The sequence below is a fragment of the Ammospiza caudacuta genome, chromosome 19 (assembly GCF_027887145.1).
Source record: "Ammospiza caudacuta isolate bAmmCau1 chromosome 19, bAmmCau1.pri, whole genome shotgun sequence".
NCBI lineage: Eukaryota > Metazoa > Chordata > Aves > Passeriformes > Passerellidae > Ammospiza > Ammospiza caudacuta.
Window position 1 is genome coordinate 602,001 of NC_080611.1, and position 515,379 is coordinate 1,117,379.

The following is a 515,379-nucleotide window of genomic DNA, read 5'->3' on the forward strand; positions in this document are numbered from 1 at the left end:
TCCTGTACCAAACGGTACTTACCATTAGGTTTCTTTACTGGAAAAATTGGAGTATTATACTCCGATTCACATTCCTGTAATATTCCTTGAGCCAAAAATTGTTTAATTAACGGGGCTACTCCCCTCCTTGCCTCAAGCTTCAAGGGGTATTGCTTTACCCTCACTGGTTGGGCCCCTTCCTTTAGTTCCACCTTTACTGGCTGCGCAGCTTTAGATTTTCCAGGGACCCCTGACTCCCATACCCAGGGTACTACAGCCTGCTCAATTTCTTCTGGAATAGGAGAGGCATCCACTTCCTTGATCACAAAAATGCCTGCTATTTGTTCCTCAGGTATTTCCAATTTCACCCTTCCCCCCTCAAATATTATTTTCACATTAAGTCGGGACAACAGGTCTCTGCCAAGAAGGGGTGTGGGGCAGTTTGGCATATACAAAAATTGGTGATCTAATTCCTTCCCCCCAAACCTAAGATTTAAAGGTTGTAAAAATGGTTGTTCCTCTAGCTTCCCTGTTGCCCCCACCACCTGTACCGTTGTGTCACTCAAAGGTCCCAATCGTCTATTGAGTACAGAATAAGTAGCTCCAGTGTCTACCATAAATTCTTGATTCTTTCCATCTATTTCTAAAACTACCCTTAAATCCTTTTCTAGTCAGCTTTGATTCTGATAGTTTCCCAAAGCTAGTGCTTGAGTGACTTCTGCTGGTCCTCCCGTGAATCCTCCCACAGGGGCATTTCCCGTTGGGGCTGTCCTTAATCCCATGTTTCCCATGCCCATACCTCCTCTAACCGGGCATTCATTTTTCCAGTGTCCCAATTGTCGGCAAAAGGCACACTGGTTTGGATCCAACCTCCCCATGTTAGGTGCAAACCCAAATCCTCCCCGACCTCTTGGCAACCCCCTCTGTCCGTGATTAGCTCCTCCCCGACCTCGACCCCTAATGGGTCTTCCTCCTGCCCCTGCCTGTTGCATTACAGCCAGAATACTAGCTTGTTGTCTTTTTGCAGTTTCTTTTTCCCTGTTGTTGTATACCTTCCACGCTACCTCCAGCATTTTATCCAAACTTCTAGTATCCTCTCCTTCCAGCTTTTGTAACTTTTTCCTAATATCCTCTTGTGATTGCCCCATAAACAACAATGCCAATTGAAGTTTTCCTGATTGATCCTCTACATCTAAATTAGTAAACTTCCGAGCCATGTCTTTTAATCGTTCTAAAAAGGCAGATGGAGACTCATTCTTGTCCTGCTTGACCGAATACAACTTAGACCAGTTCATAGTCTTAGGTATTCCTGTCCTAATTCCTTCCACCAACAATTCCTGATATCGTTTTACAGCCCTTATTCCTCCCGTAGAGTTTGGGTCCCACTTAGGTTCCTCACTTGGTACCAATTCATCAACTGTCTCATTTAGTTGTCTCAACCGAATTTCCTCACGAGCCTTTTCTCTAGTGGCTCTAATAACCATTTCCTTTTCCGTGGAATCCATTATAGTATCTAATAATACCTATAAATCATTCCAGTCCGGATTCTGAGTCTTTATTACCATTTTAACCACCCTTGCCACCCTTTCAGGATCCTCCCGATAACTCCCTGCTGATTGCTTCCATATTACCAAATCCCCGGGGGAGAAAGGCACCTTTATAAGTATCCTTTCTCCCTGTGGTCCCACAGCTTCCCTCAACGGCGCAATTAAATGTGGCCCCTTTTGCCCCTTCCTTCCCTTGCGAGTCCACCCTGCTAACGGAGTTCTTTTAACACTCTCATTCTTTTCACCATCACCACCATCACTATCACTCTCACTAGATCCCGTTTTTATAGCTATATCCGCAGGGGGAGCAGGCGGCACATTAGGAGCAACCGGAACCCTCGGGGGTGCTATACAATAAGACAAATCTTCCTCGATTGAAGGATACAAATTACGCTCCTTTCTTTCTTTACATCCCACACACTCCCTCTCATCATTCACTTCTAAAACCAAAATACCACATTCCTTTTGCCATTCCTCTTTCCGATATAAAACGAAAAACAAATCCAAATATGGTATTTCATCCCATTTCTCATTTCTCCTTAAAAATTGCATCAAAGATTCCATTATCCCCAATTCCAGTGTACCATTCACCAGCCATCCCGCTTCCCCAATCTCATATTCAGGCCACCAATGATTACAATAATCTATCATTTTGCTTTTATCCAATTCTTGATAATACCCCTCACTTTTCCACCGTTTCAATATACAACCTAATGGTGTATTTCCAGGTATTTTACCATTGGCTTGCACTAAGGTTTTAAAAGTTTAAAAGACATCATATTACAACCTTTAATTCCACTATGAATCCCAATAAACCAATATACCTTAAACCAATATACCTTCTCGCCGTCCTTCCCTAAAACAAACAGGAGGCGAGTTCCGGTCCTGCGTTCTTAGACGTCTTATGGCTGGAGCCTAGGCTTTTTACCAACCACCAAATCCAAATCCAATTATCACCTTTTTCCAATATAAAGCACCTTCGGGCTTACCTTGGCAGTTGTCCAACAGGCGCGGGGTGTCGGTCACGACTGATTACTCCCCGAGAAGTGCTCGGTGCCGGCTTGGAGTGGATCGGGACGCGAACCGCCCCAGCAGCCCTTGGAGTCCTGCCGCGGTCACCAGAAAACTGTTGCCCGATTGATAAATGACACAAAACTCGGATAAGTTTTGTGGGTGCTTTATTAAGGGCCCGGGGAACTGGGGGACTCACGTCCCAAAGTCCGAGCCCCCAAATTCGCGTATGGGTGCTTCCCTCTTATACATGCGATTCACAACAAAGTTTCCAAGAAACAGTTCCCTGTTCCCCTTGCCTAGTCTCTAAAAAAACAGTCCTCCGTTCCCCTTGCCTGGTCACAGACCCCTTGTGATACATTCCTTGGTTCACAAACGAGGTCATCAATCCTCTGCTTATCTTATTCTAAGAGCATTGTATGCTGCCTCTAGACAGGTTAGCATTCTTACCTTCTTGCACTAGTTTAATTATTTATTAAATCTCTAAGACTACCTGCTAGGTAACACACAAAACCCAACACACTTTCAACGGCTACAAAACTACTTTTTAACAAACCAGTTCACACACAACTCACTATAATTAAATATTTTGCTAAATTTCATTTCTTTTCCAACATTCTGAGGCCTCCAGAAGATGCAGAAATCCGAAAGAAAGGATTTCTGTGGAGAAATGTCTGCGACACTCTGGCTTCACAGTGTCACAATGGACCACTGATGACATGAGGCCACTCTGTGTTGCCCTGGAGCTTTAGTTCCATGCAGCCCTGCAGTGTCACAAAGGCCTCTTGATTTCATGAGGCACCACAGTATCACAATGGTCCTCCCAGGGCCACCATGAGAAGGTCCATAGTATCACAATGGACTTCCTCATGGTCTCACTGGTTCTATGAGGCCTCATTGTGTCCCAATGGTTTGCTAATTCCACGGGGCATCATAGTGTCACAATGGTCTCCATGTTTACATGAGGCCCAGCAATGTCACAGTGCTCTCCATGATTCCATGGTGCCCCACAGTGTCACAATGGTCCCTTGATGTCACAGGGCTCCAAAGTGTTACACTGGCTCTTTGGTCTGACAGAGCCCCACAGTGTCGCAATGGTCCCTTGGTCTCACAGGGCCCCACAGTGTCACAATGGCCCCTTGGTCTCACAGGGCACCACAGTGTCACAATGGTCCCTTGGTCTCACAGAACCCCACAGTGTCACAATGGTCCCTTGGTTCCATGGCCCTGTGCTGCTGCATTCCACCCTCCCCTTCTCAGGCCGCCCTGCCAGCTGAGAAATGCTCCTTGGGCCTGGGCCTTAGCCAACAGCTCCTGGGCTCAGCTCCTCTGCAGCTCATCACAAACACTGTCTGCTCCAGGCACTGCTGCTGCCCAACCAGCTCCTGGTTTCTGTAGGAGCAGCCCTGGGAACTGTTTTTGTTCCCTCAGTGGCACAACATCCCTGTTCTCACACTGCCAAAGAAAGCTGTTGGTGCCAAGTGCGGCCAGGATGAGCCATTGCTGGGACTGCAGCCCCTCTCTTGGGGCCCTGCAAACAGCGCTCCAAAAGGAGCCCTTGGAGCTCTCCTGGGCCAGCCACTCCCTCTGAGTGGGGCCTCTCCCAGCTGGGAACTCTCCCGTTTGCTGCACTCGGGGATCCTGAACAACGACAGAGCCTGGGCTGATCCCCCCACTCCTCCAGGCTCAACCCTTTGCCCTTTGCTGGGGAGATGCCAAAGGATCCACAGTGAGCATTTCCTGCCCTCAGGGGAATTTCTCACAGGTGCCTTGCCTTGACTCTTTGTGTCTGTGTGCGCACAGGAGTGCCTGTGCTGGGGAAATGTGGCAGAAATGCTGCTCTCTGAGGGGTTGGAGTGCTTTGGATAGCTGAGTCAGTCAGATATCCAGGTATCAGTAAGTAAGGTTTTGTCACAAGCTCTAAGCTAAGTTAAATGCTGCTAAGAGCTGTTCTTTTGCTAAGATATAAAGTTTATTTTAAGTTATTACCTAATTTTTTAAAGTGGTATTCCTGTTTTAAAATGTTAAGTCACATGTTATAAGTTAGGTTAAATACTGTTAAGTAGCATTCTTCTGCCAAATTGTGAAGTTGAAGGTATCACTTAAGGTTAAGGTGTAAGTTAAATTCTGTTAGGTTTGAGCTCTATTAAGCTTTTAGGCTGTATCCCTTTTATCCTTGCCTTCACTGTGCTTGTGTCATAGACACACACAGGGACAGTTCTCAGCTCATTTCTGGTTTGATTGCCTGGACTTGGTTTGGTTTTGTTGTTACTTTGTTTCCTTGCTGTGCCTGAACTGTCCAGTCAGGAGCAGAGTGACTCTTGCCAAGGAAATCTGTGCTGCTGTCCCTTAATATTAAATCTGATTTTTGCTGATCCCTTGCTGGGGATTTTTTCCAGCGCTCTCAAGCCCTTGTTCGTAACAGGGTGAAGGAGCCCTGGCCCAGGCTCTGGCCCTGGGGGACACGGGGACGCTGCCGGAGGGTCCCTGTCCCCCTGTGCCACCCCCAGGGCCCCGGCCCCCCGTCCCCATGTCAGGATCTGGGGTCAATCTCATGGAACATCCTCTGGGGGAGGCTGCGGGGCCGGGGGCAGGGGGACCCGGGGGGACAGGGGACCCAAATGTGCACGAGCAGGGTTGGACTGATCTTGAGGGGAACTGTGAGGGGGGCCGGGGCAGAGTGACCTCCCCAGTGACCTCACACAGCCCCTGTGATGTCACACAGCATCCTGTGATGTCACACAGCCCCTGTGATGTCACACTGTCCCTTATGAGCCACAAAGCCATCTGTGATGTCACACGGCCCCTGTGATGTCACACAGCCCCTGTGACATCACACTGCCCCTTATGATGCCACACACCTCTTCTGCAATGTCACATAGACACCAATGATGTCACAGCCCACTCTGGGATGTCACACATCACGCTTGTGATGCCACAGAACCAAATCTGGGATGTCACCCTGGAATGCAATGCAGCTGCACTGTGATGTCACAGAAAACACTGTGATGTCAAAAAGGCACCCAGTGATGTCACTGTCTGTTCTGTGTTGTCACAGCCTGCTCTGTGATGTTACACAGCCACCCAGTGATGTCACAACCACCTCTCTGATGTCACAGAGTCACCCTCTATGATGGCAGGATCTGCTCTATGGCCTCACACCCTACTCTTTATTGTCACAGGCAGCTGTGTGATGTCAAAACAGTCTCAGTGATGTCAAAAAACCCTCTCTGCAATGTCATACTGCCACTCTGTAATGTCACAGCACACACTCGGCCCTCACAGCCAGCTCTATGATGTCATACAGCCATGCCTTGATGTCACAGACTGCTCTGTGATTTCACACAGTCCCCTCTATGATGCTGTAGCTGCTCAGTGACCTCACACAACAAACTCTGTGATGTCATAGCCCAATCTGTGACCTCACACAGCCCACTCTGTGCTGTCACACAGCCTCTTGCTGACATCACAGCTGCTTTGTGCCTCTATGACACAGCCCCAGAGGTGCTGCTGTGACACAGCCCCCTCTGGGACATGCCACAGCCCCTGCCAGTGCGGAGCCCCTGTGAGCTCTGTCTGTGCCCTGCTGGTGTCCCTGAGGGGCCCTGGCAGTGCCCCAGCCCTGCTGGGCTGTGCACAGGAGCTGCTCCTGGCCAGAGCTGTGTCTCTGCAGCGCTGCCCTTGCCAGGAGCTGCCTCTGGGCCAGGAGCCCGGCCCAGCTCAGCAGCACAGACACAGCACAGGGACTTTAATCACCCTCTGGGGCTTTGGTGTTCTTTGCTTCAGACCCATCCCCCAGAATGTGCTCAAAGAACTTCGGAGGGACTCAAAAAGAGGGGGAAACACTGAAGTTTCTCATACTATAAATAGATCCTTCTGAGGGATAGGACTGAGAAAATGTGCCCAGGTTCCAGGTAGAGCAGAACACAGGTGGAAGTGATGACAGGTGGGGACGAGCGACGGAAAGGTGTCTCTGGTGCTGGACAAAGCTGCGTCTCTGTCCCTGCAGGCTGTTGGCATCCCCTGGCTGCCCCACCTGGCTGGACCCTTCCTTTGCTGAAAGCTCTGCCTCCTGCCTGCCTCTGCCTGCCCACACAAAGCCTTTGGCTGCTCCAGGCTCCTGCTGGGGAAGTGCTGCACCACAGCCCTGCCCTGCCAGGGAAATTCCTTTCTCCTGGTGCCAGTCTGGGCCACCCCAGCTACCATTGGTGCTATTATGTCTTCTTCAGGCCCATTCCCACTATGAAGAAAAAGCTCCAGAATCTGTGGAACCACCCTTCCATCCCTCCCATGCTACTCTGTTTTGTCCTCAGTCTCCATACCACTGAACCCAGAGCCCTCAGCCTCTCCCTGATGCTTATGTGATGAGGCCTCCAAACCCCATCTTGGGAGATTTTTGTGTCCTCTCCAAGACCTGTGAAAATGGAGAAGCAGTGGTTAAAGGATTTTTCTCCTAAATCTTGCAGTGACAGAACAAGGGTCAATATCTTTAAAATGAATGAGTGTGGATTTACATTTGATATAAGGAGGAAATCTTTTATAGTTATGAGAAAGGCACACAGCTGCAAGAGTATTTCCAGAGAAGTGGATGCCCAATCCCAGGAATTGTCCAAGATCAGGATGTTTGTGCAGCCTGACCCAGTGAAACCCTCTCATCCTCAGGGACAGAATTCCTGTAGTGTGGGTTCTCTGATGTGCTGGGTGCCCTCACAGCGCTTCTTGCCAGAATGTCTGCTGAGGGCAGCCAGGCTGCTGCAGGGGCAGTGACCTCACAGCCATCGCCATGGCAGCCCTGTCCCCTGGGCCTGGCTCTGCCCTTTCCTCTGCCCCTGCCTTGGCTCTGCTGCCATGAAGAGTTTTGTCATTAATATCTTGTCCCCAAGGTGCTGGGGCCAGTGGCTTCCCAGTCAGGCTCCTGGGGCAGAAGTGGCTTTTCAGAGCCCAGCCAGGAATGAGCCCTGAGGCAGCAGCTCTGCAGGCCGGGCTGCCAAGGGAGGCTTCTGGCCATGGCCTGCAAGCAGCTGCTGCTGCTGCCAAGGTGCCTTTGGTGCCTCAGGCTCTCCCTGGCACAGCTCCCAGCACGGCACTCTGCCCTTGTGCCTGAGCCCTTCCCTGTGCTGGGGCTGGCCTGGGGCTTTGCCTGCAGCGGGACCTGCCCTGCTCATGGCACAGGAAAGGCAGTTCCTGCTGCAGCAGGAGGCTCTGCCTGCAGTGGGCTCCAACAACTCCAGCAAGGCCCATGTTGACTTCAAAACTGCTTCTGAGAGTACTTTATTATAATAATTGTTATAGCTCCTGAACTGTGGAGTAAATAATTCTGGTAAAGATCTTTCTGTCCAATCATGATCAGAATCAGCTAGAGCCATATTTATATAAATTTATCTGGGATTCCATGATTAATCCTGTGGGACAAATTGGGTTAAAGTTGAATTCCACCTGTCAAATATTTTACATATAAACCTTTGAAAAATTCTGGGGCTAGGATTGGATCCAGCCACTCCCAGTCTCCTCTCTTAGAAGGAATTGTAGAAGTCTGGGGGCCCTGCAGGGTTTTGAGGATCCATGGCGGCTGTTGGGTGTATTTTCTCCATGTCATGACTCAGCAGGAGTTTCTCCAATAAAGAAATAAAGCTTTTGCCTGAAGCTCCCATTGTGCCCATGACCGGAACCCCTGTGAGTGTCTGAGACATCCCGGCTCTTTGGCAGCCTGGGGACTCCTGGGATGTCACTGTGGAGCCTCCGTGAGTGCCTGTGACAGATCAGTGCCTTTGCAGCACAAGGTGCCCTGGGATGTCACCATGGAATGGCTGTGACTGCCTCTGGCCACAGGGCTCTTTACCATCCCAGAAAGACCTGGGAGGTGTCCATGGAGCCCCTGTCTGTGCCTGTGACATTCCAGCCCTGGAACAGCCTGGGGACTCTTGGAAAGTCCCCACGGAATCCCTCTGAGGGTCTGTGACAAATCTGATCCTTAGCAGGCAACCATCACTGGGACCCTGTTGCTATGGTCAGTTTCCATGGCAACTATCACCAGACATTTATTGCTATGGTCAGAATCCATGGCAACCATCACCGTGACCCTGTTGCTATGGTCAGTTTCCATGGCAACCATCACCAGCCGCCTGTTTCTATGGTCATTCCCTTGCCAGCTCCATGAAGACCCCATGCCAGGGGTGGTTGCCATGGACACCAGCTCAGGCCTGCAGATGAGCCCATTGCCATGGCAACCATTGGCATCCCCATCCCCAAGCTCATGGGATCCCAGAACCACAGAATTGGCTGAGCTGGGAGAGACCCATCAGGATCCTCCAGAGGGAAGAGGTTCCCACAGCCCCAGCCAGGGACCCGCTCCCAAGGCTGTTGCCATGGCCACCAGGGCTGCGACCAGCTGGGATGCTCGGTTTCCATGGGCCGGGGCTCAGGAATGGGATTCCCCAATTTCCTGCTCCAGCTAAAATTGCACTGCCCTCGCTGCCCTCCCACCTCCCATGGAAAGCGCGAAAGGCAAAGATCCCAGGCTGGGATAAGAACAATTTATTTGGAACAGAAACAAAATAAGAAACAAATAGATCAGAAACAATATTGGTAACAAAAGTGATAAATAAAATTGTTTACAAGGAAAACTTAAACACAACTCACTGGGTCTGCCTGGCCACAATTTCCCCTGTCTGGAAAGAACACCCTTCTCCTCAGGAAGAGAGAGAGAGAGAGAGACCGTTTCCTGCCTCTGGAAATGACCTGAGGTGGGAGTGAATGTAATGACAAGGCCGTGGCCAGACCCTCATGTTCTTCAATCACACATCACGTCATTGGCAGGTGCAGGAAAAGGGACAGGTGTCTTCCCAGACGGCATCACGAGGAACATGGACCACCAGGGCTCTTCCCAATGTGGGACCTCCAACGGGGGATGAAGCTGGAACTGGGCATAAGGCTCCCCCTGCAGTTGGAGCATTTGCAGGGCTTCCCTTACCAATGAATCTGTTGGTGTCTGGTCAAGTGAGAGCTCTGGGTGAAGCTCTTCCCACACTGGGGACACTCATAGGACACTCCCTGGTGTGGATGCGCCAGTGGGTGATGAGGGTGAAGTTTTGCTTTAAGGCCTTCCCGCAGTTTGGGCAGTGGAAGGGCCTCTCATCCATGTGAATCCACTCATGCAGGAGGAGATTGGAGCTGCTCTGAAACCTCTTCCCACAGGTTGGGCACTTGTAGGACCTTTCCCCAGTGTGGATGCGCCGGTGGGTGACAAGGTGGGAGTTGTTCTTGAAGCCCTTCCCACAGTCAGGGCAGAGGAAAGGCCTCTCCTTGGTGTGAATCCGCTGGTGCTGGAGGAGATGGGAGCTGGTCCGAAACCTCTTCCCACACTAGGGACACTTGTAGGGCCTCTCCCCAGTGTGGATGCGCAGGTGGGTGATGAGGGCAGAGCAGCAGCTTCACCCTTTCCCACATTCCCCACACTCGTAGGGCCATTCCCCAGTGTGGATCATCTGATGGCAGATCAGGGTGCTACTCTGCCTGAAGCTCTTCTCACACTCCAAGTAGTTGTGGCGCTTCTCCCCATCATGAAGCTGCTCATGGACCACCAACTTAGAGCTCTGGCTGAAGCTCTGTCCACCTTCCTGGTACAGAGTGGGTCTTTCCTACTCAGAGCACCCTGGGCTGTGTTTGAAGCCCCTCCTCCTTTGGAATCTCCGTGGATTTTCCTCCCCACTGTAATTCTGCACTGTGGAGTCACTCAAAACTGCCTCTTCCATGAGGTTCTGCCAAGGAGATTTTTCCTCCCTGGTGTCCATCATCCGCCTCTTGTCTGGGGGAGGAAGGACAGGAGAAGATGGGATTTGCCTCCACACCAGAGGGAAGGGGAAGGAGATTCCCCCAGTGCATCCCCAGCAGGACAGTGTTGGCAGCAGGGTTGTCCTGCATGCAGGGGTCTGTGCTGGGCTGGGAGATGGAGCAGGAGAGAGGGGGAAAGGAGCACTGACTTCCTCCTCACCTGCCTGGGTGTCCCGGGGCTCCTTCCTCTTCCTTGCAGCCTCCTCCTCCATCCAATCAAGGTTTGGGAATGGGAAGTCCTGTTCTGGGAAGAAAACAAACGGTGCGCACATTGTCTTTTGTTCTGGTTTGAAGGCAAACTTGGGGGAGGGTCTAAGTCGGAGTTACAATTTAAGAAGAAAATTTAGATCAGGGCAGTGATACAGAAACACTGCCTTAAACTGACAGAGTCAGGATATAACCTGACACCCTGGTAGTCAGGGTGGTGGCAGCAGTCACATTAAATGGTGGCTTCAGTCCTGTTGGAGTGATGAACATGATTCTGTCAGAGCAGTGATCCTGTAAAAGGGTCTCGTCTGCTTCTGAAGGTCCAGTGGTGGTTATGGAGCTCTTGTCCTCTGGGAATCCAGTAGGCAAGCTGCTCCTGGTGTTGCAAGGCTCAGCTTATATCCAGGTAGGAATGCTTGGATCCTCCCCCTGGGCGGAGCATCCCACAATGGAATGATGGAATATTATCAGTCCTGCAGTGACACTCAATGGCCCATTAGCAGAAGATATCTCCCCTGGAGGGCGTTATCAGGGGTGAGTCATGCAAGAGATAAAGAACACTGCCCCACCTGTTTATAGCAGTTGATGAAGATGGGGATTGAAAACATGCATTTGGTTACATCTTACATTGCAACCTGACACAGTGGGGTAATCCCTGCTCAGGGGTTGAATAACCCCCACCCTGGGAAGGCCACAGACAGGGGACAATGTCACACTTGCCCTGCTCCAGGGGAGGTCTCTATCCCTGTCATTCCCTTGCTCTCTCCCCCTTTTCTCTTTCTTTCCATCTCTCTCTCTACCTCACATTTACTGTTCAATAAAATGCATTTTGGATTTGGTCTCATTAGCACCTTCCTGGCTGCAGAGGCATCTCTCTAATAATTTTCTTAACCTGATTGTGACATTGTTTTGGCACAGTGAGTTTAGGCACTGTTCTCTGACTCCAAGTGCATTTAACAACAGCATGGTTCCCTCCACTTAGGATGGTTGTGGTTCTTTCTGGAAGAACTCTTGGAAACTTGGATGCAGCTTCCCTGAACGACTTATGGGAGAATTGATGAAGAAAATAGGTGTTGTGGGTGGCCTGTGTAAAGAAAATATTTTGTTGTCCTTCCTTGAAAAGTTTGTTAAAATCGCTGGAGGAAAGGGAGCAAATGCTACCAGCCAGGCTGACAAGGTTCATTCACCCCATGATGAGGAACACAAGGCTGCGGAAAGTCCCACAAGAACCCCAGCTCAAGTAGCTAAATTCCAGAATAACTTCTGAATTCACAGGCTTGGGGGCTTTGCCAAATGGGAGAATAATTTTTCTCTTCATCCCTGTCAGCTTTGTGACAGCTACACAGAGCTTTCCCTTCCTTTTCATAATCTGTATTGGGCCGAATTTCTACTTTGCTCTTATTGGAACCTACCAGCAGCTGAGCTGGAGCTGTTCAGGAACTGATCAAACTTGGAATTGCCACAAAATGGCTTCTATTTTTGGTTTATTCATGTTTGCAATTTATTTGTGTTTTCATCACATATGACTTATGGGAAAAACAAGTATTCATCAAAGCGATTTATGCAGAGTCAGGTTTGATTTCTACCAAGTTTATTTTGTCCAGTGCTCAGGGGAATCTCCCATCCTGTCTGCAGCTGCTCCCACAGGGATGTGAGGGCTTATCCGAGAGCCCCAGGGGTCACAGTCAGGGCTGCCCTCAGGGAATGCTCACCTGGTATTGAGGGACAGGGTGGGAGCACCTGGATCTTGGAGCACCCAGCTGCCCCTCATGTTTGGAGGTGCCTGAGGAGGGCTGGGACGATGCCAGGGACATCCTGCAGTGACATCCCTCTCTCCTGTTCTGGGTCAGCTCAGTCCCAAACCTGACCCTGACCCTGGTCTCAGTCTCACTCCCTGTTGAGACACACTCACAGTTCTGTATTTAATGTCATCCCAGTGCCAGACTTGTCTAGCCCCAGACCCAATCCCAACCCCAGCCATAAAGCCAATCCCATGTCTAGCCTTAACCCCAATCCCAGCTCTAATCCAAATCTCAGCCCCAACTCCAACCCAGCCCCAATTCAAGCCCCTTCCTTAATCCTCAGCCCCAAACCAAATCCCAGGTTCAGTCCTTCTGGGGATTTGGGGGTGTCTCTGTCCCTCTGACCCCGATGATGTTTGGGTGGGGTCACAGCAGGGCTGAGAGGGACAGAGACCGGCCGGCCTCCCCAGGTGTGAGAAGGTCAGAGAGCCCCCCCCAGCCCTGAGCACCCTCAGCGGTGAGAGGGACACAGAGCCCCTGGTCCCCAGCCCTGCACAGGCATTGCCTGAGGCCAGAGGGATGGAGACCCCCCGAGCATCCCCCAGGGTGAGAGGACAGAGAGCCCCAAGCATTCCCTGGGCTGAGAGAGACAGAGACTGCCCCAAGCACCCTTTTCAAGGAAGGACAACAAAATATTTTCTTTTTCACTGGTCAGTCATAACAACCATTTTCTTCATCATTTCTCCTATAAGTTCCCCAGGAGGAAGGAGGGACTGTTTCCAAGTCCTTCCAAGTTTCCAAGAGTTCTTCCAGAAAGAACCACAACCTCCTCAGAGAAGGGAACCATGCTGTTATCAAAGGCACTTGTAGTCAGAGACCAGCGCCCTGATCTCACTGTGCCCAAATAATATTGCAATATGGTTAAGAAAATTGTTACAGAGATTCCTCTGCCCCAATTAAGGTGCTAACGAGACCAAATCCAAAATGCATTTTATTGAACAGTAAATGTGAGGTAGAGAGAGAGATGGAAAGAAAGAGAAAAGGGGGAGAGAGCAAGGGAATGACAGGGATAGAGACCTCCCCTGGAGCAGGGCAAGTGTGACATTGTCCCCTGTCTGTGGCCTTCCCAGGGTGGGGGTTATTCAACCCCTGAGCAGGGATTACCCCACTGTGTCAGGTTGCAATGTAAGATGTAACCAAATGCATGTTTTCAATCCCCATCTTCATCAACTGCTATAAACAGGTGGGGCAGTGTTCTTTATCTCTTGCATGACTCACCCCTGATAACGCCCTCCAGGGGAGATATCTTCTGCTAATGGGCCATTGAGTGTCACTGCAGGACTGATAATATTCCATCATTCCATTGTGGGATGCTCCGCCCAGGGGGAGGATCCAAGCATTCCTACCTGGATATAAGCTGAGCCTTGCAACACCAGGAGCAGCTTGCCTACTGGATTCCCAGAGGACAAGAGCTCCATAACCACCACTGGACCTTCAGAAGCAGACGAGACCCTTTTACAGGATCACTGCTCTGACAGAATCATGTTCATCACTCCAACAGGACTGAAGCCACCATTTAATGTGACTGCTGCCACCACCCTGACTACCAGGGTGTCAGGTTATATCCTGACTCTGTCAGTTTAAGGCAGTGATTCTGTATCACTGCCCTGATCTAAATTTTCTTCTTAAATTGTAACTCCGACTTAGACCCTACCCCAAGTTTGCCTTCAAACCAGAACAAAAGACAATGTGCGCACCGTTTGTTTTCTTCCCAGAACAGGACTTCCCATTCCCAAACCTTGATTGGATGGAGGAGGAGGCTGCAAGGAAGAGGAAGGAGCCCCGGGACACCCAGGCAGGTGAGGAGGAAGTCAGTGCTCCTTTCCCCCTCTCTCCTGCTCCATCTCCCAGCCCAGCACAGACCCCTGCATGCAGGACAACCCTGCTGCCAACACTGTCCTGCTGGGGATGCACTGGGGGAATCTCCTTCCCCTTCCCTCTGGTGTGGAGGCAAATCCCATCTTCTCCTGTCCTTCCTCCCCCAGACAAGAGGCGGATGATGGACACCAGGGAGGAAAAATCTCCTTGGCAGAACCTCATGGAAGAGGCAGTTTTGAGTGACTCCACAGTGCAGAATTACAGTGGGGAGGAAAATCCACGGAGATTCCAAAGGAGGAGGGGCTTCAAACACAGCCCAGGGTGCTCTGAGTAGGAAAGACCCACTCTGTACCAGGAAGGTGGACAGAGCTTCAGCCAGAGCTCTAAGTTGGTGGTCCATGAGCAGCTTCATGATGGGGAGAAGCGCCACAACTACTTGGAGTGTGAGAAGAGCTTCAGGCAGAGTAGCACCCTGATCTGCCATCAGATGATCCACACTGGGGAATGGCCCTACGAGTGTGGGGAATGTGGGAAAGGGTGAAGCTGCTGCTCTGCCCTCATCACCCACCTGCGCATCCACACTGGGGAGAGGCCCTACAAGTGTCCCTAGTGTGGGAAGAGGTTTCGGACCAGCTCCCATCTCCTCCAGCACCAGCGGATTCACACCAAGGAGAGGCCTTTCCTCTGCCCTGACTGTGGGAAGGGCTTCAAGAACAACTCCCACCTTGTCACCCACCGGCGCATCCACACTGGGGAAAGGTCCTACAAGTGCCCAACCTGTGGGAAGAGGTTTCAGAGCAGCTCCAATCTCCTCCTGCATGAGTGGATTCACATGGATGAGAGGCCCTTCCACTGCCCAAACTGCGGGAAGGCCTTAAAGCAAAACTTCACCCTCATCACCCACTGGCGCATCCACACCAGGGAGTGTCCTATGAGTGTCCCCAGTGTGGGAAGAGCTTCACCCAGAGCTCTCACTTGACCAGACACCAACAGATTCATTGGTAAGGGAAGCCCTGCAAATGCTCCAACTGCAGGGGGAGCCTTATGCCCAGTTCCAGCTTCATCCCCCGTTGGAGGTCCCACATTGGGAAGAGCCCTGGTGGTCCATGTTCCTCGTGATGCCGTCTGGGAAGACACCTGTCCCTTTTCCTGCACCTGCCAATGACGTGATGTGTGATTGAAGAACATGAGGGTCTGGCCACGGCCTTGTCATTACATTCACTCCCACCTCAGGTCATTTCCAGAGGCAGGAAACGGTCTCTCTCTCTCTCTCTCTTCCTGAGGAGAAGGGTGTTCTTTCCAGACAGGGGAAATTGTGGCCAGGCAGACCCAGTGAGTTGTGTTTAAGTTTTCCTTGTAAACAATTTTATTTATCACTTTTGTTACCAATATTGTTTCTGATCTATTTGTTTCTTATTTTGTTTCTGTTCCAAATAAATTGTTCTTATCCCAGCCTGGGATCTTTGCCTTTCGCGCTTTCCATGGGAGGTGGGAGGGCAGCGAGGGCAGTGCAATTTTAGCTGGAGCAGGAAATTGGGGAATCCCATTCCTGAGCCCCGGCCCATGGAAACCGAGCATCCCAGCTGGTCGCAGCCCTGGTGGCCATGGCAACAGCCTTGGGAGCGGGTCCCTGGCTGGGGCTGTGGGAACCTCTTCCCTCTGGAGGATCCTGATGGGTCTCTCCCAGCTCAGCCAATTCTGTGGTTCTGGGATCCCATGAGCTTGGGGATGGGGATGCCAATGGTTGCCATGGCAATGGGCTCATCTGCAGGCCTGAGCTGGTGTCCATGGCAACCACCCCTGGCATGGGGTCTTCATGGAGCTGGCAAGGGAATGACCATAGAAACAGGCGGCTGGTGATGGTTGCCATGGAAACTGACCATAGCAACAGGGTCACGGTGATGGTTGCCATGGATTCTGACCATAGCAATAAATGTCTGGTGATAGTTGCCATGGAAACTGACCATAGCAACAGGGTCCCAGTGATGGTTGCCTGCTAAGGATCAGATTTGTCACAGACCCTCAGAGGGATTCCGTGGGGACTTTCCAAGAGTCCCCAGGCTGTTCCAGGGCTGGAATGTCACAGGCACAGACAGGGGCTCCATGGACACCTCCCAGGTCTTTCTGGGATGGTAAAGAGCCCTGTGGCCAGAGGCAGTCACAGCCATTCCATGGTGACATCCCAGGGCACCTTGTGCTGCAAAGGCACTGATCTGTCACAGGCACTCACGGAGGCTCCACAGTGACATCCCAGGAGTCCCCAGGCTGCCAAAGAGCCGGGATGTCTCAGACACTCACAGGGGTTCCGGTCATGGGCACAATGGGAGCTTCAGGCAAAAGCTTTATTTCTTTATTGGAGAAACTCCTGCTGAGTCATGACATGGAGAAAATACACCCAACAGCCGCCATGGATCCTCAAAACCCTGCAGGGCCCCCAGACTTCTACAATTCCTTCTAAGAGAGGAGACTGGGAGTGGCTGGATCCAATCCTAGCCCCAGAATTTTTCAAAGGTTTATATGTAAAATATTTGACAGGTGGAATTCAACTTTAACCCAATTTGTCCCACAGGATTAATCATGGAATCCCAGATAAATTTATATAAATATGGCTCTAGCTGATTCTGATCATGATTGGACAGAAAGATCTTTACCAGAATTATTTACTCCACAGTTCAGGAGCTATAACAATTATTATAATAAAGTACTCTCAGAAGCAGTTTTGAAGTCAACATGGGCCTTGCTGGAGTTGTTGGAGCCCACTGCAGGCAGAGCCTCCTGCTGCAGCAGGAACTGCCTTTCCTGTGCCATGAGCAGGGCAGGTCCCGCTGCAGGCAAAGCCCCAGGCCAGCCCCAGCACAGGGAAGGGCTCAGGCACAAGGGCAGAGTGCCGTGCTGGGAGCTGTGCCAGGGAGAGCCTGAGGCACCAAAGGCACCTTGGCAGCAGCAGCAGCTGCTTGCAGGCCATGGCCAGAAGCCTCCCTTGGCAGCCCGGCCTGCAGAGCTGCTGCCTCAGGGCTCATTCCTGGCTGGGCTCTGAAAAGCCACTTCTGCCCCAGGAGCCTGACTGGGAAGCCACTGGCCCCAGCACCTTGGGGACAAGATATTAATGACAAAACTCTTCATGGCAGCAGAGCCAAGGCAGGGGCAGAGGAAAGGGCAGAGCCAGGCCCAGGGGACAGGGCTGCCATGGCGATGGCTGTGAGGTCACTGCCCCTGCAGCAGCCTGGCTGCCCTCAGCAGACATTCTGGCAAGAAGCGCTGTGAGGGCACCCAGCACATCAGAGAACCCACACTACAGGAATTCTGTCCCTGAGGATGAGAGGGTTTCACTGGGTCAGGCTGCACAAACATCCTGATCTTGGACAATTCCTGGGATTGGGCATCCACTTCTCTGGAAATACTCTTGCAGCTGTGTGCCTTTCTCATAACTATAAAAGATTTCCTCCTTATATCAAATGTAAATCCACACTCATTCATTTTAAAGATATTGACCCTTGTTCTGTCACTGCAAGATTTAGGAGAAAAATCCTTTAACCACTGCTTCTCCATTTTCACAGGTCTTGGAGAGGACACAAAAATCTCCCAAGATGGGGTTTGGAGGCCTCATCACATAAGCATCAGGGAGAGGCTGAGGGCTCTGGGTTCAGTGGTATGGAGACTGAGGACAAAACAGAGTAGCATGGGAGGGATGGAAGGGTGGTTCCACAGATTCTGGAGCTTTTCTTCATGGAGGATATAAGCATGACAAGGAAACAGTGGCACCAAGGGAACATAGGGAGGCCCAAACTGGACACCAGGAGAAAGGAATTTCCCTGGCAGGGCAGGGCTGTGGTGCCCCACATCCCCAGCAGGAATCTGAAGCAGCTCAAGTCTCTGCGTGGGCAGGCAGAGGCAGGCAGGAAGCAGAGCTGTCAGCAAAGGAAGGGCCCAGGCAGGTGGGGCAGCCGGGGGATGCCGACAGCCTGCAGGGACAGAGGCGCAGGGCAGGGACACCGTGGGACAGCCTGGGCTGCACAGGGCACAGGGATGGGCAGCAGCTACAAGACAGCCCTGACAGAGCCAACTTGGGCAGCACTTTGGCCATGGCTGCTGGGCCTGGGCCTGAGGCAGGAGCAGGAGACAAGTCACCCTTGCAGGCCTGGGGCCTCATTGCCTCCTTTTCCCTGCTCAGCAGCCTGGCAGGGGCCGCCCCATGCTCCTGCCCTTGCCATTGCACATCCCCACATGCCAGTGCCCATCCCGGGAATGGCCCTGAGCAAGGAGGGAGGGTCAAGATGTGCCTGGCCAGGGGCTGGGGCTCAGGCCTTGGCCCTTTGCATTCCTGAAACACAGCCAAGTTTTGCTCAGCATCAGAGACCCCTTTGTCTTGCTTGTCCCCAGGTGCCGTCACTGCCTCCAGTGTTCTGCTCTAACTGGAATCTGGGGACACTTTCTCAGTTGTGTCCCTGACAGCGATCTCTTCAAAGTACAAGAAACTTCCGTGTTTCAATGTCACTGACTTCTTGAGTGTTCTATGAGATCACAGAACTGGCTGTGATGTCACAGAGTAGGGTGTAATGCCATAGAGCAGACTCTGCCATCATAGAGTGTGGCTCTGTGGCATCAGAGAGTGGGCTGTAACATCACCAGGTGGCTGTGTAATATCATAGAGGAGGCTGTGACATCGTAGATCAGACTGTGACATCACAGTGTAACTTTGTGACATAGAAGTCTTCTGTGACATTGCAGCACTGCTGTATGACATCACAGGGTGACATCATAGAGTTGGCTCTGTGACATCACATTGGCATTGTGTCATCTCTGGAGGCTTTGTGACATGAAAGGGGCAGTATGACATAACAGAGATGTCCATGTGACATCAAAGTGGGCGTTGTGATGTCACAGGGGTAGTATGATATCACAGAGATAGCTATGTGACATCCCAGGAGGCTGTGCGACATGACAGGTGGTTCTATGACATAACGGGCTGTGTGACATCACAGAGGCAGTGTGACATCACAGGGGCTGTGTGACGTCACTGGGGAGGTCACTCTGCCCCGGCCCTCCTCACAGTTCCCCCCAGAGCAGTCCAACCCTGTTCATGCACAGCGGGGTCCCCTGTCCCCCCGGGTCCCCCCGCCCCCAGCCCTGCAGCCTCCCCCAGAGGATGTTCCACGAGATCGACCCCAGAGCCTCACATGGGGACGGGGGGCCGGGGCCCTGGGGGTGGCACAGGGGGACAGGAACCCCCCAGCAGCGTCCCCATGTCCCCCAGCGCCAGAGCCTGGGGCAAGACTCCTTCACCCTGTTACGAATGAGGGCTTGAGAGCGATGAAAAAATCCCCAGCAAGGGATCAGCAATAACCAGATTTAATATTAAGGGACACAGCACAAAGTTCCTTGGCAAGAGTCACTCTGTTCCTGACTGGACACTTCAGGCACAGCACGGAAAAAAAGCAACAACAAAACCAAACCAAATCCAGGCAATCAAACCAGAAATGAACTGAGAACAGTCCCTGTCTGTGTGTGTGACACAGGGACAGTAAGGGCAAGGATAAAAGGAATATGGCTTAAAAGCTTAAAAAGCACTTAACAGTATTTAACCTAACTGAAAACCTATGTTAGAAATTTAACAGAGGAATAACACTTCACAATATTCAACTTAGCTTATAAGTTATATTAAACATAACAACTTAGCACAAGAACAACTCTTAGCAGCATTTCACTTAGCTGAGACTTCATGACTTTACCTTACCTACAGGCCGGACTCACAGCTATTCAAGGCACTCCAGCCCCTCAGAGAGGAGCATTTCTGCCACATTTCCCCAGCACAGGCACTCCTGTGTACACACAGACACCAAGAGTCAGTGCAAGGCACCTGTAAGAAATTCCCCTGAGGGCAGAGAATGCTCACTGTGGATCCTTTGGCATCTCCCCAGTGAGTGAAGGGTTGAGCCTGGAGGAGTGGGGGGATCGGCCCAGGCTTCGTCGTTGTTCAGGATCCCCGAGTGCAGCAAACGGGAGAGTTCCCGGCTGGGAGAGGCCTCATTCAGAGGGAGTGGCTGGCCCAGGAGAGCTCCAAGGGCTCCTTTTGGAGCGCTGTTTGCAGGGCCCCAAGAGAGGGGCTGCAGTCCCAGCAATGGCTCATCCTGGCCGCACTTGGCACCAACAGCTTTCTTTGGCAGTGTGAGAACAGGGATGTTGTGCCACTGAGGGAACAAAAACAGTTCCCAGGGCTGCTCCTAGAGAAAGGAGCTGTTTGGGCAGCAGAAGTGACTGGAGCAGACAGTGTTTGTGATGAGCTGCAGAGGAGCTGAGCCCAGGGGCTGTTGGCCAAGGCCGAGGCCCAAGGAGCATTTCTCAGCTGGTAGGGCGGCCTGAGAAGGGGAGGGGGGAATGCAGCAGCACAGGGCCATGGAACCAAGGGACCATTGTGACACTGTGGGGCCCTGTGAGACCAAGGGACCATTGTGACACTTTGGGGCCCTGTGAGACCAAGGGGCCATTGTGACACTGTGGGGCCCTGTGACACCAAGGGACCATTGTGACACTGCGGGGTCCTGTGACACCAAGGGACCAATCTGACAATGTGGGATCTCATGGAATCATGGAGACCACTGTGACATTTCTGGGCTTCACGGAACTGAGGGGGCTGTACTGACACTGTGTGGCTCCATGGAGTGTAGGAATCATTGTGACACTGAGAGGCCCCATCAAACCAGGGGTCCATTGTGACACCACGGGGACTCATGGAGACATGGAGACCATTGTGACACTTTGGGGTGTCATGGAACCAAGGGGCCATTGTGACACTGCAAGACTCAATGGAGTCAAAGGTCCATTGTGATGTTTCAAAGCCTCATGGAACCATGGAAAGACCATTAAGGCACTTCACAGCCTCATGGAACCAAGGGGCCATTGTGGCCCTGGGGGTCCCCACAGAACCAAGAGGACCATGGTGATACTGTGGGGCCTCGTGAAACCAAGAGGCTTTTGTGACACTGCAGGGCTGCATGGAACCAAAGCTCCAGGGTGACACAGAAGGGCCTCCTTTCATCAATGGTCCATTGAGACATTGTGGAGCCAAAGGAGACCATTGTGACACTGCAAACACCCAGGGTCCAAAGGTCCATTGTGACATTGCAGGGCTCATAGAACAGAGGAGTCACATGACATTGTGGGCCTGGGGAACCACGGAGACCATTGTGACACTGCAAGGCCTCATGTAATTGATGGGACCCCTAGGGTCGCTGAGGGGCTGTATGGAATCAAGTGGCCATTGTGAAAACACGGGGCACCATAAAACCAAGGGAACGCAGAACAGATCTGGCTGGTTTGACCTCCCATGGACTGCCTGACTGGTCCAGCTGACCTTGGCAAGTTGAGGGTCTCTTCTCATCTGCTGCTGTAACACTGGGGCTCCATTCTTTCCTTCCTATGGAAAAGATCTGTCGTTCTCCTCCAGGCACCCATGTCCAGAACTGGGATTTCACCTACGAATATCCTTATTTCCATCGATTGTTCCCATAGAAATATTGCCAGGACAAGTCTTTCTGGAAGTGGTTTCTCAAGGATCACCTCCCATCTGCTCCCGAAACACTGGGGAAGGCTCCATGCTTTCCTTTCTATGGGAAAGCATTGTGCTGCTTCTCCAGGTGCCAATGGCTGAGATTGAGATTCTACTTCCAAAATTCCTTAAATCCTAAGACTGCTCCCAGACAAAATTTGCCATTCCTGATAAGTCTGGCTGGCCTTGGACTAGTGAGGCTCTCACCTGCCTTCCAAACACTGGGGCTCTGTGCTATGGAAAAGAACTGTCCTTCTCCTCCAGGTGCCCATGGCCAAATTTGGGTTCCACCTCCAACATTCCCTGTTGTGACAGACTGGAGGAGATTGTTGGCTCTAAACATTTCTGGGTCAGGCAGTAAGGGGCAGGTCCAGCCTTGCCCTGCCCTGGAACGTCAGCCCTGCCCTACCCTGGAACACCAATCCCCCCAGAGCCTCTATCCCAGCCCAGCAATGGCTTCCAGTCCCTGGCACAGCACAGGCAATGCTCCACAGCCACCTCTGCAGCCCCCAGCCCAACTCTTGAGGGACAAAATGAGCCCAAGTTCCACCTGGGGGAAGGGCCCAGGGAGACCAAGGGGTATTTCAGGCTGACCCCAAGGCAAGCACACATCTTGGCCCTACCTTCTCTTGGAATTTCCATCTGAACCGTGCTGGAATCCAGGAGTTGGTAGCTCTGTCTGTGCTTCTCTAAATCTTATTTTTATTTTCCTCTTTCTAATTCCCTCTTCTCGCAAATTTTTATTAACTTAAAATGGAACAGGCTTGGAGTTTGTAAAGTTGAATGGGCCAAGGTAATGTTATGAGAAGTGTTTCTTGTTGATTTAATGTTATATTAAAGCTTTTGCCAAAATTTCTCTGATTTTTAAAGTTCCCAGTAAAGGCTGTTTTCCTCTTTTGAGCTCTTGAGAATCTCTTGTTGGTATTTCTCCAGTGAGTCCAAATCAGAAGACATAGACAATTGTAATTTCTTTTAAATGTCTCCTTGAGTGAGTTGTTTTGGGACATGGCAGTCAGGGCTTGTCTGTCCTGCTTGGCACAGCCCAGGCAGGGCTTTCCCAGCCACATTCCACACTCCATTTCCCAGCTGGAGCCGCTGGTGCCTCTGAGTTGTGCTGCCCCAGCCCCAGGAATGCTCTCCTTGTCTGCCCATTCCCCCACAATCTCTGGGCAGGGATGGCCTCAGTGGGGGCTGCTGACATCCTCAGCACCTTGGAGGCTGCTGCTGAATTTTCCTGCTCCAGAGGCTTGTTCAGCCTTCAGCTCTCCAGTGCAGGAATTCAGTGTCCCAGGGCTCATTAACATTCAGAACACCTTAACAAGCCAAGCCTCTGGGAGTCATTTGATTTAAGTGTTCTAATCTTTTGTGGTTGATTAGTCAGATTTCAGAAGCCTATTCAATGTGAATACCCTGAGATTAAAAAGACAGCAAGAAAATTTTTTTTAGGTCCTGTAATTTTTTTTTCACTAGTAATTCATTGACATGTGCAATCTTCAGAGTGAATCCAAGTACCTCCTCATGCAGTTTGAATGGATATGAAAATCAAGACCCTTCATGGCTGACAATCAATCAGACTCTGTCCCTACCCCAACCCCACCATTTCCCCCATCCAAGCCCTGGCACTCAGAGCAGCCTTGTGCAAATCTGAGCTCCCTCCAGCCCACACTGGACCTAGCCAAAAGATCACAGTTGAACAGGATACAATTTAATAACAATCACACAATTAAAATAACAATCACACAATTACAAACTCTTCCCTGAGCCATGTGCAGTGTCCCAGCAGGGTCTGATGAGTCCACCATTCACAAGTGATTTCCATACTAAAATTTATTTCACACAAACATGGTTCTCTTATGTATATAAACACAATGAAGTTCTTGTATCAGGATTCTTGTCCCGGAGTGAGGACAGAACAGCTCGAACAATTCCTGATTTGCAAAGCTTTCAGTGCTGGATGGAGAAGGGAGGTCAGGCTGCTCTTGGTGTTGAGGAAGTGCTGAAACCAGCCTGAGGGAAAGAACTGGCCTTCTCATCCAGGTGCTCATGGGCTGAAATTGGGATTATTCCCCCAAAATCCCATAAATCTGAGATACAGAATATTTATATCTGAGATACAAGATATTTATTCTGTTGCTCCCAGATGAAAGCTGCCAGGACAGACAGATCTGGCTGGCCTTGGCCTCTAGTGGCTGCTATTTATCAGCTCCTGGAAGACTGGGCTCCATGCTTTCCTTCCTGCTTTCCTTCCTGTGGAACCATGACGACATTTCAGGGCCTCGTGGATCCAAGGGACCATTGTGACACTGTGTGGCCTTGTGGAACCAAGGACATCTTTGTGGCTCTGTTGGGTCACATGGTCCCCAGGGGCCCATGTGAAGCAGCAGGGTTTTGTGGAGCCAAGAGGCCACTGCTGCATTTCAGGGCCTTGCGGAGCCAAAGGGCCGTTGTGATCCTGCAGGGCACTGTGGATCCATGGAGAGTATTGTGGCATTGCAAGGCCCCATGGAATCATGGAGACCATTGTGACACTGTGGGGCCCCACAAAACCAAAGGGCCACTGTGACCCTGCAGGGCCTCTTGGAAGCATGGGGCCATGGTGGCACTTCAGAAGCAAGGAGAACATTGTGAAACTGCAGAGCACCATGAAACCAAGGGAACATGGAACAGATCTGGCTGGCTTGGCCACCCAGGGCCCACTTGACAGGCCCAGCTGATCTTGGAATTGAGGGCTGCTTTTCATCAGCCCCTGGAGAACTGGAGTCCAGTGCTTTCCTTCCTAAGGAAAGAATCAGTTGTCCTTCCAGGTGACCACAGCCAAAATTGAAACTCCCCTCGAAAATTCCCTGTATTCAAGGGTTGTCCCAGACAAAAGCTGCCAGGACAGAGAGCTCTGGCTGGCCTTGGCCTCTGGTGGTCACCTCTCATCTCAAGGAAGCCCTGAGGAAAGTATGTGAACAGCTTTGACTGCTGGGACATCAATGAGTATCACGCTCTTAAAAACTCAGATGCTCTTCTGATTATGTGTCTTTTCTTTCTTATTGTGTATTATGTGTGAAGTATTATTTTCAGCTAAAAATATTATTCTTATCAATTTCCCAGAGTTATCTGAAACAAAACAGCTCATCTACATATGACTCCAGGTCACCTGTATAAGCAAACACAAGAAACAATCCAACAGGAATTATTTGTCCCTGCTCCCATCTATCACATCTCTGGAGATGGAGGTGCAGCCCCAGCACTTGGCAGGGCTCAGAGTCTCACAAGCTCAGCTCCCACACAGAGAACTGGCAGACCCTGGGGTCCTCTTCTTCGTCTCTGCACGCTCAGCCATGCTGAGATGGACACTGATGGTTTCTGGGCCAGGCTCTCTGAGCCCAGCCCAGCTCTCTGCAAGCTCTGCCCGCTGCCCTGAGCTCTGGGCAGCACCAAGGGCCTCTCCCCAGCCCAGCCCAGCCGGCTCTGGCCCCACAGCTCTGCTCAGGCCAGGCTGCTCTGGGCACTGCCCCACGGCCTCCGCCCCTGGCAAGGGCACAGCAGCAGCTGCAGCTGCCACAGGACTCAGCCCCAGCCATGGGGGAAGGTGCTTGGCCAAGGCCAAAGGAGGCTCCCTGGCTGCCCTGCTCCCCTTGGGCTGAGGTGCTGAGAGCTCTGCAGCCCCTGCTGCCATCCCATCTGCCCAGGGCAGCACAAGAGCCCCGGCCTTGGGGCCCTCAAGAGCTGCTCCTGCTCAAGGCCCAGGGCCCATCCCAGGGCTGGGGCAGCCACAAAGCTGTGCCCATTTTTGTTCATTGCTGCTCTGATGGGGATGGATCCTCATCCCCTTGGAGGTTGCTGATGGATTTTATTACTCCAAAGGCCTCTTCTCTCTTGAGCTGTTCAGGAATTCAATAGGAAAAGTTCTTAAACGTTTGTTCAAATCACCCAAAAAAAGAAAATCCCTTGAAAATAATGCAAGATTTTAATTCTACTGTTATATAGACGGATTACAAAAGTGTATTCAAAGTGAATATACTATATTGAAAACAATGCAGAGATAACTGTTTTGTCCTGTTTTCCTGTTTATAGGTTGGTATCAGCAATCCCCAGTTGATATTGGCCCCCAGTTCCTTCTAATGCAGTCTGACTAGATATGAAGATCAAGACCCTCCATGGCTGACAATCAATCACACTTTGTCCCTATCCCCTCCCCACCATTTCCCTGATCCAACCCCTGGAACTCCTGTAGATCAGGAATGGTGTGTCCAGCAGGACCAGGGCAGTGATTCTTCCCCAGTGCTCAGCACTGGTTGGGCAGCACCTTGAGTGCTGTGTCCAGTTCCGTGCTCCCCAATTTAGGAAGGCCATGGAGGGGCTGGAGCGTGTCCAGAGAAGGGCAGCAAGGCTGGTGAGGGATCTGGAAAACGAGTACTGTGAGGAGCAGCTGAGGCAGCTGCTGGGGCTCTTTACCATGGAGAAGAGGAGGCTCAGGGGAGATCTCATCACTCTCTACAACTTCCTGACAGGAGGGTGCAGCCAGGTGGGAGTTGGGCTCTTTTCCTTGAGAACAGTGACAGGACAAGAAGAGACAGCCTTCAGCTGAACCCGGGGATGTTTAGGCTGGACATTAAGAAATAATTCTTCACAGAAAGGGTGGTTGGGCATTGGAATGGGCTGCCCAGGGAGGTGGGTGAATTAGCGTCCCTGGAGGTGTTTAAGGAAAGACTGAATGTGGCACTCAGTACTGTGGTCTGGGTGACAAGGTGGTGTTGGGTCCCAGGTTGGACTTGATGCTCTCCAAGGTCTTTTGCAGCCTGGTTGATTCTCCGATGATTGTGACCCTGCAGGGCCCTGGGGAAGCAAGGGTCCATTGTGACACTGCAGGGCCTGGTGACACTAAGAGGACCATGGTGACAGTGTGTACGACATGGCAGCAAAGAGCCAAGAGGGCATTGTGACACTGTGGGACTGAAGGAAAGGAAGGAGTCCATTGTGACAGTCTGAGTCCTGATGGAAGCACGGAGGCCTCTGTGATGCTGTGGGGCCTTGTGGAACCATGCAGAGCATTGTGACAGAGCAGAACCTGGTGTCATGATGGGGCCATTGTGACACTTCAGGGCCCCATGGAACCAAGGGCCCAGGGTTGCTCCACAGGGACAGATGGAATGAAGGAAACATGTTTGACACCGTGGTGGCCCTTGGGACCAAGAGGCCACTGTGTCACTGTGGAACCAAGGAGAGCATGGCTGCACTGTGAGACCTCAGGGAACCAAGGATCAATTGTGACACTGTGGGGCCTCGGGGGACCACGGTGCCATTGTGACACTGCAGGGCACAAGGATCCAAGGGACTTTGTGACACCAAGGGGTCCAGTGGAACCAGAGGGACATTGTGAAACTGGGAGGCCTCATGGAATCAAGGAGACTATTGGGACATTCCAGGGACTCATGGATGCATGGTGTCACCAAGCTGTGTGTGAATGTGGATCTGCTGTAGGGTAGGAGGGCTCTGCACAGGGCCCTGGAAAGGCTGGATCCAGGAACCAAATCCAACAAGGTGAGGTGCAACAAGTCCAAGTGCCGGGTCCTGCACTTTGGCCACAAGAACCCCTGCAATGCTACAGGCTGGAGACAGAGTGGCGGGAGAGCAGTCAAGTGGAAAGGGACCTGCAGGGACTAATGAAAAGCAGGCTGGACACGAGCCAGCAGAGTGCCCAGGTGGGCAAGAAGGCCAATGGCTCCTGGCCTGAATTAGGAATGGTGTGGCCAGCAGGAGCAGGGCAGGGATTCTTCCCCTGTGCACAGCACTGGTTGGGCAGCACCTCGAGTGCTGTGTCCAGTTCTGGGGCCCCAATTTAGGAAGGATATGGAGGGGCTGGAGCATGTCCAGATAAGGGCAACAAGGCTGGGGAGGGGTCTGGAACACAAGACCTGTGAGGAGCGGCTGAGGGAGCTGAAGTTGTTTATCCTGGAGAAGAGGAGGCCCAGGGAGACAAGGCAGTGTCAGGGCACAGGTTGGACTTGATGATCTCCAAGGTCTTTCCCAACCTTGCTGATTCTGGGATTCTCTGAAGCCACCCTTGGAGTAGTTGCAGGATAAGCCCTGGGCCTCCTCTTCAGAAGCTCCAGCAGCCCAGGTCCCTCAGCTTCTCCTGCCAGCCCCAAAGCCCATCCTGTCAGTCCTGCAGAGCCTCTGCAGCTCCTCCTCAGTGCCCAGAACAGGGAGCCCCAGAGCCAGACACAGCAGCCCAGATGTGCCCCCCTGGTCTGGGGTGCCACTGGCAAGGGAGCAGCACCAGGCAATGCAGGAGCCTGCAGACAATTCCTGCAGCACTTGTAGGATGATCCTGCTGCCCAAGGGACGTTCCCATGGTGCCAAGTCAGGAACTGCAATGGGGAGTGGGGCCAGAGAGGAAAGGGCAAACAGGGATGGGCTGTTTGCAGGGGAGGGAACAGGGGTGGGCAAGAGGGAGAAATTTGTATCAGGGAGAGTAAAGAAAGCAAAGATGAAGTCAAGGAAATGCTCAGGGTAGTTTGGGGGTGGCTGCCAGGCAGCCCTGGCTCTGAGCAACAGCGTCTGCAGTGGGACAGGAAACTCCCAGCTGATGGGAACAAACTTTCTGGCTGAGTGCAGAGGCCAGGACAAAGCTGAGTGGTTTCCCTGGTGTCCCCCAGCCCTTGGTGGCCCCAGGGGCTGATGGCATTTGTGCTCCCTCAGGTTCATGTCCCAACACCAACAGCATTGGGGTGCTCCTGCCTGCTGCGTGCAATGCAAACAGGGGCTGCTGAGCCAGTGCTGACATGTCTGTGCCTGCAAGGATGGGGCACCTGTGTGAGCTGGGGGAGAGGCCAGGGCTGCAGAGGGGGGATGTTGTTGGCAGCTCCATGAGGACGCTCTGGGACGCTGCCCTGGGCTGTGCAGCGCACTGGGGATGGATCAGCCCCTGCTCTGCTGCTCCTTCCCGTCTGCCCCAGGGCCCTTGCAGAGCCCCAGCCATGCTGTTTGCCCCCAGCCTGCCCACAGCCAGCCTGGGGCTGCTCACGGGGGTTTTCTGTGCTGAGCATTGGCCTGGGTGGGTTCCTGTGAGAGCCTGGGCAAGGAGCCTGGAGCCCCCAGGGCCTGGCCTGAGGCATCAGCGCTGCCCCAGCAGTGCCCATGGCCTGTCCCTGCTGCAGCCCCGGCACTGCCACCCCCAGGACTGTGCCCGGCCCCAAGAGCACTCAGGCCCTGCAGCAACACCAGGGCCACCAGGGCAGCGGGGCAGGGCCAGGGCAGCAGCACTGGCAACATCAAGTGCTGCTGCTTCTGGGCACAACTGCTGGGCCAGCACTGCTCTGCCCTCAGCTCTGCACACAAACATTGCTGCTGCAGCTCCAGAGAAGGCAACTAAAGGGCATCTCTGCAGAAAACTCTGCTGGGACATCCTTTAGTTAATTTAAAGGCACATAGAGCTCATTGACACAGTCTGTGGCCACAGGGAAGGTGAAGAGAAACAAAATGAAAAATGGCAAAAACAATTATATTTATTAGTGGACAAGATTAAAAAAGTAAAATAAAAAGAGAAAGAAGCCCCAAAATGAAAACAACAAGAAGGATCAAAGATGACTTTTTTTTCAAGTGGTTTGCAGAAATTGGCCAGGAGTTTAATGTTTCTGAAACCATCCAGTCATCAGTTTCCACACTGCAGCCTTGAGCTCCTGGTTCCTCAGGCTGTAGAAGAGGGGGTTCAGGGCTGGAGGCACCACTGAGTAGAGAACTGACAGGGTCACATCCAGGGGTGGGGAGGAGATCGAAGGGGGTTTCAAGTGAGAAAACACTGCAGTGGTGATGAACAGAGAGACCACCGCCAGGTGAGGGAGGCAGGTGGAAAAGGCTTTGTGCCGTCCCTGCTCAGAGAGGATCCTCAGCACAGCCCTGAAGATCTACACATAGGAGAAAACAATGAATACAAAAAATCCTGAAAATAAACAGGCACTAACAGCAAGAAGCCGAAGTTCCCTAAGATATGATGTGGCACAGGAGAGCTTGAGGATCTGAGGGATTTCACAGAAGAAATGTCCCAGGGCATTCCCCTTGCAAAGGGGGAGGGAAAATGCATTGGCCGTGTGCATGAGAGCATTGAGAAAGGCACTGCCCCAGGCAGTTGCTGCCATGTGGGCACAATCTCTGCTGCCCAGGACGGTCCCGTAGTGCAGGGGTTTGCAGATGGACACGTAGCGGTCGTAGCACATGATGGTCAGGAGGAAATACTCTGCTGACATGAAGAACACAAAGAAAAAGAGCTGTGCAGCACATCCTGTGTGGGAGATGTCCCTGGTGTCCCAGAGGGAATTGTGCATGGCTTTGGGGACAGTGGTGCAGATGGAGCCCAGATCGCTGAGGGCCAGGTTGAGCAGGAAGAACATGGGTGTGTGCAGGTGGTGGCCGCAGGCTACGGCGATGATGATGAGGCCGTTGCCCAGGAGGGCAGCCAGGGAGATGCCCAGCAAGAGGCAGAAGTACAGGAGCTGCAGCTGCCGCTTGTCTGCCAATGCCAGCAGGAGGGAGTAGCTGATGGAGCTTCTGTTAGACATCTGTTCTGTCTTGGCATCAGGATCTGTAAAAAAGTAATCATGGAATAGTTGTGCTTGAAGAGGACTTTAAATATCCCAGCACAGCCTGGAGGTACTTTCTCCCCACTGCCTTCCCAGGGCTCTGGTGCTGGGAACTGTCCGTGCGAGCAGCTGCTTCCCTGTGCCCCGGGCTGGGCACTGCCAGTGCTGCCAGAGCCCAGCCCAGCCCTTGGGGCTCAGCTCTGCCCTGCAGACCCCTCCCAGCTCTGGCACTGCCCAGGGGCAGCTCTGGCTCTGCAGGGTCTGATACGAACGTCAGATCAACCCTGAGGAGGCTGGAAAAGCGACACTGATTCTGCCTGTGAGAGGCCTTGTGCTGATTTCTCTCACTTATTGGTTTATTCACATCTGAGAGAAATTTTTTCATTATCTTCACCCAAACTAACAGATTAATATCTTTGGGCAATTACCATCAAAGCAGCCCAGGTCATTAGATTAAAAAAGCAGGATTTTCCCCTTTTATGCAGCCCCTTTCTTCCTTTCTTGCTGTGCACCCTGTATAACCTATTTGAAAATGTTCTGCAGGTAAATGCCTTGCACGGAGCAGTCCTGAACAATGCTGCATCCTCCCCACACAAGGAAAACACTTCCAAGCCTTACCAGCTGTCTCCTCCCACCCAGATCTTGTCCCCCAGTGCTGGGAGCAGCTGCCAGGGCTGGCTGAGAGCTGTCCCTGGCAGGCAGCAGAGTCCCTGCCCCAGCACAGCGCCCTCGGCTGCAGGACCCTGCTCTGCAGGACAGTCCTGGGCACCCCTGGCTGCTCTGCACAAGAGACAATCAGAGAATGTACTCACAGAGTCTGTAGGCATTGGGATGTTCCAGCTTGAGGAGATGGCTCCAGGAGCTGCAGCTGCATTGTCCCGCAGCCAGAGGTTCCTGTGCCAAGGGCTGGCAGTGATTCTGCCCCAGGCACTTCTCAGCACCTTCCCAGCCCTGACTGATTGAAGCTCTCTGTGCCTCTGTGCTGGGGCCAGGGTGGCTGCAGGCAGTGCCCCAGCCCTGCTGGGCTGGCAGAAGAGCTGCTCATCAAGAGAAATGTGCTTTTGAAGCTCTTCTTGGTTACCAGGAGCTGCCTCTGTGCCAGGAGCCCAGCCCATCTCATCAGCACAGACACAGCACAAGGACTTTAACGAGCCTCTGGGGCTTTGTGCTCAGGCCCTGAACATCAGTCTCTGAGAGGGAGCTGAAGAAACCTCTCCAGAACTCCAAGGCAGAATCCAACTCCAATGTTTCTTGGACTTTTAATGGGTCCCACGGAGGGACACGACTGAGAAAGTGTCCCCAGGCCCCAGGCAGAGCAGAGAACTGGAGGCACGGATGATAGGTGGGCACAAAGAAAAGCCAAGTCTTGGTGCCCTGGGGAACAGCAGAGCCTGTGCCACCAAGGGCTGGGAGGAGACACCTTGTCCTGAGGCACTGGCACAGCCCCAGCCAGGCTGGGCACTGGCAGCCCCTTGTCCTGCCCTCAGCATCCCTCCCTAGCCCACATCCCAGTGGCCTCAAGGATCTGCTGGAAGGAGTCCCTTGGGAGCCTTGCTCAGGAATGGCCCTGGGGGCTCCTGAATGCTCCCTGCAGGTACTGCGGGTTTTTCAAAGGACTTTGGGTTTGGCTTTTGCCTTGGAGTCTCTGAGAGGTTTGTGCAATCATGGCCTCCAATTATCTGCTGTAATTAGTCCCTGGAGAGGCTTTGTCAATAACAACACTCAGTGGGGCTCCTTAATACTTCAGGGTACTTCAGTTATTTAAGCTGCTTGGTGTTTCCCTTTTGATACAGACTCTGTGAAAAAGATTGTGCAGTCCCTGCCTCCAATATCTCCTTTAATTAGTCCCTGGAGGGTCTTTATCAGTAATGACACCCAGTGGGCCATTTATGCTTCAAGGTACTTCAGCTATTTTAAGGTATTTGGTGTTTCCTTTTGGATACAGACTGCGAGAGATTTGTGCAATCATGGCCCCAGTTATCTGCTTTAATCAGTCCCATGAGAGCTCTGTACTGACACTCAGTTGGGCTCATTAATGCTTTCAGATACTCAAGGTTTTTAAGGTACTTTGGATTTTCCTTTGCACTCTGAATCTCTGAGAGGTGTTTATTCCAATTCTGGCCTTCAATTCTCTCCTCCAAGGAGTCCATGAGGAGCCTGTTGGCAATGGACCTCAGTGAAATTCATGCTTTGAGACACTTTCGTGTTTTCTTCTGACTGACTCTTGGAAAGGTTTGTGCAATCTCCTCTCAGGCCCTGAGGTTCAAGTGCTCAGCTCCAAATGCACCACAGGGCTCATTAGGATCAAGCAAGTCCTGACAAACCATGGTTCTGCCTTGATTTCCCTCTGCTCTTATGCAGTTCATCAGGCAGTTTTCCTTTTACAGTTGTGGAGAAATATTTCAAAGAGCTTTTAAGTAATATGTAATCCTATTTTAAAGAGTGTATTTTATTACTGTTCTCTTTGGAGAAGGGCTGATTGGAGCATTAAGTGATTTATATTGATGTAGGGGTGCTCCTAAGGAGGTCTGGCCAGGTCAGTGAAGTTGTACCTTGGAGCTGACCCAGTGTGGACAACCTTGCCTCACATTTCCCAACCTCATGTGAGAAACCATTTTCATTTTCAAAAATTTTAATTATTAAGATCTTTTCAAAATACAACAGAAGATTTAATAAAGAAAATAACACAGTGCCGGGAGCAAAGGATTCCGTCACCGTGTGCTTATCTACAAAATGGATGTTCTGTCTTTTATACCTCTTGCCCCTCCCAAAGTCTTGTCAATCAACTCCTTCTTCCCTGTCCGGGGGTGGAGATCACTGTCTTACACCTTGATTGGAGGTCAGGTGCTGCCATAGTAACAAGCCAACCCTCCCAAATGCCCCGACTACAGAGGCCATCCTGTGATAACAATGCAAGGGGGAGGAGAAAGATAACTATACGTCTAGAAAACTTCTCTTAACATATATTTAATATTAACTCCTTAACTGTGACAGTCAACCATAGAATTACTCATCTATAACAAACCCCCCTTTTCTTTTTCTAGAAGTAATTTTTCTCGAACAATTAAGTAAAAAACTTTCTCTGTCTCTTGAATGAGTCATACCAGCATCTGTTGATGTGGGCAAGGACAGTGGGAACAGCAGAAAAAATCGCAGATTTTCCTTAGACACACTTATTTGGAATGGACAAAAGGGCATCACAGAGGTCCAGTATGGCTTTGACTCCCACCTACTGTGCCTATGTGGCTGCTACCCATAATCAGTGTGTGTTAGGGATGAGCATAGAGGCCAATTAAGTCCTGCCCTCCAGTCCCTGTTGAATTAAAAGACAACTGAGCAATGATAGAGGTCTGGTATGGCCTTTTGTCCCCACCTTACCATGCCAACAGGGTTTCTACCCACAGCAGGGCTATGGAGCCTTCTTGGTAGTGAACAAAGGGGCCAACCCGATCTTGCCCTCTATTCCTTGTCTTACTTCTTAAGGATGCTGCCCCATTACCTTTTTCAGTCCCTTGTGTACTTCTCCTCAACAGATGCTGGTAATTCTCACCCACTAAAACAGGAAGACAGTTCTCTAGCTGGTTGGTGGAAGCTTGACTCTACTTTTTGGTTGTCTTGGTGTTTTCCTGCTTGTCTTTCAGTCTCTGCTTGAGAGTCAGTCTTGTTTCACCCAGCCTGGATGTTACAGTCCACTCTTTGGGTTCTTGTACTGGGCCTTTGACTCTGTTGCCATGAGTCCATCCCCGCTCTGCAGTTCACACGGCCAATTCGATGGTGAGCAGTACCTGAAAGGGACCTTCCCACTGAGAAGTTAGAGGCTGATCTCACCATGACATATTCATCACCCAATTCCCAGGATTAATATTATGCATTCTGAAATCCAGGGTGGTAGTTTGAGGAATTGCCCCGTTATGCCTTAGCCCTTCTAAGGTTTGTGCTATGGACATCAGTTATTTCTTAGCATTGGCTTCCCCTTCCTCATAGGTGGGGTGAGGTCAGGAAGGGTAACTCAAACATCATTTCATAGGGTGACACCCCCAGATCTGACTGGGATTGGGTTCTAATTCTTAATAAGGCCATAGGGAGACGTTTTATCCATGACATTTGGGTTTCAATCATTAGCTTAACTCTTTTAAGAATTTGATTCATCCTCTCTACCAACCAGAACTCTGTGGATGCCATGGAGTGTGTAATTCCCATTTTATTCCCAGGGCCTGAACAACTTTCTGCAATATCTTGAATGTGAAATGAGTTTCCCGGTCTGAATCAATCCTGTTTGCCCTCCCATATTGGGGAATGATTGATTCTAGAAGTGTTTTACTCACAACACTGGCATCGGCTTTCACAGTGGCTACCACCTCTGCCCAATGAGTCACGTGATCTACTATCACTGGCAAAAACTTCCACCATTGTACCTGGGGAAGCTCGATAAAGTCAGCTTGGATGTTTTGGAAGGGCCTTAAGGCTAGTTCTCACCCTCCCCTGGGTGTTTTCCTCACGATTTTCTTATTCACTTTTTAATATATCACACACCGTTCAGTTACTTGCTTAGCTATTCTGAAAATTCCTATGCAGCCCAAATCCCTTAGAAATTGATCACCTAGCACTTGTGTACCCCAATGTGTTGTTCCACGTATGCCTTCTAACATTTTCCTGGCAAGGGGTTTATTCAATATTTGTCTCCCACCTGCTCATCTTCACTTCCCTTTGTTTTCTTTCTTGACTCCTATTTCAATGAGTTCTTCCTCTTCTGTCCCACTGAATATGGGGACTTTTTTCATTTCTTTTATGAGTGTTAATACCATTATTAGTTTATCTGTCTCTGATTCAGTTGCATTTTTAGCTTCAAAATCAGCTAAATTGTTCCCTCGTGCCTCCTGAGTTGCCTCTTTTTGATGCCCTTGAACATAGACCACTGCTACTTCTTCTGGCAATTGTAAGGTTTCTAACTCTTCTAAGACAAAATTTTCATGAATCAGTCCCTTTCCTTTTGAATTTAATAGCCCCCTCTCTTCCCAAATTTTTCCAAACTTATGCACTATTCCAAAAGTGTATTTTGAGTCCTGTATATATTGTTCCCCTTTTCCATGATAATGTTTCCAGACTTCATTTTAGGGCACACAACTCACACACTTGTGCTGACCAGTTGGAAGGTAACTTTCTCTTTTCTATGGCCTCTAACCCTTCATGCACTATAGCGTACCCCAATACTATGTGCCCCTTTATTACCCATGAAGATCCATCGAGGTACAATCATTTTCCACCTTGTAGTGTTTGATCTGTTATGTCTTCTCTTACTCTAGTTTGATAGTTTATGGCCTCTAGGCAATTATGTACTAGTTTCTCATCTGTTTCTCCATGCAAAAACTGGGCAGGGTTGAGTTGGTTACTCATGATTAGCTCTAAACCATTATCTATTAAGATGTCTGCATACTTTAGCCTTCGGGAATCAGTGAGCCATTTCTCAGCCTTTTGGCTCAGGATACTCCTTACTGATTTTGCGATATATATCTTCAATTTTCCCCCAAAAGGTTAATTTTTTTCTTTCTGCTACGAGTATGGCAGTAACTGCCACAGCCTGAATGCAGGTTGGCCATCTCCGGCTGACAGGGTCTATAATTTTGATAAACAGGCCTCTGGTTTCCTGGACCCTCCCCAGTCCTGGGCTAATACTCCATGTGCTACCCCTTTTTCCATATCCACAGATAGAAGGCAGGAAGACTCAGTGCTGGTGAACTGACAATGTTTTGCTTTAAAGCTTCAAACTTTTGTTCGTCATCTTTTCCCCACCTAATCTCTTCTTCCACTAACTTTTCATACAAGAACTGGATGGCCTGCGTGCATCTTCTCAATCCATAGCCTACAATATCCCAACTAGCCTAGAAACCTTCTGACTTCTCTCTTTGTTTTTGCTGGTGGGAGTGAGACTAACCCCGTAATTCTCTCAGGGTTCAGCCACCAGCTCCCTTGACAAATCACATGTCCTAGGGAATTTTACTTCCCTCTCTACAAATTTGAGTTTCCCTTTTGATACCGAAAGTCCTTGGTCCTTCAGAAAATTTAACAACACTATGGTGAATTCCCAAACTTCTTTTTCTTCCTGTCCTGTGAAAAGGAAATAATTTACATATTGTATGAGCTTTATCTCAGGTTTGATGGAGAAGAATTGTGTTACTTCTCCTAGGGCTTGACCGAAGAGGTTTGGAGATTTGGAAAACCCTTGGGGTAACCTAGTCCACCAAAACTGTTTCTTACTCCCAGAATCAGGGTCCTCCCATTCAAAAGCAAATATAGCCCTGCTTTTCTTTGCCAGTAGACCTGCGCAAAAAGCATCTTTTAGGTCTATGACACTAAACCACTGGTGTGCTGGGGGGATATTACTCAGTAGTGTAGAGGGGTTAGGCACTACTGGGTAGCGATTCACTGTTTTGTTGTTCACTTCTCTCAAATCTTGAACAAGCCTGTAAGTCCCATCTGACTTCTTTACTGGTAATATGGGTGTATTATGGGGGGACATACATGGTTCTAAGGTCTCATCCTCAAGTAGATCCTGGATCAGTGGCTGCAGTCTTCATCTCCCTTCCAGGGAGAGTGGGTATTGTCATACACAGACTGGATAGCTGTCATCAATTAATTTTATTACTGTAGGTTTCACGTTCAATTTTTTGGTTTTGCCCACACCATCTCATGAATTTTGCCCTCATCCTCTTCCCTTATTTGAGAAGTTTAACTACCATTTTTCCTTCCTCTGGGAGTATTAAAATGCTTAGCTGCACTTGTAAATCTCACCCTAATAGATTGCATCCTGCTTCTGGAACTAATAGAACATCCCCAATTCCTATTTATTTGTTTCTTCAAACTTTATTTGCTTTTCTAACTGAGGCTTTGAACCTTCCTTTAGCACCTACTACTTGCACAGTATCTTGACCCTTTTTGCACCCCTTTGGGATTCTACAAAGACAAGATCTTTCAGCCCCCATGTCTACTAAGAATTCAAATTCTTCCTCCTGGGGATCTATTTTTAAAGTTCTCAAGGGCTCCTGATGGTATTCTGTCCCCAGGAGGTACAGCCCCTGACACCCCAAGTCTTCTGTTTCTCGATTTTGCTCAGTCTCATACACCCTCAGCTCCTTTTCCCTCTGGGGGCAATTCTTTCTGATATGCCCACTCTCTTTACATTAAAATCAAACTGGTTGTAGTTTCCCCTGTTTCCCAAACTCTCCTTTTTGTGCCCAGTCCCAGGGAGCTGAATCTCCCCTCCATCTATCTACCTGCACTTGGAATCCCCCTCCCTTACCTTCGTAGTTCTTTATGTGCTGGTTTCCTTCCCTAATGGCAGTTACCATTACCTTGGCTTTTGCCTTGGCTTTCTCTTCATCCCTCTTTACATACTCCTTCTGTGCTTCTCTTAAAAGATCCTCTACCCTCCTTTCTTGCCAACCATCGAGCTTTTTTAACTTTCTCCGTATATCTGGCCAGGCATGAGTGACAAAATTTACCTTTAGCGACCGTGTCAGGGTCAACCCCTGAATATTGCCTCGTATTTTTCCTCAACCTTTCTAACCACTCTGTTGGGGTTTCTTCCCTTTTTTTCTGCTCATCGAAAGCCTTACGGGCATTTTGATTACATGAAGCTGCCTCTTTGACACCACTTGTAATCAGTGTTCTGTATTTCTCCATTCTTTCTTCCCCCCAGTGCTCTTGTGGTCCCAGGTGGGGTGCACTGTGGGCATTTTCAGATCCCCTGGAGGTCCTTACATATGCTCCCTTTCCCATATTCATATCTCAGTTGCCCAGATCATCTGTCTATCTTCTGGTGTGAATAGCATGGTCATTATTGGTTGTATCTCTTCCCATGTATAAATATTGGGCCCCAGAAACTGGTCTAACTGTTCCACTAATCCAGTGAGGTCCTCTAGTAATCCCTTCAATTATTTCTTGAACATTCTCACATCAGAAGAACTGAGAGGCACGGTTACAAATCTAATTCCTTCCACCAACCCACACAGGGGTATTTCCCTCAGGGGATATAATCCTGCTGCTTGGTTCCCATCCCCTGATCTGCTTTCCTCTCATTGTGCCACCCTGTTTGTGGTGTTTTGACTAGGCCCATCAGGGGGTAGGGGAAGTGCATCTGGGGCTATTGGAGGTGGAGGGGGTAAGTGTTCGAATGGGTCCCATTCTTTATTTTCTGATACCTTAAACATGCTCACCTTTGAGGGTAAACTCTCCCTCCCACAGCATGCAGCATAGTCATTCTCTTCCTGATTGAATTGTTTCTTAGCTCTTACATGGATGTTTAATGCCTGACACATCCACCCTTCGTCTGACCCATATCCCAGTATACATGATTGCTCCTAATTTCCCTTCTGATCAATTTTACCATGCAATTCTGAATCACTTTGAGCTCATCCTTATCTCTGGTATTTGGGTCATATTTCCACCGGGCTAGTTTCCTTCCCAGTGGGCCATCTGGGGGTATAACTATTGGTACCTCTTCAATTTCTACTCCTCCCCTTGGGGATTCCCTATTTTCCCTACAGTCCCATCCTGACTGGCCGATCACAGGCCCTCTTCCAACAGAGCCCACCTTTCCAACCACAGGCCCTCCGGAGAGAGCCTGCCTCTCTCAGAAGGGAAAAGGAAAGGGGGAGTGGGAAAAAAAGAAACAAGGAAAGAGAAGGAAAGGGAAGAGAGAAAAAACCCAAAAAACTGTACTTCTCTTTTGAAAAGTAAAAATAAAAAACCTCACGATCCAAGGGCTTCCATATCACCGGATTGGTCCCTGCCCTTCCTCTCCTCCTTGGTTCAATGCTCTGGTCCCACGGTCGCACTCTGCTCCCTCTCCCGCCTGGCTCAGCTCGGCTGTGGCCTGCCCCTGGCCCAATTATCCTCGGCAGCTGCAGTCCCACCCCTGGCCCGACCTGGCTCAGCTTCGGCAGCTCCGCAGGACCCGATTCGACTCAGCAGATTCCATCCCTCTTCTGACCCAACTTGGTTCGGCTTCAGTGGCTTTGCCCACCCCAATTCAACTCAGAGGCTCAGCCCACCCCAATTTGGCTAGGCAGCTGCAGTCCTCCCCCTGGCCTGACTCGGCTCAGCCTCAGCGGCTCAGACTGCCCCGATTTTGTTTGGCTCAGCAGCTGGCACAGCCTGACCCCCTCAGTTTGGCAGCTCCACCCTGACGTGACTTGGCTTGGTCGCCGGACTGCCCCGACCCCCTTGGCTCAGCAGCACACAAACTGCTGCACCGGCTCCTGGGTGACCCCCTGCAGCAAACCCCTCAGTGGCTACCCCACTCCAGCCCGGCTCCGGTTGGCCCTGTTAATTATAGTGCTGGCTGCACCCCAGAGGCTGCCCCCGCTCTGAGTGATGCACGAGCCACCATGACATGTGGAGCTCACCGCCTCCCTTGGTGTGTGCTGGATGGGAATCCCACCCTGGGTCCCCGTCCCAGGCACAAACAGGGTTTCCCTGATGGGTGAACCCAGCTCCCAAGTCCCCACAAACCCTTCAATCCTACATGTCCCACCGGCCATGGGGTCCTTGTCTATGGGATACCTGCTCTCCTCCCCCGCCATGCATTCCACTGTTCCTTTTTCCTCTCTACCATCCAATATCCTGACACTTCAAGGGACCAGGATGGATCCAGTATATTACTAATGTAAAGCTCACTTTCATACACTGGAATTACAGAGTCACAATCTGGCCAAAAATAGTTATGTGGGTGGTGCTCACCCCCCTTCCCCTCTTTTCTTTATCCCAAAGTCTCCTGGTGTCTTTGGGCTTCCAACCTGCAACCATTGGTGGAACTGGGAGAGTCCAATACACTCTGCCAAATCTGTGGTAGGGGGTGCCCCTTTTGAAAACTCCTAAGGACACCAGGTGTATTTCCCAGACGAGTCCCCATTTGTGAGAAATGATGCTCACTTCCAAAAATTTAAAAGGATTATTAAAACCCTATCAAAAAGTACAACAGAAGACTGAACACAGAAAATATTACGGCACAGGGAGCAAAGGATTTTTTTCAACCATGTGCTCGTCCACACAATGGATGTTTTGCCTTTTAACCCTTTAGCCCCTCTCAAAAGCTTGTTAATCAACTCTTTCTTCACTGTCCAGTGGTAGCAGTCATTTCCTTACATCTTGATTGGGGGTCAGGTGTTGCCATAGCAAAAAGCCAACCCTCCCAAATACCCCAACTACCAGGAAACAACAAAACAATGGGGGAGTAAAACATAACTATAAAACTATGAAACTTGTCTTAGGATATCCATAATATGTGCCTTTTAATTGTGAGACTCAACCACCGCATTACTCATCTATATCAAAATTATTTCAAAACTGCTTCCTGTTCCACCCTGACTGTCCTGCAGAGGAACAGGCCATCTTTCATGCACTTCTGCAAGCTCAGGCTTCTCATTTTATGAGGAATCTGGCATGGAAATGGCCATATTAAGATGGAGAAAAGAAGAAGAAATGGATTAGAAATTCTTAGAAAAAATTACCCTTCTTACAGGCAAAGTTCACCAAGTCATTCCCTGCATTTCTTCTTTCCAGATTCTTTCAGTCTTCTACTCTGGGAGATGCAGATTGTTCTGCTGCTTATCGTGAACTGCTTGTTTTCATGCTCTTGATTTATACCAGCACAAGAGATGTAGAATCATCTAAACTGAAAACAGAAAGAAACTGCCTCTGACAACCAATTTTCATGTTCTAGATGCCTTTCCAGTTGTCTATGGAAATGTGTGAATGATTATCACACAACTCTCCATTTCTGGCTGCAACATCTGGAGATTCTTTCTCTGAATTCAGTCAGGGTTGCGTTCCCCAACGAGTCCTGTTACCACCTCCTGTTTTCCAAGGTTGGAACAGTCACAATGAAAACCTCACCAATGGCACAACTCCCCAGTCCACCAGCAAAAGAAAGGACAAGTTGTCCAGTTCTCCAAACATTTGTCCTGCTTTGCTGCAACAGTCCTGCTGGCACATTGTGGAAAGCCAAGAGAAGCTGCAGGTGGTGGCACATCTTGACAGGAGCTTGACCTCATTCTCCAGGAAAGGTTCTTGGAAAGGGCAGACAGGACTGTGGAGGAGATTCCTGGGAAACTGAACCAGCTTTCCAGAAGTGAAATGAAAATGGAAAGAAACCATCTGAAATGTTTTTCTCTATTTATTTCTATGCTCCCCTTTTCCATCTTGCACTACTTCTCCATGCCATGAGTTCCAAATGGATCTCACCTCACAGATTGATGACATAGTGAGTTTTAGACACTCAAAAATACCATGAGCTGCACAGTTTGCATTCCCCTGTTTTTGTTGGAAAGCAATGCTGGAGCCATCAGTGCAGTGCTTGGGTCAGGTACGAATCCTGCAGGCAGGGAATGTGCCCCAGCAGTGTGTGACCCTCAGCAGGGACAATGCTCAGCAATCCTGCAGGCAGGGAATGTGCCCCGGCAGAGTGTGACCCTCAGCAGGGACAATGCTCAGCAATCCTGCAGGCAGGGAATGTGCCCCGGCAGTGTGTGACCCTCAGCAGGGACAATGCTCAGCAATCCTGCAGGCAGGTAATGTGCCCCGGCAGTGTGTGACCCTCAGCAGGGACAATGCTCAGCAGCGTTGCTGTGCTCGGTCCCCATGGAACCATGCCAGGAGCAGCTGCTGAGCTCAGAAGCCATCGCAGCCCCCGCCCTGCTCCAGAGCCCCTTGGCAGGGTGGGCTCCTGCCCTGGCTCTGTGTGCCAGGAGCCGGCAGCGCTGGGTGCAGGGAGCCCAGGGAGGGCACAGAAACGCTGGGTGAGAAATGCTGGGGCACAGCGAGATGGGCGAGTGCAGCCGGCCAGGGCAGAGGAGCAGCACGCACAGGGGCACAGCCTGCAGGACAGATGGCCAGGGGGAGAAAGCAACAATCTTCTCAGGAGGGTGGAGAACAAACTTTTAGTTGCAAACTTCAGAGAATGAGGTACTTGGGAAATCTGAAACAACGTGTAATTAAAGTATATCACTTCATTCAGCTAAGAAAACTGAGCAAACTCTAACCTGTCCAACTTCAAGTTATCCAGATTTTGAGCAGAGGAAGTCAGGAGAAGAGAGAGAGGGAGACAGAGATCCACAGTCAGTCTTGGATCTCAGCTGCTGTGAGATCCGGGGCCATGGGATGTGTCAGTGTCCCACCCGTGTCACAGCCTGACCTGCTCTGGTCCCTCTCTCAGGTGGGGTTTTTGGGGTGCCAGGGGCTTGGCAGCCACTTTGGGGCTGCACCAGAGGCTGCAGTGGCAGGGGTGGGACAGTGACCACCCCATCTATCAGAACTCACCCTGCCCCCAAACACACACTGGAGATGTCTGGAGCTGTTCATCATTTCTCTGCTTTCCAGCACCGAGGCAACGGACTCTGGCTACAGCTCTGAGCTCGTGCCCAAGGCAACCACCCCTGGCAATGGGGGTCCATGGAGCTGCTTTCAGGAAACCCCCAAGAGCTGGGGAGCGCCCCAAAACTGCATCAGAAATGTGAGATACCTCCAAAACTCTTCAGTAATGTGGAGCATTCAAAAACTCACTCAGTAAAGGGCTTTCCCTCCCTTCATTGTCCCCAAACTTTGGCTGCCTCATTCCAGACCCCAACCCACCTCCCCAGTCCAAACCCCAACACATCCCACCACTCCTGGACATCAAGACCCCCTTCCCAAGCCATATTTTGTTCATTTCACACCTCCCTAACCACATCCCACCTATCCTGCACCACCCAGTGCCCATCTCACCTCTCCTGATTTGAAGCCCACTTTGCTCAATCCCCTTCCAACCCCATTCCACACCAAGGGGCTGTGGAATCAAGGAATTTTGGGGTGGGATTGAGTAGTTTTCAGTGGCATTGAGCAGTTTTGAGCTGACAGATCAATCCGTCTCATCTTTTGGAGTGCCAAGAAATAAAGACAGCTAAACCAAATACCCACAAAACTCCCCCATATCCTCCCAGATATCTCCCAGAATCCAAGACTTCCCCCAAAACTCAAGTAAAATGTGACGCTTTAGATGCCTTTGATGAATTTGTTGATTTTTACCCCGATTTTCCGTGTTTTGAAGGGAGAGAGATAAATCAAAAGATGATGAGAGGCAAAAAAAAAGGAACACAAACCACTTCTGACTGTATATCAAAGGGAATGTGAGTCACCAGGGCTCCAACCAATGTTGCTCCTCTGATGGGGATGGAGTTGGGCCAGTGCATGAAGCTCTTCCTGCAGTCGGGGCTCTCGCAGGCCTTCCCTTATCGGTGCCTCCATTGGTGTCGGATAAAGAACGAGCGGTCTGAGAAGCTGTTCCACCATTGGGTACACTGTAGGGCCTCTCCCCGGTGTGGATGCGCCGGTGGATGACGAGGGTGGAGTTGTGCTTGAAGCCCTTCCCGCAGTCAGGGCAGCGGAAGGGCCTCTCCTCCATGTGAATTCGTTTATGTACAAGGAGATGGGAGCTGGTGTGAAACCTCTTCTGACACTTGGGACACTCATAGAGCCTGTCCCTGGTGTGGAACCTCTGGTGGACAACCAGGTCGGAGCTGTGGCTGAAGCTCATCCCACATTCCAAGCACTCATAGGGCCGTTCCCCAATGTGAATCCTCTGGTTGCAGATCAGGTTGAATCTCTTCCTGAAGATCTTCCCACAGTCCAAGCACTCGTAGGGCCTCTCACTGTCATGAAGCTGCTCTGAGCTCTGGCTGGATCTCCAGCCACCTTCCTGGCACAGGGTGGGTCTTTCCTCCTCAAAGCACCCTGGGCTGCGTTTGGAGCCCCCCCAGAGATCCTCCTGTGGCATCTCCAAGGCTTTTTCTCTCCACTAGGTTCCTGAACCATGGAGCTGCTCAAAACAGCCTCTTCCACGAGGTTCTGCCGCGGGGATTTTTCCTCCCTGGTCTCCATCCTCAGCTCCTTCCCTGGCGTAGGAAGGACAAGGAGAGGATGGAATTTGCCTATGTGCCAGAGGGAAGGGGAAGGAGATCCCCCCAGTGCATCTCCGGCAGGACAGTGTTGGCAGAAGGGCTGTCCTGCAGCTGGGGGCCATGCTGGGCTGGGAGATGGAGCAGGAGAGAGGGGGAAAGGGGCACTGACTTCCTCCTCACCTGCCTGGGTGTCCTGGGACATCTTCCTCTTCCTCGCATCCTCTTCCTCCATCTGGCCAAGGTTTGGGAATGGGAAATACTGGTTTGGGTAAAAACAAGGTGTGAATGCCTTGGGCTGGGGATTCCTCTTGCCCAAATCCATCTCCAGAAGCCATCTGGTGTCCATAAAAACCTCCAAAAATCAAGAGTGAATTAAAAAAAGCCACCAGGAGTTTCCCATTTCCAGTCTCATCCCTCTTGAGTTATGGTTGGTCCCCCATCTCAGGGCTGGTGGGGATTCCATCGGTCCTGGGGATCCTTCCTCTCCAGGGTCCTGCTTTTGGATTCTGGGAGGTTCTGGGGTCCCAAGGTCCCCCTCTCCAGCCTCACCCCAGTCCAGCCACTTGGGGCTCCCCCCTCTTCCCAGCACCCTGTCCTGGCTTTGGACAAATTGGGGAGAAAACCTCCAAAGGGGTTTCCTCTAAAAAGCAAATTCAAGCAGCCCCTCCCCCAACCAGATCAGGAAAATATTTCCTTGGAGAAAAGGGGAAAAAACCTATTTATTTACCAGGCAAAGAATTAACCAGCACAAAAAGTGAACAATATTAAACAATAAAACCTCTTGCCGCTTCAAAAAAGATGACCAACTCAGAAAGTCCCCCTGTGGGCTGTAGCTCAGCTCACTCAGTCTCTTATCAGTCTCTTATAAGTCTCTTATCAGTCCCTCTGGCACTGGAAATGCTGCAGCCCAGGCTTGGCCAGGTGGTCCACAGGTGTGAGCTGCTGGTGCTCTCTGGCAGTTCAGTCCAGAGCAGTTTTAAACAGCTCCAAAAAGAAAAAATCACAGTCCAGGAAACTTCCCTGCCTCAGCAAGCTAAAACCTAGCTAAAAGCAAAGGAGAGCTCTGCCCTGCTGTCTGTCCATCCGCAGACCACTGATACCTTAGGTTTTAAGTTTTTCTGTTCTGCTTTGGTGTGCAGCTTTTAGCTTTATATTAAGTGTTACTGGGATCTTTTCTCAGGGTGGTGAAGACAAAACAATCCTGTTCTAGCTGGAGACTCAAAGACAATCTCTTATACTTCAGGCTCAAAGCATAAACAATGTGAAAAGAGGAGGGTGGCCAAGCAAGAAAGGAGGATGAAACATCATAATTGGAAGCTATTAATTGGACTGTTAACTCCTATCTAAAACTTATAAAAATGTCAGATCTCGTGACCAAGCCCTCTTCTGCTCCCATCTTGGAGCCATCCAGGCACAGCCACAGCTGTGGCTCCAGTACTGCCAGGGTGTGGCCTTTGAAGGCATTTCAATAAAAATCAACTTTATTCCTCTTAACTCCGTGTGGCCTCTGTTCCAGCTCCTTAAGGCATCACAACAGTCCAGGAGCCGGAATGTGGAGGAGTGAGTGCAGTTTCTGAAAACAAACTGCAGCTTCTTTCTCCTCCCCTGCGCTCTCAGAACCAGCCTTAAAGGTGCAGAACTCATTTCTGGGCTAAACAGACCGATGGGGTTCGAGCATCATGAAGTCACCCCAGGACACCCCTGTCAGGGTCAGGGGGTCCCGTCCCCGCCTCATCTCCTGTCTGCCGGGGGTCCCCCAGCTCCGGTATCGCCCCTTCCCCTCTCCCTGCCCCGGGGGTCCCCCGTTCCACAGCCCCGGCTCTCACGGGGATCCCCAAAACCAATGTCCCGCCCCGTCGGTACCGGGCCATCCCCACGTGGGCCCCCGGGACCCTCCCGAGGGGCGATCGCGGCTCCTCTGCCCCCGAAAAATCTCCTCTTAGGGAGCCCGGGGATACCCGGGACTCGAGTCCGGGATCTGCCGGCTCCGAACACTCTCCAAGAAAATCCTCCCGGAGACCCCTGGCTGGAGCCGGGGCGAGCTCGGCCTCCGCCCTCACCTGCGGCTCGGGGCTGGGGGCGATGCTCCCGGGGCAGGGGGTGCTGCAGGCTCGGCGTGCGGGCGCTGCGAGCGCCGCGATTCTCCCGGTCCCGCTCCTCCTCTCCCTCCTCTTCCTCCCGCATTTCCTCCGCTCCCAGCCCGGACCCTCCTTTCCCACCGCTCTGCCCCGCGGCCCCGCAGCACCGGCTGCTGGGTGGGGGAGCCCCCGATCGGCCCCAGGGCTGGGCAGGGGGCTCGGGGACCCCCCCGGGGCGGATCCGTCCCCCCGGCCCGAGCCCCAAATTCCGCTCCGGGGCCGCCGGGCTCTGCGGGCCCGCCTGGCAACCGGTGAGTCATCGGCGAGAATAGCTCTGGTTGGCTGAAAATTGTTTACCGCGTCCTCTGATTGGCTGGAATTGTGAAAGGCGCTGCTCCCTGCGGGTGACCCTGGGAGCTGCGGAGTCCGGGCTGGAGCCTTTTATATTTCTTTCTTTTCTCTGAGACCATTTTCCAATTTCTTTCTGTCCCTCTGAGAGTTCTTCCCGATTTCTTTCTCTTCCTCTCTCCTTCCCGTGTCTCGTTCAGTTCAATCCAAGTTCGAGCAGATCCGGAGCTTTCGCTCCCATGGTCTCATTCGCTCCTTCACTGGGGCAGAGGCGTCTCTCCCTTGCGAAATCGTAACCCATGGGCGGGGTCCTTTCCCAGCCCAATCCTTCCAGGATTTTGTTGGGGACTCGCTTCCATTTCCTCCCTCTAATTCCAGCAGGGAAGGTGCTGGAAAACGCCCGGCAAAGCCACCTTTGCTGTGTGCTCCGGGAGCCCACAGAGCTGCTGGACCTTGTCCCCTGGCCCTGCACAGCTCCTTGGGAGGCACGGCAGGAGCAGCACCCTGGGAGTTTCGGGAATGCCCCTCTGGCATCCATAGCACACACTGCCAGGGGCTAGAATTCCAGTTCCCGGCCAGGTAAAGATGTTCCTGCCCTTGGAGGCAAAGCACTTAAGAAGGTGCCAAGAGCCAAGTGGAGCAAGATCTTACAGTGACGTTTCACTGCCAGCCTTCATAACTTCACCCATGGCTGTTGTAGCTCGTGGATTGGGAATTAAATCATGACAGGGTCTTTGGTGGGAGCTGCCCTGGCTCAAGGCAGACCCTCAGAGAGAAACAGAGCAGGGAAAGAGAGGCAGGAGAGAAAGGAGGGCACAAACACAATCAGCTGGGAAGGTGGCACTCGGAAAACAGACCAGAACTGACTGAAGATGAATGGGACAGAAAGAAATAATTTTGCACCTTTTATTTCCTATCAAAATACAATTTCTTCATTTTCTCACAAACCTCCTCCCATTTCATTCAGCAGGGCTGTCAGAAAATTCTTTGTTCTCAGTCAATATTCCAGGCTGCAGCCACAAGCAAACAGGGAATGAGGATTTTGCTGCTTCTGGGGAGTTTGACATCCTCAGCTGAGAAGAGGAGGAGACACCAGAAGAAAAGAGCAGCTGGGCTTCACCCTTCCACAGGAAAAAGAGTGGAGGAAAATCTCTCGTCCCATCTGCAGCTGCTCCCACAGGGATGTGAGGGCTGATCCCAGAGCCCCAAGGGTCACAGTCAGGGCTGCCCTCAGGGAATGCTCACCTGGTACTGAGGGGCAGTGTGGGAGCACCTGGATCTTGGGGCACCCAGCTGCCCCCCATGTTTGGAGGTGCCTGAGGAGGGCTGTGACGATGCCAGGGACATCCTGCAGTGACATCCCCTCTGTCCTGCCCTGGGTGAGCTCAGTCCCAAACCTGACCCTGATCCTGGTCTCAATCTCACTCCATGTTTAGACACACTCACAGTTCTGTATTTAATCACATCCCAATTCCAAACTTGTCTAGCCCCAGACCCAATCCCAACCCCAGCCCTAAAGCCAATCCCATGTCTAGCATTTACCCCTATCCCAGCTCTAATCCAAATCTCAGCCCCAACTCCAACCCAGCCCCAATTCCAGCCCCTTCCTAAATCTTCAGCCCCAAACCAAATCCCAGGTTCAGCCCTTCTGGGGCTTTGGGGGTGTCTCTCTCCCTCTGAGCCCGATGATGTTTGGGTGGGGTCACAGCAGGGCTGAGAGGGACAGAGACCCCCCCCAGGTGTGAGAAGGTCAGAGAGCCCCCCCCAGGCCCGAGCACCCTCAGTGGTGAGAGGGACACAGAGCCCCTGGTCCCCAGCCCAGCACAGGCATTGCCTGAGGCCAGAGGGATGGAGACCCCCCGAGCATCCCCCAGGGGAGGGGACAGAGAGCCCCAAGCATTCCCTGGGCTAAGAGAGACAGAGACTGCCGTGAGCACCCCCTGGCACAGGGGTGAGAGGGAGGGAGACCCTCCAGGCATTCCCTGGGGTGAGAATGATGGAGATCCCCTGGGGAATGGCCTGGGGTGACAGGGACTGGGACAACCCCCTCCAGCCGCTCCCAAGCATTCCCAGGGCATGAGGTACAGAGACTCCTCAAGCATCCACTGAGCACTGTGTTATAAATAAGAAGCTTGACTAGGCCAATATTCAAGCAGCAATCAATTTATTAATTAATATGGTAAAGTATGAGCAATACAGCGCTGGGTACAGTGGGGGAAGTTTTCCCTCCAACTGCACACCAATAGTTGAGTCTTACAGGTATTTAGAGGGGTACTTGTGATAGAAGTATTCACTAAATTTAAGAATCGTATAATTATCTTTATTATTATGCAAGCGAGAGTAAGCAAGGTTCAGCGCTGGGAGGCCAGGAGTCTCCGCTCCTCTTAGACATGCACTTTCCCCTCCTTAAAGTTGGCTTTTTATTGTCTTCTTCTCTCGGATTCCTGGATGACATGGTCTGTCTTCTGTGCTTGCTCCTCCGGTTGCTAGGGGGTCTTTTTCTGCATTCTGGTGGTCGTGGGATGAAGGCCCCAAGTCTTCTTCTTTGGCTGCTTTCCTTATAAGGCATATCTATAAGGCGAAGTTCTACAAGCCAAGCAATTCTTGCGAGGTTAAAGATTGTTACCATATGTGGCGATATCTAGTTGCATGGGGTATCCTCTACCTATAGGGTAGAATTTGCAAACAAAGCAATTCTTGTGAAGTTCAAGATTGGTACCATATGTGACTGCACATAGGTACATATTATATCCTGCTAAACAAGCGGTTATAGCTGTTTAGCTATTGTTTTTATAATTTAAATTATCTAGCTATTAATGAACAAACGTATTGCTACTTATTACAGTACTCATAAGTTTTCTCAGCAGTTTCTATTCCACTTTTTACTCATCAGCAGTTTCTATTTCCCAATTTTTATGTCAAAATTCTATACACTATTGTGATTTAGTTTTCCTTAGGATGTTTCCAGAAAAGGAATATCCCAGATCGTGGGAGTCCAGCTTCCAAAAAAAGGAAGAAGTCTCCCAGATGGTGAGGTCCAGCTCTCCAGATGTGGGTCCACCTTTTAATTGCAAGGACTATAACTCTCATAACAGTGATGTCCAGCTTCCATTGGTAGAAACTATAAATCCTTGAGTTGATGTTAATTTTCCTTTCTCATGCTGCTTTTCACTGTTTTGTTAAGGTGTGAGATACACGTTTCCTTTTATATATTATAAAGCTATAGTTTCAAAGATCCTTACTACAAGCAATATTCTAAAATTGTACTTCAAAAGGTTATTATTGCAAAACTCTTTCAGGCTTAGCTACAAGCAGAAAGTTCCTGTCCAAAAGCAACATCTTTAATGCTTTAATTCAAATGCTCCTAAATCAACTTAAGACTTATAAATGGTAATTATGAACAAAAGATAGGTTCAAAGGCCTTCTTCCATGCTTTACTTTCCTCAGTAATTATTAGAATTTGTCTTTATAACTGTCCCATGGTCGGTTTCCACACATCAATTACAATCACAAATACACGTTGCCTGTATGTACCTGACACGAAACACAGCTTTGTTTTTCACAGGGGGGCACAGGGAAGGCTCCTGTGAGAAGCTGCTGGAAGCTTCCACCATGTCTGGAACAGCGAATTCCTGGTGGTTTCAAAGATGGACCTGCTGCTGGCAAAGCTGGGCCAGTTACAAATGGTGGCAATGCCTCTGTGATAACAGATTGAAAAGGAAATCAAAATAGAGATTGTGGCACAGTTTTAACTCCAGTCAGAGGAGAGCAGAGGGAGAACATGTGAGAAGAACAACTCTGCAGACATCGAGGTCGGTGCAGAAGGAGGGGCAGGAGGTGCTCCAGGCCCTGGAGACCCAGGCACCCTGCAGGAGAGCCATGGAGAGAGGGGCCCTGCTCCCAGGCTGGAGCAGCCTGTCCCTGGAGGAATGCACCCCCTGGAAGAGTGACCCATGCCGCAACAGTTTGGGAAGGACTGTTGTCTCTGGCATGGATTCACACTGCAGCAGTTTGCAGAGGGCTGCTGCCCCTGAAATGGACTCACATGGGAGAAGCTCCTGTAGAACTGTCTCCCTTGGGAGGGACCCATGGTGCAGCAGGGGAACCACTCCTCTCCCTGAGCAGGGCCAGAAGCCATGGGTGATGAACTGACCATAAACCCCATTCCCTGTCTCCCTGCACTGCTGGGGTGGGAGGCAGAGCTGGAAGGAGAGAGCTGAGGGGCTTATTTTATTTCCCCTTTTCCTGCTCTGACTTTGTTAGTAATAAATGAATTTCATATCTCTAAGCTAAGCCTGTTTTTTCCAGGACTGTATTTGATGAGTGATCTCGCCCAGTCCTTATCTCAACCTACAAACCCTTTATTAAATTCTGTTTGTCCAGCTGCAGAGGGGAGTGAGTGAGCAGCCCACATGGATGCCTGGCATTTGGCCTGGGTCAACCCACAACACCTTGGTACCACAGGGTCACAATGGACCCTTGGCTCTATGGGGTCTCATTGGTTCCACTTAATTCAACAAGGCCCCAAAGTTTCACAGTGGTCTCCAGGATTCCATGATGCCCTGCAATGTCAAAATGGACCTTTGGATCCATGGGGGCCCACAGTGTCACAATGGGCTCTTTTGGTCCTACAACTTCACAATGGCCCCTCGGTTCGATGTGTCCTGCACTGTTCCATGAATCCTTAGGTCCATGGGGTCCTGTATGGTCACAGTGGTCTCCATGGTTTCATGGTGCCACAGTTGCCATAATTTCCATGGTATCAAAACAGCCCTTGGATCCCAAGAGGCCTCACAGTGTGACAATGGCCCCTTGCTTCCATGACGCCCTGTTGTGTCACAATGGTGTCCATGATTCCATCAGGCCCTGCAGTGTCACCATGGGCAGTTGGTTCAATGACACTCCACAATGTCACCATGGCCCCTTGGTTCCACAGAGCCCCACTGTGTCACTGTGGTCCCTTTGGTTCCAAGGCTCAGAAGTGCCAGAATGACCCTTTGGTTCCATCAGGCCTTGAAGTTTCAAAATGGTTTCTATGGTTTCATGAGCACCTTCCACTGTGTCACAAGAGTCTCTTGGTTCCCTGAAGTTCTTCAGTGTCACAATGGGCCCTTGGTTCCATGAGGTTTGGTAGAGTCACAATTGACTCCTTGGTTCCATGAAGCCCTGCTGTATCACAATGCCCATGGTTCCATGAGTGTCCATGGTGTCACCATGGTCTCCTTGGATCCCCAGTGTCACCATGGTCTCCTTGGAACCATCCAGGCTTTGTAACAAGAGATAGGGAGCCATTTTGGGCCTTAGATGAAAGGCTGCAGAACTCATGGTGGTGAAGCTGTGTCACTGATAAGAAACAAAAACCACCTGAATCTGAACGCCAAATATCATCTCAAGTACCTTCAATATCAGCCTCAACAGAGGTAGAAAATACAAACAGAGATTCCACAGTAAATCAAAAACAGGGACCTTATTTGGAATGCAGGCAAAATGCATTCAAGTGCATTCAAATGCACTCGCTGTGATGGGGAGGTGATGATCCCCTATTCCAAGAGTGAATTTAAGAAGGGCTGACTATTGAAGGAACTGCAGACAATCACAATATAAGAAAAGCAGGTGGCACAGGCAATTCTGGGATAGGGAGACCAGAAAGCAAGAGCAGATGAACCAGCGCAGTCGCCACCAAGAAGATCACGTTCACATGCTGTGGGCAGCAACCCCATCAGGCAGTGCCACCATCCCCGGGTACAAGGGGGGTCACGAGGGTTCGTTTCACTGATCTCAGGGTGCAAAGACACACAGCAGGGGACTTTCAGTATTAACCAAAACAAATGCACCTTTTATGGAGCGTCCATAGCAGATGCAACACAAGGATTAGAAAGGAGATAAACGACAGAGAGACAGAGAAAAGGAGGGGGGAATGGCTGCCAACAGAGAGATGAAATCCTCGTGGTCTGACCAATAGATCCGTCTGGTCACATCAAGGAGAGTCTCAAAGTCTTTGGTTAATTCAGGGCTCTTTTATAATCTACCGCCGGGAGGGAGCAGGACGGCACATGGAGGGAACAGTGGAGAATAAATCCATTTGGAACAGGCACAGACAGTCCAGTTCTGAACAGCACAAACCGGTGCCAGCAGTGAGCGCGGCCCGTTGTTTCAGGACTGGTTCCTATAGGAAACTTCTTACTTCCTATGGCAGACATCCCGCTCCAGTCAGGCCAGCATCCCTGGGTTAGAATTTGAAGGGTCTCAGTCTCAGTCCTAGGGGGGCCTTCAATCTCCGTCCTTGACCGCGGCTGTGAGGCAGATGAGGGATCTTGGACCATCTCTTACAGACTGACATCCCAAAACATAGTAGTAATTATGCATTTCGCCTTAAAAATATAATTTATGGAATTAGGAAAAGTACAACTATTTTTCTTATTTAAAATAGTATTCTTCTATATTTGTAATACAAAATTTTAATATTTTTATTTAAAAATCCACAGCATTTTAGCAAGCAAAAAATTTATTGGCCATTAGTTCTAAGTAACACAATCCCCAACATTAATTCATTGAGAAGTGTGGCTATTGATTTTTCCTTCTTTATGCTAATCAGTCGTATTTTAAATCCTTTTGTTATCTTTTTTATGATTTTCAGAGACAGGATAAAAGGGGACACTTTGGGGTCCGTGGAGAGCTTTCTGGGGCACATTTGGGGCAGTTTTGGGTCTGGAGAGGGAATTCAGAGAGAACTTGAGGGTCTGGAGGACACTTGGGGGAGCCGGGTGGGCACTTGGAGGTGCACTCAGGGATTCTGAGGGACAGTTCGGTGTCCGGGGCAGCACTTGAGGGTCCAGGGGGCCCTTTGAGGTCAGGGAGGGGAATTTGGGGCCCTTCGGGGTCCGGGCGGGCCCTTGGGGGCCTCTGACGGGGCTCGCTGGGGCGCGGGGGCTGATGGGAGTTGTAAGCGCGGGGGGGGGATCTAATGCAGTTTCACGGGGCCGTGGAGCATCACGGAAGTTCGAGGCGCAGCTGCAATGGCTCTCAGTGGGGCGCGGGGTGTGACGGGAGATAAAGTCCCGGCTGGAACTGCACTGGACATGCGCCGCGGAGCGTGATGGGAGCTGTAGTCCCGGAAGTTGCTCAACGCTTTGTTTGGGGGTCCGGGAAGGCACTTGGCGGACCTCTCTGCATCCGAGCGGCGACTTGAGATCCTCGGGGGAACGTAAACGGTTCGGGAGCGCTTGGGGGGAGCTCGGGGAGCTCTACCCGGGCTCTATAGAGCCGGGGCACGGCAGGAGTTTTAGGCGCGGGACTGTGTTATAACGGGCTCTGGGGCCACGGTGGAGGAGAGGAGATGAATTTCCAGAAGCGGCTGTACCGGGCATCTGTGGGGTTGGGAGCACTCAGGGGGTCCGTGGACGCTTTTGGGGGGTCCCAAATGGGCGCTGAGGCGGCACTGAGGGATCCTGGAGGGTCTGGAGGACACTTAAGGGACAAAGGGGTGGCAGATCCCAGGGTTCTTTCGAGCGCGGGGCATGACGGGCGTTGTAGTCCCGGCTCCAATGGGGCTCAATGGGGCCGCGGGGCATGACGGGAGTTGTGGCTACCGTAGGCACCGTCCCCGGGTCTCTGATCTCTGGCGCTGATTGGCTGCTCGCGGTGATGGGCGGGAGTCCCGGCAAATGGGATGGGGTGGAGGCGGGAACAGCCCATTCAACTTATCCAGTCCCCCCCAGTACAGCCCAGTTCATCCCCAGTACAGACCAGTACAATCCCAGTACAGCCCTGTTTATCCCAAGTACAACCCCGGACGCGCCCAGTGCCCCTCCAATCCCTCCCAGTACAGCCCAGTCCCTCCCAATATACCTGAGTTTATTCCCAGTCCCTCCCAGTTCATCCCAATGTCATCCACAGGATGCCCCAGTGTCTCCAGTCTTCTCCGCAATGGCCCCACTGTCCCCAGTAAGTCCCAGTATCCCCGAGGGTCACTCCCAGTATGTCCCAGTGTCTCCCACAGCGTTCCCAGTGTCCCCAGTATGTCCCAGTCCTCCCCAGTGTCACTCTCAGTATGTCCCAGTGTCTCCCACAGCGTTCCCACTGTCCCCAGTATGTCCCAGTCCTCCCCAGTGTTTCCAAGGACAGTTTCATTTCTCACGGTGGCCGTGGCAGCCAAACCCAGCAGTGGGGTCAGTGCAGTGCCCATGGCCACAGCCCCTTGCAGGGCCCAGTGCAGCTTGGGCTGATGATCCACCCTCACAGCTGGCCCAGGGCAGCTCTGCAGGGGCTTTGGTGGCACCTGGGGCTGGCACACACCTGAGCACTGTGTCTGTTTGCACTGGGGAAACTCAGCGGTTTGAAATTGCTGCAAAAAGTACAAAAAGTGAAAACCCCTCTGAGGCTGGGTGCAGCCAGCTGTGCAAGCACAGCAGGGCCCAGGGCAGTGAGGACAGACAGGATGGGGCTGGGCAATGTGGAGCAAGGTTGGCCACACTGGGTCAGAGCTCCAGGCACAGCTTCTGTGAGCAGGCCAGAGCTGCTGAGGAGACCCTGGGTCAATATCAATCACAGAATGCTGCAATCACCTCTGCTCTACTGAGAAATTTAATCAAAGACACCCTTTAAAATAGGAATGTATATTTTATTACTGCTCTTTGAAATCTTTCTCCATAACTGGACTAGGAAAACTTTAATGACCCTCTCAGGGCTTTGGTGTTGTTTACATCAGACTCAGTCCTTGACAGTGTCTTGAAAAAACTTCTCAACAACTCAAAGTTAAATTTAAACTCCAAATTTTCTTGAAGTTTTATGGCTCCCACTGATGGCCACGACTGCCTGCCTCTGCCTGCCCACACAAAGGCTCCTGCTGGGGGACATGCTGCACTACAGCCCTGCCCTGGCAGGGAAATTCCTTTCTGTTTGGGTCCTGTCTGTTTTCCCTATCTGCCTTTTACATTTATTCTTTCTCTGACTGTTCTCCATTGTGCCAAAAGTATCCAGCATCTCTGAAACCTCCCTTCAATCCCTCCCAGGTCTCCTCTGCTGTCCTCAGCCTCCACTCCACTGAGCACAGAGCTGCTTTGTGCCTGTACATGAATTTGCCGTTTCAGAGGGTTTCATTTATTCAGGCCAGAGCTCTGGTGAGGGATAACTCCCAACCTCACATGGACATGTAATTCTACAAGTGTGTTGCTTATGTACAGTCCCTAAATGTGAATTACAATTTACTCATTTCCATAAAACAAACCCCAAATTCCCAGATTCAGTCCTTGTTTTCTCTATCCCTGCACCGTTCAGCCAGATGTCTTCATCTTCTCTTCCACCCATTCCTGCTGGGAAAGCAGCCCCTGCATGCCTTGTTCCTGTGCTGAAAGTTCACAGGCACAGTAAAAACTGAATTAACCCTTTTGGTATCAGCCCCAGGCTCTGTGTGGGCAGGCAGAGGCAGGCAGGAGGCAGAGCTGTCAGCACAGGAAGGGCCCAGCCAGGTGGGGCAGCCGGGGGATGCCGACAGCCTGCAGGGACAGAGGCGCAGGGCAGGGACACCGTGGGACAGCCTGGGCTGCACAGGGCACAGGGATGGGCAGCAGCTGCAAGACAGCCCTGCCAGAGCCAACATGGGCAGCACTTTGGCCATGGCTGCTGGCCCTGGGCCTGAGGCCACGAGGGGACAAGTGACCCTTGCAGGCCTGGGGCCTCATTGCCTCCTCGTCCCTGCTCAGCAGCCTGGCAGGGGCCGCCCCATGCTCCTGCCCTTGCCATTGCACATCCCCACATGCCAGTGCCCATCCTGGGAAGAGCCCTGAGCAAGGAGGGAGGGACAGGATCTGCCTGGCCAGGGGCTGGGGCTCAGGCCTTGGCCCTTTGCATTCCTGAAACACATCCAGGTGTGCTCAGCACCAGAGACACCTTTGCCTTGTTTGTCCCCAGCTGCCATCACTGCCTCCAGTGTTCTGCTCTAACTGGAACCTGGGGACACTTTCCCAGTGGTGTCCCTCTGTGGGACACATTAAATCTTCAAGAAAATTTGGAGTTTAAATTTAACTTTGTGTTATTGACTCTCAAAGACTGAGTCTGATGTAAACAACAGCAAAGCCCTGAGAGGGTCATTAAAGTTCTCCTAGTCCAATCATGGAGAAAGATTTCAAAGAGCAGTAAGAAAATATACATTCTATTTTAAAGGGTGTCTTTGATTAAATTTCTCTTTAGAGCAGAGGTGATTGCAGCATTCTGTGATTGATATAGACCCAGGGTCTCTCCTCAGCAGCTCTGGCCTGCTCACAGAAGCTGTGCCTGGAGCTCTGACCCAGTGTGGCCAACCTTGCTCCACATTGCCCAGCCCCATCCTGTCTGTCCTCACTGCCCTGGGCCCTGCTGTGCTTGCACAGCTGGCTGCACCCAGCCTCAGAGGGGTTTTCACTTTTTGTACTTTTTGCAGCAATTTCAAACCGCTGAGTTTCCCCAGTGCAAACAGACACACTGCTCAGGTGTGTGCCAGCCCCAGGTGCCACCAAAGCCCCTGCAGAGCTGCCCTGGGCCAGCTGTGAGGGTGGATCATCAGCCCAAGCTGCACTGGGCCCTGCAAGGGGCTGTGGCCATGGGCACTGCACTGACCCCACTGCTGGGTTTGGCTGCCACGGCCACCGTGAGAAATGAAACTGTTCTTGGAAACACTGGGGAGGACTGGGACAAACTGGGGACAGTGGGAACGCTGTGGGAGACACTGGGACATACTGGGAGTGACACTGGGGAGGACTGGGACATACTGGGAACGCTGTGGGAGACACTGGGACATACTGGGAGTGTCACTGGGGAGGACTGGGACAACCTGAGGACACTGGTGGCATTGCAAAGAAAACTGGGGACACTGGGGCATCATATGGATCAGGCTGGGAGGAACTGGGAACGACTGGGAATGAACTCAGGTGTATTGGGACAGACAGGGCTGCACTGGGAGGGATTGGAGGGACACTGGGGTTGAACTGGCTTCTACTTGGAATGAAAAGGGCTTTAGTGGGGTTATACTGGTCTGTACTGGGAATGGACGGGACTGCCCCTGGAAGGACTGTAGGAGGGTGATTTGTCTGTTCCCGCCTCCACCGCATCCCATTTGCCGAGGCTCCCACCCATCACCGTTCCCAGCCAATCATCACTAGGAATCTGGACCTAGGGGCCGTGCCTAAACAGGCGCCATATTTTCTCCTTGCATACAACGCCCATCACACCTCGCGGCCCCTTTAAGCCCCATTGGAGCCGGGACTACAACTCCCGTCATGCCCCGCGCTCCACAGTACCCCTAGGATCGCCCCCATCTGTCCCATCAGTGTTCCCCAGACCCTCCACGATCCCTCAGTGCCCCCTCACCGCCCATTCGGGAGCCCCCGAAAGCGCCCCGGACCTCCTGAGTACTCCCAACCCCACAGATGCTCGGTACAGCCACTTGTAAAAATTCATCTCCTCTCATCCTCTGCGGCCCCAGATCCCCTCAGAACACAGTCCCGCGCCTAAAACTCCTGCCGTGCCCCGCGCCCTAAAGAGTCCGGTTAGAGCTCCCCGTAAGTTCCCGTGAGGGTTTCAAGTCGCGGCTCGGACACAAAAGTGTCCCCTAACAGCCGTCCCGGACCCCCAAACAAAGCGTTGGAGCCACTTCCGGGACTACAGCTCCCATCATGCTCCGCGGTGCACGTCCGGCACTATTCCAGCCGGGACTTCATCTCCCGTCATGCCCCGCGCCCCACCGAGAGCCATTGCAGTTGCGCCTCGAACTCCCGTGATGCTCCGCGCCCACATTAAACCGTCTGATACCTGCGCTTACAACTCCCATCAGCCCCCGCGCCCCAGCGAGCCCTGTCAGAGCCCCCCAAGGGCCCGCCCGGACGCCGAAGGGCCCCAAAATCTCCTCCCTGACCTCCAAGGGCCCCCCTGGACCCCCAAGTGCTGCCCCGGACCCCGAACTGTCCCTCGGGATCCCTGAGTGCCCCTCCAAGTGCCCACCCGGCTCCCCCAAGTGTCCTCCAGACCCTCAAGTTCTCTCTGAATTCTCTCTCCAGACCCAAAACTGCCCCAAATGTGCCCAGAAATGTCTCCGGGCACCTCAAAGTTCTGCCCCTTGACCCTGTGTGAGAAAAAGATGATGAAAAAGATGATAAAAAAGATGATAAAAAGACGACAAATATAACTAATTACCATAAAGAGGAAAAAATAAGTCGCCAAGAAATAATAATTAATTAATGGAAGGAATTGCGTTTTAATTAATTTAATTAATTAATTAATGAAGGGAATTCTTAGCATGAGAGACAATTTTTTTTTATTGCTAAAAAATTTATAGATTTTTAAAGGAAAATTTAAAACTAATGTAATAAAAATAATAAAAATATTATTATAAATTAGAATATTATGTTTATAACTTTATTTATTAATTAATTTTTTTTATAAGGAAAAACACTTTCATTTTTTTATGTGTTTTGAGATGTCAGTCCCCGGTGGGCCATGTGAGACATAGTGAGGTTGGGGGTGAGGAGCAGCTTGTCTCAGCCTGCAAGGGGCTCATTCTTCTCCCTGCCCAGACCTCCTAAGGAGACATTCAGCATCAAGATCACCTGGGAAATGCTTCTGTCCCTTCTTCTCTGAAATGAAAACAAAAAAAAATATTCCGTTGACTGAAAAGAAAAATCATGATGTGCACTTTGGAATCTCCCTCCTGAAGAGAACTCCAAACTGACTCCAATCCCTGCACAAGCCCCGGAGACTCAAAGACAATGGAAGGGAGACAGAGAGCTCCTGAGGGCTTTCTGTATTTTAATCAGCCCTACGCTGGATTTGGGCCTGGCTCCAGGAGCCTCAGGCATACAGAGAAGGATGGAGAAGCTGCTCAAGGAGTCAGCAGCAAAACTCCAAGTGCCTTGGAGCATGGCTGGGCCCCAGTGAGGGCAGGGAGTGCCAAAGGCTGCCCAGGGCCTGGTGAGAGCAGATCCTTGAGGGCAGGATTGCAGGGAGCCCAAGGCTCTGAGCAGGGAACTGCAGTGCTGAGCAAGGCCTGGCTTGGCTGGGTTTTCTCTCCTTTCAAGAGTCTCTGGGTAGGCACTGCTGGTTTCAGGTCCATGGTCCCTGTGCTGCTCTTGGCCTGCTCTGGTTAGGGTGAGGAAGGCAAAAAGCTCTGACCATGGTCCTGATGTTGTGTTATGTGTTCTCTGGTGAGAGGTGCTATTTTAATTCTTCATTTGCATGGTGGCTCATTGTTCTAGGAGTTTTCGTTAGGTCATTCTTTTCTTCCTGGTCTTATGGGATTTCCATATTTGGTTATTATGTGACACAGTCCTCTTCTTTATGGTGTTGGGTGGTTCAACATCTTAGATGGGAGTGGGAATGATAGTAAAAGATTCTAAAATCTTAAAATTCAGGGAATTAGAAAGAAGCTAGACATAGTGGGGCCGTAGAAAAATGTTAAAAATAGACTCTGGAAATGTTAGGCTTTGTGTTTGCCAGATCATGTGAAATTGCACCTGTGTAAGCAGTATATGATAAAAGATATAATTGTTAGATGTGATGATTGTTTAGTAATTAAATACAATTATTGTATAATCATAAGAAGAATTCTGAGAAACTATGTTAGATGTTTGAGGGGGGGGTCACGAGGAGCCCATGCTTGGCTGAAATCTATGTATACAATAGAACAATATAAGTTTAATAATTACCATGAAAGTTATATAATGATAGAATATAAAAACATGTTCATCCTGAACGCATGTCGGAGACAGATTTGGGTTTGTACCCCTGACACCCAGAGCTCTTCAATAAAAGCACCTGCATAGGATCATTCTCATGATTATGTTCTTCTGAATGCTGACAGGAGCAGTGGGGGGAAAACCTGACAGTGAGGGATTTACATAATTATAAATCCTTTAACTAGCATTGGAACTTGACATAACTATTAAACATTCAACAAACAATCTATAAATAACATTGGAACTTTATATTAACTCCTTTAACAATGAACTTTATATCAACTCCTTTAACAATTGATTCTCTACAATTTCCCCCTCTAATTGTTCGATTGGGCTCAAGCCTGCATCATTTAGCAATTACTTCTTCTTGAAAGTACAATTTTTAATATTGGTTGTAAATTTGCTTGGCATCTTCATGTTCTTGATCATTCATTATCATGATTACTTTTACTTCTTTTTTATTAAGCTCTTTTGGTATCATTACACTTGCTTGTACAGCAGATGTTACAACTCGGATTATACAGGGGAGCATGCAAGGTAGGAGGATCAAACCAGCAATTTCACATAAGATGAAAAAGGTTTTTTTTCCCCACCAGTTTCCTTTTAATGACCAGAAATTGTCCCACCAGCTGGTATCGAATGTAGGGGTCCACTCTTGTGTTCCAACATAAGCTTACTTCCAGATTTCCTTTGAGATATTTCTAATGACTTCTGTGGTCATCCATTTCTAATCAGCACTCGAGGAGTTAAATTTTCCACATATGCTTCCATCATCAGCTAATAAATAATCTACTGCTAGTCTGATTTGATACACCACAGTTCTAGTCTGGGATAGACATTTATGTGGTCTAAATCTAGAGAGGCTCAGTTCGATACCATCTCGAGTACTGCTTCTAATCTCAGAATCCGATTTAACCCCATATAAATTGGGGTCCAGTGTCCCCAGGACCCATCTTGAGCCCAGGTCACTGGTCCATGCGTGCAAATTATTTCCTGGGTGTTCCATACTGTGTTTTTCCGTGTCTGTGTTCCTCCAATTTCAATTAAGTTTCTTTTTTGTCAGCTAGATTTGTTGAAATAATCACATACTGGGACCCCTTGGTTCAATCCATACTCTTTTGGGAATAAGAAAAATGACGGTTTAATAATTCCGATCGTGCAAGTGCTGCTCCACTCCCCGGGTAATTCAGTGTAAGCCACATTCCCACATATCCAAACCAGGTTTTCTGGAGCTTTCCAGGAAGCATCACTGATAGTCATTGGAAATTCCCAGTACTTGGATATTTCTCTCACTCCCCAGAATGGGTCTATTCCTTTTATTCCTTTATTTATTTATTACTTTATTTATTCCTTTATTTATTCCTTTTCCAGTACACTCATGGAGTTTAGACCCTTCTCGGTAGATAAACCCTGTTTCTTTCTTCCCAATGGATTTTCAGTGTTAAATTTATTATTTTAAATTATTATTACATGATATTATTATATAACATGTATCCTATATATTATATTATATTATATTATATTATATTATATTATATTATATTATATTATATTATATTGATTCTATATTGATTATTAAATATTATTATATATAACTTATATATAACTAATATATAATTAATAGTAATAATATTAATAATATATATTATATATTATATTATATATATAATTAATATTACATATAATTAATATTATTTTATATGTAATATATTTATTATATAATACATAATATATATTATATAATTTTGATATATATATTAGCATATAGATTATATATTATTATATATGTAATATAATGTATATTATATATATTATAATACTATACAATATAGATAATATATATTAATCAATATTATAATATAATATAATATAATATAATATAATATAATATAATATAATATAATATAATATAATATATATTATATTAATATATATTAATAATACATATAATATTAATAATATATATAACATTAATATAAGAATTACTATTTATGATTATTTTAATAATTTTAAAATAGTATTTTAATAAATTAATATAACTTATTATTTAATAAATACTATTTTAATAAATTAATAATGTTATTATTTAATAAACATTAAAATTAATAAATTAAAATGGTATTGTTTATTATTTAATAAATAATATTCATTTATCCAATATATAAATAAATAATACTTCTAGTATTTATTGGGTTCTCTAGGGACCTACCCAGCTACTGGATGTTTTATTTCTAAATATCTCTTACAGGATATTTCTCCTACTGGGGTTTTTTAAATTTATACATTTTATACATTTTCCCTTTTGTAGATATACACCACTCTTCTCCAATTATTTTACACTTTAATTCCCACCATTCTTTTCCTCTTTGTCCAATAATTGGTACCTTTTGTCTTGTTTGTGTCCATTTTAAGATTTCTATTGGTCTTAAGCTGATCCCTTCCCAAGGCCAGACTTCGGCCATTTGTGTATTTCCACAGATCCAGCAATTAGTTACATTTAACTCTTTCCTGATCTTTTCCACTAAATCTATGAACAAGTTTTTCCCACGAGATGTTTCTAGGTCTTCTTTCTCATTTACTGATGTTGTTACTTCTTTCTCTTTTATTAAGTTTGCTTTGCCTTTTTGATTGGACTTACGTTCAAAGCAAAGCCAAGCATCTCCTATAGGACGCTTCCCAAGCAGTCATTGCAGTCATTCTATATTTTGTGAAATCCAGTAAGTCTTCCTGTGCCCTTGACAGGTTGCTAACAGAGAGAGGTTGACACCTCTCTGTTTAGGTTTAAATTTGTATGTCCTCGCATTAAAGATCCGGTTTCTTCCCCTCTGTAAAGGGGGTAGTAACATTTAGCACATGGGCTCTTCTGATTTCCCAGCGTGATGTTAACCAGTAAGATCAGTAAGAGCATTCCCAGGAGTCTGGTATGAGGCATTCCCCTAAACTCTACAACTACTGAGCTGCACCCAGTGATTGGAGTGGCTGTTTTTAGGTGGAATGTAGACTCACCCAGCCTTGCCTCCTGGTTATGCTTTTCTCCTACAGAAGAGCTCGTTGGTTTTAGCAGAGAGTTTTTTATTCTCTCAGTGTCAACACATTTCACTTTTCTTTACTAATTTATTTTTGCCTTGCCCTGAGGGATGTTCTATAGGAGATTACTTTGTACACTAAGATTGGAGTTCACTGGGGTATTTTAACTTTTTAACACAAAAACATGACCTAAAAACCTTGAACTCAATGGTCAGATGACTTTAAGAATTTTCGGTATCCAAAATGATAGATAAAATACTCACACCAAACAAATAACAAGGTATTTACTCTTATGCCTAATCCTACAAAATCATAATATACGCCGAAACAAACAAAGGCTCCAACGGAAACGAAAAATTCTTCATTATTTAATAAACACTAACTAATAATACTTGCAACAGAAAAGTATCTACTTTTCAAACTCAAAAGTAAAATATAAATAACATTAACTGCAATTTTTAACAGTTCTTAAAAAGTTTTGATTATTTAAACAGTTCTTAACAAGTTTTTGACTATTAACACTCTCTAATAGTCTTTAGGTCTCCTCTGGAGGGTTAGCTTTAGATCGTCTGAGTGATTAGTCAAATCCATTCATTAGAAGACTTAGTAGGGGATGTGGTTGGTTTTGACTCTTCAGTGGGAGGTGGTGCAGGTCCTTTAATCTGGGTTATATGTGTCCACCCCTTCTCTTGGGTTGTATGGCTGTATTGGTGGTGAGTAGGACCTGAAAAGGGCCTTCAAACTTAGAGGTTAAAGGTGCAGAGTTCCATGATTTAACTAACACCCAGTCCCCTGGATTGATGTTATGTCCCTTAGTGTCTAAGGGAGAGGTTTGAAGGACCTTTTCCCTAAGATCTTTGAATCTCCTTCCTATGACATTTACCTATTTTTGGGTGGCTGTCTCTCCTTCTGGATAAATTGCCGTGCTATACGGGATTGTCAAGAAGGGGAGTCCTAACATCATTTCATAAGGTGAGACTCTTATGCCTGTTCGAGGCCTTGTTCTAATTTGTAACAGTGCTAAGGGTAGACATTTAAGCCAATTCATCTGGGTTTCTGTAACTAATTCAGTTAACACGTTTTTGATGGTTTTATTCATTCTTTCTACTCTTCTGGAGCTCTGGGGATGCCAATGGGCTGTGCAACCTCCATTTCATTCCCAGGGCTTCAACAACTTGTTGTAAGACTTGGGCAGCAAAATGTGGACATTGGTCAGAATCAACATTATTTATCAACCCATATTGGGGAATGATGTTTTCTAGGATTGCTTTTGTGGCTGCTTGGGCTGTCTCTGTTTTGGTCAGGAACGCCTCTACCCAATGGGTGAGGTGATCCACGGTCACTAATAAGTGTCTGTATCCCTGAACAGGGGACATTTCTGTGATGTCTACCTGCACACTTTGGAATGGCCGCAAGGACAACTCTCTTCCCCCAGATCAGACAGTACTCTTCTCATTAATTTCTGATTAATTTCTTGGCAAGTTAAACGTCCCTTGGTAACTGCCTTTGCTATGGTACGTACTCCCATGCACATTTGATCCCTTGGAAAGGGGTCACATAAGCCTTGTATTCCCCAATGGGTCAATTCGTGTAACTCCATCATCACCTTTCAGGCTAGAGCTTTATTTAAAATTTGCCATCCATCAGAGGTCCACCATTCTTCATTTTCTTTTTGCTGTCCTCTCATCTTTTCTAACTCTCTTAATTCTTTCTCATCAAAGGTGGGTCTTTCCTCTGTTCTTTCCCCACTAGGTGTTCCTTCTATCTTAAGAATTTTAATGGGACTACCTTGTTCCAAGGCTACTTCTTTCCCTGCTTGATCAGCTAATCAATTTCCTTTCATTTTAAGGGTGTCCCCTTTTTGATGTCCTTTTACGTGAACTTTGGCTATCTCTGTTGGTTTCCTCAGGGACTCTATTACTAATTTTCTTAGCTCTTCATGTATTAAATTTTTGCCTTTAGAATTAAGGTACCCCTGTTCTTCCCATGTTTTTCAAAATGTATGGGCAATCCCAAATGCGTACTGGGAGTCAGTATAGATTGTTCTTTTGTCTTTTTCTAGTAAAGGGCACAGATTTCACAGCACCGGGCACACCAATTTGAGGGTAGCTTTCCCATTTCCTCAACTTGCATGTTCTGCCCATCTATGGTTGCATACCCTGAGACCTGTTTACTGGCTACCGTTTGTGATGATCCATCTGTAAATAAAATTCTCCCATATGGGAGCGGCCCTTTTTCTAAATCTTGTCTCACTTTAGTCTGCATTTCAATCATTTCTAAACAATCACGCTCCAGGTCTGTTAACAGCTCTCCTGTGAGGAACTGGGCTGGATTTAAACATTTTGAAGTGACACATTCAAGGCCCTTGGTACTTATTAGGATGACTTCATGGTTTAGTATTTGGGAGTCGGTTAGCCACTGAGGGGCCTTGTGACTTAAAACATCTTTTACATTGTGTGGAGTATGAACCCGGATCTTCCCCTTTCAGGTTAGTTTCTGTGTGTCTTCTATTGGGGTGGCTGTTGCTGCTATCACTTGTACACAGGCTGGCCACCCTCTGGCTACTGGATCTGGTAACTTGGAGAGAGATGAGACCGGCTTCCTGCATCCTCCCCTATCCCGTGTAAGGACTCCACAAGTTATCCCCTCTTCCACGTTTACCAATAGGCCAAAGTTCTTTATAAGGTCTGATAGACTCAGTACAGGGGCAGGGGACAATTTAATTTTCAGATTCCGAAGCTGTTCCTTGTCATTTGAGGTCCAGGTTACAGGCTCTGATTCGTTCAATTTGCCATATGGAAATTTAACACTCTTATACTGATTAAGCCATAATCTGCAATGCCCACACAAACCTAGTAATTTTCTAACGTCTCTTTTGGTCTTTGGGGCAGGGAGGGACAGAATTACCAACATTCTCTTGGGGCTTCACCTTTTAAACCCTTGGGTGATTATATGTCCTAGATCTGTATTGGAATATGGCTCCCAATATTACCAGTTAGATTGTGCCTGGGCCAGTCTGACCCTCGCTGCTGGGCGAAAGGCAGCAACTGCGGTGTATCACCCCAGAGATACCTTGGCTTGCTGGAGATTGCAGCTGGGCACTGAACAAGTCCAGGCTTGTTAGGAACTCCATTTACCTCAGGAGGAATGGCTTCAGGCGATGGTGAAGAGAAAAAGGAGATGGTTTCTGCTGGAGGGTTTGATGTCCAGAGGTTTATTCCATGGTTACAGAGGTCTGAACGTGAGCAACTGCTCCAACAGAATCCCAGCCACATGGTCTGATTCACCTTTTACGCTCAGGGACAGGGGGAGGGGAGGTGCAGGTGAGCCACCAACCAGGTGAGAGGGGCAGGGTCTCAAGGGAAGATGACACCTAGACAGGCCAATGACCCCTGGGCCTGAGGGGCATCCTTTGAAAGTGACCAACCACACGACGCCTTGCTGGAATGTTAAGCCTGATTGACAGGACTCACTCAGCATGGGGGCAAGGGGGAAGGGAGAGAGGTATAGGCACACCTGAGGAAGTGACCTGGAAGTCTAAAATGGGACATTACAGCACACCACAACAGATCTGCTACTTCTTGTTTCACAAATTGCAGTTTCTTTTGTGATACTTTTAGGCCTTTTTCCCCTAAGAAATTTAGGAACTCTATGCTAGAACTTCTAACTTTGTCTTGTTCTCCCTCTGATGCAAGTAAATTATCAACATATTGTAAAATATTTACCCCATTCTCAGGTTTAAACTGTTCTAGGAGTTCTTCTAGAACTTGCCAAAGAGATTGGGGGATTCTGTAAACCCCTGGGGAAGATGTGTCCACCTTAGTTGCTGTTTTCTTTTCTTTTCAATGTCCTCCCATTCAAAGGCAAACCAGTTCCGGCACTCTTCAGCCCGGGGACACACCCAGAAGTCATCCTTTAAATCCATGACTGACAACCACGCATGCTCCTCAGGTACTTGGCTTAAAACGATGTATACGGGTTTTGTACTACCGGGTGCCTCGCAACCATTCTTTTATTAACTTCTCTTGAATCTTGTGCTAATCGTTAACTTCCATCAGCTTTTCTCAACGCTAGTATGGGAGTATTATGTGGAGACATGCGTGGTGCTAAAATCCTTCCTTTAATAGCTGGTCAGTTACTGGAGCTGGTCCTTGCTTTCCCTCTGGGGAAATTGGATACTGCCTTACCCGAATGGGGGAGATGTCTTTCTGCAGCTCTACTTCTACTGGTGGAATATTCAAACAACCAATTTTTCCCTCCCCCATCCACACATTTGGGTTGATTTCATCTATGTCTCCCTTAGTTAAGACCATTATATTTACTACCATTTTTCCTTCTTTTGGCATTACTCCAGTTCTCAATTTGATTTGTAAATCATATCCTAATAAATCACAACCTAACTTGGGGATGTAAATGAACTTAGCTCTCTTGAATTTCCTCTAAGTTCTATATCTTCTATAATCTGGGCCTCCAATGCTTCTCCTTTGGCCCCTCGTACTTTGCAGACCTTTTTACCGACTGTAATTCCTGTTGGTATTTTAGTCACACATGACTTGTCTGCTTCAGTATCAACTAAAACTTCAAATTCATCATTCTGGAGACCAATCTCAAAATTTACAAAGGGCTCTTCTAGATGATTCAATAAATTCCCCAGGGCATACAACCCTTGACACCCCTATTCCGCATATTTCTTGTCTCTTCTTAAGATGTTCTCTAGAGTTTCTTGCTCTCAGGCTATGGCTTCATCTAATTGGAGTTTCTTACAGTTTCTCTTTAGGTGTCCTTTCTCTCCACAGTAATAACAATATTTGTCACTGGGTAGAGCCCTAGCCCCTTTTGGTCCAATAAAACCTTTGTCACTTCTAAGTGGTTCTACTGGCCCATCCTTGTTGGCTCCTCCACTTTCTCTGCCTATAGCTACCATAATTTTAGCTTTTGTTTTTGTCTTTTTTTCTTCTCTTCTCAGATATACTCCTATGGCTTCTCTCAGCAGTTCATTATACTTTTTTCCTGCCAGTCCCCTATTCTTTCTAACTTTCATCTGATATCTGGCCAGGATTTAGTTACAAATTGTATGTTGAGAAGGATCTGGCCTTTGGGGCTATCTAGGTCAACATTAGAGTAAATCTGGAAGTTTTGCTTTAGCCTATTAAGCCATGGTGCTGGGGTCTTGTCTTTTTCCTGGGTGCTGTCAAATGCTAACCTGGTATTACTCCCTCTAGGGACTGATTCTTTCATCCCTCTGGTCATCAGGGACCTGTAATCTCTCATATTCCTTCTCCTCTCTTCTTGATTAGGGTCCCAGTCAGGCTCCACTAAAGGCATTTTTTGTTACCTTGGGGCCCGGGTTGGTTTGCTCGCTCACAAATTTTCATTCCTGTAGTTCTTATTATTTGAGTCTCTTCTGGGGAAAATAGGATGTTTAAAATGTACAATTCTTCCCATGTATAAATATTAGGGGCTAAAAATCAGTCAATTTGATTTGCTATTCCTACTGGGTCTTCCACTAAATTTCCCAATTCTTTCTTAAAGTTTCCAACTTCAGACACAGTCAAAGGAGCATTTACAAATCCAATCTCACTGGCCACCCTGCACATGGGAACTTCTCTGAGGGGGAACAATTTTTCCACTTCATCCACTTTGGTCCGAGTGGTAAAACATCAGCTGTGGAGGCCGACTGGTTAACTTCACTCTTGGGCATGAGATTCTGAGATGTTGTTTGGCTTCTCATTTGTGGTGGGGGGAGGCAGAGCAGGAACTTGCTGGTGAATAAGGGGTGCATGAGATGGTTGAGGTAAGGGAACAGTAGTGAAGGGTAAAGAGAGTAAGGAGAGGGTGGAGGTATAACTGGGTTAGGAGGTGGTAAAGGAATGACAGCTGGGAGAGGAGGAGGAATTGGTTCCACAGCAAGAGGAATTGGAGGAAGGATTTGAAGTACTGCAAGGGTAGGGTGAAGTAAGTGGTCTAGGAGGTCCCAGTTTTTGTTAGCCTTCCCAGCCTCTTCTTTTACTTTCCTAGCTTGCTTTCCCTCTTTTAATTTATAGACTCTTGTATTTTCCTTCTCTGAGGTGTACTTTAGCCAACAGGTGAAGTTCTGTATGTGATGGGCCTTTAGCAGGAACTTGGGGCAAAACAGAACGTGCATCACCTTTGGACAGAGAGGTAGGTATCTCAGGATATGTTTCAGGATGTTGTTAGCTCATGCAGAATGAAAATTAGAGAGCTGAAAGCTTAAGACTTAACAAGGCCATGTCTGTGAAGGATAATAAAAATGTTTCTATAAGTACATTAATGGCAAAACGAGGTACAAGGACAATATCCATTCATTATTAGGGGAGATGTGGTTACCAAATATGAGGGAAAGGCTGAGGTACTTAACCCCTTCTTTGCCTCAGTTTTCAAGAATAAGTCAAGTTGTCCTCAAGAAAAGTGTTCTCCTGAGCTGGTGGATGGGCACAGGGAGCAGAACAGCCCCTCTAATCTAGAAGGAAGCAGCTGGGGACCTGCTGAGTCACTCAGATGCTCACAGGTGACTCTGGGAGCAGATGGGATCCATCCCAGGGGGATGAGGGAGCTGTGGATGAGGTCCCCAAGCTGCTCTCCATCATTCACCATCAGTGCTGGCTCAGCAGGGAGGGCCCAGAGGACTGGAGGTGCCAATGTGAGCCCATCCCCAAGAAGGGCTGGAAGGAGGAGCTGGGGAACTCCAGGTGTGTCAGCCTGACCTGGGTGCCCAGCAAGGTTATGGAACAGATCACCCTGAGTGCCACCACAGGGCACCCACAGGATGGCCGAGGGGTTAGAGCCAGCCAGCGTGGATTCCAGTGTCTGCATGGAATGGTCTGGATGAGGGGATTGTGTCCAACATCAGGAAATCTGCAGATGACACCAAACTGGGTGTGAGTTTGGATCTGATGGAGGATGGAGGTAGGAGGGCTCTGCACAGGGCCCTGGACAGGCTGGATCCAGGTGTGGTTTAACAAGAATGTGTGATCCAACAAGGTGTGGTTTAACAAGACCAAGTGCTGGGTCCTGCACTTTGGCCACAACAACACCTGCAGCACTACAGGCTGGGGACAGAGTGGCTGGAGAGCAGCCAGGCAGAAAGGGACCTGCAGGGACTCAGGGGCAGCAGGCTGGACATGAGCCAGCAGAGTGCCCAGGTGGGCAAGAATGCCAATGGCTCCTGGCCTGCATCAGGAATAGTTTGGCCGGCAGCAGCAGAGCAGGGATTCTTCCCCTGTGCTCAGCACTGCTTGGGCAGCACCTCGAGTGCTGTGTCCAGTTGTGGCCCCCCAATTTAGGAAGAACATGGAGGGGCTGGAGCGTGTCCAGAGAAGGGCAACAAGGTTGTGGAGGGGTCTGGAACACAAGAGCTTTGAGGAGTGGCTTAGGGAACTGGGGTTGTTTATCCTGGAGAAGAGAAGGCTCAGGGGAGACAAGGCAGTGTCAAGGCACAGGTGGGACTCGATGACCTCCAAGGTCTTTTCCCACCTTGCTGACTCTGGGATTCTCTGAAACCACCCTTGGAGCAGTTGCAGGAGGAGCCCTGGGCCTCCTCTTCAGGAGCTCCAGCAGCCCAGGTCCCTCAGCTTCTCCTGCCAGCCCCAAAGCCCATCCTGTCAGTCCTGCAGAGCCTCTGCAGCTCCTCCTCAGTGCCCAGAACAGGGAGCCCCAGAGCCAGACACAGCAGCCCAGATGTGTCCCCCTGGCCTGGGGTGCCTCTGGCAAGGGAGCAGCACCAGGCACTGCAGGAGCCTGCAGACAATTCCTGCAGCACTTGCAGGATGATCCTGCTGCCCAAGGGACGTTCCCATGGTGCCAAGTCAGGAACTGCAATGGGGAGTGGGGCCAGAGAGGAAAGGGCAAACAGGGATGGGCTGTTTGCAGGAGAGGGGACAGGGATGGGCAAGAGGGACAAATTTGTACAATCAAAGAGTACAGAAAGCAAAGGTGAAGTAAGGGAAATGCTCAGGGCAGTTTGGGGGTGGCTGCCAGGCAGCCCTGGCTCTGAGCAACAGCGTCTGCAGTGGGACAGGAAACTCCCAGCTGATGGGAACAAACTTTCTGGCTGAGTGCAGAGGCCAGGACAAAGCTGAGTGGTTTCCCTGGTGTCCCCTAGCCCTTGCTGGCCCCAGGGGCTGATTTGTGCTCCCTCAGTTTCATGTCCCCACATCAACAGCATGGGGGTCCTCCCCCTGCTCTGTGCAATGCAAACAGGGGCTGCTGAGCCAGTGCTGCCGTGTCTGTGCCTGCAAGGATGAGGCACCTGTGTGAGCTGGGGGAGAGGCCAGGGCTGCAGAGGGGGATGTTGTTGGCAGCTCCATGAGGACGCTCTGGGACGCTGCCCTGGGCTGTGCAGCGCACTGGGGATGGATCAGCCCCTGCTCTGCTGCTCCTTCCCGTCTGCCCCAGGGCCCTTGCAGAGCCCCAGCCATGCTGTTTGCCCCCAGCCTGCCCACAGCCAGCCTGGGGCTGCTCACGGGGGTTTTCTGTGCTGAGCATTGGCCTGGGCGTGTTCTTGAGAGAGCCTGGGAAAGGAGCCTGGAGCCCCCAGGCCCTGGCCTGAGGCATCAGCGCTGCCCCAGCAGTGCCCATGGCCTGTCCCTGCTGCAGCCCCGGCACTGCCACCCCCAGGGCTGTGCCCGGCCCCGAGAGCACTCAGGCCCTGCAGCAACACCAGGGCCACCAGGGCAGCGGGGCAGGGCCACGGCAGCAGCACTGGCAATACCAAGAGCTGCTGCTGCTGCTGGGCACAGCTGCTGGGCCAGCACTGATCTGCCCCCAGCTCTGCACACAGATATTGCTGCTGCATCTCCAGAGAAGGCAACAAAAGGGCACCTCTTGGCTGGGACATCCTTTAGTGCGTTTAGAGGTAGCAAGGGCATAGCCCCTCATTGACACAGTCTGTGACCATAGGGATGGTAGAGAGAAACAAAATGAGAAATGGCATAAAAAGTGACCTTTCTTTGTGGACAAGAATAAAAAAGTTAACAAAAGAAAAAACCCACAACCAAATGAACAAAAAGTATCAAAAATTACTTTCATTAGAAATGATTGGCAGAAATAGGCCAGCACTTTAATATTTCCAAAACCATCCAGTCAGCAGTCTTCTCACAGCAGAAAACCCAGTGCTGAGAAACAGGGAGACCACAACCAGGTGAGGGAGGCAGGTGGAAAAGGCTTTGTGCCGTCCCTGCTCAGAGGGGATGCTCAGCATGGCCCTGAAGATCTGCACATAGGAGAAAACAATGAACACAAAACAACCAAATAGTAAAGAAATGGAAAACACAATGAGCCCAAATTCCCTGAGGTAGGATTTGGAGCAGGAGAGCTTGAGGATATGCGGGATTTCACAGAAGAACTGGCCCAGGGCATTGCCATGGCACATGGGCAGGGAAAATGTATTGGCTGTGTGTATCAGTGAATAGAGCAAGGCACAGGCCCAGGCAGCTGCTGCCATGTGGGCACAAGCTCTGCTGCCCAGGACGGTCCCGTAGTGCAGGGGTTTGCAGATGGACACGTAGCGGTCGTAGCACAAGATGGTCAGGAGGAAATGCTCTGCTGAGATGAAGAACACAAAGAAAAAGACCTGTGCAGCACATCCAGTGTAGGAGATGTTCCTGGTGTCCCAGAGGGAATTGTGCATGGCTTTGGGGACAGATGTGCAGATGGAGCCCATGTCAGAGAGGGCCAGGTTGAGCAGGAAGAAGAACATGGGCGTGTGCAGGTGGTGGCCGCAGGCTACGGCGCTGATGATGAGGCCGTTGCCCAGGAGGGCAGCCAGGGAGATGCCCAGCAAGAGGCAGAAGTGCAGGAGCTGCAGCTGCTGTGTGTCTGCCAATGCCAGCAGGAGGAAGTGCCTGATGGAGCTGCTGTTGGACATTTGCTGTGCCTCAGCAAATGGGATTCTGTAAAAAGTAATAACGCAAAAGTTATGTTTGCGGAGAATTTCAAATATCCCAGCACAGCCTGGGGGCACTTGCCCCCCACTGCCTGCCCAGGGCTCTGCTGCCTGGAGCTGTCCCTGCCAGCAGCGGCTCCCTGTGCCCAGGGCTGGGACCTGCCAGTGCTGCCAGAGCCCAGCCCAGCCTTGGGGGCTCAGCTCTGCCCTGCAGAACCCTCCCAGCTCAGGCACTGCCCAGGGGCAGCTCTGGCTCTGCAGGCTCTGATGGCAACATAATATCAACCCTGAGGATACTGGAAAAGGAACACTGATGCTGCCTGTGAGGGGGCCTCAGCTGATCTCTGTAACAGCCCAGTTCATTCACTGGGCTAAGAGAATTTTTTTGTTTATTTTTCTCAGCCTTAACAGTGAGATGAATATCTGTGGGCAGTTTCCCACCCAGGCAACCCAGAGCAGTAGATTCAAAAAGCAGGTTTTCCCCTTTATGCAACCCCTGCCTTGCTCTGCTCCCTGTATAATCTACTTGGAAATGTCATTCAGTTAAATGCCATGCTGGGAGCAGTCCTGAACAATGCAGCATCCTCCCCACACAAGGAGAACACTTCCAAGCCTGACCAGCTGTCTCCTCCCACCCAGATCTTGTCCCCCAGTGCTGGGAGCAGCTGCCAGGGCTGGCTGAGAGCTGTCCCTGGCAGACAGCAGAGTCCCTGCCCCAGCACAGCGCCCTCGGCTGCAGGACCCTGCTCTGCAGGACAGTCCTGGGCACCCCTGGCTGCTCTGCACAAGAGACAATCAGAGAATGTACTCACAGAGTCTGTAGGCATTGGGATGTTCCAGCTTTAGGATATCATTCCAGGAGCTGCATCTGCATTGTCCTGCAGCCAGAGGTTCCTGTGCCAAGGGCTGGCAGTGATTCTGCCCCAGGCACTTCTCAGCTCCTTCCCAGCCCTGACTGATTGAAGCTCTCTGTGCCTCTGTACTGTGCCCGGAGTGGCTGCAGGCAGTGCCCCAGCCCTGCTGGGCTGGCAGGAGAGTTGCTTATCAAGAGAAATGTGCTTTTGAAGCTCTTCTTGGTTACCAGGAGCTGCCTCTGTGCCAGGAGCCCAGCCCAGCTCAGCAGCACAGACACAGCACAAGAATGTTAATGAGCCTCTGGGGCTTTGTGCTCAGGCCTGAACATCTGTCCCTGAGAGGGAGCTGAAGAAACCTCTCAAGAACTCCAAGTCAGAATCCAACTCCAAAGTTTCTTGGACTTTTAATGGGTCCCACTGAGTAACACAAATGAGAAAGTGTCCCTAAGCAGGGCAGAGAACTGCAGGCAGTGATGGCAGGGGGGGACAAAGACAAGCCATGTCTTGGTGCCCTGGGGAACAGCAACAGGGTCTGTGCCACCAAGGGCTGTGAGGAGACACCTTTTCCTGAGGCACTGGGGCCTCCTGGCACAGCCCCAGCCAGGCTGGGCACTGTCAGCCCCTTGTTCTGCCCTCAGCAGGCTCCCCTAGCCCAAATCCCAGTGGCCTCAAGGATCTGCTGGAAGGAGTCCCTGGGGAGCCTTGCTCAGGAATGACCCTGGGGGCTCCTGAATGCTCCCTGCAGGTACTGCGGGTTTTTCAAAGAACTTTGGGTTTGGCTTTTGCCTTGGAGTCTCTGAGAGCTTTGTGCAATCATGGCCTCCAATTATCTGCTGTAATGAATCCCTGGAGAGGCTCTGTCAGTAACAACACTCAGTGGGGCTCATTAATCATACAGGGTACTTCAGTTATTTTAAGGTACTTGGTGTTTCCCTTTTGATACACACTGTGTGAGAGGTTTTGCAGTCATGGCCCCAGTTATCTGCTTTAATGAGTCCCTGGAGAGCTTTGTACTGACACTCAGTGGGGCTCATTAATGGCTTTAGATACTCAAGATTTTTAATGTACTTTATGGATTTAGGAATACTTTTAGGTATGTTAATGTGTTTCCTTCCCAAACTGAGTCTCTGAGAGGTTTTTGTGCCATCCTGACCTCCAGTTCTCTCGTCCAAGGAGTCCATGAGGAGCCTGTATTGGGTATCTTCCCTCTTTCTGTTTTACAACCAAGATGGAACTGAAAGAATTTTATAAGGCTTTCTGAAAGCATCCAAACAAACATGAGACAATTAACAATACAACAACAGCTAAGAAAATAAATGTCCTGTTTTACATAGACATCATCCAATCCTTTAGTCCCTTGGATTGGAAGAGTTCATTGACCCAGTCTTTCTTTTCCACTTGAAGCTTCTTGAACTCTTCATTCAGTACCTTAATGCTCTTGTGGATTGACTCGCTTTGGCTGGAAAGTTTCTTACAACACAGCTCTCGGAGTCTACACAGCCATGCCCATGTGCGCAGAGTAAAAACTCTATCACTGTTCTGCGAGATAGCATGTCTGATGGTCTCTATGTCCGAGAGCAGGCCACTTAATGTGAGGAAGGTAGCATTGGTTTGCTTACTTAACAGGCACCCAAGGTGGTCTGATTGTCCTAAAGCTTTAGCTGCAGCCACCCAAGGTAGTCCAAATTGGGGGTGCTACCATCCGATATCTGGATTAAAGCTTGCAAAACCATCTCTTTCATATCATCCAATAGTTCTCTGAGGATACCTGCTGCTTGATCATCTGGTAGCCTGTGTTGTCCTTTTCCAGCTAGATGGTTGATTGTCAATTCTGCCCTTGCCTCATTATTAGCATAGTCTGCTATTAATTGATTTAGTAGACACTTCCATCCCCCTTCCCACAGGGTGTATTCTGTAGGCGACAACAACATGGTCATAATATATTTTAAATCATAGGGGTTTAAGACATGCTGTAAACATGGCCCTCATTAAGTCATTAAAACAAGATAAGTCCTTCCTATGTTTTTTAGCTGCCCTGCACAGATCCTTGATTTCCCCGTAAATCAATGGCTGATACCTGGGATTCTACCCCCTTCTTTCATAACATATGGGGGCAAAGGGAGTTTTGAGATTATTGGCCAGTCTCCTTCCTTAACTGCTTCTTGCTGGATTCTTTCCTAGGGGTCTTCTGGGGTTGAGGGGAAAGGTGGCTCTGGGGAATCCAAACTGTCTTCTGGAGAGGAAGAATAACTTGGAGCAGAAACTTTTGGATTAGAAATCGTGTGACAGTTGGGCTTAGTATCTTTGACCATGGGGTTATATTGTTGCTGGATGGTGAGGCAAGGGGCACTGCCATTTTGTCAGGTATTCCAGGCCTTGATTTAGGATGGCGGACTTCTGGGGTGGAGTTCTGGAGGCATGTCCCAGGGTGAAGATGGAATGATTGACAGTGGGGGAATGACCCGCAGTTGTGGGGGTGGAGTCTGGAGATTTGTTCCGGGCGGAAGAGAAGGTTGTGGTAGCCGGAAGTGGAGGAGCCAAGATGGAGGGAGAATGGTCGGGCTCCCAAGTCACATTCAGGCTCCTTCCATCTTGACACTCCAGGGCATGATGCTCCAAGACTGCGTGGCCATTGCCATCTTGGACCATCATAAAAGGTCTGAGAAGGGCCGGTTTGAGGGGAGGTCCCACTTTAGGAGTGACCAATGGATTGAGCTTTCAACATGTTTCTTGCTGGTGAAGGGGCTCAAATTTGGTGTGGAAAATGGGGAGCATGCGGGGTGCAATGGGGTCCTTCTTGATTGAAAGATTGTACAGTTTAAGTCCCACTGAGTCCCAAAATTCAGTGGTATGGATTTCGTCAGCAGTGGCCTCCGGAAAACTTTTAAACATCCACCTCATGATTGATTTTAATTCATTCTTTGAAAATATGATGTCATGATCAGTGAGAATGAAAGGATCCATATATGCTCCTTTCTACTTTGGACATCTGGCTTCCCATTTTTCCTTTTCTTTCCCTTATGGGGAAGAGCCACCAGAACACCCCAAATCAATAATGGGATGTGGGTGCATCTTGTAAAAACAAAGTGGCAAAATGGGCAATAAATGTCTTGCATTTCCCCAAACCCACCTGCAATCCTATGCAGGTGAAACCATCATTGTCCCTGCTGATCCTGGCCAAGGTCCCTTGAAGAAACGATGAATCCGCCAGGCCCGGCACAATCCAAAATCCTGGGAAGCACTGGCCTATCCATCAGCTAACCCCAGCTGACATGACTGACACAGGGAGCCCTGAATGTCATGGTCCCTGTTTGGATGCCAATTGTCACAATGAAGGTGGCTGCAACAAATCTCTCTGGTTCTCCTGACTTCAGGGCAAGGGTGGCAAAAATGAAAAGGAGCAGGATCAATGGAGTTGTTTAAAAGGAACTTTAAAAACAGGGTGATAAACAATAAAAACAGAGAACTTGAGAACAGTATGAGGGGCAGGATCCAAAGATCCAAGACTAAGAGGAAGCAAAAACATGTACGCTTGGAGGTAGAACACTCTAGAACAATAACTCTATAAGGGAAACAAGTAACCAATAGGGGAATAGAATTTGGACAACTTAGCATAACAACACTAAAGGCTTATGCGGGAACTCTCAAGCTCACCTTAAGTTAAACAAATGATTCCTAGGGCTTGAAACTCATGCCCAGTTCTTTTGGGGTAAAATCTGGCTGACTCTGAGTTACAGCTGGCCTAACTACCGTACTGCTTGTTTGCACTGGCTCCTTGTGACCATGCAGCCCAGCAGAGCCACAATGATGTCCTTGGTTCCATGAGGCTCCACAGTGTCACATTGGTCCCTTGTATCCATAGTGCTCTGTGGTGCCACAATGGCCCCTTCATTTCACAAGGCTCCCAAAAGTCACATTGGTCTCCATAGGAAGGAAACCACGGAGGAAACCTCCATGTTTCAGGAGCTGATGAATGGCAGCCACCAGAGGCCAAGGCAAGCCTGACCTTCCTGTCTTGGCAGGTTTGCTTGCAGCAGCCCTTGGATATTTGAAATTATTGATGCGGAGTCTAATTTAAAGCATTTGTGCCTGGGGAAGAGTTGGTTTTTTTTTTCACAAAAAGAAAAGCACAGATTCCTTTCAAGTGTTTGGAAACCAGGTGAATGCTGCCCCTCAGGAGTGAAAGACAAGCCAGACTTGTCTGTCCTGGCAGCTTTCGTCTGGGAGCAATCCTTGGATAGCCAAACATTGGGAGGTGGAATCCTGATTTTGGCCATGGATGCCTGGAAAAAATGGACAGTTCTTTTCCAGAAAAAGAAAAGCCCAGAACCCCGGTGTTTCACTGGCAGATGGGAGTGACCTTCCACATTCCAAGGTCAAACAGACCTGTCAGATGACCCCTGGGAGGCCAAGGCTGCCACATCTATTTCATGTTCTCTTGCTTCCACAGGGCCCTGCAGTGTCACAATGGTTCTCTTGCTTCCATGATGCCCTCTGGTGTCATAATGGCCTCTTGGTTACACAAGTCCTTAAGGATCTTAATGGCTCCATGGTTCCACAAGGCCTATAGTGTCATAATGGCCTATTGGTTCCATGAAGCCTTGCTGTGTCCAATGGCCCCTTGGTTGCATTGGAGCCCAGTAGTGCAACAATGATTCCCTTGTTACCACAAGTTCCCATAGTGTCACAATGGCCCCCTTGCTTCCATGAGGCCCTGCAGGGTCACAATGGCCTTTTGGTTCCGTGGGGCCTCACATTGTCACAATGGTCTCCATGATTCCATGGGGCCTTGCAATGCCACAATGGTCTCCATGGATCCGTGGTGCCTCACAGGATCACAACGGCCCTTTGGCTCCATGAGGCCCTGAAATGCAGCAATGGCCTCTTGGTTCCACAAAGCCCTGCTCCTTCACACTGGCCCCTTGGGACCATGCGGCCCAACAGACCCACAAAGATGTCCTTGGTTCCACGAGGCCCCACAGTTTCACAGTGGCCCCTTGGATCCATGGTACCCTGCAGTGTCACAATGTTTCCCTGGTTCCACAAGTTCCTACAGTGTAACAGGTGCCACAAGGCCCTGCAGTATCACCATGGCCCATTGGTTCCACAATGCTCCGCAGTGTCACAATGGTCTCCACAGGAAGGAAACAAGCGAGCCCCAGTGGTGCAGGGGCAGATGAGAGGCAGCCACCAGAGGCCAAGTCAAGCCAGACTTGACTGCATGGACAGATTTTGTCCGGGAGTAACCCTTGGATATAGAGAATTTTAGGCGCAGAATCCCAATTTTGGCCATGGGTGCCTGGACAAAAAAGACAGTTCTTTTCCATAGGAATAAAAGTACAGAGCCCCAGTGCTTCACAGTCAGATGGGAAGTGGATCTTGATACCGTCAAATTCAGTGGGCCCTGATAGCCCCTAGGAGGCCAATCCAGACAGATCTGTTCCATGTTCCCTTGATTTCATGGATCCCCACATTGTCACAATGGTCTCGATTCCATGAAGTCTTGCAAATGTCACAATGGCTTCTTGGTTTCAGGAGTCCCAACAGAGCCACAGGAGTCTCTTGGCTCCATGCCACCCCACTGTGTTACAAGGGCTCCTTGTTTCTATGAACATCACAGGTCGATCACTGACCCTTGCTTCCATAGGGCCTCTGAGTTGCAAAATGGTCTCCTTGATTCCATGATTCCCGGATTCCACAGTCTCACCATAGTTTCTTTGTCCAACTGTCATTGGACACTCCATTGTCACAACTGACCCATGGTTCCATGAGGTTCTGTAGTGCCACCATGGTCGCTGTCAGAGGCTGGATGAGATCAATGTCCCGAGACACCTTGGGATGCTTGTAATGCCCGTGTGGGGCCAGGGCTGGGTCAGGCCTTGGTTTGTGGTGGGAGAGAGCCCTGCCCCAGCCCTGGCCTGGCAGAGCTGTCAATCACACAGTAGGGGCTGTGCTAACCCAGCTCTGATTGGCCCAGCTGTCAATCAATCACACACTAGAAGCTGGTGCTACCCTGACTCTGACTGGGTAAACAACTGGCAGTCCTACCCCAGGGATCGGCCCATGAAGGCCCAGGGGATTAAAACCAGGAGCATGAGGCCAGCCCAATGAGACAGAGTAAAAATCCATTTTGAATTAGGCGAAGTGCCTAGGAGAGGTAAAAAGTCTGTAAGGCCAAAGCTGAAGAGAAAAACTGCAGGACAGAGATAGTGAGGAGACAGAGAAAAATAACCAGAAATGGCCACAAGGTCGATCTGCCCTGACCTAGAAATTCTTTTGATAAAGAGGAACTGGCAATAAATGTCACACGGAATGAATCTGTATGAACCTATTGTGAAACTGTATGCATATGTATTTGGAAGGGGAGATAAAAGGAAATCTGAAGTTCTCAGAGGTACACATGCCTTTTTTTAGGAGAGCAATCTCCGCATGCGTCCAGCACTGTAAGAAACATACCAAGCTTTACAACTTTTACACAAAGTTGTGATGTTTCTTCTTTTCTCTGCAAAACATTATGGCGAGCCAGCTAGGAAGTTCTCTGTCCCCACGGGGGCAGGGAGGATAGATGGACCTCCAAGGCGCGCCCTAGGATTTTTTTTCCTGGTGGGTCTCCGCTTGTCTCAACTTGCCTCCTGCGAGGACAGACAAGGACCTGCTGGCTGCAGAGGAAGATATGGTATGTACTGAGGGGCCCCTGGGGGAAAAGAGACCTAGGGAGTAAATCACTCAGAGATGTCTGGGTCCAGCTGATGGAGCAGCTGGAGTAGAGATGGGGGTTCATTGTTCTGACAGGGCAGACCGCTAGCGACCCTAGGGGTGGGTCGAATGAATCTCTATGTGTGTGTGTATGTATAGTGTCAGGACACTGTATGGGGGTTCATTGTCTGATAGAGCAGCTGCTAGCGACCCTGGGGGTGGGTCGAGTGAATCTCTATGTGCGTGTGTGTCAAACACTGTGTCGCTGTATGGTTAATTCATTGTATGGTCAGTGCATTGTGTTTCTAATCGTGCAAGTGTCTAAGTGTATGTTGTATAAAAGAGAGTAGATCTACAGTGCCCTACAGTGCGTGGGGGTGAGTACGTCCCGTGTTTGAAGCAGCTGAGTTAGGCCTGAGGTGCCAGCTGCAGCAGGCTTTAGGGGCAGGGAGAGAAGTGCCCTGCGGAGAAGCGAGTGGAGGAATGTCAGTGATGGTATTTATTGTGTTTATTTTATATGTAGTGATTTGTATAAATTTGGTTCATTTTAAATGAGAGTACGAGCTCAGAGAGTTCCTTTGCCTGGATGTTTGGTCTTGATCTCTGGACTGTGTGCTGTTATTTTGATTGTGTCCAGGAAAAACTGATGTGAGTAAATGCTGAATTATGATATGCTGTGTTGTGTTTAGAAATGTGGGCACTTTGAGACATATGCCCTTTCCCAGTGATTTTGTGTGGTGATTTTCTTCCACTGCATTGTGGTAATTTGATTCTCAGATTGTATAGTGGTGTTTGTGGAGATTTTAAGATTTTGTTTGCAACAAGAGTAACATTTTACACAGAAGAACTATGGTATGGTGATTTATGCTTAACTATGATAAAGCGAATTAAAGGAATTCCAAGAATTCTCCCCTATTACCGTGCCTGAGGGGGCGCAGCTGGTGAGAGAGAGACGGTGAATCTTGTTTCTTGAATCAGAAGGCTTGATTTATTAATATATGATATAATACATTATAGTTATACTAAAAAGAATATAGAGAGAGGTTTTGCAGAGCAGCTAGGCTAGCTAAGAATAGATAGAAAAGAATCTACAACAAAGTTGTGTTCAAGGACTCAGTCCCCTAGCTTGCACTGGTGATTGGCCCTTAATTATAAACATAGGAAATGAGCCAATCAAGGTGTCCCTGTTGCATTCCACAGCATCTGATAATAATTGTTTACCTTCTCTTCGGGGGCCTCTGGCCTCCTGAAGATGCAGAAATCTGAAAGAAAGGATTTCTGTGGAGAAATGTCTTCGACATCTCACCTTTCTAAATTGTATAAAATAAAAGAAAAATGCTGATGTGGAATGAACAGGAAATTCCTTCACCTATAAAATATAGAATACTAATAATTCACTACAACAATCCTACAATATAAGAAAATTGCAAGATACAATGCAAAGAGAATTCAAGTCCATGCAGCTGAGTATCAGGAACAGTCCATCAGCTGAAGCTGTTTCTTTTGGACATCTGAGAGTCCTTTTTGTCCTGAAACAGCATTACACAATTTTAAAGAATTTAAAACAATTTAAAACAATTTGAACAATTTTGAAATGTCCTTTCTGGCCTTTCAGTGCTTCAGAGCTTCAGAGCTGCTGCCCACTATTTTCAATCTTTTTTATTTAATTTTTAATTTTTTTTTTTTTTTTTGATCGAAAACCAAAAGAGCGTCAGCCGAGCAGAGCAATGCCAGAGAAGGAAAGGCCCTGGGGGCCCTTGCCCATGCTGGACCAGGAACCCCAAAACTGGCTCACAAATGGGGACCCAGACCGGTAGGACAAACCAGAATCCCCAAAAACATAAGGAGGCCTCACAGTGGGCCCGGCCCAGAAATTTCCTGAGCCAAACGGCCCAGGCCAAACCCATAAGGAAGGCTGTGCATATCCACAGGCCTGAACCCAGCTGCCAGCACAATGGCAGCACGGGTAGTGAGACGCTTCCTTTCCCCTAAACCACTGAGGCATGCCAGCAGCAGGGAAATAGAAGCCTTCCCCAGCAATCCCATCTGGGGTCTGGAGATGTTTGTTTCCCACAGCAAACCAGCTATGGTCTCCTCCAACTGTGCCCTCTCCCTCTGCAATGCATCGGGTTTGTCTCTCATCCGCCCCGTGGCATCATCCCCATCCCCTCCGGGCTGGGGATCAAAGGCAGAACTCTCTGGATGCACCTGCCCCCCCATGCCACTAGGGCACAAGAGAGGCGGCGGCCTCCATGGGACAATCCCCGAAAAACCACCCCCCAAACCGCCGAGAATGCTGATCTTAAATACAGGCAGCTGGACTGCCACAACAGTCAGCTGGTGGGCAGCCCCCGCTCCACAGAAGGAGAGACCCCCCTCCAGGGCGGCTGCTGGGGCAGTCTCTGACAACGGCAAAGCCGCTGGGACGTCCGGTGGAAGCAGCGGGGGGGAAGCCGGAACTGGGGAGGGAACCACGCTGAGAATGGGATCCGCCGCGGGCTGCTCCGAGGGTCCCGCGGGTTCAACTCCGTTTTCAGCCCCATCCTGAACAGGAACTGTCTCGGCTGGAGGAGGCGGGGACGCGCGGGAACACGCTGTTGCTGCGTCCCTTGGCTCTGAAAGCGGCGGCAGGCACGGCACGGGCAGCAGCGGAGCTTGGAGAAGCGGCGGAGCGTCGCTGTTGCTTAGCAACAGGTCAATCGCCGGAAGTGCTGTCTCTTCTGCCTTCTCCGACACAGGCTCTTGCGGGGGCAGGGAGGTCGGTGAAACCGCGGGCGGGACCTCCTGGAGAGGCGGAGACGGGATCTCCTGGAGTGACAGCTCTAGCAGGGCCATGGAGGAAACCTCAGAGACCGGTGCCGCCCCCATGTCTGAAGGCGGAGTCTGAGAGGCCGGCACTGGCTTGAGCGGCCGCTCCCATCCCCCCAGAGATTGAGAAGGGGGGGAAGGAGAAGGCTCCATCTGAGCATGCTCCGGAGAAAGAGTAAAAAAACTTCTTCGCGCCGCGAAGTTTCGCCCTCCCCCGCCGTGAAGCAGGGGTGGAAAAAAGCCCAAAGTCATCACCCACCGGGTCTTCTGCCAAGGGTGGTGGAAACGGAGCTTGGCCATAACAGTTAGAGATCCATTGAAAACAAGCTGCTCTGCGTTTCAGGACAGGGAAAAGCTTTATAAATGCTGGGTAGATAGAAGGCAACACGCATCCCTCAATGTAGACGCGCTGGATAATGGAGTCCATGCACTCCCAGACAAAAGCATCTAAAGCGTACAGGATATCGGTAAAGAACCCAAAAAGCTTTGCCCATCGAAAGAATTCATAGATATCTGTTTCTGACAAAAGGAAACCATCTTCCCTGCACCAATGTTTCCAGAGGGCTATGACTTTCTCCTCTGAAGGGGAGAATTGAATCTCTTCTGGCAAGGCATGTGTCTGCCATACGAAAAACCACAAGCTACGAAGGGCTGGTTCATCAGGGATAGAAAAGTGAACAGTACCTTTTGAAAGAGTCCAGCTTGCTCTGCCCAGCTCCACAGGTCTGCTGCTCTTTTCCATCATCTTTCCTGATGGTTTTCCAGAAGAAGGTTCTCTTTGTGGTCAGCCTTGGCTGTGAACTCTGTCCAGATCAGGATCTTCAGTTCTTCAGCTCCTGGCTTGAATCCACTTTCTGTGGTCACTTCAAAGCAACCATCAAATGCCACACATACAGGATTTTATCCAGTGCAGCAATTTTGCTCCTCTGGTCTTATTAAATTAATTTCTGCTCTCACACGTCGGGTCACCAGATATTACCGCGCCTGAGAGGGCGCAGCTGGTGAGAGAGAGATGGTGAATCTTGTTTCTTGAATCAGAAGGCTTGATTTATTAATATATGATATAATACATTACAGTTATACTAAAAAGAATATAGAGAGAGGTTTTGCAGAGCAGCTAGGCTAGCTAAGAATAGATAGAAAAGAATCTACAACAAAGTTGTGTTCCAGGACTCAGTCCCCTAGCTTGCACTGGTGATTGGCCCTTAATTATAAACATAGGAAATGAGCCAATCAAGGTGTCCCTGTTGCATTCCACAGCATCTGATAATAATTGTTTACCTTCTCTTCGGGGGCCTCTGGCCTCCCGAAGACACAGAAATCTGAAAGAAAGGATTTCTGTGGAGAAATGTCTGCGACACTCCCCCCCTCAGCAATTCAAGCCTTGGCTCTAGTGAATTTGAGATAAAGTGGGGGGGTATGTGTGTCTGTGTCTGTGTCTGTGGGCATATCAGAGTTCCGGCTGTGACATGCACAGCCTTTCTGCAAGGCAGTAAAACAAGTGTAAGTAGACACAGTGCTTAATTAGATTGTGCAAGAAGAGAACTAAAAAAGATTGATATTTTGGAAAATAGAGTTTAGATAGAAGAGATGAATGAGTTTATGAGACTTCAGCTGGTACTATAGTAAGTCTGGACTGGGAACGGCCTGCGGTAGGGATTTAGAGTTCTCTGTAATGAACAGAATAGCCTGCCTTTGCGGGCAATTCTGGGGAGCCTTTGGCGCATCAAGAGACTGGCACGCTGCTTGGGTATTACTACAGTGCGGTGTTTGTGAGAAACGCTAGTATTGCTGTTCTAATGAGCATCAGGGAACATGCCCCGAGTGTAAATTAAAGGTTTCTGATCAAGCTGATTCAGAACCTAAGATCTTAAGGCTCGTGTGTGGGAAATCACATCTGATACCTGCCACCTGGATCTGTGTGGGGGTGTGGGAGGAAGACTGAGAAACTACTGTGAAGCTTTGTAAAGAGAAGTTTGGGGGGAAGCAAGACAGGGCAAGGAAAAAGAGATAATGAGAACTGACCAGAGCAAAGAGGTTCCTAAATTAGCCCCTTTTAAGAGGGGCTCACTGGGAGAAGGCTGCCAGTAAGAGCAGCTCAGAAAATAAAAAGATTTATAATACTTCATTGCAGTTAAAACTGTTTTAAAATAGGAAGGTAAATGGGATGGGGTTTTGTATGCTGATATGTCTTTTTGTTTTAAGAAATCACCAAGAATGGCAAAGAGACTGTAAGATCAGACCGCCCTCTGGTCTTGGCCTTTAAAAAAGGAAAACAAGGCAAAGAGAAAGCAAATCAAACATGTTGTTCAGCATGCAGCATAAGATAGCAACGTATAAAATCAGGCAAGGATTATCATGCTGAAATGCAAAGCAGTCACAGTTCACAAAATGAGTACATATGATTTGCTAAAAGCTCCTCCCAAGGTAAGGGAGGAAGGGTAAAGATGACCTCCCCAAAAGGGAAGAATTTTTGTCGACACAAGGGCCATATATTCAGTTTTAAATATAGCTTTAGTACCTGTGGAGAATGTTTATGTTGTAGTGTGGAGAATGAACAACTGGCCAGTCTGAGAAGGCATACTTGTGCAAACCTTTAAAGTAACATGTGTACTATGTGTACCTAAAAGCTTTTGTACAGTTCGCTCAATTTGCTAAACATTCTCAAATGAGAAAGGTTACTCTGGAGGCAAATGATATAAAGAGGTTAGGCCTTAACATTAACAGACACTGAAATTAAAGACATTAGTAAGGAGATATTAGAATAAGGAAATAAGTGTTTTCAAGGGTATGGGCCTCTGCTGTACCAGGGAGAGTGAAAGATGCTCCCCCATGAGCATCAAGTTTAAGGAAAGAACACAACTAGTGAGAACTGAGTAGTACCCTCAAAAGGAAGATAAGGAAGGAATCAGCCCAATAACTGATAGTACTGGATTAAGGGCTGTCAATAAGATAACACAGAATTTATACCCTGTGGTAACAAATCCATATATCTTACTAACTTGTTTAACACCTGAGCTAACCTGGTTCACTGTTTTAGGCCTAAGAGATGCCTTCTTTTGCTTCCCTATCCACGAAGCCAGCCAGAAAATTTTTGCATTCAAACTCAAGCTCACATAGTCCATGTGCCTGAAGGCTTCAAGATTCCCCACTCCGACTGGAGAACAGCTTGCAAAGACCCAGAGTCTGGGGAGCTCCACAAGAGGAAAGGAGGCTGTTGCAGTACATGGATTGTCTTCTAGTAGCCACTCGGACGAGGGAAGCAAGAGCAGTCTGGACGGTAAGCCTTTTGAATTTCCTAGGACTCCAAGGACACAGAGTCTCAAAGAAAAAGGCACAGGTAGTGAAACAAAAGGTAATCTACCTGGGGTAAGAAGTGAGTGCTGAGCAGCAGACTTTAAGGCAGGGAAGCCCTATGCCAAACCCTGAAACCCCAGACAACGAAAGAACTCCGAACCTTCTTAGGCATGGCAGGGTAGTGCCAGCTGTGGGTTTATAATTATGGACTGCTCATCAGACCCCTCTATGCTCTTATTGCCAATGGAAACGGAGATCTCCAGTGGACAAAAGACACCACACGGGCCTTTCACCAGCTAGAGAGTGCCCTCATGTCAGCTCCAGCATTGAGACTTCCAGATGTAAGTAAACCATTCTTCCTATTTTTCCATGCAAGGTATTGCCCAGGGAATATTGGCTCAGGACTTGGGCCCATACTGAAGTGCAGTTGCTTACTTCTCTAAGCAACTAGATGCAACAGCCAAAGGATGGCCAGGTTGCCCCAGAGGTGTAGCAGCAGTTGTGCTGAATATTCAAGAGGCACCCAAGTCTACCCTAGGACAAAAATGACTGTGCTAGTGTCCCACACAGTGTCCGCAGCACTGGAAGTAAAGGGTGGCCACTTTGTGGCCACTGGCTTTCACCACAGAGGTTTCTGAAATACCAGGCCATCATGGTAGAGCAAGATGATGTAGAGATAGTGGTGACTAATATTGTCAACCCAGCTTTTTTTCTCAGTGGAATCAAGGAGAAGCAGTACACCATGATTGCCTGGAGACCATTGAAGCTACCTACTTCAGCCTCCAGCCGCCCAGACTTAAAGGACACTCCTCTGGATGATGCAGAGACCTGGTTCACTGACGGGAGTAGCTACGTTGCCCGTGGAAAGCGACATGCAAAGTACGCAGTGACTCGCTGCAGAGAGGTAATAGAGTCTGAACCCTTACCAACAGGTACCTCTGCATAGAAGGCTGAGATAAATGCATTGACCCATGCCTTAGAAACAGCAAAAGGCATTCAGAGTCATGCATGCACATGGAGCCATCTGGAAGGAGAGGAGACTGCTGACCTCACAAGGGAAGAAGAGACAATCCAGCTGCTGGAAGCAGTTCAGCTACCTGAAAAAGCATATTAAGGCCCACTTGAGAGTGAGCTTAAAATTGGAGGGAAGAAATGAGCTGGCGGATGGAGAGGCAAAGAAAGCAGCAAAGGGTGAGGTACAGATTTTCCTTGAAGGTAAGCCATAATACAATAATACTAATCAAAAGAGACGCACAACTGCAAGGGGTGGGCTACCATTGAAAGAGAGATAGTAATCCCTTCCCATTTTTGTGGTTACTAGTGAAGGAAGGGCACTAGAAAACACACTAGGGCCTAACTACTTAAAAGCCTTTTATAGAGTGTGGCTCCTTTCTCAAAATGACCAAGGCTGCGAGTGATACAGAGAGCATTGAAATGAAGTGTTGACTTTGAAGCAGTAATTTCCACAGGCTTTCTAGAACACACATCTGATTGAAACAATCGTTGTATCGTTGTCAGGAATTTATATGCCACTATCACTCAGGTGAGCTGACAGTGTGATCCTTGCCTCCAGACTAACCCCAAAATACCCCCCGGCCAAAACTCGGTCAGACTGGGAGAGGACATGGGCCTGTACAGCAGTGGCAAATTAACTTTTCAGAACTCCCAAGGAAAGGGGGGTATCAGTATTTATTGGTATTGGTAGATACATTTCCAGGGTGGCCAGAAACATTCCCCACCAGAACTGTCAAAACTCAAGAGGTGACCAGATTATTTTTACAACAAATAATACCACGCTTCAGAGTTCCAGCCACGATATCCTCAGATAAAGAATCACATTTCATTTCCAAAATAGTGCAACAGATTAGTAGCCATCTGGGCACAGATTAGGAACTTCACAGCCCATACCACCCCCAATCAAGTGGCCAGGTGGAGAGAATGAATAAGACTGGGGCAAGAAGTTAATCTACCCTAGCCCAAGCTCTTCCACTAGCACTATTGCAAATTCAAACTAAACCTTGAGCTAAAGGAATGCTGAGTCCTTTTGGAATGCCTTATAGAAGACCATATAGAACACAAAGGGAACGTCCAGAATGTCCACCTACATGGTGGCATTAAGCAAACAGCTCAGAGTACATGTGGCTGGAACTCGGAGCAGGGAATTAGATAGCCTGGGGATGATGTATATGTTAAGTCTCCTACAGAGAAGACTTCGGAACCACAGTGGGAGAGACCACTGCAAGTACTCCTCACCACCTTCACTGCAATCAAAATCAAGGTGCAGGACGCCTGGATTCATCATTCTTGGGTGAAGAAGGCCCAGAAACCCCTTAAGGAGTGACACCAGGAGACAATGAACTGAGATTAAAACTTACTCGGGCAAAATGAGTACATTGCGGTCGGGAGTAGCTCATATTTTAGTTTGTAGAATTGTTTTGTGTGTAATCATAACTGAAGTTTTAGAACTTGAGAGTAGCTCTATTCAAAGCAATGCTGAATGGCCTTGGTCCCTGGCATTTAATCAGTATACTGGATCCATGGGAAAACCTTCTGAGATAAAAGATTTAAACATATCTACTGTAGTAATCCACGAGAATCAGGTATATGAGGAGCAAGAATGGCAGGAACAGGAACTGTGGACACTTCAAGGAATCAGAGGAGAAGAAATCAAAGTAGGGTGCCAGGTCATCAATTGGACAGCTTATGAGAGACCAGATGTAATTAGTATCTGAACCTCCCCTGGTGTATATGAACACCAGGAAGTCTGTGATAACCTAGGTGAATCAGACTGTTAGTGTAATTTCACCTTGATACAGCCTGTAGAAGTGACCTGCCTTTGAACTCGAATTACTATCAGACTTTCATTTGAATTCAAAGTAGACACTGCACTTTTTACCACAGCAAGGCCTTATACACCCCATACTAGTTCAGACTCCACCCAAACTCCAAACTTGAACCTAACGTAGTAAAGAATGTGACTGAACAACAGCTCCTTAAGTCACTTTCCAAGCCGGTTGGCTGAACACTCAAGTAATGACTAGTAAAAAGTGCTGAACTGCAAGTAGTAAATTAACCCAAGCAAAGAAGGTGATTTTCTTTATTTATAACTATCCCTTTTCCTTCTGAGATTTAGATCAGTGATTGTTCCAGTCTGAGGCAGTTAGATTCTGCTTAAAAGAAGTAGAGAGAGACCCCCCCTCAGAGCTCAGCAGCAGGCTGTAAGATTTTGAGCATCACTTTTGTGCTGAGTGTTTCAAGTAGCAGAAACCTGATCCCAGTTTCTTCTGAAGCGCTGCAATGAATTTAAGCTCTTCTCTTAGACTTCCCCTTCATTATTTACTTGAAGCTTAGACCTGAAGCTAAGAGCAAAGTGAGTGAAGTTTCGTAGACCAAGAAAGACATTCCTGCTTGCCACACATCTGAGAAATCAAGTGCTCTAGAAGAAGAAAGAGATTCCTGAAGTCTCTACATTTTAGAACAAACATCTACCTCAAATATGACCTAAACCTCTGTCAGATACACTTGTGAAGTGTGTCTGAATTTGCAGTGTAAGCCCAGTACATCCCTCTAGCAGGGAGGGATGGTCATAAACAGAAAGCAGTTCCTGTTCCCCATAACAAACATCTAACTGGCAAATTAGGGACAAGATTAAGAGTTTTAAATGGAATTGATTCAGAAATACTAATGAATAAACTAGCCACTGCAGCAAGTAGCCTAACAAAATTAAAGCAGCCTTTATAGTAATCTCTCTTAGCATTAAAAACTAGCCAGTGACAGATTTCAAAAGTACTGCCAAAGTAAAGAAGTATAAAAAAGCCGAAGACCGAGACCACAAGTTGATAGTAAAAACAATTAGTATAGTACAAGATAATGTGTCTTTAGCTTTCAGTTGTATACTAACACAGTTATAGATACAAACAACAGCAACTCTGATCATATGGGAAAGGGGTGAAAGTAATTTTCCAATTCATAAAATTGTGTAAAATAATGCAATTGATGTTGAAAAGAAATTTCAAACATAGCGAACTACAGTGAATTTCACCTATGATCCTGTTTCTAATGTAGCAACTGCCTTTGTACTTATCATACATAATGCCACTGTTTATTTTATCCATCCCATCGTTGCTCTAAAATTAAACCATAAAACTTAGAATCCTGCACTGCTAGAGAACAGATAAGATTCATTTGTAAAAGCAATACTATTAATACTCAAAATGTGTGTTTAAACACTGAGCAGAGTATTTGTCGCTTCGAAATTCATCCAGTCACTAACCAGAAAACTGTGCTCGTATATACTGGAAAAGGGGGTATGCTTGAGAACTGTTTGTGCTACTGTATGCTACAACGAATAGCTGTACTAACATCTTTGTCAAAAGCACATAGTAAAGCACTAAAAAACACTTACTGTTGTGAAAGTTTTCATTAAGTAAAAGAATTTACTTATTTCCTAGGAAAGGGGGGAATGAGACAGAGTAAAGATCCATTCTAAATTAAGTGAAGTGTCTAAGAGAAGTGAAAAGTCTGTGAAGCCAAAGCTGAAAGAAAAACTCGCATGCCGAGACAGCAAAGAGACAGAGAAAGAAAAACAGAAAAGACCACAAAGTCAATTTACCCCCGACTTAGAAATTCCTTTAATAAAGAAGAACTAGTGCTAAATGTCACACAAAATGAATATGTATGAACTTATTGTGAAACTGTATGCATATGCATTTAGAAGAGAGATAAAAGAAGACCCGAAATCTTCAGAGGCACGCATACCTTGTTAAGAAACTTGCGTCCAGCGCGCGTCGTAAATAAACATACCGAGCTTTACAACTTTTATAAAATTGTGAAATTTCTTCTTTTCTCCGCAAAACACCATCACCCCAACATCTCCAAGGTCCCCAATGTCCCCAACGGCCCCAACACCCTCCATATTCGCAAGGTCCCCAAGGTCTCCAAGGTCCCCAATGTCCCCAACGGCCCCAACACCCTCCATATTCGCAAGGTCCCCAAGGTCTCCAAGGTCCCAAACATCTCCAGTGTCCCCAAGGTCCCCATCATCCCAATGTCCCCAGGGTCCTCAAGGTCCCCATTGCTCCAACATCCCCAATGTCCCCAGTGTCCTCCATACTCCCAAGGTCCTCAAGGTCCCCAACATCTCCAATGTCCCCGAGGCCCCATCACCCCAACATCTCCAATGTCCCCAAGGTCTCCAATGTCCTCAGTATGCCCAAGGTCCCATCACACCAACATCTCCAGTGTCCCCAACGTTCTCCAATGTCCCCAAGGTCCCTAAGGTTCCATCACCCCAGTGCACCTGATGTCCCCCGTGCCCCCAATGTCCCCAAGGTCCCAAAGGTCTCCAACATCTCTGATGTCCCCAAGGTCCCCAAGGTCCCCATTGCCCCAACATCTCCGATGTCCCCAGTGTTTTCCAATGTCTCCAATGACCTCATCACCCCAACATCTCCAATGTCCCCAACATCTCCAATGTCCCCAAGGTCCCCAACATCTCCAATGTGCCCAACAACCTCCATATTCCCAAAGTCCCCAACGTCCTCAAGATTCCCAAGGTCTCCAACATCTCCAACATCTCCAAGGTCCCCAGTGTCCCCAAGCTCCCCAAGGTCCCCAAGATCCCCATCACCCCAACATCTCCAACATCTCCAAGGTCCCCAAGGTCTCCAAGGTCTCCTCACTCGTGTCCCCTCTCCCCCAGGCTCGTCCCCGGTGTCCTGCCACCCCATCCTGGCGGGTGACGCGCTGCTCCTGGTGGTGGCCCAGCTGCCCCGGGTGTTCCTGTGGGGCGCCGGTGGCTTCGCGCCGCATGCGCACATCCTGCACAGGGACATCCCGCACAGGGACATCCTGCACGTGGACATCCCGCACAGGGACATCCCGCACGCGGACATCCCGCACGCGGACATCCCACACGTGGACATCCTGCACGTGGACATCCCGCACACGGACATCCTGCACAGGGACATCCCACACAGGGACATCCCGCACAGGGTCATGTGGTTATGGGGGTCCATCAGGATCATGGGAGTAACCAGGGTCATGGTGTTATGGGGGTCCATCAGGGCCATGTGGTTATGGGGTTATGGAGGTCCATCAAGGCTATGGGGTTATGGGGGTCCATCAGGGTCATGGGGGTCCATCAGGGTCATGAGGGTCCATCAAGGTCATGGTGGGTCAGCAGGATCATGGGGTTATGGAGTTCCATCAGGGTCATGGGGTTATGGGGATCCATCAAGGTCATGTGGTTATGGGGGTCAATCAGGGTCATGGGGGTCAATCAAGGTGCTTGGGGTCCATCAAGGTCCTCGGGGTCCATCAAGGTTATGGGGTTATGGAGGTCCATCATGGTTATGGGTTATGGGGTTCCATCAGGGTTATGGGATCATGGGCTTATGGGGGTCCATCGTGGTTATGGGGTTATGGGGTTCCATCAAGGCCATGGGGTTGTGGAGGTCCATCATGATTATGGGATCATGGGGTTATGGGGGTCTATCAGGGTCATGGGTCCAGGGGGTTCCATCAGGGTTATGGGGTCATGCGGTTCCATGAGGGTCATGTGATTATGAAGGTCTATCAGGGTCATGTGGTTCCATCATGGTTATGGGATCATGAGAGTCCATCAGGGTTATGGGGTTATGGAGGTCCATCAGGGTCATGGGGGTCCATCAGGGTCATGAGGGTCCATCAAGGTCATGGTGGATCAGCAGGATCATGGGGTTATGGAGTCCATCAAGGTCATGTGGTTATGGAGGTCCATCAGGGTCATGTGGTTATGGAGGTCCATCATGGTTATGGAATTATGGGGTTCCATCAAGGTCATGGGGTCTTGGGGGTTCCATCATGGTTATGGAATTATGGGGTTCCATCAAGGTCATGGGGTCTTGGGGGTTCCATCATGGTTATGGGGTTATGGGTTCCATCATGGTTATAGGGTTATGGGGGTCCATCAGGGTGATGTGGTTATGGGGTTCCATCAGGGTCATGGGGTCATGGAGTTCCATCAAGGCCGTGTGGTTATGGAGCTCCATCAGGGTCATGGGGTTATGGAGTTCCATCAAGGCCGTGTGGTTATGGAGCTCCATCAAGGCCGTGTGGTTATGGAGCTCCATCAGGGTCATGGGGGTACATGGAGGTCATGGGGTTATGCAGTTCCATCAAGGTCATGGGGTCATGGGGTTCCACTAAGATCATGTGGTCAAGGGGGGTCACCAGGGCCATGCGGGGCCACCATGGTCATGATGGTCACCACATGGCCATGGGGGCCAACTGGGGTCACGTGAGAAACCTCTGACCCCCTGACCCCATGAGCAGGTAGGTGATGGTGCTGGGAGGGCTCCAACCCCACCCAACCCAAACACCCCATGGTCCCACCACCCATCTCATGGGCCCACTGCTGACCCCATGGTCCCACCACCACCCCATGGTCCCACCACCCATCCCATGGTCCCATGACTGAGCACAAAACCCACCCAACCCAACTCAACCCAACCCAACCCAACCCAACCAACCCGACCCAACCAACTCAACCCAACACACCCAACCCAATCCAACCCGACCCAACCCAACCCAACCCAACCAACCCAACCCAATCCAACCCAACCAACCCAACCCAATCCAACCCAACCCAACCCAACCCAACCCACCCAACCCAACCCACCCAACCCAACCCAACCCAACCCAACCCAACTCAACTCAACTCAACCCATGGTTGTATCACCACCCCATGGTCCCATCACCCATCCCATGGTCCCACCACTGATCACATCATGTCCAGGTGATACACTGGGGGCACTCCAACCCAACCCATCCAACCCAACCCAACCCAACTCAACTCAACCATCTCATGGTCCCATCACCATCCCACGGTTCCACCACCCATCTCATGGTCCCACCACCCATTCCCTGGTCTCACCACAGATCCCATGACCCCACCACTGATCCCATGGTCCCACCACTGACCCCAAAACCCACCCCAACCCAACCAACCCAACCCAACTCAACCTAACCCAACTCAACCCAACCCAACCAACCCAACCCAACTCAACTCAACCCAACCCAACCAACCCAACCCAACTCAACTCAATCCAACCCAACCAACCCACCCCAACCCAACCAACCCAACTCAACCCAACCCAACCAACCCAACCCAACCCAATCAACCATGGTCCCACCACCCATTCCATGACCCATCACCCATGCTATGGTCCCATCATCACCCCATGACCCATCATCCATCCCATGGTTTCACCACCCATCCCATGGTCCCACCACTGATCCCATGGTCCCACCACCATCTCATGACCCCACCACCATCTCATGACCCCCCTGGTGCCCAGGTGATGCTCTGGGAGGGCTCCAACCCAACCCAATGAACCCACCCCATGGTCCCACCACCCACCCCATGGTCCCATCACCACCCCATGACCCATCATCCATTCCATGGTCCCACCACCATCTTGTGGTCCCACTTCACGCCCAGGTGATGCGCTGCGAGGGCTCCATGGCCACCACCAGCTTCAGGGGCACCACGCAGATCTACGCCCACGTCACCAAGGACATCAGCACCTAGGGGACCTGTGGTGGTGGCATCTGGAGGGACGTGGGGGTGGTGGCCACCATGATGTTTTGGAGATGGGGACATTAAGAGACACCTGGGGACATCTGGAGGGACATAGGGATGGTGGCCACCACGGTCTTGTGGAGATGGGGACATCAGGGGACACCTGGGAACACATGGTGGCATCTGGAAGGACGTGGGGATGGTGGCCACCATGATCTTGTGGAGATGGGGACATCAGGAGACACCTGGGGACATCTGGAGGGACGTGGGCATGGTGGCCACCACGTCACCATGGAGATGGGGACATCAGGGGACATCAGGGGACACTTGGTGGTGGCATCTGGAGGGATGTGGGGACGGTGGCCACCACATCACCATGGAGATGGGTACAATCAGGAGACACTTGGTGGCATCTGGAGGGATGTGGGGACGGTGGCCACCATCATCTTGTGGAGATGGGGACATCAGGGGACATCAGGGGACACATGGTGCTGGCATCTGGTGGGACGTGGGGACGGTGGCCACCACATCACCATGGAGATGGGGACATTCTGGGGACATCAGAGACATCAGGGGACATGTGGTGGCATCTGGAGGGACGTGGGGACGGTGGCCACCATGTTGTTGTGGAGATGGGGACATTCTGGGGACACCGTGGGGACATTGCTGCCGCCACCGCGGCCTCGTGCAGCTGCAGGGACCGGGGGACGTCCCCTGGGCTCGGTCACCCGAGGGACGCAGGGACATCGGGGAGCGGACACAGCCGGACCTGGGGCCACCCTCACCCCCTGTCCCCACGGCCACCGGTGTCCCGATGTCCCCAAGGCCACCCTCACCCGATGTCCCCAAGGCCACCCTCACCCCCTGTCCCCACGGCCACCACTGACCCGATGTCCCCAAGGCCACCCTCACCCGGTGTCCCCAAGGCCACCACTGACCCGATGTCCCCAGAGCCAGCCTCACCCAGTGTCCCCAAGGCCACCATCACTCAATGTCCCCTCCTGGTGCCACCATCATCCTGATGTCCCCAAGGCCACCACCACTGACCCGATGTCCCCACAGTCGCTGTCACCCTGATGTCACCCTTGGCTTTGTGTCCCCTCCTGGTGCCACCAATGACCCGATGTCCCCAAGGCCACCACTGACCCAAGGTCCCCTCCTGGTGCCACCATGGCCCCAGTGTCCCCAAATCCACTCATGTCCCAGTGTCCCCAAGGCCACCATTGTCACCTCAGTGTCACCTCTGGTCTCGTGTCCTCTTCTGGTGCCACCCTCGCCTCAGTGTCCCCACGGCCACCAATGACCCGGTGTCCCCAAGGCCACCATCACTCAATGTCCCCAAGGCCTTGTGTCCCCTCCTGGTGTCACCAATGACCCGATGTCCCCTAGGCCACCATCACCTCAGTGTCCCCAAGGCCACCATCACCTCCCAGTGTCACCCTTGGCATTGTGTCATTCTCTGGTGCCACCATGGCCCTGATGTCCCCAAGGCCACCATTGTCACCTCAGTGTCACCGCTGCTCTCACATCCTCTTCTGGTGCCACCATCACCCCAGTGTCCCCAAGGCCACCCTCACCTTGATGTCCCCAAGGCCACCATCATTGACCTGATGTCCCCAAGGCCACCACCCCTGCCCCGATGTCCCCACACTCGCTGTCACCCCGATGTCACCCTTGGCTTTGTGACACTCTCTGGTGCCACCAATGTCCTGATGTCCCCAGGGCCACCATTGTCACCTCAGTGTCACCGCTGCCCTCGTGTCCTCTTCAGGTGCCACCATCGCCTCAGTGTCCCCAAGGCCACCAATGCCCCGATGTCCCCAAGGCCATGATGGCCCTGATGTCCCCTCCCGGTGCCACCGCTGTCCCCGTGTCCCCTCCCCCAGTGACCAAAATCCCATTTTTTCTTCCATTTTTATTCATTGCCTTTGCTGGGGACATTTGGGGACATTTGGGGACATTTTGGGGACATTTTGGGGACATTTGGGGACATTTGGGGACATTTTGGGGACATTTTGGGGACATTTGGGGACACTTTGGGGCCCTCCCATTTTGTCCCAGTTTGTCACTCACCGTACTGGAACGGACTGGAGGCACCTGCGGGGGAGAGGAGGGGTCAGAGACCAGTACGGACCAGTATGGACCAGTACGGACCAGTATGGACCAGTATAAACCAGTATGGACCAGTACGGACCAGTATGGACTAGTATGGACCAGTACGGAGCAGTATGGACCAGTACGGACCAGTATAAACCAGTATGGACCAGTATAAACCAGTACGGACCCTCCCTCCCAGTATAAACCAGTATCCCCAGTTTGTCCCAGTCCCTCCCAGTATGACCCAATCCATCACAGTTCCCTCCCAGTATAAACCAGTCCCTCCCAGTTTGTCCCAGTTCATCCCAATCCATCCCAGTTCCCTCCCAGTATAACCCAATTCCCTCCCAGTATCTCCCAGTTCCTTCCCAGTACAACCCAGTCCCTCTCAGTTAATCCCAGTTTATCCCAGTAACCCCAAAACCATCCCAGCTCAGACCAGTTTGTCCCAGTTCCTTCCAGTAACCCCCAAATTCCCTCCCAGTGCCCTCCCAGTATAAACCAGTACCCCCCAGTCCCTCCCAGTCCATCCCAGTTCCTCCCAGTTCAATCCCAGTTCCCTCCCAGTATAACCCAGTTCCATCCCAGTCCATCCCAGTTCAATCCCAGTTCAATCCCAGTTCAATCCCAGTTCCTCTGTCTCCCCCACTCCCTCTCAGTTCCCTCCCAGTATAAACCAGTATCTCCCAGTCCCTCCCAATCCTCCCTCAGTTCCCTCCCAGTCCTTCCCAGTTCCCTCCCAGTTCACCCCAGTTCCATCCCAGTTCCCTCCCAGTCCATCCCAGTTTGTCCCAGTTCCTCCCAGTATCACCAGTGCCCGCAGCCGCTCTCACTCCATTCTGTGACCTCTGAGGGAACTGGGAGGGACTGGGATGGACTGGGAGGGAACTGGGAGGGACTGGGGTGGACTGGGAGGGAACTGGGAGGGACTGGGATGGACTGGGACAGACTGGGACAGACTGGGATGGACTGGGAGGGACTGGAACAGACTGGGATGGACTGAGAGGGACTGGGAGGGACTGGGATGGTTTTGGGGTTACTGGGATAAACTGGGAAGGACTGGGAGGGACTGGGAGGGAACTGGGGCAGACTGGCAGATACTGGTTTATACTGGGAGGGACTGGGAAGGAATTGAGGGATACTGGGAGGAGGGAATGGGACAGACTGGGACAAACTGGGGGATACTGGGAGGGAACTGGGACAAACTGGGAGGGACTGGGGGGAACTGGGAGGGACTGAGGGAGAATTGGGAGTGATTGGGTTATACTGGGAGGGACTGGGATAAACTGGGAGGGACTGGGAGGGTATTGGGACAAACTGGGAGAGGACTGGTTTATACTGGGAGGGCACTGGGAGGGACTGGGGTGAACTGGGAGGGACTGGGGTGGACTGGGAGGGCACTGGGTCATACTGGGAGGGGACTGGGATGGTTTTGGGGTTACTGGGACAAACTGGAAGGGAACTGGGAGGGAATTGGGATGGACTGGGTTATACTGGGAGGGGACTGGGTGATACTGGGAGGGAACTGGGATAAACTGGGAGGGAACTGGGACAGACTGGAGGGATACTGGGAGGGACTGGGTGGAACTGGGAATGGATGAAGGGGGAACTGGAGGGAGAAACTGGAAGGGACTGGGAGGGGACTGGCAGATACTGGTTTATACTGGGAGGGACTGGGAGGGACTGGGGGTGCACTGGGAGGGAATTGAGGGATCCTGGGAGGACAGAATGGGACAGATTGGGACAAACTGGGGGATACTGGGAGGGAAGTGGGACAGACTGGGAGGGACTGGGGGGAACTGGGAAAGGATTGGGACAAACTGGGGGGGACAGGAGGGGAACTGGGATGAACTGGGAGGGACTGGGAGGGAACTGGGTTATACTGGGAGTGACTGGGTTATACTGGGTGGGGACTGGGGCCGGGGGAATCACTGGGATTCCTGAGCAGGGCGGGACTGGAACAAACTGGGACAAACTGGGGGGGACTGGAATAGACTGGGAGTTACTGAGATGGACTGGGAGTTACTGGGATGAACTGGGAGTTACTGGGAGATACTGGGGGGTTACTGGGATGAACTGGGAGGGACTGGGACATACTGGGAGGGGACTGGGGCAAACTTGGACATACTGGAAGTGATACTGGGATGAATAGGAGGGACTGGGAGCGACTGGGAGTGATACTGGGATGGACTGGTCTGTACTGGGATGGATTGGGAGATACTGGGAGGCACTGGGACAAACTGGGATGTACTGGGAGTAATCCAAGAATGGACTGGGAGGGCCTGGAAGGGCACGGGGGCTGTACTGGGACAGACTGGGATGAACTGGGAGATACTGGGAGCGATAGTGGGATGGACTGGTATGAACTGGGAGGCACTGGAGGGTTAAAGGAGGCTGTTCCCGCCTCCGCCGGCTCCCATTGGCTGCCGCTCCTGCCCGTCACTTGCTGAGACCAATCAGCGCCCGGGAACACGACCTCAAAGTGGGGCCTGGAGGCGGTGCCATTTTAGAAACTTTTAGCCTGTCATGCCCCGCGGCCCAATAGACCCTAATGGAGCCGGGCCTACAGCTCCCGTCATGCCCCGCGGCCCAATAGACCCTAACGGAGCCGGGCCTACAGCTCCCGTCATGTCCCGCGCTTCCCACAGCGCCCGTTATCGCCTTCCCGTGCCCCATTGGTGCCCCCAGACCCTGCGGGACCCCCGGCTGCCCCCCAGAGCTAGCCCGGGACCCCCAAACGCCTCCTGGGACCCCAAACGCCCCAGGACACACAGAGACCTCCAAGAGCCGCTTTCGGGCCTACATCTCCCGTCATCCCCCGCGGCCACAGAGCCCCCTCATGGCCGAGTTCCAGCCCTGCCAACACCGACACGTCCCGCGCCCCACGGAGACCCCTCAGAGCCCCCCCAGGTGCCCTCCAAGGGCTCCCCGAGGCCACAGGGTCCCCCCAGAGACCCTCCCGGACCCCCAAACGCTTCTCACAGCCACTTCCGGGACTACAGCTCCCATCGTGCCCCGCGGCTCGATTAAGCACCATTAAAGCAGGGCCTCTATCCCCCATGATGCCCCCCCGGCCTCATTAAACAAAGCCTTCATCTCCTGTGATGCACCGGGGCTCTAATAAAGCAGCACCTACATCTCCCATCATCCTCCACGACCCATCGATCCCTATTTTATCCGTGCATACAACTCCCATCATCCCCTGAGCCCTATAGAGCTCTATTATACCCGTGCAAACAACTCCCATAATTCCTCGCGCCCCGTTGAGCCCCATTTTACACAGGCCTCCATAAAGCTCTATTATACCCGCGCCTACATCTCCTATCATCCCCCGCGCTCCATAGAGCCCCCTTATACACAGGCCTCACACTCCCATCATGCCCCGTGCTCCATTGAGCTCATTATACCCTCGCTTCCAACTCCCATCATCCCCTGCGCCCCATAGATCCCTATTTTATCCGTGCATACAACTCCCATCATCCCCCGCGCCCCATAGAGCCCAATTATATCCGTGCATACAACTCCCATCATATCCTGAGCCCTACAGAGCTCTATTATACCCGCGCCTACATCTCCCATCATCCCCCGCGCCCCGTTGAGCCCCATTATACCCGCGCCCACATCTCCATTATATCCGCGCATACAACTCCCATCATCACCCGCGCCCCATAGATCTCCATTATATCCGCGCCTCCAACTCCCATCACCCCCCGTGCCCCACAGATCGCCAATAATTCCCTCCCACACCCCAAAAACCCACCAAAACAACGAAAAAACCCCAAATTTCTTTGACCACCAACACTCAGACACCTCCGAACTCCCAAATCCTGTAATAATCACAATTTCCCCCTGTTTAACCCCCCCCCTCCCATCGAGTTCAGCTCACCGGGTTTGACTGAGCTCCATCTCCTCCACCGGGGGTTTTTGGGGGGATTTGGGGTTTTTGGGGGGGTTTTTGGGGTCCCTCAGAGCAGGGCCCGGCCCCGCTGGGTGGGCAGGACCCCGAATCTCCGTTTCAGGGCCAGGCGGTGCCGCGAGAATTTGTCACCGGGGGAGAAGCGGGCGGGGTGGGCCGAGCGTGTGGGGAGCCCGGCCGGGGACACTTTCTGAGGGGAAAATTACACAGAATCCTATAAAATCCCACAAAATCCCACAAATTATCCCAAATCCCCCCTCAGGACAAGCAAACTCCCCCAAAATCCCCCCCAAATCCTTAAAACTCCCCCCAAATTCCTCTCCCCAGGACACCCGAAATTTCCCGCCAAATTCCCCCCTGAGGACACTCCCAAATTCCTCCAAAATCCCAAAACTGCCACCTCAGGACACTCAAAATCCAACAAATTCCCCCCAAAATGCCCCAAATTCCCCCTCAGGATCCCCAAAATGCCCCAAATTCCCCCAAAATGCCCCAAATTCCCTCCAAAATCCTCCAAATTCCCCCAAAATCGCCCACATTCCCCCATCAGAGACCCCCCCAAATCCCCCCCTCAAATTCCCCCCAAAATCTCTCAAACTGCCCCTCAGGACACCCAAAATCTCCCAGATTCCCCCAAAATCCCCAAATTTCCCCTCAGGACACCCAAAATCTCCCAAAATACCCCAAATTTTCCCCAAATGCCCCAATTTCCTCAAAATCTCCCAAATTTTCCCCTCAGGATCCCCCAAAATGCCCCAAAATCCACAAATTCCCCCTCAAGACACCAAAAATGCCCGAAATTCCCCCCAAATCCTCCAAATTTCCCCAATTATCCCCTCAGGACTCCCAAATTCCCCCAAAATTCTCCAAAATAACCCAAATCCCCCCTCAGGACAACAGAAATCTCCCAAATTCCTCTCAAATTCCCCAAATTTCCCCAAAATCCCTCAAATCCCCCCTCAGGAAACCCAAACTCCCCCAAAATCCCCAAATTCGCCTCTCAGGACACCCAAAATGCCCAAAATTTTCCAAATTTCCCCAAATCCCTCAAAATCCCCCAAATCCTCTAAATTCCCTCAAATTCCCCCTCAGGACATCAAAAATCCTCCAAAATGCCCCAGATTCTCCCCCAAATTCCTCCAAAAATCCCCCAAATTCCCCCTCAGGACACCCAAAATCCACAAATCTCCCAAAATTCCTCAAATTCCCCCCTCAGGACATCAAAAATCCATCAAATTTCCACCAAATCCCCAAATTCCTCCAAAATCCCCCAAATTTCCCCTCAGGACACCCAAAATCCACAAAAATCTCCCCAAAATTCCCCAAATTCCCCCCTCAGGACACCTAATATCACTCAAATTCCCCCAAAATCTCCCAAATTCCCCCCTCAGGACACCCAAAATGCCCCAAAATGCCCCAAATCCCCCAATTTCCCCAAAATCTCCCAAATTTCCCCCTCAGGATCCCCCAAATTGCCCCAAAACCCACAAACTCCCCAAAATCCCCCAAATTCCCCCCAAAATCCCCAAATTCCCCCTTAAGACACCCAAATTCCCATAAATTCCCCCCCAAATCCCTCCATTTCCTCCTCAGGACACCCCAAATTCCCCCCTCAGGAAACCAAAAATTCCCCAGGATTTCCCCCAAATTCTCTCAAAAATCCACGCTCAGGACACCCAAAATGTCTCAATTTCCCCCAAAATCCCCAAATTCGCCCTCAGAACACCCCAAATCCCCCAAATTCCTCCCAAACTTCCACAAATTCCCTCAAAATCCTCGAAATTTCTCCCCAGATCCCCCAAATCCCTCAAAATTCCCCCAAATTCCCCCCTCAGGACACCCAAATTCCCCCAAAATTCCCCCTCAGGAAACCCAAAATCCCCCAAATTCCCCAAAATAACCCAAATTCCCCCAGCAGGACAACAAAAATCCCCCAAATTCCTCTCAAATCCCCCAAAATTCCCTCTCAGAACCCCCAAATTCTCCCAAATCCCCCCCTCAGGACACCTAAAATCCCTCAAAATCCCCAAAGTCCCCAAATTCCCCCTAAACTCCCCCTCAGAACATCCAAAATCGCCCAAATTCTCCCTCAGATCACCCAAACTCCCCCAAAATGCCCCAAATTTCCCCCTCAGGACACCCAAATTCCCCCCAAAATCCCCCAAATTCCCATAAATAAACTCCACCAAATTTCCCTAAAATTCCCCCAATTTCCCCAAAATTTCCCAAATTCCCCCATCAGGACAACCTGAATCCCACTAAAAAACCCCTTAGGACACCCAAATTCCCTCAAATTCCCCCCAAAATTCCCCCTCAGGATGCCCCAAATCCCCCAAGTTCTCCCAAAATGCCCCAAATTCTTCCCCAAATTCCCCCCTCAAGACATCCAAACTCCCCCAAAATCCCCCTCACGACACCCAAAGTCCCTCAAATTCCCCCAAAACCCTCCCAAAGTCCCTCAAATTCCCCCAAATCCCCTGAATTATCCCTCAGGACACCCCAAATCCCCCCCCAAATCCTCCAAATTTCCTCCTCAGGACACCCAAATTCCCATGAATTCCCCCCAAATTCCCCCAAAATTCCCCTCTCAGGAAATCCAAACTTCCCCAAAATGCCTCAAACTCCCCCAAATCCCCCCTCAGGATACCCCAAATCCCCCAAATTCTCTAAAATCCCCCAAATTCCCCCCGTGGGACACCCAAAATCCCCCAAATTCCCATTTTTGACCCCAAACTTTCCACCTGAGCACCCAAATTCCCATTTTTTCCCTTCCTTGACACAAATTCTCCTTTTTCAGTCCCCAATTTCCCTTTTTGGCCCCAAATTCCCCTTCTTTGGTCCAATTTTTCCCTTTTTTAGACTAAAATTCCCCTTTTTTAGATCCAGACTTCTCACCTGAGCACCCAAATTCCCCTTTTAGACCCAAATTCTCCTTTTTGAGCCCAAATTTTCCCCTTTTTTCAGCCCAAATTTCCCTTTTGGAGCCCAATCTTCCCACCTGAGCACCCAAATTCCCCTTTTAGACCCAAATTCTCCTTTTTTGGTACAAATTTCCCTTTTTTGGACCCAAATTCTCCCATTTTCAGCCCAAATTCTTCATTCTTGGCCTCAAATTCTCCATTTTTTGAACCCAAATTTCCCTTTTTAGTCCCAAATTTCCCCCTTTTGGACCCAAATTCCCCCCCCCCCCCCTGTTTTTTTTGTTACAAGTTTCTCATTTTTGGACCAAACACACTTGATTCCAGTTGGTGGGAGAACCTGGAGATTTTCAAAAAGGATGTGTGGGAAAGAGTAGTTTTCCTCACTGTGTATACTTGGAGGATTGCTCTTTTTACTGTGCTTATTTATCTGTTTCACTAAAACAGCATTTGCCGTGCAGACCAACCTAAAGAAACCAAGGAAAGTGACAAAGTTAAGTAACCGTGATTACCAAAGTGCACAAGAAATTTACAGTCAATTCAAGAAATTAAATAGGAAACCCACGAATGAAAAAATTGTGAGTTGATGCGAGCTTAAAATTTAAGCTCGATCAAAGAGAAAGAGGGGGGACTGTTATGAACAAAAATTCTGTTGATTTTTTCTGTGAGAAAAAGGTTACCACTGTTGCTGCTGGGGTTCTGCCTGTGTTATGGTAATTACGGGTCACTGTTGTTAATGGTTGTTTTTGTATCAGTGAAAGCCCTGGCTGGGGCCAGGTAATGGCCCCGCTCTGAGACAGTGAAGGGTGGGGACCTCCCGAACAGCGAGGAGAAGAGACTTTGGAGGGGAGGGATGTGGAAAATACTCCAAGGACCAGCATGCTGTGTGGGACCCCTGCTCCAAATGCGCTGAGAAAACCCCAAAAACAATGAGCCAGCTCAGAGTTGAGAGATTGGAGTGATGTCTGGACGAGAGGAGCGGAGTGCTGGGCCTGCAGAGATGCTGAAAACCTTCGCTGTTCCTCACCCTGCGATCGAGAGCCCCCGGGCCGGGTCTGGGAGGAAGTGAGACTGAGGCCAATCCAACATTGGAGGGTGTTGATGCCCTAAAGGCTCCCACGAGGACCGGACCCCCAGCTCTGCCCGTGGTGGACAAAGCTGCGCATGTCGTCCTCATCCTCTGAGTCGCCCTGGGAGAGACGACGGGGACTGCAGCCCCGCCGAGCCGCCCAGTCCTGAGCTGATCACTTATAATAAAGGCATTAAAAAGGAGAAGAAGTCTCCTGGCCCTGTTTATTTCAAGCAGCACAAAGTTCCTTGGCAAGAGTCACTCTGCTCCTGAGGGGACACTTCAGACACACCAAGGAAACAAAGCAACAACAAAACCAAACAGAATCCAGGCAATCAAACCAGAAATGAACCGAGAACAGTCCCTGTGTGTGTGTGAGACACAAGGACAGTGAGGGCAAGGATAAAAGGAATATGGCCTAAAAGCTTAACAGGGCTCAAACTTAACAGGATTTATCTCATACCTTAATTTTAACTGATACAGTCAACTACACAATTTAGCAAAAGAACAGCACTTAACAGTATTTAACCTAACTTAAAACCTATGTTAGAAATTTAACAGAGGAATAAAACTTAACAATATTCAACTTAGCTTATAAGTTATATTTAACATAATGTAGCAAAAGAACAACTCTTAGAAGCATTTGACTTAGCTTAGACCTCATGACTTAACCTTACTTACAGGCCTGACTGACTCAGCTATCCAAGGCACTCAAGCCACTCAGAGAGCAGCATTTCTGCCACATATCCCCAGCACAGGCACTCCTGTGTGCACACAGACACCAAGAGTCAGTGCAAGGCACCCGTGAGAAATTCCCCTGAGGGCAGGGAATGCTCCCTGTGGATCCTTTGGCATCTCCCCAGCGGTGAAGGGTTGAGCCTGGAGGAGTGGGGGGATCAGCCCAGGCTCTGCCGTTGTTCAGGATTCCCGAGTGCAGCAAACGGGAGAGTTCCCGGCTGGGAGAGGCCCCACTCAGAGGGAGTGGCTGGCCCAGGAGAGCTCCAAGGGCTCCTTTTGGAGCGCTGTTTGCAAGGCCCCAAGAGAGGGGCTGCAGTCCCAGCAATGGCTCATCCTGGCCGCACTTGGCACCAACAGCTTTCTTTGGCAGTGTGAGAACAGAGATGTTGTGCCACTGAGGGAACAGAAACCGTTCCCAGGGCTGCTGCTAAAGGAACCAGGAGCTGGTGGGGCAGCAGCAGTGCCTGGAGCAGACAGTGTTTGTGATGAGCTGCAGAGGAGCTGAGCCCAGGGGCTGTTGGCCAAGGCCGAGCCCCAGGGAGCATTTCTCAGCTGGCAGGGTGGCCTGAGAAGGGGAGGGGGGAATTTCTCAGCAGCACAGGGCCATGGAACCAAGGGACCATTGTGACACTGTGGGCCCTGTGAGACCAAGGGACCAGTGTGACACTGTGGGCCCTGTGAGACCAAGGGACCAGTGTGACACTGTGGGGCCTCACGGAATCATGGAGAGCACTGTGACATTGCTGAGCCTCATGGAACAAGGGAATTGTAGTGATAGTGTGTGGCTCCATGACTGTAGGGATCATTGTGACACTGGCAGGCCCCATCAAACCAAGGGTCCACCATGACTCTATGGAGCCTCATGGAACCAGTGAGACAATTGTGACCCTGGGGTTCCTTACAGAACCAAGAGGACCATTGTGATACTGTGGGGCCTTGGGAAACCAAGAGGCCTTTGTGACACTGCAGGGCTGCATGGAACCAACCATTGTGACACTGTGGGGCCTCGTGTCATAATTGGTCCCTTGTGACACTGTTGACCCAAAGGAGAACATTGTGACACTACAAACCCCCAGGGTCCAAAGGGCCATTGTGACATTTCAGGGCTCATGGAACAGAGGAGTCACGTGATATTGTGGGGCCTGGAGAGCTACGGAGACCATTGTGACACTGCAAAGCCTCATGGATTCGGTGGGACCATTGTGACACCACTGGGCCTTATGAAACATAGGGACCATTGTGACAATGCTGGACTTCATTGAACCAAGGGTCCGTTGTGACACTGCAGGTCTTCTTGTAATCAACAGGCGATTGTGCCTGACTGGTCCAGCTGACCTTGGCACATTGAGAGTCTCCTCATCTGCTGTTGAAATACTGGGGCTCTGTGCTTTCCTTCTCATGGAAAAGAACTGGCCTTCTCCTCCAGACACCCATGGCCAGAATTGGGATTCACCTCCAAAATCCCATATATCCAGAGATTGTTCCAATAGGAAGATTGTCAGGACAAATCTGGCTGGTAATGGTTTCACAAGGGTCACCTTTCATCTGTCCCCAAAACTTTGGGGAAGGCTCTGTGCTTTCCTAACTTTGGGAAAGAACTGTCCTTCTAGTCCCGGTGCCCATGGCCGAGATTGGGATTTCACCTCCAACATTGTCCATTGTGACAGACTGGAGGAGATTGTTGGCTGAAAACATTTTGTCAGGGGCGGGAGGGGAGGAAGGGGCAGGTGCAGCCCTGCCCAGCCCTGTAAGCCCAGCCCTGCCCTGCCCTGGAACCCCAATCCCCCCAGAGCCTCTATCCCAGCCCAGCAGTGTCTGCCAGTCCCTGGCACAGCACAGGCAATGCTCCACAGCCACCTCTGCAGCCCCAGCCCAGCTCCTGAGGGACCAAATGACCCCAAGGCCCAGCTGGGGGAAGGGCCCAGGGAGACCAAGGGGTATTGAAGGCTGACCACAAGGCAAGCACACATCTTGACCCTACCTCCTCTTGGAATTTCCATCTGAAATGTACTGGAATCCAGGAGTTGGTACCTCTGTTTGTGCTCCTCTGTATTTTTTTGCCTTTCCCTCTTTCTGTAATTTCCTTCTATTTCTGTCCTTTTGTAAATTTGAGTAATGTAAAATTCAAATAGCTTAGAGTTTGTGAAGTTGAATGGGTCAAGTCAGTGCTTTAAGAAGTGTTCTGTGTTGATTGAATGTCGTTTTAAACCAGTAGCTAAAATTTCTCTCGTTTTGTGAAGTTACCAGCAAAGTCTGTTTTGTTGTTTTGGGGTCCTGAAAATCTCTTGCTGGTATTTCTGCAGTACATCCTACTCAGAGGACACAAACAATTGTAATTCCTTTTAAATGTCTCCTTGAGAGAGTTTTTTGGGGAATGGGAGTCAGGGCTTTTGTGTCCTGCTTGGCACAGCCCAGGCAGGGCTTTCCCAGCCACATTCCACACTCCATTTCCCAGCTGGAGCCGCTGGTGCCTCTGAGTTGTGCTGCCCCAGCCCCAGGGACGCTCTCCTTGTCTGCCCATTCCCCCACGGTCTCTGGGCAGGGATGGCCTCACTGGGGGCTGCTGACATCCTCAACACCTTGGAGGCTGCTGCTGAATTTTCCTGCTCCAGAGGCTTCTTCAGCCTTCAGCTCTCCAGTGCAGGAATTCAGTGTCCCAGGGCTCATTACCATTCAGAACAACTTAACAAGCCAAGCCTCTGGGAATAATTTGATTTAGGTTTTCAAATCTTTTGTGGTTAATCGGGCAGATTTCAGAAATGCATTCAAACGGAATATATTTTATTTAAAAAAACAGCGAGAAAAGATTTCTTAGGTCCCATTTAGGTTTTTTTCCCTGTTGATAAATTGATATGTGCAATCTCCTATTGACACTGAATCCAAGTACCCCCTCATGCAGTTTGAATAGAGATAAAAATCAAGACCCTTCATGGCTGACAATCAATCAGACTCTGTCCCTACCCCCACTCCACCATTTCCCCCATCCAAACCCTGGCACTCAGAGCAGCCTTGTGCAAATCTGAGCTCCCTCCAGCCCAGGCTGCACCTGCAGCTTTCAGCTCCTTGGCTCCAACTCCCACCTGCTTTCCTTGAGGAGGAGCTGCCTAAGACACAGAGGGATGTTCATTTATTGCCAGCCAACAAAGCCAAGGGAAGGCACAGCTCCATCAAATGCAGAAGTCATCCCTCTGCTGGATATTAAATCCACTTTCCACAGCAGACAGCCTCAGAGCAATGGAAAACACCTTCTGTGCCCAGCACAGATCCCAAGGTCTCCCCAAACCCTCCCTGGCCTGATTCTGCCCAGATTTGCTCTTTGCACACATGAGTCACACACTGAAGTCAGGAGCTCCCTCCATGCCCAGAGGGAGGAAAAGAGAGAAAGGGGATGAAGAGCTCTCCTGTGCAGAGCCAAGGTCCAAGTGCACTGGGATGTCCCAGCAGCATCGGACGTGTCCACCATCCCCCAGAGATTTCTGTACAGCAACAGTTGTAGACAAAGACAAAAGAAAAGGTAATTCTCTGAGATATACAAACAATTAAGATGTTGACTAATATGATATTTATTTGAGCTTCAGAAAGATTGGGCAATTCCCTGAAGCTCAAAGCATGAAACCAGTCAGCTGAAGGGCACTTAATGACCAGAAAGCATTGGGAGGAGTGTTGAGGGTTTTTTTGCAGGACAATGGACATATGCAACATATGCACAATGCAGCCTTCATAGAAACTGAATAAGGTCACCATGCCGTTGAAGGACACAAAAGAAGGAGAACACATTCAGGACCAGACGGTTCAGGATGCAAAGGCAGACAAGAAAAGGGCAGTGACATACATGAAGAAGAAAGACTAACTAAAATTAAATGAAATATCAAAATTTGTGTGTAAAAAGGACTTAACCAATCATGTATTAGCTTGAGGTGTGAACAGTAGAGAACAGTATAAATATAGATTGTTTTTTGTAATAAATTGGCTTCACTTGATCATATTGATCATGGTGTGATGTCCCGTTAATGATCCTCTGCACCTAGGAACCAGAAATGCATGCAAGCCTCCACCCCAAGAGACATTATGAATTAAAAAAACATGGCCATTAACTGCTTTATACCAACACAGAGTAATGGCAACCAAAATGCACTCAGACCAGGGTTTTTTCCACTCTCTTTCAAGCCTCACGCGTTAGGCACCAAATTTTGTCCTGGTTTAGGGCAAATTTGGGAGAAAACCTCCAAAGGGGCCCCTCCAGAAAGCAAACCCACATTGCCCCTCCCCACAACCGGGTCAGGAAGGATTCCCTGGAGAGAAGTGGAAAGAACCTGTTTATTTAACAGGCAAAGCACCCCCAGCACACAAAATGAACAATACCAGGTGACACCACTCTTTCACCACTCTGAAAAAGATGACAAATTCAGAAAGCCTCTCTTGGGGGTGGTCACTCTGTTATCAGTCCCTCCAGTGCTGGGGCAGCTGCTGCAGCCACAAGGTGCAAACTCTCGGTGTTCCCAGGGCCCAGTCCAGAGCAGGTTTGAGTGGTTCCAAAAAAAGGAAAGGAGAAATAGTCCAGGGAAAAATTCGGACTGCTTAGCTAAACTAATTAATGAACAGAAGCAAAAGCAAGAGCAAAGCAGGAGCAAAGCAGAAGCAAGAGCAAAGCAAAAAGCCAAGCAAAAAGCAAAAGCAGCACCATGTACTGCCCTGTCTCTGTGTCCCGCCAGCCATGGGGGAGTGGCTGATAACAAAACCAAAACAAAACTTCGCTCTTCAGAGCCAGTCTTGAAAGCACAGAACATAATATCCAGCATAAACAGAACAGACAGCTGGGGATACAAGCATCCTAACCTCACCCTAGGACAGCAAAGTTATTCCAAACTGCCCCCCAGCAGCTCCCTCCTCACCGATGCCATCTGCTGGGGCTGTGCCAGCTTCAGGAGATCCCTCCAGGGCCTGCATTCCCTGTGTGAAAAACGCATATTGTATGACTGGCTTTTAACAAATATTAAAATGAATATTATATGTGTTGCGTTAGAAAGTTATGTTGTACTAATTTTCTTAAGTAGTGTTTTAAATCTAGTTTTAGGTTATAACATAATGTTAAAATAGAAACTATGCTATGTAAGATACTTTTTTAAAGAGAGGACTCACAGTGAGATAGCAGCCACAGGACACCTAAATCTTTCAGAGAAAGAGAATTTATTGCTCTCTTAACAGAAGAAACGAACTTCTTCTTGCCTGCTCAGCCATGAAGACGCCGTCAGGATTCAGAGGAAGAAGCTGACACTGACCAGACAGAATCCGGTGTTTGAATGGAATTTATGCATCATGTATGAGGGGTATGAATATGCAACAGGCTATTGTTTTTAAGGGTTAATCCTCTGTTAACCTGTGTCCTTTCTCGGGCTTATTTTGCCCAGAAAAAGGTACTTGGACATCCATAACTCTTTGTTCTTCTTGTCTCATATTGTCCTAAAACTTAATTGTCCAAATTTTTATTATCCTAATTATATTAATCTTTTTATAACAATTTAATTACTATTAAAATTTGAAAATTTTAAAAACAAGTGATTGGCGTTTTTCACACAGTATCTGACACACAACATCCCATATATCAATGTTTCTGGGGGAAGCATTTACAACATGATGGGGATCACAGGATGTGAAAAACACCAATCACTTGTTTTTTAAAAATTTAAAAGTAATAAAATGGTTATAAAAATAGCAATATAATTAGAGTAATAATAATTTGGGTAATTTGGATTAAGACAATATGATACAATAGAAACAGAGTTACAGATGTCCGGGTACCTTTTCTGGGCAAAATAAGCCCAAAAAAAGACACGGGTTAACAGAGGATTAACCCTTAAAAACAATAACCTGTTGCATATTCATACCCCTCATCCATGATGCATAAATTCCATTCAAACACAGGATTCTGTCTGGTCAGAGTCAGCTTCTTCCTCTGAATCCTGACGGCATCTTCATGGCTGAGCAGGCAGGAAGAAGTTCGTTTCTTCTGATAAGAGAGCAATAAATTCTCTTTCTCTGAAAGATTTAGGTGTCCTGTGGCAGCTATCTCGCGGCAAGTCCTTTCTTTAAAAAAGTATCTCACATAGCATGGTTTCTATTTGAACATTAAGTTATACCCTAAAACTAGATTTAACCTACTACTTAAGAAAATGAATTGTAAAATACAAAGCTGTGTTTCGTGTCAAGTACAAACAGGCGATGTGTGTAGTTGTGAATGCGAAATGTGTAGACCCCGACAATGAGAGAGCTGTGAATTCTAATAATAACTGAAGAGAATAAAGCATAGAAAAAGGCCTTCAAACCTATCTATTGTTTGCAAATTAACCCTAGTTGATTTAAGAGCATCAGAATTAAAGTGTTAAAAATGTTGCTTTTTGCCTGCATTTAATCCATAAAGAATTCTGCAATAATAACCTTTTGAAGTATAATTTTAGAATATTACTTGTATCCTTGAAACTATAGCTTTAGAATATATATAAAAGAAATATGCTTATCTTATGCCTTATTGAAGCAGAGAAAAACAGCTTGAGAAAAGAAGATGAACATCACATCAAGAGTTTATAGTTTCAACCAAAAAGAAGCTAGACATCACTGTTATGAGATTTATAGTCTCTGCAATTAAAAGGTGAACACACATGTGAAGAGCTAGACCCCACCACATGAGATTAGTCTTTCTTCTTTCAGAAACTAAACCGTCACCATCTAGAGATACTCCTTTTAAGATACATGCTGAAAAACTAAGATCACAATAGTGTATAGAATCATGATGTAATAATTTAGAATAAAAATTGCTGATGAGTAAAAAAATTAGAAACAGAAACTGCTGAAAAAGCTGATGAGTACCCCTGTAAATACCTGTAACCCTCAATTATCGGTGTGCAGTTGGAGGGAAAACTTCCCCCACTGTACCCAGCGCTGTATTGCTCATACTTTACCATATTAAATAATAAATTGATTGCTGTTTGAATATTAGCCTAGTCAAGCTTCTTATTCATAACATTAATACAGCATAACTTTCTGACAAAACACATATAATATTCATTTCAATATTTGCGAAAAGCCAATCATAAAATATGCATTTTTGCCACAGGAGGACTGGGCTCTCCCAGTTATTCCCTGTACAGGCGTGACCCCCCCCTTCCCCTCAGAGCTCTCCCGCGCTGAGGGGCCGCTGCCGCTTCCCGCCCTTCGCGCCCGCCCTCAGCGGCCGCCGGGAGCTGGGGCCGCCCCGCCCGCCCTTTTATCGGAGCCATGGAGAAGGAAAACCGCTTTAAATTGTTTATGCTGCCGCGCCTGAGCGCTGGGCAGGTGTCTGCGGGCAGATCCCAGGTGAGCGCTCGGCCGCGGGGCCGCTGGGGGCGGCCCATACCACACCTTCCCCCCCCACCCCCGGCTGCCCCTTCGGGCTGTGCTGCTCTGGAGGCCGCGGCTGAGGAGGGGACGAGGGGAAAGCGCAGGGGCCCTTCCCCAGGGACACGGGGACAGTGCTGGGCCCGCGGAGTGCCCCCGCAGGGCCCCGAGCTGGAGCACCCACACACCTGCCCCTTGCTCCCAAAGAGCCGCGAGCTGGAGCGCACACACACACCTGCCCCTGTATGGGCCGGGACGGCTCCTGTGCTGGACTCATTTCTGTGTGTATGCCTAGAGTGGCACATGCACAGACATCTTTGGTTTGAGTTTCAAAGACCTTTGTTGTTGTTTTCTATCAAAACTGAAGGGAATCATCTTCTCAAGCATCCACTCTGTTTTGTAAGTCCGTGTTTGATGTGGGTAATTCAGCCCAGAGAGCGAGCAGGGCTCTATCGCTGGCCGGGGTCTGTGTACAAATCACCAACGGGACGGGATTGCTGAGGAACTGCCTTGAGCTGTTTTATTTTCCAGCATCAGTCTCATTACATGGTTATGACAGTGGGAAGATGCCAGCAGCTCACATCCCAGGCAGCTGACCAAGAACTTAATGTTACAACTTACTTAAAAGTTTTTTGACCAGTCACACAAATCAAAAGCACATTGACAGTAGTTCAGTCCAAGCACTATAAGCACACACGTACCTTTGGTTAAAACAATGCTTGCTTATTTTGAATACAATACCTGCTTTTAAGCCTTAAAGCAAAATGCACATAGCTCCATTATTAACCTTAAAACTTCCTAATATCTCGCTAGATAAACTTTTCTGTAACTTAGGGAGTTATTCTAGCCAAACGTTAATACACAGACCATTGTTCTATTTGTCCTTACTTTTCTACTTTTTACATTATTTTTCTGCTTGTCGCAGACATTTCTCCACAGAAATCCTTTCTTTCGGATTTCTGTGTCTTTGGGAGGCCAGAGGCCTCTGAAGACAAGGTAAACAATTATTATCAGCTGCTGGGGAATGCAACAGGGGCACCTATTTTGATTGGTGATTGGTTCATGTTTTATGTTTATAATTAAGGGCCAATCACTAGTGCAAGCCAGGGGACTGAGTCCTTGGCCACAGCTTTGTTGTGGATTCTTTTCTATCTCTTCCTAGCTAGCCTAGCTGCTCTGCAAAACCTCTCTCCTTATTCTTTCTAGTATAACTATAATGTATTATATCTTATATTAATAAATTCAGCCTTCTGATTCAAGAAACAAGATTCACCGTCTCTCTCACCAGCCAGCGCCCACTCAGGCGCGGCAATATCTGGTGACCCGACGTGTGAGAGCAGAAATTAATTTAATAAGACCAGAGGAGCAAAATTGCTGCACTGGGTAAAATCCTGTATGTGTAGCATTTGATGGTTGCTTTGAAGTGACCACAGAAAATGGATTCAGGCCAGGAGCTGAAGAACTGAAGATTTGGACAGACTTCACAGCCAAGGCTGAGCTCCTTCCTGAAATGAATTTTTCTCATGGAAGGCATTGGCAGTAGCACCAGAGCACCATCCATTGCTGAGTTTCGCAGGGCAATTAGAATGCCACGTTAACAGTCTGAAATTTCCTTGTGCTTTTCTCACTCTCTTTCCCACATTCTGGAGAAAACAGAATCTGCCCAGCCTCTGCTATTCTCAGCTTCAGTTGCTGCATGTCTTGCTCTGGCAGCTCATGTCCAAACAAAACTGTGTCCCTGCTGAGCACAGCAAGAAGCGGCCACAAAGTGGCAAGTTCCCCAGTGAACATCAAGGCAGATACGTGGAAGTGCAGAGGAAAAGGACAAGTCTGGGAGGAGAAGCTCTTCTGTGTCTCTGATGATGGTGCCCACACCCTGAAGCAGCAGCCAAGAGAAGCGCTGGAAGCAGACGGGCGCAGTTTTGGGCAGCAAAATATCAAAAGTTATGAAACCATTAGCCAGAATGCAAAGGATGGAGTGTGGCCCGGAGGGGAAGCCCTAGATGCAGCTGAGACCACTTTGTTCAGCCTGGAGGAGAGTAAAGGGCGTCATTGTGGTCTTCAACCTCCTCCTGAGGGGAATCAGAGGGGCTGCTGCAGCTCTCGTCACTGTTGGGACCAGTGACAGGACTGGAGAAAAGGGCAGGGAGCTGGGACAGGGCAAGTTTCATTTCCGTATCAGGAAAAGGTTTTTCACCCAGAGCACGGTCAGGCACTGGGATGGGTTCCCCATGGACGCAGCCCAGCGGAGCCCGGGCTGGCTCTTGGGAAAACTGCGGCGCTGCGCCAGGAGTGGGGAACGGCCAAGGCGTGGGTTCTGCCTGCGGCTGAACCTGCTGAGCCCCTGCTCAGTGGTTCAGGATCTACTCACTGCAGCACGGAGCAGCCAAAGAGAAGGAGGAGGCTCCTCGATTGTGAGGTTCCACAGGCAAAGGTTTATCCCAAGGGAAGGATTCAGCAGCATAGAGCCGCCAGCACTTCTGTGCATGAGATTTTATCGGGGTACAACTCAGGGGGGTGGATACAAAGGATTGAGCAAGAAGGAATCTGCAGGGGAGGAGCGAGGGCATTCCATCAGTTGCTTGGGACTAATTAGGACAGATGAGAGGAGAGGGTAGGTCACATGGGCCAGAGGGGCTTCCAGCAATAGGGAATTCCAAAGGGGCGGTGCAGTCAGGGATTGGTCCAAGGCAAAAGTGACAGGGAAGGTTCAGGAATAAAGAGCTGGATTATCTTGAGAGGCAGGGAAGGAGCTGGAACAAAGAGCGGGGAATGGCATGAGGGACAGCTTTGAGGGAGGGAAAAACCTAGGGGTAAACCAACTTGGGGAAAATACGGGGTACATGAAAAGAAACCATTCTACGATAACTGATAAATAGACACGAACCGCAACAGCCCAGGGAAATGGGCACAGCATCAATCCCGTCTGAGTTTGAGAAGTGTTTGAACAACTTGGAGCAGTCACCCAAGCTTTTAGACACTACATCCAAAGCCAAGGGTTGTGACCTCTAGGTTTACGTGAGTATATACTCCTGAGTATGACTTTAGGCAGTGTTTTAAGAAACTCGTTTTATGTCCGATCATACCCCAATTCCTTGCAGATTGTGTGGAATGTGGAATCCTTTTGTTTTCACCGCTTGTTAGGACTATAAAAAAGAATATTCGTGCTGGGTGACTCAGAGACAGCCTGTGTATGTTAAGTGTAGTCTACAGGGGATAAAGAGAAGGAAACAAGAAGTACTAATACATCCGGCTAAGTTTGGAAATGGAGATAGCATGAAGAATGAATAACACAAGAAGTAAAGATGGTATTAAAAAGAGTCCACTAGAATGTAATTTAGCAGATGAGAAAGATTTGGGAGGAGTCCCAGGGGGTAATTTTTCATGTAAGGTAATCTGATGGCATACTCTTACCCAATGGTAGGCTTAGTATCAATTAGAAAGTGGTGAAAAGTGACCCCCGAATGGAACGTTATGATCCATTGTTACAGTTGATGTTATTTTTAAGACAAGGAGAAAAATGAGATCCAGTGATATATGCAGACATGGTTTTTACCCTGAAGAATAAACCCAAGTGTCAGAAAGAATGTGGCTTTGATTTGGCCCCATGGGACCTTTAGTCCTAACTTTGGAAAGAGATAAGAGGCAGAAAAGAAAGAGATGTCATTTAGCACTCAGCATAAGGCAGAGATGTTTGAAATTGGCTCAGATTCACCAGGAAGATTGTGTTCTAGGTGTCCAAGACTTAGAGCTGAGTTAGCCCAGGCCAGCACGGGTACACTCCACCTCAGGCAACCACTCCGGCCCCTGAATGAAAGCCAAATGGCCGTGAGGATGAGATGAATAATCCAGGTGAGGGGACAATGTCAGGGACCCCCAGTGACAACCAACACAAGGAATAAAACCAAGAAAGCTTGGCCTTTAGTCACCCCCTTAAGGCAAGTCTTGAGTCCCCCAGGAGAAGCCATGTGGGTGAGCATCTGCTTTTCTACTAGTGACCTCAAGAGTTGGTGGCAAAAAGTTAAAATGGATAGAGAAAACGCTAGCAAAGCAGCAAAAAGATTGGAGTTCATAGTCAAGAGTCAAGAGGCAGACTGAGGTGATAGTGATTTCATATTGACAGAGCTAACCAAACCAGCAGAAGAGTTGGTGATCAAGGTGGCCAGAGCACGTGTGCAGGGACAAATTGCTAGTGGAGCCTTGCAAGGTACAATGGACCAGCTGTGTCCTACTGCAAGCCCTTTGTGGGACGCGAACAATGCAGGCAGCTGTGCAATGTTAACCAGATACCAGGAGATAGTCACATTGGAATTAAGAAATGCCATTCCAAAAGCAATAACTTGGTCAGTAATAGATAACGTTACACAGGGACAGCACAAGTCACCCACTGACTTTGTGGACAGGCTGTGAGCAGCTGCATGTAAATGCGCAGCCCTGCATCCCTGGTCGGATATGGGGAAGCAGCAGTGGGTTTCCCTGATGTCAGGGCAATCTAGCCCAGATGTCAGGCAGAAATTTCAGAAGCTGAAAGAGCCTGTCAAGAGAGACTTAAAGGCCTGAATGAGAAAAGCATAGAAAGTGTATGACAATCAAGAGAGAGAAAATAAAGAAGAGCTCCCTTCAGCCATGGTGGCAGCTCTGGATCGGCACCAGGGAGAGGCCGGACGTGGGCGTGGATGAAGCAGAGGCAGGGACGAAAAGAGCAGAGGCAGAGGAGGTTCAAAGCAGCCACAGACCAAGCTGGGGCCAAATCAATGTGCATCTTGTAAGAAATCAGGACACTGGAAATAAGGCCAGTGCCCAGAGTTAGCAGACAAAGTACACAAAACTCTTGCAGCCACTCTAGATGATAAGAAATGACCGAGACTGGCAATTCTTACCCTAGCAGGTTACCGGTTAAAATACAGCTAAAGAATAATAAAGAAGTTGAATTTTTAACTAATTGTGGAGACACATTTTCACTCTTGAATCAAGCACTGATACCCAAAAGTGAAAACTATCTTCAAGCACTAGGAGCCACTGGCCAGCGTGAAAATGCATTCTTCCTGAAACCACTTCGATGTAAAATCAAGAAGAAAATGGGAATACATCAGTTTCTTTATTTACCAAACTCACCCAAATCTGTCCTATGCAGGGATTTGCTTGAAAATTTGGAAGCAACAGTTCCGTTTAGAAAAAGAAAACTTCAATGGAAGGTACCTGAACACAAATGAGTGGTTTCAGCAGTAGGACTGACAACTGACACCAGACCAACAAACAAGAAGAACTAGTTAGAGGAAGTATTGAATCAGGTATACCCAAGAGTATGGGATACTGACAGCCCAGGAAAATCAAAATGAGCAGACCCTATGAAAATTGAGCTACAGACAAGAGTTAAGGCAGTAGTCAGAAAGCAATACCCTTGAAGATTAGAAGCTAGGAAAGGAATAGAGCCAACTATCAATTAAATCCCTGACATCAGGACTGCTGGAAGAATGGCAGCCAAAATTTAATACTGCTACATCAGCAATAAAGAAACCTAATGGAACTTGGAGACTAGTGCCAGATTTCCAGGCAATTAATGGTTTATACCTTACTAGCTTACTAGCTAAGCTTGGAGATGATTTTATTTGGTGCGGGGAAGGTCCATGGGCAGGTGCTGTCGGGAGCTGTTGCCTCTTGGTCTGAGAGACCGGCTCCCCCAGCCCACCCTGCTCTCAGGCCCGGAGGTTGTAATGTGCGCTCGACCGGCAGCCGAAGGAGGGCTCTTGACACCGTGTCTGATGCAACAGGGGTTTTTGAAGGTAGGTCAGAGGGTGCAGGTTGGGTGAGGGTGAGAAGAGGGACAGGAAGAGGCAGGAGCACAAGCACTGTAACATGACACATAAGGCACCTGCAAGCTGCTGGGGAAGCCTCAAGTCTGCTCAGTGAGCCACGTGTGCCCTCAGCATAGGGACAGCCACCTTTCCCTCCGTGAGCCTCACATCCCAGGGTCAGCAAATCAAGAGGCACCAGCCATGCTGTAGGTGACTCAGAGCGAGTGCAGAGGGTCATGGTGGCCAGGGGCCAGAAGCAGGCAGAAAGCCATCGGGGCTGGGGAAAAGGCTCTGCTCTGCTTACAGCGTGGGCTGAGGGCTGGGGGAGCTCCATTTCCCCCTTGAGATGTCGGAGACGGGGACTTTCACCCTCCTGATAGGGCTGCAGGCAGCCAAAGGAGTACGACGACACAAGGCCGAGAGCGGCAAAGCAAAGAGCCAGCCGTGCGCAACACAGGGAGGTGGCCCAGTGCAAAGCCAGCGTGGCATCCTGAAAGTGCCCGCTGCACTCTCATGTGTCCCCGGCCTGAGAAGGACAGGAATGTCCGTGGTCCAAGAGGGCCTTTCTGTGGCCCCTTTGGGCTCAAAGCTGCTGCTCTTCTGGCTCCATGGAGCCTAAAGCCACAGAGCTCGGCCTCCCCCACAGCAACAGGAACAAGACTTGGATATCAGGCAGTGGAGCTCAATGCCTAAGGCTCAGGGGCAGGGGCCTGCAGTCTGGAGCACAGGGAGGGCACACGCCCAGCCCCATAATTGCTGGCCTCACAGCCCTGAAAGGCCAGGACCAGGGTCTCACACCTGATTCCAGGGGGTCCCTCCCACTAGCCACTGACCTAGAAGCACCAGAGCAGCCGGCTGTCGGGATCAAGGCGGCTGCCAGGCGGCTGCTTATGGCCTCTGCCAGCCAATTGCTCAGGGCTTAGAAGTGCCTCAGCCCCAGGGTCTCCCCCAGCCTGGCCAAGCTTCCCGGCAGCAGCCCCGCAGTCCCACAGCAGCTCCAGAGCAGCCCCATCCAGAGGCACCTGGGAGCCCTCCGCAATGCAGCCAGCAGCGTGCAGCCAGGAGGACACGGATGGTGCTTCCTGCCCGGCACAGGGCTTGAGGCCATCTCCAGGCACCGCTCCGGCAGGGATCCCCGCAGCTCCGGCCCCTGCCCAGTCGCTCTGTGGCCGGCACAAAGGCTTCAGCAGAACCACCAAAGGCCAAGGGGCTTCTGGCTATTTTCCCTGTAACACTGCACACCTGGGCACCTGGCTGAGCACAAGCACCCTTTGCCCCCTCTTCTCCTATGCCCTACTGACCCTGTGCAAGAAAAGAAAGATCCTGGGACTCTGTGTATTGTAAGACATTCTATTCTATTCTACTCTAAGATATTCAATACTCAACAAAAACGAAAATACAAACAGAAAAATCTCAAAGAAGAAAAAGAAAATCCCTGCTGGCTCAAATGGCTCCAGCAGACAGTCTTGCAGATCATCTCTCTGCGGAGCTCCAGCAGAACAGCAAAGCAGTGCCGCACAGACGCAGACGAGGCCGTTTCCTCCATGCACTGCGGAATTGATCTCGCAGCTTACGCCATGGGGAGTAGGGAGCTCTCTGTACGGCCCGGAGAACTAAACAAGATTCAATGGCAGCATCTCTGATTGCAGGACTGCTGTCATAGGCCATTTCTTCAAGGGCTGCAAGAGAGAGGAACAGAGGCAAGGTCAGATCCCGCATGTGCAGGGAGCCCAGGAGAGGCCCCTGCCAGGGCCATCCCGGTCGGCTCTTGCCATGGCCCGCAGGGAGCAGGGAGCAAGGGGATCAGCCCGAATGTGCTGGACACGAATGGCACACGTGGCCCTGAAATCTCGGTGTGCTCTGCCCACGGCTGCAGATCCCTCCGCAGCCGGAGCAGGGCTTGCAGCTGCCCCCTCCAGCCCCCGCGATCAGCCCGCTGCCCTCACTCACTCACCAGTGCAGATCCGCTGCAGCTCTTGCTGCTGCCCCCTCAGGTGCCGCCCGGCCATGCCTGTGAACACAGAGCCTGTCACGGCCCCAGCGGCACAGCTCCCTGCCAGCGGCGCTGCCGGCGCTGTGGCCACACGGGCTGCTGCTGGCCGGGCAGGGCTCAGCCCGGGCCCTTGCCGCACGCTGCCGCCCCAGGGCACGGCTGCCAGAGGGCGGCAGCAGCAACGCCCAGGCCAGGCGGGGCTCCACGGCGCCGGGCCGGGCTGGCGCTGCCGGGGCAGCAGGCGGGGCCGGGGCCGAGCTGCGGCGGGCCGGGCCGGGCCGGGGAGGAGCCGGGCTCGGGACTCACCCATGAACCTGACGGCCGCCTCTCGCAGGGGCTCCTGTGGGCTCTGCAGGTAGCGCAGAGCCCGGCGCAGGTGCTCGGCCGCTCGGCTCCTGTCCTCTGCCAGCTGCAGAGAGCGGCAGGAGGGAAGGGTTGGCGCGGGCTCAGCCCCTGGGCCGGGCGCTGCCTGCGCCCAGCGCCGGCCTCCCCTGCCCGCACAGCCCTGAGGCGCGGCCGGCAGCCGCTGGCCAAGGGCTCCCGAGGGGAGGGGGCGGAGGGCCGGCTGCTGCCCGGGGAGCCGCGATGCCGGCCCGAAGCCCTGCCGGGCCGGGGCTCCAAGGCCACCCGGTTCGGGCCCACGGGAACCTGGAGTAGAGCCCGCACGGCCTCTGGCTGCAGCAGCGGGCACAGCTGCCAGCCCCGCACACTGAGCCCCCAGGGACCTTCGCCATGCTGAGGCTGGGGGGGGTCTCTGCTGTTCTTACCAGGCACTCCTCAAAGCTCTGATCCACGTGTAGCATTTGTTCTATATCCCTCCTCTTCAGGAATCTGGCTGAGGAATGCAGCGTTTCCCGGGAGGCCTGGATACAGCAGAGACGCAGAGATGGCCCCACAGTCCAGGGCACAGGAGCATCCCAGTGGCACAGGCTGGAGGAGGCTGCAGCCCGCAAGGTGCCAGGGCAGGAGGCAGCCCAAGCCCCTGCCAGGGGGACAGCAGGTGGCCACAAGTGCTCACCTCAGCAACAATCTGATTCTCATCATGGCAGTGGAAGTAGAGAGGGAGCAGGCTCTGGCGCACGTGGGACTTGAGGGCCTTTCTTCCCTCTTCTGTTAATAAGTCCAGCATCTCTTGAAAGACAGCCATGGAGCTCAGCTGCACCTGGCTATCATCCTGGATGAAAGGAAAGGGCAAAAGACCTGAGCATCAGCTGCTTCAGGACCCCAGGGCACAGGCCTGCATCTGCACAGGGCACCAAGTGTCCGGGCAGCAGCCAGTGGCCGTGGCTGTGGACACAGAGCCTTACGCTGTCAAAGAGTGGCAGGAGCGCCTCAGCCAGCTGCAGGGCGATGGGGGTGGCTATTGGGGCACCATTATCCAGGAGCAAATATCTCAGTAAAAGAATGCTCATCCTGATCATGTCGCTGTCATTTTCCTCCAGGAGCTCCACAAGACTTCCAGTCAGGCTCCGCAGTTTTTCGGCCTGTGCGGAACACCACTTTGTGAAAGGCCGCCCTGCTGCCGCAGGGCCCAGAGGCCAAAGGCCTGTCCCAAAGCACTGGGGCAGCTGAAGCAGGAGGCAGGAGAGCTGGGAGCAGCTGACCTAGCGGCCGAAGCCCAGGCAAGGCCAAGCGACAATGTTGCCCAGCCCCACGCTGCCTGCACGGCTTCAGCCACTGCCCCCTTCTCACCATCAAGGGATTCTTGCCCAGCACTACGAGGCCTCGGAGTGCCAAGTAACGCCTGGCCATGTGCTCGCTCTGCAGGTTCTGTGCTACGATCTCCAGAACACTGTCACTGCATTCGCTCAAGTCCAGGCACTCGAGGACCTGAAAGGCACAGGGCAGTGACAGGGGAGCCGGCCGGCAGGAGCCCGGAGCTGCACAGGGCCGGGCCCAGGCAGCAGCACAGGGCACGGGCACTGTCCTGGCTGCTGTGGCTGCGAGTGGGAAGAGGGCTGGGAGGCAGCTCAGCCAGGCAGCGCTGGCCTTGAGGCTCACCTCCACAAGGAATGCCAGGGCAGGGAAATCCCAGTATGGCATCTCTTCACCGAGCATGGCGAGCAGGTAGAATGCAACCGCGGAACAAAAGTGGATGGCTAAGCGGCAAATTTCTCTGAAGAGGGGAAAAAGGAAACAAGACCCTGAGCTAGTGAGGCAAACCTCTCCCAGGCGTGACTCATCCAGTTCTCATCTTTCCACAGCACCCTTCCAGCAAGGGGGCGTGGGCCATTTGGCAGTTGGTTGCTCATGGGCACCCTCCTCTGCCAGCCTTTTGCAGTCTGCTTGGCCGTTCCTTTAGTGACAAGGCCCTCTGGCCCATGGCCACCACAGACACTTTGTGGGCCATCTGGGCACAGAGCAGCAATGTCAGAGGCAGTGGGGAGAAGGGGGTCTCACCTGGCAAGCAGAGCCACGGCAAAGTGGTGAGTGTCAAGAGAGAGCAGCGTGTCCCAGGCACACCTGCGCTCCATTGCCACCACCACATCCTCGCAGCGGAGAAGGCAGAGCAGGGACTTCAGGGTGCGCACTGCAAACCTGTGTGCAGAGCAAAGCCCAGGTCACACTGGCAGCACTGGCTCCTTGGCAGGCCACGTGGCAGGGACAGGAGGAGTGGGATGGAGCACCTGTTGGGGCTGGTGGCAAGGCCGTGCTCTTCCTGGCATCCCTTCCAGAAGGTGTCCACTGCCTCTGGCATATCCAGAGTGCTGAAGAACACTTGGAAGAGGAGATGCACAAATAGGCGGGGGAAATACACCTTCAATATCCGTGGCAGACAGGGCACCTGGAGGATCTTCCACATCACCACGGTTGCCTGCAAAGGACAAAGCCCACCGAGACAGCGCTCAGTGCCGAGGTGTGCGTGTGGCAGGGCCCGAGCGTGGCAGGGAGAGGCCCGGAGAGACCTTGGCAGGGGGAGCACGGGGCCTGGTGGGCCTGAAGCTGCCCCTGGGCCAGGTTTCAGGCCAGCGCCTGAGGCAGGGAGATGCGGTGGGGGAAGGAGGATGGAGAGCTGCTGGAGAGGCAGCCTTGGGGCCAGCAAAGGCCAGTTGCAGAAACTCACAGCCAGGGCAAAGACAGCCGTTTCGTCCCCATCGGAGGTGCAGGTGCTGTACTCTGGCCAGCTCCCCAGCACATCCAGGAGGATCAGCTGCGCCAGCTCCACAGTCCTGGCTGAGCCCATGATGGTCTTCCACATGGCCATGGCAGCTCTGCAGGGTTAGAGCTGTGTCTCAGGGGCAGCTGAGCTGGCTGCCATTTCTGCCTGGGCCCACCGCCCCCCTGCCAGCAGCAGCCCGACAGCCCAGCCCAGTGGGGACAGAGCCCTGAGAGGCGGCAAGGGAGCGTGGCAGCAGGCTCAGGGGCTGTCATAGCAGGGCAGGGAAAGGGAGCAGCCAGAGGGCCCTGGAACTCTCTGTTGCTCAGACACCTGGGCAGGCTGTACAGGGTGATGGTCTGGGGAGGCCTGAGCCCTGTGGGCAGGTGAGCCCCATACCTGTCACAGGACGGGGCCACACGCAGGAGCGTGATGACTGCGTCATTTGGCTGTGCTTCGGTGAGATCCAGCAGGGTCTTGTCCAGCCTGTGCTCAGCAGAATCATTGGCCATGAGCCACTGGTGGATGTAGCTCACCATGGCAGGCACCTGGAGAAGGCACGGGGAGACTTGGAAAGCTGCCAGAGGGAGCAATGTTCCCAGCTTCCCCAGAGAAGTGCTTCCCTTCCCAACCCACTGCCATGTGGCCTGAAAGGCTCACAGCAACCAGCATGCGTGGCTGGGGAGGCCAAGCAGTTGCTGGGAGGATCAAAGCCTGGCCACAGGCTGCTTACTTGCTTTGGAGTGTATAAATGTTCCTCTACAAGCATAGAGAGCAAGGCAGCACCGGTCTTGCTTTGGAAGATGGGCGAGTACGGTCTGAGGCCTACGCCCGTGGCGATGGTCTCTTCCTCCTCAATTCTCTTGAGGAAGTTGCAAACGAACTGTAGGAGAAGGGCAAGAAGCCGGGGATGTTGCATGGAGTGCTGCACACACGGTGTTGGGCTGAGCAGGGACAGCAGGCCCAGCCCAGGTGGGGGTGGCTGCAGGTACCTGCGCTGTTCTGCGGAAGCGGCCACGGCTGGACTCCTGCTCCTGTGTGCGCTCCAGGGCTGCATCTGGCAAAGAGCGAGGGCAGCCAGAGATGAGGGACTGTGGGAGAGGCCCGAGAGCACGGCCCAGCCCTGCGCTCCCCAGGCAGGGAGAGCCCCGGGATGCCCCAGGGGATGGAGCACGGCCACTGCGGGGTGTCTGCCCGGCCCCTCTTCCATCCGGTCCATGGGCCTGTCGCCAGGGGATAGCATGGCACAGCACAGCATGGCATGGTGTGGGGCCAAGCTGGCAGCAGGCTCCAGTCCTGTGGCCCAGCCGTGCCACTCACCCTCCTGCGGTGGCTGGAACGGCACCACCGCTTCAGTCTGCTGTGCCGGGGCAGCTCCAGAGCCTTCTTCCTCCTCCTCCACCCAGGCCAGCTCAGGCACTGCCGGGTGTCTCTGCTCCATGTCTCTGCCTGGATTGGTGGCTACTTGCAGGAGAGATGCCCTGGCAAAGCTCCAAGTCACCAAATCAGGCAGGGTGCCTGGAAGGCACCTTCAAGTAAGAAGCCTCAGGAAGGGCTACAGGACAGCAAGTCCTGCACTCGGTCTCAAGGGCTCCTGCCACAAGGACAGGAGACTCCTGTCAAGAACTGTGGGCTGGCCTCAAGGGCACCTGCAGAAGAGAAGCCTCAGGGAGACCACGGGTCAGCAAGTCCTGTGGTCTGGCCTTGAGCTCAGCTGCAGGAACAAGGCTTCAGAAAAGCTCCGGGTGGGACGCGAACGAGCGCGCTGTGCGGGGGGCTCCTCACGGCACCGCTCTGTCCCGTCCTGTCCCGTCGCGTGCTCTGAGCACTGTGGCGAGCTCTTGTCACCGCCAGCTCCTATGTCACCAGGTGTCACAGAGGTCCCTTGGACACCCGTTTCCATGTCACAATGACTGTGTGGCACCGTGTCACCAAGGGCCCTTGCACACACTGCCGCCTGCCTTGGCGCCAGCCCCAGCCCACCCAAAGTGGCCCAGGTTGGAAGGAATGGCTGGCGCCAGGAGTCTAAGCCAGGCCGACAGGATCTTTAAGAAGGGCTCAGAGCATCAGCAAACACTGCCCTGCTCTGTGGGCTCAGGGCAGCAGAAGGATCCCCCAGGGCTGCCGTCACAGCCGTTCTGGAAAGGGCACAGGGCCTTCCAGGGAAGCTGGCACGGCCTCCTTGGGACACGTCCCGGCTGGTGGCCGTCCTGATGTGACACCGCACAAGGAACGTGTGGGCCCGAGCATGAATGCTGCTCTGAGGCCTGGGGCCCGGGGAGCGCTGACATCAGCAGGTGTGGCAGAGTCCCTGGCCAAGCAGACCTGCCACCCCCCGAGCCCTGGCAGCGCTGGTGCCTGTCTCCTGCCCCAGAGACCTGCGCCCCCAGGGAGCTTCTGTGCCAGAAGGAGCCAAAGCCCGCGTGCATGGGGGGCTGTGCTCCTACCTGCAGGGGCTGATGGCAGGAGCACCTGGAGCAAGTGCTGGCACACTTGGTCTCTGTCAGATGATGTTGCTCCTTCCTGAAATGAATTTTTCTCATGGAAGGCATTGGCAGTAGCACCAGAGCACCATCCATTGCTGAGTTTCGCAGGGCAATTAGAATGCCACGTTAACAGTCTGAAATTTCCTTGTGTTTTTCTCACTCTCTTTCCCACATTCTGGAGAAAACAGAATCTGCCCAGCCTCTGCTATTCTCAGCTTCAGTTGCTGCATGTCTTGCTCTGGCAGCTCATGTCCAAACAAAACTGTGTCCCTGCTGAGCACAGCAAGAAGCGGCCACAAAGTGGCAAGTTCCCCAGTGAACATCAAGGCAGATACGTGGAAGTGCAGAGGATAAGGACAAGTCTGGGAGGAGAAGCTCTTCTGTGTCTCTGATGATGGTGCCCACACCCTGAAGCAGCAGCCAAGAGAAGCGCTGGAAGCAGACGGGCGCAGTTTTGGGCAGCAAAATATCAAAAGTTATGAAACCATTAGCCAGAATGCAAAGGATGGAGTGTGGCCCGGAGGGGAAGCCCTAGATGCAGCTGAGACCACTTTGTTCAGCCTGGAGGAGAGTAAAGGGCGTCATTGTGGTCTTCAACCTCCTCCTGAGGGGAATCAGAGGGGCTGCTGCAGCTCTTGTCACTGTTGGGACCAGTGACAGGACTGGAGAAAAGGGCAGGGAGCTGGGACAGGGCAAGTTTCATTTCCGTATCAGGAAAAGGTTTTTCACCCAGAGCACGGTCAGGCACTGGGATGGGTTCCCCATGGACGCAGCCCAGCGGAGCCCGGGCTGGCTCTTGGGAAAACTGCGGCGCTGCGCCAGGAGTGGGGAACGGCCAAGGCGTGGGTTCTGCCTGCGGCTGAACCTGCTGAGCCCCTGCTCAGTGGTTCAGGATCTACTCACTGCAGCACGGAGCAGCCAAAGAGAAGGAGGAGGCTCCTCGATTGTGAGGTTCCACAGGCAAAGGTTTATCCCAAGGGAAGGATTCAGCAGCATAGAGCCGCCAGCACTTCTGTGCATGAGATTTTATCGGGGTACAACTCAGGGGGGTGGATACAAAGGATTGAGCAAGAAGGAATCTGCAGGGGAGGAGCGAGGGCATTCCATCAGTTGCTTGGGACTAATTAGGACAGATGAGAGGAGAGGGTAGGTCACATGGGCCAGAGGGGCTTCCAGCAATAGGGAATTCCAAAGGGGCGGTGCAGTCAGGGATTGGTCCAAGGCAAAAGTGACAGGGAAGGTTCAGGAATAAAGAGCTGGATTATCTTGAGAGGCAGGGAAGGAGCTGGAACAAAGAGCGGGGAATGGCATGAGGGACAGCTTTGAGGGAGGGAAAAACCTAGGGGTAAACCAACTTGGGGAAAATACGGGGTACATGAAAAGAAACCATTCTACGATAACTGATAAATAGACACGAACCGCAACAGCCCAGGGAAATGGGCACAGCATCAATCCCGTCTGAGTTTGAGAAGTGTTTGAACAACTTGGAGCAGTCACCCAAGCTTTTAGACACTACATCCAAAGCCAAGGGTTGTGACCTCTAGGTTTACGTGAGTATATACTCCTGAGTATGACTTTAGGCAGTGTTTTAAGAAACTCGTTTTATGTCCGATCATACCCCAATTCCTTGCAGATTGTGTGGAATGTGGAATCCTTTTGTTTTCACTGCTTGTTAGGACTATAAAAAAGAATATTCGTGCTGGGTGACTCAGAGACAGCCTGTGTATGTTAAGTGTAGTCTACAGGGGATAAAGAGAAGGAAACAAGAAGTACTAATACATCCGGCTAAGTTTGGAAATGGAGATAGCATGAAGAATGAATAACACAAGAAGTAAAGATGGTATTAAAAAGAGTCCACTAGAATGTAATTTAGCAGATGAGAAAGATTTGGGAGGAGTCCCAGGGGGTAATTTTTCATGTAAGGTAATCTGATGGCATACTCTTACCCAATGGTAGGCTTAGTATCAATTAGAAAGTGGTGAAAAGTGACCCCCGAATGGAACGTTATGATCCATTGTTACAGTTGATGTTATTTTTAAGACAAGGAGAAAAATGAGATCCAGTGATATATGCAGACATGGTTTTTACCCTGAAGAATAAACCCAAGTGTCAGAAAGAATGTGGCTTTGATTTGGCCCCATGGGACCTTTAGTCCTAACTTTGGAAAGAGATAAGAGGCAGAAAAGAAAGAGATGTCATTTAGCACTCAGCATAAGGCAGAGATGTTTGAAATTGGCTCAGATTCACCAGGAAGATTGTGTTCTAGGTGTCCAAGACTTAGAGCTGAGTTAGCCCAGGCCAGCACGGGTACACTCCACCTCAGGCAACCACTCCGGCCCCTGAATGAAAGCCAAATGGCCGTGAGGATGAGATGAATAATCCAGGTGAGGGGACAATGTCAGGGACCCCCAGTGACAACCAACACAAGGAATAAAACCAAGAAAGCTTGGCCTTTAGTCACCCCCTTAAGGCAAGTCTTGAGTCCCCCAGGAGAAGCCATGTGGGTGAGCATCTGCTTTTCTACTAGTGACCTCAAGAGTTGGTGGCAAAAAGTTAAAATGGATAGAGAAAACGCTAGCAAAGCAGCAAAAAGATTGGAGTTCATAGTCAAGAGTCAAGAGGCAGACTGAGGTGATAGTGATTTCATATTGACAGAGCTAACCAAACCAGCAGAAGAGTTGGTGATCAAGGTGGCCAGAGCACGTGTGCAGGGACAAATTGCTAGTGGAGCCTTGCAAGGTACAATGGACCAGCTGTGTCCTACTGCAAGCCCTTTGTGGGACGCGAACAATGCAGGCAGCTGTGCAATGTTAACCAGATACCAGGAGATAGTCACATTGGAATTAAGAAATGCCATTCCAAAAGCAATAACTTGGTCAGTAATAGATAACGTTACACAGGGACAGCACAAGTCACCCACTGACTTTGTGGACAGGCTGTGAGCAGCTGCATGTAAATGCGCAGCCCTGCATCCCTGGTCGGATATGGGGAAGCAGCAGTGGGTTTCCCTGATGTCAGGGCAATCTAGCCCAGATGTCAGGCAGAAATTTCAGAAGCTGAAAGAGCCTGTCAAGAGAGACTTAAAGGCCTGAATGAGAAAAGCATAGAAAGTGTATGACAATCAAGAGAGAGAAAATAAAGAAGAGCTCCCTTCAGCCATGGTGGCAGCTCTGGATCGGCACCAGGGAGAGGCCGGACATGGGCGTGGATGAAGCAGAGGCAGGGACGAAAAGAGCAGAGGCAGAGGAGGTTCAAAGCAGCCACAGACCAAGCTGGGGCCAAATCAATGTGCATCTTGTAAGAAATCAGGACACTGGAAATAAGGCCAGTGCCCAGAGTTAGCAGACAAAGTACACAAAACTCTTGCAGCCACTCTAGATGATAAGAAATGACCGAGACTGGCAATTCTTACCCTAGCAGGTTACCGGTTAAAATACAGCTAAAGAATAATAAAGAAGTTGAATTTTTAACTAATTGTGGAGACACATTTTCACTCTTGAATCAAGCACTGATACCCAAAAGTGAAAACTATCTTCAAGCACTAGGAGCCACTGGCCAGCGTGAAAATGCATTCTTCCTGAAACCACTTCGATGTAAAATCAAGAAGAAAATGGGAATACATCAGTTTCTTTATTTACCAAACTCACCCAAATCTGTCCTATGCAGGGATTTGCTTGAAAATTTGGAAGCAACAGTTCCGTTTAGAAAAAGAAAACTTCAATGGAAGGTACCTGAACACAAATGAGTGGTTTCAGCAGTAGGACTGACAACTGACACCAGACCAACAAACAAGAAGAACTAGTTAGAGGAAGTATTGAATCAGGTATACCCAAGAGTATGGGATACTGACAGCCCAGGAAAATCAAAATGAGCAGACCCTATGAAAATTGAGCTACAGACAAGAGTTAAGGCAGTAGTCAGAAAGCAATACCCTTGAAGATTAGAAGCTAGGAAAGGAATAGAGCCAACTATCAATTAAATCCCTGACATCAGGACTGCTGGAAGAATGGCAGCCAAAATTTAATACTGCTACATCAGCAATAAAGAAACCTAATGGAACTTGGAGACTAGTGCCAGATTTCCAGGCAATTAATGGTTTATACCTTACTAGCTTACTAGCTAAGCTTGGAGATGATTTTATTTGGTGCGGGGAAGGTCCATGGGCAGGTGCTGTCGGGAGCTGTTGCCTCTTGGTCTGAGAGACCGGCTCCCCCAGCCCACCCTGCTCTCAGGCCCGGAGGTTGTAATGTGCGCTCGACCGGCAGCCGAAGGAGGGCTCTTGACACCGTGTCTGATGCAACAGGGGTTTTTGAAGGTAGGTCAGAGGGTGCAGGTTGGGTGAGGGTGAGAAGAGGGACAGGAAGAGGCAGGAGCACAAGCACTGTAACATGACACATAAGGCACCTGCAAGCTGCTGGGGAAGCCTCAAGTCTGCTCAGTGAGCCACGTGTGCCCTCAGCATAGGGACAGCCACCTTTCCCTCCGTGAGCCTCACATCCCAGGGTCAGCAAATCAAGAGGCACCAGCCATGCTGTAGGTGACTCAGAGCGAGTGCAGAGGGTCATGGTGGCCAGGGGCCAGAAGCAGGCAGAAAGCCATCGGGGCTGGGGAAAAGGCTCTGCTCTGCTTACAGCGTGGGCTGAGGGCTGGGGGAGCTCCATTTCCCCCTTGAGATGTTGGAGACGGGGCCTTTCACCCTCCTGATAGGGCTGCAGGCAGCCAAAGGAGTACGACGACACAAGGCCGAGAGCGGCAAAGCAAAGAGCCAGCCGTGCGCAACACAGGGAGGTGGCCCAGTGCAAAGCCAGCGTGGCATCCTGAAAGTGCCCGCTGCACTCTCATGTGTCCCCGGCCTGAGAAGGACAGGAATGTCCGTGGTCCAAGAGGGCCTTTCTGTGGCCCCTTTGGGCTCAAAGCTGCTGCTCTTCTGGCTCCATGGAGCCTAAAGCCACAGAGCTCGGCCTCCCCCACAGCAACAGGAACAAGACTTGGATATCAGGCAGTGGAGCTCAATGCCTAAGGCTCAGGGGCAGGGGCCTGCAGTCTGGAGCACAGGGAGGGCACACGCCCAGCCCCATAATTGCTGGCCTCACAGCCCTGAAAGGCCAGGACCAGGGTCTCACACCTGATTCCAGGGGGTCCCTCCCACTAGCCACTGACCTAGAAGCACCAGAGCAGCCGGCTGTCGGGATCAAGGCGGCTGCCAGGCGGCTGCTTATGGCCTCTGCCAGCCAATTGCTCAGGGCTTAGAAGTGCCTCAGCCCCAGGGTCTCCCCCAGCCTGGCCAAGCTTCCCGGCAGCAGCCCCGCAGTCCCACAGCAGCTCCAGAGCAGCCCCATCCAGAGGCACCTGGGAGCCCTCCGCAATGCAGCCAGCAGCGTGCAGCCAGGAGGACACGGATGGTGCTTCCTGCCCGGCACAGGGCTTGAGGCCATCTCCAGGCACCGCTCCGGCAGGGATCCCCGCAGCTCCGGCCCCTGCCCAGTCGCTCTGTGGCCGGCACAAAGGCTTCAGCAGAACCACCAAAGGCCAAGGGGCTTCTGGCTATTTTCCCTGTAACACTGCACACCTGGGCACCTGGCTGAGCACAAGCACCCTTTGCCCCCTCTTCTCCTATGCCCTACTGACCCTGTGCAAGAAAAGAAAGATCCTGGGACTCTGTGTATTGTAAGACATTCTATTCTATTCTACTCTAAGATATTCAATACTCAACAAAAACGAAAATACAAACAGAAAAATCTCAAAGAAGAAAAAGAAAATCCCTGCTGGCTCAAATGGCTCCAGCAGACAGTCTTGCAGATCATCTCTCTGCGGAGCTCCAGCAGAACAGCAAAGCAGTGCCGCACAGACGCAGACGAGGCCGTTTCCTCCATGCACTGCGGAATTGATCTCGCAGCTTACGCCATGGGGAGTAGGGAGCTCTCTGTACGGCCCGGAGAACTAAACAAGATTCAATGGCAGCATCTCTGATTGCAGGACTGCTGTCATAGGCCATTTCTTCAAGGGCTGCAAGAGAGAGGAACAGAGGCAAGGTCAGATCCCGCATGTGCAGGGAGCCCAGGAGAGGCCCCTGCCAGGGCCATCCCGGTCGGCTCTTGCCATGGCCCGCAGGGAGCAGGGAGCAAGGGGATCAGCCCGAATGTGCTGGACACGAATGGCACACGTGGCCCTGAAATCTCGGTGTGCTCTGCCCACGGCTGCAGATCCCTCCGCAGCCGGAGCAGGGCTTGCAGCTGCCCCCTCCAGCCCCCGCGATCAGCCCGCTGCCCTCACTCACTCACCAGTGCAGATCCGCTGCAGCTCTTGCTGCTGCCCCCTCAGGTGCCGCCCGGCCATGCCTGTGAACACAGAGCCTGTCACGGCCCCAGCGGCACAGCTCCCTGCCAGCGGCGCTGCCGGCGCTGTGGCCACACGGGCTGCTGCTGGCCGGGCAGGGCTCAGCCCGGGCCCTTGCCGCACGCTGCCGCCCCAGGGCACGGCTGCCAGAGGGCGGCAGCAGCAACGCCCAGGCCAGGCGGGGCTCCACGGCGCCGGGCCGGGCTGGCGCTGCCGGGGCAGCAGGCGGGGCCGGGGCCGAGCTGCGGCGGGCCGGGCCGGGCCGGGGAGGAGCCGGGCTCGGGACTCACCCATGAACCTGACGGCCGCCTCTCGCAGGGGCTCCTGTGGGCTCTGCAGGTAGCGCAGAGCCCGGCGCAGGTGCTCGGCCGCTCGGCTCCTGTCCTCTGCCAGCTGCAGAGAGCGGCAGGAGGGAAGGGTTGGCGCGGGCTCAGCCCCTGGGCCGGGCGCTGCCTGCGCCCAGCGCCGGCCTCCCCTGCCCGCACAGCCCTGAGGCGCGGCCGGCAGCCGCTGGCCAAGGGCTCCCGAGGGGAGGGGGCGGAGGGCCGGCTGCTGCCCGGGGAGCCGCGATGCCGGCCCGAAGCCCTGCCGGGCCGGGGCTCCAAGGCCACCCGGTTCGGGCCCACGGGAACCTGGAGTAGAGCCCGCACGGCCTCTGGCTGCAGCAGCGGGCACAGCTGCCAGCCCCGCACACTGAGCCCCCAGGGACCTTCGCCATGCTGAGGCTGGGGGGGGTCTCTGCTGTTCTTACCAGGCACTCCTCAAAGCTCTGATCCACGTGTAGCATTTGTTCTATATCCCTCCTCTTCAGGAATCTGGCTGAGGAATGCAGCGTTTCCCGGGAGGCCTGGATACAGCAGAGACGCAGAGATGGCCCCACAGTCCAGGGCACAGGAGCATCCCAGTGGCACAGGCTGGAGGAGGCTGCAGCCCGCAAGGTGCCAGGGCAGGAGGCAGCCCAAGCCCCTGCCAGGGGGACAGCAGGTGGCCACAAGTGCTCACCTCAGCAACAATCTGATTCTCATCATGGCAGTGGAAGTAGAGAGGGAGCAGGCTCTGGCGCACGTGGGACTTGAGGGCCTTTCTTCCCTCTTCTGTTAATAAGTCCAGCATCTCTTGAAAGACAGCCATGGAGCTCAGCTGCACCTGGCTATCATCCTGGATGAAAGGAAAGGGCAAAAGACCTGAGCATCAGCTGCTTCAGGACCCCAGGGCACAGGCCTGCATCTGCACAGGGCACCAAGTGTCCGGGCAGCAGCCAGTGGCCGTGGCTGTGGACACAGAGCCTTACGCTGTCAAAGAGTGGCAGGAGCGCCTCAGCCAGCTGCAGGGCGATGGGGGTGGCTATTGGGGCACCATTATCCAGGAGCAAATATCTCAGTAAAAGAATGCTCATCCTGATCATGTCGCTGTCATTTTCCTCCAGGAGCTCCACAAGACTTCCAGTCAGGCTCCGCAGTTTTTCGGCCTGTGCGGAACACCACTTTGTGAAAGGCCGCCCTGCTGCCGCAGGGCCCAGAGGCCAAAGGCCTGTCCCAAAGCACTGGGGCAGCTGAAGCAGGAGGCAGGAGAGCTGGGAGCAGCTGACCTAGCGGCCGAAGCCCAGGCAAGGCCAAGCGACAATGTTGCCCAGCCCCACGCTGCCTGCACGGCTTCAGCCACTGCCCCCTTCTCACCATCAAGGGATTCTTGCCCAGCACTACGAGGCCTCGGAGTGCCAAGTAACGCCTGGCCATGTGCTCGCTCTGCAGGTTCTGTGCTACGATCTCCAGAACACTGTCACTGCATTCGCTCAAGTCCAGGCACTCGAGGACCTGAAAGGCACAGGGCAGTGACAGGGGAGCCGGCCGGCAGGAGCCCGGAGCTGCACAGGGCCGGGCCCAGGCAGCAGCACAGGGCACGGGCACTGTCCTGGCTGCTGTGGCTGCGAGTGGGCAGAGGGCTGGGAGGCAGCTCAGCCAGGCAGCGCTGGCCTTGAGGCTCACCTCCACAAGGAATGCCAGGGCAGGGAAATCCCAGTATGGCATCTCTTCACCGAGCATGGCGAGCAGGTAGAATGCAACCGCGGAACAAAAGTGGATGGCTAAGCGGCAAATTTCTCTGAAGAGGGGAAAAAGGAAACAAGACCCTGAGCTAGTGAGGCAAACCTCTCCCAGGCGTGACTCATCCAGTTCTCATCTTTCCACAGCACCCTTCCAGCAAGGGGGCGTGGGCCATTTGGCAGTTGGTTGCTCATGGGCACCCTCCTCTGCCAGCCTTTTGCAGTCTGCTTGGCCGTTCCTTTAGTGACAAGGCCCTCTGGCCCATGGCCACCACAGACACTTTGTGGGCCATCTGGGCACAGAGCAGCAATGTCAGAGGCAGTGGGGAGAAGGGGGTCTCACCTGGCAAGCAGAGCCACGGCAAAGTGGTGAGTGTCAAGAGAGAGCAGCGTGTCCCAGGCACACCTGCGCTCCATTGCCACCACCACATCCTCGCAGCGGAGAAGGCAGAGCAGGGACTTCAGGGTGCGCACTGCAAACCTGTGTGCAGAGCAAAGCCCAGGTCACACTGGCAGCACTGGCTCCTTGGCAGGCCACGTGGCAGGGACAGGAGGAGTGGGATGGAGCACCTGTTGGGGCTGGTGGCAAGGCCGTGCTCTTCCTGGCATCCCTTCCAGAAGGTGTCCACTGCCTCTGGCATATCCAGAGTGCTGAAGAACACTTGGAAGAGGAGATGCACAAATAGGCGGGGGAAATACACCTTCAATATCCGTGGCAGACAGGGCACCTGGAGGATCTTCCACATCACCACGGTTGCCTGCAAAGGACAAAGCCCACCGAGACAGCGCTCAGTGCCGAGGTGTGCGTGTGGCAGGGCCCGAGCGTGGCAGGGAGAGGCCCGGAGAGACCTTGGCAGGGGGAGCACGGGGCCTGGTGGGCCTGAAGCTGCCCCTGGGCCAGGTTTCAGGCCAGCGCCTGAGGCAGGGAGATGCGGTGGGGGAAGGAGGATGGAGAGCTGCTGGAGAGGCAGCCTTGGGGCCAGCAAAGGCCAGTTGCAGAAACTCACAGCCAGGGCAAAGACAGCCGTTTCGTCCCCATCGGAGGTGCAGGTGCTGTACTCTGGCCAGCTCCCCAGCACATCCAGGAGGATCAGCTGCGCCAGCTCCACAGTCCTGGCTGAGCCCATGATGGTCTTCCACATGGCCATGGCAGCTCTGCAGGGTTAGAGCTGTGTCTCAGGGGCAGCTGAGCTGGCTGCCATTTCTGCCTGGGCCCACCGCCCCCCTGCCAGCAGCAGCCCGACAGCCCAGCCCAGTGGGGACAGAGCCTGAGAGGCGGCAAGGGAGCGTGGCAGCAGGCTCAGGGGCTGTCATAGCAGGGCAGGGAAAGGGAGCAGCCAGAGGGCCCTGGAACTCTCTGTTGCTCAGACACCTGGGCAGGCTGTACAGGGTGATGGTCTGGGGAGGCCTGAGCCCTGTGGGCAGGTGAGCCCCATACCTGTCACAGGACAGGGCCACACGCAGGAGCGTCATGACTGCGTCATTTGGCTGTGCTTCGGTGAGATCCAGCAGGGTCTTGTCCAGCCTGTGCTCAGCAGAATCATTGGCCATGAGCCACTGGTGGATGTAGCTCACCATGGCAGGCACCTGGAGAAGGCACGGGGAGACTTGGAAAGCTGCCAGAGGGAGCAATGTTCCCAGCTTCCCCAGAGAAGTGCTTCCCTTCCCAACCCACTGCCATGTGGCCTGAAAGGCTCACAGCAACCAGCATGCGTGGCTGGGGAGGCCAAGCAGTTGCTGGGAGGATCAAAGCCTGGCCACAGGCTGCTTACTTGCTTTGGAGTGTATAAATGTTCCTCTACAAGCATAGAGAGCAAGGCAGCACCGGTCTTGCTTTGGAAGATGGGCGAGTACGGTCTGAGGCCTACGCCCGTGGCGATGGTCTCTTCCTCCTCAATTCTCTTGAGGAAGTTGCAAACGAACTGTAGGAGAAGGGCAAGAAGCCGGGGATGTTGCATGGAGTGCTGCACACACGGTGTTGGGCTGAGCAGCAGGCCCAGCCCAGGTGGGGGTGGCTGCAGGTACCTGCGCTGTTCTGCGGAAGCGGCCACGGCTGGACTCCTGCTCCTGTGTGCGCTCCAGGGCTGCATCTGGCAAAGAGCGAGGGCAGCCAGAGATGAGGGACTGTGGGAGAGGCCCGAGAGCACGGCCCAGCCCTGCGCTCCCCAGGCAGGGAGAGCCCCGGGATGCCCCAGGGGATGGAGCACGGCCACTGCGGGGTGTCTGCCCGGCCCCTCTTCCATCCGGTCCATGGGCCTGTCGCCAGGGGATAGCATGGCACAGCACAGCATGGCATGGTGTGGGGCCAAGCTGGCAGCAGGCTCCAGTCCTGTGGCCCAGCCGTGCCACTCACCCTCCTGCGGTGGCTGGAACGGCACCACCGCTTCAGTCTGCTGTGCCGGGGCAGCTCCAGAGCCTTCTTCCTCCTCCTCCACCCAGGCCAGCTCAGGCACTGCCGGGTGTCTCTGCTCCATGTCTCTGCCTGGATTGGTGGCTACTTGCAGGAGAGATGCCCTGGCAAAGCTCCAAGTCACCAAATCAGGCAGGGTGCCTGGAAGGCACCTTCAAGTAAGAAGCCTCAGGAAGGGCTACAGGACAGCAAGTCCTGCACTCGGTCTCAAGGGCTCCTGCCACAAGGACAGGAGACTCCTGTCAAGAACTGTGGGCTGGCCTCAAGGGCACCTGCAGAAGAGAAGCCTCAGGGAGACCACGGGTCAGCAAGTCCTGTGGTCTGGCCTTGAGCTCAGCTGCAGGAACAAGGCTTCAGAAAAGCTCCGGGTGGGACGCGAACGAGCGCGCTGTGCGGGGGGCTCCTCACGGCACCGCTCTGTCCCGTCCTGTCCCGTCGCGTGCTCTGAGCACTGTGGCGAGCTCTTGTCACCGCCAGCTCCTATGTCACCAGGTGTCACAGAGGTCCCTTGGACACCCGTTTCCATTTCACAATGACTGTGTGGCACCGTGTCACCAAGGGCCCTTGCACACACTGCCGCCTGCCTTGGCGCCAGCCCCAGCCCACCCAAAGTGGCCCAGGTTGGAAGGAATGGCTGGCGCCAGGAGTCTAAGCCAGGCCGACAGGATCTTTAAGAAGGGCTCAGAGCATCAGCAAACACTGCCCTGCTCTGTGGGCTCAGGGCAGCAGAAGGATCCCCCAGGGCTGCCGTCACAGCCGTTCTGGAAAGGGCACAGGGCCTTCCAGGGAAGCTGGCACGGCCTCCTTGGGACACGTCCCGGCTGGTGGCCGTCCTGATGTGACACCGCACAAGGAACGTGTGGGCCCGAGCATGAATGCTGCTCTGAGGCCTGGGGCCCGGGGAGCGCTGACATCAGCAGGTGTGGCAGAGTCCCTGGCCAAGCAGACCTGCCACCCCCCGAGCCCTGGCAGCGCTGGTGCCTGTCTCCTGCCCCAGAGACCTGCGCCCCCAGGGAGCTTCTGTGCCAGAAGGAGCCAAAGCCCGCGTGCATGGGGGGCTGTGCTCCTACCTGCAGGGGCTGATGGCAGGAGCACCTGGAGCAAGTGCTGGCACACTTGGTCTCTGTCAGATGATGTTGCTCCTTCCTGAAATGAATTTTTCTCATGGAAGGCATTGGCAGTAGCACCAGAGCACCATCCATTGCTGAGTTTCGCAGGGCAATTAGAATGCCACGTTAACAGTCTGAAATTTCCTTGTGCTTTTCTCACTCTCTTTCCCACATTCTGGAGAAAACAGAATCTGCCCAGCCTCTGCTATTCTCAGCTTCAGTTGCTGCATGTCTTGCTCTGGCAGCTCATGTCCAAACAAAACTGTGTCCCTGCTGAGCACAGCAAGAAGCGGCCACAAAGTGGCAAGTTCCCCAGTGAACATCAAGGCAGATACGTGGAAGTGCAGAGGATAAGGACAAGTCTGGGAGGAGAAGCTCTTCTGTGTCTCTGATGATGGTGCCCACACCCTGAAGCAGCAGCCAAGAGAAGCGCTGGAAGCAGACGGGCGCAGTTTTGGGCAGCAAAATATCAAAAGTTATGAAACCATTAGCCAGAATGCAAAGGATGGAGTGTGGCCCGGAGGGGAAGCCCTAGATGCAGCTGAGACCACTTTGTTCAGCCTGGAGGAGAGTAAAGGGCGTCATTGTGGTCTTCAACCTCCTCCTGAGGGGAATCAGAGGGGCTGCTGCAGCTCTTGTCACTGTTGGGACCAGTGACAGGACTGGAGAAAAGGGCAGGGAGCTGGGACAGGGCAAGTTTCATTTCCGTATCAGGAAAAGGTTTTTCACCCAGAGCACGGTCAGGCACTGGGATGGGTTCCCCATGGACGCAGCCCAGCGGAGCCCGGGCTGGCTCTTGGGAAAACTGCGGCGCTGCGCCAGGAGTGGGGAACGGCCAAGGCGTGGGTTCTGCCTGCGGCTGAACCTGCTGAGCCCCTGCTCAGTGGTTCAGGATCTACTCACTGCAGCACGGAGCAGCCAAAGAGAAGGAGGAGGCTCCTCGATTGTGAGGTTCCACAGGCAAAGGTTTATCCCAAGGGAAGGATTCAGCAGCATAGAGCCGCCAGCACTTCTGTGCATGAGATTTTATCGGGGTACAACTCAGGGGGGTGGATACAAAGGATTGAGCAAGAAGGAATCTGCAGGGGAGGAGCGAGGGCATTCCATCAGTTGCTTGGGACTAATTAGGACAGATGAGAGGAGAGGGTAGGTCACATGGGCCAGAGGGGCTTCCAGCAATAGGGAATTCCAAAGGGGCGGTGCAGTCAGGGATTGGTCCAAGGCAAAAGTGACAGGGAAGGTTCAGGAATAAAGAGCTGGATTATCTTGAGAGGCAGGGAAGGAGCTGGAACAAAGAGCGGGGAATGGCATGAGGGACAGCTTTGAGGGAGGGAAAAACCTAGGGGTAAACCAACTTGGGGAAAATACGGGGTACATGAAAAGAAACCATTCTACGATAACTGATAAATAGACACGAACCGCAACAGCCCAGGGAAATGGGCACAGCATCAATCCCGTCTGAGTTTGAGAAGTGTTTGAACAACTTGGAGCAGTCACCCAAGCTTTTAGACACTACATCCAAAGCCAAGGGTTGTGACCTCTAGGTTTACGTGAGTATATACTCCTGAGTATGACTTTAGGCAGTGTTTTAAGAAACTCGTTTTATGTCCGATCATACCCCAATTCCTTGCAGATTGTGTGGAATGTGGAATCCTTTTGTTTTCACTGCTTGTTAGGACTATAAAAAAGAATATTCGTGCTGGGTGACTCAGAGACAGCCTGTGTATGTTAAGTGTAGTCTACAGGGGATAAAGAGAAGGAAACAAGAAGTACTAATACATCCGGCTAAGTTTGGAAATGGAGATAGCATGAAGAATGAATAACACAAGAAGTAAAGATGGTATTAAAAAGAGTCCACTAGAATGTAATTTAGCAGATGAGAAAGATTTGGGAGGAGTCCCAGGGGGTAATTTTTCATGTAAGGTAATCTGATGGCATACTCTTACCCAATGGTAGGCTTAGTATCAATTAGAAAGTGGTGAAAAGTGACCCCCGAATGGAACGTTATGATCCATTGTTACAGTTGATGTTATTTTTAAGACAAGGAGAAAAATGAGATCCAGTGATATATGCAGACATGGTTTTTACCCTGAAGAATAAACCCAAGTGTCAGAAAGAATGTGGCTTTGATTTGGCCCCATGGGACCTTTAGTCCTAACTTTGGAAAGAGATAAGAGGCAGAAAAGAAAGAGATGTCATTTAGCACTCAGCATAAGGCAGAGATGTTTGAAATTGGCTCAGATTCACCAGGAAGATTGTGTTCTAGGTGTCCAAGACTTAGAGCTGAGTTAGCCCAGGCCAGCACGGGTACACTCCACCTCAGGCAACCACTCCGGCCCCTGAATGAAAGCCAAATGGCCGTGAGGATGAGATGAATAATCCAGGTGAGGGGACAATGTCAGGGACCCCCAGTGACAACCAACACAAGGAATAAAACCAAGAAAGCTTGGCCTTTAGTCACCCCCTTAAGGCAAGTCTTGAGTCCCCCAGGAGAAGCCATGTGGGTGAGCATCTGCTTTTCTACTAGTGACCTCAAGAGTTGGTGGCAAAAAGTTAAAATGGATAGAGAAAACGCTAGCAAAGCAGCAAAAAGATTGGAGTTCATAGTCAAGAGTCAAGAGGCAGACTGAGGTGATAGTGATTTCATATTGACAGAGCTAACCAAACCAGCAGAAGAGTTGGTGATCAAGGTGGCCAGAGCACGTGTGCAGGGACAAATTGCTAGTGGAGCCTTGCAAGGTACAATGGACCAGCTGTGTCCTACTGCAAGCCCTTTGTGGGACGCGAACAATGCAGGCAGCTGTGCAATGTTAACCAGATACCAGGAGATAGTCACATTGGAATTAAGAAATGCCATTCCAAAAGCAATAACTTGGTCAGTAATAGATAACGTTACACAGGGACAGCACAAGTCACCCACTGACTTTGTGGACAGGCTGTGAGCAGCTGCATGTAAATGCGCAGCCCTGCATCCCTGGTCGGATATGGGGAAGCAGCAGTGGGTTTCCCTGATGTCAGGGCAATCTAGCCCAGATGTCAGGCAGAAATTTCAGAAGCTGAAAGAGCCTGTCAAGAGAGACTTAAAGGCCTGAATGAGAAAAGCATAGAAAGTGTATGACAATCAAGAGAGAGAAAATAAAGAAGAGCTCCCTTCAGCCATGGTGGCAGCTCTGGATCGGCACCAGGGAGAGGCCGGACATGGGCGTGGATGAAGCAGAGGCAGGGACGAAAAGAGCAGAGGCAGAGGAGGTTCAAAGCAGCCACAGACCAAGCTGGGGCCAAATCAATGTGCATCTTGTAAGAAATCAGGACACTGGAAATAAGGCCAGTGCCCAGAGTTAGCAGACAAAGTACACAAAACTCTTGCAGCCACTCTAGATGATAAGAAATGACCGAGACTGGCAATTCTTACCCTAGCAGGTTACCGGTTAAAATACAGCTAAAGAATAATAAAGAAGTTGAATTTTTAACTAATTGTGGAGACACATTTTCACTCTTGAATCAAGCACTGATACCCAAAAGTGAAAACTATCTTCAAGCACTAGGAGCCACTGGCCAGCGTGAAAATGCATTCTTCCTGAAACCACTTCGATGTAAAATCAAGAAGAAAATGGGAATACATCAGTTTCTTTATTTACCAAACTCACCCAAATCTGTCCTATGCAGGGATTTGCTTGAAAATTTGGAAGCAACAGTTCCGTTTAGAAAAAGAAAACTTCAATGGAAGGTACCTGAACACAAATGAGTGGTTTCAGCAGTAGGACTGACAACTGACACCAGACCAACAAACAAGAAGAACTAGTTAGAGGAAGTATTGAATCAGGTATACCCAAGAGTATGGGATACTGACAGCCCAGGAAAATCAAAATGAGCAGACCCTATGAAAATTGAGCTACAGACAAGAGTTAAGGCAGTAGTCAGAAAGCAATACCCTTGAAGATTAGAAGCTAGGAAAGGAATAGAGCCAACTATCAATTAAATCCCTGACATCAGGACTGCTGGAAGAATGGCAGCCAAAATTTAATACTGCTACATCAGCAATAAAGAAACCTAATGGAACTTGGAGACTAGTGCCAGATTTCCAGGCAATTAATGGTTTATACCTTACTAGCTTACTAGCTAAGCTTGGAGATGATTTTATTTGGTGCGGGGAAGGTCCATGGGCAGGTGCTGTCGGGAGCTGTTGCCTCTTGGTCTGAGAGACCGGCTCCCCCAGCCCACCCTGCTCTCAGGCCCGGAGGTTGTAATGTGCGCTCGACCGGCAGCCGAAGGAGGGCTCTTGACACCGTGTCTGATGCAACAGGGGTTTTTGAAGGTAGGTCAGAGGGTGCAGGTTGGGTGAGGGTGAGAAGAGGGACAGGAAGAGGCAGGAGCACAAGCACTGTAACATGACACATAAGGCACCTGCAAGCTGCTGGGGAAGCCTCAAGTCTGCTCAGTGAGCCACGTGTGCCCTCAGCATAGGGACAGCCACCTTTCCCTCCGTGAGCCTCACATCCCAGGGTCAGCAAATCAAGAGGCACCAGCCATGCTGTAGGTGACTCAGAGCGAGTGCAGAGGGTCATGGTGGCCAGGGGCCAGAAGCAGGCAGAAAGCCATCGGGGCTGGGGAAAAGGCTCTGCTCTGCTTACAGCGTGGGCTGAGGGCTGGGGGAGCTCCATTTCCCCCTTGAGATGTTGGAGACGGGGCCTTTCACCCTCCTGATAGGGCTGCAGGCAGCCAAAGGAGTACGACGACACAAGGCCGAGAGCGGCAAAGCAAAGAGCCAGCCGTGCGCAACACAGGGAGGTGGCCCAGTGCAAAGCCAGCGTGGCATCCTGAAAGTGCCCGCTGCACTCTCATGTGTCCCCGGCCTGAGAAGGACAGGAATGTCCGTGGTCCAAGAGGGCCTTTCTGTGGCCCCTTTGGGCTCAAAGCTGCTGCTCTTCTGGCTCCATGGAGCCTAAAGCCACAGAGCTCGGCCTCCCCCACAGCAACAGGAACAAGACTTGGATATCAGGCAGTGGAGCTCAATGCCTAAGGCTCAGGGGCAGGGGCCTGCAGTCTGGAGCACAGGGAGGGCACACGCCCAGCCCCATAATTGCTGGCCTCACAGCCCTGAAAGGCCAGGACCAGGGTCTCACACCTGATTCCAGGGGGTCCCTCCCACTAGCCACTGACCTAGAAGCACCAGAGCAGCCGGCTGTCGGGATCAAGGCGGCTGCCAGGCGGCTGCTTATGGCCTCTGCCAGCCAATTGCTCAGGGCTTAGAAGTGCCTCAGCCCCAGGGTCTCCCCCAGCCTGGCCAAGCTTCCCGGCAGCAGCCCCGCAGTCCCACAGCAGCTCCAGAGCAGCCCCATCCAGAGGCACCTGGGAGCCCTCCGCAATGCAGCCAGCAGCGTGCAGCCAGGAGGACACGGATGGTGCTTCCTGCCCGGCACAGGGCTTGAGGCCATCTCCAGGCACCGCTCCGGCAGGGATCCCCGCAGCTCCGGCCCCTGCCCAGTCGCTCTGTGGCCGGCACAAAGGCTTCAGCAGAACCACCAAAGGCCAAGGGGCTTCTGGCTATTTTCCCTGTAACACTGCACACCTGGGCACCTGGCTGAGCACAAGCACCCTTTGCCCCCTCTTCTCCTATGCCCTACTGACCCTGTGCAAGAAAAGAAAGATCCTGGGACTCTGTGTATTGTAAGACATTCTATTCTATTCTACTCTAAGATATTCAATACTCAACAAAAACGAAAATACAAACAGAAAAATCTCAAAGAAGAAAAAGAAAATCCCTGCTGGCTCAAATGGCTCCAGCAGACAGTCTTGCAGATCATCTCTCTGCGGAGCTCCAGCAGAACAGCAAAGCAGTGCCGCACAGACGCAGACGAGGCCGTTTCCTCCATGCACTGCGGAATTGATCTCGCAGCTTACGCCATGGGGAGTAGGGAGCTCTCTGTACGGCCCGGAGAACTAAACAAGATTCAATGGCAGCATCTCTGATTGCAGGACTGCTGTCATAGGCCATTTCTTCAAGGGCTGCAAGAGAGAGGAACAGAGGCAAGGTCAGATCCCGCATGTGCAGGGAGCCCAGGAGAGGCCCCTGCCAGGGCCATCCCGGTCGGCTCTTGCCATGGCCCGCAGGGAGCAGGGAGCAAGGGGATCAGCCCGAATGTGCTGGACACGAATGGCACACGTGGCCCTGAAATCTCGGTGTGCTCTGCCCACGGCTGCAGATCCCTCCGCAGCCGGAGCAGGGCTTGCAGCTGCCCCCTCCAGCCCCCGCGATCAGCCCGCTGCCCTCACTCACTCACCAGTGCAGATCCGCTGCAGCTCTTGCTGCTGCCCCCTCAGGTGCCGCCCGGCCATGCCTGTGAACACAGAGCCTGTCACGGCCCCAGCGGCACAGCTCCCTGCCAGCGGCGCTGCCGGCGCTGTGGCCACACGGGCTGCTGCTGGCCGGGCAGGGCTCAGCCCGGGCCCTTGCCGCACGCTGCCGCCCCAGGGCACGGCTGCCAGAGGGCGGCAGCAGCAACGCCCAGGCCAGGCGGGGCTCCACGGCGCCGGGCCGGGCTGGCGCTGCCGGGGCAGCAGGCGGGGCCGGGGCCGAGCTGCGGCGGGCCGGGCCGGGCCGGGGAGGAGCCGGGCTCGGGACTCACCCATGAACCTGACGGCCGCCTCTCGCAGGGGCTCCTGTGGGCTCTGCAGGTAGCGCAGAGCCCGGCGCAGGTGCTCGGCCGCTCGGCTCCTGTCCTCTGCCAGCTGCAGAGAGCGGCAGGAGGGAAGGGTTGGCGCGGGCTCAGCCCCTGGGCCGGGCGCTGCCTGCGCCCAGCGCCGGCCTCCCCTGCCCGCACAGCCCTGAGGCGCGGCCGGCAGCCGCTGGCCAAGGGCTCCCGAGGGGAGGGGGCGGAGGGCCGGCTGCTGCCCGGGGAGCCGCGATGCCGGCCCGAAGCCCTGCCGGGCCGGGGCTCCAAGGCCACCCGGTTCGGGCCCACGGGAACCTGGAGTAGAGCCCGCACGGCCTCTGGCTGCAGCAGCGGGCACAGCTGCCAGCCCCGCACACTGAGCCCCCAGGGACCTTCGCCATGCTGAGGCTGGGGGGGGTCTCTGCTGTTCTTACCAGGCACTCCTCAAAGCTCTGATCCACGTGTAGCATTTGTTCTATATCCCTCCTCTTCAGGAATCTGGCTGAGGAATGCAGCGTTTCCCGGGAGGCCTGGATACAGCAGAGACGCAGAGATGGCCCCACAGTCCAGGGCACAGGAGCATCCCAGTGGCACAGGCTGGAGGAGGCTGCAGCCCGCAAGGTGCCAGGGCAGGAGGCAGCCCAAGCCCCTGCCAGGGGGACAGCAGGTGGCCACAAGTGCTCACCTCAGCAACAATCTGATTCTCATCATGGCAGTGGAAGTAGAGAGGGAGCAGGCTCTGGCGCACGTGGGACTTGAGGGCCTTTCTTCCCTCTTCTGTTAATAAGTCCAGCATCTCTTGAAAGACAGCCATGGAGCTCAGCTGCACCTGGCTATCATCCTGGATGAAAGGAAAGGGCAAAAGACCTGAGCATCAGCTGCTTCAGGACCCCAGGGCACAGGCCTGCATCTGCACAGGGCACCAAGTGTCCGGGCAGCAGCCAGTGGCCGTGGCTGTGGACACAGAGCCTTACGCTGTCAAAGAGTGGCAGGAGCGCCTCAGCCAGCTGCAGGGCGATGGGGGTGGCTATTGGGGCAGCATTATCCAGGAGCAAATATCTCAGTAAAAGAATGCTCATCCTGATCATGTCGCTGTCATTTTCCTCCAGGAGCTCCACAAGACTTCCAGTCAGGCTCCGCAGTTTTTCGGCCTGTGCGGAACACCACTTTGTGAAAGGCCGCCCTGCTGCCGCAGGGCCCAGAGGCCAAAGGCCTGTCCCAAAGCACTGGGGCAGCTGAAGCAGGAGGCAGGAGAGCTGGGAGCAGCTGACCTAGCGGCCGAAGCCCAGGCAAGGCCAAGCGACAATGTTGCCCAGCCCCACGCTGCCTGCACGGCTTCAGCCACTGCCCCCTTCTCACCATCAAGGGATTCTTGCCCAGCACTACGAGGCCTCGGAGTGCCAAGTAACGCCTGGCCATGTGCTCGCTCTGCAGGTTCTGTGCTACGATCTCCAGAACACTGTCACTGCATTCGCTCAAGTCCAGGCACTCGAGGACCTGAAAGGCACAGGGCAGTGACAGGGGAGCCGGCCGGCAGGAGCCCGGAGCTGCACAGGGCCGGGCCCAGGCAGCAGCACAGGGCACGGGCACTGTCCTGGCTGCTGTGGCTGCGAGTGGGCAGAGGGCTGGGAGGCAGCTCAGCCAGGCAGCGCTGGCCTTGAGGCTCACCTCCACAAGGAATGCCAGGGCAGGGAAATCCCAGTATGGCATCTCTTCACCGAGCATGGCGAGCAGGTAGAATGCAACCGCGGAACAAAAGTGGATGGCTAAGCGGCAAATTTCTCTGAAGAGGGGAAAAAGGAAACAAGACCCTGAGCTAGTGAGGCAAACCTCTCCCAGGCGTGACTCATCCAGTTCTCATCTTTCCACAGCACCCTTCCAGCAAGGGGGCGTGGGCCATTTGGCAGTTGGTTGCTCATGGGCACCCTCCTCTGCCAGCCTTTTGCAGTCTGCTTGGCCGTTCCTTTAGTGACAAGGCCCTCTGGCCCATGGCCACCACAGACACTTTGTGGGCCATCTGGGCACAGAGCAGCAATGTCAGAGGCAGTGGGGAGAAGGGGGTCTCACCTGGCAAGCAGAGCCACGGCAAAGTGGTGAGTGTCAAGAGAGAGCAGCGTGTCCCAGGCACACCTGCGCTCCATTGCCACCACCACATCCTCGCAGCGGAGAAGGCAGAGCAGGGACTTCAGGGTGCGCACTGCAAACCTGTGTGCAGAGCAAAGCCCAGGTCACACTGGCAGCACTGGCTCCTTGGCAGGCCACGTGGCAGGGACAGGAGGAGTGGGATGGAGCACCTGTTGGGGCTGGTGGCAAGGCCGTGCTCTTCCTGGCATCCCTTCCAGAAGGTGTCCACTGCCTCTGGCATATCCAGAGTGCTGAAGAACACTTGGAAGAGGAGATGCACAAATAGGCGGGGGAAATACACCTTCAATATCCGTGGCAGACAGGGCACCTGGAGGATCTTCCACATCACCACGGTTGCCTGCAAAGGACAAAGCCCACCGAGACAGCGCTCAGTGCCGAGGTGTGCGTGTGGCAGGGCCCGAGCGTGGCAGGGAGAGGCCCGGAGAGACCTTGGCAGGGGGAGCACGGGGCCTGGTGGGCCTGAAGCTGCCCCTGGGCCAGGTTTCAGGCCAGCGCCTGAGGCAGGGAGATGCGGTGGGGGAAGGAGGATGGAGAGCTGCTGGAGAGGCAGCCTTGGGGCCAGCAAAGGCCAGTTGCAGAAACTCACAGCCAGGGCAAAGACAGCCGTTTCGTCCCCATCGGAGGTGCAGGTGCTGTACTCTGGCCAGCTCCCCAGCACATCCAGGAGGATCAGCTGCGCCAGCTCCACAGTCCTGGCTGAGCCCATGATGGTCTTCCACATGGCCATGGCAGCTCTGCAGGGTTAGAGCTGTGTCTCAGGGGCAGCTGAGCTGGCTGCCATTTCTGCCTGGGCCCACCGCCCCCCTGCCAGCAGCAGCCCGACAGCCCAGCCCAGTGGGGACAGAGCCTGAGAGGCGGCAAGGGAGCGTGGCAGCAGGCTCAGGGGCTGTCATAGCAGGGCAGGGAAAGGGAGCAGCCAGAGGGCCCTGGAACTCTCTGTTGCTCAGACACCTGGGCAGGCTGTACAGGGTGATGGTCTGGGGAGGCCTGAGCCCTGTGGGCAGGTGAGCCCCATACCTGTCACAGGACAGGGCCACACGCAGGAGCGTCATGACTGCGTCATTTGGCTGTGCTTCGGTGAGATCCAGCAGGGTCTTGTCCAGCCTGTGCTCAGCAGAATCATTGGCCATGAGCCACTGGTGGATGTAGCTCACCATGGCAGGCACCTGGAGAAGGCACGGGGAGACTTGGAAAGCTGCCAGAGGGAGCAATGTTCCCAGCTTCCCCAGAGAAGTGCTTCCCTTCCCAACCCACTGCCATGTGGCCTGAAAGGCTCACAGCAACCAGCATGCGTGGCTGGGGAGGCCAAGCAGTTGCTGGGAGGATCAAAGCCTGGCCACAGGCTGCTTACTTGCTTTGGAGTGTATAAATGTTCCTCTACAAGCATAGAGAGCAAGGCAGCACCGGTCTTGCTTTGGAAGATGGGCGAGTACGGTCTGAGGCCTACGCCCGTGGCGATGGTCTCTTCCTCCTCAATTCTCTTGAGGAAGTTGCAAACGAACTGTAGGAGAAGGGCAAGAAGCCGGGGATGTTGCATGGAGTGCTGCACACACGGTGTTGGGCTGAGCAGCAGGCCCAGCCCAGGTGGGGGTGGCTGCAGGTACCTGCGCTGTTCTGCGGAAGCGGCCACGGCTGGACTCCTGCTCCTGTGTGCGCTCCAGGGCTGCATCTGGCAAAGAGCGAGGGCAGCCAGAGATGAGGGACTGTGGGAGAGGCCCGAGAGCACGGCCCAGCCCTGCGCTCCCCAGGCAGGGAGAGCCCCGGGATGCCCCAGGGGATGGAGCACGGCCACTGCGGGGTGTCTGCCCGGCCCCTCTTCCATCCGGTCCATGGGCCTGTCGCCAGGGGATAGCATGGCACAGCACAGCATGGCATGGTGTGGGGCCAAGCTGGCAGCAGGCTCCAGTCCTGTGGCCCAGCCGTGCCACTCACCCTCCTGCGGTGGCTGGAACGGCACCACCGCTTCAGTCTGCTGTGCCGGGGCAGCTCCAGAGCCTTCTTCCTCCTCCTCCACCCAGGCCAGCTCAGGCACTGCCGGGTGTCTCTGCTCCATGTCTCTGCCTGGATTGGTGGCTACTTGCAGGAGAGATGCCCTGGCAAAGCTCCAAGTCACCAAATCAGGCAGGGTGCCTGGAAGGCACCTTCAAGTAAGAAGCCTCAGGAAGGGCTACAGGACAGCAAGTCCTGCACTCGGTCTCAAGGGCTCCTGCCACAAGGACAGGAGACTCCTGTCAAGAACTGTGGGCTGGCCTCAAGGGCACCTGCAGAAGAGAAGCCTCAGGGAGACCACGGGTCAGCAAGTCCTGTGGTCTGGCCTTGAGCTCAGCTGCAGGAACAAGGCTTCAGAAAAGCTCCGGGTGGGACGCGAACGAGCGCGCTGTGCGGGGGGCTCCTCACGGCACCGCTCTGTCCCGTCCTGTCCCGTCGCGTGCTCTGAGCACTGTGGCGAGCTCTTGTCACCGCCAGCTCCTATGTCACCAGGTGTCACAGAGGTCCCTTGGACACCCGTTTCCATTTCACAATGACTGTGTGGCACCGTGTCACCAAGGGCCCTTGCACACACTGCCGCCTGCCTTGGCGCCAGCCCCAGCCCACCCAAAGTGGCCCAGGTTGGAAGGAATGGCTGGCGCCAGGAGTCTAAGCCAGGCCGACAGGATCTTTAAGAAGGGCTCAGAGCATCAGCAAACACTGCCCTGCTCTGTGGGCTCAGGGCAGCAGAAGGATCCCCCAGGGCTGCCGTCACAGCCGTTCTGGAAAGGGCACAGGGCCTTCCAGGGAAGCTGGCACGGCCTCCTTGGGACACGTCCCGGCTGGTGGCCGTCCTGATGTGACACCGCACAAGGAACGTGTGGGCCCGAGCATGAATGCTGCTCTGAGGCCTGGGGCCCGGGGAGCGCTGACATCAGCAGGTGTGGCAGAGTCCCTGGCCAAGCAGACCTGCCACCCCCCGAGCCCTGGCAGCGCTGGTGCCTGTCTCCTGCCCCAGAGACCTGCGCCCCCAGGGAGCTTCTGTGCCAGAAGGAGCCAAAGCCCGCGTGCATGGGGGGCTGTGCTCCTACCTGCAGGGGCTGATGGCAGGAGCACCTGGAGCAAGTGCTGGCACACTTGGTCTCTGTCAGATGATGTTGCTCCTTCCTGAAATGAATTTTTCTCATGGAAGGCATTGGCAGTAGCACCAGAGCACCATCCATTGCTGAGTTTCGCAGGGCAATTAGAATGCCACGTTAACAGTCTGAAATTTCCTTGTGCTTTTCTCACTCTCTTTCCCACATTCTGGAGAAAACAGAATCTGCCCAGCCTCTGCTATTCTCAGCTTCAGTTGCTGCATGTCTTGCTCTGGCAGCTCATGTCCAAACAAAACTGTGTCCCTGCTGAGCACAGCAAGAAGCGGCCACAAAGTGGCAAGTTCCCCAGTGAACATCAAGGCAGATACGTGGAAGTGCAGAGGATAAGGACAAGTCTGGGAGGAGAAGCTCTTCTGTGTCTCTGATGATGGTGCCCACACCCTGAAGCAGCAGCCAAGAGAAGCGCTGGAAGCAGACGGGCGCAGTTTTGGGCAGCAAAATATCAAAAGTTATGAAACCATTAGCCAGAATGCAAAGGATGGAGTGTGGCCCGGAGGGGAAGCCCTAGATGCAGCTGAGACCACTTTGTTCAGCCTGGAGGAGAGTAAAGGGCGTCATTGTGGTCTTCAACCTCCTCCTGAGGGGAATCAGAGGGGCTGCTGCAGCTCTTGTCACTGTTGGGACCAGTGACAGGACTGGAGAAAAGGGCAGGGAGCTGGGACAGGGCAAGTTTCATTTCCGTATCAGGAAAAGGTTTTTCACCCAGAGCACGGTCAGGCACTGGGATGGGTTCCCCATGGACGCAGCCCAGCGGAGCCCGGGCTGGCTCTTGGGAAAACTGCGGCGCTGCGCCAGGAGTGGGGAACGGCCAAGGCGTGGGTTCTGCCTGCGGCTGAACCTGCTGAGCCCCTGCTCAGTGGTTCAGGATCTACTCACTGCAGCACGGAGCAGCCAAAGAGAAGGAGGAGGCTCCTCGATTGTGAGGTTCCACAGGCAAAGGTTTATCCCAAGGGAAGGATTCAGCAGCATAGAGCCGCCAGCACTTCTGTGCATGAGATTTTATCGGGGTACAACTCAGGGGGGTGGATACAAAGGATTGAGCAAGAAGGAATCTGCAGGGGAGGAGCGAGGGCATTCCATCAGTTGCTTGGGACTAATTAGGACAGATGAGAGGAGAGGGTAGGTCACATGGGCCAGAGGGGCTTCCAGCAATAGGGAATTCCAAAGGGGCGGTGCAGTCAGGGATTGGTCCAAGGCAAAAGTGACAGGGAAGGTTCAGGAATAAAGAGCTGGATTATCTTGAGAGGCAGGGAAGGAGCTGGAACAAAGAGCGGGGAATGGCATGAGGGACAGCTTTGAGGGAGGGAAAAACCTAGGGGTAAACCAACTTGGGGAAAATACGGGGTACATGAAAAGAAACCATTCTACGATAACTGATAAATAGACACGAACCGCAACAGCCCAGGGAAATGGGCACAGCATCAATCCCGTCTGAGTTTGAGAAGTGTTTGAACAACTTGGAGCAGTCACCCAAGCTTTTAGACACTACATCCAAAGCCAAGGGTTGTGACCTCTAGGTTTACGTGAGTATATACTCCTGAGTATGACTTTAGGCAGTGTTTTAAGAAACTCGTTTTATGTCCGATCATACCCCAATTCCTTGCAGATTGTGTGGAATGTGGAATCCTTTTGTTTTCACTGCTTGTTAGGACTATAAAAAAGAATATTCGTGCTGGGTGACTCAGAGACAGCCTGTGTATGTTAAGTGTAGTCTACAGGGGATAAAGAGAAGGAAACAAGAAGTACTAATACATCCGGCTAAGTTTGGAAATGGAGATAGCATGAAGAATGAATAACACAAGAAGTAAAGATGGTATTAAAAAGAGTCCACTAGAATGTAATTTAGCAGATGAGAAAGATTTGGGAGGAGTCCCAGGGGGTAATTTTTCATGTAAGGTAATCTGATGGCATACTCTTACCCAATGGTAGGCTTAGTATCAATTAGAAAGTGGTGAAAAGTGACCCCCGAATGGAACGTTATGATCCATTGTTACAGTTGATGTTATTTTTAAGACAAGGAGAAAAATGAGATCCAGTGATATATGCAGACATGGTTTTTACCCTGAAGAATAAACCCAAGTGTCAGAAAGAATGTGGCTTTGATTTGGCCCCATGGGACCTTTAGTCCTAACTTTGGAAAGAGATAAGAGGCAGAAAAGAAAGAGATGTCATTTAGCACTCAGCATAAGGCAGAGATGTTTGAAATTGGCTCAGATTCACCAGGAAGATTGTGTTCTAGGTGTCCAAGACTTAGAGCTGAGTTAGCCCAGGCCAGCACGGGTACACTCCACCTCAGGCAACCACTCCGGCCCCTGAATGAAAGCCAAATGGCCGTGAGGATGAGATGAATAATCCAGGTGAGGGGACAATGTCAGGGACCCCCAGTGACAACCAACACAAGGAATAAAACCAAGAAAGCTTGGCCTTTAGTCACCCCCTTAAGGCAAGTCTTGAGTCCCCCAGGAGAAGCCATGTGGGTGAGCATCTGCTTTTCTACTAGTGACCTCAAGAGTTGGTGGCAAAAAGTTAAAATGGATAGAGAAAACGCTAGCAAAGCAGCAAAAAGATTGGAGTTCATAGTCAAGAGTCAAGAGGCAGACTGAGGTGATAGTGATTTCATATTGACAGAGCTAACCAAACCAGCAGAAGAGTTGGTGATCAAGGTGGCCAGAGCACGTGTGCAGGGACAAATTGCTAGTGGAGCCTTGCAAGGTACAATGGACCAGCTGTGTCCTACTGCAAGCCCTTTGTGGGACGCGAACAATGCAGGCAGCTGTGCAATGTTAACCAGATACCAGGAGATAGTCACATTGGAATTAAGAAATGCCATTCCAAAAGCAATAACTTGGTCAGTAATAGATAACGTTACACAGGGACAGCACAAGTCACCCACTGACTTTGTGGACAGGCTGTGAGCAGCTGCATGTAAATGCGCAGCCCTGCATCCCTGGTCGGATATGGGGAAGCAGCAGTGGGTTTCCCTGATGTCAGGGCAATCTAGCCCAGATGTCAGGCAGAAATTTCAGAAGCTGAAAGAGCCTGTCAAGAGAGACTTAAAGGCCTGAATGAGAAAAGCATAGAAAGTGTATGACAATCAAGAGAGAGAAAATAAAGAAGAGCTCCCTTCAGCCATGGTGGCAGCTCTGGATCGGCACCAGGGAGAGGCTGGACGTGGGCGTGGATGAAGCAGAGGCAGGGACGAAAAGAGCAGAGGCAGAGGAGGTTCAAAGCAGCCACAGACCAAGCTGGGGCCAAATCAATGTGCATCTTGTAAGAAATCAGGACACTGGAAATAAGGCCAGTGCCCAGAGTTAGCAGACAAAGTACACAAAACTCTTGCAGCCACTCTAGATGATAAGAAATGACCGAGACTGGCAATTCTTACCCTAGCAGGTTACCGGTTAAAATACAGCTAAAGAATAATAAAGAAGTTGAATTTTTAACTAATTGTGGAGACACATTTTCACTCTTGAATCAAGCACTGATACCCAAAAGTGAAAACTATCTTCAAGCACTAGGAGCCACTGGCCAGCGTGAAAATGCATTCTTCCTGAAACCACTTCGATGTAAAATCAAGAAGAAAATGGGAATACATCAGTTTCTTTATTTACCAAACTCACCCAAATCTGTCCTATGCAGGGATTTGCTTGAAAATTTGGAAGCAACAGTTCCGTTTAGAAAAAGAAAACTTCAATGGAAGGTACCTGAACACAAATGAGTGGTTTCAGCAGTAGGACTGACAACTGACACCAGACCAACAAACAAGAAGAACTAGTTAGAGGAAGTATTGAATCAGGTATACCCAAGAGTATGGGATACTGACAGCCCAGGAAAATCAAAATGAGCAGACCCTATGAAAATTGAGCTACAGACAAGAGTTAAGGCAGTAGTCAGAAAGCAATACCCTTGAAGATTAGAAGCTAGGAAAGGAATAGAGCCAACTATCAATTAAATCCCTGACATCAGGACTGCTGGAAGAATGGCAGCCAAAATTTAATACTGCTACATCAGCAATAAAGAAACCTAATGGAACTTGGAGACTAGTGCCAGATTTCCAGGCAATTAATGGTTTATACCTTACTAGCTTACTAGCTACGCTTGGAGATGATTTTATTTGGTGCGGGGAAGGTCCATGGGCAGGTGCTGTCGGGAGCCGTTCCCTCTTGGTCTGAGAGACCGGCTCCCCCAGCCCACCCTGCTCTCAGGCCCGGAGGTTGTAATGTGCGCTCGACCGGCAGCCGAAGGAGGGCTCTTGACACCGTGTCTGATGCAACAGGGGTTTTTGAAGGTAGGTCAGAGGGTGCAGGTTGGGTGAGGGTGAGAAGAGGGACAGGAAGAGGCAGGAGCACAAGCACTGTAACATGACACATAAGGCACCTGCAAGCTGCTGGGGAAGCCTCAAGTCTGCTCAGTGAGCCACGTGTGCCCTCAGCATAGGGACAGCCACCTTTCCCTCCATGAGCCTCACATCCCAGGGTCAGCAAATCAAGAGGCACCAGCCATGCTGTAGGTGACTCAGAGCGAGTGCAGAGGGTCATGGTGGCCAGGGGCCAGAAGCAGGCAGAAAGCCATCGGGGCTGGGGAAAAGGCTCTGCTCTGCTTACAGCGTGGGCTGAGGGCTGGGGGAGCTCCATTTCCCCCTTGAGATGTTGGAGACGGGGCCTTTCACCCTCCTGATAGGGCTGCAGGCAGCCAAAGGAGTACGACGACACAAGGCCGAGAGCGGCAAAGCAAAGAGCCAGCCGTGCGCAACACAGGGAGGTGGCCCAGTGCAAAGCCAGCGTGGCATCCTGAAAGTGCCCGCTGCACTCTCATGTGTCCCCGGCCTGAGAAGGACAGGAATGTCCGTGGTCCAAGAGGGCCTTTCTGTGGCCCCTTTGGGCTCAAAGCTGCTGCTCTTCTGGCTCCATGGAGCCTAAAGCCACAGAGCTCGGCCTCCCCCACAGCAACAGGAACAAGACTTGGATATCAGGCAATGGAGCTCAATGCCTAAGGCTCAGGGGCAGGGGCCTGCAGTCTGGAGCACAGGGAGGGCACACGCCCAGCCCCATAATTGCTGGCCTCACAGCCCTGAAAGGCCAGGACCAGGGTCTCACACCTGATTCCAGGGGGTCCCTCCCACTAGCCACTGACCTAGAAGCACCAGAGCAGCCGGCTGTCGGGATCAAGGCGGCTGCCAGGCGGCTGCTTATGGCCTCTGCCAGCCAATTGCTCAGGGCTTAGAAGTGCCTCAGCCCCAGGGTCTCCCCCAGCCTGGCCAAGCTTCCCGGCAGCAGCCCCGCAGTCCCACAGCAGCTCCAGAGCAGCCCCATCCAGAGGCACCTGGGAGCCCTCTGCAATGCAGCCAGCAGCGTGCAGCCAGGAGGACACGGATGGTGCTTCCTGCCCGGCACAGGGCTTGAGGCCATCTCCAGGCACCGCTCCGGCAGGGATCCCCGCAGCTCCGGCCCCTGCCCAGTCGCTCTGTGGCCGGCACAAAGGCTTCAGCAGAACCACCAAAGGCCAAGGGGCTTCTGGCTATTTTCCCTGTAACACTGCACACCTGGGCACCTGGCTGAGCACAAGCACCCTTTGCCCCCTCTTCTCCTATGCCCTACTGACCCTGTGCAAGAAAAGAAAGATCCTGGGACTCTGTGTATTGTAAGACATTCTATTCTATTCTACTCTAAGATATTCAATACTCAACAAAAACGAAAATACAAACAGAAAAATCTCAAAGAAGAAAAAGAAAATCCCTGCTGGCTCAAATGGCTCCAGCAGACAGTCTTGCAGATCATCTCTCTGCGGAGCTCCAGCAGAACAGCAAAGCAGTGCCGCACAGACGCAGACGAGGCCGTTTCCTCCATGCACTGCGGAATTGATCTCGCAGCTTACGCCATGGGGAGTAGGGAGCTCTCTGTACGGCCCGGAGAACTAAACAAGATTCAATGGCAGCATCTCTGATTGCAGGACTGCTGTCATAGGCCATTTCTTCAAGGGCTGCAAGAGAGAGGAACAGAGGCAAGGTCAGATCCCGCATGTGCAGGGAGCCCAGGAGAGGCCCCTGCCAGGGCCATCCCGGTCGGCTCTTGCCATGGCCCGCAGGGAGCAGGGAGCAAGGGGATCAGCCCGAATGTGCTGGACACGAATGGCACACGTGGCCCTGAAATCTCGGTGTGCTCTGCCCACGGCTGCAGATCCCTCCGCAGCCGGAGCAGGGCTTGCAGCTGCCCCCTCCAGCCCCCGCGATCAGCCCGCTGCCCTCACTCACTCACCAGTGCAGATCCGCTGCAGCTCTTGCTGCTGCCCCCTCAGGTGCCGCCCGGCCATGCCTGTGAACACAGAGCCTGTCACGGCCCCAGCGGCACAGCTCCCTGCCAGCGGCGCTGCCGGCGCTGTGGCCACACGGGCTGCTGCTGGCCGGGCAGGGCTCAGCCCGGGCCCTTGCCGCACGCTGCCGCCCCAGGGCACGGCTGCCAGAGGGCGGCAGCAGCAACGCCCAGGCCAGGCGGGGCTCCACGGCGCCGGGCCGGGCTGGCGCTGCCGGGGCAGCAGGCGGGGCCGGGGCCGAGCTGCGGCGGGCCGGGCCGGGCCGGGGAGGAGCCGGGCTCGGGACTCACCCATGAACCTGACGGCCGCCTCTCGCAGGGGCTCCTGTGGGCTCTGCAGGTAGCGCAGAGCCCGGCGCAGGTGCTCGGCCGCTCGGCTCCTGTCCTCTGCCAGCTGCAGAGAGCGGCAGGAGGGAAGGGTTGGCGCGGGCTCAGCCCCTGGGCCGGGCGCTGCCTGCGCCCAGCGCCGGCCTCCCCTGCCCTCACAGCCCTGAGGCGCGGCCGGCAGCCGCTGACCAAGGGCTCCCGAGGGGAGGGGGCGGAGGGCCGGCTGCTGCCCGGGGAGCCGCGATGCCGGCCCGAAGCCCTGCCGGGCCGGGGCTCCAAGGCCACCCGGTTCGGGCCCACGGGAACCTGGAGTAGAGCCCGCGCGGCCTCTGGCTGCAGCAGCGGGCACAGCTGCCAGCCCCGCACACTGAGCCCCCAGGGACCTTCGCCATGCTGAGGCTGGGGGGGGTCTCTGCTGTTCTTACCAGGCACTCCTCAAAGCTCTGATCCACGTGTAGCATTTGTTCTATATCCCTCCTCTTCAGGAATCTGGCTGAGGAATGCAGCGTTTCCCGGGAGGCCTGGATACAGCAGAGACGCAGAGATGGCCCCACAGTCCAGGGCACAGGAGCATCCCAGTGGCACAGGCTGGAGGAGGCTGCAGCCCGCAAGGTGCCAGGGCAGGAGGCAGCCCAAGCCCCTGCCAGGGGGACAGCAGGTGGCCACAAGTGCTCACCTCAGCAACAATCTGATTCTCATCATGGCAGTGGAAGTAGAGAGGGAGCAGGCTCTGGCGCACGTGGGACTTGAGGGCCTTTCTTCCCTCTTCTGTTAATAAGTCCAGCATCTCTTGAAAGACAGCCATGGAGCTCAGCTGCACCTGGCTATCATCCTGGATGAAAGGAAAGGGCAAAAGACCTGAGCATCAGCTGCTTCAGGACCCCAGGGCACAGGCCTGCATCTGCACAGGGCACCAAGTGTCCGGGCAGCAGCCAGTGGCCGTGGCTGTGGACACAGAGCCTTACGCTGTCAAAGAGTGGCAGGAGCGCCTCAGCCAGCTGCAGGGCGATGGGGGTGGCTATTGGGGCAGCATTATCCAGGAGCAAATATCTCAGTAAAAGAATGCTCATCCTGATCATGTCGCTGTCATTTTCCTCCAGGAGCTCCACAAGACTTCCAGTCAGGCTCCGCAGTTTTTCGGCCTGTGCGGAACACCACTTTGTGAAAGGCCGCCCTGCTGCCGCAGGGCCCAGAGGCCAAAGGCCTGTCCCAAAGCACTGGGGCAGCTGAAGCAGGAGGCAGGAGAGCTGGGAGCAGCTGACCTAGCGGCCGAAGCCCAGGCAAGGCCAAGCGACAATGTTGCCCAGCCCCACGCTGCCTGCACGGCTTCAGCCACTGCCCCCTTCTCACCATCAAGGGATTCTTGCCCAGCACTACGAGGCCTCGGAGTGCCAAGTAACGCCTGGCCATGTGCTCGCTCTGCAGGTTCTGTGCTACGATCTCCAGAACACTGTCACTGCATTCGCTCAAGTCCAGGCACTCGAGGACCTGAAAGGCACAGGGCAGTGACAGGGGAGCCGGCCGGCAGGAGCCCGGAGCTGCACAGGGCCGGGCCCAGGCAGCAGCACAGGGCACGGGCACTGTCCTGGCTGCTGTGGCTGCGAGTGGGCAGAGGGCTGGGAGGCAGCTCAGCCAGGCAGCGCTGGCCTTGAGGCTCACCTCCACAAGGAATGCCAGGGCAGGGAAATCCCAGTATGGCATCTCTTCACCGAGCATGGCGAGCAGGTAGAATGCAACCGCGGAACAAAAGTGGATGGCTAAGCGGCAAATTTCTCTGAAGAGGGGAAAAAGGAAACAAGACCCTGAGCTAGTGAGGCAAACCTCTCCCAGGCGTGACTCATCCAGTTCTCATCTTTCCACAGCACCCTTCCAGCAAGGGGGCGTGGGCCATTTGGCAGTTGGTTGCTCATGGGCACCCTCCTCTGCCAGCCTTTTGCAGTCTGCTTGGCCGTTCCTTTAGTGACAAGGCCCTCTGGCCCATGGCCACCACAGACACTTTGTGGGCCATCTGGGCACAGAGCAGCAATGTCAGAGGCAGTGGGGAGAAGGGGGTCTCACCTGGCAAGCAGAGCCACGGCAAAGTGGTGAGTGTCAAGAGAGAGCAGCGTGTCCCAGGCACACCTGCGCTCCATTGCCACCACCACATCCTCGCAGCGGAGAAGGCAGAGCAGGGACTTCAGGGTGCGCACTGCAAACCTGTGTGCAGAGCAAAGCCCAGGTCACACTGGCAGCACTGGCTCCTTGGCAGGCCACATGGCAGGGACAGGAGGAGTGGGATGGAGCACCTGTTGGGGCTGGTGGCAAGGCCGTGCTCTTCCTGGCATCCCTTCCAGAAGGTGTCCACTGCCTCTGGCATATCCAGAGTGCTGAAGAACACTTGGAAGAGGAGATGCACAAATAGGCGGGGGAAATACACCTTCAATATCCGTGGCAGACAGGGCACCTGGAGGATCTTCCACATCACCACGGTTGCCTGCAAAGGACAAAGCCCACCGAGACAGCGCTCAGTGCCGAGGTGTGCGTGTGGCAGGGCCCGAGCGTGGCAGGGAGAGGCCCGGAGAGACCTTGGCAGGGGGAGCACGGGGCCTGGTGGGCCTGAAGCTGCCCCTGGGCCAGGTTTCAGGCCAGCGCCTGAGGCAGGGAGATGCGGTGGGGGAAGGAGGATGGAGAGCTGCTGGAGAGGCAGCCTTGGGGCCAGCAAAGGCCAGTTGCAGAAACTCACAGCCAGGGCAAAGACAGCCGTTTCGTCCCCATCGGAGGTGCAGGTGCTGTACTCTGGCCAGCTCCCCAGCACATCCAGGAGGATCAGCTGCGCCAGCTCCACAGTCCTGGCTGAGCCCATGATGGTCTTCCACATGGCCATGGCAGCTCTGCAGGGTTAGAGCTGTGTCTCAGGGGCAGCTGAGCTGGCTGCCATTTCTGCCTGGGCCCACCGCCCCCCTGCCAGCAGCAGCCCGACAGCCCAGCCCAGTGGGGACAGAGCCCTGAGAGGCGGCAAGGGAGCGTGGCAGCAGGCTCAGGGGCTGTCATAGCAGGGCAGGGAAAGGGAGCAGCCAGAGGGCCCTGGAACTCTCTGTTGCTCAGACACCTGGGCAGGCTGTACAGGGTGATGGTCTGGGGAGGCCTGAGCCCTGTGGGCAGGTGAGCCCCATACCTGTCACAGGACGGGGCCACACGCAGGAGCGTGATGACTGCGTCATTTGGCTGTGCTTCGGTGAGATCCAGCAGGGTCTTGTCCAGCCTGTGCTCAGCAGAATCATTGGCCATGAGCCACTGGTGGATGTAGCTCACCATGGCAGGCACCTGGAGAAGGCACGGGGAGACTTGGAAAGCTGCCAGAGGGAGCAATGTTCCCAGCTTCCCCAGAGAAGTGCTTCCCTTCCCAACCCACTGCCATGTGGCCTGAAAGGCTCACAGCAACCAGCATGCGTGGCTGGGGAGGCCAAGCAGTTGCTGGGAGGATCAAAGCCTGGCCACAGGCTGCTTACTTGCTTTGGAGTGTATAAATGTTCCTCTACAAGCATAGAGAGCAAGGCAGCACCGGTCTTGCTTTGGAAGATGGGCGAGTACGGTCTGAGGCCTACGCCCGTGGCGATGGTCTCTTCCTCCTCAATTCTCTTGAGGAAGTTGCAAACGAACTGTAGGAGAAGGGCAAGAAGCCGGGGATGTTGCATGGAGTGCTGCACACACGGTGTTGGGCTGAGCAGGGACAGCAGGCCCAGCCCAGGTGGGGGTGGCTGCAGGTACCTGCGCTGTTCTGCGGAAGCGGCCACGGCTGGACTCCTGCTCCTGTGTGCGCTCCAGGGCTGCATCTGGCAAAGAGCGAGGGCAGCCAGAGATGAGGGACTGTGGGAGAGGCCCGAGAGCACGGCCCAGCCCTGCGCTCCCCAGGCAGGGAGAGCCCCGGGATGCCCCAGGGGATGGAGCACGGCCACTGCGGGGTGTCTGCCCGGCCCCTCTTCCATCCGGTCCATGGGCCTGTCGCCAGGGGATAGCATGGCACAGCACAGCATGGCATGGTGTGGGGCCAAGCTGGCAGCAGGCTCCAGTCCTGTGGCCCAGCCGTGCCACTCACCCTCCTGCGGTGGCTGGAACGGCACCACCGCTTCAGTCTGCTGTGCCGGGGCAGCTCCAGAGCCTTCTTCCTCCTCCTCCACCCAGGCCAGCTCAGGCACTGCCGGGTGTCTCTGCTCCATGTCTCTGCCTGGATTGGTGGCTACTTGCAGGAGAGATGCCCTGGCAAAGCTCCAAGTCACCAAATCAGGCAGGGTGCCTGGAAGGCACCTTCAAGTAAGAAGCCTCAGGAAGGGCTACAGGACAGCAAGTCCTGCACTCGGTCTCAAGGGCTCCTGCCACAAGGACAGGAGACTCCTGTCAAGAACTGTGGGCTGGCCTCAAGGGCACCTGCAGAAGAGAAGCCTCAGGGAGACCACGGGTCAGCAAGTCCTGTGGTCTGGCCTTGAGCTCAGCTGCAGGAACAAGGCTTCAGAAAAGCTCCGGGTGGGACGCGAACGAGCGCGCTGTGCGGGGGGCTCCTCACGGCACCGCTCTGTCCCGTCCTGTCCCGTCGCGTGCTCTGAGCACTGTGGCGAGCTCTTGTCACCGCCAGCTCCTATGTCACCAGGTGTCACAGAGGTCCCTTGGACACCCGTTTCCATTTCACAATGACTGTGTGGCACCGTGTCACCAAGGGCCCTTGCACACACTGCCGCCTGCCTTGGCGCCAGCCCCAGCCCACCCAAAGTGGCCCAGGTTGGAAGGAATGGCTGGCGCCAGGAGTCTAAGCCAGGCCGACAGGATCTTTAAGAAGGGCTCAGAGCATCAGCAAACACTGCCCTGCTCTGTGGGCTCAGGGCAGCAGAAGGATCCCCCAGGGCTGCCGTCACAGCCGTTCTGGAAAGGGCACAGGGCCTTCCAGGGAAGCTGGCACGGCCTCCTTGGGACACGTCCCGGCTGGTGGCCGTCCTGATGTGACACCGCACAAGGAACGTGTGGGCCCGAGCATGAATGCTGCTCTGAGGCCTGGGGCCCGGGGAGCGCTGACATCAGCAGGTGTGGCAGAGTCCCTGGCCAAGCAGACCTGCCACCCCCCGAGCCCTGGCAGCGCTGGTGCCTGTCTCCTGCCCCAGAGACCTGCGCCCCCAGGGAGCTTCTGTGCCAGAAGGAGCCAAAGCCCGCGTGCATGGGGGGCTGTGCTCCTACCTGCAGGGGCTGATGGCAGGAGCACCTGGAGCAAGTGCTGGCACACTTGGTCTCTGTCAGATGATGTTGCTCCTTCCTGAAATGAATTTTTCTCATGGAAGGCATTGGCAGTAGCACCAGAGCACCATCCATTGCTGAGTTTCGCAGGGCAATTAGAATGCCACGTTAACAGTCTGAAATTTCCTTGTGCTTTTCTCACTCTCTTTCCCACATTCTGGAGAAAACAGAATCTGCCCAGCCTCTGCTATTCTCAGCTTCAGTTGCTGCATGTCTTGCTCTGGCAGCTCATGTCCAAACAAAACTGTGTCCCTGCTGAGCACAGCAAGAAGCGGCCACAAAGTGGCAAGTTCCCCAGTGAACATCAAGGCAGATACGTGGAAGTGCAGAGGATAAGGACAAGTCTGGGAGGAGAAGCTCTTCTGTGTCTCTGATGATGGTGCCCACACCCTGAAGCAGCAGCCAAGAGAAGCGCTGGAAGCAGACGGGCGCAGTTTTGGGCAGCAAAATATCAAAAGTTATGAAACCATTAGCCAGAATGCAAAGGATGGAGTGTGGCCCGGAGGGGAAGCCCTAGATGCAGCTGAGACCACTTTGTTCAGCCTGGAGGAGAGTAAAGGGCGTCATTGTGGTCTTCAACCTCCTCCTGAGGGGAATCAGAGGGGCTGCTGCAGCTCTTGTCACTGTTGGGACCAGTGACAGGACTGGAGAAAAGGGCAGGGAGCTGGGACAGGGCAAGTTTCATTTCCGTATCAGGAAAAGGTTTTTCACCCAGAGCACGGTCAGGCACTGGGATGGGTTCCCCATGGACGCAGCCCAGCGGAGCCCGGGCTGGCTCTTGGGAAAACTGCGGCGCTGCGCCAGGAGTGGGGAACGGCCAAGGCGTGGGTTCTGCCTGCGGCTGAACCTGCTGAGCCCCTGCTCAGTGGTTCAGGATCTACTCACTGCAGCACGGAGCAGCCAAAGAGAAGGAGGAGGCTCCTCGATTGTGAGGTTCCACAGGCAAAGGTTTATCCCAAGGGAAGGATTCAGCAGCATAGAGCCGCCAGCACTTCTGTGCATGAGATTTTATCGGGGTACAACTCAGGGGGGTGGATACAAAGGATTGAGCAAGAAGGAATCTGCAGGGGAGGAGCGAGGGCATTCCATCAGTTGCTTGGGACTAATTAGGACAGATGAGAGGAGAGGGTAGGTCACATGGGCCAGAGGGGCTTCCAGCAATAGGGAATTCCAAAGGGGCGGTGCAGTCAGGGATTGGTCCAAGGCAAAAGTGACAGGGAAGGTTCAGGAATAAAGAGCTGGATTATCTTGAGAGGCAGGGAAGGAGCTGGAACAAAGAGCGGGGAATGGCATGAGGGACAGCTTTGAGGGAGGGAAAAACCTAGGGGTAAACCAACTTGGGGAAAATACGGGGTACATGAAAAGAAACCATTCTACGATAACTGATAAATAGACACGAACCGCAACAGCCCAGGGAAATGGGCACAGCATCAATCCCGTCTGAGTTTGAGAAGTGTTTGAACAACTTGGAGCAGTCACCCAAGCTTTTAGACACTACATCCAAAGCCAAGGGTTGTGACCTCTAGGTTTACGTGAGTATATACTCCTGAGTATGACTTTAGGCAGTGTTTTAAGAAACTCGTTTTATGTCCGATCATACCCCAATTCCTTGCAGATTGTGTGGAATGTGGAATCCTTTTGTTTTCACTGCTTGTTAGGACTATAAAAAAGAATATTCGTGCTGGGTGACTCAGAGACAGCCTGTGTATGTTAAGTGTAGTCTACAGGGGATAAAGAGAAGGAAACAAGAAGTACTAATACATCCGGCTAAGTTTGGAAATGGAGATAGCATGAAGAATGAATAACACAAGAAGTAAAGATGGTATTAAAAAGAGTCCACTAGAATGTAATTTAGCAGATGAGAAAGATTTGGGAGGAGTCCCAGGGGGTAATTTTTCATGTAAGGTAATCTGATGGCATACTCTTACCCAATGGTAGGCTTAGTATCAATTAGAAAGTGGTGAAAAGTGACCCCCGAATGGAACGTTATGATCCATTGTTACAGTTGATGTTATTTTTAAGACAAGGAGAAAAATGAGATCCAGTGATATATGCAGACATGGTTTTTACCCTGAAGAATAAACCCAAGTGTCAGAAAGAATGTGGCTTTGATTTGGCCCCATGGGACCTTTAGTCCTAACTTTGGAAAGAGATAAGAGGCAGAAAAGAAAGAGATGTCATTTAGCACTCAGCATAAGGCAGAGATGTTTGAAATTGGCTCAGATTCACCAGGAAGATTGTGTTCTAGGTGTCCAAGACTTAGAGCTGAGTTAGCCCAGGCCAGCACGGGTACACTCCACCTCAGGCAACCACTCCGGCCCCTGAATGAAAGCCAAATGGCCGTGAGGATGAGATGAATAATCCAGGTGAGGGGACAATGTCAGGGACCCCCAGTGACAACCAACACAAGGAATAAAACCAAGAAAGCTTGGCCTTTAGTCACCCCCTTAAGGCAAGTCTTGAGTCCCCCAGGAGAAGCCATGTGGGTGAGCATCTGCTTTTCTACTAGTGACCTCAAGAGTTGGTGGCAAAAAGTTAAAATGGATAGAGAAAACGCTAGCAAAGCAGCAAAAAGATTGGAGTTCATAGTCAAGAGTCAAGAGGCAGACTGAGGTGATAGTGATTTCATATTGACAGAGCTAACCAAACCAGCAGAAGAGTTGGTGATCAAGGTGGCCAGAGCACGTGTGCAGGGACAAATTGCTAGTGGAGCCTTGCAAGGTACAATGGACCAGCTGTGTCCTACTGCAAGCCCTTTGTGGGACGCGAACAATGCAGGCAGCTGTGCAATGTTAACCAGATACCAGGAGATAGTCACATTGGAATTAAGAAATGCCATTCCAAAAGCAATAACTTGGTCAGTAATAGATAACGTTACACAGGGACAGCACAAGTCACCCACTGACTTTGTGGACAGGCTGTGAGCAGCTGCATGTAAATGCGCAGCCCTGCATCCCTGGTCGGATATGGGGAAGCAGCAGTGGGTTTCCCTGATGTCAGGGCAATCTAGCCCAGATGTCAGGCAGAAATTTCAGAAGCTGAAAGAGCCTGTCAAGAGAGACTTAAAGGCCTGAATGAGAAAAGCATAGAAAGTGTATGACAATCAAGAGAGAGAAAATAAAGAAGAGCTCCCTTCAGCCATGGTGGCAGCTCTGGATCGGCACCAGGGAGAGGCCGGACATGGGCGTGGATGAAGCAGAGGCAGGGACGAAAAGAGCAGAGGCAGAGGAGGTTCAAAGCAGCCACAGACCAAGCTGGGGCCAAATCAATGTGCATCTTGTAAGAAATCAGGACACTGGAAATAAGGCCAGTGCCCAGAGTTAGCAGACAAAGTACACAAAACTCTTGCAGCCACTCTAGATGATAAGAAATGACCGAGACTGGCAATTCTTACCCTAGCAGGTTACCGGTTAAAATACAGCTAAAGAATAATAAAGAAGTTGAATTTTTAACTAATTGTGGAGACACATTTTCACTCTTGAATCAAGCACTGATACCCAAAAGTGAAAACTATCTTCAAGCACTAGGAGCCACTGGCCAGCGTGAAAATGCATTCTTCCTGAAACCACTTCGATGTAAAATCAAGAAGAAAATGGGAATACATCAGTTTCTTTATTTACCAAACTCACCCAAATCTGTCCTATGCAGGGATTTGCTTGAAAATTTGGAAGCAACAGTTCCGTTTAGAAAAAGAAAACTTCAATGGAAGGTACCTGAACACAAATGAGTGGTTTCAGCAGTAGGACTGACAACTGACACCAGACCAACAAACAAGAAGAACTAGTTAGAGGAAGTATTGAATCAGGTATACCCAAGAGTATGGGATACTGACAGCCCAGGAAAATCAAAATGAGCAGACCCTATGAAAATTGAGCTACAGACAAGAGTTAAGGCAGTAGTCAGAAAGCAATACCCTTGAAGATTAGAAGCTAGGAAAGGAATAGAGCCAACTATCAATTAAATCCCTGACATCAGGACTGCTGGAAGAATGGCAGCCAAAATTTAATACTGCTACATCAGCAATAAAGAAACCTAATGGAACTTGGAGACTAGTGCCAGATTTCCAGGCAATTAATGGTTTATACCTTACTAGCTAAGCTTGGAGATGATTTTATTTGGTGCGGGGAAGGTCCATGGGCAGGTGCTGTCGGGAGCTGTTGCCTCTTGGTCTGAGAGACCGGCTCCCCCAGCCCACCCTGCTCTCAGGCCCGGAGGTTGTAATGTGCGCTCGACCGGCAGCCGAAGGAGGGCTCTTGACACCGTGTCTGATGCAACAGGGGTTTTTGAAGGTAGGTCAGAGGGTGCAGGTTGGGTGAGGGTGAGAAGAGGGACAGGAAGAGGCAGGAGCACAAGCACTGTAACATGACACATAAGGCACCTGCAAGCTGCTGGGGAAGCCTCAAGTCTGCTCAGTGAGCCACGTGTGCCCTCAGCATAGGGACAGCCACCTTTCCCTCCGTGAGCCTCACATCCCAGGGTCAGCAAATCAAGAGGCACCAGCCATGCTGTAGGTGACTCAGAGCGAGTGCAGAGGGTCATGGTGGCCAGGGGCCAGAAGCAGGCAGAAAGCCATCGGGGCTGGGGAAAAGGCTCTGCTCTGCTTACAGCGTGGGCTGAGGGCTGGGGGAGCTCCATTTCCCCCTTGAGATGTTGGAGACGGGGCCTTTCACCCTCCTGATAGGGCTGCAGGCAGCCAAAGGAGTACGACGACACAAGGCTGAGAGCGGCAAAGCAAAGAGCCAGCCGTGCGCAACACAGGGAGGTGGCCCAGTGCAAAGCCAGCGTGGCATCCTGAAAGTGCCCGCTGCACTCTCATGTGTCCCCGGCCTGAGAAGGACAGGAATGTCCGTGGTCCAAGAGGGCCTTTCTGTGGCCCCTTTGGGCTCAAAGCTGCTGCTCTTCTGGCTCCATGGAGCCTAAAGCCACAGAGCTCGGCCTCCCCCACAGCAACAGGAACAAGACTTGGATATCAGGCAGTGGAGCTCAATGCCTAAGGCTCAGGGGCAGGGGCCTGCAGTCTGGAGCACAGGGAGGGCACACGCCCAGCCCCATAATTGCTGGCCTCACAGCCCTGAAAGGCCAGGACCAGGGTCTCACACCTGATTCCAGGGGGTCCCTCCCACTAGCCACTGACCTAGAAGCACCAGAGCAGCCGGCTGTCGGGATCAAGGCGGCTGCCAGGCGGCTGCTTATGGCCTCTGCCAGCCAATTGCTCAGGGCTTAGAAGTGCCTCAGCCCCAGGGTCTCCCCCAGCCTGGCCAAGCTTCCCGGCAGCAGCCCCGCAGTCCCACAGCAGCTCCAGAGCAGCCCCATCCAGAGGCACCTGGGAGCCCTCCGCAATGCAGCCAGCAGCGTGCAGCCAGGAGGACACGGATGGTGCTTCCTGCCCGGCACAGGGCTTGAGGCCATCTCCAGGCACCGCTCCGGCAGGGATCCCCGCAGCTCCGGCCCCTGCCCAGTCGCTCTGTGGCCGGCACAAAGGCTTCAGCAGAACCACCAAAGGCCAAGGGGCTTCTGGCTATTTTCCCTGTAACACTGCACACCTGGGCACCTGGCTGAGCACAAGCACCCTTTGCCCCCTCTTCTCCTATGCCCTACTGACCCTGTGCAAGAAAAGAAAGATCCTGGGACTCTGTGTATTGTAAGACATTCTATTCTATTCTACTCTAAGATATTCAATACTCAACAAAAACGAAAATACAAACAGAAAAATCTCAAAGAAGAAAAAGAAAATCCCTGCTGGCTCAAATGGCTCCAGCAGACAGTCTTGCAGATCATCTCTCTGCGGAGCTCCAGCAGAACAGCAAAGCAGTGCCGCACAGACGCAGACGAGGCCGTTTCCTCCATGCACTGCGGAATTGATCTCGCAGCTTACGCCATGGGGAGTAGGGAGCTCTCTGTACGGCCCGGAGAACTAAACAAGATTCAATGGCAGCATCTCTGATTGCAGGACTGCTGTCATAGGCCATTTCTTCAAGGGCTGCAAGAGAGAGGAACAGAGGCAAGGTCAGATCCCGCATGTGCAGGGAGCCCAGGAGAGGCCCCTGCCAGGGCCATCCCGGTCGGCTCTTGCCATGGCCCGCAGGGAGCAGGGAGCAAGGGGATCAGCCCGAATGTGCTGGACACGAATGGCACACGTGGCCCTGAAATCTCGGTGTGCTCTGCCCACGGCTGCAGATCCCTCCGCAGCCGGAGCAGGGCTTGCAGCTGCCCCCTCCAGCCCCCGCGATCAGCCCGCTGCCCTCACTCACTCACCAGTGCAGATCCGCTGCAGCTCTTGCTGCTGCCCCCTCAGGTGCCGCCCGGCCATGCCTGTGAACACAGAGCCTGTCACGGCCCCAGCGGCACAGCTCCCTGCCAGCGGCGCTGCCGGCGCTGTGGCCACACGGGCTGCTGCTGGCCGGGCAGGGCTCAGCCCGGGCCCTTGCCGCACGCTGCCGCCCCAGGGCACGGCTGCCAGAGGGCGGCAGCAGCAACGCCCAGGCCAGGCGGGGCTCCACGGCGCCGGGCCGGGCTGGCGCTGCCGGGGCAGCAGGCGGGGCCGGGGCCGAGCTGCGGCGGGCCGGGCCGGGCCGGGGAGGAGCCGGGCTCGGGACTCACCCATGAACCTGACGGCCGCCTCTCGCAGGGGCTCCTGTGGGCTCTGCAGGTAGCGCAGAGCCCGGCGCAGGTGCTCGGCCGCTCGGCTCCTGTCCTCTGCCAGCTGCAGAGAGCGGCAGGAGGGAAGGGTTGGCGCGGGCTCAGCCCCTGGGCCGGGCGCTGCCTGCGCCCAGCGCCGGCCTCCCCTGCCCTCACAGCCCTGAGGCGCGGCCGGCAGCCGCTGACCAAGGGCTCCCGAGGGGAGGGGGCGGAGGGCCGGCTGCTGCCCGGGGAGCCGCGATGCCGGCCCGAAGCCCTGCCGGGCCGGGGCTCCAAGGCCACCCGGTTCGGGCCCACGGGAACCAGGAGTAGAGCCCTCGCGGCCTCTGGCTGCAGCAGCGGGCACAGCTGCCAGCCCCGCACACTGAGCCCCCAGGGACCTTCGCCATGCTGAGGCTGGGGGGGGTCTCTGCTGTTCTTACCAGGCACTCCTCAAAGCTCTGATCCACGTGTAGCATTTGTTCTATATCCCTCCTCTTCAGGAATCTGGCTGAGGAATGCAGCGTTTCCCGGGAGGCCTGGATACAGCAGAGACGCAGAGATGGCCCCACAGTCCAGGGCACAGGAGCATCCCAGTGGCACAGGCTGGAGGAGGCTGCAGCCCGCAAGGTGCCAGGGCAGGAGGCAGCCCAAGCCCCTGCCAGGGGGACAGCAGGTGGCCACAAGTGCTCACCTCAGCAACAATCTGATTCTCATCATGGCAGTGGAAGTAGAGAGGGAGCAGGCTCTGGCGCACGTGGGACTTGAGGGCCTTTCTTCCCTCTTCTGTTAATAAGTCCAGCATCTCTTGAAAGACAGCCATGGAGCTCAGCTGCACCTGGCTATCATCCTGGATGAAAGGAAAGGGCAAAAGACCTGAGCATCAGCTGCTTCAGGACCCCAGGGCACAGGCCTGCATCTGCACAGGGCACCAAGTGTCCGGGCAGCAGCCAGTGGCCGTGGCTGTGGACACAGAGCCTTACGCTGTCAAAGAGTGGCAGGAGCGCCTCAGCCAGCTGCAGGGCGATGGGGGTGGCTATTGGGGCACCATTATCCAGGAGCAAATATCTCAGTAAAAGAATGCTCATCCTGATCATGTCGCTGTCATTTTCCTCCAGGAGCTCCACAAGACTTCCAGTCAGGCTCCGCAGTTTTTCGGCCTGTGCGGAACACCACTTTGTGAAAGGCCGCCCTGCTGCCGCAGGGCCCAGAGGCCAAAGGCCTGTCCCAAAGCACTGGGGCAGCTGAAGCAGGAGGCAGGAGAGCTGGGAGCAGCTGACCTAGCGGCCGAAGCCCAGGCAAGGCCAAGCGACAATGTTGCCCAGCCCCACGCTGCCTGCACGGCTTCAGCCACTGCCCCCTTCTCACCATCAAGGGATTCTTGCCCAGCACTACGAGGCCTCGGAGTGCCAAGTAACGCCTGGCCATGTGCTCGCTCTGCAGGTTCTGTGCTACGATCTCCAGAACACTGTCACTGCATTCGCTCAAGTCCAGGCACTCGAGGACCTGAAAGGCACAGGGCAGTGACAGGGGAGCCGGCCGGCAGGAGCCCGGAGCTGCACAGGGCCGGGCCCAGGCAGCAGCACAGGGCACGGGCACTGTCCTGGCTGCTGTGGCTGCGAGTGGGCAGAGGGCTGGGAGGCAGCTCAGCCAGGCAGCGCTGGCCTTGAGGCTCACCTCCACAAGGAATGCCAGGGCAGGGAAATCCCAGTATGGCATCTCTTCACCGAGCATGGCGAGCAGGTAGAATGCAACCGCGGAACAAAAGTGGATGGCTAAGCGGCAAATTTCTCTGAAGAGGGGAAAAAGGAAACAAGACCCTGAGCTAGTGAGGCAAACCTCTCCCAGGCGTGACTCATCCAGTTCTCATCTTTCCACAGCACCCTTCCAGCAAGGGGGCGTGGGCCATTTGGCAGTTGGTTGCTCATGGGCACCCTCCTCTGCCAGCCTTTTGCAGTCTGCTTGGCCGTTCCTTTAGTGACAAGGCCCTCTGGCCCATGGCCACCACAGACACTTTGTGGGCCATCTGGGCACAGAGCAGCAATGTCAGAGGCAGTGGGGAGAAGGGGGTCTCACCTGGCAAGCAGAGCCACGGCAAAGTGGTGAGTGTCAAGAGAGAGCAGCGTGTCCCAGGCACACCTGCGCTCCATTGCCACCACCACATCCTCGCAGCGGAGAAGGCAGAGCAGGGACTTCAGGGTGCGCACTGCAAACCTGTGTGCAGAGCAAAGCCCAGGTCACACTGGCAGCACTGGCTCCTTGGCAGGCCACGTGGCAGGGACAGGAGGAGTGGGATGGAGCACCTGTTGGGGCTGGTGGCAAGGCCGTGCTCTTCCTGGCATCCCTTCCAGAAGGTGTCCACTGCCTCTGGCATATCCAGAGTGCTGAAGAACACTTGGAAGAGGAGATGCACAAATAGGCGGGGGAAATACACCTTCAATATCCGTGGCAGACAGGGCACCTGGAGGATCTTCCACATCACCACGGTTGCCTGCAAAGGACAAAGCCCACCGAGACAGCGCTCAGTGCCGAGGTGTGCGTGTGGCAGGGCCCGAGCGTGGCAGGGAGAGGCCCGGAGAGACCTTGGCAGGGGGAGCACGGGGCCTGGTGGGCCTGAAGCTGCCCCTGGGCCAGGTTTCAGGCCAGCGCCTGAGGCAGGGAGATGCGGTGGGGGAAGGAGGATGGAGAGCTGCTGGAGAGGCAGCCTTGGGGCCAGCAAAGGCCAGTTGCAGAAACTCACAGCCAGGGCAAAGACAGCCGTTTCGTCCCCATCGGAGGTGCAGGTGCTGTACTCTGGCCAGCTCCCCAGCACATCCAGGAGGATCAGCTGCGCCAGCTCCACAGTCCTGGCTGAGCCCATGATGGTCTTCCACATGGCCATGGCAGCTCTGCAGGGTTAGAGCTGTGTCTCAGGGGCAGCTGAGCTGGCTGCCATTTCTGCCTGGGCCCACCGCCCCCCTGCCAGCAGCAGCCCGACAGCCCAGCCCAGTGGGGACAGAGCCCTGAGAGGCGGCAAGGGAGCGTGGCAGCAGGCTCAGGGGCTGTCATAGCAGGGCAGGGAAAGGGAGCAGCCAGAGGGCCCTGGAACTCTCTGTTGCTCAGACACCTGGGCAGGCTGTACAGGGTGATGGTCTGGGGAGGCCTGAGCCCTGTGGGCAGGTGAGCCCCATACCTGTCACAGGACGGGGCCACACGCAGGAGCGTGATGACTGCGTCATTTGGCTGTGCTTCGGTGAGATCCAGCAGGGTCTTGTCCAGCCTGTGCTCAGCAGAATCATTGGCCATGAGCCACTGGTGGATGTAGCTCACCATGGCAGGCACCTGGAGAAGGCACGGGGAGACTTGGAAAGCTGCCAGAGGGAGCAATGTTCCCAGCTTCCCCAGAGAAGTGCTTCCCTTCCCAACCCACTGCCATGTGGCCTGAAAGGCTCACAGCAACCAGCATGCGTGGCTGGGGAGGCCAAGCAGTTGCTGGGAGGATCAAAGCCTGGCCACAGGCTGCTTACTTGCTTTGGAGTGTATAAATGTTCCTCTACAAGCATAGAGAGCAAGGCAGCACCGGTCTTGCTTTGGAAGATGGGCGAGTACGGTCTGAGGCCTACGCCCGTGGCGATGGTCTCTTCCTCCTCAATTCTCTTGAGGAAGTTGCAAACGAACTGTAGGAGAAGGGCAAGAAGCCGGGGATGTTGCATGGAGTGCTGCACACACGGTGTTGGGCTGAGCAGGGACAGCAGGCCCAGCCCAGGTGGGGGTGGCTGCAGGTACCTGCGCTGTTCTGCGGAAGCGGCCACGGCTGGACTCCTGCTCCTGTGTGCGCTCCAGGGCTGCATCTGGCAAAGAGCGAGGGCAGCCAGAGATGAGGGACTGTGGGAGAGGCCCGAGAGCACGGCCCAGCCCTGCGCTCCCCAGGCAGGGAGAGCCCCGGGATGCCCCAGGGGATGGAGCACGGCCACTGCGGGGTGTCTGCCCGGCCCCTCTTCCATCCGGTCCATGGGCCTGTCGCCAGGGGATAGCATGGCACAGCACAGCATGGCATGGTGTGGGGCCAAGCTGGCAGCAGGCTCCAGTCCTGTGGCCCAGCCGTGCCACTCACCCTCCTGCGGTGGCTGGAACGGCACCACCGCTTCAGTCTGCTGTGCCGGGGCAGCTCCAGAGCCTTCTTCCTCCTCCTCCACCCAGGCCAGCTCAGGCACTGCCGGGTGTCTCTGCTCCATGTCTCTGCCTGGATTGGTGGCTACTTGCAGGAGAGATGCCCTGGCAAAGCTCCAAGTCACCAAATCAGGCAGGGTGCCTGGAAGGCACCTTCAAGTAAGAAGCCTCAGGAAGGGCTACAGGACAGCAAGTCCTGCACTCGGTCTCAAGGGCTCCTGCCACAAGGACAGGAGACTCCTGTCAAGAACTGTGGGCTGGCCTCAAGGGCACCTGCAGAAGAGAAGCCTCAGGGAGACCACGGGTCAGCAAGTCCTGTGGTCTGGCCTTGAGCTCAGCTGCAGGAACAAGGCTTCAGAAAAGCTCCGGGTGGGACGCGAACGAGCGCGCTGTGCGGGGGGCTCCTCACGGCACCGCTCTGTCCCGTCCTGTCCCGTCGCGTGCTCTGAGCACTGTGGCGAGCTCTTGTCACCGCCAGCTCCTATGTCACCAGGTGTCACAGAGGTCCCTTGGACACCCGTTTCCATTTCACAATGACTGTGTGGCACCGTGTCACCAAGGGCCCTTGCACACACTGCCGCCTGCCTTGGCGCCAGCCCCAGCCCACCCAAAGTGGCCCAGGTTGGAAGGAATGGCTGGCGCCAGGAGTCTAAGCCAGGCCGACAGGATCTTTAAGAAGGGCTCAGAGCATCAGCAAACACTGCCCTGCTCTGTGGGCTCAGGGCAGCAGAAGGATCCCCCAGGGCTGCCGTCACAGCCGTTCTGGAAAGGGCACAGGGCCTTCCAGGGAAGCTGGCACGGCCTCCTTGGGACACGTCCCGGCTGGTGGCCGTCCTGATGTGACACCGCACAAGGAACGTGTGGGCCCGAGCATGAATGCTGCTCTGAGGCCTGGGGCCCGGGGAGCGCTGACATCAGCAGGTGTGGCAGAGTCCCTGGCCAAGCAGACCTGCCACCCCCCGAGCCCTGGCAGCGCTGGTGCCTGTCTCCTGCCCCAGAGACCTGCGCCCCCAGGGAGCTTCTGTGCCAGAAGGAGCCAAAGCCCGCGTGCATGGGGGGCTGTGCTCCTACCTGCAGGGGCTGATGGCAGGAGCACCTGGAGCAAGTGCTGGCACACTTGGTCTCTGTCAGATGATGTTGCTCCTTCCTGAAATGAATTTTTCTCATGGAAGGCATTGGCAGTAGCACCAGAGCACCATCCATTGCTGAGTTTCGCAGGGCAATTAGAATGCCACGTTAACAGTCTGAAATTTCCTTGTGCTTTTCTCACTCTCTTTCCCACATTCTGGAGAAAACAGAATCTGCCCAGCCTCTGCTATTCTCAGCTTCAGTTGCTGCATGTCTTGCTCTGGCAGCTCATGTCCAAACAAAACTGTGTCCCTGCTGAGCACAGCAAGAAGCGGCCACAAAGTGGCAAGTTCCCCAGTGAACATCAAGGCAGATACGTGGAAGTGCAGAGGATAAGGACAAGTCTGGGAGGAGAAGCTCTTCTGTGTCTCTGATGATGGTGCCCACACCCTGAAGCAGCAGCCAAGAGAAGCGCTGGAAGCAGACGGGCGCAGTTTTGGGCAGCAAAATATCAAAAGTTATGAAACCATTAGCCAGAATGCAAAGGATGGAGTGTGGCCCGGAGGGGAAGCCCTAGATGCAGCTGAGACCACTTTGTTCAGCCTGGAGGAGAGTAAAGGGCGTCATTGTGGTCTTCAACCTCCTCCTGAGGGGAATCAGAGGGGCTGCTGCAGCTCTTGTCACTGTTGGGACCAGTGACAGGACTGGAGAAAAGGGCAGGGAGCTGGGACAGGGCAAGTTTCATTTCCGTATCAGGAAAAGGTTTTTCACCCAGAGCACGGTCAGGCACTGGGATGGGTTCCCCATGGACGCAGCCCAGCGGAGCCCGGGCTGGCTCTTGGGAAAACTGCGGCGCTGCGCCAGGAGTGGGGAACGGCCAAGGCGTGGGTTCTGCCTGCGGCTGAACCTGCTGAGCCCCTGCTCAGTGGTTCAGGATCTACTCACTGCAGCACGGAGCAGCCAAAGAGAAGGAGGAGGCTCCTCGATTGTGAGGTTCCACAGGCAAAGGTTTATCCCAAGGGAAGGATTCAGCAGCATAGAGCCGCCAGCACTTCTGTGCATGAGATTTTATCGGGGTACAACTCAGGGGGGTGGATACAAAGGATTGAGCAAGAAGGAATCTGCAGGGGAGGAGCGAGGGCATTCCATCAGTTGCTTGGGACTAATTAGGACAGATGAGAGGAGAGGGTAGGTCACATGGGCCAGAGGGGCTTCCAGCAATAGGGAATTCCAAAGGGGCGGTGCAGTCAGGGATTGGTCCAAGGCAAAAGTGACAGGGAAGGTTCAGGAATAAAGAGCTGGATTATCTTGAGAGGCAGGGAAGGAGCTGGAACAAAGAGCGGGGAATGGCATGAGGGACAGCTTTGAGGGAGGGAAAAACCTAGGGGTAAACCAACTTGGGGAAAATACGGGGTACATGAAAAGAAACCATTCTACGATAACTGATAAATAGACACGAACCGCAACAGCCCAGGGAAATGGGCACAGCATCAATCCCGTCTGAGTTTGAGAAGTGTTTGAACAACTTGGAGCAGTCACCCAAGCTTTTAGACACTACATCCAAAGCCAAGGGTTGTGACCTCTAGGTTTACGTGAGTATATACTCCTGAGTATGACTTTAGGCAGTGTTTTAAGAAACTCGTTTTATGTCCGATCATACCCCAATTCCTTGCAGATTGTGTGGAATGTGGAATCCTTTTGTTTTCACCGCTTGTTAGGACTATAAAAAAGAATATTCGTGCTGGGTGACTCAGAGACAGCCTGTGTATGTTAAGTGTAGTCTACAGGGGATAAAGAGAAGGAAACAAGAAGTACTAATACATCCGGCTAAGTTTGGAAATGGAGATAGCATGAAGAATGAATAACACAAGAAGTAAAGATGGTATTAAAAAGAGTCCACTAGAATGTAATTTAGCAGATGAGAAAGATTTGGGAGGAGTCCCAGGGGGTAATTTTTCATGTAAGGTAATCTGATGGCATACTCTTACCCAATGGTAGGCTTAGTATCAATTAGAAAGTGGTGAAAAGTGACCCCCGAATGGAACGTTATGATCCATTGTTACAGTTGATGTTATTTTTAAGACAAGGAGAAAAATGAGATCCAGTGATATATGCAGACATGGTTTTTACCCTGAAGAATAAACCCAAGTGTCAGAAAGAATGTGGCTTTGATTTGGCCCCATGGGACCTTTAGTCCTAACTTTGGAAAGAGATAAGAGGCAGAAAAGAAAGAGATGTCATTTAGCACTCAGCATAAGGCAGAGATGTTTGAAATTGGCTCAGATTCACCAGGAAGATTGTGTTCTAGGTGTCCAAGACTTAGAGCTGAGTTAGCCCAGGCCAGCACGGGTACACTCCACCTCAGGCAACCACTCCGGCCCCTGAATGAAAGCCAAATGGCCGTGAGGATGAGATGAATAATCCAGGTGAGGGGACAATGTCAGGGACCCCCAGTGACAACCAACACAAGGAATAAAACCAAGAAAGCTTGGCCTTTAGTCACCCCCTTAAGGCAAGTCTTGAGTCCCCCAGGAGAAGCCATGTGGGTGAGCATCTGCTTTTCTACTAGTGACCTCAAGAGTTGGTGGCAAAAAGTTAAAATGGATAGAGAAAACGCTAGCAAAGCAGCAAAAAGATTGGAGTTCATAGTCAAGAGTCAAGAGGCAGACTGAGGTGATAGTGATTTCATATTGACAGAGCTAACCAAACCAGCAGAAGAGTTGGTGATCAAGGTGGCCAGAGCACGTGTGCAGGGACAAATTGCTAGTGGAGCCTTGCAAGGTACAATGGACCAGCTGTGTCCTACTGCAAGCCCTTTGTGGGACGCGAACAATGCAGGCAGCTGTGCAATGTTAACCAGATACCAGGAGATAGTCACATTGGAATTAAGAAATGCCATTCCAAAAGCAATAACTTGGTCAGTAATAGATAACGTTACACAGGGACAGCACAAGTCACCCACTGACTTTGTGGACAGGCTGTGAGCAGCTGCATGTAAATGCGCAGCCCTGCATCCCTGGTTGGATATGGGGAAGCAGCAGTGGGTTTCCCTGATGTCAGGGCAATCTAGCCCAGATGTCAGGCAGAAATTTCAGAAGCTGAAAGAGCCTGTCAAGAGAGACTTAAAGGCCTGAATGAGAAAAGCATAGAAAGTGTATGACAATCAAGAGAGAGAAAATAAAGAAGAGCTCCCTTCAGCCATGGTGGCAGCTCTGGATCGGCACCAGGGAGAGGCCGGACATGGGCGTGGATGAAGCAGAGGCAGGGACGAAAAGAGCAGAGGCAGAGGAGGTTCAAAGCAGCCACAGACCAAGCTGGGGCCAAATCAATGTGCATCTTGTAAGAAATCAGGACACTGGAAATAAGGCCAGTGCCCAGAGTTAGCAGACAAAGTACACAAAACTCTTGCAGCCACTCTAGATGATAAGAAATGACCGAGACTGGCAATTCTTACCCTAGCAGGTTACCGGTTAAAATACAGCTAAAGAATAATAAAGAAGTTGAATTTTTAACTAATTGTGGAGACACATTTTCACTCTTGAATCAAGCACTGATACCCAAAAGTGAAAACTATCTTCAAGCACTAGGAGGCACTGGCCAGCGTGAAAATGCATTCTTCCTGAAACCACTTCGATGTAAAATCAAGAAGAAAATGGGAATACATCAGTTTCTTTATTTACCAAACTCACCCAAATCTGTCCTATGCAGGGATTTGCTTGAAAATTTGGAAGCAACAGTTCCGTTTAGAAAAAGAAAACTTCAATGGAAGGTACCTGAACACAAATGAGTGGTTTCAGCAGTAGGACTGACAACTGACACCAGACCAACAAACAAGAAGAACTAGTTAGAGGAAGTATTGAATCAGGTATACCCAAGAGTATGGGATACTGACAGCCCAGGAAAATCAAAATGAGCAGACCCTATGAAAATTGAGCTACAGACAAGAGTTAAGGCAGTAGTCAGAAAGCAATACCCTTGAAGATTAGAAGCTAGGAAAGGAATAGAGCCAACTATCAATTAAATCCCTGACATCAGGACTGCTGGAAGAATGGCAGCCAAAATTTAATACTGCTACATCAGCAATAAAGAAACCTAATGGAACTTGGAGACTAGTGCCAGATTTCCAGGCAATTAATGGTTTATACCTTACTAGCTTACTAGCTACGCTTGGAGATGATTTTATTTGGTGCGGGGAAGGTCCATGGGCAGGTGCTGTCGGGAGCCGTTCCCTCTTGGTCTGAGAGACCGGCTCCCCCAGCCCACCCTGCTCTCAGGCCCGGAGGTTGTAATGTGCGCTCGACCGGCAGCCGAAGGAGGGCTCTTGACACCGTGTCTGATGCAACAGGGGTTTTTGAAGGTAGGTCAGAGGGTGCAGGTTGGGTGAGGGTGAGAAGAGGGACAGGAAGAGGCAGGAGCACAAGCACTGTAACATGACACATAAGGCACCTGCAAGCTGCTGGGGAAGCCTCAAGTCTGCTCAGTGAGCCACGTGTGCCCTCAGCATAGGGACAGCCACCTTTCCCTCCATGAGCCTCACATCCCAGGGTCAGCAAATCAAGAGGCACCAGCCATGCTGTAGGTGACTCAGAGCGAGTGCAGAGGGTCATGGTGGCCAGGGGCCAGAAGCAGGCAGAAAGCCATCGGGGCTGGGGAAAAGGCTCTGCTCTGCTTACAGCGTGGGCTGAGGGCTGGGGGAGCTCCATTTCCCCCTTGAGATGTTGGAGACGGGGCCTTTCACCCTCCTGATAGGGCTGCAGGCAGCCAAAGGAGTACGACGACACAAGGCCGAGAGCGGCAAAGCAAAGAGCCAGCCGTGCGCAACACAGGGAGGTGGCCCAGTGCAAAGCCAGCGTGGCATCCTGAAAGTGCCCGCTGCACTCTCATGTGTCCCCGGCCTGAGAAGGACAGGAATGTCCGTGGTCCAAGAGGGCCTTTCTGTGGCCCCTTTGGGCTCAAAGCTGCTGCTCTTCTGGCTCCATGGAGCCTAAAGCCACAGAGCTCGGCCTCCCCCACAGCAACAGGAACAAGACTTGGATATCAGGCAATGGAGCTCAATGCCTAAGGCTCAGGGGCAGGGGCCTGCAGTCTGGAGCACAGGGAGGGCACACGCCCAGCCCCATAATTGCTGGCCTCACAGCCCTGAAAGGCCAGGACCAGGGTCTCACACCTGATTCCAGGGGGTCCCTCCCACTAGCCACTGACCTAGAAGCACCAGAGCAGCCGGCTGTCGGGATCAAGGCGGCTGCCAGGCGGCTGCTTATGGCCTCTGCCAGCCAATTGCTCAGGGCTTAGAAGTGCCTCAGCCCCAGGGTCTCCCCCAGCCTGGCCAAGCTTCCCGGCAGCAGCCCCGCAGTCCCACAGCAGCTCCAGAGCAGCCCCATCCAGAGGCACCTGGGAGCCCTCCGCAATGCAGCCAGCAGCGTGCAGCCAGGAGGACACGGATGGTGCTTCCTGCCCGGCACAGGGCTTGAGGCCATCTCCAGGCACCGCTCCGGCAGGGATCCCCGCAGCTCCGGCCCCTGCCCAGTCGCTCTGTGGCCGGCACAAAGGCTTCAGCAGAACCACCAAAGGCCAAGGGGCTTCTGGCTATTTTCCCTGTAACACTGCACACCTGGGCACCTGGCTGAGCACAAGCACCCTTTGCCCCCTCTTCTCCTATGCCCTACTGACCCTGTGCAAGAAAAGAAAGATCCTGGGACTCTGTGTATTGTAAGACATTCTATTCTATTCTACTCTAAGATATTCAATACTCAACAAAAACGAAAATACAAACAGAAAAATCTCAAAGAAGAAAAAGAAAATCCCTGCTGGCTCAAATGGCTCCAGCAGACAGTCTTGCAGATCATCTCTCTGCGGAGCTCCAGCAGAACAGCAAAGCAGTGCCGCACAGACGCAGACGAGGCCGTTTCCTCCATGCACTGCGGAATTGATCTCGCAGCTTACGCCATGGGGAGTAGGGAGCTCTCTGTACGGCCCGGAGAACTAAACAAGATTCAATGGCAGCATCTCTGATTGCAGGACTGCTGTCATAGGCCATTTCTTCAAGGGCTGCAAGAGAGAGGAACAGAGGCAAGGTCAGATCCCGCATGTGCAGGGAGCCCAGGAGAGGCCCCTGCCAGGGCCATCCCGGTCGGCTCTTGCCATGGCCCGCAGGGAGCAGGGAGCAAGGGGATCAGCCCGAATGTGCTGGACACGAATGGCACACGTGGCCCTGAAATCTCGGTGTGCTCTGCCCACGGCTGCAGATCCCTCCGCAGCCGGAGCAGGGCTTGCAGCTGCCCCCTCCAGCCCCCGCGATCAGCCCGCTGCCCTCACTCACTCACCAGTGCAGATCCGCTGCAGCTCTTGCTGCTGCCCCCTCAGGTGCCGCCCGGCCATGCCTGTGAACACAGAGCCTGTCACGGCCCCAGCGGCACAGCTCCCTGCCAGCGGCGCTGCCGGCGCTGTGGCCACACGGGCTGCTGCTGGCCGGGCAGGGCTCAGCCCGGGCCCTTGCCGCACGCTGCCGCCCCAGGGCACGGCTGCCAGAGGGCGGCAGCAGCAACGCCCAGGCCAGGCGGGGCTCCACGGCGCCGGGCCGGGCTGGCGCTGCCGGGGCAGCAGGCGGGGCCGGGGCCGAGCTGCGGCGGGCCGGGCCGGGCCGGGGAGGAGCCGGGCTCGGGACTCACCCATGAACCTGACGGCCGCCTCTCGCAGGGGCTCCTGTGGGCTCTGCAGGTAGCGCAGAGCCCGGCGCAGGTGCTCGGCCGCTCGGCTCCTGTCCTCTGCCAGCTGCAGAGAGCGGCAGGAGGGAAGGGTTGGCGCGGGCTCAGCCCCTGGGCCGGGCGCTGCCTGCGCCCAGCGCCGGCCTCCCCTGCCCTCACAGCCCTGAGGCGCGGCCGGCAGCCGCTGACCAAGGGCTCCCGAGGGGAGGGGGCGGAGGGCCGGCTGCTGCCCGGGGAGCCGCGATGCCGGCCCGAAGCCCTGCCGGGCCGGGGCTCCAAGGCCACCCGGTTCGGGCCCACGGGAACCTGGAGTAGAGCCCGCGCGGCCTCTGGCTGCAGCAGCGGGCACAGCTGCCAGCCCCGCACACTGAGCCCCCAGGGACCTTCGCCATGCTGAGGCTGGGGGGGGTCTCTGCTGTTCTTACCAGGCACTCCTCAAAGCTCTGATCCACGTGTAGCATTTGTTCTATATCCCTCCTCTTCAGGAATCTGGCTGAGGAATGCAGCGTTTCCCGGGAGGCCTGGATACAGCAGAGACGCAGAGATGGCCCCACAGTCCAGGGCACAGGAGCATCCCAGTGGCACAGGCTGGAGGAGGCTGCAGCCCGCAAGGTGCCAGGGCAGGAGGCAGCCCAAGCCCCTGCCAGGGGGACAGCAGGTGGCCACAAGTGCTCACCTCAGCAACAATCTGATTCTCATCATGGCAGTGGAAGTAGAGAGGGAGCAGGCTCTGGCGCACGTGGGACTTGAGGGCCTTTCTTCCCTCTTCTGTTAATAAGTCCAGCATCTCTTGAAAGACAGCCATGGAGCTCAGCTGCACCTGGCTATCATCCTGGATGAAAGGAAAGGGCAAAAGACCTGAGCATCAGCTGCTTCAGGACCCCAGGGCACAGGCCTGCATCTGCACAGGGCACCAAGTGTCCGGGCAGCAGCCAGTGGCCGTGGCTGTGGACACAGAGCCTTACGCTGTCAAAGAGTGGCAGGAGCGCCTCAGCCAGCTGCAGGGCGATGGGGGTGGCTATTGGGGCACCATTATCCAGGAGCAAATATCTCAGTAAAAGAATGCTCATCCTGATCATGTCGCTGTCATTTTCCTCCAGGAGCTCCACAAGACTTCCAGTCAGGCTCCGCAGTTTTTCGGCCTGTGCGGAACACCACTTTGTGAAAGGCCGCCCTGCTGCCGCAGGGCCCAGAGGCCAAAGGCCTGTCCCAAAGCACTGGGGCAGCTGAAGCAGGAGGCAGGAGAGCTGGGAGCAGCTGACCTAGCGGCCGAAGCCCAGGCAAGGCCAAGCGACAATGTTGCCCAGCCCCACGCTGCCTGCACGGCTTCAGCCACTGCCCCCTTCTCACCATCAAGGGATTCTTGCCCAGCACTACGAGGCCTCGGAGTGCCAAGTAACGCCTGGCCATGTGCTCGCTCTGCAGGTTCTGTGCTACGATCTCCAGAACACTGTCACTGCATTCGCTCAAGTCCAGGCACTCGAGGACCTGAAAGGCACAGGGCAGTGACAGGGGAGCCGGCCGGCAGGAGCCCGGAGCTGCACAGGGCCGGGCCCAGGCAGCAGCACAGGGCACGGGCACTGTCCTGGCTGCTGTGGCTGCGAGTGGGCAGAGGGCTGGGAGGCAGCTCAGCCAGGCAGCGCTGGCCTTGAGGCTCACCTCCACAAGGAATGCCAGGGCAGGGAAATCCCAGTATGGCATCTCTTCACCGAGCATGGCGAGCAGGTAGAATGCAACCGCGGAACAAAAGTGGATGGCTAAGCGGCAAATTTCTCTGAAGAGGGGAAAAAGGAAACAAGACCCTGAGCTAGTGAGGCAAACCTCTCCCAGGCGTGACTCATCCAGTTCTCATCTTTCCACAGCACCCTTCCAGCAAGGGGGCGTGGGCCATTTGGCAGTTGGTTGCTCATGGGCACCCTCCTCTGCCAGCCTTTTGCAGTCTGCTTGGCCGTTCCTTTAGTGACAAGGCCCTCTGGCCCATGGCCACCACAGACACTTTGTGGGCCATCTGGGCACAGAGCAGCAATGTCAGAGGCAGTGGGGAGAAGGGGGTCTCACCTGGCAAGCAGAGCCACGGCAAAGTGGTGAGTGTCAAGAGAGAGCAGCGTGTCCCAGGCACACCTGCGCTCCATTGCCACCACCACATCCTCGCAGCGGAGAAGGCAGAGCAGGGACTTCAGGGTGCGCACTGCAAACCTGTGTGCAGAGCAAAGCCCAGGTCACACTGGCAGCACTGGCTCCTTGGCAGGCCACGTGGCAGGGACAGGAGGAGTGGGATGGAGCACCTGTTGGGGCTGGTGGCAAGGCCGTGCTCTTCCTGGCATCCCTTCCAGAAGGTGTCCACTGCCTCTGGCATATCCAGAGTGCTGAAGAACACTTGGAAGAGGAGATGCACAAATAGGCGGGGGAAATACACCTTCAATATCCGTGGCAGACAGGGCACCTGGAGGATCTTCCACATCACCACGGTTGCCTGCAAAGGACAAAGCCCACCGAGACAGCGCTCAGTGCCGAGGTGTGCGTGTGGCAGGGCCCGAGCGTGGCAGGGAGAGGCCCGGAGAGACCTTGGCAGGGGGAGCACGGGGCCTGGTGGGCCTGAAGCTGCCCCTGGGCCAGGTTTCAGGCCAGCGCCTGAGGCAGGGAGATGCGGTGGGGGAAGGAGGATGGAGAGCTGCTGGAGAGGCAGCCTTGGGGCCAGCAAAGGCCAGTTGCAGAAACTCACAGCCAGGGCAAAGACAGCCGTTTCGTCCCCATCGGAGGTGCAGGTGCTGTACTCTGGCCAGCTCCCCAGCACATCCAGGAGGATCAGCTGCGCCAGCTCCACAGTCCTGGCTGAGCCCATGATGGTCTTCCACATGGCCATGGCAGCTCTGCAGGGTTAGAGCTGTGTCTCAGGGGCAGCTGAGCTGGCTGCCATTTCTGCCTGGGCCCACCGCCCCCCTGCCAGCAGCAGCCCGACAGCCCAGCCCAGTGGGGACAGAGCCCTGAGAGGCGGCAAGGGAGCGTGGCAGCAGGCTCAGGGGCTGTCATAGCAGGGCAGGGAAAGGGAGCAGCCAGAGGGCCCTGGAACTCTCTGTTGCTCAGACACCTGGGCAGGCTGTACAGGGTGATGGTCTGGGGAGGCCTGAGCCCTGTGGGCAGGTGAGCCCCATACCTGTCACAGGACGGGGCCACACGCAGGAGCGTGATGACTGCGTCATTTGGCTGTGCTTCGGTGAGATCCAGCAGGGTCTTGTCCAGCCTGTGCTCAGCAGAATCATTGGCCATGAGCCACTGGTGGATGTAGCTCACCATGGCAGGCACCTGGAGAAGGCACGGGGAGACTTGGAAAGCTGCCAGAGGGAGCAATGTTCCCAGCTTCCCCAGAGAAGTGCTTCCCTTCCCAACCCACTGCCATGTGGCCTGAAAGGCTCACAGCAACCAGCATGCGTGGCTGGGGAGGCCAAGCAGTTGCTGGGAGGATCAAAGCCTGGCCACAGGCTGCTTACTTGCTTTGGAGTGTATAAATGTTCCTCTACAAGCATAGAGAGCAAGGCAGCACCGGTCTTGCTTTGGAAGATGGGCGAGTACGGTCTGAGGCCTACGCCCGTGGCGATGGTCTCTTCCTCCTCAATTCTCTTGAGGAAGTTGCAAACGAACTGTAGGAGAAGGGCAAGAAGCCGGGGATGTTGCATGGAGTGCTGCACACACGGTGTTGGGCTGAGCAGGGACAGCAGGCCCAGCCCAGGTGGGGGTGGCTGCAGGTACCTGCGCTGTTCTGCGGAAGCGGCCACGGCTGGACTCCTGCTCCTGTGTGCGCTCCAGGGCTGCATCTGGCAAAGAGCGAGGGCAGCCAGAGATGAGGGACTGTGGGAGAGGCCCGAGAGCACGGCCCAGCCCTGCGCTCCCCAGGCAGGGAGAGCCCCGGGATGCCCCAGGGGATGGAGCACGGCCACTGCGGGGTGTCTGCCCGGCCCCTCTTCCATCCGGTCCATGGGCCTGTCGCCAGGGGATAGCATGGCACAGCACAGCATGGCATGGTGTGGGGCCAAGCTGGCAGCAGGCTCCAGTCCTGTGGCCCAGCCGTGCCACTCACCCTCCTGCGGTGGCTGGAACGGCACCACCGCTTCAGTCTGCTGTGCCGGGGCAGCTCCAGAGCCTTCTTCCTCCTCCTCCACCCAGGCCAGCTCAGGCACTGCCGGGTGTCTCTGCTCCATGTCTCTGCCTGGATTGGTGGCTACTTGCAGGAGAGATGCCCTGGCAAAGCTCCAAGTCACCAAATCAGGCAGGGTGCCTGGAAGGCACCTTCAAGTAAGAAGCCTCAGGAAGGGCTACAGGACAGCAAGTCCTGCACTCGGTCTCAAGGGCTCCTGCCACAAGGACAGGAGACTCCTGTCAAGAACTGTGGGCTGGCCTCAAGGGCACCTGCAGAAGAGAAGCCTCAGGGAGACCACGGGTCAGCAAGTCCTGTGGTCTGGCCTTGAGCTCAGCTGCAGGAACAAGGCTTCAGAAAAGCTCCGGGTGGGACGCGAACGAGCGCGCTGTGCGGGGGGCTCCTCACGGCACCGCTCTGTCCCGTCCTGTCCTGTCGCGTGCTCTGAGCACTGTGGCGAGCTCTTGTCACCGCCAGCTCCTATGTCACCAGGTGTCACAGAGGTCCCTTGGACACCCGTTTCCATTTCACAATGACTGTGTGGCACCGTGTCACCAAGGGCCCTTGCACACACTGCCGCCTGCCTTGGCGCCAGCCCCAGCCCACCCAAAGTGGCCCAGGTTGGAAGGAATGGCTGGCGCCAGGAGTCTAAGCCAGGCCGACAGGATCTTTAAGAAGGGCTCAGAGCATCAGCAAACACTGCCCTGCTCTGTGGGCTCAGGGCAGCAGAAGGATCCCCCAGGGCTGCCGTCACAGCCGTTCTGGAAAGGGCACAGGGCCTTCCAGGGAAGCTGGCACGGCCTCCTTGGGACACGTCCCGGCTGGTGGCCGTCCTGATGTGACACCGCACAAGGAACGTGTGGGCCCGAGCATGAATGCTGCTCTGAGGCCTGGGGCCCGGGGAGCGCTGACATCAGCAGGTGTGGCAGAGTCCCTGGCCAAGCAGACCTGCCACCCCCCGAGCCCTGGCAGCGCTGGTGCCTGTCTCCTGCCCCAGAGACCTGCGCCCCCAGGGAGCTTCTGTGCCAGAAGGAGCCAAAGCCCGCGTGCATGGGGGGCTGTGCTCCTACCTGCAGGGGCTGATGGCAGGAGCACCTGGAGCAAGTGCTGGCACACTTGGTCTCTGTCAGATGATGTTGCTCCTTCCTGAAATGAATTTTTCTCATGGAAGGCATTGGCAGTAGCACCAGAGCACCATCCATTGCTGAGTTTCGCAGGGCAATTAGAATGCCACGTTAACAGTCTGAAATTTCCTTGTGCTTTTCTCACTCTCTTTCCCACATTCTGGAGAAAACAGAATCTGCCCAGCCTCTGCTATTCTCAGCTTCAGTTGCTGCATGTCTTGCTCTGGCAGCTCATGTCCAAACAAAACTGTGTCCCTGCTGAGCACAGCAAGAAGCGGCCACAAAGTGGCAAGTTCCCCAGTGAACATCAAGGCAGATACGTGGAAGTGCAGAGGATAAGGACAAGTCTGGGAGGAGAAGCTCTTCTGTGTCTCTGATGATGGTGCCCACACCCTGAAGCAGCAGCCAAGAGAAGCGCTGGAAGCAGACGGGCGCAGTTTTGGGCAGCAAAATATCAAAAGTTATGAAACCATTAGCCAGAATGCAAAGGATGGAGTGTGGCCCGGAGGGGAAGCCCTAGATGCAGCTGAGACCACTTTGTTCAGCCTGGAGGAGAGTAAAGGGCGTCATTGTGGTCTTCAACCTCCTCCTGAGGGGAATCAGAGGGGCTGCTGCAGCTCTCGTCACTGTTGGGACCAGTGACAGGACTGGAGAAAAGGGCAGGGAGCTGGGACAGGGCAAGTTTCATTTCCGTATCAGGAAAAGGTTTTTCACCCAGAGCACGGTCAGGCACTGGGATGGGTTCCCCATGGACGCAGCCCAGCGGAGCCCGGGCTGGCTCTTGGGAAAACTGCGGCGCTGCGCCAGGAGTGGGGAACGGCCAAGGCGTGGGTTCTGCCTGCGGCTGAACCTGCTGAGCCCCTGCTCAGTGGTTCAGGATCTACTCACTGCAGCACGGAGCAGCCAAAGAGAAGGAGGAGGCTCCTCGATTGTGAGGTTCCACAGGCAAAGGTTTATCCCAAGGGAAGGATTCAGCAGCATAGAGCCGCCAGCACTTCTGTGCATGAGATTTTATCGGGGTACAACTCAGGGGGGTGGATACAAAGGATTGAGCAAGAAGGAATCTGCAGGGGAGGAGCGAGGGCATTCCATCAGTTGCTTGGGACTAATTAGGACAGATGAGAGGAGAGGGTAGGTCACATGGGCCAGAGGGGCTTCCAGCAATAGGGAATTCCAAAGGGGCGGTGCAGTCAGGGATTGGTCCAAGGCAAAAGTGACAGGGAAGGTTCAGGAATAAAGAGCTGGATTATCTTGAGAGGCAGGGAAGGAGCTGGAACAAAGAGCGAGGAATGGCATGAGGGACAGCTTTGAGGGAGGGAAAAACCTAGGGGTAAACCAACTTGGGGAAAATACGGGGTACATGAAAAGAAACCATTCTACGATAACTGATAAATAGACACGAACCGCAACAGCCCAGGGAAATGGGCACAGCATCAATCCCGTCTGAGTTTGAGAAGTGTTTGAACAACTTGGAGCAGTCACCCAAGCTTTTAGACACTACATCCAAAGCCAAGGGTTGTGACCTCTAGGTTTACGTGAGTATATACTCCTGAGTATGACTTTAGGCAGTGTTTTAAGAAACTCGTTTTATGTCCGATCATACCCCAATTCCTTGCAGATTGTGTGGAATGTGGAATCCTTTTGTTTTCACCGCTTGTTAGGACTATAAAAAAGAATATTCGTGCTGGGTGACTCAGAGACAGCCTGTGTATGTTAAGTGTAGTCTACAGGGGATAAAGAGAAGGAAACAAGAAGTACTAATACATCCGGCTAAGTTTGGAAATGGAGATAGCATGAAGAATGAATAACACAAGAAGTAAAGATGGTATTAAAAAGAGTCCACTAGAATGTAATTTAGCAGATGAGAAAGATTTGGGAGGAGTCCCAGGGGGTAATTTTTCATGTAAGGTAATCTGATGGCATACTCTTACCCAATGGTAGGCTTAGTATCAATTAGAAAGTGGTGAAAAGTGACCCCCGAATGGAACGTTATGATCCATTGTTACAGTTGATGTTATTTTTAAGACAAGGAGAAAAATGAGATCCAGTGATATATGCAGACATGGTTTTTACCCTGAAGAATAAACCCAAGTGTCAGAAAGAATGTGGCTTTGATTTGGCCCCATGGGACCTTTAGTCCTAACTTTGGAAAGAGATAAGAGGCAGAAAAGAAAGAGATGTCATTTAGCACTCAGCATAAGGCAGAGATGTTTGAAATTGGCTCAGATTCACCAGGAAGATTGTGTTCTAGGTGTCCAAGACTTAGAGCTGAGTTAGCCCAGGCCAGCACGGGTACACTCCACCTCAGGCAACCACTCCGGCCCCTGAATGAAAGCCAAATGGCCGTGAGGATGAGATGAATAATCCAGGTGAGGGGACAATGTCAGGGACCCCCAGTGACAACCAACACAAGGAATAAAACCAAGAAAGCTTGGCCTTTAGTCACCCCCTTAAGGCAAGTCTTGAGTCCCCCAGGAGAAGCCATGTGGGTGAGCATCTGCTTTTCTACTAGTGACCTCAAGAGTTGGTGGCAAAAAGTTAAAATGGATAGAGAAAACGCTAGCAAAGCAGCAAAAAGATTGGAGTTCATAGTCAAGAGTCAAGAGGCAGACTGAGGTGATAGTGATTTCATATTGACAGAGCTAACCAAACCAGCAGAAGAGTTGGTGATCAAGGTGGCCAGAGCACGTGTGCAGGGACAAATTGCTAGTGGAGCCTTGCAAGGTACAATGGACCAGCTGTGTCCTACTGCAAGCCCTTTGTGGGACGCGAACAATGCAGGCAGCTGTGCAATGTTAACCAGATACCAGGAGATAGTCACATTGGAATTAAGAAATGCCATTCCAAAAGCAATAACTTGGTCAGTAATAGATAACGTTACACAGGGACAGCACAAGTCACCCACTGACTTTGTGGACAGGCTGTGAGCAGCTGCATGTAAATGCGCAGCCCTGCATCCCTGGTTGGATATGGGGAAGCAGCAGTGGGTTTCCCTGATGTCAGGGCAATCTAGCCCAGATGTCAGGCAGAAATTTCAGAAGCTGAAAGAGCCTGTCAAGAGAGACTTAAAGGCCTGAATGAGAAAAGCATAGAAAGTGTATGACAATCAAGAGAGAGAAAATAAAGAAGAGCTCCCTTCAGCCATGGTGGCAGCTCTGGATCGGCACCAGGGAGAGGCCGGACATGGGCGTGGATGAAGCAGAGGCAGGGACGAAAAGAGCAGAGGCAGAGGAGGTTCAAAGCAGCCACAGACCAAGCTGGGGCCAAATCAATGTGCATCTTGTAAGAAATCAGGACACTGGAAATAAGGCCAGTGCCCAGAGTTAGCAGACAAAGTACACAAAACTCTTGCAGCCACTCTAGATGATAAGAAATGACCGAGACTGGCAATTCTTACCCTAGCAGGTTACCGGTTAAAATACAGCTAAAGAATAATAAAGAAGTTGAATTTTTAACTAATTGTGGAGACACATTTTCACTCTTGAATCAAGCACTGATACCCAAAAGTGAAAACTATCTTCAAGCACTAGGAGGCACTGGCCAGCGTGAAAATGCATTCTTCCTGAAACCACTTCGATGTAAAATCAAGAAGAAAATGGGAATACATCAGTTTCTTTATTTACCAAACTCACCCAAATCTGTCCTATGCAGGGATTTGCTTGAAAATTTGGAAGCAACAGTTCCGTTTAGAAAAAGAAAACTTCAATGGAAGGTACCTGAACACAAATGAGTGGTTTCAGCAGTAGGACTGACAACTGACACCAGACCAACAAACAAGAAGAACTAGTTAGAGGAAGTATTGAATCAGGTATACCCAAGAGTATGGGATACTGACAGCCCAGGAAAATCAAAATGAGCAGACCCTATGAAAATTGAGCTACAGACAAGAGTTAAGGCAGTAGTCAGAAAGCAATACCCTTGAAGATTAGAAGCTAGGAAAGGAATAGAGCCAACTATCAATTAAATCCCTGACATCAGGACTGCTGGAAGAATGGCAGCCAAAATTTAATACTGCTACATCAGCAATAAAGAAACCTAATGGAACTTGGAGACTAGTGCCAGATTTCCAGGCAATTAATGGTTTATACCTTACTAGCTTACTAGCTACGCTTGGAGATGATTTTATTTGGTGCGGGGAAGGTCCATGGGCAGGTGCTGTCGGGAGCCGTTCCCTCTTGGTCTGAGAGACCGGCTCCCCCAGCCCACCCTGCTCTCAGGCCCGGAGGTTGTAATGTGCGCTCGACCGGCAGCCGAAGGAGGGCTCTTGACACCGTGTCTGATGCAACAGGGGTTTTTGAAGGTAGGTCAGAGGGTGCAGGTTGGGTGAGGGTGAGAAGAGGGACAGGAAGAGGCAGGAGCACAAGCACTGTAACATGACACATAAGGCACCTGCAAGCTGCTGGGGAAGCCTCAAGTCTGCTCAGTGAGCCACGTGTGCCCTCAGCATAGGGACAGCCACCTTTCCCTCCATGAGCCTCACATCCCAGGGTCAGCAAATCAAGAGGCACCAGCCATGCTGTAGGTGACTCAGAGCGAGTGCAGAGGGTCATGGTGGCCAGGGGCCAGAAGCAGGCAGAAAGCCATCGGGGCTGGGGAAAAGGCTCTGCTCTGCTTACAGCGTGGGCTGAGGGCTGGGGGAGCTCCATTTCCCCCTTGAGATGTTGGAGACGGGGCCTTTCACCCTCCTGATAGGGCTGCAGGCAGCCAAAGGAGTACGACGACACAAGGCCGAGAGCGGCAAAGCAAAGAGCCAGCCGTGCGCAACACAGGGAGGTGGCCCAGTGCAAAGCCAGCGTGGCATCCTGAAAGTGCCCGCTGCACTCTCATGTGTCCCCGGCCTGAGAAGGACAGGAATGTCCGTGGTCCAAGAGGGCCTTTCTGTGGCCCCTTTGGGCTCAAAGCTGCTGCTCTTCTGGCTCCATGGAGCCTAAAGCCACAGAGCTCGGCCTCCCCCACAGCAACAGGAACAAGACTTGGATATCAGGCAATGGAGCTCAATGCCTAAGGCTCAGGGGCAGGGGCCTGCAGTCTGGAGCACAGGGAGGGCACACGCCCAGCCCCATAATTGCTGGCCTCACAGCCCTGAAAGGCCAGGACCAGGGTCTCACACCTGATTCCAGGGGGTCCCTCCCACTAGCCACTGACCTAGAAGCACCAGAGCAGCCGGCTGTCGGGATCAAGGCGGCTGCCAGGCGGCTGCTTATGGCCTCTGCCAGCCAATTGCTCAGGGCTTAGAAGTGCCTCAGCCCCAGGGTCTCCCCCAGCCTGGCCAAGCTTCCCGGCAGCAGCCCCGCAGTCCCACAGCAGCTCCAGAGCAGCCCCATCCAGAGGCACCTGGGAGCCCTCCGCAATGCAGCCAGCAGCGTGCAGCCAGGAGGACACGGATGGTGCTTCCTGCCCGGCACAGGGCTTGAGGCCATCTCCAGGCACCGCTCCGGCAGGGATCCCCGCAGCTCCGGCCCCTGCCCAGTCGCTCTGTGGCCGGCACAAAGGCTTCAGCAGAACCACCAAAGGCCAAGGGGCTTCTGGCTATTTTCCCTGTAACACTGCACACCTGGGCACCTGGCTGAGCACAAGCACCCTTTGCCCCCTCTTCTCCTATGCCCTACTGACCCTGTGCAAGAAAAGAAAGATCCTGGGACTCTGTGTATTGTAAGACATTCTATTCTATTCTACTCTAAGATATTCAATACTCAACAAAAACGAAAATACAAACAGAAAAATCTCAAAGAAGAAAAAGAAAATCCCTGCTGGCTCAAATGGCTCCAGCAGACAGTCTTGCAGATCATCTCTCTGCGGAGCTCCAGCAGAACAGCAAAGCAGTGCCGCACAGACGCAGACGAGGCCGTTTCCTCCATGCACTGCGGAATTGATCTCGCAGCTTACGCCATGGGGAGTAGGGAGCTCTCTGTACGGCCCGGAGAACTAAACAAGATTCAATGGCAGCATCTCTGATTGCAGGACTGCTGTCATAGGCCATTTCTTCAAGGGCTGCAAGAGAGAGGAACAGAGGCAAGGTCAGATCCCGCATGTGCAGGGAGCCCAGGAGAGGCCCCTGCCAGGGCCATCCCGGTCGGCTCTTGCCATGGCCCGCAGGGAGCAGGGAGCAAGGGGATCAGCCCGAATGTGCTGGACACGAATGGCACACGTGGCCCTGAAATCTCGGTGTGCTCTGCCCACGGCTGCAGATCCCTCCGCAGCCGGAGCAGGGCTTGCAGCTGCCCCCTCCAGCCCCCGCGATCAGCCCGCTGCCCTCACTCACTCACCAGTGCAGATCCGCTGCAGCTCTTGCTGCTGCCCCCTCAGGTGCCGCCCGGCCATGCCTGTGAACACAGAGCCTGTCACGGCCCCAGCGGCACAGCTCCCTGCCAGCGGCGCTGCCGGCGCTGTGGCCACACGGGCTGCTGCTGGCCGGGCAGGGCTCAGCCCGGGCCCTTGCCGCACGCTGCCGCCCCAGGGCACGGCTGCCAGAGGGCGGCAGCAGCAACGCCCAGGCCAGGCGGGGCTCCACGGCGCCGGGCCGGGCTGGCGCTGCCGGGGCAGCAGGCGGGGCCGGGGCCGAGCTGCGGCGGGCCGGGCCGGGCCGGGGAGGAGCCGGGCTCGGGACTCACCCATGAACCTGACGGCCGCCTCTCGCAGGGGCTCCTGTGGGCTCTGCAGGTAGCGCAGAGCCCGGCGCAGGTGCTCGGCCGCTCGGCTCCTGTCCTCTGCCAGCTGCAGAGAGCGGCAGGAGGGAAGGGTTGGCGCGGGCTCAGCCCCTGGGCCGGGCGCTGCCTGCGCCCAGCGCCGGCCTCCCCTGCCCGCACAGCCCTGAGGCGCGGCCGGCAGCCGCTGGCCAAGGGCTCCCGAGGGGAGGGGGCGGAGGGCCGGCTGCTGCCCGGGGAGCCGCGATGCCGGCCCGAAGCCCTGCCGGGCCGGGGCTCCAAGGCCACCCGGTTCGGGCCCACGGGAACCTGGAGTAGAGCCCGCGCGGCCTCTGGCTGCAGCAGCGGGCACAGCTGCCAGCCCCGCACACTGAGCCCCCAGGGACCTTCGCCATGCTGAGGCTGGGGGGGGTCTCTGCTGTTCTTACCAGGCACTCCTCAAAGCTCTGATCCACGTGTAGCATTTGTTCTATATCCCTCCTCTTCAGGAATCTGGCTGAGGAATGCAGCGTTTCCCGGGAGGCCTGGATACAGCAGAGACGCAGAGATGGCCCCACAGTCCAGGGCACAGGAGCATCCCAGTGGCACAGGCTGGAGGAGGCTGCAGCCCGCAAGGTGCCAGGGCAGGAGGCAGCCCAAGCCCCTGCCAGGGGGACAGCAGGTGGCCACAAGTGCTCACCTCAGCAACAATCTGATTCTCATCATGGCAGTGGAAGTAGAGAGGGAGCAGGCTCTGGCGCACGTGGGACTTGAGGGCCTTTCTTCCCTCTTCTGTTAATAAGTCCAGCATCTCTTGAAAGACAGCCATGGAGCTCAGCTGCACCTGGCTATCATCCTGGATGAAAGGAAAGGGCAAAAGACCTGAGCATCAGCTGCTTCAGGACCCCAGGGCACAGGCCTGCATCTGCACAGGGCACCAAGTGTCCGGGCAGCAGCCAGTGGCCGTGGCTGTGGACACAGAGCCTTACGCTGTCAAAGAGTGGCAGGAGCGCCTCAGCCAGCTGCAGGGCGATGGGGGTGGCTATTGGGGCACCATTATCCAGGAGCAAATATCTCAGTAAAAGAATGCTCATCCTGATCATGTCGCTGTCATTTTCCTCCAGGAGCTCCACAAGACTTCCAGTCAGGCTCCGCAGTTTTTCGGCCTGTGCGGAACACCACTTTGTGAAAGGCCGCCCTGCTGCCGCAGGGCCCAGAGGCCAAAGGCCTGTCCCAAAGCACTGGGGCAGCTGAAGCAGGAGGCAGGAGAGCTGGGAGCAGCTGACCTAGCGGCCGAAGCCCAGGCAAGGCCAAGCGACAATGTTGCCCAGCCCCACGCTGCCTGCACGGCTTCAGCCACTGCCCCCTTCTCACCATCAAGGGATTCTTGCCCAGCACTACGAGGCCTCGGAGTGCCAAGTAACGCCTGGCCATGTGCTCGCTCTGCAGGTTCTGTGCTACGATCTCCAGAACACTGTCACTGCATTCGCTCAAGTCCAGGCACTCGAGGACCTGAAAGGCACAGGGCAGTGACAGGGGAGCCGGCCGGCAGGAGCCCGGAGCTGCACAGGGCCGGGCCCAGGCAGCAGCACAGGGCACGGGCACTGTCCTGGCTGCTGTGGCTGCGAGTGGGCAGAGGGCTGGGAGGCAGCTCAGCCAGGCAGCGCTGGCCTTGAGGCTCACCTCCACAAGGAATGCCAGGGCAGGGAAATCCCAGTATGGCATCTCTTCACCGAGCATGGCGAGCAGGTAGAATGCAACCGCGGAACAAAAGTGGATGGCTAAGCGGCAAATTTCTCTGAAGAGGGGAAAAAGGAAACAAGACCCTGAGCTAGTGAGGCAAACCTCTCCCAGGCGTGACTCATCCAGTTCTCATCTTTCCACAGCACCCTTCCAGCAAGGGGGCGTGGGCCATTTGGCAGTTGGTTGCTCATGGGCACCCTCCTCTGCCAGCCTTTTGCAGTCTGCTTGGCCGTTCCTTTAGTGACAAGGCCCTCTGGCCCATGGCCACCACAGACACTTTGTGGGCCATCTGGGCACAGAGCAGCAATGTCAGAGGCAGTGGGGAGAAGGGGGTCTCACCTGGCAAGCAGAGCCACGGCAAAGTGGTGAGTGTCAAGAGAGAGCAGCGTGTCCCAGGCACACCTGCGCTCCATTGCCACCACCACATCCTCGCAGCGGAGAAGGCAGAGCAGGGACTTCAGGGTGCGCACTGCAAACCTGTGTGCAGAGCAAAGCCCAGGTCACACTGGCAGCACTGGCTCCTTGGCAGGCCACGTGGCAGGGACAGGAGGAGTGGGATGGAGCACCTGTTGGGGCTGGTGGCAAGGCCGTGCTCTTCCTGGCATCCCTTCCAGAAGGTGTCCACTGCCTCTGGCATATCCAGAGTGCTGAAGAACACTTGGAAGAGGAGATGCACAAATAGGCGGGGGAAATACACCTTCAATATCCGTGGCAGACAGGGCACCTGGAGGATCTTCCACATCACCACGGTTGCCTGCAAAGGACAAAGCCCACCGAGACAGCGCTCAGTGCCGAGGTGTGCGTGTGGCAGGGCCCGAGCGTGGCAGGGAGAGGCCCGGAGAGACCTTGGCAGGGGGAGCACGGGGCCTGGTGGGCCTGAAGCTGCCCCTGGGCCAGGTTTCAGGCCAGCGCCTGAGGCAGGGAGATGCGGTGGGGGAAGGAGGATGGAGAGCTGCTGGAGAGGCAGCCTTGGGGCCAGCAAAGGCCAGTTGCAGAAACTCACAGCCAGGGCAAAGACAGCCGTTTCGTCCCCATCGGAGGTGCAGGTGCTGTACTCTGGCCAGCTCCCCAGCACATCCAGGAGGATCAGCTGCGCCAGCTCCACAGTCCTGGCTGAGCCCATGATGGTCTTCCACATGGCCATGGCAGCTCTGCAGGGTTAGAGCTGTGTCTCAGGGGCAGCTGAGCTGGCTGCCATTTCTGCCTGGGCCCACCGCCCCCCTGCCAGCAGCAGCCCGACAGCCCAGCCCAGTGGGGACAGAGCCCTGAGAGGCGGCAAGGGAGCGTGGCAGCAGGCTCAGGGGCTGTCATAGCAGGGCAGGGAAAGGGAGCAGCCAGAGGGCCCTGGAACTCTCTGTTGCTCAGACACCTGGGCAGGCTGTACAGGGTGATGGTCTGGGGAGGCCTGAGCCCTGTGGGCAGGTGAGCCCCATACCTGTCACAGGACGGGGCCACACGCAGGAGCGTGATGACTGCGTCATTTGGCTGTGCTTCGGTGAGATCCAGCAGGGTCTTGTCCAGCCTGTGCTCAGCAGAATCATTGGCCATGAGCCACTGGTGGATGTAGCTCACCATGGCAGGCACCTGGAGAAGGCACGGGGAGACTTGGAAAGCTGCCAGAGGGAGCAATGTTCCCAGCTTCCCCAGAGAAGTGCTTCCCTTCCCAACCCACTGCCATGTGGCCTGAAAGGCTCACAGCAACCAGCATGCGTGGCTGGGGAGGCCAAGCAGTTGCTGGGAGGATCAAAGCCTGGCCACAGGCTGCTTACTTGCTTTGGAGTGTATAAATGTTCCTCTACAAGCATAGAGAGCAAGGCAGCACCGGTCTTGCTTTGGAAGATGGGCGAGTACGGTCTGAGGCCTACGCCCGTGGCGATGGTCTCTTCCTCCTCAATTCTCTTGAGGAAGTTGCAAACGAACTGTAGGAGAAGGGCAAGAAGCCGGGGATGTTGCATGGAGTGCTGCACACACGGTGTTGGGCTGAGCAGGGACAGCAGGCCCAGCCCAGGTGGGGGTGGCTGCAGGTACCTGCGCTGTTCTGCGGAAGCGGCCACGGCTGGACTCCTGCTCCTGTGTGCGCTCCAGGGCTGCATCTGGCAAAGAGCGAGGGCAGCCAGAGATGAGGGACTGTGGGAGAGGCCCGAGAGCACGGCCCAGCCCTGCGCTCCCCAGGCAGGGAGAGCCCCGGGATGCCCCAGGGGATGGAGCACGGCCACTGCGGGGTGTCTGCCCGGCCCCTCTTCCATCCGGTCCATGGGCCTGTCGCCAGGGGATAGCATGGCACAGCACAGCATGGCATGGTGTGGGGCCAAGCTGGCAGCAGGCTCCAGTCCTGTGGCCCAGCCGTGCCACTCACCCTCCTGCGGTGGCTGGAACGGCACCACCGCTTCAGTCTGCTGTGCCGGGGCAGCTCCAGAGCCTTCTTCCTCCTCCTCCACCCAGGCCAGCTCAGGCACTGCCGGGTGTCTCTGCTCCATGTCTCTGCCTGGATTGGTGGCTACTTGCAGGAGAGATGCCCTGGCAAAGCTCCAAGTCACCAAATCAGGCAGGGTGCCTGGAAGGCACCTTCAAGTAAGAAGCCTCAGGAAGGGCTACAGGACAGCAAGTCCTGCACTCGGTCTCAAGGGCTCCTGCCACAAGGACAGGAGACTCCTGTCAAGAACTGTGGGCTGGCCTCAAGGGCACCTGCAGAAGAGAAGCCTCAGGGAGACCACGGGTCAGCAAGTCCTGTGGTCTGGCCTTGAGCTCAGCTGCAGGAACAAGGCTTCAGAAAAGCTCCGGGTGGGACGCGAACGAGCGCGCTGTGCGGGGGGCTCCTCACGGCACCGCTCTGTCCCGTCCTGTCCCGTCGCGTGCTCTGAGCACTGTGGCGAGCTCTTGTCACCGCCAGCTCCTATGTCACCAGGTGTCACAGAGGTCCCTTGGACACCCGTTTCCATTTCACAATGACTGTGTGGCACCGTGTCACCAAGGGCCCTTGCACACACTGCCGCCTGCCTTGGCGCCAGCCCCAGCCCACCCAAAGTGGCCCAGGTTGGAAGGAATGGCTGGCGCCAGGAGTCTAAGCCAGGCCGACAGGATCTTTAAGAAGGGCTCAGAGCATCAGCAAACACTGCCCTGCTCTGTGGGCTCAGGGCAGCAGAAGGATCCCCCAGGGCTGCCGTCACAGCCGTTCTGGAAAGGGCACAGGGCCTTCCAGGGAAGCTGGCACGGCCTCCTTGGGACACGTCCCGGCTGGTGGCCGTCCTGATGTGACACCGCACAAGGAACGTGTGGGCCCGAGCATGAATGCTGCTCTGAGGCCTGGGGCCCGGGGAGCGCTGACATCAGCAGGTGTGGCAGAGTCCCTGGCCAAGCAGACCTGCCACCCCCCGAGCCCTGGCAGCGCTGGTGCCTGTCTCCTGCCCCAGAGACCTGCGCCCCCAGGGAGCTTCTGTGCCAGAAGGAGCCAAAGCCCGCGTGCATGGGGGGCTGTGCTCCTACCTGCAGGGGCTGATGGCAGGAGCACCTGGAGCAAGTGCTGGCACACTTGGTCTCTGTCAGATGATGTTGCTCCTTCCTGAAATGAATTTTTCTCATGGAAGGCATTGGCAGTAGCACCAGAGCACCATCCATTGCTGAGTTTCGCAGGGCAATTAGAATGCCACGTTAACAGTCTGAAATTTCCTTGTGCTTTTCTCACTCTCTTTCCCACATTCTGGAGAAAACAGAATCTGCCCAGCCTCTGCTATTCTCAGCTTCAGTTGCTGCATGTCTTGCTCTGGCAGCTCATGTCCAAACAAAACTGTGTCCCTGCTGAGCACAGCAAGAAGCGGCCACAAAGTGGCAAGTTCCCCAGTGAACATCAAGGCAGATACGTGGAAGTGCAGAGGATAAGGACAAGTCTGGGAGGAGAAGCTCTTCTGTGTCTCTGATGATGGTGCCCACACCCTGAAGCAGCAGCCAAGAGAAGCGCTGGAAGCAGACGGGCGCAGTTTTGGGCAGCAAAATATCAAAAGTTATGAAACCATTAGCCAGAATGCAAAGGATGGAGTGTGGCCCGGAGGGGAAGCCCTAGATGCAGCTGAGACCACTTTGTTCAGCCTGGAGGAGAGTAAAGGGCGTCATTGTGGTCTTCAACCTCCTCCTGAGGGGAATCAGAGGGGCTGCTGCAGCTCTCGTCACTGTTGGGACCAGTGACAGGACTGGAGAAAAGGGCAGGGAGCTGGGACAGGGCAAGTTTCATTTCCGTATCAGGAAAAGGTTTTTCACCCAGAGCACGGTCAGGCACTGGGATGGGTTCCCCATGGACGCAGCCCAGCGGAGCCCGGGCTGGCTCTTGGGAAAACTGCGGCGCTGCGCCAGGAGTGGGGAACGGCCAAGGCGTGGGTTCTGCCTGCGGCTGAACCTGCTGAGCCCCTGCTCAGTGGTTCAGGATCTACTCACTGCAGCACGGAGCAGCCAAAGAGAAGGAGGAGGCTCCTCGATTGTGAGGTTCCACAGGCAAAGGTTTATCCCAAGGGAAGGATTCAGCAGCATAGAGCCGCCAGCACTTCTGTGCATGAGATTTTATCGGGGTACAACTCAGGGGGGTGGATACAAAGGATTGAGCAAGAAGGAATCTGCAGGGGAGGAGCGAGGGCATTCCATCAGTTGCTTGGGACTAATTAGGACAGATGAGAGGAGAGGGTAGGTCACATGGGCCAGAGGGGCTTCCAGCAATAGGGAATTCCAAAGGGGCGGTGCAGTCAGGGATTGGTCCAAGGCAAAAGTGACAGGGAAGGTTCAGGAATAAAGAGCTGGATTATCTTGAGAGGCAGGGAAGGAGCTGGAACAAAGAGCGAGGAATGGCATGAGGGACAGCTTTGAGGGAGGGAAAAACCTAGGGGTAAACCAACTTGGGGAAAATACGGGGTACATGAAAAGAAACCATTCTACGATAACTGATAAATAGACACGAACCGCAACAGCCCAGGGAAATGGGCACAGCATCAATCCCGTCTGAGTTTGAGAAGTGTTTGAACAACTTGGAGCAGTCACCCAAGCTTTTAGACACTACATCCAAAGCCAAGGGTTGTGACCTCTAGGTTTACGTGAGTATATACTCCTGAGTATGACTTTAGGCAGTGTTTTAAGAAACTCGTTTTATGTCCGATCATACCCCAATTCCTTGCAGATTGTGTGGAATGTGGAATCCTTTTGTTTTCACTGCTTGTTAGGACTATAAAAAAGAATATTCGTGCTGGGTGACTCAGAGACAGCCTGTGTATGTTAAGTGTAGTCTACAGGGGATAAAGAGAAGGAAACAAGAAGTACTAATACATCCGGCTAAGTTTGGAAATGGAGATAGCATGAAGAATGAATAACACAAGAAGTAAAGATGGTATTAAAAAGAGTCCACTAGAATGTAATTTAGCAGATGAGAAAGATTTGGGAGGAGTCCCAGGGGGTAATTTTTCATGTAAGGTAATCTGATGGCATACTCTTACCCAATGGTAGGCTTAGTATCAATTAGAAAGTGGTGAAAAGTGACCCCCGAATGGAACGTTATGATCCATTGTTACAGTTGATGTTATTTTTAAGACAAGGAGAAAAATGAGATCCAGTGATATATGCAGACATGGTTTTTACCCTGAAGAATAAACCCAAGTGTCAGAAAGAATGTGGCTTTGATTTGGCCCCATGGGACCTTTAGTCCTAACTTTGGAAAGAGATAAGAGGCAGAAAAGAAAGAGATGTCATTTAGCACTCAGCATAAGGCAGAGATGTTTGAAATTGGCTCAGATTCACCAGGAAGATTGTGTTCTAGGTGTCCAAGACTTAGAGCTGAGTTAGCCCAGGCCAGCACGGGTACACTCCACCTCAGGCAACCACTCCGGCCCCTGAATGAAAGCCAAATGGCCGTGAGGATGAGATGAATAATCCAGGTGAGGGGACAATGTCAGGGACCCCCAGTGACAACCAACACAAGGAATAAAACCAAGAAAGCTTGGCCTTTAGTCACCCCCTTAAGGCAAGTCTTGAGTCCCCCAGGAGAAGCCATGTGGGTGAGCATCTGCTTTTCTACTAGTGACCTCAAGAGTTGGTGGCAAAAAGTTAAAATGGATAGAGAAAACGCTAGCAAAGCAGCAAAAAGATTGGAGTTCATAGTCAAGAGTCAAGAGGCAGACTGAGGTGATAGTGATTTCATATTGACAGAGCTAACCAAACCAGCAGAAGAGTTGGTGATCAAGGTGGCCAGAGCACGTGTGCAGGGACAAATTGCTAGTGGAGCCTTGCAAGGTACAATGGACCAGCTGTGTCCTACTGCAAGCCCTTTGTGGGACGCGAACAATGCAGGCAGCTGTGCAATGTTAACCAGATACCAGGAGATAGTCACATTGGAATTAAGAAATGCCATTCCAAAAGCAATAACTTGGTCAGTAATAGATAACGTTACACAGGGACAGCACAAGTCACCCACTGACTTTGTGGACAGGCTGTGAGCAGCTGCATGTAAATGCGCAGCCCTGCATCCCTGGTTGGATATGGGGAAGCAGCAGTGGGTTTCCCTGATGTCAGGGCAATCTAGCCCAGATGTCAGGCAGAAATTTCAGAAGCTGAAAGAGCCTGTCAAGAGAGACTTAAAGGCCTGAATGAGAAAAGCATAGAAAGTGTATGACAATCAAGAGAGAGAAAATAAAGAAGAGCTCCCTTCAGCCATGGTGGCAGCTCTGGATCGGCACCAGGGAGAGGCCGGACATGGGCGTGGATGAAGCAGAGGCAGGGACGAAAAGAGCAGAGGCAGAGGAGGTTCAAAGCAGCCACAGACCAAGCTGGGGCCAAATCAATGTGCATCTTGTAAGAAATCAGGACACTGGAAATAAGGCCAGTGCCCAGAGTTAGCAGACAAAGTACACAAAACTCTTGCAGCCACTCTAGATGATAAGAAATGACCGAGACTGGCAATTCTTACCCTAGCAGGTTACCGGTTAAAATACAGCTAAAGAATAATAAAGAAGTTGAATTTTTAACTAATTGTGGAGACACATTTTCACTCTTGAATCAAGCACTGATACCCAAAAGTGAAAACTATCTTCAAGCACTAGGAGGCACTGGCCAGCGTGAAAATGCATTCTTCCTGAAACCACTTCGATGTAAAATCAAGAAGAAAATGGGAATACATCAGTTTCTTTATTTACCAAACTCACCCAAATCTGTCCTATGCAGGGATTTGCTTGAAAATTTGGAAGCAACAGTTCCGTTTAGAAAAAGAAAACTTCAATGGAAGGTACCTGAACACAAATGAGTGGTTTCAGCAGTAGGACTGACAACTGACACCAGACCAACAAACAAGAAGAACTAGTTAGAGGAAGTATTGAATCAGGTATACCCAAGAGTATGGGATACTGACAGCCCAGGAAAATCAAAATGAGCAGACCCTATGAAAATTGAGCTACAGACAAGAGTTAAGGCAGTAGTCAGAAAGCAATACCCTTGAAGATTAGAAGCTAGGAAAGGAATAGAGCCAACTATCAATTAAATCCCTGACATCAGGACTGCTGGAAGAATGGCAGCCAAAATTTAATACTGCTACATCAGCAATAAAGAAACCTAATGGAACTTGGAGACTAGTGCCAGATTTCCAGGCAATTAATGGTTTATACCTTACTAGCTTACTAGCTACGCTTGGAGATGATTTTATTTGGTGCGGGGAAGGTCCATGGGCAGGTGCTGTCGGGAGCCGTTCCCTCTTGGTCTGAGAGACCGGCTCCCCCAGCCCACCCTGCTCTCAGGCCCGGAGGTTGTAATGTGCGCTCGACCGGCAGCCGAAGGAGGGCTCTTGACACCGTGTCTGATGCAACAGGGGTTTTTGAAGGTAGGTCAGAGGGTGCAGGTTGGGTGAGGGTGAGAAGAGGGACAGGAAGAGGCAGGAGCACAAGCACTGTAACATGACACATAAGGCACCTGCAAGCTGCTGGGGAAGCCTCAAGTCTGCTCAGTGAGCCACGTGTGCCCTCAGCATAGGGACAGCCACCTTTCCCTCCATGAGCCTCACATCCCAGGGTCAGCAAATCAAGAGGCACCAGCCATGCTGTAGGTGACTCAGAGCGAGTGCAGAGGGTCATGGTGGCCAGGGGCCAGAAGCAGGCAGAAAGCCATCGGGGCTGGGGAAAAGGCTCTGCTCTGCTTACAGCGTGGGCTGAGGGCTGGGGGAGCTCCATTTCCCCCTTGAGATGTTGGAGACGGGGCCTTTCACCCTCCTGATAGGGCTGCAGGCAGCCAAAGGAGTACGACGACACAAGGCCGAGAGCGGCAAAGCAAAGAGCCAGCCGTGCGCAACACAGGGAGGTGGCCCAGTGCAAAGCCAGCGTGGCATCCTGAAAGTGCCCGCTGCACTCTCATGTGTCCCCGGCCTGAGAAGGACAGGAATGTCCGTGGTCCAAGAGGGCCTTTCTGTGGCCCCTTTGGGCTCAAAGCTGCTGCTCTTCTGGCTCCATGGAGCCTAAAGCCACAGAGCTCGGCCTCCCCCACAGCAACAGGAACAAGACTTGGATATCAGGCAATGGAGCTCAATGCCTAAGGCTCAGGGGCAGGGGCCTGCAGTCTGGAGCACAGGGAGGGCACACGCCCAGCCCCATAATTGCTGGCCTCACAGCCCTGAAAGGCCAGGACCAGGGTCTCACACCTGATTCCAGGGGGTCCCTCCCACTAGCCACTGACCTAGAAGCACCAGAGCAGCCGGCTGTCGGGATCAAGGCGGCTGCCAGGCGGCTGCTTATGGCCTCTGCCAGCCAATTGCTCAGGGCTTAGAAGTGCCTCAGCCCCAGGGTCTCCCCCAGCCTGGCCAAGCTTCCCGGCAGCAGCCCCGCAGTCCCACAGCAGCTCCAGAGCAGCCCCATCCAGAGGCACCTGGGAGCCCTCTGCAATGCAGCCAGCAGCGTGCAGCCAGGAGGACACGGATGGTGCTTCCTGCCCGGCACAGGGCTTGAGGCCATCTCCAGGCACCGCTCCGGCAGGGATCCCCGCAGCTCCGGCCCCTGCCCAGTCGCTCTGTGGCCGGCACAAAGGCTTCAGCAGAACCACCAAAGGCCAAGGGGCTTCTGGCTATTTTCCCTGTAACACTGCACACCTGGGCACCTGGCTGAGCACAAGCACCCTTTGCCCCCTCTTCTCCTATGCCCTACTGACCCTGTGCAAGAAAAGAAAGATCCTGGGACTCTGTGTATTGTAAGACATTCTATTCTATTCTACTCTAAGATATTCAATACTCAACAAAAACGAAAATACAAACAGAAAAATCTCAAAGAAGAAAAAGAAAATCCCTGCTGGCTCAAATGGCTCCAGCAGACAGTCTTGCAGATCATCTCTCTGCGGAGCTCCAGCAGAACAGCAAAGCAGTGCCGCACAGACGCAGACGAGGCCGTTTCCTCCATGCACTGCGGAATTGATCTCGCAGCTTACGCCATGGGGAGTAGAGAGCTCTCTGTACGGCCCGGAGAACTAAACAAGATTCAATGGCAGCATCTCTGATTGCAGGACTGCTGTCATAGGCCATTTCTTCAAGGGCTGCAAGAGAGAGGAACAGAGGCAAGGTCAGATCCCGCATGTGCAGGGAGCCCAGGAGAGGCCCCTGCCAGGGCCATCCCGGTCGGCTCTTGCCATGGCCCGCAGGGAGCAGGGAGCAAGGGGATCAGCCCGAATGTGCTGGACACGAATGGCACACGTGGCCCTGAAATCTCGGTGTGCTCTGCCCACGGCTGCAGATCCCTCCGCAGCCGGAGCAGGGCTTGCAGCTGCCCCCTCCAGCCCCCGCGATCAGCCCGCTGCCCTCACTCACTCACCAGTGCAGATCCGCTGCAGCTCTTGCTGCTGCCCCCTCAGGTGCCGCCCGGCCATGCCTGTGAACACAGAGCCTGTCACGGCCCCAGCGGCACAGCTCCCTGCCAGCGGCGCTGCCGGCGCTGTGGCCACACGGGCTGCTGCTGGCCGGGCAGGGCTCAGCCCGGGCCCTTGCCGCACGCTGCCGCCCCAGGGCACGGCTGCCAGAGGGCGGCAGCAGCAACGCCCAGGCCAGGCGGGGCTCCACGGCGCCGGGCCGGGCTGGCGCTGCCGGGGCAGCAGGCGGGGCCGGGGCCGAGCTGCGGCGGGCCGGGCCGGGCCGGGGAGGAGCCGGGCTCGGGACTCACCCATGAACCTGACGGCCGCCTCTCGCAGGGGCTCCTGTGGGCTCTGCAGGTAGCGCAGAGCCCGGCGCAGGTGCTCGGCCGCTCGGCTCCTGTCCTCTGCCAGCTGCAGAGAGCGGCAGGAGGGAAGGGTTGGCGCGGGCTCAGCCCCTGGGCCGGGCGCTGCCTGCGCCCAGCGCCGGCCTCCCCTGCCCTCACAGCCCTGAGGCGCGGCCGGCAGCCGCTGACCAAGGGCTCCCGAGGGGAGGGGGCGGAGGGCCGGCTGCTGCCCGGGGAGCCGCGATGCCGGCCCGAAGCCCTGCCGGGCCGGGGCTCCAAGGCCACCCGGTTCGGGCCCACGGGAACCTGGAGTAGAGCCCGCGCGGCCTCTGGCTGCAGCAGCGGGCACAGCTGCCAGCCCCGCACACTGAGCCCCCAGGGACCTTCGCCATGCTGAGGCTGGGGGGGGTCTCTGCTGTTCTTACCAGGCACTCCTCAAAGCTCTGATCCACGTGTAGCATTTGTTCTATATCCCTCCTCTTCAGGAATCTGGCTGAGGAATGCAGCGTTTCCCGGGAGGCCTGGATACAGCAGAGACGCAGAGATGGCCCCACAGTCCAGGGCACAGGAGCATCCCAGTGGCACAGGCTGGAGGAGGCTGCAGCCCGCAAGGTGCCAGGGCAGGAGGCAGCCCAAGCCCCTGCCAGGGGGACAGCAGGTGGCCACAAGTGCTCACCTCAGCAACAATCTGATTCTCATCATGGCAGTGGAAGTAGAGAGGGAGCAGGCTCTGGCGCACGTGGGACTTGAGGGCCTTTCTTCCCTCTTCTGTTAATAAGTCCAGCATCTCTTGAAAGACAGCCATGGAGCTCAGCTGCACCTGGCTATCATCCTGGATGAAAGGAAAGGGCAAAAGACCTGAGCATCAGCTGCTTCAGGACCCCAGGGCACAGGCCTGCATCTGCACAGGGCACCAAGTGTCCGGGCAGCAGCCAGTGGCCGTGGCTGTGGACACAGAGCCTTACGCTGTCAAAGAGTGGCAGGAGCGCCTCAGCCAGCTGCAGGGCGATGGGGGTGGCTATTGGGGCACCATTATCCAGGAGCAAATATCTCAGTAAAAGAATGCTCATCCTGATCATGTCGCTGTCATTTTCCTCCAGGAGCTCCACAAGACTTCCAGTCAGGCTCCGCAGTTTTTCGGCCTGTGCGGAACACCACTTTGTGAAAGGCCGCCCTGCTGCCGCAGGGCCCAGAGGCCAAAGGCCTGTCCCAAAGCACTGGGGCAGCTGAAGCAGGAGGCAGGAGAGCTGGGAGCAGCTGACCTAGCGGCCGAAGCCCAGGCAAGGCCAAGCGACAATGTTGCCCAGCCCCACGCTGCCTGCACGGCTTCAGCCACTGCCCCCTTCTCACCATCAAGGGATTCTTGCCCAGCACTACGAGGCCTCGGAGTGCCAAGTAACGCCTGGCCATGTGCTCGCTCTGCAGGTTCTGTGCTACGATCTCCAGAACACTGTCACTGCATTCGCTCAAGTCCAGGCACTCGAGGACCTGAAAGGCACAGGGCAGTGACAGGGGAGCCGGCCGGCAGGAGCCCGGAGCTGCACAGGGCCGGGCCCAGGCAGCAGCACAGGGCACGGGCACTGTCCTGGCTGCTGTGGCTGCGAGTGGGCAGAGGGCTGGGAGGCAGCTCAGCCAGGCAGCGCTGGCCTTGAGGCTCACCTCCACAAGGAATGCCAGGGCAGGGAAATCCCAGTATGGCATCTCTTCACCGAGCATGGCGAGCAGGTAGAATGCAACCGCGGAACAAAAGTGGATGGCTAAGCGGCAAATTTCTCTGAAGAGGGGAAAAAGGAAACAAGACCCTGAGCTAGTGAGGCAAACCTCTCCCAGGCGTGACTCATCCAGTTCTCATCTTTCCACAGCACCCTTCCAGCAAGGGGGCGTGGGCCATTTGGCAGTTGGTTGCTCATGGGCACCCTCCTCTGCCAGCCTTTTGCAGTCTGCTTGGCCGTTCCTTTAGTGACAAGGCCCTCTGGCCCATGGCCACCACAGACACTTTGTGGGCCATCTGGGCACAGAGCAGCAATGTCAGAGGCAGTGGGGAGAAGGGGGTCTCACCTGGCAAGCAGAGCCACGGCAAAGTGGTGAGTGTCAAGAGAGAGCAGCGTGTCCCAGGCACACCTGCGCTCCATTGCCACCACCACATCCTCGCAGCGGAGAAGGCAGAGCAGGGACTTCAGGGTGCGCACTGCAAACCTGTGTGCAGAGCAAAGCCCAGGTCACACTGGCAGCACTGGCTCCTTGGCAGGCCACGTGGCAGGGACAGGAGGAGTGGGATGGAGCACCTGTTGGGGCTGGTGGCAAGGCCGTGCTCTTCCTGGCATCCCTTCCAGAAGGTGTCCACTGCCTCTGGCATATCCAGAGTGCTGAAGAACACTTGGAAGAGGAGATGCACAAATAGGCGGGGGAAATACACCTTCAATATCCGTGGCAGACAGGGCACCTGGAGGATCTTCCACATCACCACGGTTGCCTGCAAAGGACAAAGCCCACCGAGACAGCGCTCAGTGCCGAGGTGTGCGTGTGGCAGGGCCCGAGCGTGGCAGGGAGAGGCCCGGAGAGACCTTGGCAGGGGGAGCACGGGGCCTGGTGGGCCTGAAGCTGCCCCTGGGCCAGGTTTCAGGCCAGCGCCTGAGGCAGGGAGATGCGGTGGGGGAAGGAGGATGGAGAGCTGCTGGAGAGGCAGCCTTGGGGCCAGCAAAGGCCAGTTGCAGAAACTCACAGCCAGGGCAAAGACAGCCGTTTCGTCCCCATCGGAGGTGCAGGTGCTGTACTCTGGCCAGCTCCCCAGCACATCCAGGAGGATCAGCTGCGCCAGCTCCACAGTCCTGGCTGAGCCCATGATGGTCTTCCACATGGCCATGGCAGCTCTGCAGGGTTAGAGCTGTGTCTCAGGGGCAGCTGAGCTGGCTGCCATTTCTGCCTGGGCCCACCGCCCCCCTGCCAGCAGCAGCCCGACAGCCCAGCCCAGTGGGGACAGAGCCCTGAGAGGCGGCAAGGGAGCGTGGCAGCAGGCTCAGGGGCTGTCATAGCAGGGCAGGGAAAGGGAGCAGCCAGAGGGCCCTGGAACTCTCTGTTGCTCAGACACCTGGGCAGGCTGTACAGGGTGATGGTCTGGGGAGGCCTGAGCCCTGTGGGCAGGTGAGCCCCATACCTGTCACAGGACGGGGCCACACGCAGGAGCGTGATGACTGCGTCATTTGGCTGTGCTTCGGTGAGATCCAGCAGGGTCTTGTCCAGCCTGTGCTCAGCAGAATCATTGGCCATGAGCCACTGGTGGATGTAGCTCACCATGGCAGGCACCTGGAGAAGGCACGGGGAGACTTGGAAAGCTGCCAGAGGGAGCAATGTTCCCAGCTTCCCCAGAGAAGTGCTTCCCTTCCCAACCCACTGCCATGTGGCCTGAAAGGCTCACAGCAACCAGCATGCGTGGCTGGGGAGGCCAAGCAGTTGCTGGGAGGATCAAAGCCTGGCCACAGGCTGCTTACTTGCTTTGGAGTGTATAAATGTTCCTCTACAAGCATAGAGAGCAAGGCAGCACCGGTCTTGCTTTGGAAGATGGGCGAGTACGGTCTGAGGCCTACGCCCGTGGCGATGGTCTCTTCCTCCTCAATTCTCTTGAGGAAGTTGCAAACGAACTGTAGGAGAAGGGCAAGAAGCCGGGGATGTTGCATGGAGTGCTGCACACACGGTGTTGGGCTGAGCAGGGACAGCAGGCCCAGCCCAGGTGGGGGTGGCTGCAGGTACCTGCGCTGTTCTGCGGAAGCGGCCACGGCTGGACTCCTGCTCCTGTGTGCGCTCCAGGGCTGCATCTGGCAAAGAGCGAGGGCAGCCAGAGATGAGGGACTGTGGGAGAGGCCCGAGAGCACGGCCCAGCCCTGCGCTCCCCAGGCAGGGAGAGCCCCGGGATGCCCCAGGGGATGGAGCACGGCCACTGCGGGGTGTCTGCCCGGCCCCTCTTCCATCCGGTCCATGGGCCTGTCGCCAGGGGATAGCATGGCACAGCACAGCATGGCATGGTGTGGGGCCAAGCTGGCAGCAGGCTCCAGTCCTGTGGCCCAGCCGTGCCACTCACCCTCCTGCGGTGGCTGGAACGGCACCACCGCTTCAGTCTGCTGTGCCGGGGCAGCTCCAGAGCCTTCTTCCTCCTCCTCCACCCAGGCCAGCTCAGGCACTGCCGGGTGTCTCTGCTCCATGTCTCTGCCTGGATTGGTGGCTACTTGCAGGAGAGATGCCCTGGCAAAGCTCCAAGTCACCAAATCAGGCAGGGTGCCTGGAAGGCACCTTCAAGTAAGAAGCCTCAGGAAGGGCTACAGGACAGCAAGTCCTGCACTCGGTCTCAAGGGCTCCTGCCACAAGGACAGGAGACTCCTGTCAAGAACTGTGGGCTGGCCTCAAGGGCACCTGCAGAAGAGAAGCCTCAGGGAGACCACGGGTCAGCAAGTCCTGTGGTCTGGCCTTGAGCTCAGCTGCAGGAACAAGGCTTCAGAAAAGCTCCGGGTGGGACGCGAACGAGCGCGCTGTGCGGGGGGCTCCTCACGGCACCGCTCTGTCCCGTCCTGTCCCGTCGCGTGCTCTGAGCACTGTGGCGAGCTCTTGTCACCGCCAGCTCCTATGTCACCAGGTGTCACAGAGGTCCCTTGGACACCCGTTTCCATTTCACAATGACTGTGTGGCACCGTGTCACCAAGGGCCCTTGCACACACTGCCGCCTGCCTTGGCGCCAGCCCCAGCCCACCCAAAGTGGCCCAGGTTGGAAGGAATGGCTGGCGCCAGGAGTCTAAGCCAGGCCGACAGGATCTTTAAGAAGGGCTCAGAGCATCAGCAAACACTGCCCTGCTCTGTGGGCTCAGGGCAGCAGAAGGATCCCCCAGGGCTGCCGTCACAGCCGTTCTGGAAAGGGCACAGGGCCTTCCAGGGAAGCTGGCACGGCCTCCTTGGGACACGTCCCGGCTGGTGGCCGTCCTGATGTGACACCGCACAAGGAACGTGTGGGCCCGAGCATGAATGCTGCTCTGAGGCCTGGGGCCCGGGGAGCGCTGACATCAGCAGGTGTGGCAGAGTCCCTGGCCAAGCAGACCTGCCACCCCCCGAGCCCTGGCAGCGCTGGTGCCTGTCTCCTGCCCCAGAGACCTGTGCCCCCAGGGAGCTTCTGTGCCAGAAGGAGCCAAAGCCCGCGTGCATGGGGGGCTGTGCTCCTACCTGCAGGGGCTGATGGCAGGAGCACCTGGAGCAAGTGCTGGCACACTTGGTCTCTGTCAGATGATGTTGCTCCTTCCTGAAATGAATTTTTCTCATGGAAGGCATTGGCAGTAGCACCAGAGCACCATCCATTGCTGAGTTTCGCAGGGCAATTAGAATGCCACGCTAACAGTCTGAAATTTCCTTGTGCTTTTCTCACTCTCTTTCCCACATTCTGGAGAAAACAGAATCTGCCCAGCCTCTGCTATTCTCAGCTTCAGTTGCTGCATGTCTTGCTCTGGCAGCTCATGTCCAAACAAAACTGTGTCCCTGCTGAGCACAGCAAGAAGCGGCCACAAAGTGGCAAGTTCCCCAGTGAACATCAAGGCAGATACGTGGAAGTGCAGAGGATAAGGACAAGTCTGGGAGGAGAAGCTCTTCTGTGTCTCTGATGATGGTGCCCACACCCTGAAGCAGCAGCCAAGAGAAGCGCTGGAAGCAGACGGGCGCAGTTTTGGGCAGCAAAATATCAAAAGTTATGAAACCATTAGCCAGAATGCAAAGGATGGAGTGTGGCCCGGAGGGGAAGCCCTAGATGCAGCTGAGACCACTTTGTTCAGCCTGGAGGAGAGTAAAGGGCGTCATTGTGGTCTTCAACCTCCTCCTGAGGGGAATCAGAGGGGCTGCTGCAGCTCTCGTCACTGTTGGGACCAGTGACAGGACTGGAGAAAAGGGCAGGGAGCTGGGACAGGGCAAGTTTCATTTCCGTATCAGGAAAAGGTTTTTCACCCAGAGCACGGTCAGGCACTGGGATGGGTTCCCCATGGACGCAGCCCAGCGGAGCCCGGGCTGGCTCTTGGGAAAACTGCGGCGCTGCGCCAGGAGTGGGGAACGGCCAAGGCGTGGGTTCTGCCTGCAGCTGAACCTGCTGAGCCCCTGCTCAGTGGTTCAGGATCTACTCACTGCAGCACGGAGCAGCCAAAGAGAAGGAGGAGGCTCCTCGATTGTGAGGTTCCACAGGCAAAGGTTTATCCCAAGGGAAGGATTCAGCAGCATAGAGCCGCCAGCACTTCTGTGCATGAGATTTTATCGGGGTACAACTCAGGGGGGTGGATACAAAGGATTGAGCAAGAAGGAATCTGCAGGGGAGGAGCGAGGGCATTCCATCAGTTGCTTGGGACTAATTAGGACAGATGAGAGGAGAGGGTAGGTCACATGGGCCAGAGGGGCTTCCAGCAATAGGGAATTCCAAAGGGGCGGTGCAGTCAGGGATTGGTCCAAGGCAAAAGTGACAGGGAAGGTTCAGGAATAAAGAGCTGGATTATCTTGAGAGGCAGGGAAGGAGCTGGAACAAAGAGCGGGGAATGGCATGAGGGACAGCTTTGAGGGAGGGAAAAACCTAGGGGTAAACCAACTTGGGGAAAATACGGGGTACATGAAAAGAAACCATTCTACGATAACTGATAAATAGACACGAACCGCAACAGCCCAGGGAAATGGGCACAGCATCAATCCCGTCTGAGTTTGAGAAGTGTTTGAACAACTTGGAGCAGTCACCCAAGCTTTTAGACACTACATCCAAAGCCAAGGGTTGTGACCTCTAGGTTTACGTGAGTATATACTCCTGAGTATGACTTTAGGCAGTGTTTTAAGAAACTCGTTTTATGTCCGATCATACCCCAATTCCTTGCAGATTGTGTGGAATGTGGAATCCTTTTGTTTTCACTGCTTGTTAGGACTATAAAAAAGAATATTCGTGCTGGGTGACTCAGAGACAGCCTGTGTATGTTAAGTGTAGTCTACAGGGGATAAAGAGAAGGAAACAAGAAGTACTAATACATCCGGCTAAGTTTGGAAATGGAGATAGCATGAAGAATGAATAACACAAGAAGTAAAGATGGTATTAAAAAGAGTCCACTAGAATGTAATTTAGCAGATGAGAAAGATTTGGGAGGAGTCCCAGGGGGTAATTTTTCATGTAAGGTAATCTGATGGCATACTCTTACCCAATGGTAGGCTTAGTATCAATTAGAAAGTGGTGAAAAGTGACCCCCGAATGGAACGTTATGATCCATTGTTACAGTTGATGTTATTTTTAAGACAAGGAGAAAAATGAGATCCAGTGATATATGCAGACATGGTTTTTACCCTGAAGAATAAACCCAAGTGTCAGAAAGAATGTGGCTTTGATTTGGCCCCATGGGACCTTTAGTCCTAACTTTGGAAAGAGATAAGAGGCAGAAAAGAAAGAGATGTCATTTAGCACTCAGCATAAGGCAGAGATGTTTGAAATTGGCTCAGATTCACCAGGAAGATTGTGTTCTAGGTGTCCAAGACTTAGAGCTGAGTTAGCCCAGGCCAGCACGGGTACACTCCACCTCAGGCAACCACTCCGGCCCCTGAATGAAAGCCAAATGGCCGTGAGGATGAGATGAATAATCCAGGTGAGGGGACAATGTCAGGGACCCCCAGTGACAACCAACACAAGGAATAAAACCAAGAAAGCTTGGCCTTTAGTCACCCCCTTAAGGCAAGTCTTGAGTCCCCCAGGAGAAGCCATGTGGGTGAGCATCTGCTTTTCTACTAGTGACCTCAAGAGTTGGTGGCAAAAAGTTAAAATGGATAGAGAAAACGCTAGCAAAGCAGCAAAAAGATTGGAGTTCATAGTCAAGAGTCAAGAGGCAGACTGAGGTGATAGTGATTTCATATTGACAGAGCTAACCAAACCAGCAGAAGAGTTGGTGATCAAGGTGGCCAGAGCACGTGTGCAGGGACAAATTGCTAGTGGAGCCTTGCAAGGTACAATGGACCAGCTGTGTCCTACTGCAAGCCCTTTGTGGGACGCGAACAATGCAGGCAGCTGTGCAATGTTAACCAGATACCAGGAGATAGTCACATTGGAATTAAGAAATGCCATTCCAAAAGCAATAACTTGGTCAGTAATAGATAACGTTACACAGGGACAGCACAAGTCACCCACTGACTTTGTGGACAGGCTGTGAGCAGCTGCATGTAAATGCGCAGCCCTGCATCCCTGGTCGGATATGGGGAAGCAGCAGTGGGTTTCCCTGATGTCAGGGCAATCTAGCCCAGATGTCAGGCAGAAATTTCAGAAGCTGAAAGAGCCTGTCAAGAGAGACTTAAAGGCCTGAATGAGAAAAGCATAGAAAGTGTATGACAATCAAGAGAGAGAAAATAAAGAAGAGCTCCCTTCAGCCATGGTGGCAGCTCTGGATCGGCACCAGGGAGAGGCCGGACATGGGCGTGGATGAAGCAGAGGCAGGGACGAAAAGAGCAGAGGCAGAGGAGGTTCAAAGCAGCCACAGACCAAGCTGGGGCCAAATCAATGTGCATCTTGTAAGAAATCAGGACACTGGAAATAAGGCCAGTGCCCAGAGTTAGCAGACAAAGTACACAAAACTCTTGCAGCCACTCTAGATGATAAGAAATGACCGAGACTGGCAATTCTTACCCTAGCAGGTTACCGGTTAAAATACAGCTAAAGAATAATAAAGAAGTTGAATTTTTAACTAATTGTGGAGACACATTTTCACTCTTGAATCAAGCACTGATACCCAAAAGTGAAAACTATCTTCAAGCACTAGGAGGCACTGGCCAGCGTGAAAATGCATTCTTCCTGAAACCACTTCGATGTAAAATCAAGAAGAAAATGGGAATACATCAGTTTCTTTATTTACCAAACTCACCCAAATCTGTCCTATGCAGGGATTTGCTTGAAAATTTGGAAGCAACAGTTCCGTTTAGAAAAAGAAAACTTCAATGGAAGGTACCTGAACACAAATGAGTGGTTTCAGCAGTAGGACTGACAACTGACACCAGACCAACAAACAAGAAGAACTAGTTAGAGGAAGTATTGAATCAGGTATACCCAAGAGTATGGGATACTGACAGCCCAGGAAAATCAAAACGAGCAGACCCTATGAAAATTGAGCTACAGACAAGAGTTAAGGCAGTAGTCAGAAAGCAATACCCTTGAAGATTAGAAGCTAGGAAAGGAATAGAGCCAACTATCAATTAAATCCCTGACATCAGGACTGTTGGAAGAATGGCAGCCAAAATTTAATACTGCTACATCAGCAATAAAGAAACCTAATGGAACTTGGAGACTAGTGCCAGATTTCCAGGCAATTAATGGTTTATACCTTACTAGCTTACTAGCTACGCTTGGAGATGATTTTATTTGGTGCGGGGAAGGTCCATGGGCAGGTGCTGTCGGGAGCCGTTCCCTCTTGGTCTGAGAGACCGGCTCCCCCAGCCCACCCTGCTCTCAGGCCCGGAGGTTGTAATGTGCGCTCGACCGGCAGCCGAAGGAGGGCTCTTGACACCGTGTCTGATGCAACAGGGGTTTTTGAAGGTAGGTCAGAGGGTGCAGGTTGGGTGAGGGTGAGAAGAGGGACAGGAAGAGGCAGGAGCACAAGCACTGTAACATGACACATAAGGCACCTGCAAGCTGCTGGGGAAGCCTCAAGTCTGCTCAGTGAGCCACGTGTGCCCTCAGCATAGGGACAGCCACCTTTCCCTCCGTGAGCCTCACATCCCAGGGTCAGCAAATCAAGAGGCACCAGCCATGCTGTAGGTGACTCAGAGCGAGTGCAGAGGGTCATGGTGGCCAGGGGCCAGAAGCAGGCAGAAAGCCATCGGGGCTGGGGAAAAGGCTCTGCTCTGCTTACAGCGTGGGCTGAGGGCTGGGGGAGCTCCATTTCCCCCTTGAGATGTTGGAGACGGGGCCTTTCACCCTCCTGATAGGGCTGCAGGCAGCCAAAGGAGTACGACGACACAAGGCCGAGAGCGGCAAAGCAAAGAGCCAGCCGTGCGCAACACAGGGAGGTGGCCCAGTGCAAAGCCAGCGTGGCATCCTGAAAGTGCCCGCTGCACTCTCATGTGTCCCCGGCCTGAGAAGGACAGGAATGTCCGTGGTCCAAGAGGGCCTTTCTGTGGCCCCTTTGGGCTCAAAGCTGCTGCTCTTCTGGCTCCATGGAGCCTAAAGCCACAGAGCTCGGCCTCCCCCACAGCAACAGGAACAAGACTTGGATATCAGGCAGTGGAGCTCAATGCCTAAGGCTCAGGGGCAGGGGCCTGCAGTCTGGAGCACAGGGAGGGCACACGCCCAGCCCCATAATTGCTGGCCTCACAGCCCTGAAAGGCCAGGACCAGGGTCTCACACCTGATTCCAGGGGGTCCCTCCCACTAGCCACTGACCTAGAAGCACCAGAGCAGCCGGCTGTCGGGATCAAGGCGGCTGCCAGGCGGCTGCTTATGGCCTCTGCCAGCCAATTGCTCAGGGCTTAGAAGTGCCTCAGCCCCAGGGTCTCCCCCAGCCTGGCCAAGCTTCCCGGCAGCAGCCCCGCAGTCCCACAGCAGCTCCAGAGCAGCCCCATCCAGAGGCACCTGGGAGCCCTCCGCAATGCAGCCAGCAGCGTGCAGCCAGGAGGACACGGATGGTGCTTCCTGCCCGGCACAGGGCTTGAGGCCATCTCCAGGCACCGCTCCGGCAGGGATCCCCGCAGCTCCGGCCCCTGCCCAGTCGCTCTGTGGCCGGCACAAAGGCTTCAGCAGAACCACCAAAGGCCAAGGGGCTTCTGGCTATTTTCCCTGTAACACTGCACACCTGGGCACCTGGCTGAGCACAAGCACCCTTTGCCCCCTCTTCTCCTATGCCCTACTGACCCTGTGCAAGAAAAGAAAGATCCTGGGACTCTGTGTATTGTAAGACATTCTATTCTATTCTACTCTAAGATATTCAATACTCAACAAAAACGAAAATACAAACAGAAAAATCTCAAAGAAGAAAAAGAAAATCCCTGCTGGCTCAAATGGCTCCAGCAGACAGTCTTGCAGATCATCTCTCTGCGGAGCTCCAGCAGAACAGCAAAGCAGTGCCGCACAGACGCAGACGAGGCCGTTTCCTCCATGCACTGCGGAATTGATCTCGCAGCTTACGCCATGGGGAGTAGGGAGCTCTCTGTACGGCCCGGAGAACTAAACAAGATTCAATGGCAGCATCTCTGATTGCAGGACTGCTGTCATAGGCCATTTCTTCAAGGGCTGCAAGAGAGAGGAACAGAGGCAAGGTCAGATCCCGCATGTGCAGGGAGCCCAGGAGAGGCCCCTGCCAGGGCCATCCCGGTCGGCTCTTGCCATGGCCCGCAGGGAGCAGGGAGCAAGGGGATCAGCCCGAATGTGCTGGACACGTGGCCCTGAAATCTCGGTGTGCTCTGCCCACGGCTGCAGATCCCTCCGCAGCCGGAGCAGGGCTTGCAGCTGCCCCCTCCAGCCCCCGCGATCAGCCCGCTGCCCTCACTCACTCACCAGTGCAGATCCGCTGCAGCTCTTGCTGCTGCCCCCTCAGGTGCCGCCCGGCCATGCCTGTGAACACAGAGCCTGTCACGGCCCCAGCGGCACAGCTCCCTGCCAGCGGCGCTGCCGGCGCTGTGGCCACACGGGCTGCTGCTGGCCGGGCAGGGCTCAGCCCGGGCCCTTGCCGCACGCTGCCGCCCCAGGGCACGGCTGCCAGAGGGCGGCAGCAGCAACGCCCAGGCCAGGCGGGGCTCCACGGCGCCGGGCCGGGCTGGCGCTGCCGGGGCAGCAGGCGGGGCCGGGGCCGAGCTGCGGCGGGCCGGGCCGGGCCGGGGAGGAGCCGGGCTCGGGACTCACCCATGAACCTGACGGCCGCCTCTCGCAGGGGCTCCTGTGGGTTCTGCAGGTAGCGCAGAGCCCGGCGCAGGTGCTCGGCCGCTCGGCTCCTGTCCTCTGCCAGCTGCAGAGAGCGGCAGGAGGGAAGGGTTGGCGCGGGCTCAGCCCCTGGGCCGGGCGCTGCCTGCGCCCAGCGCCGGCCTCCCCTGCCCGCACAGCCCTGAGGCGCGGCCGGCAGCCGCTGGCCAAGGGCTCCCGAGGGGAGGGGGCGGAGGGCCGGCTGCTGCCCGGGGAGCCGCGATGCCGGCCCGAAGCCCTGCCGGGCCGGGGCTCCAAGGCCACCCGGTTCGGGCCCACGGGAACCTGGAGTAGAGCCCGCGCGGCCTCTGGCTGCAGCAGCGGGCACAGCTGCCAGCCCCGCACACTGAGCCCCCAGGGACCTTCGCCATGCTGAGGCTGGGGGGGGTCTCTGCTGTTCTTACCAGGCACTCCTCAAAGCTCTGATCCACGTGTAGCATTTGTTCTATATCCCTCCTCTTCAGGAATCTGGCTGAGGAATGCAGCGTTTCCCGGGAGGCCTGGATACAGCAGAGACGCAGAGATGGCCCCACAGTCCAGGGCACAGGAGCATCCCAGTGGCACAGGCTGGAGGAGGCTGCAGCCCGCAAGGTGCCAGGGCAGGAGGCAGCCCAAGCCCCTGCCAGGGGGACAGCAGGTGGCCACAAGTGCTCACCTCAGCAACAATCTGATTCTCATCATGGCAGTGGAAGTAGAGAGGGAGCAGGCTCTGGCGCACGTGGGACTTGAGGGCCTTTCTTCCCTCTTCTGTTAATAAGTCCAGCATCTCTTGAAAGACAGCCATGGAGCTCAGCTGCACCTGGCTATCATCCTGGATGAAAGGAAAGGGCAAAAGACCTGAGCATCAGCTTCTTCAGGACCCCAGGGCACAGGCCTGCATCTGCACAGGGCACCAAGTGTCCGGGCAGCAGCCAGTGGCCGTGGCTGTGGACACAGAGCCTTACGCTGTCAAAGAGTGGCAGGAGCGCCTCAGCCAGCTGCAGGGCGATGGGGGTGGCTATTGGGGCACCATTATCCAGGAGCAAATATCTCAGTAAAAGAATGCTCATCCTGATCATGTCGCTGTCATTTTCCTCCAGGAGCTCCACAAGACTTCCAGTCAGGCTCCGCAGTTTTTCGGCCTGTGCGGAACACCACTTTGTGAAAGGCCGCCCTGCTGCCGCAGGGCCCAGAGGCCAAAGGCCTGTCCCAAAGCACTGGGGCAGCTGAAGCAGGAGGCAGGAGAGCTGGGAGCAGCTGACCTAGCGGCCGAAGCCCAGGCAAGGCCAAGCGACAATGTTGCCCAGCCCCACGCTGCCTGCACGGCTTCAGCCACTGCCCCCTTCTCACCATCAAGGGATTCTTGCCCAGCACTACGAGGCCTCGGAGTGCCAAGTAACGCCTGGCCATGTGCTCGCTCTGCAGGTTCTGTGCTACGATCTCCAGAACACTGTCACTGCATTCGCTCAAGTCCAGGCACTCGAGGACCTGAAAGGCACAGGGCAGTGACAGGGGAGCCGGCCGGCAGGAGCCCGGAGCTGCACAGGGCCGGGCCCAGGCAGCAGCACAGGGCACGGGCACTGTCCTGGCTGCTGTGGCTGCGAGTGGGCAGAGGGCTGGGAGGCAGCTCAGCCAGGCAGCGCTGGCCTTGAGGCTCACCTCCACAAGGAATGCCAGGGCAGGGAAATCCCAGTATGGCATCTCTTCACCGAGCATGGCGAGCAGGTAGAATGCAACCGCGGAACAAAAGTGGATGGCTAAGCGGCAAATTTCTCTGAAGAGGGGAAAAAGGAAACAAGACCCTGAGCTAGTGAGGCAAACCTCTCCCAGGCGTGACTCATCCAGTTCTCATCTTTCCACAGCACCCTTCCAGCAAGGGGGCGTGGGCCATTTGGCAGTTGGTTGCTCATGGGCACCCTCCTCTGCCAGCCTTTTGCAGTCTGCTTGGCCGTTCCTTTAGTGACAAGGCCCTCTGGCCCATGGCCACCACAAACACTTTGTGGGCCATCTGGGCACAGAGCAGCAATGTCAGAGGCAGTGGGGAGAAGGGGGTCTCACCTGGCAAGCAGAGCCACGGCAAAGTGGTGAGTGTCAAGAGAGAGCAGCGTGTCCCAGGCACACCTGCGCTCCATTGCCACCACCACATCCTCGCAGCGGAGAAGGCAGAGCAGGGACTTCAGGGTGCGCACTGCAAACCTGTGTGCAGAGCAAAGCCCAGGTCACACTGGCAGCACTGGCTCCTTGGCAGGCCACGTGGCAGGGACAGGAGGAGTGGGATGGAGCACCTGTTGGGGCTGGTGGCAAGGCCGTGCTCTTCCTGGCATCCCTTCCAGAAGGTGTCCACTGCCTCTGGCATATCCAGAGTGCTGAAGAACACTTGGAAGAGGAGATGCACAAATAGGCGGGGGAAATACACCTTCAATATCCGTGGCAGACAGGGCACCTGGAGGATCTTCCACATCACCACGGTTGCCTGCAAAGGACAAAGCCCACCGAGACAGCGCTCAGTGCCGAGGTGTGCGTGTGGCAGGGCCCGAGCGTGGCAGGGAGAGGCCCGGAGAGACCTTGGCAGGGGGAGCACGGGGCCTGGTGGGCCTGAAGCTGCCCCTGGGCCAGGTTTCAGGCCAGCGCCTGAGGCAGGGAGATGCGGTGGGGGAAGGAGGATGGAGAGCTGCTGGAGAGGCAGCCTTGGGGCCAGCAAAGGCCAGTTGCAGAAACTCACAGCCAGGGCAAAGACAGCCGTTTCGTCCCCATCGGAGGTGCAGGTGCTGTACTCTGGCCAGCTCCCCAGCACATCCAGGAGGATCAGCTGCGCCAGCTCCACAGTCCTGGCTGAGCCCATGATGGTCTTCCACATGGCCATGGCAGCTCTGCAGGGTTAGAGCTGTGTCTCAGGGGCAGCTGAGCTGGCTGCCATTTCTGCCTGGGCCCACCGCCCCCCTGCCAGCAGCAGCCCGACAGCCCAGCCCAGTGGGGACAGAGCCCTGAGAGGCGGCAAGGGAGCGTGGCAGCAGGCTCAGGGGCTGTCATAGCAGGGCAGGGAAAGGGAGCAGCCAGAGGGCCCTGGAACTCTCTGTTGCTCAGACACCTGGGCAGGCTGTACAGGGTGATGGTCTGGGGAGGCCTGAGCCCTGTGGGCAGGTGAGCCCCATACCTGTCACAGGACGGGGCCACACGCAGGAGCGTGATGACTGCGTCATTTGGCTGTGCTTCGGTGAGATCCAGCAGGGTCTTGTCCAGCCTGTGCTCAGCAGAATCATTGGCCATGAGCCACTGGTGGATGTAGCTCACCATGGCAGGCACCTGGAGAAGGCACGGGGAGACTTGGAAAGCTGCCAGAGGGAGCAATGTTCCCAGCTTCCCCAGAGAAGTGCTTCCCTTCCCAACCCACTGCCATGTGGCCTGAAAGGCTCACAGCAACCAGCATGCGTGGCTGGGGAGGCCAAGCAGTTGCTGGGAGGATCAAAGCCTGGCCACAGGCTGCTTACTTGCTTTGGAGTGTATAAATGTTCCTCTACAAGCATAGAGAGCAAGGCAGCACCGGTCTTGCTTTGGAAGATGGGCGAGTACGGTCTGAGGCCTACGCCCGTGGCGATGGTCTCTTCCTCCTCAATTCTCTTGAGGAAGTTGCAAACGAACTGTAGGAGAAGGGCAAGAAGCCGGGGATGTTGCATGGAGTGCTGCACACACGGTGTTGGGCTGAGCAGGGACAGCAGGCCCAGCCCAGGTGGGGGTGGCTGCAGGTACCTGCGCTGTTCTGCGGAAGCGGCCACGGCTGGACTCCTGCTCCTGTGTGCGCTCCAGGGCTGCATCTGGCAAAGAGCGAGCGCAGCCAGAGATGAGGGACTGTGGGAGAGGCCCGAGAGCACGGCCCAGCCCTGCGCTCCCCAGGCAGGGAGAGCCCCGGGATGCCCCAGGGGATGGAGCACGGCCACTGCGGGGTGTCTGCCCGGCCCCTCTTCCATCCGGTCCATGGGCCTGTCCCCAGGGGATAGCATGGCACAGCACAGCATGGCATGGTGTGGGGCCAAGCTGGCAGCAGGCTCCAGTCCTGTGGCCCAGCCGTGCCACTCACCCTCCTGCGGTGGCTGGAACGGCACCACCGCTTCAGTCTGCTGTGCCGGGGCAGCTCCAGAGCCTTCTTCCTCCTCCTCCACCCAGGCCAGCTCAGGCACTGCCGGGTGTCTCTGCTCCATGTCTCTGCCTGGATTGGTGGCTACTTGCAGGAGAGATGCCCTGGCAAAGCTCCAAGTCACCAAATCAGGCAGGGTGCCTGGAAGGCACCTTCAAGTAAGAAGCCTCAGGAAGGGCTACAGGACAGCAAGTCCTGCACTCGGTCTCAAGGGCTCCTGCCACAAGGACAGGAGACTCCTGTCAAGAACTGTGGGCTGGCCTCAAGGGCACCTGCAGAAGAGAAGCCTCAGGGAGACCACGGGTCAGCAAGTCCTGTGGTCTGGCCTTGAGCTCAGCTGCAGGAACAAGGCTTCAGAAAAGCTCCGGGTGGGACGCAAACGAGCGCGCTGTGCGGGGGGCTCCTCACGGCACCGCTCTGTCCCGTCCTGTCCCGTCGCGTGCTCTGAGCACTGTGGCGAGCTCTTGTCACCGCCAGCTCCTATGTCACCAGGTGTCACAGAGGTCCCTTGGACACCCGTTTCCATGTCACAATGACTGTGTGGCACCGTGTCACCAAGGGCCCTTGCACACACTGCCGCCTGCCTTGGCGCCAGCCCCAGCCCACCCAAAGTGGCCCAGGTTGGAAGGAATGGCTGGCGCCAGGAGTCTAAGCCAGGCCGACAGGATCTTTAAGAAGGGCTCAGAGCATCAGCAAACACTGCCCTGCTCTGTGGGCTCAGGGCAGCAGAAGGATCCCCCAGGGCTGCCGTCACAGCCGTTCTGGAAAGGGCACAGGGCCTTCCAGGGAAGCTGGCACGGCCTCCTTGGGACACGTCCCGGCTGGTGGCCGTCCTGATGTGACACCGCACAAGGAACGTGTGGGCCCGAGCATGAATGCTGCTCTGAGGCCTGGGGCCCGGGGAGCGCTGACATCAGCAGGTGTGGCAGAGTCCCTGGCCAAGCAGACCTGCCACCCCCCGAGCCCTGGCAGCGCTGGTGCCTGTCTCCTGCCCCAGAGACCTGCGCCCCCAGGGAGCTTCTGTGCCAGAAGGAGCCAAAGCCCGCGTGCATGGGGGGCTGTGCTCCTACCTGCAGGGGCTGATGGCAGGAGCACCTGGAGCAAGTGCTGGCACACTTGGTCTCTGTCAGATGATGTTGCTCCTTCCTGAAATGAATTTTTCTCATGGAAGGCATTGGCAGTAGCACCAGAGCACCATCCATTGCTGAGTTTCGCAGGGCAATTAGAATGCCACGTTAACAGTCTGAAATTTCCTTGTGCTTTTCTCACTCTCTTTCCCACATTCTGGAGAAAACAGAATCTGCCCAGCCTCTGCTATTCTCAGCTTCAGTTGCTGCATGTCTTGCTCTGGCAGCTCATGTCCAAACAAAACTGTGTCCCTGCTGAGCACAGCAAGAAGCGGCCACAAAGTGGCAAGTTCCCCAGTGAACATCAAGGCAGATACGTGGAAGTGCAGAGGATAAGGACAAGTCTGGGAGGAGAAGCTCTTCTGTGTCTCTGATGATGGTGCCCACACCCTGAAGCAGCAGCCAAGAGAAGCGCTGGAAGCAGACGGGCGCAGTTTTGGGCAGCAAAATATCAAAAGTTATGAAACCATTAGCCAGAATGCAAAGGATGGAGTGTGGCCCGGAGGGGAAGCCCTAGATGCAGCTGAGACCACTTTGTTCAGCCTGGAGGAGAGTAAAGGGCGTCATTGTGGTCTTCAACCTCCTCCTGAGGGGAATCAGAGGGGCTGCTGCAGCTCTCGTCACTGTTGGGACCAGTGACAGGACTGGAGAAAAGGGCAGGGAGCTGGGACAGGGCAAGTTTCATTTCCGTATCAGGAAAAGGTTTTTCACCCAGAGCACGGTCAGGCACTGGGATGGGTTCCCCATGGACGCAGCCCAGCGGAGCCCGGGCTGGCTCTTGGGAAAACTGCGGCGCTGCGCCAGGAGTGGGGAACGGCCAAGGCGTGGGTTCTGCCTGCGGCTGAACCTGCTGAGCCCCTGCTCAGTGGTTCAGGATCTACTCACTGCAGCACGGAGCAGCCAAAGAGAAGGAGGAGGCTCCTCGATTGTGAGGTTCCACAGGCAAAGGTTTATCCCAAGGGAAGGATTCAGCAGCATAGAGCCGCCAGCACTTCTGTGCATGAGATTTTATCGGGGTACAACTCAGGGGGGTGGATACAAAGGATTGAGCAAGAAGGAATCTGCAGGGGAGGAGCGAGGGCATTCCATCAGTTGCTTGGGACTAATTAGGACAGATGAGAGGAGAGGGTAGGTCACATGGGCCAGAGGGGCTTCCAGCAATAGGGAATTCCAAAGGGGCGGTGCAGTCAGGGATTGGTCCAAGGCAAAAGTGACAGGGAAGGTTCAGGAATAAAGAGCTGGATTATCTTGAGAGGCAGGGAAGGAGCTGGAACAAAGAGCGGGGAATGGCATGAGGGACAGCTTTGAGGGAGGGAAAAACCTAGGGGTAAACCAACTTGGGGAAAATACGGGGTACATGAAAAGAAACCATTCTACGATAACTGATAAATAGACACGAACCGCAACAGCCCAGGGAAATGGGCACAGCATCAATCCCGTCTGAGTTTGAGAAGTGTTTGAACAACTTGGAGCAGTCACCCAAGCTTTTAGACACTACATCCAAAGCCAAGGGTTGTGACCTCTAGGTTTACGTGAGTATATACTCCTGAGTATGACTTTAGGCAGTGTTTTAAGAAACTCGTTTTATGTCCGATCATACCCCAATTCCTTGCAGATTATGTGGAATGTGGAATCCTTTTGTTTTCACTGCTTGTTAGGACTATAAAAAAGAATATTCGTGCTGGGTGACTCAGAGACAGCCTGTGTATGTTAAGTGTAGTCTACAGGGGATAAAGAGAAGGAAACAAGAAGTACTAATACATCCGGCTAAGTTTGGAAATGGAGATAGCATGAAGAATGAATAACACAAGAAGTAAAGATGGTATTAAAAAGAGTCCACTAGAATGTAATTTAGCAGATGAGAAAGATTTGGGAGGAGTCCCAGGGGGTAATTTTTCATGTAAGGTAATCTGATGGCATACTCTTACCCAATGGTAGGCTTAGTATCAATTAGAAAGTGGTGAAAAGTGACCCCCGAATGGAACGTTATGATCCATTGTTACAGTTGATGTTATTTTTAAGACAAGGAGAAAAATGAGATCCAGTGATATATGCAGACATGGTTTTTACCCTGAAGAATAAACCCAAGTGTCAGAAAGAATGTGGCTTTGATTTGGCCCCGTGGGACCTTTAGTCCTAACTTTGGAAAGAGATAAGAGGCAGAAAAGAAAGAGATGTCATTTAGCACTCAGCATAAGGCAGAGATGTTTGAAATTGGCTCAGATTCACCAGGAAGATTGTGTTCTAGGTGTCCAAGACTTAGAGCTGAGTTAGCCCAGGCCAGCACGGGTACACTCCACCTCAGGCAACCACTCCGGCCCCTGAATGAAAGCCAAATGGCCGTGAGGATGAGATGAATAATCCAGGTGAGGGGACAATGTCAGGGACCCCCAGTGACAACCAACACAAGGAATAAAACCAAGAAAGCTTGGCCTTTAGTCACCCCCTTAAGGCAAGTCTTGAGTCCCCCAGGAGAAGCCATGTGGGTGAGCATCTGCTTTTCTACTAGTGACCTCAAGAGTTGGTGGCAAAAAGTTAAAATGGATAGAGAAAACGCTAGCAAAGCAGCAAAAAGATTGGAGTTCATAGTCAAGAGTCAAGAGGCAGACTGAGGTGATAGTGATTTCATATTGACAGAGCTAACCAAACCAGCAGAAGAGTTGGTGATCAAGGTGGCCAGAGCACGTGTGCAGGGACAAATTGCTAGTGGAGCCTTGCAAGGTACAATGGACCAGCTGTGTCCTACTGCAAGCCCTTTGTGGGACGCGAACAATGCAGGCAGCTGTGCAATGTTAACCAGATACCAGGAGATAGTCACATTGGAATTAAGAAATGCCATTCCAAAAGCAATAACTTGGTCAGTAATAGATAACGTTACACAGGGACAGCACAAGTCACCCACTGACTTTGTGGACAGGCTGTGAGCAGCTGCATGTAAATGCGCAGCCCTGCATCCCTGGTCGGATATGGGGAAGCAGCAGTGGGTTTCCCTGATGTCAGGGCAATCTAGCCCAGATGTCAGGCAGAAATTTCAGAAGCTGAAAGAGCCTGTCAAGAGAGACTTAAAGGCCTGAATGAGAAAAGCATAGAAAGTGTATGACAATCAAGAGAGAGAAAATAAAGAAGAGCTCCCTTCAGCCATGGTGGCAGCTCTGGATCGGCACCAGGGAGAGGCCGGACGTGGGCGTGGATGAAGCAGAGGCAGGGACGAAAAGAGCAGAGGCAGAGGAGGTTCAAAGCAGCCACAGACCAAGCTGGGGCCAAATCAATGTGCATCTTGTAAGAAATCAGGACACTGGAAATAAGGCCAGTGCCCAGAGTTAGCAGACAAAGTACACAAAACTCTTGCAGCCACTCTAGATGATAAGAAATGACCGAGACTGGCAATTCTTACCCTAGCAGGTTACCGGTTAAAATACAGCTAAAGAATAATAAAGAAGTTGAATTTTTAACTAATTGTGGAGACACATTTTCACTCTTGAATCAAGCACTGATACCCAAAAGTGAAAACTATCTTCAAGCACTAGGAGCCACTGGCCAGCGTGAAAATGCATTCTTCCTGAAACCACTTCGATGTAAAATCAAGAAGAAAATGGGAATACATCAGTTTCTTTATTTACCAAACTCACCCAAATCTGTCCTATGCAGGGATTTGCTTGAAAATTTGGAAGCAACAGTTCCGTTTAGAAAAAGAAAACTTCAATGGAAGGTACCTGAACACAAATGAGTGGTTTCAGCAGTAGGACTGACAACTGACACCAGACCAACAAACAAGAAGAACTAGTTAGAGGAAGTATTGAATCAGGTATACCCAAGAGTATGGGATACTGACAGCCCAGGAAAATCAAAACGAGCAGACCCTATGAAAATTGAGCTACAGACAAGAGTTAAGGCAGTAGTCAGAAAGCAATACCCTTGAAGATTAGAAGCTAGGAAAGGAATAGAGCCAACTATCAATTAAATCCCTGACATCAGGACTGCTGGAAGAATGGCAGCCAAAATTTAATACTGCTACATCAGCAATAAAGAAACCTAATGGAACTTGGAGACTAGTGCCAGATTTCCAGGCAATTAATGGTTTATACCTTACTAGCTTACTAGCTAAGCTTGGAGATGATTTTATTTGGTGCGGGGAAGGTCCATGGGCAGGTGCTGTCGGGAGCCGTTCCCTCTTGGTCTGAGAGACCGGCTCCCCCAGCCCACCCTGCTCTCAGGCCCGGAGGTTGTAATGTGCGCTCGACCGGCAGCCGAAGGAGGGCTCTTGACACCGTGTCTGATGCAACAGGGGTTTTTGAAGGTAGGTCAGAGGGTGCAGGTTGGGTGAGGGTGAGAAGAGGGACAGGAAGAGGCAGGAGCACAAGCACTGTAACATGACACATAAGGCACCTGCAAGCTGCTGGGGAAGCCTCAAGTCTGCTCAGTGAGCCACGTGTGCCCTCAGCATAGGGACAGCCACCTTTCCCTCCGTGAGCCTCACATCCCAGGGTCAGCAAATCAAGAGGCACCAGCCATGCTGTAGGTGACTCAGAGCGAGTGCAGAGGGTCATGGTGGCCAGGGGCCAGAAGCAGGCAGAAAGCCATCGGGGCTGGGGAAAAGGCTCTGCTCTGCTTACAGCGTGGGCTGAGGGCTGGGGGAGCTCCATTTCCCCCTTGAGATGTTGGAGACGGGGCCTTTCACCCTCCTGATAGGGCTGCAGGCAGCCAAAGGAGTACGACGACACAAGGCCAAGAGCGGCAAAGCAAAGAGCCAGCCGTGCGCAACACAGGGAGGTGGCCCAGTGCAAAGCCAGCGTGGCATCCTGAAAGTGCCCGCTGCACTCTCATGTGTCCCCGGCCTGAGAAGGACAGGAATGTCCGTGGTCCAAGAGGGCCTTTCTGTGGCCCCTTTGAGCTCAAAGCTGCTGCTCTTCTGGCTCCATGGAGCCTAAAGCCACAGAGCTCGGCCTCCCCCACAGCAACAGGAACAAGACTTGGATATCAGGCAGTGGAGCTCAATGCCTAAGGCTCAGGGGCAGGGGCCTGCAGTCTGGAGCACAGGGAGGGCACACGCCCAGCCCCATAATTGCTGGCCTCACAGCCCTGAAAGGCCAGGACCAGGGTCTCACACCTGATTCCAGGGGGTCCCTCCCACTAGCCACTGACCTAGAAGCACCAGAGCAGCCGGCTGTCGGGATCAAGGCGGCTGCCAGGCGGCTGCTTATGGCCTCTGCCAGCCAATTGCTCAGGGCTTAGAAGTGCCTCAGCCCCAGGGTCTCCCCCAGCCTGGCCAAGCTTCCCGGCAGCAGCCCCGCAGTCCCACAGCAGCTCCAGAGCAGCCCCATCCAGAGGCACCTGGGAGCCCTCCGCAATGCAGCCAGCAGCGTGCAGCCAGGAGGACACGGATGGTGCTTCCTGCCCGGCACAGGGCTTGAGGCCATCTCCAGGCACCGCTCCGGCAGGGATCCCCGCAGCTCCGGCCCCTGCCCAGTCGCTCTGTGGCCGGCACAAAGGCTTCAGCAGAACCACCAAAGGCCAAGGGGCTTCTGGCTATTTTCCCTGTAACACTGCACACCTGGGCACCTGGCTGAGCACAAGCACCCTTTGCCCCCTCTTCTCCTATGCCCTACTGACCCTGTGCAAGAAAAGAAAGATCCTGGGACTCTGTGTATTGTAAGACATTCTATTCTATTCTACTCTAAGATATTCAATACTCAACAAAAACGAAAATACAAACAGAAAAATCTCAAAGAAGAAAAAGAAAATCCCTGCTGGCTCAAATGGCTCCAGCAGACAGTCTTGCAGATCATCTCTCTGCGGAGCTCCAGCAGAACAGCAAAGCAGTGCCGCACAGACGCAGACGAGGCCGTTTCCTCCATGCACTGCGGAATTGATCTCGCAGCTTACGCCATGGGGAGTAGGGAGCTCTCTGTACGGCCCGGAGAACTAAACAAGATTCAATGGCAGCATCTCTGATTGCAGGACTGCTGTCATAGGCCATTTCTTCAAGGGCTGCAAGAGAGAGGAACAGAGGCAAGGTCAGATCCCGCATGTGCAGGGAGCCCAGGAGAGGCCCCTGCCAGGGCCATCCCGGTCGGCTCTTGCCATGGCCCGCAGGGAGCAGGGAGCAAGGGGATCAGCCCGAATGTGCTGGACACGAATGGCACACGTGGCCCTGAAATCTCGGTGTGCTCTGCCCACGGCTGCAGATCCCTCCGCAGCCGGAGCAGGGCTTGCAGCTGCCCCCTCCAGCCCCCGCGATCAGCCCGCTGCCCTCACTCACTCACCAGTGCAGATCCGCTGCAGCTCTTGCTGCTGCCCCCTCAGGTGCCGCCCGGCCATGCCTGTGAACACAGAGCCTGTCACGGCCCCAGCGGCACAGCTCCCTGCCAGCGGCGCTGCCGGCGCTGTGGCCACACGGGCTGCTGCTGGCCGGGCAGGGCTCAGCCCGGGCCCTTGCCGCACGCTGCCGCCCCAGGGCACGGCTGCCAGAGGGCGGCAGCAGCAACGCCCAGGCCAGGCGGGGCTCCACGGCGCCGGGCCGGGCTGGCGCTGCCGGGGCAGCAGGCGGGGCCGGGGCCGAGCTGCGGCGGGCCGGGCCGGGCCGGGGAGGAGCCGGGCTCGGGACTCACCCATGAACCTGACGGCCGCCTCTCGCAGGGGCTCCTGTGGGCTCTGCAGGTAGCGCAGAGCCCGGCGCAGGTGCTCGGCCGCTCGGCTCCTGTCCTCTGCCAGCTGCAGAGAGCGGCAGGAGGGAAGGGTTGGCGCGGGCTCAGCCCCTGGGCCGGGCGCTGCCTGCGCCCAGCGCCGGCCTCCCCTGCCCGCACAGCCCTGAGGCGCGGCCGGCAGCCGCTGGCCAAGGGCTCCCGAGGGGAGGGGGCGGAGGGCCGGCTGCTGCCCGGGGAGCCGCGATGCCGGCCCGAAGCCCTGCCGGGCCGGGGCTCCAAGGCCACCCGGTTCGGGCCCACTGGAACCTGGAGTAGAGCCCGCACGGCCTCTGGCTGCAGCAGCGGGCACAGCTGCCAGCCCCGCACACTGAGCCCCCAGGGACCTTCGCCATGCTGAGGCTGGGGGGGGTCTCTGCTGTTCTTACCAGGCACTCCTCAAAGCTCTGATCCACGTGTAGCATTTGTTCTATATCCCTCCTCTTCAGGAATCTGGCTGAGGAATGCAGCGTTTCCCGGGAGGCCTGGATACAGCAGAGACGCAGAGATGGCCCCACAGTCCAGGGCACAGGAGCATCCCAGTGGCACAGGCTGGAGGAGGCTGCAGCCCGCAAGGTGCCAGGGCAGGAGGCAGCCCAAGCCCCTGCCAGGGGGACAGCAGGTGGCCACAAGTGCTCACCTCAGCAACAATCTGATTCTCATCATGGCAGTGGAAGTAGAGAGGGAGCAGGCTCTGGCGCACGTGGGACTTGAGGGCCTTTCTTCCCTCTTCTGTTAATAAGTCCAGCATCTCTTGAAAGACAGCCATGGAGCTCAGCTGCACCTGGCTATCATCCTGGATGAAAGGAAAGGGCAAAAGACCTGAGCATCAGCTGCTTCAGGACCCCAGGGCACAGGCCTGCATCTGCACAGGGCACCAAGTGTCCGGGCAGCAGCCAGTGGCCGTGGCTGTGGACACAGAGCCTTACGCTGTCAAAGAGTGGCAGGAGCGCCTCAGCCAGCTGCAGGGCGATGGGGGTGGCTATTGGGGCACCATTATCCAGGAGCAAATATCTCAGTAAAAGAATGCTCATCCTGATCATGTCGCTGTCATTTTCCTCCAGGAGCTCCACAAGACTTCCAGTCAGGCTCCGCAGTTTTTCGGCCTGTGCGGAACACCACTTTGTGAAAGGCCGCCCTGCTGCCGCAGGGCCCAGAGGCCAAAGGCCTGTCCCAAAGCACTGGGGCAGCTGAAGCAGGAGGCAGGAGAGCTGGGAGCAGCTGACCTAGCGGCCGAAGCCCAGGCAAGGCCAAGCGACAATGTTGCCCAGCCCCACGCTGCCTGCACGGCTTCAGCCACTGCCCCCTTCTCACCATCAAGGGATTCTTGCCCAGCACTACGAGGCCTCGGAGTGCCAAGTAACGCCTGGCCATGTGCTCGCTCTGCAGGTTCTGTGCTACGATCTCCAGAACACTGTCACTGCATTCGCTCAAGTCCAGGCACTCGAGGACCTGAAAGGCACAGGGCAGTGACAGGGGAGCCGGCCGGCAGGAGCCCGGAGCTGCACAGGGCCGGGCCCAGGCAGCAGCACAGGGCACGGGCACTGTCCTGGCTGCTGTGGCTGCGAGTGGGCAGAGGGCTGGGAGGCAGCTCAGCCAGGCAGCGCTGGCCTTGAGGCTCACCTCCACAAGGAATGCCAGGGCAGGGAAATCCCAGTATGGCATCTCTTCACCGAGCATGGCGAGCAGGTAGAATGCAACCGCGGAACAAAAGTGGATGGCTAAGCGGCAAATTTCTCTGAAGAGGGGAAAAAGGAAACAAGACCCTGAGCTAGTGAGGCAAACCTCTCCCAGGCGTGACTCATCCAGTTCTCATCTTTCCACAGCACCCTTCCAGCAAGGGGGCGTGGGCCATTTGGCAGTTGGTTGCTCATGGGCACCCTCCTCTGCCAGCCTTTTGCAGTCTGCTTGGCCGTTCCTTTAGTGACAAGGCCCTCTGGCCCATGGCCACCACAAACACTTTGTGGGCCATCTGGGCACAGAGCAGCAATGTCAGAGGCAGTGGGGAGAAGGGGGTCTCACCTGGCAAGCAGAGCCACGGCAAAGTGGTGAGTGTCAAGAGAGAGCAGCGTGTCCCAGGCACACCTGCGCTCCATTGCCACCACCACATCCTCGCAGCGGAGAAGGCAGAGCAGGGACTTCAGGGTGCGCACTGCAAACCTGTGTGCAGAGCAAAGCCCAGGTCACACTGGCAGCACTGGCTCCTTGGCAGGCCACGTGGCAGGGACAGGAGGAGTGGGATGGAGCACCTGTTGGGGCTGGTGGCAAGGCCGTGCTCTTCCTGGCATCCCTTCCAGAAGGTGTCCACTGCCTCTGGCATATCCAGAGTGCTGAAGAACACTTGGAAGAGGAGATGCACAAATAGGCGGGGGAAATACACCTTCAATATCCGTGGCAGACAGGGCACCTGGAGGATCTTCCACATCACCACGGTTGCCTGCAAAGGACAAAGCCCACCGAGACAGCGCTCAGTGCCGAGGTGTGCGTGTGGCAGGGCCCGAGCGTGGCAGGGAGAGGCCCGGAGAGACCTTGGCAGGGGGAGCACGGGGTCTGGTGGGCCTGAAGCTGCCCCTGGGCCAGGTTTCAGGCCAGCGCCTGAGGCAGGGAGATGCGGTGGGGGAAGGAGGATGGAGAGCTGCTGGAGAGGCAGCCTTGGGGCCAGCAAAGGCCAGTTGCAGAAACTCACAGCCAGGGCAAAGACAGCCGTTTCGTCCCCATCGGAGGTGCAGGTGCTGTACTCTGGCCAGCTCCCCAGCACATCCAGGAGGATCAGCTGCGCCAGCTCCACAGTCCTGGCTGAGCCCATGATGGTCTTCCACATGGCCATGGCAGCTCTGCAGGGTTAGAGCTGTGTCTCAGGGGCAGCTGAGCTGGCTGCCATTTCTGCCTGGGCCCACCGCCCCCCTGCCAGCAGCAGCCCGACAGCCCAGCCCAGTGGGGACAGAGCCCTGAGAGGCGGCAAGGGAGCGTGGCAGCAGGCTCAGGGGCTGTCATAGCAGGGCAGGGAAAGGGAGCAGCCAGAGGGCCCTGGAACTCTCTGTTGCTCAGACACCTGGGCAGGCTGTACAGGGTGATGGTCTGGGGAGGCCTGAGCCCTGTGGGCAGGTGAGCCCCATACCTGTCACAGGACAGGGCCACACGCAGGAGCGTCATGACTGCGTCATTTGGCTGTGCTTCGGTGAGATCCAGCAGGGTCTTGTCCAGCCTGTGCTCAGCAGAATCATTGGCCATGAGCCACTGGTGGATGTAGCTCACCATGGCAGGCACCTGGAGAAGGCACGGGGAGACTTGGAAAGCTGCCAGAGGGAGCAATGTTCCCAGCTTCCCCAGAGAAGTGCTTCCCTTCCCAACCCACTGCCATGTGGCCTGAAAGGCTCACAGCAACCAGCATGCGTGGCTGGGGAGGCCAAGCAGTTGCTGGGAGGATCAAAGCCTGGCCACAGGCTGCTTACTTGCTTTGGAGTGTATAAATGTTCCTCTACAAGCATAGAGAGCAAGGCAGCACCGGTCTTGCTTTGGAAGATGGGCGAGTACGGTCTGAGGCCTACGCCCGTGGCGATGGTCTCTTCCTCCTCAATTCTCTTGAGGAAGTTGCAAACGAACTGTAGGAGAAGGGCAAGAAGCCGGGGATGTTGCATGGAGTGCTGCACACACGGTGTTGGGCTGAGCAGGGACAGCAGGCCCAGCCCAGGTGGGGGTGGCTGCAGGTACCTGCGCTGTTCTGCGGAAGCGGCCACGGCTGGACTCCTGCTCCTGTGTGCGCTCCAGGGCTGCATCTGGCAAAGAGCGAGCGCAGCCAGAGATGAGGGACTGTGGGAGAGGCCCGAGAGCACGGCCCAGCCCTGCGCTCCCCAGGCAGGGAGAGCCCCGGGATGCCCCAGGGGATGGAGCACGGCCACTGCGGGGTGTCTGCCCGGCCCCTCTTCCATCCGGTCCATGGGCCTGTCGCCAGGGGATAGCATGGCACAGCACAGCATGGCATGGTGTGGGGCCAAGCTGGCAGCAGGCTCCAGTCCTGTGGCCCAGCCGTGCCACTCACCCTCCTGCGGTGGCTGGAACGGCACCACCGCTTCAGTCTGCTGTGCCGGGGCAGCTCCAGAGCCTTCTTCCTCCTCCTCCACCCAGGCCAGCTCAGGCACTGCCGGGTGTCTCTGCTCCATGTCTCTGCCTGGATTGGTGGCTACTTGCAGGAGAGATGCCCTGGCAAAGCTCCAAGTCACCAAATCAGGCAGGGTGCCTGGAAGGCACCTTCAAGTAAGAAGCCTCAGGAAGGGCTACAGGACAGCAAGTCCTGCACTCGGTCTCAAGGGCTCCTGCCACAAGGACAGGAGACTCCTGTCAAGAACTGTGGGCTGGCCTCAAGGGCACCTGCAGAAGAGAAGCCTCAGGGAGACCACGGGTCAGCAAGTCCTGTGGTCTGGCCTTGAGCTCAGCTGCAGGAACAAGGCTTCAGAAAAGCTCCGGGTGGGACGCGAACGAGCGCGCTGTGCGGGGGGCTCCTCACGGCACCGCTCTGTCCCGTCCTGTCCCGTCGCGTGCTCTGAGCACTGTGGCGAGCTCTTGTCACCGCCAGCTCCTATGTCACCAGGTGTCACAGAGGTCCCTTGGACACCCGTTTCCATGTCACAATGACTGTGTGGCACCGTGTCACCAAGGGCCCTTGCACACACTGCCGCCTGCCTTGGCGCCAGCCCCAGCCCACCCAAAGTGGCCCAGGTTGGAAGGAATGGCTGGCGCCAGGAGTCTAAGCCAGGCCGACAGGATCTTTAAGAAGGGCTCAGAGCATCAGCAAACACTGCCCTGCTCTGTGGGCTCAGGGCAGCAGAAGGATCCCCCAGGGCTGCCGTCACAGCCGTTCTGGAAAGGGCACAGGGCCTTCCAGGGAAGCTGGCACGGCCTCCTTGGGACACGTCCCGGCTGGTGGCCGTCCTGATGTGACACCGCACAAGGAACGTGTGGGCCCGAGCATGAATGCTGCTCTGAGGCCTGGGGCCCGGGGAGCGCTGACATCAGCAGGTGTGGCAGAGTCCCTGGCCAAGCAGACCTGCCACCCCCCGAGCCCTGGCAGCGCTGGTGCCTGTCTCCTGCCCCAGAGACCTGCGCCCCCAGGGAGCTTCTGTGCCAGAAGGAGCCAAAGCCCGCGTGCATGGGGGGCTGTGCTCCTACCTGCAGGGGCTGATGGCAGGAGCACCTGGAGCAAGTGCTGGCACACTTGGTCTCTGTCAGATGATGTTGCTCCTTCCTGAAATGAATTTTTCTCATGGAAGGCATTGGCAGTAGCACCAGAGCACCATCCATTGCTGAGTTTCGCAGGGCAATTAGAATGCCACGTTAACAGTCTGAAATTTCCTTGTGCTTTTCTCACTCTCTTTCCCACATTCTGGAGAAAACAGAATCTGCCCAGCCTCTGCTATTCTCAGCTTCAGTTGCTGCATGTCTTGCTCTGGCAGCTCATGTCCAAACAAAACTGTGTCCCTGCTGAGCACAGCAAGAAGCGGCCACAAAGTGGCAAGTTCCCCAGTGAACATCAAGGCAGATACGTGGAAGTGCAGAGGATAAGGACAAGTCTGGGAGGAGAAGCTCTTCTGTGTCTCTGATGATGGTGCCCACACCCTGAAGCAGCAGCCAAGAGAAGCGCTGGAAGCAGACGGGCGCAGTTTTGGGCAGCAAAATATCAAAAGTTATGAAACCATTAGCCAGAATGCAAAGGATGGAGTGTGGCCCGGAGGGGAAGCCCTAGATGCAGCTGAGACCACTTTGTTCAGCCTGGAGGAGAGTAAAGGGCGTCATTGTGGTCTTCAACCTCCTCCTGAGGGGAATCAGAGGGGCTGCTGCAGCTCTCGTCACTGTTGGGACCAGTGACAGGACTGGAGAAAAGGGCAGGGAGCTGGGACAGGGCAAGTTTCATTTCCGTATCAGGAAAAGGTTTTTCACCCAGAGCACGGTCAGGCACTGGGATGGGTTCCCCATGGACGCAGCCCAGCGGAGCCCGGGCTGGCTCTTGGGAAAACTGCGGCGCTGCGCCAGGAGTGGGGAACGGCCAAGGCGTGGGTTCTGCCTGCGGCTGAACCTGCTGAGCCCCTGCTCAGTGGTTCAGGATCTACTCACTGCAGCACGGAGCAGCCAAAGAGAAGGAGGAGGCTCCTCGATTGTGAGGTTCCACAGGCAAAGGTTTATCCCAAGGGAAGGATTCAGCAGCATAGAGCCGCCAGCACTTCTGTGCATGAGATTTTATCGGGGTACAACTCAGGGGGGTGGATACAAAGGATTGAGCAAGAAGGAATCTGCAGGGGAGGAGCGAGGGCATTCCATCAGTTGCTTGGGACTAATTAGGACAGATGAGAGGAGAGGGTAGGTCACATGGGCCAGAGGGGCTTCCAGCAATAGGGAATTCCAAAGGGGCGGTGCAGTCAGGGATTGGTCCAAGGCAAAAGTGACAGGGAAGGTTCAGGAATAAAGAGCTGGATTATCTTGAGAGGCAGGGAAGGAGCTGGAACAAAGAGCGGGGAATGGCATGAGGGACAGCTTTGAGGGAGGGAAAAACCTAGGGGTAAACCAACTTGGGGAAAATACGGGGTACATGAAAAGAAACCATTCTACGATAACTGATAAATAGACACGAACCGCAACAGCCCAGGGAAATGGGCACAGCATCAATCCCGTCTGAGTTTGAGAAGTGTTTGAACAACTTGGAGCAGTCACCCAAGCTTTTAGACACTACATCCAAAGCCAAGGGTTGTGACCTCTAGGTTTACGTGAGTATATACTCCTGAGTATGACTTTAGGCAGTGTTTTAAGAAACTCGTTTTATGTCCGATCATACCCCAATTCCTTGCAGATTGTGTGGAATGTGGAATCCTTTTGTTTTCACCGCTTGTTAGGACTATAAAAAAGAATATTCGTGCTGGGTGACTCAGAGACAGCCTGTGTATGTTAAGTGTAGTCTACAGGGGATAAAGAGAAGGAAACAAGAAGTACTAATACATCCGGCTAAGTTTGGAAATGGAGATAGCATGAAGAATGAATAACACAAGAAGTAAAGATGGTATTAAAAAGAGTCCACTAGAATGTAATTTAGCAGATGAGAAAGATTTGGGAGGAGTCCCAGAGGGTAATTTTTCATGTAAGGTAATCTGATGGCATACTCTTACCCAATGGTAGGCTTAGTATCAATTAGAAAGTGGTGAAAAGTGACCCCCGAATGGAACGTTATGATCCATTGTTACAGTTGATGTTATTTTTAAGACAAGGAGAAAAATGAGATCCAGTGATATATGCAGACATGGTTTTTACCCTGAAGAATAAACCCAAGTGTCAGAAAGAATGTGGCTTTGATTTGGCCCCATGGGACCTTTAGTCCTAACTTTGGAAAGAGATAAGAGGCAGAAAAGAAAGAGATGTCATTTAGCACTCAGCATAAGGCAGAGATGTTTGAAATTGGCTCAGATTCACCAGGAAGATTGTGTTCTAGGTGTCCAAGACTTAGAGCTGAGTTAGCCCAGGCCGGCACGGGTACACTCCACCTCAGGCAACCACTCCGGCCCCTGAATGAAAGCCAAATGGCCGTGAGGATGAGATGAATAATCCAGGTGAGGGGACAATGTCAGGGACCCCCAGTGACAACCAACACAAGGAATAAAACCAAGAAAGCTTGGCCTTTAGTCACCCCCTTAAGGCAAGTCTTGAGTCCCCCAGGAGAAGCCATGTGGGTGAGCATCTGCTTTTCTACTAGTGACCTCAAGAGTTGGTGGCAAAAAGTTAAAATGGATAGAGAAAACGCTAGCAAAGCAGCAAAAAGATTGGAGTTCATAGTCAAGAGTCAAGAGGCAGACTGAGGTGATAGTGATTTCATATTGACAGAGCTAACCAAACCAGCAGAAGAGTTGGTGATCAAGGTGGCCAGAGCACGTGTGCAGGGACAAATTGCTAGTGGAGCCTTGCAAGGTACAATGGACCAGCTGTGTCCTACTGCAAGCCCTTTGTGGGACGCGAACAATGCAGGCAGCTGTGCAATGTTAACCAGATACCAGGAGATAGTCACATTGGAATTAAGAAATGCCATTCCAAAAGCAATAACTTGGTCAGTAATAGATAACGTTACACAGGGACAGCACAAGTCACCCACTGACTTTGTGGACAGGCTGTGAGCAGCTGCATGTAAATGCGCAGCCCTGCATCCCTGGTCGGATATGGGGAAGCAGCAGTGGGTTTCCCTGATGTCAGGGCAATCTAGCCCAGATGTCAGGCAGAAATTTCAGAAGCTGAAAGAGCCTGTCAAGAGAGACTTAAAGGCCTGAATGAGAAAAGCATAGAAAGTGTATGACAATCAAGAGAGAGAAAATAAAGAAGAGCTCCCTTCAGCCATGGTGGCAGCTCTGGATCGGCACCAGGGAGAGGCCGGACGTGGGCGTGGATGAAGCAGAGGCAGGGACGAAAAGAGCAGAGGCAGAGGAGGTTCAAAGCAGCCACAGACCAAGCTGGGGCCAAATCAATGTGCATCTTGTAAGAAATCAGGACACTGGAAATAAGGCCAGTGCCCAGAGTTAGCAGACAAAGTACACAAAACTCTTGCAGCCACTCTAGATGATAAGAAATGACCGAGACTGGCAATTCTTACCCTAGCAGGTTACCGGTTAAAATACAGCTAAAGAATAATAAAGAAGTTGAATTTTTAACTAATTGTGGAGACACATTTTCACTCTTGAATCAAGCACTGATACCCAAAAGTGAAAACTATCTTCAAGCACTAGGAGCCACTGGCCAGCGTGAAAATGCATTCTTCCTGAAACCACTTCGATGTAAAATCAAGAAGAAAATGGGAATACATCAGTTTCTTTATTTACCAAACTCACCCAAATCTGTCCTATGCAGGGATTTGCTTGAAAATTTGGAAGCAACAGTTCCGTTTAGAAAAAGAAAACTTCAATGGAAGGTACCTGAACACAAATGAGTGGTTTCAGCAGTAGGACTGACAACTGACACCAGACCAACAAACAAGAAGAACTAGTTAGAGGAAGTATTGAATCAGGTATACCCAAGAGTATGGGATACTGACAGCCCAGGAAAATCAAAACGAGCAGACCCTATGAAAATTGAGCTACAGACAAGAGTTAAGGCAGTAGTCAGAAAGCAATACCCTTGAAGATTAGAAGCTAGGAAAGGAATAGAGCCAACTATCAATTAAATCCCTGACATCAGGACTGTTGGAAGAATGGCAGCCAAAATTTAATACTGCTACATCAGCAATAAAGAAACCTAATGGAACTTGGAGACTAGTGCCAGATTTCCAGGCAATTAATGGTTTATACCTTACTAGCTTACTAGCTAAGCTTGGAGATGATTTTATTTGGTGCGGGGAAGGTCCATGGGCAGGTGCTGTCGGGAGCCGTTCCCTCTTGGTCTGAGAGACCGGCTCCCCCAGCCCACCCTGCTCTCAGGCCCGGAGGTTGTAATGTGCGCTCGACCGGCAGCCGAAGGAGGGCTCTTGACACCGTGTCTGATGCAACAGGGGTTTTTGAAGGTAGGTCAGAGGGTGCAGGTTGGGTGAGGGTGAGAAGAGGGACAGGAAGAGGCAGGAGCACAAGCACTGTAACATGACACATAAGGCACCTGCAAGCTGCTGGGGAAGCCTCAAGTCTGCTCAGTGAGCCACGTGTGCCCTCAGCATAGGGACAGCCACCTTTCCCTCCGTGAGCCTCACATCCCAGGGTCAGCAAATCAAGAGGCACCAGCCATGCTGTAGGTGACTCAGAGCGAGTGCAGAGGGTCATGGTGGCCAGGGGCCAGAAGCAGGCAGAAAGCCATCGGGGCTGGGGAAAAGGCTCTGCTCTGCTTACAGCGTGGGCTGAGGGCTGGGGGAGCTCCATTTCCCCCTTGAGATGTTGGAGACGGGGCCTTTCACCCTCCTGATAGGGCTGCAGGCAGCCAAAGGAGTACGACGACACAAGGCCGAGAGCGGCAAAGCAAAGAGCCAGCCGTGCGCAACACAGGGAGGTGGCCCAGTGCAAAGCCAGCGTGGCATCCTGAAAGTGCCCGCTGCACTCTCATGTGTCCCCGGCCTGAGAAGGACAGGAATGTCCGTGGTCCAAGAGGGCCTTTCTGTGGCCCCTTTGGGCTCAAAGCTGCTGCTCTTCTGGCTCCATGGAGCCTAAAGCCACAGAGCTCGGCCTCCCCCACAGCAACAGGAACAAGACTTGGATATCAGGCAGTGGAGCTCAATGCCTAAGGCTCAGGGGCAGGGGCCTGCAGTCTGGAGCACAGGGAGGGCACACGCCCAGCCCCATAATTGCTGGCCTCACAGCCCTGAAAGGCCAGGACCAGGGTCTCACACCTGATTCCAGGGGGTCCCTCCCACTAGCCACTGACCTAGAAGCACCAGAGCAGCCGGCTGTCGGGATCAAGGCGGCTGCCAGGCGGCTGCTTATGGCCTCTGCCAGCCAATTGCTCAGGGCTTAGAAGTGCCTCAGCCCCAGGGTCTCCCCCAGCCTGGCCAAGCTTCCCGGCAGCAGCCCCGCAGTCCCACAGCAGCTCCAGAGCAGCCCCATCCAGAGGCACCTGGGAGCCCTCCGCAATGCAGCCAGCAGCGTGCAGCCAGGAGGACACGGATGGTGCTTCCTGCCCGGCACAGGGCTTGAGGCCATCTCCAGGCACCGCTCCGGCAGGGATCCCCGCAGCTCCGGCCCCTGCCCAGTCGCTCTGTGGCCGGCACAAAGGCTTCAGCAGAACCACCAAAGGCCAAGGGGCTTCTGGCTATTTTCCCTGTAACACTGCACACCTGGGCACCTGGCTGAGCACAAGCACCCTTTGCCCCCTCTTCTCCTATGCCCTACTGACCCTGTGCAAGAAAAGAAAGATCCTGGGACTCTGTGTATTGTAAGACATTCTATTCTATTCTACTCTAAGATATTCAATACTCAACAAAAACGAAAATACAAACAGAAAAATCTCAAAGAAGAAAAAGAAAATCCCTGCTGGCTCAAATGGCTCCAGCAGACAGTCTTGCAGATCATCTCTCTGCGGAGCTCCAGCAGAACAGCAAAGCAGTGCCGCACAGACGCAGACGAGGCCGTTTCCTCCATGCACTGCGGAATTGATCTCGCAGCTTACGCCATGGGGAGTAGGGAGCTCTCTGTACGGCCCGGAGAACTAAACAAGATTCAATGGCAGCATCTCTGATTGCAGGACTGCTGTCATAGGCCATTTCTTCAAGGGCTGCAAGAGAGAGGAACAGAGGCAAGGTCAGATCCCGCATGTGCAGGGAGCCCAGGAGAGGCCCCTGCCAGGGCCATCCCGGTCGGCTCTTGCCATGGCCCGCAGGGAGCAGGGAGCAAGGGGATCAGCCCGAATGTGCTGGACACGAATGGCACACGTGGCCCTGAAATCTCGGTGTGCTCTGCCCACGGCTGCAGATCCCTCCGCAGCCGGAGCAGGGCTTGCAGCTGCCCCCTCCAGCCCCCGCGATCAGCCCGCTGCCCTCACTCACTCACCAGTGCAGATCCGCTGCAGCTCTTGCTGCTGCCCCCTCAGGTGCCGCCCGGCCATGCCTGTGAACACAGAGCCTGTCACGGCCCCAGCGGCACAGCTCCCTGCCAGCGGCGCTGCCGGCGCTGTGGCCACACGGGCTGCTGCTGGCCGGGCAGGGCTCAGCCCGGGCCCTTGCCGCACGCTGCCGCCCCAGGGCACGGCTGCCAGAGGGCGGCAGCAGCAACGCCCAGGCCAGGCGGGGCTCCACGGCGCCGGGCCGGGCTGGCGCTGCCGGGGCAGCAGGCGGGGCCGGGGCCGAGCTGCGGCGGGCCGGGCCGGGCCGGGGAGGAGCCGGGCTCGGGACTCACCCATGAACCTGACGGCCGCCTCTCGCAGGGGCTCCTGTGGGCTCTGCAGGTAGCGCAGAGCCCGGCGCAGGTGCTCGGCCGCTCGGCTCCTGTCCTCTGCCAGCTGCAGAGAGCGGCAGGAGGGAAGGGTTGGCGCGGGCTCAGCCCCTGGGCCGGGCGCTGCCTGCGCCCAGCGCCGGCCTCCCCTGCCCGCACAGCCCTGAGGCGCGGCCGGCAGCCGCTGACCAAGGGCTCCCGAGGGGAGGGGGCGGAGGGCCGGCTGCTGCCCGGGGAGCCGCGATGCCGGCCCGAAGCCCTGCCGGGCCGGGGCTCCAAGGCCACCCGGTTCGGGCCCACGGGAACCTGGAGTAGAGCCCGCACGGCCTCTGGCTGCAGCAGCGGGCACAGCTGCCAGCCCCGCACACTGAGCCCCCAGGGACCTTCGCCATGCTGAGGCTGGGGGGGGTCTCTGCTGTTCTTACCAGGCACTCCTCAAAGCTCTGATCCACGTGTAGCATTTGTTCTATATCCCTCCTCTTCAGGAATCTGGCTGAGGAATGCAGCGTTTCCCGGGAGGCCTGGATACAGCAGAGACGCAGAGATGGCCCCACAGTCCAGGGCACAGGAGCATCCCAGTGGCACAGGCTGGAGGAGGCTGCAGCCCGCAAGGTGCCAGGGCAGGAGGCAGCCCAAGCCCCTGCCAGGGGGACAGCAGGTGGCCACAAGTGCTCACCTCAGCAACAATCTGATTCTCATCATGGCAGTGGAAGTAGAGAGGGAGCAGGCTCTGGCGCACGTGGGACTTGAGGGCCTTTCTTCCCTCTTCTGTTAATAAGTCCAGCATCTCTTGAAAGACAGCCATGGAGCTCAGCTGCACCTGGCTATCATCCTGGATGAAAGGAAAGGGCAAAAGACCTGAGCATCAGCTGCTTCAGGACCCCAGGGCACAGGCCTGCATCTGCACAGGGCACCAAGTGTCCGGGCAGCAGCCAGTGGCCGTGGCTGTGGACACAGAGCCTTACGCTGTCAAAGAGTGGCAGGAGCGCCTCAGCCAGCTGCAGGGCGATGGGGGTGGCTATTGGGGCACCATTATCCAGGAGCAAATATCTCAGTAAAAGAATGCTCATCCTGATCATGTCGCTGTCATTTTCCTCCAGGAGCTCCACAAGACTTCCAGTCAGGCTCCGCAGCTTTTCGGCCTGTGCGGAACACCACTTTGTGAAAGGCCGCCCTGCTGCCGCAGGGCCCAGAGGCCAAAGGCCTGTCCCAAAGCACTGGGGCAGCTGAAGCAGGAGGCAGGAGAGCTGGGAGCAGCTGACCTAGCGGCCGAAGCCCAGGCAAGGCCAAGCGACAATGTTGCCCAGCCCCACGCTGCCTGCACGGCTTCAGCCACTGCCCCCTTCTCACCATCAAGGGATTCTTGCCCAGCACTACGAGGCCTCGGAGTGCCAAGTAACGCCTGGCCATGTGCTCGCTCTGCAGGTTCTGTGCTACGATCTCCAGAACACTGTCACTGCATTCGCTCAAGTCCAGGCACTCGAGGACCTGAAAGGCACAGGGCAGTGACAGGGGAGCCGGCCGGCAGGAGCCCGGAGCTGCACAGGGCCGGGCCCAGGCAGCAGCACAGGGCACGGGCACTGTCCTGGCTGCTGTGGCTGCGAGTGGGCAGAGGGCTGGGAGGCAGCTCAGCCAGGCAGCGCTGGCCTTGAGGCTCACCTCCACAAGGAATGCCAGGGCAGGGAAATCCCAGTATGGCATCTCTTCACCGAGCATGGCGAGCAGGTAGAATGCAACCGCGGAACAAAAGTGGATGGCTAAGCGGCAAATTTCTCTGAAGAGGGGAAAAAGGAAACAAGACCCTGAGCTAGTGAGGCAAACCTCTCCCAGGCGTGACTCATCCAGTTCTCATCTTTCCACAGCACCCTTCCAGCAAGGGGGCGTGGGCCATTTGGCAGTTGGTTGCTCATGGGCACCCTCCTCTGCCAGCCTTTTGCAGTCTGCTTGGCCGTTCCTTTAGTGACAAGGCCCTCTGGCCCATGGCCACCACAAACACTTTGTGGGCCATCTGGGCACAGAGCAGCAATGTCAGAGGCAGTGGGGAGAAGGGGGTCTCACCTGGCAAGCAGAGCCACGGCAAAGTGGTGAGTGTCAAGAGAGAGCAGCGTGTCCCAGGCACACCTGCGCTCCATTGCCACCACCACATCCTCGCAGCGGAGAAGGCAGAGCAGGGACTTCAGGGTGCGCACTGCAAACCTGTGTGCAGAGCAAAGCCCAGGTCACACTGGCAGCACTGGCTCCTTGGCAGGCCACGTGGCAGGGACAGGAGGAGTGGGATGGAGCACCTGTTGGGGCTGGTGGCAAGGCCGTGCTCTTCCTGGCATCCCTTCCAGAAGGTGTCCACTGCCTCTGGCATATCCAGAGTGCTGAAGAACACTTGGAAGAGGAGATGCACAAATAGGCGGGGGAAATACACCTTCAATATCCGTGGCAGACAGGGCACCTGGAGGATCTTCCACATCACCACGGTTGCCTGCAAAGGACAAAGCCCACCGAGACAGCGCTCAGTGCCGAGGTGTGCGTGTGGCAGGGCCCGAGCGTGGCAGGGAGAGGCCCGGAGAGACCTTGGCAGGGGGAGCACGGGGCCTGGTGGGCCTGAAGCTGCCCCTGGGCCAGGTTTCAGGCCAGCGCCTGAGGCAGGGAGATGCGGTGGGGGAAGGAGGATGGAGAGCTGCTGGAGAGGCAGCCTTGGGGCCAGCAAAGGCCAGTTGCAGAAACTCACAGCCAGGGCAAAGACAGCCGTTTCGTCCCCATCGGAGGTGCAGGTGCTGTACTCTGGCCAGCTCCCCAGCACATCCAGGAGGATCAGCTGCGCCAGCTCCACAGTCCTGGCTGAGCCCATGATGGTCTTCCACATGGCCATGGCAGCTCTGCAGGGTTAGAGCTGTGTCTCAGGGGCAGCTGAGCTGGCTGCCATTTCTGCCTGGGCCCACCGCCCCCCTGCCAGCAGCAGCCCGACAGCCCAGCCCAGTGGGGACAGAGCCCTGAGAGGCGGCAAGGGAGCGTGGCAGCAGGCTCAGGGGCTGTCATAGCAGGGCAGGGAAAGGGAGCAGCCAGAGGGCCCTGGAACTCTCTGTTGCTCAGACACCTGGGCAGGCTGTACAGGGTGATGGTCTGGGGAGGCCTGAGCCCTGTGGGCAGGTGAGCCCCATACCTGTCACAGGACGGGGCCACACGCAGGAGCGTGATGACTGCGTCATTTGGCTGTGCTTCGGTGAGATCCAGCAGGGTCTTGTCCAGCCTGTGCTCAGCAGAATCATTGGCCATGAGCCACTGGTGGATGTAGCTCACCATGGCAGGCACCTGGAGAAGGCACGGGGAGACTTGGAAAGCTGCCAGAGGGAGCAATGTTCCCAGCTTCCCCAGAGAAGTGCTTCCCTTCCCAACCCACTGCCATGTGGCCTGAAAGGCTCACAGCAACCAGCATGCGTGGCTGGGGAGGCCAAGCAGTTGCTGGGAGGATCAAAGCCTGGCCACAGGCTGCTTACTTGCTTTGGAGTGTATAAATGTTCCTCTACAAGCATAGAGAGCAAGGCAGCACCGGTCTTGCTTTGGAAGATGGGCGAGTACGGTCTGAGGCCTACGCCCGTGGCGATGGTCTCTTCCTCCTCAATTCTCTTGAGGAAGTTGCAAACGAACTGTAGGAGAAGGGCAAGAAGCCGGGGATGTTGCATGGAGTGCTGCACACACGGTGTTGGGCTGAGCAGGGACAGCAGGCCCAGCCCAGGTGGGGGTGGCTGCAGGTACCTGCGCTGTTCTGCGGAAGCGGCCACGGCTGGACTCCTGCTCCTGTGTGCGCTCCAGGGCTGCATCTGGCAAAGAGCGAGGGCAGCCAGAGATGAGGGACTGTGGGAGAGGCCCGAGAGCACGGCCCAGCCCTGCGCTCCCCAGGCAGGGAGAGCCCCGGGATGCCCCAGGGGATGGAGCACGGCCACTGCGGGGTGTCTGCCCGGCCCCTCTTCCATCCGGTCCATGGGCCTGTCGCCAGGGGATAGCATGGCACAGCACAGCATGGCATGGTGTGGGGCCAAGCTGGCAGCAGGCTCCAGTCCTGTGGCCCAGCCGTGCCACTCACCCTCCTGCGGTGGCTGGAACGGCACCACCGCTTCAGTCTGCTGTGCCGGGGCAGCTCCAGAGCCTTCTTCCTCCTCCTCCACCCAGGCCAGCTCAGGCACTGCCGGGTGTCTCTGCTCCATGTCTCTGCCTGGATTGGTGGCTACTTGCAGGAGAGATGCCCTGGCAAAGCTCCAAGTCACCAAATCAGGCAGGGTGCCTGGAAGGCACCTTCAAGTAAGAAGCCTCAGGAAGGGCTACAGGACAGCAAGTCCTGCACTCGGTCTCAAGGGCTCCTGCCACAAGGACAGGAGACTCCTGTCAAGAACTGTGGGCTGGCCTCAAGGGCACCTGCAGAAGAGAAGCCTCAGGGAGACCACGGGTCAGCAAGTCCTGTGGTCTGGCCTTGAGCTCAGCTGCAGGAACAAGGCTTCAGAAAAGCTCCGGGTGGGACGCGAACGAGCGCGCTGTGCGGGGGGCTCCTCACGGCACCGCTCTGTCCCGTCCTGTCCCGTCGCGTGCTCTGAGCACTGTGGCGAGCTCTTGTCACCGCCAGCTCCTATGTCACCAGGTGTCACAGAGGTCCCTTGGACACCCGTTTCCATGTCACAATGACTGTGTGGCACCGTGTCACCAAGGGCCCTTGCACACACTGCCGCCTGCCTTGGCGCCAGCCCCAGCCCACCCAAAGTGGCCCAGGTTGGAAGGAATGGCTGGCGCCAGGAGTCTAAGCCAGGCCGACAGGATCTTTAAGAAGGGCTCAGAGCATCAGCAAACACTGCCCTGCTCTGTGGGCTCAGGGCAGCAGAAGGATCCCCCAGGGCTGCCGTCACAGCCGTTCTGGAAAGGGCACAGGGCCTTCCAGGGAAGCTGGCACGGCCTCCTTGGGACACGTCCCAGCTGGTGGCCGTCCTGATGTGACACCGCACAAGGAACGTGTGGGCCCGAGCATGAATGCTGCTCTGAGGCCTGGGGCCCGGGGAGCGCTGACATCAGCAGGTGTGGCAGAGTCCCTGGCCAAGCAGACCTGCCACCCCCCGAGCCCTGGCAGCGCTGGTGCCTGTCTCCTGCCCCAGAGACCTGCGCCCCCAGGGAGCTTCTGTGCCAGAAGGAGCCAAAGCCCGCGTGCATGGGGGGCTGTGCTCCTACCTGCAGGGGCTGATGGCAGGAGCACCTGGAGCAAGTGCTGGCACACTTGGTCTCTGTCAGATGATGTTGCTCCTTCCTGAAATGAATTTTTCTCATGGAAGGCATTGGCAGTAGCACCAGAGCACCATCCATTGCTGAGTTTCGCAGGGCAATTAGAATGCTACGTTAACAGTCTGAAATTTCCTTGTGCTTTTCTCACTCTCTTTCCCACATTCTGGAGAAAACAGAATCTGCCCAGCCTCTGCTATTCTCAGCTTCAGTTGCTGCATGTCTTGCTCTGGCAGCTCATGTCCAAACAAAACTGTGTCCCTGCTGAGCACAGCAAGAAGCGGCCACAAAGTGGCAAGTTCCCCAGTGAACATCAAGGCAGATACGTGGAAGTGCAGAGGATAAGGACAAGTCTGGGAGGAGAAGCTCTTCTGTGTCTCTGATGATGGTGCCCACACCCTGAAGCAGCAGCCAAGAGAAGCGCTGGAAGCAGACGGGCGCAGTTTTGGGCAGCAAAATATCAAAAGTTATGAAACCATTAGCCAGAATGCAAAGGATGGAGTGTGGCCCGGAGGGGAAGCCCTAGATGCAGCTGAGGCCACTTTGTTCAGCCTGGAGGAGAGTAAAGGGCGTCATTGTGGTCTTCAACCTCCTCCTGAGGGGAATCAGAGGGGCTGCTGCAGCTCTCGTCACTGTTGGGACCAGTGACAGGACTGGAGAAAAGGGCAGGGAGCTGGGACAGGGCAAGTTTCATTTCCGTATCAGGAAAAGGTTTTTCACCCAGAGCACGGTCAGGCACTGGGATGGGTTCCCCATGGACGCAGCCCAGCGGAGCCCGGGCTGGCTCTTGGGAAAACTGCGGCGCTGCGCCAGGAGTGGGGAACGGCCAAGGCGTGGGTTCTGCCTGCGGCTGAACCTGCTGAGCCCCTGCTCAGTGGTTCAGGATCTACTCACTGCAGCACGGAGCAGCCAAAGAGAAGGAGGAGGCTCCTCGATTGTGAGGTTCCACAGGCAAAGGTTTATCCCAAGGGAAGGATTCAGCAGCATAGAGCCGCCAGCACTTCTGTGCATGAGATTTTATCGGGGTACAACTCAGGGGGGTGGATACAAAGGATTGAGCAAGAAGGAATCTGCAGGGGAGGAGCGAGGGCATTCCATCAGTTGCTTGGGACTAATTAGGACAGATGAGAGGAGAGGGTAGGTCACATGGGCCAGAGGGGCTTCCAGCAATAGGGAATTCCAAAGGGGTGGTGCAGTCAGGGATTGGTCCAAGGCAAAAGTGACAGGGAAGGTTCAGGAATAAAGAGCTGGATTATCTTGAGAGGCAGGGAAGGAGCTGGAACAAAGAGCGGGGAATGGCATGAGGGACAGCTTTGAGGGAGGGAAAAACCTAGGGGTAAACCAACTTGGGGAAAATACGGGGTACATGAAAAGAAACCATTCTACGATAACTGATAAATAGACACGAACCGCAACAGCCCAGGGAAATGGGCACAGCATCAATCCCGTCTGAGTTTGAGAAGTGTTTGAACAACTTGGAGCAGTCACCCAAGCTTTTAGACACTACATCCAAAGCCAAGGGTTGTGACCTCTAGGTTTACGTGAGTATATACTCCTGAGTATGACTTTAGGCAGTGTTTTAAGAAACTCGTTTTATGTCCGATCATACCCCAATTCCTTGCAGATTGTGTGGAATGTGGAATCCTTTTGTTTTCACTGCTTGTTAGGACTATAAAAAAGAATATTCGTGCTGGGTGACTCAGAGACAGCCTGTGTATGTTAAGTGTAGTCTACAGGGGATAAAGAGAAGGAAACAAGAAGTACTAATACATCCGGCTAAGTTTGGAAATGGAGATAGCATGAAGAATGAATAACACAAGAAGTAAAGATGGTATTAAAAAGAGTCCACTAGAATGTAATTTAGCAGATGAGAAAGATTTGGGAGGAGTCCCAGGGGGTAATTTTTCATGTAAGGTAATCTGATGGCATACTCTTACCCAATGGTAGGCTTAGTATCAATTAGAAAGTGGTGAAAAGTGACCCCCGAATGGAACGTTATGATCCATTGTTACAGTTGATGTTATTTTTAAGACAAGGAGAAAAATGAGATCCAGTGATATATGCAGACATGGTTTTTACCCTGAAGAATAAACCCAAGTGTCAGAAAGAATGTGGCTTTGATTTGGCCCCATGGGACCTTTAGTCCTAACTTTGGAAAGAGATAAGAGGCAGAAAAGAAAGAGATGTCATTTAGCACTCAGCATAAGGCAGAGATGTTTGAAATTGGCTCAGATTCACCAGGAAGATTGTGTTCTAGGTGTCCAAGACTTAGAGCTGAGTTAGCCCAGGCCGGCACGGGTACACTCCACCTCAGGCAACCACTCCGGCCCCTGAATGAAAGCCAAATGGCCGTGAGGATGAGATGAATAATCCAGGTGAGGGGACAATGTCAGGGACCCCCAGTGACAACCAACACAAGGAATAAAACCAAGAAAGCTTGGCCTTTAGTCACCCCCTTAAGGCAAGTCTTGAGTCCCCCAGGAGAAGCCATGTGGGTGAGCATCTGCTTTTCTACTAGTGACCTCAAGAGTTGGTGGCAAAAAGTTAAAATGGATAGAGAAAACGCTAGCAAAGCAGCAAAAAGATTGGAGTTCATAGTCAAGAGTCAAGAGGCAGACTGAGGTGATAGTGATTTCATATTGACAGAGCTAACCAAACCAGCAGAAGAGTTGGTGATCAAGGTGGCCAGAGCACGTGTGCAGGGACAAATTGCTAGTGGAGCCTTGCAAGGTACAATGGACCAGCTGTGTCCTACTGCAAGCCCTTTGTGGGACGCGAACAATGCAGGCAGCTGTGCAATGTTAACCAGATACCAGGAGATAGTCACATTGGAATTAAGAAATGCCATTCCAAAAGCAATAACTTGGTCAGTAATAGATAACGTTACACAGGGACAGCACAAGTCACCCACTGACTTTGTGGACAGGCTGTGAGCAGCTGCATGTAAATGCGCAGCCCTGCATCCCTGGTCGGATATGGGGAAGCAGCAGTGGGTTTCCCTGATGTCAGGGCAATCTAGCCCAGATGTCAGGCAGAAATTTCAGAAGCTGAAAGAGCCTGTCAAGAGAGACTTAAAGGCCTGAATGAGAAAAGCATAGAAAGTGTATGACAATCAAGAGAGAGAAAATAAAGAAGAGCTCCCTTCAGCCATGGTGGCAGCTCTGGATCGGCACCAGGGAGAGGCCGGACGTGGGCGTGGATGAAGCAGAGGCAGGGACGAAAAGAGCAGAGGCAGAGGAGGTTCAAAGCAGCCACAGACCAAGCTGGGGCCAAATCAATGTGCATCTTGTAAGAAATCAGGACACTGGAAATAAGGCCAGTGCCCAGAGTTAGCAGACAAAGTACACAAAACTCTTGCAGCCACTCTAGATGATAAGAAATGACCGAGACTGGCAATTCTTACCCTAGCAGGTTACCGGTTAAAATACAGCTAAAGAATAATAAAGAAGTTGAATTTTTAACTAATTGTGGAGACACATTTTCACTCTTGAATCAAGCACTGATACCCAAAAGTGAAAACTATCTTCAAGCACTAGGAGCCACTGGCCAGCGTGAAAATGCATTCTTCCTGAAACCACTTCGATGTAAAATCAAGAAGAAAATGGGAATACATCAGTTTCTTTATTTACCAAACTCACCCAAATCTGTCCTATGCAGGGATTTGCTTGAAAATTTGGAAGCAACAGTTCCGTTTAGAAAAAGAAAACTTCAATGGAAGGTACCTGAACACAAATGAGTGGTTTCAGCAGTAGGACTGACAACTGACACCAGACCAACAAACAAGAAGAACTAGTTAGAGGAAGTATTGAATCAGGTATACCCAAGAGTATGGGATACTGACAGCCCAGGAAAATCAAAACGAGCAGACCCTATGAAAATTGAGCTACAGACAAGAGTTAAGGCAGTAGTCAGAAAGCAATACCCTTGAAGATTAGAAGCTAGGAAAGGAATAGAGCCAACTATCAATTAAATCCCTGACATCAGGACTGCTGGAAGAATGGCAGCTAAAATTTAATACTGCTACATCAGCAATAAAGAAACCTAATGGAACTTGGAGACTAGTGCCAGATTTCCAGGCAATTAATGGTTTATACCTTACTAGCTTACTAGCTAAGCTTGGAGATGATTTTATTTGGTGCGGGGAAGGTCCATGGGCAGGTGCTGTCGGGAGCCGTTCCCTCTTGGTCTGAGAGACCGGCTCCCCCAGCCCACCCTGCTCTCAGGCCCGGAGGTTGTAATGTGCGCTCGACCGGCAGCCGAAGGAGGGCTCTTGACACCGTGTCTGATGCAACAGGGGTTTTTGAAGGTAGGTCAGAGGGTGCAGGTTGGGTGAGGGTGAGAAGAGGGACAGGAAGAGGCAGGAGCACAAGCACTGTAACATGACACATAAGGCACCTGCAAGCTGCTGGGGAAGCCTCAAGTCTGCTCAGTGAGCCACGTGTGCCCTCAGCATAGGGACAGCCACCTTTCCCTCCGTGAGCCTCACATCCCAGGGTCAGCAAATCAAGAGGCACCAGCCGTGCTGTAGGTGACTCAGAGCGAGTGCAGAGGGTCATGGTGGCCAGGGGCCAGAAGCAGGCAGAAAGCCATCGGGGCTGGGGAAAAGGCTCTGCTCTGCTTACAGCGTGGGCTGAGGGCTGGGGGAGCTCCATTTCCCCCTTGAGATGTTGGAGACGGGGCCTTTCACCCTCCTGATAGGGCTGCAGGCAGCCAAAGGAGTACGACGACACAAGGCCGAGAGCGGCAAAGCAAAGAGCCAGCCGTGCGCAACACAGGGAGGTGGCCCAGTGCAAAGCCAGCGTGGCATCCTGAAAGTGCCCGCTGCACTCTCATGTGTCCCCGGCCTGAGAAGGACAGGAATGTCCGTGGTCCAAGAGGGCCTTTCTGTGGCCCCTTTGGGCTCAAAGCTGCTGCTCTTCTGGCTCCATGGAGCCTAAAGCCACAGAGCTCGGCCTCCCCCACAGCAACAGGAACAAGACTTGGATATCAGGCAGTGGAGCTCAATGCCTAAGGCTCAGGGGCAGGGGCCTGCAGTCTGGAGCACAGGGAGGGCACACGCCCAGCCCCATAATTGCTGGCCTCACAGCCCTGAAAGGCCAGGACCAGGGTCTCACACCTGATTCCAGGGGGTCCCTCCCACTAGCCACTGACCTAGAAGCACCAGAGCAGCCGGCTGTCGGGATCAAGGCGGCTGCCAGGCGGCTGCTTATGGCCTCTGCCAGCCAATTGCTCAGGGCTTAGAAGTGCCTCAGCCCCAGGGTCTCCCCCAGCCTGGCCAAGCTTCCCGGCAGCAGCCCCGCAGTCCCACAGCAGCTCCAGAGCAGCCCCATCCAGAGGCACCTGGGAGCCCTCCGCAATGCAGCCAGCAGCGTGCAGCCAGGAGGACACGGATGGTGCTTCCTGCCCGGCACAGGGCTTGAGGCCATCTCCAGGCACCGCTCCGGCAGGGATCCCCGCAGCTCCGGCCCCTGCCCAGTCGCTCTGTGGCCGGCACAAAGGCTTCAGCAGAACCACCAAAGGCCAAGGGGCTTCTGGCTATTTTCCCTGTAACACTGCACACCTGGGCACCTGGCTGAGCACAAGCACCCTTTGCCCCCTCTTCTCCTATGCCCTACTGACCCTGTGCAAGAAAAGAAAGATCCTGGGACTCTGTGTATTGTAAGACATTCTATTCTATTCTACTCTAAGATATTCAATACTCAACAAAAACGAAAATACAAACAGAAAAATCTCAAAGAAGAAAAAGAAAATCCCTGCTGGCTCAAATGGCTCCAGCAGACAGTCTTGCAGATCATCTCTCTGCGGAGCTCCAGCAGAACAGCAAAGCAGTGCCGCACAGACGCAGACGAGGCCGTTTCCTCCATGCACTGCGGAATTGATCTCGCAGCTTACGCCATGGGGAGTAGGGAGCTCTCTGTACGGCCCGGAGAACTAAACAAGATTCAATGGCAGCATCTCTGATTGCAGGACTGCTGTCATAGGCCATTTCTTCAAGGGCTGCAAGAGAGAGGAACAGAGGCAAGGTCAGATCCCGCATGTGCAGGGAGCCCAGGAGAGGCCCCTGCCAGGGCCATCCCGGTCGGCTCTTGCCATGGCCCGCAGGGAGCAGGGAGCAAGGGGATCAGCCCGAATGTGCTGGACACGAATGGCACACGTGGCCCTGAAATCTCGGTGTGCTCTGCCCACGGCTGCAGATCCCTCCGCAGCCGGAGCAGGGCTTGCAGCTGCCCCCTCCAGCCCCCGCGATCAGCCCGCTGCCCTCACTCACTCACCAGTGCAGATCCGCTGCAGCTCTTGCTGCTGCCCCCTCAGGTGCCGCCCGGCCATGCCTGTGAACACAGAGCCTGTCACGGCCCCAGCGGCACAGCTCCCTGCCAGCGGCGCTGCCGGCGCTGTGGCCACACGGGCTGCTGCTGGCCGGGCAGGGCTCAGCCCGGGCCCTTGCCGCACGCTGCCGCCCCAGGGCACGGCTGCCAGAGGGCGGCAGCAGCAACGCCCAGGCCAGGCGGGGCTCCACGGCGCCGGGCCGGGCTGGCGCTGCCGGGGCAGCAGGCGGGGCCGGGGCCGAGCTGCGGCGGGCCGGGCCGGGCCGGGGAGGAGCCGGGCTCGGGACTCACCCATGAACCTGACGGCCGCCTCTCGCAGGGGCTCCTGTGGGCTCTGCAGGTAGCGCAGAGCCCGGCGCAGGTGCTCGGCCGCTCGGCTCCTGTCCTCTGCCAGCTGCAGAGAGCGGCAGGAGGGAAGGGTTGGCGCGGGCTCAGCCCCTGGGCCGGGCGCTGCCTGCGCCCAGCGCCGGCCTCCCCTGCCCGCACAGCCCTGAGGCGCGGCCGGCAGCCGCTGGCCAAGGGCTCCCGAGGGGAGGGGGCGGAGGGCCGGCTGCTGCCCGGGGAGCCACGATGCCGGCCCGAAGCCCTGCCGGGCCGGGGCTCCAAGGCCACCCGGTTCGGGCCCACGGGAACCTGGAGTAGAGCCCGCACGGCCTCTGGCTGCAGCAGCGGGCACAGCTGCCAGCCCCGCACACTGAGCCCCCAGGGACCTTCGCCATGCTGAGGCTGGGGGGGGTCTCTGCTGTTCTTACCAGGCACTCCTCAAAGCTCTGATCCACGTGTAGCATTTGTTCTATATCCCTCCTCTTCAGGAATCTGGCTGAGGAATGCAGCGTTTCCCGGGAGGCCTGGATACAGCAGAGACGCAGAGATGGCCCCACAGTCCAGGGCACAGGAGCATCCCAGTGGCACAGGCTGGAGGAGGCTGCAGCCCGCAAGGTGCCAGGGCAGGAGGCAGCCCAAGCCCCTGCCAGGGGGACAGCAGGTGGCCACAAGTGCTCACCTCAGCAACAATCTGATTCTCATCATGGCAGTGGAAGTAGAGAGGGAGCAGGCTCTGGCGCACGTGGGACTTGAGGGCCTTTCTTCCCTCTTCTGTTAATAAGTCCAGCATCTCTTGAAAGACAGCCATGGAGCTCAGCTGCACCTGGCTATCATCCTGGATGAAAGGAAAGGGCAAAAGACCTGAGCATCAGCTGCTTCAGGACCCCAGGGCACAGGCCTGCATCTGCACAGGGCACCAAGTGTCCGGGCAGCAGCCAGTGGCCGTGGCTGTGGACACAGAGCCTTACGCTGTCAAAGAGTGGCAGGAGCGCCTCAGCCAGCTGCAGGGCGATGGGGGTGGCTATTGGGGCAGCATTATCCAGGAGCAAATATCTCAGTAAAAGAATGCTCATCCTGATCATGTCGCTGTCATTTTCCTCCAGGAGCTCCACAAGACTTCCAGTCAGGCTCCGCAGTTTTTCGGCCTGTGCGGAACACCACTTTGTGAAAGGCCGCCCTGCTGCCGCAGGGCCCAGAGGCCAAAGGCCTGTCCCAAAGCACTGGGGCAGCTGAAGCAGGAGGCAGGAGAGCTGGGAGCAGCTGACCTAGCGGCCGAAGCCCAGGCAAGGCCAAGCGACAATGTTGCCCAGCCCCACGCTGCCTGCACGGCTTCAGCCACTGCCCCCTTCTCACCATCAAGGGATTCTTGCCCAGCACTACGAGGCCTCGGAGTGCCAAGTAACGCCTGGCCATGTGCTCGCTCTGCAGGTTCTGTGCTACGATCTCCAGAACACTGTCACTGCATTCGCTCAAGTCCAGGCACTCGAGGACCTGAAAGGCACAGGGCAGTGACAGGGGAGCCGGCCGGCAGGAGCCCGGAGCTGCACAGGGCCGGGCCCAGGCAGCAGCACAGGGCACGGGCACTGTCCTGGCTGCTGTGGCTGCGAGTGGGCAGAGGGCTGGGAGGCAGCTCAGCCAGGCAGCGCTGGCCTTGAGGCTCACCTCCACAAGGAATGCCAGGGCAGGGAAATCCCAGTATGGCATCTCTTCACCGAGCATGGCGAGCAGGTAGAATGCAACCGCGGAACAAAAGTGGATGGCTAAGCGGCAAATTTCTCTGAAGAGGGGAAAAAGGAAACAAGACCCTGAGCTAGTGAGGCAAACCTCTCCCAGGCGTGACTCATCCAGTTCTCATCTTTCCACAGCACCCTTCCAGCAAGGGGGCGTGGGCCATTTGGCAGTTGGTTGCTCATGGGCACCCTCCTCTGCCAGCCTTTTGCAGTCTGCTTGGCCGTTCCTTTAGTGACAAGGCCCTCTGGCCCATGGCCACCACAAACACTTTGTGGGCCATCTGGGCACAGAGCAGCAATGTCAGAGGCAGTGGGGAGAAGGGGGTCTCACCTGGCAAGCAGAGCCACGGCAAAGTGGTGAGTGTCAAGAGAGAGCAGCGTGTCCCAGGCACACCTGCGCTCCATTGCCACCACCACATCCTCGCAGCGGAGAAGGCAGAGCAGGGACTTCAGGGTGCGCACTGCAAACCTGTATGCAGAGCAAAGCCCAGGTCACACTGGCAGCACTGGCTCCTTGGCAGGCCACGTGGCAGGGACAGGAGGAGTGGGATGGAGCACCTGTTGGGGCTGGTGGCAAGGCCGTGCTCTTCCTGGCATCCCTTCCAGAAGGTGTCCACTGCCTCTGGCATATCCAGAGTGCTGAAGAACACTTGGAAGAGGAGATGCACAAATAGGCGGGGGAAATACACCTTCAATATCCGTGGCAGACAGGGCACCTGGAGGATCTTCCACATCACCACGGTTGCCTGCAAAGGACAAAGCCCACCGAGACAGCGCTCAGTGCCGAGGTGTGCGTGTGGCAGGGCCCGAGCGTGGCAGGGAGAGGCCCGGAGAGACCTTGGCAGGGGGAGCACGGGGCCTGGTGGGCCTGAAGCTGCCCCTGGGCCAGGTTTCAGGCCAGCGCCTGAGGCAGGGAGATGCGGTGGGGGAAGGAGGATGGAGAGCTGCTGGAGAGGCAGCCTTGGGGCCAGCAAAGGCCAGTTGCAGAAACTCACAGCCAGGGCAAAGACAGCCGTTTCGTCCCCATCGGAGGTGCAGGTGCTGTACTCTGGCCAGCTCCCCAGCACATCCAGGAGGATCAGCTGCGCCAGCTCCACAGTCCTGGCTGAGCCCATGATGGTCTTCCACATGGCCATGGCAGCTCTGCAGGGTTAGAGCTGTGTCTCAGGGGCAGCTGAGCTGGCTGCCATTTCTGCCTGGGCCCACCGCCCCCCTGCCAGCAGCAGCCCGACAGCCCAGCCCAGTGGGGACAGAGCCCTGAGAGGCGGCAAGGGAGCGTGGCAGCAGGCTCAGGGGCTGTCATAGCAGGGCAGGGAAAGGGAGCAGCCAGAGGGCCCTGGAACTCTCTGTTGCTCAGACACCTGGGCAGGCTGTACAGGGTGATGGTCTGGGGAGGCCTGAGCCCTGTGGGCAGGTGAGCCCCATACCTGTCACAGGACGGGGCCACACGCAGGAGCGTGATGACTGCGTCATTTGGCTGTGCTTCGGTGAGATCCAGCAGGGTCTTGTCCAGCCTGTGCTCAGCAGAATCATTGGCCATGAGCCACTGGTGGATGTAGCTCACCATGGCAGGCACCTGGAGAAGGCACGGGGAGACTTGGAAAGCTGCCAGAGGGAGCAATGTTCCCAGCTTCCCCAGAGAAGTGCTTCCCTTCCCAACCCACTGCCATGTGGCCTGAAAGGCTCACAGCAACCAGCATGCGTGGCTGGGGAGGCCAAGCAGTTGCTGGGAGGATCAAAGCCTGGCCACAGGCTGCTTACTTGCTTTGGAGTGTATAAATGTTCCTCTACAAGCATAGAGAGCAAGGCAGCACCGGTCTTGCTTTGGAAGATGGGCGAGTACGGTCTGAGGCCTACGCCCGTGGCGATGGTCTCTTCCTCCTCAATTCTCTTGAGGAAGTTGCAAACGAACTGTAGGAGAAGGGCAAGAAGCCGGGGATGTTGCATGGAGTGCTGCACACACGGTGTTGGGCTGAGCAGGGACAGCAGGCCCAGCCCAGGTGGGGGTGGCTGCAGGTACCTGCGCTGTTCTGCGGAAGCGGCCACGGCTGGACTCCTGCTCCTGTGTGCGCTCCAGGGCTGCATCTGGCAAAGAGCGAGGGCAGCCAGAGATGAGGGACTGTGGGAGAGGCCCGAGAGCACGGCCCAGCCCTGCGCTCCCCAGGCAGGGAGAGCCCCGGGATGCCCCAGGGGATGGAGCACGGCCACTGCGGGGTGTCTGCCCGGCCCCTCTTCCATCCGGTCCATGGGCCTGTCGCCAGGGGATAGCATGGCACAGCACAGCATGGCATGGTGTGGGGCCAAGCTGGCAGCAGGCTCCAGTCCTGTGGCCCAGCCGTGCCACTCACCCTCCTGCGGTGGCTGGAACGGCACCACCGCTTCAGTCTGCTGTGCCGGGGCAGCTCCAGAGCCTTCTTCCTCCTCCTCCACCCAGGCCAGCTCAGGCACTGCCGGGTGTCTCTGCTCCATGTCTCTGCCTGGATTGGTGGCTACTTGCAGGAGAGATGCCCTGGCAAAGCTCCAAGTCACCAAATCAGGCAGGGTGCCTGGAAGGCACCTTCAAGTAAGAAGCCTCAGGAAGGGCTACAGGACAGCAAGTCCTGCACTCGGTCTCAAGGGCTCCTGCCACAAGGACAGGAGACTCCTGTCAAGAACTGTGGGCTGGCCTCAAGGGCACCTGCAGAAGAGAAGCCTCAGGGAGACCACGGGTCAGCAAGTCCTGTGGTCTGGCCTTGAGCTCAGCTGCAGGAACAAGGCTTCAGAAAAGCTCCGGGTGGGACGCGAACGAGCGCGCTGTGCGGGGGGCTCCTCACGGCACCGCTCTGTCCCGTCCTGTCCCGTCGCGTGCTCTGAGCACTGTGGCGAGCTCTTGTCACCGCCAGCTCCTATGTCACCAGGTGTCACAGAGGTCCCTTGGACACCCGTTTCCATGTCACAATGACTGTGTGGCACCGTGTCACCAAGGGCCCTTGCACACACTGCCGCCTGCCTTGGCGCCAGCCCCAGCCCACCCAAAGTGGCCCAGGTTGGAAGGAATGGCTGGCGCCAGGAGTCTAAGCCAGGCCGACAGGATCTTTAAGAAGGGCTCAGAGCATCAGCAAACACTGCCCTGCTCTGTGGGCTCAGGGCAGCAGAAGGATCCCCCAGGGCTGCCGTCACAGCCGTTCTGGAAAGGGCACAGGGCCTTCCAGGGAAGCTGGCACGGCCTCCTTGGGACACGTCCCAGCTGGTGGCCGTCCTGATGTGACACCGCACAAGGAACGTGTGGGCCCGAGCATGAATGCTGCTCTGAGGCCTGGGGCCCGGGGAGCGCTGACATCAGCAGGTGTGGCAGAGTCCCTGGCCAAGCAGACCTGCCACCCCCCGAGCCCTGGCAGCGCTGGTGCCTGTCTCCTGCCCCAGAGACCTGCGCCCCCAGGGAGCTTCTGTGCCAGAAGGAGCCAAAGCCCGCGTGCATGGGGGGCTGTGCTCCTACCTGCAGGGGCTGATGGCAGGAGCACCTGGAGCAAGTGCTGGCACACTTGGTCTCTGTCAGATGATGTTGCTCCTTCCTGAAATGAATTTTTCTCATGGAAGGCATTGGCAGTAGCACCAGAGCACCATCCATTGCTGAGTTTCGCAGGGCAATTAGAATGCTACGTTAACAGTCTGAAATTTCCTTGTGCTTTTCTCACTCTCTTTCCCACATTCTGGAGAAAACAGAATCTGCCCAGCCTCTGCTATTCTCAGCTTCAGTTGCTGCATGTCTTGCTCTGGCAGCTCATGTCCAAACAAAACTGTGTCCCTGCTGAGCACAGCAAGAAGCGGCCACAAAGTGGCAAGTTCCCCAGTGAACATCAAGGCAGATACGTGGAAGTGCAGAGGATAAGGACAAGTCTGGGAGGAGAAGCTCTTCTGTGTCTCTGATGATGGTGCCCACACCCTGAAGCAGCAGCCAAGAGAAGCGCTGGAAGCAGACGGGCGCAGTTTTGGGCAGCAAAATATCAAAAGTTATGAAACCATTAGCCAGAATGCAAAGGATGGAGTGTGGCCCGGAGGGGAAGCCCTAGATGCAGCTGAGGCCACTTTGTTCAGCCTGGAGGAGAGTAAAGGGCGTCATTGTGGTCTTCAACCTCCTCCTGAGGGGAATCAGAGGGGCTGCTGCAGCTCTCGTCACTGTTGGGACCAGTGACAGGACTGGAGAAAAGGGCAGGGAGCTGGGACAGGGCAAGTTTCATTTCCGTATCAGGAAAAGGTTTTTCACCCAGAGCACGGTCAGGCACTGGGATGGGTTCCCCATGGACGCAGCCCAGCGGAGCCCGGGCTGGCTCTTGGGAAAACTGCGGCGCTGCGCCAGGAGTGGGGAACGGCCAAGGCGTGGGTTCTGCCTGCGGCTGAACCTGCTGAGCCCCTGCTCAGTGGTTCAGGATCTACTCACTGCAGCACGGAGCAGCCAAAGAGAAGGAGGAGGCTCCTCGATTGTGAGGTTCCACAGGCAAAGGTTTATCCCAAGGGAAGGATTCAGCAGCATAGAGCCGCCAGCACTTCTGTGCATGAGATTTTATCGGGGTACAACTCAGGGGGGTGGATACAAAGGATTGAGCAAGAAGGAATCTGCAGGGGAGGAGCGAGGGCATTCCATCAGTTGCTTGGGACTAATTAGGACAGATGAGAGGAGAGGGTAGGTCACATGGGCCAGAGGGGCTTCCAGCAATAGGGAATTCCAAAGGGGTGGTGCAGTCAGGGATTGGTCCAAGGCAAAAGTGACAGGGAAGGTTCAGGAATAAAGAGCTGGATTATCTTGAGAGGCAGGGAAGGAGCTGGAACAAAGAGCGGGGAATGGCATGAGGGACAGCTTTGAGGGAGGGAAAAACCTAGGGGTAAACCAACTTGGGGAAAATACGGGGTACATGAAAAGAAACCATTCTACGATAACTGATAAATAGACACGAACCGCAACAGCCCAGGGAAATGGGCACAGCATCAATCCCGTCTGAGTTTGAGAAGTGTTTGAACAACTTGGAGCAGTCACCCAAGCTTTTAGACACTACATCCAAAGCCAAGGGTTGTGACCTCTAGGTTTACGTGAGTATATACTCCTGAGTATGACTTTAGGCAGTGTTTTAAGAAACTCGTTTTATGTCCGATCATACCCCAATTCCTTGCAGATTGTGTGGAATGTGGAATCCTTTTGTTTTCACTGCTTGTTAGGACTATAAAAAAGAATATTCGTGCTGGGTGACTCAGAGACAGCCTGTGTATGTTAAGTGTAGTCTACAGGGGATAAAGAGAAGGAAACAAGAAGTACTAATACATCCGGCTAAGTTTGGAAATGGAGATAGCATGAAGAATGAATAACACAAGAAGTAAAGATGGTATTAAAAAGAGTCCACTAGAATGTAATTTAGCAGATGAGAAAGATTTGGGAGGAGTCCCAGGGGGTAATTTTTCATGTAAGGTAATCTGATGGCATACTCTTACCCAATGGTAGGCTTAGTATCAATTAGAAAGTGGTGAAAAGTGACCCCCGAATGGAACGTTATGATCCATTGTTACAGTTGATGTTATTTTTAAGACAAGGAGAAAAATGAGATCCAGTGATATATGCAGACATGGTTTTTACCCTGAAGAATAAACCCAAGTGTCAGAAAGAATGTGGCTTTGATTTGGCCCCATGGGACCTTTAGTCCTAACTTTGGAAAGAGATAAGAGGCAGAAAAGAAAGAGATGTCATTTAGCACTCAGCATAAGGCAGAGATGTTTGAAATTGGCTCAGATTCACCAGGAAGATTGTGTTCTAGGTGTCCAAGACTTAGAGCTGAGTTAGCCCAGGCCAGCACGGGTACACTCCACCTCAGGCAACCACTCCGGCCCCTGAATGAAAGCCAAATGGCCGTGAGGATGAGATGAATAATCCAGGTGAGGGGACAATGTCAGGGACCCCCAGTGACAACCAACACAAGGAATAAAACCAAGAAAGCTTGGCCTTTAGTCACCCCCTTAAGGCAAGTCTTGAGTCCCCCAGGAGAAGCCATGTGGGTGAGCATCTGCTTTTCTACTAGTGACCTCAAGAGTTGGTGGCAAAAAGTTAAAATGGATAGAGAAAACGCTAGCAAAGCAGCAAAAAGATTGGAGTTCATAGTCAAGAGTCAAGAGGCAGACTGAGGTGATAGTGATTTCATATTGACAGAGCTAACCAAACCAGCAGAAGAGTTGGTGATCAAGGTGGCCAGAGCACGTGTGCAGGGACAAATTGCTAGTGGAGCCTTGCAAGGTACAATGGACCAGCTGTGTCCTACTGCAAGCCCTTTGTGGGACGCGAACAATGCAGGCAGCTGTGCAATGTTAACCAGATACCAGGAGATAGTCACATTGGAATTAAGAAATGCCATTCCAAAAGCAATAACTTGGTCAGTAATAGATAACGTTACACAGGGACAGCACAAGTCACCCACTGACTTTGTGGACAGGCTGTGAGCAGCTGCATGTAAATGCGCAGCCCTGCATCCCTGGTCGGATATGGGGAAGCAGCAGTGGGTTTCCCTGATGTCAGGGCAATCTAGCCCAGATGTCAGGCAGAAATTTCAGAAGCTGAAAGAGCCTGTCAAGAGAGACTTAAAGGCCTGAATGAGAAAAGCATAGAAAGTGTATGACAATCAAGAGAGAGAAAATAAAGAAGAGCTCCCTTCAGCCATGGTGGCAGCTCTGGATCGGCACCAGGGAGAGGCCGGACGTGGGCGTGGATGAAGCAGAGGCAGGGACGAAAAGAGCAGAGGCAGAGGAGGTTCAAAGCAGCCACAGACCAAGCTGGGGCCAAATCAATGTGCATCTTGTAAGAAATCAGGACACTGGAAATAAGGCCAGTGCCCAGAGTTAGCAGACAAAGTACACAAAACTCTTGCAGCCACTCTAGATGATAAGAAATGACCGAGACTGGCAATTCTTACCCTAGCAGGTTACCGGTTAAAATACAGCTAAAGAATAATAAAGAAGTTGAATTTTTAACTAATTGTGGAGACACATTTTCACTCTTGAATCAAGCACTGATACCCAAAAGTGAAAACTATCTTCAAGCACTAGGAGCCACTGGCCAGCGTGAAAATGCATTCTTCCTGAAACCACTTCGATGTAAAATCAAGAAGAAAATGGGAATACATCAGTTTCTTTATTTACCAAACTCACCCAAATCTGTCCTATGCAGGGATTTGCTTGAAAATTTGGAAGCAACAGTTCCGTTTAGAAAAAGAAAACTTCAATGGAAGGTACCTGAACACAAATGAGTGGTTTCAGCAGTAGGACTGACAACTGACACCAGACCAACAAACAAGAAGAACTAGTTAGAGGAAGTATTGAATCAGGTATACCCAAGAGTATGGGATACTGACAGCCCAGGAAAATCAAAACGAGCAGACCCTATGAAAATTGAGCTACAGACAAGAGTTAAGGCAGTAGTCAGAAAGCAATACCCTTGAAGATTAGAAGCTAGGAAAGGAATAGAGCCAACTATCAATTAAATCCCTGACATCAGGACTGCTGGAAGAATGGCAGCTAAAATTTAATACTGCTACATCAGCAATAAAGAAACCTAATGGAACTTGGAGACTAGTGCCAGATTTCCAGGCAATTAATGGTTTATACCTTACTAGCTTACTAGCTAAGCTTGGAGATGATTTTATTTGGTGCGGGGAAGGTCCATGGGCAGGTGCTGTCGGGAGCCGTTCCCTCTTGGTCTGAGAGACCGGCTCCCCCAGCCCACCCTGCTCTCAGGCCCGGAGGTTGTAATGTGCGCTCGACCGGCAGCCGAAGGAGGGCTCTTGACACCGTGTCTGATGCAACAGGGGTTTTTGAAGGTAGGTCAGAGGGTGCAGGTTGGGTGAGGGTGAGAAGAGGGACAGGAAGAGGCAGGAGCACAAGCACTGTAACATGACACATAAGGCACCTGCAAGCTGCTGGGGAAGCCTCAAGTCTGCTCAGTGAGCCACGTGTGCCCTCAGCATAGGGACAGCCACCTTTCCCTCCGTGAGCCTCACATCCCAGGGTCAGCAAATCAAGAGGCACCAGCCGTGCTGTAGGTGACTCAGAGCGAGTGCAGAGGGTCATGGTGGCCAGGGGCCAGAAGCAGGCAGAAAGCCATCGGGGCTGGGGAAAAGGCTCTGCTCTGCTTACAGCGTGGGCTGAGGGCTGGGGGAGCTCCATTTCCCCCTTGAGATGTTGGAGACGGGGCCTTTCACCCTCCTGATAGGGCTGCAGGCAGCCAAAGGAGTACGACGACACAAGGCCGAGAGCGGCAAAGCAAAGAGCCAGCCGTGCGCAACACAGGGAGGTGGCCCAGTGCAAAGCCAGCGTGGCATCCTGAAAGTGCCCGCTGCACTCTCATGTGTCCCCGGCCTGAGAAGGACAGGAATGTCCGTGGTCCAAGAGGGCCTTTCTGTGGCCCCTTTGGGCTCAAAGCTGCTGCTCTTCTGGCTCCATGGAGCCTAAAGCCACAGAGCTCGGCCTCCCCCACAGCAACAGGAACAAGACTTGGATATCAGGCAGTGGAGCTCAATGCCTAAGGCTCAGGGGCAGGGGCCTGCAGTCTGGAGCACAGGGAGGGCACACGCCCAGCCCCATAATTGCTGGCCTCACAGCCCTGAAAGGCCAGGACCAGGGTCTCACACCTGATTCCAGGGGGTCCCTCCCACTAGCCACTGACCTAGAAGCACCAGAGCAGCCGGCTGTCGGGATCAAGGCGGCTGCCAGGCGGCTGCTTATGGCCTCTGCCAGCCAATTGCTCAGGGCTTAGAAGTGCCTCAGCCCCAGGGTCTCCCCCAGCCTGGCCAAGCTTCCCGGCAGCAGCCCCGCAGTCCCACAGCAGCTCCAGAGCAGCCCCATCCAGAGGCACCTGGGAGCCCTCCGCAATGCAGCCAGCAGCGTGCAGCCAGGAGGACACGGATGGTGCTTCCTGCCCGGCACAGGGCTTGAGGCCATCTCCAGGCACCGCTCCGGCAGGGATCCCCGCAGCTCCGGCCCCTGCCCAGTCGCTCTGTGGCCGGCACAAAGGCTTCAGCAGAACCACCAAAGGCCAAGGGGCTTCTGGCTATTTTCCCTGTAACACTGCACACCTGGGCACCTGGCTGAGCACAAGCACCCTTTGCCCCCTCTTCTCCTATGCCCTACTGACCCTGTGCAAGAAAAGAAAGATCCTGGGACTCTGTGTATTGTAAGACATTCTATTCTATTCTACTCTAAGATATTCAATACTCAACAAAAACGAAAATACAAACAGAAAAATCTCAAAGAAGAAAAAGAAAATCCCTGCTGGCTCAAATGGCTCCAGCAGACAGTCTTGCAGATCATCTCTCTGCGGAGCTCCAGCAGAACAGCAAAGCAGTGCCGCACAGACGCAGACGAGGCCGTTTCCTCCATGCACTGCGGAATTGATCTCGCAGCTTACGCCATGGGGAGTAGGGAGCTCTCTGTACGGCCCGGAGAACTAAACAAGATTCAATGGCAGCATCTCTGATTGCAGGACTGCTGTCATAGGCCATTTCTTCAAGGGCTGCAAGAGAGAGGAACAGAGGCAAGGTCAGATCCCGCATGTGCAGGGAGCCCAGGAGAGGCCCCTGCCAGGGCCATCCCGGTCGGCTCTTGCCATGGCCCGCAGGGAGCAGGGAGCAAGGGGATCAGCCCGAATGTGCTGGACACGAATGGCACACGTGGCCCTGAAATCTCGGTGTGCTCTGCCCACGGCTGCAGATCCCTCCGCAGCCGGAGCAGGGCTTGCAGCTGCCCCCTCCAGCCCCCGCGATCAGCCCGCTGCCCTCACTCACTCACCAGTGCAGATCCGCTGCAGCTCTTGCTGCTGCCCCCTCAGGTGCCGCCCGGCCATGCCTGTGAACACAGAGCCTGTCACGGCCCCAGCGGCACAGCTCCCTGCCAGCGGCGCTGCCGGCGCTGTGGCCACACGGGCTGCTGCTGGCCGGGCAGGGCTCAGCCCGGGCCCTTGCCGCACGCTGCCGCCCCAGGGCACGGCTGCCAGAGGGCGGCAGCAGCAACGCCCAGGCCAGGCGGGGCTCCACGGCGCCGGGCCGGGCTGGCGCTGCCGGGGCAGCAGGCGGGGCCGGGGCCGAGCTGCGGCGGGCCGGGCCGGGCCGGGGAGGAGCCGGGCTCGGGACTCACCCATGAACCTGACGGCCGCCTCTCGCAGGGGCTCCTGTGGGCTCTGCAGGTAGCGCAGAGCCCGGCGCAGGTGCTCGGCCGCTCGGCTCCTGTCCTCTGCCAGCTGCAGAGAGCGGCAGGAGGGAAGGGTTGGCGCGGGCTCAGCCCCTGGGCCGGGCGCTGCCTGCGCCCAGCGCCGGCCTCCCCTGCCCGCACAGCCCTGAGGCGCGGCCGGCAGCCGCTGGCCAAGGGCTCCCGAGGGGAGGGGGCGGAGGGCCGGCTGCTGCCCGGGGAGCCACGATGCCGGCCCGAAGCCCTGCCGGGCCGGGGCTCCAAGGCCACCCGGTTCGGGCCCACGGGAACCTGGAGTAGAGCCCGCACGGCCTCTGGCTGCAGCAGCGGGCACAGCTGCCAGCCCCGCACACTGAGCCCCCAGGGACCTTCGCCATGCTGAGGCTGGGGGGGGTCTCTGCTGTTCTTACCAGGCACTCCTCAAAGCTCTGATCCACGTGTAGCATTTGTTCTATATCCCTCCTCTTCAGGAATCTGGCTGAGGAATGCAGCGTTTCCCGGGAGGCCTGGATACAGCAGAGACGCAGAGATGGCCCCACAGTCCAGGGCACAGGAGCATCCCAGTGGCACAGGCTGGAGGAGGCTGCAGCCCGCAAGGTGCCAGGGCAGGAGGCAGCCCAAGCCCCTGCCAGGGGGACAGCAGGTGGCCACAAGTGCTCACCTCAGCAACAATCTGATTCTCATCATGGCAGTGGAAGTAGAGAGGGAGCAGGCTCTGGCGCACGTGGGACTTGAGGGCCTTTCTTCCCTCTTCTGTTAATAAGTCCAGCATCTCTTGAAAGACAGCCATGGAGCTCAGCTGCACCTGGCTATCATCCTGGATGAAAGGAAAGGGCAAAAGACCTGAGCATCAGCTGCTTCAGGACCCCAGGGCACAGGCCTGCATCTGCACAGGGCACCAAGTGTCCGGGCAGCAGCCAGTGGCCGTGGCTGTGGACACAGAGCCTTACGCTGTCAAAGAGTGGCAGGAGCGCCTCAGCCAGCTGCAGGGCGATGGGGGTGGCTATTGGGGCAGCATTATCCAGGAGCAAATATCTCAGTAAAAGAATGCTCATCCTGATCATGTCGCTGTCATTTTCCTCCAGGAGCTCCACAAGACTTCCAGTCAGGCTCCGCAGTTTTTCGGCCTGTGCGGAACACCACTTTGTGAAAGGCCGCCCTGCTGCCGCAGGGCCCAGAGGCCAAAGGCCTGTCCCAAAGCACTGGGGCAGCTGAAGCAGGAGGCAGGAGAGCTGGGAGCAGCTGACCTAGCGGCCGAAGCCCAGGCAAGGCCAAGCGACAATGTTGCCCAGCCCCACGCTGCCTGCACGGCTTCAGCCACTGCCCCCTTCTCACCATCAAGGGATTCTTGCCCAGCACTACGAGGCCTCGGAGTGCCAAGTAACGCCTGGCCATGTGCTCGCTCTGCAGGTTCTGTGCTACGATCTCCAGAACACTGTCACTGCATTCGCTCAAGTCCAGGCACTCGAGGACCTGAAAGGCACAGGGCAGTGACAGGGGAGCCGGCCGGCAGGAGCCCGGAGCTGCACAGGGCCGGGCCCAGGCAGCAGCACAGGGCACGGGCACTGTCCTGGCTGCTGTGGCTGCGAGTGGGCAGAGGGCTGGGAGGCAGCTCAGCCAGGCAGCGCTGGCCTTGAGGCTCACCTCCACAAGGAATGCCAGGGCAGGGAAATCCCAGTATGGCATCTCTTCACCGAGCATGGCGAGCAGGTAGAATGCAACCGCGGAACAAAAGTGGATGGCTAAGCGGCAAATTTCTCTGAAGAGGGGAAAAAGGAAACAAGACCCTGAGCTAGTGAGGCAAACCTCTCCCAGGCGTGACTCATCCAGTTCTCATCTTTCCACAGCACCCTTCCAGCAAGGGGGCGTGGGCCATTTGGCAGTTGGTTGCTCATGGGCACCCTCCTCTGCCAGCCTTTTGCAGTCTGCTTGGCCGTTCCTTTAGTGACAAGGCCCTCTGGCCCATGGCCACCACAAACACTTTGTGGGCCATCTGGGCACAGAGCAGCAATGTCAGAGGCAGTGGGGAGAAGGGGGTCTCACCTGGCAAGCAGAGCCACGGCAAAGTGGTGAGTGTCAAGAGAGAGCAGCGTGTCCCAGGCACACCTGCGCTCCATTGCCACCACCACATCCTCGCAGCGGAGAAGGCAGAGCAGGGACTTCAGGGTGCGCACTGCAAACCTGTATGCAGAGCAAAGCCCAGGTCACACTGGCAGCACTGGCTCCTTGGCAGGCCACGTGGCAGGGACAGGAGGAGTGGGATGGAGCACCTGTTGGGGCTGGTGGCAAGGCCGTGCTCTTCCTGGCATCCCTTCCAGAAGGTGTCCACTGCCTCTGGCATATCCAGAGTGCTGAAGAACACTTGGAAGAGGAGATGCACAAATAGGCGGGGGAAATACACCTTCAATATCCGTGGCAGACAGGGCACCTGGAGGATCTTCCACATCACCACGGTTGCCTGCAAAGGACAAAGCCCACCGAGACAGCGCTCAGTGCCGAGGTGTGCGTGTGGCAGGGCCCGAGCGTGGCAGGGAGAGGCCCGGAGAGACCTTGGCAGGGGGAGCACGGGGCCTGGTGGGCCTGAAGCTGCCCCTGGGCCAGGTTTCAGGCCAGCGCCTGAGGCAGGGAGATGCGGTGGGGGAAGGAGGATGGAGAGCTGCTGGAGAGGCAGCCTTGGGGCCAGCAAAGGCCAGTTGCAGAAACTCACAGCCAGGGCAAAGACAGCCGTTTCGTCCCCATCGGAGGTGCAGGTGCTGTACTCTGGCCAGCTCCCCAGCACATCCAGGAGGATCAGCTGCGCCAGCTCCACAGTCCTGGCTGAGCCCATGATGGTCTTCCACATGGCCATGGCAGCTCTGCAGGGTTAGAGCTGTGTCTCAGGGGCAGCTGAGCTGGCTGCCATTTCTGCCTGGGCCCACCGCCCCCCTGCCAGCAGCAGCCCGACAGCCCAGCCCAGTGGGGACAGAGCCCTGAGAGGCGGCAAGGGAGCGTGGCAGCAGGCTCAGGGGCTGTCATAGCAGGGCAGGGAAAGGGAGCAGCCAGAGGGCCCTGGAACTCTCTGTTGCTCAGACACCTGGGCAGGCTGTACAGGGTGATGGTCTGGGGAGGCCTGAGCCCTGTGGGCAGGTGAGCCCCATACCTGTCACAGGACGGGGCCACACGCAGGAGCGTGATGACTGCGTCATTTGGCTGTGCTTCGGTGAGATCCAGCAGGGTCTTGTCCAGCCTGTGCTCAGCAGAATCATTGGCCATGAGCCACTGGTGGATGTAGCTCACCATGGCAGGCACCTGGAGAAGGCACGGGGAGACTTGGAAAGCTGCCAGAGGGAGCAATGTTCCCAGCTTCCCCAGAGAAGTGCTTCCCTTCCCAACCCACTGCCATGTGGCCTGAAAGGCTCACAGCAACCAGCATGCGTGGCTGGGGAGGCCAAGCAGTTGCTGGGAGGATCAAAGCCTGGCCACAGGCTGCTTACTTGCTTTGGAGTGTATAAATGTTCCTCTACAAGCATAGAGAGCAAGGCAGCACCGGTCTTGCTTTGGAAGATGGGCGAGTACGGTCTGAGGCCTACGCCCGTGGCGATGGTCTCTTCCTCCTCAATTCTCTTGAGGAAGTTGCAAACGAACTGTAGGAGAAGGGCAAGAAGCCGGGGATGTTGCATGGAGTGCTGCACACACGGTGTTGGGCTGAGCAGGGACAGCAGGCCCAGCCCAGGTGGGGGTGGCTGCAGGTACCTGCGCTGTTCTGCGGAAGCGGCCACGGCTGGACTTCTGCTCCTGTGTGCGCTCCAGGGCTGCATCTGGCAAAGAGCGAGGGCAGCCAGAGATGAGGGACTGTGGGAGAGGCCCGAGAGCACGGCCCAGCCCTGCGCTCCCCAGGCAGGGAGAGCCCCGGGATGCCCCAGGGGATGGAGCACGGCCACTGCGGGGTGTCTGCCCGGCCCCTCTTCCATCCGGTCCATGGGCCTGTCGCCAGGGGATAGCATGGCACAGCACAGCATGGCATGGTGTGGGGCCAAGCTGGCAGCAGGCTCCAGTCCTGTGGCCCAGCCGTGCCACTCACCCTCCTGCGGTGGCTGGAACGGCACCACCGCTTCAGTCTGCTGTGCCGGGGCAGCTCCAGAGCCTTCTTCCTCCTCCTCCACCCAGGCCAGCTCAGGCACTGCCGGGTGTCTCTGCTCCATGTCTCTGCCTGGATTGGTGGCTACTTGCAGGAGAGATGCCCTGGCAAAGCTCCAAGTCACCAAATCAGGCAGGGTGCCTGGAAGGCACCTTCAAGTAAGAAGCCTCAGGAAGGGCTACAGGACAGCAAGTCCTGCACTCGGTCTCAAGGGCTCCTGCCACAAGGACAGGAGACTCCTGTCAAGAACTGTGGGCTGGCCTCAAGGGCACCTGCAGAAGAGAAGCCTCAGGGAGACCACGGGTCAGCAAGTCCTGTGGTCTGGCCTTGAGCTCAGCTGCAGGAACAAGGCTTCAGAAGAGCTCCGGGTGGGACGCGAACGAGCGCACTGTGCGGGGGGCTCCTCACGGCACCGCTCTGTCCCGTCCTGTCCCGTCGCGTGCTCTGAGCACTGTGGCGAGCTCTTGTCACCGCCAGCTCCTATGTCACCAGGTGTCACAGAGGTCCCTTGGACACCCGTTTCCATGTCACAATGACTGTGTGGCACCGTGTCACCAAGGGCCCTTGCACACACTGCCGCCTGCCTTGGCGCCAGCCCCAGCCCACCCAAAGTGGCCCAGGTTGGAAGGAATGGCTGGCGCCAGGAGTCTAAGCCAGGCCGACAGGATCTTTAAGAAGGGCTCAGAGCATCAGCAAACACTGCCCTGCTCTGTGGGCTCAGGGCAGCAGAAGGATCCCCCAGGGCTGCCGTCACAGCCGTTCTGGAAAGGGCACAGGGCCTTCCAGGGAAGCTGGCACGGCCTCCTTGGGACACGTCCCGGCTGGTGGCCGTCCTGATGTGACACCGCACAAGGAACGTGTGGGCCCGAGCATGAATGCTGCTCTGAGGCCTGGGGCCCGGGGAGCGCTGACATCAGCAGGTGTGGCAGAGTCCCTGGCCAAGCAGACCTGCCACCCCCCGAGCCCTGGCAGCGCTGGTGCCTGTCTCCTGCCCCAGAGACCTGCGCCCCCAGGGAGCTTCTGTGCCAGAAGGAGCCAAAGCCCGCGTGCATGGGGGGCTGTGCTCCTACCTGCAGGGGCTGATGGCAGGAGCACCTGGAGCAAGTGCTGGCACACTTGGTCTCTGTCAGATGATGTTGCTCCTTCCTGAAATGAATTTTTCTCATGGAAGGCATTGGCAGTAGCACCAGAGCACCATCCATTGCTGAGTTTCGCAGGGCAATTAGAATGCTACGTTAACAGTCTGAAATTTCCTTGTGCTTTTCTCACTCTCTTTCCCACATTCTGGAGAAAACAGAATCTGCCCAGCCTCTGCTATTCTCAGCTTCAGTTGCTGCATGTCTTGCTCTGGCAGCTCATGTCCAAACAAAACTGTGTCCCTGCTGAGCACAGCAAGAAGCGGCCACAAAGTGGCAAGTTCCCCAGTGAACATCAAGGCAGATACGTGGAAGTGCAGAGGATAAGGACAAGTCTGGGAGGAGAAGCTATTCTGTGTCTCTGATGATGGTGCCCACACCCTGAAGCAGCAGCCAAGAGAAGCGCTGGAAGCAGACGGGCGCAGTTTTGGGCAGCAAAATATCAAAAGTTATGAAACCATTAGCCAGAATGCAAAGGATGGAGTGTGGCCCGGAGGGGAAGCCCTAGATGCAGCTGAGACCACTTTGTTCAGCCTGGAGGAGAGTAAAGGGCGTCATTGTGGTCTTCAACCTCCTCCTGAGGGGAATCAGAGGGGCTGCTGCAGCTCTCGTCACTGTTGGGACCAGTGACAGGACTGGAGAAAAGGGCAGGGAGCTGGGACAGGGCAAGTTTCATTTCCGTATCAGGAAAAGGTTTTTCACCCAGAGCACGGTCAGGCACTGGGATGGGTTCCCCATGGACGCAGCCCAGCGGAGCCCGGGCTGGCTCTTGGGAAAACTGCGGCGCTGCGCCAGGAGTGGGGAACGGCCAAGGCGTGGGTTCTGCCTGCGGCTGAACCTGCTGAGCCCCTGCTCAGTGGTTCAGGATCTACTCACTGCAGCACGGAGCAGCCAAAGAGAAGGAGGAGGCTCCTCGATTGTGAGGTTCCACAGGCAAAGGTTTATCCCAAGGGAAGGATTCAGCAGCATAGAGCCGCCAGCACTTCTGTGCATGAGATTTTATCGGGGTACAACTCAGGGGGGTGGATACAAAGGATTGAGCAAGAAGGAATCTGCAGGGGAGGAGCGAGGGCATTCCATCAGTTGCTTGGGACTAATTAGGACAGATGAGAGGAGAGGGTAGGTCACATGGGCCAGAGGGGCTTCCAGCAATAGGGAATTCCAAAGGGGTGGTGCAGTCAGGGATTGGTCCAAGGCAAAAGTGACAGGGAAGGTTCAGGAATAAAGAGCTGGATTATCTTGAGAGGCAGGGAAGGAGCTGGAACAAAGAGCGGGGAATGGCATGAGGGACAGCTTTGAGGGAGGGAAAAACCTAGGGGTAAACCAACTTGGGGAAAATACGGGGTACATGAAAAGAAACCATTCTACGATAACTGATAAATAGACACGAACCGCAACAGCCCAGGGAAATGGGCACAGCATCAATCCCGTCTGAGTTTGAGAAGTGTTTGAACAACTTGGAGAAGTCACCCAAGCTTTTAGACACTACATCCAAAGCCAAGGGTTGTGACCTCTAGGTTTACGTGAGTATATACTCCTGAGTATGATTTTAGGCAGTGTTTTAAGAAACTCGTTTTATGTCCGATCATACCCCAATTCCTTGCAGATTGTGTGGAATGTGGAATCCTTTTGTTTTCACCGCTTGTTAGGACTATAAAAAAGAATATTCGTGCTGGGTGACTCAGAGACAGCCTGTGTATGTTAAGTGTAGTCTACAGGGGATAAAGAGAAGGAAACAAGAAGTACTAATACATCCGGCTAAGTTTGGAAATGTAGATAGCATGAAGAATGAATAACACAAGAAGTAAAGATGGTATTAAAAAGAGTCCACTAGAATGTAATTTAGCAGATGAGAAAGATTTGGGAGGAGTCCCAGGGGGTAATTTTTCATGTAAGGTAATCTGATGGCATACTCTTACCCAATGGTAGGCTTAGTATCAATTAGAAAGTGGTGAAAAGTGACCCCCGAATGGAACGTTATGATCCATTGTTACAGTTGATGTTATTTTTAAGACAAGGAGAAAAATGAGATCCAGTGATATATGCAGACATGGTTTTTACCCTGAAGAATAAACCCAAGTGTCAGAAAGAATGTGGCTTTGATTTGGCCCCATGGGACCTTTAGTCCTAACTTTGGAAAGAGATAAGAGGCAGAAAAGAAAGAGATGTCATTTAGCACTCAGCATAAGGCAGAGATGTTTGAAATTGGCTCAGATTCACCAGGAAGATTGTGTTCTAGGTGTCCAAGACTTAGAGCTGAGTTAGCCCAGGCCAGCACGGGTACACTCCACCTCAGGCAACCACTCCGGCCCCTGAATGAAAGCCAAATGGCCGTGAGGATGAGATGAATAATCCAGGTGAGGGGACAATGTCAGGGACCCCCAGTGACAACCAACACAAGGAATAAAACCAAGAAAGCTTGGCCTTTAGTCACCCCCTTAAGGCAAGTCTTGAGTCCCCCAGGAGAAGCCATGTGGGTGAGCATCTGCTTTTCTACTAGTGACCTCAAGAGTTGGTGGCAAAAAGTTAAAATGGATAGAGAAAACGCTAGCAAAGCAGCAAAAAGATTGGAGTTCATAGTCAAGAGTCAAGAGGCAGACTGAGGTGATAGTGATTTCATATTGACAGAGCTAACCAAACCAGCAGAAGAGTTGGTGATCAAGGTGGCCAGAGCACGTGTGCAGGGACAAATTGCTAGTGGAGCCTTGCAAGGTACAATGGACCAGCTGTGTCCTACTGCAAGCCCTTTGTGGGACGCGAACAATGCAGGCAGCTGTGCAATGTTAACCAGATACCAGGAGATAGTCACATTGGAATTAAGAAATGCCATTCCAAAAGCAATAACTTGGTCAGTAATAGATAACGTTACACAGGGACAGCACAAGTCACCCACTGACTTTGTGGACAGGCTGTGAGCAGCTGCATGTAAATGCGCAGCCCTGCATCCCTGGTTGGATATGGGGAAGCAGCAGTGGGTTTCCCTGATGTCAGGGCAATCTAGCCCAGATGTCAGGCAGAAATTTCAGAAGCTGAAAGAGCCTGTCAAGAGAGACTTAAAGGCCTGAATGAGAAAAGCATAGAAAGTGTATGACAATCAAGAGAGAGAAAATAAAGAAGAGCTCCCTTCAGCCATGGTGGCAGCTCTGGATCGGCACCAGGGAGAGGCCGGACGTGGGCGTGGATGAAGCAGAGGCAGGGACGAAAAGAGCAGAGGCAGAGGAGGTTCAAAGCAGCCACAGACCAAGCTGGGGCCAAATCAATGTGCATCTTGTAAGAAATCAGGACACTGGAAATAAGGCCAGTGCCCAGAGTTAGCAGACAAAGTACACAAAACTCTTGCAGCCACTCTAGATGATAAGAAATGACCGAGACTGGCAATTCTTACCCTAGCAGGTTACCGGTTAAAATACAGCTAAAGAATAATAAAGAAGTTGAATTTTTAACTAATTGTGGAGACACATTTTCACTCTTGAATCAAGCACTGATACCCAAAAGTGAAAACTATCTTCAAGCACTAGGAGCCACTGGCCAGCGTGAAAATGCATTCTTCCTGAAACCACTTCGATGTAAAATCAAGAAGAAAATGGGAATACATCAGTTTCTTTATTTACCAAACTCACCCAAATCTGTCCTATGCAGGGATTTGCTTGAAAATTTGGAAGCAACAGTTCCGTTTAGAAAAAGAAAACTTCAATGGAAGGTACCTGAACACAAATGAGTGGTTTCAGCAGTAGGACTGACAACTGACACCAGACCAACAAACAAGAAGAACTAGTTAGAGGAAGTATTGAATCAGGTATACCCAAGAGTATGGGATACTGACAGCCCAGGAAAATCAAAACGAGCAGACCCTATGAAAATTGAGCTACAGACAAGAGTTAAGGCAGTAGTCAGAAAGCAATACCCTTGAAGATTAGAAGCTAGGAAAGGAATAGAGCCAACTATCAATTAAATCCCTGACATCAGGACTGCTGGAAGAATGGCAGCTAAAATTTAATACTGCTACATCAGCAATAAAGAAACCTAATGGAACTTGGAGACTAGTGCCAGATTTCCAGGCAATTAATGGTTTATACCTTACTAGCTTACTAGCTAAGCTTGGAGATGATTTTATTTGGTGCGGGGAAGGTCCATGGGCAGGTGCTGTCGGGAGCCGTTCCCTCTTGGTCTGAGAGACCGGCTCCCCCAGCCCACCCTGCTCTCAGGCCCGGAGGTTGTAATGTGCGCTCGACCGGCAGCCGAAGGAGGGCTCTTGACACCGTGTCTGATGCAACAGGGGTTTTTGAAGGTAGGTCAGAGGGTGCAGGTTGGGTGAGGGTGAGAAGAGGGACAGGAAGAGGCAGGAGCACAAGCACTGTAACATGACACATAAGGCACCTGCAAGCTGCTGGGGAAGCCTCAAGTCTGCTCAGTGAGCCACGTGTGCCCTCAGCATAGGGACAGCCACCTTTCCCTCCGTGAGCCTCACATCCCAGGGTCAGCAAATCAAGAGGCACCAGCCGTGCTGTAGGTGACTCAGAGCGAGTGCAGAGGGTCATGGTGGCCAGGGGCCAGAAGCAGGCAGAAAGCCATCGGGGCTGGGGAAAAGGCTCTGCTCTGCTTACAGCGTGGGCTGAGGGCTGGGGGAGCTCCATTTCCCCCTTGAGATGTTGGAGACGGGGCCTTTCACCCTCCTGATAGGGCTGCAGGCAGCCAAAGGAGTACGACGACACAAGGCCGAGAGCGGCAAAGCAAAGAGCCAGCCGTGCGCAACACAGGGAGGTGGCCCAGTGCAAAGCCAGCGTGGCATCCTGAAAGTGCCCGCTGCACTCTCATGTGTCCCCGGCCTGAGAAGGACAGGAATGTCCGTGGTCCAAGAGGGCCTTTCTGTGGCCCCTTTGGGCTCAAAGCTGCTGCTCTTCTGGCTCCATGGAGCCTAAAGCCACAGAGCTCGGCCTCCCCCACAGCAACAGGAACAAGACTTGGATATCAGGCAGTGGAGCTCAATGCCTAAGGCTCAGGGGCAGGGGCCTGCAGTCTGGAGCACAGGGAGGGCACACGCCCAGCCCCATAATTGCTGGCCTCACAGCCCTGAAAGGCCAGGACCAGGGTCTCACACCTGATTCCAGGGGGTCCCTCCCACTAGCCACTGACCTAGAAGCACCAGAGCAGCCGGCTGTCGGGATCAAGGCGGCTGCCAGGCGGCTGCTTATGGCCTCTGCCAGCCAATTGCTCAGGGCTTAGAAGTGCCTCAGCCCCAGGGTCTCCCCCAGCCTGGCCAAGCTTCCCGGCAGCAGCCCCGCAGTCCCACAGCAGCTCCAGAGCAGCCCCATCCAGAGGCACCTGGGAGCCCTCCGCAATGCAGCCAGCAGCGTGCAGCCAGGAGGACACGGATGGTGCTTCCTGCCCGGCACAGGGCTTGAGGCCATCTCCAGGCACCGCTCCGGCAGGGATCCCCGCAGCTCCGGCCCCTGCCCAGTCGCTCTGTGGCCGGCACAAAGGCTTCAGCAGAACCACCAAAGGCCAAGGGGCTTCTGGCTATTTTCCCTGTAACACTGCACACCTGGGCACCTGGCTGAGCACAAGCACCCTTTGCCCCCTCTTCTCCTATGCCCTACTGACCCTGTGCAAGAAAAGAAAGATCCTGGGACTCTGTGTATTGTAAGACATTCTATTCTATTCTACTCTAAGATATTCAATACTCAACAAAAACGAAAATACAAACAGAAAAATCTCAAAGAAGAAAAAGAAAATCCCTGCTGGCTCAAATGGCTCCAGCAGACAGTCTTGCAGATCATCTCTCTGCGGAGCTCCAGCAGAACAGCAAAGCAGTGCCGCACAGACGCAGACGAGGCCGTTTCCTCCATGCACTGCGGAATTGATCTCGCAGCTTACGCCATGGGGAGTAGGGAGCTCTCTGTACGGCCCGGAGAACTAAACAAGATTCAATGGCAGCATCTCTGATTGCAGGACTGCTGTCATAGGCCATTTCTTCAAGGGCTGCAAGAGAGAGGAACAGAGGCAAGGTCAGATCCCGCATGTGCAGGGAGCCCAGGAGAGGCCCCTGCCAGGGCCATCCCGGTCGGCTCTTGCCATGGCCCGCAGGGAGCAGGGAGCAAGGGGATCAGCCCGAATGTGCTGGACACGAATGGCACACGTGGCCCTGAAATCTCGGTGTGCTCTGCCCACGGCTGCAGATCCCTCCGCAGCCGGAGCAGGGCTTGCAGCTGCCCCCTCCAGCCCCCGCGATCAGCCCGCTGCCCTCACTCACTCACCAGTGCAGATCCGCTGCAGCTCTTGCTGCTGCCCCCTCAGGTGCCGCCCGGCCATGCCTGTGAACACAGAGCCTGTCACGGCCCCAGCGGCACAGCTCCCTGCCAGCGGCGCTGCCGGCGCTGTGGCCACACGGGCTGCTGCTGGCCGGGCAGGGCTCAGCCCGGGCCCTTGCCGCACGCTGCCGCCCCAGGACACGGCTGCCAGAGGGCGGCAGCAGCAACGCCCAGGCCAGGCGGGGCTCCACGGCGCCGGGCCGGGCTGGCGCTGCCGGGGCAGCAGGCGGGGCCGGGGCCGAGCTGCGGCGGGCCGGGCCGGGCCGGGGAGGAGCCGGGCTCGGGACTCACCCATGAACCTGACGGCCGCCTCTCGCAGGGGCTCCTGTGGGCTCTGCAGGTAGCGCAGAGCCCGGCGCAGGTGCTCGGCCGCTCGGCTCCTGTCCTCTGCCAGCTGCAGAGAGCGGCAGGAGGGAAGGGTTGGCGCGGGCTCAGCCCCTGGGCCGGGCGCTGCCTGCGCCCAGCGCCGGCCTCCCCTGCCCGCACAGCCCTGAGGCGCGGCCGGCAGCCGCTGGCCAAGGGCTCCCGAGGGGAGGGGGCGGAGGGCCGGCTGCTGCCCGGGGAGCCGCGATGCCGGCCCGAAGCCCTGCCGGGCCGGGCCCACGGGAACCTGGAGTAGAGCCCGCGCGGCCTCTGGCTGCAGCAGCGGGCACAGCTGCCAGCCCCGCACACTGAGCCCCCAGGGACCTTCGCCATGCTGAGGCTGGGGGGGGTCTCTGCTGTTCTTACCAGGCACTCCTCAAAGCTCTGATCCACGTGTAGCATTTGTTCTATATCCCTCCTCTTCAGGAATCTGGCTGAGGAATGCAGCGTTTCCCGGGAGGCCTGGATACAGCAGAGACGCAGAGATGGCCCCACAGTCCAGGGCACAGGAGCATCCCAGTGGCACAGGCTGGAGGAGGCTGCAGCCCGCAAGGTGCCAGGGCAGGAGGCAGCCCAAGCCCCTGCCAGGGGGACAGCAGGTGGCCACAAGTGCTCACCTCAGCAACAATCTGATTCTCATCATGGCAGTGGAAGTAGAGAGGGAGCAGGCTCTGGCGCACGTGGGACTTGAGGGCCTTTCTTCCCTCTTCTGTTAATAAGTCCAGCATCTCTTGAAAGACAGCCATGGAGCTCAGCTGCACCTGGCTATCATCCTGGATGAAAGGAAAGGGCAAAAGACCTGAGCATCAGCTGCTTCAGGACCCCAGGGCACAGGCCTGCATCTGCACAGGGCACCAAGTGTCCGGGCAGCAGCCAGTGGCCGTGGCTGTGGACACAGAGCCTTACGCTGTCAAAGAGTGGCAGGAGCGCCTCAGCCAGCTGCAGGGCGATGGGGGTGGCTATTGGGGCAGCATTATCCAGGAGCAAATATCTCAGTAAAAGAATGCTCATCCTGATCATGTCGCTGTCATTTTCCTCCAGGAGCTCCACAAGACTTCCAGTCAGGCTCCGCAGTTTTTCGGCCTGTGCGGAACACCACTTTGTGAAAGGCCGCCCTGCTGCCGCAGGGCCCAGAGGCCAAAGGCCTGTCCCAAAGCACTGGGGCAGCTGAAGCAGGAGGCAGGAGAGCTGGGAGCAGCTGACCTAGCGGCCGAAGCCCAGGCAAGGCCAAGCGACAATGTTGCCCAGCCCCACGCTGCCTGCACGGCTTCAGCCACTGCCCCCTTCTCACCATCAAGGGATTCTTGCCCAGCACTACGAGGCCTCGGAGTGCCAAGTAACGCCTGGCCATGTGCTCGCTCTGCAGGTTCTGTGCTACGATCTCCAGAACACTGTCACTGCATTCGCTCAAGTCCAGGCACTCGAGGACCTGAAAGGCACAGGGCAGTGACAGGGGAGCCGGCCGGCAGGAGCCCGGAGCTGCACAGGGCCGGGCCCAGGCAGCAGCACAGGGCACGGGCACTGTCCTGGCTGCTGTGGCTGCGAGTGGGCAGAGGGCTGGGAGGCAGCTCAGCCAGGCAGCGCTGGCCTTGAGGCTCACCTCCACAAGGAATGCCAGGGCAGGGAAATCCCAGTATGGCATCTCTTCACCGAGCATGGCGAGCAGGTAGAATGCAACCGCGGAACAAAAGTGGATGGCTAAGCGGCAAATTTCTCTGAAGAGGGGAAAAAGGAAACAAGACCCTGAGCTAGTGAGGCAAACCTCTCCCAGGCGTGACTCATCCAGTTCTCATCTTTCCACAGCACCCTTCCAGCAAGGGGGCGTGGGCCATTTGGCAGTTGGTTGCTCATGGGCACCCTCCTCTGCCAGCCTTTTGCAGTCTGCTTGGCCGTTCCTTTAGTGACAAGGCCCTCTGGCCCATGGCCACCACAAACACTTTGTGGGCCATCTGGGCACAGAGCAGCAATGTCAGAGGCAGTGGGGAGAAGGGGGTCTCACCTGGCAAGCAGAGCCACGGCAAAGTGGTGAGTGTCAAGAGAGAGCAGCGTGTCCCAGGCACACCTGCGCTCCATTGCCACCACCACATCCTCGCAGCGGAGAAGGCAGAGCAGGGACTTCAGGGTGCGCACTGCAAACCTGTATGCAGAGCAAAGCCCAGGTCACACTGGCAGCACTGGCTCCTTGGCAGGCCACGTGGCAGGGACAGGAGGAGTGGGATGGAGCACCTGTTGGGGCTGGTGGCAAGGCCGTGCTCTTCCTGGCATCCCTTCCAGAAGGTGTCCACTGCCTCTGGCATATCCAGAGTGCTGAAGAACACTTGGAAGAGGAGATGCACAAATAGGCGGGGGAAATACACCTTCAATATCCGTGGCAGACAGGGCACCTGGAGGATCTTCCACATCACCACGGTTGCCTGCAAAGGACAAAGCCCACCGAGACAGCGCTCAGTGCCGAGGTGTGCGTGTGGCAGGGCCCGAGCGTGGCAGGGAGAGGCCCGGAGAGACCTTGGCAGGGGGAGCACGGGGCCTGGTGGGCCTGAAGCTGCCCCTGGGCCAGGTTTCAGGCCAGCGCCTGAGGCAGGGAGATGCGGTGGGGGAAGGAGGATGGAGAGCTGCTGGAGAGGCAGCCTTGGGGCCAGCAAAGGCCAGTTGCAGAAACTCACAGCCAGGGCAAAGACAGCCGTTTCGTCCCCATCGGAGGTGCAGGTGCTGTACTCTGGCCAGCTCCCCAGCACATCCAGGAGGATCAGCTGCGCCAGCTCCACAGTCCTGGCTGAGCCCATGATGGTCTTCCACATGGCCATGGCAGCTCTGCAGGGTTAGAGCTGTGTCTCAGGGGCAGCTGAGCTGGCTGCCATTTCTGCCTGGGCCCACCGCCCCCCTGCCAGCAGCAGCCCGACAGCCCAGCCCAGTGGGGACAGAGCCCTGAGAGGCGGCAAGGGAGCGTGGCAGCAGGCTCAGGGGCTGTCATAGCAGGGCAGGGAAAGGGAGCAGCCAGAGGGCCCTGGAACTCTCTGTTGCTCAGACACCTGGGCAGGCTGTACAGGGTGATGGTCTGGGGAGGCCTGAGCCCTGTGGGCAGGTGAGCCCCATACCTGTCACAGGACGGGGCCACACGCAGGAGCGTGATGACTGCGTCATTTGGCTGTGCTTCGGTGAGATCCAGCAGGGTCTTGTCCAGCCTGTGCTCAGCAGAATCATTGGCCATGAGCCACTGGTGGATGTAGCTCACCATGGCAGGCACCTGGAGAAGGCACGGGGAGACTTGGAAAGCTGCCAGAGGGAGCAATGTTCCCAGCTTCCCCAGAGAAGTGCTTCCCTTCCCAACCCACTGCCATGTGGCCTGAAAGGCTCACAGCAACCAGCATGCGTGGCTGGGGAGGCCAAGCAGTTGCTGGGAGGATCAAAGCCTGGCCACAGGCTGCTTACTTGCTTTGGAGTGTATAAATGTTCCTCTACAAGCATAGAGAGCAAGGCAGCACCGGTCTTGCTTTGGAAGATGGGCGAGTACGGTCTGAGGCCTACGCCCGTGGCGATGGTCTCTTCCTCCTCAATTCTCTTGAGGAAGTTGCAAACGAACTGTAGGAGAAGGGCAAGAAGCCGGGGATGTTGCATGGAGTGCTGCACACACGGTGTTGGGCTGAGCAGGGACAGCAGGCCCAGCCCAGGTGGGGGTGGCTGCAGGTACCTGCGCTGTTCTGCGGAAGCGGCCACGGCTGGACTTCTGCTCCTGTGTGCGCTCCAGGGCTGCATCTGGCAAAGAGCGAGGGCAGCCAGAGATGAGGGACTGTGGGAGAGGCCCGAGAGCACGGCCCAGCCCTGCGCTCCCCAGGCAGGGAGAGCCCCGGGATGCCCCAGGGGATGGAGCACGGCCACTGCGGGGTGTCTGCCCGGCCCCTCTTCCATCCGGTCCATGGGCCTGTCGCCAGGGGATAGCATGGCACAGCACAGCATGGCATGGTGTGGGGCCAAGCTGGCAGCAGGCTCCAGTCCTGTGGCCCAGCCGTGCCACTCACCCTCCTGCGGTGGCTGGAACGGCACCACCGCTTCAGTCTGCTGTGCCGGGGCAGCTCCAGAGCCTTCTTCCTCCTCCTCCACCCAGGCCAGCTCAGGCACTGCCGGGTGTCTCTGCTCCATGTCTCTGCCTGGATTGGTGGCTACTTGCAGGAGAGATGCCCTGGCAAAGCTCCAAGTCACCAAATCAGGCAGGGTGCCTGGAAGGCACCTTCAAGTAAGAAGCCTCAGGAAGGGCTACAGGACAGCAAGTCCTGCACTCGGTCTCAAGGGCTCCTGCCACAAGGACAGGAGACTCCTGTCAAGAACTGTGGGCTGGCCTCAAGGGCACCTGCAGAAGAGAAGCCTCAGGGAGACCACGGGTCAGCAAGTCCTGTGGTCTGGCCTTGAGCTCAGCTGCAGGAACAAGGCTTCAGAAGAGCTCCGGGTGGGACGCGAACGAGCGCACTGTGCGGGGGGCTCCTCACGGCACCGCTCTGTCCCGTCCTGTCCCGTCGCGTGCTCTGAGCACTGTGGCGAGCTCTTGTCACCGCCAGCTCCTATGTCACCAGGTGTCACAGAGGTCCCTTGGACACCCGTTTCCATGTCACAATGACTGTGTGGCACCGTGTCACCAAGGGCCCTTGCACACACTGCCGCCTGCCTTGGCGCCAGCCCCAGCCCACCCAAAGTGGCCCAGGTTGGAAGGAATGGCTGGCGCCAGGAGTCTAAGCCAGGCCGACAGGATCTTTAAGAAGGGCTCAGAGCATCAGCAAACACTGCCCTGCTCTGTGGGCTCAGGGCAGCAGAAGGATCCCCCAGGGCTGCCGTCACAGCCGTTCTGGAAAGGGCACAGGGCCTTCCAGGGAAGCTGGCACGGCCTCCTTGGGACACGTCCCGGCTGGTGGCCGTCCTGATGTGACACCGCACAAGGAACGTGTGGGCCCGAGCATGAATGCTGCTCTGAGGCCTGGGGCCCGGGGAGCGCTGACATCAGCAGGTGTGGCAGAGTCCCTGGCCAAGCAGACCTGCCACCCCCCGAGCCCTGGCAGCGCTGGTGCCTGTCTCCTGCCCCAGAGACCTGCGCCCCCAGGGAGCTTCTGTGCCAGAAGGAGCCAAAGCCCGCGTGCATGGGGGGCTGTGCTCCTACCTGCAGGGGCTGATGGCAGGAGCACCTGGAGCAAGTGCTGGCACACTTGGTCTCTGTCAGATGATGTTGCTCCTTCCTGAAATGAATTTTTCTCATGGAAGGCATTGGCAGTAGCACCAGAGCACCATCCATTGCTGAGTTTCGCAGGGCAATTAGAATGCTACGTTAACAGTCTGAAATTTCCTTGTGCTTTTCTCACTCTCTTTCCCACATTCTGGAGAAAACAGAATCTGCCCAGCCTCTGCTATTCTCAGCTTCAGTTGCTGCATGTCTTGCTCTGGCAGCTCATGTCCAAACAAAACTGTGTCCCTGCTGAGCACAGCAAGAAGCGGCCACAAAGTGGCAAGTTCCCCAGTGAACATCAAGGCAGATACGTGGAAGTGCAGAGGATAAGGACAAGTCTGGGAGGAGAAGCTATTCTGTGTCTCTGATGATGGTGCCCACACCCTGAAGCAGCAGCCAAGAGAAGCGCTGGAAGCAGACGGGCGCAGTTTTGGGCAGCAAAATATCAAAAGTTATGAAACCATTAGCCAGAATGCAAAGGATGGAGTGTGGCCCGGAGGGGAAGCCCTAGATGCAGCTGAGACCACTTTGTTCAGCCTGGAGGAGAGTAAAGGGCGTCATTGTGGTCTTCAACCTCCTCCTGAGGGGAATCAGAGGGGCTGCTGCAGCTCTCGTCACTGTTGGGACCAGTGACAGGACTGGAGAAAAGGGCAGGGAGCTGGGACAGGGCAAGTTTCATTTCCGTATCAGGAAAAGGTTTTTCACCCAGAGCACGGTCAGGCACTGGGATGGGTTCCCCATGGACGCAGCCCAGCGGAGCCCGGGCTGGCTCTTGGGAAAACTGCGGCGCTGCGCCAGGAGTGGGGAACGGCCAAGGCGTGGGTTCTGCCTGCGGCTGAACCTGCTGAGCCCCTGCTCAGTGGTTCAGGATCTACTCACTGCAGCACGGAGCAGCCAAAGAGAAGGAGGAGGCTCCTCGATTGTGAGGTTCCACAGGCAAAGGTTTATCCCAAGGGAAGGATTCAGCAGCATAGAGCCGCCAGCACTTCTGTGCATGAGATTTTATCGGGGTACAACTCAGGGGGGTGGATACAAAGGATTGAGCAAGAAGGAATCTGCAGGGGAGGAGCGAGGGCATTCCATCAGTTGCTTGGGACTAATTAGGACAGATGAGAGGAGAGGGTAGGTCACATGGGCCAGAGGGGCTTCCAGCAATAGGGAATTCCAAAGGGGTGGTGCAGTCAGGGATTGGTCCAAGGCAAAAGTGACAGGGAAGGTTCAGGAATAAAGAGCTGGATTATCTTGAGAGGCAGGGAAGGAGCTGGAACAAAGAGCGGGGAATGGCATGAGGGACAGCTTTGAGGGAGGGAAAAACCTAGGGGTAAACCAACTTGGGGAAAATACGGGGTACATGAAAAGAAACCATTCTACGATAACTGATAAATAGACACGAACCGCAACAGCCCAGGGAAATGGGCACAGCATCAATCCCGTCTGAGTTTGAGAAGTGTTTGAACAACTTGGAGAAGTCACCCAAGCTTTTAGACACTACATCCAAAGCCAAGGGTTGTGACCTCTAGGTTTACGTGAGTATATACTCCTGAGTATGATTTTAGGCAGTGTTTTAAGAAACTCGTTTTATGTCCGATCATACCCCAATTCCTTGCAGATTGTGTGGAATGTGGAATCCTTTTGTTTTCACCGCTTGTTAGGACTATAAAAAAGAATATTCGTGCTGGGTGACTCAGAGACAGCCTGTGTATGTTAAGTGTAGTCTACAGGGGATAAAGAGAAGGAAACAAGAAGTACTAATACATCCGGCTAAGTTTGGAAATGTAGATAGCATGAAGAATGAATAACACAAGAAGTAAAGATGGTATTAAAAAGAGTCCACTAGAATGTAATTTAGCAGATGAGAAAGATTTGGGAGGAGTCCCAGGGGGTAATTTTTCATGTAAGGTAATCTGATGGCATACTCTTACCCAATGGTAGGCTTAGTATCAATTAGAAAGTGGTGAAAAGTGACCCCCGAATGGAACGTTATGATCCATTGTTACAGTTGATGTTATTTTTAAGACAAGGAGAAAAATGAGATCCAGTGATATATGCAGACATGGTTTTTACCCTGAAGAATAAACCCAAGTGTCAGAAAGAATGTGGCTTTGATTTGGCCCCATGGGACCTTTAGTCCTAACTTTGGAAAGAGATAAGAGGCAGAAAAGAAAGAGATGTCATTTAGCACTCAGCATAAGGCAGAGATGTTTGAAATTGGCTCAGATTCACCAGGAAGATTGTGTTCTAGGTGTCCAAGACTTAGAGCTGAGTTAGCCCAGGCCAGCACGGGTACACTCCACCTCAGGCAACCACTCCGGCCCCTGAATGAAAGCCAAATGGCCGTGAGGATGAGATGAATAATCCAGGTGAGGGGACAATGTCAGGGACCCCCAGTGACAACCAACACAAGGAATAAAACCAAGAAAGCTTGGCCTTTAGTCACCCCCTTAAGGCAAGTCTTGAGTCCCCCAGGAGAAGCCATGTGGGTGAGCATCTGCTTTTCTACTAGTGACCTCAAGAGTTGGTGGCAAAAAGTTAAAATGGATAGAGAAAACGCTAGCAAAGCAGCAAAAAGATTGGAGTTCATAGTCAAGAGTCAAGAGGCAGACTGAGGTGATAGTGATTTCATATTGACAGAGCTAACCAAACCAGCAGAAGAGTTGGTGATCAAGGTGGCCAGAGCACGTGTGCAGGGACAAATTGCTAGTGGAGCCTTGCAAGGTACAATGGACCAGCTGTGTCCTACTGCAAGCCCTTTGTGGGACGCGAACAATGCAGGCAGCTGTGCAATGTTAACCAGATACCAGGAGATAGTCACATTGGAATTAAGAAATGCCATTCCAAAAGCAATAACTTGGTCAGTAATAGATAACGTTACACAGGGACAGCACAAGTCACCCACTGACTTTGTGGACAGGCTGTGAGCAGCTGCATGTAAATGCGCAGCCCTGCATCCCTGGTTGGATATGGGGAAGCAGCAGTGGGTTTCCCTGATGTCAGGGCAATCTAGCCCAGATGTCAGGCAGAAATTTCAGAAGCTGAAAGAGCCTGTCAAGAGAGACTTAAAGGCCTGAATGAGAAAAGCATAGAAAGTGTATGACAATCAAGAGAGAGAAAATAAAGAAGAGCTCCCTTCAGCCATGGTGGCAGCTCTGGATCGGCACCAGGGAGAGGCCGGACGTGGGCGTGGATGAAGCAGAGGCAGGGACGAAAAGAGCAGAGGCAGAGGAGGTTCAAAGCAGCCACAGACCAAGCTGGGGCCAAATCAATGTGCATCTTGTAAGAAATCAGGACACTGGAAATAAGGCCAGTGCCCAGAGTTAGCAGACAAAGTACACAAAACTCTTGCAGCCACTCTAGATGATAAGAAATGACCGAGACTGGCAATTCTTACCCTAGCAGGTTACCGGTTAAAATACAGCTAAAGAATAATAAAGAAGTTGAATTTTTAACTAATTGTGGAGACACATTTTCACTCTTGAATCAAGCACTGATACCCAAAAGTGAAAACTATCTTCAAGCACTAGGAGCCACTGGCCAGCGTGAAAATGCATTCTTCCTGAAACCACTTCGATGTAAAATCAAGAAGAAAATGGGAATACATCAGTTTCTTTATTTACCAAACTCACCCAAATCTGTCCTATGCAGGGATTTGCTTGAAAATTTGGAAGCAACAGTTCCGTTTAGAAAAAGAAAACTTCAATGGAAGGTACCTGAACACAAATGAGTGGTTTCAGCAGTAGGACTGACAACTGACACCAGACCAACAAACAAGAAGAACTAGTTAGAGGAAGTATTGAATCAGGTATACCCAAGAGTATGGGATACTGACAGCCCAGGAAAATCAAAACGAGCAGACCCTATGAAAATTGAGCTACAGACAAGAGTTAAGGCAGTAGTCAGAAAGCAATACCCTTGAAGATTAGAAGCTAGGAAAGGAATAGAGCCAACTATCAATTAAATCCCTGACATCAGGACTGCTGGAAGAATGGCAGCTAAAATTTAATACTGCTACATCAGCAATAAAGAAACCTAATGGAACTTGGAGACTAGTGCCAGATTTCCAGGCAATTAATGGTTTATACCTTACTAGCTTACTAGCTAAGCTTGGAGATGATTTTATTTGGTGCGGGGAAGGTCCATGGGCAGGTGCTGTCGGGAGCCGTTCCCTCTTGGTCTGAGAGACCGGCTCCCCCAGCCCACCCTGCTCTCAGGCCCGGAGGTTGTAATGTGCGCTCGACCGGCAGCCGAAGGAGGGCTCTTGACACCGTGTCTGATGCAACAGGGGTTTTTGAAGGTAGGTCAGAGGGTGCAGGTTGGGTGAGGGTGAGAAGAGGGACAGGAAGAGGCAGGAGCACAAGCACTGTAACATGACACATAAGGCACCTGCAAGCTGCTGGGGAAGCCTCAAGTCTGCTCAGTGAGCCACGTGTGCCCTCAGCATAGGGACAGCCACCTTTCCCTCCGTGAGCCTCACATCCCAGGGTCAGCAAATCAAGAGGCACCAGCCGTGCTGTAGGTGACTCAGAGCGAGTGCAGAGGGTCATGGTGGCCAGGGGCCAGAAGCAGGCAGAAAGCCATCGGGGCTGGGGAAAAGGCTCTGCTCTGCTTACAGCGTGGGCTGAGGGCTGGGGGAGCTCCATTTCCCCCTTGAGATGTTGGAGACGGGGCCTTTCACCCTCCTGATAGGGCTGCAGGCAGCCAAAGGAGTACGACGACACAAGGCCGAGAGCGGCAAAGCAAAGAGCCAGCCGTGCGCAACACAGGGAGGTGGCCCAGTGCAAAGCCAGCGTGGCATCCTGAAAGTGCCCGCTGCACTCTCATGTGTCCCCGGCCTGAGAAGGACAGGAATGTCCGTGGTCCAAGAGGGCCTTTCTGTGGCCCCTTTGGGCTCAAAGCTGCTGCTCTTCTGGCTCCATGGAGCCTAAAGCCACAGAGCTCGGCCTCCCCCACAGCAACAGGAACAAGACTTGGATATCAGGCAGTGGAGCTCAATGCCTAAGGCTCAGGGGCAGGGGCCTGCAGTCTGGAGCACAGGGAGGGCACACGCCCAGCCCCATAATTGCTGGCCTCACAGCCCTGAAAGGCCAGGACCAGGGTCTCACACCTGATTCCAGGGGGTCCCTCCCACTAGCCACTGACCTAGAAGCACCAGAGCAGCCGGCTGTCGGGATCAAGGCGGCTGCCAGGCGGCTGCTTATGGCCTCTGCCAGCCAATTGCTCAGGGCTTAGAAGTGCCTCAGCCCCAGGGTCTCCCCCAGCCTGGCCAAGCTTCCCGGCAGCAGCCCCGCAGTCCCACAGCAGCTCCAGAGCAGCCCCATCCAGAGGCACCTGGGAGCCCTCCGCAATGCAGCCAGCAGCGTGCAGCCAGGAGGACACGGATGGTGCTTCCTGCCCGGCACAGGGCTTGAGGCCATCTCCAGGCACCGCTCCGGCAGGGATCCCCGCAGCTCCGGCCCCTGCCCAGTCGCTCTGTGGCCGGCACAAAGGCTTCAGCAGAACCACCAAAGGCCAAGGGGCTTCTGGCTATTTTCCCTGTAACACTGCACACCTGGGCACCTGGCTGAGCACAAGCACCCTTTGCCCCCTCTTCTCCTATGCCCTACTGACCCTGTGCAAGAAAAGAAAGATCCTGGGACTCTGTGTATTGTAAGACATTCTATTCTATTCTACTCTAAGATATTCAATACTCAACAAAAACGAAAATACAAACAGAAAAATCTCAAAGAAGAAAAAGAAAATCCCTGCTGGCTCAAATGGCTCCAGCAGACAGTCTTGCAGATCATCTCTCTGCGGAGCTCCAGCAGAACAGCAAAGCAGTGCCGCACAGACGCAGACGAGGCCGTTTCCTCCATGCACTGCGGAATTGATCTCGCAGCTTACGCCATGGGGAGTAGGGAGCTCTCTGTACGGCCCGGAGAACTAAACAAGATTCAATGGCAGCATCTCTGATTGCAGGACTGCTGTCATAGGCCATTTCTTCAAGGGCTGCAAGAGAGAGGAACAGAGGCAAGGTCAGATCCCGCATGTGCAGGGAGCCCAGGAGAGGCCCCTGCCAGGGCCATCCCGGTCGGCTCTTGCCATGGCCCGCAGGGAGCAGGGAGCAAGGGGATCAGCCCGAATGTGCTGGACACGAATGGCACACGTGGCCCTGAAATCTCGGTGTGCTCTGCCCACGGCTGCAGATCCCTCCGCAGCCGGAGCAGGGCTTGCAGCTGCCCCCTCCAGCCCCCGCGATCAGCCCGCTGCCCTCACTCACTCACCAGTGCAGATCCGCTGCAGCTCTTGCTGCTGCCCCCTCAGGTGCCGCCCGGCCATGCCTGTGAACACAGAGCCTGTCACGGCCCCAGCGGCACAGCTCCCTGCCAGCGGCGCTGCCGGCGCTGTGGCCACACGGGCTGCTGCTGGCCGGGCAGGGCTCAGCCCGGGCCCTTGCCGCACGCTGCCGCCCCAGGACACGGCTGCCAGAGGGCGGCAGCAGCAACGCCCAGGCCAGGCGGGGCTCCACGGCGCCGGGCCGGGCAGGCGCTGCCGGGGCAGCAGGCGGGGCCGGGGCCGAGCTGCGGCGGGCCGGGCCGGGCCGGGGAGGAGCCGGGCTCGGGACTCACCCATGAACCTGACGGCCGCCTCTCGCAGGGGCTCCTGTGGGCTCTGCAGGTAGCGCAGAGCCCGGCGCAGGTGCTCGGCCGCTCGGCTCCTGTCCTCTGCCAGCTGCAGAGAGCGGCAGGAGGGAAGGGTTGGCGCGGGCTCAGCCCCTGGGCCGGGCGCTGCCTGCGCCCAGCGCCGGCCTCCCCTGCCCGCACAGCCCTGAGGCGCGGCCAGCAGCCGCTGGCCAAGGGCTCCCGAGGGGAGGGGGCGGAGGGCCGGCTGCTGCCCGGGGAGCCGCGATGCCGGCCCGAAGCCCTGCCGGGCCGGGCCCACGGGAACCTGGAGTAGAGCCCGCGCGGCCTCTGGCTGCAGCAGCGGGCACAGCTGCCAGCCCCGCACACTGAGCCCCCAGGGACCTTCGCCATGCTGAGGCTGGGGGGGGTCTCTGCTGTTCTTACCAGGCACTCCTCAAAGCTCTGATCCACGTGTAGCATTTGTTCTATATCCCTCCTCTTCAGGAATCTGGCTGAGGAATGCAGCGTTTCCCGGGAGGCCTGGATACAGCAGAGACGCAGAGATGGCCCCACAGTCCAGGGCACAGGAGCATCCCAGTGGCACAGGCTGGAGGAGGCTGCAGCCCGCAAGGTGCCAGGGCAGGAGGCAGCCCAAGCCCCTGCCAGGGGGACAGCAGGTGGCCACAAGTGCTCACCTCAGCAACAATCTGATTCTCATCATGGCAGTGGAAGTAGAGAGGGAGCAGGCTCTGGCGCACGTGGGACTTGAGGGCCTTTCTTCCCTCTTCTGTTAATAAGTCCAGCATCTCTTGAAAGACAGCCATGGAGCTCAGCTGCACCTGGCTATCATCCTGGATGAAAGGAAAGGGCAAAAGACCTGAGCATCAGCTGCTTCAGGACCCCAGGGCACAGGCCTGCATCTGCACAGGGCACCAAGTGTCCGGGCAGCAGCCAGTGGCCGTGGCTGTGGACACAGAGCCTTACGCTGTCAAAGAGTGGCAGGAGCGCCTCAGCCAGCTGCAGGGCGATGGGGGTGGCTATTGGGGCACCATTATCCAGGAGCAAATATCTCAGTAAAAGAATGCTCATCCTGATCATGTCGCTGTCATTTTCCTCCAGGAGCTCCACAAGACTTCCAGTCAGGCTCCGCAGTTTTTCGGCCTGTGCGGAACACCACTTTGTGAAAGGCCGCCCTGCTGCCGCAGGGCCCAGAGGCCAAAGGCCTGTCCCAAAGCACTGGGGCAGCTGAAGCAGGAGGCAGGAGAGCTGGGAGCAGCTGACCTAGCGGCCGAAGCCCAGGCAAGGCCAAGCGACAATGTTGCCCAGCCCCACGCTGCCTGCACGGCTTCAGCCACTGCCCCCTTCTCACCATCAAGGGATTCTTGCCCAGCACTACGAGGCCTCGGAGTGCCAAGTAACGCCTGGCCATGTGCTCGCTCTGCAGGTTCTGTGCTACGATCTCCAGAACACTGTCACTGCATTCGCTCAAGTCCAGGCACTCGAGGACCTGAAAGGCACAGGGCAGTGACAGGGGAGCCGGCCGGCAGGAGCCCGGAGCTGCACAGGGCCGGGCCCAGGCAGCAGCACAGGGCACGGGCACTGTCCTGGCTGCTGTGGCTGCGAGTGGGCAGAGGGCTGGGAGGCAGCTCAGCCAGGCAGCGCTGGCCTTGAGGCTCACCTCCACAAGGAATGCCAGGGCAGGGAAATCCCAGTATGGCATCTCTTCACCGAGCATGGCGAGCAGGTAGAATGCAACCGCGGAACAAAAGTGGATGGCTAAGCGGCAAATTTCTCTGAAGAGGGGAAAAAGGAAACAAGACCCTGAGCTAGTGAGGCAAACCTCTCCCAGGCGTGACTCATCCAGTTCTCATCTTTCCACAGCACCCTTCCAGCAAGGGGGCGTGGGCCATTTGGCAGTTGGTTGCTCATGGGCACCCTCCTCTGCCAGCCTTTTGCAGTCTGCTTGGCCGTTCCTTTAGTGACAAGGCCCTCTGGCCCATGGCCACCACAAACACTTTGTGGGCCATCTGGGCACAGAGCAGCAATGTCAGAGGCAGTGGGGAGAAGGGGGTCTCACCTGGCAAGCAGAGCCACGGCAAAGTGGTGAGTGTCAAGAGAGAGCAGCGTGTCCCAGGCACACCTGCGCTCCATTGCCACCACCACATCCTCGCAGCGGAGAAGGCAGAGCAGGGACTTCAGGGTGCGCACTGCAAACCTGTATGCAGAGCAAAGCCCAGGTCACACTGGCAGCACTGGCTCCTTGGCAGGCCACGTGGCAGGGACAGGAGGAGTGGGATGGAGCACCTGTTGGGGCTGGTGGCAAGGCCGTGCTCTTCCTGGCATCCCTTCCAGAAGGTGTCCACTGCCTCTGGCATATCCAGAGTGCTGAAGAACACTTGGAAGAGGAGATGCACAAATAGGCGGGGGAAATACACCTTCAATATCCGTGGCAGACAGGGCACCTGGAGGATCTTCCACATCACCACGGTTGCCTGCAAAGGACAAAGCCCACCGAGACAGCGCTCAGTGCCGAGGTGTGCGTGTGGCAGGGCCCGAGCGTGGCAGGGAGAGGCCCGGAGAGACCTTGGCAGGGGGAGCACGGGGCCTGGTGGGCCTGAAGCTGCCCCTGGGCCAGGTTTCAGGCCAGCGCCTGAGGCAGGGAGATGCGGTGGGGGAAGGAGGATGGAGAGCTGCTGGAGAGGCAGCCTTGGGGCCAGCAAAGGCCAGTTGCAGAAACTCACAGCCAGGGCAAAGACAGCCGTTTCGTCCCCATCGGAGGTGCAGGTGCTGTACTCTGGCCAGCTCCCCAGCACATCCAGGAGGATCAGCTGCGCCAGCTCCACAGTCCTGGCTGAGCCCATGATGGTCTTCCACATGGCCATGGCAGCTCTGCAGGGTTAGAGCTGTGTCTCAGGGGCAGCTGAGCTGGCTGCCATTTCTGCCTGGGCCCACCGCCCCCCTGCCAGCAGCAGCCCGACAGCCCAGCCCAGTGGGGACAGAGCCCTGAGAGGCGGCAAGGGAGCGTGGCAGCAGGCTCAGGGGCTGTCATAGCAGGGCAGGGAAAGGGAGCAGCCAGAGGGCCCTGGAACTCTCTGTTGCTCAGACACCTGGGCAGGCTGTACAGGGTGATGGTCTGGGGAGGCCTGAGCCCTGTGGGCAGGTGAGCCCCATACCTGTCACAGGACGGGGCCACACGCAGGAGCGTGATGACTGCGTCATTTGGCTGTGCTTCGGTGAGATCCAGCAGGGTCTTGTCCAGCCTGTGCTCAGCAGAATCATTGGCCATGAGCCACTGGTGGATGTAGCTCACCATGGCAGGCACCTGGAGAAGGCACGGGGAGACTTGGAAAGCTGCCAGAGGGAGCAATGTTCCCAGCTTCCCCAGAGAAGTGCTTCCCTTCCCAACCCACTGCCATGTGGCCTGAAAGGCTCACAGCAACCAGCATGCGTGGCTGGGGAGGCCAAGCAGTTGCTGGGAGGATCAAAGCCTGGCCACAGGCTGCTTACTTGCTTTGGAGTGTATAAATGTTCCTCTACAAGCATAGAGAGCAAGGCAGCACCGGTCTTGCTTTGGAAGATGGGCGAGTACGGTCTGAGGCCTACGCCCGTGGTGATGGTCTCTTCCTCCTCAATTCTCTTGAGGAAGTTGCAAACGAACTGTAGGAGAAGGGCAAGAAGCCGGGGATGTTGCATGGAGTGCTGCACACACGGTGTTGGGCTGAGCAGGGACAGCAGGCCCAGCCCAGGTGGGGGTGGCTGCAGGTACCTGCGCTGTTCTGCGGAAGCGGCCACGGCTGGACTCCTGCTCCTGTGTGCGCTCCAGGGCTGCATCTGGCAAAGAGCGAGGGCAGCCAGAGATGAGGGACTGTGGGAGAGGCCCGAGAGCACGGCCCAGCCCTGCGCTCCCCAGGCAGGGAGAGCCCCGGGATGCCCCAGGGGATGGAGCACGGCCACTGCGGGGTGTCTGCCCGGCCCCTCTTCCATCCGGTCCATGGGCCTGTCGCCAGGGGATAGCATGGCACAGCACAGCATGGCATGGTGTGGGGCCAAGCTGGCAGCAGGCTCCAGTCCTGTGGCCCAGCCGTGCCACTCACCCTCCTGCGGTGGCTGGAACGGCACCACCGCTTCAGTCTGCTGTGCCGGGGCAGCTCCAGAGCCTTCTTCCTCCTCCTCCACCCAGGCCAGCTCAGGCACTGCCGGGTGTCTCTGCTCCATGTCTCTGCCTGGATTGGTGGCTACTTGCAGGAGAGATGCCCTGGCAAAGCTCCAAGTCACCAAATCAGGCAGGGTGCCTGGAAGGCACCTTCAAGTAAGAAGCCTCAGGAAGGGCTACAGGACAGCAAGTCCTGCACTCGGTCTCAAGGGCTCCTGCCACAAGGACAGGAGACTCCTGTCAAGAACTGTGGGCTGGCCTCAAGGGCACCTGCAGAAGAGAAGCCTCAGGGAGACCACGGGTCAGCAAGTCCTGTGGTCTGGCCTTGAGCTCAGCTGCAGGAACAAGGCTTCAGAAAAGCTCCGGGTGGGACGCGAACGAGCGCACTGTGCGGGGGGCTCCTCACGGCACCGCTCTGTCCCGTCCTGTCCCGTCGCGTGCTCTGAGCACTGTGGCGAGCTCTTGTCACCGCCAGCTCCTATGTCACCAGGTGTCACAGAGGTCCCTTGGACACCCGTTTCCATGTCACAATGACTGTGTGGCACCGTGTCACCAAGGGCCCTTGCACACACTGCCGCCTGCCTTGGCGCCAGCCCCAGCCCACCCAAAGTGGCCCAGGTTGGAAGGAATGGCTGGCGCCAGGAGTCTAAGCCAGGCCGACAGGATCTTTAAGAAGGGCTCAGAGCATCAGCAAACACTGCCCTGCTCTGTGGGCTCAGGGCAGCAGAAGGATCCCCCAGGGCTGCCGTCACAGCCGTTCTGGAAAGGGCACAGGGCCTTCCAGGGAAGCTGGCACGGCCTCCTTGGGACACGTCCCGGCTGGTGGCCGTCCTGATGTGACACCGCACAAGGAACGTGTGGGCCCGAGCATGAATGCTGCTCTGAGGCCTGGGGCCCGGGGAGCGCTGACATCAGCAGGTGTGGCAGAGTCCCTGGCCAAGCAGACCTGCCACCCCCCGAGCCCTGGCAGCGCTGGTGCCTGTCTCCTGCCCCAGAGACCTGCGCCCCCAGGGAGCTTCTGTGCCAGAAGGAGCCAAAGCCCGCGTGCATGGGGGGCTGTGCTCCTACCTGCAGGGGCTGATGGCAGGAGCACCTGGAGCAAGTGCTGGCACACTTGGTCTCTGTCAGATGATGTTGCTCCTTCCTGAAATGAATTTTTCTCATGGAAGGCATTGGCAGTAGCACCAGAGCACCATCCATTGCTGAGTTTCGCAGGGCAATTAGAATGCTACGTTAACAGTCTGAAATTTCCTTGTGCTTTTCTCACTCTCTTTCCCACATTCTGGAGAAAACAGAATCTGCCCAGCCTCTGCTATTCTCAGCTTCAGTTGCTGCATGTCTTGCTCTGGCAGCTCATGTCCAAACAAAACTGTGTCCCTGCTGAGCACAGCAAGAAGCGGCCACAAAGTGGCAAGTTCCCCAGTGAACATCAAGGCAGATACGTGGAAGTGCAGAGGATAAGGACAAGTCTGGGAGGAGAAGCTATTCTGTGTCTCTGATGATGGTGCCCACACCCTGAAGCAGCAGCCAAGAGAAGCGCTGGAAGCAGACGGGCGCAGTTTTGGGCAGCAAAATATCAAAAGTTATGAAACCATTAGCCAGAATGCAAAGGATGGAGTGTGGCCCGGAGGGGAAGCCCTAGATGCAGCTGAGACCACTTTGTTCAGCCTGGAGGAGAGTAAAGGGCGTCATTGTGGTCTTCAACCTCCTCCTGAGGGGAATCAGAGGGGCTGCTGCAGCTCTCGTCACTGTTGGGACCAGTGACAGGACTGGAGAAAAGGGCAGGGAGCTGGGACAGGGCAAGTTTCATTTCCGTATCAGGAAAAGGTTTTTCACCCAGAGCACGGTCAGGCACTGGGATGGGTTCCCCATGGACGCAGCCCAGCGGAGCCCGGGCTGGCTCTTGGGAAAACTGCGGCGCTGCGCCAGGAGTGGGGAACGGCCAAGGCGTGGGTTCTGCCTGCGGCTGAACCTGCTGAGCCCCTGCTCAGTGGTTCAGGATCTACTCACTGCAGCACGGAGCAGCCAAAGAGAAGGAGGAGGCTCCTCGATTGTGAGGTTCCACAGGCAAAGGTTTATCCCAAGGGAAGGATTCAGCAGCATAGAGCCGCCAGCACTTCTGTGCATGAGATTTTATCGGGGTACAACTCAGGGGGGTGGATACAAAGGATTGAGCAAGAAGGAATCTGCAGGGGAGGAGCGAGGGCATTCCATCAGTTGCTTGGGACTAATTAGGACAGATGAGAGGAGAGGGTAGGTCACATGGGCCAGAGGGGCTTCCAGCAATAGGGAATTCCAAAGGGGTGGTGCAGTCAGGGATTGGTCCAAGGCAAAAGTGACAGGGAAGGTTCAGGAATAAAGAGCTGGATTATCTTGAGAGGCAGGGAAGGAGCTGGAACAAAGAGCGGGGAATGGCATGAGGGACAGCTTTGAGGGAGGGAAAAACCTAGGGGTAAACCAACTTGGGGAAAATACGGGGTACATGAAAAGAAACCATTCTACGATAACTGATAAATAGACACGAACCGCAACAGCCCAGGGAAATGGGCACAGCATCAATCCCGTCTGAGTTTGAGAAGTGTTTGAACAACTTGGAGAAGTCACCCAAGCTTTTAGACACTACATCCAAAGCCAAGGGTTGTGACCTCTAGGTTTACGTGAGTATATACTCCTGAGTATGATTTTAGGCAGTGTTTTAAGAAACTCGTTTTATGTCCGATCATACCCCAATTCCTTGCAGATTGTGTGGAATGTGGAATCCTTTTGTTTTCACCGCTTGTTAGGACTATAAAAAAGAATATTCGTGCTGGGTGACTCAGAGACAGCCTGTGTATGTTAAGTGTAGTCTACAGGGGATAAAGAGAAGGAAACAAGAAGTACTAATACATCCGGCTAAGTTTGGAAATGGAGATAGCATGAAGAATGAATAACACAAGAAGTAAAGATGGTATTAAAAAGAGTCCACTAGAATGTAATTTAGCAGATGAGAAAGATTTGGGAGGAGTCCCAGGGGGTAATTTTTCATGTAAGGTAATCTGATGGCATACTCTTACCCAATGGTAGGCTTAGTATCAATTAGAAAGTGGTGAAAAGTGACCCCCGAATGGAACGTTATGATCCATTGTTACAGTTGATGTTATTTTTAAGACAAGGAGAAAAATGAGATCCAGTGATATATGCAGACATGGTTTTTACCCTGAAGAATAAACCCAAGTGTCAGAAAGAATGTGGCTTTGATTTGGCCCCATGGGACCTTTAGTCCTAACTTTGGAAAGAGATAAGAGGCAGAAAAGAAAGAGATGTCATTTAGCACTCAGCATAAGGCAGAGATGTTTGAAATTGGCTCAGATTCACCAGGAAGATTGTGTTCTAGGTGTCCAAGACTTAGAGCTGAGTTAGCCCAGGCCAGCACGGGTACACTCCACCTCAGGCAACCACTCCGGCCCCTGAATGAAAGCCAAATGGCCGTGAGGATGAGATGAATAATCCAGGTGAGGGGACAATGTCAGGGACCCCCAGTGACAACCAACACAAGGAATAAAACCAAGAAAGCTTGGCCTTTAGTCACCCCCTTAAGGCAAGTCTTGAGTCCCCCAGGAGAAGCCATGTGGGTGAGCATCTGCTTTTCTACTAGTGACCTCAAGAGTTGGTGGCAAAAAGTTAAAATGGATAGAGAAAACGCTAGCAAAGCAGCAAAAAGATTGGAGTTCATAGTCAAGAGTCAAGAGGCAGACTGAGGTGATAGTGATTTCATATTGACAGAGCTAACCAAACCAGCAGAAGAGTTGGTGATCAAGGTGGCCAGAGCACGTGTGCAGGGACAAATTGCTAGTGGAGCCTTGCAAGGTACAATGGACCAGCTGTGTCCTACTGCAAGCCCTTTGTGGGACGCGAACAATGCAGGCAGCTGTGCAATGTTAACCAGATACCAGGAGATAGTCACATTGGAATTAAGAAATGCCATTCCAAAAGCAATAACTTGGTCAGTAATAGATAACGTTACACAGGGACAGCACAAGTCACCCACTGACTTTGTGGACAGGCTGTGAGCAGCTGCATGTAAATGCGCAGCCCTGCATCCCTGGTCGGATATGGGGAAGCAGCAGTGGGTTTCCCTGATGTCAGGGCAATCTAGCCCAGATGTCAGGCAGAAATTTCAGAAGCTGAAAGAGCCTGTCAAGAGAGACTTAAAGGCCTGAATGAGAAAAGCATAGAAAGTGTATGACAATCAAGAGAGAGAAAATAAAGAAGAGCTCCCTTCAGCCATGGTGGCAGCTCTGGATCGGCACCAGGGAGAGGCCGGACGTGGGCGTGGATGAAGCAGAGGCAGGGACGAAAAGAGCAGAGGCAGAGGAGGTTCAAAGCAGCCACAGACCAAGCTGGGGCCAAATCAATGTGCATCTTGTAAGAAATCAGGACACTGGAAATAAGGCCAGTGCCCAGAGTTAGCAGACAAAGTACACAAAACTCTTGCAGCCACTCTAGATGATAAGAAATGACCGAGACTGGCAATTCTTACCCTAGCAGGTTACCGGTTAAAATACAGCTAAAGAATAATAAAGAAGTTGAATTTTTAACTAATTGTGGAGACACATTTTCACTCTTGAATCAAGCACTGATACCCAAAAGTGAAAACTATCTTCAAGCACTAGGAGCCACTGGCCAGCGTGAAAATGCATTCTTCCTGAAACCACTTCGATGTAAAATCAAGAAGAAAATGGGAATACATCAGTTTCTTTATTTACCAAACTCACCCAAATCTGTCCTATGCAGGGATTTGCTTGAAAATTTGGAAGCAACAGTTCCGTTTAGAAAAAGAAAACTTCAATGGAAGGTACCTGAACACAAATGAGTGGTTTCAGCAGTAGGACTGACAACTGACACCAGACCAACAAACAAGAAGAACTAGTTAGAGGAAGTATTGAATCAGGTATACCCAAGAGTATGGGATACTGACAGCCCAGGAAAATCAAAACGAGCAGACCCTATGAAAATTGAGCTACAGACAAGAGTTAAGGCAGTAGTCAGAAAGCAATACCCTTGAAGATTAGAAGCTAGGAAAGGAATAGAGCCAACTATCAATTAAATCCCTGACATCAGGACTGCTGGAAGAATGGCAGCTAAAATTTAATACTGCTACATCAGCAATAAAGAAACCTAATGGAACTTGGAGACTAGTGCCAGATTTCCAGGCAATTAATGGTTTATACCTTACTAGCTTACTAGCTAAGCTTGGAGATGATTTTATTTGGTGCGGGGAAGGTCCATGGGCAGGTGCTGTCGGGAGCCGTTCCCTCTTGGTCTGAGAGACCGGCTCCCCCAGCCCACCCTGCTCTCAGGCCCGGAGGTTGTAATGTGCGCTCGACCGGCAGCCGAAGGAGGGCTCTTGACACCGTGTCTGATGCAACAGGGGTTTTTGAAGGTAGGTCAGAGGGTGCAGGTTGGGTGAGGGTGAGAAGAGGGACAGGAAGAGGCAGGAGCACAAGCACTGTAACATGACACATAAGGCACCTGCAAGCTGCTGGGGAAGCCTCAAGTCTGCTCAGTGAGCCACGTGTGCCCTCAGCATAGGGACAGCCACCTTTCCCTCCGTGAGCCTCACATCCCAGGGTCAGCAAATCAAGAGGCACCAGCCGTGCTGTAGGTGACTCAGAGCGAGTGCAGAGGGTCATGGTGGCCAGGGGCCAGAAGCAGGCAGAAAGCCATCGGGGCTGGGGAAAAGGCTCTGCTCTGCTTACAGCGTGGGCTGAGGGCTGGGGGAGCTCCATTTCCCCCTTGAGATGTTGGAGACGGGGCCTTTCACCCTCCTGATAGGGCTGCAGGCAGCCAAAGGAGTACGACGACACAAGGCCGAGAGCGGCAAAGCAAAGAGCCAGCCGTGCGCAACACAGGGAGGTGGCCCAGTGCAAAGCCAGCGTGGCATCCTGAAAGTGCCCGCTGCACTCTCATGTGTCCCCGGCCTGAGAAGGACAGGAATGTCCGTGGTCCAAGAGGGCCTTTCTGTGGCCCCTTTGGGCTCAAAGCTGCTGCTCTTCTGGCTCCATGGAGCCTAAAGCCACAGAGCTCGGCCTCCCCCACAGCAACAGGAACAAGACTTGGATATCAGGCAGTGGAGCTCAATGCCTAAGGCTCAGGGGCAGGGGCCTGCAGTCTGGAGCACAGGGAGGGCACACGCCCAGCCCCATAATTGCTGGCCTCACAGCCCTGAAAGGCCAGGACCAGGGTCTCACACCTGATTCCAGGGGGTCCCTCCCACTAGCCACTGACCTAGAAGCACCAGAGCAGCCGGCTGTCGGGATCAAGGCGGCTGCCAGGCGGCTGCTTATGGCCTCTGCCAGCCAATTGCTCAGGGCTTAGAAGTGCCTCAGCCCCAGGGTCTCCCCCAGCCTGGCCAAGCTTCCCGGCAGCAGCCCCGCAGTCCCACAGCAGCTCCAGAGCAGCCCCATCCAGAGGCACCTGGGAGCCCTCCGCAATGCAGCCAGCAGCGTGCAGCCAGGAGGACACGGATGGTGCTTCCTGCCCGGCACAGGGCTTGAGGCCATCTCCAGGCACCGCTCCGGCAGGGATCCCCGCAGCTCCGGCCCCTGCCCAGTCGCTCTGTGGCCGGCACAAAGGCTTCAGCAGAACCACCAAAGGCCAAGGGGCTTCTGGCTATTTTCCCTGTAACACTGCACACCTGGGCACCTGGCTGAGCACAAGCACCCTTTGCCCCCTCTTCTCCTATGCCCTACTGACCCTGTGCAAGAAAAGAAAGATCCTGGGACTCTGTGTATTGTAAGACATTCTATTCTATTCTACTCTAAGATATTCAATACTCAACAAAAACGAAAATACAAACAGAAAAATCTCAAAGAAGAAAAAGAAAATCCCTGCTGGCTCAAATGGCTCCAGCAGACAGTCTTGCAGATCATCTCTCTGCGGAGCTCCAGCAGAACAGCAAAGCAGTGCCGCACAGACGCAGACGAGGCCGTTTCCTCCATGCACTGCGGAATTGATCTCGCAGCTTACGCCATGGGGAGTAGGGAGCTCTCTGTACGGCCCGGAGAACTAAACAAGATTCAATGGCAGCATCTCTGATTGCAGGACTGCTGTCATAGGCCATTTCTTCAAGGGCTGCAAGAGAGAGGAACAGAGGCAAGGTCAGATCCCGCATGTGCAGGGAGCCCAGGAGAGGCCCCTGCCAGGGCCATCCCGGTCGGCTCTTGCCATGGCCCGCAGGGAGCAGGGAGCAAGGGGATCAGCCCGAATGTGCTGGACACGAATGGCACACGTGGCCCTGAAATCTCGGTGTGCTCTGCCCACGGCTGCAGATCCCTCCGCAGCCGGAGCAGGGCTTGCAGCTGCCCCCTCCAGCCCCCGCGATCAGCCCGCTGCCCTCACTCACTCACCAGTGCAGATCCGCTGCAGCTCTTGCTGCTGCCCCCTCAGGTGCCGCCCGGCCATGCCTGTGAACACAGAGCCTGTCACGGCCCCAGCGGCACAGCTCCCTGCCAGCGGCGCTGCCGGCGCTGTGGCCACACGGGCTGCTGCTGGCCGGGCAGGGCTCAGCCCGGGCCCTTGCCGCACGCTGCCGCCCCAGGACACGGCTGCCAGAGGGCGGCAGCAGCAACGCCCAGGCCAGGCGGGGCTCCACGGCGCCGGGCCGGGCTGGCGCTGCCGGGGCAGCAGGCGGGGCCGGGGCCGAGCTGCGGCGGGCCGGGCCGGGCCGGGGAGGAGCCGGGCTCGGGACTCACCCATGAACCTGACGGCCGCCTCTCGCAGGGGCTCCTGTGGGCTCTGCAGGTAGCGCAGAGCCCGGCGCAGGTGCTCGGCCGCTCGGCTCCTGTCCTCTGCCAGCTGCAGAGAGCGGCAGGAGGGAAGGGTTGGCGCGGGCTCAGCCCCTGGGCCGGGCGCTGCCTGCGCCCAGCGCCGGCCTCCCCTGCCCGCACAGCCCTGAGGCGCGGCCGGCAGCCGCTGGCCAAGGGCTCCCGAGGGGAGGGGGCGGAGGGCCGGCTGCTGCCCGGGGAGCCGCGATGCCGGCCCGAAGCCCTGCCGGGCCGGGCCCACGGGAACCTGGAGTAGAGCCCGCGCGGCCTCTGGCTGCAGCAGCGGGCACAGCTGCCAGCCCCGCACACTGAGCCCCCAGGGACCTTCGCCATGCTGAGGCTGGGGGGGGTCTCTGCTGTTCTTACCAGGCACTCCTCAAAGCTCTGATCCACGTGTAGCATTTGTTCTATATCCCTCCTCTTCAGGAATCTGGCTGAGGAATGCAGCGTTTCCCGGGAGGCCTGGATACAGCAGAGACGCAGAGATGGCCCCACAGTCCAGGGCACAGGAGCATCCCAGTGGCACAGGCTGGAGGAGGCTGCAGCCCGCAAGGTGCCAGGGCAGGAGGCAGCCCAAGCCCCTGCCAGGGGGACAGCAGGTGGCCACAAGTGCTCACCTCAGCAACAATCTGATTCTCATCATGGCAGTGGAAGTAGAGAGGGAGCAGGCTCTGGCGCACGTGGGACTTGAGGGCCTTTCTTCCCTCTTCTGTTAATAAGTCCAGCATCTCTTGAAAGACAGCCATGGAGCTCAGCTGCACCTGGCTATCATCCTGGATGAAAGGAAAGGGCAAAAGACCTGAGCATCAGCTGCTTCAGGACCCCAGGGCACAGGCCTGCATCTGCACAGGGCACCAAGTGTCCGGGCAGCAGCCAGTGGCCGTGGCTGTGGACACAGAGCCTTACGCTGTCAAAGAGTGGCAGGAGCGCCTCAGCCAGCTGCAGGGCGATGGGGGTGGCTATTGGGGCACCATTATCCAGGAGCAAATATCTCAGTAAAAGAATGCTCATCCTGATCATGTCGCTGTCATTTTCCTCCAGGAGCTCCACAAGACTTCCAGTCAGGCTCCGCAGTTTTTCGGCCTGTGCGGAACACCACTTTGTGAAAGGCCGCCCTGCTGCCGCAGGGCCCAGAGGCCAAAGGCCTGTCCCAAAGCACTGGGGCAGCTGAAGCAGGAGGCAGGAGAGCTGGGAGCAGCTGACCTAGCGGCCGAAGCCCAGGCAAGGCCAAGCGACAATGTTGCCCAGCCCCACGCTGCCTGCACGGCTTCAGCCACTGCCCCCTTCTCACCATCAAGGGATTCTTGCCCAGCACTACGAGGCCTCGGAGTGCCAAGTAACGCCTGGCCATGTGCTCGCTCTGCAGGTTCTGTGCTACGATCTCCAGAACACTGTCACTGCATTCGCTCAAGTCCAGGCACTCGAGGACCTGAAAGGCACAGGGCAGTGACAGGGGAGCCGGCCGGCAGGAGCCCGGAGCTGCACAGGGCCGGGCCCAGGCAGCAGCACAGGGCACGGGCACTGTCCTGGCTGCTGTGGCTGCGAGTGGGCAGAGGGCTGGGAGGCAGCTCAGCCAGGCAGCGCTGGCCTTGAGGCTCACCTCCACAAGGAATGCCAGGGCAGGGAAATCCCAGTATGGCATCTCTTCACCGAGCATGGCGAGCAGGTAGAATGCAACCGCGGAACAAAAGTGGATGGCTAAGCGGCAAATTTCTCTGAAGAGGGGAAAAAGGAAACAAGACCCTGAGCTAGTGAGGCAAACCTCTCCCAGGCGTGACTCATCCAGTTCTCATCTTTCCACAGCACCCTTCCAGCAAGGGGGCGTGGGCCATTTGGCAGTTGGTTGCTCATGGGCACCCTCCTCTGCCAGCCTTTTGCAGTCTGCTTGGCCGTTCCTTTAGTGACAAGGCCCTCTGGCCCATGGCCACCACAAACACTTTGTGGGCCATCTGGGCACAGAGCAGCAATGTCAGAGGCAGTGGGGAGAAGGGGGTCTCACCTGGCAAGCAGAGCCACGGCAAAGTGGTGAGTGTCAAGAGAGAGCAGCGTGTCCCAGGCACACCTGCGCTCCATTGCCACCACCACATCCTCGCAGCGGAGAAGGCAGAGCAGGGACTTCAGGGTGCGCACTGCAAACCTGTGTGCAGAGCAAAGCCCAGGTCACACTGGCAGCACTGGCTCCTTGGCAGGCCACGTGGCAGGGACAGGAGGAGTGGGATGGAGCACCTGTTGGGGCTGGTGGCAAGGCCGTGCTCTTCCTGGCATCCCTTCCAGAAGGTGTCCACTGCCTCTGGCATATCCAGAGTGCTGAAGAACACTTGGAAGAGGAGATGCACAAATAGGCGGGGGAAATACACCTTCAATATCCGTGGCAGACAGGGCACCTGGAGGATCTTCCACATCACCACGGTTGCCTGCAAAGGACAAAGCCCACCGAGACAGCGCTCAGTGCCGAGGTGTGCGTGTGGCAGGGCCCGAGCGTGGCAGGGAGAGGCCCGGAGAGACCTTGGCAGGGGGAGCACGGGGCCTGGTGGGCCTGAAGCTGCCCCTGGGCCAGGTTTCAGGCCAGCGCCTGAGGCAGGGAGATGCGGTGGGGGAAGGAGGATGGAGAGCTGCTGGAGAGGCAGCCTTGGGGCCAGCAAAGGCCAGTTGCAGAAACTCACAGCCAGGGCAAAGACAGCCGTTTCGTCCCCATCGGAGGTGCAGGTGCTGTACTCTGGCCAGTTCCCCAGCACATCCAGGAGGATCAGCTGCGCCAGCTCCACAGTCCTGGCTGAGCCCATGATGGTCTTCCACATGGCCATGGCAGCTCTGCAGGGTTAGAGCTGTGTCTCAGGGGCAGCTGAGCTGGCTGCCATTTCTGCCTGGGCCCACCGCCCCCCTGCCAGCAGCAGCCCGACAGCCCAGCCCAGTGGGGACAGAGCCCTGAGAGGCGGCAAGGGAGCGTGGCAGCAGGCTCAGGGGCTGTCATAGCAGGGCAGGGAAAGGGAGCAGCCAGAGGGCCCTGGAACTCTCTGTTGCTCAGACACCTGGGCAGGCTGTACAGGGTGATGGTCTGGGGAGGCCTGAGCCCTGTGGGCAGGTGAGCCCCATACCTGTCACAGGACGGGGCCACACGCAGGAGCGTCATGACTGCGTCATTTGGCTGTGCTTCGGTGAGATCCAGCAGGGTCTTGTCCAGCCTGTGCTCAGCAGAATCATTGGCCATGAGCCACTGGTGGATGTAGCTCACCATGGCAGGCACCTGGAGAAGGCACGGGGAGACTTGGAAAGCTGCCAGAGGGAGCAATGTTCCCAGCTTCCCCAGAGAAGTGCTTCCCTTCCCAACCCACTGCCATGTGGCCTGAAAGGCTCACAGCAACCAGCATGCGTGGCTGGGGAGGCCAAGCAGTTGCTGGGAGGATCAAAGCCTGGCCACAGGCTGCTTACTTGCTTTGGAGTGTATAAATGTTCCTCTACAAGCATAGAGAGCAAGGCAGCACCGGTCTTGCTTTGGAAGATGGGCGAGTACGGTCTGAGGCCTACGCCCGTGGCGATGGTCTCTTCCTCCTCAATTCTCTTGAGGAAGTTGCAAACGAACTGTAGGAGAAGGGCAAGAAGCCGGGGATGTTGCATGGAGTGCTGCACACACGGTGTTGGGCTGAGCAGGGACAGCAGGCCCAGCCCAGGTGGGGGTGGCTGCAGGTACCTGCGCTGTTCTGCGGAAGCGGCCACGGCTGGACTCCTGCTCCTGTGTGCGCTCCAGGGCTGCATCTGGCAAAGAGCGAGGGCAGCCAGAGATGAGGGACTGTGGGAGAGGCCCGAGAGCACGGCCCAGCCCTGCGCTCCCCAGGCAGGGAGAGCCCCGGGATGCCCCAGGGGATGGAGCACGGCCACTGCGGGGTGTCTGCCCGGCCCCTCTTCCATCCGGTCCATGGGCCTGTCGCCAGGGGATAGCATGGCACAGCACAGCATGGCATGGTGTGGGGCCAAGCTGGCAGCAGGCTCCAGTCCTGTGGCCCAGCCGTGCCACTCACCCTCCTGCGGTGGCTGGAACGGCACCACCGCTTCAGTCTGCTGTGCCGGGGCAGCTCCAGAGCCTTCTTCCTCCTCCTCCACCCAGGCCAGCTCAGGCACTGCCGGGTGTCTCTGCTCCATGTCTCTGCCTGGATTGGTGGCTACTTGCAGGAGAGATGCCCTGGCAAAGCTCCAAGTCACCAAATCAGGCAGGGTGCCTGGAAGGCACCTTCAAGTAAGAAGCCTCAGGAAGGGCTACAGGACAGCAAGTCCTGCACTCGGTCTCAAGGGCTCCTGCCACAAGGACAGGAGACTCCTGTCAAGAACTGTGGGCTGGCCTCAAGGGCACCTGCAGAAGAGAAGCCTCAGGGAGACCACGGGTCAGCAAGTCCTGTGGTCTGGCCTTGAGCTCAGCTGCAGGAACAAGGCTTCAGAAGAGCTCCGGGTGGGACGCGAACGAGCGCACTGTGCGGGGGGCTCCTCACGGCACCGCTCTGTCCCGTCCTGTCCCGTCGCGTGCTCTGAGCACTGTGGCGAGCTCTTGTCACCGCCAGCTCCTATGTCACCAGGTGTCACAGAGGTCCCTTGGACACCCGTTTCCATGTCACAATGACTGTGTGGCACCGTGTCACCAAGGGCCCTTGCACACACTGCCGCCTGCCTTGGCGCCAGCCCCAGCCCACCCAAAGTGGCCCAGGTTGGAAGGAATGGCTGGCGCCAGGAGTCTAAGCCAGGCCGACAGGATCTTTAAGAAGGGCTCAGAGCATCAGCAAACACTGCCCTGCTCTGTGGGCTCAGGGCAGCAGAAGGATCCCCCAGGGCTGCCGTCACAGCCGTTCTGGAAAGGGCACAGGGCCTTCCAGGGAAGCTGGCACGGCCTCCTTGGGACACGTCCCGGCTGGTGGCCGTCCTGATGTGACACCGCACAAGGAACGTGTGGGCCCGAGCATGAATGCTGCTCTGAGGCCTGGGGCCCGGGGAGCGCTGACATCAGCAGGTGTGGCAGAGTCCCTGGCCAAGCAGACCTGCCACCCCCCGAGCCCTGGCAGCGCTGGTGCCTGTCTCCTGCCCCAGAGACCTGCGCCCCCAGGGAGCTTCTGTGCCAGAAGGAGCCAAAGCCCGCGTGCATGGGGGGCTGTGCTCCTACCTGCAGGGGCTGATGGCAGGAGCACCTGGAGCAAGTGCTGGCACACTTGGTCTCTGTCAGATGATGTTGCTCCTTCCTGAAATGAATTTTTCTCATGGAAGGCATTGGCAGTAGCACCAGAGCACCATCCATTGCTGAGTTTCGCAGGGCAATTAGAATGCTACGTTAACAGTCTGAAATTTCCTTGTGCTTTTCTCACTCTCTTTCCCACATTCTGGAGAAAACAGAATCTGCCCAGCCTCTGCTATTCTCAGCTTCAGTTGCTGCATGTCTTGCTCTGGCAGCTCATGTCCAAACAAAACTGTGTCCCTGCTGAGCACAGCAAGAAGCGGCCACAAAGTGGCAAGTTCCCCAGTGAACATCAAGGCAGATACGTGGAAGTGCAGAGGATAAGGACAAGTCTGGGAGGAGAAGCTCTTCTGTGTCTCTGATGATGGTGCCCACACCCTGAAGCAGCAGCCAAGAGAAGCGCTGGAAGCAGACGGGCGCAGTTTTGGGCAGCAAAATATCAAAAGTTATGAAACCATTAGCCAGAATGCAAAGGATGGAGTGTGGCCCGGAGGGGAAGCCCTAGATGCAGCTGAGACCACTTTGTTCAGCCTGGAGGAGAGTAAAGGGCGTCATTGTGGTCTTCAACCTCCTCCTGAGGGGAATCAGAGGGGCTGCTGCAGCTCTCGTCACTGTTGGGACCAGTGACAGGACTGGAGAAAAGGGCAGGGAGCTGGGACAGGGCAAGTTTCATTTCCGTATCAGGAAAAGGTTTTTCACCCAGAGCACGGTCAGGCACTGGGATGGGTTCCCCATGGACGCAGCCCAGCGGAGCCCGGGCTGGCTCTTGGGAAAACTGCGGCGCTGCGCCAGGAGTGGGGAACGGCCAAGGCGTGGGTTCTGCCTGCGGCTGAACCTGCTGAGCCCCTGCTCAGTGGTTCAGGATCTACTCACTGCAGCACGGAGCAGCCAAAGAGAAGGAGGAGGCTCCTCGATTGTGAGGTTCCACAGGCAAAGGTTTATCCCAAGGGAAGGATTCAGCAGCATAGAGCCGCCAGCACTTCTGTGCATGAGATTTTATCGGGGTACAACTCAGGGGGGTGGATACAAAGGATTGAGCAAGAAGGAATCTGCAGGGGAGGAGCGAGGGCATTCCATCAGTTGCTTGGGACTAATTAGGACAGATGAGAGGAGAGGGTAGGTCACATGGGCCAGAGGGGCTTCCAGCAATAGGGAATTCCAAAGGGGTGGTGCAGTCAGGGATTGGTCCAAGGCAAAAGTGACAGGGAAGGTTCAGGAATAAAGAGCTGGATTATCTTGAGAGGCAGGGAAGGAGCTGGAACAAAGAGCGGGGAATGGCATGAGGGACAGCTTTGAGGGAGGGAAAAACCTAGGGGTAAACCAACTTGGGGAAAATACGGGGTACATGAAAAGAAACCATTCTACGATAACTGATAAATAGACACGAACCGCAACAGCCCAGGGAAATGGGCACAGCATCAATCCCGTCTGAGTTTGAGAAGTGTTTGAACAACTTGGAGAAGTCACCCAAGCTTTTAGACACTACATCCAAAGCCAAGGGTTGTGACCTCTAGGTTTACGTGAGTATATACTCCTGAGTATGATTTTAGGCAGTGTTTTAAGAAACTCGTTTTATGTCCGATCATACCCCAATTCCTTGCAGATTGTGTGGAATGTGGAATCCTTTTGTTTTCACCGCTTGTTAGGACTATAAAAAAGAATATTCGTGCTGGGTGACTCAGAGACAGCCTGTGTATGTTAAGTGTAGTCTACAGGGGATAAAGAGAAGGAAACAAGAAGTACTAATACATCCGGCTAAGTTTGGAAATGGAGATAGCATGAAGAATGAATAACACAAGAAGTAAAGATGGTATTAAAAAGAGTCCACTAGAATGTAATTTAGCAGATGAGAAAGATTTGGGAGGAGTCCCAGGGGGTAATTTTTCATGTAAGGTAATCTGATGGCATACTCTTACCCAATGGTAGGCTTAGTATCAATTAGAAAGTGGTGAAAAGTGACCCCCGAATGGAACGTTATGATCCATTGTTACAGTTGATGTTATTTTTAAGACAAGGAGAAAAATGAGATCCAGTGATATATGCAGACATGGTTTTTACCCTGAAGAATAAACCCAAGTGTCAGAAAGAATGTGGCTTTGATTTGGCCCCATGGGACCTTTAGTCCTAACTTTGGAAAGAGATAAGAGGCAGAAAAGAAAGAGATGTCATTTAGCACTCAGCATAAGGCAGAGATGTTTGAAATTGGCTCAGATTCACCAGGAAGATTGTGTTCTAGGTGTCCAAGACTTAGAGCTGAGTTAGCCCAGGCCAGCACGGGTACACTCCACCTCAGGCAACCACTCCGGCCCCTGAATGAAAGCCAAATGGCCGTGAGGATGAGATGAATAATCCAGGTGAGGGGACAATGTCAGGGACCCCCAGTGACAACCAACACAAGGAATAAAACCAAGAAAGCTTGGCCTTTAGTCACCCCCTTAAGGCAAGTCTTGAGTCCCCCAGGAGAAGCCATGTGGGTGAGCATCTGCTTTTCTACTAGTGACCTCAAGAGTTGGTGGCAAAAAGTTAAAATGGATAGAGAAAACGCTAGCAAAGCAGCAAAAAGATTGGAGTTCATAGTCAAGAGTCAAGAGGCAGACTGAGGTGATAGTGATTTCATATTGACAGAGCTAACCAAACCAGCAGAAGAGTTGGTGATCAAGGTGGCCAGAGCACGTGTGCAGGGACAAATTGCTAGTGGAGCCTTGCAAGGTACAATGGACCAGCTGTGTCCTACTGCAAGCCCTTTGTGGGACGCGAACAATGCAGGCAGCTGTGCAATGTTAACCAGATACCAGGAGATAGTCACATTGGAATTAAGAAATGCCATTCCAAAAGCAATAACTTGGTCAGTAATAGATAACGTTACACAGGGACAGCACAAGTCACCCACTGACTTTGTGGACAGGCTGTGAGCAGCTGCATGTAAATGCGCAGCCCTGCATCCCTGGTCGGATATGGGGAAGCAGCAGTGGGTTTCCCTGATGTCAGGGCAATCTAGCCCAGATGTCAGGCAGAAATTTCAGAAGCTGAAAGAGCCTGTCAAGAGAGACTTAAAGGCCTGAATGAGAAAAGCATAGAAAGTGTATGACAATCAAGAGAGAGAAAATAAAGAAGAGCTCCCTTCAGCCATGGTGGCAGCTCTGGATCGGCACCAGGGAGAGGCCGGACGTGGGCGTGGATGAAGCAGAGGCAGGGACGAAAAGAGCAGAGGCAGAGGAGGTTCAAAGCAGCCACAGACCAAGCTGGGGCCAAATCAATGTGCATCTTGTAAGAAATCAGGACACTGGAAATAAGGCCAGTGCCCAGAGTTAGCAGACAAAGTACACAAAACTCTTGCAGCCACTCTAGATGATAAGAAATGACCGAGACTGGCAATTCTTACCCTAGCAGGTTACCGGTTAAAATACAGCTAAAGAATAATAAAGAAGTTGAATTTTTAACTAATTGTGGAGACACATTTTCACTCTTGAATCAAGCACTGATACCCAAAAGTGAAAACTATCTTCAAGCACTAGGAGCCACTGGCCAGCGTGAAAATGCATTCTTCCTGAAACCACTTCGATGTAAAATCAAGAAGAAAATGGGAATACATCAGTTTCTTTATTTACCAAACTCACCCAAATCTGTCCTATGCAGGGATTTGCTTGAAAATTTGGAAGCAACAGTTCCGTTTAGAAAAAGAAAACTTCAATGGAAGGTACCTGAACACAAATGAGTGGTTTCAGCAGTAGGACTGACAACTGACACCAGACCAACAAACAAGAAGAACTAGTTAGAGGAAGTATTGAATCAGGTATACCCAAGAGTATGGGATACTGACAGCCCAGGAAAATCAAAACGAGCAGACCCTATGAAAATTGAGCTACAGACAAGAGTTAAGGCAGTAGTCAGAAAGCAATACCCTTGAAGATTAGAAGCTAGGAAAGGAATAGAGCCAACTATCAATTAAATCCCTGACATCAGGACTGCTGGAAGAATGGCAGCTAAAATTTAATACTGCTACATCAGCAATAAAGAAACCTAATGGAACTTGGAGACTAGTGCCAGATTTCCAGGCAATTAATGGTTTATACCTTACTAGCTTACTAGCTAAGCTTGGAGATGATTTTATTTGGTGCGGGGAAGGTCCATGGGCAGGTGCTGTCGGGAGCCGTTCCCTCTTGGTCTGAGAGACCGGCTCCCCCAGCCCACCCTGCTCTCAGGCCCGGAGGTTGTAATGTGCGCTCGACCGGCAGCCGAAGGAGGGCTCTTGACACCGTGTCTGATGCAACAGGGGTTTTTGAAGGTAGGTCAGAGGGTGCAGGTTGGGTGAGGGTGAGAAGAGGGACAGGAAGAGGCAGGAGCACAAGCACTGTAACATGACACATAAGGCACCTGCAAGCTGCTGGGGAAGCCTCAAGTCTGCTCAGTGAGCCACGTGTGCCCTCAGCATAGGGACAGCCACCTTTCCCTCCGTGAGCCTCACATCCCAGGGTCAGCAAATCAAGAGGCACCAGCCATGCTGTAGGTGACTCAGAGCGAGTGCAGAGGGTCATGGTGGCCAGGGGCCAGAAGCAGGCAGAAAGCCATCGGGGCTGGGGAAAAGGCTCTGCTCTGCTTACAGCGTGGGCTGAGGGCTGGGGGAGCTCCATTTCCCCCTTGAGATGTTGGAGACGGGGCCTTTCACCCTCCTGATAGGGCTGCAGGCAGCCAAAGGAGTACGACGACACAAGGCCGAGAGCGGCAAAGCAAAGAGCCAGCCGTGCGCAACACAGGGAGGTGGCCCAGTGCAAAGCCAGCGTGGCATCCTGAAAGTGCCCGCTGCACTCTCATGTGTCCCCGGCCTGAGAAGGACAGGAATGTCCGTGGTCCAAGAGGGCCTTTCTGTGGCCCCTTTGGGCTCAAAGCTGCTGCTCTTCTGGCTCCATGGAGCCTAAAGCCACAGAGCTCGGCCTCCCCCACAGCAACAGGAACAAGACTTGGATATCAGGCAGTGGAGCTCAATGCCTAAGGCTCAGGGGCAGGGGCCTGCAGTCTGGAGCACAGGGAGGGCACACGCCCAGCCCCATAATTGCTGGCCTCACAGCCCTGAAAGGCCAGGACCAGGGTCTCACACCTGATTCCAGGGGGTCCCTCCCACTAGCCACTGACCTAGAAGCACCAGAGCAGCCGGCTGTCGGGATCAAGGCGGCTGCCAGGCGGCTGCTTATGGCCTCTGCCAGCCAATTGCTCAGGGCTTAGAAGTGCCTCAGCCCCAGGGTCTCCCCCAGCCTGGCCAAGCTTCCCGGCAGCAGCCCCGCAGTCCCACAGCAGCTCCAGAGCAGCCCCATCCAGAGGCACCTGGGAGCCCTCCGCAATGCAGCCAGCAGCGTGCAGCCAGGAGGACACGGATGGTGCTTCCTGCCCGGCACAGGGCTTGAGGCCATCTCCAGGCACCGCTCCGGCAGGGATCCCCGCAGCTCCGGCCCCTGCCCAGTCGCTCTGTGGCCGGCACAAAGGCTTCAGCAGAACCACCAAAGGCCAAGGGGCTTCTGGCTATTTTCCCTGTAACACTGCACACCTGGGCACCTGGCTGAGCACAAGCACCCTTTGCCCCCTCTTCTCCTATGCCCTACTGACCCTGTGCAAGAAAAGAAAGATCCTGGGACTCTGTGTATTGTAAGACATTCTATTCTATTCTACTCTAAGATATTCAATACTCAACAAAAACGAAAATACAAACAGAAAAATCTCAAAGAAGAAAAAGAAAATCCCTGCTGGCTCAAATGGCTCCAGCAGACAGTCTTGCAGATCATCTCTCTGCGGAGCTCCAGCAGAACAGCAAAGCAGTGCCGCACAGACGCAGACGAGGCCGTTTCCTCCATGCACTGCGGAATTGATCTCGCAGCTTACGCCATGGGGAGTAGGGAGCTCTCTGTACGGCCCGGAGAACTAAACAAGATTCAATGGCAGCATCTCTGATTGCAGGACTGCTGTCATAGGCCATTTCTTCAAGGGCTGCAAGAGAGAGGAACAGAGGCAAGGTCAGATCCCGCATGTGCAGGGAGCCCAGGAGAGGCCCCTGCCAGGGCCATCCCGGTCGGCTCTTGCCATGGCCCGCAGGGAGCAGGGAGCAAGGGGATCAGCCCGAATGTGCTGGACACGAATGGCACACGTGGCCCTGAAATCTCGGTGTGCTCTGCCCACGGCTGCAGATCCCTCCGCAGCCGGAGCAGGGCTTGCAGCTGCCCCCTCCAGCCCCCGCGATCAGCCCGCTGCCCTCACTCACTCACCAGTGCAGATCCGCTGCAGCTCTTGCTGCTGCCCCCTCAGGTGCCGCCCGGCCATGCCTGTGAACACAGAGCCTGTCACGGCCCCAGCGGCACAGCTCCCTGCCAGCGGCGCTGCCGGCGCTGTGGCCACACGGGCTGCTGCTGGCCGGGCAGGGCTCAGCCCGGGCCCTTGCCGCACGCTGCCGCCCCAGGACACGGCTGCCAGAGGGCGGCAGCAGCAACGCCCAGGCCAGGCGGGGCTCCACGGCGCCGGGCCGGGCTGGCGCTGCCGGGGCAGCAGGCGGGGCCGGGGCCGAGCTGCGGCGGGCCGGGCCGGGCCGGGGAGGAGCCGGGCTCGGGACTCACCCATGAACCTGACGGCCGCCTCTCGCAGGGGCTCCTGTGGGCTCTGCAGGTAGCGCAGAGCCCGGCGCAGGTGCTCGGCCGCTCGGCTCCTGTCCTCTGCCAGCTGCAGAGAGCGGCAGGAGGGAAGGGTTGGCGCGGGCTCAGCCCCTGGGCCGGGCGCTGCCTGCGCCCAGCGCCGGCCTCCCCTGCCCGCACAGCCCTGAGGCGCGGCCGGCAGCCGCTGGCCAAGGGCTCCCGAGGGGAGGGGGCGGAGGGCCGGCTGCTGCCCGGGGAGCCGCGATGCCGGCCCGAAGCCCTGCCGGGCCGGGCCCACGGGAACCTGGAGTAGAGCCCGCGCGGCCTCTGGCTGCAGCAGCGGGCACAGCTGCCAGCCCCGCACACTGAGCCCCCAGGGACCTTCGCCATGCTGAGGCTGGGGGGGGTCTCTGCTGTTCTTACCAGGCACTCCTCAAAGCTCTGATCCACGTGTAGCATTTGTTCTATATCCCTCCTCTTCAGGAATCTGGCTGAGGAATGCAGCGTTTCCCGGGAGGCCTGGATACAGCAGAGACGCAGAGATGGCCCCACAGTCCAGGGCACAGGAGCATCCCAGTGGCACAGGCTGGAGGAGGCTGCAGCCCGCAAGGTGCCAGGGCAGGAGGCAGCCCAAGCCCCTGCCAGGGGGACAGCAGGTGGCCACAAGTGCTCACCTCAGCAACAATCTGATTCTCATCATGGCAGTGGAAGTAGAGAGGGAGCAGGCTCTGGCGCACGTGGGACTTGAGGGCCTTTCTTCCCTCTTCTGTTAATAAGTCCAGCATCTCTTGAAAGACAGCCATGGAGCTCAGCTGCACCTGGCTATCATCCTGGATGAAAGGAAAGGGCAAAAGACCTGAGCATCAGCTGCTTCAGGACCCCAGGGCACAGGCCTGCATCTGCACAGGGCACCAAGTGTCCGGGCAGCAGCCAGTGGCCGTGGCTGTGGACACAGAGCCTTACGCTGTCAAAGAGTGGCAGGAGCGCCTCAGCCAGCTGCAGGGCGATGGGGGTGGCTATTGGGGCACCATTATCCAGGAGCAAATATCTCAGTAAAAGAATGCTCATCCTGATCATGTCGCTGTCATTTTCCTCCAGGAGCTCCACAAGACTTCCAGTCAGGCTCCGCAGTTTTTCGGCCTGTGCGGAACACCACTTTGTGAAAGGCCGCCCTGCTGCCGCAGGGCCCAGAGGCCAAAGGCCTGTCCCAAAGCACTGGGGCAGCTGAAGCAGGAGGCAGGAGAGCTGGGAGCAGCTGACCTAGCGGCCGAAGCCCAGGCAAGGCCAAGCGACAATGTTGCCCAGCCCCACGCTGCCTGCACGGCTTCAGCCACTGCCCCCTTCTCACCATCAAGGGATTCTTGCCCAGCACTACGAGGCCTCGGAGTGCCAAGTAACGCCTGGCCATGTGCTCGCTCTGCAGGTTCTGTGCTACGATCTCCAGAACACTGTCACTGCATTCGCTCAAGTCCAGGCACTCGAGGACCTGAAAGGCACAGGGCAGTGACAGGGGAGCCGGCCGGCAGGAGCCCGGAGCTGCACAGGGCCGGGCCCAGGCAGCAGCACAGGGCACGGGCACTGTCCTGGCTGCTGTGGCTGCGAGTGGGCAGAGGGCTGGGAGGCAGCTCAGCCAGGCAGCGCTGGCCTTGAGGCTCACCTCCACAAGGAATGCCAGGGCAGGGAAATCCCAGTATGGCATCTCTTCACCGAGCATGGCGAGCAGGTAGAATGCAACCGCGGAACAAAAGTGGATGGCTAAGCGGCAAATTTCTCTGAAGAGGGGAAAAAGGAAACAAGACCCTGAGCTAGTGAGGCAAACCTCTCCCAGGCGTGACTCATCCAGTTCTCATCTTTCCACAGCACCCTTCCAGCAAGGGGGCGTGGGCCATTTGGCAGTTGGTTGCTCATGGGCACCCTCCTCTGCCAGCCTTTTGCAGTCTGCTTGGCCGTTCCTTTAGTGACAAGGCCCTCTGGCCCATGGCCACCACAAACACTTTGTGGGCCATCTGGGCACAGAGCAGCAATGTCAGAGGCAGTGGGGAGAAGGGGGTCTCACCTGGCAAGCAGAGCCACGGCAAAGTGGTGAGTGTCAAGAGAGAGCAGCGTGTCCCAGGCACACCTGCGCTCCATTGCCACCACCACATCCTCGCAGCGGAGAAGGCAGAGCAGGGACTTCAGGGTGCGCACTGCAAACCTGTGTGCAGAGCAAAGCCCAGGTCACACTGGCAGCACTGGCTCCTTGGCAGGCCACGTGGCAGGGACAGGAGGAGTGGGATGGAGCACCTGTTGGGGCTGGTGGCAAGGCCGTGCTCTTCCTGGCATCCCTTCCAGAAGGTGTCCACTGCCTCTGGCATATCCAGAGTGCTGAAGAACACTTGGAAGAGGAGATGCACAAATAGGCGGGGGAAATACACCTTCAATATCCGTGGCAGACAGGGCACCTGGAGGATCTTCCACATCACCACGGTTGCCTGCAAAGGACAAAGCCCACCGAGACAGCGCTCAGTGCCGAGGTGTGCGTGTGGCAGGGCCCGAGCGTGGCAGGGAGAGGCCCGGAGAGACCTTGGCAGGGGGAGCACGGGGCCTGGTGGGCCTGAAGCTGCCCCTGGGCCAGGTTTCAGGCCAGCGCCTGAGGCAGGGAGATGCGGTGGGGGAAGGAGGATGGAGAGCTGCTGGAGAGGCAGCCTTGGGGCCAGCAAAGGCCAGTTGCAGAAACTCACAGCCAGGGCAAAGACAGCCGTTTCGTCCCCATCGGAGGTGCAGGTGCTGTACTCTGGCCAGTTCCCCAGCACATCCAGGAGGATCAGCTGCGCCAGCTCCACAGTCCTGGCTGAGCCCATGATGGTCTTCCACATGGCCATGGCAGCTCTGCAGGGTTAGAGCTGTGTCTCAGGGGCAGCTGAGCTGGCTGCCATTTCTGCCTGGGCCCACCGCCCCCCTGCCAGCAGCAGCCCGACAGCCCAGCCCAGTGGGGACAGAGCCCTGAGAGGCGGCAAGGGAGCGTGGCAGCAGGCTCAGGGGCTGTCATAGCAGGGCAGGGAAAGGGAGCAGCCAGAGGGCCCTGGAACTCTCTGTTGCTCAGACACCTGGGCAGGCTGTACAGGGTGATGGTCTGGGGAGGCCTGAGCCCTGTGGGCAGGTGAGCCCCATACCTGTCACAGGACGGGGCCACACGCAGGAGCGTCATGACTGCGTCATTTGGCTGTGCTTCGGTGAGATCCAGCAGGGTCTTGTCCAGCCTGTGCTCAGCAGAATCATTGGCCATGAGCCACTGGTGGATGTAGCTCACCATGGCAGGCACCTGGAGAAGGCACGGGGAGACTTGGAAAGCTGCCAGAGGGAGCAATGTTCCCAGCTTCCCCAGAGAAGTGCTTCCCTTCCCAACCCACTGCCATGTGGCCTGAAAGGCTCACAGCAACCAGCATGCGTGGCTGGGGAGGCCAAGCAGTTGCTGGGAGGATCAAAGCCTGGCCACAGGCTGCTTACTTGCTTTGGAGTGTATAAATGTTCCTCTACAAGCATAGAGAGCAAGGCAGCACCGGTCTTGCTTTGGAAGATGGGCGAGTACGGTCTGAGGCCTACGCCCGTGGCGATGGTCTCTTCCTCCTCAATTCTCTTGAGGAAGTTGCAAACGAACTGTAGGAGAAGGGCAAGAAGCCGGGGATGTTGCATGGAGTGCTGCACACACGGTGTTGGGCTGAGCAGGGACAGCAGGCCCAGCCCAGGTGGGGGTGGCTGCAGGTACCTGCGCTGTTCTGCGGAAGCGGCCACGGCTGGACTCCTGCTCCTGTGTGCGCTCCAGGGCTGCATCTGGCAAAGAGCGAGGGCAGCCAGAGATGAGGGACTGTGGGAGAGGCCCGAGAGCACGGCCCAGCCCTGCGCTCCCCAGGCAGGGAGAGCCCCGGGATGCCCCAGGGGATGGAGCACGGCCACTGCGGGGTGTCTGCCCGGCCCCTCTTCCATCCGGTCCATGGGCCTGTCGCCAGGGGATAGCATGGCACAGCACAGCATGGCATGGTGTGGGGCCAAGCTGGCAGCAGGCTCCAGTCCTGTGGCCCAGCCGTGCCACTCACCCTCCTGCGGTGGCTGGAACGGCACCACCGCTTCAGTCTGCTGTGCCGGGGCAGCTCCAGAGCCTTCTTCCTCCTCCTCCACCCAGGCCAGCTCAGGCACTGCCGGGTGTCTCTGCTCCATGTCTCTGCCTGGATTGGTGGCTACTTGCAGGAGAGATGCCCTGGCAAAGCTCCAAGTCACCAAATCAGGCAGGGTGCCTGGAAGGCACCTTCAAGTAAGAAGCCTCAGGAAGGGCTACAGGACAGCAAGTCCTGCACTCGGTCTCAAGGGCTCCTGCCACAAGGACAGGAGACTCCTGTCAAGAACTGTGGGCTGGCCTCAAGGGCACCTGCAGAAGAGAAGCCTCAGGGAGACCACGGGTCAGCAAGTCCTGTGGTCTGGCCTTGAGCTCAGCTGCAGGAACAAGGCTTCAGAAAAGCTCCGGGTGGGACGCGAACGAGCGCACTGTGCGGGGGGCTCCTCACGGCACCGCTCTGTCCCGTCCTGTCCCGTCGCGTGCTCTGAGCACTGTGGCGAGCTCTTGTCACCGCCAGCTCCTATGTCACCAGGTGTCACAGAGGTCCCTTGGACACCCGTTTCCATGTCACAATGACTGTGTGGCACCGTGTCACCAAGGGCCCTTGCACACACTGCCGCCTGCCTTGGCGCCAGCCCCAGCCCACCCAAAGTGGCCCAGGTTGGAAGGAATGGCTGGCGCCAGGAGTCTAAGCCAGGCCGACAGGATCTTTAAGAAGGGCTCAGAGCATCAGCAAACACTGCCCTGCTCTGTGGGCTCAGGGCAGCAGAAGGATCCCCCAGGGCTGCCGTCACAGCCGTTCTGGAAAGGGCACAGGGCCTTCCAGGGAAGCTGGCACGGCCTCCTTGGGACACGTCCTGGCTGGTGGCCGTCCTGATGTGACACCGCACAAGGAACGTGTGGGCCCGAGCATGAATGCTGCTCTGAGGCCTGGGGCCCGGGGAGCGCTGACATCAGCAGGTGTGGCAGAGTCCCTGGCCAAGCAGACCTGCCACCCCCCGAGCCCTGGCAGCGCTGGTGCCTGTCTCCTGCCCCAGAGACCTGCGCCCCCAGGGAGCTTCTGTGCCAGAAGGAGCCAAAGCCCGCGTGCATGGGGGGCTGTGCTCCTACCTGCAGGGGCTGATGGCAGGAGCACCTGGAGCAAGTGCTGGCACACTTGGTCTCTGTCAGATGATGTTGCTCCTTCCTGAAATGAATTTTTCTCATGGAAGGCATTGGCAGTAGCACCAGAGCACCATCCATTGCTGAGTTTCGCAGGGCAATTAGAATGCTACGTTAACAGTCTGAAATTTCCTTGTGCTTTTCTCACTCTCTTTCCCACATTCTGGAGAAAACAGAATCTGCCCAGCCTCTGCTATTCTCAGCTTCAGTTGCTGCATGTCTTGCTCTGGCAGCTCATGTCCAAACAAAACTGTGTCCCTGCTGAGCACAGCAAGAAGCGGCCACAAAGTGGCAAGTTCCCCAGTGAACATCAAGGCAGATACGTGGAAGTGCAGAGGATAAGGACAAGTCTGGGAGGAGAAGCTCTTCTGTGTCTCTGATGATGGTGCCCACACCCTGAAGCAGCAGCCAAGAGAAGCGCTGGAAGCAGACGGGCGCAGTTTTGGGCAGCAAAATATCAAAAGTTATGAAACCATTAGCCAGAATGCAAAGGATGGAGTGTGGCCCGGAGGGGAAGCCCTAGATGCAGCTGAGACCACTTTGTTCAGCCTGGAGGAGAGTAAAGGGCGTCATTGTGGTCTTCAACCTCCTCCTGAGGGGAATCAGAGGGGCTGCTGCAGCTCTCGTCACTGTTGGGACCAGTGACAGGACTGGAGAAAAGGGCAGGGAGCTGGGACAGGGCAAGTTTCATTTCCGTATCAGGAAAAGGTTTTTCACCCAGAGCACGGTCAGGCACTGGGATGGGTTCCCCATGGACGCAGCCCAGCGGAGCCCGGGCTGGCTCTTGGGAAAACTGCGGCGCTGCGCCAGGAGTGGGGAACGGCCAAGGCGTGGGTTCTGCCTGCGGCTGAACCTGCTGAGCCCCTGCTCAGTGGTTCAGGATCTACTCACTGCAGCACGGAGCAGCCAAAGAGAAGGAGGAGGCTCCTCGATTGTGAGGTTCCACAGGCAAAGGTTTATCCCAAGGGAAGGATTCAGCAGCATAGAGCCGCCAGCACTTCTGTGCATGAGATTTTATCGGGGTACAACTCAGGGGGGTGGATACAAAGGATTGAGCAAGAAGGAATCTGCAGGGGAGGAGCGAGGGCATTCCATCAGTTGCTTGGGACTAATTAGGACAGATGAGAGGAGAGGGTAGGTCACATGGGCCAGAGGGGCTTCCAGCAATAGGGAATTCCAAAGGGGTGGTGCAGTCAGGGATTGGTCCAAGGCAAAAGTGACAGGGAAGGTTCAGGAATAAAGAGCTGGATTATCTTGAGAGGCAGGGAAGGAGCTGGAACAAAGAGCGGGGAATGGCATGAGGGACAGCTTTGAGGGAGGGAAAAACCTAGGGGTAAACCAACTTGGGGAAAATACGGGGTACATGAAAAGAAACCATTCTACGATAACTGATAAATAGACACGAACCGCAACAGCCCAGGGAAATGGGCACAGCATCAATCCCGTCTGAGTTTGAGAAGTGTTTGAACAACTTGGAGAAGTCACCCAAGCTTTTAGACACTACATCCAAAGCCAAGGGTTGTGACCTCTAGGTTTACGTGAGTATATACTCCTGAGTATGATTTTAGGCAGTGTTTTAAGAAACTCGTTTTATGTCCGATCATACCCCAATTCCTTGCAGATTGTGTGGAATGTGGAATCCTTTTGTTTTCACCGCTTGTTAGGACTATAAAAAAGAATATTCGTGCTGGGTGACTCAGAGACAGCCTGTGTATGTTAAGTGTAGTCTACAGGGGATAAAGAGAAGGAAACAAGAAGTACTAATACATCCGGCTAAGTTTGGAAATGTAGATAGCATGAAGAATGAATAACACAAGAAGTAAAGATGGTATTAAAAAGAGTCCACTAGAATGTAATTTAGCAGATGAGAAAGATTTGGGAGGAGTCCCAGGGGGTAATTTTTCATGTAAGGTAATCTGATGGCATACTCTTACCCAATGGTAGGCTTAGTATCAATTAGAAAGTGGTGAAAAGTGACCCCCGAATGGAACGTTATGATCCATTGTTACAGTTGATGTTATTTTTAAGACAAGGAGAAAAATGAGATCCAGTGATATATGCAGACATGGTTTTTACCCTGAAGAATAAACCCAAGTGTCAGAAAGAATGTGGCTTTGATTTGGCCCCATGGGACCTTTAGTCCTAACTTTGGAAAGAGATAAGAGGCAGAAAAGAAAGAGATGTCATTTAGCACTCAGCATAAGGCAGAGATGTTTGAAATTGGCTCAGATTCACCAGGAAGATTGTGTTCTAGGTGTCCAAGACTTAGAGCTGAGTTAGCCCAGGCCAGCACGGGTAACACTCCACCTCAGGCAACCACTCCGGCCCCTGAATGAAAGCCAAATGGCCGTGAGGATGAGATGAATAATCCAGGTGAGGGGACAATGTCAGGGACCCCCAGTGACAACCAACACAAGGAATAAAACCAAGAAAGCTTGGCCTTTAGTCACCCCCTTAAGGCAAGTCTTGAGTCCCCCAGGAGAAGCCATGTGGGTGAGCATCTGCTTTTCTACTAGTGACCTCAAGAGTTGGTGGCAAAAAGTTAAAATGGATAGAGAAAACGCTAGCAAAGCAGCAAAAAGATTGGAGTTCATAGTCAAGAGTCAAGAGGCAGACTGAGGTGATAGTGATTTCATATTGACAGAGCTAACCAAACCAGCAGAAGAGTTGGTGATCAAGGTGGCCAGAGCACGTGTGCAGGGACAAATTGCTAGTGGAGCCTTGCAAGGTACAATGGACCAGCTGTGTCCTACTGCAAGCCCTTTGTGGGACGCGAACAATGCAGGCAGCTGTGCAATGTTAACCAGATACCAGGAGATAGTCACATTGGAATTAAGAAATGCCATTCCAAAAGCAATAACTTGGTCAGTAATAGATAACGTTACACAGGGACAGCACAAGTCACCCACTGACTTTGTGGACAGGCTGTGAGCAGCTGCATGTAAATGCGCAGCCCTGCATCCCTGGTCGGATATGGGGAAGCAGCAGTGGGTTTCCCTGATGTCAGGGCAATCTAGCCCAGATGTCAGGCAGAAATTTCAGAAGCTGAAAGAGCCTGTCAAGAGAGACTTAAAGGCCTGAATGAGAAAAGCATAGAAAGTGTATGACAATCAAGAGAGAGAAAATAAAGAAGAGCTCCCTTCAGCCATGGTGGCAGCTCTGGATCGGCACCAGGGAGAGGCCGGACGTGGGCGTGGATGAAGCAGAGGCAGGGACGAAAAGAGCAGAGGCAGAGGAGGTTCAAAGCAGCCACAGACCAAGCTGGGGCCAAATCAATGTGCATCTTGTAAGAAATCAGGACACTGGAAATAAGGCCAGTGCCCAGAGTTAGCAGACAAAGTACACAAAACTCTTGCAGCCACTCTAGATGATAAGAAATGACCGAGACTGGCAATTCTTACCCTAGCAGGTTACCGGTTAAAATACAGCTAAAGAATAATAAAGAAGTTGAATTTTTAACTAATTGTGGAGACACATTTTCACTCTTGAATCAAGCACTGATACCCAAAAGTGAAAACTATCTTCAAGCACTAGGAGCCACTGGCCAGCGTGAAAATGCATTCTTCCTGAAACCACTTCGATGTAAAATCAAGAAGAAAATGGGAATACATCAGTTTCTTTATTTACCAAACTCACCCAAATCTGTCCTATGCAGGGATTTGCTTGAAAATTTGGAAGCAACAGTTCCGTTTAGAAAAAGAAAACTTCAATGGAAGGTACCTGAACACAAATGAGTGGTTTCAGCAGTAGGACTGACAACTGACACCAGACCAACAAACAAGAAGAACTAGTTAGAGGAAGTATTGAATCAGGTATACCCAAGAGTATGGGATACTGACAGCCCAGGAAAATCAAAACGAGCAGACCCTATGAAAATTGAGCTACAGACAAGAGTTAAGGCAGTAGTCAGAAAGCAATACCCTTGAAGATTAGAAGCTAGGAAAGGAATAGAGCCAACTATCAATTAAATCCCTGACATCAGGACTGCTGGAAGAATGGCAGCTAAAATTTAATACTGCTACATCAGCAATAAAGAAACCTAATGGAACTTGGAGACTAGTGCCAGATTTCCAGGCAATTAATGGTTTATACCTTACTAGCTTACTAGCTAAGCTTGGAGATGATTTTATTTGGTGCGGGGAAGGTCCATGGGCAGGTGCTGTCGGGAGCCGTTCCCTCTTGGTCTGAGAGACCGGCTCCCCCAGCCCACCCTGCTCTCAGGCCCGGAGGTTGTAATGTGCGCTCGACCGGCAGCCGAAGGAGGGCTCTTGACACCGTGTCTGATGCAACAGGGGTTTTTGAAGGTAGGTCAGAGGGTGCAGGTTGGGTGAGGGTGAGAAGAGGGACAGGAAGAGGCAGGAGCACAAGCACTGTAACATGACACATAAGGCACCTGCAAGCTGCTGGGGAAGCCTCAAGTCTGCTCAGTGAGCCACGTGTGCCCTCAGCATAGGGACAGCCACCTTTCCCTCCGTGAGCCTCACATCCCAGGGTCAGCAAATCAAGAGGCACCAGCCATGCTGTAGGTGACTCAGAGCGAGTGCAGAGGGTCATGGTGGCCAGGGGCCAGAAGCAGGCAGAAAGCCATCGGGGCTGGGGAAAAGGCTCTGCTCTGCTTACAGCGTGGGCTGAGGGCTGGGGGAGCTCCATTTCCCCCTTGAGATGTTGGAGACGGGGCCTTTCACCCTCCTGATAGGGCTGCAGGCAGCCAAAGGAGTACGACGACACAAGGCCGAGAGCGGCAAAGCAAAGAGCCAGCCGTGCGCAACACAGGGAGGTGGCCCAGTGCAAAGCCAGCGTGGCATCCTGAAAGTGCCCGCTGCACTCTCATGTGTCCCCGGCCTGAGAAGGACAGGAATGTCCGTGGTCCAAGAGGGCCTTTCTGTGGCCCCTTTGGGCTCAAAGCTGCTGCTCTTCTGGCTCCATGGAGCCTAAAGCCACAGAGCTCGGCCTCCCCCACAGCAACAGGAACAAGACTTGGATATCAGGCAGTGGAGCTCAATGCCTAAGGCTCAGGGGCAGGGGCCTGCAGTCTGGAGCACAGGGAGGGCACACGCCCAGCCCCATAATTGCTGGCCTCACAGCCCTGAAAGGCCAGGACCAGGGTCTCACACCTGATTCCAGGGGGTCCCTCCCACTAGCCACTGACCTAGAAGCACCAGAGCAGCCGGCTGTCGGGATCAAGGCGGCTGCCAGGCGGCTGCTTATGGCCTCTGCCAGCCAATTGCTCAGGGCTTAGAAGTGCCTCAGCCCCAGGGTCTCCCCCAGCCTGGCCAAGCTTCCCGGCAGCAGCCCCGCAGTCCCACAGCAGCTCCAGAGCAGCCCCATCCAGAGGCACCTGGGAGCCCTCCGCAATGCAGCCAGCAGCGTGCAGCCAGGAGGACACGGATGGTGCTTCCTGCCCGGCACAGGGCTTGAGGCCATCTCCAGGCACCGCTCCGGCAGGGATCCCCGCAGCTCCGGCCCCTGCCCAGTCGCTCTGTGGCCGGCACAAAGGCTTCAGCAGAACCACCAAAGGCCAAGGGGCTTCTGGCTATTTTCCCTGTAACACTGCACACCTGGGCACCTGGCTGAGCACAAGCACCCTTTGCCCCCTCTTCTCCTATGCCCTACTGACCCTGTGCAAGAAAAGAAAGATCCTGGGACTCTGTGTATTGTAAGACATTCTATTCTATTCTACTCTAAGATATTCAATACTCAACAAAAACGAAAATACAAACAGAAAAATCTCAAAGAAGAAAAAGAAAATCCCTGCTGGCTCAAATGGCTCCAGCAGACAGTCTTGCAGATCATCTCTCTGCGGAGCTCCAGCAGAACAGCAAAGCAGTGCCGCACAGACGCAGACGAGGCCGTTTCCTCCATGCACTGCGGAATTGATCTCGCAGCTTACGCCATGGGGAGTAGGGAGCTCTCTGTACGGCCCGGAGAACTAAACAAGATTCAATGGCAGCATCTCTGATTGCAGGACTGCTGTCATAGGCCATTTCTTCAAGGGCTGCAAGAGAGAGGAACAGAGGCAAGGTCAGATCCCGCATGTGCAGGGAGCCCAGGAGAGGCCCCTGCCAGGGCCATCCCGGTCGGCTCTTGCCATGGCCCGCAGGGAGCAGGGAGCAAGGGGATCAGCCCGAATGTGCTGGACACGAATGGCACACGTGGCCCTGAAATCTCGGTGTGCTCTGCCCACGGCTGCAGATCCCTCCGCAGCCGGAGCAGGGCTTGCAGCTGCCCCCTCCAGCCCCCGCGATCAGCCCGCTGCCCTCACTCACTCACCAGTGCAGATCCGCTGCAGCTCTTGCTGCTGCCCCCTCAGGTGCCGCCCGGCCATGCCTGTGAACACAGAGCCTGTCACGGCCCCAGCGGCACAGCTCCCTGCCAGCGGCGCTGCCGGCGCTGTGGCCACACGGGCTGCTGCTGGCCGGGCAGGGCTCAGCCCGGGCCCTTGCCGCACGCTGCCGCCCCAGGACACGGCTGCCAGAGGGCGGCAGCAGCAACGCCCAGGCCAGGCGGGGCTCCACGGCGCCGGGCCGGGCTGGCGCTGCCGGGGCAGCAGGCGGGGCCGGGGCCGAGCTGCGGCGGGCCGGGCCGGGCCGGGGAGGAGCCGGGCTCGGGACTCACCCATGAACCTGACGGCCGCCTCTCGCAGGGGCTCCTGTGGGCTCTGCAGGTAGCGCAGAGCCCGGCGCAGGTGCTCGGCCGCTCGGCTCCTGTCCTCTGCCAGCTGCAGAGAGCGGCAGGAGGGAAGGGTTGGCGCGGGCTCAGCCCCTGGGCCGGGCGCTGCCTGCGCCCAGCGCCGGCCTCCCCTGCCCGCACAGCCCTGAGGCGCGGCCGGCAGCCGCTGGCCAAGGGCTCCCGAGGGGAGGGGGCGGAGGGCCGGCTGCTGCCCGGGGAGCCGCGATGCCGGCCCGAAGCCCTGCCGGTTCGGGCCCACGGGAACCTGGAGTAGAGCCCGCGCGGCCTCTGGCTGCAGCAGCGGGCACAGCTGCCAGCCCCGCACACTGAGCCCCCAGGGACCTTCGCCATGCTGAGGCTGGGGGGGGTCTCTGCTGTTCTTACCAGGCACTCCTCAAAGCTCTGATCCACGTGTAGCATTTGTTCTATATCCCTCCTCTTCAGGAATCTGGCTGAGGAATGCAGCGTTTCCCGGGAGGCCTGGATACAGCAGAGACGCAGAGATGGCCCCACAGTCCAGGGCACAGGAGCATCCCAGTGGCACAGGCTGGAGGAGGCTGCAGCCCGCAAGGTGCCAGGGCAGGAGGCAGCCCAAGCCCCTGCCAGGGGGACAGCAGGTGGCCACAAGTGCTCACCTCAGCAACAATCTGATTCTCATCATGGCAGTGGAAGTAGAGAGGGAGCAGGCTCTGGCGCACGTGGGACTTGAGGGCCTTTCTTCCCTCTTCTGTTAATAAGTCCAGCATCTCTTGAAAGACAGCCATGGAGCTCAGCTGCACCTGGCTATCATCCTGGATGAAAGGAAAGGGCAAAAGACCTGAGCATCAGCTGCTTCAGGACCCCAGGGCACAGGCCTGCATCTGCACAGGGCACCAAGTGTCCGGGCAGCAGCCAGTGGCCGTGGCTGTGGACACAGAGCCTTACGCTGTCAAAGAGTGGCAGGAGCGCCTCAGCCAGCTGCAGGGCGATGGGGGTGGCTATTGGGGCACCATTATCCAGGAGCAAATATCTCAGTAAAAGAATGCTCATCCTGATCATGTCGCTGTCATTTTCCTCCAGGAGCTCCACAAGACTTCCAGTCAGGCTCCGCAGTTTTTCGGCCTGTGCGGAACACCACTTTGTGAAAGGCCGCCCTGCTGCCGCAGGGCCCAGAGGCCAAAGGCCTGTCCCAAAGCACTGGGGCAGCTGAAGCAGGAGGCAGGAGAGCTGGGAGCAGCTGACCTAGCGGCCGAAGCCCAGGCAAGGCCAAGCGACAATGTTGCCCAGCCCCACACTGCCTGCACGGCTTCAGCCACTGCCCCCTTCTCACCATCAAGGGATTCTTGCCCAGCACTACGAGGCCTCGGAGTGCCAAGTAACACCTGGCCATGTGCTCGCTCTGCAGGTTCTGTGCTACGATCTCCAGAACACTGTCACTGCATTCGCTCAAGTCCAGGCACTCGAGGACCTGAAAGGCACAGGGCAGTGACAGGGGAGCCGGCCGGCAGGAGCCCGGAGCTGCACAGGGCCGGGCCCAGGCAGCAGCACAGGGCACGGGCACTGTCCTGGCTGCTGTGGCTGCGAGTGGGCAGAGGGCTGGGAGGCAGCTCAGCCAGGCAGCGCTGGCCTTGAGGCTCACCTCCACAAGGAATGCCAGGGCAGGGAAATCCCAGTATGGCATCTCTTCACCGAGCATGGCGAGCAGGTAGAATGCAACCGCGGAACAAAAGTGGATGGCTAAGCGGCAAATTTCTCTGAAGAGGGGAAAAAGGAAACAAGACCCTGAGCTAGTGAGGCAAACCTCTCCCAGGCGTGACTCATCCAGTTCTCATCTTTCCACAGCACCCTTCCAGCAAGGGGGCGTGGGCCATTTGGCAGTTGGTTGCTCATGGGCACCCTCCTCTGCCAGCCTTTTGCAGTCTGCTTGGCCGTTCCTTTAGTGACAAGGCCCTCTGGCCCATGGCCACCACAAACACTTTGTGGGCCATCTGGGCACAGAGCAGCAATGTCAGAGGCAGTGGGGAGAAGGGGGTCTCACCTGGCAAGCAGAGCCACGGCAAAGTGGTGAGTGTCAAGAGAGAGCAGCGTGTCCCAGGCACACCTGCGCTCCATTGCCACCACCACATCCTCGCAGCGGAGAAGGCAGAGCAGGGACTTCAGGGTGCGCACTGCAAACCTGTATGCAGAGCAAAGCCCAGGTCACACTGGCAGCACTGGCTCCTTGGCAGGCCACGTGGCAGGGACAGGAGGAGTGGGATGGAGCACCTGTTGGGGCTGGTGGCAAGGCCGTGCTCTTCCTGGCATCCCTTCCAGAAGGTGTCCACTGCCTCTGGCATATCCAGAGTGCTGAAGAACACTTGGAAGAGGAGATGCACAAATAGGCGGGGGAAATACACCTTCAATATCCGTGGCAGACAGGGCACCTGGAGGATCTTCCACATCACCACGGTTGCCTGCAAAGGACAAAGCCCACCGAGACAGCGCTCAGTGCCGAGGTGTGCGTGTGGCAGGGCCCGAGCGTGGCAGGGAGAGGCCCGGAGAGACCTTGGCAGGGGGAGCACGGGGCCTGGTGGGCCTGAAGCTGCCCCTGGGCCAGGTTTCAGGCCAGCGCCTGAGGCAGGGAGATGCGGTGGGGGAAGGAGGATGGAGAGCTGCTGGAGAGGCAGCCTTGGGGCCAGCAAAGGCCAGTTGCAGAAACTCACAGCCAGGGCAAAGACAGCCGTTTCGTCCCCATCGGAGGTGCAGGTGCTGTACTCTGGCCAGTTCCCCAGCACATCCAGGAGGATCAGCTGCGCCAGCTCCACAGTCCTGGCTGAGCCCATGATGGTCTTCCACATGGCCATGGCAGCTCTGCAGGGTTAGAGCTGTGTCTCAGGGGCAGCTGAGCTGGCTGCCATTTCTGCCTGGGCCCACCGCCCCCCTGCCAGCAGCAGCCCGACAGCCCAGCCCAGTGGGGACAGAGCCCTGAGAGGCGGCAAGGGAGCGTGGCAGCAGGCTCAGGGGCTGTCATAGCAGGGCAGGGAAAGGGAGCAGCCAGAGGGCCCTGGAACTCTCTGTTGCTCAGACACCTGGGCAGGCTGTACAGGGTGATGGTCTGGGGAGGCCTGAGCCCTGTGGGCAGGTGAGCCCCATACCTGTCACAGGACGGGGCCACACGCAGGAGCGTGATGACTGCGTCATTTGGCTGTGCTTCGGTGAGATCCAGCAGGGTCTTGTCCAGCCTGTGCTCAGCAGAATCATTGGCCATGAGCCACTGGTGGATGTAGCTCACCATGGCAGGCACCTGGAGAAGGCACGGGGAGACTTGGAAAGCTGCCAGAGGGAGCAATGTTCCCAGCTTCCCCAGAGAAGTGCTTCCCTTCCCAACCCACTGCCATGTGGCCTGAAAGGCTCACAGCAACCAGCATGCGTGGCTGGGGAGGCCAAGCAGTTGCTGGGAGGATCAAAGCCTGGCCACAGGCTGCTTACTTGCTTTGGAGTGTATAAATGTTCCTCTACAAGCATAGAGAGCAAGGCAGCACCGGTCTTGCTTTGGAAGATGGGCGAGTACGGTCTGAGGCCTACGCCCGTGGCGATGGTCTCTTCCTCCTCAATTCTCTTGAGGAAGTTGCAAACGAACTGTAGGAGAAGGGCAAGAAGCCGGGGATGTTGCATGGAGTGCTGCACACACGGTGTTGGGCTGAGCAGGGACAGCAGGCCCAGCCCAGGTGGGGGTGGCTGCAGGTACCTGCGCTGTTCTGCGGAAGCGGCCACGGCTGGACTCCTGCTCCTGTGTGCGCTCCAGGGCTGCATCTGGCAAAGAGCGAGGGCAGCCAGAGATGAGGGACTGTGGGAGAGGCCCGAGAGCACGGCCCAGCCCTGCGCTCCCCAGGCAGGGAGAGCCCCGGGATGCCCCAGGGGATGGAGCACGGCCACTGCGGGGTGTCTGCCCGGCCCCTCTTCCATCCGGTCCATGGGCCTGTCCCCAGGGGATAGCATGGCACAGCACAGCATGGCATGGTGTGGGGCCAAGCTGGCAGCAGGCTCCAGTCCTGTGGCCCAGCCGTGCCACTCACCCTCCTGCGGTGGCTGGAACGGCACCACCGCTTCAGTCTGCTGTGCCGGGGCAGCTCCAGAGCCTTCTTCCTCCTCCTCCACCCAGGCCAGCTCAGGCACTGCCGGGTGTCTCTGCTCCATGTCTCTGCCTGGATTGGTGGCTACTTGCAGGAGAGATGCCCTGGCAAAGCTCCAAGTCACCAAATCAGGCAGGGTGCCTGGAAGGCACCTTCAAGTAAGAAGCCTCAGGAAGGGCTACAGGACAGCAAGTCCTGCACTCGGTCTCAAGGGCTCCTGCCACAAGGACAGGAGACTCCTGTCAAGAACTGTGGGCTGGCCTCAAGGGCACCTGCAGAAGAGAAGCCTCAGGGAGACCACGGGTCAGCAAGTCCTGTGGTCTGGCCTTGAGCTCAGCTGCAGGAACAAGACTTCAGAAAAGCTCCGGGTGGGACGCGAACGAGCGCACTGTGCGGGGGGCTCCTCACGGCACCGCTCTGTCCCGTCCTGTCCCGTCGCGTGCTCTGAGCACTGTGGCGAGCTCTTGTCACCGCCAGCTCCTATGTCACCAGGTGTCACAGAGGTCCCTTGGACACCCGTTTCCATGTCACAATGACTGTGTGGCACCGTGTCACCAAGGGCCCTTGCACACACTGCCGCCTGCCTTGGCGCCAGCCCCAGCCCACCCAAAGTGGCCCAGGTTGGAAGGAATGGCTGGCGCCAGGAGTCTAAGCCAGGCCGACAGGATCTTTAAGAAGGGCTCAGAGCATCAGCAAACACTGCCCTGCTCTGTGGGCTCAGGGCAGCAGAAGGATCCCCCAGGGCTGCCGTCACAGCCGTTCTGGAAAGGGCACAGGGCCTTCCAGGGAAGCTGGCACGGCCTCCTTGGGACACGTCCCGGCTGGTGGCCGTCCTGATGTGACACCGCACAAGGAACGTGTGGGCCCGAGCATGAATGCTGCTCTGAGGCCTGGGGCCCGGGGAGCGCTGACATCAGCAGGTGTGGCAGAGTCCCTGGCCAAGCAGACCTGCCACCCCCCGAGCCCTGGCAGCGCTGGTGCCTGTCTCCTGCCCCAGAGACCTGCGCCCCCAGGGAGCTTCTGTGCCAGAAGGAGCCAAAGCCCGCGTGCATGGGGGGCTGTGCTCCTACCTGCAGGGGCTGATGGCAGGAGCACCTGGAGCAAGTGCTGGCACACTTGGTCTCTGTCAGATGATGTTGCTCCTTCCTGAAATGAATTTTTCTCATGGAAGGCATTGGCAGTAGCACCAGAGCACCATCCATTGCTTGGATCCCCCCTCTGCTCAATGGGTGTCAGCTGCCTCCCCTCACCCAGGGACATTCTGGAGAAAACAGAATCTGCCCAGCCTCTGCTATTCTCAGCTTCAGTTGCTGCATGTCTTGCTCTGGCAGCTCATGTCCAAACAAAACTGTGTCCCTGCTGAGCACAGCAAGAAGCGGCCACAAAGTGGCAAGTTCCCCAGTGAACATCAAGGCAGATACGTGGAAGTGCAGAGGATAAGGACAAGTCTGGGAGGAGAAGCTCTTCTGTGTCTCTGATGATGGTGCCCACACCCTGAAGCAGCAGCCAAGAGAAGCGCTGGAAGCAGACGGGCGCAGTTTTGGGCAGCAAAATATCAAAAGTTATGAAACCATTAGCCAGAATGCAAAGGATGGAGTGTGGCCCGGAGGGGAAGCCCTAGATGCAGCTGAGACCACTTTGTTCAGCCTGGAGGAGAGTAAAGGGCGTCATTGTGGTCTCTGATGATGGTGCCCACACCCTGAAGCAGCAGCCAAGAGAAGCGCTGGAAGCAGACGGGCGCAGTTTTGGGCAGCAAAATATCAAAAGTTATGAAACCATTAGCCAGAATGCAAAGGATGGAGTGTGGCCCGGAGGGGAAGCCCTAGATGCAGCTGAGACCACTTTGTTCAGCCTGGAGGAGAGTAAAGGGCGTCATTGTGGTCTTCAACCTCCTCCTGAGGGGAATCAGAGGGGCTGCTGCAGCTCTCGTCACTGTTGGGACCAGTGACAGGACTGGAGAAAAGGGCAGGGAGCTGGGACAGGGCAAGTTTCATTTCCGTATCAGGAAAAGGTTTTTCACCCAGAGCACGGTCAGGCACTGGGATGGGTTCCCCATGGACGCAGCCCAGCGGAGCCCGGGCTGGCTCTTGGGAAAACTGCGGCGCTGCGCCAGGAGTGGGGAACGGCCAAGGCGTGGGTTCTGCCTGCGGCTGAACCTGCTGAGCCCCTGCTCAGTGGTTCAGGATCTACTCACTGCAGCACGGAGCAGCCAAAGAGAAGGAGGAGGCTCCTCGATTGTGAGGTTCCACAGGCAAAGGTTTATCCCAAGGGAAGGATTCAGCAGCATAGAGCCGCCAGCACTTCTGTGCATGAGATTTTATCGGGGTACAACTCAGGGGGGTGGATACAAAGGATTGAGCAAGAAGGAATCTGCAGGGGAGGAGCGAGGGCATTCCATCAGTTGCTTGGGACTAATTAGGACAGATGAGAGGAGAGGGTAGGTCACATGGGCCAGAGGGGCTTCCAGCAATAGGGAATTCCAAAGGGGTGGTGCAGTCAGGGATTGGTCCAAGGCAAAAGTGACAGGGAAGGTTCAGGAATAAAGAGCTGGATTATCTTGAGAGGCAGGGAAGGAGCTGGAACAAAGAGCGGGGAATGGCATGAGGGACAGCTTTGAGGGAGGGAAAAACCTAGGGGTAAACCAACTTGGGGAAAATACGGGGTACATGAAAAGAAACCATTCTACGATAACTGATAAATAGACACGAACCGCAACAGCCCAGGGAAATGGGCACAGCATCAATCCCGTCTGAGTTTGAGAAGTGTTTGAACAACTTGGAGAAGTCACCCAAGCTTTTAGACACTACATCCAAAGCCAAGGGTTGTGACCTCTAGGTTTACGTGAGTATATACTCCTGAGTATGATTTTAGGCAGTGTTTTAAGAAACTCGTTTTATGTCCGATCATACCCCAATTCCTTGCAGATTGTGTGGAATGTGGAATCCTTTTGTTTTCACCGCTTGTTAGGACTATAAAAAAGAATATTCGTGCTGGGTGACTCAGAGACAGCCTGTGTATGTTAAGTGTAGTCTACAGGGGATAAAGAGAAGGAAACAAGAAGTACTAATACATCCGGCTAAGTTTGGAAATGGAGATAGCATGAAGAATGAATAACACAAGAAGTAAAGATGGTATTAAAAAGAGTCCACTAGAATGTAATTTAGCAGATGAGAAAGATTTGGGAGGAGTCCCAGGGGGTAATTTTTCATGTAAGGTAATCTGATGGCATACTCTTACCCAATGGTAGGCTTAGTATCAATTAGAAAGTGGTGAAAAGTGACCCCCGAATGGAACGTTATGATCCATTGTTACAGTTGATGTTATTTTTAAGACAAGGAGAAAAATGAGATCCAGTGATATATGCAGACATGGTTTTTACCCTGAAGAATAAACCCAAGTGTCAGAAAGAATGTGGCTTTGATTTGGCCCCATGGGACCTTTAGTCCTAACTTTGGAAAGAGATAAGAGGCAGAAAAGAAAGAGATGTCATTTAGCACTCAGCATAAGGCAGAGATGTTTGAAATTGGCTCAGATTCACCAGGAAGATTGTGTTCTAGGTGTCCAAGACTTAGAGCTGAGTTAGCCCAGGCCAGCACGGGTACACTCCACCTCAGGCAACCACTCCGGCCCCTGAATGAAAGCCAAATGGCCGTGAGGATGAGATGAATAATCCAGGTGAGGGGACAATGTCAGGGACCCCCAGTGACAACCAACACAAGGAATAAAACCAAGAAAGCTTGGCCTTTAGTCACCCCCTTAAGGCAAGTCTTGAGTCCCCCAGGAGAAGCCATGTGGGTGAGCATCTGCTTTTCTACTAGTGACCTCAAGAGTTGGTGGCAAAAAGTTAAAATGGATAGAGAAAACGCTAGCAAAGCAGCAAAAAGATTGGAGTTCATAGTCAAGAGTCAAGAGGCAGACTGAGGTGATAGTGATTTCATATTGACAGAGCTAACCAAACCAGCAGAAGAGTTGGTGATCAAGGTGGCCAGAGCACGTGTGCAGGGACAAATTGCTAGTGGAGCCTTGCAAGGTACAATGGACCAGCTGTGTCCTACTGCAAGCCCTTTGTGGGACGCGAACAATGCAGGCAGCTGTGCAATGTTAACCAGATACCAGGAGATAGTCACATTGGAATTAAGAAATGCCATTCCAAAAGCAATAACTTGGTCAGTAATAGATAACGTTACACAGGGACAGCACAAGTCACCCACTGACTTTGTGGACAGGCTGTGAGCAGCTGCATGTAAATGCGCAGCCCTGCATCCCTGGTCGGATATGGGGAAGCAGCAGTGGGTTTCCCTGATGTCAGGGCAATCTAGCCCAGATGTCAGGCAGAAATTTCAGAAGCTGAAAGAGCCTGTCAAGAGAGACTTAAAGGCCTGAATGAGAAAAGCATAGAAAGTGTATGACAATCAAGAGAGAGAAAATAAGAAGAGCTCCCTTCAGCCATGGTGGCAGCTCTGGATCGGCACCAGGGAGAGGCCGGACGTGGGCGTGGATGAAGCAGAGGCAGGGACGAAAAGAGCAGAGGCAGAGGAGGTTCAAAGCAGCCACAGACCAAGCTGGGGCCAAATCAATGTGCATCTTGTAAGAAATCAGGACACTGGAAATAAGGTTAGTGCCCAGAGTTAGCAGACAAAGTACACAAAACTCTTGCAGCCACTCTAGATGATAAGAAATGACCGAGACTGGCAATTCTTACCCTAGCAGGTTACCGGTTAAAATACAGCTAAAGAATAATAAAGAAGTTGAATTTTTAACTAATTGTGGAGACACATTTTCACTCTTGAATCAAGCACTGATACCCAAAAGTGAAAACTATCTTCAAGCACTAGGAGCCACTGGCCAGCATGAAAATGCATTCTTCCTGAAACCACTTCGATGTAAAATCAAGAAGAAAATGGGAATACATCAGTTTCTTTATTTACCAAACTCACCCAAATCTGTCCTATGCAGGGATTTGCTTGAAAATTTGGAAGCAACAGTTCCGTTTAGAAAAAGAAAACTTCAATGGAAGGTACCTGAACACAAATGAGTGGTTTCAGCAGTAGGACTGACAACTGACACCAGACCAACAAACAAGAAGAACTAGTTAGAGGAAGTATTGAATCAGGTATACCCAAGAGTATGGGATACTGACAGCCCAGGAAAATCAAAACGAGCAGACCCTATGAAAATTGAGCTACAGACAAGAGTTAAGGCAGTAGTCAGAAAGCAATACCCTTGAAGATTAGAAGCTAGGAAAGGAATAGAGCCAACTATCAATTAAATCCCTGACATCAGGACTGCTGGAAGAATGGCAGCTAAAATTTAATACTGCTACATCAGCAATAAAGAAACCTAATGGAACTTGGAGACTAGTGCCAGATTTCCAGGCAATTAATGGTTTATACCTTACTAGCTTACTAGCTAAGCTTGGAGATGATTTTATTTGGTGCGGGGAAGGTCCATGGGCAGGTGCTGTCGGGAGCCGTTCCCTCTTGGTCTGAGAGACCGGCTCCCCCAGCCCACCCTGCTCTCAGGCCCGGAGGTTGTAATGTGCGCTCGACCGGCAGCCGAAGGAGGGCTCTTGACACCGTGTCTGATGCAACAGGGGTTTTTGAAGGTAGGTCAGAGGGTGCAGGTTGGGTGAGGGTGAGAAGAGGGACAGGAAGAGGCAGGAGCACAAGCACTGTAACATGACACATAAGGCACCTGCAAGCTGCTGGGGAAGCCTCAAGTCTGCTCAGTGAGCCACGTGTGCCCTCAGCATAGGGACAGCCACCTTTCCCTCCGTGAGCCTCACATCCCAGGGTCAGCAAATCAAGAGGCACCAGCCGTGCTGTAGGTGACTCAGAGCGAGTGCAGAGGGTCATGGTGGCCAGGGGCCAGAAGCAGGCAGAAAGCCATCGGGGCTGGGGAAAAGGCTCTGCTCTGCTTACAGCGTGGGCTGAGGGCTGGGGGAGCTCCATTTCCCCCTTGAGATGTTGGAGACGGGGCCTTTCACCCTCCTGATAGGGCTGCAGGCAGCCAAAGGAGTACGACGACACAAGGCCGAGAGCGGCAAAGCAAAGAGCCAGCCGTGCGCAACACAGGGAGGTGGCCCAGTGCAAAGCCAGCGTGGCATCCTGAAAGTGCCCGCTGCACTCTCATGTGTCCCCGGCCTGAGAAGGACAGGAATGTCCGTGGTCCAAGAGGGCCTTTCTGTGGCCCCTTTGGGCTCAAAGCTGCTGCTCTTCTGGCTCCATGGAGCCTAAAGCCACAGAGCTCGGCCTCCCCCACAGCAACAGGAACAAGACTTGGATATCAGGCAGTGGAGCTCAATGCCTAAGGCTCAGGGGCAGGGGCCTGCAGTCTGGAGCACAGGGAGGGCACACGCCCAGCCCCATAATTGCTGGCCTCACAGCCCTGAAAGGCCAGGACCAGGGTCTCACACCTGATTCCAGGGGGTCCCTCCCACTAGCCACTGACCTAGAAGCACCAGAGCAGCCGGCTGTCGGGATCAAGGCGGCTGCCAGGCGGCTGCTTATGGCCTCTGCCAGCCAATTGCTCAGGGCTTAGAAGTGCCTCAGCCCCAGGGTCTCCCCCAGCCTGGCCAAGCTTCCCGGCAGCAGCCCCGCAGTCCCACAGCAGCTCCAGAGCAGCCCCATCCAGAGGCACCTGGGAGCCCTCCGCAATGCAGCCAGCAGCGTGCAGCCAGGAGGACACGGATGGTGCTTCCTGCCCGGCACAGGGCTTGAGGCCATCTCCAGGCACCGCTCCGGCAGGGATCCCCGCAGCTCCGGCCCCTGCCCAGTCGCTCTGTGGCCGGCACAAAGGCTTCAGCAGAACCACCAAAGGCCAAGGGGCTTCTGGCTATTTTCCCTGTAACACTGCACACCTGGGCACCTGGCTGAGCACAAGCACCCTTTGCCCCCTCTTCTCCTATGCCCTACTGACCCTGTGCAAGAAAAGAAAGATCCTGGGACTCTGTGTATTGTAAGACATTCTATTCTATTCTACTCTAAGATATTCAATACTCAACAAAAACGAAAATACAAACAGAAAAATCTCAAAGAAGAAAAAGAAAATCCCTGCTGGCTCAAATGGCTCCAGCAGACAGTCTTGCAGATCATCTCTCTGCGGAGCTCCAGCAGAACAGCAAAGCAGTGCCGCACAGACGCAGACGAGGCCGTTTCCTCCATGCACTGCGGAATTGATCTCGCAGCTTACGCCATGGGGAGTAGGGAGCTCTCTGTACGGCCCGGAGAACTAAACAAGATTCAATGGCAGCATCTCTGATTGCAGGACTGCTGTCATAGGCCATTTCTTCAAGGGCTGCAAGAGAGAGGAACAGAGGCAAGGTCAGATCCCGCATGTGCAGGGAGCCCAGGAGAGGCCCCTGCCAGGGCCATCCCGGTCGGCTCTTGCCATGGCCCGCAGGGAGCAGGGAGCAAGGGGATCAGCCCGAATGTGCTGGACACGAATGGCACACGTGGCCCTGAAATCTCGGTGTGCTCTGCCCACGGCTGCAGATCCCTCCGCAGCCGGAGCAGGGCTTGCAGCTGCCCCCTCCAGCCCCCGCGATCAGCCCGCTGCCCTCACTCACTCACCAGTGCAGATCCGCTGCAGCTCTTGCTGCTGCCCCCTCAGGTGCCGCCCGGCCATGCCTGTGAACACAGAGCCTGTCACGGCCCCAGCGGCACAGCTCCCTGCCAGCGGCGCTGCCGGCGCTGTGGCCACACGGGCTGCTGCTGGCCGGGCAGGGCTCAGCCCGGGCCCTTGCCGCACGCTGCCGCCCCAGGACACGGCTGCCAGAGGGCGGCAGCAGCAACGCCCAGGCCAGGCGGGGCTCCACGGCGCCGGGCCGGGCTGGCGCTGCCGGGGCAGCAGGCGGGGCCGGGGCCGAGCTGCGGCGGGCCGGGCCGGGCCGGGGAGGAGCCGGGCTCGGGACTCACCCATGAACCTGACGGCCGCCTCTCGCAGGGGCTCCTGTGGGCTCTGCAGGTAGCGCAGAGCCCGGCGCAGGTGCTCGGCCGCTCGGCTCCTGTCCTCTGCCAGCTGCAGAGAGCGGCAGGAGGGAAGGGTTGGCGCGGGCTCAGCCCCTGGGCCGGGCGCTGCCTGCGCCCAGCGCCGGCCTCCCCTGCCCGCACAGCCCTGAGGCGCGGCCGGCAGCCGCTGGCCAAGGGCTCCCGAGGGGAGGGGGCGGAGGGCCGGCTGCTGCCCGGGGAGCCGCGATGCCGGCCCGAAGCCCTGCCGGGCCGGGGCTCCAAGGCCACCCGGTTCGGGCCCACGGGAACCTGGAGTAGAGCCCGCACGGCCTCTGGCTGCAGCAGCGGGCACAGCTGCCAGCCCCGCACACTGAGCCCCCAGGGACCTTCGCCATGCTGAGGCTGGGGGGGGTCTCTGCTGTTCTTACCAGGCACTCCTCAAAGCTCTGATCCACGTGTAGCATTTGTTCTATATCCCTCCTCTTCAGGAATCTGGCTGAGGAATGCAGCGTTTCCCGGGAGGCCTGGATACAGCAGAGACGCAGAGATGGCCCCACAGTCCAGGGCACAGGAGCATCCCAGTGGCACAGGCTGGAGGAGGCTGCAGCCCGCAAGGTGCCAGGGCAGGAGGCAGCCCAAGCCCCTGCCAGGGGGACAGCAGGTGGCCACAAGTGCTCACCTCAGCAACAATCTGATTCTCATCATGGCAGTGGAAGTAGAGAGGGAGCAGGCTCTGGCGCACGTGGGACTTGAGGGCCTTTCTTCCTTCTTCTGTTAATAAGTCCAGCATCTCTTGAAAGACAGCCATGGAGCTCAGCTGCACCTGGCTATCATCCTGGATGAAAGGAAAGGGCAAAAGACCTGAGCATCAGCTGCTTCAGGACCCCAGGGCACAGGCCTGCATCTGCACAGGGCACCAAGTGTCCGGGCAGCAGCCAGTGGCCGTGGCTGTGGACACAGAGCCTTACGCTGTCAAAGAGTGGCAGGAGCGCCTCAGCCAGCTGCAGGGCGATGGGGGTGGCTATTGGGGCAGCATTATCCAGGAGCAAATATCTCAGTAAAAGAATGCTCATCCTGATCATGTCGCTGTCATTTTCCTCCAGGAGCTCCACAAGACTTCCAGTCAGGCTCCGCAGTTTTTCGGCCTGTGCGGAACACCACTTTGTGAAAGGCCGCCCTGCTGCCGCAGGGCCCAGAGGCCAAAGGCCTGTCCCAAAGCACTGGGGCAGCTGAAGCAGGAGGCAGGAGAGCTGGGAGCAGCTGACCTAGCGGCCGAAGCCCAGGCAAGGCCAAGCGACAATGTTGCCCAGCCCCACGCTGCCTGCACGGCTTCAGCCACTGCCCCCTTCTCACCATCAAGGGATTCTTGCCCAGCACTACGAGGCCTCGGAGTGCCAAGTAACGCCTGGCCATGTGCTCGCTCTGCAGGTTCTGTGCTACGATCTCCAGAACACTGTCACTGCATTCGCTCAAGTCCAGGCACTCGAGGACCTGAAAGGCACAGGGCAGTGACAGGGGAGCCGGCCGGCAGGAGCCCGGAGCTGCACAGGGCCGGGCCCAGGCAGCAGCACAGGGCACGGGCACTGTCCTGGCTGCTGTGGCTGCGAGTGGGCAGAGGGCTGGGAGGCAGCTCAGCCAGGCAGCGCTGGCCTTGAGGCTCACCTCCACAAGGAATGCCAGGGCAGGGAAATCCCAGTATGGCATCTCTTCACCGAGCATGGCGAGCAGGTAGAATGCAACCGCGGAACAAAAGTGGATGGCTAAGCGGCAAATTTCTCTGAAGAGGGGAAAAAGGAAACAAGACCCTGAGCTAGTGAGGCAAACCTCTCCCAGGCGTGACTCATCCAGTTCTCATCTTTCCACAGCACCCTTCCAGCAAGGGGGCGTGGGCCATTTGGCAGTTGGTTGCTCATGGGCACCCTCCTCTGCCAGCCTTTTGCAGTCTGCTTGGCCGTTCCTTTAGTGACAAGGCCCTCTGGCCCATGGCCACCACAGACACTTTGTGGGCCATCTGGGCACAGAGCAGCAATGTCAGAGGCAGTGGGGAGAAGGGGGTCTCACCTGGCAAGCAGAGCCACGGCAAAGTGGTGAGTGTCAAGAGAGAGCAGCGTGTCCCAGGCACACCTGCGCTCCATTGCCACCACCACATCCTCGCAGCGGAGAAGGCAGAGCAGGGACTTCAGGGTGCGCACTGCAAACCTGTGTGCAGAGCAAAGCCCAGGTCACACTGGCAGCACTGGCTCCTTGGCAGGCCACGTGGCAGGGACAGGAGGAGTGGGATGGAGCACCTGTTGGGGCTGGTGGCAAGGCCGTGCTCTTCCTGGCATCCCTTCCAGAAGGTGTCCACTGCCTCTGGCATATCCAGAGTGCTGAAGAACACTTGGAAGAGGAGATGCACAAATAGGCGGGGGAAATACACCTTCAATATCCGTGGCAGACAGGGCACCTGGAGGATCTTCCACATCACCACGGTTGCCTGCAAAGGACAAAGCCCACCGAGACAGCGCTCAGTGCCGAGGTGTGCGTGTGGCAGGGCCCGAGCGTGGCAGGGAGAGGCCCGGAGAGACCTTGGCAGGGGGAGCACGGGGCCTGGTGGGCCTGAAGCTGCCCCTGGGCCAGGTTTCAGGCCAGCGCCTGAGGCAGGGAGATGCGGTGGGGGAAGGAGGATGGAGAGCTGCTGGAGAGGCAGCCTTGGGGCCAGCAAAGGCCAGTTGCAGAAACTCACAGCCAGGGCAAAGACAGCCGTTTCGTCCCCATCGGAGGTGCAGGTGCTGTACTCTGGCCAGCTCCCCAGCACATCCAGGAGGATCAGCTGCGCCAGCTCCACAGTCCTGGCTGAGCCCATGATGGTCTTCCACATGGCCATGGCAGCTCTGCAGGGTTAGAGCTGTGTCTCAGGGGCAGCTGAGCTGGCTGCCATTTCTGCCTGGGCCCACCGCCCCCCTGCCAGCAGCAGCCCGACAGCCCAGCCCAGTGGGGACAGAGCCCTGAGAGGCGGCAAGGGAGCGTGGCAGCAGGCTCAGGGGCTGTCATAGCAGGGCAGGGAAAGGGAGCAGCCAGAGGGCCCTGGAACTCTCTGTTGCTCAGACACCTGGGCAGGCTGTACAGGGTGATGGTCTGGGGAGGCCTGAGCCCTGTGGGCAGGTGAGCCCCATACCTGTCACAGGACGGGGCCACACGCAGGAGCGTGATGACTGCGTCATTTGGCTGTGCTTCGGTGAGATCCAGCAGGGTCTTGTCCAGCCTGTGCTCAGCAGAATCATTGGCCATGAGCCACTGGTGGATGTAGCTCACCATGGCAGGCACCTGGAGAAGGCACGGGGAGACTTGGAAAGCTGCCAGAGGGAGCAATGTTCCCAGCTTCCCCAGAGAAGTGCTTCCCTTCCCAACCCACTGCCATGTGGCCTGAAAGGCTCACAGCAACCAGCATGCGTGGCTGGGGAGGCCAAGCAGTTGCTGGGAGGATCAAAGCCTGGCCACAGGCTGCTTACTTGCTTTGGAGTGTATAAATGTTCCTCTACAAGCATAGAGAGCAAGGCAGCACCGGTCTTGCTTTGGAAGATGGGCGAGTACGGTCTGAGGCCTACGCCCGTGGCGATGGTCTCTTCCTCCTCAATTCTCTTGAGGAAGTTGCAAACGAACTGTAGGAGAAGGGCAAGAAGCCGGGGATGTTGCATGGAGTGCTGCACACACGGTGTTGGGCTGAGCAGGGACAGCAGGCCCAGCCCAGGTGGGGGTGGCTGCAGGTACCTGCGCTGTTCTGCGGAAGCGGCCACGGCTGGACTCCTGCTCCTGTGTGCGCTCCAGGGCTGCATCTGGCAAAGAGCGAGGGCAGCCAGAGATGAGGGACTGTGGGAGAGGCCCGAGAGCACGGCCCAGCCCTGCGCTCCCCAGGCAGGGAGAGCCCCGGGATGCCCCAGGGGATGGAGCACGGCCACTGCGGGGTGTCTGCCCGGCCCCTCTTCCATCCGGTCCATGGGCCTGTCGCCAGGGGATAGCATGGCACAGCACAGCATGGCATGGTGTGGGGCCAAGCTGGCAGCAGGCTCCAGTCCTGTGGCCCAGCCGTGCCACTCACCCTCCTGCGGTGGCTGGAACGGCACCACCGCTTCAGTCTGCTGTGCCGGGGCAGCTCCAGAGCCTTCTTCCTCCTCCTCCACCCAGGCCAGCTCAGGCACTGCCGGGTGTCTCTGCTCCATGTCTCTGCCTGGATTGGTGGCTACTTGCAGGAGAGATGCCCTGGCAAAGCTCCAAGTCACCAAATCAGGCAGGGTGCCTGGAAGGCACCTTCAAGTAAGAAGCCTCAGGAAGGGCTACAGGACAGCAAGTCCTGCACTCGGTCTCAAGGGCTCCTGCCACAAGGACAGGAGACTCCTGTCAAGAACTGTGGGCTGGCCTCAAGGGCACCTGCAGAAGAGAAGCCTCAGGGAGACCACGGGTCAGCAAGTCCTGTGGTCTGGCCTTGAGCTCAGCTGCAGGAACAAGGCTTCAGAAAAGCTCCGGGTGGGACGCGAACGAGCGCGCTGTGCGGGGGGCTCCTCACGGCACCGCTCTGTCCCGTCCTGTCCCGTCGCGTGCTCTGAGCACTGTGGCGAGCTCTTGTCACCGCCAGCTCCTATGTCACCAGGTGTCACAGAGGTCCCTTGGACACCCGTTTCCATGTCACAATGACTGTGTGGCACCGTGTCACCAAGGGCCCTTGCACACACTGCCGCCTGCCTTGGCGCCAGCCCCAGCCCACCCAAAGTGGCCCAGGTTGGAAGGAATGGCTGGCGCCAGGAGTCTAAGCCAGGCCGACAGGATCTTTAAGAAGGGCTCAGAGCATCAGCAAACACTGCCCTGCTCTGTGGGCTCAGGGCAGCAGAAGGATCCCCCAGGGCTGCCGTCACAGCCGTTCTGGAAAGGGCACAGGGCCTTCCAGGGAAGCTGGCACGGCCTCCTTGGGACACGTCCAGGCTGGTGGCCGTCCTGATGTGACACCGCACAAGGAACGTGTGGGCCCGAGCATGAATGCTGCTCTGAGGCCTGGGGCCCGGGGAGCGCTGACATCAGCAGGTGTGGCAGAGTCCCTGGCCAAGCAGACCTGCCACCCCCCGAGCCCTGGCAGCGCTGGTGCCTGTCTCCTGCCCCAGAGACCTGCGCCCCCAGGGAGCTTCTGTGCCAGAAGGAGCCAAAGCCCGCGTGCATGGGGGGCTGTGCTCCTACCTGCAGGGGCTGATGGCAGGAGCACCTGGAGCAAGTGCTGGCACACTTGGTCTCTGTCAGATGATGTTGCTCCTTCCTGAAATGAATTTTTCTCATGGAAGGCATTGGCAGTAGCACCAGAGCACCATCCATTGCTGAGTTTCGCAGGGCAATTAGAATGCCACGTTAACAGTCTGAAATTTCCTTGTGCTTTTCTCACTCTCTTTCCCACATTCTGGAGAAAACAGAATCTGCCCAGCCTCTGCTATTCTCAGCTTCAGTTGCTGCATGTCTTGCTCTGGCAGCTCATGTCCAAACAAAACTGTGTCCCTGCTGAGCACAGCAAGAAGCGGCCACAAAGTGGCAAGTTCCCCAGTGAACATCAAGGCAGATACGTGGAAGTGCAGAGGATAAGGACAAGTCTGGGAGGAGAAGCTCTTCTGTGTCTCTGATGATGGTGCCCACACCCTGAAGCAGCAGCCAAGAGAAGCGCTGGAAGCAGACGGGCGCAGTTTTGGGCAGCAAAATATCAAAAGTTATGAAACCATTAGCCAGAATGCAAAGGATGGAGTGTGGCCCGGAGGGGAAGCCCTAGATGCAGCTGAGACCACTTTGTTCAGCCTGGAGGAGAGTAAAGGGCGTCATTGTGGTCTTCAACCTCCTCCTGAGGGGAATCAGAGGGGCTGCTGCAGCTCTCGTCACTGTTGGGACCAGTGACAGGACTGGAGAAAAGGGCAGGGAGCTGGGACAGGGCAAGTTTCATTTCCGTATCAGGAAAAGGTTTTTCACCCAGAGCACGGTCAGGCACTGGGATGGGTTCCCCATGGACGCAGCCCAGCGGAGCCCGGGCTGGCTCTTGGGAAAACTGCGGCGCTGCGCCAGGAGTGGGGAACGGCCAAGGCGTGGGTTCTGCCTGCGGCTGAACCTGCTGAGCCCCTGCTCAGTGGTTCAGGATCTACTCACTGCAGCACGGAGCAGCCAAAGAGAAGGAGGAGGCTCCTCGATTGTGAGGTTCCACAGGCAAAGGTTTATCCCAAGGGAAGGATTCAGCAGCATAGAGCCGCCAGCACTTCTGTGCATGAGATTTTATCGGGGTACAACTCAGGGGGGTGGATACAAAGGATTGAGCAAGAAGGAATCTGCAGGGGAGGAGCGAGGGCATTCCATCAGTTGCTTGGGACTAATTAGGACAGATGAGAGGAGAGGGTAGGTCACATGGGCCAGAGGGGCTTCCAGCAATAGGGAATTCCAAAGGGGCGGTGCAGTCAGGGATTGGTCCAAGGCAAAAGTGACAGGGAAGGTTCAGGAATAAAGAGCTGGATTATCTTGAGAGGCAGGGAAGGAGCTGGAACAAAGAGCGGGGAATGGCATGAGGGACAGCTTTGAGGGAGGGAAAAACCTAGGGGTAAACCAACTTGGGGAAAATACGGGGTACATGAAAAGAAACCATTCTACGATAACTGATAAATAGACACGAACCGCAACAGCCCAGGGAAATGGGCACAGCATCAATCCCGTCTGAGTTTGAGAAGTGTTTGAACAACTTGGAGCAGTCACCCAAGCTTTTAGACACTACATCCAAAGCCAAGGGTTGTGACCTCTAGGTTTACGTGAGTATATACTCCTGAGTATGACTTTAGGCAGTGTTTTAAGAAACTCGTTTTATGTCCGATCATACCCCAATTCCTTGCAGATTGTGTGGAATGTGGAATCCTTTTGTTTTCACCGCTTGTTAGGACTATAAAAAAGAATATTCGTGCTGGGTGACTCAGAGACAGCCTGTGTATGTTAAGTGTAGTCTACAGGGGATAAAGAGAAGGAAACAAGAAGTACTAATACATCCGGCTAAGTTTGGAAATGGAGATAGCATGAAGAATGAATAACACAAGAAGTAAAGATGGTATTAAAAAGAGTCCACTAGAATGTAATTTAGCAGATGAGAAAGATTTGGGAGGAGTCCCAGAGGGTAATTTTTCATGTAAGGTAATCTGATGGCATACTCTTACCCAATGGTAGGCTTAGTATCAATTAGAAAGTGGTGAAAAGTGACCCCCGAATGGAACGTTATGATCCATTGTTACAGTTGATGTTATTTTTAAGACAAGGAGAAAAATGAGATCCAGTGATATATGCAGACATGGTTTTTACCCTGAAGAATAAACCCAAGTGTCAGAAAGAATGTGGCTTTGATTTGGCCCCATGGGACCTTTAGTCCTAACTTTGGAAAGAGATAAGAGGCAGAAAAGAAAGAGATGTCATTTAGCACTCAGCATAAGGCAGAGATGTTTGAAATTGGCTCAGATTCACCAGGAAGATTGTGTTCTAGGTGTCCAAGACTTAGAGCTGAGTTAGCCCAGGCCGGCACGGGTACACTCCACCTCAGGCAACCACTCCGGCCCCTGAATGAAAGCCAAATGGCCGTGAGGATGAGATGAATAATCCAGGTGAGGGGACAATGTCAGGGACCCCCAGTGACAACCAACACAAGGAATAAAACCAAGAAAGCTTGGCCTTTAGTCACCCCCTTAAGGCAAGTCTTGAGTCCCCCAGGAGAAGCCATGTGGGTGAGCATCTGCTTTTCTACTAGTGACCTCAAGAGTTGGTGGCAAAAAGTTAAAATGGATAGAGAAAACGCTAGCAAAGCAGCAAAAAGATTGGAGTTCATAGTCAAGAGTCAAGAGGCAGACTGAGGTGATAGTGATTTCATATTGACAGAGCTAACCAAACCAGCAGAAGAGTTGGTGATCAAGGTGGCCAGAGCACGTGTGCAGGGACAAATTGCTAGTGGAGCCTTGCAAGGTACAATGGACCAGCTGTGTCCTACTGCAAGCCCTTTGTGGGACGCGAACAATGCAGGCAGCTGTGCAATGTTAACCAGATACCAGGAGATAGTCACATTGGAATTAAGAAATGCCATTCCAAAAGCAATAACTTGGTCAGTAATAGATAACGTTACACAGGGACAGCACAAGTCACCCACTGACTTTGTGGACAGGCTGTGAGCAGCTGCATGTAAATGCGCAGCCCTGCATCCCTGGTCGGATATGGGGAAGCAGCAGTGGGTTTCCCTGATGTCAGGGCAATCTAGCCCAGATGTCAGGCAGAAATTTCAGAAGCTGAAAGAGCCTGTCAAGAGAGACTTAAAGGCCTGAATGAGAAAAGCATAGAAAGTGTATGACAATCAAGAGAGAGAAAATAAAGAAGAGCTCCCTTCAGCCATGGTGGCAGCTCTGGATCGGCACCAGGGAGAGGCCGGACGTGGGCGTGGATGAAGCAGAGGCAGGGACGAAAAGAGCAGAGGCAGAGGAGGTTCAAAGCAGCCACAGACCAAGCTGGGGCCAAATCAATGTGCATCTTGTAAGAAATCAGGACACTGGAAATAAGGCCAGTGCCCAGAGTTAGCAGACAAAGTACACAAAACTCTTGCAGCCACTCTAGATGATAAGAAATGACCGAGACTGGCAATTCTTACCCTAGCAGGTTACCGGTTAAAATACAGCTAAAGAATAATAAAGAAGTTGAATTTTTAACTAATTGTGGAGACACATTTTCACTCTTGAATCAAGCACTGATACCCAAAAGTGAAAACTATCTTCAAGCACTAGGAGCCACTGGCCAGCGTGAAAATGCATTCTTCCTGAAACCACTTCGATGTAAAATCAAGAAGAAAATGGGAATACATCAGTTTCTTTATTTACCAAACTCACCCAAATCTGTCCTATGCAGGGATTTGCTTGAAAATTTGGAAGCAACAGTTCCGTTTAGAAAAAGAAAACTTCAATGGAAGGTACCTGAACACAAATGAGTGGTTTCAGCAGTAGGACTGACAACTGACACCAGACCAACAAACAAGAAGAACTAGTTAGAGGAAGTATTGAATCAGGTATACCCAAGAGTATGGGATACTGACAGCCCAGGAAAATCAAAACGAGCAGACCCTATGAAAATTGAGCTACAGACAAGAGTTAAGGCAGTAGTCAGAAAGCAATACCCTTGAAGATTAGAAGCTAGGAAAGGAATAGAGCCAACTATCAATTAAATCCCTGACATCAGGACTGTTGGAAGAATGGCAGCCAAAATTTAATACTGCTACATCAGCAATAAAGAAACCTAATGGAACTTGGAGACTAGTGCCAGATTTCCAGGCAATTAATGGTTTATACCTTACTAGCTTACTAGCTAAGCTTGGAGATGATTTTATTTGGTGCGGGGAAGGTCCATGGGCAGGTGCTGTCGGGAGCCGTTCCCTCTTGGTCTGAGAGACCGGCTCCCCCAGCCCACCCTGCTCTCAGGCCCGGAGGTTGTAATGTGCGCTCGACTGGCAGCTGAAGGAGGGCTCTTGACACCGTGTCTGATGCAACAGGGGTTTTTGAAGGTAGGTCAGAGGGTGCAGGTTGGGTGAGGGTGAGAAGAGGGACAGGAAGAGGCAGGAGCACAAGCACTGTAACATGACACATAAGGCACCTGCAAGCTGCTGGGGAAGCCTCAAGTCTGCTCAGTGAGCCACGTGTGCCCTCAGCATAGGGACAGCCACCTTTCCCTCCGTGAGCCTCACATCCCAGGGTCAGCAAATCAAGAGGCACCAGCCATGCTGTAGGTGACTCAGAGCGAGTGCAGAGGGTCATGGTGGCCAGGGGCCAGAAGCAGGCAGAAAGCCATCGGGGCTGGGGAAAAGGCTCTGCTCTGCTTACAGCGTGGGCTGAGGGCTGGGGGAGCTCCATTTCCCCCTTGAGATGTTGGAGACGGGGCCTTTCACCCTCCTGATAGGGCTGCAGGCAGCCAAAGGAGTACGACGACACAAGGCCGAGAGCGGCAAAGCAAAGAGCCAGCCGTGCGCAACACAGGGAGGTGGCCCAGTGCAAAGCCAGCGTGGCATCCTGAAAGTGCCCGCTGCACTCTCATGTGTCCCCGGCCTGAGAAGGACAGGAATGTCCGTGGTCCAAGAGGGCCTTTCTGTGGCCCCTTTGGGCTCAAAGCTGCTGCTCTTCTGGCTCCATGGAGCCTAAAGCCACAGAGCTCGGCCTCCCCCACAGCAACAGGAACAAGACTTGGATATCAGGCAGTGGAGCTCAATGCCTAAGGCTCAGGGGCAGGGGCCTGCAGTCTGGAGCACAGGGAGGGCACACGCCCAGCCCCATAATTGCTGGCCTCACAGCCCTGAAAGGCCAGGACCAGGGTCTCACACCTGATTCCAGGGGGTCCCTCCCACTAGCCACTGACCTAGAAGCACCAGAGCAGCCGGCTGTCGGGATCAAGGCGGCTGCCAGGCGGCTGCTTATGGCCTCTGCCAGCCAATTGCTCAGGGCTTAGAAGTGCCTCAGCCCCAGGGTCTCCCCCAGCCTGGCCAAGCTTCCCGGCAGCAGCCCCGCAGTCCCACAGCAGCTCCAGAGCAGCCCCATCCAGAGGCACCTGGGAGCCCTCCGCAATGCAGCCAGCAGCGTGCAGCCAGGAGGACACGGATGGTGCTTCCTGCCCGGCACAGGGCTTGAGGCCATCTCCAGGCACCGCTCTGGCAGGGATCCCCGAACACTCCCAGGACTCCAAAATGATCCCCCACATCTCTGTACAGCCCTCCGGAAGCTCTCCAAACCCTCCAGGACGTCCCAGTGCCATCCCAATTTTCCTCAAAGCCTACTCTGGATGACCCTGGAGTAGAATCAAGATCCTCTATATTCCTCTAGAACACCCAGCCAAGGTCACTGTGGGCTCAGTTTCCCCGATCTCAGGAGACCTGGGTGCTGCCAGGTGTCTTTCCCCACTCTGAGGGCTTTTCCTCACTCCAGGACGCCCATCCCCTCCATTGTCACTCACTCCGTGGTGCCACCAGTGACAGCCCCTGCTGACAGCCACGAGCAGGAGCAGGAACAGGGGGGTCCTGCCAATATTCACAGCCACTGCTGGGGACAGAGGGGACACACCCTGGACCCTGGGAGTCCTGAACATCCCGGCGACCCTGCGTGACTCCACCTGTGACCCAGGGTGAGCCAGGTGTCACCTCCAGGACCACCTTGAACGCGTAGTGCCCATCCTGTCCCAGCAGGTTGGTGGCCATGCACTGGTAGGTGCCTGAATGTCTCACGTCGATGTCCCCAAGCTCCAGGAGGGGACCCTGAGCCACCTCGTGCCCCTTGTGCAGCCAAGTGACAAGTGCTGAGACCACCTGCACTGAGCAGCGCAGGGTCATGGCATCACCTGCATGCATGTGGTGTGCCAGGGGAACAGGGGCGATGGTGGCATTTGCCACGGGCACTGCGCGGACAGAGACAGGGCTGTGGGCACTGGGCAAGGTGGAATAGGGGTGCTGTGGGTGGAGTCACCCCCTACCCGAGGGTCCTGCTCACCCAGGACAGTGACATTCAGGAGGACACTCAGCCACACTGTCCTGGCATTGGTACTGGCAACTGTCATTGTCCCCAACATGGCGCAGCTCCAGGTGGGGGCCGGTGCCTAGCAGTGCCTCTGAGCCCTCCCGGTGCCAGGAGGACAGAGGACCTGTCCCAGCAGCCACCGCACAGCTCAGCACCAGGCGGTCCTTGAGTGCCACCTGTGCCCCTGGGGTACTGCGCCCACTGGGGGACCCCTGAGTGTGGGAGCTCTGCAGGAGGGGGGACAGCAGGGGACAGTGAGGGACCTGGGGGGTGTCAGGGAGAGGCAGGGGAACCCCAGTGAGGGCGAGGGGGCGCAGAGATGAGGGGTATGGAAAGGAACCCTGAGGAAGGATGGGGGGTTCAGGGAGAGGACACTTGGAGAAGAAGAGGGGGGATCTCAGGAAGGGGTTGGTTTAGGGCACTGTGGGAGTGTTGCTATAGAGCGTGACAGAGCAGAAAACACCACAACTCCCATCAGAAGGGTGTAAAAGAGAGATTTATTATAGTTTTTTTTATAGTTTTTCAAGATATTTACATTTACTTAAAAGACACATTCAGTGCCCATTGGTTGTAAGAGAGAAACAAAGTTCTCAGTAGGTGTACAAGGAGCGACGTCATTCTGTGAGCCAGCTAGAGTCCGTATCTTATAACTTTCTCTCCTTCATCATGTCTCTGTGGTGACAGCCTCGGTGTCTTCCTCGGGAGAGATACAGGGCTTTCCTTATCTTTAGGAAGCCTTTACTGACGCACAAGAACAGCACAAAATGCCTTTCCTACAATTCCCCCTTTTTGTATTTGACCCAGAAACACAACTGCTAAGGACTTTTGCAGGGTCCTTGCAATAATCCAAGCAGACAGAGGATCCATTCTTCATTCACTTACAGATTCACTTACAGATAACCAACTTCTTCCAACTCCACAACACACACTCTTACAATCCTAACATTCATATACAAACAAGGTCCATAAAAACAGATCTTCAAATACCGTTACAGACCTCACAATTTTCAGATGACACATTTGTAGCAGAATGACACCTTCACCTCTAATAAAATAACTTTCTTCCACACAGAATCAGAGACAAAGTCATCTGCCTAGTCACCACTTAGAACCAAGTAGCATCCATTTAACTTTACAATTGGTTGCTGCTCTCACAACCAACCTAGTTGCTCGAAGTCTGGACTTCAGCTACTAATTCAACCCTTATGCAAAGGCAACATTTCTCCCTAAGGTACATCAAATTCCCCTATTTTTTGAACTGTGTGTGCCCTGCAAAAGGAAATGGTACAAGACACATTTCTCAGTACTACCAACCTCTCTATAAGAGAATTCAAAGAAAAGAAGCAAAAGTAACATCCATTACCTTAAATTTTTGATTTTCAGCGTAAGCCTGTAACTCCCTTTACTCTGTCTTGAATTACCATCTTTACCATACATTCCTTGAGGGTCCATGCTTCCATCCACCTAATAATCAATGCAATTACCTACTCATTTTGCTTCTGCTGTAGAACTACCCATCCTGTCCTTTTCTTTGTGTTCCAAATAAGGTTTAACGAAATGGACAGAGACACAACGAGGTCCATTTTCTGTTAAAATGCATGCATATCCTCTTCCCCATGTTAGTAATTCCACTGGGCCAGTCCACCTTTCTATGATTAAGTCTTTTACCCATACCTTAATACCTTTCTTAAAGCTTGGCTGTTTTGAATTCAAAGACAGAAAATGATAGAATATAGGAGACACATGTAAGTCAGGTAAAGGACGCAGAAAGTTTAAGACATAAATGGCTTTGTCTAATCTCACTTGAGGCGATTCCCTTTGCATTCCCCATTTTTGTTTTTGTACCTAGCACTTCAACACACCATGATCACGTCCAATAATTGCTTGGCCTGTTGAGGCATAAGGAATACCAGTGGAATGATCAACACCCCAGGCACAAAACCCACCTGGAATTTCTTTGAAACATATGCTGGGCCATTATCCATCTTTACATGTGATGGAACAACTAAGATGGAAAAGGTGTGGCAAAAATGATAAATAACATCCCGAGATGTTTCACCTGCCAACGCTGAGGCAACCATGGCATGAGAAAAGGTGTCAATTGTAACATGAACATACTTTGACAGCCAAATTCAGGCATTTTTGTAACATCTGTTTGCCATTCTTGCAAAGGGAGTAAGCCTCTAGGATTAGTACCGTAATATTGTGAAACATGAGATGTATGACGATGAGGGCAAGAAGAAATAATTGACTTTGCTTCACTATGTGATAATTTAAATTGCTGCTGTAGTGTCTGAGCACTGTGATGAAATTTGGTGAGATAGAACAGCTTGCTATAACACATTAGGCACCATTTTTACTGCTGAGGCAGCCACAAGAGAATCCTCATAGGCGTTACCTTCAACAAAGAATCCAGGTAGTGATGTATGGCTACAAATATGCATAATGAAATAAGAATGCTTTTAATTATGAATAACAGTCCACAATTTCAACAACATAACAAATAATGGTTTCTCCTTTACATTATACAACACATCTTGATCCAACTGTATTACTAAATTAGCATCGTGAACAGAATCAGTAACTATATTTACGGAACTAGGAAATAAGGTAAAGGCTAAGAGTATGGCACAAAGTTCAATTAATTGAGGACACTCTTGTTGAACCATTAATTCATATTCCTAGTGGTCATCTTTCTTCCAGGCTACAGCAGCTTTTCCAGTTCTTCCCGATCCATCTGTAAAAACTGTCACAGCTAAAAACTGTCACAGCTTCCCCTGGCACAGAAGAGCAAAGTTGTTTCCCCTGAAAAGGAATCCTCTTAGTGAAATTCAAAATAGGACGAGAAGGTGTGCTGGTTTGACGGGGAAATGGGAATTCTGGGATGCTGTAGTCAAAACAATGGGTGCTCAGATTTTAATATTGGCACCTGATGTAGCCAGTGAGGTTTGGACACACCTCTGAGAACACACAGGAGTTAAAAACCAGAGCTGCGCCCCTGGGAAACTCTCTTGAGACTTCGAGGGAAAGAAGTCAGATCTCCCTCCACCGTCCAGCTGCTGGTGCTGGGCGGGGGAGAGGCAGCCATGTGGTAGGCCTGGGCCTGGACAGAGATGGGGGGATGAGGAGGCCCTTGAAGATAGAAGCGTGAAGGAGCACCAAGAGACATCGGGCAGCGCCCCCTCCCCCCTTCCCCAGGAGAGAGAGAGATGGAGAGCTGGCATCTGAATTTGATAGCGGCCGGCCCAGAACAAGAAGAGGGGGGAGCGTGGGGAGAAGGTGCCCGGCCAGAGCAGCGTGGGAGTTCCGGAGCTCTAAGACAAGCAGAGACTGAAAGACTGAAATTTTTAACCCTTTTCTTCCATGATTGAGACCTTGCAAATGCTGATCCTCCTGAAGCTGAATGAGAAGAGAGATAAGCGATGAGATAAGAAGGGATTAGCCACGAAGAAAGTAGAGAAGACTCTTGAATGAGGGGAGAGATGATAGAGTAGCCTTTTGGCTGGACTTTTCTTGTTGGACATAGACTGAACCAGTTTTTTCCTGTGACATAGAGACTGCATTTAGGGGGAGACAGTGCCTCAGAACCAGAAAGGTTCAGTGTGGGGACCCCTCAGCCCCAGGGGGTAGAAAAACTAGAGGGGACAGATGTCCCGAAGGAAAGACTGTGTCTTATTTAGAGTGAAACAAGGCATCCTTGAAAGACAACCCTAGAAGCAGTTCTGGTCCATGCACAGTAGTGAAAGCACTGGGCATAGAAGGAAGGTGTCACAATAGCAAAGAACTTTCCGAGCAGTGCTGAGTGACATAGAAGCACACGAAGTTTCAACGTGTTTCCAGGAGAAGCCTATAGTGCAAGAAGGACTCCTCTCCTCTTCATGAACTGATGATTGAGTATTCTAAAGAGTGGTGCCAGACTGAGAGTTAGTGATTTAGGAGAATGTATTGCATTGAGAAATTTGGTGGGGGGGGAGGAGAAAATTGCTTTTGTAAGGTTTTCATTTTCGTTGTATTTTTTTTTTCTTCTTTTCTTGTAGTTTAGTTAATAAAGTTTTCTTTATTTCTAAGCAAGAGCCTGCTTTGCTTATTCCTAGTCACATCACACAGCAGACACCAGAGAGAAGGTATTCTCATAGAGGCACTAGCATTGTGTCAGAGTCCAACCATGACAGAAGGTAAATGATATACTATTTGACCTGTAAAGGAAGATAAAGCAGATTGTAGCTCATGATTGTTTTGAAAACACCACTCAAAATACCATTGTTGTACTGGTATGACAATAGTTACTGGACCACGGCCTAAGGTGTCATGGCAGCGTCTGCGACCTTTGATAATGATGTCTGCAAAAAGCTTGTACAGACCTGGAGCTGTTTTTCAGGACCTGAAAAATAAAAATATCCAATTCAAAAGATATGCAATTTTTCTTCCCTTTTATCATTCTGTTGACACAACAATCTGCATGATATTTCATCATCTCTCAAAAAAAAGAATTGCACACCAACAGAAACATCTATCCTTGTAACAAATCCAGATGTCAAGGCTAATTCAACTTCTACAGCCTTTTTTGCTGCAGTGGTCAAATATCTCTCATTGGTAGAGGAAGTTTTCCCTGATAGTAAGTCATACAAAGGTTGTAGTTGGTGATTAGTTATCCCCAAGTATGGCCTAAGCCAACCTATTGCAACAACCAATTTCTGCACATCAGCAGAGGTGTTAATTTCAATGTCCAATTTCACAGGTTAAGGCACAATTTGTGTATTGGTGATTATCAACCCCAAATATTTCCAAGGCATCTGTCTTTGAACTTCCTCTGGGGTGATAACCAAACCAACTAGAGTGTACACATCGTCCAGCAGTTTGAGGGCATTGGGTCTTCACATGCCCTGATTCTTCATAAGCTCAACATCTGGGTGAGGACTTTATGACTTTGCCAAAGCAGCCATTTTATGCTCAACCGAACCAACCTTTGAGCAAGCAACTACAAGATCTGACAGCAAGGGATCTCCCGGTAAAGAATCAATAATTCCCCTGCAATCATCATTCGCTAGCTGTCTGCATAAAATTTACCTCAACTTATCATCTTCTACTTGCTTCTCAAGGGCTGCAGCAACCCTCTCCAAAAACTGCAGAAAAAGTTCCTTCACCCCTTGCTGGATGGTAATATACCTTGTTTTAGGAGCTGCCATCTCCATTGTTTTAAGTAAGGCACTCATACCCGGCTGCTGGGCCTGTGCCAGAACCAGGGGGTCCCATCTTGCCTGTAAATACAGGTTAGAGAATGGTCCATTGCCCAGCAAGGCATCAACTCCCACAGCATGACGTGGATCGTGCTGAGGTAACTGCATATTGTCCAATGCTACTCTTTCAGCCATTTGTTTCCAGGTAGCTTGAGACACACCATACTGCACTAGCTGAAACAGAATCCTAGAAAGGTGAACAATATCATAAGGGGCAAGTACATCAGCATTTAAAACATGAATCACTTGCATCACCTGTGAAGAGTTAGCACCATACTGATCTACTTTTGACTGAAAGTCCTGTACAACCCTCCATGCAAAAACCTGATGACTATCTTGTTGTCCTGAATTAGGAGTAGCTTTGAAAACAGGAAAAGCCACAAGCCCACCAGAAGCAGCAGCAGCAGCAGCAGCAGCCATCTCCATCCTTTTAGGTGGACCTATTTTCTCTAACAAATTCCAATCTCCCACTTCAGCTGCTTTCATTCTCACATGCTCCCAAAATTGTAAAGAGTGTAAAGGAGTCACAGCCACCTGTCAGGGAGGCAGAGCACAAGAAACAGCTGGCCTGGATCTGCTACGAGGTCTAACAAATTCCTGTGTCTTTTTAGGTGTACTTTCAACTGGCAGTTCATTGTCAGAACTATCACTAGACAAAGAAGGACACAATGTTAAGGATTGCATTTTTCAACCAGTTCAGGAGGGAGGAGGGGGGCAGACGGCGCAACAGGGGATTGAGCAGAGGCAGATGACTCGAAGGAGGGCAGAGAAGGGGTGGATGGCTCAAGGGAAAGCAGGGGCTGGAGCAGCCGACTAAGGGGAGGGTGAGGGGGGAGCAGATGGCCCAGGGGGAGACAAAAGGGCCAATGACTCAGCCTGTTTTTCACTTCACTTCTGTAACTTCATTTTTGCTAACTGCTGTGCAGGCGTAAGATACTTTGGTTTTGTACTCAGTTCAATTAACGGCTGAGCAGGTGAACTATACACAGGTTTAACATGGTCTTCTGGAGATAAATACCAAGAAACAGTCTTAGCCTGCTGTTTGATTCTCACAATAGCAAACCCTGGGGGAACCTCCACAGCAGCTGCAGCAGCCTCCTTAGGGGGAGATACATTGACAGGCTCAGCCTCATCTTCCACCTGTTCCTCTACTTCAGTTTCTTGCTCTAATTCCTGCTCCTCCAGTTTCTCCCCGCTATCTTGTTCTGCTTTCCATTCCTTCAATGCCTCATACAACAGTCTCCAAGTAGCAGCCAAATTGACAACCGTCTTATCCCCCTTAGATATCACTTCCCACAGTCTCTTCCAAACGTTTTTCCATGCCCAGACATTGAAGGCAGTGTCGGCATCAGCTTCAAAGTCCTGTGATTTACACCATATCAGTAGGCTACAAAGAGCATAATCAGAAGCTTGAACATTTTTCCTTTTCAATAAAGATTTCCATGTGGACAAAATAGTCCTTTCCTTATTTGATAAATTATGTCCCATTATTTTTCCCAATTATTCACCTCGAATCAGATGTCTGAATTAGGTCTAGACCTCTGCAGCATCCTTGTTGCCTTCACTCATTTTTAGGGTACCCTTCAACTTTTTTCTCTCTTTTTTCTTTCTGTTTTTTACAGTCTGGTTGCAATCACGGGGAGCAGGCACCAGATGTGGCTATAGAGCGCGACACAGAGCAAAACATCACAACTTCATCAGAAGGGTGTGAAAGAGAGATTCATTAGAGCAACATGTTGCTTTTATAGTTTTTCAAGATATTTACATTTACTTAAGAGACACATTCAGTGCCCGTAGGTCATAAGAGAGAAAAAAAGTTCTCAGTGGGTGACCAAGGAGCTACATCATTCTGTAAGCCAGCTAGAGTCTGTATCTCTTGTCTTTCTCTCCTTCATCGTGTCTCCATGATGACAACCATTGTGTCTTCCTCACGAGAGATACAGGACTTTTCTTATAATCAGGAAGCCTTTGCTGGCTCACAAGAACAACACAGAATGTGTTTCCTACACTAAACTATAAAATATTTATCACATTAAAATATATTTTCTACACTGAGATTAGGGTAAAAAGGCTGTATCAAAACAGTTTAAAAGTGACTAGAAAGTGCATTATATCAGAATAATTTGCAATAACCAATATAATAGTGAAAGCCAATGACTACATAGTCCTTCATAACAGAGAAAAGGTGTACTGGAGGATTTATTTAACTTCTTCTTATCCTACTCTGATTTTATCATCAATAAATTCAATTCATATCTCTAAATCATAAGCAGTTTTACCCGTGACAGGATTTGATGAGTGATCTCCCCTGGTCCTTGTCTCAACCCAGGAAGCCTTTGCTCAATTTTCTCTCCCCATCCAGGTGTGGAGGGCAGTGAGAGAGAGACTGTGGTGGGTGCAGGGCATCTGGCCACTGTCCATCCACAGCAAGGCAGGGAGGAGAAGGAGGGTCCAGGTCAGGTTGTTGAGCAGATTGTTTTGGGGTTTGCAGTTGTTCTTGGGCTATCTCAGTGTCTTGGGGACAGGGACAAAATGATCAATTGCTGCATTTCTGGACTGGTTCCCCCATATGTCCCCCTGCAGCGGCAGTTTGCAGCCAGCCCTGCTCTGGAAACCATCAAAGGCCCTCCCAGAGCCTCTGCTTCGGCTCCCTTTGGGTTTTGTGCTTCTTGCAGAGCTGAGCAAACCACAGGCCAGGCCTTTTTCCACCCACAGAATTCTCACCTCTGCAGCAGCTCTAAAGCTGCCAGAATCAAAGCCAGGAAGGCAGGGGGGACCCTCAGGTGCTGGCTGCCACCTGGGGCTGGGCAGAGCAGGGCTGGGCAATGGCCATCCCTGTGCAGTGGGGCTGGGCCATGGCTGGACCCCACCCTTGGATGGCCACTGGCTTCAAGGAGCAGGAGTTTGGGAGCTCCTTCCTGCCCAGGGCTCCATTCCCAAGCTGCTCTTGCCGGCTCAGATCCTGCAGGGGACGAGCAAGAATGGAGAAGTCTGGAAACACCAGGAGCTGCCATCCCCCAGGACAGGAGCCCCTTGTCCAGCATGTGTCTGCCCCCTGGGATAGGATTCCCCCTGGTTGTGCCCTCCCAGGACAGAATCTGCCCTCCCCCGTGTGACACTCAGCACAAAAGGCCTCTTCCTTCTTCTGTGCAGGAAAGAGATAGTGTTGGGGGGGCACTGTCAGACACCCACATCCCCCACAGCCTCCCCAGCCCTCCCTGCAGACCCTTCAACTCTGCTTCCCCCACGCTGGGCTTCCCTCAATCTGTTGCCTGCTCAGGTGCCCCCCAGGATCATGAAGGGATGAACTGGGGTCTTGTGAAATTGAGAGGCAAAATAATGGAAATGGAAATAAAGAGGGGAAAAAGCCCTTGGGGGCTGGGGGAACACAGACCCAGACCCTGTCAGAATCTCCCTGCCATGACCCTCCCAAACCGCAAGCACCCTGAGGGGACTTTGCTGAGCCCTGGGTCATCCCAAAATCTGATCCAGCCAGGGAAGGAGCTTTGACCCATGGGCTCACCAACACACTGCCCATTCCTGGCACTCTCATTCCCCAGGGATCCCAATCATGGGACCCCAATTCCTTCCATCCGCCCTGCCCTGGGCCTCCCATCCATGTACTCCCATTCCCCAGGACCTCCATGTCCCAGCACCCGATTCTCAAGGAACCCCCTCCTGTTCATTCCAACCCCTGAAAGGCCCCTTTCCCCAGGACCTTGATTCTCTAAGGAACCCCTATTCCCACAGGATCCCTCATTTCCCCAGCATCCCCATCTCATGACCCCAAATCCCTGGAGCCCATGTTCCCCTGGCATTCCCATCCCTGAGTCCCCCCAGCCCAGACGACCCCCATTCCCATGGGCCCCCCATGCCCAGTGAATCCCCAGTGATTCCCCCTCATCAGCACCCCCATTCCCAGGGACCCCCCATTACCCTGGACAGTCATGTCCATGTCCCCCAAAGGCCCTGAGCCCCCCAGTCCTGAGAACCCCATGTCCCACCTTGTCCCACCCAGGCTTGTCCCCATCCTGTCCCCGCCCTGCTCACAGCCTGTGCCCAGCTTGTGGCCATCCTGCCCCCACCAAGGGCCACCTACGCATGGGGATGAGACCTGACCTCGCTTCTTTCCCCTTTGGCTGAAGAGCCAACACCCAGGGGACAGCCACCCCTTGCAGCAAGTGACAGCCAGTGCACATGGCTGGGGACACCAGGATGGCCGGGAAGGTGGCGCTGCTCCTGTGGGGTGAGTGCCCTGGGCATGGGCCTGACACCCCGGGGATGGGGAGGGGAGGGGGCACAGGGGGGCTGTGGGGTCCCCTGATGTCCTCAATGCCAGCAGAGCCAAAGCATGGGATCTGCTGGGGTCGTGGAGTGGTTGTGGGGACAGCAGAAGGGGGACTGGAACATGGGGACAAAAAAGGCCGGACAAGGGTTTGGGGAGGCATCATGGGGCTTGTCGCAGACATTTTTTCACAGAAATCCTTTCTTTAAGATTTCTGTGTCTTCTGGAAGGCAGAGGCCTCAGAAGAGAATGTAAACAATTGTTATCAGCTGCTGTGGATGCAACAGGGGCCTCTGTGATTGGTCTCATGTGCTTGTTTATAATTAAGCGCCAATCACAAGGAACAAGCTGGGGACCGAGTCCCTGGACCCAACTTTAATATAAATTCTTTTTTTCTTTCTATTTTTAGCTGGAGCAGCCTCTGCAATTTCTCTCTTTATTCTTTTTAGTATAGTCATAATGTATTATATATCATATATCAATAAATCCAGCCTTCTGATCAAGAAACAAGATTCCCGTCTTTCTCTCACCAGCAGTGACCCCATGCAGGGCGCTGTAATAGCTGGTGACCCCTCGTGTCAGAGCAAAGATTAATTTGATAAGACCAGAGGAGCAAAATTGCTGCACTGGGTAAAAATCCTGTATGTGTAGCATTTGATGGTTGCTTTGAAGTGACCACAGAAGTGGATTCAAGCCAGGAGCTGAAGAACTGAAGATCCTGATTTGGACAGAGTTCACAGCCAAGGCTGACCACAAAGAGAACCTTCTTCTGGAAAACCTTCAGGAAACATGGGAGACAAGAGCAGCATACCTGTGGAGCTGGCCAGAGCTGTGGGATCTCAGCACCTCAGGACTGAGGTGCAGAGGGACCGAGACCACCCTTGGGGGGCTCGGGAGTCCTGGAATGTTGCCAGAAGTGTCTGGTGGCTGGACTTTGATCCTACACAGGAGACGACACCTGTACGAGGATAGGAGAATTTCACTGGGGTAAATGGTGAAGGGATAAGTTAATTAGAGTGTAAGACACAGGGTTTGGGATTTCTGTACAGGGGGGTCTAAAGAAGTAAGATGGAGGAATTGGGGCGTGTCCTGTTCTTCTTCTTCTTCTTCTTGGCCTCCATCTTCTGTGGTGATGTTGGCACTTTGGGATTGGTTATTACTAAAAGTGCACTGGTTAATAAGGGTAAAAGGTATTGGGGAAAAATGATAAATATTGTATACATAACTTTGAGTATAAAGATAGGTGACCGCCCCAGGGGCTCTCAGAGTGTGCTCATGGCTGGCTGCTGAGCAGACCTCTGTCGGGCCAAGAGAAAATCTTTTAGATAAACAATTAATAAACACCGAGACCAAGAAAAGATCTGGAGCCTCTTCTCGTCTTTTGAAGCGCGGGTTGTCCAAGGCCACCCCGGGCCTTTCCAGGTCACCTAAACAGAAAAAACCCGGCACAGAGCAAGCTGGACTTTTTCAAAAGGTACTGTTCACTTTTCTACCCCTGAGGGTTCAGCCGCGAGAAAATTATGTTTATATGGGGGAGATACCCCTTGAAGTACGTGGTTCGTTTTACTCCTTCAGAGGATAAACTTATTGCCCTCTGGCAACACTGGTGTAGAGAAGATGGATTTTTTTTGGAAAAAACAGATTTCTATGAGTTCTTTCAATGGGCAAAGCTTTTTGGGTTCTTTACTGATGTCCTGTATGCTTTGGATGTTTTTGTCTGGGAATGCCTGGACTCTATTCTCCAGTTTGTCTACAGTCAGGGAGATCTTTTGCCTTCTATCTACCCAGCATTTATAAAGCTCTTCCCAGTTTTGAAACGCAGAGCAGCCGCTTTTCAATGGATTTCTAACTGCTATGGGCAGGCTCCGTTTCCACCATCCCTGGTGGGAGATGAGTTGGGGCTTTCCGGCCCTCCCGCCTTCGTGGCGGGGGGGCTGAAACTTTGCCGCGCAAAGGAGTTTTTTTTACTCTGTCTCAGGAGCCTGTGCAGATGAGCTGTTCTCCTCCCCCCCCTTCTCTCTCTCCGGGGGGATGGGAGGAGGCGGTGCTGCCACAGTCGGCCTCTCAGACTCCGCCTTCAGACATGGGGGCGGCACCAGTCTCTGAGGTTTCTCCGCCTCTGCCAGCTCCGTCACTCCAGGTGATCCCGTCTCCGCCTCTCCAGGCGGTCCCCCCCACGGCTTCACCGGCCTCCCCGCCCCTGCCAGCACCTGCGTCTGACACTGCAGAAGAGACAGCACTTCCGGTCCCTGCTGAGTTGCTAGGCAACAACGACGACGTGTCTCCAGCTTCCGGCTCAGTGGAGGAGGGGATTCCTTCGGCCCCTCCGCCGCTTCCATTGGCCTCCTCACCGCCTCAAGCCGAGATGGTCCCTGTTCAGGATGGGGTGGAAGACGGTCCCGAACCCGCGGGAACCTCGGGGCAGCCCGCGGCTGAACTTACACTCAGCGTGATTCCCTCCCCGGTTCCGGCCCCCCCCCCGCTGCTTCCATCAGCCTCCCTGTCGCTCGGACCGGCCGTCCCAGCAGCTCTGCCGTTGTCGGAGGCTCTGCCCTCCGTGTCAGCGTCAGAGACTGCCCTGGAACCGGCGGCTTGTTCAAGCTTGGACCATCCCGGACTGGCTGCTGTAGCAGCTGCCCCGGCAGGGGGTCTCTCCTTCCGTGGAGCGGGGGCTGCCTTCCAGATGACTGTTGCGGCAGTCCAGCTGCCTGTTTTTAAGATCAGCATTCTCGGCGGTTTGGGGGGTGGTTTTTCGGGGATGGTCCCATGGAGGCCACCACCTCTCCTGCGTCCTAGTGGCATGGGGGGGCAGGTGCATCCCGAGAGCTCTGCCTCTGGTCCCCAGCCCGGAGGGGGTGGGGGTGATGTCATGGGGCAGATGGAAGATACACCTGCTGCTTTTGCAGTGCAGAGGGAGAGGGCACAGCTGGAGGAGACCATAGCTGGTTTGCTGTGGGAAACAAACATCTCCAGACCCCAGATGGGATTGCTGGGGAAGGCTTCTATTTCCCTGCTGCTGGCATGCCTCAGTGGTTTTGGGGAAAGGAAGCATCTCACTACCCGTGCTGCCATTGTGCTGGCAGCAGGGTGCAGACCTGTGGGAATGCAGAGCCTGCCTCATGGGTTTGGCCTGGGCCATTGGGCTCAGGAAGTTCCTGGGCCGGGCCCACTGCATGGCCTCCTGATGTTTCTGGGAATTCTGGTTTGTCCTACCGGTCCTGGTCCCCGTTTGTGGGCTAGTTTTGGGGTTCCTGGTCCAGCATGGGCCAGGGCCCCCAGGGCCTTTCCTTCTTTGGCACTGCTCTGCTCGGCTCCTGCTCTTTTGCTTTTCGATTAAAAAAAAAAAAATTAAAATTAAATAAAAAAGATTGAAAATAGCGGGCAGCAGCTCTGAAGCAGTGAAGCATTGAAGGGCCAGAAAAGGACATTCCAAAATTCTTCAAATTGTTTGAAATTGTTTAAAATTGTGTTATGCTGTTTTAGGGACCAAAAAGGACTCTAAGATGTCCAAAAGAAACAACTTCAGCTGATGGACTGTTCCTGAAACTCAGCTGCATGGACTTGAATTCTCTTTGCATGGTTTTTTGCATTTTCTTAGATTGTAGGATTTAGTGATTTGTTAGTATTGTATATTTTACAGCTGAAGAAATTTCCTGTTCATTTCACATCAGCATTTTTTCTTTTAATTTATACAATTTAGAAAGGTGAGATGTCGCAGACATTTTTTCACAGAAATCCTTTCTTTCAGATTTCTGCGTCTTCTGGAAGGCAGAGGCCTCAGAAGAGAATGTAAACAATTGTTATCAGCTGCTGTGGATGCAACAGGGGCCTCTGTGATTGGTCTCATGTGTTTGTTTATAATTAAGCGCCAATCACAAGGAACAAGCTGGGGACCGAGTCCCTGGACACAACTTTGATATAGATTCTTTTTTTCTTTCTATTCTTAGCTGGAGCAGCCTCTGCAATTTCTCTCTTTATTCTTTTTAGTATAGTCATAATGTATTATATATCATATATCAATAAATCCAGCCTTCTGATCAAGAAACAAGATTCCCGTCTTTCTCTCACCAGCAGTGACCCCATGCAGGGCGCTGTAATAGGGGCTGGTGGGGGTGACCTGTGCCAGCACAGGGTGGCTGTGGCATCCTCAGTTCAGAGGTGTCCACAGTGTCCCTATGTCCTGCCTGAGCAAGGGGTGGCTGCAGTGTCCCTGTCCACAAGGAGTCCATGTCATACAAGGACAGGTGGGGACAGCCCCCCACCCCCCCTACCCCTGTGCCTCTGTCCCCATGGTGCCACCCCCACTGAGCCGTGTCCCTTCTGCCTTCCAGCCCAGACCCTTGGCCTCACTGGTGAGTCCTTGGGGATGCCATGTCCCCACCCTGCTGTCCCCAGTCCCACACTGGGCCTGGCAGGCTGGTGTCTCCTGTCACCCACAGGTGCCCAGACCACCCAGCTCCTGGTGGAGCCCCCCTGAAGGCCGGCAATGCTGTGGGACCGGGTGACACTGACCTGCCAGGGCTCAGGGACCGCCGGTGCCACCACCTGGTACAAGGATGGGAAGCACTGGGGGAGGTGGAATGCGACCACCTCAATGTCACCGAGAGTGGCACCTACACATGTGACAGGCCTGGCAGTGGGCGCAGCCCCCCCGTGAGAGTCGTAGATGGTAAGGGGGAATCTTAAATCATCACGGTGGCCCTCGATAGGTCTGGGTGGGCTCCGTTTCATGGGTGGCCTCACGCGCCCCACATGGCGAGAGCCTGTGCCCATTGGAAATGGGCACAGGGAAATCCCATTGCACCCCAGTGCACCTCAGTGCACCCAGATGTCCTGGGTGCCGTGGGGACCCACCTAGGACCTCTCTCAAGCCCCTCAGTGAGATGGTAGTCTCCTGTCCTACAGACGAGCTGGTGCTGCAGATGCCAGCATGGGCACTGCTGGAGGGGGACACGGTGACACTGCGCTGCCATGGCCGGTGGAGCAGCCCAGTACCCAGGATGCGATTTTACCAGGACGAGAAGGACCTGACAGAGTCCCTCAGAGGGACCGAGCTGTCCCTGTAACCCCTGCAGCAGCACCACAGCGGCCACTACCTCTGCGAGGGCTTTCTGAGGTCCTGGCCATCACGGTCAGCACCAGTGACAGTGACAGTGTATGGTGAGCACCCCATGGCTGGAACTCTAATCTCCTCACACCCCCAAAAATACCTCCCAGCAGAATCAGAGTGACAGTCTTCACCTCCCCTCTCCTTCCCTGAGCTCTTCTCGGTGCCGATCCTGGAGGGTTCCCCTCGAGCTCACCGTGGGGGTCCCCCTGACTCTCAGCTGCCTTAGCACTCCCAGCCCCCTGTTGCCCCGAGCCCCCCTCCTGCACATGTTCTATTGGGACGGGCAGGTGATGGGGGGCCCGCAGGGGTCCCCACATCTGCTGGTGCCCGCCATGGGGGTCTGCCACTCATGGAATTACAGCTGCCAGGTGCACTCTGAGGAGGGGGCCAGCGGAAGAGCAGCGCCCGGCTCCACGTCACGGTGCGCAGTGAAAGTGGGGATGGGCACGGGGAGCCCCCACAGCCTCCTTGAGTGCCCTGGTTGGGCACCTCCATGTCCCCCACACACATTGTTGGGTCCCCCTGCCTCTGCCCAGTGTCCCCTCACACCTCTGTGGTGTGACTCCATTCCTGACATCCGCCACCACACCCACCCCCCCCCTCCCTATCCCCTCACACCAGTTGCCAGCCCCTCCCTGTGCCCTCAGCCCTGTCTGTGTCCCCGCAGTGCCTGTGGACAGTGCCACCATCACACCCGGTGTCCTGGAGCTGACACCATGGGACATAGGGACACACAGGGACACAGGTGGGGTCACACAGCATCACCAGGGAGTGCAGGATCCCTGGGGTGATGGGTGACCCTGATGTGTCCCCCTCTGTTACTTGCAGCGGCCGCAGGGGTGAGTGGGGCCTTTTTGTTCCTGCTCCTGCTTATGGGTGTCATTGTGGCTTGGTACCACTCGCACTGCCTGGGTTGGTGACAATAGGGGCACAGGGGTCCTGGAGATCAGTGGGAAGGCCCCCAGAGAAGGGGGCCATAGGGCTGCACACACAGCCCTATGGGAGGAGCTGAGCCCCCAGTGACCATGGCTCAGAGCCCTGGGAGCTGTTGGAGGGTCCTGGGAGCTCAGGTTGTTGGTGCAAGTGGGGTGGGTCAGGGATACTGGGGGTGCATCAGGGATACTGGGGGGCCCTGGGAGGAATTGTGTGTCTGGTGGTGGTTCAGCATTCCCAAGGGTGGATGGGAGCCCCTGGGTCTCCAAACTCACCCCTCCAGTTTTCCTTTACAGATGCTAGGAAGCACCAGGAAAGGTGAGTGCAGCCTCCAGACATGATACACCTTTTACCCAAACTCCCAGCACCTCCCATCCCCTCCCACACACCCCCGTATTCCCACAGGCCCCCCCTAGACCCCCTGGCACTCCCAGTGGAGGATCCTCACATGACGTACATGGAGCTGCACAGGCAACCGTGGGAACCCAGTGACATCTATGAAAATCTACACCAAAAGTTGTGGTGCTCTGGGAAGCAGGAGGAACTGGGTGACACTGGGGGTGCTCCCTCCATGGCTCCTGTGGTTGCTCATCCTTCCAAGGGAGGTGGTCATGAGTCAGGGGGAGGCTACACAGGGCACCCTGTGCTCCCCATTTCCTCTCCCAGTACCCCAAGGGCTCCCCCATCCCTTTGCTGCTACCTGCAGGGGTTCCGCAGCCCCATCCAAGTGCCCAAGTGTCCTCAAGGACTGCCCCATTCTCTCCTCACAGTGCTTGCAGGGCACCCAAGGCTTCCCCATTCCCCCTCCCACTACCCCTGTCCCATCCCGCTGTAAAAGGGGGAGTCGGGGAAGATTTTGCTGAAAGGTTTCTCAGATGAAAATGAAGCACAAAAGTGGCAATATTATATCTGAGAACAGTTTCTTGATAAAGGAGGATAAGCATTTGTACCGAAGGGGGAGAGAAGGGAGTAGAACAGGAAAAGGATAGAGAGAGAAACAGAAGACAGGGACAGCATTACCGAAGAAGCCCGGGTGCTCTGTGGGCACCAGCTCGGCAGATGGAGTGTGTGTGCTGCAAGCCAGGGCGAGCCCACATGGCTTTTGTGAGTGGCTGGTCGTGATTTCCAAGGACGGCACCTGCATGTCTCTGGCATGGATGAGCGATGGCTGCAGGCTGGCTGCTGCAGGCTGGCTGCGGGCTGGTGCTGCGGTGCTGGTGGCTCTGGGCTGTCTGCCGCGGGCTGGGGCTGCGGTGGGCAGGAGCAGCAGGCTCGATGCTGTGGGTAGCATGGGAAATGCGGCAGAGGTGGCAGGTGGGTGCAGGCAGCATCTGCTCCATCCGGGAAAGCAATGAAGGAACGTCCAGGACGAACAGGAATGAGCTGCCTCGGGGAAGCAGCAAAGCAGGGAAGAATGGATGCAGGCAGGGAAGAAGGACCACTGGGAGGAAAAGTTGAGGCAGGGGGAGTACCAGTGATATTTTTGCCTGATGACCAGGAGGAATGATGCATCCGACTCCATCTTATCAGAAGGCTAATAATTAGTATACTAAATTATTCTATATGATATTACATTACATCTAAACGGAATCTGCCAAGCACTCAACTGCACTCCACTGCACACAATCTCATAACTTTCAGCCAACACTCCCCACACACACACACACCTGGATTCAACTGGTCAGTGAATCAAAACACTCACACTAGAATCCAATTATTAATTCCCTTCAGGTAAACAATCTTCCACAATTCATTCTACTTGTGAAGAACACAGGAGCAGTAAATGAGATAAGAATTGTTTGGATCATTCTTTGCTTCTCTCAATACTTCTCCCAGGTTCAGAGAATGTGAATCGCACAGGGAAGGAGGGCGAAGCTGACCCTCTGAGAGAGCCCCTGATCCCTCCAAGAAACCCAAAGCAAAACACTCCTGTTGTGTCACAGTCTGCTGCTTTTATTTGCAAAGGGTCCTTCCAGAGCCCGATTTTCCCAGGCATTTTTCCCCACACATTTTTCCTGGCCATCTGTCCCACCAGCCAGTGGGGGTCACTCACAGCCCAATCACTGAAACTTTCTCTCCCCTGATTCTCTGTTATGTGAAGCCTAGACAGGGACAGGGTTCCCAGCACATGTACAATCCACAGAGTCATTTTCCATCTCATGTGTAGCATATGTTGAGACGTAAATCAAAACCAGATTTGTTCCTCTTAACCCCCATGTGCTTAGTGGCTCAGCAATCCGTCTCCCAGTGCTCCCACTAAGGTGGCTTACTGGTGCCCATCCCAGTTCCAAGGGGGCACAGGACGTGGTTCTTTGCTCCTGGGACAAAAATGCAGCTCTTTGGTTAACCTGGCAGAAATGGTGTTTCTTTGTTCAGCTCTGTCAAGGAAGCTGAACAAGGTGGGAACCTCCCTTGGAATGGAAAATATGACCCCCTTCTCTCTGAACTATTGTAACTTTGAAATTATGGGGCTTTTAGGCAAAGATGTGGGAACAGGAATAACAGTTCTTCACTGGTATGTATTGTGAGAAATAAGTTAATGGAAGTTGACTTTGCTGGATATTTTACAATTTGATATAACATTATTGATTATATTGTTGATTAAATATTGTGATGTTGTTGGGACAGTGATGTGTATTGTGGAGCTGCTGATGTTGTGTCCATCCAAGGGTGGGGCCCAGCCATGGCCCAGCCCCACTGCACAGGGATGGCCATTGCCCAGCCCTGCTCTGCCCAGGCCCAGGTGGCAGCCAGCACCTGAGGGTCCCCCCTGTCCCTTTGCCTTTGATTCTGGCAGCTTTAGAGATGGATGGGAAATTGAGGACAGCCATTCCCAGAAGCATTCCAGGAGCAACTTCCTCTGATAAATCCCTTTTTTTGGGAATGTGGAAGGGGCTCTACCCAGAGCAGGAGGTTCTGGCATTTCCCAATACAGGATGGAATAGCCTCTTTTTCCTTCATTCCATGGGAAATTACCATGTGAAAAGCTTTGGATTCAGTGGGTGGAAGCTGGAGGTTGGATTTCTCATGGAATTCCTCTCCCACCCCTTTTCCAGGGAGCTGGGAGAAGCTCCTCAGCCCAGTGCAATATTCCCTGGATATAATGGAGGCAGTGTGGAAAACATCTCATCCACCAGCTGGGCCGGGATCTGGAATTCTTCTATTGGGAAAAACGGAGCTGCTGGCAAAGGCTGGGTGATCCTGGAATCTGGGAATCTTAGATTGGGAAGAGCAGAGCTTCTGGCAAAGGCTGGGAGATCCTGGGATCTGGGAATCTTCCATTGGGAAGAGCAGAACTGCTGGCAAAGCGTGAGAATGAAGCAGATTCCCATCAGGCCAACACGGATGAGCAAGGGCCCCATGACACGGAAAAATTTCTGGGGTTCCTGTTCTGACAGGGATTGAGTCATTTTCCACCAGGATTTGGGAAAATTCCCTGACTTGGGGTCTGTCAGGGGAATTCACTGTGAGGAGCTGGGCAAGGAGCATCCTGGAGCTGGAGACCCCTGGGAATGGATGGGGTGCATGAAGGATCTGAGAAATTCCAGAGGGAAGGGAAGGAGAGGGGAGGGAAAAGGGGGGGGGGGGGGGGGGGGAAGCGGAAAGAAAAGAATGGGAAGAGGAATCAGCTGTGGATCAAAGGGATTTTAGCTTCCACTACCAATCCATTTCCTAAATTTTCTAAGGTTAAAGACCCCTCAGAGCTTCTGGACAAGGAAATTCCCACTGCCTGTTCCTGGGGTGAATTCCCAGCAGCGCCTTCGGTGAGCAGAACACCGGGAATGCACTGAGCCAGCAGCTCCCACTGCAGTGTAGAGACCATTCCAGACCTTTCCAAGGTAGAGCCGGCTTCTCCCATCCCACAAAATGGAAATTGAGTCCACAGAGAGAGGGACAGTCCAACCTCCTGAGGAAAAAGGCTTTGGCCTCACCCATGAATGTTGGGAAGACACCAATTCCAGAGGTTATTCCATCAAAACTTGACACCTTCCCAGTGCTGCACCTGTTCCAGAGGTTTCCTTGCAGCAGGAATGAGTCTGGTGGGATCCAGGATGCCCCAGCCCTGCCCACCCCACCTAAATCCGGCCATTTTCCCACTCAGCGTTAGGGATAAATCCCTTTTTCCTCCATTCTGTCCTTCCTCAAACAGCTCCAGAGCTTCTCTTCCTGGTGGATTGGTGATGATCAACATTCTGGGCGTTACTCAAGAGCTCAATTAGCTCCCATTGTCTGTCCCTGCAGATTCCAGAGTATTTCAGAGCCTGGAATGGCACAGGGAGGAGCTGGATGCTGGATCTGGGAGGGAAGGATGGAAAAAGGACCTGGAGCATTTGTTGGTGTTGGATAAGGATGGGGAAGAGTGGGCTTTTCATGGAAAACACACTTGGATGGGTGATCTCCAGGGTTTTCCAAAATAGGGATGAGCTATGGAGTGCCAGAGCCACAGGTGAGTGTCCACATCCCAAATATCCCCCATAAATCCCAGCAGGAATCCCTCAGGAGCAGAACAACCTCCTCGCTCAGGCTCTTCCTCCCCAAAAATTCCCCTCCTTGGGGCCAGTCTGCTGAGAATTCCAGGAGGTGGGAAGGAAATCCTGCACGGAATCAATACCCTGAACATCCCAAATCCACCCAGGCAGCTCCTCCCAGAGCTCCAGGGCCTGGATTTTGGAGAATTCCCTCTGGAGGAACCGGGATGGCTGGGAGAGCAGATTTCCCGCCCCGATCCCACTGCTCCTGTGAAAAGAAGGGAAATCAGAACTATTTTGGGACTCCTGGGTTATTGTTTCCTCCTCTAGGAATTCCAGGAGTTGGGATTTTCATAGAGCTGAGGAAAATAATGGGGCTTTCATGCTGCCAGAACAGGGATGGGACTCGGGAATTTTGGGGTGGTTCCTGCAGCAAAAGATGGGAATGCTGGGCTGTGGGCACTAGGTAATTTTGGAATATTGAAAAATAGGGATATTGTAATATGGGGACATTGAATTATGGGAATATTGGTATATTGGAATATAGGGAAATAGGAATACAGCAGTGTTGGAATATTGGGATACTGAAATAGCAAAACACTGGAATATCGAAATACTGGAATATTGAAATATTGGAAGGGAGGATTACTGAAACTGAAATATAGGAATATTAAAATATTGGAATATTGATATATTGGAACACAGGAATACTGAAATATTGAAATATAGGAATCTTGAAATATTGGTGCACAGGAATCCTGAAATATAGGTATATTGAAATACTGGGGTGCAGGGCTATTAGAAAATTGGAATACTAGAATATTGAAATATTGGAAAACAGAGCTGTTGGGAAATTGAAATACTGGAATGCAGGAACACTGGATTATGGAAATATTGGGATACAGGAATACTGGTGGAATATTGAATATTAGGATACATACATATTGGAATATTGAATCTTGGGATACATAAATATTGGAATAGGGCAAGAGCCAACCTGGCAGTCCTACAGGACACAGGGACAAATTAAAGCCACCACTCCCAGGAAATAAATGGATAAACCAAGAGGAAATTCTCAATCCTTCCACCTCCCCTAGGGATACCAGGATTGGGAGACCACAAGCAAACCTCCTTCATTAACCATCATTAACCCCAGGGCTTAATTATTTCACACACCATCCCCCAGTCCTCACCTGGGAGCAGCCACTGAACCCCAAAATTCCAGCACCAAGCTCCAAACCTCTCTCTCATGCCAAACCCAGCTTTTTAAATGTTCCCCAAAACGCTCAAAAATGGGGGAAAATTTCATCCCAGTGCCCACAAAACCCTCCCCCCTCAGCCTGGGAACGCTGCTCCCCCAATTGGCACATCCAGGTACAGAATTTCTCCTGCTCCCAGCACTTCTCCTGCATGGAAAAATCAAAGAATCGGGAATTCGGGTCAGCTGGGACAGAGCCAAATCCCAGCTGGGATTTCTGCGGGATTCGCCGGCCACGGGCAGGTCCTGACAGCTCCTCACACCCCTTGGACTTCCAGAGCTGGCAGCAAAACATTCCTGCAGCTCGGAAATCCCTGGAATTAATCAGTAATTGGACTTCAACGACCCGGAGCGAAGTGCGACGGTGGGAGGATCTGGAGGGATCCACTCTGGGGTTTGCGGGATTTCAGCCACAAAGTTTAAGGACTTTTTTTGGGGAAAGGAAGATGAGTTTCCACACAGCAGGAATATTCCTATGGGAAGGTGTTTTCTGGGGCAAAGTTACAATTTTGGGTGTGAAAAAGCAGCAGCTGGAGAATACTGCTGGAGAGCCAGGAATGGGAAGGAAGTGTCTGCAGGTTAGAATCCAAGGGGTTTATCTCTAAAAATGCTCCTTTGCCCTCCCCTGGATGGTCCTCACACTGAAATCTGAGGGGTTTATCCCTAAAAATGCCACCTGCCCTTCCTAGGAGTCTCTACATTGAAATCCAAGGGGTTTGTCACTAAAAATTCCCCCCTGACCTCCCCAGGAGAGTCCCCACATTGAAACCCAAGTGTTCCTCCTTGAGAGGCTCCCGTAAGATCCCCCCCAAAACCCCCAGCGAAGGTTAGGGGGCTCTGTCTGGGCTCAACACCCACCTCAGGACCCCCCAAATTTCCCTCAAGGGCTGGGGGCTCATGATACCCTCAGCAAGGCACCCTAAGCCCCCTCCTGACCCCCTTTTTGGACCCCCTAAACCTCACCAAGGGATCCTCTGCCCCCTTGGTGCCTCCTTAGGACTCCCCAAATCACCACCAAGGGCTGGGGGTCTCAACCCCTTCTAATATCATCCTCACCAGGGAACCCTCAGCCCCCTGATGACCCCCCACATCCCCACCAAGGGTCAGGGGCTCCCCCTCCTCCCCAGGGGACCCTCAGAGCCTCCAACACCCCCAACCTCACCAAAGGGCCCTCAGGCCCCTCAGGATTCCCCCCAGACCCCAGCAAGGGCCGGGGGTCTCAGTCCCTCCTCATCACATGATCCTCAGCCCCCTCACGACCCCCCAAAACCCCCCCAAGGCCTGGGGGTCCCAATCCCCCTCATGACCCCCTCACCCAAGGCCCCGCAGAGCCCCTCAGCACCCCAACACCACACCAAGGGCTCGGTGTCCCCTCAGCCCGGGCCCCTCAGAGCCCCCTCATGGCCCCCAGAGCCCCCTCAGGACCCCCATTCCCACTCCCCCGGGACTGCCTGTGTGTGTGGGGCGCGTTCCCGGGCCCGGCTGCCGGCGGGCTGTGGCTGGGCGGCCCCCCCGTGCTCACACCTCCAGGATGCCGGGTCCCCCTTGCGCACCCTGGCGCGGTTGGCGGCTCCTCCGCCCAGCACGGCGCTGACGCGCTGCAGCGGCACGTACAGCTCGCCATTGATGCTGAACAGCTACCCGGCTTCGCTCACTTGCCCGCGAACGTTTAAGCCGTAACCCGACTAGGACTTTACCATGCGAATGACGCAGGGCCTGCCCGGGTGTCCCTCCCCAGCCCCGTTCCGCGCCTCCGGCCACGCTTCACCCTCCTCGTCTGCCACCTTGACATCCGCGCACGGCACGCGTCACGACACTTGGCCCGCGACGGCCGCCGTAGGGACCCGCCCCTCCCGCTTGCACCGCAGGGTGCGATTGGAAATGGAATCCACGGAACTGCCCAGCGCCATTAGCTCGCCGCGGGCCGCAGAGGATGATGGAAAATGTAGTCACAGAGACAGAAAGGCGGAAAGGCGGGGACAGTGCGGTGCATGCGCTGTGCGCTTGGGAGCAAGAGGTTGCCATGGGAACAGGGCTGTTGTCATGGGAAGGGGATGCTGCCATGGAAACCGAGGGGCTGTTACATGGGAACGGGGAGAGGTGGGCATGGGAATGGGGGCTACAGGTGCCTTTGGCTGGGGGGCTGCTACCGTGGGAATGGGCGGGTGTAGGCATGGGAATGGGAGGGGGCTGTTGCCGTGGTAATGAGGGGGCTGTGGGTGTGGGAATTGGGAAAGGGCTGTTGCCATGGGAACAGAAGGGTGTTGTTGCCATGGGATTGAGGGGCTTAGGGCGTGGGGACAGGGGGCTGCTGACATGAGAACGGGAGATGGGACGCTGTTGCTATGAGAACGGGTGTGTGTTGCCATGGAAACTGGGGGCGCGGTTTCCCTGGAAACCGGCAGGGGGTACTGTTTGCAGCGGTGCTGTGGGGTGACTCCCAAGGGACTGAGGGAGCCCCAAAAATCCTGCAAATCCCACAAGGATCTGCTCAACAACCTGAGCGGGACCCTCCTTGTTCGTTCCCGAGCTGACTAGGCAAAGACGAAAAAACAAAACTCCCCCGGTTTCATCAAAAGCTGCGTTTTGGGTCCAATAGGTGGGAGAAGGCTCCTGTGTCCCTGGCACTGGTGGGGGGCGGGGGTAAAGAGGAGACCCTGGGGGTACAGGGAGCACTGGGAGCACTGGAATGGGGAGCTCTGAGCAGCCCCACATGCGACCCCCCCACTCGTTGCCACCCCCCCCGGCACCGGATCACAGGATCGGGAGTGGGGGTGAAAGGGGAGTGCCCTGGGGCAGGGACCCCCAGTGCCCCCAGTGTCACAGCACGCTATCATAGTCACGGGGGTCCTAATGTCTGTCGTGGGGTCCCAAGAGCTCCTCAATGGTCACTTGTGGATCCTGAGGTGGGGCAGGACCAAAAGACACTCGTGGGGGCTGTGAGAGTGACACCAGTTTTGAGGACCTGGGTGGGAGTGATACCCATGGGTGACGTGTCCCTGTCCCCTCCTGTACTCACCCTCTGACCACTCAGTGCCCGCAATGTGGGGGTCAGCACAGCTCCCACTGACAGGGGAGTGCTGGGGGGATAAGGAGGGGGATCTGGGTGGTTTCTGGGAAGAGGGAAAGGAGAGTCCCAGACAGAGGCCCCCACTCACCTGTGCTGGGGCTTCTTGGTGGCTGCAAGGGAAAGGGGAGTGGGTGACCGTGGGGACACCGGGACCCCTGAACGTTCCTGGGACCTCAGCAGCTCCAACCACTCATGGGACCTCCAAATTCCCACTGCAGCCCTGATTCCCACCGGATTCCTGATCTCAGCCCCCACTCTGGGGGCTCCCCCTCACCCAAGGACCCCCATCCCCCTCATTGTCCCTGCCCCTGCAGCGCCACCAGTGACAGCCCCTGATGACAGCCAGGAGCAGGAGCAGGAACAGGAGGGTCCTACTGACATTCACAGCCACTGCTGGGGACAGGGGGGGCACATCGGGGTCACCCTGAACCCTGGGGGTACTGAGCACCCTGGTGACTCCACCTGTGACCCAGGGTGAGCAAGTTGTCACCTCCAGTGCCACCTCTTGGCTGAGTGCCCGGAACCCGCAGTGCCCGTCCTGTCCCAGCTGGTTGGTGGCCACGCACTGGTAGGTGCTTCATGTCCCACATTGATGTCCCTGAGCTCCAGGAGGGGACCCTGGGCCACCTCCTGCCCGTTGTGCAGCCAGGTGAAGGTTAGGGTGGGCTGAGCCCACCTGCACCGAGCAGCGCAGAGTCATGTTGTCACCTGCACCCACCTGGTGTGACAGGGGACCAGGGGTGATGGTGGAATTGGCCACAGGCACTGCAGGGACACAGACAGGGCTGGCATCTGGTGAGGTGGGATGGGGGTGCCATGGGTGGGGTCACCCCCATCCCGAGGGTCCTGCTTTCCCCGGATGGTGACATTCAGGGGGTCACTCTCGGCCACACTGTCGCCGTGGCTGACCCGGCACCGGTACTGGCCGCTGTCATTGTCCCCAACGTGGCGCAGCTCCAGGCAGGGGCCAGTTCCTAGCAGTGCTCCCGAGCCCTCCTGGTGCCAGGAGAAGGACAGGGGACCTGTCCCTGTGGCCACCGCACAGCTCAGCACCAGGGGATCCCCGAGTGCCACCTGTGCCCTGGGGGCTGTGCTGACAGGGACACCCCCAAGGGCGGGACCCCTTGGATGGGGGGACACCAGGGAACAGTGAGGGACCCCGTGGGGGGGAGGGATGGGAGAGGGGAAGTGGGACTTCAGTGAGGAAAAGGAGGCACAGAGATAGGAGGGGGGCTTGTAACGGGACCCCAAGGAATGATGGAGGGCTCAAGGATGAGTGACCTGAAGAGGAAGATGGGGAGACCCCAGGAAGGGTATGTAAACCCAGGGAGGGAATGGTGAGACCTGAGGACCATGGAGGGAGATCAGAGAGAGCTGAGTTTGAATCAGGGACAGATGAAGGGACCCCAGAGAGGAATGGGGGGACACGGAGGGTGACCCCAGCAGGAATGAGGGGATGTGGAAAAAGATAACGGGGAAGACGAGGGTCCCCACATAGGGGATCTGGTGAGGTATCCAGGAAAGGATGAGGGACCCTGGCAGTTATGGGGATCCCCAGACAGGGCAGGGGACCCCGAGGAGGCTGTGGGGGGTCCCCGTGCCCATTCCCACACTCACAGCATGCCATGACACGGAGCTGGGCGCTGCTTTTCTGCACAGCCCCATCCTCGGATTGCACCTGGCAGCTGTAATTCCACGAGTGGGAGACGCCCATGGTGGGCACCAGCAGCTGCGGGGACCCCTGTGGGCCCCCCACCACCTGCCTGTCCTGGTAGAGCACATGCAGGAGGGGGGCTCGGGGCTGCAGGGGGCTGGGGGTGCTGAGGCAGCTGAAAGTCAGGGGGGACCCCAGGGCGGGCTTGGGGGGACCCTCCAGCACGGGCACCGAGAAGAGCTCTGGGAAGGAGAGGAAAGGGGGATTTGTGAGCCCGAGTCTTTGAGGAGGGGCTGTGGGGGTGTCAGGGTGGCGGCTGTGGGGTGCTCACCGTGCACTGTCACTGTCACTGGAGCCAAGCATGCCCATGGTGCCACCTTGGAGTCCACCCAGCCCCTGCAGCTGTAGCGACCGCTGTGGTTCAGCTGCAGAGGGGACAGGGACAGCTCGGTACCATTGAGGGACCTCCCCAGCTCCTTGTCCTCATGGTAGAATCGCACCCCAGTAACCGACATGTTCTCCCAGCCCCGGCAGCGCAGTGTCACCGTGGCCCTCTCCAGCAGCTCCTGCGCCACCACCTGCAGCACTAGTCGGGCTGTGGGACATGGGAGTCTTAGGACACCTGGGACATTCCATTTTCTCAAGGCCTTTGAATTGGTACACATCCAGTGCAGTAGGGTTCCCTGAATCCAGAACTGCTGTCCCTCCACTCTGAGATGCTCTGGGATCTACCCGTGTACAGGGGATGGGCACCTCACACCAGGAGGTGACCCATGGAGCAGAGCACACCCAGAGCCCTTGGGGTCCCCGCGGGTGCCAGGCTGGAGATAACAAACCCCTCCCTCACCATTTGAGACTGTCATGGGGGGGCTGAGCCCGGTGCCGTGTCTGTCACACGTGTAGGTGCCACTCTCAGTGACAGTGAAGTGGTCCGGTCCCTGCTGCCCCCAGTGCTTCCCGTCCTTGTACCAGGTGGTGGCACCGGCGGTCCCCGAGCCCTGGCAGGTCAGTGTCACCCGGTCCCACAGCACTGCCGGCCTCCAGGGGGGCTCCACCAGGATCTGGGTGGTCTGGGCACCTGTGGGTGACAGGGGACACCAGCCTGCCAGGGCCAGCATGCGGCTGGGGAGAGCAAGGTGGGGCCATGGCATTCCCCGAGGACTCACCACTGAGGCCGAGAGTCTAAGCTGGAAGGGAGAAGGGACAGGGCTGAGTAAGGGTGGCATCACAGGGACATTGGCAGGGAGGGACTGGGTGTGGGGGCTGACCATAAACTGTCATAGTGTGGCAAGGACTCCTTGGGGACAGAGACACATCGGCTAGTCCTTGCTCAGTTAAGACATGGGGACACATTGGACACCTGGAAATGGAGACTCAGCAGTGGTTGCAGTTGTCACCCCCACCGGCCCCATGATAGTTCCCTAAAACCCTGTCCCCCTGTTATTGTCTCCCCTCTTCTGTCCCCACAGCATGGTCACCTCATGTTCTGGCTCTGCAGCCTTTCAAGACCTCAGGGGACACCACAGCCTCTCTGTTCCCCCTCCCCACCAGTCTCTGCTTCACCAGGGCCCATCCCTGGGGTGTCAGGCCCGTGCCCGGGGCACTCACCCTACAGGAGCAGCGCCACCTTCCCAGCCATCCCGGTGTCCCCAGCCATGTGCACTGGCTGTCACTTGCTGCTGTGGCCACCACTCCCCTGGCTGGCGGCTCTTCGGATGAAGGGGAAGGAAGCGAGGTCAGGTCTTGTCCTCACGTGTAGGTGGCACCTGTTGGAGGCAGGGTGACCACAAGCTGGGGCCGGCTGTGGGCAGGGTGGAGACAGTCTGGGAACCAAACTGGGTGGCAAAATTTGGGACATGGAGTTCTCAGGAGTGGAGGGTTGAGGGGATCTCAGGGGTGGGTGTCCCGGAGAATGGGGGTCCTGAGGAGGGGAAGTCACCAGAGATTGCGGTGCAAGGGGAATGGGGGTCCTCAGGGCTGGGGGGGACTCAGGTATGAGAGTCCCAGAGGAACCTGGTCTCCAGGCTCATGGGAGGAGCATGCTGGGGGAATGGGGGGTCCTGGAAATTTCAAGGTAGTGTGGGAAGGGGAATTTTTGGGGATGGAATGAATGGGAGAGCCAATATTGCCGGATGAAACGTGCCTGGACTTGTCTGGCCTTGCTGCTGGACCAAAGGCAGCAGCTGTGGTGGTCTCACCCCAGAGACACCTGTGGCTAGCTGGGTATTGCAGCTGGTGTTTCGGACAAGTCCAGGCAAGCAGGAACTCAGTTTTACCTCTGGTGGAAAGGCTTTAGGCGATGATGAAGGAAAAAGGAGACGGGTCCTGATGGACGGTTTGATCCAGAGCTTTATTCCTAGGTCACAGACCTCTGAATGTTGCTACAGCTCCAAAAGAACCCAGAACTGCGTGGTCGCCGTGTCTTTTAAGCCTGGGAGAGGGGGAGGGAAGGGGTAGGTATGCCACCAACCAGGTACGAGGGGGAAGTCTCAGGGGTCAAGTGACACCTGGATAGCCCAATATTGCCAGGGCTGAGAAGCATCTTTTGATCTTTGCCAGTCAGAGGATGCTCTTTCTGGAATGTTAAGATTGACAGACAGCACTTAGCAAGGGGGCAAGGGGGAGGGTGTCAGGGTCCATCATAGTGGACAGATGACCTGATGGTTTGTAGGAATGATCTCAGAGTGCAAAACACCAACACGGTACAAGGGGGTTTGCAGTGATAATCAAATCAAATGCAATTTTATTGAAATAACCACAGCAAAAAATGCGATAGAGGGATTAAGGGAGAGGAAAAGATAGAGAAAGAGACAGAAGAGAGAGAGAGAGAAGGAGAGGGGATATAGCTACCAACGCAGAGACGAAGTCCTTTGGTCCAGTCCAGCCGAGGGTCCACCAGCTACGCTGGGGAGATCTCAAAGGCTCTAGCTAACTCAGAGGCTTTTATTACTGAAAATTGTGAGGGGGGGGAAACAGATACAATAGGGAACAGATGTAACAGGTAGTCCATGTTCTCAGCAGTAAATGAGCTTGATAGATATAACAGGTAGTGTATGTTCTCAGCAGTAAATGAGAGCCATTGTTTTCTTGCTCCAGTGGTCACAATCTGCAGGCAAACATCTCGCTTCGGTCAGCTTGCCTCCCCCACACACCTTCCCCGGGCTGGGGGTTTCAGTCCCAGTCCTTGGAAGGAGCAGAGTGGCCTTTTAGGAGTTTCATGTCTCAGTCCTTGATGGAGAATCTTCTTACATTTCAGTCTGTCTGTCACGGTGTTTGTAAAACAGATGAGGGTCTTCTGTGGGAGACCACCTGGAACTCAGGAGAAGTCCAGCCAGGCCGAGAGATGGGACAGCTTCCAGAGCTGCTATTGTTGCAAATGGGGCATGGTGCCCTCTTCTTAGCATACAGCAAACACTCTTAACACTGAGCTTTCAGGTCTCAGGGCCCGTGGCATGTGACTTTTCTCCTTCAGAGCCAGATATAGATGGGGGGAGTCTTCTCTTCAGTGGGCTCCCAAGGACGATCGTGAGGCAGATGAGGGAAAATTAGGACAGATTCTCACAGAGGGGAAGGAAGAGGTTGTTGGCGCACCTGGGGGAGGAACTAGGATAGCTAAAACAGGATATTACATCACACTGCAACAGGAGAAGGTTCCTTGGGAACAGGGTTCCTGGACTAAGGAGATCCTGAGGAATGTGAGTACTGGGATGGCGGTTCCAGGGACAGGGGGCTGAAGGAATGGGGGTGCCATGATTGGCTTCCCTGGGGAATGGGGGTGCCAGAGATAAGCAGCAGCCGGGTAGGCCCGTGGTTCACAGCTCCTTCCCTGGGGGCCTCAGATTTTGGGGTGACCCAGGGCCCAGCACAGCCCCCACAAGGTGCCAGCGGCCTGGGGGTCACCCCAGACAGATTCCAAGGTGCTCTGGGTCTGTGCCCCCACCAGCCCCCAAGGAATTTTCCCTCTCTTTCTTTTTCATTTCCATCATTTTACCCCTCAATTTCACAACCCCCCAATTTGTGTCTTGATGATCCTGAGAGTCATCTGAGCAGGAAAGCGGTTGGGGGAAGGCCAGGATGGGGGAAGCAAGGGTGAGGGGTCTGCAGGGAGGGCTGGGGAGACTGTGGGGGACGGGGGTGTCTGGCTGTGCCTCCCCAACACTTTCAGTTTGTGATAAATAGGTATGATTTGTGCTGATAAAAATTGAAACAGTAATCAATATTGATACAGTAATTAATATTGGGGAATAATAAAATAGTTTAAAGTTGTAATGCCAAAGAAGAGAGGGAGAGGAGGGACTCCACCCTCCCCTTCCCAGCAGATGTTCACGAGGACAGGAGGAAAGAAGCTGAAGATATAGTTGCTAAAAATGAGCAGAAAGGAAGCAAAACCTGGTTGGGTCCCAGAAAATGCTAATTATAAGGGATTTATTGCCTTGATATGTAGATGCAGTGATATGTTAGTCTTGGCTTACATTGTACTGGCTTGGTGCGCATGTGTAACCCAAAGGTGAATTAAAAATCGAAGAAGACTACAGAGCCTTCATCAGTGATGACCCCCAAAGACTTGTGCGACCACCAAACCGAGTGGTGGCGCATGCGTGGTAAAGGTGGTAATGAGGGCGGAGATAGAAAAGTGACAAACCGAAAATAGGAGGAAATGGTATTGACACATGGCATATAAGGGGTGATTTTCACTTGGCAAGATTGTACATGATGCAGCACGGGTCCCAGAACCCTGCACTCTGTACCCCGCGGTTATCTTTTGCTTATGCGCTATTATTGGACTGAATTATCCCTTATTTTAATCAAATTATATTGTATCCAATTTTAATTTTTTTTTATTTTAACTCTTCAATTAAAATTGCTACTAGTTTTAATATTGTTTGGTTATTTTTATGACGGTATAATTGGGCAAACATAACAAGTTCCTCTGTCCTGCAGAAGGAAGAGGCCATTTGTGCTGAGTGTCACACGGGGAGGGGAGGGGGGGGGTGGGTTCTTTCCTGGGGGGACCTTGTCCCATGGGAGACACATGCTGGACAAGGGGCTCCTGTCCTGGGGCATGGCAGCTCCTGGTGTTTCCAGATTTCTCCATTCATGCTCATCCCCTGCAGGATCTGAGCTGGCAAGAGCAGCTTGGGAATGGAGCCCTGGGTAGGAAGGAGCTCCCAAACTCCTGCTCCTTGAAGCCAGTGGCCATCCAAGGGTGGGGTCCAGCCATGGCCCAGCCCCACTGCACAAGGATGGCCATTGCCCAGCCCTGCTCTGGCCAGCCCCAGGTGGCAGCCAGCACCTGAGGGTCCCCTCCTTGTCCCCTTGGCTTTGATTCTAGCAGCTTTAGAGCTGCTGCAGAGGTGAGAATTCTTTTGGGGAAAAGGGCCTGCCTAGGGTTTGCTCAGGCCTGCAAGAAGCACAAAACCACAAAGGGAGCCCAAGCAGTGGCTCTGGGAGGGCCTTTGATGGTTTTCAGAGCAGGGCTGGCTGGAAACTCCCCCCTGCAATGGCAGCTGTGGGGGAACCAGTCAGGAAATGCAGCAATTGATCATTTTGTCCCTGTCCCCAAGGGACTGAAAGAGCTCCAGCACTACTGCAAATCCCACACCAGTCTGCTCAACAACCTGAGCTGGACCCTCCTCCTCCTCCCTGCCTTGCTGTGGATGGGCAGTGGCCGGATGCCCCGCACCCACCACAGCCGCTCTCTCACTGCCCTCCACACCTGGATGGGGAGAGAAAATTGAGCAAAGGCTTCCTGGGTTGAGACAAGGACCAGGGGAGATCACTCATCAAATCCCGTCACAGTTAATAGTGCCTCAGAATTCGAGATGTGACTTGAATTTATTGCTGACAAAATCAGAGCAGGATAAGGAGAAGTCAAACTCTTCAATACACCTTCCCCCTGTTATGAATAACTATGCAGTCATTGGCTTTCTCGATTGTATTGATTTTCCAAATTATTTTGATATAATACAGTTTGTAATCAGTTTTTAACTGCTTTTGATATAATTCTATTTTTCAGCTTTTTACCCTAATCTCTGTGTAGAATATGTATTTTAACATCATAAATATATAATAGTTTAGGCTCTCCCAAAAGATCAAGATAGAGACAATGTGCTGTGTATTACTACATTAACTGTTCCAGAAGTAGCTAATGCCTTGATTTGTGTGACTAAGTGACAATGGCAAGAATAACTCAGATAATTTTGTGAACTAGCTAATGTTGATTTAATGTACTGGTGGAGTATCTTATCTGTATGAGAAGAACACATTGAAAAGTAGCAAGTGAAAAAACATCAAAAGAAAGAATGCAAAGAGGAATTTACCACTGACCCTTCAGTTATCAAGAACTGTCAAACCATAGAAGAGGGGGGCCTAGTGAGGACATAAATATATAAATTTAATCAGCAGTATGGTGTGTACTTTATGAAAATAAATCAAGGGTCAAACCAAGCAAAAGAATTTCCAGACGACATGAACTGTAAAGAAACTTTGAATATGTTATACGTACTCTCCTGAGTACGTATTTCACAAATACAATGAAAATATATGTAAGAAGAATTGTTGTAGTTATCTGTGTGCCTCTTGCAGTTGCCAAGCATCCAGCAGGCTGTTTAATGTCCCTTTTATCCCTTATTAAACATTTAAAAATTTTAAAGAGTGAGCCTTGTTTCTCACACAGTTTGACCAAAAACTTGAATTTTGGGTACAATAAGAGGCAAAAACATCACGTGCTCCCCTAGCACTTGGAGGGGGAAGGAAGAGCCCCGTGGGGTGCTGTGAAGAGGAAGAAGCCACTCCTGAGTGGAATCGATGCCCCCCAGTGCCCCCAGTGTCACAGCATGTCATCATAGTCATGAGAGTCCCACTGTCCCTCGTGGGGTCCTGAGAGCTCCGCATTGGTCACTTGTGGATCCCGAGGAGGGGCAGGGCTGGGGGACACCCATGGGGGCCCTGAGAGTGACACTGCTTGTGGGGACCTGGGTAGGGGGGTGACACCAGAAGGTGATGCATCCCGTTCTCCCCCTGTACTCACCCTCTGTCCACTCAGTGCCCCTGATGTGGGTGTTGAGCAAAGTCCCCTCCTCCAGGGGGGTCCTGTGGGGATAAGGGGGGTCTGGGTGGTGTCTGTGGAGGGAGAAAGGGGAGTCCCAGCCCAAGTCCCCCACTCACCTGTTGTGGAAATTCCTGGAGGCTGCAAGGGAAGGGGGAGGGGGTGACTGTGTGGACACCGGGACCCCTGAACCTTCCTGGGACCTCGGCAGCTCCAACCACCCATGGGACCCCGCAATTCCCACTGGACCCCAATTCCCACCGGATCTCTTCCCCCACTGTGGGGGATTCCCCTCACCCCAGGACCCCCATCCCCCCCATTGTCACCCACCCTGGCAGTGCCACCAGTGACAGCCCCTGATGACAGCCAGGAGCAGGAGCAGGAACAGGAGGGTCCTGCCAGCATTCACAGCCACTGCTGGAGACAGAGGGGGACACATTGGGGTCACCCTGAACCCCAAGGTTCCTGAACACCCTGGTGACCCCATGTGACCCCACCTGTGTCCCAGGGTGAGCCAGGTGTCACCTCCAGGGCCAGCTCAGGGCTGAGTGCCCGGAACACGCGGTGCCCATCCAGTCCCAACTGGTTGGTGGCCACGCACTTGTAGGTGCCCCAATGTCCCACATCGACGTCCCTGAGCTCCAGGAGGGGACCCCAGGCAACCTCCTGATCATTGTGTTAGCGTTCAAAAACACATAATCACGGAACGATTATATGCGGGGCTTTTTATTAAGAGCTCTGGGAATCGGGGCATATTCAACCCAAATCTGACTCTGACCATACATCCGAAATGATCATGTTTTATACTCTATCGTTACATAACTTTCATTTTAATTATTAAACTTATATTGTTCTATTGTATACATAAATTTAGCCCCTCTCTGAATTTCCAACATAGTTTCTCACTATTCTTCTTATGTTTATATAATAATTACATTTAATTACTAAACAATCATCACATCTAACAATTATATAATTTATCATACTGCTTACGCAGGTGCAGTTGATCTGGGAAAGCACAAAGCCTAACATGTTAGATTCTATCTTTAACTTTTTCCAGGGTTCCACTATCATTCTCCCCCCTTTGAAAGCATTTTCACTTCACTATAGGTGTAAATGTTTTCACTTGATACAGTCCTTTATTCCTCAGTTTGTACTTGGTTCTTCAAATCCAGGGTTGATGTAAACGTTGTCGTGGATGCTGTTACGAACTGGAGAACCAGAAGATGGTGGGTCTGGATCTCGTGTTAGTGCCTTTATTATCCTCTGGTTCCAGGATGTTTTCTTCTGTATCTCTCCCTTTAAGATGCTGTAAACTAACCAAATTGCTAAGAATACAATTAGTAAGATTATCACACTCTCAATGATAGATTTAATCCATGAACTCACATTCCACTCTAATCCTTTAAAGATTTTTCCTAACCAGCTTGTAGCCAAATCTTTTTGCTCTTCTTGTGCTTCATGATCTATTTGTTTCAACTGATTGATGTCATATTCTACATCTGCAGTTACATTTGGGATATGAACGCAGCAATGATCAACTTGTCCCTTTAAAAATCCACATACTCCATGCTCTTTCAGGAGTGACATATCTAGGGCCAATCGATTTTGTAAAGTCATTTTTGTGGTGGCTTGTAATTGTATATTTAATTCTTTAAATCCTTCCCGGGTGACTCTTGCCAGTCTACCTACCTGACCTGTAAGTTTGTACAGCATCTCTCTGCTCTTATAGTTTGCTATAGGACCAAGCAATGACTCTAGGGCCCATCCAAATTTCACTCCACTAGAGGGTTCTTGCCAAGTGTCATCTGGATTTTCATTGTCTAGAACTTCTCGTCTTGCTCTTATCTGCAGAAGTTCATGTTTTCCATTAAATGGGGACTTTTTCCAAATTGGACATAAGGTTGGGAGGCCTAAAGTAATCTCCTTTACTTTCCTGTCTACAGGCAGATGTGTTGTCCAGGTACCATCACTTGCTGCCCATACAAATTGTCCTGGACCTCGGATTGTAATCCTGGTACACCCTATAATTACTTTATAATTCACTCTGCCTTGTTTATGTTTGATCCCTCTGCAAGCACAACCAATTTGTAGGGCTATTGCCAGGGGTGGCATCTGTTTTATCTCTTCATCATCTGAAGTGCAGTTGTAAGTTTTATTACATGCCCACCAACTTACTTTGTCTGCCCTCGTTCTGCTACTAGTGTCAGTGTTCATTATTGCTGGATCTGTTTCATTCTCGGGGCCTTCCCACTTAATACACCAAGGGGTGTTTGCCATATATTGGAATCTTTGAAGAATACTCACAGATCACGCACTGTCCCAAGGTTCTATCTGATCTTTCTTATCTTTGGCCTCACATTCCCATACCAGAGTTGTTTCTGTAACTTGCCTTGATTCTGGTACCAGTTTACATGTAATTGTTTTGTTCTTTTGTATTTCAGGTAGTTTTGATGTTATGATTCCCCAATTTACTGGGTCTCCTGCTGTCTTTGGTATTGGCAGACAGGCAGTTATTTGGCTGGTGTTTTGCATTTTGGCAAAATCTTTGACTAATCCAATCATTACATTCTCAGCCCGAACTGCATTAGAAACCTTTATCACCTGTGTTTCCGTTTGTACCTCTCCCTTCATTCTAGAATGAAGAGTGGTTAGTTGATCATTTTGCATTCCACATCCCAAAGATATTAAAAACCATAACGTTAGCACAATTACTGATAGCATTCTGAAAGCAATTAAACACGTCTTATCTGCAGCCTTTGTTCATTCCAGAGTTTACACAGTCCGTGTTCCAGGATGGACTTTCTTCACTCGGGTATAGTGGATCCAGGGTTCCACGCTGGCTACTTTGACTGCTGTAAAGGTGGTCGGTAGTACCTGATGGGGTCCACTCCACTTTTCTTTCAGCGGTTCCTCGTTCCAGTTCTTGATGTACACCTCGTCTCCTGGATGTATGTTATGAACTGGGTTCTCAAGAGTCAGTGGTCTGTTCCACACGAGGATACTCTGGAGCCGAGCTAAAGTTTTCCCGAGAGACAGAACATAATTATACACTTCCTCCTTTCCTGTGACATGTACATTAGGGTTAGGCTCAGGAGATTCATATAGTTTCCCATACAATATCTCATAAGGACTGACTGACATCCCACTCCTAGGCTTTATCCGAATCCTCAACAGTGCTATTGGCAAAGCCTGGGGCCACTGCAATTTGGCTTCTTGGCATATTTTACTGATTTGCCTTTTTAGTGTCTGATTCATCCTCTCTACCTGTCCACTTGACTGGGGTCTCCATGGTGTGTGGAGGTCCCAATTTATCCCCAGCAATCTACTTACCTCTCTTACTACTGTAGCTATGAAATGGGGTCCCCTATCTGATGATACCCCTAGGGGTACCCCGAATCTGGGAATAATCTCCTGTAGTAACCACTTAACTGTTTCCTTTGCTTGGTTCGTGCGACAGGGAAGGGCTTCTGGCCACCCAGAGAATGTGTCAACCCCCACTAACAGGTATTTGTATCCTCGAGTCCTTGGTAGTTCTACAAAATCTACCTGCCAATAGTCTCCTGGCTCTATTCCTATCCGAATTCTTCCTAACTGTGCCTGTCGCCTGGCCACTGGGTTGTTTTTCAAGCAGATATCACATTTTGACATTACTAATTTTGCCATTGTTAACATCCGTACTGAAATTAAACTCTGCTTTAGTAATTTTACCAAAGCCTCTGCTCCCCAGTGACATTCGTTATGTTTAATTTGTAGAACTTCTCTCATTATCAAGGGAGGTACCACTATTTGTCCTTGGGCAGTTACATACCATCCTCTGAATTCTTTTGTGCATTTAGCAAATGTGCCAGTCTCTCATCTTCTACTGAATATTTTGGTTTTGGAGGCAAATTGAATTGGGATGCATTAAGCTTCAAAGGTATCAATGCCATTGTTGTTTGTACCTCTCGAGCAACCTGTCGGGCTGCCCAGTCTGCCTTTCAAATTCCCTCACAGATTTTGGAGTTTCCTGATTGGTGTGCTTTGCAGTGAATGATTGCTACTTGTTCAGGTTTTTGTACTGCCTTTATCAATTGCAGGACTGCATCCTGATGTTTAATGTGCGTACCCCGAGAAGATAACAGTCCTCTTTCTTTCCACAGTGCTCTGTGTACATGCACCACTCCAAAAGCATATTTTGAGTCAGTCCAGATATTTACCTTTTTCCCTTCACTTAATTCTAGTGCCCTGGTTAAAGCAACCAGTTCTGCCTTCTGGGCAGATGTATTTGGTGGTAATGCCTTTGCCTCCACTACTGTATTGACTGTTGTTACCGCATATCCAGCGTATCTGGTTCCGTTTTCCACGAAGCTGCTCCCATCTGTAAACAGCTCCCACTCCGGCTGCTCTAGTGGGACGTCTTTCAGGTCTTCTCTTGCTGAATAGGTGTACTCTATTGCTTCTACACAGTCGTGTTCTAATGGGCCTTCTTCAGTTGTGGTACCTAGGAACAAAGCTGGATTCAAAAGGTTAGTTGTTTTTAATGTGACATCATCCTGCTCAGTCAGGACTACCTGGAATTTCATCATCCTGCTGGGAGATAGCCAATGGCCCCCCTTTTCTTCTAAGACAGTGGTTACCATGTGTGGTACATAGACATCTATGTGCCTTCCCATAGTAAGTTTCCTGGCTTCTTGTATCAGGATCACAGTAGCTGCGACTGCCCGCAGACATGGGGGCCACCCAGCACTTATGTTGTCGAGTTGTTTGGAAAAGTAGCCCACCGGCCTTTTCCAGCTTCCCAGACATTTGGTCAGGACTCCTAGTGCTAGGCGCAGCCTTTCATGTACAAACAGCTGAAAATCTTTAGACAGATCAGGTAACCCTAGTGCTGGAGCAGTTGTCAGTGCTTCCTTTAATTTTAAGAAGGCTTCTTTCTTTGTTTTGCCCCAGGTGAATGGCTGCATCTTCTGAGCTTCATACAGGGGTTTCGCAATCGGTCCATAGTCCATGATCCACAAGCGACACCATCCTGCCATCCCGAGGAAGACTCACAGCTCATGTAAATTCTGGGGCTCTGGAATAGCACAAATAGCTTGGATACGGTTAGTACCTAGTTTTCGTTGCCCTTGTGAAATTTCCCATCCCAGAGTGTTATATTGCAGAGTACCGTATTTTGGCCATTTTTCACCGTTCTCCAAGGCATATTCTGGCCACCATGAATTACAATAATCAATCAACTTAGTTTTACGTAATCCTTCCCCAAACTTACCTTGTTTCCAATGTGCTAATAAGCACCCCAAAGGAGAATTTTGCGGGATAGGGGTGTTACTGCCCAAAATCCCTTGAAGTTTCTCCATTTCAAAAATACGACAAATGCTGAACCCGCAACGCTTTCGCGATTGTCTTATGGAACGGCGCCTAGGCTTACACCAACAGGAATTCCTTTAGCCCAACCAAGCGTGGCTTTCGCTGGGTCTTACTGGCAGGCACCCAAACCAAAGTAAAAACCACCTTACCTTTCTCCCGGGGACGTTTGTAAGCGGCAGAAGCGTTCGCGGCCGATGGGCTCCCCGAGAATCCCTTGGTGCCGGCTGGAGCATGATCAAGTTGCGAACTCGCTCAGCAGCACTCACAAGGGTCCCTTCTGGGTTCGCCAAAATGTTAACGTTCAAAAACACATAATCACGGAGCGATTATATGCAGGGCTTTTTATTAAGAGCTCTGGGAATCGGGGCATATTCAACCCAAATCTGACTCTGACCATACATCCGAAATGATCATGTTTTATACTCTATCGTTACATAACTTTCATTTTAATTATTAAACTTATATTGTTCTATTGTATACATAAATTTAGCCCCACTCTGAATTCCCAACATAGTTTCTCACTATTCTTCTTATGGTTATATAATAATTACATTTAATTACTAAACAATCATCACATCTAACAATTATATAATTTATCATACTGCTTACGCAGGTGCAGTTGATCTGGGAAAGCACAAAGCCTAACATGTTAGATTCTATCTTTAACTTTTTCCAGGGTTCCACTATCGATTGTGCAGCCAAGTGAAGGTGACAGGGGCTGAGCCCACCTGCACCGAGCAGTGCAGGGTCACGTTGTCACCTGCACACACCTGGTGTGCCAGTGGACTGGTGTGATGGTGGCATTGTCCATGGGCACTGCGGGGACAGAGCCAGGGCTGAGGTCACAGGGAAGGGCTGGCAGCCAGTGTGGGGGGATAGGGACAAGGAGGGAGGGGTGTGATGGGGGATGTCAGACATGGAGTCACACCATGGAGGAGTGAGGGGACACAGGGCAGAGGTGCGAGAGCCAGGGCAGGTGTGTGGGAGACATAGTGGTCCCCAGGGAGGGAACCTGAGGAGGCTGTGGGGGCTTTCCGTGCCCATCCCCACACTCACCGTGCACCATGACATGGAGCCGGGCACTGCTCTTCCCCACGCTTCCACCTTGGAGTGCACCTGGCAGCTGTAATTCCCCGAGTGGGAGACACCCATGGTGGGCACCAGCAGCTGCGGGGACCCGTGCAGGCGCCCCACCAACTGCCCGTCCCGGTAGAATATGTGCAGGAGGGGGGCTCGGGGCCACAGGGGGCTGGGGTGCTGAGGCAGCTGAGAGTCAGGGTGGCCCCCTCAGTGGGCTTGGAGGGACCGTCCAGCATGTGCACCGAGAAGAGCTCAGGGAAGGAGATGGGAGGTGAGGACTGTGGCTCTGCGTCTGCTGGGAAGTGTCTTTGAGGGTGTCAGGAGTTTAGAATTCCAGCCGTTGGGGTGCTCACCATGCACTGTCACTGTCACTGCTGCTGACTGTGATGGCCAGGACCTCACCAAGCCCCCACAGCTGTAACTGCCACTGTGGTTCAGCTGTAGAAAGGACAGGGATCGCTCAGTTCCATTGACGAGCCCCATCACATCTTTCTCATCCCGGTAAAATTGTACCTCGATGACCGTGTTGTTCAACCAGCCCTCGCAGTGTAGTGTCACCATGTCCCCCTCCAGCAGTGCCCGTGCTGGCACCTGCAGCACCAGATCATCTGTGGGACAGGAGGGTCCCATCTCACTGAGGGGTCGAGACAGGTCCAAGGTTGGTGCCAATGGAACCAGGGATCTCTGGGTCTACTGGGATAAACTGGGATGTCCCTGTTTGCAGGGTACAGGCTCTCGCCACACAGGGGTGTGAGGACCACCCATGGAGTGGAGCCCACCCAGACCTCTTGGGGGCCACCCTGACCACTAAAGATCCCCTCTCACCATTTGAGACTGTCATGGGGGGGCTGCGCCCAGTGCCAGGTCTGTCACATGTGTAAGTGCCACTCTAGGTGACAGTGATGCGGTCCTGTTTCTCCTGCCACCAGTGCTGCCCATCCTCGTACCAGGTGGTGGCACCGGCGGTCCCCGAGCCCTGGCAGGTCAGTGTCACCCGGTCCCACAGCACTGCCGGCCTCCAGGGGGGCTCCACCAGGAGCTGGGTGGTCTGGGCACCTGTGGGTGACAGGGGACACCAGCCTGCCAGGGTCAGCGTGGGACTGGGGACAGCGGGGTGGGGCCATGGCATCCCCCAAGGACTCACCAGTGAGGCCAAGGGTGTGGGCTGGAAGGGAGAAGGGACAGGGCTGGGTGGGGTGGCACTGCAGGGGCAGAGGCACATGGGGCAGACTGTGTGGGAGCTGTCCCCAGATTGTTCCTGTTGGGACGACAGTTCTTGTGGGAAAGTGTGTCTGGGTGGTCCTCATAAGATTTGTTGTGGCAGGGGGACATGTCTGTGTCACAGCCACCCATGCACCACATTCCTGTGGCACAGACGCCTTGGGAACAGGGACACTGAGGCCATCCTAGACTGAGGCAGAATATGGGGACACTGTGGACACCCCGGGCACGAGGACACCACGGACACAGCCCATGCTGGCCAAGGTCACCCCCACCAGCTCATGATCCCATCCCCATGGCAGCATCCTCACCTTTTTTTCCCCTTCTGTCCCTGTATCCCAGTTCCCGTGTCCTTATCCCCAGAGCTATCTGAGCCCAAATGTGCAGATCCTCACATTCCTGTCCCCACACCCCCCTCCCCAAATTCCTGCCCCCTCTTCCTCTTCCCAAAGCCACCATACATCAGTTTCAATCCCATCAATTTCCACTGTGGGTAACATGGATTGGCACTGCTGGCATTGGGGACCTCAGGGGACCCCACAGTCCCCACTGTGACCCCTCCCCTCCCGATCCCTGGGGTGTCAGGCCCGTGCCCGGGGCACTCACCCCACAGGAGCAGCGCCACCTTCCCGGCCATCCCGGTGTCCCCAGCCATGTGCACTGGCTGTCACTCGCTGCTGTGGCCACCACTCCCCTGGCTGGCGGCTCTTGGGATGAAGGGGAAGGAGGCGAGGTCACATCTCGTCCCCACGTGTAGGTGTCCCTTGGTGGGGGCAGGGTGGCCACAAGCTGGGGACATGATGGTCTGGGGACATGGTGGGGGATGGTGTTGCCAGGATTGGGGGGCTCAGGGGATGTGGGGAACCAAGGATGGGTGTCCAGGAGTAAGGGGGTCCAGGGGAATTGGGGTCTCCATGCCTGTGGGTATTCAGGGATAGGAGTGCTGTGGGAACAGGGTCCCCTGGGATTTGGGGTCATGGCATGTTGGTGCCAGGGTTGGGGGTGCAGGGGGAAAAGGTGACACTCGGGAATAGGGGTTCTGGGGGAAGAAGCAGCCCATGGGATGGGATCAAGGCAATGGTGGTGCTGGGAAATGGCAGTCCTGGGATGGGGGTCCTCAGAGAGACGAAACCAAGGCAATGAGGATCCCAGGGTTGGGATCCCAGGGGAATGGGGGTGCCAGGGATGGGCAAAGGCTGGATGGGCACAGGGGTCACAGCTCCTTCACTGGGTGCTTCAGAGTTTGGGGTGACCCAGGGCCCAGCACTGCTCTCCCTGCGGTGGTCATTTCCTGGGCAGGCATCACATGGGTGTCCTGGGTAGATCTGCCTCTGTGCCCTCCCCTGCCCTTGATTTTTTGTGTCTTTATTGCTTTTTTCCCTTATTTTTCTCACTTTTGTGCCAGGTCTCCTTACCCCCAGTTCCTGACTCAGCAATCCCAGGGAGCACCTGAGCAGGGAAGGGGTTGGGAGCACACAGGGGAGGGGAAAAATGGGGTGTGGGGGTGCACAGAAAGGTGTGGGTAGTGGAGGTGCTGGGCTGTGTCCGCTCAATGCTTTCTTTTTCTTGGACAAGAAGGAAAACGCCATTTGTGCTCAGTCTTAGACGCGAAATGGGTGTGTTCAGTCCTGGGGTGGCACATTCTGGGGCTCCTCTCCTGGGAGGATCCTGCCCCAGTGGGTGACACATCCTGATACCTGTCCAAGGGGATGGCAGTTCCAGAAATGTCCCTGCACATTCCTGGCCAGGTGCCTGTCCCAGGGGTGGCACATCCTGGGGACCCCTCTCAATGCAAGGGTGGGACCCAGCCATGGCCCAGCCCCACTGCACAGGGATGGCCATTGCCCAGCCCTGCTCTGGCCAGCCCCAGGTGGCAGCCAGCACCTGAGAGTCCCCCCTGTCCCCTAGGCTTTGATTCTGGCAGCTTTAGAGCTACTGCAGAGGTGGGAATTCTGTGGGTGGAAACAGGCCTGGCCTGTGGTTTGCTCAGCCCTGCAAGAAGCACAAAACCCAAAGGGAGCTCAAGCAGTGGCTCTGTGAGGGCCTTTGATGGTTTTCAGAGCAGGGCTGGCTGGAAACTCCCCCTGCAATGGCAGCTGTGAGGGAACCAGTCCAGAAATGCAGAAATTGATAATTTTGTGCCTTTGCCCAAAGGACTGAGAAAACCACAAAAGTACTGCAAAGACAACAACAAACTGCTAAACAACCTGACCTGGACTCTCCTTCTTGAACAAAACCTGCAGCCCTTTGGAACATCATGGAAAGAATGTTTGGTTTCTGGATGTGCACACCAGAAGAAAGGGGAAAATGTGGAAATATTGAGCAAGGGCTGCACATGAGGGGCTGGGGAACAGGGGTGTCACAGCAGGAGCAGGGAGTGCCCAGGCAGGGGAATTCAGGGCAGGCTGGAGTGGATTTACCAGGGAATCAGACCCTGAGGCACACACGGGCATTTCCACAGATTCCTGTGCACTGTCTCAAGGATGGACAGAGCTTCTTTCCTTCCTCCATGGGAAGTCAATCAAGTTTCTGGGTGAGAATGAGAAAAATGGGGAGAGTTCCTAAATATGGCCCAATAAAAGGCTTCCTTAGGGCCTGGGTTGCTGCCCAGCAGGCAGGAAACAAACCCATGGGAATGTTGGACACTCAGAGAGGTTCCAAACTCTATGTTATCCACAAGCAAACACTGTTGTGGGATGTATCAAGGGGCTGCTAAAGGGAACCAAAAATTCTAATTTTTTTGTGATTTGTTTGTATTTTTATTGGGAGGGACTTGATGGGAAAGCAATGGATTCTATAAACCAGATCCTTTTATACCTTGTCAGTTTTATTTTTACTGAGTTTGTTCTTTATTAGGAAAATAATGGTGTGGGAAAGATTTTTGCTTTTATTCTATGATGCATAATTTTATCTGATCCAATTTGGCATCAAGTGTTGCCTGGGATGGCTGAGCCAGGAAATGGGGGGACCTGACCCAGGGGTGTGTGGGGCAGGGACACAGAGGCTCCCAGGACAGCCCTGAGGTGCTGCAGCGTGGGGGCTGTGCAGGGCTCGGGTCACCCCAAAATATGAGGAATGGGCCGTTTCCCCCTGTGCCCACCCTGCCACTGCCCATCTCTGGCACCCACATTCCCCTGGGAACCATGAGATCCCCATTGCATTGGTTTCTCCTCCCTGGGGACGCCCATCCCAGCACCACCATTGCCCCGCACTGTCGACGGAAGGAGATCTAGACATCTGTTGATCATCATAGGCCTAATTTTATTGATCAGTACGGCGGGTTAAATACAGTTAATAATAAGCTTCAGACATATTGTAAAAGTTGAGCTCAGGATTGGTCAGCTTACATATCAGCATCTACGCCTACTTCTACATTCTTATGGTTCTACTTTTGATACTTTCTACATATTCTCAGGATATATTCAGGAATATCTCTACTCTCTTTCCTCATGTTGCAGCAAGGTCACTGCTGACTTTTCCTTTTAGCTTGCTGACTGCTGGCTTTTCTCTTTCAGCTTAACCAGCGGCATTATTTCAGCGTGGTCTTTCTCAGCTAACCAATTATTAATAAATCTCTCCACATTTCCCCCGTTTTCTTCTTGCGCAAGGAGATTAGTTTGCTATGTTTTTGCTATTGTACGGCTAACCATGTTTTGAATACAGTTAAAGATACAAGGCAAAATAAGCAAAAACAGTAAGATTACACCCAGCAGGCCTATAGCATAGATCACAAGGTTCTTCAGCCACGGTCCAAGTCTTAAGCCTTTAAGCTATTCGTCAATTTCTAAACTGTCTTTTTCTTTAAGTTTGTGAAGTCCCTGTTGCAATTCTTTTATCTTAGAGTGAATGGACACCGAATGATCAGACAGATTCATGCAACACATTCTCTCAAACTCTTCACATCCATGCCCTTGTGCTAAGAGCAAAAAATCTACAGCAGCTCTATTCTGCAAAACAGCATGGTTAACACTTTGCACATCTGCAGTTAACATGTCTAAAATTTGTGATGTCTTGTTCAACTCATCTCTTGCCTAGCATCCTAATTGTTTTGCTAAATTTATAGCTTTATTGGCAGATCTTCCTGGCATGATAGTTGAAACTACTACCTGTTTGAATGTGCCCCAAAACTGTGGATCTCCTATCTTGCTGCAGTCTAAGTCATGTATGCTACGTTTTTTCCTGTTTGAATTTTGACTCAACTGCATTAGCAAGGACACATTAGGGTGAAACAGTGACAATTTTTTCAAAAAACAGGGTCCACCCTGTGGTTTACCTGGTATACCATTCCACGCCCTGTCTCCACAAATCAAAAATATTCCTGTGGGTAATTTCATTGGTGCGGTGATATTTGTGCTGTTACATTGACTGTAATGCTGTGGAGAGAATTCACTCACATTCAGGGATGAATCTAGGGTGGCCCATGTTTCTTTAGGTTGGTTTAAATTCTGAGCACCCAAAAGTCTGAAGCTAAACCATCCACCAGCTGTAGTGTTAGATACGCTGGCATTTGTACTTCCAAAAAGATCCAGTTCCTCAGGAGGAGAATGCAAAGAGGTGTTAAGTGATTGGATTAGTAAGCATTGACGATAGCCATCACTCTGACTTGCAATATACCCTTGTTGTACTGGCAATGTGATGTTTGACATGTTAGACATACATAAGGTTTGGTTGTTTATCAAACTGCAAAATTCTCCAGGAGACCACACCGGAAGTCCCACCAGGCATGTTCGAAATGGGTTAGTGACTCCTCCAAGACTAAGACAAAGCGATGATTGGTTAGTTTGATTAGCAAGTGTCACCCATAAATTTTCCCTTGGTTGACTAAAGTGTGTTATTCCTACTGCTTCACTTGCTACAGCATTGAGCAGCATAACAAGAACAAACTTCATTTTTCTTTCTGCTTACTTTGCTTCTCTTTTCCTTCTTTCTGCTTGCTTTGTTTTTCTTTTCTTCGCTGTCTTTTCCCTGGTTTGCTAGATTGTCTATTGTAAGGCTGAGTCAATTTTTGAATATACTGATCTAATTCTAAATCAGCATCTTTGCTCACAAGTATAGCATGAGATAAGTTTGAAGGTAAATCAGCTTTACAGCGAGCTGCTATGATGCGTGAAGCTTTAGTAATTTCAAATACTCTAAGGTTTTCCTGCAACTTCCACCTAAGATATGCTATAATCACTTGTCTTGCACTCTCAAAGAGCTGTAATCTTGTCCGTCCTGGCAGGCTAGTACTTTGTTCAAGAGTTCTAACTCAGAAATAATTTCGAATCTACTTTCTAGAACAAGGTTTACACCATAAATAATCTACTGACCTCTGTGAATACTAATAAACCTGATTACAATCTGCACAATGCAAAGCTACCCATGCATAGCATTTATCATTATCCCTTTTGCAAACATAACAAGGAAGTGAATATAAGTAAGGACCAGTATGAAATTGTGGTTCTTCAATCCAAAGCAACCAATTCAATGATGGTGATCGCAAAGCCTCTTCTGCCTTTTTACTGTATGAGGCTAACAGCTCAAGGTCTCTCTTTAACACAAGACGTATCTTATTTCGTAATCGTAGTTCTTGTTCGTTATCTTCCTCAACAACTATATCTTCCCATCCCATGGGCTGCTTCTTCCCCCAGAACCCCTATTCCCGAGTGTCACCCTTTTCCCCCTGCACCCCCAACCCTGGCACCAACATGCCATGACCCCAAATCCTTGGGGACCCTGTTCCCACAGCACCCTCATCCCTGAATGCCCCCAGGCATGGAGACCCCAATTCCCCTGGACCCCCGTTTTCCTGGACACACATCCTCGGTTCCCCACATCCCCTGAACCCTCCACTCCTGGCAACACCATCCCCCACCATGTCCCCAGACTATCCCAGAATGTCCCAAGCCTGTCCCCAGCTTGTGGCCACCCTGCCCCCACCAAGGGACACCTACACGTGGGGACGAGATGTGACCTCGCCTCCTTCCCCTTCATCCCAAGAGCCGCCAGCCAGGGGAGTGGTGGCCACAGCAGCGAGTGACAGCCAGTGCACATGGCTGGGGACACCGGGATGGCCGGGAAGGTGGCGCTGCTCCTGTGAGGTGAGTGCCCCGGGCACGGGCCTGACACCCCAGGGATGGGGACGGCAGGGGGCACAGTGGGGACTGCGGGATTCTCTGAGGTCCCCAATACCAGGAGTGCCAATCCATGTTACCCACAGTGGAAATTGATGGGATTGAAACTGATGTATGGTGGCTTTGGGAAGAGGAAGAGGGGGCAGGAATTTGGGGAGGGGGGTGTGGGGACAGGAATATGGGGATTTGCACATTTGGGCTCAGATAGCTCTGGGGATAAGGACACGGGAACTGGGATGCAGGGACAGAAGGGGAAAAAAAGGTGAGGATGCTGCCATGGGGATGGGATCATGAGCTGGTGGGGGTGACCTTGGCCAGCATGGGCTGTGCCAGTGGTGTTCTCACACCTGGGGTGTCCACAGTGTCCCCATGTTCTGCCTCAGTCTAGGATGGCCTCAGTGTCCCTGTTCCCAAGGTGTCTGTGCCACACAGATGTAGTGGATGGGTGGCTGTGACACAGACATGTCCCTCTGCCTCTCCAAATCTTTTGGGGATCACCTACGCACAATTTCTAACAAGAACTGCTATCCCTATTGGGAATGTTTGGGGAATGTCCCCATACCCTCTGCCCCCTGTGCCTTTGTCCATGTGGTGCCACCCCACCCAGCCCTGTCCCTTCTCCCTTCCAGCCCACACCCTTGTCCTCACTGGTGAGTCCTTGGGGGATGCCATGGCCCCACCCTGCTGTCCCCAGCCCCACGCTGACCCTGGCAGGCTGGTGTCCCCTGTCACCCACAGGTGCCCAGACCACCCAGCTCCTGGTGGAGCCCCCTTGGAGGCCGGCGGTGCTGTGGGACCAGGTGACACTGACCTGCCAGGGCTCGGGGACCACCTGTGCCACCACCTGGTACAAGGATGGGCAGTGCTTGTGGCAGGAGGGACCTGGCCACCTCAATGTCACCAAGAGTGGCACCTACACGTGTGACAGACTGGGTACTGGGCTCAGCCTCACCTTGAGAGTCTCAAACGGTGAGGAGGAACCCCAGGCTGGCACACACAGGAATCCTGAGGGCTCTGAGTGGGCTCTGCTCAAGAGGTCTCCTCCTGTGTTACCAGAGCCTGCCCCCTGCTCTGGGGACATCCCAGGGCATTCCAGTGTTTGGAAATCCACTGGGGACCCCTGGTGCACTGGGTGTGACCCAATAGGGGGGGGTCCTGGTGCCATCAGCTATGACAGGACCCCTCTGTCCCCCAGACTGGCTGGTGCTGCAGGTGGTGGCGCGGTTGCTGCTGGAGGGGGACACGGTGACACTGTGCTTCTGGGGCTGGCAGTAGAGAACCGTCAACTCAGTGTCCTTCTACAGAGAGGGGAAGAAAATGGGGGGGCTCCTTGATGGCACCGAGCTGTCCCTTCCCCTCTCTGCAGCTGAATCACAGCGGCAGCTACCGCTGCAAAGGCTGGGTGAAATTCGGGACATCAGAGAAGTTTAGAGAGTCAGCACCGGTGACAGTGACAATGCATGGTGAGAACCCTCACGGGCCTGACATCCCTAAAGCCACTTCATAGCAGACTCAGTCACAGTCCTTACCTTCCCTCTCCTTCCCAGAGCTCTTCTCAGTGCCTGTGAAGGAGGGTCCCCCCAAGCACACCCTGAAGTCCTCCATGACTCTCAGCTGCCTCAGCACACCCTGTAGCCCCGAGCCCCCCTCCTGCATGTGTTCTACTGGGAGGGGCAGATGGTGGGGGGCCCGCAGGGTTCCCTGCAGCTGCTGGTGCCCACCATGGGGGTCTCCCACTGGGGGAATTACAGCTGTCATGTGCACTCTGAGGGGGAACCACGCAGAAGAGAAGCGCCCGGCTCCATGTCACAGTGAAGAGTGAGTGTGCAGATGGGCAGGAAAGACCACAGAGACCCCCTAGGTCCCCTGTTTGGGGACCTCCGGGTCCCACAGAAAACTTTCTTATGTCCCCCCACCTCTGCCCTGTGTCCCCTCATCCCGTCATGATGTGACCCCATCCCCACAATCCCCCATGACACCTATCCCCCCGTCCCTATCCCCCCACATCGGCTGCCAGCACTTCCCTGTTTGTGTCCCCGCAGTGCCTGTGGCCAATGCCGCCATCACCCCCTGTCCCCTGCCACACCAGGTACATGCAGGTGACAATGTGACCCTGCACTGCTCGGTGCAGGTGAGCTCAGCCCCTGTCACCTTCACCTGGCTGCACAACGGGCAGGAGGTGGCCCAGGGTCCCCTCCTGGAGCTCAGGAACATCGATGTGGGGACATTCGGGCACAGTGCATGGTTACCAACCAGCTGGGACAGGATGGACACCACATGTTCTGGGCACTCAGCCCAGAGCTGGCACTAACAGTGAAAACATGGGGACACAGGGACACAGGTGAGGTCAACCCGGGTCACCAGGGAGTGCAGGACCCCTGGGGTGATGGATGATTCTGATGTGTCCCCCTCTGTTTCCTGCAGTGGTAGCAGGCATCAGTTGGGCCCTTTTGTATCTGCTCCTGCTCGTGGGCATCATTGTGACCTGGCACTGGTGGCACCATGTGGGTGGGTGACAATGGGGGGATAGGGGTCTTAGGGAGCTGTAGAGGCTCCCAGAGTTGGGGAATGATAGGGCAGCACCCACAGCCCCACAACTGTGACCTTGTCTAGGGGTCCTGGAGGGTTTGGGGAGGTGCTGGAGAGTCCTGCAGGGATGTTGGAGGATCTTTCAGGGGCCCTGCGGGTTTTTGGTGGGTCTCTGTCCTTGCCAGGCATTGGGTTCTTGAGGCTGAGTTGGTCAGGGACACTGGGGAGGTTCATGAATTCTGGGGGAATTGAGTGATGTTTGAGTGTCCTGAGGGGAAATGAGGATCTGGTGTTGAAGTGAGGGGGAGAACGACCATCCTATAATGCATCGAACTCTGATTTATTGATTGATCAGTCACTTTAAATAACAGTGTTAATTAACTTAATGCATATTCCAAAATCCAGGTTTACGATAGGCTAACAGAGAAAACTCTAACCACTCCTTTTCTTTTACAATACCGACAATTGTTTACACAAAACAAAACCAGTGTTCCCACTGTGATATGAAAGGTTCCCAAAACTTCCACATCTGTTCCCAGGGTGCCATCTTTTCCCAGAGAGGGTGTTTCACTTGTTATGGGAAGACTGCCTGAGAACCTTATTGTTTATACAACGATGCCTGAGAGAGACTAATTGTTTATAGAAATCAGGCTGGGAACTGCTTTGGAACTGCTTCACAGCTACCTGTTACTTTTCTCTCAATTGCATGGCTTCATGGCCTTTTTCCTCAAGCCATGCCTGAACTAAACTCCCGACAATCTGGTGAGTGTTCAGGAATCCCGAGAGGGGTCAGGGGCCTGGGACCCCACAGTCACCCCTCCTCTCTTTTCTCTGCAGCCACCAGAAAGAACCAGGAAAGGTGAGTGGGGGGGGCTACAACCACACTCTCCTCTTTTACCCCAAACCCCAAGACCTTCCCATTCCCTCCCTCACATCCCCTATATACCCTCAGGGCCCCCTGGATTCCCCGGCCCCCCGAGAGGAGGGGGAGGTGCTGTACACCCACGTCGTGGTCACCAAGAGGGCAGGAGGTGAGTATGGGGGGGACACACACAGAGGGACATGTCACCCACGAGTGTCACCCCACCCAGATCCCACAGCCCATGTCTCTCGCAGCGTCCCACTGTGCCACAACCCTCCAGGATCCTCAGGTGACCTACGCAGAGCTGCGGGGATGCCAGGGGCGACCACGGGAACCCGGTGACATCTACGGGAATGTGCTGTGACACTGGCTGGGAACTGGGGGCACTGGGGGTCCCCACCCATGGGCACCTACTTGTGTGGGTGCTGTCACTAAAAACTGCCCCTCTCCTTCCCTGTGGAAGGCCAAAGATCCAAAAGGGCTCAGAGAGAAATATTTCCTGACACAGAAATGAGAGAAAATAAAACCAACAGCAGTACTCTGTTGGTTTTCATTCTGGCTAATGGCTTCATAACTATTTTTATTTTGCTGCCCAAAACTGTGCCCGTCTGCTTCCAGCGTTTCTCTTGGCTGCTGCTTCAGGGTGTGGGCACCATCATCAGAGACACAGAAGAGCTTCTCCTCCCAGACTTGTCCTTATCCTCTGCACTTCCACGTATCTGCCTTGATGTTCACTGGGGAACTTGCCACTTTGTGGCCGCTTCTTGCTGTGCTCAGCAGGGACACAGTTTTGTTTGGACATGAGCTGCCAGAGCAAGACATGCAGCAACTGAAGCTGAGAATAGCAGAGGCTGGGCAGATTCTGTTTTCTCCAGAATGTGGGAAAGAGAGTGAGAAAAGCACAAGGAAATTTCAGACTGTTAACGTGGCATTCTAATTGCCCTGCGAAACTCAGCAATAGATGGTGCTCTGGTGCTACTGCCAATGCCTTCCATGAGAAAAATTCATTTCAGGAAGGAGCAACATCATCTGACAGAGACCAAGTGTGCCAGCACTTGCTCCAGGTGCTCCTGCCATCAGCCCCTGCAGGTAGGAGCACAGCCCCCCATGCACGCGGGCTTTGGCTCCTTCTGGCACAGAAGCTCCCTGGGGGCGCAGGTCTCTGGGGCAGGAGACAGGCACCAGCGCTGCCAGGGCTCGGGGGGTGGCAGGTCTGCTTGGCCAGGGACTCTGCCACACCTGCTGATGTCAGCGCTCCCCGGGCCCCAGGCCTCAGAGCAGCATTCATGCTCGGGCCCACACGTTCCTTGTGCGGTGTCACATCAGGACGGCCACCAGCTGGGACGTGTCCCAAGGAGGCCGTGCCAGCTTCCCTGGAAGGCCCTGTGCCCTTTCCAGAACGGCTGTGACGGCAGCCCTGGGGGATCCTTCTGCTGCCCTGAGCCCACAGAGCAGGGCAGTGTTTGCTGATGCTCTGAGCCCTTCTTAAAGATCCTGTCGGCCTGGCTTAGACTCCTGGCGCCAGCCATTCCTTCCAACCTGGGCCACTTTGGGTGGGCTGGGGCTGGCGCCAAGGCAGGCGGCAGTGTGTGCAAGGGCCCTTGGTGACACGGTGCCACACAGTCATTGTGACATGGAAACGGGTGTCCAAGGGACCTCTGTGACACCTGGTGACATAGGAGCTGGCGGTGACAAGAGCTCGCCACAGTGCTCAGAGCACGCGACGGGACAGGACGGGACAGAGCGGTGCCGTGAGGAGCCCCCCGCACAGCGCGCTCGTTCGCGTCCCACCCGGAGCTTTTCTGAAGCCTTGTTCCTGCAGCTGAGATCGAGGCCAGACCACAGGACTTGCTGACCCGTGGTCTCCCTGAGGCTTCTCTTCTGCAGGTGCCCTTGAGGCCAGCCCACAGTTCTTGACAGGAGTCTCCTGTCCTTGTGGCAGGAGCCCTTGAGACCGAGTGCAGGACTTGCTGTCCTGTAGCCTTCCTGAGGCTTCTTACTTGAAGGTGCCTTCCAGGCACCCTGCCTGATTTGGTGACTTGGAGCTTTGCCAGGGCATCTCTCCTGCAAGTAGCCACAAATCCAGGCAGAGACATGGAGCAGAGACAGCTGGCAGTGCCTGAGCTGGCCTGGGTGGAGGAGGAGGAAGAAGGCTCTGGAGCTGCCCGGCACAGCAGACTGAAGCGGTGGTGCCGTTCCAGCCACCGCAGGAGGGTGAGTGGCACGGCTGGGCCACAGGACTGGAGCCTGCTGCCAGCTTGGCCCCACACCATGCAGGGCTGGGCTGTGCTCTCGGGCCTCTCCCACAGTCCCTCATCTCTGGCTGCGCTCGCTCTTTGCCAGATGCAGCCCTGGAGCGCACACAGGAGCAGGAGTCCAGCCGTGGCCGCTTCCGCAGAACAGCGCAGGTACCTGCAGCCACCCCCACCTGGGCTGGGCCTGCTGTCCCTGCTCAGCCCAACACCGTGTGTGCAGCACTCCATGCAACATCCCCAGCTTCTTGCCCTTCTCCTACAGTTCGTTTGCAACTTCCTCAAGAGAATTGAGGAGGAATAGACCATCGCCACGAGCGTAGGCTTCACACCGTACTCGCCCATCTTCCAAAGCAAGACCGGTGCTGCCTTGCTCTCTATGCTTGTAGAGGAACATTTATACACTCCAAAGCAAGTAAGCAGCCTGTGGCCAGGCTTTGATCCTCCCAGCAACTGCTTGGCCTCCCCAGCCACGCATGCTGGTTGCTGTGAGCCTTTCAGGCCACATGGCAGTGGGTTGGGAAGGGAAGCACTTCTCTGGGGAAGCTGGGAACATTGCTCCCTCTGGCAGCTTTCCAAGTCTCCCCGTGCCTTCTCCAGGTGCCTGCCATGGTGAGCTACATCCACCAGTGGCTCATGGCCAATGATTCTGCTGAGCACAGGCTGGACAAGACCCTGCTGAAACTCACCGAAGCACAGCCAAATGACGCAGTCATGACGCTCCTGTGTGTGGCCCCGTCCTGTGACAGGTATGGGGCTCACCTGCCCACAGGGCTCAGGCCTCCCCAGACCATCACCCTGTACAGCCTGCCCAGGTGTCTGAGCAACAGAGAGTTCCAGGGCCCTCTGGCTGCTCCCTTTCCCTGCCCTGCTATGACAGCCCCTGAGCCTGCTGCCACGCTCCCTTGCCGCCTCTCAGGGCTCTGTCCCCACTGGGCTGGGCTGTCGGGCTGCTGCTGGCAGGGGGGCGGTGGGCCCAGGCAGAAATGGCAGCCAGCTCAGCTGCCCCTGAGACACAGCTCTAACCCTGCAGAGCTGCCATGGCCATGTGGAAGACCATCATGGGCTCAGCCAGGACTGTGGAGCTGGCGCAGCTGATCCTCCTGGATGTGCTGGGGAGCTGGCCAGAGTACAGCACCTGCACCTCCGATGGGGACGAAACGGCTGTCTTTGCCCTGGCTGTGAGTTTCTGCAACTGGCCTTTGCTGGCCCCAAGGCTGCCTCTCCAGCAGCTCTCCATCCTCCTTCCCCCACCGCATCTCCCTGCCTCAGGCGCTGGCCTGAAACCTGGCCCAGGGGCAGCTTCAGGCCCACCAGGCCCCGTGCTCCCCCTGCCAAGGTCTCTCCGGGCCTCTCCCTGCCACGCTCGGGCCCTGCCACACGCACACCTCGGCACTGAGCGCTGTCTCGGTGGGCTTTGTCCTTTGCAGGCAACCGTGGTGATGTGGAAGATCCTCCAGGTGCCCTGTCTGCCACGGATATTGAAGGTGTATTTCCCCCGCCTATTTGTGCATCTCCTCTTCCAAGTGTTCTTCAGCACTCTGGATATGCCAGAGGCGGTGGACACCTTCTGGAAGGGATGCCAGGAAGAGCTACCTGCAGAGCCCACAGGAGCCCCTGCGAGAGGCGGCCTTCAGGTTCATGGGTGAGTCCCGAGCCCGGCTCCTCCCCGGCCCGGCCCGGCCCGCCGCAGCTCGGTCCCGGCCCCGCCTGCTGCCCCGGCAGCGCCAGCCCGGCCCGGCGCCGTGGAGCCCCGCCTGGCCTGGGCGTTGCTGCTGCCGCCCTCTGGCAGCCGTGCCCTGGGGCGGCAGCGTGCGGCAAGGGCCCGGGCTGAGCCCTGCCCGGCCAGCAGCAGCCCGTGTGGCCACAGCGCCGGCAGCGCCGCTGGCAGGGAGCTGTGCCGCTGGGGCCGTGACAGGCTCTGTGTTCACAGGCATGGCCGGGCGGCACCTGAGGGGGCAGCAGCAAGAGCTGCAGCGGATCTGCACTGGTGAGTGAGTGAGGGCAGCGGGCTGATCGCGGGGGCTGGAGGGGGCAGCTGCAAGCCCTGCTCCGGCTGCGGAGGGATCTGCAGCCGTGGGCAGAGCACACCGAGATTTCAGGGCCACGTGTGCCATTCGTGTCCAGCACCTTCGGGCTGATCCCCTTGCTCCCTGCTCCCTGCGGGCCATGGCAAGAGCCGACCGGGATGGCCCTGGCAGGGGCCTCTCCTGGGCTCCCTGCACATGTGGGATCTGACCTTGCCTCTGTTCCTCTTTCTTGCAGCACTTAAAGAAATGGCCTATGACAGCAGTCCTGCAATCAGAGATGGTGCAGTTGAATCTTGTTTAGTTCTCCGGGCTGTACAGAGAGCTTCCTATTCCCCGTGGCGTAAGCTGCAAGATCAATTCCACAGTGCATGGAGGAAACGGCCTCGTCTGTGCGGCACTGCTTTGCTGTTCTGCTGGAGCTCCGCAGAGAGATTATCTGCAAGACTCTGTCTGCTGGGGCCATTTGAACTAGCAGGGATTTTCAATCTTCAAGATTTTTCTGTTTGTATTTTTGTTTTTGTTGAGTATCGAATATCTAAGAGTAGAATAGAATAGAATAGAATAGAATAGAATAGAATATCTTACAATACACAGACTCCCAGGATCTTTGTTTTCCTGCACAGGGTCAGTAGGGCATAGAAGAAGAGGGGGAAAAGGGTGCTTGTGCTCAGCCAGCTGCCCAGGCATGCAGTGTTGCAGGGAAAATGGCCAGAAGCCCCTTGGCCTTTGGTGGTTCTGCTGAAGCCTTTGTGCCGGCCACAGAGCGACTGGGCAGGGGCCGGAGCTGCGGGGATCCCTGCCGGAGCGGTGCCTGGAGATGGCCTCAAGCCCTGTGCCGGGCAGGAAGCACCATCCGTGTCCTCCTGGCTGCACGCTGCTGGCTGCATTGCTGAGGGCTCCCAGGTGCCTCTGGATGGGGCTGCTCTGGAGCTGCTGTGGGACTGCGGGGCTGCTGCCGGGAAGCTTGGCCAGGCTGGGGCAGAGCCTGAGGGGATGGGGCCATGAAGGGATGAGGGGCTGGGAAGCCCTGACAGGACATGGCAGTGGGAAGGCACGAGGGGGATGTGTGAGGGAGTGGATGGCTGTAACGTTGGTTGGGGGTAGTGGGTTGGAGACAGAGAGAGCACTCACCCCTATGTTCATGTGGCAAACAGAGAGCGTTCATTCTCAAGCCCTTCATTCTAAAGGGCCTTTGAAAAACCCAGTCATGATAATTTCATTGCTCTGATCTCTATGCCTTGTCAGATTCTGGCCAGTGAAGTGCTGCAGCCCTGGTAGAGATGTGACTGGGCGAGGCCACTGGCAGTCAAACCAGGGCTGGTACATTCACACAGCATGAGCCAGCCTGCCCTGTGACATAACGGCAACAGAGTGCAAGGCACAGCTCCGGGTGCTCCCCAGGAACCTCAGCTCTGGGAGCACTATCTGCCCCAAGCTCCAGGGGCTGCAGTGAGAGCCCGGCTGGGCTCTGCCCTGGGGCCATCCTGCAGGGACAGCTGGAAACAGGGAGCATTCCCTTGCCACAAACAGCCAAGCCAGGGCTGCAGGGCAGCTGTTCCAGTCTAGACTGCACTGTTGTGTGCTCTGCGCTGGGGCTGGGGCTCCCTGCACAGGGCACTGGACTGGTGTGCCAGAGGAGACAGAGAAGCTTCAGCTTCACCCTAACTGAGGGGGGTGCATGGGCTGGCAAGGGTGGGGAGGCTCAAGGGGATTCGCAGAGCTCATCCTGCTGCAAGGATGGGGAAAAGGGAGTGGGAGCTCAGCAGTGAGGAGAACTGAGGGCTGGAGAGTGGCTCTGAATGACACTAAAATCCCACTGGACCTCTGAGACATTGCTGCTCCTCAGCCAGTGACAGGATGAGTCCCTAAGCCTGGAGCTCAGCCTTCGTTGTGGAAAGGGGCACCAAGGAAGGCAACAGTGTGACGGAGACTGCAATGAGTGAGCTGGGAACTCACTGGGGGAAAAGAGGGAGCAGTGTGGAAGTAAAAGGAGGGTGGGAGAGAGAACTGTTCAGAGAAGGGCTGAGCTACAGCTTGAGCAAACTGAAAAATGTCATTTGGGGTCATGCCAGATTGATTTCATTTCAGAAGTTATTGAACAATTTTTTTTTTTGGGGGGTGTCATGTTTTCCCTTGGAGGTGTACACTCTGCAAACTTGAAATGTGCTGCCAAAATGCTCAAGCAAATGCTGCAGGTTACACCATTTCTTCTTTGGCTGATTCCAGCCCGGTGCTGAGCTCCAGCAGAGCCCTGGCAGAGCCCAGAGCAGCCTCAGCACCCGCAGAGCCCGGCTGCAAGGAGAGAAAGCAGAAACCACCTGTCAGCTGAAGGCTCCTTGTGCCCTTGTGCCAAGGCCTGCGGTGCCCAGGCCATGCTGGCTGTGCCCAGAGCTGTGCCCAGAGCTGCCCATCCCTGCTGCCTTTGGCACAGAGCAGAAGGGCAGGACATGTGCCCAGCCTGCAGCCAGCCAGGGCACATGTGACGGTGGTCAAAGGCGTCTTTGCATGCGGGAAGAGATGAGGATTTGACTCCATATTTCAGAAGGCTTGATTTATTATTTTATTATATATATATGTCATGGCTTGACGTTGGCACAAAGCCTGTGCCCCCATGAAAATACACTCTCTCTGGTTTCTGCTGTGAGATGTGACCAGGAATAAGCAAAGCAGGCCCCCACTTAGAAATAAAGAAAACTTTATTAATGACACTACAAGTAAAAAGAAACACACAGGGAAAATGAAAACCTTCCAAAAACATTTCCTCCTCCCCCCACCAAATTTCCAATACATCCATCCCTCAGATCACCAACTCTCGGTCCATCACGACCCTTTAGACAATCAATTCTCTGTTCATCAAGAGGAGAGGAGTCCTTCTTGTGCCATAGGTTTCCCCAGGAAACACCGTCAAAACTTCGTGTTTGGTACGCTGCCAATTTATATTCAGATGCAAACAGGATGGGGCCGCTTTGATCAGCATCTAGAGTTTTTTATGTTTTCAGCATCAGTCTCATTACATGATTATGACAATGGAAAGATGCGTACAGCTCGCTGACCAGGCAGCAGGCCAAATAAACTTAATGTTACAACATAACATAAATGCATCTCAGCCAATTACATAGAGCAAAAGCATACCGACAGTAGTTCTATCCAATCATCTTAAACACACGTAGCTTTGGTTAAAACAATAGCGGCCGATTCTCCAACACAATGGCTCATTTATAAGAGACAACAAATAAAGCTATATTCATAAGCATAACCTTCTAGATATATACTAAATAAACTTGTTGCAACTTAGAAGGCCCATTACACAGCCCTATTGTCTTCACTACAGCTTATATATCTTTTTCTGCTGCTTTAGCACTTCACAATTCTTGCTGTTTCTGCGGCCTGTCCTTTTTACAACCTTCCTAAAACTCTCTGATTTTTATGGATTCCCACACATGTTTCCATGTCACTCGTGGCACCGCCTGGAGAACATCTGCCATCGGGAGCTCTTCCTTCCATGTCCAGTGCTCTCACCACTGCACATAGACCAGAGCTGCTTCTAGGGTTTTCCTTTTAAGGATGCTTTGCTCCCGAGAGCACAATCTCTCACTTTCGGGACACCTGTCCCCCACAAATTTCACCCCCTGGGGCAGAGGTGTCTCAAAACTTAACCCTCTTGGCTCTGAGCCATTGCCTCCCCCTGGATGCATTCTCTGTGTCACAGGAAACATGGTTCTGCCCAGGGCTATACAAGAAAAGTCCAGCTAAGGCCACTCCATCATCTCTTCTTACCTAAGATTCTTCCCCACTCTTCTGACATCTTTCACTTGCAAGAACTTTCATCACACTTGCCCATTTCTTCCTCTGTTTCATCTCTATCTCTCTTCTAGGAAGGTTACTGTTCTGCAAAGTTTTCATTGTCCAAAATAAGGGTTAAAATCTCGGGCTCAGCCAGCCCAGAACTCCCACAGTGGCCGGACACCTTGCGGCACCCCCCTTCCCTCCCTTCTCCTTCTCATCCGTGCTGCGGGCACACGTTCTCAAGTTTCAAGGTAGCACAGTCACAGACACAGGCTGGCTCTCCCTCCCATTCTCTCTCTCTCTCTCTCTCTCTCTCTCTCTATCTCCTGGGGGTGGGTGGCTGCCCGATGCCTCTCAGTGCCAGTGCTCTTCCACTCTTCCACCCTTCCATCCTCCGGGCCAGACCTTCCTCACCTGGCTGCATGGCTTCCCCTCCTCCACCCAGATGGCAGGGGAGGTCTGACTTTTTTTCCCTGCCAGAACCCAAGAGAGCTTCCCCCTGGGAGTTCTCTGCTTTTATGCCCTGTATTCACAGAGGCGTATGCATGTCCCCAGTGGCCACACCAGGTGCCAATATTCAATCTGAACACCCATTGGTTAGACCACACCATCCCAAAAACCTCACTTCCTCTCAAACCACAACAACAATATATCACTTAAAATTTGTAAAAACTATATTTTAGCATTGATATATGATCCTTCTAATAAGCTGTGTTCACACCCTTGGCTTACAGAAGAGAAAGTTTAGTGCGACCAGAACTTACGTTTCACCTTCTACTCTCCTTATCTGTTTACTTTTAGGCCACCCAAGCCTCCAGATACTAAATTAGCTCAAGTTAGAGGATGCTGCCGTTTGTTGCCACTGCAGCAGGAATCTGGATGCTCCTCACTGAGCTGCATGCCTTTAGCCGGGTGCTTCCACAGACAAGCCACAAGTTCTTGTCCATGGCCATGGCTATCAGGCATTTGGAGGCATGTGTTTTTTCAGCCTGCTGTCACATAGAGAGTCAGTATACCAGAGCATCTAGCTGCTAAAGGATCAAGGAAACCACATCCAGACAGAAGGCAAAAAACTACTGGTTCAGTGGACTTTTCCAACACTGGGGGATGAAAGGCTGGCTTTCATCACTAAGACTGTTTTGTGGGTTTTGTTTATTGTATTCATTGTTGGTTATTGTATTCTTTTTTTGCTAAATTCCTGCAAACCTCTATGGCAGAAGCATTCTTTATAGAAAACAAAAAGGGTGGAGTTGTGAGGGCCCAGAAGCCTACCATTGGAACTGTAATACCTCAGGGTAAAGTGATGAAGAGAGGCATCCCTCTGAATGCAACGGTGTCACCCATGGGCATTTGCAGGCTCATGGTGATGCAGCAGCTTTTGTTGGCATCACCCAGTTCAACTGCTGTTTTTTCCTTATATATACTCCCTCTAGAATGTTCTCCCCTCTCTAGTCCCCTATTGGTCGTGGCTTACTGCAATGCTATCCTTCTTTCCCACCCCATATAAAACCCTGTGTCCTCATCCCCATTTTGTCTCCCTCCCTGGACTCTCTTCAGGGCAATTCACAGTGTATAGAGTTCCACACAAAGATCCCTCTTATAGCCTCCTACAACAGCAGTTTAAGCAAGTGTGCTCCCAGCTCTGGGTGTGCTGTTTGCTCACAGAGGCTGGCTGTAGGGAGGCTGCAACACAGGAACTGAGTGCACCAGGGAACCTGGCCTCTAATAAAAGACATGAATCCTAGAGCCCACCCAAACCAATGCCTTGTATGTTTCTACTTTTTCCTTCTTATCTCACCTCTCATGCCACTTTCCCCATTTTTTCTGTCTGGGAACTTGGCTTCTCTCTCTCCTGTCTGCAGGCTCAACCACACATGTGACCCTGCAGGAACAGCCTGACGCACAGGAACAAAGGAGAGGACTCTTTGTCAGGAAGTGTAGTGACAGGACAAGGGGGAATGGGATCAAACTGCAAGAGGTGGAAGAGATTTGATGATGGGAAGAAGTTCTTTATTCTCAGGGTGCTTGTCCCTAACAGAGGGACCAGTGTAGAGAGGCTGTGGATGCCCCATCCACAGGAACATCCAAGGCCAGGTGGGACAGGGGTCACAGCAATCTGGTGTGCTGGGAGCTTGCTCAGCTTGGAATCAGATGAGCTTTAGGGTCCCTTCCAAGCCAAACCATTCAAGGATTTGATCTTTCTGTCATCCTCATCTCCCACTACGCAGTGGCCATGGAATTTCAGTGACATCACAGCTCCCAGAGGGTTCCAGGTGGAACATCCAGGACCTGGAAACGAGCAGAGCAGACACTTCACCGGCTGCCAAGGGTCAGTTGCTGCTCGCTGTGTGCTCTGCCCCTCACTGCTGAGCTGGTGCTGCTGACTGGGCTTTTCTTGCTGCCGGCTCTGGAGCACCGATCCCAGCAGGATGTGCACTGCTGTGCCCGTGGAGGTACAGTGCCATGCCAGGCAGGGGGGCACCTGGCTTGGGCAGGCTGCAGCCATGTGGGAATGGATGGTGTGGGACAGGAAGCCCACTGGGAGATTGTGCTGCCCCTTGCAGAGTGCCAGAGACATTGTGGAGGACATGGAAGTGGACATGGAGCTGGAGAGGGAGGAGATGATGGAGGTAGACGAGAAAGATCCTGTTGAGGACATGGAAGTAGAGGAGGGGGACAACATAGAAGAGATGGAGGTTGATGAGGAGGATGACATCAAGGAAATGGAAGTGGACGAGAAGGATGAGGAGGAGCCCATGGTCCTTGGATAAAGATGGAGCCCCACAGGTAAGAGAGGCAGATGCTTCCCACGCCCTGCCCACACACACACTGGGTCCCCTGATGCCAGGCTGGGGCAGGGCTGGACGGCCCCGCTCAGGGACACGGTGCCCGCAGGGGGCCCGGATTGTGCTGGCACAAGCACCAACCCCGGCCTGCCCTGCGCTTGCCTGGGGCCACGCCAGCCCTGCCAGTCCAGTCCCAGCCCCTGGGGCCAGCTCCCAGCCCTGCTGGGCCCAGTGCTGGCAGCTGAGTCCAGCTCTGCTGTTTCCTTTCTTCCAGGACTGACACAGATCATGGCATAGATGGAATGCCCTTGTAAATACGTTTCAAAGTCTAGAAGTTGCTTGTAAATACGTTCACTGACTTAGAAGATTTCTGTAAATATGTTTTGAAGATTGTTAGTCCATCGGATCCCGTGTAAATATTTTCTGTACATTGTTGTTGTTAAAAGTATTGTTATAATGAAACATGTTCTGTAAATCCTAGCTTTTGCCGATCTTCGGCAAATAAATAATGTTGTTTTTATAAACCTCACTTCTCTTGGCCATTCTTTTGGGCACAGGCAGCATTTGCGCACTTGTGGGTTCCTCTTGATTCGGGTTCCTAGGGCTGGAGGTCCTTGGGGTTGCTGGCACAGGCACGCTGGGTCTGGGGGTCCCTATGCACAGGGGCTCCCGCTGACACCACTCCTGGCACTGGGCACTGCTGCTCTTCCAGGCCTGGGGCACAGCGCTGTCCCCAAGAGTTCAGCTGTCACCAGCTCTCACACAGGGGGCTCTCACAGCACTGGCCCCTGCAGCACCGGGCCTGGCCAGTCACCCCAAGGCCCCGCTCCTCTGCCAAAGACCAAGTTCCCTCTTCTGGAGAGGAGAGGGAAAGTTCATCCCTCCCACCTTGAGGATGAGCCTGAGCATTCTTGGCAGAGGATGGGGCAGCTGGCAGCTCAGGAGGGGGACTGGGAATTGGTATCTAAAATCCAAGCAGCACCGGTGCAGTACCAGAGGGGGGCTTACACCCGATGGGAAGCTGTTGCACGTGGGGAGATGAAAGACCTTTGTAAAGCAGCAAAAGACCGTGGGCAGGGCTCGCCATATTTTAATAATTTGTTAAATGCCATCTTCACTGAACATGTTATGGTGCCTCACGATCTGCTAAATTTTATGCACATCCTACTTTCTCCCACTGAATTTATTCTGTGGGAAGGAACAGGGAAAAATTAATACAATAACTATTGAAAAACTATGTTAGAAAAGACAGACGGGCACACCTAACACCAGACCATCTAGCCAGGGAGGAAGATTTCACTAAAGCTGAGAATCAATTACGAGACCTTCCCGAGATGTGTTTGCAGAGGTAAAAGTTGATGCAAAGACAGCTCTCATGCAGACATCCAATGGAACAACACCTACTCTAGATTTCACAGACATTCTGCAGGACCTGAGGCATCCTTTCTAAAATGTATTGACCACCTAACACAAGCAATAGAGAAGTTAGTTGATCATCCAAAAGTCAGGCAGGTATTGCTTGCTAAACTTGCTGAAACAAATGCTAAAAACTCCTGAAAAGACACTTTACCTATCGACCCCTCATCCCAAAACCTAACATTGCACAAATGGTCGAGGCATGCACCTTAAGGCATCCTTACACCATGCTGCCCGCCTAGCTAAGGCTACCAGTCAGGGAGTAGTAGAGGTTCTAGTAGCCTCCCAAGTTATTCCCTGACATACAGATGAAAAAGGACCTTGCATTAAATGTGGGGAGATGAAGCATTCTCAGCAGAATTGTAAAAATTCAGGCTAGTCCTAGGGACCTTCTAGCTGTCACAGCCACTGTCCTCACTGCCCTCCTCGTCCACACGCTTTACAACACCAGCAAAACCGGCGGTCTGCAGGAAACCCCACACAGACGCAGAAAGGCCCCGCACGATGACACCAAATGCGAGGCCGTCCCGCCCTATTCTCCCGTACATCCTTGAGAACCAGCACAGTGACCTTCTCAGGTCCATCGGGAAACCTCGAGCACTGCAGAAGAACTCAACAGTAGACAGAAGACTCAACAGTAGACAGTTCCTCTGCCCTGGAACCCAAAGGCAGCTGGTAAAAGACTTTTCAATTCCAATCCACGATATTTATGTTCACCATATTCTAACAGGCAAATAAGGGCCTGAAGAACTGCGCAGAGACATTTTGATTTTAACCAACACCAGGGAAGAGATGGAGACACTCACTATACTACCTGAGGTAGTCACCTTGACATCTTTGCAGGAGACAACTGTCCAGGCTCTATGCTTAGACCCTCCCCTTTTCATTCCAAAAGGAACAGTTATAGCCAGAGCCTACCTCCTACTGTACATGATCACCACACCAGCTGATCCAATGGTGATGTGGGCACAGATTACGGGCCGAAATAGACCCGTTCTAAAGTGTGCTTTGTCATGTAAAGGGAGAAAAGCTATGTCTTTCAGGATTATTATAAACAGGAGCTGAAGTCACCATATTTTCCCCATCTGATTGGCTAAAGGATGGCCCCTGGTTCCAGTGGCTAGGGTGATTTTAGCCACTGGGAGAGCCACTACCAACTTCTGGAATCAAGACACCATCTGCATGGAAGGTCCTGAGGGCACAGTTGCTACAGCAAGGTCATTCATCACCTGGGCACCAATAACACTTTGGGGAAGAGACCTCTTGTCCCAGTGGGGGACAAGGCTAGAGATCCTATCAACACCTCAGGATTTCTAGATGGGGCACTGAGCAGCGCGCCACCCTACAGTTAACCAGGAAGACCAATGACCCCATAGGGGTAGATCAGTGGCCCCTCCCAGGCATAAAGTTAAAGGCCCTGCAGTCCCTCGTGCAGAAGCAGCTTTCTGTGGGCCACATTGTACCATCTACTAGCCCCTGGAATGCGCCTGTCCTTGTCATACAAAGCCTGGCAAGGACAAGTGGCGGCTGCTGCCGCATCTCAGGAAAATCAACGAGGTCATCGAGGACATGGGTCCTCTGCAGCCCAGCCTGCCCTCAGCCTCCCTGATACCCTGAGATTGGCAGATAGTTGTTATAGATCTAAATTACTGCTTCCTTGAAGCCTCCTTGCATCCCAATGACAAATCCAGTTTGCTTTTTCCATCCCTCAATCGACTAAAGACCTTTACAGAGGTACAGTGGACTGTATTGCCTCAAGGAAGGAAGAAGACCCCAGCTATTTGTCAATGGCTCGGAGCCCAAACTCCCTTACCCATCCAGAAAAGGCATCCTAACGCTATCATTTTTCATTACATGGATGAAACATTAGATTTAGCAGAAGCTCAAATCATTTTGGACGTTGCAGTACAAGATCTCATCACTGCAGTACAGGAGAAAGGTTTTGAGATTGCAGCAGATAAATTCCAAAAGACAGCCCCCTGGAAATACATCGGCTTAATACCACAGAGAGAACCATCACACCCCAAACACTGCATCTTAAGGACAGCCCAAAGAGTTTTTGAGAACTCCACCAATGCTGTGGAAGCAGTTTTTGTGTCGTGGCATGGGCAGCCATGAAGGTGGCTCTGAATGTGCACTCAGGACGCTTCCACTGCCATCCCAAATGGAACACAAAGGTTGGGCCTCTGCTTTCAGCACTGGTGAGCTCCTCACCCAGCAATGGAGTCTCAGGAAGAGGCAGGAATTTCGTTCACCAGGGAACCTGGCCTCTAATAAAAGGCATGAATCCCACAGCCCACATAACCCAATGCCTTGTATATCTGTACCTTTTCCTTCTTCTCTCTTCTCTTGTGTCACTTTTCCCATTTTCTCTGTCTGGGAGCTTGGCTTCTCTCTCTCCTGTCTGCAGGTTCGGCTGCATGTGTGACCCTGCAGGAACAGCCTGACCTGCACTGCAGGGCTCCAGCTTGGGGAGGAGCTGGGAGATGAAGACACATGCTCCTCCTTGGGAGAAGCTCCTCCCCATCCCACACAGTGAGGAGCGTGATATACACCCCTGACCCGCCTCCCATCCAGCAGCACCCCTAAAGTGCTGCTTTTCCCTCCCAGATATGCCACCCTGAGCTACCAAAGGTGTCCCTCTGCTGCCAGGCTGGCTCTGATCCACAGTGGAGGTGGAACCCTGAGCCCAGCAGACACTGGTTCCTTCCTCCCTTCTGGCCCAGATCCTAGCAGAGCACTAAAACTCCACACCAGGAGTGGATTTGGGGGCTACATGGAGAAAGGGGAATTGCTGTTGATTGGGGCAGACAGAACAAAATGCAGCTGCCAAAGGGAAATCAAAGCATCCTGCAGAGTACAGCCAGGTATGCTGCACATCAAGGGTGTGCTGGTGTAGAAATACTGTATTAAAAGGAATTTATGATCACTACTATCTGCCAACAAAAATACACAGAATACATTAAGCTTTGGTTTTAAATGCAGAAAAGATAGGAAATTCAGAGTGGTTTTCATCAGTTCACCTCAAACACATCTCAATGGCCAGCCCAGCACTGGGGTCAAGGGGAGGCAATATTTTGTTGCTACCTCTTGAGGGCATTTCTTCTTCTCCTAATGCAGGAATTCTGCCTGCTCAGGACAGCAAGGATGCAGGTGAACAGCCACAGAGCTGCTCACAGATGGACAGACAGACCAAAGCTGCTCACCCTCCCCCCTTATGAGGAGGATTTCTTATTCAGCCTTTCCTTTCTCTCTTCCTTTTACCTAAAAAGATACCTGGGGTAGAGTAACAGCTTGCAGGAGACAGGGAGCATCTCCTACCAAAGGGAAGTGAAGGCAAGGGTAATTATTTTGTAGAATAAATACATGTACTCACAGATAAAATCTCTGATCTTGGGAACAAATGGATCAATCCCTCCCTGTTCAAGACCAAAGAGACATTTCCCTGATCAAAGGACCTGGTCCTTCCTGTGTAAGACTGGGATGTTTGTCACAATTCAGACAAAAACATTTCAAAGTCTGTAGTCATCCAATAGGTATAAATGCATTTAGAAAGTGCAGGAAAATCCATCTTGGAGGATTTCCTATTAAAACAAAGTTTGCATTTCTGGTAGACTCTCTCGCCATCAGTCCTGTCCATTGGAAGTTGCATTGGTTGCATATGTGAGAGGACAGGTGTGCTTATCTCCCCATTTTAGGGGAGAACAGGCTACATGTGCCTCCTCCACACTTGGAATGCTTTCCATGGACAGATCCCAACCTCCTACTACTCCTTAAATTTGTGATACACAGGACCTTTAATCTCTGTATATCTATGGGAGCATCCTCCCACGCTGAGAAATCGGGCTCTGCAGGAATTTGGTGCCCTCACCAATGTGTGCCCCTTGCTGGTGGCGGAGTGCTGGTCAGAAAGGAGTTTGTAGATCTCCATGAAAAGGCCAGCATCACATCTCCTGTCCCTGGCTCGGGCAACACCAGGACAGGGCTCTGCCAGCAAGGAAAACACAGCCAATGCTAACCTGCTCTAGTGGGAGACGTCCCTGCCCACGGCAGGGAGGTGGAACAAGGTGAGCTGTGAGGTCCCTTCCAGGCCAGGCTCTGAAGGATGAAATGCCATCGCAGGCTGAACGGGAGGCGGGAGGACGATCCCCTCCTCTGCAGACACAGCCAGGGCCCGGCTGGCTGCCTCCCCCCAAAGCCCAAAGCGTTCCTGACCGTGCCACCAGCGCTGGGCAGGCCAGGTCACAGCCCCAGCAGTGGCTGTGGCAGCTCTGGGCTGTCACACAGCCGGGAATGGCCCCTGACAGGGAGCACAGCACAGCTCCAGCTGCATCCAGCCACACCAGCCTGCCAGGGAGGGGAAAGAGGTGGATGGAATCCCATCGAGGAAATCACCCAAAGGGAAAGCACAGGAGCAGGCTCCAGAAGGGTGGGGGGCTGGGGGGACCAGCCCTCCTGTTTCTGTTCTCAGTGTGAGAAATGCTACTCACTTCCAAAAAATTTAAAAGGTTTATTAAAACCTTATCAAAAATAAAACAGAAGACTGAATAGAGAAAATATTACAGTGCTGAGAGCAGAGGAATTTCCCCACCATGTGCTCACCCACACCATGGAGGTTTCACCTTTTAACCCTTTAGCCCCCCAAAGTTCTGTCCATCGACTCCTCCTTCCCTGCTCAGGGGTGGAGATCCCTTCCTGACACCTTGAGTGGGGCTCAGGTGCTGCCACAGGAATGAGTGACCCTCCCAAATGTCCCAAACCCAGGGCACCCCTGGAAACAACACAAGGGGGTAAAACACAACTATAAAACTTCTTTTAACTTTTCCCTTTTAATTGTGAGAGTCAACCATGGCATTACTCATCTGTCTAATCAGCAAGCAGAAAACAAAACCAAACCCAGGCCGGGTGCTCATGAGCTGCACCCCCAGCACAGCCAAATCCCCGAGGCTGCATCAGCCAAGGCACAAACCCTTCCTGCTCCTCCTTTGCACACTAAATGGGATTTAACCAGGAGCATCCAAACCCCAGAGCAAAACTCACAGCCCTGATGTGTTTAGGCAGCTCTTGGTGCTCCAGAGATTTCCCCTCCCCACCCAGCACAGCAGCCCAGGTTCATGGCACAGCAGGACAAATGTGCTGCTTTAATTAATAAACCATGAAAAACATCTCTGTTTTCAACAAAAAGATTGACACTGACGCTTAAAAATGTTACAGCTGTTCAAGGAAGGTCTTCTGTCTTATTTAGTTTGGGGTATTTTGAAGTGAAAAGTATGTTTGAGGGTGGGTTGGCTTCCATAATGTGATTAAAAATGCTGATTTAGACGAGTAAGCTGGAAATCTTGAATTTTAATCATGTTTCAGTATGTTGCTTCTAGACATTTCCCTTAAAAATAGTTGATTCTCTTTGATTCCTATAATTTGATACTATTCAACAACTGGGGGCACACACTGGAGCAATACATGTGTAAGCAATTACACAACTTCACATGCTGCTAAAATAGAACCATTCTGTTAATAGCTCTTTTCCGAGAGAAAATAATTTTTTACTTATTGTTTGCATTAAGTTGCATTTGGGAAATGAAACTCAATTAAAAAATACAAAATCTCATTTTCATTTAAGCCATTTCATAACATTTTTTCTCCTTGACACCTCAGGCAAATAAAATATGTGTATCCACAGGTAGGCACTGCATAGATGTGTTACTGAATCGTCCCTCTTCCCTGAGAGCTGCAAATCCTACAGCTGCCAGACCTCATCCCTTGCTCCTCATAAAGGGAAAGAAGAATTTTCATTCTAATTAATTTCCCAGCTCTAAATCAACTACCCAGTGAGTAGAAATAGCTGTGAAATCCCCTCCACAAACCTGCGAGAAGGGTTCCAGCTGTGGAGAGGGAAGCAGCAAACTCCTGCTCCCACAATTTGTTTGGAACACTTACCAATTAAAAAATATCCCACTCCTGGGATTTTTTACCCACAACTAAAATAAATTGAAATCAATTAAAAATAAGATCACAGAATCACAGAATGACTTGGGTGGAAAGGAACCTTAAAGCTCATCCAGTGCCACCCCTGCCATGGCAGGGACACCTCTCACTGTCCCAGGCTGCTCCAAGCCCCATCCAGCCTGGCCTTGGGCACTGCCAAGGATCCAGGGGCAGCCACAGCTGCTCTGGGCACCCTGTGCCAGGGCCTGCCCACCCTCACAGGGAACAATTCCTCCCCAATATCCAGTCTGAACCTGCTCTCAGTTGGAATAGGTGTTATTGCATTGCCTTGGGATGATGGATCAGGAGAAAGCCCCAGGGTGTGAGCAGAGCTCCCAATGCCGCTGCTGGGGACATGCCACCCACCTGCTCCTCAGTCACTCAGCTGCCTCACAGCCAAAAAGACAGTGTCCAACAGGAAAAGTACTCCCAGAGGATAAAACCCTTGTCACTGCACAAATGAGAGGTCTTTATTGGGAATAAATGTCAAAGCAGAGCGACAGTGTTTATTTTCCAGGCAGGAGACACTGATCCTGCAGCGACACTGCAGGGATGGTGTTATTCCTGTTCCTGATTTAATCCCTTTATCAGCTGCAGAAGCACCAGGACAGGCTTTGGTCTCCCATGCCAGCTCTGATGGACACTGCTGTCCCCACAAGCTGTCCCCACCCCTGGGTGCTGTCTCTGCAGCCCAAAGCACCTGGAGGTCCCTCTGAGCACTGGCACTCCTCCATTTGGATGCACTCTGTCCATAAAGATGCCTAAAGAGACGCCGAGGAAGACTTTAATTTATAGCCCCATTCTTTTCATCTCGGTCAGCCAGATTTTTTCAGACATCTGTTTATACCTCCTTATAATATATTGGCTGGAGCAGCAGCACCAGGCAGCAGCTCCCTCGCAGGGGCTCTGCTGACATTTATAAACCAAAGCGATTTCTCTCGTGTGCTTTATGTTATCAGCTAAACCTGTCCACTTGAATTATTGCCTTGTAACCAAATCACAACTATCTGTTACTCTGCTCTGTGCATGTTTCCCAGGCTCTATACCAATACCAAGCTTTGCAGAGGCTAAAAACAAGATGATAAATTAATAAACAAATGGAAAACAGGACATGCTTTCACCAGGCTCACAACTGAGGGAGGATCAGGCACGTTATGCACCACATTAGTAAAAGCAGAGGGCTGCTGGTGGAATATGCAGCACGCAGTGATAACCAAAGAATCCCATCTCTCTTCTTCTAGAGCAACCAAATGACCAGCTGTGTTTCCTCACTAAAGGAGAAAGGTCTCATCCTGGGCTCCTTTCCAGCACATCATTCTACATTCCACAAGTGGGTTTGTGTTCCAGCATGGGGACAGGGCTGAGCCCCAACTCACTGCACAGCTACAGGGTGGCAAGCTGTACATCACACACTGACCTGCAAACCTCCCACCAAGGTTGTGCAGTAACTCACTGCACTCCTGGCAGTGGCTTCCCCATGCCATGTCATGCCATGCCATGCCATGCCATGCCATGCCATGCCATGCCATGCCATGCCATGCCATGCCATCCCATCCCACCCCATCCCATCCCATCCCATCCCACCCCATCCCATCCCATCCCATCCCATCCCACCCCATCCCATCCCATCCCATCCCATCCCACCCCATCCCATCCCATCCCATCCCATCCCATCCCATCCCATCCCATCCCCACCCCTTGGACAAAGCTGACAGCCACTGACTGCCCATCAAACAGAGCCCAAGAGGGACAGGAGACTCTCCCCCTGCAGCACCACCCTGCCCCCTTGGCACAGGAATGTCCCCTGGGAAGGCTGGAGCAAGCAGAACAAAGGTGATCCAGCTCACTGAGGCAGATTCCTGGCTTGTCCCCAAGTGAGCATCCTTGTTTGCCATTGTAAGAGAATTCAAAATCTATCAAGGGTTTGAAAACAAGCCCCAGTTATGAGTCAGTAAGTGGCTCTGCAGCTCTCAAAAATTACCTCGGTGTGTGAGCAAGCCTCAGATAACATCTACCTTCCTTTACTCTTTTTTTCTCTCCACACAGGGAGTGAGAGAAAAGCAACTTTCTTTCTAGTACAGGCAACAAAGGAATTTGGAATCAATATGTGAATGTTCCAGCAAAACACACCAGCAGTGCTGCAGTACTGAAATAATCACACTGCCAGAGCATCCATAATAAGTTATCTGGTGGCACCACACCTTCTCCCTTAATAAAATAATGATTAAAAACCACCAGGAGACAAATCCCAGCGAACAGCAGAGCTCCCCACAGCTGCGTCCCCCGCTCCAGGAGCCACCAGTGCCAGGGCTGGGGACCCGGCTGAGGCTGGGGCATCCCGTGCTGGTGGCACATGGGGACACTGTGCCTGACTCCAGCTGTGCCTGGGTGGATGGGATGTCCCACACCAGCGTGCTCAGAGGAAAACAGAGGAGCCAGACCCAGTCTGGGGGCTCAGCTCACACCCTGACCCCAGACTCTGGTTAGAGCTGCTGAGCAAGGAAGCAGCAAAGCCTGCCTCCATTTTTCTTTCCTTTCTTTCCTACAAAGGCAAGCCTACCACTCTCCAGATTGTTTGTTACTTCAAAACAAAGTATTTTTACACACAAAAGGAAGACATGTAACAGACACAGGTAAGAATGAGATGGATTACTGATGGGAAGAAGAGGCCCAGAGTCTGAATCTCATTTTTATTTCTTTCTGTCCCTTCTTCACTCAGCCTTTTGCATTAGTTCACTGTCTGGCATTTACGGCTCCTCCCAGTTAAGCGCCACTGGAAAATGTCATTAATATGCTCTATGTCACCTCCTCCTGAGAGCTGGTGGGGAGGTTTCACAGCACCAGGCCTGGAAGCTCCCCCAGCAGCTGCCCCAGCGCCCCCAGCATTCCCCACCTCAGGCAGGGAGGAAGCTCAGACACCTGTGTGCACATCCCAAGTACAAACTCCTGTGACAAACTCCTCTTCCTGGGGAAGAAATGCTTTACAAATGCACTCCCTGGACAGCTCCTCCTCCCAGGGTAGTGCTGGGGAGCCAGAGCTGCCTGCTGAGTGCAGCATCTCCTCAGAGCAGCACCAGCCTGGGCACTGCCTCTCCACTGCTCAGGTAACCAGGGACAGCAGGGGCTCTGCAGGGGATGGGATGCAGGAGGAACCCCTGGGGTGATGCACCATGCCCAGTGCCACGGTGCCACCTCTCCCAGGCGCTGCCCAGCTCGGGCTGGAGGAGCTGGGCTGCCTCTGCCTGCGAGCAACCAGCCCTGGTGCTGCCAGCCTGGTTTCGTCACTGTTCTGTCTGATCATTGCCCAGAAGGCTGACAAGGACAGAGATGTCCTTCTCTTCCTGGGATTGCAGAGGAAAACCCTCAGAGAGGAGTTCTGTCCTTACAGCATGAGCAAACAATTGGCACTGCTGCTTCCTTCTGCCTCCCAGGGCACCTCGATGGAGCAACACAGGGGTTTGGATGGTGGATGCTGCTGCCTATTTCCCAATAAGCATCTCCTGTGGAAAAGCTGCTTGGGTAAATATTCAGGGAGAGCAGCCAAGTCCACACACCAGACTCACCATGGCCAGTTCAGCCATGAGAGGCAGAAAGGCTTTTTGTATGACAAATTCCAGCAAAGGTTTATTCCAGCACGCCAAAGGAGAATCAGAGACAAAAGAGCTGGCCACGTGGTGTGCACAGGGTTAATTAGGGGTCAGTGGCCAGTGGTCCAAAGGCGCTGGGGTGGCACAAAGGGCAGGGCAAAGGGCATTGCCCTACAGGGAAGACACAGAGCCAGGCACCAGGGGTACCACAATCAATGAGGGAACAGGGAAAGGAGAAACTACCAGAATTTGGGACATATGGGGAAAGGAATTGGGGTAGTTCATAGCATTGTGCAAGGCTCCATGGGGAAATTTTCCCTTTCAGCCTAGGTGGAGACTCTATAGCATATTCTTCCAGGGCACAGCCCTGGGGATTGCCCTGAGGGATTCAAAGGATTCCACACCCAGACACACAGGGAGCAGGCAGGGCCTGATCCCCCAGCCACAGACCTTGCAGAGGCTCTTCCAGAAAGGCCTGAATGAGATGAATTGTTGAGAGACTAAATGAAGAGTTCAAAGCACCTCAATAAAACCAAAGAAGTCTCATGTAAGAACTTCAGTTGGCTAGTTTATCTGACAAACCTTTCTGTGACATTCCAAGCAATGTTAATAAACATCCTGGAAATCGACCTGTCAGATGGTGATATCTAAGTATGACATCTTCTCCAACATCTGATTTTGTTCTGTGCTGCACTGGAGCAGGGACAGAAGCCATCTGAAATGCTTTCAAGCTTGCCAAGGGTGAATCTGTTCCCTGTTCAACATCCAGCACAGCTGCTGGCAGCAAAGGCATTCCTGGGAAAGCCCCAAAGCCACCCTGTTCTGGTACATCCCAACAGCAGGTGTGCTCCTGCCCAGGCTCCTCACAGGTCCCAAAGCAGCAGCACTGCTTTCTGCTTGAACCCCACTTGGACAGGGACAGGGAAAGAATTATGGAATGGTTTGATTGGAAGGGACCTTAAAGATCATCCAGTTCCAGCCCTCCTGCCACAGTGATGCCACCCCAAAAGGGCTGATCCCGTTGCAGTTTCGCATTTAGCAAGAGACAAGTGACCCACTGGTGCTTGCTGTGCTGCTGCTCTCCCATGGCTGATGCCACAGAGCTCACTGGTGGACTCAGGGTGTTAAGGGCTCCTCACATCAGGATTACAGGGAGACAACCCCCACAGTAACCTTGGGAGAACTTTCTTGCACCCAGTGATTTTTAACACCAACCTTGCTGCAGTAACCACATCTTTAAGCACCATCCATCAGGCTTTCAGCTCAAACTTTTGTTTGGCTGAGAAGGGTTTTAGAGCCACTCTTTTGTCACAGTGCTGAGAGGTCTTCTCTGTAATTTGTTCCCCTCAGCAAATAGAATGAAAACGTTTTTAAAATGATGCCAGAATCCAATCCCTCCTCCTGTGATTCAATGCACAGCTAGCAGAGAACAAAGCCTCACAAGGAAGGGGCTCTCCACTAAGTAACCCTTGATTAGATATGTGAAAGCACCATTCCATTTGGACACTGGGCTGGATGGCGCTCACAACTGGCCCTTTTCCCTGAGCCAGGGCTCTCCTGTGGCACTGGGATTTATGTTCTCCCAGCTGATCAGTGGGTGCTGAGTGCTCTGAACGCTGCTATTCAAACAGAGGCACCCTGTGGGGGAGGCTGGGCTGGGCTCTCTCCTCACACCGCCTGCCAAATCCACTTGGCTTCTCCTGCAGCTCCTGCAGCAAGGGGGAAGGAGGGGCAGGCGAGCCCCTGGGACAGGCAGGGCCGTGGGGACAGGCAAGCCATGGTTGGCAGTGCCAGAGCAGGTCCCTGTGACTGCCACCCACCCTCCATGGCAGCCAAGGTGATGATGATGATGGTGGTGGCACACCAGGGGGCCCAGCCTCATGCCCAGAGCTGATCCTGCTGAACACACACCAAACCTCATCCCTCCCGTGCAGGGGAGCCATAAGGGCAGGAGGGGTGTCTGTCACACACAGGGCACAGCGTGGCCCTCCCATGAGGTGCCTGGGCCCCCTGGGAATTCTGGAAGTGATGGAATTGAAGGTGGAGGCCAGTGAGGAGCCTGGGGAGGAGGGATCTCAGGGAAGGAGGGGTGACAGGAGGGCTCCAGGGGGAAATACACGGCCTCTGATGGGGGCACTGCTGCAGCATCTGCTGATGTACCTGCTGCTGCTGCTGCTGCTGCTGCTGCTGCTGCAGGAGGGAAATGCTTCCCGTGGCAAAGAGCTCCTCCAACAAGTGCTCCATTCTCCATCTCCCTGCTGGGAGGGCTGCTCTGCCTTCAGTGCAACAGCAGCAAACACACCAGGAAATAATAACCACAGGGCAGGAAGAACGTGTGCCCTTTTGTAGAGTGGGGTCAATATGTTTTCACTTTGCCAGCAAACTCTGCTCCCCAGTTTCAAGGCAGGCACTGCAGTGAGTTACCACAGCCCCAGGTGCAGCAGGAGCCATGTGCTGAGGATTTAATACCAGGCATTTGATTTATTTTTTCTTTTGATACTGTGCTTGAAGTCTGTGAACTGCAGCAGTTTAGAGAGTTTAATCCCACAAAGGTCCGAGCAGAAGAAACAGAGAGCCCAAAGGTATCCAGCCACACTGATATCTCATCTCTCAAATGGCACACCAGGCTGCACAGACACTGCAGCGACCTTTGTCTCACCATGTCCCCAAGTCAACATCCATGAGAAGCTTACTTACAAAATCCAGTTTTAATCCCTTTCCAACTCACTACATTATTTATCCCTAAGCCAATGCTACAGTCCATTCAATAATTGTCATTCCTCAGGTCTATTTGCTACTCCAGAAAGCCCATCTGGGATGCTGAAGACTTAGCTATGTTCAGAGAAGATCAATGCAGGATGTAGGCAGAGAAGAACAAGAAGAAAAACCTGTAGCAGCTGACCAGGAGAATTGAGAACCTGACAAAAGGAACTGAGGATCATATTAATTTTGTGGAATTTCAGGCATCTAATACCTTTTGAGAGAGGCTTCTTTACTATGATGGAGGTTAGCACCTCCAGAACCTTGTCAACTATCGTGTCTCCCACATGTGTCACTCTCAGAGAGCCTCTCCTCCTCTCTCAGTGACTCAGGAGAGGGCCACCAAAGAACCTGGCAACGTGGAGGCACAGAAAGGACACAACAGGGGGGATAATCCATCAGGACCAACACCAGTGTGAGAACCAGGAGGTTTAAAACAGCCCTGGTTAATCTGTTGTTGGAAATGTGGAGTTAAAGGCCAAAAGGGCTCAACTTGAGGAGGGCAAAAGAGCAAAAAAGGAAACTATTTTCCAGGGGAGGGCTGGGAAGCTCAAGAAGGGGATTCATGACCAGGCCTCAGGACTCTCTGTTCCTGTCCTCAGCTTCTGAGTCTGTAATTCAGTGAGGAAATTGCAAGGATGAGACACGCACAACACAAACTCCCTTCTCCCAGCTCCAGCTTGCAGTGGGAGCGTTTCAGGACGCGCCGTGCCGCTGTCAGGGCGTGCAGCTGACTGTCTTGGATCCCCCCTCTGCTCAATGGGTGTCAGCTGCCTCCCCTCACCCAGGCCCCAGCCCCGTCCCAGCAGTGGTGCCCCCCAAGCCGGAGCATCCCGGGGCCGAGGGCTCCGCAGGGCTTGGCCAGCACTGCCCGGGCCAGCCTGGAGGTGCTGCTCCCACCCCTGGCTGCCAGACCAGCAGGATGGATGGGCAGAGCTGCCTGCTAGCCCTGCTGCCAAGGCAGAGTGAGAACAAATTTGGATAATAAAAGCTGGAATAAGGAGATGCCTTGGAGAGGGCGCTGGAATAGCGCTTTGCAAAGCTTCAATTTAAAGCCTTGTTTCTATAGCCAACGCAGTCGTAAGGGACATTAGCCTAATTTCTGTCAAGAGAACTTATCAACACTGCAGTATTTAAGATAGACACTAAAGATGTGTTTTATCTCACAGATAGATCACTGGGAAAGGAAGGAGCTGTGCCACACTTGGTTCACAGGAAAATAAATTGACGTTCTCACTGGACCTAATTCGTGGATGCTGTTTTACAGCATCACATGCACGAGCAGCCTCCCATTTTATCAGTATGCAGCTGAGATTGGTGCCAAGTCCACTAGATAGTGGGGTTAGATACAGGAACCCACAGGGACATGCTTCAAATGGGCAACCAAGGACACAGAGCTGGGCATTTTCCAGCCACAGAGTATCTGAAACATTGGGCCATGTCCTGAAGGGTCAGGTCCTTCTACTGATGGTGCTCACCAGCTGAGCCACAGCTAGCGGGGTGGGATTTCAGGGTCAAGGGGAGAAAATTGGTGATAGAAGAAGAGAACTGTCTTGGCTTCCTCAGGACCACCAGCAGGAACTCGCCTGCCTGGTTTTTAGAGATGGTTCATGGTGAGTCAATAGAAAGCAAAGAAAAGAGAGGTTGTACCCTGCAGCTTTAGGAGAGCATGCTCCTGGTCCCATCATACCCCACTTTGGGGAACTAAAACATTCCCAGGAGTCTGAGTGTATTAAGGCTGGCATGGCTCCACATGTCCCATGTGCCAGCCTTGGAGCTGGGTTTGAGACATGCCCAAGATAATGCTGGTGCCACAGCACAAAGGCTTGTCCCAGACTTGCAGCTTCTGCAGTGGAAAGTTGAAAATGCCCTCCTTTTATTTAAAGTTGTTACACGGAAATAACAGCCATGTAACCTTGTCCCAGCCTTGGAAAAGAAATCAGCTTGCAGAGGAAGCCTGAGGGAGCGCGACCCTGAGCTGCAGGCTCGAGGGCAGGAGGGTGGCTCTGCTCTGCCATGGATTCTGCACTTGCAGAAGAACTAAATCACTACAGCAGCCAGAAATTTCCCTCGGGAAGGAAATCCTCTCAAAAATAAAGCAATGACTCAGTGTAATTTTAGCATGCAGCCAGGAGAATTTATATTGCCAGGAAGGCTGAGAGCTCTGCCACAGAGACAGAAGCACAGCATCATCAAACAGCTCTGCAGCAGACCCTGCACAGAGCACGGGCTCTGGGTGTTCACTGCCAAGCCACGAGGCTGGGCTCTGCATTTTGGGACCCCACAGACGCAAATCACAGGGACAGCAGCAGGGATGTGGTCCAGCCAAACTCCCTTGGGACAAACCCACCTTTCTCTTTTCCCCTCTGCAGCAGCAAGGCTGCAATCATGGCAGTGCTGGCAAACACTCCAGATCCTGCAGGGTGAGACACACAAAGCTCAGCTAAACCAGGCTCAGGAGCAGAGGGGGAGTGCTGCAGCCACAGCCTCCACCCCTGGCCAGGGGTTCCCACCAGCCAAGCCACCCATGAAACAGCACAATAAGGATGTGCCGCAGCCCCCGGTGATAAATGAGACTGCAATTTACGTAATTATATTAATGCTAAGTACACTCGGAGCAGTAAGTTCAAGGGAAGTGATGACACTGTAGAGGACAGTTCAACACTGAGCAGTAATTCCAGCAAAAAGGGGGAGAAAAAAAAGCCCCTAATTATTCAGCTCTTCTCCCAGATTCTCAGGGTCAGCTTGGAGGAGAAGGTGGCCTGAATTATATTTTCATTTCCAGAACATCAACAGAATTGCTAAGTGAGTTCCAGTGGCAAGGTCAGAGCCTGCCCATTGTTATGCATGCCAGCCCCGTCCCCTCCCAAGCTCTGCCGTGTCCCTGCCAGCGCTGCCACCACCGAGCCCTGCTATCCCGGGGACACAGGACCAGCTCCTGTGCCAGTGTTTGTCCTGGTCCCCAGCACGGACAGACAAACTGCAACAACCAATTCCTCAGGAGCCAGGTGTAGCCTCCACGTCTGAAGGTGCAGGAGCCTGTCCAGGATAAGCCTGAGGAGCAAACAGCTCAGCCCAGCCAGCAGAGGTTTGTGTGCAGCCAGCCCTCTCCAGAGTGCCTGTTGGCACAGCCACAGCCCCTGGCAGATGTGGAGCCTGTGCCAGGGCATGCAGAGCTGGGAAGGACTGTGCCCACACACAGAGCTCTTCCCCTGTACACCCACCTGGAGCCACGGAAGCATTTTGGAGCACCCGTGCTGGCCACAGTCCTGTCACTCCTCACAGGTTCCTCTGGTGCCAACAAGCTCTCACACAGATTGTGCCATCAGTGCTGATGTGCTCCAAGAGCCTCAGTCTGCAAATCCAGCTTTACAGCAGTTACCAATGCACACTGGGCTTCTGCATTGCTTCATTGAGACTTGGACTTTTACAGGGGCCTGGAGTGCCAGGACACAGGGAATGGCTTCCACTGCCAGAGGGCAGGGATGGATGGGATATTGGGAATCAGGAATTGTTCCCTGGGAGGGTGGGCAGGCCCTGGCACAGGGTGCCCAGAGCAACTGGGGCTGCCCCTGGATCCCTGGCAGTGCCCAGGGCCAGGCTGGACACTGGGGCTGGAGCAGTCTGGGACAGTGGGAGGTGTCCCTGCCATGGCAGGGGATTGGAATTGGATGAGTTCAACGCTCCCTTCCAACCCAAACCATTCTGGGATCCAATGACTCTGCACCTCTGAAATGATGAGATCTGCCTGCAGAGCTGCCCCAAGGGCCAAGGTCAGTGCTGGAAGCTAAAGGTGCATTATGACCACCCCACACAAAGCCAGGACAATGACTTGTTTTGCTCCTACAACACAGAACATGAAGCTGCCTGAAAAACCAGGGCAGAAGAACTCTGCAAAGACAACACAAAAGAGGAGACCCCACAAGTCTCATGTGACCCCTGTGTCTGATTGAAAACCAAACCCAAATTAAATGAGCAGTCACGAGTTTGGTGTCTCAGGATTGCACTCAGCTCTCCTGGTGCCTTCCAAGCTCAGCAGCAGCATCCAGCAAGAGGGAACATGCAGAAGGCAACTCAGTGATGATTAGGAAGACACATATGAAGCTATCCATCACAGAACAACCTGTGTGCACCTACATGTCCTGCAATACAATCAGAAATCAATTGCAAGATGCAGAAACCATCATCCACTCAGTAAAATATGAAGAACAATTGTAATATTGATTTTATAAGCAACTCTGTAAAGACAGTTGAGAAGAAGCCTGAGAAAGCAAAGCAAAATGCCTGAATTGAAACCTTTTTTTTCCCCTCAGAAAGACATTATTAATGGATTTTCAATGCAAGAAGAAAAACTGAAACCCACACCAGATTCTCCTGGTAATAACAGCTTTCTGCAAAGCCCAGCTATTAATATAACAGGGATGTCCATCAATCAAGCACACAGAAAGTACTTTGAGAGCTAAAATGAGCATGCAAACATCTGCTTTTGGCAACTTAAATTTTGCCCTTAAGCGTAAGGAGCATAATAAATTATCAGGAGGTTGGGCTTGAACTTGTTTTCCTCCATCCTGGACCTAAATGCTGAGGATAAGGATGAAGGTACACAACATGCTGCTGCTGAGATTTGTCATGACAAAAGTGGGCAAAAGGAGCACGATTTCATTTGTGTTTTCATTTGAAAACACTGGTGCAAGAGGACACCAAGCAGGGGTGTAGCATCACCCTGTGTGCAGTTCAGGGAGCTCCTGTGAACCCTTTTCCGCCTCCAGCATCCTCAGCACATACAAGACTGCTGGAGTGGTCTCACAGCTGAGTGACAAATGTTCCAGTGTGCTCCAATGTGCCCATGGCTCCCCCCTCGCCCAGCTGCTTCCCTGCTCCCTGTGGAGCTGTGGTGATTTTGGCAGCTCCTCAGTCCCTCAGTGTTCTCTTCAACCATCACATCACACCTGGAGTCCATCCATGCAGCCAAGCACTGCCTGGAGTGTCCCAGCAATCCCAGAAAAGCTGGATTGGCACCAGGGGAATGGCTGCAGAAAGCAGCTGGGGTGTCCCCACGCCTCCAGTGTCTCCCCCCTTGTAAAACACAGAAGGTCAGAGCAAGTGCTGGAGATAATGAACACAATTTACGGATTCCAGCACAGGAGGCTGCAGGCATGGCTGCAACCAAGTCTTAATAAATTCTGAAGAGTGACACCATAAAATGGCATTATGGAAGGCTGTATTTATTGTCTCCCCATGCTTCTGTCTCCAAGGTGCCACACTACACTTAATAACAGTTTTCTCCTCAGCTGCCAGTGTTGCAAACCCTGACAACCCTCCCCAAACACACACATCTCACCCAGTACACAGCTTCCATGGCAGGAACAGGCAAAAAGGATTAAACCAGTGCTGCCCAGCTGCTTCCCAGGCTGTCCCCTCTGTGCTGGCTCTGCAGGGCTCCCTGCCACGCAGCAGGACAGGAGTTCTGTCCCTGGAAGTGATGCAGAGGAGGAGCAGCTGCTGTGGGGTGGTACCTGCATGCCCAGTGTCCTGCTGGGACAGGAGCATCCCTGCCCTGCCCTGCTGGGAACACCAAGGCCCTGCCAGCAGAGCAGCCCCACCTGAAACTACTGCCTGCTGTCACAGCAAGCTCCGGGCAAGGCACCAGCACAGCCCTGGGGGGAACCATGGGGAACCAGGGATCCTCATGGGGAACCAGAGATCCTCATGGAGGACCAGAGATGCTCACGGAGGACCAGGGAGGACCAGGGAGAACCAGAGGTCCTCATGGAGAGCCAGAGATCCTTATGGAGGACCATGGAGAACCAGAGATCCTCAAGGAGAACCATGGAGAACCAGAGATCCTCATGGAGGACCATGGAGAACCAGAGATCCTCAAGAGGAACAATGGAGAACCAGAGATCCTCATGGAGAACTAGAGATCCTCATGGAGGACCATGGAGAACCAGAGATCTTCAAGGAGAAACATGAAGAACCAGAGGTCTTCATGGAGAACCATGGGGAACCAGAGGACCCCTGGTTCCTCATGCCAGAAGGGCAGGAAACCTCACCATTCAGCATGCCCAGCTCCACTACCACTGCAGTGCGCACTTCCATGGTTCCATATTTAGCTTTTGCACCATGGATACAGTTTTTCTGGAGCATAATCTCCACTGAGCTTCTTGTTCTCCCTGCTGGTGTAGTGTTCAAAGCCTGCAACAAAATCACTTTGAGCTTCAGGCAGAGCCTTGGGTGTGGATGGAGACTTGACAGGTATAAAGATGCTGCTGTTCCATCCCTGCCTGCATTGTCTGCACTGCAGAAGGCACAAAAAAAAAAAAATCATGTGAACCACCTTTAGTTCTCTTTAGAATACAAAAAGGGTGACAAAAATGCCTAAACTCACAAATATCAGTTTATCAAGTACAGCAAACAGTACAAACAGGAGTGCAGGTGTGTTTGACCTGAGAACACTCGCAGTGGATGGAGCTGAGTGTGAACATCTCCTCACCCAGTGTCCCCCCTCTGGCCTCCGTATCCTTCCCCTCTTGCCAGCTGACAGCGACCAGCACTCTTCAGCAGCCTGGCTCTGCTCCTCCTCCAGGACAAGTCCTTTCCCCTTCAGAAAGCAAACCAAAGGTTTAGAGAGCATCTGAAGAGATCAGTGTGTGGAAGGATGATGAAACAGGAATCAAGTGAAAGCCCCTTGACTTCTCTTCCAGCAAAGGCTCTGCCCTCATGGACCCCCTTCCCTGCAGCCTGTGGCTCCTGGCTCCAGCCCTCTGGACCCACAGCTCCCCAGCAGCTCAGATATTTCCTGCTGCCTCTTTTCAGAGGAGCCCTTTCTGTGCTTGCCCTGCTCAGACTGCAGCTGATGTTAGTGGGGCAGCAGTCAGCACCACCACCAGGGCTTGCAGCTCTCTGTGAAGCCACTGTGAGATTTTCTGTCTTAAAAATGGCACTGCCAGAGAGTCCCTGACAGCTGAGCCTGGAGACACCTCTGGGACCCTGCTCCAGCAGTGTCCCCTCCAGCCCCAGGCCTGTGGTCAGGTGGGTCTGGGATGTCCCAGGACTCCAACACCTCTCTTGTGGAGCTGGCCTGCTCCAGTCACCCTGCAGTAACCAGATTTTTCTGTGTTTAAGCAGTGTTTTCTGTATGTTTTGCCGTGGAGGTGTCTTGGAATGGCAGCACAGCCAGTGGGACAGCAGCCACTCCTCCAGCATTCCCTCAGAAAGCCTGTAAATACCTGCACTCCACCTGTAAAACCCATCACCATGTGCAACCCCCTTACAGCTCCAGCTAATCCAGATACAGGCAGGGATAACAATTTTTTGTGTATTATCTGGTGAAGAACAGACAGATAACTGTAATTAGTAGCATCCTGGTTAGGTGAAATGATAGTGTAATTAATGAAGATCAGGTGGCCTTTGTTTCAGATAAGGAAAGCAGCAGATTCTATCAAAATGTAAATGCAGCTTAAAATCCTGCCTCAGTGATCACTTAGAGGTGCTTTTAGAAACACCACCAGCCTGAGATGCAGAGGTTTCGCTTGGGCTGAATGACACATCCTAAAAATAAACCCTGGTCCGGGGCTAATATGTAAATTTTTTATTAGATCTATTTATTCACACCCCACAGTGATGGGGGAGACTTGCAGCTCCCTGCTCCTCCTCTGGCTTTGCAGGATCACAGGCACATTCCTGTTATTGCTGCTTGCAAGGACTCTGCAACCCCGGGAGCTCTCCAGCAGCAGAACAGCAGCAATTCCAAGTGACAGGCTGCGCACATTAATTCTGTATTCACATAACACCCTGTTGCAAGTGAATGACCCAAGCAAAACTTCCTGCAGTCTGAAGGATCAGGCAGAAAAATCAGGAGAGAGGAGCCCAGAATTCCACAAACCACTAGCAGGAGTCATGGCTTGGCTCATGACAACACAGCACTGCACCCTTGTTTTGGCAGTGCCCACAGCCTAGTCCATGGCTGTGTGTTAGAGAAGATCAGATTTTATTCTGGCTGCTCAGAAGCACAGTTAGTTTTTGGCAGAAGGAGCATCACTGCAAAAGTCTTTTGTAACCAGTTTGAAACCAGAACATCATGGCCAGGAAGGGACAGGACTGACCTGACACACCAAAAACCCACCCCAAGCCCACTCTGCTACTTAACCTGAGCAAGCATTGTAGGGCTCTTTCTCACCACATCAGTGCTGCCAAGACACTGCCACTTCTGCAAATGACAGAAGAGAAGTTTTACCTGCATTTGGGGAGCAAAAGATGGCTCCAAATTCATGGAATTGGGGGTCCCAATTCTGAACAGAAATGCTGAAACCAAGCTGCAGGGCAGGACATTTGTGCTGTGATTCCCTGCCCAGAGCTGGCATCCTTCAACACATCCTTCAAACACATCCTCCTGCTGGAGCAGGGGTCTGGGAACCCCTGTCTGATCACTGTCCCGGCATCTCCTGAGCCCCAGTCCTGTCCTCTCACCAACAGCTGGAGGGAAACACCACTGTCCCTCTTACCCAGACCTGGACCAGGGCATGTAGGGTGTGCTTGGTGAGCCCCATCTGCCTGGCACTGCCACACACACCAGGCAGGAGCAGCACCTGGAACTTCAGCCCTGGCACTTCTGCCAAGGACTTGGAATTAGGCACAAGTGTTAGGGACACTGTGCCTCCTGTGGTGTGAAGATGAGGGGCAAAGGGAAGCTCACAATGGTAGAAAGTTGAGAGAGGAGCCCATGAAGACAGCTGACACTAAAAAGGACAGCCATGAGATACATTTAGGAGATGAAAAGCCTCAGCTCTGCAGAGGGATCTGGCCAGGCTGGAGCCATGGGCCCAGGACAATGGGATGAGGTTCACCAAGGCCAAGGGCCACGTCCTGCCCTGGGCTCACAACCACCCCAAATTCCTGGCTGTGCCCTGCCCCTGATCCCCACAGCCTGTCCTGGTTCCTCCCTGCATTGCCAGGAACTTTCTGGGACAAGGGAGCTCTGCTCTGGGGATGGAGGGAGGTGCAGGGGGCACCACTGGAGTGGGAACCACAACTCATCAGGTTTATGTCCTTTGGGGGTCCGGAACTGGTGAGACTCAGAGGCACATGAAGTTTCTCTTCATGGCCAACGGTCCATGGTTGAACAGGATACAATTCAATAACAATTATGCTCTTCCCTGACCTATGTGCTATGTCCCAGCAGTGTCTGATGATTTCCTCCATCCACAATGATTTCCATAATAAAATTAATTTTAGAAAAATATGGTTCTGTGATAGATATAAACACAGTGAAGTTCTTGTCTCAGGATGCCCATCCTGGATTGGGGGCCAAACAGCCTGAACAATTCCTGATTTGCAAAGCTTTCAGTGGTGGATGGAGAATGGGGTCAGGCTGCTCTTGGTGTTGAGGAAATACTGAAAGCAGCCTGACTCATTTCATCTCCTCATGCCCTGGCTCATCTCCCCTCTTTCCCCTTCCACCCATTGGCTTTTCTCTCCCCCCAGCCCCCTGTGAAGAGCCTGGCTCTGTGTTCTCCATCCCCTCCTTGCTGGCACTGCCAGGCTGGCATGAGGAGCCCCTCAGCCTTCCCTGCTCCAGGCTGCACCAGCCCAGCTCCCTCAGCCTCTGCTCACAGCCCAAGGGCTCCAGCCCCACCTTGGAGGCCCTTCTCAGACTGTGCTTCAGCTGCCAGACATCTTTCCTGCCCTGGGGAACCCAACCCAGGCCACAGTGACCTGGATAATCCCCGTCCTTGATGTCCTGGTCACACAGCCCTGGCCCCTTGTCCCCTGTCAGGCTCTGGGGTGGATCCTGTGGAACATCCTTTGGTGGAGGCTGTGGCTCCAGGTGGGCCGGGGGGATCCCAGGGGACAGGGACCCTGCTGGGCATGGACAGCATTGGAGTTGTTGGGAGAAACTGTGAGGGGGAGCTGGGGCAGAGTGACCAACCCAGTGAGCTCATACAGCCCCCCTGTGATGTCAGACAGCCCCCCTCTGACATCACAGCCTTCTCTGTGATGTCACAGCCTGTTCTCTACTGTCACACAGCTGGTCTCTGATGTCACAGCAAACTCTCTGATGTCATAGTCTGCTCTGTGATGTCAGACCTCTGCCCTGTGATATCACAGCTGGTTCTGTGATGTCACAGAGACAGTTTATGATGCCAGAGTTGCTCAGTGAGACCTCACATCACCCACTCTGTGATGTCATAGCCCACTCTGTGACCTCATGTTACCAGATGATCAATTGTCTCCACCAGGTGAGCTGACACCTGGAGCTTGTTCTCCAAAACCCCAGGCCTATGGAAACCACAAAATGCCCATGGTGTGAGAAGGGGAACTGAAATTCACCAGCCTCAGTGTCCTGCAGCTCAGCCAGGCCCCCTGGAACATTGGGGTGCACGAGCACCAGGGACACCAGAGAGACCTCAAGGACAGGAGAATGCATGGGTAAAGGGGAGGGGAAATATGTTAATGATTCTGGGGAAATGATTATCATATATGTGTTTAGTCAAGGACAATCAATGAATCTGTGTGCAAAATACAAAATATAAAAAGAAACCTTCCAGCACTCAGCATGCACAGGTTTGGGAGGAGCTGTCTGCCGTGCATCTAGCCAAAAAAAGAATGCTGCTTCTTAATGCTACATTTGTTTTATGGAGTTTTATTATTTTGCCAAATTTTTGGTAACACTCCCACTGCCAATGAAAGCTCTGTCTGCTACTGTTCACAAACAGAGAAGGGCATGGGGCAGATGTGGTGGTTGGAGGCTGCCTGGGGCACAGTGACCATAAAATACTGGAGTTTCCAATATTCTGTGAAAGAAGGAGGGGCAGCAACAAAACTTCATCACTGGAATTATTTAGGGCAGACCTTGGCCTGTTTGGGATGCAGATTTGGAGAGTACTGAATCAGGTACTGATTTTTTAAGGGAAACAGTCCTTAAAAACAAAGGTGTCCTGGAAGGGTGGACACATATCAAGAAAGTAATCTTAAGGGGGAAGGAGCAACCTGTCCCTCTGTGTCAAAGTTGAACCAGAGAGGAAAATGACTGTCCTGGCTGATCATGAGCATTTTGTGGGAACTCAGAAAAAACAGGTCAGGCAACTCAGGAAGTGTTTAAGGAGGTTGTTGGGTCATGCAGAAAGAAAGGTAGAAAGATGAAAGCTCAATTAGAGCTTCACCTGGTCACTTCTGCAAAAAGTAGTAAAGGAAAGCTTTTATAAATAAACTAATAGCAAAAGGAGGAATAAGGAGAACCCCTACTCAATACTGGATGCAGAGGGGAATACAGTAACTAAAGAAAAGGAAAAGGTTGAGCTGCTTAACATCTTGTGTATCTCAATTTTCAACAATAAGTGAAGTTTTCCTCAGGACAAGTGTTCTCCTCAGCTGGTGGATGGGCACAGGGAGCAGAACAGCCTCCCTGTAATCCAGGAAGAAGCAGTTGGAGACCTGCTGAGCCTCTCAGATTCTCACAGGTGTCTCTGGGATCAGATAGGATCCATCCTAGGGGGATGAGGGAGCTGGTGGATGAGCTCCCCAAGCTGCTCTCCATCATTTACCATCAGTCCTGGCTCAGCAGGGAGGTCCCAGAGCACTGGAGGTGCCAGTGTGAGCCCATCCCCAAGAAGGGCTGGAAGGAGGATCTGGGGAACTCCAGGCCTGTCAGCCTGACCTGGGTGCCTGGCAAGGTTATGGAACAGATCACCCTGAGTGCCATCCCAGGGCAACCACAGGATGGCCGAGGGATCAGAGCCAGCCAACATGGATTTCAATGTCTGCACTGATGATCTGCATGAGGGGACTGAGTCCAGCATCAGCAAATTTGCAGATGACACCAAACTGGGTGTGAGTGTGAATCTGCTGGAGGAGAGGAGGGATCTGCAGAGGGACCAGGACAGGTTGGATCCAGGGCCCAAATCCAACAAGGTGAGGTTGAACAACACCAAGTGCCAGGTCCTGCACTTTGGCCACAACAACCCCTGCAGTGCTGTAGGCTGGGGACAGAGTGGCTGGACAGCAGCCAGGCAGAAAGAGACCTACGGGCACTGATGGACAGCAGGCTGGACATGAGCCAGCAGTGTGCCCAGGTGCCCAAGAAGGCCAATGGCTCCTGGCCTGGATCAGGAATGGTGTGGCCAGCAGGAGCAGGGCAGGGATTCTTCCCCTGCAGGTGTGGCACTGGTGAGGCCACACCTCGAGTGCTGTGTCCAGTTCTGGGCCCCCCAATTTAGGAAGGACATGGAGGGGCTAGAGCGTGTCCAGAGAAGGGCAACAAGGCTGGGGAGGGGTCTGGAACACAAGAGCTGTGAGGAACAGCTGAGGGAGCTGAGGTTGTTTATCCTGGAGAAGAGGAGGCTCAGAGAGACAAGGCAGTGTAAGGGCACAGGATGGGCTTGATGATGTCCAGTGGCTTTTCTAACCTTGCTGATTCTGGGATTCTCTGAAACCACCCTTGGAGCAGTTGCAGGATGAGCCCTGGGCCTCCTCTTCAGCAGCTCCAGCAGCCCAGGTCCCTCAGCTTCTCCTGCCAGCCCCAAAGCCCATCCTGTCAGTCCTGCAGAGCCTCTGCAGCTCCTCCTCAGTGCCCAGAACAGGGAGCCCCAGAGCCAGACACAGCAGCCCAGATGTGCCCCTCTGGCCTGGGGTGCCTCTGGCAAGGGAGCAGCACCAGGCAATGCAGGAGCCTGCAGACAATTCCTGCACCACTTGTAGGATGATCCTGCTGCCCAAGGGACGTTCCCATGGTGCCAGGTGAAGCCATTTATTATAATGGTTAATAGCTTCTGAAAAATAAAAGAATTAAAGACACTCAAAAATATATTAAGGGAATTGCAGCAGTTAATAAATAACCTAAAATACACTTTCAGGAAGATCTTTGATCAGATACTTAGGTAAGGCAATGTAAAAATACACTCACAATATTTGGATAGGTAATCTAAAATACACTCACAGAAGAAACTTTGGAATTAGAATATTTGAAGAAGAAGAAGTAGAAGCCAATTGTGGAGAGATTTATTAATAATTGGTTAGCTGAGAAAGGCCACGCTGAAATAATGCCGCTGGTTAAGCTGAAAGAGAAAAGCCAGCAGTCAGCAAGCTAAAAGGAAAGGTCAGCAGTGACCTTGCTGCAACATGAGGAAAGGGAGTAGAGATATTCCTGAATATATCCTGAGAATATGTAGAAAGTATCAAAAGTAGAACCATAGGAATGTAGAAGTAGGCGTAGATGCTGATATGTAAGCTGACCAATCCTGAGCTCAACTTTTGAAATATGTATGAAGCTTATTATTAACTGTATTTAACCCGCCGTACTGATCAATAAAATTGGGCCTATGATGATCAACGGATGTCTGGGTCTCCTTCCTTCGACAAATGGTGGAGAATGCGGGCATAACCGAATCTCTACCCTTTTTCTCGGATTAAAAGAAAAAGGGATTACGCCACGGTCGGGAAGTTGGGTTTGGGTCCCGGCAGCAGGGACGGTGCGGAATTTGAAGCACCCTTAAGGTTCACAACGGTGGACTTAAGCCAATACGTGCCGCCGGAGCCTGGAGAGCTGCAACAGCGCTGATTAATAGGTATGGATAGGCAAGCGGCATATGATTTATTTACCGCCTATTTAGAGCGGCGTGGGATAAAGGGGATAGATTTAAAAAAGGAGTTACCAGGGTTATTAGCCTATGGCCATGCTAAGGGTATTTTTTCTAACCCTCATACAGTTCATGAGCTAGCAGAGTGGAAGAAGTTTGGGGAAATATTGTGGGATACAGTGTTGGACGATGATAAGTCAGCAAAGAAATTCGGGAAGTTATGGCGGGTGGTGTATAACACGTTACTGCAGCAGGTCTCTGAGAGAAAGGCAGCAGAAAGGGCAACAGAAGCTCATAGGAGGAATATAGGGTATGGTCGTGAGGATGATCCCCTGGCACCTTCTGTAACTAAGATACTTATGCCTAAGGGTCCCCAGGAAAGTACTGTGGAAGATTTTCCTATAGGCGCAGTGGAACCGTCTGCACCTTTCCTGTCTGAGGGGGAGGGCGAGTCGGATGGTGGGGGTGTGAGCAAGCCAGCTTTGCCTCCGCTACCGGCTTCGGGCTGGTCGGACGGTGGGAGTGGGAGCAAGCCAGCTTCGCCTCCGCCGTCAGCCTTGCCTCCGCCGCTTCCCCTCAATGAGCCGGCTCCGATTACAGCTTCGGCGGGGGGGCTGCATACCCCGCGCGAGCCGGCTCCAGCGGGGGGGCTGATTGCCCCCCGCGGGCCGTCTCAGCTTGAGCCGGCTCCGGTTTCACTGTCAGCTCCAGCGGGGGGGCTGCTTCCCCTGCTTCCCCTGCGCGAGCCAGCCTCTGCTTCACTGCCTTCCCCGTGCGAAAACTCGGTGCCTGCACCGAAGCGCCAGCAGCATAGCACCCTTAAAGAGCCAGATCCCATCCCAGGGGCACACCGTGATCCATGGGGGGAGATGGCTAAACAGAGGAGGGAAGCTTGGGCTGCTTTGGCGAAAGAAGTAATGCAAATGGGAGATGGTGAAGCGGTGGAAATAGCCTCTAGTCTTGCATGTCCGGTAACATACACACCACAGTATGATGCACAGGGGAACCTTACGCATAATATAGCAGAATATACTCCCTTAGATTGGAAGCTGTTAACTCAGCTACGTTCTACGGTTAGTCAGTTTGGAGTAAAAAGTGAACCTGTTAAGCAAATGCTAGATTATCTTTTTAATACTCAGGTTTTATGTCCTAATGATTTAAGAGGAATAGTTCGGTTGATATTCACTCAGCATCAGCAGTTGTTGTTTAATGCACATGACCCATTACATGGAGTAACAGTAAAGGAGCTGATGGGCTTAGAGGCATTTTTACGTACAGAGGCACAGATGATAACGGGAGAAGATAAACTTAGGGAGTCTATGTGGTTAGTGCGTGCTGCAATAGACATGGTTAAAGAGCCAGGAGGGTTACCGGTTTATATGGGCATTAAACAAGGTAGAGAAGAATCATTTGGAAATTTTATCGATAGAGCAGCTACTGCTATAGATCGGGCTGGTGTTGCAGGGCCCTATTGAAGTAGTGTGCCTTGCAAAATAGCAATCCAGTAACCCAAAGAGTGCTAGCTACTTTAGGGGCAAATTGGGCTATTGAGGAAGCATTAGCATGAATGGCATTAATGCCAACAGCTTCACAGGCATTTATAGTAGAAGCCTTAAAGGAATTAGGATTAGGGTTGCAAAAGCATAGTCTACTCAAAATCAGGTGTTAGCTGCTCTTGCTCCTCTCCGAAGCGGCTCACTGGTGGTCACGTAAGGAGGCTCGAGACCATTCATCAAGTGTTACCGATGCGGCAATGAGGGACAGACACAAGTTGCCACCGTGTCATCGGAGACACCAGCTGCTGCCGTAACATCGCTGCTACCTCCTGTCTGCAACCCGCAACAGCAGGGAGCCTCGGCTTGGGCTTATCAGCAGCAGTAGACGTCACACTAATGACGAACCGGCCTGAGAGGATACCCACTGGAGTAAAGGGCCCTCTTATATTAAATGGACAAACATGTGGAGCATTATTGCTGGGACGTTCTTCTATAACTATGTTGGGATTATTTGTTTTGCCTGGTGTTATCGATGCAGACTTTACTGGGGAAATACAAATCATGGCTTACACCCTTTATCCTCCGATTAAAATTACAAAAGGACAACACATTGCACAATTGGTACCACTGTCACAAATGACATCAGGAATACAATCATTTACGGGACAAACACGGGATGAAAAAGGTTTTGGCTCTACTGGTGTTACACTTTTAACTGTGGATTTACAAAATAGACCAAAGCAAAAGGTTGGAATTACTTATGGGCATCAAAGCATAACCCTTTATGGATTATTGGATACAGGAGCAGATACCAGCATTATTTCTCCAGAAGCATGGCCACAACACTGGCCTCTATTTCCCTCATCAAACATGCTCACAGGAGTGGGAGGATTTACACTGGCAAGCAGGTCGCTGCCTTTGTCTGTGTGTATTGAGAATCAACAAATATCTGCTGTGTTTTCAATTGTTCAACTGCCTCCTACAGTTTCTTGTTTAATTGGAAGGGACATTTTAACACAATTGGGAGTGGTGTTAACTAATCAGCACCCTTTGGGGTAATTGCCATTGCTTGGACTTTCCCCATTCCACTCACCTGGAAAACAGATACACCGGTGGTGGTTAAGCAATGGCCATTAAAAGGGGAGAGTCTTATGCATGCCCATGAATGGTACAGGAACAATATACAAAAGGGCACCTACGACTATCTACAAGCCCTTGGAATACACCTATTTTTGTAATCAAAAAGAAATCAGGGAAATATCGTTTGATACACGATTTGAGGGCTGTGAATGACCAAATGGAACCAATGGGAGCTTTACAGCCTGGTCTTCCAAATCCAGCTATGATTCCAGAACACTGGCCACTTTTAATTATTGACCTAAAGGATTGTTTTTTCACTATTGGCCTACATCCTGATGACATGAAGAGATTTGCTTTCACTTTACCAGCAATAAATCGTGGAGAACCGGATAAAAGATTTGAATGGATGTCTCTTCCGCAGGGCATGCGCAACTCTCCCACTTTATGTCAGCTTTATGTTGATGCTGCTTTACAGCCACTACGTCGCAAATGGCCAGCAACTATAATATATCATTACATGGACGATATTTTGTTTGCACAGCAACAGCCATTCTCCTCTTTACAGATTGAAACCATTAAAAATACTCTTGCTGCATATTCACTTGTTATTGCTGCAGAGAAAATTCAGACTACAAAGCCCTGGAAATATTTGGGATGGACTCTGATGGATCAAATAGTAATACCACAAAAATTGGAATTACAATTGGACATTAAAACTTTACATGATGCACAGAAGTTGCTGGGAGACTTACAGTGGCTGAAGCCTATTGTGGGAATACCAAATCATTTACTAGAAGCCCTACGGCCTTTGTTGAGAGGCGTGGACCCTACTACTCCTGTACACCTGACAAAGGAGCCTCATCTTGCCTTGCAGCAAATTAGTAACTGTGTACAGCAAGGGTATGTGTCTCGTCGACAACTCGACCACCCCATCGACCTTACTATCTGGAATAGCCCTTGCCACTTGCTTGGTGCTCTCTCTCAGTTGCAAAAGAAAACGGGGGAGATACGGGTGTTGGAATGGTTATCACCACCACTACAGCATAAGAAAACAATATCTTCAAAAATTGAACAATTGGCTGCATTAATCAAAAAGGGGCGTCTCAGAATTCTTGAAGTGGATGGTAGAGAACCTGCTACTATTAGATTGCCTATGGAAAAAGAAACCTTGGACTGGTACTTGATTAATTCGAAGAATTTACAAGAAGCATTATTGATGTCACCTGCTAAAGTAGAGACTAGTAAATTAGTGCCTAGAGTTTTGCAATGGATGACAGAATGGAACTGGATTACTCGACCTTTGAGAGAAGAACGCCCCATAGAAGGAGCTATTACAGCCTTTACAGATGCAGGAAAGAAATCAAGGCGTGCTGCTGTTACCTGGCAAGAAAAGGGACAATGGAAGCATCAACTCCTCACAGCAGACCCTGCAGATAGCTTACAAACTCTGGAATTGTTAGCAGTAGTATGGGCGGTATCCAACTTACAGGAGCCTTTAAATGTGGTCACAGACTCTATGTATGTTGCAGGAGTAGCCAAACGAATAGAGGAAGCAGCAATTAAGGAAGTGAATAATAAACGATTGTATGAGTTACTGATACAGTTAAGGAAGGCTTTACGAGAAAGAAATGCAGCATATTCTGTGATTCATATTAGGAGTCATAAATGGTCTGAAGGTTTAGGAGAAGGGAATGAACGTGCAGATAAATTGGTTACCCTACCCATTGATAATTCTTGTCCTATTGACAAGCACACATTGGCCAGAGAAGCACATAGTAGATATCATCAAAATGCAAGAGGTTTAGCAAAACACTTTGAGCTGAGTTTGTCAGAAGCCAAGGCCATTGTCAGAGCATGTCCAACATGTAGTTATCATAATGGTGGGATAGGTCTAGGCATCGGGGTAAATCCTCGAGGTTTAGAAATAAATGAGAAATGGCAAATGGATGTTACACACATAGCCAGATTTGGTAAAGTCAAGCATGTGCACGTCACCATAGATACATATAGTCATTACATATGGGCTACGGCTCAGGCAGGAGAGAAAGCTACACATGTTATCAGACACCTGTTAAGTTGTTTCGCTGTTATGGGAGTTCCAAAGAGTATTAAAACCGATAATGGTCCAGCTTATGTAAGTGCTAGGGTTCGAAAATTTTTGAATCAGTGGTCTGTTAAGCACGTGACAGGTATTCCACACTCTCCTACTGGACAGGCAATAGTGGAAAGAGCAAACGGTACCCTTAAGCAGTATATTGAAAAACATCAAGATTTGGCAGATCCACAAGCATGTTTGGCTAAGGTTTTGTATGTGATTAACCATTTATGCATTTTTGGGGAAGATGATACCCCCCCTGCAATGAAACATCATCCGAGGTCAGGTCAGGAAAATACTAAGGAAACAGAGGTCTGGGTTAAGTATAAGAACCCGAGTACAGGATTATGGGAAAAACCTGCAAAAGTATTATATTGGGGTCGGGGGTATCTTTGTGTTTCCTCACCTACAGGGCCTTTGTGGGTGCCTGCTAAGTGGACTAAACCTGTTTTTGATGCAGCCTCTGGTGGATCGCCTTATGGAGGAGGACAGGGAGCGACTGGGGAAGAAACTGCTTCTAGTCCTACAACCACTACTGTTACAATTGAAGGGGTACTCGGAAGCGTTGGACAGAGCACTGACACGTCACTATCGGACAGCCCAGGAGCTGATTGGTTTTATTGACTCATTATCAACTTTTCATTTAACGAATCCAGCGAAACTACATTGTCTTGACTGTTACAATCCACATTGTGCTGCCTGGATAGCTCTACGTTGTGGGGGTTGTGAAAGAACTTTTTGGATAGAACAATCACTATTGTGGGATTTGTGGTGTCATACTTGTGAACAAGAGCACACGTGGGGTAAAAGTTGGCAAGATGAATTAAGGAGACAAACAGGGCAAAATGCATATATAGCTTTAAATCTTTATGAGTCTCCTGAACAGAAAATTCTTGCTTATTATCGATGGGAACTACAATGTATTGTGAATAGAATTAAGGTTCAAAGTAAATCACGTATAGTTTCTATAAGGTGTAGGAAATTAGTGCCTTTAACACAGCATTCAATTGTAGGACCCTTCAAAGGGGATCCTGATAGAGCATTAGATTGCTGCATTGACAAATTGCAAAAATTGAGTTTGCAAGTGGCAGGACCAGTGAGATCAGGAGCAGCAAGATTAAAGACAGATAAGAAAAAGAAGGCAAAAGGGGAAGGGTCTCATTTGAATAAGGGTATCAGTGATTGCTAATTAATTTTCTATGATTAGAACACTTCTACAATTGTGGGACCCTCGGGAAGATATAGTTGTTGAGGAGGATAACGAACAGGAACTACGATTACGAAATAAGATACACCTTGTGTTAAAGAGAGACCTTGAGCTGTTAGCCTCATACAGTAAAAAGGCAGAAGAGGCTTTGCGATCACCACCATTGAATTGGTTGCTTTGGATTGAAGAACCACAATTTCATCCTGGTCCTTACCTATATTCACTTCCTTGTTACGTTTGCAAAAGGGATAATGATAAATGCTATGCGTGGGTAGCTTTGCATTGTGCAGATTGTAATCAGGTTTATTGGTATTCACAGAGGTCAGTAGATTATTTATGGTGTAAACCTTGTTCTGGAAAGTGGATTCGAAATTATTTCTGGGTTAGAGCTCTTGAACAAAGTACTGGCCTGCCAGGACGGACAGGATTACAGCTTTTTGAGAGTGCAGAACAAGTGATTATAGCATATCTTAGGTGGAAGTTGCAGGAAAACCTTAGAGTATTTGAAATTACTAAAGCCTCACGCATCATAGCAGCTCGCTGTAAAGCTGATTTGCCTTCAAACTTATCTCATGCTATACCTGTGAGCAAGGATGCTGATTTAGAATTAGATCAGTATATTCAAAAATTAACTCAGCCTTACAATAGACAATCTAACAAACCAGGGAAAAGACAGCGAAGAAAGGAAAAACAACGCAAGCAGAAGGAAGAAAGGGAGAAGCAAAGCAAGCAGAAAGAAAAATGAGGTTTGTTCTTGTTATACTGCTCAATGCTGTAGCAAGTGAAGCAGTAGGAATAACACACTTTAGTCAACCAAGGGAAAATTTATGGGTGACACTTGCTAATCAAACTAACCAATCATCACTTTGTCTTAGTCTTGGAGGAGTCACTAACCCATTTCGAACATGCCTGGTGGGACTTCCGGTGTGGTCTCCTGGAGAATTTTGCAGTTTGATAAACAACCAAACCTTATGTATGTCTAACATGTCAAACATCACATTGCCAGTGCAACAAGGGTATACTGCAGGTCAGAGTGATGGCTATCGTCAATGCTTACTAATCCAATCACTTAACACCTCTTTGCATTCTCCTCCTGAGGAACTGGATCTTTTTGGAAGTACAAATGCCAGCGTATCTAACACTACAGCTGGTGGATGGTTTAGCTTCAGACTTTTGGGTGCTCAGAATTTAAACCAACCTAAAGAAACATGGGCCACCCTAGATTCATCCCTGAATGTGAGTGAATTCTCTCCACAGCATTACAATCTATGTAACGGCACAAATATCACAGCACCAATGAAATTACCCACAGGAATATTTTTGATTTGTGGAGACAGGGCGTGGAATGGCATACCAGCTAAACCACAGGGTGGACCCTGTTATTTGGGAAAATTGTCACTGTTTCACCCTAATGTGTCCTTGCTGATGCAGCTGAGTCAAAATTCAAACAGGAAAAAACGTAGCATACATGACTTAGACTGCAGCAAGATAGGAGATCCACGGTTTTGGGGCACATTCAAACAGGTGGTGGTTTCAACTATCATGCCAGGAGGATCTGCCAATAAAGCTATGAATTTAGCAAAACAATTAGGATGCTGGGCAAGGGATGAGCTGAACAAGACATCACAAATTCTAGACATGTTAACTGCAGATGTGCAAAGTGTTAACCATGCTGTTTTGCAGAATAGAGCTGCTGTAGATTTTTTGCTCTTAGCACAAGGGCATGGATGTGAAGAGTTTGAGGGAATGTGTTGCATGAATCTGTCTGATCATTCGGTGTCCATTCACTCTAAGATAAAAGAATTGCAACAGGGACTTCACAAACTTAAGGAAGAAGACGGTTTAGGAATTGACGAATGGCTTAAAGGCTTAGGACTTGGACCGTGGCTGAGGAACATTGTGATCTATGCTATAGGCCTGCTGGGTGTAATCTTACTGTTTTTGCTTATTTTGCCTTGTATCTTTAACTGTATTCAAAACATGGTTAGCCGTACAATAGCAAAAACATGGCAAACTAATCTCCTTGCGCAAGAAGAAAACGGGGGAAATGTGGAGAGATTTATTAATAATTGGTTAGCTGAGAAAGGCCACGCTGAAATAATGCCGCTGGTTAAGCTGAAAGAGAAAAGCCAGCAGTCAGCAAGCTAAAAGGAAAGGTCAGCAGTGACCTTGCTGCAACATGAGGAAAGGGAGTAGAGATATTCCTGAATATATCCTGAGAATATGTAGAAAGTATCAAAAGTAGAACCATAGGAATGTAGAAGTAGGCGTAGATGCTGATATGTAAGCTGACCAATCCTGAGCTCAACTTTTGAAATATGTATGAAGCTTATTATTAACTGTATTTAACCCGCCGTACTGATCAATAAAATTGGGCCTATGATGATCAACGGATGTCTGGGTCTCCTTCCTTCGACACCAATAAGTTAAAGTGACCTGCCAACCCGTTAGGATCAAGCCAAGTACAACAGTTACTTCAGCTAAGTCATGGAAAAACATGCCAAGGATAACAGGAAGAAGACCAAATTAGGAAAAGCTTAAAATTTAACTGAGGAAGACCAAGAATTCCCAGAAGACTCCGCCTGCCTATGAATATGCATGTAATAAATGATGTAATCCTTGTTTAAAATTGTATAAAAACCCGCTTTTGCGGTGCATAATCCAGAAATCCATTTCGTGATTTCTCCGACGCGTCGTAATAAAATACCTCCTGCTTATCTGACTTAGGCTGAGTCTCTTAAGCAGTTATTCTCGCCTTTTGGGGCAAAATTCGGCATCATTTTCTGGCGACCCAGATGGGACCAGACAGGAGATCCGGGCCTTGAGGTCCTCCCGGGCCGGGTCCGGGGTCGGGATTCTCTGGGCGCCCCTGACGAATTTTTTTGTCAGAAGAGACCCCCCTGGACCGGCGCCTTGGTGGACGGGGGGTTCCCTGCATCTCCTGCTTCAATTAAGAGGTATTTTAATTGTTTATTGGTTTTATTGGTAGGGAAACGGGGGTCAGACGTGACCGCCCGAAGGGAAAGCTGGGGGACGCCCCGGTAACGAATCCCAGCTGGGTTAAAACCCCAGCATTGGGTTGCTAGCATTGGGTTGCTAGCATTGGGTTGCTAGCATTGGGTTGCCAGGGTTAGATTCCCGGCATTGTTTTTGTAAAGAAAAGGATAAAGTCCTGCTGAAAGAAGTATTTGTTTATCTTGGTATTTTTGGTCTGTATGGGAAACTGTTTTAACATTGTGTTTGATGTTGTAATACTGTGAATTAAGGGTTAAGAACTGAAACTGCTATCTGAAGAGGTCTGTCAGCCGGTGATCTTTTGTGTCTGTTCTATGTGTTTGTTGCAAAATCTTACAGAAAACATCTTGCTGCTCTCTCTATAATTTTTAGAAGAGAATAAGTTGATAGATATCCGGAAGAAAATTGTGACCCCCTGCAATTGTTACACTGTCTACGGTTGCGATTGCACGAATCTGGCAAACCGGTGTCTCACGGTCTGTAGGTGACCTCGCGTGACCAAACCCGGTAACAGTCTGTTCTGATATAGACCATAAGGTAGGAATTCCTTTATAAAGGTGCGCGTGTATGGTTGAGAGTGAATAAGACGCAGCATCGCTGCGACGCGAGAAGCCAGGACAAAAGCGACTGAAAATTGTGTGTGAAGTGTTAAACCAACACAGGGAATAACTATGGGAAGTCAACAGAGTAAGGACGTAAATATGAAAACCCCCTTAGGATGTATCCTAAAACACTGGAAGGACTTGGGAGGGATCCCAGGGGGAAACATAAGTAAAAAGACACTCCTTAAATATTGTACGCAGTGGTGGCCGTTGTACAAGTTAGATGACCATGAGAAATGGCCGCCGGAGGGAACAACTAATTATAATACTATTTTGCAATTGATGCTTTTCCTTCGCCGACTTAACAAATGGGACGAAGTGATGTATGCTGACATGTTCTTTACCCTAAGAAATAAACCGGAGTGGCAAAAAGAGTGCGGGGTAAATGTAGCACCTCAGGACCCCCTAGTGCTAGCCCTGGAAAAAGATAAGAAAGGTTCAAAGCCTAAAGAACGGTGCTGTGATGCATGTAGCATTGGGCAACAATGTCTTAAATTGACAAGAAGGGATAGTGGAAAGGAGAGCGAAATAAGCCTGTGGGAATACCATCCATTTGCCCCAGGACGGGAAGGGCCTCTTCCCAGGCCAAAGGAGGAACAAGGGGATCCTAGCCCCTTAAAGGAGCTGGAACGATGGTGGAAATCTAAGTTTGGGCACAGTCCTCAGAAACTAGATAACACTTGGGAGGAGGATAGTCCATTAAAATCGGGGATGGACAAGAAGGAAAGCAGCCCGCAGGGACCAGATAGTCCACAGGGGTCGGGAAGCTACAAGGATGCTGACAGCCCACCCAGATTAGAAGTTGAGAGGGAAGAAGGCAGCCCACATGGAACAGAGAGTCGAGGGGAGACACGCAGCCTCCCCGAACTAAGTCCATATGGGGATGGTAGTACACCCAGAAGTGGAGGTTTTGGGAAATCAGGTACCTGTAGAATAGAAACTAGCACACCGAGGACTGGGGATAACTCACTGGGAGGCAACGTCTCTAAGCTAAGGTATAGTGAGAAGAATGACACTGAGACATGCGAAAGGGAGGCAGAGAACAACTCACAGAAGCTGAATATAATAATTCAGATAGAGGATAAGAGAGATGGAAGGGGAACAGAAGATGAGGACAGTAGCCCGGAACAGGATAGGCGCCGGCAGATGCGGGAAGAAAGGCGACAGATGCAGAGCGAGGCGCGGCTGGACTGTGTAAACCATGCCAGGGGGGTAGTAGGAAAAGAGTTAACAGAAATAGAAGGTGAAGATGAAGAACAGGGAAAGGGAAAGAGAAAAGAGAAGAGAAAGAATAGGGAAGACATTGAGGCACAGGAAGATCCTGGGGAAGGGACTAGTCATTCGTATTATACCAGATCTGTGGCACGGAGGGAAGCAAAGCAAGAAGAGGAACGGAACCATACAATAGCTCCTCTCCGACAACTTATGCCAATGGTAGGAGAAAGGACCAGGGTAAAGGTACCGTTCTCCACAAGTGATCTGAACAATTGGAGGGATGAGGCAAGGAACTTCAGGAGGAATCCAGAGGGAGTAGCGAAGAGGTTTGAATTAATGGCAAGGAATTTAGATATTGATTGGGAAGATATAGAGGTGATGTTGTCAGAATTGACAGATACAGAAAGGGAACTCGTATTGGAAACAGGAAAACGACATGCTCAAGTATTATCAGGGAGACTAGAAGATAATTTCCCCAGCAGTAAACCAGAATGGGATCCGGGCAACGAAGAGCACTATCGACGATTGGTGCAGTACAGAAAGCTGATAGCGATGGGCTTGCGTAATGCGATCCCTAAGGCTATCAATTGGTCGATGTTATATGACATCAGGCAGGGAAAGGATGAGACCCTGTCAGAGTTTTTGGATAGACTTAGGGCAGCCATGAGACAATACACACCCCTGGACCCGGCAACGGAAGAAGGGAAACAACACCTGTTAGGATTAATGATGGGACAGAGTAACCCAGACATCAGAAAGAAATTGCAAAAGCTTGAACATCCAGAAAATAAAAACCTGGAGGCCTTGCTGAATGAGGCATGGAAGGTATATAATAATAGAGAAGTTGAGGAGAAGAAAAGGGAGGACAGGAGGATAGCTCGAGTAGTGGCTGTGGCAGTGGCAGCTCAGAAGACAGGTTACTCGGAACCTGGAACCAGGGGTAGGGGTAGAGGCTACCCGGTGAGAGGGGGAGGGAGGTTCCAACCCCACCCAGCTAGAGTAGGGCCAGATCAATGTGCATACTGCCTACAGACGGGACACTGGAAACAGGAATGCCCCCAGTTAAAGAGAAGGCTAATGGCCACCACTACCACCACACAGCAAGAAAGTGAATGAGGGGGACCGGTGGGCCATACCCTAGCAGACCCACTGGTTAAAATGGAGCTAGGGGAAGGTAAAAAGGAATTGGACTTCTTGATTGATACGGGAGCAACCTTTTCGGTTTTAAATCAAGAATTGGTACCTAAAAGTGATGAATTTGTACAAGTTGTGGGAGCAACAGGCCAACCAGAAAAAGCTTACTTTTTGAAACCTATCAAATACAAAATTGGGAAACAAATGGGAATACACCAGTTTCTGTATTTGCCAAATTCGCCAAAACCTCTACTAGGGAGAGACTTACTAGAGAACTTGGGAGCCATAATAAAGTTCAAAAAGGACAGATTTGAATTTCAAGTAAAAGAAGAACAACTGATTACAGCCCTAAGCCTAACAATCAGTTGTGTGAAACCTAAACCTGAGAATCACAATTTTGAGCGAGTCCTGAGCGAGGCATACCCATTAGTATGGGCTACTGATATACCTGGAAAATCAAAACAAGCAGCACCGATTGTTGTTGAACTTAAAGACGGGGCAAGACCGGTGGTAAGAAAACAATACCCTTTGAGAATAGAAGACAGGAAGGGGATTGAGCCCATAATCAAAAGGTTTCTGGAACTGGGGTTATTGGTAGAATGTGAATCGGATTTTAATACACCAATCTTGCCAGTAAAGAAACCTAATGGAGCTTATAGACTAGTTCAGGACTTGAGAGCAGTAAACGAAATAACCAAGATATTACATCCTTTAGTTGCTAATCCATACACGCTTTTAACTAGACTCAAGGATAATTTGGCCTGGTTCACTGTATTAGACTTGAAAGATGCATTCTTCTGCCTTCCCTTAGCTCCCGAGAGTCAAAAGATTTTTGCCTTTGAATGGGAATCTGTAGATAAAGGAAGAAAGACCCAACTTACCTGGACGGTATTGCCCCAAGGATGGGCGAACTCCCCTACGATTTTTGGGAATCAGTTAGCCAAAGAATTAGAACAGTGGGAAAGGCCGCTGGGAGATGGCACCCTTCTGCAATACGTAGATGACCTCTTAATAGCAACAGTGACAGAGGAAGAATGCATTGAATGGACTATTTCCTTGTTAAATTTCCTGGGTTTAAGTGGATACCGAGTCTCTCAACAGAAAGCACAGCTGGTGCAAAAAGAAGTGGTGTACCTGGGATACGAAGTCTCCAGAGGACAGCGATCCCTGGGAGCAGCTAGGAAAGAGGCCATCTGTCAAATGCCTAAACCAGAGACAGTGAGAGATCTGCGCGCCTTTCTGGGGATGACAGGTTGGTGTCGGCTATGGATCTACCAGTACGGGATACTCGCTAAACCACTGTACGATTTGTTGAAAGAAACTAAGGATGTTCTAGTTTGGACTCCCGAAGCAGAAGGGGCCTTCAAGAAGTTGAAGCTGGAGCTAATGAGAGCACCGGCTTTAGGTCTCCCAGATGTATCAAAACCATTCTGGCTGTTCTCCCATGAAGGACAAGGGATGGCCCTAGGAGTCCTGGCACAGCAGTTGGGAACACACAAGAGAGCTGTGGCCTACTTCTCCAAGCGATTGGATGAAGTAAGTAAAGGATGGCCAGGCTGTCTGAGGGCAGTGGCTGCAGTGATAATTAACATAGAAGAGGCCAGAAAGCTCACACTGGGCCAAAAGATGACTGTGTTAGTATCTCACACTGTGTCGGCTGTGCTGGAACAGAAAGGCAACCATTGGTTGTCCCCTTCCAGATTCCTAAAATACCAGGCCATCTTGGCTGAATCAGATGACGTAACCATTCAGGTAACTAACATTGTGAACCCAGCTTCATTTCTAGAAGGGAGAGCCCCAGCAGAACCCATCGAACACGACTGCCTGGAAACAATTGAAGCCGTCTATTCCAGTCGCCCAGATCTCAAAGAAGAGCCGCTCGAAGGTGCGGACAACTGGTTCTCAGATGGCAGCAGCTTCGTGAAGCAAGGAGTAAGAATGGCTGGCTATGCAGTCACCACTACAGAAAGGGTAATTGAGTCAAACCCCTTGCCTGCAGGGACCTCAGCCCAAAAGGCAGAGCTGATAGCTCTGACCCGAGCCCTGGAATTGGCAGAAAACATGCAAATTAATATATGGACAGACTCTAAATATGCCTTCTCTGTTGTACATGCTCATGGGGCCATCTGGAAAGAAAGAAGACTATTGACTACACAAGGAAAAACAGTCAAACATGCAGAAGAGATTCTGCGATTGCTAGAGGCGGTCCAACTCCCAGCACAAGTGGCCATAATGCATTGTAAAGGACATCTGAAAGGTAACACTATTCCAGAAATAGGGAACAGGAAGGCAGATACAGAAGCTAAATTGGCTGCCACAAGGAAAAGAGAAGTGGAAATAGTGGCCCTAATACCAGGAGAGCTGGATACCAATATCAAGCCAGAATACCAAGAATCAGATCATAGATGGATTCAAAAGAATAAAGGTAAACTGTTAGACAGTGGATGGGGACAATTAGAAACAGGACAGTTGATAATACCAGGGAACATAATGTGGCAGATTGTGAAGGCGGAGCATGAAAAGGCCCATTGGGGTCTAGATCCGCTTTATCAACATTTGCGAGCCAGGATAGCAGGACTGAAATTATTTACTACTGTAAAGCACGTCACATCCCAGTGCGAGCGGTGTCTGAAAAATAACCCGAACACAGGAACCAAAGTACATCAAGGAGCCATAAATCGAGGTAAATTCCCAGGTGAAGTATGGCAAATTGATTTTTCTGAACTCCCAAGAAAAGGGGGGTTTCGGTATTTGTTGGTACTAACTGATACATTTTCTGGGTGGCCTGAAGCATTCCCTTGTAGGACAAATAAGGAAAGAGAAGTGACTAAAGTACTGTTGAATGAAATTATTCCACGGTTTGGGGTACCAAAGAGCATTTCTTCGGATAGAGGTACACACTTCTGTGCAAAAGTGGTGAGAGCAATAAGCAAAGCATTACAAATCAAATGGCAACTACACACACCTTATCGTCCACAGGCCAGTGGGCAAGTGGAAAAGATGAATCATCTCATCAAACAGCAAATTGCCAAAATATGCCAGGAGACTAATTTGCAGTGGTATCAGGCTTTGCCTATTGCTCTGCTTAGGCTGAGAGTCAAACCAAGATCAAAAGAAAAGTTAAGCCCATTTGAAATTTTGTATGGTAGACCTTATGCTATGCAAGTTGTAAATGGGGACGCTATAGACCAAATCGGTAATCAGTATATTTATGATTATGTAATTACGGTGGGGAAACAGTTTGATAAGAATGCTACTGTGGTGATAGGGCACCAACCTAAACAACCCGACTGCAAATTGCATCCGTTTAATCCCTCTGATTGGGTGTATGTTAAGAATATTTTAGGAAAACCCCTACAAGAGAAGTGGGAGGGACCTTTCCAAGTACTGCTGACTACCTTCACTGCGCTTCGGATCAAGGAGCGACCCACGTGGATCCATTACTCACGAGTCAAGAAAGCTCCGGAGAATAAAAAAGAGGAGCAGACATCATGATCCTGACTCCACCTCAGATCTTCACAACCCTGATCATTGGACTAATGATAAGTATAGTGCTTCCCCAAGGCTCTGTCTCAATAGACCCATGGTCTAACGCACACCAGTGTATCCACCCGGAGTTGGAAACAGGAACGAAGGGGCCCTACTTTGAGGTTTATGCCTTACGTAACAATCAACCATACGCGAGTAAAGTATGGGATCAGCCCTCTATAGTAGCGTACGAGGGAGACCAAATCCAAGTTGGTTGTCGAGAGCTTGACCCAGTAGAAGGAAAAACAAGACGGCTAGTATTAACAATCCAACCCTTGATGGCAGCCTCTGAACACAACCTAATCACCTTTAGTCCAGTGAAAATGGGAAAGCCCACTGTCTGGATGCAGCAGAAGGGCCCAATTTCATGTCAGTGGAGTGACTTCAGGGAAGATCCACCCGGATCACAACCCCGAAATTCAGTAATTTATAGAGAAGATCCGCTTGGGGAACTACATCCTCAAAACATAACCCTTGACTTACACCCTCTTCTCTTCTCTGCGGGAAAGATTGTAACATCTAATGGTCCTGAGGAAGGGAAAGCACAGTGTGAGATGGCATTTAGATTGGATCAGTCGATGAGGTTCACATGTGAAAGGGAGCTGAAAGCGCTGGAAATGGGTTTTGGCTTCCCTAAGCGTGCTGTCGCATATAAGGTAGCATTACCGGAAGACGTGATCCCATTGTATCCAGATCTAGACTTGACCTAAGAAACCACTCCACCGGTGGTATGTAAAGTAGTACATAACCTAACCTTTATAGGGCCTCAGGTGATAAGAAAATCTAATGAACAAAAATTATTGTTAGACCCCACTTATTCCCTGAAGAAGGTGCAGATGAACCTTCACACCGATATTACGTATTTGCAAAAGGGTTGCCAACCATTTATACAGCAAAGCCTTAAGGGATGGAATGCATGGCTAGCAACAAGGTCTCATCATAGAAGAGTACAAAGAGATCTAAGTGGATGGATTGGCACTGGATTTGGTATATTAAACACGATAGATCAAGAAGTATTAGTGAATAAATTAAGTACCGTTACGTCGAACTTAGGAAAGCTAAAAATGCCCCTCAGTTCATCCATGCTCACATTAGCAGAAACACAATCACTAGTAGTAAAACTACTAACCATGGTAGCAAACCATACTGAAGAGGATTTTTTGAAGTTCGCTAACTATACAGGGGAACATAGCAAAGAAATTGCACTAGCTATCCAGTGCCCTCAGACACAACAATGGGTACAATCAGTAGCGGCAGGAATAATGAGAGAAGGAATGTCAGGTATATTACCTCAAGAGATAAGAGAAACAATACTAAAGGACAATCATACTACACAATTTGAGAAGGACCACCAAGCCTGGTGGCAATTAGTAAATTTCACTTATGAGCCTCAACAGGAACACATTGAAGCCTATGTCCTCACCATTAGTGCAGCAGAGGAAAGAGCTATCTTTCCTATCCTCACTCTAGGGACAATACATCAAGATGTTATTGTCAAGCCCATAGACCATAATGTCTGGGCTAGTTATGATAATACCAAAAATAGGTGGCAATCGGTTAGCACAGAAGCATGTATTCCTAGAGGACAATTAGGCTATGTCTGTGAAAACGCTGTAGTAGAAGCGGAAGATCTATGTTTAGATGCTGAAAATAGTGTATGTACCTTTGAAATGCTTCCGCATAATAGAACACAATCACAAGTTTATTATATAGGGAATGGGTGCGCTTGTGTGAGGACAGCTTGCGATAACGTCACCATAGATAATTGCCAAGAAAAGACTAACAATACTAACTTTTGTGTATGCAACTTCACCAAGATAGTAGGTTGTGACTTTCATTATACTGTCCCAATAACTACTCAACAGCTAATTAATGCAGATTTTGACCTATATCAAGAGATACCGAAATTACAAATAGGGATGGACGTCGAAGTCCTTAAAGCAATGCTCACACATCCTAAAGTAAGGGAATTAATACAAAAGGTAAATCAAACAACCAAACGAATGGTATGGCAGGTAGAACATAATTCAGAAAAAATACAGAATGTCCTGACTAAAGTAGAACAAGTAGGCCAGCATCATTGGTGGGATATCTTTGTAGGATACTCCCCAACAGCTACACAAGTCTTTAACTATCTGGTGCACCCAACGCTAATAATAATCATAGTTCTGTTACTATTAACTCTTACAAATATTTGCATGTGGTGGAGACTGAGAATTATAATGAAAAGAACCCAAATGATCTGGGCTATGGTACGAGCATATCAGCGCCCTACAGGGTTAGAATTTGACGAAAGAATTCGTAAGTAATAAGAAAAGGGGGGAAATGAAGCCATTTATTATAATGGTTAATAGCTTCTGAAAAATAAAAGAATTAAAGACACTCAAAAATATATTAAGGGAATTGCAGCAGTTAATAAATAACCTAAAATACACTTTCAGGAAGATCTTTGATCAGATACTTAGGTAAGGCAATGTAAAAATACACTCACAATATTTGGATAGGTAATCTAAAATACACTCACAGAAGAAACTTTGGAATTAGAATATTTGAAGAAGAAGAAGTGGAAGCCAATAAGTTAAAGTGACCTGCCAACCCGTTAGGATCAAGCCAAGTACAACAGTTACTTCAGCTAAGTCATGGAAAAACATGCCAAGGATAACAGGAAGAAGACCAAATTAGGAAAAGCTTAAAATTTAACTGAGGAAGACCAAGAATTCCCAGAAGACTCCACCTGCCTATGAATATGCATGTAATAAATGATGTAATCCTTGTTTAAAATTGTATAAAAACCCGCTTTTGCGGTGCATAATCCAGAAATCCATTTCGTGATTTCTCCGACGCGTCGTAATAAAATACCTCCTGCTTATCTGACTTAGGCTGAGTCTCTTAAGCAGTTATTCTCGCCTTTTGGGGCAAAATTCGGCATCACAGGTCAGGAACTGCAATGGGGAGTGGGGCCAGAGAGGAAAGGGCAAACAGGGCTGGGCTGTTTGCAGGGGAGGGAACAGGGGTGGACAATGGGAAGAAATTTGCAGCAGGAAGTGTAAAGAAAGCAAAGGTTAAGCCAAGGAAATGCTCAGGGCAGTTTGGGGGTGGCTGCCAGGCAGCTTTGGCTCTGAGCAACAGCGTCTGCAGTGGGACAGGAAACTCCCAGCTGATGGGAACAAACTTTCTGGCTGAGTGCAGAGGCCAGGACAAAGCTGAGTGGTTTTCCTGGTGTCCCCCAGCCCTTTCTGGCCCCAGGGGCTGATGGCATTTGTGCTCCCTCAGGTTCATGTCACCACAGCAACAGCATGGGGGTGCTCCTGCCTGCTGTGTGCAATGCAAACAGGGGCTTCTGAGCCAATGCTGCCGTGTCTGTGCCTGCAAGGATGGGGCACCTGTGTGAGCTGGGGGAGAGGCCAGGGCTGCAGAGGGGGGATGTTGTTGGCAGCTCCATGAGGACGCTCTGGGACGCTGCCCTGGGCTGTCCAGTGCACTGGGGATGGATCAGCCCCTGCTCTGCTGCTCCTTCCTGTCTCCCCCAGGGCCCTTGCAGAGCCCCAGCCATGCTGTTTGCCCCCAGCCTGCCCACAGCCAGCCTGGGGCTGCTCACGGGGCTTTTCCGTGCTGAGCATTGGCCTGGGCGTGTTCTTGAGAGAGCCTGGGCAAGGAGCCTGGAGCCCCCAGGCCCTGGGCTGAGGCGTCAGCGCTGCCCCAGCAGTGCCCATGGCCTGTCCCTGTTGCAGCCCCGGCACTGCCACCCCCAGGGCTGTGCCCGGCCCCGAGAGCACTCAGGCCCTGCAGCAACACCAGGGCCACCAGGGCAGTGGGGCAGGGCCACGGCAGCAGCACTGGCAACACCAAGTGCTGCTGCTGCTGCTGTGCCAGCGCTGATCTGCCCCCAGCTCTGCACACAGACATTGCTGCTGCAGCTCCAGACAAGGCAACAAAAGGGTATTTTTGGAGAAAACTCTGCTGGGAGTACTTTTAGTTCCTTTAAACCCACCAAGGGAATAGCTCCTCATTGACACAGTCTGTGGCCACAGGGAAGGTGGAGAGAAACAAAATGAGAAATAGCGCAAAAAGTGACATTTCTCTGTGGACAATATGAAAAAAATAAAACAACAGTAAAAATCCTCCAAAATGAATCCAACAAGGAGTATCAAAGATCGCTTTTATTACAAGTGAGTTGCACAAATTGGCCAGCAGTTTAATGTTTGTGAAAGCATCCAGTCATCAGTGTCGACACGGCAGCCTTCAGCTCCTGGTTCCTCAGGCTGTAGATGATGGGGTTCAGGGCTGGAGGAACCACCAAGTACAGAACTGAAAGGACCAGATCCAGGGATGGGGAGGACATGGAGGGGGGCTTCAGGTAAGCACATACTGCAGAGTGCTGATGAACAGGGAGAGCACAGCCAGGTGAGGGAGGCAGGTGGAAAAGGCTTTGTGCCGTCCCTGCTCAGAGGGGATCCTCAGTGCAGCCCTCATGATCTGCACATAGGAGAAAACAATGAACACAAAACAACCAAAACCTAAACTACCAGTAACTACAAGAAGCCCAAATTCCCTGAGGTTGGAATTTGAGCAGGAGAGCTTGAGGATCTGGGGGATTTCACAGAAGAACTGGCCCAGGGCATTGCCATGGCAAAGGGGCAGAGAAAATGTATTGGCTGTGTGCATGAGAGCATTGAGAAAGGCACTGCCCCAGGCAGTTGCTGCCATGTGGGCACAAGCTCTGCTGCCCAGGAGGGTCCCGTAGTGCAGGGGTTTGCAGATGGACACGTAGCGGTCGTAGCACATGATGGTCAGCAGATAAAACTCTGATGCAAGGAAGAAGATGAGAATAAATAACTGTGCAGCACATCCAGTGTAGGAGATGCTCCTGGTGTCCCAGAGGGAATTGTGCATGGCTTTGGGGACAGTGGTGTAGATGGAGCCCAGGTCAGTGAGGGCCAGGTTGAGCAGGAAGAAGAACATGGGCGTGTGCAGGTGGTGGCCGCAGACTACAGCGCTGATGATGAGGCCGTTGCCCAGGAGGGCAGCCAGGGAGATGTCCAGCAAGAGGCAGAAGTGCAGGAGCTGCAGCTGCTACGTGTCTGCCAATGCCAGAAGGAGGAAGTGCCTGATGGAGCTGCTGTTGGACATTTGCTGGGGCTGCACATGGAGAACTGTAAGAAAGTAATCATGGAATAGTTGGGTTTGAAGAGGACTTTAAATATTCCAGCACAGCCAGGGGGCACTTCCCCCCCACTGCCTGCCCAGGGCTCTGCTGCCTGGAGCTGTCCCTGCCAGCAGCTGCTTCCCTGTGCCCAGGGCTGGGCCCTGCCAGTGCTGTCAGAGCCCAGCCCAGCCCAAGGGGCTTATTTCTGCCCTGCAGACATCTTTCAGCTTTGCTTCTGTAGTCTCTGATGGAAAAACCAGAGAAACCCTGAGGAGGCTGGAAAAATGACACTGATGCTGCCTCTAAGGGGCCCTGTGCTGATTTCTATCACTGCCCTGTTTGTTCAGATCAGAGAGATAATTTTTTAATTTTTCTTGACCTGAACTGAGAGATGAAAATCTACATGCAATTTTCCATCCAGGCAACCCACAGCAGTAGATTAAAAAGTAGGATTTTCCCTTTTATGCAGCCCCTACCTCTCTAAGCACCTTGTATAATCTACTTGGAAATGTTCTGCAGTTAAATGCCATGCTGGGAGCAGTCCTGAACAATGCAGCACCCTCACCACACAAGGAGAACACTTCCAAGCCTTATCAGCTGTCTCCTCCCACCCAGATCTTGTCCCCCAGTGCTGGGAGCAGCTGCCAGGGCTGGCTGAGAGCTGTCCCTGGCAGGCAGCAGAGTCCCTGCCCCAGCACAGCGCCCTGGGCTGCAGGACCCTGCTCTGCAGGACAGCCCTGGGCACCCCGGGCTGCTCTAAAGAAGAGACAATCAGAGAATGTACTCACAGGATCTGTAGACATTGGGATGTTCCTGCTTTAAGAGATGGCTCCAAGAGCTGCATCTGCATTGTCCTGCAGCCAGAGGTTCCTGTGCCAAGGGCTGGCAGTGATTCTGCCCCAGGCACTTCTCAGCCCCTTCCCAGACCTGACTGATTGAAGCTCTCTGTGCCTCAGTTCTGTGCCCGGGGTGGCTGCAGGCAGTGCCCCAGCCCTGCTGGGCTGGTAGAAAAGCTGCTCATCAAGAGCAATGTGCTTTTGAAGCTCTTCTTGGTTACCAGGAGCTGCCTCTGGGCCAGGAGCCCAGCCCAGCTCAGCAGCACAGACACAGCACCAGGACTTTAATGAGCCTCTGGGGCTTTGTGCTCAGGCCCTGAACATCAGTCCCTGAGAGGGAGCTGAAGAAACCTCTCCAGAACTTCAAGGCAGAATCCAACTCCAAAGTTTCTTGGATTTTTAATGGGTCCCACTGAGGGACACCACTGAGAAAGTGTCCCTAGGCCCCAGGCAGAGCAGAGAACTGCAGGCAGTGATGACAGGTGGGGACAAAGAGAAGCCAAGTCTTGGTACCCTGGGGCACAGCAGCAGGGTCTGTGCCACCAAGGGCTGGGAGGAGACACCTTGTCCTGAGGCCCTGGGGCCTCCTGGCACAGCCTCAGCCAGGCTGGGCAGTGTCAGCCCCTTGTCCTGCCCTCAGCATCCCCCCCCTAGCCCACATCCCAGAGGCCTCAAGGATCTGCTGGAAGGAGTCCCTGGGGAGCCTTGCTCAGGAATGGCCCTGGGGGCTCCTGAATGCTCCCAGGGACTGCAGGTTTTTCAAACGACTTTGGGTTTGGCTTTTGCCTTGGAGTCTCTGAGAGATTTGTGCAATCCTGGCCTGCAATTATCTGCTGTAATCAGTCCCTGGAGAGGCTTTGTCTGTAACAGCACTCAGTGGGGCTCATTGCTACTTCAAGGTACTTCAGTTATTTTAAGGTACTTGGTGTTTCCCTTTTTATACATACTCTGTGAGAGGTTTGTGCAATCATGGCCCCAATTATCTGCTTTAATGAGCCCTTGGAGAGCTTTGTACTGACACTCAGTGGGGCTCATTAATGCCTTTAGATGATCAAGGTTTTTAAGGTACTTTATGGATTTAAGAATACTTTTAGGTACTTTTAAGATTTTCCTTCCCACACTGTGTCTCTGAGAGGTTTTTGTGCCATCCTGGCCTCCAGTTCTCTCCTCCAAGGAGTCCATGAGGATCCTGTGTTGGGTATCTTCCCCCTTTCTATTTTACAACAAAGATGGAACTGAAAGAATTTTGTAAGACTTTCTAAGATCATTGAAACAAACGTGGGACAATTAACAATACAACAACAATCACTAAGAGAATTAATAGTCCTGTTTTAGCTCGACATCATCCAACCCTTTAATCTCTAGGATTGGAAGTGTTTATTGAACCCGTCTTTGTTTTCCATGTGAAGCTTCTTGAAGCTTTCTTCCCTCAGGACCTGAGTGCTCTTGTGGATTTACTCGCTGCGGCTGGAGAGGTTCATGCAACACATCCCTCAGAGTCTACACAGCCATGCCCATGTGCCCAGAGTAAAAACTCTATCACTGTTCTACAAGGTGGCATGTCTGATGGTCTTTATGTCTCAGAGCAGGCCCTCCCTCAATGTGAGAGAGGTAGCATTGGTTTGCTTATTAAACAGGCACCCAAGATGCTCTAATTGTCTTAAAGCTTTAGCTGCAGCCACCCAAGGTAGTCCAAATTGGGGGTGCTACCATCTGGTACCTGGATTAAAGCTTGCAAAGCCATCTCTTTGATATCATCCAATACTTCTCTGGTGATACCTGCTACTTGATATCTGGTAGGCTGTGTTGTCCTTCTGCAGCTAGATGGTTGATTGTCAATTCCACCCTTGTGTCATCAATAGCATAGTCTGCTATTAATTGGTTTACTGAACACTTCCATCCCCCTTCCCACAGGGTGTCTTCTGTAGGTGACAGAAACATGGTCATAATACATTTTAAATCATAGGGAGTTAAGACATGTGCTGTAAACATGGCCCTAATTATGTCATTAAAACAAGGTAAGTCCTACCTATGGTCTTTAGCTGCCCTACACAGATCCTTTGATTTCCTCGTAAACCAATGGCCGATACTTGGGATTCTGCCCCCTTCTTTCATAACATATGGGGGCAACGAGGAGTTTTGAGGCTATTTGCCAGTCTCCTTCCTTAACTGCCTTTTTCTGCATCCTTTCCTAAGGATCTTCTGGGGTTGAGGAGCAAGGTGACTCTGTGGAATCCAAACTGTCTTCTGGGGAGGAAGAATAACTTTGAGCAGAACATTTGGGTTAGAAATACCATGACCGTTGGGCTTAGTATCTGTGATCATGGGGTTATATTGTTGCCGGAGGGTGAGGTAAAGGGCACTGCCATTTTTTCACGCATTTGGGAGGAAGGGCCTTGATTTAGGATGGTGGACTTCCAGGGTGGAGTTCTGGAGGCATTCCCCAGGGTGAGGTGGAATGATTGACAGTGGGGCATGACCCGCAGTTGTGGTTGTGTAGGCTGGAGGTTTGTTCAGGGCAGAAGAGAAGGTTGTGGTAGCAGGAAGTGGAGGAGCCAAGATGGAGAGAGGATGGTCAGGCTCCCAAACCACATTCGACCTCCTTCCATCTTAACTCTCCTGGGCATGTTGCTCCAAGACAGCATGGTCAATGCCATCTTGGACCATTGTGGAAGGTCTGAGAAAGGCAGGTTTGAGGGGAAGTCCCGAGTTAGGAGTGAGCAACAGATTGAGTTTTCAACACACTGCTTGCTGGTCAAGGGTGGTATGGAAGATGGGGAGCATGCAGGGTGCAATGGGGTCCCTTTTGATCGAAAGGTTGTACAACTTAACTCCCACTGACTCCCAAAATTCAGTGGCATGAATTTCACCAGCAGAGGCATCGGGAAAATATTTAATCATCCATCTCATTATTGATTTTATTTGGTTTTTTGAAAATATTATGTCATGATCAGTTGGAATTAAAGCATCCATATATGCTCCTTTCTACTTTGGACATTTGGCTGCCCATTTTTCTCTTTCTTTGCCCTATGGGTAAGAGCCACCGGAACACCCCAAATCAATAATGGGATGTGGGTGCATATTGTAAAAACAAAGTGGCAAAATGGGCAATAAATGTCTTGCATTTCCCCAAATCCACCTGCAATCCTATGCAGGTGAAACCGTTGTTGTCCCTGCAGATCCTGGGCAAGGTCTCTCAAAGGAATGATGAATCTGCTGGGCCTGACACAATCCAAAATCCCAGGGAGCACTGGCCTATCCATCAGCTAACCCCAGCTGCCGTGACTGACACAGGGAGCCCTGAATGTCATGGTCTCTGTTCGCATGCCAAATGTCACAGTGAGGGTGGCTGTGAGAAACCTCTCTGGTTCCCTGACTTCAGCGTGAGGGTGGTGAAAATGAAAAGGAGCAGGATCAATGGAGTTGTTTTAAAGGAGCTTTAATAACAGGGTGAGAAACAATAAACATGGAGAAGTCGAGCACAGTACATCAGGCAGGATCGAAAGACCCTACATTTCATAAGGCCCCAAAGTGTCCAAATGGTCTCCATGGTTCCTCAAGAATGGTCTCTGTGGTTCTCAAGACTCCACAGTGTCACAATGGCCCCTTGGATCCATGGTACTCACAGTGTCACAAGGATCCCCTTGGTTCTACAAGTTCCTACAGTGTAACAATGCCCTTTGGCTACGCAACCCCCCACCGTGTCACAATGGTCCCTATAGGAAGGCAACAACCAAGCCCCAGTGGTGGAGGGGCAGATGAGAGGCAGTCACCAGAGGCCAAGTCTAGCCAGACTTGACTGTATTGGCAGATTTTTTTTGGAGAGTAACGCTTGAATATGTGGAATTTTAGAGGTGGAATCCTAATTTTGGCCATGGGTGCCTAGACAAGAACAACAGTTCTTTCCCATAGGAATAAAAGCACTGAGCCCCAGTGCTTCACAGTCAGATGGGAGGGACCCTTGGTATGTCAAATTCAGTGGGACCTGTCAGACAGCCCCCAGGAGTCCAAACCAGGCAGACCTGTTCCATGTTCCATTGACTTCATGCGTCCTAACACTGTCACAGTGGTCTCCTTGATTCCATGAGGTCTGGCAATGTCACAATGGCTTCTTGGTTTCATGAGCCCCAACAGAGTCACAAGGGTCCATCTGCCCCACGCAGCCCCACTATGAAACAATGGCTCCTTGTTTCTATTTTAAATCAATCCAAATCAAACCACAGTTTGATCACTGATCCTTGCTTCCATAGGGCCCATGATTTGCACAGTGGTCTCCTTGATTCCATGATTTCTGGATTCCACAGTCTCACCATAGTTTTCTTGGATCTCCATTGTCACAAATGACCCATGGTTCCATGAGGTTCTGTAGTGTCACCGTGGTCGCTGTCAGAGGCTGGATGAGATCAATGTCCCAAGACACCTTGGGATGCTTGTAATGCCCGTGTGGGGCCAGGGCCGGGTCAGGCCTTGGTTTGTGGTGGAACAGAGCCCCGCCCCCAGCCCTGGCCTGGCAGAGCTGTCAATCACACAGCAGGGGCAGTTATAACCAAGCTCTGATTGGCTGATCTGTCAATCAATCACACGCTAGCAGGTGGTGCTACTCTGGCTCTTATTGGACAAGCAAATGGCAGTCCCACCCCAGGGCCCGGCCCATGAAAGCCCAGGGGGTTAAAAGCCAGAGCACGAGGCCAGCCCAGGGTCTGGATCCTGCCTTCTACTGGGTTTCCTCTGTTAGCGGTGCTAAAACCCAAGCTGTTGTTACCCATGTGTGTGTCTTTTTATGGATCTTCTGTCTTTCTGTTGTTTTCTATTTCTTCTCCTTCTAATCCTACTTATCTGGAACATTTTTGGGTAACTTTACTTGTTAAGGGTTAAAGGATTTTAGGTTAAATGTGTGGGAATCCAGGGCACAGGGAATATTTCTCTGTCTGCTCTGAGGGGTCCTGATGCCCAGAGAAACACTGCCTTTAACCTTCCCCCATGGAGAGGACTTCCAGTACTTTGAGACAGATTACAATTTACCAAAGTCTGAAATAGATTAGAGGGTAGTATAGCATGTCCCTTGGGTGAGAAATTTAGGTTTTGGGATTTTTAATATGATGTAGATAGGAAGCAAGATGGAGGAATTTGGATCTAATCCCTGTCTTCTTCTTCATCTAGTCCATTTTCTGCAGTGTTGGTGGCTCAGGGTGATTGGTCAAGGAAAGCACAGTGCAGAGGTTACATGGATAGTCCAAGGATAAGTTATTGGTTGATAAGAAGAAATAATGTACGTTTTAAGAGTTAATTGGGTGAGACAACTTTAAAAGACCTTAAAACCGTACATTTTAGAGCCATTTTGCGGTGCTTTTCCAGCAAGAGGAGCCTGGTGTGGACAGCATGCAAAACTTCAGATACGATAACAATAAACAAGAAGGTGAAGACCAAAAAAGTCCTGTGCATCTCCTTTTACCTGGTACAGAACTGCTACAGGAGGGTTTCCCCCATCCAGGGAAACCCCGGAAGGGCCCAAAATAAACAATAATAATTGGTAACCTGACGATGTTTGTAATAAGTTGTTTTTTTTTCCATGAAGTTGTTTACTAAAGGGTGTTGTCTTAATTGCCAATCATGCGAAATGGTTTGATTAAATGAGGAGTGAGATCCACCCGTAGCAAACCAAGATATAAAAGAAGAGGATTGAATAAATGGGTGGCTTTTAGCCCTTAGCCTTCTGATCTTAGTCTGTGTCATCTCTGACACAACGGTGACATTTGGGGATCTGTGGGGGCAGTTGGGGATCCTTTCTGCATCTTATGACCCAAGAGGATCTTCTCTAATAAACTTTGCCTGAAGCTCCCACTGTGCCCATGAAAGGAACCCCTGTGAATGTCTGGGACATCCTGGGTCTTTGGCAGCCTGGGGACTCCTGGGATGTCACCGTGGAGCCCCCGTGAGTGCCTGTGACAGATCAGTGCCTTTGCAGCCCAAGGTGGCCTGGGATGTCACCATGGAATGGCTGTGACTGCCTCTGACCACAGGGCTCTTTACCATCCCCAGAAAGCCCTGGGAGGTCTCCATGGAGCCCCTGTCTGTGCCTGTGACATTCCAGCTCTGGAACAGCCTGGAGACTCCTGGAAAGTCCCCATGGAAACCCTCTCAGGGCCCGTGAAAAATCTGATCCTCAGCAGGCAACCATCACCAGGACCCTGTTGCTATGGTCAGTTTCCATGGCAGCCATCACCAGCTCCCTGTTGCTATGGTCAGTTTCCATGGCAGCTCCATGGAGACCCCATGCCAGGGGTGGTTGTCATGGACACCAGCTCAGGCCTGCAGCCAGAGACCGTTGCCATGGCAACCATTGGCAGCCCCATCCCCAGGCTCATGGGATCCCAGAACCACAGAACTGGCTGAGCTGGGAGGGACCCATCAGGATCCTCCAGTCCAACTGCTGGCCCTGCACAGGACACCCCAACAATGCCAGCCTGGGCCTGGCAGCGCTGTCCAAACGCTGCTGGAGCTCAGAGAGCCCTGGAGCTGGGACCCTTCCCTGGGGAGCCTGGGCAGGGCCCCAGCAGCCTCTGGGCAAAAGCCTTTTCCTGAAATCCAACCTGAGCCTGCCCCGACTCAGCTGCAGCCCTTCCCTCCACTCCTGTCCCTGGGCACCAGAGGGAAGAGGTTCCCACAGCCCCAGCCAGGGACCCGCTCCCAAGGCTGTTGCCATGGCCACCAGGGCTGGGACCAGCTGGGATGCTCGGTTTCCATGGGCCAGGGTTCAGGAATGGGATTCCCCAATTTCCTGCTCCCGCTAAAACTGTGCTGCCCTCGCTGCCCTCCCGCCTCCCATGGAAAGCACAAAAGGCAAAGATCCTGGCCTGGGATAAGAACAATTTATTGGTAACAGCAACGAGATAAGGAACAAACGGAACAGAAACAATATTGATAACAGAAGGGAAAAATAAAACTTGGACAGGGAAAACTACAACACAACTTCCTGGCTCTTCCCAACAACATATATCGCCCACATGGAAAGGACACCCTTCTCCTCAGGGAGAGAGAGAGTCCCTTTCCTGCCCCTGGCAATGACCTGAGGTGGGAGTAAATGTAATGACATGTCCATGGCCTTGAGGGTGTCATTGACAGGGGAAGGAATAGGGACAGGGGTCTTCCCAGCATGGATCACAAGGAACATGGGTCACCCGGGCTCTTCCAAACATGGTTTTCTCATAGGGAACGAAGCTGGAGCTGTGCCTGAAGCTGTTCCTGCAGCTGGGGTATTTGCAGCTTCCCTTACCGGTGCCTCCGTTGGTGTCTGGTCAAGTCAGAGCTGCTGGTGAACCTCTTCCCACATGTGGTGCACTGTTAGGGCCTCTCCACCGTGTGGATGCATAGGTAGGTGACAAGGTGGGAGTTTCTCTTGAAGCCCTTCCCACACTCAGGGCAGCGGAAGGACCTCTCATCTGTGTGAATCCACTCATGCAGGAAGAGATTTGAGCTGCTCTGAAACCTCTTCGCACAGGTGGGGCACTTGTAGCGCCTCTCCCCAGTGTGGATACACTGGTGCCTGATGAGGTTGGAGTTATTCTTGAAGCCTTTCCCACACTCAGGGCAGCAAAAGGGCTTCTCCTCTGTGTGAATCTGCTGCTGCTGGAGGAGATTGGAGCTTCTCAGAAACCTCTTCCCACACTCGGGACACTTGCAGGGCCTCTCCCCAGTGTGGATGCGTTGGTGGTTGACGAGAGCAGAGCTGCAGCTGAAGCCCTTCCCATTCTCCCCACACTTGTAGGGCCATTCCCCAGTGTGGATCATCTGGTGGCTGATCAGGGTGCTGCTCTGCCTGAAGCTCTTCCCACGTTCCAAGCACTTGTAGGGTTTCTCCCCATTGTAAAGCTACTCCTGGGCCACCAGCTCTGAGCTCTGGAAGGAGCTCTGCCCACCTTCCTGGCACTGGATGAGTCTTTTCTCCTTAGAGCATACTGGGCTGGGCTTGGAGCCCCTCCTGCTGCAGGATCTCTGGGACTTGTCCTCCCTGTTCAAATTCTGCACCGTGGAGCCACTCAAAAGAGCCTCTTCCATGAGGTTCTGCTGTGGGGATTTGTCCTCGCTGGTCTCCATCCTCAGCTTCTTGTCCGGGGGAAGAAGGACGAGGATGGGATTTGCCTCCGTGCCAGAGGGAAGGGGAAGGAGATCCCCCCAGTGCATCCCTGGCAGGATGGGGTTGTCCTGCAGCCAGGGGCCATGCTGGGCTGGGAGATTGAGCAGGAGAGAGGGGAAAAGGGGCACTGACTTCCTCCTCACCTGCCTGGGTATCCTGGGACATCTTCCTCTTCCTTGAAGCCACTTCCTCCATCTGGCAAAGGTTTGGGGATTGGAAATCCTGTTTTTGGAGGAAAATAACAGATGGGCACATTGTTTTTTGTACTGGGTTGAAGGCAACCCTGGGAAAGGGTCTAAGCCAGAATTACAATTTGATTAGAAAATTAAGATCAGGGCAATGATACAGAAACATTGCCTTAAACTGACAGTCAGGAAATAATTTGACACTCAGGTCAGGGTGGTGGCAGCAGTCCCATTAAATGGTGGCTTCAGTCCTGTTGGAGAGATTAACGTGATTCTGTCGAAGCAGTGATCTTGTAGAAGGGTCTGGTCTTCCTCTGAAGGTCCAGTAGTGGTTCTGCAGCTCTTGTCCTCTGGGAATCCAGTAGGCAAGCTGCTCCTGGTGTTGCCAGCCTCAGCTTATATCCAGGTAGGAATGCTTGGATCCTCCCCCTGGGCGGAGCATCCCACAATGGGATGATGGAATTTTATCAGTCCTGCAGTGACACTCAATGGTCCATTAGCAGAAGATATCTCCCCTGGAGGGCGTTATCAGGGGTGAGTCATGCAAGAGATAAAGAACACTGCCCCACCTGTTTATAGCAGTTGATGAAGATGGGGATTGAAAACATGCATTTGGTTACATCTTGCATTGCAACCTGAAACAGTGGGGTAATCCCTGCTCAGGGGGTGAACACCACCCCCCTTACCCAAACTGGCTCAAGTGTAAAACCCCCACCCTGGGAAGGCCACACACACAGGGGACAATGTCACACTTGGCCTGCTGCAGGGGAGGTCTCTGCCCCTGTCACTCCCTTGCTCTCTCCTCTTCTTTATCTTTCCACCTCTCTCTCTACCTCACATTTACTGTTTAATAACATCCATTTTGGATTTGGTCTCGTTAGCACCTAATTTGTGCAGAGGCATCTCTCTAACAATTTTCTTGACTGTATTGCAATATTATTTTGGCACAGTGAATTCACGGCACTGTTGTCTGAACCCAAGTGCCTTTGTCAAGTGCATGGTTCCCTTCTCTGAGGAGGTTGTGGTTCTTTCTGGAAGAAGTCTTGGAAACTTTGAAACACTCCCTCCTTCCTCCTTGGGAACTTATGGGAGAACTGATGAGGAAAATGGCTGTTGTGGGTGGCCACTGGAAAAAAAAATTTTGTTGTCCTTCCTTGAAAAGTTGGTTAAAATCACTGGAGTAAAGGGAGCAAATTATAGCAGTGAGACTGACAGGGTTCATTCACCCCACGGTGAGGAGCACAAGGCTGCTGAAAGTCCCATTAGAAGCCCAGCTCAAGTAGCTAAATTCCCAAATAACTCCAGCCAAAGGTCTCCAGGAGGATTCTTTTGGGGAGTGTTCAGAGCCCGCAGATCCTGGGCTCGAGCCCCGGATATCTCTTGGCTCCCCAAGAGGAGCTTTTTCGGAGGTGAGGAGCCGCGATCACCCTCGGGAGGGTCCTTGGTGGTCCATGTGGGGATGGCCCAGTACCGACAGGGCGGGACATTGGTTTTGGGGATCCCCGTGAGAGCCGGGGCTGTGGAACGGGGGACCCCCGGGGCAGGGAGAGGGGAAGGGGCGATACCGGAGCTGGGGGACCCCCGGCAGACAGGAGATGAGGCGGGGACGGGACCCCTGACCCTGACAGGGGTGTCCTGGGGTGACTTCATGATGCTCGTACCCCATCGGTCTGTTCAGGCCAGAAATGAGTTCTGCGCCTTGAAGGCTGGTTCTGAAGGCAAAGGGGAGGAGGAAGAAGCTGCAGTTTGTTTTCATACACTTCATTTACTCCTCCACATTCCAGCTCCTGGATGGACAGGATGGACAGACAGACAGTGGTATGGAGCTCTCCTTTGCTTTTAGTTAGTTTTTAGCTCGCTGAGGCAGAGAAGTTCCCTGGACTGTGATTTTTCTTTTTCTTTGGAGCTGTTTAAATCTGCTCTGTACTGAACACCCAGAACACCACTGGCACCTTGCACCTGTGGCCCACCTGGCAGAGCCTGGGCCCTGGCATTTCCAGCAGGAGAGGGACTGATAAGAGACTGATAAGAGACTGATAAGTGACTGAGTGAGCCGAGCTGAGCTACTGCCCACAGAGGGACTTTCTGAGTTTTTCATCTCTTTTGGAGCGGCAAGAGGTCTTGTTGCTTAATATTGTTCATTTGTTTGGCTGTTGAATGCTTTGCCTGTAAAATGAACAGGTTTTTTGCACTTTTCTCCAGGGAAATATTTTCCCAAACTGGCTGGGGGTTGGGCTACTGAAATCTGCTTTCTAGAGGAAACCCCTTTTGGAGCTTTTCAACCAAATTTGCCCTAAACCAGTACAGGGTAGTGGAAAGAAGGGGGAGCCCCAAGTGACTGGATTGAGGGGAGGCTGGAGAGGGGGACCTTGGGACCCCAGAACCTCCCAGAATCCCTAAGCAGGACCCTGGAGAAGAAGGATCCCCAGGACCCATGGGATCCCCACCAGCCCTGAGATGCAGGACCACCAGAACCCGAGAGGGATGAGAGTGGAAATGGGAAACTCCTGGTGGCTTTTTTTGATTCACTTGATTTTTGGACATCAGGTGACTTCTAGATATGGACTTGGGCAAGAGGAATCCCCAACTGAAGGCATTCACACCTTGCTTTTCCCCAAACCAAGATTTTCTACAAACCATCCCACTGTGACATCCCCCCTGTCCTGCTCTGGGTGAGCTCAGTCCCAAACCTGACCCTGATCCTGGTTTCAATCTCACTCCATGTTTAGACACACTCACAGTTCTGTATTTACTCACATCCCAGTGCCAGACTTATCTAGCCCCAGACCCAATCCCAGCCCCAGGCCTAAAGCCAATCCCATGTCTAACCATAACCCTAATCCCAGCTCTAATCCATATCTCAGCCCCAACTCCAACCCAGCCCCAATTCCAGCCCCTTCCTAAATCCTCAGCCCCAAACCAAATCCCAGGTTCAGCCCTTCTGGTGGTTTGCGGGTGTCTGTGTCCCTTTGACCCCAACGATGTTTGGGTGGGGTCACAGCAGGGCTGAGAGGGACAGAGACCCCCCGGCCTCCCCAGGTGTGAGAAGGTTGGAGAGCCCCCCCAGGCCCGAGCACCCTCAGCGGTGAGAGGGACACAGAGCCCCTGGTCCCCAGCCCTGCACAGGCATTGCCTGAGGCCAGAGGGATGGAGACCCCCCGAGCATCCCCCAGGGTGAGGGGACCCCCAAGCATTCCCTGGGCTAAGAGAGACAGAGACTGCCCCGAGCACCCCCGGCAGAGGGGTGAGAGGGAGGGAGACCCCCCAGGCATTTCCTGGGGTGAGAATGATGGAGATCCCCTGGGGAATGGCCTGGGATGAGAGGGACAGGGAGACCCCCTGGGGAATGGCCTGGAGTGACATGAAAAGGGACAACCCTCCCAAGCCCCTCCCAAGCATCCCCCAGGGTGAGAGGCACAGAGACCCTTTGAGCATCCCCAGGGTACTGGACAAAATAAACTTGGCAGAAATGAAACTCTACTCTGCATAAAATACTTTGATGAATATTTGCTCTTCCCACAAAGTCACATGTGATGAAAAAGCAAACAAATCCCAAACGCAAATAAACAGAAAATAGAAGCAATTCTGTGGCAATTCTAAGTTTCATCAGTTCCTGCACAGCTGCAGCTCAGCTGCTGGCAGGTCCTGATAAAAGAAAAATGGAAATTTGGCCCAATACAGATTATTAAAAGGAAGGGAAAGCTCTCTGTAGCTGTCACAAAGGTGACAGAGAAAAAGAGAAAAATGATTCGCACATTTGGCAAAGAACCCAAGCCTGGGAATTCAGTAGATATTCAGGAACTTAGGTACTTGAGCTGGGCTTCTTGTGGGACTTTTAGCCACCTTGTGTTCCTCACCGTGGGGTGAATGAATCTTGTCAGTCTCACTGCTATCATTTCTCCCTTTCCTCCAGTGATTTTAACCAAATTTCAAGGAAAGAAAAAAAAATATTTTCTTTCTACTGGCCACCCACAACAGCCATTTTCCTCATCAGTTCTCCCATAAGTCACTCAGAGGAAGCTGTGTTCAAGTTTCCAAGAGTTCCTCCAGCGAGAGCCACAACCTCCTCAGAGGAGGGAACCATGCTGTTGTCAAAGGCACTTGGGGTAAGAGAACAGTGCCCTGAACTCACTATGCCAAAATAATGTTGCAATCTGGTTAAGAAAATTGTTAGAGAGATGCCTCTGCACAAATTAAGGTGCTAACGAGACCAAATCCAAAGTGGATTTTATTGAACAGCAAATGTGAGGTAGAGAGAGAGATGGAAAGAAAGAGAAAAGGAGGGACAGCAAGGGAGTGACAGGAACAGAGACCTCCCATGGGGCAGGGCAAGTGTGACATTGTCCCCTGTGTGTGTGGCCTTCCTGGGGTGGGGGTTTTACACTTGAGCCAGTTTGGGTAAGGGGGGGTGGTGTTCACCCCCTGAGCAGGGATTACCCCACTGTGTCAGGTTGCAATGTAAGATGTAACCAAATGCATGTTTTCAATCCCCATCTTCATCAACTGCTATAAACAGGTGGGGCAGTGTTCTTTATCTCTTGCATGACTCACCCCTGATAATGCCCTCCAGGGGAGATATCTTCTGCTAATGGGCCATTGAGTGTCACTGCAGGACTGATAAAATTCCATCATCCCATTGTGGGATGCTCCGCCCAGGGCGAGGATCCAAGCATTCCTGCCTGCATATAAGCTGAGGCTGGCAACACCAGGAGCAGCTTGCCTACTGGATTCCCAGAGGACAAGAGCTGCAGAACCACTACTGGACCTTCAGAGGAAGACCAGACCCTTCTACAAGATCACTGCTTCGACAGAATCACGTTAATCTCTCCAACAGGACTGAAGCCACCATTTAATGGGACTGCTGCCACCACCCTGACCTGAGTGTCAGATTATTTCCTGACTGTCAGTTTAAGGCAATGTTTCTGTATCATTGCCCTGATCTTAATTTTCTAATCAAATTGTAATTCTGGCTTAGACCCTTTCCCAGGGTTGCCTTCAACCCAGTACAAAAAACAATGTGCCCATCTGTTATTTTCCTCCAAAAACAGGATTTCCAATCCCCAAACCTTTGCCAGATGGAGGAAGTGGCTTCAAGGAAGAGGAAGATGTCCCAGGATACCCAGGCAGGTGAGGAGGAAGTCAGTGCCCCTTTTCCCCTCTCTCCTGCTCAATCTCCCAGCCCAGCATGGCCCCTGGCTGCAGGACAACCCCATCCTGCCAGGGATGCACTGTGGGGATCTCCTTCCCCTTCCCTCTGGCACGGAGGCAAATCCCATCCTCGTCCTTCTTCCCCCGGACAAGAAGCTGAGGATGGAGACCAGCGAGGACAAATCCCCACAGCAGAACCTCATGGAAGAGGCTCTTTTGAGTGGCTCCACGGTGCAGAATTTGAACAGGGAGGACAAGTCCCAGAGATCCTGCAGCAGGAGGGGCTCCAAGCCCAGCCCAGTATGCTCTAAGGAGAAAAGACTCATCCAGTGCCAGGAAGGTGGGCAGAGCTCCTTCCAGAGCTCAGAGCTGGTGGCCCAGGAGTAGCTTTACAATGGGGAGAAACCCTACAAGTGCTTGGAACGTGGGAAGAGCTTCAGGCAGAGCAGCACCCTGATCAGCCACCAGATGATCCACACCGGGGAATGGCCCTACAAGTGTGGGGAGAATGGGAAGGGCTTCAGCTGCAGCTCTGCTCTCGTCAACCACCAACGCATCCACACTGGGGAGAGGCCCTGCAAGTGTCCCGAGTGTGGGAAGAGGTTTCGGATCAGCTCTGATCTCCTCCGCCACCAGCTGATTCACACCGAGGAGAGGCCCTTTCGCTGCTTTGACTGTGGGAAGGGCTTCAGCTGGTCCTCCCACTTCATCAGGCACTGACGCATCCACACTGGGGAGAGGCGCTACAAGTGCCCCACCGGTGGGATGAGGTTCAGGAGCAGCTCAAATCTCTTCCTGCATGAGTGAATTCACACAGATGAGAGGCCCTTCCACTGCCCTGAGTGTGGGAAGGGCTTCAGGCAAAAGTCCACACTCATCACCCACCGGTGCATCCACACTGGGGAGAGGCCCTATGAGTCTCCCCAGTGTGGGAAGAGGTTCACCAGCAGCTCTGACTTGACCAGACACCAGCGGAGGCACCGGTAAGGGAAGCACTGCCAAATCCCAAGCTGTAGGAACAGCTTCAGGCACAGCTCCAGCTTCATCCCGAGTTAGAGGGCCCACATTGGGAAGAGTCCCGGGGAACCATGTTCCCCATGATCCATGCTGGGAAGATACCTGTCCCTTTTCTTGCCCCTGCCGATGACATAAAGTGGGATTGAGGAACATGACGGTCTGGCCATGGATATGTCATTACATTCACTCCCACCTCAGGTCATTGCCAGGGGCAGGAAAAGGGACTCTCTCCCTCTCTCCCTAAGGAGAAGGGTGTCCTTTCCAGGAAGGGGAGATTGTGGCCAGGAAGACCCAGTGAGTTGTGTTGTAGTTTTCCCTGTCCAAGTTTTATTTTTCCCTTCTGTTATCAATATTGTTTCTGTTCTGTTTGTTCCTTATCTCGTTGCTTTTACCAATAAATTGTTCTTATCCCAGGCCAGGATCTTTGCCTTTTGTGCTTTCCATGGGAGGCAGGAGGGCAGCGAGGGCAGCACAGTTTTAGCGGGAGCAGGAAATTGGGGAATCCCATTCCTGAACCCTGGCCCATTGAAACCGAGCATCCCAGCTGGTCCCAGCCCTGGTGGCCATGGCAACAGCCTTGGGAGCGGGTCCCTGGCTGGGGCTGTGGGAACCTCTTCCCTCTGGGGCCCAGGGACAGGAGTGGAGGGAAGGGCTGCAGCTGAGTCGGGGCAGGCTCAGGTTGGATGTCAGGAAAAGGCTTTTGCCCAGAGGCTGCTGGGGCCCTGCCCAGGCTCCCCAGGGAAGGGTCCCAGCTCCAGGGCTCTCTGAGCTGCAGCAGCGTTTGGACAGCGCTGCCAGGCCCAGGCTGGCATTGTTGGGGTGTCCTGGGCAGGGCCAGCAGTTGGACTGGAGGATCCTGATGGGTCCCTCCCAGCTCAGCCAGTTCTGTGGTTCTGGGATCCCATGAGCCTGGGGATGGGGCTGCCAATGGTTGCCATGGCAACGGTCTCTGGCTGCAGGCCTGAGCTGGTGTCCATGGCAACCACCCCTGGCATGGGGTCTCCATGGAGCTGCCATGGAAACTGACCATAGCAACAGGGGGTTGGTGATGGTTGCCATGGAAACTGACCATAGCAACAGGGGCCTGGTGGGGGTTGCCATGGAAAATGACCATAGCAACAGGGGCCTGGTGATGGTTGCCATTGAAACTGACCATAGCAACAGGGAGCTGGCGGTGGTTTCCCTGGAAACTGACCATAATAACATGAGCCTGGTGATGGTTGCCATGCAATGGTGATGGTTGCCTGTGGCACTGCTGCCATTTTCTGCTGCTGCTGGGGTACTCAGGGCTCTGGCTGAGCAGCAAAGGTGACCCTGAGCCAGGAACTTTCCTTGGCTGCAGCAAAGCCTCGGCACGCAAAGCCCTTCCTGGCGCTGTGCCCTGTGCCAGGAAGAATTGTGCCAGTGGAGCTGACCCGAAATTCCTTCTCCCAGGCAGCTTTAGGACATGCAACACAGAGAAGCCAGAGCTCACTCTCAGCTCTGCACAGCCCTCCAGCAGAATCCTGAGTGTGAAGCAGCCTGGGAACAGGGTTTAGTGTCAGGGGAGGGGAACTCAGAGCCCTTTTCTGCCCTGTGGGCTGGTGCTCTGCATTTCCAATGGCCCTGCAGCTGCAAAGGGGCCTTTCTGGCTCAGCTGAGAACAGTTCTGCTGAGAGCCTGTCCTAAACCTGCTTCTCCTGCAAATGTGCCCCAGGAATCCTCATTGCAGCCCCAGGTCTTGTGTGAGTGCAGGTGTGACAACTGATGGAACAGCTCTGCTGGGGGAGGAGTTTTTTTTCTTGATTTGGTTGGTTTTTTGGGTTTTTTTTTTGTTGCTTTAGCTTGATTTGTTTTTCATTCTTTCTTCTGTTTTAGTTGGTTTGTTTGTGTTGTTGTTGTTGTTGTTTTGGTTTGTTAGGTTGGTTAGGGTGCTGGGGTTTCTTTTGTTTTGATATGGTTCTGTTTGGTTTTTGTTGGGGGTTTTTTTTTTTTTTTTTTTTTTTTTTTTTGTATTTTATGGTACTTATGGTTTTGGGGTTTTTTAAAATTATCTCTTCCTAGAAGTTCTGGGCAGAGTTCTGTAACTGTGTCTGACACTTGTCTGGGGCACTGTGCAGGTGGCCAGGGGGACCTTCCCCAAGCTGTGTACAGAGGAATCCACATCAGCCCAGGCCGGGGTGGGCAGTGGCCGCTCAGTTCCATGGACTGGACGCGGCTCTGGACACTTCTCTTGGAGTGACTGCAGGGAGGGAACGCTGGGGCTGTCACCGCTGGCGTGTCACACACAGGAGACACTGGGGCTGTCACCGCTGGGGTGTGACACACACAGGGCAATGCTGGGGCTGTCACTGCTGGGGTGTCACACACACACAGGGGAACGCTGGGGCTGTCACCGCTGGGGTGTCACACACAGGGAAATTCTGGGGCTGTCACTGCTGGGGTGTCACACACAGGGGAACACTGGGGCTGTCACCGCTAGGGTGTCACACACACACAGGGCAACACTGGGGCTGTCACCGCTGGGGTGTCACACACACACAGGGCAACACTGGGGCTGTCACCGCTGGGGTGTCACAAACAGTGGAACACTGGGGCTGCCCCGCTCCTGCCCTGTCCCCAACAGCTCTGCCAGCACCTCGAGGGGACACAAAGGCTTAGCCAAAGGGAGAGAATTGCACAAGGGGCTGAGCTGGCAGGGGCCCATTGGGATCAGCCAGTCCAGCCCCTGGCCCTGCACAGATCCCCCAACAATCGCAGCCTGGGCAGCTCTGGGAGCGGTGTCCAAAGGCCTCTGGAGCTCTGGCAGCCTTGGGGCTGTGCCCATTCCCTGGGGAGCCTGGGCAGTGCCCGAGCCCCCTCTGGGGGAAGAAGCTTTTGCTGATCTCCAGCCCCGCCCTGCTCTGGCCCAGCTCCAGCCGTTCCCTTGGGTCCTGTCCCTGCTCGCCTGGGCAGAGATCAGAGCTTGCCCAGAGAAGCTGTGGCTGCCCCTGGATCCCTGGCAGTGTCCAAGGCCAGGTTGGACAGGGCTTGGGGCAGCCTGGGATAGTGGAAGGTGTCCCTGCCCACCGCAGGAGGTGAAATGAGATGAACTTTAAGGTCTCTTTCAAGCCAAGCCATTCTGTGATTCTGTGATTTTGGGAGAGATGCTGAAGCTCTGGCTCAGCTTTATCTCACCCAATGTCTGGACCCAGCAGCAGCCATGGGTGGGATCATCTCCTCCTCCCTCTTCCTGTGTCTGGAACTCATCCAAGGGCAGCAACTGAATAATGTCCCTCATGGGCAGGGGATGCTCCTGGCACTGACCCTGGCATGGCTCAGGGCTCAGCTTTCCTCCATCAATTCCACTTCAGGGCTTTACTCTGCTGGGAAGGTGTTAGTGGGTCAAGAGCAGCACAATCCAGAGAATTGGAGGATGGCTTTATGTTGGTAATTCTGGGAATGGGTTTCTCTGGCAGGATGCTGGATGTAGATTTCTTGGCTGTTTAGGTGGCCTGGAAAGGCCCAGGGATGGCCTTGAAGAGCTGACGCTTCAAAGGACGAGAAGAGACTTCAGATCTTTTCTCGGTCTCGGTGTTTATTAATTGTTTATCTAAAAGATTTTCTTTCGGCCCAACAGAGGTCTGCACAGCAAGTCAGCCATGGGCACACTGAGAGCCCCCGGGGCGGTCACCTATCTTTATACTCCAAGTTACGTACACAATATTTATCATTTTTCCCCAATACCTTCTACCCTTATTACCCGGTGCACTTCTAGTAATAACCAATCCCAAAGTGCCAACATCACCACAGAAGATGGAGGCCAAGAAGAAGAAGAAGAAGAACAGGACACGCCCCAATTCCTCCATCTTACTTCTTTAGACACCCCTGTACAGAAATCCTAAACCCTGTGTCTTACACTCTAATTAACTTATCCCTTCACCATTCACCCAGTGAAATCCTCCCATCCTCATACAGGCGTCGTCTCCTGTGTAGGATCAAAGTCCAGCCACCAGACACTTCTGACAGCATTCCAGGACTCCCGAGGCCCCCAAGGGTGGTGTCGGCCACTCTGCACATCAGTCCTGAGGTGCTGAGATCCCACAGCTGGACACCAGGGATTTCTGCCCTCCTTTCTTGGGAGAGTTTGGGTTTCTCGTGTTGGTGCTGTTTCACAGCTCCCACCATCCCTGCTCCTTTCATTGACACTTCATTCCAGCTTCCCAATATCCTTTCTGAGGGGGAAGAAAGGAACATCCATGGCAGCACCCCTTGGCTGCCTGGGGCTCCAGCTGCTCCTGGAGCTGCAGCATGTCTGGCACAGCCACTCTCAGTGGGGCTGGGCCTTGGTTCAGGCCCCACAGTCCCTGTCAGTGCCCACTCCCCGCTGGGCTCACGCTCTGGCCATGTGGGGCTGCTGAAGGCTCAGAGGCTCTGGCTGAGCACTCCCAGCTCTGCAGCTCCTGACTCATCCCAGGGATGGGGTCCCGCAGCCCTGGTCGGGGCCGTGTTGCCCACGGGGCCCTGGTTTGGGGTGGCCACGGGTACCTGCTGCTCCTCCCCCCTCAGCAGCCCCACAGCAGAAGGGTCCTCTGGGAGCCCAGGCAGTGAATTCAGCTGTGCCATTCCCTCTGTGTCCACAGCAGCTCTCCCAAAAGTCCTTTGGGCTCCCTGAAATCCTGTCTCCTGAACTGATCCATGCCAGGGAGTCCCAGGGCCTCTGGGCCAGTCCCAGTGGGTGTTTTTGCCATTCCCAGCCATGCTCACTTCAGCTGCTGATGTGCTCAGGCCTGAGTGGCAGCCCTCAGCCAGAGCTGGCTTACAGGACAAACCCTGGGCATTATGGACTGACACCATCAGTTTTAGTTAGCTAAAAATAGATGTCCCAGATGCTTCTGCCAGCTGTTTAACACCAAACCAGCTGCTTTGCAGACTTTCACATAATCTTGTGTAGCTACCTGCAAGAAATGTATTATTTAAAGAAATTTTCCCAACTGACATGAATAGAGGCTTGTAGGATATTTTACGGGAAACCCTCCAAGCTGAGGATTGGGCTCTGGCAAAGCCCCGGCCTGTTCTGCTCAGGAAAAGTGTCATGAGACCCAGGAGTTTATGTGTGTCCTAGGGTGATGTTATGATTCTTGTATCCTTAGTCATTGTTTGGTTTATGCTGGATATTATGTTCTGTACCTTCAAAACTGGCTCTGTAGAGCAAAGTTTTTGTGGGGCACGGAGGTTCAGGGACAACACACCATGACCAACATGATCCAGTGAAGCCAAATTTATTGTCCCTAAAACGACTCTATTTAAAATAAATCTCTACTGTCCACATGTCTCTAGCTAATACATGATTCATTAATCCTAGCTGTTCACACGTCTAAATTAGAATGCTGATTGGATCACCTGATTATTCACGCGTTTCGCTGTGGTCGTCTGGCCCACCCATGGCTCACTTTTTTCTGACTTTCCCAAACTTGCTGACAAACTTGCTTAGTCCTGATCATTCTTCTTCTTGTATCTCTTTCAAGGATATACCGACCCCATTTCTGAATATGTCCATTATTCATTACTTGTGTACGTGACCATTGTCCATCAGTACAAGCAGGCTGAATTGTGCATCGGCAGAATGTGGCCATTGTCTAACAAAAACACCTCAATCTGCAAAAAACTCTCAACAGTTCCCCAGTTTTGTTTTTGCACAAGCCAGACTGATTTAAAAGCACGGTCAATTACTTTTTGCACATGGCATAGTAAGCAAGGCACTATAAGCAGAATTGAAAAAAGAATACAAAGCCAATAATACATAAAATTATTTATTAATTACATAGCCAAGAATACATAATGCCAAAGCGTACTAAGTCCTTGAGCCAGCCTGTTATTCCCCAGGATTTTAGCCACTCATCAAAAGAATTCTCAACAACTGTCAGCTTTTTCATATTCTCTTTAAGCAATGACAGTTTCTTGTCAATAGATTCAGAGTGGTCAGAGAGATTCATGCTACACATCCCTTCAAAATCTTCACACCCATCTCCTTGTGCTAGCAACAACAAATCTATAGCAGCCCTATCCTGTAACACAGCATGGCATATCCTACCTACATCAGTGGTAAGCTCATTCAGTATTGCAGATGTAATGTTAATTTGTTTTCCTGTCCAACAAGCCAATCGTTTGAATTATGTAAGGGCCTTTGATGAAGCTAATCCTGGTGTAAAAAGTGATGCCAATTTAACCGAAGGCCAATTCCACAATTCTACGTTATCCTTGAAGTCTGAGCCTAAAAGATGCACGCTACATTTTGGACGCTGGAATTTGTGCCTGATGTCAAGCATCTGTTGAATGCTAGGGGCAAACAGTGTCAATTTCCCAAACTAGCATGGTCCTCCTAATGCTTTCTGAGGAATTGCAGGCCAAGCTTTATCTCCACCAAAGAGAAACAGAAGTAGAAAAAAGTTATTCCAGAAGCTATTGTAGAAGGGACTTTTCTCTCCAATGATGTAGAAGCTTTTCCTGTAGTAACTAATGCTGCAAATAGAGTTTGAAAACCTTTCAGTTGGAAGATTTTAGAAAAGTTGAGAGCAGCAATTACACAATTTGGTTGAAAATCCCAACTTGCACAGTCACTTCTGCAGTATATTTTTCCATCTAACACATTAATTCCAGCTGATGTGCATAGCCTAATAAGACTTATAATGCCACCCCATCATCAGGTGATGTTTCATAAAAGCTGGGAGGAAAAGTGTGCTCAAGAAGCAGCAAGACCTAGAGGGCAGGGTGATCCTCTGTATGGTTTAACAGCACAACAGTTACTTGGCAAGGGGCCCTGGGCTACTGCCACTGCCCAGGCTAGGAGCATTGATCAAGTGTTACAGATGAGCCAACAACTAGCATCTAATGCTATCCTTGCACTTCCAGATAAGTTACACACTATGTCTTTTACACAGATTTGTCAAAGAAAGAATGAAGACTTTGATAAATTTGTAGACAAATGGCATGAAGCTATCTATAATCATTCTGATTTAAATTCAGACACAAAGATAAAATTGTATGGACTTTGGGATCATTACTCCATTCCAAATGGTTTTCCCTTCAGTCACAAGAGCCTTCCATCTTTTCTAAAAATTGCCTGCTGAAACTCTTCTGCTCCCTTCCAAATCAGTTCACTACTCCAGCATAACCCTTGAAGCATGGACAGATGACTCATCAACTAATTATAGCAGAAAAGAAGGATATTTATTGCAGCCCTGGACACATGTGAACTAGTTTCCAAAGACACGTGCAAGGAGTTGCAGACTCCTGCTCTCTATTTCTGCAGAAAAGGTTTCACATTAGGTTTCTAAGGACCCATAATACATAATTATTACCTGCCTGCTTTGCATTTTTATCAGCTGAATATCTATTACAGCTGTGCAATTGTACTCCCTTAACTGGGTTGGTGGGATTTTGAAATGAGGGAATGGTTGTATGGGAGGAAGAAAGCCGTCTTCCTCATGGTGAACTCTTCTCCCATGGCCAGTTGGCAAGACCTTGTGACCTGCTGCCTATGGTCCAAGCCTCTCCTAACTGTTCAATTATTCTTAAGGCAAGGTATTTCTATGGTCTCTGCTTATTCACAATTGCTTCCTCCATCCCTGTCACTCCTATGCTTTATGTTCCTAATATATTTGGTACTCTTTAACTAAGGGATGCGATTTCTGCTAGCTATATTACTAACTTAGCTTCTTACCTCATTTGAAAATCTTAACTAAAACATGCAATCTTCTACTATCCCAATTCTATTCCCAGCTGGCCCCTTGACTCATCTGCACTTTTTAATTATCCTCATTACACTTTCAGCTAACCCCTTGACTCACCTCAGGCACATCCCCGACTGCCTCTCTCCCAGCAGCTCAGAGCTGCATTACACAGCGCTTGCTGTGCACCACAGAGCACAAAGCAGGCTGGCCTGGTGGGCCTGAATATTTCTGCCAAACACTCTGCATCTCACACCTTTGCTCTGGCTCAGTGCAGAACTGCAGGATTGCAGGCGCTTCCTCCCAGAGCTGCGTGAGGCGCTGGCTCCTGCAGATGTGCCCTGCCAAGCTGTCCCTGCTTCATACTTACCTCCCTTCCCCTGGCACAAGTGCCGGGCCTAAGGGAGGCTGCCCTGTGCTCCACCCTGCCAAGCAGCCCGGCTCCCTGCCCCGGTGCCCAGAGTGCTGCACACACTGCTGGCCTTTGCCAGGAGTTGCAGGGCAGAGGCAGAAGAGGAGGAATCCTCAGCCGGCCCAGCCAGCCCACGGCTGCCCTTGGCCTTTCTCTGCTCCTGGGCACGCTCCAGACGGCCATGGCCTCCAGGCCGGGCTGTGCCCAGCACGGCTGCGCTTCCCCTCGGCAGCAGCCAGCTGCCACCTGGGCTCTGAGAGCAGAGGATTCGCCCACTCCCAGCAAGAGGCACCCAGGGCCCGGCTGCTGCCTCTTGCAGCTCCAAGGGCCTCCTTCCAGCCTGCCTCTGCCGGGGCTCAGGCTGCTCCGGCCTCTGCCGGGGCTCTGCTGGGGCTCCAGCCCGGGCAAGGCCGGGCCCGCTCTCACCTCACAGGCGCTGACAGCTCTGCACCACAGGAGACCTTCCTGAGCACCCTCTCTGATCTTTCTGCTTTCTCACTTGAGCAAGGCTCTCCTCCAGCCAAAGAGATTATTGCATTTAGGGATACAAATCCAAGTGGCAGGAACCCCAAAGCTCTCCAGTCACAGCTGAAGGCCTGCATCTGCACAAGATGTTTGGGCTGCCTCATTCTTCCTTTGTTTTTGCCTTCAAATGCCATTGCCCTTTCTGCCTCAACTAGAAATATCACAGCTGTGCCATAACCAGCCAGCGGCTCATATTCCAAAGGCAGTGTGGTCTGGAGAGGATGAATGAAGAAGAAGAGCCCTCCTCACTTATGAAACCATACAAAAGAAGACATGAAATAAACAGGGCCAGGAGACTTCTTCTCCTTTTTAATGCCTTTATTAAAAGTGATCAGCTCAGGATTGGGCAGCTCGGCGGGACTGCAGTCTCCCATCGTGTCTCCCAGGGCGACTCAGAGGAGGAGGATAAGCACAGCTCTGTCCACTAGGGGCAGTGCTGGGGAATCACGTCCTCGTGGGAGCCTTTAGAGCGTGGTGTTCCCTTCAGATGTTACCCTTCCGGGCCCAGTCGGCTCAGTCTCACCGCCGGGGACGACTCCCATGGTCAGGGCGAGAGGGACTCCGAAGGTGTTCCACATCTCTGCAGGCTCAGCACTCGGCTCCTCACGTCCAGACATCACTCCAGTCTCTCAACTCTTATTTGGCTCGTTGTTTTTGGGGTTTTCTCTGTGCGTTTGGAGTCGGGGTCCCACACAGCATTCTGGTCCTGGAGTCACTTTGCATAGCCCCCCCCACCCTCTCAAGTCTCTTCACCCTTCTGGGAAAAGTACACCTTAGCCTCAGGCAAGGCTCTGCTAATACAAAAGGAGCGATTAGCCACAACGACCCCTGATTACAATAACAAAATGCGCAGAACTTTGGCAGCTACAGTGATCTGGCTGCCTTTTTGTAACTTTTTTCTCACAAAAAAAATGTTAACCGAATTTTTGTTCATAACAAGCCATATATGTGACTTAGCACCAAAAAGCCAATTGGTAATTCAGAAGGAAATGTTGAATTTTCTGAAGGGGTCAGAAGGAGGAGAATCTTCCAAATGAGTTGGTGTTTCAGAAACTTTATTAATTACAACTCTAATTTATAATTCTTTGCTACAAATCTCTTTAGCAACCCTACTCTACAATCCTATTCTAAATTGGTAACAGAGATAACATCTTGACATGATTGCTATGTTCTAGTCTCCCAGGGTTAGGGTCAGGGTTAGAGTTAGGCTTAGGTTTAGGCTTAGGCTTAGGTTTAGGCTTAGGGTTGGGGTTAGGGTAAGGGTTAGAGATAGGGGTAGGGTTTGGGTTTGGGTTAGCATTTAAGGTTAGGGTTAGGGTTTAGGGTTAGGGTTTAGGGTTAGGGTTATTCGTCTTCTTCACTGAGTTGATGAGTTGTGCCAGGATGAATGGTGGCTTGGCTGAAGTTACAAATGGATGTTGTCCACTGGAAAAAAAAATACAACAAAGAACAGTGAACCATTACTTTCCAAGCTCATTCCTTCAGGAACTCAGTCAGGATACATCAAGTTCCTGGAAAGACCCAGAAAGAGGAGCAATGGGACCATCTGCTCCCCAGTCATCCCCAATGTGCAAGACCTTGCCATCACAGGCCAACCTGGCCCAGAATCCCACTCATCTGTTTATTGTGATTTCTTCATCATGATGGGATTTTTGCCCTGCCAGTGCTCTAGAAATGGCACTTTCTGTCCCTGGGTTTTCTTCCTTTCAGGAAACTCCAATGACTCACATAGGCCCCTTCCTTTGAAAGACAGGCACTGTGCTGATTCCCACAGAGACAGAAAGCAGTGTCTGCCTTTCCATGCCCTGCCCCTCGTGTGCTGGATGGCACCTTCCTTCCCAGCAGGGCCAGCCCAGTGGCACTGGGCCCTGCAGTTCCTTCTCTGCCACACAACCTGGCAGTAACCCTGGCACAGTTCCCGTCTGCTTGAGCGTGCCAGGCAGCAGATGGGGCTGGGACAAGTCCCTCCCAGCTGTCCCTGTTTGCGTGGCAGAAACCTCTAAGGGTGGGCTGGGGGGCACCAACCAGGGCCCCTCAGAGGCTCACAGTGAGCCCCCCACAGCCCCTCCTGCCCACAGCCAAATCTCTGACCCCTAGGCTGGGACTGGCTTCCTTGGGTTCCTCCACCACCATTTCATGTCTCTGTGCCCTGCATTGCTCTACTTCAATTCTTTTGCCATTAGATAAAACTGAACACTCCACCAAATCACAAAAGAGGGCAACAGACACAGTCAGAGGACAGAGCACATCTCCTCTCAGGAAATGCAGAGGGAGCTGGAGTTATTCAGTTTTGTGAAGAACAGGCCCCAGGGAGACTTTATTGCCACTTTCCAAGACTTCAGAGCAGCTTTGAAGAAAGTGGGGGACATCTTTTTTAACAGGGCCGGTTACAATAGGATATGGACAAATATTTTTAAACACAAAGGGCATCTAATCAGAGTAGGTCTAAGGAAGAACTTGTTTACTCGGAGCATGGTGCCACCCTGGCACAGCTTGCCCCAAGAGCTTGTAGGAGACCCATCCCTGCAACCATTCCGGCTCCGGTGGCAAAGGGCTCTGAGTAACCTGATCTCTTTAAGGATGTCCCTGCTCATTGCAGGACACTTGCACCAGAGGACATTTACAGGGCCCTGCCAGCCCAGCCCAGTCTAGGATTCCTCACTGTTTTCATTTGAAGAGTAGCAAGAGTGGAGGTGAGGAGGAAGGGGGCTCATCTGATGCCTTGGGCTTGAGTGGAGGAGCCCATCCCTCAGAGCCTGTTTCACCTGCAGCCCCTTCACATTTTACCTGCAGGAGCTCCTTGGCAGACCAGCGCTGCTCCTCGTCTGTCTGCAGGCAGCAGCTCAGGAAGTCATGCAGGCCAGATGAAAATAGGTTGGGCTGCTGCAGCTTTTGTCTTCCTCCTGTGGCTATCAGGAGTTGAGGCTGGGGAAAAAGGAGACACCAGGCTCCACCTGCTTCTTTCCATCTGTCACTGCTCTCCCAGATCCCACTGATTAAGCTCCACTCTGCAGTGGCAGTTTCTGCCCTGGCACAGACCCAGAGATGACTTTCCTTTACCAACCAAACACCCAAACCCCGATGCAGCCACAGCCTCTCCAACATCCCACAGATCTTGCCTTGGCAGCTGATTTCATTGACTGACCTAGTTAGTGGGAACTACATCACCACAAGCACATTTCCTTCCCTGAGGATTCAGACCAGCTTGAGAGGCTTTTTGGAAGAAGGACTTTGCTATACTAACTCTACTGTATCCAAGGGTTAGTACATGGAAAGTATTTCTGCAGTGCTTCTTGGTCCCTTAAGCACCACTGCCACAAAACAAAACTCATCAAGCTTTTTGCTTTGTTCTTGAAAACAATGGGAATTGGAAGAAAAGAAAGGAAATCCACCAGGTATTCTTCAGGTAAGGAAACAAACATTTGGAATCTCATCTTCAACACAGACACATTAAGATGCCTGCATAAATGTACTGGGATGAAAATGCCTGCTTGAACACACAGGAACCTCCTGCAGCTCTGTCTCTCAGCAGTCTGAAAATTTCTGCTTTCCTTACATGGAAAAGAAAAACTTTTCATGGTCAAATCAGAAGGAGAGGTTCCATCCCTATGATCACCCTCTACTCATTTGGCTACTCAAGTCAATGCATGAATGGTAGGCCCATCCCAGAAAGTGCCAGGAAACAAATGGGAGGTTTTGGCAGGCTCTCCACATCACCAGGCTCTGGCTTGGTGATGGGCAGAATGTGGCTTGGGCTAGGAGAGAAACACGGTCACTGAGTGTTTCAGCAGCACTGCACAAGAAGCAGAAGAGACTCTGTGGCCTTTCCACCCTCATGCCCAGGTTTCAGGCACGTTTCCCAGGGAGAAGAAACTGCACAGGGGGTTAAGTTCCTCTCTAAAAACCAATGCCTTAGCAACTTTCTTGTGTTTGGGCTTCTTTTCTTCATTTCTGCAAATGTAACACCAGTTCTGAGAGGCTTGCCTTGTGGTTTGAGGGGCATCTTCACAGACAGACAAGTGGGAACAACTTGAAACCCAAAGCAAATGTTGCCTGAGAAGAGCTGGGGAGTGTTTACCTGTGGTGAGGCTTGAACTGTCTGGCAATCCCTTTCCATGATGTGCAGAAACATCCAGCTGCTCCCCAGAACTCAGTCCCTCTGGGCATGCAGGCCTCTGGAAACCCCTGACAATTCCAGCCTTTCTCCTGCCCAAGAGCATCTAACCTAAGCTGAGCTCCGGTTTCTTCAGCAAGGCCAAGGATGCTCACTTCCATGCAGCTGACAGTGTCCATGGAGCTCAGCAGGTCTTTCTGATACTCCTCAGGCCAAGGAATTACAGTGTAGATTGGCAAGACATCAGCTGATCCTTATCCAGCGTGGTTCATGTGGAACCAAGCTCTAACACGCTGACAAGTCAGAGGGAGAGAGCTCATTCTGCTTTTGCAAGATGGTATTTAGAAACATAAGACACTGACTTGGAACTATTCAAACCTCAATTTGCAGAATCCATCTCAAATAGACAAAAAGAACAATGGCAAGAGGCCTTGGAGTCTCCATAAAAATGCCCACCACTGTCATGATAACTCTGTACTCATGGCATTGAAATAGATGGTGACCAAAGAGACTTTGCCATTATCCTCTTTAAGCCAAAGGAGAATTTCAAAGCCGGAAATGGCAATGCGCCCCCCTTGTGTACAAATAATTGATGCGGCTTTCTGTCTTTTCCCCACATCACCAGATGTGACAAAGAGGGTTTTATCCTGACTCTCAGCTGAGCTCAGCCACTGGCCATGGTGGGGAGCTGGAGTCCTCCCTGTCATTAGAACTGTGCAGGCCAGGGATGGCCCTGCTCCTGTGGTAAAGAAACACAGCACTGGTGTCAACTGCCCACGCTGGATCCCAGCCCAGGCACCTGCCTGCAAGCTCATCAACTTTGTAAAGTACCCAGAAACAGCCAAGGCTTTGGCAAACAATTCTAACTGCAGTCAGAGAAAAACACATCCTACACTTATCCAGGCCACCCACACACATGAACTGAACAATGTACAGATGACTTGAAAGCCTGAAAGTTTTGAAGACCCACAGGATTTGGAAAAGATGCTACAGAATGGAAGAGAAGAGCTGTGTTTAAAAAATGAAAAAGCAAGCAGAACTGCTTGAGCATTGCTTTGATAGTAGGGTTTTTTTCTCTTTTTCTTTTTTGTTTACTTTTCTTTTTCCTCTTTTTCTTATGTTTTCTAGAAAATTGAAACTGGGAAGGTCTAACCTCCATTTCTCGGGATATTTATCACATGTCTGCCCTCTCCACTGAAAAATTATTATCCTTCAGAAACAGAGTTCCAACATGGTTCAAAAAACAAGTGAGAAATGTCAGGCATGGCTGGAGGCCAAAATGGCAGGTTTCTGAACTGGTTAGGTTTCTGAACTGCCCCTTCCCTTTCTGATACAACCAAAGCTACAGCAGATGCTGCTGTGCTGCAGGGGCATTTTTAGGAGGGGACCTTGGTGGAAGTGGTGCCAGCAGATGGCAATGGGATTTTGTCCAATGGCACACAGAACATGGGACAGGTGAGAAAGACAGTGGGATCAGTGAGTATTTGCTCCTTACCAAGACAGGAGTTGCATTCCAGGAAGGAACTTCTCGTTCCACCATTTCAATGCCCAAAATTCCCAAAGACCGTATGTCCACTTTGGGGCCACATGGTTGACCTGTCACCACTTCAGGTGCCAGCCACCCAGCAGTGCCGGCCACGGAGCTCCATCTACCCTGCTCAGGGCTGAGCTGAGCAAAGAGGCCAAAGTCAGCTGTGGAGAAAACAACAAACCGTGAAAGCCAGCTCCAATTAGGAAACCAAGCAACAGAATTCCCCACCCTCAGGCTCAGAATGTGCTCTTGGATCTCCTGGAGAACTGTCCACGCTCGATTTCCTTGGGGCTTTAGCCAAGGGAGTATGGAATTGGCCACTTCCAAAAAATCCCAGGTTTCTTAACGCTGCTCACAGCAGTGGACTTCATTCCCCTGAAGCTTTAGATTGTAGATCCCTCTGTCTAGAAGGGACACACACAGAGCAAGGCCACTCTTGACTGCTTGTGGTTCCTTATACCTCTGTGCACATTCCAACTGTGCCCTCAGCTCGCAGCAGGGGTCCCTGCACTGCCACCAGCACCATTTTTGGGGAGCTGGCAGTCACTCCAAGCAGCCCCACACCCACATCCCTGGAACGCTGCACCTGACCAAGAATATACTGACCCAGCTTGACAGAGCTGTCGGTTCTGAGAAGGATGTTGCTGCTCTTCATATCTTGGTGGATAACATGGTTTGAATGAAGAAAATCCAGTCCTTGCAGGCACTGAGAGAGAAAACAGAAAGTGGTGGGCAAAAAAGAGTGATGTGATTTCATCACACAAGAAAGGAAACAAAGAATATAAAAGATTCCCTCTCCAGGGGAATGGGGAGTAATGGCAGAACAGTAATGGCCACTGAGAGGAAGAGCTTGCTGCTCCAACACCTGCAGAGCAGGACCTTTCTGAGGAAAGGCACGTCAGCTTTTGAAAGAGCAACAGCACCTGCTGTTGTAGGCTGTCCCCTGCCAACCAGCCAGGATGACTCCTGCTGCAGTGGACATGATTTTTCCATGCAGAGGACAAAGGAGGGGTTTTGAAAGGAAAAGTCCCTCCCTTTGGTGGGAAGCGGATCACTTTTGGGTGGGAGGCTGCATGACAAAGATTTTCTTGCAGGCTTCAGCATAGGCTTGGAAGTATCACACCAGTCACTTTCTGGAACCAAAGAGCATTCTGGCTGCACTCCTATCCTTTTCAGCTGAGGACAGTGAGAAATGAGTCTTTTTTCTTTGCTGATCATTTCAAATCCTGTCACCAGCACCTTTGCTTTTACAGGCAAGGAATGCAGAGAAGACAGACTCCAGGCAAACATTTAGAGAGGCAAGGTGGAGAACAGCAAATACAAATACAAGAGACAGAGCGAGAATACAACAGCAGGAGATAAGAGTACTGGCACTGAGTACAGGGAGTGCAGGGGCACTGGCGGGCCTTTCACTTGAGATGCTTTTACTTGCCCATAGCATACCAGCAACACAGAAACAAAGCTCGGCACAGGAAACCTCCCCTGTTCTGAGCCCCTGTTTCCCAGACAATCCTGCCCAAGCCCTTGGAAACACAGCTGGGATTGCTGACCTCCCGACTGATGGCTGCCATCTCATCTTCTGACAGGAAGGTTTAGCTGATGACATTGCTCAGAGTGCCTCCATCCATGTACTCCATAACCAGGGACAGTTCCTCACCCACAAGGTAGCTGAAAGAAGGAAACAAGGGTGTGGAGATGAATGTACATGGCTAGGTTGCTGTTTGGAAAAGACAGGTTGATTCTTCTTTTCAGGTCCCTTTGAGACAAAGACAAAGGAATAGACATTCCCTCTTGGCTGTGCATTGTTTTCTATCTGTGCAGTCTCAAGGAGAAAGGCACAGCTGCAAAAAAGGAGATGTCTTAGATGGGCAGCAAGCAAAATGTGCAGTTTAGAAACAGCCCAGATAAAAAACCTGTCACGCATGGTGTTTCTGGAAAAAAGCACCTAGTCTTCTTGGCATGCATAGCAATGGAAAACAGTGGCAACAATCCAAGGGAAATCCTTGTTAGTTTACCTGGATGTAAGAAGACACTTGAAAAAAATCAAGCTCCAAAACAAAGTGGTGGCTGTGAATATAGAGATCATTGATTTAGTAAGACACGACTCATCTGGGTTTGTGAACAATTTTCAAATACCATGTGCCACGAAGACTCATGCAGACAAAATGCAATCTCTTCCCATCCACTGGAGATGAAAAGAGCAATAATAATTAGCCAATAATTACAGCTCTATTTTCTGCCAGTGACCAAAGTGGGATTTTTACCTTGCCTGTTTGCAATATGTGAACAAATATTCATGGGACAAAAGCACAACTCAACTGTCTAAACAGTTGACCAGGTTGGGATTCCTGTTCACCTTCATGACCATGAGTTCACTGACTTTTAGTTCCTCCTTCCTCAGTCCTTGAAGCTGTATTTTCTTTATGGCCACCTAAAATGACATTGAAAATCAGTAACTTGAGAGGTTGGTGGCACGAGATCACAAGGCACATGGAGCGAGTGATTTTGCAATGACACAGCTGAGCTGTGCCAAACTGCCTTGTGATTAGGCACTGCAGTAATCAGGAACTGACATTCCAACAGCCCATTTCTCTGCTCCCTTGGGAGCCAGTTACAGGACACGTGGGGCCACTGACATTTTGCCTTGTCCACTTGGTAACAGTGGTGTCTCAGTTATCACCCACAAACCTCTGACCACACTCTCTGCTGCTTTGTTTGGGACTCAGAAGAAGTAATCCATGCCTTAATACTCTGTGGATACATCTTGTGATATGGGCAGGGCTTAGGGCTTTCAGGGACGCCTTGCAGATCTCACCCTACGTGCAGTTCCCAAGTGCAGCACTGCAGGTGGCTAAGGATCTGCCAGTAACTTTCAGATGGATTTGCTGGCAGCCAGAAATGAGCATTCAGGACTCTGAAGCTGCAGCCCCAAAGAGCAGTGAGGTGCTCAAAGGCACCACCTTTGTTCTAGCAGTGGAGAGCGAGTGAGCGCGTCCTTCTCTGAAAGGAACCGCTGCCCTCCGTGCCTTCCTTCTGGCAGCTGAGGAGGACAAAGTCCCAAATGGGTTTTGTGTACTGGCCCCACTCTGTGCCAAACCGGTCACAAAGCGTCCACGGTACAGTTACGGGTCATAAATTCTGGTACAGTTTGTGCTGGTAATATGCCTAGGAAAGAAAGGTTTGACATCTTTTTTGACTTTCAAATGGAACCATGATTTGAAAAACCTAAGAGTTGGGGTTCCCCCCCCCCCACACCCCAAGTACTTCTCTTTGCAATATTACTCAGGGATTACACATAAAAGCCCACCCTTAAAATACGTTGCAGATACTTGGCAATAAGTGCAGCTTAGCAGCTAGAGATGATAACGTGGGTTAAATAACATTGCTTCTGCAGTGATGGAAACTCTGTCTACGCAGACATACTCAACAAGGTTACGATGGCTTAGCTCCTGTGCTCAAGTGAACGTGCATTTTAGAACTTCCCAAGAAGGTGAATTCAACCTCCTTCATTGCTCTCTGCTGGAGTCCCAAGAGAATTTCAGTCTGCTTTTTGTCATTTACAGCTGTCACTGCTTAGCTCTTGAACATGAGACTCCCTCATGACTGATGAAAGTTGTCTAGTTAAGAGTGGGTGAAAGACATGGTCTTGCTCTAGAAGGAGATGAGAAGGTTTCTGCAGTCTTTGTCATCTCTACTGCTTGTGATTTCTAGACAAAACCAGTGGGAAGTTTTCTGAAGGCAGTCCAGAAGCTGGCAATATGGACAGCTTACAGCCCAACACTTGCTGCAGTGCAACCATGGTGACACCAGAAAGGACTTCAAAAAATTCAAAGGGCAAACAAAGCAGTTGGAAGGAAAAGAACATGAACCATTATTCCATTTTTCTAATCTATCTTTCTTTAAATCATCATTTTCGTGCAGTTTCACGGCTTGCAGTGGTATCCCTCCAAAGGAATCTGAGACAGAGTAAGCTTTTGAATGGAGTAGAAGTGAGAAACGCAGGCCAAGTTGCCTTTTTTGCCATCAAATACCAGTTATGCTTGAACTACCCTTTGCTTAAGGTGCTTAGCTTACACTAAGAATTGATGAGCACATTTTGATGGGAGCAAATTTTACTGTCATGATGACTGAGTAAATTTTGCTGTCACTCAGAATTTTACTGTCGTCTGAATAGCAGTGTTTGTGTCAAAATAGTATTTTGTCTCCTGTATCTGCAGCAGGTAAGCCTTTTGCTGTCAGCAGTGTTGCTTAACCTTTCATGTCATATCCCTCTTCACATCCATCTTCTGCTTAAGGCTTATTAATCTACTTTAGAATTGGCAGGTGGAATAAAACTACTTTTCCTTTTTGAAAGCTAATGCCATTTGACCTACTTACAGCAAATAATTCATTAATTGCAAGTCCCCAGCTAGCATCTTTTAGGCCTATTCTAACCTTCTAAAGAAGTAACAAAAGCACTCTCCAATACTTGACTTTCTTAAGCACACAAAATGCTTCCCTCCTTTGCAGTTGGCATCTCTCAAATGAACGATGTCTGCAGTATTTTAACGTGCGCCATATTTAGCCAAGTCATTCAAAACAAACAAAAAGCAGTCCCTTCAATTCAGAAATAGTTTTCAATTGTTCTTGAATATACAAAACATACCCTTACCGTACACATTGCATGCAGATTTAATGGTCGTGAAAGCAAACCCTATGTTTCTCTTGTGATAGAAGGGTTTTCCACAGTTTTCCACAATTGTTCTTGGCACAGTTTTCTACTGATGTGACTGTTAGGAAACTTGAAAGTACTTCTAAGGTACTGTAGTAAGCAGAAAAGGAGGAGAGGTTGTGCCTTATTTCTGGCTTCCTTTGGTTTTCCTTCTGGTTTTCTTCCTCTTGCTCTTTTTCATGTCACCTTTCTAGATATTGTGATTTAGATTGGTAGTTTACTAAGCTGTGTTTTCTGTCGGGAATTCTTGTAAATTCCAAAAGGAACCCAACTGGTGAATAGGCATCTTGTTATGATTTGCTAGCTACATAGAAAATCTTCCTGCTGCTCTAAAATGCTTTGATTTGATAGGCATTTTTATCACCATTCAAATGAAAAGAGAACGGTTCCTCTAGTCACTACTTTTGTACTAGATTCAGTTCAGTGTTCACTAACGGTGCAAAAAAGTCCTGCTGGAAGAAAGGATCTGCATAGAAATTGACCAAGACAGGTGCTATATGGGTCTTGGAAATGTCTGAAGTTTCTCTACCTTTCTGGCAGTCTGTCTTCACAGCAAGACTTGAGGAGGGCTTTTGCTAGCATTTCTTTGACAGAAAGCAAGAACAAAGCAAGCAAAATGGAGCAGCAAAAGAAGATAGCAGCAAAAGGCACATTATCCCCTCTGTTATTCATGCATCAATGGAGTAGACCATCTATGCATGCTGCCGGCAAAACTATATACAATCACGAACGGAGACGGGACATCCGGACCAGTGACATGAGCCATTTATTCAGCACATCGGTCTCAGCACATTGTTAGACCATGGAGACAGGATGTTAAGGGCTCGCTGATCCACAGGGAATGCCAAGGGGGTGTGACAATACAGCATAGCATAAAACCATCTCAGCCTAGATTTCAGCCCATCACACCTAGAGGAACACATATTATTAGCAAGAATTCTATCCAGTCATATGAAACACACGTGATGGTAGGTAAAACAAAGACTGGTTCATAAGAGACAGAGATCCATTCATACTAACCTTCTAAAGAGATGCATTAAATAACCTTTTTGCAATCCATAAGCCAGTTCTACAGAGATCTATTGTTATTTGTCATCTATGCTCTACTGCTTAGGAAACTTTTTTGCTGTATTTGCAATGCTAACAAAACTTCTGCCTAAAGCCTACTCTTTTTAAACATTTCCTCAAAACCCTCTATGAATTCCAGCATATGCATACTAATAAACGGGGACTCCAGACAAAGGAGCAAATGCAGATGAATTTCAGGGAAGGAAATTAGTGGAGAGCTAACTGCAGTCCCTGGACTTCACAAGAAATGGTGTCCGGTAATCCCAACCAGAAAGAAATAGAACTCCATTTTCAAATGGCTTGTCATCTATGGTCCTCTGTACTTCCTATATGAAGGAACTGGTTTTGAATCAATCTTCAAGATGGGATGCCTAAAGACCTTAATGCCTCCAATTTTTTTTTTTACAGAAGATACTGTCTCAAAACCTCTTGAAAGCTGACTTTTTCTCTTAAGATGCCATCATTTAAAAGAGCACCTTTTCATTTAACAGGGTATTTCAAACATCATTTACGAATTTATACCAAAAGTAAGTAAGACCAAAAAGACCAAAAGTGTACTTCCGCGAGCAAAACTCACCTGCCCTGCTTCTGGTAGGAAGATTACAGGAGACACTTGGCACTTTCAAACCAGCCCGACTTGGCACTGGTGGCGGCTTGGGTCTGGGAACCATCCTGCGTAGCATGGAATTTCAGGAGGAAGCCAGCCACTCCCGGCCACAGGCCCCTGAACAAAAACCTTGGCCCTTTTCCTTGGCAAACAAAACTTACCTTCCCCGCTTCTGTATGGCACATGGCAGGAGCCACTTGGCGCTGTCAAACCAGCCCGATTTGGCACTGGTGCCAGCTTGGGTCTGGGAACCATCCTGTGTCTCGTGGAATTAAAGGAGCCAGCCCCTGCTAGCCACATGCCCCCAAACAAAAACTTCGGCCCTTTTCCCCGGCAAACAAAACTCACCATCTGTGGTTCTGGATGGCAGATTGCAGGAGCCACTTGGCACTGTCAAACGAGAATGTCTTGGCACTTGTGCCAACTTGGGTCTGGGAACCATCCTGCGTTTTGTGGAATTGCAGGAGCCAGCCGGCCACTCCTGGCCACAGGCCCTCAAACACAAACCTCGGCCCTTTTCCCTGGCAAAGAAAACTCACCTGCTCTGGTTCTGGATTGCAGGTTGCAGGAGACACTTGGCATTGTCAAAGCAGCCTTTGATGGCACTGGTGCCATCTTGGGTCTGGGAAACATTCTGTGTATCATGGAATTTCCAGAGCCAGCCGGCCACAAACTCCGGCCACAGGCCCTCAAACACAAACCTCGGCCCTTTTCCCTGGAAAACAAGACTCACCAGCCCTGCTTCTGGATCGCAGATTGCAGGAGACACTTGGCACTGTCAAATCAGCCCGACTTGGCACTTGTGCCAGCTTGGGTCTGGGAACCATCCTGCGTATTATGCCATTTCAGGAGCCAGCAGGCCACTCCCCGCCTCCATGCCCCGAATAAAATATTCGGTCCTCTTCCCTGGCAAAGAAAACTCACATGCCCTGGTTCTGGATGGCACATTGCAGGAGCCACTTGGCACGGTCACACCAGACCGATTGGGCACTGGTGCCAGCTTTGGTCTGGGAACCATCCTGCGTATCGTGGAATTTCAGGAGCCAGCCAGCAACTCCCGTTTACAGGCTCCCGAACACAAACCTCGTCTCTTTTACCTGGCAAAGAAAACTCACCTGTCCCGCTCCTGGATGGCAGATTGCAGGAGCTACTTGGCACTGTCTAACCAGCCTGACTTGGCACTGGTGCCAGCTTGGGTATGGGAAGCATCCTGCGTATTGTGGAATTTCAGGAGCCAACCGGCAACTCCCGTTTACAGGCTCCCGAACACATACCTCGTCTCTTTTCCCTGGCAAAGAAAACTCACTGCCGCGCTTCTAGATGGCAGATTGAAGGAGCCACTTGGCACGGTCACACGAGACGGATTTGGCACTGGTGCCACCTTGGGTCTGGGAGCCATCCTGCGTATCGTGGAATTTCAGGAGCCGGCCAGCCACACCCGGCCACAGGCCCCTGAACACAAACCTCAGCCCTTTTCCCTGGCAAGGAAATCTCACCTGCCCCGCTTCTGGATCGCAGATTGCAGGAGCCACTTGGCATTGTCAAAGCAGCCTGAGATGGCACTGTTGCCAACTTGGGTCTGGGAACCATCCTGCATATCGTGGAATTTCAGGAGCCAGCCGGCCACTCCTGGCCACAGGCCCCCGAATAAAAACCTCGTCTCTTTTCCCTGGCAAACAAAACTTACATGCCCTGGTTCTGGATAGGAGATTGCAGGAGCCACCTAGCACTGTCAAACCAGCCTTAGATGGCCCTGGTGCCGGCTTGGGTCTGGGAAACATCCTGCATATCGTGGAATTTCAGACGCCAGCCGGCCACTCCCGGCCATAGGCCCCCAAACACAAACCTCAGCCCTTCACCCTGGCAAGCAAAACTCACAGGCCCTGCTCCTGGATGGCAGATTGCAGGAGCCTCATGGCACTGTTAAAGCAGCCCGACTTAGCACTGGTGTCAGCTTGCGTCGGGGAACCATCCTGCGTATCGTGGAATTTCAGGAGCCAGCCGGCCACTCCTGTCCACAAGCCCCCGAACACAAACCTCGGCCCTTTTCCCTGGCAAACAAAACTCACCTTGACGAAGTGAAGGGAGACGACCATCCGATTGATGAGCATCAAACTCCAATTTATTGATCCCGCTTACACACTTTTATAATGGTGTTAATCAAGCTCATACATATTACAAAACCCGAGCTCATCATTGGCCACAGATTACACACCAACCCCTACTTTGTTGCCGAAACCTGTGGTTTTCTTGTTGGGACTAACACTTGTTTTTCTCATCCTGTTATTGACTTGTTATTTATCATTCAAGGCCTCCATGTTTTTCACCATGCCTTTCTCACCGTCTCCTCAAGGACAAGGTGTTTACTGTTGTTAAGGGAAAGCCTGAGAACTTGCTGCTTACAGCTGCCTTTTATTTTTTAACCAGCTGTATATGTTCATGGCCTCTTTCTACAAGCCATGCTTGAGCAAAGCTCTCCACACTTCCCCCGTTTTTTTCTTTTTGCGCAAGGAGGTTAGTCTGCCAAGTTTTCTCTATCATCCTACTAACCATATTTTGAATACAATTAAAAAGACAAGGTAAAATAAGTAAAAGCATTAAAAGCACACCTAATATCCCTATAGCATATGTCACAAGGTTCCTTACCCACGGCCCAAGTCCCAAACTTTTAAGCCATTCATCAATTCCCAGTCCTTCTTCTTCTTTAAGATTGTGAAGTCCTTGCTGCAACTCTTTGATCTTAGCATGAATAGATACAGAGTGATCAGACAAATTCATGCAGCACATCCCTTCAAACTCTTCACACCGATGGCCTTGTGCTAAAAGCAAAAAATCTATAGCGACTCTATTTTGCAAAACAGCATGATTAACACTTTGTACATCTGCAGTTAGCATGTCTAAAATTTGTGACGTCTTATTTAATTCACCCTTAGTCCAGCACCCTAGTTGTTTTGCTAAGTCCATAGCTTTGTTTGCAGCACCTCCTGGCAAGATAGTTGAAAACACTACTTGTTTCAGCTCACTCCAGAACCGTGGATCTCCTATCTGACTACAGTCTAAGTCATGTATGCTACGCCTCGGTCTGCTTGCATTTTGGCTTAATTGCATTAGTATAGATACATTGGGGTGAAATAATGACAATTTACCCAAATAACAAGGTCCACCCTGTGGCCGGGCTGGTATACCATTCCAGGCTCTGTCCCCACAAATTGAAAATATCCCTGTGGGTAATTTCATCGGTGTCACGATCTTAGTGCCTTTACATTGGCTGTTAAGTTGCTGGGACACTGTGCCCAGACTCAGAGATGAATCTAGAGTAGCCCATGTTCCTCTCTGCTGGTTTAATTTTTGAAGATTTAAAGGATCAAAGCTGAACCATCCGCCATTTGAGGTGTTTGTCATACTGGCGTTTGCACTTCCGAAAAGATCCAATTCCTCTGGGGGAGAGTGCAAAGGAGTATTAAGTGATTGGATTAATAAACATTGGCGGTAGCTGTCACTTTGACTTGCAGTATACCCTTGTTGTGCGGGCAATTTAATGTTTGTCATATTACGCATGCATAGAGTTCGGTTATTGAGTAGACTGCAAAATTCTCGAGGAGACCATACTGGGAGTCCCACCAAGCATGTTCGAAATGGGTTAGTGACCCCTCCAAGGCTGAGACAAAGCGATGATTGGTTAATTTGTCTAGCAAGCATTATCCATATATTATCTCTAGGTTGATTAAAGTGTGTTACCCTTACATCTCCAGCCACCATTGCACTAAGCAATATAACAAAAATAAGCCTCATTTCTCTGCTCTCTTTTTTGTTTTCTTTTTCTTATCAGTCTTTAACCTTACTGTCCCTGACACTTGTAGTCTCCACCCCCGTAATCTCTTAATGCAGTGATCTAATACCTTATTGGGATCTCCTCTAATGGGTCCTACAACAGAATGCTGTGTTAAGGGCACCAATTTTCTACACCTAGCAGAGGCTATGTATGACTCACTTTGAGCCTTAACTCTTTTCAGAATACACTGGACCTCCCACCGATAGTAGGCCAAGATTTTCTGCTCGTGAGACTCATAAAGATCTAAAGCTGAAGCTGTATTTAGCCCTGTCTGACTCCATAGTTCCCGCTCCTAATTATGGTCCCATGTGTCCTTATAGTTACAAGTGTTACACCACAAACTCCAAAGCAACGACTGTTCCACCCAAAAGGTCCTACCACGACCCCCACAATATAGTGCCACCCAAGCAGCACAATCCGGGCTGTGGCATTCAAGGCAGTTCTCTCTTGCCGGTCCCCTTATGTGGAAAGATGATAATGATTCGACGGTGTCAATCAGCTCCCTAGCCGTCCAGCAGCGGCGTGTTACTGCCCTGTCAATTGCTTTCAAGTGTCCCTTCAGCTGTAGCAGTAGTGGTCGCAGGATCAGGGGTAGTTTCTTCTCCAGACATTCCTTGTCCCCTTCCGTGAGTTGATCCACCAATTGCTGCATCAAGAACAGGTTTAGTCCACTTGGCAGGTACCCACAGTGCTCCTGTAGGGGTGGAAATACAGAGATATCCCCTTCCCCAGAACAGGACCTTAGCAGGATCCTTCCACAGCCCTGTTTTGGGGTCCCAGTATCTCACCCATATTTCGTTTTTCTGCTCAGCAGGCTCTTGTGGCTTATAGTGCAGTTCTGCCGGGGGTTGCCCTGCATCCCCAAATACACACAAGTGATTAATCACAAATAAACTTTTTAGCAATCTCGCCTGGGGGTCAGTTATTCCCTCATGCTTGGTAAATACCTTTTCAAGGTAACATTTGCCCTTTCGATGACGGCTTGCCCTGTCGGGGAATTTGGGATACCTGTAATGTGTTTGATTCCCCAATTTCTTAAGAATCTCCCTATCCTCTGGCTGATATAGGCAGAACCATTATCCGTTTTAATTCTTTTTGGTGTACCCATCACTGCAAAGCAACTGTACAAATGCCTTTCCACGTGTATAGCTCTTTCTCTGGTCTGAGCCATTGCCCAAATATATTTACTATAAGTATCAATAGATACATGTACGTATCTTAGCCTACCAAAACTAGGGACGTGTGTGACATCCGTTTGCCATAATTCATTTGTTTGTAGGCCTCGTGGGTTTACTCCTAGGCCTAAACCACCACCCCCATTATGGTGACTACAAGCTGGGCAGGCCCTCACGATGGCTTTTTCTTCTGTGAGTGTTACCTTAAATTCTCTACTTAAGCCTTTTGCATTTTGATGAAACATTGAGTGAGCTTCTTGTGCCAATTGATGATTTGACAGGGGTGTGTTTTGGGTTGTGGTGACCAATCTATCTGCCCTATCATTCTCTTCTCCTAAACCGACATTCCATTTGTGGCTTCTAACATGAATTACAGCATAAGCGTGCTCCCTTGATCGTGTAGCCCTCTTTAGTTGCATTAATAGTTTATACAGTCTCTGGTTTTGTACCTCCTTTATGGAGGCATCTTCAATTCTTGCTACCACTCCTGCAGCATACAAAGAGTCTGTAACAACATTCAAAGGTTCCTTAAGCTGTGCCATTGCCCATACCACTGCTAACAGTTCCATGGTTTGTAGGCTGTCCACTGCTTCCACTTGCAGAAGGCGATGTTTCCATACTCCCTTTTCTTGCCAAGTTATTGCAGCAGTTCTTGACTTCCTGCCAGCGTCTGTAAATGCAGTAATGGCATCTGGTATAGGGGAGTTTTCTCGCTTTGGGTGAGTTATCCAGTCCCAGTCCCCTATCCACTGAAGCAAAGCTGGTCGAAGGTTGTCTGTTTCAATGGGGCAACATGCACCTAAGAGAGCTTCCTGCAGTTCTTTCGAATTACTCAAATACCAATCCAAAGTGTCCTTTTTCATCGGTATCCTAATGATAGCTGGTTCTGCCCCGGCCACCTGTAACATCCTTTCTCGGCCCCTCTTTATTAGATCTGCTAATATTTCAACTTTTTGAAGAAGAGTTTTAGTTTGCTGTAGCGGAAGGGAGATCCATTCTAGTATCCGTGTCTCCCCCGTTTTCTTTTTAAATTGTGTTAGTGCTCCAAGAAGATATTGTGGACCATTCCAAATAGTCAAGTCTATGGGTAGGTCTGGATCCCTTCTATAAACATGTCCATGTGTAACAGGTCCAAAATTTGCTGAATGACCTGCTGTTGTTTGTCAGTAATTCGCACCGGGCAGGTTGGGTCAGTTCCCTTTAGCAGCGGGGGCAACTCATTGAGTAGTTCGTTGGATATTCCCACTATTGGCTTTAACCACTGCAAATCACCCAAAAGTTTTTGAGCATCATTTAAAGTTGCCATCTTTGTTTTCAACTGCAATTTCTGAGGTTTTACGGTTTGCTCTGACATGGACCATCCCAGATATTTCCAGGGGGCTGTTGTTTGAATTTTCTCAGGAGCTATCACCAAAGAATACTGTGCCAGTGTGGTCCTTATTTTCTGGATTTGTTGTTCTGTGAAAGGCACAGGCTGAGCAAACAATACATCATCCATGTAATGATATATCACTGTGGTGGGCCATTGTTTTCTTAATGGCTGCAATGCTGCATTAACATAAAGCTGACACAAGGTGGGGCTGTTGCGCATTCCCTACGGAAGTACGGTCCACTCGAACCTTTGATCAGGCCCTTCCCTGTTAATTGCAGGCAATGTAAAAGCAAACTGTCGCATATCCTGTGGATGAAGGGCAATAGTAAAAAAACAGTCCTTTAGGTCAATAATTAGCAGAGGCCAATCCATTGGAATCATGGCAGGGTTAGGTAATCCAGGTTGTAATGCGCCCATACGCTCCATTTGATCATTAACAGCACGCAAATCGTGGAGCAACCTATACTTTCCTGACTTTTTCTTTATTACAAAAATTGGAGTATTTCAGGGGCTGGTAGATAATTTCAAGTGTCCCTGTTGAAATTGTTCTGACACCAGATGATGTGCGTGTTGAAGACTTTCCTCTTTTAAGGGCCATTGCTTAACCCATACCGGGGTGTCAACAGTCCAGGTGATGGGAATTGGGAAAGTCCAAGCAATGGCTTTCACTCCAAAGGGTGTTCATTAGTTAAAACTACCCCCAACTGAGCCATAATGTCCCGCCCTATAAGGCATTGCACAGTAGGCGGTAACTGGACTACTGCAAAAATAGCAGTTAGCTGTTTCCCATCTATGCGAACTCGGAGAGGAGGTGAACGGCTAGCCAGGGTAAATCCTCCGACCCCGGTCACTGTGGTGGCTGCTGGCTGCAAAGGCCAGTGTTGGGGCCAGCAGCTAGGGCTAATGATGCTGGAATCTGCTCCAGTATCCAGTAGACCTGAGAATGACCTTTTTTGTCCTTTGAACTCTACTTCCACCCTTTTCTTTGGTCTCTCAGAAGGGTTTAAAGTCAACAAAGTAAGGCCTCCAGTGGAACCAAAAGCACTTTCCCCCCTGTCTTGTCCTTTTATGGGCTGCATTCCCTTAGTCATTTGCTCAAGTGGTACTAGCTGAGTGACCCTCTGTCCCTCATTGATTTGAAGTGGGGGAAAAGGGGTATATGCCATCACCATAATCAATCCTTCGTGCACCTGTCAGTACTGGCCTATCTCTGCCTCCTCCTGGTGGTGGATTCGCCCATTCTCTGGTTACCTTGGATTGTGGTATAGAATTGCTTGCCCCTACACCTTCCCTAGCTACAGCAACCATGATCCTAGCCTTAGCTTTTGCTTTTTCATCCTCCCTCCTTAAATACACCTTCAATGCCTCTCTTAATAACTCATTTATGTCCTTCTCTTGCCAATCTTCCATCTTTTCCAATTTTCTCCTTATATCAGGCCAAGATTTGGTAACAAATTGGACTTCTAGTTACCATGTGGTAATTGGACTTTTAGTTAGCATTTGACCTTCTAGGGTGTCTGGGTCTATTCTAGAGTACAACTGAAAGTTCCGCCTTAGGCGGTTAAGCCAGGCAGCAGAAGCTTCATCCTTCTCTTGTGTACCCTCAAATGCCAATTGGGTATTAGTTCCTTTGGGAACTGACTCTTTGATCCCCTGTACTATCAAAGACCTATATTCCCTCATGGCCTTCCTCCCCTCCTCCTGGTTAGGGTTCCAGCTGGGATCCGTTAGTGGCAATTTCTGTTCACCTGTTGGCACCTGGGGTCCTGGATGGTTATCTTTCTCCCAAATTCTTATGCCAGCCGCCCTTATCATCTGAACCTCCTCTGGGGAAAATAATATACTCAGGATGGAATTCATCTCCCCGCGAGTGTAGATATTTGGACCTAGAAATTGATCCACTTGGTTGGCTATGCCCACTGGGTCCTCAACTAAATGCCCCAACTCTTTCTTGAATCCTCTCACCTCAGAAGCAGTTAGGGGAGCATTCACAAAGCCAACACCTCCCGCCACTCCTCCCATAGGAACCTCTCTGAGGGGAAAGAGTTTCTCTGCCTTGGAGGTCTTGGATCTGGTGCTACAGTAAGGCCCATCTTCAGATGCCAAACTACTTTGAGGGATATCTGGGTTACCCTGAACGTTCTGCCCATCAGCAGGTGTATTTGCTGATAGCTGTTTATCAGGCGAGGAGGCATTTGTGTCCCAACTAGGAGGAGGTAAAGGGACAGCAATAGGAGGGGGAGAAGAGCCTGGGTAGATATTAAGTGGAGCTGGAGAAGGGGTGGAGAATGCAGCAGGTGGAGTAGGCACTTGTGGTGGTGCAGAAGGAACTGGAGGAGATACTGGGTTCATCATAGGGGAAGCTGAAGAGGTAGAAGGAGGAGTTTGAGCAGGTGGTAATGAGATAGAATCTGGGGGAACAACCGGACCTGCCATTTGAGGTGCTTGAAGAAGAGGATTATAAGGTGGAGGGGCAGAAGGAGGCAAATAATCCAGGGAGTCCCATCTTTTACTAGTCCTATCATCCCCTCCTTCAGTCCCCTCTTTCTTCCTCTGTACCTTACAAATTCGCACCCCTTCATCCTCAACAGCACTCTTTACCCAGCAAGATACATACAGTAATTGCTCAGGATCAGTATCGCCTCGAGCTGTCAGATAATTATTTAATTGTTGGCACATCCACTTATCCTTTGTCCCACACCAAGGCCATCCTCCTTGCGCCTCTAATTCTGGCCACACTTCCATACAATAATGGATCATTTTCACTTTATCTAATCCCTCCGTGGCCTCTATAGAATCCCATTTTACTAACAGTTCTCCTAAGTGACTACTGGGACGTATATCCCTCAGTCTCTTGCCGGTCTTTTTACTATTACACCCTCCCATTTTCCAGGTCTCAACAGTAAAAAAATCCCAAAGGTGCCTTCACTAACCGGTAATTTCAAAAAAAATCTTGTTTGAGGAGCTTCAGCCTCTTCCACTGAACTTCAAATTTCTGCCTGATGCTCAGGACTTTATACTGAAACAACTGCAGAATCTCTTGATTGCCCAACTTTCCCAACGTCAGGTCTTACATCTATGGGGAATTGAACACACAAAACCTCGGCCTAAGAATCCGGGTCGTGCCTGACTCCCTCAGTCAGGAAAAACAACTGCCTGATTTTTAGTTTGTCTAACCTGCCAATATTTAGGCTTCACCGTATCAGGACTTAGAAGTAAACTGCAACCTCTTTTGCCGGGGTTTGTGCCTGACTCCTTTGTCAGGACTTACTTTGCCTGCAGGGCTTGTGAGCTACCCGAATCCTTCTCGGGACTGACAAATCCTACCCAAATCCTTCTCGGGACTTCCAAATCTTACTCGAATCCTTCTCGAGACTTACAAATGCTACCTGAATTCTTCTCGGGACTGACAAATCTGCCTGACTTCCCTCTGTCAGGACTTACATTGGGTGCGTGCCACTCATACAACTATTCCCTCCACGTGCCTGGAGGGGGGGCCCCTTTATTCCCCCTTGGGAGACGACTCACTCACACTAATTCCACTCGCTTTCCCCGGTTTCCGGCCGGCTTTCTCGCGAAAGTTCGGAAACGCGGTACTGAGGGGCCGCTCTCGCTCCAAAGGTCCGGCTGCTGGCCCTCGTCTCACTCACACACACATGTGCACGTCTCCCACTCCCGCCACCGGATTTCTCACCAGTCCGGTGCTCCGGTGCTCCTCTGCGTCGCTGCTCCTGAGTCAATCCCTCTGGTCCTGGTAGCCAGCTGTCCTGGAGGTCCAAGATGGCCAGTCCTGAGTCCTCCCTCGGCTTGGCTATTCCAGATGAGCGCCCCAGCTGAAATAAACAGGGCCAGGAGACTTCTTCTCCTTTTTAATGCCTTTATTAAAAGTGATCAGCTCAGGATTGGGCAGCTCGGCGGGACTGCAGTCTCCCATCATGTCTCCCAGGGCGACCCAGAGGAGGAGGATAAGCACAGCTCTGTCCACTAGGGGCAGTGCTGGGGAATCACGTCCTCGTGGGAGCCTTTAGAGCGTGGCGATCCCCTCAGATTTTAATTTTGCTGGCTGTCTTAGCAGGCCCTCATCTCCAGGGACGACTCTCAAGGTCAGGGCGAGAGGGACTCCGAAGGTTTTCAGCATCTCTGCAGGCCCAGCATTCCGCTCCTCTCGTCCAGACATCACTCCAATCTCTCAACTCTGAGCTGGCTCATTGTTTTTGGGGTTTTCTCAGCGCATTTGGAGCAGGGGTCCCACACAGCATGCTGGTCCTTGGAGTATTTTGCATATGCCTCCCCTCCAAAGTCTCTTCTCCTCGCTGTTCGGGAGGTCTCCACCCTTCACTGTCTCAGAGCGGGGCCATTACCTGGCCCCAGCCAGGGCTTTCACTGATACAAAAACAACCATTAACAACAGTGACCCGTAATTACCATAACACAGGCAGCACCCCAGCAGTAGTGGTAACCTTTTTCTCACAGAAAAAAAATCAACAGAATTGTTGTTCATAACACCAAGAAACCACAAATCCCCAAAATGTCCCGAAATCCCAAAACCCCAAATCCCAAAATCTTCAATTCCCAAAAACCCCAAAATCCCCTCAAATAGTCCCCCAAAATGCCAAAAATCCCCATTTTGTGCCCCAAAAACCTCAAATCCCAAACATCCCAAAATCTCAAATCCCAAAATCCCCCAAAAAACCCAAAACTCCCCCAAAGTCCCAAACGCCCCCCAAAAAATCCCCATAATTCCCAATTTTATGCCCCCAAACTCCCCCAAAACCCCAAATCCACCCCAAAACCCCCAAATTTTACCCCCCAAAACCCCATAAAAACCCCAAAAACCCCAAAATTCCCGCACTCACCACTCAGCCCCTCCCCCTCCACAGCCGCTGCTGGAGCTGCTCCAGAGCCGACTTTGGGGTCAAATCTGGGGATTTTGGGGCCAAATTTTGGGATTTTGGGTCCAAATTTTCAGATTTTGAGGCCAAGTTTTCAGATTTTGGGACCAAATCTGGGCATTTTGGGTCCAAATCTGAGGATTTTGGGACCAAATTTTGGGATTTAGGATCAAAATTTTGATATTTTGGGTCCAAATCTGAGGGGTTTGGGACCAAATTTTGGGTCCAAATTTTGGGATTTTAGAGCCGAATTTGGAGCTGATTTTGAGGCCAAATCTGAGGATTTTGAGGCCAAATTTGGGGATTTTGGGGCCGAATTTTGTGGATTTTGAGGTTTTGGGGCCAAATTTTGGGGTTTTTGGGCTTCCTGGGGTGGATTTTGGGGTGGATTTCGGGGATTTTGGAGCTCCTGCTGCAGCTGGGTCAGCGCCCGGCCCAGGGAGCCCTGGAAGGCCGAGAGCCCCTCCCGGAGCAGGAGCTGCCTGGGGAGGAAATTGGGGTGAGAAATGGGGAAATTGGGAAAATGGGGGAAAATGGGGATTTTTGGGGTTTTTTGGGAATGAAAACGGGGATTTTGGGGCAGAAAAATGGGGATTATAGGTGGAAAATAGGGGGAAAAATGCGAATAAAAATTGGGATTTTGGGGTCGACTTTGGGGCCGAATTTGGGGATTTTGGAGCCGATTTTGGGACCAAATTTTGGAGATTTTTGGGGCTGAATTGTGGGGATTTTGGGACCAAATTTTCAGCATTTTAGGGCACAATTTTGGGATTTTGGGGCTGAATTTGGGAGGCTAAATTTTGGGGATTTTGGAACTGAACTTTGGGGCCAAACTTGGGGATTTTGAGGAGCTTTTTGGGGCCAAATTTTGGGATTCTGGGGCTGAATTTGGGGCCAAAATTTGGGATTTTTGAGCCAAATTTGGGCATTCTGGGGCCAAATTTTGTAGCCAATTTTGTAGCCAAGTTTTGGGGTCTTGGGACCAAATTTTCAGGCCCAATTTGGGGATGTTGGAGCCATTTTTTGGGATTTTAGGGCCCATTTTGGGGCCAAATTTTGGGATTTTGGGGCTGAATTTTGGTGGCTTGGGGCCAAATTTGGAGATTGGGGGGCTCAATTTGAGGATTTTGGGGCCGAATTTGGGCAGAAATTTTGGGGATTTTGGGGCTGAGTTGGGGGATATGAGGGGGTGAAATATTGGAACCGATTTTTGGGAATTCAGAGCCAATTCCGGGGATTTTGGGTCTGATTTAGGCGCCAAATTTTGGGGGTCTTGGGGCCAAACTTGGGAATTTTGGGGCTGAATTTTGGTGGTTTGGGGCCAATTTTGGGGCTGATCCTGGGGATTTTTGGGTGAATTTGGGAATTTTGGAGATTATCTGGGGATTTGAGGGCCAAATTTTGTGGCCAAACTTGGGGATTTTGGGGCTGAATTTTGGGGTTTTTTGTGGTTTCAGGGGTGGTTTTTGGGGTGATTTTGGTGTTTTAGGGGCCCTTGGGAGGCCCGGAAGGCCGAGAGCCCCTCCCGGAGCAGGAGCTGCCTGGGGAGGAAATTGAGGGGAGAAATGGGGAAATTGGGAAAATGGGGAGAAAAATGAAGATTTGGGGGAGGAAATGGGAATTTTGGGAAGAAAAATGGGGATTTTGGGGGGAAAATGTGAATAAAAATGGGAATTTGGAGGGAAAAATTGGAATAAAAAAGGGGATTTTGGAGAACAAAAATGGATTTGGGGGAGAAAAATGGGGATTTTGGAGTAAAGGAAGAATTTTGGGAATAAAAATTGAAATAAAAATTGGTATTTTTGGGAAAAACAGGGGAAAATGGTATAAAACTGGGAATAAAATAGGGGATTTTGGGGAAAGGGGAATAAGAATGGGGATTTAGGAGAGAAAATGGAGATTTGGGGAATAAAATAGGAATAAAAATGGGGAAAATGCAAATAAAAATGTGGCTTTTTGGGGACAAAAATGTGGATTTTGGTGGGAAATAGCAATAAAAATGGCAATTTAGGGGGAAAATGGCATTTTGGGCAATAAAAATGAGATTTGGAGATTAAAAATGGGATTTTGGGGTTTTTTGTGGAGGCAAATGGGAATTTGGGTGGGGAAATAGGAATTTTGGGTTTTTTATGGAATAAAAATGGGAATTTTGGGGATTTTTTGGGAGGGAAAAATGGGAATTTGTGGGAGGAAATGGGGGAGGAAAGGAGAACTTTGGGGGAAAATATCAATAAAAATGGGGATTTGGAGGGAAATTGAGATTTTGGAGGGATAAAAATGGGGATTTTGGGAGGAAAAGGGAATAAAAATTGGGATTTTGGGAATAAAAATGGAGGTTTAGGGAAAAGAAAAGGAATTTTGGGTTTTTTAGGTGAGAAATGGGAATTTGGGTGCGCAAATGGGAATTCTGGGTTTTTTATGGAATAAAAATAGGGATTTCGGGGAGAAATGAGGGAAAAAATTGGAAATTTTAGAGAAAAATGGGAATAAGAATGGGGATTTGGGGGAAAATGAATAAAAATGGGGAATTTATTTTGGGGTTTTATGGGATCTTTTGGGGGTGTTTTGGGCTGGATTTCAGGGATTTGGGATATTTTAGGATATTTTAGGGATAATTCAGGACATTTTGGTCTCACCTGGCGACTCCATCGGTGCCCATCCCCCGCTCCAGGTGCGTCCCCAGCTGCCCCCTCAGGTGGGACAGGAGGGGGGGCAGCGCCCCCCACACCCCCCCACGGACCCCAGCGCTCCTGGGGACCCCCAAAGCACAACAGGGACCCCAAAAATGGACTCGGGGACCAAAAAACACCAAAAATGCACCCCAAAAATGCACCCAAAAAATGAGCTCAGGAACCGCCAAAACCCCCAAACCCACCCCAAACACGGCTCAGGGACCCCAAAAATGGACTCGGGGACCCCAAAATCCCAAAACTCCACCCCAAAAATGAGCTCCGAAACCCCCAAAAGCCCTAAGTCCACCCCAAAAATGGCTCAAGGACCCCAAAAACGGCTCAGGGACCCCAAAAGCACAACAGGGACCCCAAAAATGGCTCAGGGACCCCAAAATCCCAAAAATGCACCCCAAAAATGAGCTCAGAAACCCCCATAATCCCCTAATCCACCCCAAACACGGCTCAGGGACCCCAAAAGCACATCAGGGACCCCAAAATCCCAAAAATGCATCCCAAAAATGAGCTCTGAAACCCCCAAAACCCCAAAAACGGCTCAGGGACCCCAAAAATCAGATCAGGGACCCCAAAAATCAACTCGGGGAGACCGAAAAAACCCCAAAATCCACCCCAAAATGAGCTGAGAAACCCCCAAAACCCCAAAATCCACCCCAAAAACGACCCTGAAAATGAACTTGGAAAATCCGAACTACCCCAAAACCACCCCAAAAACCCCAAACTACCCCAAAACCAGCTAAGGAACCCCAAAAATGGACTCGGGGCGCCCAAAGATTCCAAAATCTGCCCCAACCCCCCCCAATACCCCAAAAATCCCAAATCCAGCCCAAAAACACCTCAGGGACACCAAAAAATGGATTCAGGGACCACACAAACCCCAAATTCACCCCCAAACCCCAAATCCTGACCCTAAAATTGCCAAAATCCCCCCAAAAATCCGAAATCCCCCCTAAAAATCCCAAGTCCCAACCCTAAAATTTCCCAAAATCCCTCAAGGCCCCCAAACATTCCCCAAAATGCAAATTTCTGACCCAAGAAATCCCCAAAACCCCCAAATCCCCACCAAAATCCCCCAAATTCAAAATCTTGACCCCAAGAAGCCCCAAAATCCCCAATTTTGACCCCAACCCCGTTCCCCTCCCCCCTCGCCAGCAGGAGACCCTTCAGGGTGGGCGGGGCCACGGCTGAGGGGGCGGGGCCAGCCAGGAGAGCTCTGTGATTGACAGGTGTGAGGCCACGCCCCCAACGGCACCAGAAATCCCCTCAGGGACCCCAAAATGACCTAAAAACCCCCAAAATTCCCTCCCACCCCATTAAGCCCCACCCACCCACTGAGGCCACACCCATTCCTTTTGGCCACACCCACTCCTTAAAGCCCCACCCATTCCTTTGGCCCCACCCACCCATTTAGGCCACACTGACCCCTTTAATCCCCACCCAATACTTTAAGCCCCACCCACTTTAGCCCCACCCAATCCCTTTCAGCCCAACACACCCCTTTATGCCACACCCAGCCCCTTAAGCCCTGCCCAGCCCTTCAAGCCCCACCCATCCCCTTAAGCCACACCCACCCATTTAGGCCACACCCCTCTGTTTAAGCCCCACCCACCCATTTAGCCCATCCAATCCCTTCAAGCCCCATCCACATTTTAAAGCCCCACCCACCCACTTAAGCCCCACCCACTCCTTTCAGCTCCGGTCATCCCCTTAAGCTTCACACACCCCGTTTAAGCCCCACCCTTACTTTAGGCCCCACCCACCTTTTAAAGCCCCACCCACCATTTTAAGACCCACCCATTCCTTTAAGCCCCACCCACCTCTAATCCCCAGCCACCCTTTAAACCCCACCCCCTCTTTAAGCTCCACCCACCCCTTTAAGCCCCGCCCACATCTTTAGGCCACACCTATACCCTTTAAACCACACCCTCACCTTAAACACTGCCCACCCTTTCTAAGCCCCACCCACCCCTCTAAGCCCCGCCTACATCCCAAAGGTCCACCCACCCCTTTAATCCTCACCTCCCTATTAAGCCCCACCCACCCATCAGGCCATGCCCACCCTTTTAAGCCCCACCCATCCCTTTAAGTCACACCCACCCATTTATGTCACACCCCTCTAAGCCCCACCCAACATTTCGCTCACCTAATCCCTTTAAGCCCCACCCACCTTTTAAAGCCCCACCCATTCCTTTAAGCCCCACCCACCTCTAATCCCCACCCAACCTTTAAGCTCCACCCCTCTCTTCAACCTCCACCCACCTTTTAAGCCACACCCACTCATTGAAGCCACACCCCTCTGGTTAGGCCCCACCCAACATTTAACCCACCCAATCCCTTCAAGCCCCACCCACATCTTAAAACCCCGCCCACATCTTTAAGACCCACCCATCCCAAAAAGCCCCACCCACCCCTTTTACCTCTACCCCCCTCTTTAAAATCCACCCACTTCATTAAGCCCCACCCACCCATTAAGCCACACCCACCCTTCTAATCTCCACCCATCCCTCTAAGCCCCACCCATTTAAGCCCCACCCAGTCATTTTGGCCACACCCACCTCTTCAGCCCCACCCACTCCATTTAAGCCCAGCCTATTCCTTTAAGCCCCACCCACCTATGTTTAAGCCCCACCCATCCCTTTAAGCCACACCTACCCATTTATGCCACACCCCTCTGTTTAAGCACCTCCCAGCATTTAACCCACCTAATCCCTTTAAACCCCACCCACCTCTTTAAGCCCCACCCAAATCTTTAAGCCACACCCACCCCATTTGGCCACACCTATTCTCATTAAGCCACACCGAGGCATTTAAGCCCCACCCACCTTTTAAAGCTCCCACCCACCTCTTTAGGACCCACCCATTCCTTTAAGCCCCACCCACCACCCTAAGCTCCACCCATTCTTTTAAGCCTCACGCACTCCTTAAAGCCGCACCCATTCCCTTTGAGCCACACCCACCTCTTTAAACCCCACCCACCCTTAAGGCCCCACCCACCCTTTAGGCTTCACCCAATTAGGCCACACCCACCCCTTTTAATTCCTACCCATCCCTTTAAGCTCTGCTCACAATTTAAGCCCCACCCACATATTTAAGCCCCACCCATTCATTGCAGCCCCACCCACTCATTTAAGCCCCATCCACACCTTTAAACCCCACCCACCATTTAATCCACCTAATCCCTTTGACCCCGACCGACCCTTTAAGCCCCACCCACTCCTTTAAGCCCCACCCACCTTTTAAGCCCCCCTCACATATAAAGTCCCACCCACCCGCTTAGGCCACACCCACACTTTAAGCCCCACCCATCTCTTTAAGCCACACCCTCCCCTTTAAGCCCCACCCACTCCTTTAAGCCACACTCACCTTGTGCTCTGATTGGCCAGTGCCTCCAGCGCTCAAAGCACCGTCTCTGGGCTGTGGCCAATCAGTGCAGCCTGTAGGGGGCGCCATGTGTCAGAGCAGAGGGCGTGGCCTCAGCAGAGCCACGCCCCCTTCCCCAGCCAGCCACGCCCACCTCAGCCTGTTCTGACCAATCTGGAGCCTCCTGAGCCTTCCTGGAGTGATTGGCAGCTCTGGGGTTCATTATTTAATTGATTAATTGATTAATTGAGGGGTTAATTAGGGGTTAAGGAGCAAGGGGTGTGGCTTACCTGTGTGGGGGTGCCCTCTGGAGCTCCGCCTCCCTGGCCTTGCACAGGGCCTTGATTGACACCTGCGGAGGGGGAGGGGTTGGGGGAATTTGGGGATTTTGGGGGGTCCTGGGCTGATTTTGGGGTCCCTGAAGGGTTTTCCGGCCCCGCCCCTAACCCAGACAGGCCCCGCCCACTGTGTCAGGCCCCGCCCACTCACCAGCACTTCCGGCTCCGCCCCTGCAGCCAAGATGGCCGACAGCTCCGCCGAGGATTGGCCCAGCCTGAGGGGACCCAAAACTCTTTTAAAACACCCAAAGTCTCCAAAAAATGCCCCCCAAATCCCCCAAGTTTACACATAATCCACTCAGGAACCCAAAAAATCCCATCAAGATCCCCAAAGTCTCCTCAAAATCAACCAAAATCCCTCAAAATTTCTTCAAAATCCCCTTAGGAACACAAAATCCCCCCAAAATCCCTCAAGTACCCCCAAAATCCCTCAGGGACCCCAAAATCTCCCCAAATCTCAAAAAAATCTCCTCAGAAACCCCAAATCCCCTCAGGAACCCCAAAAATCCCCCCAGAAAGCAAAAATTGCCTCACAATCCCCCAAAATCCCCTCAGAGACCCAAAAATCTGATCAAAATTTCCTCATAATCCTCCAAAATCTGAAAATTCCCACCGAGGACCCCAAAATCCCCTCAGGAACCCCAAAATCCCCCAATAACCCCTCAGGGACCTCAAAATTCTCTTACAATCCTCAAAAATCCATCAGGGACCCCAAAATCTCCTCAAAACTCCCCAATATTTCCTTCACAATTCCCCAAAATCCCCTTAAAACGCCCCAAAATCCCTCAGGGACATCAAAATTCCGTCAAAATCCCTCGTAATTTGTCAGGCACTCCAAAACCTTTTCAAAATTCCCTTAAAATGTCCCAAAATTGAAAAATTCCCACCAGGGACCTCAAAATCTCCTCAAAAACCCCCAAAATTGGTCAAATTCCCCCCAAATCTCCTCACAATTGCCCAGATCCCCTCAAAATACCCTAAAATCCTCTCAGAAACCCAAAAATCGCCAAAAATCCCCTCAGCGACCCCAAAATCTCCTCAAAAATCCCCCAAAATCTCTTCAGAAACCCCAAATCGCCTCAAAATCCCTCCAAATTTCCTTAAAATTCCCCAAAATTTCAATGTTTTATCCAGGGACCACAAAATCCTTTCAAAATCCCTCCAAAATCCCCTTAGAGACCTCAAAATTCCCTTAAAATCCCGAAAATTCCCTCAGGAACCCCAAAATCTCCTAAAAGTCCCCCCAAATCCCCTCAGAGACTCCAAGATCCCTTAAAAATCCTCTCAGCAACCCCAAATCTCCTCAAATGCTCCAAAATTTCCTCAAAATCCCTCAAACGTTTCTCAAAATTCCCCCAAATCCCCTTAAGGACACAAAATCGCCCCAAATCCCCTCAAATTCCCCAGAATCCCCAAAAGAATCCTCCGGGGACCCCAAAATCCCCTCAAAAACCCCAAAATCACTGAAAACCCCTCAGGGATCCCAAAATTTCCTCAAAATTCCCTTAAAATGCCCCAAAATCTCAAAATTTCCACCAGGGACCTCGAAATCTCCTCAAAATCACCTCAGAGACCCAAAATCATCTCAAAATCCCCCAAAATTCCCTCAGGGACCCCAAAATTCCCTTAAAATGCCCCAAAATCCCCTCAGGGACCCCAAAATCTCCTCAAATTCCCTCCAAGATCCCCTCAGGAACCCAAAATCGCCTCAAAATCCCCCCCTAAATCCCTTCAAGCTCCCCAAAAATCCCCTCAGAAACACTAAAATTCCCTTAAAATGCTCCCAAATGCCCTCAGGAACTCCAAAATCCCCTCAAAATCTCCCAAAATCTCCTCCAATTCCCTCCAAATTCCCCTCAGGAACCCCAAAATTAACTCAGAGACCTCAAAATTCACTCAGGCACCACAAAATCTCCTCAAAATCCTCTCAATTTCCCAAAAATCCCCCAAACTCCCCTCAAATTCCTAAATTTACCAAAAAATCCCCTCAGAAACCCAAAATCACCTAAAATTCCCCCAAAATCCCTTCAGGACCTTCAAAATTGCCTCAAAATCCCTCAAAATTTCCTTTAAAATTCCCCAAAATCTCAAAATTTCCCCCAGGGACCTCGAAATCTCCGCAAAATCCCCCCAAATCACCTCACATTCCCCCAAAATTTCCTCAGAAACCCCAAAATCTCTAAAAATCCCCTCAGAGACCCAAAATCGCCTGAAAATCCCCCCAAAATCCCCTAAAAAACCCCAAAATTGCCTCAAAATCCCTCAAAATTTCCACCAGGGACCTCGAAATCTCCTCAAAATCCCCAAAAATCATTTCAAATTCTCCCCAAACCCTCCGAGGACCCAAAAATTCCCTTAAAATCCCCCAAAATCCACTCAAGGACCCCAGTATTTCCCTTATAATCCCCCAAATCCCTCAGGAACTCCAAAATCTCATTCAATTCTCCCAAACTCCCCGAAAAATCCCCTCAGAAACACCAAAATCCCCTCAGAAATCCTCCAAAATCACTTAGGAACCCCAAAAATCCACCAAAATCACCACAAAATACCCCAAAATCTCATCTAAATTACATTAAGGGCCCCAAAAATCCCTTGAAAACTGCTAAAATCCCTCAGGGACCCCAAATTCCCTTAAAATGCCCCCAAATCCCTCAAGACCCTCAAAATCTCCTTAAAATCCCCCCAATCCTTCAAAATCCCACAAAACACTTCAAAATCTCAAAAAATCTCCTCAGGAACCCAAAATCGCCTCAAAATCCCCCCAAATGCCTTCAGGAACCCAAAATGCTTCAAAAATCCCCTCATGGACCCCAAAACCTCCTCAAAACCCTTCAACATTTCCCAAGATCCCATTAGGAACACAAAATCCCCTCAAAATCCTTCAAATTGTCTCAAAATTCCCTCAGGAACCCAAAAGCCTCAAAAAACGCTTCAGGGACCGCAAATTCTCCTCAAAATGCCCCAAAATCTCCTCACAATCCCGAGGGACACCAAAAATCTCTGGAAAACCCTTCAAAATCCTCGCAGATCCCACGGAATCCTCCAAAATCCCCTCAAAAATCACCCAAACCCCCCTGAAGGGCCCCAAAATTCAGTCAGGGACCAAAACATCGAAAAATGCCCCAAATTCCCCATTGCCCATAGAAGGAAACACCGCAAGGCCCCGCCCCTTCCACCCTGCCCCCAGGCCCCGCCCCTTTTACCTTTTATGGATTGACCTCAGCGCCCCTCGCTGAAGCCCCGCCCCCAGCAGCCGCAGCCCCGCCCCTCGCTGAAGCCCCGCCCCCAGCAGCCGAAGCCCCGCCCCCTCACTGAAGCCCCGCCCACCGCCGGCTCCAGCGAGGCCTCTGGGGGGGAAATGGGGACCCCAAAAGCTTTGGGTGGGAACCCCCAGATTTGGGGCGTGGGGGATCCTGGGACCCCAAAACCTGGGAAGGGGACCCCCGGAATTGGGGGGAGGGGCCCAAATTTGGGGTTCGGGGGGGGTCAGGGGGCCCCAAAATTGGGGAACGGACCCCAAAATCTGATGGTGGCGACCCTAAAACTGGGGACGGGGACCCCAAATTTGGGGTTTAGGGGGGGTCCAGGCACCACAAATTTCACGTTCAGGGGTTCTGGGATCCAAAAATTCAGAGGGACCCCCAACATTTGGGGGTGGGGACCCCGACATTGGGATGTGAGGAGGGTCAAGGAGCCCCAAATTGGGGTTTAGGGGAGTCAAGGACCCCAAAAATGGGCAAGGGCACCCCAAAATTTGGGTTTTGGGAGGGGTCAGGAACCCCAAACATGAGGGAGGCAACTCAAAATTCGGGGTGCGAAGCCCAAGATTGGCCTTGGGGGGGCTCTGGACCCCAAAATTTGGGTTTGAGTTCATCAGGGAGCCCAAAATTGGGGTTTGTGGGGGTCCTGGGAGCCAAAATTTGGGGTGAAGCTGCCAAACTTGGGGTTTAGTGGCTCAGGGACCCCAAAATTGGGGGTTTTGGTGGGTCAGGGAACCCCAAATATGGGGGGGGGGAACCCAAAACTGGAGTTTGGGGGGTTCAGGGATCCAAACCATTGGGGAAGGGGACCCCAAATTGTGGTTCAGGGGTGCTGGGACCCCAAAATTGGGGTGGAAATCCCAAAGCTGGGAGTTGGGGCCATCAGAGAGCCCAAAATTGGGGTCTGGGGGGTCTCGGACCCTAAAACTGGGGGAGGGCCCCAAAATTGTGGGGTTGGGGGACCCCAAAATTGGGGTTTGGGGTACAGCCAGAGACCCCAAAGTTTGGCAATCGTGGGGCTCAGGGATCCCAAATTCGGGGTTCGGGGGGCTCAGAGACCCCAGGTTGAGTCGTGGGGACCCCAAAATTGGAGTTTCGGTTGGTCCTGGGAGCCTAAAAGTCAGGGGAGACCCCAAAATTGGGGGTTCAGCGGTCCTGAGACACTAAAATTGGGGAGGGGGACCCCAAAGTTGGGGCTGGGGGTGTTCAGGGACCCCAAATTTGGGGTGGGGACCCCTCATTTGGGGTTAGGGGAGGGGGGCGGGACCGCAAAATTGGTTTTTGAGCGGGCAAGGAATCCCAGATTGTGGTGAGGACCCCAAAATTGGGGACTTAGGAGGGTCACGAGACCCCAGAAGTGGCGCGGACCCCAAAATTTGGGGGTGGGGAGCCCCGAAATGGAGGTTTTGAGGGTAGGAACTTTCGTGCGGGGGCCGCGTTTCCGGCCGGAGCCACCGAGGCGCTGCGCCGTTTCCTGTGCGTCCGCAATGGCGTCCCCCCGGGCCCCGCGGCGCCCCCTGCTGGCCCGGCCGGGCCTGCGCCCAAACGGCCCCAAAGCGCCGGAACTCGAGGGGAAATTCAGCCCCGGGCACCGGGCCCGGCCCAGGGATCCCCCACAGCCAAACCCGCCGAGCCTGGAGAAAACTCCACAAAATGTTCCAAAAGTGAGCCTCAAATGGATCCCAAATCCGCCCGAATTCCACTCCAAAATCCCCTCGGATATCCCTGACATTGTCAAAAAATCCCAAAAACTCCCCAAAATTCCCTCCAAAAAATTCCCCAAAACCCCCCCCACAAAAAAAAATCCCCCCCAAAAAATCCCCAAGAGGTCTCAAAAAAATTCACAAAAATTCCCCAAAAAATTCCCCCAAAGTCCCTGAGATTGTCCCCGATCCACTCATGATACCCAAAACTGCCCCAAAAAGGAGAAAATTAAAAAAATAAAACCCAAAATTCCACAAAAATGAGGCTCAAAATTGA

General features: G+C 53.2%; 2 pseudogenes; one reads left to right on the forward strand and one right to left on the reverse strand.

The window, feature by feature from the left end:
* The first annotated feature begins 14,375 nt into the window (after nucleotides 1-14,375).
* Nucleotides 14,376-471,797, forward strand: LOC131566273 (zinc finger protein 501-like; annotated as a pseudogene).
* LOC131566268 (gastrula zinc finger protein XlCGF9.1-like) lies at nucleotides 464,613-465,437 on the reverse strand (annotated as a pseudogene).
* Nucleotides 471,798-515,379: the final 43,582 nt, after the last annotated feature.